This window comes from Bos grunniens, chromosome 10 (genome assembly GCF_055505025.1).
Source record: "Bos grunniens cultivar Pamir isolate PY7600 chromosome 10, Bosgru_T2T1.0, whole genome shotgun sequence".
In the NCBI taxonomy this organism is placed as follows: domain Eukaryota; kingdom Metazoa; phylum Chordata; class Mammalia; order Artiodactyla; family Bovidae; genus Bos; species Bos grunniens.
The window spans coordinates 26,961,517-27,504,046 of record NC_141174.1 but is presented as its reverse complement, the minus strand read 5'-3'; the positions used below and the strand labels follow the sequence as shown (position 1 = coordinate 27,504,046).

The window sequence follows — 542,530 nt, the reverse complement described above, 5'->3', positions numbered from 1 at the left end:
CTTCTCATTTCTGTGAAAAAATTTCACTGTAAGAACAGCTGACAGATATTTGTTAATCTTGTTTTCTAACAGAACTTTTGAAATATTTTTAAGAATGCCTTACGGCAGTGAGCACTGTTGAATTTTAGAAATGTTCTAATGAACAAAGGTAGTGTTTTATGTTCTGCTTACTCTATTTTTTAAAAATTTAAATTGATAATGCACTCTGCAATTTTTAAATGGCTTGAATTTATTACAAGGGTCTTATTTTCAATACAGTATGAATCTTCAAGGTTCATATGAGGTCTATGCTTGTAATGAGGTAGTTTTACATTAAAAAAAAAAATATTCTCTTGTTTTTTGTTTCAGTTCTGATTGAGCATCCCAGAGGGAATTTTCTTTTTCTTTTTCATTTAAATGTTCATCTTGATAGCTAGCAAAATATGTTGAATGAATTATGGAACTACACAGGTAATTCAGTGTCCACCCTGTCCCTGCCTCCAACCCACCCCACTTTATTTTTTAAACAAAGAACTATCTCTTTCAGGTGATTTCAGTTTAGAACTATTTGGATAGTAGGTTGAATTGGGTAACACCTAGCAGTCACTTTAAACCTTGTGATTCAAAACAAAAATTATGATTGAGACTTAAAACCTCCTATTATGGCACTTCTAAAGCTATTAACTCATTGTTTCTCTTTGGAGAAACTTAAAACTTTCTTAGAGGGGTGTCTACAAACCATTTACAGACAGGACAGGATAGGCTCCTTCGACTCTATTCCCTCAGTCAAAAGGGGTTAATTTTTCTTCTGTTAAATTTCAGTACCCTAATAAAAACAGTAGAACTATTCCCTTTGTTTTTGCATGCTTGGTCTAGTACAGTTTAATAAATGTTAATGTTGAAAGGGATCCCAGAAAACATCAAGTCCAACCTCTTCATTTTATGTGAGGACATAGTGTCTCATGGAAGATGGAGCTCGTGCCTAAAGGTATATAGCAAATTATAGTCAAAGACAAAGTCAAAACAAAAATTCTGCTCTTCTGGCATCATCCGTAACATACTGGCTTGAGTTTGTTTCTTTTATTCAACACACTTGTTTTATCACTATATTTATTGGAGAAAACTTGGAACGGAAACACAAAAGTCAATTCCAGTTTGACTAGCATCTTCACACAGAATGGAATTCATACAAAAAAACTTTCACAAGATTGAACAAGAGTTCTGTAAAAAATGAGGAGCTCTGTATCAGGGTCAGGATTTGAGAGAAATCACTGCTTGCAACCTGGGAATCTGAAACCAACTTAATGATACACTTGCAAGGGTGTGCTGGCATAAGTCTTTTTCAAGGAGGTTGCCACAGGCCAAAACAGGAGGCTACACAGCCCCGCCCTTCACCAGAAAATTGGATTAAAGTTTCACTGAGCATGGCCTCAACATGAACCTTGTGCACCAGGACCCAGGAGAAAGGAACAGTGACCCCACAGGAGACTTGCCTGTGGGTGTCCGGGAGTCTCCAGTGAAGGCGTGGCTCGGGGGTGGCCTGCTGCAGGGTTGGAGGCACAGACTGTATCAGTACATGCCTGGGATCTTTTGAAGGAGGTCACCATTATCTTCATAACCTCCACCATAGTATAGTGAAGTCCCTCAGTCGTGCCTAACTCTTAGCGACCCCCTGAAATGTATCCTACCAGGCTCCTCTGTCCATGGGAGGCAAGAATACTGGAGCGGGTTGCCATTTCCTTCTCCAGGGGATCTTCCCAACCCAGGGACCGAACTCTGGTCTCCCACATTGCAAGCAGACATTTTACCATCTGAGTCATCAGGGAAGCCCTAGTTTGGAATGTACCACCATAGTTTGAGTGAGTCAAGTCGCTCAGTCATGTCTAACTCTTTGTGACCCCATGAAGTGTAGCCTACCAGATTCCTCCATCCATGGGATTTTCCAGGCAAGAATACTGGAGTGGGTTGCCATTCCTGTTTCAGGAGATCTACCCGACCCAGGGATTGAACCCAGGTCTCCCACATTGTAGACAGACACTTTACCATCTGAGCCACCAGGGAAGTCCGCCACCATAGTTTCAGTTCAGTTCAGTTCAATGACTCAGTCGTGGCCGACACTTTGCGACCCCATGAATCACAGCACACCAGGCCTCCCTGTCCATCACCAACTCCGGGAGTTCACTCAGACTCACGTCCATCAAGTCAGTGATGCCATCCAGTCATCTCATCCTCTGTCATCCCCTTCTCCTCCTGCCCCCAATCCCTCCCAGCATCAGAGTCTTTTCCAATGAGTCAATGCTTCGCATGAGGTGGCCAAAGTACTGGAGTTTCAGCTTTAGCATCATTCCTTCCAAAGGAATCCCAGGGCTGATCTCCTTCAGAATGGACTGGTTGGATCTCCTTGCAGTCCACGGGACTCTCAAGAGTCTTCTCCAACACCACAGTTCAAAACCATCAATTCTTCGGCACTCAACCTTCTTCACAGTCCAACTCTCACATCCATACATGACCACAGGAAAAACCATAGCCTTGACTAGACGGACCTTTGTTGGCAAAGTGATGTCTCTGCTTTTCAATATGCTGTCTAGGTTGGTCATAACTTTCCTTCCAAGGAGTAAGCGTCTTTTAATTTCATGGCTGAAGTCACCATCTGCAGTGATTTTGGAGCCCCCCAAAATAAAGTCTGACACTGTTTCCACTGTTTCCCCATCTATTTCCCATGAAGTGATGGGACCGGATGCCAGGATCTTCGTTTTCTGAATGTTGAGCTTTAAGCCAACTTTTTCACTCTCCTCTTTCACTTTCATCAAGAGGCTTTTTAGTTCCTCTTCACTTTCTGCCCTAAAGGTGGTGTCATCTGCATATCTGAGGTTATTGATATTTCTCCCGGCAATCTTGATTCCAGCTTGTGTTTCTTCCAGTCCAGCATTTCTCATGATGTGCTCTGCATATAAGTTAAATAAGCAGGGTGACAATATACAGCCTTAACGGACTCCTTTTCCTATTTGGAACCAGTCTGTTGTTCCATGTCCAGTTCTAACTGTTGCTTCCTGACCTGCATACAGATTTCTCAAGAGGCAGGTCAGGTGGTCTGGTATTCCCATCTTTTTCAGAATTTTCCAGTTTATTGTGATCCACACAGTCAAAGGCTTTGGCATAGTCAATAAAGCAGAAATAGATGTTTTTCTGGAACTCTCTTGGTTTTTCCACGATCCAGCGGATGTTGGCAATTTGATCTCTGGTTCCTCTGCCTTTTCTAAAACCAGCTTGAACATCAGGAAGTTCATGGTTCACGTATTTTTGAAGCCTGGCTTGGAGAATTTTGAGCATTACTTTACTAACATGTGAGATGAGTGCAATTGTGTGATAGTTTGAGCATTCTTTGGCATTGCCTTTCTTTGGGATTCAATGAAAACTGACCTTTTCCAGTCCTGTGGCCACTGCTGAGTTTTCCCAATTTGCTGGCATATTGAGTGCAGCACTTTCACAGCATCATCTTTCAGGATTTGAAATAGCTCCACTGGCATTCCATCACCTCCACTAGCTTTGTTCATAGTGATGCTTTCTAAGGCCCACTTGACTTCACATTCCAGGATGTCTGGCTCTAGGTCAGTGATCACACCATTGTGATTATCTGGGTCATGAAGATCTTTTTTGTACAGTTCTTCTGCGTATTCTTGGCACCTCTTCTTAACAAGAGCAAGTATCCATCTCAGTCAGTCTATCTCATTAGGAAGCTTTCATAAGCCTCTTATCTTTCTCCAAGTCCTCTTGTGGCTCAGAGGGTAAACAGTCTGCCTGCAATGCAGGATACCCGGGTTCTACCCCTGGGTTGGGATGATCCCCTGGAGAAGGAAATGGCAACCCACTCCAGTAATCTTGCCTAGAAAATCCCATGGATGGAGAAGCCTGGAAGGTACCGGTACAAAGAGTCAGACACGACTGAGACTTCACTTTATCCTCCAACAGAGGGCAGACAGACTGAAAAGCACAATCACAGAAAACTAACCAATCCAATCACATGGACCAGAGCCTTGTCTAACTCAATGAAACTATAAGCCATGCCGTGTAGGACCTCCCAAGACAGACAGGTCATGGTGGACAGTTCTGACAAAACGTGGTCCACTGGAGAAGGGAATGGAAAACCACTTCAGTATTCCTGCCTTGACAACCCCATGAACAGTATGAAAAGGGAAAAGATAGGACACTGAAAGACGAACTCCCCAGGTCAGTAGGTGCCCAATATACTACTGGAGAACAGTGGAGAAATAACTCCAAAAAGAATGAAGAGATGGAGCCAAACCAAAAAAAAAGCACCCAGTTGTGGATGTGACTGGTGATAGAAGCAAGGTCCGATGCTGTAAAGAGCAATATTGTATAGGAACCTGGAATGTTAGGTCCATGAATCAAGGCAAACTGGAAGTGATCAAACGAGATGGCAAGAGTGAACATCAACATTCTAGGAATCAGCGAACTAAAATGGACTAGAATGGGTGAATTTAACTCAGATGACCATTATATCTACTACTGTGGGCAAGAATCCCTAGAAGAAAGGGAGTAGCCATAATAATCAATAAAAGAGTCCGAAATGCAGTACTTGGATGCAATCTCACTACAGAATGATCTCTGTTCGTCTCTAAGGCAAACCATTCAATATCATGGTACTCCAAGTTGATGCCCTGACCGGTAATGCTAAAGAAGCTGAAGTTGAATTGTTCTATGAAGACCTGTAAGACCTTCTAGAATTAATACCCAAAAAAGATGTCCTTTCCATGATAGGGACTGGAATGCAAAAGTATGAAGTCAAGAAACACCTGGAGTAACAGGCAAGTTTGGCCTTGGAGTACAGAATGAAGCAGGGCAACGGCTAATAGAGTTCTGCCAAGAGAATGCACTGGTCATAGCTAACACCCTCTTCGAACAACACAAGAGAAGAGTCTACACGTGGACATTATCAGATGGTCAATACTGAAATCAGATTGATTATATTCTTTGCAGCCAAAGATGGAGAAGCTCTATACAGTCAGCAAAAACAAGACCAGGAGCTGACTGTGGCTCAGATCATGAACTCCTTATTTCCAAATTCAGACTGAAATTGAAGAAAGTAGGGAAAACCACTAGGCTATTCAGGTATGACCTAAATCAAATCCCTTATGATTATACAGTGGAAGTGAGAAATAGATTTAAGGGACTAGGTCTGATAGACAGAGTCCCTGACGAACTATGGATGGAGGTCCATGACATTGTATAGGAAACAGGGATCAAGACCATCCCCAAGAAAAAGAAATGCAAACAAGCAAAATGGCTGTCTGGGGAGGCCTTACAAATAGCTTGTGAAGAGAAGAGAAGCCAAAAGCAAAGGAGAAAAGGAAGATCTACCCATTTGAATTCAGAGTTCCAAAGAATAACAAGGGAAGATAAGAAAGCCTTCAGTGCAAAGAAATAGAGAAAGACTAGAGATGTCTTCAAGAAAATTAGAGATACCAAGGGAACATTTCATGCAAAGATGGGCTTGATAAAGGACAGAAATGGTATAGACCTAACAGAAGCAGAAGATATTAAGAAGAGATGGCAAGAATACACAGAAGAACTGTTAAAAAAAATCTTCATGACCCAGATAATCACAATGGTGTGATCACTCACCTAGAGCCAGACATCCTGGAATGTGAAGTCAAGTAGGCCTTAGGAAGCATCACTATGAACAAAGCTAGTGGAGGTGATGGAATTCCAGTTGAGCTATTTCAAATCCTAAAAGATGATGCTGTGAAAGTGCTGCACTCAATATGCCAGCAAATTTGGAAAACTCAGCAGTGGCCACGGGACTGGAAAAGGTCAGTTTTCATTCCAATCCCAAAGAAAGGCAATGCCAAAGAATGCTCAAACTACTGCAAAACTGCACTCATCTCACACGCTAGAAAGTAATGCTCAAAATTCTCCAAGCCAGGCTTCAGCAATACATGAACCATGAACCTCCTGATGTTCAAGCTGGTTTTAGAAAAGGCAGAGGAACCCGAGATCAAATTGCCAACATCAGCTGGATCATCCAAAAAGCAAGAGTGTTTCAGAAAAACATCTGTGTCTGGTTTCTTGACTATGCCAAAGCCTTTGACTATGTGGATCATAATAAACTGTGGAAAATCCTGAAAGAGATGGGAATACCAGACCACCTGACCTGTCTCTTGAGAAACCTGTATGCAGGTCAGGAAGCAACAGTTAGAATTGCACATGGAACGACTGGTTCCAAACAGGAAAAAGAGTTCGTCAAGGCTGTATATCGTCACCCAACCTGCTTATTTAAGTTCTATGCAGGGCACATCATGAGAAACGCTGGGCTGGAGGAAACACAAGCTGGAATCAAGATTGCTGGGAGAAATATCAATAACCTCAGATATGCAGATGACACCACCCTTATGGCAGAAAGTGAAGAGGAACTACAGAGCCTCTTGATGAAAGTGAAAGAGGAGAGTGAAAAAGTTGGCTTAAAGCTCAACATTCAGAAAATTAAGGTCATGGCATATGGTCACACCACTTCATGGCAAATAGATGGAGAAACAGTGGACACAGTGGCTGACTTTTATTTTGGGGGGCTCCAAAATGACTGCAGATGGTGACTGCAGCCATGAAATTAAAAGACGCTTACTCCTTGGAAGGAAAGCTATGACCAACCTAGACAGCACATTAAAAAAGCAGAGACATTACTTTGCCAACAAAGGTCCGTCTAGTCAAGGCTATGGTTTTTCCAGTAGTCATGTGTGGATGTGAGAGTTGGACTATAAAGAAAGCTGAGCGCTGAAGAATAGATGCTTTTGAACAGTGGTGTTGGAGAAGACTCTTGAGAGTCCCTTGGAGTGCAAGGAGATCCAACCAGTCCATCCTAAAGGAGATCAGTCCTGAATGTACATTGGAAGGCTGAAACTCCAGTACCTTGGCCACCTGAGGTGAAGAGCTAACTCATTTGAAAAGACCCTCATGCTTGGAAAGATTGAAGGCGAGCGTAGAAGGGGACGACAGAGGATGAGATGGTTGGATGGCATCACCGACTCAATGGTCATGAGTTTGAGTAAACTGCTAGAGCTGGTGATGGACAGGGAAGCCTGACGTGCTGCAGTCCATGGGGTCACAAAGAGCCAGGCATGACTGAGCGACTGAACTGAACTGAACCGACTGCAACATGGAACACCTCAAAGCTCCCTAAACAAAATTCTATACTCTTTCCATTCTAGCTATGAAACCATCTCATGGAAAATCACCAAAATTTTCTTTGAATGAGTTTCAAGTGAATAATATGGAATGGTTACCCTTGCAGATCTGTGCTGTCTAGTAACATGTTTAAGGGCTAATCGTAAGGTAAAAATAAGACAATATACCTATTACATCCTTTTAAAATAAGTAACAGACACACATATACAGTTCTAATGAGGAAGCCAAGAGCTCTCTGGAAGAATAATGTTGAAACAGAAAACTTAGGTGCTCATGGGTGTATTGTGAATTACCTGGCAGGTACAGAACATATTGACCGTGTTTCTCTGATTCTTTTTGCCTTTTTATACTGTTTATGGGGTTCTTGCAGCAAGGATACTGGAGTGGTTTGCCGTGCTGCAGTCCATGGTGTTGCAAAGTGTCAGACGCAAGGTAGCAAATGAACAACAATTCTGATTCTACTGGCAAACCCCTTCCTACACTCACCCTTATAAACCATGTCTTAAGCAGCTGGGGTTGTTCAGATGTGTGATAGTTTCTGACTTCAACCTACAGAAGGAAGTCCGGTCTCAAGCATAGCAGGTTAGGAAATAAATTGAAGAACACAACGTTCCCTCCCAGAGCATGTCTAGAAATCCCAGCGCATCTCCTGGGAGGCAGTCCTTGTTGCAGAACACATGAAGGCCTGTAGACTCTGCAAGGGGAGTCTTTGTGCTTAAGTTAAAAAATTTACATTTAAGCCCCAACTGTATCTCATCTACATTTTGATTATAAATATCACTTTAATTATAAAAATCACAGATTGTGAATTAGTTGGTTATGTGAAAGATTAAACATCAAACTGTACAAAGTGACATTCTCAAGAACATATTTATATAGCTTATTATTGGAAACTAAAGTTATATCCCCACATATACAGAATATTTTCTTCTCAGATTTTATTTTAACTTGAAAGAAAATACATCTTAAAACTTATCTGGATACAAATCACATTCTATTCTATACATTAATGGCGTATTCTAGTAATTACATGCAAAACATTTCAAGACTCTAAATCATTATCCTTTAAATATTTGCATGAAAAGTGACAAAATTCTTACTAGATGAATTAGAAGCATTTATTTACAACATAAACCTTTAAAACAGAACAAGAAGTAAAATGTAGACTGTTACATATTTTTAAACTTTTTTAGATCACCAATCTCTCTGAGAAGCTGATGAAAACTTATGAGATTTTTTGCCTGGAAAATGCACATACCTATCTAGAGACTGGGCATTCGTGCAACATGAGGTAATATTACTGTAGTAACTATTTTTTAAAAAGAATCCATTTTACATCTCATAAGAAAATGTTATTATGTAACAAAAGAAATTTTAAAAATATTTATTAAATCAAACAAATATTGCAAACAGCATAATAGGTAAATGTATGAATTTTTAAAAGCTGAGATAATGAACTCTGATATTTGAGACTGAAAATAAACCCAATGATGCTGTAGACAATCATGATACAGTCTGTTAGTATAGGTCATAAAGCAATCTTAAAGTTCATTTGGTTTTCAGAAACTGACAGGAAAATACTCCTAAAATTATCCATTAGATTCCTGTCACATCCGATTACAGTAGTAGGAGCTGGGCTTTTTAGCCATCCATGGGAAATACACCAAGACAAAACATGGTGAAAGGAAAAAAGAACAAATTAGGAAATACCAGCTAGCTGAGGTTAAAAAGTTAGCATTTATTTCTGTAAACATTTTTATTAAAAAATTTATTTTATTTTTCTTTGAATTTTCCCTCATGTATGTCTCACAAGGAAGGTGTGGAATGCTCTGTTTATAAAATTTGAAGTGGTCTGGTATGTTTAAAAATGAAGAGCATTCTAAAATGTCCTTTGTAGTTAGCATGTTGAAACTTTTTTTTATTGTGCTATTTATAGCTTCAGGGTTTTCCTGGTAGCTCAGCTGGTAAAGAATCTGCCTGCAATGTAGGAGACCCTAGTTGGATTCCTGGGTCAGGAAGATTCCCCGGAGAAGGATTAGGTGTATAGCTTATGTAACCACCATTAAAATTCAACTGTAAAAGTTACTTAAAATTCAAGTTTAAAAGTCTTCTTTTTAACTTATGTACAAGAGCAAAAACTGGAAGAACATGATCAAAATTTAACAAAATAATCAACACAGTAACATTCACCACATCCAATTACTCTTTCTCAAACCATTGCTGCTGCCCTTTCTCAAAATAATCTCCACAGCAAACAACAAAAACTCCTTTCAGAAAAACTAATTCAACTATAAAGTTGAATTTTTAAAATTGACCCTTATTGATGTCCAGATTAAACAGCTGGTTTTAAATTTAAGAGTAAATATTCTTTGCTAACAAGAATAAAATTGCTTTAGTAATAAAAAGTCTTTGCCACATAAAATTCTGTGATTACAAAAATAAAAACATTTAAGTATTTATTTACTAAAACACTCAAAAACATTTTAGTATTTATTCATCTTTGTCAAACATTTTATGAAAATTTGCTTTAAATTATACTCACATCACTGAATTAATATTTATATTCTTTGAAAGATACATTTAATAAACATTACTTATAAAGAAAGCTAATAAGTAAAATTCAGAGACAGCAATGGCAACCCACTCCAGTACTCTTGCCTGGAAAATCCCATGGATGGAGGAGCCTGGTGGGTTGCAGTCCATGGGGTCGCTAAGAGTTGGACACGACTGAGCGACTTCACTTCCACTTTTCACCTTCATGCATTGGAGAAAGAAATGGCAACCCACTCCCGTGTTCTTGCCTGGAGAATCCCAGGGACGGGGGAGCCTGGTGGGCTGCCGTCTATGGGGTCGCACAGAGTTGGGCATGACTGAAGTGACTTAGCAGCAGCAGCAGCAATAAGTAAAATTAATGTAAATCTACTATAGTAGTACCACTTTATATTAGGTTTTTAAAATTAGATTGTAAAAACCTATGGGCAGCCCTAGATTTTACAATTCATGTTATGACAGTTCATAATTAAAAAATGAAGTGTTCATATGTTTATTCTACTTGAAAAGATACCTGTTCCTAGTATTGTGAGCCTGAATTAATGGATTAGCAGTCAGCTAAATACCTGCAATACTTAATCATGGGTTTTATTGAAACACGTTTTAGGCATAAGTTTTAAAAATAAAGTTATGAAAATTTTCATTGAAAGTTCAATGTCAAAATGATCATATATAGAGCCCAAAGTCAGTATGAACCATAAAGAATTTCTTCAATGTCTTCTATTACTAAAAACAGTACTTACATTGAATGAAATGCTTCACAGAAAAAGACTGCTAGAATGAAAATACTAGATATATTTCACAAATTTCTACCAGGAAATACAGAAACAAATGCATAGAAGGCAAACAAAACACCCTCCAATCTTGAATTTGGCTTTTATTTTAAAATACATTTAGCATGTAACTACCATAGGACAGAAAATAATAAATCACAAAGAAATGGAATATTTTCAAATACTTTTAAGCTAGATATAAAAATTAATAAGATAGCATAGACCCAAATTATAGGAAATAGTCCCTAAAATACAATTCAGTAAACACATTTTGAAAGAAAAGTTCTTTGCGCATTTTCCAACGTACCAGTATGTTCCTAAGTGCCTTGGTTTTCTGTTAACTAATAGGTAAAGGCTGTAAATTTAGTTACTTTACTTACAATTATCAGATGCACTATTGTCAAAAATTACCATGTCTTTAAATTCTCAGAGTTATAAAAATATGAGCTCAAATAGTTATGTTGCCCAAAATAGAAACATCTTAAGTTGATATCTCTGGATAATCAGACAGATATTGCACTAAGTCAGTAATTCCATACCCGATGCTCATTTACATGGAAAGTTAATTCTCTTTATGAAAAACTTAATAGAAATAAATTTAATATTAACCTAATTACAATTACACTTCAAAATATAAAGGCACGGACAGAATAAAGAATAGTTTAATATTTATACTCAAATTTTCCACTGTGAAAATAATAAAAGGTTGAAAAAAATAAGATCTAAAATTCTGATACTTTTAAATTTTATAATTTACCATTAAGTAGCTACTAAATGGGTATTAAAAGTTAACAGTGCTAAATCCAATCCCTTCCAAATAATTTAGAAAAATGGTTTGTTTATATATGAAACATGTGCATTGTCCCATCTATAAAGTTCAATTACATTTCCATTCATTGGAATTATCTACCTGTAGTATAAACGATCAAGACAATGTACAAAAAATATATCTTGTTCCTATAACTTACAATGCACAGAAAAATACCTATAAAAATGGAATATTTATCCATTTAGGTTCCCAATAAATTAGTGAGAAAATTTAGCCCGTTTCACGTTTCTTTCTAAACAAAGGCTAAAGAATTGAAGGTGGTTTACTTCTAGCCCTGTTAGCTTGACAGATATTTTTAAAAATATTTGTCTGATTATATGTAACTTAAGATAGTTAGCCTTATTTTTATATCACAGTATACATGGCATTTCTTAATTCAGCAACAGAAAGGCACAATTAGCAAGCAATAAAATTCAGTACCTGACATTAAACTAATGTCCAGAACAACCGCAAATAAAATACATTCAACACAGTGCACAGAACTCGAAAACAAAAAAAAAAGGAATTCAAAAACTAATTTTTCGGAAAATTTGGTCCATTAAAAATGCCTCCTATGTTCAACATCATGGATAACATGAAAGATGATGGCAGTGTAAAAAGAGGCAGTAAATTAACATGTGGTAACATATGAATTCTGGTCTAGTAATAAGACAATTAGATTAGGAAATGGTTCCCATTGTAAATTAAAATTAAATTTATCAGTTAATAACATACCTGTATTAAATCCAAATACACAGGCACAACTGTTTGCATATTATTACTGATTTTATAATACACCCCCATGGTTCAAAAAAACTTAGGTATATTATTTTATATATAATATATATTAGATACATAATTTTATATTATGTTCCTTAATATATATTATATAACTTGAATCTGTAACACCACAAAACTCTCCAAATATTACATGAACATTCCAAATGGTATTTATCATTTTCTCAATGTTGTAATAGCTCAGCTCACCTAAAACAATAACTGGATGTGCAGTGATAAAATGCACTGACTCTTAAGAATTTACTTAAATAATTATTTAAGTTAAATTCCTGCAAAAGCCTAACTCTGATTTGGCTTTTAACTAGAATATGGTTTTTAGATATCAGTAACTGATACCCTCCTTTCTTATCATAAACAGTATTTTTCCATCAAGAGATACCAATAAAGAAAAATATGTAAGGAATCAAAAATGTGATAGAGAAACCAACCATTCCATAGGTAATATACCGATAAGGAAGTTCAACTTCCATGTGCTGCCTTGCTTTTCGAATATCATCACAAGGTATACTGAAGATTTTACAGGCTAAAGGAACAGTGATCCTTTTCATTATATCTCTGACCACTAGTACAAATAACATCCCTATGAATATCCGCAATATGGCTTTTCCAAACAGAGTCATTGAAATGGGGTGCCTAGCTAAAGGTAATATATCCAGAGGAGGATCTAAGAGTAGACCCATTTTATAGGTAAAATGAGATCCACATGCAATCCCTGCACCACTTCCCAGAATCTCAGCTGTGTCTCCTCTGGATGTACTCCAGGTGTCAAGAGTGAAAGAAAAGATCCCCAAGGCTAAATGAAGCCCGATGATGATTAATGGAGCATATCTGTGAGTTTGGTTGAAGTTGTCAATCACGTCCACAAATGGATAGAAGATAACCAAGATTAAAATGGTATATAGGAATCCAGCAATAACATCCTAAGAAAAGAAAAAAGCACAGCTGTTTAGTATAATATTTTTGTTTGGCATTTAAAGAAATAAGTATATATTTCACATTTCAAATGTTAACATGTATTTTAAAATGTCACACTATTAAACTTTATATAATATATAGTAGGTACTAAAACCATTACACTAAAAGATTTATTGATAATAATAAAATTATGTTTTTATAGTTCTGCCCTTTTATAAGTTAATATAGATATGCTATACACAAATTTATATTCAAATCCTGAACAATAAACTAGCTTAAAGTATGTAGTTGTGATTTCTGAGAAAAGCAATATACAGCTAGCTGACCCTTGAACAACCCAGATTTGAACTGTGTGGATCCACTAGGTAGCTGATTCTTTTCAGCAGTAAACAGTAGTACAGTGCTACATGATTCCTGGTTGGTTAATCTGAGGATGCAGAAGCCCTGATATGAAGAAACTGTGGATATGAAGGAACCAAGTATATGAAGGGCACACTATAATTATTGGTGGATTTTTGACTACACTGACATCTAAATTGTTCAAGGATCAACCAGACTTATTTTAAGACTTCATCTTCATGTATTTAATAATTACACACCTAAACACATAATTATTTCCATGACTAAAGAGGATACAAAGCCTATTTTTTCTTAATTCACTAAACAAATACTTATTGAGTACCTATATGTGCCTGACACTATTTTAGGGGCTAAGGATATATTGCTTAAAAACTGAGAAGATACCTACTGCCATACAGCTTACGTTTTAGTGGGGATGACTGACAATAACCATGTAAGTAAAAAGTAGATAAATATTACCATTTTGGGTTATTATAAAGAAACTAAAACAAGACAATGGGATAGGCCCTATTAAGAGTGATTAGGGAAACCTGTCTGAGGAGGTGACACTTGAGCAGAGATCTGATTCCAAAAAAGAGTCAGCCCTATCTTTAGACCTAAGAAAAAGTGTCCCAGGTAGAAGAAATAACCAAGTGCCAAGGTACTGAGGCAGAAAAGAACCTAGTGAGTTCAAGGAACTGAGAGAAATCCAGTGTGTCTCAAACAGTAAGAAAGAGAGATGTGCCGTGAGGTCTAAGAGGCAGGCAGAGGTCAAATCACGTAGGGAGGGCCCATGTAGGTTAGGTAAGAACTTCACATTTTATTTCAAAAGCGACAGGAGGCCTGAAAGACAGATTCCCAAGTAGGAGTGTAGTAAAATGTGATTGATGTTTATAAAAGAACACTCCATCCACTGTGTAGAGAATAGATGACAGGGGTAAAGTATGGAAGACAAGAGACCACTAGAGACACAAGTGAGAGGCGACTACAGTGGCTCACTCGAGATTGGTCCATATAGAGAGACATGCGTAGATGGATCTAGTAGAATATTTTAAAATTAGAGTTGACTAACTTCGACTTAGTGATCATCTGAATGTAAGAGAGAAGCAAAGGGGATCAAAAATGACATCTAGTTTTATGTATGACAGAAGATGGTTTATTGGAGGAAAAAAAGCTGTTATTAAAAGAATCTTCCTTTTCAAATAATTCCTGACATGAACAAAACTATTCCAAAATTTTCATCTTAAAACAAATAAAACCAAACTCTATAGGGATTAACTATCACTGAAAAATTTATCCAAAAAATTGCATACATTCACTGTCTCCACTTCCGCACTTCCTTATTTTTTCCTAAACTCATCACTGCATTGAAACCATTCTTTTCTAGATTCTAGTGATCTTTATGCTGCCAAAAACAATGGTTACTTCTCAATAGCATTCAATACAGTTAAGCAACACAGTAGTGGCTTAATGTTTTTCTGTTCTAATATTTTTTAATTATTGGTTATAATGTAACATTTGGTACATAGAAATCAGATACGTAGAGTGTACCTGAAATTATAAAAGTACTTTGAATCTATTGGTATGCTGGTTAATAGTTCTATCACTCTGCATAAACCTGAGTACTGACTGAACAGATACCTGCTCTGAGTAGGACTGACATATATACATTCCCATGTGTCAAACAGATAGCTAGTGGGAAGCTGCTGTAGAGCACAGGGAGCTCAGCTCAGTGCTGTGATGACTTAGAGCGGTGGGATGCTGGCTGGGGTGGGAAGGAGGCTCAAGAGGGAGGGGATCTAGGTATACTTACAGCTGATTTACTTTGCTGTACAGCAGAAACTAACACAACATTGTAAAGCAGTGTAAAACAATTATACCCCAATTAAAAATATAAATAAAAACTGTTTTAGCACATATCTCCAAACAAAACATTACCAGGTGTTGCTTCTTTCTGAGCTTTATAAAAACGTTAGGCAATATGTAGTCTCCTCTGATTTGCTTTTCACACTTAACATTCAAATCTTAAGATTCATTCATCATATGTGGTTTATAGGTCATTCACTTTCCCAACTATGTAATATTTTGTGTGATTATGTAACTTATTTATCTGTTTTTCCCACTGACAATCACTTAGGTAGTTTTCAGGTTTTGGATTAGTTCATTGGTTACGGCTGAGCTTGAATGCTTTCTTAATTGGTATATACTCTTAAACCAACCAGGAATTTAAACAATGCTACTATATTCTTTCTTTTGATGTTCCCTGTATGGGTCTACAAAAGTTTTTCCAGGACATGTGCCTAGGAATGGAAAGGCAGAATCAAAGTATATGTGCATGTTCAATTTTATAAGCCAATAAAATAATCTCCAAAATGTTTACAGAAATTCAGGTTCCATCAGTTGTTGGTATTTCTTGATGTTTAATTTCCATTTCCGTGATTATTAATTAAGCATTATTTCATAAGTCCATGGGCTAGTCCTTTTATATGCAAGATATATTTGTGTCTTTAGGGCAACTGTTACTTTGGATTTTCTTTTTCTTGTTGATTAACATGATTTCTTTAGATTATATGATAGCAATTATATTTTTGGAAGTATATTTCAGTATGACATAAAACATCCAATCTTGTTGTCTCTACTTTTTTTGTATAGCTCTATGAATATTAAATTTAATTGCTGTAAAGTAAAGTAAAAAGTCGCTCAGTCATGTCGGACTCTTTGCGACCCCATGGACTGTAGCCTACCAGGCTCCTCTGTCCATGGGATTCTCCAAGCAAGGATACTGGAGTGGGTTGCCATTTCCTTAAGACTATATAAATCTGCCTCCTTTTCTATTTGTCATTAATTATTTACCATATCACCCTGGATAAAAAGGGCATATTTAATCTCCGTGCTACAGAACCAAAAAGAAGAATGACTGAATTCAGGACATAAACATGGTGACTGTCACTGTGATACCAATTTAATGTACAACATTAAAATGTGTAACTAAGTGATTTTAAGCGTTACAGCACAAAATATACGATAAAGAAAAGTTGATGTTAAAGGTAACAAAGAATTCAAAGTAGCAAATTTTCCAAAAAGAAAACAAATAACTTTAGATACTTAAATTAATTATAGATAACAAATCTGCTGTAAAAGTTAATAATTACCCATATGAATGGAATATTCACAGTTATCAAATTTATGGTAGAGGATATCAAATACCATAAATTCAATAAAGATTTATCACATATCAAATCTGGAATTGCCTTCTTTTCATTTCTCCCAATCAGTATACAGAACTAGAGAGGCTAGTGATTGGCTGAGACTAGAATTCAAGACTTCTGTCCGCTCCTAGTGCTGTTTTTACTTCAGGTGTCCTGATTCTAATTCAACATGTCAGTGAGGCCAACAGCATTTCTAACAACAAAATATATTACTGGAATGAATCATTCTTCATTACAAATAACTAATAAGGATGTATTTTGAAATTTTTATCTTTAAAATTCATTTAATACATGTTCAGTACAGAAAATCTAGAAAATATGGATAAAAAATAACAAGTAATTATTACTCAGAAATAACTACTATTAAAACTCTTAGTGTTTACTGTTCTGGATCTTTCTCTATAACATGTTTTCAGGACTCTTGCTGTTGTTTGATTAGTTTGATTCTTATATCTTGTTATAAAAATGTGTTCTGGAGTACATGCTACTTGAGGATCTCATAATACTTTTCTAAAAAAACTTTCCACATATAGACAAACTTAGTACAATTTTAGGTAAATGTAATTACAAAATATTCATAACTTTACTAATGTAGAAGTAAACTAGTAATCTGACAAGTACTTAGTCTGGTAATTTTTAAATGGCTTGTGTTTTAAGGCATTTTCAGAGCTAGGTCTGATAGAAAATAAAGGAAAAATGGAAGAAGTAACTCCTCTACTTTTCTGGAGATTAAGGGAATCTATCTAGGCAAGTGTGTGCATGCTCAGTTGCTCAGTCATGTCCAACTCTTTCAACCCCATGGCCTATAGCCTGCCAGGCTCCTCTGTCCATGGAATTTTCCAGGCAAGAATACTGGAGTAGGTTGCCATTTTTCTCCAGGGGATCTTCCCAACGCTGGGACTAAACCCATATCTTCTGCATTGGCAGGAGGATTCTTTACTACTGCACCATCTGGGAAGCTATTCAGTAAAGTAGGCATTAAAAATAAATTAAGTGTTGCTCTTTGTGTTGTAATAATAAAAACAAAGCATATGGGAAATAATAAAATGTTCCTTATAAATTATTTAGACTACATTACTGGAACTTTCTTCTTAATGTTAATAAAGGTTATAACACAGGAACATAATTTACAATGTTTGCAAGTCATCTGTGATTTTACTTTTGAAAAAGAAAAACAACTTGTAATAATGCACATAATAAAATTGAGTAGCTAGTCAGAATAAAACTGATAAAGATATTCTATGGGACAGGATGCTTTTGAATAATTAAATGACTATGGTTGGGGAATTCCCTGGTGATCCAGTGATAAGGACTCCATGCTTTCACTGCCCAGGCCCAGGTTCAATCCCTGGTCTGGGAACTAAGATCCTGCAAGTCATGCAGTATAGCCAAAAGAACAAGAAAAAGAAGACTAGGTTATCAGACTTACAATTTAATAATACATCAGTATTGTTTTTACTTCAGTTGATTCAAGCACAGATGTTATCCAGTATCAAAAACATGAACTGAACTCAGCTTGAATAATCAATCCACTATATATTTCCTTTGAACAACAGCATGTTTGAGATTATATATTTTCAATATAGTAAGATTCTAATTCCTCTTTTACGATGATAATGAATCTAGGGATAATATTATCATTCTTAGTTCATAATCTTTTGGTAGTTTTTCAGGTGCGATATTGTTAGTTGAGAGTGGAAGGGAATAACTTTAATGAGGCACAGAGATGGCAAACATTTTCTTGTGACTAATATTAGATTTGATATAAAAAGGTGATAATTGGTCTATTATAAAATTATTACAGACTAGTCAGAAAGATAAAATTATATGTCAATTCATAATTTGCATTAATATAAATAATTATAAAAAATAAAACACAAATAGTTTGCTTCCTAACATAGCATTTGGGACTTTCGTAAATTTACTAGTGAAGGGGCAGCTGCTGGAGGTAAGTAATCTGAGGAAGAAACAGAAATCCAATATTTTTCAGCTATGAAATGAGACATTTTTGAGTAGAAAATTCTAAAAGTGTTCATTTGTTAAGGACAAGAAAAATTTGATATAACCCTTTATAAATTTTTGGATTCCGTGAATTCGTCCCTCTCTCTCCATCTTTCTTCTGATTCTTTATAATATAATACATAATACCTTCACAGAGTGTTCTAAGAGACACCACACTATACATGAGGGTAGAGTTATTTTTCTCATATTGCTTGTTGTCTAGTGGGGATGACAGATAAATAAAAAAGCAACTGCAATTCAGCATAAGTGCTATGCCAGAATTATGCTCAAGATGTTCTGGGAGAAAGGCCACCTAACCAGTCTTGAGAAAGAAAGATGGAGAAGGTAACAAGGCTTTAGGAGATAATATTTTCTGGTGAGTCATGAACAATGGATTTGATAGTTAGGCAAAAAAAGTGAAAACAGCATTCCATGTGGAGGTTAACGCATTCCTAACAATGTGAAGATAAAGAAACACCCTTCACATTTGAACAAACATAGGTCATTCAATATAGTATCATATTTGCGTTCTGAACGGTAAACTACAATAGGAGGCTGAACACTGAATGGAGCAGTGTCACACTTGAAGTGGAGCTACTAATTAAGACGCTGCTGCAGTACCCTAGTTAGAGATGGTGCGGGCCAGAATTAGGGAATGTCAATCAGATGAACAGGAAGGGAAGTGAGGAGGTATAGCTGAAAGATACAGCGTTCCTGCGCCACTGCTTTTGAAACTGAACTGCATTCTCAAAATAAAATATCTGATATAAGCCCTAAAATACTGTTGGGAAAGAAGAAAACTAGAGTTTAATATTAAAAAACAAGTGGCACCAGGAGAGTTTTAGTTCACCTAATTTCTATTCACTAGGTTTTCACTTACAAGTAATGCTCCTTGGTGTCTGAATTTACATTGTCAGTTTTGACTCAGCAGTAGGAAAGGCATAGAAGAAAATGAATAAGAAGATAACAGTGAACCTGGACGGAGGGAGAAATGTTATCCTGAACAATACTTGGTTCTTGTGATTGCTGGGAACTGTTTCTATGAAATATATATATATTATATATATTAAATATATATATTATAACTACTTTAAAACTTTGCAAAATATCCTGTTGCTATTTTTGCAAGAAAAAAACATTTACAATAACTATATTTTCTCACTTAAGTTTCCAATAAGTTTAAAAATGACTACAAATTATAAAATTGCATGTTGATTTTAGAAAAAAACAAAGCAATATGAACACAACATTTTCCTTACCAGAATGGAGTGCATTCCCATGTAAATTCTACTTATGCAAACTAGAGAACACCAGCAGGGGATAAGAATCAGTCCATAGGTGAGAGGATACTGAAGGGGAAAAAAAAAAAGTAAAATTAGTTAGATAAATCAGGTTAAATATAAACAAGCAGATAAAAACTCAAGGAGAACAAGAAGTATGGTGTTTACTTTCTGTTATATTTCCAGCACCTAAGCCTAAGCATGGCACATAGCGGACATTCAAGAAATACTTTTGCATGAATGAACAAATAAATCTAATGTTTCTACATCTTTATTGTGGGAACTGGCTCATTTTTGCTTCTACAATAAAGACTCAATCACTGGCCTGCTACAGAAGAAAAACAAATAAAAGACATACTTTTACTATAACTACAAAATCAAAGTGCCCCTGGAAAAGCACCTGACTCTGGCCCAGCTTAGTGTCACTGCTTCCCTGGGGAGGAGGCATTATTTCCCTCTCACTTCCATCAGTGACTACTACTGTTTGCCATTTCCCCATCTTCTTTAATGTTCAACATCATGTAATTTGTTGTCCATTAATACTTTCAAATAGCAACTATAGTGCGAAAAATTTTGGTGGGATATTGGAAGCAGGAAGCCATAAAGAGGGAAAAAACTTAAAATGCAGATGACTTTTAGTATCACTTGGGCTTCCCTGAGACCTCAGTTGGTAAAGAATCTGCCTGCAATGCAGGAGACCCCAGTTCAATTCCTGGGTCAGGAAGATCCATTGGAGAAGGGATAGGCTACCCACTCCAGTATTCTTGGGCTTCCCTTGTGGCTCAGTTGTTAAAGAATCTGGCCAGAATGCGGGACACCTGGGTTCGATCCCTGGGTTGGGAAGATCCCCTGGAGAAGGGAAAGGGGGATCTTTCCCACTCCAGTATTCTGGCCTGGAGAATTCTAGGGACTGTATAGTCCATTGGGTCACAAAGAGGTGGACACGACTGAGTGACCTTCGCTTTCACTTCAGTATCAGTGGCACGCCTCTAGTACTAACTAGAGGTGACTTTGAAGCTCCTAATACTAGAGGGAAAAAGGAAATGACTGATGGTTGGGCGTGTCTTAAGTTTGTAAATGAAGAAGAAGGGGCACATTTGAGACAGTTTGTGCCTGATTACTTCAAATCTCCCAATGAAACTGAAGCCAAGATGGTTCAATTCATTAAGTATTCAAAGTGGTTCAATAAAAAGTGAGGTTAAAAGAAAGGAATTAATTAATGCTGCAAGAGAAGTCAAGATTTAGTACATAGTTGTTTTGATTTGATTTCTCTAGGGGATTCCCAGGTGGTGCTAGTGATAAAGAACTTGCCTGCCAGTATAGGAGACATAAGAGATGCAGGTTCGATCCCTGGATTGGGAAGATCCCCTGGAGGAGGGCATGGCAACCCACTTCTGGTATTCTTGCCTGGAGAATCCCATGGATAGAGGAGTATGACAGGCTACAGTCCATAAGGTCACAAAGAGTCGGACACAACTGAAGCAACTTAGCTCACTCACACTGCATTTACTATGGCCCAAATATTTTTTCTTGAATGTCTGAATACCTTGATTTTGACAGCATCACACTCTCGTGCCCCTTTCACCATCTATTTTTTTCTGTGTTTTCCACACAAGAAAACATTCTTCATTGTTCCTTAAACATTAGTATAACTAAGGGTTCTGGCCTTGGTAGTTATTGGCAGTTTCACCTTTTCTTCTACTACTCAGCATGCTGAAGACCTATGTATGTCCTAGGATTAAGAACCATTTAGCCAGCCTCTGCACATATCTCCAACTTGAGATCCTTACAGAGTTAAACCCATTATACCTCAAACCCTGCTCATCACCCTACCAACTAGACTTGTTCCTCCTCTCATTTTCCCTATTTCATTTGGAAGCATCATAATCTAAATGAGAAGCATGAATTATCCTTGATTTCTTCCTTATCGCTCATATTCAACCAATAATGAAGTCTTACTGATTTTACTTTCTGAATATCTCTTGATTTGTCATCTCTTTATCCTACTTATATTATCCTTTTCAGATCCTCATAGATCCTTTTCTAGGCTCCAGGTATTCCTTCAGACGTTTTCCAATACGCATGAGGAACCTGGTTAATGATGCAGTCAGACAAGTAATCCTGTAAAGAAGGTAAGTGCCATGATAGAGGGAGTCTAAGGCACGGAACTTTAAAGTCTCCCAAACTAAGTATGATTCAAATTGTCTCAAAAGATGAGTAGGATTTAATCTTTACAGAAAAAAAGAGCACAGGGTAAAAATGATAGAGGACATTACAAACAGTAGGAGTGAATGAAGAACGGTTATGTCCAAGAAGTTGTAAGTAGTGAGGTTTTCTAGGAGCATAAGCTTAAATTCTTACTGAGGAAAGGCAACTTAATCATAAACATAAAATATGCAAATTATACAATATGTAAATATATAAATGATACTTTATATAGAATATATAAATTATATAGTTAAAAATAGTAAGTACTATGGAGAAATGAAAAGGGAACAGGTGCTAAAACAGTCCCCTGGAGTACAAAATGGCAACTCACTCCAGTATTCTTGCCTGGAAAATTCCATGGACAGAGAAGCCTGGTGGGCACTAGTCCACAGGGTCACAGAGTCAGATACAACTGAGCAACTGAGTACGCACACACATGTGCACACACACATACAGAGCTGAGTATGCACACGCACATGCATGCACACACACACACATACAGAGCTAAGCACGCACACGCACACACACACACACACACACACACACATACAGAGCTGAAACAGTAATGTTCATCAAATATTCCTTGTGCTCTTCTTGCAATTAGACTGGGGCCATGTGCCTGGTTTGACCAATGAACTGGGAAAAAAGGTGACGTGTGCCACTTTTAATCATCCTATGAATGCTCTCTTTCCTACAGGTGTGATACTGGAGGCTGTATGCTGACGTGTATCACCAGATGGGCAAACTTCCCTCACCCCGGGTCTCTGAGGTTCTAAGTGGATCAGAGTTGTTTGCTAACCCATAATGGATACGAAGCACAGATGAGAAAGAAGCTTTTGTTGTTAAGGTGTTTTCAGGGTTAAATCATTAGTACAGCATAACCACACTTATAGTAAGTAAAACAGTAATAGGATAAGGATAAGTAATAGTATGGGAGTGTATGGGGGGGGCAGGTTAAAGTTTTAGAAGATAGCCATTGTAGGCTTTATATTGACAAACTAAGATTTGAGGCAAGACTGGATGGAAGTGAACTGATCAACCAGATATCTGAGGAAAGAATATACATGAGGAAGTGGAAGCAAGAAGAACAAAATCTCTAATGAGGAAACATAACAAGCAAGGAGGCTTGTGTGGCCGGAACAGGTAGGAGGAGAGGTGAGAGAGGTCCTGGCAACCAGACCAGGAAGAGCCTGAGAGGCCTGTGTAAGAAATGTGACCTTGGGGAGCCACGCTGCAGGGTCCTGAGCAGAGCAGTGGCCTGAGACTGGACAATAAGGGAACAAGGGTGGAAGCAGGAAGGCCAGTTAGGAAGCTGTTGCTATATTCTAGGTGAGAGACCATGACAGTGGCTTCAGTCTCTGGAGCAGGTACTCAGGTCTTGTTTTTTTTTCTTCACTAGCCAGGGAGGGTCAAAGAAGTAAAAACTACCACCACAACCACCATACAAGTCTCCTATGATTCTTTCTTCTTTCTCTTTTTTTACTTAGATCCCATAAGGAATTAAAAAATGTACAAAGTTATTAATGGGAATTCTCTGTACATGACAGATAGAAGAAAAATTAATTTATTGATTCTCAAAAGCTAGGACTGAAGGTAGGGGATAAGGAGCATTATTTAATGGGAACAATGAAACTGAATTTAACTTAACTCAATCCACATTTGAAGGAAATCAGTCCTCAATATTCATTGGAAGGACTGATACTGAAGCTGAGACTCCACTACTTTGGCCACCTAATGCGAAGAACTGACTCACTTGAAAAGACCCTGATACTGGTAATGACTGAAGGCGGGAGGAGAAGGGGACAACAAAGGACGAGATAGTTGGATGGTATGACCGACTCAATGGACATGAGTTTGAGTAAGCTCTGGGAGTTGGTGATGGACAGGGAAGCCTGGTGTACTGCAATCCATGGGGTCACAAAGAGTTGGACATGACTGAGTGACTGACCTGAACTGAACTGAACTGAATCCACATTTATTTAGGTTTACTATCTCCAAGGTATTTAAATGGAGTGAGGAATGCAATCAAGCTAGATGCAGAGGCATTTCTCCCATTCCAGTGTACCTTTCAGATCAGATCAGATCAGATCAGTCTCTCAGTCGTGTCTGACTCTTTGCGATCCCATGAATCACAGCACACCAGGCCTCCCTGTCTATCACCAACTCCTGGAGTTCACTCAGACTCACGTCCATCGAGTCAGTGATGCCATTCAGCCATCTCATCCTCTGTCGTCCCCTTCTCCTCCTGCCCCCAATCCCTCCCAGCATCAGAGTCTTTTCCAATGAGTCAACTCTTCGCATGAGGTGGCCAAAGTACTGGAGTTTCAGCTTTAGCATCATTCCTTCCAAAGAACACCCAGGATTGATTTCCTGTAGAATGGACTGGTTGGATCTCCTTGCAGTCCAAGGGACTCTCAAGAGTCTTCTCCAACACCACAGTTCAAAAGCAACAATTCTTCGGTGCTCAGCCTTCTTCACAGTCCAACTCACATCCATACATGACCACAGGAAAAACCATAGCCTTGACTAGACGAACCTTTGTTGGCAAAGTAATGTCTCTGCTTTTGAATATGCTATCTAGGTTGGTCATAACTTTCCTTCCAAGGAGTAAGCGTCTTTTAATTTCATGGCTGCAGTCACCAACTGTAGTGATTTTGGAGCCCCCCAAAATAAAGTCTGACACTGTTTCCACTGTTTCCCCATCTATTTGCCATGAAGTGGTGGGACCAGATGCCATGATCTTCGTTTTCTGAACGTTGAGCTTTAAGCCAACTTTTTCACTCTCCTCTTTCACTTTCATCAAGAGGCTTTTGAGTTCCTCTTCACTTTCTGCCATAAGGGTAGTGTCATCTGCATATCTGAGGTCATTGATATTTCTCCCAGCAATCTTGATTCCAGCTTGTGTTTCTTCCAGTCCAGCGTTTCTCATGATGTACTCTGCATATAAGTTAAATAAACGGGGTGACAATATACAGCCTTGATGAACTCCTTTTCCTATTTGGAAGCAGTCTGTTGTTCCATGTCCAGTTCTAACTGTTGCTTCCTGACCTGCATACAAATTTCTCAAGAGGCAGATCAGGTGGTCTGGTATTCCCATCTCTTTCAGAATTTTCCACAGTTTATTGTGATCCACACAGTCAAAGGCTTTGGCATAGTCAATAAAGCAGAAATAGATGTTTTTCTGGAACTCTCTTGCTTTTTCTATGATCCAGCGGATGTTGGCAATTTGATCTCTGGTTCCTCTGCCTTTTCTAAAACCAGCTTGATTACTTGGGAAAAGAACAAGTCACTTTTATTTTCATTGATCGGTTGATGTTTTTTTAGCCATTAGTCTCCATCTTCAGAATATTTTCCCTAGATTTCTTTTGTGGAAAGAAACATATTTGGGGGAAGACCTGATCCAGTTTTGATTACATGACTTTCACATTTATTCCCCAGAGAATAACAGAATTCAGTATAATTACAGTATCAAAGCAAAGAAGTACCTTATCAAGTAATCTTTTAACCAGATAAAAGAAATACCACATGTCTTAATGACAATAAAAACTAAACTAGATAAAACTAATACTCCTAAAGTGGGATTGTGTTGGGGGAGGAAGATGATGCATAATAACCAATTCATCTGGCAGATTTATTTAATATTTAAGAATATCCAAATTAAAACTACCTTTTAATTTTATATTGAACTGTCTCTAAAATTAGGACTACTAACACTGGGCTGGAAGAAGCACAAGATGGAATCAAGATTGCCAGGAGAAATGTCAATAACCTCAGATATGCAGATGACACTACCCTTATGGCAGAAAGTGAAGAGGAACTAAAAAGCCTCTTGATGAAAGTGAAAGAGGAGAGTGAAAAAGTTGGCTTAAAGCTCAACATTCAGAAAACGAGTATCATGGCATCCGGTCCCATCACTTCATGGGAAATAGATGGGCAAACAGTGGACACAGTGTCAGACTTTTTTTGGGGGTCTCCAAAATCACTGCAGATGGTGATTGCAACCATGAAATTAAAAGACGCTTACTCCTTGGAAGGAAAGTTATGACCAACCTAGATAGCATATTCAAAAGCAGAGACATTACTTTGCCAACAAAGGTTCGTCTAGTCAAGGCTATGGTTTTTCCTGTGGTCATGTATGGATGTGAGAGTTGGGCTGTGAAGAAAGCTGAGTGCTGAAGAATTGATGCTTTTGAACTGTGGTGTTGGAGAAGACTCTTGAGAGTCCCTTGGACTGCACAGAGATCCAGCCAGTCCATCCTAAAGAATGTCAGTCCTGCGTGTTTATTGGAAGGACTGATTCATTGGAATTGGTGTTCACTGGAAGCACCTCCAATACTTTGGCCACCTCATGCGAAGAGTTGACTCATTGGAAAAGACCCTGATGCTGGGAGGGATTGGGGGCAGGAGGAGAAGGGGACGAGGGAGGATGAGATGGCTGGATGGCATCACCGACTTGACGGACATGAGTTTGAGTGAACTCCGGGAGTTGGTGATGGACAGGGAGGCCTGGTGTGCTGTGATTCATGGGGTCGCAAAGAGTCGGACATGACCGAGTGACCAAACTGAACTGATTATTTTAGGGACTACTGTCCTCGATTAGACATAACTGGAAAGAAAACAGATTCATGTGGAATTATCCTTTCCTAAAAAATGACAGAATTTATTAGAAATATATAAAATATACATAGACTACTCCTTTTCAGGCATCTTTGTTAGTTCCCCGATTAATTCACAACTCAGTATCAGTAAGCCCAATTCACAATCTATGCTCACTTCCTTATTTTCATCCAGTCCCAAGGATTTATATACAAGTTATACTTTCATGACTCAAATTTCCATCTCTAGCTGGGACATTTCTACTGAACCTCAGACTTCTGTATACAACTGCTTATGTGATCAGTGTCTAAAAGGCATCTCCAATGTAAAAGGACTAAATCTGATATCCCCAATCCATCTCCACCTCTGACCAGCTGGTTATCTCCTTCCCGCTAAAAGACTTCCCCACAGTTTCAATCCTCAGGCCCAATACCTTGTTGTTAATCTTGGCTTCCCCATTCGTATCCATCATCAGTTCAGTTCAGTTCAGTCGCTCAGTCGTGTCTGACTCTGCGACCCCATCAATTGCAGCACACCAGGCCTCCCTTTCCATCACCAACTCCCGGAGTTCACTAAGTGTCAGTTATGCCTTCAAAAATATATCTAGTTATTAATTATAATTCCCATGGTCAACCACAAAGTATCAAAAAATATACACATAAAATAAGGGAATAAAAATGGTACACTGTAGAAAGAAAAAACTCAAATGCAAAAGAAAATAGCAATGTAGGAAATTATAAGCAAAAAGAGGCAAAAGACACATAAAAACAAATAGCAAAATACCACAAGTTACTCCTTACAGGTAATTCCTTTAGATAGAAATGGTATAAACTCTCCAATGAAAGGCAGAGATTGGTAGGATAGATAAGAAAACATTGCTCCAACTCTATGTGGCCTAAGAGACTCACTTTGGATCCAAAGACACAAATAGGTTGAAAGTGAAAAAATGGAAAAACATTTCACACAAACAGTATCCAAAGGGAGAGCTAAGTGTCTCTACTAAAATCAGACGAGATAGACTTCAAGTCAAAAATTGTTACCAAAGACAAAAGGACAGACAATGTGCACTGATAAAAGGATCAACTCATTAAGAAGATTTAACAATTATAAACATACTTGCACCAAAGCCCCAAAACAACTGAAGCAAACACAGAATTGGAGAACTAGTTCTACAAGCCAGTCTCATCAGCACTGAAAACCTGCTTTTCCACATAGCCTTTTTCCTAACACTTGGCAGATAATCTAAAGAACAGCCCACAGCCTCTTGATCTTGATTCAGGATTATTGAAAGTTTAACATTTTTAATGTTGTGTAGTGTTTTGAAATGTGCAGGCCAGTCAGCACTATAAGAGAAGAATTTAATATTTTCCTTGCTCTGTGTAACATGGTTTCATTGGCTTTCGGTCTCAGATCAATGCTGTCTACTATGGTTTCTTTCTTTTTTTTTTTTTTTAACTGGTTATCATCTCATGAATCCACAAATTCAGCCACTTTCCCAAGTTTTCCAAAACTTCATTAGACACTACAAATACTACTTTTGCACTTCCAGAGTGGCCTTACACACACATGGGTGAATTTCCTCTTCTCTTTTCTGGATGTACTATATTATTGATACATTAACATTGAACTCATGGCCAAAAGAACTGTAACTGATGCCTGAATGAATCTTATCTCACACATGTATATTTTCTTTGTAAAGTAGATCACAGGCTTCTTGTGTTTAGGGACATTAAACAACACTTTATACCAGAATACCAGGTCACCTTACCTGCCCTCCTGAGAAATCTGTATGCAGGTCAAGAAGTAATAGAACTAGACATGGAATGACAGACTGGTTATAAATTTGGAAAGGAGTACATCAAGGCTGTATATTGTCACCCTATTTATTTAACTTATATCCAGAGGACATCATGTGAAATGCTGGGCTGGATGAAGCACAAGCTGGAATCAAGACTGCCAGGAGAAATATCAATAACTTCAGATGACACTAGCCTTATGGCAGAAAGCAAAGAAGAATTAAAGAGCCTCTTGATGAAACTGAAAGAGGAGAGTGAAAAAGGGAGCTTAAAACTCAACATTCAAAAAATGAAGACTATGGCCTCTGGTCCCATCACTTCCTGGCAAATAGATGGGGAAACAATGGAAACAGTGACAGACTTTATTTTCTTGGGCTCCAAAATCACTGCAGATGGTGATTGCAACCATGAAATTAAAAGACACTTGCTCCTTGGAAAAAAAGCTATGACCAACCTAGACAGCATATTAAAAAGCAGAGACATAACTTTGCCAACAAAGTTCCATCTAGTGAAAGCTAAGGTTTTTCCAGCAGTCATGTATGGATGTGAGAGTTGGACTATAAAGAAAGGAGAGTGCTCAAGAATTGATGCTTCTGAACTGTTGTGTTGGAGAAAACTCTTGAGAGTCCCTTGGACTACAAGAAGATCAAACCGGTCAATCCTAAAGGAAATTAGTCCTGAATATTCATTGGAAGGACTGATGCTGAAGCTGAAACTTCATTACTTTGGCCACCTGATGGGAAGAACTGACTCACTGGAAAAGACCCTGATGCTGGGAAAGATTGAAGGCAGGAGGAGAAGGGGACGACAGAGGATGAGATGGCTGGATGGCATCACCGACTCAATGGACATGAGTTTGAGTAAGCTTCGGGAGTTTGTGATGGGACAGGGAAGCCTGGCCTGCTGCAGTCCATGGGGTCGCAAAGAGCTGGACATGACTGAGCAACTGAACTGAAATAGCACTGTAGTTTGGGGACCATCCCCTGGTGGCTCAACTGGTAAAGAATCTGCCCGCAGTGCGGGAGACCTGGGTTCGATCCCTGGGATGGGAAGATCCCCTGGAGAAGGGAACAGCTATCCACTCCAGTATTCTAGCCTGGAGAATTCCATGCACAGGCTACAGTCCATGGAATAGCAAAGAGTGGGACACAACTGAGTGACTTTCACTTGACTTTAAATAGTAAAACCATCAACAAAAAGCATGAACACTTGAAAAACACTGCACTGAACAGAGCAAATAGGACCATCCACAGTAAATAATGGTTGAAACAAGAAAGCAGATTGTTGCCTTGTTCATCCTTGCCTGGGAACATGTATGCCAGCTGACTCAAATTTTTCACATTCTGCAAGTCTGAATGTACTGATTCTTGGGTAACAAATTTTATTGCATGGGCTAAGTTTACAAACAATCCATGAATAATGAAGATCAACTATATGAAGAAATTAAATTACTCTTAAATAACCATAGGCCAAATAAGAAATCACAGGGAAATTATAAAATAGGGACAAACAGAAACTAAACACAGATAATACAAGTCATGTAATACAATGAAAGCAGCCCTCAGAGGGAAATGTACAGCAGTGGAGCCCTGCATTAAAACAAAAGAAACCATTCACAACTCTACAGTGAGGACTAGAAAAAGAAGAGCTAACTAAATGCAAAGTGAGCAACAGAGGGAAGTAATAAAATGATAAGAGTGGAAAAATACAAAATACAGGGTAGTAAAACAAGAGAATCGACAAAACTGAAAGTTGTTTCTTTAAAAAGAACAAGACTGACAAAACTACAGCCTGGCGGACAAAAAAAAAAAGAAGATGCAAATAACTAAAACCAGAAATCAAAGTGGAAACATTACTACCGATCTTACAGCAATAGAAAGGATTATAAGAGAAAACTATTAACAGTTAATATGCTAACAAATTAAGATAACCTAGATGAAATTCAAATTCCTAGAGAAACACAAATTACCAAAACTGACTCAAGAAGAAATATAATCTAAACAAGTAAAGAAACTGAATCAGCAATCAAAAACCTCCGAAGAAAAACCTAAGTTCAAACAGTTTTACTGGTGAATTCCACCAAACATTTATTTAAAAAAGATTCGGTGTCAATATTTCTCAAGTTCTTCCAAAAAACAGAAGCACAGAGAATATTTCCTCACATGCTACGAGGCTTTTATTACTCTGATAGCAAAACCAGAAAACGACAGCACAAGAAAACTACAGACCACTAGCCCTTGTGAATACTAAAGCAAAAATCTTCTACAAAGTATTAGCAAACAAAATCTAACAGCACATTAAAAGTATTACACACCATGATCAAATGGTTATTTACCTCAGAAATACAAGGGTGGTTCAACAAAAAAATTAAGTGTCATACACATTAACAGAAGGAAGTAAAAACAAAGCAAAATAAACACATGATCATCTCAACGGATATAGAAAAAGCATTTGACAAAATCAACACTCCCTCACAATGAAAGATCTCAAAAACTAGGAACAGAGGAAATTTCTAAACATGATACAGGGCACTTACGAAAAATCCACAGATACTATTACGTTCAATGGCTGAAAGGTCCCACCCAGCTTGCCTGCCAAGATTAGGAACAAGATAAGGATGTTTACCTCTCACCAATACTATCTAACATTGTATTGTAGGTTCTAACCAGAGCAGTTAGGCAAGGAAAAGAAATTTTAAAATATCTAAATTAGGAAGAAGTAAAACTACCTCTACAATTTGGGAGACCCGGGTTCAATTCCTGCGTCGGGAAGATCCTCTGGAGAAGGAAATGGCAACCCACTCCAGTACTCTTGCCTGGAAAATCCAGTTGCCGGAGGAACGTGGTTTGCTACAGTCCATGGGGTCACAAAGAGTCGGACACGACTGAGCGACTTCACTTCAAAACTATCTCTATTCACAAAGACAGGACCTTAGAAACAGAAAATCCTAAAGAATCCAAAGAAACTACTGGAGTTGAGAAATGAATTCAACAAAGTTGCAAGGTACAACAAGATCAATGCACAAAAAAAGAGTTTTATTTCTACACATCAGTGTAAGCAGTCTGAAAAGGAAAGTAAGAAAACAATTTAACTTATAGTACACCCAAAAGAATAAAATAGCTACAACACTTTACTGAAAGAAATGAACAACCCTTATCTTTGACACAGGCTACATTTATGCATTAAGATATATTCTGTATACATTCTCTATATACATATATACTACAAATACTTATATGTACTTAAAATTATAGTATTTATTTTCACTATTGTCTAGTGTCTACATATGATAAGGCAGTCAGTAAATACTTGCTGAATGAAGTAAACATAAGGCTTTAGCCACTTACAGTATCTCATTCAAGATAACCTGGGGTCAAAAGCCATGGTATCACTCGGTTCTGTCCCCAAACCTGGGCTATGTCAAACATTATTTCTAATAAGAGCATCTCTGGAATTCACCATGATAAACCGAAATCTGAAAATCCTGTTGAGTAAACTCAGGTTTACTGGTTCCAAATAGGAAAAGGAGTACGTCAAGGTTGTATATTGTCACCCTGCTTACTTAACTAATATGCAGAGTATATCATATGAAATAGCAGGCTGGATGAAGCACAAGCTGGAATCAAGACTGCTGAGAGAAATATTAATAACCTCAGATACGCAGATGACACCAGCCTTATGGCAGAAAGCGAAGAAGAACTAAAGAGCCTCTTGATGAAACTGAAAGAGGAGAGTGAAAAAGGGAGCTTAAAACTCAACATTCAAAAAATGAAGATTATGGCATCTGGTCCCATCAACCATGGCAAACAGATGGGGAAACAGTGACAGAATTTATTTTCTTGGGCTCCAAAATCACTGTAGATGGTGACTGCAGCCATGAAATTAAAAGACACTTCTTACTTGGAAGAAAAACTATGACCAACCTAGACAGCATATTAAAAAGCAGAGACATTACTTTGCCAACAAAAGTCCATCTAGTCAAAGCTATGGTTTTTCCAGTAGTCATGTATGGATGCCCCACTCCAGTACTCTTGCCTGGAAAATCCCATGGACAGAGGAGCCTGGGGCTGCAGTCCATGGGGTTGCTAAGAGTCAGACATGACTGAGCAACTTCACTTTCACTTTTCACTTTCATGCACTGGAGAAGGAAATGGCAACCCACTCCAGTGTTCTTGCCTGGAGAATCCTAGGGACGGGGGAGCCTGGTGGGCTGCCGTCTATGGGGTCGCACAGAGTCGGACACGACTGAAGCGACTTAGCAGCAGCAGCAGCAGCATGTATGGATGTGAGAGTTGGACTATAAAGAAAGCTGAGCGCTGAAGAATTGATGCTTTTGAACTGTGGTGTTGGAGAAGACTCTTGACAGTCCCCTGGACTGCAAGGAGATCAAACCAGTCCATCCAAAAGGAAATCAGTCCTGAATATTCATTGGAAGGACTGATGCTGAAAATGAAGCTCCAATAGTTTGGCCACCTTATGCGAAGAACTGACTCATTGGAAAAGACCCTGATGCTGGGAAAGATTGAAGGCAGGAGGAGAAGAGGATGACAGAGAATGAGATGGTTGGATGGCATCACCAACTCACTGGACATGAGTTTGAGCAAGTTTCGGGAGTTGGTGACGGATGGACAGGGAAGCCTGGCCTGCTGCAGTCCATGGGCTCGCAAAGAGACATGACTGAGTAACTTAACTAACAAAACTCAGGAAAAGGAATTTCCAATACTTGTTTTAGAACAAATATTATTAGGTAAGGATTCTGAAGCTTAAGCTTTTAAAAGTAATATATACTTTTTCATACAAAGCAATTCAAGTTGCATAGAAATATAAAATCCTCTTCATTCAATAGCATATTATAAACTATATTTTCTATACTAAAAAGAAAAACAAATAATCAAAAAAGTAATTAAATTAGCATGTTTTCCTTCATGGTACTTTCCACTGGTAGACTAATGAAGGTAATCTTCCCTGGTATCTCAGCAAGTAAAGAATACCGCCTGCAATGCAGGAGATCCCGCTTCCATCTCTGGGTCAGAAGTTCCCCTGGAGAAGGGATAGTACACCCACTCCAGTGTTCTTGGGCTTCCCTTGTGGCTCGGCTGTTAAAGAATCCACCTGCAGTGTGGGAGACCTGGGTTAGACCCCTGGGTTGGGAAGATCCCCTGGATGACGGCATGGCAACCTACTTCAGTATTCTTGCCTGGAGAATCCCCATGGACAGGGAAGTCTGGCAGATTACAGTCCACAGGATCACAAAGAGTCGGACAAGCCTGAGCAACTAAGCACACACCACAGCATAAAAAGTGAACTCGAATGTCCATGAGCAGATGAAAAGACACATACAACAGCAGTATATTCATCCATTGGCCTGCATGCATGCGTGCTCAGTTAAGACGTGTCTTAACTCTTTGTGACCCCATGGACTGCAGCCCGCCAGGCTCCTCTGTCCACGGAGTTTTCCAGGCAAGTATACTGGAGTGGGCTGCTATTTCCTCCTCCAGGGGATCTTCCTGACCAAGGGATTAAACTCACTTCTCCTTTGTCTCCTACACTGGCAGGTGGATTCTTTACCACTGGCATATTACTCAGCAATAAAAATGAAGTACCGACACATGCTACAAAATGGATGAATCTTAATACATTACGCCATGTGAAAAAAGCTATTCACAACAGACTACATACTATTTATACAAGATGACAACAGTAGGCAAATCTATGGAGTAGATTAGTGATTGTCTAGAGGTGCCGAGAGATTGGGGGGAAATAGGGAGCAATGACTATGGGGATGGGGTTTCTTTGGGGGATGAAGAAAATGTTCCAAAGTTGACTGTGGTGATGGTTGCACAATACTATGAATATACTGAAAGCCACTGACTTGTATACTTTAAATGGGTGAATTGTATGGTACATGAATTACACCTCAGTAAGCTGTTGTGTTGGAGAAGACTCTTGAGGGTGAGTCCGTTGGACTGCAAGGAGATCCAACCAGTCCATTCTGAAGGAGATCAGTCCCGGGTGTTCATTGGAAGGACTGATGTTGAAGCTGAAACTCCAATACTTTGGCCACCTCATGCGAAGAGCTGACTCATTTGAAAAGATCCTGATGCTGGGAAAGATTGAGAGCAGGAGGAGAAGGGGACAACAGAGGATGAGATGGTTGGATGGCATCACTGACTCAACGGACATGAGTTTGGGTGGACTCTGGGAGTTGGCGATGGACAGGGAGGCCTGGCGTGCTGCGGTTCATGGGGTCGCAGAGTCGGACACGACTGAGCGACTGAACTGAACTGAAGCTGTTGTATTTTATATACATTAAAAAAAAAAAAACACCACAAAACAGTAGAGGTAAAAAGATATCTGTTTCTGCCCATAAACAATTAACTGTTGTAGGAAAAGCTGTTGCACTGAAAACAACCAAAAACCTAGACAAATTATATGAAAGAACTGTTTTCAGATATTGGAAACAAATAGTACAGGACTGTGATTCATAAGAAAAGGGAAAACAAATGCAAAGAGCCCTCTGATTGCCCTGGCTTGTTGCTAGAGGGAGTTTCCAGGCTGTTGCATGAGAAGAGGAACCAAAACAAAGTCCAGCAGTCTTACTGAGCTACGGAGGGAGAAACAGAAGTTCCCAGGGACCGAAGCAGCAATAATTTTCAAGAGCGTACTGGAAACAGGACTCTGCATGGAGCAAGAACTCCGTGGAGGTGAGGGGGGTCTCTGCAAATGGCCGGCTGTGAACCACCTTGTGCACACAGGGGACAAAAGTCCACCAGGCTGGGGGAAAGCTACTGGAAAGTAGTAGACGACCATGCAATTCCCAGAGCTTACACAGGCCTGCAACCGCTTTCCCATCAGGCAGAGAGATGAGGGAACTGGGTAGTCTTCAGAAGGTTATCACTGTAAGTCAGTCAGGCTATCTTAGCTCTAGACTATGGTTATTCCTGATTCACTCCAGTGAGCCTATAAGGAGTAAACTGACAAGTAATTAATTGTACACTAGACCAAAGATCCAATAGGAACTTTCAGATATAAAAGTATACAGTATCTAAAATCATACCCCATTCTACATGATGTTTACCAGAAAATTAGACACTGCAGAAAACCAGTGAATCTGAAGTCATAGCAATAGAAATTATCCAAAATGAAGCAGAGAGCAAAAGCACTGCAGTCATCATCATCGTCATCATCAAAGCACTAGTGATCTACAGTGACCAGTGTTTAACAAATCTAACATATGCGAGACAAGTTCCAGAAGGGGAGGATGTTAGGGAAGAGGGGAGGAAAAACTGTTTCTAGAAATAATCCTGGAACACTATACAAAAATAATACCAATGTACTCTGAGTATTATAACATAGATGTAAAATGTATGACAACAATACAAAGGAGGGAAAAGGGGAAAATAAAGCATGCTATTGCTGTACCTGAACTGGTATAACATTATTTGAAGGTAGAGCAAGGACTTGGAAAAAAACAAAAAACAAAAGAAAACCAAAGAGGTATAGTTTTTAAAAATTAGTAAAATACCAACAATCTAGTAGGAAAAGAATAGAGAATGTCTTTGAATTGGCAGTAATGGAATAGTCAAGTTCTGAATAAATTATGCTGTTAACATACTGGGACATCACGCACATGTGCAAAAATCAGATCGCTCTCTCAACGGAAAATGCTAATTCAGAGATACAGTATAACACAGCAGCATGGGGTCACTTCAGAGGCAGACTGCCTGAATCTGAAATCCAGGCTCTGTTAGGTACCTGTAGAGTCATTTTGGGCAAGTTACTTAACTTCCTCTGCCTCAGTTTCTTCTGCAAACCAGTGACAATACTCATGGGATTTTCTGGGGATTGAAAGTCACGTAAGGCATTTAAAACAATCACAAGCACAAAATTAGTATTCATTAACTGCTGGGTAAAAGAAGAGGAAAACCTTCACAATATATTTCTAAGTGAAAAAAGCTAGGTCCAGAACAGTATAGTATGTTGCCATCTGTAGGAAGAACAAACTATATAAATACACCACTACCAAAGTAAAGATTATCTCCAGAGGATTAAATCAGAAATTTCTAACGATGAATCCTTCTGGAAAAGAGCCTCCTAGCTGTGACAACAAAAAGAAAAACTGTATGTGCTCAGTAGCTTAAAGTCGTGTCCAACTTTCTGCGACCCCATAGACTGTGTAAGTCCATCAGGCTCCTCGGTCCACGGAATTCTCCAGGCAAGAATACGGAACTGGGTTGCCAGGCCCGCCTCCGGGGGATCTTCCGACACAGGGATCGAATCCAAGTCTTCTGTGTCGCAACCCAAGTCTCCTGCATCGCAGATGAATTCTTTACTGCTGAGCCACGGGGGAAGCCCTACTCTTCTCTTCACATTTGTTATGTAAACATTGGATTTTCAACAATCTATTATCCATTCAAATAAATAAATTTAAAATTGAGATTTATTAATAAGCATGTATAAAATCAGAAAAATGTGCATTTCAAACACAAGTATCGGCTAGGTAAAAAGAAATAAAGTAGCAAGCCAATTTCATTTTTTAATAAACTGTATTTCTTCCCAGAATTACTATCATGATCAGTTCCCTGTGGCTCCTAAAGCCTTTTCTGGTCTTTGTCATTTGTGACCTACTTTTCTAACTCTTCTAACTCTTACTTCTTTGCCTTTTATCATTTATGATCTCATAAATAGTTTCCTTTATTATCTACAATAAATGATATTATGATAAATATCTTATGTTTTTTCCCCAAAGCCTTCATTATGCTTAATTTTTAAAATTCATATTAGGAAAATAGAAAAAAGGAAGGGTAATTAAATCAGCATTTAGTTTCAGTCAACAACTTATGTTTAAAAGAAATATTTGTGACTATTGTACATGTATTGTATGTCAAGGCATATCAAAGCTGTATTGCCCTTTTGTATTGTAAGGACACATATCTATTTCAAAAATTTTATTACTGCAAAGTCAATTTAAAATTGACAAAGCATGATGTGAAGAGTTTTCTCTGTAAGCTCTGGAGTCTGTTTATAAGTTTACAGTCAGCCTGTGACTCACTAGCTATATAACTTTGAGTAAGTTATTCTTCCCCTATCTCAGTTTCATAATTTGTAAGCTTGTATTACCAGTAAGACCGAACACTGGCATGTTTTAAGAGCAGACTATATAAGGTAATAAACATTTCAAACAATATCTGACCCATAGTAAGGCCTTAATAAATATTAATAAAGATAATAATATAACTTATTTTAATAATAATTTTAAAAGTAGTGAAAGCATATGGACTAGTTGGGAATGGGTTAGGCTATAAAGCATGTGATGTCACTAATTTTTTAAAAATGAAATTCATCTAAAAATGGTTTAATGTTATCAAGTATAAAATTTGAACTCATTATATGCCATATTATTTAAAAATTAAGACTTTTTATTTCTGGAAAGAACATGCAGAAATAAATATAAAAGGAGTGCTTTACTTTTTATATTATTCTTCAAAAGACTATGTTTTTAAGATCTAATGTTCCTTATTTCTTACTTTTTCTCAATTCAGCTACAAAAAACTCCAACAAATATGATCAAGCTATTTAATACCTGGAGAAATGCCATAACACTTTTTATCCTGCATTACTGGAAAAAATTCTTCCAGCATATCAAATAATTGTTTGGAGCCATACTGTTTCAATTTACCTTTTTGTATTATTAACATACCTTTAAAAGAACTGCAAAAGAACAGCAATGTTGGAGAAATATAAAATATAGCCTAAAGATCAAATATACTAATTTTACTGGATGGGACTTAAGAACGTACATTTTTTTTCCTCCAAAATATTTAGGGAATTTCAATAAAACACAATACCCCTTACTTATCTAATGGATCAGAATCTCTGGGGGTAAAGTATAGAACTGCAGTTGATGCAAGCCCCTAATAATTTTTCTGGCTTACTGTTATTTTAAGAACACATGAATAATCAAACATGAAGGTTTCATTTGAAAGGTTTCATGTAAGTGAACCATGACCAGATTTCAAGCAGCAACAGGAAGTGGCATGAAGGGAGGAGTAAAGCAGATGTCCTACCAAAGGGAGATAACTCAAGTGTCCAGAGAAGTTTCAGCATCCTAGGCATTTAGAGACAAACACACCTGTCCTGAACAACCAGCAGGAGCACAAGCAGACGGCAGCGATTGTGAGCCAAAACTGCTATTACTTAGAATGACACTAGGCTTTCACTGTTTAATTCCTATCCCACTTCGCCATACATACATTTTTTCATTACTCACTCTGGAAATAAAAGCCTCCTAAGTACTACAATACTAATTGGCAGAGAAGAGGACCAAAACACCTTAAAGCAAAGCAAGGTACTTTTGTTTTCAATTCATAACAAGGTTTTAAAACAAAAAAAGTAAAAAATGTAAAAGGTCGTTTAGATTTTTTGTACTGAATTATTACAAGCATTTATAAATACAGAACTTTCATGTAAGGGAGTCTTTTTTCCAAAACAACTAATCAAAGGCAAATAATTACTCAAATTTTGGAAGTTTATTCAAACCTGTAATGGACATGTAAAAGAATAAACAACTTTTACAAGATTAATTCTACTGTAACTGGTCAGTTTCAACATCTGTAAAGTGACAGTTTGAGACCAGGAGACGTTTGAAGTCCTGACTAGCTCTAATTCTAAAACTGTATGATATATAAAGCCCTCAAACTTTGAATTAAATATACTAGGTTGTTGAAAAACTATACTGTAAGCATACTCTGGTAATTCAAATAACCCTAAAGTGTTAAAATACTGATAGATGCATCCTGTGGTACTGTTTTCAGACTTCCTGTTAGCATGTGCTCTCAATGAATGAAGAGAAAAAAAACTACTTTCTCTTACTTGGACTGCTAAAAATTAATTGCTTGCAACATAGCTACTCAATGAGGAGTTTAAAAAGGCTCTATCATTACGGAATCCTGAAAATCTCATAAAAATAAGAGAAACATCATTAGCTAGCCAGTAAATATCATAACTCAATGACAATCTTAAACTCTGAAGTATTTAGATGAAGTGCATTTGAGACATTTACCTATTATGCAAAACAAGCAGCATTACTTTACAATCTGAACATTACTGTGTAACTCCTTAGGTTGCATAGGGAAAAAGAAAAAACATTCATGGCGCTCTTCCCTCATAATTCTGCCATTCTTACTACACACATTACACATTTTCCACGGTCTGTAAGCGATGCACTGCCCAGAAGTGTCTATGAGGACAAGGGTTTATCTATACTGAAATTAGGTCTGAGATAGGTAACTTTACCGTAACAGAGTTTACACAGGATGTGTATTTCTCAGAAGATAATTTTGTGCTGTAATGGGGGGAAAAGAAATCAAGAAGTCTGATTCCTTAGATTCTTCATAGTTATTAACTTTATTCTTAAATTAAGGGACTGGTCTGCAGAACGAACAAAGCTCCTTACAATTTAAAAGACAGGTAACACAACATTGTAAACCAACTGAACTTCAATAAGAATTTTAAAGTGACCAGATAAAACAGACATCAGTCTAAAAACAAATTTTGCTTCTATATAAAAAAGATCTAACTTTTAAATCTGCATTTACAGACCACGAAAAACCGAAAAATGGGAGGCCAGAAGTAGTACGCAAAATATAAAAGTTTTCGTGTTTAAAAACTCACTCATCCCTGGCTGTCAGGCTGTCATATTTACCATTTTTACAAGCCCGCTGGTCTGACCAAGATTCCTACTTTTAAGACCAACTAAAACCAAGCATTTGCAAAGCTAATTCAACATACTGTAGCTCAACAACTGACAGTACAGATCAGTGATCCAAAAGCTAATTAAACTGTCTCTATCAGCAAATTAGCAACCACACCCCTTAAAAAGAGCACTCAGGCGGTGCTCCATTAACTTCCACTAAGGGTGGCTTTCGTTTAAAATTCATTACTTCATTGCCTGAATGACCATGTTTATTTTACAAACACTGTCACCAGAAAAAGTCAATGACTTTACCTACGCCTGAAACAGAAATCAGTCTGGGGAAAGGCACCGTATAAAACGGGTGAATCTTAGTCACCCAACGATTAATTATAAGCACGGTATACTTAATCATAATGATAGTCTGTGCATCATAAGAATTAAAAACCTTTTATCAACTCAACTAAAGCCCGATGATAATGTATTACTCCACGAACGGTATTTCCTTCAGGTTCCAAGAAAAGCATTACTATTAAAATAGAGTTTGATGACTAAGTCTTAGGTTTTCCCTACCGTTTCATTATTATTATTTAAGGTGGAAAGGGCCTGTTTAGCGGGTACCGTGAAAACCTGTGGAAAGAGAAGTCTGGGAAGGGAATAGCCAAAATCAAACGACTGCGGAGAGCAACGAGGGCTCGGAGGCTGTGCGGGGCGAGGACAGGGACCCTTACCTGCCAGCGGCCATAGGTGAGGAGGATCATGGAGATGGGGATGGCGGTACCAGACATGGCATGGGTGGAGGGCATGCTGTACTCAGAGTTGTAGAAAACCTCCAACTTGACCACGGGTGGCGAGGCGGGCCGCGGCCAACGGATGATGTCCTTGGTGCACTGGCCCAGGTACATGACCAGCACCCAGATGACCACGAGCCTCCGGCCCACCAAGGCGTCCAGGTTCCAGATCCAGAAGGGGAAGAACAGTATGTAAAAGAGTTCATTGCCCAGCTCCGTGCCGAAGCAGAACAGGTAGTGGAGAGGCCAGTTACTCACGTGGGCCAACTGGCCCTCCTCGTCCGTCAGCGAGTTGCGGCGCAGAAGCCCCGCGCACCGCGGCGAGGCTGGGCCCACCTCGGTCGCCCGCCCGTTCCGCACGCCGTTGGGGGCGCCGCCGTCGCCCAGCTTGGCCGGGCACTGATTGCGGTCGCTCCCGGGCGGCGGAGGGCCTCCGGACGGCCCCGGCTGCCGCTCTCTGCGCCGGGATTCTCCGGTGAGGTGCGCCTCCGCTTTCTCATCCTCCCTCGGGTCGGCGGCGGCCGCGGCTGTGCAGCTCGCCAGCGCTTCCACCCCGCACAGCTGCTGGAAACGGGCCACTTTCTGCGGGTCCTGCAAACTGCTCATCAGCTGGGCCAGCCACTGCCCCACCGACATGATAACGGAACCGCGCGGCCCGCGGGGCGAAGGACGGCGGCGCGAGGGTGGGCCGGCCCCCGGCGCAGTCCGGATCCGTCTCGGCGCGCCTACAGCAGCGGCAACTGCAAGGCGAGCGGCACCTCCCGCCACCAGCTGGGTTCTGCCGGGTGACGGCGCCACAGGCCGCAGCGGCTGCCGCGCGCCCCCGCCCCGCTCGCCCCTCCCTCGCCGGGCGCGCTCCGCCACCGCCCCGGCCTCCACGCGCCGGCGCGCGCCCCGCCGGGCCCCGCCCCCACGGCCTCTCGAGAAGGGGGCCCGGCGGCGCGGGTCAGCCTCGAGCGCACCCGGGTGGCGTGAGGGCGCTTAGGCTCTGCAGAGCGGCGGCCTGGAGGTTCTCCTTATTAATACCCACCAGGCGTCGCGGCGCTTGGCTGGCCGGACTTTGCGCGCCCCTCTTCAACTTCAGCCCTCGCTCCCTGCTGGCTGGGGTTGCCGGCTTCTCTCGGTCCGGCGTTGACTGGGAAAGGCCACGATCCTGGTGCCAGGTTCGGCGGTGCCAGTGGCCAAGCATCCGGACGTCCTGCTGGCACAGAATCAAATGGTGATTGGTGAATGAAAGCGAAGTAACTGCCACGCACTCAAGGAATTACAAGTAATTACGGAGCTGTCCTTAAAGCCACGTGCCAGTTGACTGGTGGTGACGAGAGTAAAGATATAGATCCCAGGACAGTAGGGTGTCATTGATTGTCAAAAGCTCAGAAATAGACGAAGTAAAACCAATAAATCGCTGAAGTAGTAATTAGTAAATGGGTATTGTGCACATACCAAAGAGACAGTTTGTCAACTAGGATCACTCAAACCAAGGTACTGAGTGAGGCATCGGGGTATATTGTTATACAGCAGCTTATATGGTGAGAAGGTAGGATTTTTTTCTTCTTCATAGTGATTGTTTATAATAGAATTTTCAGCGGTTACCTCATATCAGCCTTGAGAAGCAGTTCAAATTTTGCTTATTATTTCCAAAGAAGTGACTAAGTTGGTTTCATCTGCCCAAGGAATTAAGACTGGTCTCCGTTTGGTTTTGAATTTAACAAATATTTTTGTCTAAGTTACCAGATCACAGTTATTCTTAACCTACCTATAGAATTTCCTTTTGATAAATTCTAATAGCTAGCAGGGTTGCACAGAAGATATGTAATTGGCAGCTGAACTCAGGGGGGTAGATTTCTGAGTTTGATAAGGCTGGTTTAGAAACTTAACTTTCATGTCCCACAAGTTACAAATTTGACTTCTAGAAAGAGAGGTTTTTATAAGAAGGGCCCTGAACTCTAGTTCCAGGAAGTTATTTCAGGTATAGTGAATGTCTAAATTTAAAATTTGGAACTTCTTCCAAGAAACAGGCTGGGAAATTCCCCTCCTTTATGTCATTATAAATATTGTATTTTCTTCTTTCCCAGGGAGAATGATTCTCCTCCTCCCACTCCACTTGCCAGGCTGTGACCATAGAAAGATGAATAAACCATCATCCATGCCCTCAAGTTGCTCACAAGATAAATAGGAGACAGAGATAGATCCCCCTCTGGAGTATAGAGCAGATGGTAAGTGCTAAAACTGAGTCATAAACAACATGTTCTGGAAAGGAGAAGAAACAAGTTGACTAGGAACAGCAAAAAAGTTGTTGAGGTGATCATATTAAGCTAGATCATAATTGAAAAGTGAGATATGAATAGTTGGAGAAGCCCATCTTTGGAAAAGAGAAAATGAATAAAAACAGATGGAAATGTGCAAAGACATATTTGGTAAACAGTTAATAGCTCATAGAATACAGAGTAGGAATGGTAAGTGACTGTAATGGGGTTAGAAAGGGAAGATAGGACCAGATTGTAAAGGCTGGGGATTTTATTTTGCAAGCAGTACATACATGCTAAGTTGCTTCAGTCGTGTCTGACTGTTTGTGACACTATGGGCTGAAGCCCACCAGACTCTTCTGTCCATGGGATTCTCCTGGTAAGAATACTGGTGTGGGTTGCCGTGCCTTCCTCCAGAGGATCTTCCTGACCCAGGAATCAAATCTATGTCTCTTACATCTCCTGCATCGGGAGGCAAGTTCTTTACCACTAGCACCACCTGGAAAGCGCTTGTAAGCAGTGTGGGACCATCAAAGGCCTTTCAGCCTGGCCACTAACACCATTAGAACTGTGCTTAGAAAGAGGACTAGGAAGGAATCAATGGTGAATTGCCACAGGTCGGAGACCAGAGGCCAGGTAAATCATTAGAAGATGATTACAGTAACCAAGAGAGAGAATGACTGCCTGAACTAGAATCAGATTCTGAGAATTGAAAGGAAGGGATTTGAAAGGATCTGCCCGCAATGCAGGAGACCCCGGTTCGATCCCTGGGTCAGGAAGATCCCCTGGAGAAGGGCGTTGCAACCTACTCCAGTATTCTTACCTGGAGAATCCCATGGACAGAAGAACCTGGTGGGCTATATATAGTCCATGGTGTTGCAAAGAGTCAGACAGGACTGAGCGACTTTCACTACTCACTACATTTAAATTCATAGCTCTGCAGGCAAACAATAGTCCATCCCTGATTGGAAAATATTGTCTAATATTGAGACATTTCTAATTTAATGAGGAAGACATAACAAGAGAAAACATGCAAATATATTCAAAGATGTAAAGTGAAGCATAATAAACAGTTCTAGGAAGTGAGATCCAAGCAATCACTGTGGAGTGAGAGGCAGGAAGGTGGCATTGGGTTAGCTCTGACTGCTTCTGTCAAACAGATGATTAGCTGGTGTTTAAAGTCAAGGAGCAGCTTTGTAGAGAGAAATGTCTGTGAGGCACTTTACACATGCTTTTCTATGAAAATAATTTGTTCAGAGGGGAATTATTCAGATTCAGCCAAGAAATTTTTGATTCTGGGGATTAGTCTATAAAGATAGCAGGGAAAAAAGAAAATATAGAAAACAAAGTAGAAGGTGATCTTTACAGATTTTCTTCAATTTACAATGGTGGTCCTGATAACCCATCATAAATTGAAAATATCTAGGTCAAAAATGCATTTAATATACCTAAACTACTTATCAACATAGCTTAGCCTAGCCTACCTTTAAACATGCTCAGAACACTTAGGTTAGCATACAGTTGGCAAAATCACCTAACACAAAGCCTGTTTTTAAATTAAGTGTTGAGTATCTCATGTAATTTATTGTATACTGGCCGTGAAAGTGAAAAACAGAATGGCCGTGTGGATACAGAATGGTTATAAGTGTCTCAGTTATCTACTTTTGTCATCTAGTAGCTGACTGAGAGCTGCAGCTCCCTACTCTCCCCTGCCCTGCCCAGCCTTTTGTACTGCATATCCTTAGCTCTGGAAACTATCAAAATTCAGAATTTGAGGTATGGTGTCTACTAAATGTGTACTATCTTTGCACCATCATATAGTCAAAAAATTTTCAATCGATCCATCACAAACCAGGGAATGTCTGTATACCCCGTGGCCGAATTATGTCTCCTTCAGCACTGATAGATTTTGTCAGAATGCAGTATTCCCTATAAAGGTAATGGAAACAGAGATGATAGGGAATGGGAATTTGGCCTATGACTGCACGAAGGAGGAAAAAGAATGCAAGTTGACGGAACTTGAAGGGGCTAGCACTTTCCTGCTAGTGCAGTAAATCTGTTAATGATAAGGAAAATGTCTTAGCTGTAAACCAAAGCACCACAGTGAAAAAAAAATTGTAGTTTTGGTGGATTCTATTCACATTCACTCCAAACTTTTCATAATAGAACATCTTAGGACTTAATGGAAATTTAATTGTATAAAAATTCAAATTTAAATATTCTGTGGCAAGCATTTTTAAAATAAAGCATAAACATTTTTTAAAAGAAAATATTTCTGCCAAATAAAGATATGACTCTCTGGGTGTGATTCCGTGTCTTGCCTGCAAAGTCAAATGTCTTTTTTTTTCAATTAATTTATTTTTTAATTGAAGGATAATTGCTTTACAGAATTGTTGGTTTCTGCCAAACATCAACATGAATCAGCCATAGATATACATATGTCCCCTCCCTCTCGAATCTTCCTCCCTCCTCCCTCCCCATCCCACCCCTCTGTGTTGCTACAGAGCCCCAGTTTGAGTTCCCTGAGTCATAACAGCAAATTCCCATCTATTTTACACATAGTAACATAAGTTTCCATGTTACTTACATTGTAACAAATGTCTTCATCCATGTCCTACAATTGATATGTTAAATTTTGTGATATACTTCTTTGTATTTCATGTAATATTGAAACATTTTGAAGACTCATGTTCTATAAAGGGGAAATGCTGCTGTCATTTCTAATGGAACTTTCCTTAAAGTGGAAGGGAAATACAATACACAGTCTTGGCCTTGGTCGTTCTACCTTCAGCAGATAATTTATCATAGTGAATTGTGGTAAATCATTGATTCGGGCTTCTCTGGTTGTTCAGTTGTTCAGAATCTGCCTGCAATGCAGGAAACCCATGTTCAATCCCGGGGTCAGGAAGATCCCCTGGAGAAGGAAATGGCTACCCACTCCAGTATTCTTGCCTGGAGAATTGCATAAATCGAGGAGCCTGGCGAGCTACAATCCATGGAATCACAAAGACTTGGACATGACTGAACGACTAAGCACACATGTAAATCATTGATTCAGCTACTTTTACAATGAGTTCAAAGAACTTTATCAATAGAAATGCACCTTCTGAGTAATTTAGGTTCAAAACTATGTTATACTGTATTGTATATTTGAATGTTGCTAAGAGAGTAGCTTTTTAAAAGTTCTCATCACAAGAAAAAAAGAACTAACTATGTGAGGTGATGGATGTTAACTAAAATTACAGTAATGTATTAAATCATTATGTTATACACCTTAAACTAATACAATGTTCAATGTGAATTATATCTCCTTAAACCCCTCCAGGGGATGGAGAAACTATATTACTTAATAAGAAAATGATAATATTCATTTTAAACTGAATATTCATTATTATCGATCTATTTTCTTTTGCCTATCTGGAATCCAGCTAAATTTATTTTTTTGTTTGTTTAGAATTTTTAAATATTTTTATTGAAGTATAGTTGATTTACAATATTGTATTAGTTTTAAGTGTACAACAGTCATTAAGTATACATAGATATTTGTATTTGTGTGTCTATATACATATATATTCTTTTTCAGATTCTATTCCATTATAGATTATTACAGGGTAGAGAGTCTAGTTCCTTGTGCCATACAGTAGGTCCCTGTTGTTTATCTGTTTCGTATACAGTATTGTGTATATGTTAATCCCAAGCTCCTAATTTCTCTCCCCTTATGCATTCCCCTTTGGTAACCATAAGTTTGTTTTCTATGTCTGTGAGCCTACTTCTGTTTCAAATTAATTTCTTATTTGTTAAACTGCAAAATTTATATGTTGTAAACTAGTTACCATAAATTACTAGTACTAAAATATTTTTGAAATGTAAATGTCATTACATAGCACTTATGGCATCAATAAGTGGACTCGATGAACATGAGTCTGAGTGAACTCCGGGAGTTGGTGATGGACAGGGAGGCCTGGCATGCTGCGATTCATGGGGTCGCAAAGACTCGGACATGACTGAGCGACTGAACTGAACTGAACTGAACTAATGAGTATTTTTGAATGATTAAATCCATGTTTATTAAATTATTTACATATAACCTAGTGATTTTTATCCTGCATCTCTGATTAGTTTTATACTTTTCAAAATTAGGATTTCCTCTGAATTCTCAAAAAGATACTTATCATAGCACAAATGTAAAGAAGATATATGACGAATATAGATAAAATTTTAAAAGTAAGGGTTGCATTTTTTTATCTTCTACATTTTCTCTGCCCCAGCCTTTCACTTTCTCCCAAAGAAATATTCTAAGGGAAAAAAACGGTCTAAGAGTATCTCAGTCAACAAAATAAATGGTCTCTCACCCACTTTTACTTCTGGCCCACATAGGCTGGGATCACCATGGAATTTTTTTCCCTTACAATACAGACCACTTATACCATTTTATTTTACCCCAAGTCTGTAGTGCCTTTTTTTTTTTTTTTTTTTAATTTATGTATTTATTTTGGCTATGCTATGTCTTTGTTGCTGCAGGCAGGCTTTCTTCAGTTGCAGGGAGTGGGGGGGGGGACCACTCTTCATTGCGGTGCACAAGTTTCTCATTGTGGTGGCTTCTCTTGTTGCAGAGCACGGGCTCTAGGCTCACGGGCTCTAGGCTCACGGGCTTTGGTAATTGTGGCATGTGGGCTCAGTAGTTGGCACACGAGCTTAGCTGCTCTGCTGCATGTCGAATCTTCCTGGACCAGAGATTGAACCCATGACCCCTAAATTGGCAAGCAGATTCCTAACCCCTGTACTACCAGGGAGGTCCCTGCTCTGCCTTTCTTGATGCTTGTGTTCAGTTCTTCCTTGGATTTCATAAGCCAATAAATTCCTTTTTTATTTAAGGTTTTTTTGAGGTAGGTTTTGCAATTTTCAAATAAAATCATACAGGTGGTTAGAGCCTTAGTTAGAACCAGAAGTCAGATCCGATTGCTCACCTACAGCTTTGGTGATGAACAGTTTTTGTTGCTGCAAAACCTGTTGCTGGCCCCCAGAGGCAAGGACCTGTGCTTTGCCTCTAAGTCGTTTTTATTTCTACTAACAAGATGCTGGGAGCAAAACTGACACTGAATAAGAAGTAGATGAGTTACTATAAACATATACAGTTATGGAAAGAACGTTATCTTGATTCGGAAGACCTAGATTTGGGGCATGGATCTGCCACTGACCTCCTGTAAGATCCTCGGCAAATCACTTACAGTTAGGTACAAATCTTCACAGCACAATGGAAAGAACAAGAGCCTCGTGGGATTATGGAAAAGCTAAAAATGACATCATATAAGTAAGAAATTTTTTAGCTCTATTATGGGTTAACTGCAGGATATACATTGGAAATTTTATTTAAAGCCCTGTCTGAATTTGGTATACTATCATTTTAACATCACCATACAAATATCCATCATTATCTTAAACTCCGCATATTTAGATACAATGCATTGTCTTCTTCATATCTCCGCCTCTATTCACCACCCCCTCAAATCTCTTCCTGGCTTTAAAAACTGCTTTATAAAGGCAAACTGGATCACAGTTCTATCCTGCTTAAAGCTCTTCAGTGTCTCCCCATTGCCTTCAGAATAAAAAATTCAAATTTTACTTTGTCATTTCCAAAGAACTAAATGTAGATCTCTCAGGATATAAGAGGAGAAACCAGGTGATTGAGATCTAGTCTGTCCAGCACTTTGGTTTTTACATAGGCTGTTTGGCTCCTACCTGACTTTTTGTTATCTTCTCCCCTCCTCCCATGAGGTATGCAAGCTAGGGGAACTTGAACAGGCACAGTGAAAGAAGCCAGGTGGTTCAGGCCTTGTAGACAAGGTTATCATCATCCTGTTCCTGTCTCTCCCTCTTACTTTACTACTGCCTCGATTATCCTCTTACCCTCACTCTATATTTAGTTATTCTGAAATGAATTGCTCTGAATATTTCATGCTCCCTTGTGCCTCTGTGTCAGGGCTCTGTGTCCATTCTGTGTCAGCTTGTATTATTTCTGTCTTGAACTCACTTCCTTCTATCACTCACCCGGCTGAGTCCTTCAGGATTGTCTCCTACACTAGAACGTAAATTAATTGAAGACAGGAATAATATCCTTGATTATTACTTATATCTTTCTGTATACCTAGCACCTAAATGTTGTCAATCAGTATATATATATGGGCTTCTCTGGTGGCTCAGTGGTAAAGAAACCTCCTGCCAATGCAAGAGATGTGGGTTCGATCCCTGGGTCAGGAAGATCCCCTGGAGCAGGAAGTTGCAACCTACTCCAGTATTCCTGTGTGGAAAATCCCATGGACAGAGGAGCCTGGTGGGCTACAGTCTGTGGGGTTGCCAAGAGTCAGACACTACTGAATGACTGAACAGCAACAATATATGAGTGAATGAGCTTTAGAAATCCATTCCTATAGAACTCCCCTAGAAAGATTCTGAAGCCTAAACAAATTGTTAAAATGTATATAAACTTGATTATTTGGCTTTGGCTCATTCCCAGCCTACCTGTAGTTGTTTCTTATACAAATCTTTGAGAGACCTAATAATCCTTAGCGATGCCTCAGGTCTGTTCCAACCAGTGTGAGTGAAGTGAAGTGAAAGACGCTCAGTCGTGTCTGACTCTTTGCAGCCCCATGGATTATACAGTTCATGGAATTCTCCAGGCCAGAATACTGGAGTGGGCAGCCTTTCCCTTCTCCGGGGGATCTTCCAAACCCAGGGACCAAACCCAGGTCTCCCGCTTTGCGAGCTGATTCTTTACCAGCTGAGCCACAAGGAAAGCCCAACCAGTGTGACCAGTAGCTATTTGGTAACAAATTCCTTGGAATCATTTAACTCAAACAATCACGAAGAGACAACAAGAAAGTGAAGCTTTTCCTTTTTAGATACCCAATTTTGATAATAAAAGTAATGTTTGAGTCTTGTTACATGATGTGTACTATTTGATAGGCTTTACTGATAGTAACTAATGTAATCACAACAACCCTGTAAGGTAAATCTTTTTTCTATCTTCATTATACATATGAAAAATTGAGGTATAGACAGATTAAAGAAAATGCTCAAGGTCACCAAGTTGGTAAGTAGCAGAGCCTGCTTTCAAACACCTGACACCCAGAGCCCACAGTTGTAACACATTATGTTATATTGCCTCCCAGTTCAGTTCAGTTCAGTTCAGTCACTCAGTCGTGTCCGACTCTTTGTGACCCCATGGACTGCAGCACGCCAGGCTTCCCTGTCCATCACCAACTTCTGGAGCATGCTCAAACTCATGTCCATTGAGTCGGTGATGCCATCCAACCATCTCATCCATTGCCTCCCAAGAGGTAGTAAAATAACCAGCTCAATCTTGCTATTCTCTTATGACTATTATTAATTAGGACATTCCATCTTCTGTCTTATTGTAAATAATATTCAATTGACTTCTAAGTCCTGAATTCTCATGTTTTATCTGCATTCATTTTAATCACAAGATCAAATATTGAATGTTTACCAAATGCAGTGCATTAGGCTATAGGCCAGAGAAAATACACAGAGGAATGGGCACATTTGTGCCCTCAAGAAGTTTATATTCTAGAAGGAGAGAGAAAAACTGTAGACAGCCTACTGTAGTGAAAGACAATTATGTTAAATACTTTAATGAAGGTACAGATAGTGTCAGGGAAATAATAGTGGAAGAGATTAATTCCCAAACAGGGAAGGAATAGTATGTGTGTTGGATAAAAATTAAAATGGGGTAATTTTGGAAGGAAAGCATTCAAAGCACAGGAAATAAAATGGTTAAACACAAGGAGACTAGAAAAAGCAAGACAGGTTTTAGAAACCACTGAAAGCATTCAGTGAGAGAAACAAGAGATGTTAGACCTCTTGGAAAGACTTAAAAGCTACACTAAGGAATTTGGACTTTATTCTCAGGCAGCAGAGAGCCAGAAAAAGAGCAAAAAGAGTGCAAAACATGCTGAGGCTGGAGTCGTGATCTTGGCAGAGATTTATTTGCTAGCCATGTAAGAAATCAAATAAAATTTGACTTGGCCAGGAGTTGGGCAAAAAAGAGGTTTTTTTTGTAGAGAGGAGTGAGCAAGGATAGAAAGGACCAGGTGAGGGATGTGGGATGCAAGGATGGTGTGATGGGTTGTTGTGTTAGTCACACAGTCGTGTCCGACTCTGCAGCCCCATGGACTGTAGCCTGCTAGGCTCCTCCATCCATGGAATTTTCCAGGCAAGAGGCAAGAATACTGACGTGGGTTGCCATTTCCTTCTTCCAGGATCTTCCCGACCCAGGGATCAAACTGCATTTCAGGCCGACTGTTGACCTTTTGAGCCACCAGGAGTTCCTCCTGTGATGGGAGAGTAAGTCAAGGGTGTTTTACCCTAAGGCCAACCTCTTCTCAGGGAGCTACCCTTAAGGAGGGGCTGTATGCTGCCTCAGGACTCAGGGTGGGCCCAAGTACAGGATCCTGGAGGAAGGAAAGAAGCTTAAACAAAATTTGGTTAATATTTTTCCTGTTGATCAGTGGGGACAAAACAGTTCAGCTCTTCATTTATGAAGCAAAGAATGGATATTTCTTTGTGGCTCTGTCATTGACAAACCACGCAGGCATCTTATCTAAGTCCTCTGGGTGGAAGGGTAAGGGAATTGTTTAACCTTCAGATAAAGGTCAGCTTTCTTAAGGCATTACTTGAGGCATTACTTTATATGCTCTTATATGCTTTAGAAGCATAAGTGTTAGTTTTCTTTGGATGTCAAGCCCAAACCTGTTTGAGTTTCATTGCAAGACCTAGGCATTGCCTCTTGAGAAACCTATACGCAGGTCAAGAAGCAACAGTTAGAACTGGACATGGAACAACAGATTGGTTCCAAATAGGAAAAGGAGTACGTCAAGGCTGTATATTGTCACCCTGCTTATTTAACTTGTATGCAGAGTACATCATGAGAAATGCTGGGCTGGAAGAAGCACAAGCTAGAATCAAGATTGCCGGGAGAAATATCAATAACCCCAGATATGCAGATGACACCACCCTATGTCAGAAAGTGAAGAGGAACTAAAAAGCCTCTTAATGAAAGTGAAAGAGGAGAGTGAAAAAGTTGGCTTAAAGCTCAACATTTAGAAAACTAAGATCATGAGACCTGGTCCCATCACTTCATGGCAAATAGATGGGGAAACAGTGGAAACAGTGTCAGACTTTATTTTGGGGGGCTCCAAAATCACTGCAGATGGTGACTGCCACCAGGAAATTAAAAGACACTTACTCCTTCGAAGGAAAGTTATGACCAACCTGGATAGCATATTCAAAAGCAGAGACATTACTTTGCCAACAAAGGTCCATCTAGTCAAGGCTGTGGTTTTTCCAGTGGTCATGTATGGATGTGAGAGTTGGACTGTGAAGAAAGCTGAGTGCTGAAGAATTGATGCTTTTGAACTGTGGTGTTGGAGAAGACTCTTGAGAGTCCCTTGGACTGCAAGGAGATCCAACCAGTCCATTCTAAAGGAGATCAGTCCTGGGTGTTCATTGGAAGGACTGATGCTAAAGCTGAAACTCTAATACTTTGGCCACTTCATGCGAAGAGTTGACTTATTGGAAAAGACTGATGCTGGGAGGGATTGGGGGCAGGAGGAGAAGGGGATGACAGAGGATGAGATGGCTGGATGGCATCACCGACTCTATGGACATGAGTTTGAGTAAACTCTGGAAGTTGGTGATGGACAGGGAGGCCTGGCATGCTGTGATTCATGGGGTTGCAAAGAGTCAGACACGACTGAGTGACTGAACTGAACTGGAGGCATTGTCATTCATTCTAACACACCCACATCTAATAAAAGGATAAAGACTCCAGTATTATTAAATTTATCTGGAACTTAGTCATTCCATTGTTTCCAAAGTTGTTCTTATTACACTTTCGTGCCCTGAGCTAGTCAGAAGTGGTTGTCAGATACTAAAATTATTGCTGAAAGGTTAAGTGCAAACATTGGATCTTAGGCTTCAACACTGTAATTTGAACTCTGTAATTTTAATTGTTGCTGGTTCAGGTTAACAAGGTGAGTTGACATGAAGCAACCTTAGATTTTCTCAGTGTGAGGCTAGAAAAAGCTGGTATTTCAACCATCCAGTCGAGAGACAAACATTCCAGCTACTGCCACAGACTCTGTCTTTGACCAAGCCTAAATCGACTTTGGGCTCAGTCCTTGGCCACTTAGTCTAGTTTTCCAAAGAATCCTGCTGAATTGGTTTAGTGAAAGTCCTCCACCTTTGGTATCTGATCACCTTGTATCAGATCAAATTCCTCATCCTGCATTCTTGATATTTTAGGGCCAGTCTTCAGCAGGAATCTCCCTTATCCCTAATGTGTTCTATCCACTGACCTCTATCTTGCTCCTTGAATGTAAATCCCTGCTTGTCTTTATTGTATTCAGAGTTGAGCCCACTCTCTCTCCTCAAATGAAGAACCCTCATTGCAGTAGTTTGTCTTGAATGAAATCTTCCCTAATCTCTTTAGATAAAGTGTCATGAACATTTTTTTAACATCAAGTTCATATACATATTATATATGTGTCTCCAGAAGTAGGCTGTCACTTCAGAAGCAGATCTCTGTTGCTTTCTTCTTCTTCTTTCTCATATTGTTTTAACTGTTAGTGCATAGAATTATTTAGTTTCATATATAAGTTATGAGTACTATAAATTCATATCATTTCCACTTACTGTCTTAAGAGAGTAAAACAATCTTTCACTTCATAACTTCTGTTTCGGAAATCTTTTTTATATTAACTCTGCAACTAAATTTGGCAACTTTAGATTTTCAAAACTAGGTATATTTTCACCCAAAAATATACTCAATTGGAAAAGAATTTAAATGAAATGCTCTTACATTGAGTTGGGAAGAATACCAGAATTAGCAAAGAATAATGATTGTTTGTAGTTTGTGTAGTACATTTCTATAAAATTGGCTTTCATATACGTTATTTCATGTAATCTTGATAGTGATAATAATAAATAAGTTATTATCGTCAATCTATATTTGAGGCAACTTAGAATGTGGCAGAGCTGGAATGAGAATTAAGTCTGCTGGGTATCGGTGGAGTACTGTGTTCCTTTTACTACACTGCTCTATATACTACATAGCCAGAGAAATATTCTATGTAGGAGTGCAAGAAGATTAAATGAAAAGAAATGATCCCCTAGAGAAAGGAATGGCTATCCACTCCAGTATTCTTGCCTGGAGAATTCCATGGACAGAGGGATCAGGGTGGGGGCTAAGTCCATGGAGTCGCAGAGTTGGACCCAACTTAGCCACTAACAGTTTCATTCTAAACAAAACATTAGTGAATCAAATCAAACAGTGTATTAGAAATGTTAGCATACTGGATTTATACTGAAGACACATGTTAGTTTAATAGTAGGTAAATTAATGTAATTTATTGTGTTAACAAATCTAAGAAAAACGTGATCTTTTCAGTTGATAAAGGAAAAAAATAAAATTCAACATCCATTCACAACAAAATTTTTTTTTAAAATCTGGACTGTAACGAAACTTACTAACTTGATAAAAGTTATCTGCAAAAACTTATACCAAACATTTTATCTAATAGTGAAATACTAACACTGACTCATTAAAAAAGACCCTGGTGCTGGGAAAGATTGAAGGCAGGAGGAGAAGGGGACCACAGAGGACGAGATGGTTGAATGGCATCACTGACTCAAAGGACACAAGTTTGAGCAAACTTGGGGAGTTGGTGATGGACAGGGAAGCCTGGCATGCTGCAGTCCATGGGGCTGCAAAGAGTCGGACACGACTGAGCCACTGAACAACAACAACAAACATATCTAAGATCAGAAGCAAGTAAAAGATACCTGTTATTACCACTTCATTTCACCATTGTATTGGAAATCTTAGTTGCTTCAGGGATAGAAGAAACAAAACTGTCACTATTGGTGAATGGTATAAGGTTTAAAAAAATATCTGTTTATTCATTTATTGGCTGTGCTGGGTCTTCTTTGCTGCGTGCAGGCTTTCTCTAGTTGAGGCAAGGAGGGGCTGCTCTCTGGTTGTGGTGTGTGGGCCTCTTATTGTGGTGGCTTCTCTTGTTGCCAAGCACGGGTTCTAGAGCAGTGGGCTTCAGTAGTTGCGGCACATGGGCTCAGTTGCCACACAACACGTGGACTCTTCCCAGACCAGGGGAATTGAACCTGTGTCCCTTGCATTTGCAGGTGAATTCTTAACCACTGGACCAACAGTAAAGTCCCTAAAATTTTTAAATCTAGAAGTTAATTATTAAAATCGATAAGAGAAACTGGCAAGAATGTTTAAAAATCAATATGCAAAAGTCAGCTGCAATTCAATAGCATGTATCAATTGGAAGATGTAATTTTTTAAAAATGCTATTTTCAATGACAACAAAAAAACCAAAAGTATTCAGGAATAAATTTAATAAAATATTAATGTATGTAATCCTTTTTTGAGGGAAATGATAAAATGTTATGAAACTACATTAAAATCCTAAGTAAATAAATGTCAGGTTATTAGCTAAGACTCTCTTTGATAGTTGTGTTTGTGTGTGTGCTTAGTCGCTCAGTCGTGTCCAACTCTTTGTGACCCTTTGGACTGTAGCCCGCCAGGCTCCTCAGTAAATGGGATGTTTTTCAGACAAGAATACTGAAATGGGTTGCCATTTCCTCCTCCAGGGGATCTTCCCACCCCAAGGATCAAACCTACATCTCTTATGTCTCCTACATTGCAGGCAGATTCTGTACCCAGTGAGCCATCACAAGGAAACCCTTGTGAATCTCTATGGGAAAGCAATGGACCATTACTCATACAATATACAAAAGAAAATTCCAGATAGATTGAGACCTAAATACAGAAAGCAGAACTTCAGACTTCTTAAATGATGTGTAGGACAGTATCTTTATTGTATTAAGGGTGCTGAAAGGTTTCTTAAATTGAGCACAAAAACACAAACCATAAAAGAAAATATGAATGAATTCAGTAGATTTAAATTAAGAACTTCTGTTTATTGAAAGACACCAAAAACAGTAATAAACTGAGAGGGTACTGTGACACATAAAACTCACAGAAGATTAGCATCCAGAATAATTGTAAGACTGTTAGTTAATAAGAATAATACCAAAATAAAAAATAGGTGCAATACAGAAACAGTCATTTCACCAAAAAAGAAGAAATCAAATGGTTCACAACCATATTACAAAGTGCTCAACATCTTTAGTAGTCAGGAAAATAAAAATTTTAAACCAAACTGTACTATTTCATGATAACCAGACTGGGCAAAAATTTTAAGTGGGTTAATGTTAGATATTGATAAGAATATGTGGAGCAATCAGAACTTTGATACACTGCTGGTAGAAGTTGAAATTGGTACAACCACTTTGGACAATAATTTGGCATTTTCCGGGAAAAAAGAACACAAGCATACCCAACAACCCACTGTTGCCACTCCTAGGTACAGTTTAAGGCATCTCTTGTACATGTGCCTTAGGAACACACATAAGAATATTCATAGAAGCAATGTTTGTGATGGCAAAAAATAGGAAACCCAAATGTCCTTCAACTGAAAAATAGACTAATAAATTGTGTGTTTCTCAACTGAATACTTTACACAGCTGTGAAAATGAATTAACTTTTATTCTACTGCTAATGAAAATTCAATTAACTACAAGTTAAAAAGAAAAAGGAATTTTATATGAGCCAAACTGAGAATTATAACCCAGGAAGTAGATTCTCAGAAAGCTCTGAAAACTGTTCCACCTGGTAGAAGTTGAAGGAATAGTCATATATATTTTTGAGATGAAGGATTTACTGTAGAACGATAAGCTGGTATTTTACACAAGGTTCTTCAAGGGTTCATAGGCCAGGTAAACATATACAGCCACTATAACCCCCTACAGAGCCAGGAAAGAACATTATTTTTTTTTAATAGCTGAAGAGTTTTGTTTTATTTGTAAAATTTTATTAGAATATAGTTAATTTACAATGTTGTGTTAGTTTCAGGTTACAGCAAAGTTATTCAGTTTTACATATACATATATTCATTCTTTTTCATAGTTTTTTCTTGTACAGAGTGTTAGAATACCGAGTGGAGTTCCCTGTGCTATACAGTTGGTCCTTGTTGGATATCTATTTAGTATATAGTAGTGTGGTAGGCTGCAGTCCCTGGGGTTGCGAAGAGTCGGACACGACTGCACGACTTCACTTTCACGCATTGGAGAAGGAAATGGCAACCCACTCCAGTGTTCTTGCCTGGAGAATCCCAGGGATGGGGGAGCCTGGTGGGCTGCCGTCTATGGGGTCGCACAGAGTCGGACACGACTGAAGCGACTTAGCAGCAGCAGCAGTGTGTGCATACTAATCCCAAACTCCCAGTTTTCCCCTCCTACTCCATGTTTTCCCTTTGATAAACCTGAAGGAGGGTATGGCAACCCACTCCAGTGTTCTTGCCTGGAGAATCCCAGGGACAGAGGAGCCTGGAGGGCTACAGTCCAGAGGGTCTCACAGAGTCAGACACGACTGAAACAACTTAGCATGCAGGCAGAACCGTAAGTTTGTTTTCAAAATCTATGAGTCTGTTTCTGCTTTGTAAATAAGTTCATTTGCACCATTTTTAAAAAATTAGATGCCACGTGTGACTAATATCACTTGGTATTTGTCTTTGTCTGTCTGACTTATAGTTCAGTTCAGTCACTCAGTCGTGTCTGACTCTTCGCAACCCCATGGACCACAACATGCCAGGCTTACCTGTCCATCACCAACTCCTGGAGTTTACTTAAACTCATCTCCATTGAGTCGGTGATGCCATCCAACCATCTCATCTTCTGTCGTCCCCTTCTCCTCCTGCCTCCAATCTTTCCCAGCATCAGGGTCTTTTCAAATGAGTCAGCTCTTCACATCAGGTGGCCAAAGTATTGGAGAGTTTCAGCTTCAACATCAGTCCTTCCAATGAACACTCAGGACTGATCTTCTTTAGGATGGACTGGTTGGATCTCCTTGCAGGCCAAGGGACTCTCAAGAGTCTTCTCCAACACCACAGTTCAAAAGCATCAATTCTTTGGTGACCAGCTTTCTCACATCCATACATGACTACTGGAAAAACCATAGCCTTGACTAGACAGACCTTTGCTGGCAAAGTAATGTCTCTGCCTTTTTTTTTTTTTTTTCTTTTCAATAATGTTTTATTTATTGACTGTGATAGCCCCACAAGAATACTGAAATTCAGTAGGTTTTTTATTCAGAAACTTGGGTCTGCCCATCTACTTACCAGTCTCTAGCATGAAGCTGCCATTATTCGGTATCAGTATTTGTTGCAACCTGTGTGCTGTGCTTAGTCACTCAGTTGTGTCTGACTCTTTGCAACCCCATGGACTGTAGAATTTTAAATAACAAATTCCTGGTTATTTAAAAAATTTTTGGAAAACCAACGTATGAACAGGACTGTACCAGTTGCAGTTGTTTCCTGGGAGAGGGGGAAATCTGTGGCAGACCCAAGGTTTCCACCTGTCTGCCTAGCCCAAGTGACTCCTCAAGGGACAGAGAACTACCAGCAGGGCTCGTGCAGTGAGGCTTCTTGTGCAACCAGTGGTTACCCTTGGAAACTTTGCCAGCGCCCTCAGACTTTTATCTAGGCCTTTAGTCTACCAAATACCGTCTCCACCAACATGCTAACTAGTCACAGGCCTTTACGCCAGAGGCCTCCGTCAAAGACCAGTTGCAATTACATATTCTGATCTGCTTTGTTCACAATACCCAGAATAGGTCTTGGCCCATAGCAGGTACTCTATTTTTTAACGAACATTAAAACCAGTATCTTAGTACCATATAAATATCAAGTATCAGTATTTTCATTCTGATCTAAATTACAGGGACCATACAGTATTATCAAAATGATCCTATAGCACTACTAAGTGCCTACTACTCACAAGGGAGTTAGATGTACTGTGTATAAACCCCAGTAACTATCATCAACTTAAGAGTTAGACTCAACTTAGTGACTAAACCACCACCAAAGATAAAGAAATTGAAGTTAAGAACTGGTCAGATCATTTAGGATGGGGATTTGAATCTAGGCTCTTATTAACTAGGCTCCACTCCTAAGTAAGCCACTTACTTCAGTGTGATTTATAAGACAATTCAACACAACAATAGTGTTATAAATGATACTGCTCCTTGTACTATAGTCACCATGGTTTTAGGACTAAGTATTTGAGAACTTATAATATTCCAGGTCAGACCTCAGGGATATGGTAGAAACCAAGATGGATTTTATTGGCAGGGGCAGGTAGGCAAGCTCACAAGAAACCACAAAATGTGCTTCCAAGTATAAGGGCATTACAAGGTGCTATAGAAATCCAGAATAAGAGCACTGGGGAGGGAAGATAGCACTTAATAGAAACGTGGGAAAGTATATGGATGGCAGGGGGCATTGTAGGTTAAGTGATAGCATTCCAAGGTCTGACAGGCCAGAAAGCAAGCTGCCGCCTTAGAATGGTCTCAAATATCCACCCTAGCCCTGCACACAAACTTAAGGCCACTTCTCTGCAGCTTCACCATGCTTTCCCCACAAACCTTTAAACATATCCCTCCCCAGGGCCTTTGCACTTGCTTTCCCTCTACCTGAAATCCTCTTCATCCAAATATGTACAGTTGACCTTTGTATAATAAAGGAGTTAATCTGAATAATTTATAGATGGCCCTCCACATCCATAAATTCAACCATATAGTATCTACTACTGAAAATACCTGTGAATAAGGGGACCCATGAAATTCAAATCTGTGTTACTCAAAGGTTGACTGTAACAGCCACGTTACCCTCTGCAGCCCTTTCAGGTCTTCTGTAGTTAGTCTCAGCCAGCTCTATCTGAAATTATGTCCTCCACTCACAGTGCATACACACGCCTTTCCTATTTCCCTTGTTTTTTCCCTCTAGCAATTATGCTTTTACAATATATTTGTTGAAATTCCGATATTAGGAGGCTAGATTTTACAGAATATGGAATATTAAAAAAATGAAGTTTACACAGAGGCTAAAACAATGTTTTGAAATAAGCATTAAGAGTGAATCCTAGGCGAATACCTTTAAGATTTCTGGAAAATGAGGTATTTGCAAACATTCAGTGCTGATCAACAGGAAGAATTCCTAGCTCCTACTGGGCTGTTAATTTTGCTACACTGACATTTCTTCCTATATGAAAACTTTCCCATCACCTCCAATACTTTCAGAATTCTAACCATCTAGCATCATTGTGTCCTTTAAATTCCTTCTTACAGAGCACTGTGCTACATTCGTCAGCAACATTTAACATGCTGAAGAATGGTCCCTTTGTGCCAAATTTCGACATATATTCTTAGTAAGCCTCTAATCCTAACTCCCTCCCCAAATGGCCTAATCTCTATTTGAATACTTCTACTGTTAAACAAGGACACTAAATCTCAAGAGAGATACAGGACTTTCCATAGTTTACATAGCCAAAAAGGTACATGAGGTTCCTTGTTGAGGGCTATGCATATGTGATGGAATATTAATTCACTACCTGAACTATTGCTTCATCTATAATTTTACACTACCCACTTCATAAATCTGGGAGAATTAAACCACCAGCATTATCCCACTGACCCAACTCCTATGCCAGTGCAGTTCCATAGCTGCTACAAGTTATGTGAGAATAGCTGGCCTCATTAGACTCACTTGTGTGTTGTACACTGCAGAGTGATATAGTTGGTGTAGGTCAGTTAGAATACCAGCATCAGAGAGCATCCTGGCTTCAATGGCTTGTACCTGTAGTTTTCAACCTGAGATGGCATGTGTAGTTGAGCAGGGGGTGGAAAGTTCCAGGCTGATGCAATCTGCCTGGAGTATTGGAGTGGGGCAAAGTTCAGTTTTGTTTCCCTGAAGTCAGGTGGTCCAGCAAGGGCCGTTGAGGTAGTTATCTTATTTTTCTAGGCCTGAGGACTCCTTCATTACAGACCCTGAAGTCATAAAAGGATGGGAAAAGGGCGCCGTATCTCTCTGGCTACTTCCTGCTGGATAGGGGCGACGTTTTTGGGGTCTGGAACAGAGGATCTTTCTAGGGCCCAGAGTTTCCTTTTTCCAACGTTAAGGTGAGGCTCTCAACAAGAATGGTCTTTTACTTGGTCTTGAGAGATGGCCTGAATCCGGTCTGGGAGAACCTGCGCTTAGTACTCAGGCCGCTGCAGCCGCCAGTAGCTGGAGATAAACTCCCCAGGCCCACGGTTGGTTCAAGATCTGCTGTAGCCGCCGCAGTCTGGGTGGGGCCCGACCCCGCTACAAAGTAGCCGTGGCTGCACCTGCTCAATTCAGCAAGACTGAGTATGTCTCTGCTTTTTAGTATGCTTTCTAGGTTGGTCATAATTTTCCTTCCATGGAGTAAGCATCTTTTAATTTCATGGCTGCAGTCACCATCTGCAGTGATTTTGGAGTCCCCCAAAATAAAGTCAGCCACTGTTTCCACTGTTTCCCCACCTATTTCCCTTGAAGTGATGGGACCAGATGCTATGATTTTAGTTTTCTGAAGGTTGAGTTTTAAGCCAACTTTTTCACTCTCCTCTTTCACTTTCATCAAGAGGCTCTCTAGTTCTTCCCTCTTCTGCCATAGGGTGGTGCCATCTGCACATCTGAGGTTATTGATATTGCCCTCCGTACAGATTTCTCAAGAGGCAGGTCAGGTGGTCTGGTATTCCCATCTCTTTCAGAATTTTCCACAGTTTATTGTGATCCACACAGTCAGAGGCTTTGGTATAGTCGATAAAGCAGAAAAAGATGTTTTTCTGGAACTCTCTTCCTTTTTCCATGATCCAGCGGATGTTGGCAATTTGATCTCTGGTTCCTCTGCCTTTTCTAAAAACAGCTTGAACATCAGGAAGTTCACGGTTCACATATTGCTGAAGCCTGGCTTGGAGAATTTTGAGCATTACTTTACTAGCGTGTGAGATGAGTGCAATTGTGTGGTAGTTTGAGCATTCTTTGGCATTGCCTTTCTTAGGAATTGGAATGAAAATTGACCTTTTCCAGTCCTGTGGCCACTGCGGAGTTTTCCCAATTTGCTGGCATATTGAGTGCAGCACTTTCACAGCATCATCTTTCAGGATTTGAAATAGCTCAACTGGAATTCCATCACCTCCACTAGCTTTGTTCGTAGTGATGCTTTCTAAGGCCCACTTGACTTCACATTCCAGGATTATTGTACTTAGTATGATAATCTCTAGGTCCATCCATGTTGCTGCAAATGGCATTATTTTGTTCTTTTTCATGGCTGAGTGATATTCCTTTATATATAGATACCATATATTCTTTATTCATTTATCTGTTGTTGGGCATTTACATTGTTTCCATATCCTGGTTCCTTCCATGTCCTGGCTATTGCAAATAGAGTAATGAACATTTGGGATGCATGTATTTGGGTTTTTTTTGCATGTATCTTTCTGAATTATGGTTTTCTCTGGGTATATGCCCAGGAACAGGATTGCTGGATGATATGGTAGCTCTGTTTTTATTTACTTATTTTAATTTTTAAAATGTTTAAAATTTAAAAAATTTTAATCTACAAGGGCTTTATTTTACCTAATTTTTAAAATAAATTTGTACTGCTAATATTTATTTCACTTTTCATTTTAGATATTATTCAATGATTTTTATTTTTCAGGTTTTTTTTTAACTTTTTATATTCAAGTATAAGCCAATTAACAATGTTGTGACAGTTTCAGGTGGACAACAAGGGACTCAATCATACATATACATGTATCCATTCTCTCCCAAACTTCCCTTCCATCCAGGTTGCCACATAATATTGGACAGAGTTCCCTGTGCTATACAGTAGGCCTTGTTGCTTATCCATTTTAAATATAGCATGTGTACAAGTTGATTCCAAACTCTCTAACTGTCCCTTCCCCCATCCTTTCCCCTTAAATTGGACCAGAATGGCTGGCATGCTGCAGTCCATGGGGTCTTGACTGCTGGCATGCTGCAGACCATGGGGTCTCGAAGAGTCAGACACAACTTGGTGACAAACAACAGGTCTTCACTGCGGCATGTGAGATCTTTGTTGTGGTGCCCAGGTTCCAGAGCATGTGGGCTCTGTAGCTTGCAGCACACAGGCTTCGCTGTCCTGTGGCATGTAGGATCTTAGTTCCCAGACCAGGGATGGAACGCATATCCCCCGAATTAGAAGGCAGATTCTTAACCACTGAATCACTAGGGAAGTCCCTATTTTTAGCTTTATAAGGAATCTCCATACTATTCTCCCTAGTGACTGTACCAATTTACATTCCCACCAACAGTGTAGGAGGGTTGCTTTTCTGCACATTTTTCTCCAGTATTTATTGTTTGTAGATTTTTTTGATGATGGCCATTCTGACTGGTATGAGGTGATATTTCATTGTAGTTTTGATTTGAATTTCTTTAATAATTAGTGATGTTGAGCATTTTTTTTCATGTACATTTTGGTCATCATTATGTCTTCTTTGGAAAAGTGTCTATTTAGATCTTCTGCTCATTTTCTCTTTTTATTGTTTTTTTGTTTTTTTAACATAGACCCTCATGTGCCATTTGTATATCTTGGAGATTAATCCCTTGTCAATCACATCATTTGCAAATATTTTATCCCATTCTGTCAGTTGTCTTTTTGCTTTGTTTATGGTTTCCTTTGCTGTGCAAAAGCTTTTAAGTTTAAGTAGAGTCCTTTTGTTTACTTTTTTTTTTTTGTCTTATTTTCATTACTCTAGGATGTGGGTCAAAAAAGAACCTGTTGCAGTTTATGTCAAAGAATGTTCTGCTTATGTTCTACTCCTAGGAGTTTTATAGTGTCTAGCCTTACAATTCAGAGAAGGCAGTGGCACCCCACTCAGTGTTCTTGCCTGGAGAATCCCAGGGACGGGGGAGCCTGGTGGGCTGCTGTCTATGGGGTCGCACAGAGTCGGACATGACTGAAGCGACTTAGCAGCAGCAGCAGCAGCAGCCTTACAATTAGGTCTTTGATCCATTTTTAGTTTGTTTTTACAGATAATGTTAGCGAATGTTCTAATTTCATTCTTTTACATGTAACTGTCCAGTTTTCCTAGCACCACTTACTGAAGATATTGTCTTTTCTCCATTGTATATTCTTGTCTCCTTTGTCATAGATTAGGTGGCCATAGGTGTATGAGTTCTATACTGTTCTAGTGATCTCTATTTCTGTTTTGGTGCCAATGTCATACTGTTTTCTTAACTGTACCTTTGTAGTATAATCTGAAGCCAGGGTGCCTGATTCCTCTAGCTCTGTTATTCTTTCTCATAATTGCTTTGGCTCTTTGGACTCTTTTGTGTTTCCATGCAGATTAAATTTTTTTTTGTTCTAATTCTGTGAAAAATGCCATCGGTAATTTGATAGGAATTGCACTGAATCTGTAGATTGCTTTGGGTAGTATAGTCATTTTCACAATACTGACTCTTCTGATCCAAGAAACAGTATATCTCTTCATCTCTTTGTGTCATATTTGATTCCTTTCATCAGGGTCTTATAGTTTTCTGAGTACAGGTCTTTTGCCTCCTTAGGCAGGTTTATTCCTAAGTATTTTATTCTTTTGATGCCATGGTAAATGAGACCATTTCCTTAATTTCTCTTTCTGATTTTTTATTGTTAGCATATAGCAATGCAAGAGATTTCTCTGTATTAATTTTGTATCCTACAACCTTCCTGAATTCATTGATGAACTCTAGTAGTTTTTTGGTAGCATTTTTAGGATTTCCTATGTATAGTATCATGTCATCTACAAACAGTGACAGTTTTACTTCTTTTCCAATTTGGATTCCTTTTATTTCTTTTTCTTCTCTCCTTTCTGTGGCCAGAACTTCCAAAATTAAGTTGAATAAAAGCATTGATAATGGACATCCTTGTCTTGTTCTTGATCTTAGAATGTTTTCAGCTTCTCACTCTTGAGAAGGATGTTAGCTGTGTTTGTCATGTATAGCCTTTATTTTGTTGAGGTAAGTTCCCTCTATGCTCACTTTCTGGAGGATTTTTTTTTTTTAACATAAACAAGTAGTGAAAGGAACATTATTGCTTTAAGAAGTTACACAGCTACACAAAGAAGAAAGAGGGGAAAAAATTGATCTTTGTGGTTGAGTAGGCACTCCCATCTTTGAGGAGCTCTAGTTAATGTGTAATGCAGGTGTACACTAAGCTGTAGGTTTTTTCTTATTCTGCTTTAAAATATACATTTTATTTCATCACCACATATCAACAGAGATGATTCTCAAGAACAACATATTAAGAGAAAAGTTCAAGTCACAGAAGAAAAACACAGTACAATTTCATTTATACACAGACCAAAGAAATGCAAACTCACATAATATACAGTGGTTACCTCTCAAGCAAAGGCAAAAATGCACAAAGTGACTTCTAAGATACCAGCAATTTTCTATTTCTGAATTTGGAACGGTTGGTTGATCCTTTTTGGCTTCCCTCGTGGCTCAGATGGAAAAGAATTTGCCTGCAATTTGCCAGATTTGATCCCTGGATCAGAAAGATCCCCTGGAGAAGGAAATGGCAACCCACTCCAGATTAGTATAATCTAAATTGTGCAGATACATTTTTTAAAAAGAGAATTAAAACAAAAATTTAAAAATTAGGACCATCATGGTAGAGTTGCATTTCATCATACCACAGCAAAGTCTGTGGCACATTTGTCAGAGTTTATGGACCTGTTGTATGCAGGCAACTGAGATTATAGCAATGTTAGGGTATTACTGTACTTATAGAATACATTTATGGTATACCTATGGTCAAAGTCACTTTTATTTGCAAATGGCAGAAACTCATTCTAGTTTAAACACAAAAGAGTGTCTATTGACTGTATAACTGAGAAATGCAAGATTGCTTCCAGCTTCAACTACAGCTAAATTCAGATTCTCAGATGATGTCATTGGAACGCTGTCACAAACCCACCATTCTCAACATTTTCTTGTTGCTGTTTTTAGATTTATTTTACAAGTTTTCTCTGAGTGGTGGCAACGATGGCCACTTGCCAGTCTAGACTTCTGTTTTCTTTACAGCAGTGGAAGAGTGCCTTCTCTTCAGCATTATTACCAAGTGTCCTAAAGAGGACTGCGATTACCCTTGCTTGGTCCCTCTTCATGATCATTCCCTGCCGCCACAGATGGGCGGTATCTAGCTAGGTCTGTACCATCTGTGTATTTTCTAAGGTGGTGGTGGTGGTGGTAGATCCAGAAGTGTATGCCTGGTGGAGAAGGGCAGGGAATCAGCCCCACAAGAAATGGAGTCCCCACAAGAAAGCAGTAAGGAAATGTCTACTGGGTAGAAAAAGAATTAATTATCACAATTCTCTGGCAATTCTAAAGTTGCCTGTCATGTCCAGCATCTTGTTTTTGTTGCTCAGAAGAATAATTTTAGATCCTGAGTATGCACTCCTTTTCAGATTCTTAAGCTTTGGAATAATCTCCAAGAAATGATTATCCTTCTTATGGTATATGAAATATTTCAGTACATGAACCTGGCAAGTATCCAACAATATTATAGTTCACAGATTAGCTCTATTAATAGAATTTCTCAAAAAAGTCATGTATTGCAGCAATGCATAATGTGATGTTTTATGATTTATGCAAAATGATTCATTCACAAATTATCTTGATCAACGGCCTCACAATGTCAATGCCAGTAGCTTTTCCCTTGGCTTAATTGCTTGCTCATGGACTAATTATTTTACTTTGCGTAAAATCTCATATTGTTGCCCAAGATATCAGGCAAGTGCTAAGAATTGCTGACTATATTTTGGAGCTCATTTACAGACAATTTTGTCCATTACCTCCCCAATTTTCTAAGTTTCCATTTTGATTAATAATCTATTAATTCTTATTCTCTACCTATCTCATCACTCAGAGTCATTTCATTATGTTTACAGAATTTGATGTCAAAGAAGTGTTGTGTTGAAGGCAATATGTGTGGTGGTTAGGAGATAAGCTTTAGAGACAAGTAAAAGTAAGCTCAGTTCCTAGCTCTGTTATTTGTTGGCTCTGTGATACTGAAATAAATAACAATGCTTACCTCATAGGAATTTTGCAAAGAATGAATGAGGTTATTTATGTAAAAAGTTTAACAATGCACAGCTTATAGGAAACATTTAATAAATTGTTGTTATTGTTGATCCTCTTCTCTTTAAAAGATGCTAAAATTGCTATTTTTTCCCCCTTTGAAGGAGTCATTGTAGTTTTTAAGTATTCTATTTCCTTCCATCCTTTATTCTAGTTTCCTACCTTGTGGTCACTAAAAGAAAATATATTTTGACAATGAAAGATCCTGAAATAAATCAATACCTCACCTGAAGAAAAACTGGTTTAGAGAGTAAAATGAATTTGTAGAGCAGTTTTGTTTAGAGTTGGTATTTAAAATTGGCAGTTATTAAGTATATAATACATGAAGAGACAATTTGACTATAAAATACATAGACCACCATAACTGTGAAATTTTAGAAATTTATAGGAACCCTAGGTTGGATTTCCTTATCATTGTTGCTGTGTGACTCATATTTATGAAATAGGAAAAAGTTGAAGAAAAGGACATTACAAAAAGAAAGAAAACACAAAAAATGTAAAGATTTTATTGCCACACTAAAGAATGTTTTTAACTGGAGTTGTGCATGGGTAGGGCTTCCCAGGTGGCACTAGCGGTCAAGAACCCGCCTGCCAGTGAAGGAGACACAGGAGACGTAAGTTTGATCCCTGGGTCGGGAAGTTCCCCTGGAGGAGGGCATGGCAACCCACTCTACGATTCTTGCCTGGAGAATCCCATGGAGAGAGGAGCCTGGTGGGCTACAGTCCATAGGTTCACACAGTCAGACACAACTGAAGTGACTTAGCATGCTCAGATATGCATGTGTGTGGGACCCGTGTGATAAACTTTCTGTATTGAATTGATGAGATAAGTAAGTGCTTTTTTAAAATTTATTTTTAATTGCAGGATAATGCTTTACTGTGTTGTTAGATCAGTGCTTTTAAGTTGAGATACACTGCTCCCAAGTCTGTATTATACCATGTTTACAATTTTTTGTTAGTAAATTTAAACAGATAGACTGTTAAGGTGTCAGATTTTACTACAATATTCTTATGATTCTGAATTTGTTATTAAAAAAGATTTAGAAACATTCTTGATGCCATTAACAAAAGAACCTTGACAGTGAAGGTTTTTACTTTTTGTCGTTACTTTCTTATTTTACTTTTTGTTATTGTTTAGTCGCTAAGTTGTGTCCAACTCTCTTGTGAACCCCGTGGACTGTAGCGTGCCAGGCTCCTCTGTCCATGGGATTTCCCAGGCAAGTGGGTTGCTGTTTCCTTCTTGAGAGGATCTTCCTGACCCAGGGATTGAACCCACCATTTCTGAATTGGCAGGTGAATTCTTTATCACTGAGCCACCAGGGAAGCCTTCCTTTTAGTTTTACCCTTTTAGTTATTCTAGTTGAAAGTTGGTCATAACTTTAACAGTTTTCTATTAGTATTTCACATTTATTTAACAGTATAAATTGGAAAATTTTTGGATGTTATTGGAATATCCAGACATTGAAAATGTTGGAAACTATAAAGGATAAAAATATTAGTTGTGTGTCTCTGATCTGTGAGTTTTTCTCCCAGTGGCTTGAAAAGAATTTTTTTAAGTTATGCTTGTTCGATGAACCTAATGTTTATTGGAATAAGACTATGTCACTATTTATCTTAAAAATAGCTGGGCTGAGATATTAACTGAATCTTATACCTATTCAAAGATTTATCAATAATATGCTGATAAACCAGCTAGCCTCATGTCAGTTCAGCTAAAAGCTCAAAGATTAATTCAACTGCCTCTTGTCGAGTATTTGTTTTCAGTAATTTAGGAGTAAATGACCAAAGAAAGGAATACATGGCCTAAAAAAGGATTAGAGTGGTAGAAATGGTTGTTTCAAGTTTCAAAGAGTGCTTTCAATCTCTTTTATTCTTTACAACTTAAGAGGCTTATTTTGTTTGACTTGTTTTTTCAGTGACTGCTGTTAATAGCACCTCTTTGTTTTGGATATCTGCTTTTATTTTCTTTCACAGATGTTATTGGCTTAATTTATTTTATAATTCAAACTTTTCCTTACCTTGGCCCTCCACCTGGCTTTTGATTTATCCATTTTTCTGTTGCTCACGCAGGAAGGCTAACTTTTTTTAATAGAAATTCTAGCTTATGGACACTGGTAGAAGAAATATAGTGTAATGACTCCACAGTTACAGTCCCTGTGCCTTCAGACCTCCTGGAAAGAGGTTCCCTTGGTAAATGCCTCTGGTCTAACAGACCCTAAAGAATTAAAGAATCTCTCTTTGGCAACTGTGTGTGTGTGAGTGTGTATCTCTACGTATATCTACACACATACATATATATACCACATACAAATGTAAATACAGTACTCTTGCCTGGAAAATCCCATGGACGAAGGAGCCTGGTAGGCTGCAGTCCATGGGGTCGCTAAGAGTCGGACACGACTGAGAGACTTCACTTTGACTTTTCACTTTCATGCATTGGAGAAGGAAATGGCAACCCACTCCAATGTTCTTGCCTAGAGAATCCCAGGGATGGGGGAGCCTGGTGGGCTGCCGTCCCTGGGGTCACACAGAGTCGGACACGACTGAAGCGACTTAGCAGCAGCATATATATATATTTGTATACATACCATAGAAGCAAAAATATAGATTAAAATAAGCTCTTCACACAACAAATCAAATTAATGCTAGCCCACAACAGGATATCATGTCTATCTAAATAGCATGTTAAAGAAAGCCTTGTCTCATAAAACCATCTGTGTTGGATTTACTAGAAATGTTATCAGTGCACAATTCTTCTTGCCCTTTAGTTTCATTTCAGCATTTATAAGGGCATTTATGTCAACGTGGGCTGTTTACTCAATCATTAAATTTACCCTTATGAATTTATGAATCTTGTGTATTCAATATTTCTATATACTTATGAATGTGCATATTTTACAACAAATCAAAAGCATATTTATCTATACATATGACTTCATCTATATAAAAATGTATAAAAAAGATTAGAGAGAATACAAAAAATGACAACAATGATTGTCTCTTGGATTTTTCCTTCATTTTATTTTCATGTCATTTTCAAATTCTCAATAATTATCTTTACAATTTGCAGAAATTAAATAAGACTTTATTTTAACATATTCATAAAACTGTATGGTGATTTTTAGTATGTAATGACTATTTTAAAGGTTAGCAGTCCAAATGCAATAATTTAACATTTTATATGTAGCTGTACATCTCATTTATTCCTTTTGAGAAAGTTTTTTTCCAGAGTTTTCTCAAAATATAAACAAAATGACTTAATCAAAGAATATTAACTTTAAAAAAAGCAGTCTGCAAGCTTTTTTGCATGTTATTTATTTTTACATTAAGTATATGTATTACTATACTAATGTATAATGTACGTTCCCTCATAGTTCAGTTGGCAAATCATCTGCCTGCAATGCAGGAGATCTGGGTTCGATTCCTGGGTAGGGAAGATCCCCTGGAGAAGGAAATGGCAAGCCACTCCAGTATTCTTGCCTGGAGAATCCCATGGACAGAGGGAGCCTGGCAGGCTACAGTCCATGGGATTGCAAGAGTCAGACATGACTTAGCTACTAAACCACCCACCACCATGCACAGGCATTTTTAAGGGTGGAATAAAAATATAAATTGACATTTATTCAATAGTTTCTTTCCATACCCAGTGGATTGTCTTGTGTAGCCCTGAAGGACACACACCAGGCTTTGGAGACCATTGCCTTAGAAAACTAAAAAGTCAACTAACTTAGGGTTTTACATTTATCTATATGCTGGGTTCCCTCCATTATTAAAAAAAAAAATGTGACAGTAAATTATTTTTTCCCCCTATTTTTGATATTGTTTTTGAGAACCAAATTCTACATGTCTTTGATGCTAGATTTTGCATTCATTTTTTTTTTTTTGAAGACTGTGTTTACTATTTAAGTTCAAAATTTGGCATTTGCTGCTTAAAATTATATTTCATAGAATTGTATAGGAAAGGCTGGAAGTATAAATGAAACTGTCAGGCAGCCCATGAACTATAAAATGAGGGCAAAGCAAGGTCAGGCTGTCTCTAAAACACTCTATAACATAATCTCAAGAGCTGTCCCTGGACAAAGACAAGCACCACTGGTTTGAATTAGAAGTTTTTGGCTTTCTTTTAGCCTTCTAGACACTGTTCATAGGAATAAGTAAACAGTTCAAGGAATTCAAGCAGGCACTCCAAAAATACTTCCAATCTCTATAGTCTCCATCTTTTAGCAGGCATACAGATAAAGGGACGGAAATTAATCTTGAGTCATGCACAAGAGTGAAAAAAACTAATGTCTGTGAAGAAAAGAAACCTTGTTCACTGATGCGAGAAAACATTATTAAGTTTATATTTAATACACCAACCAATGTTAGCTAAATATTCTAAACAGAAAGAATCAGAGAGGTAGTAAACTGAAAGAAAAACACAGTCATTGTTTTTATTTTGAAAATGTTTAGATCAGATAAATGAATAATCAGGTACACCTTTGCTTTTTAGACTTGTAGTCAAAATTACTTAAGAGAAGCAAAATGAGTTGATTTAATTTTTATCTGTCTGCTCACTGGATATACAAATAAGTAATGAAATAAGCAAGAACTGACTAACACCCTCATTTGTTCATCATCCTTTTATGTCATCCAGTTAGCTGGCTATATTAGCACAATATTTCCTTTTTAAAAAATTTATTGGGGAAAAACGCTATCAGCAACATGTTTTGGACAATTCAGGAGGCTAGAATGGACTATACTGTTAGATTTCTTGGGCATAAATGTGGCATTGTGGGCATGGAGGAGAATACATGATGAACTGCTTAGTTGTGAAATGTCATGGAGCCTGCAGCTTATTTTCAAATGATTCAGAAAGTGAGAGAGAGAAGAAGGCAAATTGGTAAAATGCTAACAAGTGGTGAATCTAGGCAAAGAATACATATAGATACATTACACAATTATTTCCTTTTTTTTTTTTCTCTGTAGATTTGAAATAAAGAGTTGGAGGAAAATGGTGTAAATAAAGCCATTTTTGCAGCCTATAAAAGGTTTTTTCCCTTTGAAGCCTTTTGTAAAGAAGTAATTCCAGGGCTTTTAGAGGCTAAAAAAACCTATTTAAAGGAATTCCCTGGCGATCCAGTGATTAGGACTCAGCGCTTTCACTGCCGGGGCCCAAGGTTCAATCCCGCAAGCCGTGGCACAGCCACACAAAAAAACCTGGAATAAAAGGTGTGATGTGTGCGAGCTAAGTTGCTTCAATAGTGTCTGACTCTTTGTGACCCTTTGGGCTCCTCTGTCCATGAGATTTTCCAAACAAGAATGCTGGAATGGGTTGCCATGGTCTCCTCCAGGGGATCTTCCCAACCCAGGGATCCAATGCACATCTCCTACGTCTCTTGCATTGGCAGGCAGGTTCTTTACTACTAGCACCACCTGGGAAACCTAGATTAAAAGGCAAATAACCCTGAATATTCACTGGAAGGACTGATGCTGAAGCTGAAGCTCCAATACTTTGGCCATCTGATGCTTAGAGCATCAGACCCTGATGCTGACAAAGATTAAAGGCAAAGGAGAAGGGGGAAGCAGAGGATGAGATGATTGGATATCATCATCAACTCAATGGGCATGAATTTGAGCAAACTCCAGGAGATAATGAAGGATAGGGGAGCCTGGCGTGCTGCAGTCCATGGAATCACAAAGAGCTGGACACGATTTAGCAACTGTACAACAGCAACTTTCAGTGATAGATGTTACCTAGCTGAGGTTAAATCCTCATGTAAGCTTACTTTGAGTCTTTCCCTTTTGCAGTGCTTGTTTGAGCACAACTTGTTTGATGCCTTGCTCTCCTGCTGGACCATAAGCTCCTGATGGTGAGAATTCTGTTAATTTTTAAATTTTTTATATTGCCATATTTTAAAGTACATAGCAAAGTAGTTTATTGGTTCAATAAATAGATGAAAATATATCAGGAAACTTTTTGTTCACTTGTTGCTCAAAACAAAGCTATAACAACCAAGCATAAAATTATTTTTCAGATTCCTAGCAACCAGAACAAAGAGAGAAGAAGCCAAGGGCCTTAGCTTGTGGCCTAACAAGCCAGGGGTCAGCCTCCGTCTCAGAAAGCAGTGTGGAAAAAGCAAACACGCTAGCTAAGAAAGTCACTCGGGATTCCTAGTTGTTAAGTGCCTTGAGGAGTAGAGTACAGGGTCCATATCACTGGGCTGGGTTTCAGGGCAGGACTTTGGTCTCTTGAAAAAGCACAGAGGAACTAGCTTTCAAATGGGAACCCAGTTGATAAAGAACAAAATGCAAGCTGTGTTACTTGCAATGAGGGTTTAGGAGGTCACAGAATCCCATTATCAGTTCTGTCCAAGATTAGCACGGGACAAGCTTTAGTTGTAGGAAATGGACCAGAGCTAATACACTAAACTTCCCATTTGCAGGATTGGTCCCAGAGTACAGGGAGGGGTTAAAACTTCAGTGGCTGGGGACACTAAGAACAGAGAATCAGGCAGGCCATTACAAATCCTAGGGTTAATACCGATCCCATTATTTTATCTCATGATATATCTTACCGTGCCATAGTTATGTGGGAAAATAAAAATAGTGGAATGCTAAAAGGAAAGAGGGGATATACTACAAAAATGCTTTAAACCCCCAAGATCCTTTTTTTTTTAAACAAACAAACAATTACTCATTTATTTGTTTTTGGTTGTGCTGGGTCTTCATCGCTGCGTGAGCATCTCCTAGTTGTGGAAAGCAGGGGCTCCTCTCTGGTTGTGGTGAGGGCTTCTCACTGCAGTGGCTTCTCTTGTCGTGGAGCCAGCTTCTGCAGTTGCAGGCACATGAGCTCAGTAGCTGCGGCTACCAGGCTGTAGAGCACAGGCTCAATAGTTGTGGCACATGGACGTAGTTTTTCCGCAGCATGTGGGGTCTTCCCGGATTAAGAATCTCCTGCATTGGCAGGCAGACTCTTTACCATGTAGCCACCAGGGAAGCCCAACCCCCAAGATCTTGATGTAAGAAATAGTGAAAAGTACCGATAAAGTACTCAATAAAGTTAACCTCCCCTACCTTATACATGTTTGGAGCCTGTGCTGTACATTCATGGACCACTTTGGATCCTCTCTGGTGGCACATTAATCCTCAGTGATTACTGTTTTCAAAAATTTCTTGTAAATTAAAAAAAAATCCCATGAATAAATTCCTTTATTGATGTTTTCATTAAAAGTCATTTTGTAGTTTACCAGTCTTAAATATTCAAATAAATTAAAAATGAATTAAGAAAACAGTTGATAGAAACAGACCCTTGGATAAATGAAAACTTTATATAAGACAGACATGACCTGGCAGATCAATAAAGAAATGTAAACCAATTGGAAGGTGGGCGAATGATGTGATTAGATATTTCACATCTAATCTTAGCTATATGAAATAATCATATCATGTCTTGGAAGGGGGGCTTTCCTGATGGTTCAGTGGTAAAGAATCAACCTCCCAATGCAGGAGATATGGGTTCGATCCCTGGGTTGGGAAGATCTGAGAAGGAAATGGTGACCCACTCCAGTGTTCTTTCCTGGAAAACACCACGGACAGAGGAGCCTGGCGGGCTGCAGTCCATGGGGTCGCAAAGAGTCAGACATGACGGAGCACGCACACGCACATGGTAGTTCTATTCGTAGTTTTTTAAGGAATCTCCTTACTGTTGTGCATAGTGGCTGTATCAACTTACTTCCCCACAAACAGTGCAAGAGGATTTCCTTTTCTCCATATCCTCTCCAGAATTTATTGTTTGTAGATTTTTTTGATGATGACCATTCTGACTGGTGTGTGTAGTCCATAGCATTGCAAAACAGTCAGACATGACTTAGTGACTAAACAACAACAGAATCTTAGAAGGGAAAGCATTTACGGCCAAAAAAGCATGTGAAAAGATTCTCAACCTCATTAGTGATCAGAGAAATACAAACCAATGAGATACCATTTCATACCTACCAAACTTGCAGAAAGAAACTCGAAAATTGGTCAGTTTTTGATGTTGGGAGGAAACGGAGTCATAGAAACCCTCATACACTTCTTGCCTGCATGCATGTTCACTCATGTCCAACTCTGTGACCCCATGGAGTGTAGCCCACCAGGCTCCTCTGTCCATGGGATATTCCAGGCAAGAATACTGAAATGGGTTGCCATTTCCTCCTCCAGGGAACCTTCCCGACCCAGGGATCAAACCTGTGTCTCCTGTGTCTCCTTCATTGGCAGGTGGATTCTTTACCCCTGAGCCACCTGGGAAGCCCCATACGCTCTTTGCGTGCATGCATGCATGCTCAGTCACTTCAGTCGTGTCTGACTGTTTGTGACTCTATGGACTGTAGCCCACTAGGCTCCTCTGTCATAGAATTCGCCAAGCAAGAATACTGGAGTGGATTGCCATGCCCTCCTAGAGGGAATCTTGCTGACTTTAGGAAAACCTGCATTTCTTATATCTCCTACATTTGGGAGGTAGGTTCCTTACCACTAGCACCACCTGGGAAGTCCTTATGAGACTGTAACTTTGCTCAAGATTTTGGGTAACAATTTTGTATTGCCTTATAAGTTGAAAATACCATTTCTAATGACCTTGCAATTCTACTCCTAGATATTTACCCTAAAGAACAATTTTTACATTCACTAGTAGGCATATGCAGGAGCTTCTTAGCTATACTATTCGTAATAGCAAAGAACTGGAAATATCAATGGATAAAGCTGTGGTGTAGACAAATAATAGATTACTATACAGCAGTGAAAGGATGGACTACAGCCATAGGCATTAATATGGATGAGAATCTCAAAAATGTTGACCAAGGAAATAAAGCTAGCAAAGAAAAGTATTTAGAGTATGACTCCATTATATAAAGTCGAGGACAGGCAAAACTTTAAAAAAATATAATTCAGAAATATATAATTAGGAAGCAAAAAATATTTTAAAAGTTTAAAAGTTGCTGTTTATTTTTCTTTAAGTTGCACGTCCTTGCATTTACCTCTGTATTGATGATATGTTTCATAGTATAAGTTCAGTTCAGTTCAGTCGCTCAGTCGTGTCCAACTCTGTGAGACCCCATGAATTGCAGCACGCCAGGCCTCCCTGTCCACCACCAACACCCGGAGTTCACTCAGACTCACGTCCATCGAGTCAGTGATGCCATCCAGCCATCTCATCCTCTGTTGTCCCCTTCTCCTCTTGCCCCCAATCCCTCCCAGCATCAGAGTCTTTTCCAATGAGTCAACTCTTCACATGAGGTGGCCAAAGTACTGGAGTTTCAGCTTTAGCACATTCCTTCCAAAGAAATCCCAGGGCTGATCTTCAGAATGGACTGGTTGGATCTCCTTGCAGTCCAAGGGACTCTCAAGAGTCTTCTCCAACACCACAGTTCAAAAGCATCAATTCTTCGGCACTCAGCCTTCTTCACAGTTCAACTCTCACATCCATACATGACCACTGGAAAAACCATAGCCTTGACTATGTTTATGTCAGCAAAGTAATGTCTCTGCTTTTGAATATGCTATCTAGGTTGGTCATAACTTTCCTTCCAAGGAGTAAGCATCTTTTAATTTCATGGCTGCAGTCACCATCTGCAGTGATTTTGGAGCCCAAAAAAATAAAGTCTGACACTGTTTCCACTGTTTCCCCATCTATTTCCCATGAAGTGATGGGACCAGATGCCATGATCTTCGTTTTCTGAATGTTGAGCTTTAAGCCAACTTTTTCACTCTCCACTTTCACTTTCATCAAGAGGCTTTTTAGTTCCTCTTCACTTTCTGCCACAAGGGTGATGTCATCTGCATATCTGAGGTTATCGATATTTCTCCCGGCAATCTTGATTCCAGCTTGTGCTTCTTCCAGTCCAGCATTTCTCATGATGTACTCTGCATATAAGTTAAATAAGCAGGGTGACAATATACAGCCTTGACATACTCCTTTTCCTATTTGGAACCAGTCTGTTGTTCCATGTCCAGTTCTAACTGTTGCTTCCTGACCTGCATACAGATTTCTCAAGAGGCAGGTCAGGTGGTCTGGTATTCCCGTCTAGTAAAATACAAATTATTCATTTAATAGTCTGTAAGAGTAAGGATACCCCACTTAATTCATCTCTGCTTGATATCATTATGAAACTGCCTTCCAAATGTGGTTTATATCAACCAGAGCTCTACTGAAACAGCATCAAAGCTTCCTATTCACCATAGTCTGATGTACAGCCACTCCGGGTGACAGAAGATTCAAGGCCCTCCCTATTTAGACCCCAGTTGATCATTCTTGTCTTGTTTTCCACCACAGCGTCTGTTGTTGACACAGTGATCCACTCACTAATACTGAAACACACTGAGTTCTCTCACTTCTTGGTCTTTGTTTCTGCCATTTTTATTCCTTACTAATTTTAATTCTAGAAACTGTACTTTTTATCACCATCAAGCTACTTACTAGCAGTTACTATTTTGCATTTTTAAAATAATCTATCTAGTTTCAATATGTTGTAAAGAGCAAATTGCGGGATCCAAAGCAACAGACGGAAAAGTGCAGATACCAGGGCACTAGCCTGTTCTTGATTGTAAACTTTTTATTCTTTTGGCTGTGCTGAGTCTTCAGTGCTGTGCGTGGGCTTTCTCTAGTTGCGGCAAGCAGGGGCTGCTCTTCACTGCAGTGTACAGGCTTCCCATGGTGGCGGCGTCTCCCGTTGTGGAGCGCCCGCTTTGGGGCGCACTGCTTCAGTACCTGCAGCTCACCAGCCCTAGAGCTCGGTCTTAGTAGCTGTGACACATGGGCTCAGTTGCTCCACGGCATGTGGAATCTTCCCAGACCAGGGATTGAACCCATGTCCCCTGCGTGGACAGGCAGATTCTTATCCACTGTACCACCAGGGAAATCTGGCCTGTGCTTGTTTGTGATCATCCTTCTGACAGAAGAATTTTTTTGTTTGAGCTGAGCACACTTGTTTTTGCAACATGATTATAGAATTAGTAATTCTGCCCACTCATCGACTCTTAGAACTATAATAATATTATTAACACTTTGTATTTCTCTGACTAGCTGTGGGTAGCACAGCTGTTCAACCGATTATGAAGTAGCATGAGATTTCTCCCTCACCTTACAGTTTAGGAAACTGAAGACAAAGAGAACATTTTAATCAATAAAATCTGGTATGTGAGTTTAAATGATTGTGTTAGTACTAATAGTAGAAATTAAAACAGTAACAATAATATCCTGAATGTGAAAGTCCATGAGGTCCTGAGTCTTACCTGGTACCTGAATTACTCTATTTACAGAAAAGTTTAAAGGAAACAGCAACCCACTCCAGTATTCATGCCTGGAAAATCCCGTGGACCGAGGAGCCTGGTGGGCTACAATCCATGGGGTCACAAAGAGTCAGACACGACTGAGTGACTGTGTGTGTGTGTTCTGTGTGTTACTAAATAAAGATGAATTTATTCAACAAACATTTGTTGACCACCTGCCAAATGTAAGGTAACACATTAGACACTGACAGATTTACAAAGATTAATGATATGGCATGGTCAGTGTCTCCAGGAAGCTTCAAGATAGGAGGGGGAACCTACCAGTATTTTAGATCAGGTACTTTAATAGCTTTTGTATGTGTTCCACAGATTAAGACATTGTGTTCTCAGTTCACACACTAAGAACAGCGCCTAGTACTTTTCCTTTACCGTTGAAAGCCTTCAGAGTACATTCAGTAATTTGGTAACCACGCCAAGGAGGAGGGAGCCCTCTGAACTCTGCCAGTGTATTTTTCTTTTAAACAGCATCTGGTTCACTGGAGGCTTTAAGTGAATGTTGATTAAAATATTTGTTCCTCTTGATTAAGATGATAGCAAATGATTAATGAATTCCATATCACAATTAAATGAAAATTTCTACCTTCCTGATTAACAGGAATATCCAGATGATAACAACTCTGGAACATAAATCAGAGAAATTACCACATAACCCTTCAGACAGATCAGTTGCTCAGTCGTGTCCGACTCTTTGTGACCCCATGAATTGCAGCACGCCAGGCCTCCCTGTCCATCACCAACTCCCGGAGTTCTGAGACTCAAGTCCATCGAGTCAGTGATGCCATCCAGCCATCTCATCCTCTGTCGTCCCCTTCTCCTCCTGCCCCCAATCCCTCCCAGCATCAGAATCTTTTCCAATGAGTCAACTCTTCGCATGAGGTGGCCAAAGTACTGGAGTTTCAGCTTTAGCATCATCCCTTCCAAAGAACACCCAGGGCTGATCTCCTTCAGAATGGACTAGTTGGATCTCCTTGCAGTCCAAGAGACTCTCAAGAGTCTTCTCCAACACCACAGTTCAAAAGCATCAATTCTTCGGCACTCAGCCTTCTTCACAGTCCAACTCTCACATCCATACGTGACCACAGGAAAAACCATAGCCTTGACTAGATGAACCTTTGTTGGCAAAGTAATGTCTCTGCTTTTGAATATGCTATCTAGGTTGGTCATAACTTTCCTTCCAAGGAGTAAGCGTCTTTTAATTTCATGGCTGCAGTCACCATCTGCAGTGATTTTGGAGCCCAAAAAAATAAAGTCTGACACTGTTTCCACTGTTTCCCCATCTATTTCCCATGAAGTGATGGGACTGGATGCCATGATCTTCGTTTTCTGAATGTTGAGCTTTAAGCCAACTTTTTCACTCTCCACTTTCACTTTCATCAAGAGGCTTTTTAGTTCTTCTTCACTTTCTGCCACAAGGGTGATGTCATCTGCATATCTGAGGTTATTGATATTTCTCCCGGCAATCTTGATTCCAGCTTGTAGAAGATGACAATCTTTTGTAAATGTGTCTGATCCTAGAAGGTTAGCACAGTTACAGCTCTGAACTGTTATGAAGTTCATAGTTCAATTAGTACAGCTACATACCTGACTTTGAACTCTAACATTTGCTATGAATAGCACACATTCCTCAGCACAAATCTCTTTGTCTCTTAGTTTGATTATGATTATGAAAATACCAGGTTATACAGACTAGTATTATTGATGGCAAAATAATTAGTATTGAAGAGAATTTTGCATTATGGGTCTTTGGATGGGTTCAAATAGAAAGAAATCAAAGACTATTTTGTTGATAAGCAGTTCTACCTGCTATCAAGTAGACAGCATTTTGAAGGAGATCATGTAAAAATAGAAATTTCTTATGCCAACAATTACTAATATTAATATTAATAATAGATAAAATATTATTAATATTATTTGAAGATAGATTGAGATAAATTAAAAATGCCAAATTCAGAACAGAGATATAATTAATAAGCCAATATAAAAGATAAAATAGAATGTAAAAATACTCAAGACAAAAGAAGATAGGAAAAGAGGATACAAAAGGACAAAGAACAGATGAGACAGATAGAAAATATCAAAACAATAGACTTAAACCCAATGATATTAATTATTCTATTATATGTAATGACTAAACACTCTAATTGACACATTATTGACCAGGGGGTTTTTGCAGAAACTAAAGCCTGTGACCAGTGATTTGTTACGTAAGTGAATACTAAAACATCTTTGGTCAATAATGTTCAGGTAACAAAAGGTGTATTAATACATCTCTAGTCAATAATGTGTTAAAAGGCGAAGATTGTACTCAGTTGTGTCTGACTCCTTGCAACTGCATGGACTGTAGCCCGCCAGGCTCCTCTGTCCATGGAATTTCCCAGGCAAGAATACTGGAGTGGGTTGCCATTTCCTACTTTCAGGGATCTTCCCAACCCAGGGATGGAACCCATATCTCTTGCATCTCCTGCATTGGCAGGCGAATTCTTTACCATTGTGCCACCTAGGAAGTCCAAAAGCCAAAGACTGCTTAAACCGAAAGATTATATGCATCTATGAGAAACATTCAAAACAGTGACATAATGTCACTGATGTACATAGATGCAAAAACCTCAAAAAAATACCAGCAAACAGAATCTTAACAGCACATTAAAAGGATTATACACACTAATCAAGGCTGTATATTGTCACCCTGCTTATTTAACTTATATGCAGAGTGCATTATGTGAAATGGCAGGCTGGATGAAGCACAAGCTGGAAATATCAATAACCTCAGATATGCAGATGACATCACCCTTATGGCAGAAAGCAAAGAGGAACTAAAAAGCCTCTTGATCAAAGTGCAAGAGGAGAGTGAAAAACTTGGCTTAAAACTAAACATTCAGAAAACTAAGATCATGGCATCCGGTCCCATCACTTCATGGCAATTAGATTGGGAAACAATGGAAACAATGAGATACTTTATTTTCTTGGGCTCCAAAATCACTGAAGATGGTGACTATAGCGATGAAATTAAAAGATGCTTGCTCCTTGGAAGAAAACCTATGACAAATCTAGACAGCATATTAAAAAGCAGAGACATTACTTTACTGACAGAGGTCTGTCTAGTCAAAGCTATGGTTTTTCCAGTAGTCATTATGGATGTGAGTTGAACTATAAAGAAAGTTGAGCACTGAAGAATTGATGCTTTTGAACTGTGGAATTGGAGAAGCCTCTTGAGAGTCTTTGTACTGCAAGGAGATCCAGCCAGTCCAACCTAAATGAGATCAGTCGTGGGTGTTCACTGGAAGAACTGATGTTGAAACTGAAACTCCAGTGTTTTGGCCACCTGATGCAAAGTGCTGACTCATTTGAAAATACCCTGATGCTGGGAAAGATTGAAGGCAGGAGGAGAAGGGGACGACAGAGGATGAGATGGTTGGATGATATCACTGACTCAATGGACATGAGTTTGGGTAAACTCTGGGAGTTGGTGATGGACAGGGAGGCCTGGCGTCCATGGGGTTGCAAAGAGTCAGACACGACTGAGCAACTGCTCAGTTGTGAACTGAACTGAAAGTTGTAACTGGAAAAGTTACAGTTAATACACAGGAATCTCTTGCATGCCTATATACTAACAGTGAAAAATCTGAAAGAGAAATTAAGGAAACAACTCCACTTACCATGGCATCAAAAAGAATAAAATACCTAGGAATAAACTTATCTAAGGGGACAAAAGACCTGTACTCTGAAAACTATAAGATACTGACAAAAGAAACTGAAGATGACACAGATGGAAAGATATGTTCTTGGATTGGAAAAATCAATATTATCAAAATGACTATACTACCCAAGGCAATCCACAGATTCAAAACCATCTCTATCTAATTACCAATGGCATTTTTGACAGAATTATAACAAAAAATTAAATTTGTATAGAAACACTAAAGACCCTGAATAGCAAAAGCAATTTTTAAAAAATATTTATTCATTCATTTTTGGCTGTGCTGGGTCATTGTTGATGCACTCGGACTTTCTCAGTTGCAGCAAGCAGGACCTACTCTTCACTGTGGTATGTGGGCTTCTTGTGGTGGCTTCTCTAGTTGCAGAGCGCGGGCTCTCGGCGTACGGGTTTCCGTAGTTGCAGCACATGGGCTCAGGAGTTGTGCCTTGCGGGCTCTAGAGCACCGGCTCGGTAGTTGCGGTACACAGGTGTAGTTGCCACATGGCATTTGGGATCTTCCTGGAGCAGAGATCAAACCCATGTCCCCTGCATTGGTAGGTGAATTCTTAACCACTGGATCACCAGAGTAGACCAGCCAAAGCAATCTTGAGAAAGAAGAACAGAGCTGGAAGAATAAGGCTTCCTGATTTCAGACTATATTACAAAACCATAGTAATCAAAACAGCCTGGTCCTGGCACAAAAGCAGAAATATAGATCACAAAAACAGGATAGAAAGTCCAGAAAAAAACCCAGGCACTTATGGTCATCTAATCTATGACAGAGAAGGCAAGAATATACAATGGAGAAAATATACAATGGTCTCTTCAATAAGTGGTGCTGGGAAAACTGGACAGCTACATGTAAAAGAATGAAATTAAAACCTTCTCTAACATCATATACAAAAATAAACTAAAAATAGATCAAAGACCTAAATGTTAGGCTGGTCACTATAAGACTCTTAGAAGAAAACATAGGCATAACATTCTTTGACATAAATTGCAGCAATATCTTTTTTAATATTAGTTTCATTTATTTATTTCAGCTCACCAAGTCTTAGTTGTGGCATGTGGGATCTTCAGTATTTGTGTGGCCTGTGGGGTCCTTAGTTAGGGCATGTGAACTCTTAGTTGTAGCGCTTGGGATCTTGTTCCCCAACCAAGGATCAAACCTTGGCCCCCTGTATTCAGAGCACAGAGTCTTAGCCACTGCACTACCAGGAAAGTCCCAGCAATATCTTTTTTGATCCACCTCCTAGAATAACGAAAATAAAAAACAAAAATAAACAAATGGGACCTAATTAAACTTAAAAGCTTTTGCTCAGCAAAGGAAACCATAAACAAAGTGAAAAGACAACCCACACGATGGGAGAGTATATTTGCAAATGAAGCAACTGACAAGGGATTAATCTCCAAGATATACAAACAGCTCATGCAGCTCTATATCAAAAAGAAAACAACCCAATCAAAAAATGTGCAGAAGACCTAAAGAGACATTTCTTCAAAGAAGACACACAGATGGCCAAGAGCCACATGAAAAGATGATCAACATCACTAATTATTAAAGAAATATAAATCAAAACTACAGTGAGTTATCACCTCACACCAGTCAGAATAGCCATCATAAAAAAAACAAATCTACAAACAATAAATGCTGGACAGGGTGTGGAGAAAAGGGAACCCTCCTACACTGTCTAGAGAGATGTCTAGAGGGATGGATATTTGGATAGATATGTAATAAAGAAAGCAGAGTAAAATATACATGTAGATTCTAGATGGTGGGCATTTGGGTAATAATCATATTATCCTTTCAACTTTTCTCTACTTCTGGAAATTAAAAATAAAATCTTAAATAAAATCAAGGATCTAACTTTCTACTTGAACAAGGTAGACAAATAGGATCAGCTACAAAAAACTTAGAGCCAACCTTATACAAATAGTAAAATATTAAATTTTTTTTTCTAAGTTCAGCAACAAGGCAATGATGTCCTTTCTCATTATTTTAATTCAAGATTGTGTTGGAGATCTTAACCAATGCAAGAAAAAGTAAAGGATTACAGGTAGGAGAAGAGAAAGTAAAACTGTTAATCTTCGCAGGTAATGAAAAAGTTGGAAATCTGAGCATCTATAATACAACCCCTAGATCTGATACTTCCAAGATCAAACGATACATAGTCAAAATTTACAAATCAATACTATTGGAAACACAATTGGAAAATGAAATGAAAACAATTCTATTTACAATAGCATAAAATACTTCAATTAACTTAACGAAAGCTGTGCATGACCTCTAACCTGAACACTGCAAAAGAAATTGTGATACATGTAAACAATGAAATACTATTCAGTAACAAAAAGGAACAAACTGCTGATACATGAATCAACTTGTTTGAACCTCAAAAATATTACACTGAATGAAAGAAGCTAGAACAAAAATAGTATATAATATATGATTCCTTTACATGTGCTTCTAGAACAGGCAAAACTAATATATAATTAAAAAGAAAATCAGGGCAGAGGTTGCTCCTGGATGGTTTTGGGATGGGAATTGATTGGGATTGACTGGGGAGGAACATGAGAGAAACTTTTGGGATAAAGGACATGTTTTTAGGGGTGAGTTAAATGGATTTATGTAGTTATCAGATATGTCTATTAATGTATGGATATATACATTTCTTAGCTTTGTCTGCTGAGAGGGCCTACAAACAAGGACACATCAGTAGCAGTGAGCATACCTAGCACCCAGATTTTATTCTTTTATTGAAATTTCTATCATTATCTAAATTTAGGACAATTTGAGCCTTATAATAAATGATAGAAATGGAGTATAATCCATTGAATAAAATAAGATTCTATGAATCCAATCTGTCCATTGGATTCTCCAGGCAAGAATACTGGAGTGGGTTGCTATGACCTTCTCCAAGGGATCTTCCCAACCCAGTAATCGAACCCAGGTCTCCCACATTGCAGGCAGATTCTTTACCGTCTGAGTCATCAGGAAAGCCCTACAATAGAGTGCTCAGTAAGAGTTATAGAAGAAACAGTAAAGTTGGATACCATTAGTAGACATTATAACTAGTGGGTAAAAATATTACACACAGAATATTAACATAGTATTGAAGTATTTTCACACAAATTACATAATATTTACATAGGGGAAAATATTAACTTTACAGTGGAGACATCTCATGGCCACTACCTAAGCTAATTAGCAAAGTTTGGCCAGTCTGACTGGGGAATCCCTGGTAGCTCAGATGGTAAAGAATCTGCCTGCAACGCAAAAGACCCGGGTTCAATCCCTGGGTCAGAAAGATCCCCTGGAGAATGAAATGGACAATTTGACATCATGTATCTACTGATACGATGCTCTAAGAAAGCTACAGCATCTCTCTGTGTTATTATTAACAGAAATGAATAACCTGAATCTAATTATGGTGAAACATTAGACAAATTCAACTTGAATGACTTCCTACAAAATATCTGGTGTATATTCTCATCACTGAGGAACTGTTCCATATTAAAAGAGACCAACAAGTCATAACATCTAAAAGCAATATGGAATCTTGGGTTGGATCCTAGACAAGGAAAAATAAATATGAAGAATATTATGAAAAATATTATCTGGACAAGTGATGAAATTTGAATATGAACTTCAGAGTAAATAACAGTATAGTACCAATGTTAAATTTTCTGATTTGGGTCATGGTACTGATTACATAAGAGAATGTTCTTGTTCTTAGAAAATACAAAAGTGTTTTGGGGTAAAGGCACAATTGCCCTCTCTCCCTGGTAACAACTTAATTTTAAATGGTTCAGAAAGAATATATATATGTGTGTGTGTGTGTGTGTGTGTGTGTATATATATATATATATATATATATATGCAGGCAGGCATATACAAACAAATAAATATATATCAGAGTGAGAGAGAGAATGATAAATGGTGCAGAATATAAATAATTTGTGAGTCTGGTGAGTATATGGGGTTTCTTACACTATTCTTGCAACTTTTTAGTAAATGTGTAATTATATCAAGGTCTTCTCTGGTGGCTCAGATGGTAAAAAATCCACCTGCAATGCGGGAGACCTGGCTTTGATCACTGGGTCAGGAAGATCCCCTGGAGAAGGGCATGGCTACCCACTCTGGTATTCTGGCCTGGAAAATTCTATGGACAGAAATTAAAAGTATGTTTAAGTGAACCTGTGTGTGTGTGTGTGTGTGCAGTAAACATAGGGGCGTGCTACGATATTTGTAAGTATACGAACTCAGTGTTCAGTTTGAAATGGTGGTTCTTATTCTTAAGCTGAACAAACCTCTTTACTGATAAGTCCCACCATTCTGTCTGCTTCAAGTGCTTTTTTGTTTCATTGTTTTGGAAATACTGAGAAATCAGGAAAAGATAGCCTACTTTATTTTCATCCATAATCAAAACTAGCAAACCTCTTTCCCGGAATCTACTCAGGATTTACCCTGACAGGCAAACTGAATATTTACAACCATGACTTCAGATCTGTTCGTGAGACAATTATGTGTCTGTTGACTTGCTTCAGGGGATGGATTACTGAAAGGCATTAGTGTAATCCCAAATAGGACATCATGTGTCTAGTGTGAAAAATGTATCCACAAAAATCCACAAAATTCAATAGCCAGAGATGTTTTATAAAACCCAGACAAATATGAAGCTTTAATGAAGCTTTTTGGTTTTCATCACTGTCAGCATTATATATGTACTTTGTTTAAAGAGTCAAGTGATTCAGCAAGTTTTGTTCAGAAAAAATATCAATACCCCATGCTCCCTCTACCTGTTCCCCACTCTTCAGAGGTAACACTTTCATCTTTTGTAGCTGGTTATTTTTATGTTTGCTGCCATGTCTCTAAATAACATGATTAATTTTTATTTCTTTGATTTTTCAGTTTTGTAAATGAATATTTATTTGTAAACTTACTGTGGAAGGTAGGACCCAGATTCTCATTGCTCTCCCTTCACCCACCACACAGTTACACACCCTTCCCATCTTTCCATCCTCCCCTCTCCCACAACCTCCAAAAACTGTTCTATCAAATTTTGATTCATCTATATTCAGTTCAGTTCAGTCGCTCAGTCATGTCCAACTCTTTGTGACCCCATGATCGCAGCACGCCAGGCCTCCCTGTCCATATCAACTCCCGGAGTTCACTCAGACTCATGTCCGTTGAGTCAATGATGCCATCCAGCCATCTCATTCTCTGGCGTCCCCTTCTCCTCCTGCCCCCAATCCCTCCCAGCATCAGAGTCTTTTCCAATGAGTCAACTCTTCGCATGAGGTGGCCAAAGTACTGGAGTTTCAGCTTTAGCATCATTCCTTCCAAAGAAATCCCAGGGCTGATCTCCTTCAGGATGGACTGGTTGGATCTCCTTGCAGTCCAAGGGACTCTCAAGAGTCTTCTCCAACACCGCAGTTCAAAAGCATCAATTCTTCGGCGCTCAGCTTTCTTCCCAGCCCAACTCTCACATCCATACATGACCACTGGAAAAACCATAGCCTTGACTAGACGGACCTTTGTTGGCAAAGTAATGTCTCTGCTTTTGAATATGCTATCCAGATTGATCATAGCTTTCCTTCCAAGGAGTAAGCGTCTTTTAATTGCATGGCTGCAGTCACCATCTGCAGTGATTTTGGAGCCCCCCAAAATAAAGTCTGACACTGTTTCCACTGTTTCCCCATCTATTTGCCATGAAGTGATGGGACCAGATGCATGATCTTCATTTTTTGAATGTTGAGTTTTAAGCCAACTTTTTTATTCTCCTCTTTCACCTTCATCAAGAGGCTTTTTAGTTCCTCTTCACTTTCTGCCATAAGGGTGGTGTCATCTACATATCTGAGGTTGTTGATATTTCTCCCGGCAATCTTGATTCCAGCCTGTGTTTCTTCCAGCCCAGCGTTTCTCATGATGTACTCTGCATATAAGTTAAATAAGCAGGGTGACAATATACAGCCTTGACATACTCCTTTTCCTATTTGGAACCAGTCTGTTGTTCCATGTCCAGTTCTAACTGTTGCTTCCTGACCTGCATACAGATTTCTCAAGAGGCAGGTCAGGCAGTCTGATATTCTCATCTCTTTCAGAATTTTCCACAGTTTGGTGTGCATAATTATGATCATGTAAATATAATTTACAACTGATGCAAGTCATCTACTATGATTATTGTCTTATCCTGAACATGCCTTTCTTTTCCCTGGAGTTAATAACTGTCACGTTTTGTAATTGGCTTACTTTTCCATGTATGTATCATGAATTCAGCCCCAAACTCTTTGACAGTTGTGTGAATTTCCTTTCAAGAGGTTCTGACACATCAAATATTCTAGTGGTTTCCCCTTCCAAGGAATAGTGCCTGTAATCCACTCTTGTCTGAACTGATATGCATGTGCCTGGTGACAACTGTCATCCGGAAATTTCCCTTCACTGTCATCTTGTATGTGTGCGTGGTCAGTCATGTCTGACTCTTTGCGATTCCATGGACCGTGGCCTGCCATACTCCTCTGTCCATGAGATTTTCCAGGCAAGTGGGTAGCCTTTATCTTCTCCAGGGGATCTTCCCAACCCAGGGATCCAACCCAGGTCCTCTGCATGGCAGGTGGATTCTTTACCAGTTGAGCCACCAAGGAAGCCAAAGAATACTGGAGTGGGTAGCCCATCCCTTCTCCAGCAGATCTTCCTGACCCAGGAGTTGAACCGGAATCTCCTACACTGCAGGCAGATTCTTTACTGGCTGAGCTACCAGGGAAGCCCTTTGCAAGCAAGAATACTGGTCATTTCCTACTCAAGAGGACCTTCCTGACCCAGGGCCTGAACCCACTTCTGTGTCACCCGCATTGGCAGGTGGATTCTTTACCACTGTGCCACCTGAGACATCCCCTCATTGTCATCATTCACCCCTCAATTACTGTAGATGTCCTGTTCATTTTCATCTTGAATTGTACTTTCGTTTTAGGGGACCACATGCGGGGAGCGAGCTCCGCCTATGGCAAAGGTCATGAGGAAGGAGGCTTGGCATACGCAAAGGCGGGATCAAGCCTCAGGAGTCTCCCTGAAAATTCTCGAGCATCTACCCCCAAAACCAGAGTCTGCCTACTTTCTGCTTTGTGCTTTCACCTACACCTCTGACTTTACGGGGGCTGTCCCCCACTACCTCTCTCTGAAAAAAGAGTTAGCTTACAGCTCCAGTTAATAATTCCTGGGTGTGACAATGTTTCAACCTACAAACTCCTTTGGAAGTCCTCTAGCCTGCCTGAATAGGTTTTTCTGGCCACATGTGATTGCTCAGAGCCTCCCAACTGTGAGAGGCATGAGATGTTCTAAACTGTCTAAATACAGATTCCTTTGAGCAGTTAAAACATTGATTAGAAATTGTATTGGTGAAGGGATTTTCACTTGTTGGGCCAATGTTTGCTGCTAAGTCTCCATATCCCTTACCTGCTGTGTCCCTGGCAGTGTATTGATTAATATAATTGGTGTAAATAGTAGCTTTAATGTTTGTAACCTGGGACCCTTGAGTTAATTCTTTTTCTTGTTATAGCCCACCACACCTTTGCTCTGTAGGAATGCAACTTTATCTAATGCTTTTGGAGGGTGGCGCTTGACTTATCACCTTTAGAGAAAAATAAGTTTTCTGAAGAAAGGGTCTTAAAATGTTAACAGGCCTCCGGGCCAGAAGATGATGCAAATCACCTAAGCTTTTGCATATGATAAGTTTGCAGGAAGAAAGCCTGGCTTGCTGCATGACTCTACCCCTTCCCCCATTATCCTCTATGCATAACTTAAGGTATAAAAACTACTTTGGAAAATAAAGTGCGGGCCTTGTTCACCGAAACTTGGTCTCCCCATTTCGTTCTTTCTCTCACCTTCTGGCTGAATTATTCAGCCTCTTTTCTCCACTAAATTTCCTCACTGAGCTATCCTTATTTCAGCCTCTTTTCTTCACTGAATTTTCCTACTGAGCTATCCTTATTCTATTACTCTTTATATCATTAATTAACGTTTAATTAAGCAGTTGTTTCCTGATCCTCGCCGACGCCGTCCCCGCTTCGAATTCCCTGGATCCGCTGGGGCTGGACCCCGGCAACCACATTCTCCAGTTATTTCATAAGAAAGATGCAAAGGAATTTTGTTGTTCTATTTTTTTTGTTTTCTGAGTATTTGCATTTCTGAAAATATCCTTATTCCCCCAGTGTACCTGATTTAAGAGTAAGTCCTTCACCAAAGACAATATCGTTGGGAATGGAATAAATGAATATAAAAGTTAAGATCCTGTTGTTGTTGTTGTTGTTGCTCAGTCACTCAGTCATGTCCAACTCTTTGTGACCCCATGGACTGCAGCATGCCAGGCTTCCCTGTCCTTCACCATCTCCCAGAGCTTGCTCAGACTCGTGTCCATTAAGTCAGTGATGCCATCCAACCATCTCGTATTCTGTCATCTCTTTCTCCTCCTGCCTTCAATCTTTCCCAGCATCAGGGTTTTTTCTAATGAGTTGGCTCTTCATATCAGGTTGCCAAAGTACTGGAGCTTCAGCTTCAGCATCAGTCCTTCCAATGAATATTCAGGGTTGATTTCCTTAGGCATTGACTGGTTTGATCTCCAAGGGACTCTCAGGAGTCTTCTCCAACACCACAGTTCAAAAGCATCAATTCTTTGGTGCTTAGCTTTGTTTATAGTCTAGCTTTCACATCCATAATGACTACTGGAAAAACCATAGCTTTGACTAGACAGATGTTTGTCGGCAAAGTAATGTCTCTGCTTTTTAATATGCTGTCGAATATGCTGTCTAGTTTTCATAACTTTTCTTCCAAGGAGCAAGTGTCTTTTAATTTCATGGCTGTAGTCACTATCTGCAGTGATTTTGGAGCCCAAGAAAATAAAATCTCTCACTGTTTCCATTGTTTCTCCATCTCTTTGCCATGAAGTGATGGGACTGGATGCCATGATTTTCATTTTTTGGATGTTGAGTTTTAAGCCAGCTTTTTCACTCTCCTCTTTCACTTTCATCAAGAGACTCTCTAGTTCCTCTTCGCTTTCTACTATAACGGTGGTGTCATCTGTTTATCTGAGGTCATTGACATTTCTCCTAGCAGTCTTGATTCTGGCTTGTGTTTCATCCAGCCCATCATTTCGCATGACGTACTCTGAATATGTTAAATAATCAGGGTGACAGTATACAGTCTTGACGTACTCCTTTCCCGATTTGGAACCGGTCTGTTGTTCCACGTCCGGTTCTAACTGTTGCTTCTTGACCTGCATATAGATTTCTCAGGAGGAAGGTAAGGTGGTCTGGTGTTCCTATTTCTTGAAAAATTTTCCAGTTTGGTGTGATCCACATGGTCAAAGGCTTTATCATAGTCAATGAAACAGAAGTAGATGGTTTTCTGGAATTCTCTTGCTTTTTCTGTGATCCAGTGGATGTTGGCAATTTGATTTCTGGCTCCTCTGCCTTTTCTAAATCCAGCTTGAACATCTGGAAGTTCATGGTTCATGTACTGTTGAAGCCTGGCTTGGAGAATTTTGAGCATTACTTTGCTAGCGTGTGAAACGAGTGGAATCGTGCAGTAGCTTGAGCATTCTTTGGTATTGCCTTTCTTTGGGATTGGAATGAAAACTAGCCTTTTCTAGTCCTGTGGCCACTGCTGAATTTTCCAAATTTTCTGGCGTATCAGCACTTTCACAGCATCATCTTTCAGGATTTGAAATAGCTCAACTGAAATTCCTTCACCTCCACTAGCTTTGTTTGTTGTGATGGTTCCTAAGGCCAACCTGACTTTGCATTCCAGGATGTCTGGCTCTAGGTGAGTGATCACAACACCGTCATGGTTATCTGGGTCATGAAGATCTCTTTTGTATAGTTCTTCTGTGTATTCTTGTCATCCCTTCTTAATATCTTCTGCTTCTGTTAGGTCCGTATCGTTTTTGTTCTTTATTGTGCCCATCTTTGCATGAAGTGTTCCCTTGGTATCTCTAATTTTCTTGAAGAGATCGCTAGTCTTTCCCATTCTATTGTTTTTCTCTGTTTCTTTGCATTGATCACTTAAGAAGGCTATCTTATCTCTCCTTGCTATTTTTTGGAAGTCTGCATTCAGATGGATATATCTTTCCTTTTCTCCTTTGCCTTTCACTTTTCTTTTCTCAGCTATTTGTAAGGTCTCCTCAGACAGCCGTTTTGGCTTTTTGCATTTCTTTTCTTGGGGATGGTTTTGTACAGCCTCCTGTACAATGTTACGAACCTCTGTCCGTAGTTCCTCAGGCACTCTGTCTATCAGATCTAATCCCTTGAATCTATTTCTCACTCCCACTGTATAATCTTAAGGGATTTGATTTAGGTCATACCTGAATGGCCTAGTAGTTTTCCCTACTTTCTTCAACTTAAGTCTGAATTTGGCAATAAGGAGCTCCTGATCTGAGCCACAGTCAGCTCCCGGTCTTGTTTTTGCTGACCATATAGAGCTTCTCCATCTTTGGCTGCAAAGAATATAATCAATCTGATTTCAGTATTGACCATGTGATGTCCATGTGTCAAGTTGTCTCTTGTGTTGTTGGAAGAGGGTGTTTGCTATGACCAGTGTGTTCTCTTGGCAAAACTCTATTATCCTTTGCCCTGCTTCATTTTGTACTCCAAGGCCAAACTTGTTTGTTACTCCAGGTATATCCTGACTTCCCACTTTCGCATTCCAGTCCCCTATGATGAAAAGGACATCTTTTTTTGGTGTTCATTCTAGAAGGTCATGTAGGTTTTCATAGAACTGTTCAACTTCAGCTTCTTTTGGCATTAGCGTTCAGGGCATAGACTTGGATTACTGTGATATTGAATGGTTTGCCTTGGAAATGAACAGAGATCATTCTGTTCACCTATAAAATCTCGTAGGAGAGTTAGATTCTAAGAGTTTAGGAGTGGGTTCAGAGGGTTACCCCCAAACACTTACCTGAAACAGATGAAACAGGAGGAAACTGAGATACCTTTAACTAGCAGGTTTACATTCTTACCCCACGTCCACCCTCCCTCTGTGAAATGAGAACTGTAGAGGAAGAGTGAGTCAGTCAGTTCTTACTCAGAAAATAACAAATGCTGTATTTTTGTATATCTGATTTTATGATGTGATCAAACTTGACCAGTCCATGGACATTTCTGATTTCTTTTTTGTCCCCCTTTAATGAATGTCTTTTATAATCAGAAAAAGCAATATAGGTGTTTCCATTTTGAGGCAAAGTGTTTTGGAAAACCAAAGGATATGTTGTACAGAAGTATTTCTAAGGTGTGTAAGTTCCTAATCAACAGGTAATGAGGGTGAAAGAATGGTATTAAGTAAGAAGCTGATACATGAAGCGTGTGTAAGGGGATCATACAGTTCTGTTAAATGTGATTTGACATTTTGCAGAGGTCTCTGGCCCTGTGCAGAAAGAACTACCACAGTTTTTCAAAGAGCAACATAAGGATATAATAACCTTATTTTGCCACTTTCTTCTTAGTGGAAACTTTATTCTCACTGGCGCTCTTCAAACTCTGCTGTCCAGCAAATTATGATAAAGGGCAGGGGCTATTTAATAGTTATTCCCCATTCAGATCAGAGAAGGCAATGGCAACCCACTCCAATACTCTTGCCTGGAAAATCCCATGGATGGAGGAGCCTGGTAGGCTAAGAGTCGATACAACTGAAGCGATTTAGCAGCAGCAGCAGCCCCATTCAGATGTCTGAGGGTGTGAGATCTAACTTCAGTGAGCTTTGTTTCTCTTAACACTCCATGTGTGTCTAGATCTCATAATTGCTAATAAAAGCCTGCTGATGATAAGTCCACGTCCGTCTAATTATTCTCTTTTTTAGTTGTCTGTTTCCCAGCCAGGGATTATTCCCCTCAGAAGTGAGAGGACAGAGCCCTAATCACTGGACCGCCAGGGAATCCCCTCATTACCTTTGATTCCTACAGTTTAACTTCAGTGTGCCTTCCTGTTGGTTTGTTCCTATTTTTCCTCATGAAGATCCTTTGTTGTTTTTCAGTCTTAGGATTCATGTTTAGGAAAATTCTCCTCTGTCACCTTTTGGATATTGCTTTTCTCTCATTCTACTTCCTCACCCTGAAGTTCTTACTGGCTTTATATTGGAGCTTCTTATTCTGTTTTTCATATTTCTTAGATACTCTTTGATATATTGTGTTTTTCTTTCTCTGTGCCACCCTCAGGATGATTTTTTTCACATCTCTTGTTTCCTCTTTTTTTTGTTTTTCATAATGTCTGATGAAATACTATTTATATCTTATGGCAGGACAAGAAAAAATTAAACATAAACTTCTCTCTGTGTGTTTGGCCCTTCTCACTCCCACTGTGCAGTGTGCAACTGCCTTACACACTAACCAGGGTTCCTCAAAGATGGGATGCTAGCAGGGTAACTTCTTAGGAGAACAGTGTCCTTTCTCAGCTCTGTAGGGAGCCATGGTCACTTGCTGCTTGCTTTGTGTGCTACCCTGGCTATGTATGCCTGGTGAAGTTTATCTGGAATATCAGCATATCATTTTGATGTGTAGTCTTTTGTCTCAAAAATGTATATGACATGCCTTCAACTTCTAACAAATGGAACAGTTTTCAAAGTTTTCTGTGAATCTGCTTCCCGGGTTATAATCCTCTATTTAGCTTGAATAAAATTCCCTCTATTTCTTCTTGATAGTTGAAGTTTCATTGACATTTCCCCCCTCCTTCGAGTTTCACTTCTTTTCTGAGAAGAACATACCTAGACTTTAATATAGCTCAGTCACCTCAGTGTCTGGCTATTTGTCATAAGTATTATTTGTTGGACCTACTGATCTTCTCTGATATTATTGTTTTCCATCTAATTTTTGATCCTGAGTTAGAGTTATTTACTGTGTGATTTCTATGTACTCTGGCTTATTAAGATGTCCTTATTGAATTAGTTCCGATTTGGATTTTGTCACCTTGAGTGCTCAGTCGCTTCCGTCGTGTCCGTCCTTTGTGATCCAATGGACCATAGCCCACCAGGCTCCTCTGTCTATGGGATTCTCCAGGCAAGAATACTGGAGTTGGTTGCCATTTCCTCCTCCAGGAAATCTTCCTGACCCAGGGGTTGAACCTGATCTTGTGTCTCTCACATTGGCAGGCCGAGTCTTCCCCACTAGCGCCACCTGGGAAGCCCGGTGAGAATGTGTACCTACAGCCACTGCCTGCAGAGACTGGGTTCAGATCATCTCTTGGTGATGCTTCCATCCATAGCACAGCCTGTTAGCCTGTTTCTATGCATGTCTCTACGAACACCAGCAGGTGGGGTTTTCTTGTTTCACAGGCAGAACAGTTTTTCCCCGTGCCAGCTTTCTGCAGAGAGCTCATTTCCATTCTGACCTGTTCAGGTGTTTGTGTATGTGCTGGTGGTCTCAGGTCCTCTATTCCCCTGAGCGTTTCTACCCTGACCCCTTATCCTTGAGGGCCATTTGATTTTAACTCATGATCATCGCTATTCTAGCTTGGTGTTTCTCTCCATTTATTAGCACCTGGAAATTTCTAGGTGGAACTTGTAAAGAGAAAGGCCAGGAAAATGATCTTTAGCTGGTAAATAAGTGGGTTTGAAAATTTAAAAATAAAACCAATCTCATTTCATTGCACTTCTGATATTACTTATTATATCAGATTTAACTTCATCTAGCTAATAGTCTACTAATTTGTAAGCTTTATTTAAGTTTGCATAGCCTTTTTTTTTTTTTTGGCTGTGTGGCATGGGTAACCTTAGTTTCCCGATCTGGGACTGAACCCATGACCCCTTCAGTGGAAGCGTGAAGCCCTAACCACTGGACTGCCAAGAAATTCCGTAGATTATTTTTTTAAGTTGAACTTATTTGCTGTTTGGTTTCACAGAACCACATAATTTCCAGGTGGAAGGGTAGGTACCCCGGTGAAAGCATAACGTGGTAGAAAAGATAGGGCTGTAGCATTCAGGCACATCAGAGTTCACACGCTGGCTTTAGCACTTACTCTTACCTAACCTTGGGTAATTTACTTGTCTCTCAAAACTTTGGTTTCTCCATTAGAAGAGTGAATACAGTAATACTCATCTAATATTACTGCTGAGAGGATTAAAAGTGATCATAGCAATTAATAGTAATTGAGTATTTATGATGTACTCAACACTCGGCCAGGTGCTTTGATGGATTATCTCTTTTATTGTATGTGAAATGTTTAGTCCAGTGCCTGACAGACTGCAAATGTTTAATAAATGTAGCTATTAGTCTCACATAAGTTACCTCATCCTAGCCAGGCTTTGACCGTATGACACCCTTCACCTCACCCCACCCTTACCGTTAGTTAACAAGCTTCTGCTTAAAGAGAGCAGTCAGAATTCCAGCGTTGGAATCTGACTCAGTGGATTCAAATCTGCCACTTTCTTGCTCTCTGATGTTGGGCAAATATATCTGTGAAATGAGGAAAATAGTAGTTTCTTCCAGGGTAATTTTAAGGTAAATTTGGAAAAGACCCTGATGCTGGGACAGATTGAAGGCAGAAGGAGATGGTTATATAGCATCACCAACTCAATGGACATGAATCTGAGCAAACTCCAGGAGATAGTGAAAGACAGGGAAGCCTGGCATGCTGCAGTCCATGGGATCACAAAGAGTCAAACATGACTTAGAGACTGAACAACAATTTTGAGGCTCAAATGAGTTAATGCATGCAAAGCACTTAGAATAGTGCCTGGTACATTGTAAATCCTCAGCCAGTATTTTTACTACTACTGGAAATTTGTTATCACCTCAAACTTATTTTGTTTAGGAAGCATTCATACTCACCCTCATTTTTACTCTTTTTTTTTTTCATCCATAATATGAAGGAACTATTCAGCCAGTAAATGAGAGTAGGGCATGAAGAAGGGATGAAACAGAGATACCATGGTGAGATTCTGTGCAAACTCAGTAGGTGACCTCTGAAGAAGGAAGCATTGACTAGGATGACTTTGCACACAGTGAGACTCCCGCAGTTGGGGTTATCACCTCAGAGTGTTACAAGCTAAGGAATGAATGTGTAGGGGCTTGATCCCACCTGAGGACTCACAGAAACCACATTCAGAGATCAAGAAAAACTCAGAAGGAGGGTTATAGTGAACTTTGGTCCAATTGTGTCTTCCTGAACATAGATATCATATTGAAAAGCAGAGACATTACTTTGCCAACAAAGGTCCGTCTAGTCAAGGCTATAGTTTTTCCAGTGGTCATGTATGGATGTGAGAGTTGGACTGTGAAGAAGGCTGAGTGCTGAAGAATTGATGCTTTTGAACTGTGGTGTTGGAGAAGACTCTTGAGAGTCCCTTGGACTGCAAGGAGATACAACCAGTCCATTCTGAAGGAGATCAGCCCTGGGATTTCTTTGGAAGGAATGATGCTAAAGCTGAAACTCCAGTACTTTGGCCACCTCATGCGAAGAGTTGACTCATTGGAAAAGACTCTGATGCTGGGAGGGATTGGGGGCAGGAGGAGAAGGGGACGACAGAGGATGCGATGGCTGGATGGCATCACCGACTCGATGGACATGAGTCTGGGTGAACTCCAGGAGTTGGTGATGGACAGGGAGGCCTGGTGTGCTTCGATTCATGGGGTCGCAAAGAGTCGGACATGACTGAACGACTGAACTGAACTGAACTGATCCTCTGCATTGCTGTTAAAGTGCTCTGAATGGATGCAAATGTGACCATACCTCTTTATATTTTAAAATAATGTGTGCTCTACCAACCCCTCCCCTGTTGATTTAACAAGGTCCTTCATGATCTGGCCTTTGTTGTTTCTTTCATGTCTTTACTGCCGCTGCTGCTAAGTTGCTTCAGTCGTGTCTGACTCTGTGCGACGCCATAGATGGCAGCCCACCAGTATGCCAATAAATAGCCTGTTTTTTGATTCATGCCTTTGCTTATGTGTATCCCTTTCCTGAAAGACAGTGTGTCTTTTCCTGTTTTTACTTTCTATCTCTTTAAAATATTTGGGACCTTTGAAAGCATCTATCTTAATCTATCTCTCCATTGAAGGGGAGGGGGAGAATGGCAGTATATTAGATCAAGTTTGCACATTTTACTAGAATTGGTCAATTGAAGCCTGAAGCAGATTGTGATAAAGATGCATACCATATTCCCTAGAGTAACCAGTAAGAAAAAGATCAAACAATAGCTTAAAAATGAACAAATGAATTAAAATGGCACACTGAAGAGTCTTGGTTTAATGCAAAAGAATGCAGTAAAGTTGGAACAGAGGAACAAAAATGACACGAGGCATAAAGATACAAGTAGGAAACTAGCAGGCATAAATCTAACCCAGCAAGTAAGTACATTAAATGTAAATGGGTTAAGCACTTCAATTAGAAAGTAAAGATATAAAATAAAGAAATCAGATCCAACTACATACTGTCTATAAGATATACATTTTGGATTCATAGATTTAATATATTGAAAGTAAAATGATGCAAAAAGTGGCTGTAAGAAAATTGGAGTGGCTATAATATCAGAAAAAATATTTTGTCTGATAGACTTTAAGACCGAAATAAGTTACTGTAAGAGGAAAGTAGATATGCTATAATGATAAAGTGATTAGTCCATCAGGAAGATAATTATAAACATACATGCATTTAACAAGAGAGCTCCAAATTATGAAGGAAAAACTGAGAGAATTGAAGAAAGAATAATTCAACAGTAATAATGGGAGATTTTAATACCCTATTCTCAAAAACTAAAGGCTGAGTGCTGAAGAATTGATGCTTTTGAACTTTGGTGTTGGAGAAGACTTTTGAGAGTCCCTTGGACTGCAAGGAGATCCAACCAGTCCATTCTGAAGGAGATCAGCCCTGGGATTTCTTTGGAGGGAATGATGCTGAAGCTGAAACTCCAGTACTTTGGCCGCCTGATGCGAAGAGTTGACTCATTGGAAAAGACTCTGATGCTGGGAGGGATTGGGGGCAAGAGGAGAAGGGGACGACAGAGGATGAGATGGCTGGATGGCATCACTGACTCGATGGAGGTGAGTCTGAGTGAACTCCGGGAGTTGGTGATGGACAGGGAGGCCTGGCGTGCTGCGATTCATGGGGTCGCGAAGAGTCGGACACGACTGAGCAACTGAACTGAACTGAATATTCTAAAACTGAATTGTGATTGTTGAAATATTTAGTACACTGACTAAAAATCATTAAATTGTACTGTTAAAAATGGGTGAATTTTGGACTTCCATTGCAGTCCAGTGGTTAAGACTTCGTCTTCCAATGCAGGGAGTACAGGTTCAATCCCTGGTAAGGAAGCTAAGATTCCATGAAAAAATAAAACATATAAAACAGAAGCAATATTATAACAAATTCAATAAAGACTTTAAAAGTGGTCCACATCAAAAAAAACTTTTAAAAAATTAGAGAAAAAATTTTAAATGGATGAATTTATGTAAATTATACCTCAAAGTTGTTACATAATTACATGTAATAACTTGTTACTTTTTAGTATATTAGAAATAATATTGATAATAATAATGATACTGAGCTCTTGCTAAGTGCCAGGCACTGTTTTAAGCACTTAGTTAGTCCTCACAACAGTCTATGAAATAAATTTTATTATTCCACTTATACAGGCTTCCCTGGTGGCTCAGATGGTAAAGAATCAGCCTGCAGTGCAGAAGACCCAGGTTCAATCCCTGGGGCCAGAAGATCTGCTGGAGAAGGGAATGGCTACCCACTCCAGTATTCTTGCCTGGAGAATCCCATGGACAGAGAAGCGTGGCAGGCTCTAGCCCATGCGGTCACAAAGAGTGAGACCTGACTAAGCACATACCACATTCCATTTATAAATGAAGAAACTGAGGCCCACATAAGTAACTTGCCAAGGTCATGCAGCAAATAAATAGGTGAGCCAGGACTGAAATCTAAGCAACTTGTTCCAGTAGTTGTGCTCGCATAAATCTACTAAGGCAAATCAAATTTTGATGATTTTTAAAAATATTCGTTTATTTATTTTTCCTCTGTTGCTGTGCAGGCTTTTCTCTAGTTGCAGTGAGCAGGGGTTACTTTCTGGTTGTGGTGTGCGGGCTTTTCATTGCGTGGCTTCTCTTGTTGCAGGGTACAGACTCTAGGCGATTGGGCTTCAGTACTTGTGGCACGTGGCTCAGTAGTTGTGGCTCCCTGAGCTCTAGAGCACAGGCTCAGTAGTTGTGTTGCAGTGGCTTAGGTGGTCCAAGGCCTGTGGGATCTTCCTGGACCAGGGACTGAAGTCGTGTCTCCTGCACTGGCGGGTGGATTCTTTACCACTGAGCCACCAGGGAAGCCCCTTGATGATGTTTTTTAAGTTCTAGTGAAGCAGCATCATTGTGAATCTCCCCTGAAGTTGAAAAATATATAATATACCAAATTTGACAGTACGAAGCAGGGGAGGAAATGTTATCTTTCAATTTAGGATAACAGTAAAATTGTTCCATCAGATTTCTAGAGAAGAGGTGAAGAATATTTTCCATTTTCTTTTTCTTCTATCTGTATGGCAGGAAGCAATACACATTGAACAGATAATGGGATTTAGAACTGAAATAACTGAGATTTGATCTCTGATTCTGCTACTTAAGTTATACAGCCTGGAGCCTCATTTTTCTTTTATATAAAGGTAGATTTAAATGCCTATACTTCAGGATTGTATGTTTTAAATACAGTCTGATTTAATGGGCATGAAATCTTAGCATGATGTCCTGCTTGTAGTAGACCCTAGAGGAGCGGGAGTTTTCTTCAGTGATCAGTATCAGGTGTCTTTTCATACATTAGGACCAGTCCTGACTTTTAGAGAAGGTCCGGGCAATTCTCTAGGACTTCTTAACAAGATTAAACCTGAAGGAGAATGAAGAGCAATTTAGAACTTACTGATGGCTTGCTTGCTTTCTTAATTTATATTTCCCCTAGATTAGTCTATTAAAATATAGAATTAAGAAATATTTCTTCCTTGTGCAGCAATCTTACCTAGAACTCTTACTTCAATCTTTTTTTTCCCCCATTCTGGACTCTAACTAGATTCTAGCCCTGGCCTCTGAGTGGTATTATTTCACTGTTATCTCCATGTACCTTGGAGAAGTATGATCAACACCTCCTCCAAAGTGTGGCTATTATCAGAACGCCCCATCAGAGTTCTAATAGGAAGACAAAAAATGGCTAGAAAGAGGTCTTGTTCCCTCGCCCAGGTGAGTTCTGTGGGACCTAGAGATTACCTGATATCCTGTTGAACAACTCTCTGGGGTACCCAAGGCCCTGGTCACACAAGTTACTGAGAACCTTTTTAGTAAATATATATATGAGAAAAATTTTTTTATTAGTGGCCACTGACCTGAGTGAATCTAAGGGGAAGAAAACATTTATTAAAGTATAAGTATTTTATAGCATATTTTTTCTTAAAGACAGAAATATAAAACGTTAAACTCACCGCCTAGTGGACATGAATCTGAGCAAACTCCGGGAGACTGAAGAACAAAGGAGCCTGACGTCTGCAGTCCCGTCTGTGGGGTCAGAGAGTCAGACAGGACTTTGCGAATGAATAAAAGCTCTAGTTAAGTGAAAGATTTTGTCCACTAGGTGTCGCTGTTGCGCTTGAAAGATAAAACGGTCTATGCTGCTGCTGCTGCTGCTAAGTCACTTCAGTCGTGTCCGACTCTGTGCGACCCCATAGACGGCAGCCCACCAGGCTCCCCCGTCCCTGGGATTCTCCAGGCAAGAACACTGGAGTGGGTTGCCATTTCCTTCTCCGATGCATGAAAGTGAAAACTGGAAGTGAAGTCGCTCAGTCGTGTCCGACCCTCAGCGACCCCTTGGACTGCAGCCTTCCAGGCTCCTCTGTCCATGGGATTTTCCAGGCAAGAGTACTGGAGTGGGGTGCCATTGCCTTCTCCGAAAACGGTCTATAATAAAGTTATTATTATTATTATTATTTTTTTTGGTCTTAAAAGGCCTATTTCCTTCTTTTTTTTCAAGCATTAGAAGATACCACCGGATGACTGAGACTAATTTGATTTCAGGATAATTTCCTTAAAAGGGAAATCAGGAAGGAGTTTCTTGTACAGAATTTAGGATTTGTCCAGAAGGTCTGGAAGCATCCAGCGTCTGCTGAGGAATGACAATTTTCAAAGTCCCATCTAGGAAAGAACTTTTAATTTTCCTGTTAGCCTGTTCATTTGGGGGCAAAAGTTTATTTTGACGAACCCCTTCATTTTTCATGACCTGTGTCGTGTACACAACCCAGGACAGGCTTTCTTCTGACGATAGAAGTCAGAGGTCCGAACATCGCTCCCATATTCTTTCCTTCTTTCGCATCCCAACCTCTTTTATGATCCAAGTCCTCAAAGCATAAAGTACAGTCATATTTCCATTTTTAAATCAAAACGCTAGGGACTTCCCTGGTGGTCCAGTGGCTGAGACTCCACGCCCCCAGTGCAGGGGGCCCAGGTTCAATCCCTAGTCAGAGAACCTGTTCCTGCGTGCTGCAACTGAGACCTGGCGAAGCCAAATAAATTTAAAAAAAATGTTAAGATAATAGAAACAAAATTGTAACACTAAACATTTCTCTAGTCAAGATTTATAAAGATGATTCAGATTTTTTCTTCATTTCTCTTTCCCTGTTGTGTTTATTAACAAAACAGAAACAAAAATCCTACTAGCATATGGTTTTTGAGCCCATGAATGTTTCTTTATCCCTGAAGTTGTACTCAAATACAACAGATGGACTCACAGTAGGATATGACATATGCTGCACAGGGAGAAAAGAGTCAAAGACTATTAGCACTTCCAAAACAAAGAAAGAGAGGAAGAACTAAAGACAATAGTGACAGTTCTTGATTGGTCCTATCTGGTACCATGTGGCTCATTAAAATGTTTTGAGGAGAAAGTTAAGCTCCTGGAAAGAAGCCACTTATCTATGTAAGTGTCACTTTAACCGTCTTTTAGTTTAAGAACTTCTATACTTGCCGTTGTACAATTTCAGTATAAATGAAGAGTGATGGGGAAGTGACTTTAGAACTTCAATCAAAATTATTTTCCAGCTGCAGAAGATTGAGGAGGTAGAAGAAGTTTAGGAAGATATTCTCTGTGACCGGTCTTTCCTTTGCCAATTTCTTCCTACCCCAAGAATGATTCAAATTAATGAGTTAGGTTAGCATTGTTTGATTTTTTTGAAATCAGTTTTTGTTTCATAAAGTTCTATAATTTTTACATCATGTGAATTAAATGAAATGACTTACTGTCAGTATTCTGAGATAAGTACTGTAAAGTACTGCATTGAATACCTTACAGTTAGACCTGAGTTTAAGTCTCAGCTTTTTCACTTACTGGTTGCGTTATCGTGGACACACATTATTTTTATTTATTTGTTTGTTTGTTTATTTTGGTCACACCACACAGCTTGCAGGATCTTAGTTCCCCAACCAACCAGATTATGACTCGCTTTATTGTGATCATTTGCTCTCATGCAATATTTGTTTTATTGTGGTGGTCCAGAACTGAACTCATGACATCTCTGAGATGTTCCTGTATCTGTTTTGAGTCTCTGCTTTCAATTCTTTTAGATATATATTTCCCAGGAGTGGAATTCCTGGGTCATGTATAGTTTTGTGTTTAAACTTCTGAGAAACTGACCAAATTGTTTTTCAGTCTTTTTTTTTTTTTTAATATTCATTTATTTGGCTGTGCCGGATGTCAGTTGCAGCACATGGGATCTTTGATCTTTGTTGTAGCATGTGAGATCTTTAGTTGGAGCATTTGAACTCTTAGTTGCAACATGTAGGATTTAGTTCCCTGACCAGGGACTGAACGCATGCCCCCTGATTGGTAGTGTGGACCACCAGGGAAGTCCCTCCCTTTAACTTTTTAATCTAGCTTCTATAATTTAAAATTTGACACATGATCAAAATGCAATTAATTGAAAATAAACAATGAAATATAGCACCCTGAAATACTCTGTATTAATATTAATCTAAAATGTATTAATATTAATCTAAAAATGCACTTGTTTAGAAACATGTTCACAATGGTGGAGTAAGAACATATTAAAATCTGCTCATTCACAAAAGCAAGAGATTATGTTAGTGTGTGTTAGTCAATCAGTTGTGTCCAACTCTTTGTGACCACATGGACTGTAGCCTGCCAGGTTCCTCTGTCCATGGAATTCACCACACAAGAATACTGGAGTGGGTTGTCATTTCTTCTCCAGGGAATCTTTCCAACCCAGGGATGGAACCCGGGTCTCCTGCATTGCAGGTAGATTCTTTGCCATCAAAACTAGCAGGGAAGCCCCAAAGCAAGAGAACAATGACAAAAAAATTGTCAAAATCAACTTATCAGAACTCTAGAAATGAACGAAAGGGTTGCAATATTCTAGGATCATTTATTCAAGAAAAATGGCTAAATATCAGTAAGAACAGTGAGCTTTGTGGCTCTTAACGTGCCCTATTCCCATGCCTCTCCCCCCAGTTCCAGGATAGAAACCATTGGCTTCACAGCTATGATAGATGTGAAAATCAGAAGCCTGGTAGCCACTGGTGGAGAGGGGCAGAATGGATTCGACACTCCTACTCTTTCCATCCCCAGATAATTGTCACTATTTGACCTTTTAGCTCCTTGAAAAGCTCTGTTATGACAGTTAGTCTTTATTTGGCCTGCATCAGAGCTTACTCTGTGTGCATAGCCTTGTGATTATAGGACATTTACCAAAAACTAGTCGTGTCAGTTGTTTACCACTGCAGGTGCATGAGGCAATTGTATTGGTTGGAGGTACTAAGACCCTGACCAAAGAAATTAAAAGGAAAAAATATAGAATGAGATGTCTGTGTTACAAAGGTTCCACATGTTCCAGGGAATCTGGAAGGTCCTGTGCAGTTTAGTGCTCTGCTCATGTTCAAGAAAGAGCTGAGAAAGCCATGATTTCTCACCTCCGACTGACCTTGAGGCTCTGCACAGGGAGAAAATGAAGGTGAAGGCAGAATTGTAAGCTACCTGCTTACAGCATTGAAAACATACCTCAAAACATGCACAGAGTGGTGTTTAGACTGAAATTTATAACTTTTTTATACATCTATACTAAAGTAGAAGAAAGAATTTAAATCAATAAATTAACCATACACGCTAGGAAACTAAAAAAGGAAGAGCAAGCCAAAATTAAAGCAAGCAAAAGGAAGGAAACAAAAAGATAAGAGTGGAAATAATTGAAATAGAGAATAAAACATATATTAAAAACCCAGCAAAGCTAAAGCTGGTTTCTTGAAAAAAATGAACAAAATTGACAAACTTTTAAGTAGCTGACAAAGCAAAAAAGAGAGAAGACTCAAATTACTAAAATCATAAATGAAAAGGAAATGTCACTACTGACCTTGCAGATGAAAGGATTACAGGGATTCTGTGAAGAGTAGTATGCTAGCAAATTGAAATAGGCAAATTCCTAGAAGGACAAAGCTACCAAGTGGCCTCTAGAAGGAACAGAAAATTTGGATAGACTTAACAATTGGAAAGATTGAATTACTAACCAAAGCTCTTCCCAGAAATGAAGGTCCATGCCCCAATGTCTTCACTGCTGAATTCTACCAAACCTCTGCTGCTACTAAGTCGCTTCAGTCGTGTCCAACTCTGTGCGACCCCATAGACGGCAGCCCACCAGACTCCCCTGTCCCTGGGATTCTCCAGGCAAGAACACTGGAGTGGGTTGCCATTTCCTTCTCCAATGCATGAAAGTGAAAAGTGAAAGTGAAGTCACTCAGTCGTGTCCGACTCTAGCGACCCCAGGGAGTGCAGCCTACCAGGCTCCTCCGTCCATGGGATTTTCTAGGCAAAAGTACTGGAATGGGGTGCCATTGCTTTCTCTGACCAAACCTCTAAAGAAGAATTAATAGCCATCCTTCACAAACTGTTCCAAAAAAGTAACAGAGACAGGAATGCTTTCTTTCTAACTCATTCTGTGAAGCCTGTATGACTGATACCAAGACCAAACAAAGACACCACAAGGAAAGAAAACTACAAACCAATATTTTATGAATATTTTAAAATATTTTATAAATATTTTTGCATCCTTAGGAAAATTGATGCAAACATTCTCAAGAAAATACTAATGTATCAAATTTATATAAAATTTTATATAAAATTTGATCTATTTATATAAAAAGGGTTATGCACCACAACCACATGGGATTTATCCCGGGAAGGCAAGATTGATCTAACCTACAAAAACATCAGTGTAATAAAACACATTAATAGAAGAAAGGATAAAAACACATGATCATGTCAGTAGATACAGAAGATAATTTGACAGAATCCAATATCCATTCCTGAAAAATCTCTCAGCAAATTAGGAAAAGGAGGAAACTTTCTCAACTGGATAAGGGGCATTGATGAAGAAGACTACTACTAACATATACTCAATGGTGAAAAACTAAATGATTTCCCTCAAGTATCAGGAACAAGACATGGATATCCACTCTCATTACATCTTCTATCCAGCACTGCCCTGCTGTTTCTATCTAGAGCAATATGACTTTTTCTAAAAAAAGTTTCAAGATTGGAAAGGAAGAAATTAAACTATTTAATGTAGGTGACATGACATTTATGTAGAAAATTCCATTATATCTACAAAAAGTGCTAGAACTAATAAACGTGTTTAGCAAAGTTGCAGCACAAAAATTAATATACAGCACTCAAATGCATTTCTATATGTTACCAATGAAAAATCAGGGAATACAAATTGAAAATACCATTCTCAATGGCATCAAAAAGAATAAGATATTTGAAATAAATATAACCCCCTCAAAAGGCAAGACATCCAATGGAAACTACAAAAGGTCATTAAGAGAAATTAAAGACCAAGATAAATGGAAAGACATCTTGGATTCATGGAGTTCTTCGTATTGTTAAGATGGCAATACTTCTCAAATTGATGTATGTATTCAATGCAATCTCAATCAAAACTTCAGCTGCCATTTTTTGTAGCATGGTGCAAGTTGATTCTTAAGTTCATATGGAAGGACTAGAGACCCAGAATATCCAAAACAATCTTGACAAAGAATAACAAAGTTGGAGGACTCACATTCCCCAATCTCAAAACTTACTAAAAGCTAGAGTAACCAAAGTAGTGTGGAGCTGGCATTAGGATAGACTTATAGACCAATGAAATAGCATTGAGAATCCAGAAATAAATTCTCACATTTATGTCAATTGATTTTTGACAAGAATGCCAAGAAAATTCTGTAGGAAAACAACAGTATTTTCCATGAATGGTGCTGGGATAATGGGATATCCACATATAAAAAAGTAAAGTTGAACTTCTACCATCCACAAAACTAAAGTTGAATCTGACACCATTTATAAAAATTAATCAAAAAAGAATCATCAACTTAAAGGTTTTAAATGTTAAAACAATAAAGAAACTCTTTTTGAAGGAAAAGAAAGAAACTTAGAAGAAAACCTAGATGAATATCTTTTTGACTTTGAGTTAGGCAATATTTTCTTAGCTATGATACTAAAAAGAGTAAACTATAAAAGAAAAAATAGATAACTGAACCTCATCAAAATTTAAAACTTGTGAGCTCCAAAGAACCTCATCAAGAAAGTGAAAAGACAGCCCATGGAATGGCAGAAAGTATTTGCAAATTATGTATTTAATAATTGTCTATGCTATGCTAAGTCACTTCAGTCGTGTCCGACTCTGTGCGACCCCATAGCGACGGCAGCCCTCCAGGCTCCCCCGTCCCTGGGATTCTCCAGGCAAGAACACTGGAGTGGGTTGTCATTTCCTTCTCCATGCATGAAAGCAAAAAGCGAAAGTGAAGTCGCTCAGTTGTGTCCAACTCCTAGCAACCCCATGGACTGCAGCCTACCAGGCTCCTCTGTCCATAGGATTTTCCAGGCAAGAGTACTGGAGTGGGGTGCCATTGCCTTCTCCAAATAATTGTCTAGTATCCAGCATATATGAAGAATTATTACAACTCAACAACAGCAACAAAAAGAGACAACCCAGTCAAGAAGCTGACAAAAGGTTTAAATAGTAGTGACTCAAAAAAAAAAACATATTAATACAAATAACCAGTAAGCATGTGGAAGGATGCTCAATATCATTAATCATTAGAGAAATGCAAACCACAACCAGAGTGAGATACCACTTCACACAAGGATGGCTATAATCAAAAAGATAGATAATGAGTACTGGTTAGGATGTCTACAAATTAGAACACTCATCCGTTGCTGGTGGGAATGTTAAATGGTGCAGCCACTTTGAAAAACAGTTTGGCAGTTCCCCAAATGGTTACATGCAGAGTTACCACATGATCCACTAGTCCTAGGCGTACACCCAAGAAACACATGTTCACAGAAAAAATTCCGAAATTTCATAGCAGCATTATTTGTAATAACCAGAAAGTAGGAAAAAACCCAAGTGCCCATCAACAAATGAATACAATATATCTATGGAATATTATTTGGATATAAAAAGGAATGGAATGGTGATACATGCTACCAAAACATGCTAAGAGAAAGCAGTCACAAAGCATTACATATTGTATGATTTCATTTCTGTGAAATGTCCAGATGAGGAAAATTTATAAAGACAGAAAGTAGATCAGTGGTTGCCTAGGCCTGAATTTGGTCATACTTATGAGGTTGTGGGCTGATGGCTACAGGGTATAAGTTTTCTTTTTGAGGTAAAAAAGAAAATAGTCTAAAGTGGATTGTGATGATACATGCACAACTCTATGAATATACTAAAAGTCATTGAATTGCACACACACGAAAAGGTTATCAGAACATTTTAACATTTCCCATATCTCCTCATTAGTTTTCCCCATCTATCTGGGGAACTTAAATCATTTCTTATATTCAAGTTATTTTTACCTTTGAATATGTCTTTTCTAAGACTTGCTAATAATATATTCTTTGTTTTGTAATTATTCATAATAATTATTGCAATATAATCTTATGATTAAATGGATTTTTAATTCTTAGCACCCATCCTTCGATACAGTCATCTCTCCTCTCTTTGAACCTCTATTTTGACTACTTCTCTTGGCTGACCAGAATTTTACTTGAGTATATTTTCAGGAAGGGTTATAGCCAAGAGTTAGATAGCCAAGGGTAGTCCTTGGCTATCTAACTCTGTCTGTTATCTTCACATATGAAATGACATACTGACTAAGTATAAAAGTCATGAGACTCAATCTCTTTCAAGTACAAAGACATTATTGCATTGCTTTCTAGTATGTAATGTCATAGAAAAAAAGTCTGAGCTTAGTTTGATTATTTTTGTTGTGGTATTTGTGCTTGATTTTTTATTTAGTTTTATGCATGTATGATTTTTTTTCTCTGTTTAAGTTCAAGATTTTCTCCAGCATGTGTCTAAATATTGATCTAGTTTTGTTAACTTTTTTCTTAAAACACATACTTCCCATTGACTTATGCAAGTAGAGAATGTTAGAATATACTACTCATTTTCCTAAAAATCGTATTGACTATTGAAGTCATTAAGATAATATGCATTATTTTAAAAACTAATTTGAAAATAGATTTTGGGGGAAATTTTCAATATTTAAGAAACCACATTTTATGGGCATCATGTTCATATTATTTTATTCTTGTACTTCACAAAGATTGTTATTAAATGTTCAAAATAAACATCATGAAATAAGAAGAAAACAAATCTACCAAATTATGAGTTTCGAGTTAATCAAATATTCTTTGCTCTAAGCTGTCAAGATAAAGCTTTCTCAGCTTTCAACTGAAATAAAGAGGAGCAAAAATAGGGAGGGAAGAAGGATGGAAAAGAAGAAGCCAAAGAGAAAGAGAGGCAGAGACAGAGAGAAAGCATAAAAATTACCAGATGAACAAAATAGACCAAAGATTCAGAACAAAGGAGACACACACACACACCAAGAAAGAGGAGAAAATTTTTAAGCTATAAGGACTCAGTATAGGAGAAGACTACAATGGAGGTAGATTTAGAAAAAAGAACAAAAAGAAAAAATTAAGGAAACAAGAAAAATAGTTCAGAGAAAGATTAATAGTAATTTTTTAATTGGTACAAATATGTATTCTGTTTTCATTGTATTATGCAGTGAAATTCAAAATAGGCAATTGCTCATCAAATTAACTGGAAATTTTAATTAAAATGCTAACCATATTCCTAACTTTGTAATTTGTCTAATCCTTGAAGTTCGGAAAGTTCTCTTCTGAATCCAAAAGTCATAATAATCCACCAAGGAAAAATTATTTTAGATTGCAGTTAAGAAGTTGAGAACACAATTACCACAAGAAGAGTGTCAGATGTGGTGTATTCTCCATCTCTGTTTTACAGTATTTATTATTGCAGAAAAGAAATGGCCAGAAGAAAACCATAATTATTAATAAGTTAGTGTTTAGCTTACTCCTTGGAAAGAAAGTTATGACCAACCTAGATAGCATGTTAAAAAGCAGAGACATTACTTTGCCAACAAAGGTCCATCTAGTCAAGGATATGGTTTTTCCAGTGGTCATGTATGGATGTGAAAGTTGGACTGTGAAGAAAGCTGAGCGCCGAAGAATTGATGCTTTTGAACTGTGGTGTTGGAGAAGACTCTTGAGAGTCCCTTGGACTGCAAGGAGATCCAACCAGTCCATTCTGAAGGAGATCAGCCCTAGGATTTCTTTGGAGGGAGTGATGCTGAAGCTGAAATTCCAGTATTTTGGCCACCTCATGCAAAGAGTTGACTCATTGGAAAAGTCTCTGATGCTGGGAGGGATTGAGGGCAGGAGGAGAAGGGGACGACAGAGGATGAGATGGCTGGATGGCATCACTGACTCAATGGACGTGAGTCTGGGTGAACTCTGGGAGTTGGTGATGGACAGGGAGGCCTGGCGTGCTGCGATTCATGGGGTCACGATTCAAAGAGTCGGACACGACTGAGCGACTGAACTGAACCTAACTGAACTGAAAATACACCAAAGCAGGAAAATCTCATTGGTTAATAATAATGCACATATTGTATCTATTTGAACTTCTGATTGAACAAAAGGAGAGAAAATAAAGGTAACAAGGCCTGTTGCTGTTGGAATTTAAGCTGTTTAAAATAAATGTTAATTGAATTCTATATGGCACTCCAGAGATAAGGCTTTAATGGTAATTCCACTCCCGCTCCCAACCTATGTTGAGACAGTAAAAAGTTCACATGTAGACTTTAAACATTAAAAGCACTAACAATTATGACAGTCTGAAGATATGACTTGGCATGAAATCCCAATGAGTAGATTGTTTTATTTCGTTTAGGTAAAAGTGAACAAATAAGTTTAGGCAATGCAGCTAGTTTAAAAACAAAGGGAAAATGATGCTTTATGGGTTCATTTAGTGTGTGAAAATTCACTGAACCATGTAGTTATGATAAGTTTTTTTGCATATTGTTAAGAAAAATTTTTCTCTGAATCCATTCATATGTCATAAAATGCTCTTTCATTAGTATTAAAATATTTAAATATCCACATATATATTTTGTTCTACCAATATGAAAGGAGGTAGACTACACAGATATAATCACAGTCTTCATGTACTCTTCTTTCTCAAATAGATAAGATATGTGAAGCCAGACATATAACAGACCGACACTCAAAGAGCTGACCGCTGATTGACAGCAGTATCACCTCTCTTTGTTTATGATAAAGTCCCAGCTAAGTGCCAGAACCTTTTCTTTAATAGCATCTGTTTATTCTCTGTCCTTGAACCATTGTCCATAGATCATTTAGAAGCTGTATCTGTCCAGTGTCTCAATTACCTTTCCAAACCTCATCAAAGTAATAACTCCTTGTTAATGGTATACAATGTGCTTGGTACTCTTTCTTATGCCTTTAACTTAATGTTTATAAAACTTCAGTCTTTCATTTACTATCATCACAATTTTCACAGTGTCATCATACCAACTGGGCTGTTATTTTTAAAATAATTTGAAGTTGACTCATATTCCTTTCATTGTAATGCCTACTTTAACCTAGTCCAAAACATTATTATCCATGGAATTGTTGATTTTTTTTTAATAGCCTGTCTGTGTATCATCAACTAAAATAATCACATAAACCCCCAGTGGCATGCTAACCACACTTGAATAACCACAGCGTTCTTGGAGTCAGCTTAGTTATCACCTAGTAAGAATGATAAGTGTACCAACACAGAATCTTGCCCTACAGAACATAAGTTACTTTCTCTTCTATCTCAAAAGGTAGTCTTATGTTTTTGTAATCTCTAGTAAATAGACACATTCCAAGATGTGCATAACGAAGAATATTTAAGGAACTCTTCTGAATTTTAGTTTAACATGCTGATTAGTTTCACAGATTAAAAAGTTCTTTTCAGAAAAATCATCTGTGGATTTTTTTTTGTTTAAAATTCTTTAGATTGGTTTAGTTATAACTGAAGTTTACTCTGATAATAATGACACATAAATCACTGTCTCTTAATTCTTATCATATAGAATGGTGAAAGTCAAACTCAGAACTTGTGGAATTTAAATAATAGGTAAAGGAAAAAACTGGACCTAGAGGAAAAATAAGGCTCTTTGTTCATTTATTCTGACTCTTGAATACATATTATATGCCTGCCATCTTTCTACATGCTGAACATGCATCAGTAAAGAAGTTTTAATAGACAAAAATACCATGAACATGCATACATAATAATTGTAATACAAAATTTTATAGAAAAGTTTTAAAGTACATGTTTAACTTTGAGATACTCCTACTGAGATATTCCTATCAGTGTTTTCTAGTATCTCATTTCTTATTATTCTCACTTTCAAAATCTCTAAATATTCTAATTACCATTTTAATTCATATTTATAAGCTTTTTATTAAAAGTTATTTATTCTCAACATTTGCATATTATAAAAACTTGAAACACAAAAGTTCAGACAATAACATAAGACTTTATTCTTCCGTTTGTTCAGACTAAAAGCATCAGTGTTACTGATTCCTTTCACTTTCTATGCCTCACCATTTTTGCAGTATCATCACACCCACTGTGTCATTATTTTAAAAAATATTTTAAAGTTAGCTCATTTTCCTTTCATCCTAATACCTACTTGATTCCTATCCTTCACCAATACCCCTCAAATTTTGTTGCTTGTACCTTCATAATATATCCAGAGTTCTACCACTTCTTGTCATTCCCACTACCACAATCTTAGTCCAAGACATCATCATCTATTACATAAATTATTGCAGTAGCCTCGCAGTGGATCTGCCAGCTTCTGTTCTTACTTTCCACCCTCCACATTCTACCTCAACAAAGCACCCAGAAAAATCCAGTTACAATGTGAGTCATATAATATTATTCCTCTGCTCAAAGCACTACAATGAATTGTCATCTTACACTAAATAAAAGTCAGAATTCTTTTTCCTTTTTTTTCTTATTGAAGTATAGTTGATGTACAGTATTATATGATACAGGTGTACAATATAGTGATTCACAATTTTTTAGGCGGGGTATGGGTTGAAGGAAGGATTTATTACTTGCAACAAGTAAAGAGAACACCAGGGATCATTTCTCAAAACGTCTCCCAGAACTGCAAAACTGGGTGAGTCTTAAACTAAGGGTATGTGCAAATTCATGAGGGGTGTTGAGCAGAGGAGAATTCAGCTTAGAATTGGGGCAAAGATCAACAGAGTCCAAGCTTGAGTTGGTTGAAGTCTGGAGGGTCTACATCATCATTCCCTCCTCCACCTGGGTGGGGTGCGTTAATTCCTGGTGTCAGGACTTAACAGATGCTCAGGTTTTTAGTCTTGTGGAAAGAATTCAGTGAGAGACAAAGTGATGGGTAAGAAGTGGTTTTATTTAGAGAGGTACATATTCCATAGGGCTTCTCAGGTGGCTCTTTCGTAAAGAATCCTCTTGCCAAGCAGGAAACTCAGGTTCTATCACTGGGTCAGGAAGATCCCCTGAAGAAGGAAATGGCAACCCACTCTAGTACTCTTGCTTGGAAAACCCCATGGACAGAGGAGCCTGGCAGGCTGTCGTCCATGGGGTCACAAAAGAGTTGGACACGACTTAGCCACTAAACAACAACAACACATTCCATAGACAGAATGGGTTTCATCTCAAAAGGTGGCCCTGAGAGAAAGAGACTTCACAGAGAGGGCGTGAGTCATCTCAGGAGGCAAGAGGCTGTGATTCACATTTTTTAAAGGTTATTCTCCACTTATAAAATATTGACTATTTTTCCTATGTTGTACAATATATCTTTGCAGTTTATTTTATACATATTAATAATAGTTTGTACCTCTTATGCTCCTACCCCTATATTGTCCCTCCCTTTTTCCCTCTCTCCACTGGCAACCACTAGTTTATTCTCCATATCTGTGAGTCTGCTTCTATTTGTTATTGTTTTATTAATGTTTGTTGTATTTTTTAGATTCTACATATAAGTAGTATCATATAGTTTTTGTCTTTCTTTGGCTGGCTTATTTCACTTGGCATAATATCCTCCAAGTCCGTCCATGTTGCTGCAAATGGAAATTCACTCATTTTTATGACTGAGTAGTATGTCATTTTGTGTGTATTTGTGTGTTTATGTGTGTATCTCATATCTTCTTATCTACTCATCTGTTGATGGACACTATAGGTTGCTTTCAAGTCTTGGCAGTTGTAAATTGTGCTTCTATGAACATTGAAGTTCATCAATCTTTTCAAATTATATATATGTATATATGTGTGTGTGTGTGTGTGTGTATACACAGCTTATATGTAGTATAAGTTGTATATTGTCACCCTGATTATTTAACTTATATGCAGAGTACATCATGCGAAATGTTGGGCTGGATGAAACACAAGCTGGAATCAAGGTTGCCAGGAGAAATATCAATAACCTCAGATATGCAGATGACACCACCCTTATGGCAGAAAGTGAAGAGGAACTAAAGAGCCTCTTGATGAAAGTGAAAGAGGAGACTGAAAAAGTTGGCTTAAAACTCAGCATTCAAAAAACAAAAATCATGGCATCCAGTCCCATCACTTCATGGCAAATAGATGGGGAAACAATGGAAACAGGGAAAGACTTTATTTTGGGGGGCTCCAAAATCACTGCAGCTGATGACTGCAGCCATGAAATTAAAAAATGCTTGCTCCTTGGAAGAAAAGCTATGATCAACCTAGACAGCATATTAAAAAGCAGAGACATTATTTTGCCAACAAAGGTCCATCTAGTCAAGGCTATGGTTTTTCCCGTAGTCATGTATGGATGTGAGAGTTGGACTATAAAGAAAGCATCACTGAAGAAGTGATGCTTTTCAACTGTGGTGTTGGAGAAGACTCTTAAGAGCCCCTTGGACTGCAAGGAGATCCAACCAGTCCATCCTAAAGGAAATCAGTCCTGAATACTCTCCAATACTCTGGCCACCTGATGCGAAGAACTGACTCACTGAAAAGACCCTGATGCTGGGAAAGATTGAAGGCAGGAGGAGAAGGGGACGACAGAGGATGAGATAGTTGGATGACATCACCAACTTGATGGACATGAGTTTGAACAAGCTCTGAGAGTTGGTGATGGCCAGGGAAGCCTGGTGTGCTTCTCTCCTTGGGGTTGCAAAGAGTTGGACATGACTGAGTGACTGAACTGAACTGAAGTGATCCAAGAATAGAATTTTGGAGTCATATAGTAGCTCTACTTTTAGTTTTTTGAGAAACCTCCATACCATTTTTCACAGTGGCTGCACCGATTTACATTTCCATTAGCAGTGTTTGAGGGTTCCCTTTTCTCCACATCCTTGCCAACATTTGTTATTTGTGGTCTTTTTGAAGGTAGTGATTCTGACAGGTGTGAAGTTTCACTGTGGTTTTGATTTGCGTTTCCCTGATGGTTAGCAACGTTGAGCATATTTCATGTGCCTATTGGCCATCTGCATTTCCTCTTTGGGAAAATGTCTATTCATTTCTTCCACCCATTTTAACATCAGGTTGTTTGTAGAGTTCTTATTATTCTAAGAGTTTTCTATATTTGTGTATGTAGTTACAATAAATTCATTTTTCACTGCTAGATGATAGTCTAAGAAAATAATTCATTAATCCATTCTTTCATCTATGGACATTTAGGGACCTTTCAGTTGTCTTGCAATTATAAATAATGCCCACATTAAGAAATGCTGAGAGAAATTCTTAAGGATGGAGGAATTGATATTAGATATAATTTCAGAAGTTTGGGAAGGAATGACTACCTCTTATTTATAGTTAACTGATTTTCAACAAGGGTGCCAAAAAAATCTGGTGGGGAAAACATGTTTTTTTTTCAATGAGTGGTATTGTGACATTCAGATATTCATATGTAAAAGAATGAAACTGGATCCCTGTATCACACTATACATGAAAATTAACTCAAAATTGATTATTGACCTAAATGTAAGAGCTAAAACTATAAACTTGCTGGGAAGAAAAAAACCTAGATTGATATCTTCTTGGATTTAGGTTAGATGCTGGTTTCTTAATGAGATCCCCAAAACACAGCAATAAAAGGAAAAAGGGTAAATCAGACTTCATCAAAATTAAAACTTTCTGTGCTTTAAAGGAAATCATCAAAAAAAAAAAAAAAAAAGAAAAGAAAAGATAACACATAGAATCAGAGAGAAAATATTTGCAAATCATGTATCAGATTAGGGACTTGTATCAGAATGATTGAAAAATACAACTCAACAATAAAAGTACAAATACCTTAATTTTTAAAATGAGCTAAGTATCTCAACAGACAGTTCTCCAAAAGAGACATGCAAATGGTAAGAAAGCACATAAAAGATGCTTAATATGCAAATTACAACCACAGTGAAGTTTCCATTTCAACAACTGAGGCCTGAAGATTCTGGGTTCCAACCCAGTAGGAAAATTTGGCCTCTGACTGAAGAGGAGACCCATGTAATGTTTGAGAAGACAGCAAAATTCGTCAGAGAGAACCTTCAGCTGCTGGTCAACAGGTCCTATGGCACCCATTGTTTCAGGCGGCACAATGACAGGACAGTGTACTGTGTAAATGAGATGATCTTGAAGTTGGTTGTGGGTATCTCTGGTGACAAGCTGGTTTTGCTTGGGAGGTACTTTGGAAAATTCCCTAAGACCCACAAGTTTCAGTTGGACATATCAGCTCTGTATTACCTTGCACCCTATGCCAAGAATGGGGCTTCCCAGGTGGCGCTAGTGGTAAAGAACTTACCTACCAATGCAGGAGACATAGATGTGGGTTCAATTCCTTGGGTGAGGAAGATCCCCTGGAGGAGAGCATGGCAACCCACTCCAGTAGCTTGCCTGGAGAAAGGACATGTACAAAGGACCCTGGCAGGCTACCGTCCATAGTCCATAGGGTCACAAAGAGTTGGACATGACTGATCAACTTAGCACTGTGCCAAGACTAAAGTGTCCCTGAAGCAGAGCAAGCCTTCCTGTCTGGGAACCATGAGCTGAAATCTGGACTTGGTTGAATTACTGGAAATACTTCTCAGTACTAGGGAGTCATGGGGAACTCCATGGCAGACATCCCTTTGACTTTTGGGGTAGCAGCAAAGTCTACACAAGACTGCAGGAGAGTAGACACCATGATTATGGTGGTATTTCCTCAAGCAGACATTGGGGAGTACGTTTGGCACGAAGAGATGTTGACTTTAAACCATCAGGAGGACCTGGGGCTGTGTAGATGGGCCTAGCTTTGATTCCTGCGTCTGTAGACCCCAGCATCATGTTGGATTTTGTCAACACTGTGACCTGTTCAGGGACTTCTTGATTTAATATTCTCTCGATTATGGACAAATGCAAGCTGGATTCTCATGCAGACATGGCTCAAAAATGGAGTCTTGGATCTTTGTGATTGTGAAATAGAATACTGTGTTTTATATTTGAATCAGAGGGCTTTTTGTATTAACAAGTTCTAAATTGTTGGAACTGAGGACAAGAGGAGCTTATTATTGTTATCTGTGACAATACTATTTTACAAATATAAGAACATAATGGATTTTCTTATTTATTAATACAACGAAAGATAGATATTGCCATATCAGAATACTAGGGCATGTCTGGAATTTTACAAATGAAATTTGGATAAAATATACGAGCAGTTTATTCTGATGATTTTCTATATGGTAGGTGCTGTGTGGTGTGGAAGAAAAACTTGGATTCAAGCAACAGTTCTCACATCTACTAGATGTATGACCTTAGATGGGGCATTAAACTTTAATAAGCTTCATTTCTTCAAAAAAATAGTTTAACTGTCTTCCTAAGCATAGTTCTTAGCATTAGAAATCATAACTGTAAAGCACGTAGCACAGTGCCTGGCAAATGATAGGTGTTGAATAAATAGTAAGAATTATTACTGAGATGATTCCACTGAGTGTTTCTGTTACTGAGTAGGATCTTATGAATATAATTTGATTATATCTTGACTTTTAGAAGCAGTTTTTCAGTCTTTCTTGAATGATATGATCTCATGCTGAATGTTATTTTTATCACCTTGATTTCCTAAAACACAATTTCTCTGATAAATCTTTTGTTTTGTTTTTTAATTAAAAAAATTTTAAATTGAAGTATGGTTGATTTACAATGGTGTGTTGGTTTGGGGTGTACGGTAGGGTGATTCAGATATATGTATATACATATACATACATATATTCTAATAAATCTTAACTTACCTGACTGAACTGGGTGAAAAACCACTAATCAGAGACTGCAATAATAATTCAGCTCTACCATCCTTCCCTGTGCCTTCCAAAATTATTTTTAGGATTTTAAAAATATTTTTTCATTTTGCTGTATGGCAAAAGCCAACACAGTACTGTAAAACAATTATCCTTCAATTAAAAATAAATAAATTTTAAAAATTTTAATGAAAAACATTACAAATTTTTAAACTACCTGTATTGCAAGGCAATTTCTTTAGTGAATATACTGCTTATTTTAAATTCCAAAGGTAGCATCTCTAAAATAAAGCATTTTTCAATTACCAAAAAAAAAAAAAACAAAACTGAACTGCACAATAAAATAGGAGTTTAACTATTTCACACACTACAATAGTTAAAGTTAAAAAGATAGACAGTAATTAGTGTTGTTGAGAATATGGAGAAATTAGAACCCTTATACATTGTTGCAGAAGTGCAAAATAGTGCAGCTACTTTGGAAAAGAGTTTGACCATCATGGTCAACAAAAGAGTCTGAAATGCAGTACTTGGATGCAATCTCAAAAATGACAGAATGATCTCTGTTCGTTTCCAAGGCAAACCATTCAATATCACAGTAATCCAAGTCTATGCCCCAACCAGTAACGCTGAAGAAGCTGAAGTTGAACGGTTCTATGAAGACCTACAGGACCGTTTAGAACTAACACCCAAAAAAGATGTCCTTTTCATTATAGGGGACTGGAATGCAAAACTAAGAAGTCAAGAAACACCTGGGGTAATAGGCAAATTTGGCCTTGGAATACGGAATGAAGCAGGGCAAAGGCTAATAGAGTTTTGCCAAGAGAACACACTGGTCATAGCAAACATCCTCTTCCAACAACACAAGAGAAGACTCTACACATGGACATCACCAGATGGTCAACACAGAAATCAGATTGATTATATTCTTTGCAGCCAAAGATGGAGAAGCTCTATCAGTTCAGTTCAGTTCAGTTCAGCCGCTCAGTCGTGTCTGACTCTTTGCGACCCCATGAATCACAGCACACCAGGCCTCCCTGTCCATCACCAACTCCCGGAGTTCACTCAAACTCATGTCCATCGAGTCGGTGATGCCATCCAGCCATCTCATCCTCTGTCGTCTCCTTCTCCTCCTGCCCCCAATCCCTCCCAGCATCAGAATCTTTTGCAGTGAGTCAACTCTTTGCATGAGGTGGCCAAAGTATTGGAGTTTCAGCTTCAGCATCATTCCCTCCAAAGAAATCCCAGGGCTGATCTCCTTCAGAATGAACTGGTTGGATCTCCTTGCAGTCCAAGGGACTCTCAAGAGTCTTCTCCAACACCACAGTTCAAAAGCATCAGTTCTTCAGCACTCAGCTTTCTTCCCAGCCCAACTCTCACATCCATACATGACCACTGGAAAAACCATAACCTTGACTAGACGGACCTTTGTTGGCAAAGTAATGTCTCTGCTTTTGAATATGCTATCTAGGTTGGTCATAACTTTTCTTCCAAGGAGTAAGCATCTTTTAATTTCATGGCTGCAGTCATCATCTGCAGTAATTTAGGAGCCCCCCAAAATAAAGTCTGACACTGTTTCCACTGTTTCCCCATCTATTTCCCATGAAGTGATGGGACCAGATGCCATGATCTTCGTTTTCCAAATGTTGAGCTTTAAGCCAACTTTTTCACTCTCCTCTTTCACTTTCATCAAGAGGCTTTTTAGTTCCTCTTCACTCTCTGCCATAAGGGTGGTGTCATCTGCATATGTGAGGTTATTGATATTTCTCCCAGCAATCTTGATTCCAGCTTGTGCTTCTTCTAGCCCAGCGTTTCTCATGATGTACTCTGCATATAAGTTAAATAAGCAGGGTGACAATATGTAGCCTTGACATACTCCTTTTCCTATTTGGAACCAGTCTGTTGTTCCATGTCCAGTTCTAACTGTTGCTTCCTGACCTGCATATAGATTTCTCAAGAGGCAGGTCAGGTGCTCTGGTATTCCCATCTCTTTCAGAATATTCCACGGTTTATTTTGATCCACACAGTCAAAGGCTTTGGCATAGTCAGTAAAGCAGAAATAGACGTTTTTCTGGAACTCTCTTGCTTTTTCCATGATCCAGCGGATGTTGGCAATTTGATTTCTGGTTCCTCTGCCTTTTCTAAAACCAGCTTGAACAACTGGAAGTTCATGGTTCAGGTGTTGCTGAAGCCTGGCTTGGAGAATTTTGAGCATTACTTTACTAGCGTGTGAGATGAGTACAATTGTGCGGTAGTGTCAGCAAAAAGAACACTGGGAGCTGACTGTGGCTCAGACCATGAACTCCTTATTGCCAAATTCAGACCTAAATTGAAGAAAGTAGGGAAAACCACTAGACCATTCAGGTATGACCTAAATCAAATACCTTATGATTATACAGTGGAAATGAGAAATAGATTTAAGGGACTAGATCTGATAGATAGAGTGCCTGATGAACTGTGGACGGAGGTTCGTGACATTGTACAGGAGACAGGGATCAAGACCATCCCCATGGAAAAGAAACGAAAACAAGCAAAATGGCTGTCTGGGGAGGCCTTACAAATAGCTGTGAAAAGAGAAGCAAAAAGCAAAGGAGAAAAGGAAAGATATAAGCATCCGAATGCAGAGGTCCAAAGAATAGCAAGGAGAGATAAGAAAGGCTTCCACAGTGATCAATGCAAAGAAATAGAGGAAAACAATAGAATGGGAAAGACTAGAGATCTCTTCAAGAAAGTTAGAGATACCAAGGGAACATTTCATGCAAAGATGGGCTCAATAAAGGACAGAAATGGTATGGACCTAACAGAAGCAGAAGGTATTAAGAAGAGGTGGCAAGAATACACAGAAGAACTGTACAAAAAAGATCTTCTTGACCAAGATAATCATGATGGTGTGATCACTGACCTAGAGCCAGACATCCTGGAATGTGAAGTCAAGTGGGCTTTAGAAAGCATCACTATGAACAAAGCTAGTGGAGGTGATGGAATTCCAGTTGAGCTATTTCAAATCCTGAAAGATGATGCTGTGAAAGTGCTGCACTCATTATGCCAGGAAATTTGGAAAACTCAGCAGTGGCCACAGGACTGGAAAAGGTCAGTTTTCATTCCAATCCCAAAGAAAGGCAATGCCAAAGAATACTCAAACTACTGCACAATTGCACTCATATCACACGCTAGTAAAGTAATGCTCAAAATTCTCCAAGCCAGGCTTCAGCAATACATGAACCGTGAACTTCCTGATGTTCAAGCTGGTTTTAGAAAAGGCAGAGGAACCAGAGATCAAATTGCCAACATCCGCTGGATCATGGAAAAAGCAAGAGAGTTCCAGAAAAACGTCTATTTCTGCTTTACTGACTATGCCAAAGCCTTTGACTGTGTGGATCACAATAAACCGTGGAATATTCTGAAAGAGATGGGAATACCAGAGCACCTGACCTGCCTCTTGAGAAACCTATATGCAGGTCAGGAAGCAACAGTTAGAACTGGACATGGAACAACAGACTGGTTCCAAATAGGAAAAGGAGTATGTCAAGGCTATATATTGTCACCCTGCTTATTTAACTTATATGCAGAGTACATCATGAGAAACGCTGGGCTGGAAGAAGCACAAGCTGGAATCAAGATTGCTGGGAGAAATATCAATAACCTCACATATGCAGATGACACCACCCTTATGGCAGAGAGTGAAGAGGAACTAAAAAGCCTCTTGATGAAAGTGAAAGAGGAGAGTGAAAAAGTTGGCTTAAAGCTCAACATTCAGAAAACAAAGATCATGGCATCTGGTCCCATCACTTCATGGGAAATAGATGGGGAAACAGTGGAAACAGTGTCAGACTTTAATTTTTTGGGCTCCAAAATACTGCAGATGTTGACTGCAGCCATGAAATTAAAAGACGCTTACTCCTTGGAAGGAAAGTTATGACCAACCTAGGTAGCATATTCAAAAGCAGAGACATTACTTTGCCAACAAAGGTCCGTCTAGTCAAGGCTATGGTTTCTCCAGTGGTCATGTATGGATGTGAGAGTTGGACTGGGAAGAAAGCTGAGTACCAAAGAATTGATGCTTTTGAACTGTGGTGTTGGAAAAGACTCTTGAGAGTCCCTTGGACCGCAAGGAGATCCAACCAGTGCATTCTAAAGGAGATCAGTCCTGGTTGTTCTTTGGAAGGAGTGATGCTAAAGCTGAAACTCCAATACTTTGGCCACCTCATGCGAAGAGTTGACTCATTGCAAAAGATTCTGATGCTGGGAGGGATTGGGGGCAGGAGGAGAAGGGGAAGACAGAGGATGAGATGGCTGGATGGCATCACCGACTCGATGGACGTGAGTCTGAGTGAACTCCGGGTGTTGGTGATGGACAGGGAGGCCTGGCATGCTGCAATTCATGGGGTCGCAAAGAGTCAGACATGACTGAGCTACTGAACTGAACTTTGGAAAAAAATTTGGAAGTTCCTCATAACTTTTATAATAGAGAATTACTAGAAATGGCAACCCACTGCAGTGTTCTTCCCTGGAGAATCCCAGGTATGGCGGAGCCTGGTGGGCTGCCGTCTATGTGGTCGCACAGAGTCGGACACAACTGAAGCGACTTAGCAGCTGCAGCAGCAGCAGATAACCTACATTTCCAGACTTACTCTAATGAGAGGCCCTGGCAAGTGACATATCATGGACATTATTTTCCTTATTTATAAAGTAAGAATGGTATCTGTTTGTTGATAATTCATTTCTTTGTGTTTCTTGTATTTTGTCGCTCAGTCATGTCTGACTCTTTGTGGACTGTCTGTTCATGGGATTTTCCAGGGAAGACTATCAGAGTGGGTTGCCATTTCCTCTTTCCAGGAATCTTCCCAACCCAGGGAATTATACCTGTGTCTCCTCCAATGCAGGTGGATTCTTTACCCACTTAGCAATCATTTAACTTCAAATAACAACAAAAATAAAATCTTTGGCTTTCCATAAGAAAATGAAAAACCAGCTCACAGACTGGAAGAAAATATTTGCAAAATAGCACATAAGTTTGATGAATGGGCTTTATAAAGAACTCTGACAACAATACAAAGACAAATAATCCAATTTAAAATGGACAAAAGATTTGGACACTTCACAAAAGAAGATACTTACATGCACATGTATGTTAAAGTCTAATCAGCAAATGAGGATGCTCAATATCACTAATCATCATGAAAATCATATTAAAATCTTTTAGATACATCTCTTCCCACCAATTAGAATGATTAACATTTAAAAAAATTGATGACACCAACTGAAGTAATTGGAAATCTTGTATATTGCTTGTGGAAGTGTAAAGTGGTATAATCTCTTTGAAAAACAATTTCACAATTTTAAATATAATTAAAATAAGTATATACCTATTCCATGTCCTAGCAGTTTCAGTCCTAGATATTTTCTCAAGAAGAATGGAAACATATGTCCACAAAAGGACTTGTACAGAATACTTACAGTAGACTGATCTATAATAACCCCAAGTGAAATAATCCAATGGCCATCATTGTGTGAGAATTCATGCAATGGAAAATTAATTAGCAATAAAAATGAATGAACTCCTGATACATGTAAAAACACAGATGAATCTCAAACACAGTTATTTCAGGGAAAGAAGCCAACACAAAAGAATGTTTGCTGTATAATTTCATTTATATGAATTCTAGAACAGATGAAAGTAATCTATGCTGATAGAAGTCAGATCAGTGGTTGCCTGGAGGAAGGGATTGACTACCAAGGGATATAGAGGAATTTTCCGGGGTTATGTAAGTGTTCTGTATTATGATTGTGGAAATGGTAGCTCAAATATATGCATTCATTTAAACACATTGAACTGCACTTAAAATCTGTGCATTTTACTCTAATCCACAGTGAAGTGTATTTAAAAAGTAATGCTACTAGAAATGTTTATATGAGGCATTTTTGTACCTGTCACATACATGTACATTTTTTACATGTTCTAGATATACATAGTATATACCTGAAAGTGGAAATCCTCTGAAAGTTTGCAAATTTACGGTTTTACAGGATAATGTGAAACTGATCTTCAAAATTATTTTTCCAAGTTACACTTTTAATTTTTTACCAACTTACACACAAATGATTTTAACAACTTGCACTGGCAAGTGTTCCTATTGATTTATGCCCTCATCAGCACTTGTATTTTCTGATTTAAAGAATTTTCCAATCAGTGACTAAAAATATTACCTGACTATGGTCTTGTTAAAATTTTTTTCTCATTATTAATAAGGTGGAACTTTTTTTTTCATATTGATTATTTGGATTGTCTCTCCCTAAAGTTGCAGTTCAACTAGTGTGTTACTTTGTCCCCTTTTTCTCATTGATTTTGTAGAATTTCTAAATATATTCTGAATTCTAGATCTTTGACATGTGCTGAAAATATTTTCTTTCTGTAACTTGTCTTTTCACTCCTTTTAAAGTATCTTTTGATGAACAGTTCTTAGTTTTAAAGTGGGCTTTTCTTTTTCTTTATGGTTAGTGCTTTTTAATGCCTTCTTTAAGAAATCACTCCATATCCTGAAGTTATAAAGATATTTTCTATTTTCTTTGGAAAGTTTTATAATTTTTGTTTTCCACATCTAAATCTTTAATCCAGTGTCTTAGTATGGGTAAAGCTAAGCTTACTATAGAAAAGAGGGCTCAAAATGGAGGGCTTAAAGAATGTAGATGCTTTTCTCTTTCAGCTTTAAAGTGGGCCTTGTCCACCACACCCCGCTCCTTCCCTGATCAGGGATGGAACCTACGCCCCCTGCAATGAAAGTGCAGAGTTTTAACCACTGGGCCACCAGGGAAGTCCCAAAGTGGACATTTTAGTCTGGAGACTGGTTTCATTTTATGGAGTCACTGGGGGCCCCGGTTTTAGACGGTGTCTCTGCCAGTTGTGCTCAATGCCATTGCTCTGCTGTGTGTGCTCAGTCGGACCCACTCTTTGCGGTCCCATGGACTGTGCCCACCAGGCTCCTCAGCCTATGGAGTTTTCCAGGCAAGAATACTGAAGTGGGTTGCCATGCCCTTCTCCAGGGGATCTTCCCCGTCTGGGAACTGAACCTGTTTGCGTTTCCTGCCTTGGCAGGCAAGTTCTTTACCACTGAGCCACCTGGGAAGCCATGGCAAGATATATCCCTTCACTTAAGTAGTAGCTGTAAAAAGGAGACATTACTGCTAGGATTAAGGAACAAAATGGAAGAGATAGCATGGATAGAACCTGGGGACTTGCAGGAGGGGCTCCCACAGGCTATACCCAGTCCCCCAGAGAGAGTCCACAGCTGCGACCTCAAGGGGGCGCCATGGAGCTGGTCCTTGGATGCTGAGCGCTGCTCCTGCTCAGACGTCTAGAGGGTCAGGGCTAAGATTGGTGTTGGGACTTCAGGGAGGAAGGTGCCAAGCCTTTGAAGCTGTGAGCAGCAACAGAAGTGGGAGGCTGGAGATACACCTGTTCTTGTGCTGCTCAGGCGTTCTGACTGCGACTGGAAGCAGGAGGCAAGCCCCTTCTCCCTTCTCCTGCCTTCCTATCTCTGTCTCTCACTAACAAAACCTAAGAGAAACCGGCTGGCAGGGGAACAAACAGTGCTGCTATTTGTGGAAAACCTTGCTCATATGTTGTTTTGTCTTTGTGGAGGTAACTCCTCAGGGTAAATTCTTAAAGGGATTGTATGTCGCTTTGCTAGATATTGCCATATTTTTCTCCATATGAGGTTGACCCATTTTGTACTGTCAGCAATAGCACACGAAAGCATTCGTGCACAGAAGAGAGTGCATTATCAAACTTCTGAATTTTTGCCAAATAGATTCTAAATGATATTACAGTAGAATTTTAATTCAGATTTCTTTTATAAAGTTGAACATTGTCTTGTGTGTTTGAGATCCATTTATGTATCTTTTTCTGTGAATTGTCTATTCATGTCTCTTGGCCATGTTTATATTGGATTTTGATAATTTTACTTGTATATGTTAGGGCAAATAGCCCTTTAATTTCATGTGAGTAGTAATATCCTCCCAGTCTGTCATTTGTCTTTTGACTTTGCTTATCAACTTAACTCCAGAAAAAAATCATGTTAGTACCATTATGAAACTGACTTATATTTATGTATTAATTTTAAGGAAAATTAGCATCTTAATTTTATTTGCCTTATCCAAGAACACAGGGTCCTTTTCATTTGTTCAAGATTACTATTGTGATTTCAAGAGTATTTTAAAGATTTTTCTCATATAAGTTTGCATATTTCTGGTTGTTCACTGTTTAGTATTTTAAATTTTGTTGCTTTTGTAAAGAAGGTTTATTTTACATTGTCTTCTATCTTACTCTTTGATATGTCTGAAGGGTAATATTTTTTGTATGGTAACTTAAAATTTAGCAACCATTGCTGAATTCTTTAACATTTGTGTTAAATTCCTTGGATCTTATATGTTTATTCTAAAAACATTGGCAAGTGTAATTTCACTTCTTTATTTCCAGATTTTATGCCTTTAATTGAATTGTCTTATTGCACTGGCTAATCCCCATTAAAGCAGTAAGTTACAGTGGAGACAGTGAGCATCTTTGTTTTGTTCTTGACCTTTAGTAGGAATGCCTCTGATGTTTCCCCAGTAACATGCTGTGATATATTTTGTTATTTTATTATGTTAGGGAGTATCCATCAATTTCTATTTTATTGAGTTCTTTTTTAAAAACAGAAGAAAAGATGTTGAATTGTATAAAAAGCCTTTTCAGCAAATGTGGAAATAATCAGCATTTTCCTCCTTGTATCTATTAATATGATAAATTATATTAATGGCTTTCTTAATATTGAACAATCTTTATATTCCTAGAATAAACCCATCTTGGTCATAAAGTTTGGGTTTAAAAATTTTTTTAACAGACTTTATTTTTTACGGCAGGTTCACACAATATTGAAAGGAAGGAATAGAGATTTCCCATATACTCCCTGCCCCACAAACACAAAGCCTCCCCCACTCTCAGCATCCTCCACCTTAGTGGAACATCTGTTACAATCAAATGGACCTACACTGACATATCATTGTTGCTCAAAGTCCATAGTTAACATGAGGGTTCATTCTTGGCTTTGTACATTCTATGGGTTTGGATAAATGTGTAATGATATCTACCCACTATTATAGTATCATACACAATAGTTTCACTGCCCTAAAATTTTATACATCACCTATTTACCCCCGTCTCCTCCAATCCTTGGAAACCACTGATCCTTTTATTTTCTCCATAATTTCGCCTTTTCCAAAAGGTCATGTAGTTGGAGTCGTACAGTATGTAACCTTTTCAGATTAACTTCTTTCACTTAATAATAAACATTTAAGATTTCTCTGTGTCTTTTCTTGACTTATTAGTTTCTTTTTTAGCACTAAATAATATTCCGTTGTCTGGATGTATCAGTTTATGTATCCATTCACCTATGAGGACATCTTAGTTGCCTCCATGTTTTGGCAATTATGAATAAAGATGCTGTAAACATTTATGTGCAGATTTTTGTGTGGATATAAGTTTTCAGCCCATTTGGATACATACCAACTGGTGAATTGCATAAAGTATTTTTTTAATGTGCTTTTGTATTCTGTTGCTGATGATGCTGACTTAAAATTCTTTGCATTGATATACATACATGAGAATGGTGGTGGTGCTGCTGCTAAGTCGCTTCAGTCGTGTCCGACTCTGTGTGATCCGAGATGGTAGCCCACCAGGCTCCCCTGTCCCTGGGATTCTCCAGGCAAGAACACTGGAGTGGGTTGCCATTTCCTTCTCCAATGCATGAAAGTGAAAAGTCAAAGTGAAGTTGCTCTGTCATGTCCCACCAGGCTCCTCCGCCCATGGGATTTTCCAGACAAGAGTACTGGAGTGGGGTGCCATTGCCTTCTCCGAGAATGGTGCAGGATTTGCCTATTTTGGAATTGATGTTATGCTGGCTTTGTAAAAACAATTTGGAATATTTTCTTCTTTTAAAATGCTCTGAATCACTATATGTAACAATTAAATAACAGCTTTTTGGGGATTTAGAATTTCCTTGTGAAACCATCTGGGCCGGGCACTTTTTGTGTGTCAGTAGTTTTTTGATATCTTTAGTTTTTAGAATAAAACTGATTAGTGTATGCTTTTTACCTTTACTGGGATTAATTTTGGCATATTGTGATTTGCATTAAATCTAGGTTTTCAAATGTATTTTTGCAGTACTATGAAAATAATTATGTTATATCAACAACTTCAAATATGCAGATCTGTCAGTTCAGTTCAGTTGCTCAGTCATGTCTGACTCTTTGTGACCCCATGGACTGCAGCATGCCAGGCCTCCCTGTCCATCACAAACTCCTGGAGTGCCGGGGACCAGCCCCGGCTGATCCAGGGTATTCGAAGGAGAGACGGCATAGGCGAGGATCAGGATACAATAGCTTCAATTAGATATTAATTAAAGATATAAAGAGTAATAGAATAAGGATAGCTCAGTAGGAAAATTCAGTGGAGAAAAGAGGCTGAGTAGCTTGGTTTACGCGGGAGACCAATAAAACTTCAAGACAAGAAGTTTGCACCACTTACGTAGGCCGCAGGCGTCCTTCCGTTCTCCCGAAGGAGAGGAGACACTGAGGCCTCCCCGGTCAGATCTTAGAAGCCCAGGCATAATTAGTAAGCATGGTGGGTTCCGCGCTCCAGATGGAGACTCAGCCAGAGTGAGAGAGAGAGCGACATGGGGAGACCAGTATTTCGAGAAACTGATCCCAATTCTTTATTTTCCAGAGTCTGTTTTTATACACTGAGATGTTACACAAAAGTCACGTGGGGACAGCAGTCCTGACTTTTATTAAAGTCAGGTGCTTCACACAAATGTATACAGAGGTCTTAGGGGTGTTACATCATCTTCTGGCCAGGGCAGCCTGCTGACAATTTACGACCCTCTCCTTGTGACAGCGGTCAGTCAATCAGGACACTTATTTCTCCAGGGCTGATTATTCTCAAAACAGACGCCACCCAAGTAAAGTTACATTCCTACAGGGTGAGGGTGTAGTGGGTTTTAGTTAAGGAAAGAATTTACTTAGCCTAAGGTCTAACATGATTAATATCAAAGGTTAATACTTATTCCTTCTATATATTCATTAATGTGTGTAAGGGCAGGGGATATGGAGACTTAGCAATAAACATTGGCTCAACAAATGAAAAACCCTTCACCAACACAATTTCTAATTAGCCCACTATACTTATAGTTTTCTAACTTTTCTAAGGAACCTGTTTTTAGAAGGTTTAAAGCATCTCGTGCCTCTCACGGTTGGGAGGCTGTGAGCAATGACATGTGGCCTGTCAGGCAGGCTAGAGAACCTTCAGAGGAGTTTGTAGGTTAAAACACTCTTGTCACACCCAAGAGTTTTTATTGACTGGAGCTCTAGGTTAACTCCTTCTCCGAAAGAGGTGGTGGGGGACAGCCCCCCGTAAAGTCAGAGGTGTAGGTAAGAGCACAAAGTAGTAAAGTAGGCAGGCTCTGGTTATGGGGGTAGACGCTCGAGGATTTCCAGGGGGACTCCTGAGGCTCGATCCCGCCTTTGCGTATGTCGAGCCTCCTTCCTCATGACCTTTGCCATGGGCGGAGTACCTCACTCTGGCCCCCAACACTGGAGTTTACTCAAACTCACATCCATTGAGTCGGTGATGCTATCCAATCATCTCATCCTCTGTTGTCCCCTTCTCCTCCTGCCTTGAGTCTTTCCCAGCATCAGGGTCTTTTCACATAAGTCAGTCCTTCACATCAGGTGGCCAAAGTATTGGAGTTTCAGCTTCAGCATCAGTCCTTCCAATGAATATTTAGGACTGATTTCCTTTAGGATGGACTGGTTGGATCTCCTTACTGTCCAAGGGACTCTCAAGAGTCTTCTCCAACACCACAGTTCAAAACCATCAATTCTTCAGCGCTCAGCTTTCTTCATAGTCCAACTCTCACATCCATACATGACTACTGGAAAAACCGTAGCTTTGACTAGATGGACTTTTGTTGGCAAAGTAATGTCTCTGCTTTTTAATATGTTGTCTAGGTTGGTTACAACTTTTCTTCCAAGGAGCAAGCATCTTTTAATTTCATGGCTGCAGTCACCATCTGCAGTGATTTTGGAGCCCAGAAAAACAAAAGTTTGTCACTGTTTCCATTGTTTCCCCATCTATTTGTCATGAAGTGATGGGACCAGATGCTATGATCTTAGTTTTCTGAATGTTGAGTTTTAAGCCAACTTTTTCACTCTCCTCTTTCACTTTCATCAAGAGGCTCTTTAGTTCTTCACTTTCTGCCATAAGGGTGGTGTCATCTGCATGACTGAGGTTATTGATATTTCTTCTGGTAATTTTGATTCCAGCTTGTGCTTTATCCAGCCCAGCATTTCTCATGATGTACTCTGCATAGGAGTTAAATAAGCAGGGTGACAATAGACAGCCTTGATGTACTCCTTTCCTGATTTGGAACCAGTCTGTTGTTCCATGTCCAGTTCTAACTGTTGCTTCCTGACCTGCATACAGATTTCTCAAGAAGCAGGTCAGGTGGTCTGGTATTCCCATCTCTTCAAGAATTTTCCACAGTTTGTTGTGATCCACACAGTCAAAGGCTTTGGCATGGTCAATAAAGTAGAAGTAGATGTTTTTCTGGAACTCTTGCTTTTTCGATGATCCAACAAATATTGGCAATTTGATCTCTGGTTTCTCTGCCTTTTCTAAATCCAGCTTGAACAGATGATACCACTCTAATGGCAGAAAGTGAAGAGGAAAGAAAGGGCCTCTTGATGAAGGTGAAAGAGGAGAGTGAAAAAGCTTTCTTAAAACTCAACATTCAAAAAACTAAGATCTTGGCATCTGGTCCCATCACTTCATGGCAAATAGAAGAGGAAAAAGTGGAAACAGTGGCAGATTTTATTTTCTTGGGCTCCAAAATCAGTGATTACAACCGTGGACAGTGATTACAGCCGTGGACAGTGATTACAGCCATGAAATTAAAAGAGACTTGATCCTTGAATGAAAAGCTATGACAAACCTAGACAGCATATTGAAAAGCAGAGATCACTTTGCCGACAAAGGTCTGTATAGTCAAATCTATGGCTTTTCAATAGTTGTGTATGGGTATGAGAATTGGACCATTAAAACTGAAGAATTGATGCTTTTGAACTGTGCTGCTGGAGAAGACTCTTGAGAGTCCCGTGCACAGCAAGGAGAGCAAATCAGTCAATCTTAAAGCAACGCTAAATATTCATTGGAAGGACTGATGCTGAAGCTGAAGCTCTAATACTTTGGCCACCTGATGTAAAGAGCCAACTCATGGAAAAAGACCCTGATGCTGGGAAAGATTGAGGGCAACAGAGGATGAAATGGACGTGAGTTTGAGCAAACTCAGGGAGATGGTGAAGGATAGGGAAGCCTGGCGTGCTGCAGTCCATGGTGTCACAAAGAATCAGACACAACTTTGTGACTGAACACCGAATAACAATGTAAGTTTTTGTTTCTAAAACCCCTTAGATTTCTTATATTGAATGTTTATGTTTCTTCCCCTTTTTCTGGAATAGGTTCATTACTGATCTGTCATTAAAATATTTTTTATTTTCCAATAATCAGCATGTGTTGACTGTTTATTGGTCGTATTGGTTCTCTGTATTCAACCTCATTGCTTTTATCTTTATTTTCTTCCTCTGCTTTTCTTTGCTTTAGGTTTTCATATTAGAGATAGAATTCATTTATTCTTATTGTATAAATATTTGAAAGCTATAAAATTTTTTCTAATCACGAATTTGTTTTTTATAGATTCTGATATGTATTGTTTCCATTAGCATTATTTTTTGGAAATGCTTTGAGTTTACATTGTACTTTACCCTTTTCTAACACTTCTTTAATAGTATACTTTAAAATATTCACATGGGAAAGACTGTTTTCTGATTTTGTTATCAATTTTTAGTTTTATTATGGTATTTATTGACATTATTGTCTAACCTAAATATTATTTTCGTGATTTTTACTTTTTTCTACTATTGAGGAGTTCTTTGTGACATAGTACAAAGCCAGTTTTCATGACTGAGTCTATATGTGCTTAAAAAGAGTATATTCTCTATTTTTGAGGTTAAATTTAAATATGTCAATAAGGCTTACCTTATTTATTACATTGTTTAGCTTTTCAATATCTGTGCTTAATTTGCTCCATTAGACTTGTCTTTCCTTGAGAGAGATATATTGATGTCTTTTATTTTTATTTATTTATTTTTAATTGTGAGCTGAGTGGTGTGACTAATTTGATGCTGTGCTTTTGAGAGTAAAACAAAAAAGATGTACAACAGGATTTCTCTAAATGATACCTTTATTTCTGCTAAAAACTTTTCTAGGTTCTAATCCGGGAATTGCTTCTACTAGTTTTATGCCATTAGGGAAATCTTTTTCTCTAGAGGCTCAGTCTTTTATGTAAAATGAGGTGAGCTATAGAATATTTTTTTAACCCAATACTTTGCCAGTTTGATAAAAGTGCTTTTGAAATAGTACCTAAGTCCCACTGTTATTTACTAAAGTTATTGTAATCATAGCTATCATTTGTTGAGTGCCTACTGCATGCAAGGCTCCGTGCTTAGCACTTTACATAAACAACTTCACTGAATCATAGCACATTTGTTTTTTCTTCAAACTCTACAATATTGAATAGGCAGAAATTCGATTGACTGGCTCACTATTTTAGGAGACTGTCTACTGCATACCTTGGCAGGGCACACTTGCATGTTGTTGGAAACACCTTTCTACTTGAAGCAGGACAATGGTCAGAAAGATCACATTGGTCCAGGGAGTAATTAGCCAACATTTATTTGTTAGTTTCCGGATTTGGCAGGAAACAAGACTAGAATGAGATAAGGAGCTCAGGCCTTTACAGGGTGTGATTGGACTTTTAGACAAAGAGAAACAGAGCCCTTTTCCTGGCCAGCTATTTTCATCCCAGGCTTACACATGTGCTGCTAGTGCGGTAAATATATGGTAGCAAAAGATTGGTCCTTGCAGTGGTCAGAGTTAACATCTTAACAAATTGTTTAGTTGTATATCAATCTCCTGGTATCTTTAGTGGCAACACTGTTAATAAGATAGAAGTAAGTGGTAACATTGTCTTACCCTGCCTTAGTATAATATCTGCCTCTTGGCCTAGAGATACTTTGTGTTGTTCTTAAATTCACTTAACCATCAGGCCAATCATTTAGCATCATTATCTGCTATTGCCATCATGTTGATAAATACATGATACTAGTGTCAGTACTCTCCCCTTATGTGCCCAGGGTAGAGACTGTAGAGACTCAGTTACTAATAAACTTGTATTCCTCCTTGAAAAATGTAGATGCAGCCCGTAATCCTTCTTAACCTGTTAGCTAAGTACCACTCTAGAATTTACTTCCAGTATAAAATCTGTTGCCTTTCTTATTCAGGCACTCTGGATGCAAAGACAAGGGACTCACAGTTTAGTGTGGGGTGCAAAAATGTAAACAACAACTCTAGTTCAAAGAGGAGTCGTTGCCTAACTTAAAGAGAGGTGACTAGTTCCTTCAATGGCATCAGGATGTCCAACTCACTTGAATGCCTCAGATCAAGTTTTCTGTCTTGCTCTGTTCAATGTGCCGGCATATTTTGAATGTCTGCTTCAGTAGTTCTCACCACATGCCACAGCATGCTTGTGTGCCTAGTCACAGATGTGCTTTGTTTGATCAATTTGCAAAACCTGTGCTTCCCACAGTTGGAGCTAGCAAAGTCTCTCAGGTGGGCTGTTGAGGTGGGTGGATCTTTTGCTATAAATATGAAGGCCTGATGTAAATAATAGCTAAGACACATAATATGGCATCATACTATGTTATTGTATGGTATCTGTGTTTTGGTGCATGGGAGAATGTGGGCATAGCTGGGTTCATGGCAGCCCTTATTCTGCCAGTCAGAGATATATGAGCATATGAGCCATCCGTTCACATGCCTAGTGTTATATTTCAAAAGAGCCAGGTGTGTCTCTGTTTGGCTTAGCATTACATTTTATTTTTATTTCAAAATGTGGAGGACCTGTTTCAGTGTTCTTGCCCTTAGTCTAATTTGTGGATTTAAAAGTATATATTAATATCTAAATTGGCATGGCTAGGAGATGCTACAGGTAATTAAAAGGCTCTAATTAGGGGTATCTGAAAACATTTTGAGACACTTTATTCTGGACTATCTTAAGTGCACTAGATACAGTATGGAATATGGAACAACAGTCCTTTCACTTTGAGGACTTTTAACCTAGATGCCTGGAAGGGAACAATAATGAAGAAATTATCTTCCCCAGAGACTGTTGCCATGATGGTTTTGCAGCATTTATTATAAAAGAATGCAACCAATATAAAATAGAAACAAATTGAATAGAACAGAGAAGGAAAATAGCAGACAATGCTTTGTGGACAACGTCATTAATCCTGGAGACCTGCTCCACCCCATGGTTGATTTGCATGTATTACATCAGGCAAAATGGTACTATGGGAAAGATACACCAGGACAAGAAAAATCTTGTTATATAGACCACTGTTGTGAACCAAGCCTTTGATAATAAATAATGCAGACCTATGTAGTCCAAGAAGAGAAGTGATACTATCAGAACTATTTTCTTGGAATACAAGGATTGGTAGTGTGCCATAGATTGTGCAGTAAATTGGTAGTATGCAGTTTTTTAAAGAGTTAAGCTATTATCAAAATAATGTGCTTTTAAAACAACTTACCCAAATCATCCTGCTACAGAGGTACAGCTGTTTGAAATAATTGTCCCAAATTGTGGGTGCAATTTTCAGCTACTTTTTTTCCATGTTAACTGAATGCATTATCAAACCTCTTAATCTCTGCTTCTTACCATTTAGTTTGGGTCATAAGCACCAAATTTAACTAAGTAATCCAAGCAAGATTCTTGAACCATATAATACATATGAACTAGGACTTATAAAAAAAATAAATTTGCAACACAAACTCAGTAGAGAAATACTTTAAAGTCACTGCTTCTTCGGTGTGATGATAGTGAGTTGATACAATACCTTTCATTTAGGACCTCCAGTGCCTTAGTAATAACACTATAATAGCAGCACAGGAGGTAAGTGGGAGTCAACTGACATTATCCTGAGTCCAAAGGCATTGAGTAATTTGCTGGAAAATTAAACTGACACTTGCAGTTTGGATTCCCGAGGATTCAGTTTCGACTGAGTATCAGACCAGGGAGTTATATATCGGTGTAAGGTTGAGGCTGTTCTCCACTCCCCAGCTTCCAGGAAGGAGGGACCCTGCATTCTGCATTAAAAACAAGCGCCTCATCTTCCCGCCAGGTGACACTGAGGTCTGAACCACGCTATAGGAAATACTGAACCAGATCTTAAAGGCCATCTAATCCAAATTTCTCGTTTTACAAAGGGTCCATAAACGTTTACGGACTTGATCAAGGTCTGGTATCTAATTCGCAGATCTGCTTTTCTTACCTCCACTTCCAAGACCTAGGAGTCCGAGAATGTTAGGGAAGTTTCTAGCTGAAATCGACTCGAAAAGCTTGCTTGAGGGAGTGTGTGACATTCTCCCGACCCTCGGTGGTGGTTAACCTGCATTCTGAGTTAGCGTCTCCCTCAGAGCCTCTCTGATGTTCCAGAACGTGGAAGGAAAGTTGCCAGTCCTGGGCTGCGGCGGGGCGTGCGGGGGGAGGTGGCTGCTCCGCCTCCGGCGCTCGCGGGCGGGCTCGACACCGGCCACCGAGCGGCGAGAGCGGGACTCGGCGGCGGGCGGGGAAGGCGCGGGGCGTGGTTTGCAGCTTTCCGAGCGCCAAGGAGCCGAGCGCGCTCTGCTGCGCCCCGAGCCTTCCGCTGGACCAAAGAAGCGAGCGGGAGACCGAGCAAAAGGCGCGATCGAAGGAGCAAGGCGAGCGGGGCGCTGACCCGGGCTGGCCGCAGCCCGCGCCCTCTCCGGGCCGGCAGCGGGTGAGCGCGACGGCGGCGGGGCCCCTGCACCCCGGTGCGCCCCAGAGGGAGCGGACTGTGGCGAAGAGGGAGGAAGAACGGGAGGGAGGAAAAGGGGCGGGGGCCAGGGAGAGCCAGGTCCCCGAGCTGAGGGAGGGGGCGGCTAGAGACGGGACCCGACCCACGGCGGGGGTCCGAACCGGGCCCGGGAAACTTTGCCCGCTTGGGAAGAGCGGGGTGCGTGGAGGGCGCCGCAAACTTGTCAGCGGGCGGGGCGCTCCGGGGATTGGAGCGAGCGCCAGCGGGTGGCGTTTGTCTCTCCGGCTTCTTTGTGTCACCTCCGGTCCCCAGCCCGCCGGTCCGCCCGCCTGGGAAAGGGGCTGCGCGGGGGGCTCGGCCCCGATCCACCCGCCGCCCCCGTCGGGCCCAGGCCCGGGGAGCTAGCAGTCGGCTGATTGTTTTCGTTCCTCGCGTCACGCTTGGGCGGGAAAGATTTTGAACGCCGCGTGAGCTAGAAGGCAGAGAGCAGCGGCGCGGAGATTGCCAGATAGGGGGGCGGCGCGAGGCTCGCCCAGGGTCCCCCAGGACTGGCGGGCGGGGATCCGCCGGCCCCCGCACTCGAGGAACCGCGGCGGCCGAGCGCCTCCGCGGCGTGGGCCGCTCGGACGGTTCGGCTTGTATATTCCGAAAAGATTGCTTGCGGTCTTTGTTGTCTGAAATTGCCTTGCGCATCTGACGGTAGCACCTTCTCCTTCTGAGGTGGTTTTCCTTCTGTTAAAAAAAAAAAAAGAGCGAGGGGAGACTTGTGTGAAATCAGTGCTATTCCAAACAACGTTAGCCACCCTCTTTGATGGAGGTTGAGGAGTCCTATGTAACCTTTGCCTTTGTGGGCGCCTGTTATTTCCGAAAGTTATTATTTTCCCCTCCCCTAGTGGAAGGGAGCGTCTGAGCGAGATGCCAGCAGGCACGATTGTGTACATGCACCGGCAAGTCAGAGCCAAACCCAGGAGGTTCTTTCCAGCCGCTCAACACTTTGGTGTCGCCTTTTTAAAAAAAGTTTGATTTCAAACAGCTTTCACCTGCTTTTCTAAATGTTCCCAGCGCTTCGAAGAACTCCTTGCAGATATTTTGTGGTTGTAGTAGGATGAGTTCGACCACTTTTAGGGTTGGGGTTAAACACCGGAACCACACCTGGCCAGTTCACCGCTCAAGTCCCTGCCCTTGAGCCATTGTAAACATCATCGGGGTGAGTGTTCACCTTTTATGAGATGGAACATTTGGTGTGTTTTTATACTTTAATGCATGACTCTTTCTTTCCTTACCTTTCCTTTCTGGAAAAGTCTCTTGAGACTCTCCCAGATTCTTCTTGAGATAATTAACTGATTGGCCTTAGCTGTGTCATTACATCCCCCACCCCCGGGAGCACCTGAGGGAGAAGAGAACAGGTGTAATCCTCATTAAGGTTTTTTGTTTTTTTTTTTTCGGCCCCCGTGATGAAGACTCTGGGGATGTCAAAATAAGCAAAAAGTGTAAATCCTTAGTTCTCTGTCCATTTATTTAAGTTTACGAGCTCTATTTGAAGTCACAAAAATCAAAATCAAACCAGCTTAACCTTAGGTCAGCTTAACCTTGTATATTGATTGTTTTTGTTTTTTTTTTTTAATCATGTGAATAAGTTTACCCAGTTAGAAATTTTACAAGCAGTTCATTGCGTTCGTCCTAAGTGTGTTTGTAGGATATTGCAGTATGCTTAAATAACTGAGTCAGAGTGGGATTATTCTTGGGTCATGCCCTTAATAGTATATCAGAGTTTAATATAAAGCTCAAAACCAGGATCAGTCAGGTCTTGATAGGTAAGGGAAGATATTAAAGGCAATTACTTCATTTGTCCTTACTCATATGCTTTAAAAGACTTTCAATAATTTCACAAAATTATTCTTTCATTTACTCAAATAAATGCTTACCTGTGCCAGCCACTGTGCTGGACTCTGGAGTTTCAAATAGTACTAACCATTTATAGAATACTGATTTGGTACCAGTAGATGCTTCACATGGATTACCTCATCCATCTAATAAATATTTATTGAGTGCTTTCAGTGTATTGTGGTAGGTGCTGGAGTTATAATAATGCACAGGACAGCTGTGGTTCCCGCCTTTATCTTAGTTGGTGGGGAGGATAGGCAGAACATAAAAGACATCACTAAACTAATAGTAGTTTTTAAAGTGTAAATCAGATCACACCACTTCTCTTCTATGTAAAACCTTCCTGTGGCTTCAGTCTCCCTCTGAGTGAAAGGCAAAGGCTGGTCAGTGGCCTCGGTGTTTACCCCATGTGATCCTTACCGCCCAGTCCTGTCTCCTTGATTTTGTTTTCTGCTCTTCTTTTTCCTCATACTTCTATAGCCAGACTAGCTTCCTAGCTATCTGCGGGCTGTCACACTTGCTGTTTGCTCTGCCTGGAATGCCCCACCATACCTATATGGTTCTTTCTCTGATCTCCCTCACTTCTTTACTCAGTTATATTCTCTATGAACCTTCACTGAACCCCAGATTTAAAATCATAACCCACTTGTAACTCCCTTACTCTCCTTTCATAACTGATTTTTTCTCCCTCCATTTCATCATCTAACACACTCTGTATTTTATTTCTCTGCTTATGTTCTGTCTCACCCCACTAGATTGCACACCTCATCAGAGCTATTGTATTCACTGCTGCATCCTCAGAGTCAACACCTGGCATATAGTAGGGACTCAAACTATTTGTTGAAATAAGAAAACCACAGGATGCTGAGACATAGAGTAACCAAGAGTTCCGAAGTGAATAGTAAGAAGTCTTCTCTGTGCAGGTGACATGTAAGCCAAGACAAGTAGCATACAGTGTGTTGTGGGTGAGGAGGTGAGGAGAGGAGAGAGGCATGGAAGATTAGCTGAGGAGGTAGTACTGAGTCGGGAAAGAGTTTGGTGGTGCATGGATTGATTGGACCTGAGAGAAGGTCTTGAGGCTGAGCACTGTCAACTGCAGGGAGAGAACTCAAGGGAAAAAGAACGGTAATCAAATGATGGCAGAGGTTGAGATGGTTGGATGGCATCACTGACTCGATGGACATGAATTTGAGCAAACTCGGTAGTGAAGGACAGGGAAGCCTAGTGTGCTGCAATCTGTGGGGTTGCAAAGAATGGGACATGGCTTAGCGACTGAACAACAACAGCAGCAATCAGCTGACAGGTCATACAAGGCCTCACTGGCAAAGGTTTGGATACATTCACAGTGAATTCTCATGTATACCCTAGTGGCCCTATGTTACAGTTAATAAAATTGAAGGAACTTCCAGAAGCTACCCAGCAGGTGAATGGCACAGCCTAGGATAGGTAGGAAAACAGGTTCTCAGATCCTGCTTATATTTAACCACCATGTGTGTGTGTGTGTGTGTGTGTGTGTGTGTGCGCGCATGCATGCATGCACGTGCTCAGTCTGGATTGTAGCCTGCCAAGTTTCTCTCTCCATGGAATTTTCCAGGCAAGAATCCTGGAGTGGGTTGTTGTTTCCTTCTCCAGGGGATCTTCCCAACCCAGGGATCTAACCCGTGTGTCTTGCATCTCCTGCATTGGCAGGCAGATTCTTTACCACTAGCACCACCTGGGAAGCCCCATTTAGCCACTATGCCAGCATCAAAAGACATAGTCTGTATTCTGATGGAGCTGTTTGTCTAGTGAAGACACGCCGTTGCAATACACATATGGCAGTGCTAGAAAAGATGTATTCTCAGGGACTCTGGGAGGAGGAAAGCATCCATTTCTGCCTCTGGAATGGGAATGGGACAGGACAAATTGGAAAAAAATGAATTTACTTTTCCTTTTTTATAATTATGAAGTGTTTCAGATTAGCTATAATTAAGAAATAATCTTAACATCATTCAAACGCATAGCCCATTTCTTCACGACTTTACTGTGTGCTCACTGTTGTGTTGTTTTTGCTTTCGTATTTTCCAATGACCTGGGTTATGCACCCCCATTCCTACCTTCACCAAATTAAGAATTGTGTCTGCAATAGTGTAAAATCAGTTATGTTTAAAGCTTGTAATTCTTTGTGAAGTTGCAGGTTAAGTACTGTTTTGATTGTTATCTTAAACTCTGTCCTTTCTGGTTTTTGTGTGATAATTTTATAAACAGTTTCATTGAGTGTACTTGATATACAGTAAGCTGCATAAGTTTAGTGTTAAATTTGATACGTTTTGGACTTATTTGTAGACCTATGAATCATCTTTCCCTTTGGTCCCTTCCTATACCCTGTACCCTTCTTTCCCAACCGATGAGAGCTCTGACTCTATGGATTAGTTTGTATTTTCAGAGTTTTATTCACATGGAACCATATAATATGTTTTCTCTTTTGTCTGGGTTCTTTCACTTAGTATAATTGTTTTGAGATTCATCTATGTTGTTCTGTGTATCAGTAGTCGATTATTTTTTATTGCTGAATGGTGTTCTGCTGTATGAATATATGCCAGTTTATTTGTCCATTCACCCATTGATAAACATTTTTCTTTTTTGCTAGTTTTTGGATGTTAAAAATAAAGCTGCTGTAAACACATTATATTCAGTCTTTATATGGACATCTGCTTTCATTTTCCCTGGGTAAATGTCTAGGAGTAGAATGGCTCGGTCATATGGTAGGCGTATGTTTAACTTTTAAAGAAACTTCCATACTTTCCCAGACATTCCCAAACTAGTGTGTGAGGGTTCCAGTTGCTGTGCATCCTTGCCAACACTTGGTATGGTTAAGCTGTCATAGCCATTCTATTAGATGTGTAGTGGTATCTCATTGTGTTTTAATTTGCATTTCCCTGCTGACTAACGATGTGCTTATTTACCATCCATATTATATCTTTTTTTGCTGAAGTTTCTGTTTACATTTTTTTGTTCATTCTTCATTGGATTGGTTGCTTCCTTATTGAGTTTTGAGTTTTTTATAAATTCTGGATACAAGCTCTGTATCAGATACGTGATTTGCGAATATTTACTTTCAATCTGTTGCTCATCTTACATTCTCTTAATAAATCTATGAAGATCAGGAGTTTTAATAAAGTCTGATTTATCAGTTCTTTTATGGAATTACACTTTTGGTGTTATACCTAATAAATCTTTGCCTCGCTCAAGATCACAGAGACTTTTTCCCTAAGAGTTATAAAACCTGTAGAAAAACTATAAGAGAATATAAAACCATGAAGTCTTTCTTTTTACTTTTTGGTACATCTACCTTGAGTTAAATTTTGTTTATGGAGTGGGATATGGGTTGAAGTTTACTGCCACTAGAACACGTGACAAGTTTTGGAGATGAGATAATGTCTGGAGACAGTGTCTTGGGGGGGGGGGCAGGCATTTGCTATTGGCATCTAGTGGGTCAAGGCCAGGGATACTGCTAAAGATCTGCAATGAACAGGAGAGATCATCTCAACAAAGACTCATTCAGCCAAAATGTCAGTAGTGTCAAGGTAAAGAAACCAAAGGCGATTTTATTGACCTTCTCAATGTTTTGGCTATTAGTTTTCTTTATATTTTCTATCTTCTATTTAATTGATTTTCACTCTGATCTTTATTATTATTTCCTTACCGTGTGCTTGAAAAGGATGTTTTGTATGTGCTTGAAAACAATATTTATTCTAATTATTCCATGTCAAGAGAGCATTCCATCAACAGAGCATCACTATTCATGCTAACCTTGATTACTTAGCTGAGGCAGTGCTTGTCAGGTTTCCCTGCCGTAAAGTTGCTCTTTTCTCTGCATTCTGTCCTGTACTTTTTGAGATGGAAATTACTATGTGTAGCCCACATTTAAGGAGTGGAGAGTCATGCTTCTTCTCCATGTGACAATCTCTGACTTTTAATTCTGGTATTTAGACCATTTATATTTAAAGCGATTATTGATTATAGTTCACTTTAAATGTATAATTTTGCTATTTGTTACATGTTTTTCTTATCTTTATTTCCTTTTTTCTCTTTTTCTGTCTTTGGATTAATTGAATTTATTATCATTATAATTTATTTATTTATTTTTTGCTTATTAGCTAACAGTCCTTTTTTTTTTTTTTTTTTTAAATTTGACTCTTGGGAATCTTAGTTCCCTGACCAGGGATTGAACCAATGCCCTCAGCAGTGAAAGCGTGGAGTCCTAACCCCTGGAGTGCCAGGGAATTCCCTAGCTATCATTCTTTATTTTGTTATTTTAGTGTTTGCTCTTGGGTTGATAACTTACCACAGTTTACCTTCAGGTATTATATTATACCACCCCATGTACAGTCATTACCTCATGAGAGCCTTGGAATAGTTAATTCCCATTTCTCTCTGTTAACCTTTGTGATATTGTTATACATTTAACTTTTTGTCTGTTATTGATCCCACATTACATTACTGTTTTTTGTTTGAACAGTCAATTATTTTTTAAAGGAATCTAAAACCTAAAACATCATATATTACCCATGTTTTACACAGGTTATATTCTTTATTTTGCTATTTTCAAGTGAAAATAAATTATACATATTGAGTTTATTGGATTCATTTTTATGAATATGTATATATTCTAACTTGTAATTTTAGTGTAAACATTAAAGTAGTAGTGAAATTTGGAAATCAGAGCATAGTTCATTTTCTTAAACTAAATTACTGAGTTGTCATTGAGCTGATCATTGCTGTAATAGATACTTCAGGATACTGTGGGGTCTTACAAGATTCAGAACACCTGGACTTGGAGATCTCTATGCAGGTATTGATGAGTGTGCTGTCTTTTCTTTCCTTAGGGCAGCATTAGAAAAAGGGAAATTTCAGGAGTGAGTCCTCCCATGCTGACATTATCTAGACCCTGAGAAACTTTCAAAGCATTTCTTTCTTCCGATGGTATATGAGGTAAAAAGCACTTGGTTATAGCTACTTGGGTCAGAGTAACACATTTGACAAAGTGAACTTGAAGCTTCTGCTTGTCAGTGTCCATATTTGGTTGAAAACTCCAATCTGAGATGCAGTTCTTAGAACTCGCCAGAATTTCCTATTTGTTGCTCTGGTTTTAGTTAACTTTTAGTCTTCTTTATCAGTGAGGATGGAGTGGGTACCCTTTCCATCTGGGTATGTGTAAATGTACTCCTATTCTGAAGGTTAATACATTGACAAACACTCAACTATAAATGACTGGGAAAACTTAACTCATCCAGCAAATTAACTTACTTTGTAAATGTTTGTTGAATCTGGGCTCTGGCACATTGATGAAAATTTATGTCTCCTGCCCTTTGAAAGCCAACTCTCTTTTAAGAAAAGGGCCCATAAGCACAGGAGCACGCATTCCAATGTGGTAATTGGTGATCACTGCAGTGGAGATACGAACTAGGCAATGGGTGTAAGCTTAGAGCAGTGGTTCTCAAAGTGTGGTCCAGGGACCAGTAGCATCAAACCTACTGGTTCAGAAATGTAGAGGGTGAGGCCCAGTGATCTGTGTTTAACAAGTCTTCCAAGTGATTCTGATGCATGCACAAGATTGTGAACCACTGGCACAGGGAATTAGATGATCTCTGAGATTTTTTCCCCTGGGTCCTAGTTTCTACAAATATGATTTAGAAATGTGATATTTACCACGTACTTTAAGAACTATTTTGGCACTAATGAATTGTCAAACGTGAGTAGTTATGCGGGTAAAATAGAAATCCAAAATGGTAAAGTTTTGTCTGACACGGGAGCAAAAGTCAATTAGATGTTAGAACACTATTATGAAAAATTTTAAATATATTCAAAAGCAGAGATATTAGTGAAATGAACTCCTATGTAAACATTCAGTAGAGTCACTCAGTCATGTCTGACTCTTTGTGACCCCATGGACTGCAGCACACCAGGCTTCCCTGTCCATTACCAACTCCCAGAGCTTGCTTAAACTCATGTCCATCAAGTCAGTGATGCCATCCAACCATCTCATCCTCTGTCGTCCCCTTCTCCCGCCTTCAGTCTTTCTCAGCATCAGGGTCTTTTCCAATGAGTCAGTTCTTCACATCAGGTGACCAAAGTATTGGAGCTTCAGCATTGGTCCTTCCAGTGAATATTCAGGACTGATTTCCTTTAGGATGCAGTGCTTGGATCTCCTTGCAGTCCAAGGGACTCTCAAGAGTCTTCTTCAATGCCACAGTTCAAAAGCATCCATTCTTTGGTGCTCAGCTTTCTTTATGGTCCAACTCTCACATCCATCCATGACTACTGGAAAAACCATAGCTTCGACTAGACAGACCTTTGTCAGCAAAGTAATGTCTCTGCTTTAATTTCATGGCTGCAATCACCATCTGCAGTGATTTTGAAGCCCCCCAAAATAAAGTCTGTCACTATTTCCATTGTTTCCCCATCTATTTGCCATGAAGTGATGGGACCTGATGCCACGATCTTTGTTTTTTGAATGTTTTCAGTCAGTCAGTTCAGTTGCTCAGTCGTGTCTGACTCTTTGCCACCCCATGAATTGCAGCATGCCAGGCCTCCCTGTCCATCACCAACTCCCGGAGTTCACTGAGACTAACGTCCATCGAGTCAGTGTTGCTATCCAGCCATCTCATCCTCTGTTGTCCCCTTCTAAAAGTTGAGTTTTAAGCCAACTTTTTCTCTCTCCTCTTTCACTTTCAGCAAGAGGCTCTTCAGTTCCTTTTCACTTTCTGCCATTAGGGTGGTATCATCTGCATATCTGAGGTTATTGATATTTCTCTTGGCAATCTTGATTCTGGCTTGTGCTACACACAGTCTCCTTACCAAGGTTAGACATAACCTGTTTAGTTAGAACTCAGGCTATGAGATAGTTCATGTTTTGAGAAAGGGAACAGAATTAACTTACGCAGATATACTACCTGTTTTCTCCCACTTTGACTTTGGAGGACTAATTGTAGTATTCTGAGGAAAAGCCGATTGTAATACACCTGAGCTCTTCAGGTTTGAGTGATATGTTTATTAAAGGATCAGACTGTGGGAGTCTGGGGCTTCCTAGGTTGTTCAGTGGTAAAGAATCCACCTGCTAGTGCAGGAGTCTCAGGAGATACAGGTTTGATCCCTGGGTTGAGAAGATCCCTTGGAGGAGGACACGGCAACTGACTCCAGTATTTTTGCCTGGAGAATCCTATGGACCAGAGGAACCTGACAGGCTACCGTCCTTAGTGTCACAAAGTCAGATGCAACTGAGCAACTGAGCAAGCACACAGTAGGAGTTAGCTAATTTTCATTTAAAAAATGCTGATTAGTAAGAAATAATTTTTATCTGAAGTGTAAATTGCAACAAAATAAATAAAGCTGTTCAGGATTGTTCCCCATGCCCTCAAATAAACCTGAAAAAACCCTGCAACAACTCATGCATCTAAGTTGTTGGTACTATGGTAGGCTATAGTCAACGTTTGATGAGATTGTTTGATAAAATAATGCATGCTGGAACTTTTAGTTAAAAATTGTTAGTGGTTCAGAAAGTAAACAAGAGGATTTACTATATAGTCTGTTTATAAAGCAGTTAAAGGCATGTTTTATTATTTGTGCTAGTATGTTGACAAAGAAAATAGGTAACTAGCAATCTCTTGTTTGACTGTCTTTTGTAGTTACTCATTTGATGGCATCGAGTAAAAAATTTTCCTCCGTTAATAGGCCTTTGTTTAAAAGAAAGTATGTTACCTTTGTAGTTTCTGTACTCTTTTTCATCAGAGAAAGTTCCAATTAATTGGGTAATAATTAATTTTATAAATAGTGTTTAGTCCAGAACTGATTATATTTCCTTCTGAGCCAAGTGAAAAGAAACTCTCAATCTGTAACCACAGGTTGAAAGTTTGGTTACAAGACTGTGCTCGTGATGGTTCTGAGACTTGGAAGGTAAGCTTGCTCCTTTCATGAGTCATCATGTTGTCTCACGGTTGGCTGTGTGTTTTCTTAGCAACAGCTGTTGATTTCTGGTTTGAGTTGGGAAAGTATGTTTTGAAATGATTCAACATATTCTTTCAGGTTATATATGCTTGCTGAACCTTATAAGCTTACTGTTAATGTGGTGAGTTCCACGATGAAGGAATGATTTCATTCTCTTACTGTCCCTGCATTCCAAATCATTTTTCTTCTGTTTTTTTAGGGAATTAAGGGTGGGTATAAGAAAAGAGAAGTTGTCAATCTGGAAGACTATGAACCTGATCGTTTATGACCCTGGAATAGAGCAGAACCAAAAATGGTCTCCACATGCTGATAGTATAAAATGTAATTTACTGGAGTCTTCATCTCGAGTAATACTCCAGGGTGCATAAGTACTAAAGGACAAGTGAATTTTTGAAATGTCTGTGATATTGTGCAATGGTTATGAGTATAACTTCTGAAGTCAGATGGACCCTGGTTCAAATCCTTGCTTTGCCATATATTAACTGTGTCACTTTGGGCAAATTATAAACCTCTCTGAGTAGAGCTTCTTCATCTATAAAATAAAAGGCAAAATGTGACCTACCTCATGGGGGTGTTAAGAATATTACTGAGGCAACACGTGTAGTGGGCAGTACAGCACCTACGATCAAACATTGTAGAGCACCTGGTGATAAGTGCTAGTTATTACATTCAGTTCGAGAGTGCAGTGAACAAGGGGCTAAGTGGCAGGTGTTAGAGGACAGTCAGCAATCAATCAGGCACGGCTCCCTTTTTGCAGGAACTGGGACAGATAGCCTTGTAAACAAGTCACTCTAGTATGATCCAGAATGAAAGAAGTGCCATCTGAAGTGCTAGCAAAGTGCTATGGTCATAAATGCCCACTTTGGGGAAGTTAGGACTAATTTTGTATAGGATATTGACATTTGAACTGGACATATAGCTGGGTTTAGAGTGTAGAGTAGAGCTTTCATGGGTGGAAAATGGAGGATAGTAGATTGCAGGCTGAAAAATATCACAAACTGAAGCACAGGGCTTGTGGCAGGTTGTAGTGAGAGAGGTCTAGATAGATGCTTTGTGGTTAGATTGTAGGGCATTTTGCTCATGGAAGCATTTGGACCATATTCTTCTTGTCAGTGGGAACCTACAGCATGCACATGGTGTGAGCTCTGTTTCACAATAATGTTCTGAAAAATGAAGTGGAGAGGCAAGAAATCCAGTTAAAAGGATGTTTTTAGAAATCTAGGTGAGTGATGAAGAAATTTAGAGAACAGAGTCAGAGGGGATTAAAAGGAGTTGGAAGAGAGAGGATTCTAAATTTGATGCCAAGAAGAATGCTGGTGCTATTACTTGAGAGAGGTACCACAGAAGAAGGTGTGGGGGAAAACCAATGGTCTGGTGGCAGGATGGTCTACTGGGTCTTTTTTTAAGTTGAGGTACAGTTGATTTACAGTGTCGTGTTAATTTCAGGTATATAGCATAGTGATTTATATAGGGTGTATAGGAATTTTTATATAGAGTGTCTATGTTAATCCCAAATGCCTAATTTATTTGTCCCCCTTCCTCTTTGGCAACCATAAGTTTGTTTTCTATGTCTGTGAGTCTCTCTGTTTTGTAATAAACAAGCTCATTTGTATCTTTTAAAAAATATATTCTACATATAAATGATATTGTATGTTACTTGTCTTTGTCTGGCTTCATTTAGTATGATAATCTCATGTTGTTGCAAATGGCATTATTTCATTCTGTTTGCTGCTGCTACTGCTGCTAAGTCGCTTCAGTCGTGTCCAACTCTGTGCGACTCCATAGACGGCAGCTCACCAGGCTCTGCCGTCCCTGGGATTCTCCAGGCAAGAACACTGGAGTGGGTTGCCATTTCCTTCTCCAATGCGTGAAACTGAAAAGTGAAAGTGAAGCCACTCAGTCGTGTCGACTCTTAGCGACCTCATGGACTGCAGCCTACCAGGCTCCTCCGTCCATGGGATTTTCTAGGCAAGAGTACTGGAGTGGGGTGCCATTGCCTTCTCCGTTATGGCTGACTAAAACTATATATATGTATATATACACACACCACATCTTCTTTATCCAGTCTGTCCTTATTTGTCTCTTATAGCAGTCTTTATTTTAAACACTGTTTAAATGCAGGGTCTTTGGGGCTCACAGATTAGTGAGCTGGCAGTTGGGAATTTAGTTCTGAAAGAAGGAAGCTAACATTTATTATGCACCTACCGTGTCTCAGGTTTATGCTGAGCATCTTTACAAATCATTATTGGAAGCAAATAGTATTTTTATTGATGAAGAAATAAAGGTCAAGAAGAGGCCTGATATTATAATGCTTAAACATTAACCGTAATTTCAAAGCATTTCTCACTTCTGTCATTTTCTTCAAAGTCGTTGGAGCTAGAGGAGGGCTGGGGCTAGAAAGATTGAGTGAATGGGTACTGAAGGCATTGAACTGTCCTCTCTGGCACTTTTCATCATTTCTGCATTCAGACTCTCATTACGTATTCTTTACCACAAGGAGAGAACAGCCCTCTAATTAGGTGGTTACTATTTGTTACTCAAAGACTGTTGAGGGAGTTTCATAATTAACCATATTTCTCGAGTTCTAATATTCCTTTCCTTTTAGAACTGCTTGAAGGTTGAAGTCCTCCAGGACTGTTTTTTTCTCTTGCTTCTGATAAAATGGAAACATTTTGGTACGGGTGGGTTTTAACTTTATAAAATGAGCCTTGTTATATTGGGTTAGAGAGGATGAGCCAGGGCAGAGAGAATGATGCTCTTTTCCTTAATGTTGCCACCTTTAAAACGTCCTAAGGTCAAGATCATGAATGCAGATAAAAATTAAGACTGGGAAGACTTTGAGAATGTCTTAAAAACTTTATGACAAAAATCCAGCTACACACATACAACACACACATATTAAAAAGCAAAAGTTCGCCTTCATGTTATTTTCACTTTCCATTTCTGTTGTCTCTCTCCCTAGAGATAATCACTGTGGACAGTTCTTTGTTTATCCTGTGTAAATGTGTATGAATACTTGGAACCTTGGCAGTAATTAGGCAAAATAACTAGATTTTAAGCTTTTTCCTTTTCACTCAGATATTTAGTATCAGAGTTTATATTGAAGTTTCATAAATACAGATTCTTCTTTTAGACTGTGTTCTGAGAACCCTATAAACATCTAATGTAATTTACATTAAATGCTCTCAGATTACCTTTCAAATCAGTGACATACCTAGGATTAGAATTTAGAGAACTTGAGCTTCTCATTTGTTGCTAAACCAGTTCTGTTAGTTAATTTATTACACAAGTTTGCCGGTTAACTGCAACACTGGGCAAAAACATGTTTTATCTTATTTATTTGAGAAGAAAGGACAGAGAACTGCAAATTTAAACTAACATAAGCTCATTATAGTCACTATATTAATCTCTTAATTACTTCATATTTTGAATGCTTAGACAGTATGTGTTCTGATAAATTTCTCTAAAAACTCATGGACCAAGTTAGTATAGGTTGGTATCTCTTGGCTGTTAGGCTACCCACTCCAGTATTCTGGCCTGGAGAATTCTATGGACTGTCTAGTCCATAGGATTGCAAAGAGTCGGACACAACTGAGCAACTTTTCACTTCATTGGCTGTTAGGAATTTGAAGGACATGGAGTTCAGAACCTGCACATTTGTGTTCAAGCAAGAGTTGCCAGTAACTTGGTGTTCTCAGGAAAGGTGCTTATCGTCCCTGTTCCCCTAAATGGAGTAGACGGTGTCTATCTTGTGAGGATTAAAGAGATAGTACATGTAAAATGTTTGGCACAAATTAAGAACTAAATATTAGCTCTTCTTTCTACTGTTTTGTCATTATCAAATAGAGGACCTACAATTTTGTTTACCCATGTAAGCTGAATTTACCTGTTCATACTCTCAGGCTGTAACAAAGGAGACCTCATTACATTTCACTTTTTTTTGCACTGTAGGTTGTTGGGGTATGGTTTTTAAGCAGATATAGATCTCAGTACCTCTCTTAGCTTCTTAGCTAAATAAGTTAGAAGAGTTTCAACCAAAGGACTGCATACAATTTTGTTTTGTCCCAGTGGTCCTACTTCTCAAGAGTCTTCATTGGTCCCAGTTTTGGTTCTACTCAGGAGAATACTGTAAAATCCACAAGACACTTTCTCGAGAGTGTTCCAATTGTTCATCAATGGGGAGAAAACTACTTAGGTGTATTCCTTTTTGAGGATGTTTTATGTTATATGAGTTTTGGGGGCTGGGGACTGGTCAGGGATCTTTCCATGGGGAGGGCTTTGAGAGAAGGAAAAAATATTTCTGTAGAAATCTCAAAACGGTAGTCTGAAATTCCATGAAGAGAAAATTTAAGATTTTCATATTCTAAGTTACTGGAGTTAAGGGGTCAGAAGGATTATTTATGTTTCAGGAAGTTTTTCTTCATACAGAGGTATATAACTTCTAAATATTTTAACGATGTAGAAGATATACTGAAGAAAAAATAACCTTAGAAATGGACAGAAGTAGGATTTTTTTTTTTAAGCCAGACAAATTTCTAATGGAGTCCCTGCACATAAGTAACAACAAAGATAATTTTGTGTACACAGAAGTACATTCCGTTCTTTCCCTGAGATGATGTAACCTCATATCAGATGTTAAAATTGTGCCCACAGAACTGAAAACTGTATCTTTAGATAAATTCAGAAACAAATAATTCTGGTTGTTTCTCTTCAGGTGAGAAACTTCTGTGTGTTTAGAAATGGACGCTAGTTTGCAAACTCTGTAGGGAATCAGGAGGGAAGCCTGGGAGAAGGAATGATCTCACAGTTTGAGGTTCTAGTAGACACTTTACTGGTATTCACTGATCTGCTCTCCACAACCTCCTAAATCTACTTCAGAACTCAAATCCCTTTTTCAGCCTAAGTGTGTGTGTGTGCTCAGTCTGACTCTTGGCCACCCTAAGAACCGAAGACACTCTCTATTTCTCTAGTTGCTTGATTCAGTACCTTTTAAATAAATGAATACTTGTTGAAGAATGGCACTGCTGGCTGACACCCTAGAAAAAACAGCTTCCAAACCACACAACAGTTAATTTTTCAGTTTTTTGGTTTTTTTTCTCCTCATTTACTTTCCCAGTAACCAGTCATAATGCTAAGATTTCATGGTTAGGTAAGACTGGGTGTCTAGTATTTTGTTAGAACTCTACCAAAGTAGTACTGAATAGTTCCTTGGAAGTAAAGAGTTCAACGGAAACAAACTCAAAAAGGACAGATAGGAGCTCTAATTTGGTGAAGATTTGAATTAAAAATATCTCTAGAACAATTTCCTTAAAATTCTGGTCTGAAAACCCTTTGTTGCTGTTGTTTAGTCACTAAGTTGTGTCTGACTTTTTTGAGACCTCATGGACTGTGTAGCCCACCAGGTTCCTCTGTCCTTGGGATCTTCCAGGCAAGAATATTGGAGTGGGTTTCATGCTCCAGGGTATCTTCCTAACTCAGGGATTGAACCCGCCGCTCCTGCCACATCTCCTGCATTGCAGGCGGATTCCTTACCTAAAGCAATTAGAAGAAATGTCATTTACTCTTTAGGTCATAGTACTCGCTAAACTAACTTTTATATACCAGAATCTGTGATCTACATGTTAAAATCTGCAGTGATTTACTGAGTGATTGAAGGATTTGCTAGTTTATTTGCTTTGTGCACCATGTAAGTCTTGGTAAATTAGTTAAAGTTAGATTGTAGAGAGTAGAGGGGAGCTCTTCTCTAAAACGAGTCTTGAGAGTATGAGAAATAATAGGGAAGTTGTAAGGGAGAAGGCAATGGCACCCCTCTCCAGTACTCTTGCCTGGAAAATCCCATGGGCAGAGCAGCCTGGGAGGCTGCAGTCCATGGGGTCATTAAGAGTCAGACACTACTGAGCGACTTCACTTTCACTTTTCACTTCCTTGCACTGGAGAAGGACATGGCAACCGGCTCCAGTGTTCTTGCCTGGAGAATCCCAGGGACGGGGGAGCCTGGTGGGCTGCCGTCTAAGGGGTTGCACAGAGTTGGACACGACTGACGCGACTTAGCAGCAGCAGCAGCAAGTTAAGAGCTGTACCTTTCCTAAGATACCAATTATGAGTTCAAATCCTGGGTTTATCTCAGACAGTTTTATGTTCTTGAATAAGACTCTGATGTTAATGGTCTTAGTTTCTCTGCCTCAAGAATATCATGATTATTTAAAATCACATATGTGTGTGTATGTGTGTTAGTTGCTCAGTGGTGTCTGACTCTTTGTGACCCCATGGATGGTAGCCCGCCAGGCTCCTCTCTCTGTCTATGTTATTCTCCAGACAAGAATACTGCAGTGGGTAGCCATTTCCTTCTCCAATAAAATAACCTATAAGCACAACTAAATACAAAGAATGTTTTGTCTTGGGTCAGTTAAACTGTCCCCACCCCTTTACTGATATTCATTGGTTTGCTCTCCTAAACCCCAACAGACAGCTCTCAAAAGTTCACCATCATCACAAAGGATGGTGAAAGAGAGAATGTCGTGGGATTCAAGCCCATTCCTAGGGTGACTTTAAAATGTGTGTGTGCTATCCATAGTGAGTTAGTATCTCATCTCATATCTGATTTATTTGTCACTTATACAGTGACAGAGTGATGGGTTGTTACTAGAGTCCAGGGAGTTCAACACCTATCATGTTGACTTTAAATTTTAGACTGAATGATACCTGGATCTTCTTATTTCACAGAAGACAATCCAAGATTCAGGGATGGCAAGGTACAGTTGGCAACTGGCAGAACAAGGAGTAAAAATGCTGCCTTCAGATTCCTGGCTCTTGCTGGCATAGATATGTGTGTGTGTGTGTGTTTAAAATATTTGTATTATTTATTATTTAAAACCTACAAAAAGGTATAAACCACCATACTATTAAGTGCCTACGTGTTTTAGCATACTACATAAGAAATAAATTGTTGCTAACATGGTTGTGACCCCTTCTTCCTCCTCAGAGGTAGCAGCTATCCTGAATTTGATGTTTATCAGTCTCATGCATTTCTTTACAGCTTTATTGTATTTGAATAGTAAGGGTGATTTTCAAAGTATTTAACAAACTGGAGTGTGTGGATATGGCCACTCATAACGGATGCTGGCAACAGATCCAGCCATGCCAAGGTCTACTGGCTGAATATCAGGCCCATCATGGACCCCCATAAGCAATGTTTTTAATACCATACATAGTACCATTTTGTATGCATTCTTCTACAAATTGCTCTTTTTCTTTCAACTTTATATTTGTGAGCTGCATTTGTATTGATATGGGTAGCTGATTTATTCATTTTCAGTGTTTAATACCCTAATGTATGAATATGTCACAATTTATCCATTTTTGGATAGTTTTTTTTTTTGTTTGTTTATGCCCTCGTACCTGTTCAGGTGTTTTGCTTCTTTTCCTTATTGATTTGTATATTACTTTTGAATTTTTTTGGTAAACTGCTCTTTAATAAACACATTCTTTAACATCTGTACTTAAGAAGTCACATAAAACCTATCATGGCTTTGTCTTTCCAATATTATTTCCAGCTATTACACATAGTTGTTCATATTTGAAAAGGATCTTTCAGTATTCCCTAATCAGGTTCACGTCAAGTACACCAAGGGCATTGCCTGTGACTGCAGACATGAACATGTTCCATTATTTAGAGTGTATTTGACATAGTCTTAACACTGATTGTGAAGATGGACTTAATTTCCCCATATTTCCATGGTCATGCTGGTGAAAGGGTTGACCTTATTGTAACTCTAAAGCATGGGAGGAAAGTCTTTATAGGAAATTATAAAGTTCTTTTTTTTTTTCCTCTTTATTAAATAAAAAGCAGGAAAATGAAAGTTACGCTTGCTTCCTTAGTGAACCAGAGTGCCCCACAGGATATAAAAGAAGCTGTATAGTAAATGGAAGGGCTGAGGCTATTGCTCAGGAAGTTCTTTCTGGAACTTTCTCTGTTTAAACTATGGGTTAGATAGCTAACAGGGACCTGATGTATATCACAGGGAACTCTGCTCAATACTCTGTAATAACCTAAATGGGAAAAGAATTTGAAAAAGAAAGAGGTGTGTGTGTGTATAAATAACTATCACTTTACTGTACACCTGAAACTAACACAACATTGCTAATCAACTACAATATAAAATAAAAATTGAAAAGCCCTATCTGGGTTGTTTGATTTTGGCTTCTTCCCCACCCCCTCCCTACCCCCTCCTCCGCCACCAGTGATCAGAAGCTAAAGAAGGGCATGTTAGGTTATTTGTTTCTTTTGTGGGCCAGTTTGTATTTGCTTTCTAGATGGTTATTGGTTTCAGGGATGTTAAACAGCAGGATCAGTACAGTTCAACTTTTCCGAGGCTTGAAATGTGTGATATTCCTGCTAGTTTTGCTCTCCTGGCTCACTTGCTTCCTTCTCTCCTTCCTTGTTTCTTTCTAATTACAAATGGCATTTGTTAGTTAACAATCCTTCAGAGCATCCAGTGGTTTGTTCCTTTTAATTTTTAACCATCTTTTTCTTATACAAAAGGACAAAAACATTTAAAATTACTTTTAGTACTGAGGCTTGCTTTATCCCAGAGCATCGCTTCCACCCCTCTCCCCCGTCCCCCAGCAGCCTCGCCCCACCCTCTACCGCCTCCCTCCCACCCTCCCGGCTCTGTAGGTCTCTTTTGTTGTTGGGAGCTAACAAAGTGCTGTAACTTGCTGGATGGTGTGGATGGAGGATAGGCCCAGGGCTCCCGGAAGGAATTTCTGTAACCTGCCCGAGCTCCCTTCTCTTAAAAATTGCTGATTAACTAGACCCTTCTGTCCTGGGAATAGCCAAAACTTTAAAGTGAAGTGTTGTTCAAAAGAAACGTGTTTATTTTTAGAGGCAGAAAGTATTTTGAGCCCATTTGCCAGTAACTGTTTTTTAAAGAAACAAAACTGTGGACTTTAAGCCTAATCCCAGAGCGAAAATAAAACTCTTGCTGAAAGAATTAGCAATATATTAAACATTTTGAAAATAAGCTACATTTTTATTTTAGCTTTCTGTATTTTGATTGAAATTAATATTACTACCGTTGTTCTGTAATCTCCTTTTCTTTGCATGTTTTGCCATATACAGTTGATTTATTTACATAGAAGATAAAAAAATGTCAAAGGGGAAAAGTGTTTAAAGAAATTTCAGAGGACATGCATTTAAAATTAGCAGACAAGCCGAGTTCTCAGAGATAGTGTCCTCCAGATTTATTTTAACTTCATCATCACATGAATACAGAGAATCCCTTCCGTCTTTGGTTTTTAAAAAATCCTGGTTTCTTTTTGGAGGGTAGTTTTCACTTTATGAGTTTCGGTTTCTAGTAATGATGTAGCACACGACGTAGATAAAAGGGAAAGAGGGGGCCAGGAGCACCGACCTTCCCACAGGTCTTTGTGAGCAGAACCCCAAAACCTTTACAGAGGTAAAGGTCTATTTAAAGGTTCACAATAACAATGACCGCGTTTTAGGGCTGTCTTCCAACCCCATCACTTCCTTCTTCTAAGGGGAAGTTGAGCTTGGGGCGGAGGAGGTGCATTCAAGCTACAGCCAGCTTTTGTGGAATGACAGACCTTGATGGGATGTTACACCATGGGACTGGTGAAGTGAAGGTCCTTTGATTGATTTAGACTAACAGAATAGAAAATAACAGTGGGTAAGTTAAATAGCAGGACTTGGAGAGGGGGAAAAAACCACACTTTTTTTTGAGGAGGGGGAAGCACATGCTTTTTTTTTTTTTTTTAATCAAGGTATAGTTGATTTACAGTGTTATGTTAGTTTCAGGTGTACAAAACAATGATACATATGTATATATACACACATACACATTACATATATATATGTGTGTGTGTGTGTGTGTGTGTGTATATATTCTTTGCAGATTCTTTCCCTTATAGGTTTTCACAAAATATTGAGTAGAGCTCCCTGTGCTATTGTTGGTCCTTGTTGGTTATCTATTTTTATATATAGTAATGTGTATATGTTAACCTGATAGTCCTCTTAATTTATCCCTCCCTGCTTCCCCTTTGGTAACCATAAATCTGTTTTCTATGTCTGAACCTCACATCTTAAGCAATAACAAATAAAACCTTCAGAATGTAAATATTTACAGTGGATTTTGTGTGTGTGTGTTTGGGCATGAATCTTTAAGCAGGTGTATTTGAGGGACTAGCAGTGTGTCACCAAGGTAATGCTTGGCTACTGAGGTAGAAGAGCTAGCCGATGGCCTCTCCAGGGTCTAGAGCCCTCAGACCATGCCAGAAGCCCCAGAATGGAAGAGGATCTCTGGCCAGAGTGCCTGTTGCAGGAGGTGTATCTTAGAAGGTCCCTCTGTGTAACACTGTTGTGCTCTAGGGGAATCTGCTGATCAGGGTCATCCTGAGTGTCAAGCGAGTGTATTCTCCTCGGTTCTGTCTCATCACAGCAAAGATTTGGAGTGATGGACATTAAAGCCCTTGGCATGTCACAGCTCTCGGGTCTTGGACAGACTGTGTTATAGCTCTTAGACAAATCAGTGTTACAGCTCCGTGTTACAGCTCTATTTTATTTAGAAAGTAGCAGGAGAATCCATCCTCGAGGCGTGAGGGCATGCCCACCCAAAGATGTGAAGGGAAGAGAGTGGGGAGCGCGCCAGCGTTGAGGGGGGGCGGGGGGGTGGGGAGAGAGTGAGAGAGCCCTTGGGCTCCTCTTTTTATGTTTTTTCCTCCCCCCCCTCCCCCCCCGGCCCCGGGCCTGCCCTATGTAAATTGGGCCAGCCAGGAGTGCTGTTTGTTCTACCTGAGGTCCTCACTCCAGTCCTCGGACCTTCCTTTGTTCTATTTTCGTGGGCTTTTCCCTTCCTTGTCTTTTAGCCACTGCCATTTTGGCTCCTGTTTCCTATTCTAAGTACCTAACACTGAGGATTTTGATTTAAAAACTGTGAAGCACCTGAAGGTCCTACATTTTTCTGAGCAGATCTCAAGAATTTGTTTTATCTAAAGTGTCTTGTTTTTTGAGTGCTCTTTCTTCCTTCTTTCCAGTGGGACTTCGTAAGGGGTTTCGCACATAGGGGCCTGGACCTCCAAATTCTCCCAGTGCAGATACTTCTCAGGATACCTTGAGCTCCTAAGGACTTGAAGTAGATCAAGACCTGGCTTCATTCAAATTTCTGGGGGTGATTCCAGCAGCCTTAATGAAGTAGATTCCTCTTGGAGTCCCGAGAACCCTGTTGGGAACTTGATAATGTGAGTTCCTGATGGGACCCTGGATAATGAGAGTTCCCACAGCTGCCATGCTGTAGGTGCTCAAAATTTGGTCCCCCTTACTTGTATACTGATTCCTGGGCTTCAGGGAAATGCATCTCACTATCAGTTCAAATACAGTGTAGTCTTGCTTCCTAATTCCAGTGTGTGCTAGGGCTGTGGTTTATGACGGTACATGTTATGGATTTGGTGGCTGTGGATTGAGTTGGTTGCTTAAGCCTTATCTAATTGCAGTAGTGAATACCATTATAGTTTAATTATTTCTTAATTGAAAGAACAACAAAATACATCCCTTTTGACTGCTTGGTAATCATCCTATGATCAGAGAAACTAAGAGAACGACAACTGACTTGTTTAAGGCTTCCCAGTGAGTAAGTGAAAAAATAAGAGATCAGAACCACTGTCGCTAGGTGCCCAGTTTGTTACTTAGTCCAGCAAACCTGTGTTTGAGGATTAACATCTGCTAACAGCCAGAAATAGACCAGTTGAGACCAAAGTCAATTCTCATCATTGGCCACTGAAGACAAAAAGATGAGGGATACATCAGTTTGCTGGGTAATTGATTCTCCCTTAGGATAAGAGAAAGACAAAACCAAAATTGTCCATCATTGAAAATGGTACAGTAAATTATGTTTGGGTTTGGAGAACTTCCAGTCCTATAAATACATTATGGGAAGCCCTCAGGGAGAGAAAAAAAGCACACTATGGCTGTTTTCCTATGTAAAAATAGCAGGGCCATGCAGCTTGAAGAAAAATAACTTAGAATGTTATTCAAAGTAGGAACTACGATTTGTGACCAAAACTTCACTTTTTAAGTTTATTATCACACACTGCCACAGATTGGTAAGTTGAGAAACAATAGGTCAAAAGTTTAGCAGGAAGGTTTTGGGAAATGATTTGTACAAACAAGAGGTTTCTGAGAGTTTCCCTTTTTTCCTGCTGGGAGGTAGTTGATTTGGTTACCTGCATTCATGTTTTGTCTTAGTAAAGGTTAAGGAAACCATGGAAATAGAAAGAAGAACCATCTCCATGCTTTAATGTTGTGATTGAAATAGAACTGCAGAATGCTTTGGGAGATCTGTACTGGTGCAAATTGTCATGGCTCTGAGTTTCTAGCCTGCGTTATGTATTCACTTGCTCTAGTGTTCTGAGTTTACCTCCTTTTTCTTGGGTTTCCCTGACCGTGCCAGTTTATGGCCATCTGTCTCAAGGTGTGGCATTCTGCATTTTACAGGCTGGGCCATTTGACTTGGCACACATGGTCTTCAGGTGGTAAGTGGGTTTGTGAATGTGAAATGGCACATGTGGGAGCTTGAATGTGACTTTGCCCTGCGGGGCCAGCATGTCTAGATTTCATTGATCTGCCCCTGGTACATCTACATCATCTGATTGGGCCTGAAACCCCAGTAATAGGCCTGCTGTGAGGGCAGTGCACACCCTTACCTCTGGGTATAGGGCGGTGAGGTTGTGGGGACTGGTTGTTTGTCCAGAAAAGTTGGTTAATATATTTATATTTAGGGCCATACAGGAATCAAGATAATGATTAGCTGACATCCATTCTTCCTAGATTTCAGGCATTTCATTGTCTGCTGCTGAAGCTTGCTTTCTTTGTTTTTTAAAGCAGCAATCAAAATTTAGGAATAACCTATCTGATCCAATCTATTAAATAATACGGTTTACTTCATTCACTCAGTACATGTTTTTGGTTCTTTTAAATATATGAAAGACTCCAGATCCTTGAGGAATCTTCTTGTTACATTAGGGACAGAAGGAATTCATGGATGTGAAGATAATGATATGCAGATTGAGGTTGAACTCTTGCATTTTGGAATAATAAACCTAAGGAAAAAAGAAAGCCTTTTCTCTATAGTTAAGAGTCACAGAGCATGGAGGATTCTGTTACATCCAGGAAGAAGGGAAGTCCCTGACTTCAGGCTGGAGTGTTTGAGAGTCTTCCAAGACAACCTTTAGACCTTTGCTTGTATAGAAGTAAGAGAACTGGGGAGAGAATGACCTTCTCCTCCATCAAAGGAAGGAATGTACAGAGAAGTCTGTTCTCTACCTGAAAAGATGCTGAATAAAGAGTTGCATTGCCTCATGAACTAAGAAGAAATGGGAAAAACTGAGGTAGGGTTAATTTGTTTCAAAAATAAAAGATACTGAGAAGTCTCCCTTTAGGCAAGTTTTATAAGAAAGTTAATTTTAATATCATCTTCTTCTTGCAAGTATGTTTCCACATCACATAGAGAAAGGAGACCAACATGTTTAAAAATTAACTTCTGTAGTTGAGCGGCCACCAGCCCAAGTCAGCCCCAGTGAATGCTGGCTGTGGTACCCCTTGTGATCCAAGCCATAAATCTTGGGGGGTGGGGATCTGGCAGAGCCCACAAAGGATCTTCATCCCCTGAATCCTGACATTTACCATAAATAGTCTGTTGGCTTTCATTTCTTTCAAGAAAGGCTCTCCAGGGGGCTAGTGTATCCTGGAAAGGAAGCTGAGAAGGTGGAGAAACCAATTAGACAGAGACTGTTAATTGTGTGCACAAAGAAAGGAGAGAGTGATAGTACATAACTCCAGGGAGAAACCAAAGGACTTGCAAAGTTCATCTAAGGAGGGCTGAGACAGAGGAGGCGGTTTCAACTTGTTCAGATAAATAAGCAAGCGTAGGCAGAAATATTTGTGCTTTCCCTTTAGTACTCCACAGATAACATACTTTACAAATACTGCAAGATTAAATTCTTCAGTTAGTCTGGAAAAGCACTGCAGGGGAATTCAACAAACTAGAAAAGATTACTGTGGGGATTCTTAGGTTTGTAGTACCAACCAGTGGTAGAAATCCTAGGGGCACTGTGAGGACTTAGGTTTATTAATACTATTATTGTTTTTATTAACCACAAATCACATTCTTAAGGGGATATTTTCTTTCATGCTATTTCTTATTTTATAGGTAATAACCTTCTAAATTTTATGTATTTTGTTTCACTTGGTGGAAGAGTTGTGGCAAAAGTTGATTTTAAGGATTTTTAAAGAAATGATATGAGTTACTTGTTTTCATTTAGAAGATGAGGGAGCAGTAATGTTAAAGGTTTTGAATGAGATTTCTGTAAGTATTATATCACTAACAACAATTTTCATTTTTGCACCTTACCTTTTTACTCTTTGTCCACATGAATATGTATTTATATGGTGATATTCCTGTTGAATCTAAACACTATATGCTGTTTATCTTAATATTTTCCTGTTTTCTATTTTCCATAGACTTTTAGGTGATGGGTTTTGTTTGATTAAAAACTTCCCACATCCCAGGTTGATGTATCAGATTTTGCAAAGCATTCCAATGTTACACATATATACATATATTCTGTGTGTGTATATATTTATTTCTAATTAATTACCTCTTAGGATAAATTCACAGGAGTGGGACTACTGAGCATGTTTATGATTCAAGCTACATGAAGGAAAAGTGAAAGTGAAATTGTTAGTTGCTCAGTCATATCTGACTGTCTCTTTGTGACCCCTGGACTGTAGCCCACCAGGCTCCTCTTTCCGTGGAATTCTCCAGGCAAGAATACTGGAATGGGTTGCCGTTTCCTTCTCCTGGGGATCTTCTCTACCCGGGAATTGAACCCAAGTCTCCTGCATTGCAGGCAGACTCTTTACCATCTGAGCCACCAGAAGCCCTCAAGCCACACATATCACTATATTAATTTCCCAAATGTATATATAGTATAGAGGTATATAAGTTTCTTTGTCTACTAGGGAAGGTGAACATTTTTGCATGTGTTTGTTTAGTATTTATATTTCCTCTTAGGTAAATTATCTGTTCCTATTTGTCAGAACTTGGTTTGTTTTTTAGAGGAAACTCTTGACATCTTCTGATTACCCATGAAGCTGTTCACATGGTTGTTTCTTGTCTTTAGTTACTTTGTACATTATGTAAAATGCTTGGTGCATAGTAAGCACTCTCTTTTACCATGAATTTGGTGGCACTAGTGGTAGAGAACCCGCCTGCCAATGCCAGAGATGTAAGAGATGCAGGTTCAATGCCTGGGTCGGAAAGATCACCTGGAGGGGAGGGCATGGCATCCCACTCCAGTATTCTTGCCTGGAAAATCCCATGGACAGAGGAGCCTGGCCGCCTACAGTCCATTGGGTCCTAAAGAGTTGGACATGACTGAAGCCATTTAGCACAGGTGTTTTTTACTGGTTAACTATGTTTCAGTTCTCCTTTATTTTTTATATTTTAAAATTTAGGATCAATCATATGCTTCTTCACTAATTTTTCTCATAACAGAAAAGTTAGAAAGAAGAAACATTTTTTTTAAAAAAACACAATCCCCATTCATTATCATTTCTTTTATATAGCCGCCTTCTTTTTTTTTTTTTTTAACTGACTTGAATGCAGTGAGTGAATGTGGCTTTGGATGGGCACTCTGACTGACTGTGGGCAGATATTCCTTGTGATCTTGTCCTTTTGACCATGTTTAGTCTTATGAGTCAAGCCTCAGGAATTATCTGCATTCCATGAATTCCATCTGTGTGTGAATATTTGTGAGCAGTTTTGGCCTTTGATATTTGGAATCAGACTTGCTTTTTGTGGACATTTTATTACACTTTATAATAATGATCTATGTGTAACCAAATTCAGTTTCAGTTAGCACAGAAAAGGGCAAAATATATTGAGCATGACAGTTGAGAGTTTGACCTCATACATGCTCATAAAGAAGACTGAGTGCTGAAGAATTGATACTCTTGAACTGTGGTGTTGGAGAAGACTTTTGAGAGTCCGTTGGACGGCAAGGAGATCAAACTAGTCAATCCTAAAAGAAAGAACTGTGAATATTCACTGGAAGGACTGATGCTGAAGCTGAAACTTCAATATTTTGGCCACCTGATGTGAAGAGCCGACTCATTAGATAAGACCCTGATGCTGGAAAAGATTGAAGGCAGGAGGATAAGGGAATCACAGAGGATGAGATGGTTGGATGGCATCACCGACTTGATGGACCTGAGTTTGAGCAAGCTCCGGGAGATGGTGAAGGAAAGGGAACAAGGCGTGCTGCAGTCCATGGGGTCGCAAAAAGTTGGACATGACTGAGTGACTGAACAACAACATTTTGTTAAGAATTTTTTTGACCTATGTTTTGAAAAGTAATGGTCTAGATTTTTTTCTCTCTCTCTCTCCCTTCCTTTCTTCTTGTTCTATAAAATACCAAAATTTTACATGTGGCACGTGGGCTTCAGTATAGGAGCATGTGGAATCTTTTCAGGCAAGGGATCAAACTGGTATCCCCTGTATTGCAAGGCAGATTCTTAACCATTGGGCCACCAGAAAGAAAGAAAGTGAAAGCTGCTCAGTCATATCCGACTCTTTGCAACCCCGTGAACTATACAGTCCATGGAATTCTCCAGGCCAGAATACTGGAGTGGGTAGCCTTTTCCTTCTCCAGGGATCTTCCCAACCCAGGGATCGAACCCAGGTCTCCTGCATTGTAGAGGATTCTTTACCAGCTGAGCCATCAGGAAAGCCCCTGGACCACCAGGGAAGCCCTATAATCAGTTTTAAATTATTCAAGAGCTAGTTACCTAGCTTTTGTATGTATTTATATTCTTGTTTGTTCCTTAAATCGATTACCTTTATTTATTCACTTGAACATTGTGGGGCCTGGGATGGGAATGGCTTGTTTTCATTGTTGTAAACATTTAGTTTTAGTCGTGTCAGACATTAGCTATAGTTTGCTGCTGTTCTAGGGTATGTATATATAAAGCACTTATGAACATAGTTGAAACTTACACTAATATACTTTGCCTGGAGTGGATCTTCTGGGATACAGATCTGTGTCTTCAACCTTTCTACCTGTTTTCTGCCATAATTGAGGAATAAAATAACCTGTATAACCTCATATTCTACTTAATGGAGAGTAACTGACACAACAGACTGTTCATTTTCAGGGACTTAGACTGTTTACATTGTAAACATCTTTAGTACAACTGAAATTTTCTTTGAGGTTCATTGCAAAGCTTCCAAGTCCTTTTATATTATCATCATTACAAGCTTCATTGTACTGTGGATATAAAAAAGTGAAGTGAAGTCGCTCAGTCGTCTCTGACTCTGCAACCCCATGAACTGTAGCCTATCAGGCTCCTCCATCCATGGGATTTTCCAGGCTAGAATACTGGAGAGGGTTGCCATTTCCTTCTCCAGGGATCTTCCCCACCCAGGGATTGAACCTGGGTCTCCCGCATTGTAGGCAGACGCTTTTACCGTCTGAGCCAGAAGTGACAGTTAATTGACAGTTAATAAAGGCTGAACATGCACCAAAAAAGAAAAAGGGAATTTCTATCAGATGATAAATATCCCTTCCCTTCAGAAGTATTTTGAATTTGGGAAAAAGTTTTCCTAAACCAGAACCTGATGTTTTCTGTGATGAAATAGAAATGTAGAACTGTTTCTGTTGCTTAAAACACAGAGACTACTGAATTTTTTTGAAGTGAAAAAAATATATTGTGGCATCAGGAAGAGAATTTTGTGAAGGGGCCTTGGGTGATGGTTGATGACCAGGGGAGAGTTGAGGGGTGGGTTCCCTTAGTCTGGCCCAGGAGATGAAAAGCAGCCATGAAGCTCAAAGCTTAGAGTCAGGCCATGGCCAAGATGTCGGGGCCAGACATGTCTGTGAGCATCTTCCCACTCCTCAACCATCTCAGACAAAAGAGAAAATTGAGGGTAAATTAAATGAAGTAAATGGACTTTGTCATAGACCACAATGAGGTAAAATTTCTAGGATTAGAGAATGGGGGGGTACAGCAGCTTTGTGGGGAAAAGGGAGAAGTGCTTCTCAGCACAGTGTCAGTAGGAGGCATCTGGTGAGGATGCTTATTGGTTCTATTCCTCCCTCCCTCCACTGACTCCTCACACATTTGTTGAGTGTCTACTTTGCATCAGAGGATGAGATGGTTGCATGGCATCACCGACTTGATGGACATCAGTTTGAGCAAGCTCCAGGAGTCGGTGATGGACAGGGGAGTATGGCGTGCTGTAGTCCATGGGGTCGCAAGGAGTCAGACACGACTGAGCGACTGAACTGAACTTGCGTCAGACTTGGTATCTGCTGCTGCGGCTACACAGAAGGAAGTGGTACTCACAAGAAGCTTATGGTTCAGATGGGGTCTCAGACACGGAGACCTGACAGTTGGGATATTTGTGCTGCGTTTGAGGTATGGGGTGTGTAGGGAACCCAAAGGCAGATTTCCTCACTCCCCTGGGCTTGGGTAGGAGAAACAGCATGTGCAAAGACAGAACGGTGAGAGAGGACACAGGGCATTAAGGAGAGCATCAACTCGCTTGCCATGTCTGTAGCCTGCGCCCGTGTAGAGTGTCAGGAGTTGGGGATGAAGAAGGAGGAAAGTGCCAGGTCTTGACGAGCCTGGAAGTTGTGAGGAGGAGCCTCTAAAGTGTTTTAAGCAGGGAACAAAAATCACTAGACTGATTAACTTAAGAGCTCCATCCAGATCTTGCAGCCTCTGGGAGAGCTGTCAGCCTTTCAGGGATTGCCTCAGGAGCAGTGAACCACCTCACCTGGTGTTATGCCCTTTCCCAGGGGTGCATGGTGATGGAGGCCCCACATCCAGTGACTGATGAAGTCAGAGTGTGATGACCCCCTCACCCAATTCAAGATGACTCTGAAAAGCATTTCACTTCCAGAGCCCACTGTTGGGTTAAGAGAGGCTGTTCTGGAGCCACTTTGCAGCTCACCCTCGTCCCCTGCCTAACCCTGCCCCACTCGGCCTTTCTGAATTCTGATCTCAGTGGGTTGCTGAGCTTTATTTGGTGTTCCTCTCGAAGCACACATGCACAACACACATCAAATACTAGAAGGCATTGGCTTGGGGCTTCCCTGGTAGCTCAGATGGTAAACAATCCACCTGCAATTCAGGAGACCCAGGTTCAATCCCTGGGTCAGGAAGATCCCCTGGAGAAGGGAATGGCAACCCACTCCAGTATTCTTGCCTGGAGAATCCCATGGACAGAGAAGGTTGGCGGGCTACATCCATAGGGTTGTGAGGAGTCAGTCACAACTGAGAGTGCAGGCACTTGAAGCACTGAAGTCTGCATGTTGTCTCCAGGTAGAAAGCAGGAGCAGTCCTGGGGCTCACCTCACTTATCTCCCTCTCAGAAGGATGACCCTCCACATTGCCCGTTGCACTCTTAAAATCATTGTTTCCTATTTAAAAAAATTATTCTAGAAGAAACTTAATTCTGGATCCTGGAACTCCTTCATGGCCAGAAGTGAAGTCACCTATTCTACTTGGACTATGTGGCATTGTTAGTTGTGGAGGTGGAGCTGTTAGCTATATATTGGCTGCATGTTCATTGGAGGTATTCAGCTTACATTTATTGAACACTTAACTGAAGCGGAGGGAAGATATTCTGAGAGTAAGCAAATTGCATGGGTGCTATTTCCTTAATTGTACTTGGCCACCCACCTCTCCTCCCCAGCACCAACATAGGATCTTGCTACTTTCCAGTGACTGAGCCCTACAACCGTGCACTAGCATGGACAGATATTGATGCCATTTCACAGGGTGAAGATTGCTTTAACACACCCTGACTTGAACAAGATTCCAAATGCACAGTTGCATGGGCTCATTACCTACCAAGCCATCCATACAAGCAGATACACTGTCTTATCACCTCTGTGTAATATCCTGTATCAAGGAAGGGGACGGACTGATGTGTGCCTGGGTTTTGAAAGCTGATGGTACTTTTTTTTTTTTTCCTTTTTGGCTTTCTGATCTTCATAAGAGTAATAATTATTTTTGGTAAGACTAATTGACTCTAATGCCTGTAAGGCAGGGTGGAATGCTCTGTTGCCCACTTATTATGGTGTTTTCTTCCTTTTTACTTTTCAAGTCATAGAATTTGATTTAATGAGGTAGGTAGAATAGAGGTGATTTTAAGAGTGCATTTTGTGATTATTAGGTGCAAAGGCAATTATTAAGTGCAAAGTTTGTTTACCTGCTGCTGCTAAGTCACTTCAGTCGTGTCCGACTCTGTGTGACTCCATAGACGGTAGCCCACCAGGCTCCCCCGTCCCTGGGATTCTCCAGGCAAGAACACTGGAGTGGGTTGCCATTTCCTTCTCCAGTGCATGAAAGTGAAAAGTGAAAGTGAAGTCGCTCAGTCGTGTCCGACTCTTAGCGACCTCATGGACTGCAGCCTACCAGGCTCCTCCATCCATGGGATTTTCCAGGCAAGAGTACTGGAGTGGGGTGCCATTGCCTTCTCCATTGTTTACCTACTGGATGCATTTATATTTTATATTTTGTAAGTAAGTGTCTAAATTGTTTGACAGACTATTTTATACTTATTGGGGTGCATGCATGCATGCTCAGTTGTGTCCAACTCTTTGTGATCCTAAGGACTGTAGCCCATCAGGCTCCTCTGCTCATGGGATTCTTCAGGCAAGAATACTGGAGTGGGTTGTCATTTCTTCTTCCAGGGGATCTTCCCAACCCAGGGATTGAACCTGCATCTCCTTGCATTGACGGGCAGATTCTTTACCACCAAGCTACCTAGGAAATCCATTGGGGTAGTAGTGTTATTAATTTTGTGTCTTTAAATGGCATGGACTATTCTCTAATTATTAAAAAACTTATAAAGAAAACCCTAACAGCATAGAAATAGTGATCATTTTGAGAATGAAAATAAGTTTTCAATAACATAATTTGTTTGCTAGTTTCCATACTGTCTGAGGGCTTCCCTCATAGATTAGTTGGTAAAGAATCTTCCTGCAATGCAGGAGAGCCAGGTTCGATTCTTGGGTCAGGAAGATCCCCTGGAGAAGGAAATGGCAGCCCACTCCAGTATTCTTGCCTGGAGAATCCCATGGACAGAGGAGCCTGGCAGGCTGCAGTCCATGGGGTCTCAAGAGTTGGACACGACTTAGTGACCAAAGAGAGAAAGAAAGAGATACTGTCTGAGGATATCATGTAATGAGAGTGTGATTTTCAGTCATTTAAGGTGGTATTTTGAACTTTAGCATTAGAAAAGCTGATTTGTACCCATCAGACTCACTCTTTGCGTCTATGGAGAAGGTGTTCATCCTGGGGCCATGTTAGATAACATAGCTGATTGTCCTCCTGGACAATCCAGAGGCTTGCCCCTGCCCTGGCCTTGTGGGCATTGCCAGCCAGACTGAGGATTGATGACAACTCAAAATAGCTCAGTACCTGAACTGGAAGGCATATAACTTCTAGAGCAGCAAGGAACTATTTTTTATTCATTCCTATTGTTTGAAATAATGCTTTTTAAAATGGTAAGATGGCTGGATTTGGTACTTTTGTGGACTGTGAATCTACTTTTTACAGCCTCATAAAATCACAGGTTTATTTAGCTGGAAGTGCTCTTAGAGAATGTCTAGTTCCACCCTTATGGATGAGAAAATTGGGGTTCAGATTTGTTAAATGCATTCTCTATTTTTGGGCCAGAATGAGGAACAGAACTCAGGTCTGTAAACCACTGTTGTTCTGTTGCTAAGTTGTGTCCTATTCTTTTGCGACCTCATGGACTGAAGCCCTCCAGGCTCCTCTGTCCATGGGATTTCCCAGGCAAGAATACTGGAGTGGGTTGCCATTTCCTTCTCCAGGGCATCTTCAGGGATCAGGATTCTCGCCTATGTCTCCTGCTTGGCAAACAGATTCTTTACAACTGAGCCACCTGGAAAGCCCTTGTAAACCACTTCTGCTGCTGCTGCTAAGTTGCTTCAGTCGTGTCTGACTCTGTGCGACCCCATAGATGGCAGCCCACCAGGCTCCCCAATCCCTGCAATTCTCCAGGCAAGAACACTGGAGTGGGTTGCCATTTCCTTCTCCATGTAGTCTAGGAATAATTCTGCAACATGGCATTGCCTCTTCAAAGACCTTTCAGCTTCCCAGACTAGACTTAGTGCAACTAGGGTATTCTAAGCCTGCATGGTAATCATTGTCCTTTACTTGATAGCCATCCATCAGCTCATGTGTGCTGGTCCTTGCTTCTCTCACCATGGGCAGAGATCTTGAGGCCAGACTTGCTTTTCGCCAGCTCACATGAGCCTGGGTCCTTATTATTGCTGCCCATTCACCATTCCTGTCCTCCTGAAAATTAGTCTCATGGTATAACTCAGTTAATTATTTGATTTAATCTACACAGAACAGAGCTGAAGGACAGTGGTAACAATGACCAGGGATCAAATAAGGTGAGGGATTATGTATCCCTCTTGCCTTGGAGACCATTTTTCTGAGGATTGACTATCTTGCTGACCATACAGCATAGTGCCTGAAACATGCATGCTGCCCATTAATACATTCTGGGTAAATTATTCTGTGGGAGAGGGAGAGGGTGGGTTGATTTGGGAGAATGGCATTGAAATATGTATAATATCATATATGAAATGAGTCACCAGTCCAGGTTCAATGCACGATACTGGAGGCTTGGGGCTGGTGCACTGGGATGACCCAGAGGGATGGTATGGAAAGGGAGGAGGGAGGAAGGTTCAGGATGGGGAACACATGTATACCTGTGGCGGATTCATTTTGATATATGGCAAAACCAATACAATATTGTAAAGTTAAAAAATAAAAGAAAATTAAAAAAAAAGAATGAAAAAGTTGGCTTAAAACTCAACATTCAGAAAACTAAGATCATGGCATTTGGTCCCATCACTTCATGGCAAATAGATGGGGAAACAATGGAAACGGTGACAGACTTTATTTTGGGGGTCTTCAAAATGACTGCAGATGGTGACTGCAGCTATGAAATCAAAAGACGCTTGCTCCTTGGAAGAAAATTATGACCAACCTAGATAGCATATTAAAAAGCAGAGGCATTACTTGGCCAACAGAGCCCATCTAGTCAAAGCTATAGTTTTTCCAGTAGTCATGTATGGATGTGAGAGTTGGACTATAAAGAAAGCTGAGCACCGAAGAATTGATGCTTTTGAACTGTTGTGTTGGAGAAGACTTTTGAGAGTCCCTTGGACTCTCAGGAAGAGTCCGACCAGTCCATCCTGAAGGAAATCAGTCCTGAATATTCACTGGGAGGACTGATGATGAAGCTGAAATTCCAATACTTTGACCACCTGATGCGAAGAACTGACTCGTTGGAAAAGACCCTGATACTGGGAAAGATTGAAGGTGGGAGAAGAAGGGTAAGACAGAGGATGAGATGGTTGGATGGAATCACTGACTCAATAGACATAAGTTTGAGTAAACTCGGGGAGTTTGTGATGGACAGAGAGGCCTGGCATGCTGCAGTCCATGGGATTGCAAAGAGTTGGACACGACTGAGCAACTTAACTGAACTGAAACAATAACAACTTTTTTTTTTCTGGTCTTGATAAGTTTTAGGAGATTAACGCTTGGTATTCTTTTCTGATTCAAATTTTTGTGTACCATCAAAATACAATGTAGGCATTAAAATGATGTTTATGAAGACTTATAACATGGAAATGCTTATGTTTAATATTTAGCAGAATAAAGAAAAATTTGTGGTATAATTGCAACACTATGAAAACAAAAAGCCTGTGTTACAGATAAAAGTAATCTAAAAATTCACCAAACTATTAGGAGTGGTGGTATTTGTATGTTGGGGCTGTGGATAGATTTCTCATTTTTTAGTTAAAAAAATTAAAACTTGACATTACAACTTACTTTAATACACACAGTTAAAATTCCAAAAAACCCTCATAAAAGTAAAGAAATTGTATATTCCATTTTGCAGGAAATAAATTTAAACTACAGTTTGACTTTTTATCTTTATAGGGTACATAATTTAGATTAAAAAAATTTTTTTTACTCTCTATAAAACTTGAATCTATTTTTTGTAATACTAACCACATTCTTTATATTTTTTTAACTTTCATTTTATATTGGAGTATAGTTGATTTACAGTGTTGCGTTAATTCTAGGTATAAACCAAGTGATTGAGTTATACATGTATATACATCTATACTTTTTCAGATTCTTTTCCCATTTAGGTTATTACAGAGTGTTGTGTAGAATTCCCTGTGCTATATAGTAGGTCTTTCTTTATTTTATGTATGGTAGTCAATGGCACCCCACTCCAGCATTCTTGCCTGGAAAATCCCATGGACAGAGGAGCCTGGTGGGCCGCAGTCCATGGGGTCGCTAAGAGTCGGACAGGACTCAGCGACTTCACTTTCACTTTTCACTTTCACTTTTCACTTTCATGCATTGGAGAAGGAAATGGCAACCCACTCCAGTGTTCTTGCCTGGAGAATCCCAGGGACAGGGGAGCCTGGTGGGCTGCCGTCTATGGGGTCACACAGAGTCGGACACAACTGAAGCAACTTAGCAGCAGTAGCAGTAGCAGTATATATATGTTAGTCCCAACCTCCAAATCTATCTCCCCTCCAACTTTTCCATTTATTAATAATAATCTGAAGTTTGTTTTCTAAGTCTGTGAATCTTTTTCTATTTTGGAAATAAGTTTATTTGTATCATTTCTTTAGTATCCACATATCATGATAACAGATTATATTTGTCCTTGTCTGACTTACTTCATTTAGTATGATAATCTCTAGGTATATCTGTATTGTTACAAATGGCACTATTTCATTCTTTTTTATGGCTGAGTAATATTCCGTTGTATATATGTACCACATCTTCTTTATCCATTCCTTTGTTGATGGACATTTAGGTTGCTTCTATGTCTTTGCTATTGTGAATAGTGCTGCAATGAACGTTGAGGTGCATGAATCTTTTCAAATTATGGCTTTTCTCTAAATGTATGCCCAGGACTGTAGTTGCTAAATCATACAGTAGCTCTATTTTTAGTTTCTTAAGGAACCTTCATACTATCCTCCATAGTGGCTGTACCAATTTATATTCCCACCAACAGTGTAGGAGGGTTCCCTTTTCTCCATACCTTCTTCAGCATTTATTGTTCATAGACTTTATGTTGATGGCCATTCTGACTGGTATGAGGTGATATCTCATTGCAGTTTTGATTTGCATTTCTCTAATAACGAGCGATGTTTAACATCTCTTCATGTGCTTTTTGGTCATCTGTATGTCTCTGGAGAAATACCTATTTAGGTCTTTTGCTCATTTTTCTGTTTTTTTTTTTTTTTAAGTTGTTTGTATATTTTGGAGATTAGTCCCTTGGTTTGTTTTTTTGTTTGTTTTTCTATTAAGCACAATTTTTATCTGTTTTTTTAATCCCTTGTTGGTTGCATCATTTGCAAATATTTTCTTCCATTGATTCCATTTCTTAACTCTATTGTGGTGTTGGATTAGAGGAGTAAACTTATTTTTGCCCTTACTAATGATTAGTAATTTGACTAGATTCAGTTGTCCTAGCCAGCCCCCTCATCCACTAGTCTATATTTGCCAGGTCCTACCTGTGGTCATGTATGGATGTGAGAGTTGGACTGTGAAGAAGGCTGAGTGCTGAAGAATTGATGCTTTTGAACTGTGGTGTTGGAGAAGACTCTTGAGAGTCCCTTGGACTGCAAGGAGATCCAACCAGTCCATTCTGAAGGAGATCAGCCCTGGGATTTCTTTGGAAGGAATGATGCTAAAGCTGAAACTCCAGTACTTTGGCCACCTCATGCGAAGAGTTGATTCATTGGAAAAGACTCTGATGCTGGGAGGGATTGGGGGCAGGAGGAGAAGGGGATGACAGAGGATGAGATGGCTGGATGGCATCACTGACTCAATGGACGTGAGTCTGGGTGAACTCCGGAAGTTGGTGATGGACAGGGAGGCCTGGCGTGCTGCGGTTCATGGGGTCGCAAAGAGTCGGACACGACTGAGCGACTGAACTGAACCTGCTTTACCAGGAAAATCTTCAGAGTGAGAAGGTAGAACCTGCTCCTTTTCTGATAAGCATGTTAGGACAAGCCTTGCTTATTTGGATTCCCCCAGGCAATTAGTGACTGCTGTCAGTTATGCATCCCAAGCACACTGTCTTATCTCTGGAGGATCTTTCCCACATACTCATCTTACATTCCTAGTAACTGATACAGTGCCAGGCAAGTAGTAAGCACTCAGTGGATATTTGTTAACTGAATGAATTAATAACAGTCAGTCTTACATGGAATGCTTAACTCTCCATGAATTTAGTTCATGCTTTTATAATATTTATCTAACGCTTGAGTAGTAGAATAAAACTGGATCAGAAAGCTTCTAAGTTAAGCAAGAAACTTAGCAGTCATGTATGTGTGATTGAAGGCTGATAGTGGAACTTAGTCAGTGTAAGACAAAGGGGACCCTTATCTGAAAAAGGTTAATTCTGTGAATTTCCTCTGTAAGAACATGGTCAAAGAGAAAGAATGGGTACCTGGCCAAGCAGCAGCTGGTGCATCTGTTGATGAATATGTGTGTCATTTGGGTTGGTTGTAGTACTGCAAGCCAAAAGGAAAAAGCAAATCACTCTTCCTTTTCCCATTTTTAATAGTGAGTTAATTTCAAAGTGTGAAAACATTTCTGCAGCTGCCACTAAAGTTGGCAAATATTTTTCTAAAGGAATAGTACATTTCAGAAACAAATTTCTCATCTTAACAGCCAGCATATTTCTGGCTGTTGTATTTGCTCGCAAACATTTCAAATTGAGAAATATTTATTTTAAATGTCTTGGAGATACCAGTATTTGGAATTTGACAGCCCACGAATCCTTCATCCATGGGGAAATGCTTCCCAACAGAAACAAAATTGCACATACAGCTATGTTACTTGAAACACTTGACAGAAATCCTGTTACAATCAGAGTGAGATCCTGCACTCACCAGGCAGCACCTGAAATGTCCAACTAGGACGTTTTCCCAGACGTTTCAGTCATTTCAGGATTTGGCCAGTGAACATGCAACCATTTTGGCCACAGCTCAGTAGTACTAGTAAGGCTTGGTAAATTTAATACAATTCATCTGTCTTCTTCATCCCTCCTTTTCTTCCAGAATGGTTTGGGACTACAGTTCCTCTGGAACCTTGAAAAATCCAAGAAAAAAATTATTATAAGTGGAAATAGGCATTTTACCTTAAGATACATTTCAAAAGACGCTTGAGGACAGTTCACTTTTTTGTGGCCAAGGATTCTGGCCATTTGGGGAGAAAAAAACAATCTTGTCAAAAGTGGAAGGAAAGGAAACAATTCAAAAGGAGATATCAAAGAGGATATTATAACTTTTTAAAAATACCTTGTGACCCAGGAGGACCTGAATTTCAGAATTATTTTTATTTGTGTATGTATTAGAAGACATCCTTGTAAAATACACTTTCTGAGTTTTGGTTTGCTTCCTTATTTGGTTATTTAGTTTTTTCATTTTTTTACCCTGTTCACAAAGAATTCAAGATGACCACAGCAAATATATATGAGAAAGAGACTGTATGTCAATGAAAAGTAAAAACAAAAAAACAAGATAAAGGCCAGGGAAAAACAGATATAACTAGCACCAACGTAATTGCTACAATTTGACCTTAGAGTTAGCTCTGTGTTTCTAGACATCCTAAGTGAAAAAGGAACACTAATTATATGGTTCTTGTTTTCAGAAAGGAAAACAATAACAAAAATAATACAAAAACAACCACAAGAAAATCCAACCCATGTCTCCAAGGAAATGAAATATTTCCTAGCATTAAATTATTAAAAAAAGAAATTTAATGGAGGGCTTCCTACCAGGCAAATGAGAGTTGTAGAGACAGTGTCCTCCATTACATTGCTCTCATTTGTTCAGTTGTTTACTCGTTCCTCAAACATTTATTGTGGAACACTTTGTGCCACATACTGTGCTAGAGGACAAAGATACAACAGTGAGCCATACGTAGTCCCTTTCTTAGAGCTCACAGTCCAGAGTCTCAAGAAGACCCAGGGCCAATGGATCTGCTCCAAAAAGCCAATGGATCTGCTCCTCCCTCAGCAGTGGAATTTGTGAGGGTTTCTCCATGTTAGCAGGAATTTAAAGTTGACATTTCAGGACCTACAGCCTCTGCCGCAATGCCAGGATGCTTGCAGTTTACTCTGGCATGAAATCCTGGGAAGAGACTAGTAAGAACTAGGTGATCTAGGTGATCAAGACAGGGCTCCCGCTGTCTTGCCTGGGTGCAGGGCTGAAGTTATTCCTGGAGTGGGGACCAGAGTAACTGATCTGTTAGTCACACAGCTACTTCTTGGGGAAGTAGCCAGTTTCCTGAATGGCAAGTGGAGCTACCTAATTCCGTTTCTTTACACTGTTTGTTTGGAAAATTTCAGCTATTTATATATAATGATTTTAATGGCTTTTTGAAGTTGTATTTAATAGATGGTGTTTAAGTTGTCCTCTTTTCATTTTTATGTGCCAGCAATTTATGGAACATCCAATTTGTGCTTGTGCTGCTGTAATGGGAGGGGACTGGGGCAGAGAGGAATAAAAACACCCTCAGATCCTGGACTGCTGATCTTCAAGAGGAGACTGATGGTCCGGGAATGGGGACATGTGGGAGAGGCAGAGTAGGACTATATTCACAAAGAATGTAATTATTGAAAACATGTTCTTGAGTGCAAAGAGTTCTTAAGAATATATATTTTGTGTGAATAATAAACCAATTTGTGCCCTTTAGTACCGTGTGTGTGTGTGTGTGTGTGTGTGGTAGTCACTCAGTCATGTCCAATATGGACTATAGCCTACCAGGCTCCTTCTGTCCATGGATTTCTCCAGGCAAAAATACTGGAGTGGGTAGCCATTCCCTTCTCCAGGGGATCTTCCCAAGCCAGAGATCTAACCTGGATCTCCCAAGTTGCAGGTAGATTCTTTACCATCTGAGCCACCAGGGAAGCCCTCCACCTCCCCTAGAGGTGTTGCTAATCCATTGCTTCTAGGCAAGACTCCCCACTGACTCAGGGTCTCCATGGGAATGAGGCTACAGGTGATATGTACTTAGTTCAAGAAGATGGGAGAGGGGCAAACAGAACATGACTAATAGAGTGGGTTACAAAGTCATTCCTAGTGTTTTAGGAATGCTTCACTGTGTTGTCTATAAATTAAATCTCTTCCTAGAGCTTACAACTGGGATCTAGATATCTTCAAGCAACTGGACATTGAAAAATATTAAGAAGATCTCACTTACTAAAAGCACATAAACTTCATCCTCCACTAATACATTTTTCTTTCTCACCAATGGAGAACAACTTGCATTTGTGTCTCACTTTGTAAATTTCAACATGCTACATATGTTGTCTCATTGTATCCAACAAGACTGACATTGTCCAGCAATGTCAAGCAAGTCTGAGTTCATTTAACTCACTTATCTGTATTCTCTCTTATTCTAGAGAAAGTTTGAAGCAGTTTGCCGAGAAACAAAATTCAATAGAAAAAAAGCTGGCGAGGGTATTGCAGCAAGGAAAAAATGAGTAAATGCATAAAGCCAGTGGGGAGCACCTTGTTTTCTGTAAAGTCATTTGTAGTTGCTAGATCTGGGCTATACCAGCCAAAATAAATAGAGGGAAACTTTGTTTATAAAAATAACATGGTCATTAGATTAAAAGAATGAATGCTCAGGGTCACAGTTTTTCTTGGTACTGAGACCCGAAAATTTTCCACACTGTGTTCTCATAAAAGGAGGTTGTCCTCCTGAACTCCTGTGTAAGAAGTACAACGGTAGGTCTCTTTGACTGTTTTCTATAATATCCTGTTCGGTAAGGCTTACGGGATTATGCCAGAGTACGTTTTAATAAAAGCGATTCTCTGGGGGGAATAAAACAATACAGTTCAAGTTCACAGCTCCCTGGTGGCTGGACCGGATCCAAAGACCACATCCAGGAATGGAGAGTGTTCAGTCTTTCAAACGTTCCTCCAGGAATATTATTTCTTGTAATCCAGAGTTTTTAAATGCACAGCAGAGAACTTCGGGTTAGATTCTTTGGCAAGAATGTGAAAGCCTATGAGTTGGCTCAAACAGAATCATTTCACAGATGAAGAAACGGGACCTTGGAGAAGCTGATGATTTATCAAGGCCATGAGGTCGGTGGCAGAGCTGGGACCAGGGCCAGGTTCTTCCAACTCTACGTCTAGGGCTCTTTCAACCATTTCATCTCTCCTGTCTAACCTCAGTAGAATTCCAGGTTCTTCCAATTCTACATCTAGGGATCTTTCAACCATTACACCTCTCCTATCTAACCTAAGAAGAATTTATTACAATTTAAAAATGTTTACAGTGAATATTTCTTAATGATGTTTTGTTTTATATCATATTTACCACTTATTATAAACTTTATTAATAACTTATTTGATTCATAATGGGTCAACAGATGGCAGAATAGTTTAAAATCTGCAAATGTAAAATGATCTGAGAAGAGGAAATCAGTTAGGATACATGTTTTAGAGAATCCTCATTTAATTTGTTGTTCAAGAAAATAACTAAAAGTTTGGTCTGGGAAAAAAAATGAATGACTGTTTCTAACATATACAATGTACTTCCTACTTAGATGTTAACTTTTTAGAAGAATGAGTCAAAAAAAAAAAAAAAAGAAGAATGAGTCATTAACTGTAGAGCTGAAGCCCTACCTTCTCACTCTTTTAGTGGGTGTAATTTCCCAGCATGTTTCTGTTTTTTTACCATATACATATGTGTGTGTTTAAAATTTCATGTGTTTCATATGAGATACATTAATGGCTTCATAGTGTATCAGTCCTTTTGCACTTTTTCTGCCCCTAACCCCCAACATTTTAGTTTTTTTTACAAAGCTTTTTATTTTGTATTGGAGTATAGCCAATTAACAAATGTTATAATATTGTTAGTTTCAGGCGAACAACGGAGAGATTCAGCCATATATATACATGTATTTATTCTCCTCCAAACTCCCTTCCCATCCAGGCTGCCACATAACATTGAGCAGCATTCCAAGTGCTATATAGTAGGTCTTCAACATTTTAGTTTTAATGTATAACCTTGCTGATACTGGTCATTCATTTTAGCTGTGGAATAGTGTTTCCTTGTATGAATCAACTATAGTTTATCCACTCTCCTATTGATGGGATTCAACTGTTTCCATTTTTTCTGTTACATATAATGAAGCTTCTTGAAGATAAGTCCTTGTGTGTGCAATTTTAGAGCACTTTTTAATCGGCGGAGGTTCACTAGTTGTTGCTCCTCTTATCTGAGCATCAGTTAGATGCTGTGTGCTCCTGGGACATCCTTGCACCCCAAATTATGTTTGGGTCCATTTGCAGCCAGTGCTGATCCAGTTTCTGTGCATCTTCAGTGCCCTCCAGCTTCTTGTGTGTCTGTCTGCTTGGTTTGCTCATGTTTTCTACTAGGGCCTGTTTTAAGCACCTTTCATTTCTTAAGAACCCTACACCATCCTAGCTCCCTCACACCCAAGAGATGAACTGACTTCTTATTTTCCTGAGAAAAATGGGGTCATCTGCTGAGAGCTCCCTCGATCCTTCTCTTCCAGACTTCTCAGCATTTCTATCTAGAGGAATTTTCTGTGCAAATCATAAGTGCTTTGTGATTCTCAGACCCCAAATTGGAACTCTGTCTTATGGGGAGCTGCAAAAATCACTAATTCAAATACCCTCTGCCACCAGCCTCCAGTTCTTCTAGCTTAATACCCAAAGTGAGTACCTCACTGTGACAGTTCTTCAGTTTCCCTCAGTCATCAGTCTGTGCTCCTTCCTCTGTCCGTTCACCTCTTCCTGTCTTCACGTCCCCTCTTTCTATTTCACCCTCCCTGTAGCTCCCACTCTGGCCCGCTCTTCTAGAATCCTGCTTTTTCCTGCTCAGATCTGCTGCGTGGCAGTCATCCTGGGAACTTCCCTTTATTCTTTCTCTGTTCTGTATCTACTCTATTTTTCTCATGTTTACTTTAGTTTTCTATTTTGTTGGAACACTTCCCTTCCTCTTTCTATTTTACTTTCTTATTCTGGTGGAGTAACCTTTTGTAGCAGCTTTCTAAGAGCCAGAGCATAGGAAATAAAGTTTCTGGAGCTTTGCATGTCAAGAAATGATTGTTTTCTACCCTAACACTTAATTAAAACTTTAGCTGGGTATAGACTGTAGGTTGAAAATAACTTCCTATCTGATTTCTAAAAATTGTGTTAATACACATAACATAAAATTTACCCATTTAACTGTTTTTAGATGTATAGTTTGGTGGTATTAAGTACATTCATATTGTTGTGTAACAACCATTACCACCATACATTTCCAGAACGCTTTATCTTCCAAAACTGAAAGGCTATACCTGTTAAACAATGGGTTAGCTAAATTTAATTAAAAGTTAATTAAAACAATTAACATCTCCCTCCCCCAACCTCTGGCAACCACCATTCTACTTATGTATCTGTGAATATGAGTACTGTGGGGACTTCATATAAGTGGAATTATACAGTCTTTATCTTTTTGTTACTGGCTTATTACACTTAACATGATGTTCTCAAATTTGCTGTCATGTTGTAGTATGTGTCAGAATTTCTTTCTTAAAGTTGAGTAACAGTCTGTTGTATATACATGCCACATTTTGTTTATCCATTCACCCATGTATGAACACTTGGGTTGCTTCTACCTTTTACCCATTGTGAATAATGCTGCTGTCTTGATGAAAGTGAAAGTGGAGAGTGAAAAAGTTGGCTTAAAGCTCAACATTCAGAAAACGAAAATCATGGCATCCGGTCCCATCACTTCATGGGAAATAGATGGGGAAACAGTGGAAACAGTGTCAGACTTTATTTTTTGGGGCTCCAAAATCACTGCAGATGGTGACTGCAGCCATGAAATTAAAAGACGCTTACTCCTTGGAAGGAAAGTTATGACCAACCTAGATAGCATATTCAAAAGCAGAGACATTACTTTGCCAACAAAGGTTCATCTAGTCAAGGCTATGGTTTATCCTGTGGTCATGTATGGATGTGAGATTTGGACTGTGAAGAAGGCTGAACGCCGAAGAATTGATGCTTTTGAACTGTGGTGTTGCAGAAGACTCTTGAGAGTCCCTTGGACTGCAAGGAGATCCAACCAGTCCATTCTGAAGGAGATCAGCCCTGGGATTTCTTTGGAAGGAATGATGCTAAAGCTGAAACTCCAGTACTTTGGCCACTGCGAAGAGTTGACTCATTGGAAAAGACTCTGATGCTGGGAGGGATTGGGGGCAGGAGGAGAAGGGGACAACAGAGGCTGAGATGGCTGGATGGCATCACGGACTCGATGGACGTGAGTCTGGGTGAACTCCGGGAGTTGGTGATGGACAGGGAGGCCTGGTGTGCTGCGATTCATGGGGTCGCAAAGAGTTGGACACGACTGAGCAACTGAACTGAATATGAGTGTAAAAAAAAAAAATCTCTTTGCAATTCTGCTTTCAGTTCTTTAGTGTATGTACCGAGAAGTGGAATTGCTGGATCATCACATGGTAATTCTGTTTTTAGTTTTTTAAGGAACTGCCATACTGTTTTCCATAGCAGCTGCACCATTTTTACATTCCTGCCAAGGGTTCTGATCTCTCCACATACTTGCTAACAGTTGCTATTTTCTATTTTTTTTCTTTTTGATAGTAGCCATCCTAATGGGTTTGAGGTGGTATCTCATTGTAGTTTCAGTTTGTACTTCCCTTATGATTAATGATGTTGTGCTCAAGACTGCTGCCCATTTTAATTGGGTTGTTCACTTTGTTGCTGTTGATGTGGGGGAGTTCTTTATATATTATGGATGTTAATTTCTTATCAGGTAAATAATTTGCAGGTATTTTCTCCCATCCCATGGGTTGCCTTGTTACTCTGTTAATTGTGTCCTTTGAGGAACAGAAATGTTAAATTTTATTGTAGTTGAATTTATTTTTCTTTTGTTGCTTGTGCTTTTGGAGTCATATCCAAGGAATCATTGTGAAATCCAATGTCATTAAACTTTTGCTTTTTTTAAATAATTTTATTTATTTATGTCCTTATGACTGTTCTGGGTCTTTGTTGCTCCACAAGCTTTTCTCTAGTTGCAGTGAGCAGGAGCTGTTCTCCAGTTGCGGTGCACAGGCTTCTCATTGCGGCGGCTTCTCTTGTTGAGGAGCAAGGCTCTGGAATGCGTGGTCTTCAGTAGTTGAGACACGTGGGCTCAGTAGTTGCTATTCCCTGGGCTCAGTAGTTGTGGTGCATGGGTTTAGTTGCTCCGCAGCATGTGGGCTCTTCCCAGATCAGGGATCAAACCCTTGTCTCCTGTGTTGGCAGGCAGCTTCTTTACTGCTGAGTCCCAAGGGAAGCCCCTGCCCTATGTTTTTTCCTACAAGTTTTATAGTTTAAGCTCTTATGTTTAGATTTTCTCAGAATTTTTAAGATGTTTCTGTCTTCTATCGTCCAGCATGACTTATACAGAGTCTTATGCTCTTCCGATTCTTTTTCCTTGGTGTATGGTATGGTTTTATACTCTGGGAAGTTCTTTACTCTTGCTATTCTGAAATTTTGCAACCATGTGTTTTGCTGAGAGTCTTTAAAAATTATTATTTTGTTGGCCACTCATTGTGCTTTTGTAATACTTGTTCTTTAGTTCTAGAAAATCCTGCATTACTTCTTTGATAATTTGCTCCCTCTGTTTTCTTATTTGGATGTTAGAGCCACTGGATTGGCCCTTTAAATTTTCTATTTTTTTTTTCTACTTTTCTTCCTTTTGTTTATCGGAGAGGTCCTTATTTAATTTTCTAACCCTTTTATTGATCTTTTAAAATACACCACTTAAATTTTTTTTTTCATGGTACACTGTTCCTGTCTTATTGTCTTGCCAAACTCCATCTTCCTGGTCTGAGTTGATCCTGTCGATTTAGTTTCCCATGGGACATGAAACATTTACTTTGAAAAAAAAATGGACTATGCACAATCACCTGGGTTCAGAACCGATGTCTGATGTACATCTGATATTTCAAACCTGGAAATTTTGCTTTGCCCTCAAACCTGCTCCAGCTGCAGCCTTCTCTGTCTGGCTCAACTCATGGCCTCTCCCTCCTTTCTGTTGCCTAGGTAAAAAACTTAGGAGTCATTTTTTATTCATCTTTTTCTCTCACATGTAACATCAAATCAGTCAGAAAACCTTGTTGGCACCATCTTCAACATATACTTAGAATGACCACTTATTCCTTCTGTTCATACAGCCCTCATCTTAACCATCATCATCTGGCTTACTGTAATAACCTTTTCCTTCCAGCATTTTAATATGAAAATTATAAAACATCCAAAAATTTGAAAGAATTTTATATAACTAGCCATATTCTTAATTCCTAGGTTCCACCTTTAACATTTTACCACGCTTGCTTTTTCATTTATTATCTATCTGTGCCTTCCTCTGTCCACCCGTTCTATGATAATCTTTTCATTAGTCTCCCTGCTTCATTCCTTGTCCCATATTGTGTTTACACACATCAATCCAAATGATAGTTTAAGTCCGATTGTATCTCTTCTCTGCTCAGAACTCTGCTATGGCTGCCCATTTCACTGTTACTAACTCTGTGGTCTTTTGATCCTAAAAAGGAAAATTGCCTTGGTAATTTTCAGATTCCTATGAAATTGTGGATTCATTCTGAGTTTCTGTGTGATATTGCCATTTGTTTCACTGACAATGGAATTGACTTTTCTCTTGGAAGAAATAGAACAAACGGTAGTGCTTGTTCAGAGGGCTTCGATTAAAATCTTTATGCGTTCATTCCTGCCAAAGTCCTTTTCTTGCATTTTGCTTTCCATTTTAGCATATGTGTAAGTGTGAGTGTTATAAGCAAGACTAAGTCTAATTTCACAAGGGCTTTGCAAAATTAATTTTGTCTAATAGAATATGCTTTTGCTTTGATATTGTTAAAAATTAATGGTTAAAGAAAGAGCTAGTGAAATGTGTCAGCATGCAGAACAAAACTTTAAAATACATCTCTTGTTATATAGTGCATTGTCATGTGAAGGAGAAAAATGGAAGAAATGTTGATTCTGTTTGCAACCGATATTGATAGCTTTTATCAGCTTTAGAATAAAGTTCATTTTATGGTGTCACTTCTAAAAAAATTCAATTACCAATTTCATTTTTTCTTTCTTTTCTTTCCTACACTTGCTGGTTCTTCCAGGTTCCTCTTTTGTGTTTGTTTCGATCTCTTTCTTTCATTCTTGGAGGCTCTCTTTAAATGTCTGGTGATCTTTGGTAATATAATCATTCAAGAGTGAAGGATGAAAAAACCAATTAGTGGAAAATCATAGTAGCGTGATTTGGCATGGAACTGACTTTCTTATTGAGGAACCCAAAATATCAATCTCTAGAGGTCTTTTCTGGAAAAGGCAATGGCACCCCACTCCAGTACTCTTGCCTGGAAAACCCCATGGATGAGGAGCCTGGAAGGCTGCAGTCCAAGGGGTCGCTGATGGTCGGACACGACTGAGCGACTTCACTTCCAGTTTTCACTTTCATGCATCGGAGAAGGAAATGGCAACCCACTCCAGTGTTCTTGCCTGGAGAATCCCAGGGACGGGGGAGCCTGGTGGGCTGCCGTCTATGGGGTTGCACAGAGTCGGACATGACTAAAGTGACTTAGCAGCAGCGGCAGCAGCAGCAAAGGTCTTTTCTAAGGGCTTTACTTTCTCTGGAAAAGGATCCTCTGAAATCCCACCTTGTGGGTAGATCAAGTAGTTTGGGGAGCAGGTCCATCTACCAGTGCTCATGAAGTAGGTGGGGTAGGTGAGGGCTTGGAGTCCTGCTGTTGATGTGTATACTTGTCTGAAATCTTGCTCCAGTCTTGATGTTCAGCACACTCAGTTCCATTCATTTTCAGGCCTGTATTTCATCTTCAACTTCTGCAGTATCTCACTACCAATCCTAGACTTCTTTGGGATGCTTCAAAGATACAGGTGGAGAAGCTAGAGTTAATACAAAAGCCAGGAATCTTTGACAGCAGTTTAGGAACAAAGTCATGGGGTTGGGCTTCCCTGGTGGCTCAGACAGTAAAGAATCAGCCTGCAATGTGGGAACTTGGGTTTGATCCCTGGGTTGGAAATATCCCCTGGAGGAGGAAATGGCGGAGGAGCCTGGTGGGCTACAGTCCATGGGGTTGCAAAGAATTCTAAAATATGACTGAGCGACTAAGCACAGCACAATGGGATCATGGGCAGAGGTGATGGCAAAAGGAATGAATATATATATGAAAAAAACCCAAACCACTGCCAGTACTTACAACTTAAAGATCTCTTAAGGTTTTTTTGGGAGACTGGTATTATGGTAGTAACAAAGGCAGGGAACTTTTGCTGGGGGGATGATGAGCTTTAAAAATTGGATTGTGGAGTACTAGGGCAGAATTTCTAGGTTAAAATAGACCAATGAAAATGAAAAACAATTACTTCCTGAATGCATGCTTTCTAAATCTGTGCTGATTTCACACATCAGGTTTTATAGCATTGAAGGTTTTTATCCTTGTGTTTTTACTCTTCATTTTTATATTGTCATTAGCTTTTAATTTTTACTGCCAGGTAAGAAATGGGCTAATCTGGATAAAGTCATTTCCTGGATTGTAGTAAATACTGTTTATATACTGTAGTACATCTACCATAGTAAGCACTTAGTAGTGCTTACTACAGGTACTACTATAGTTTTAAGTTTCATGTGCTTCACTGAAATCCAATACGTAAAATGTGTATTATTCCCTTTCTGTAGTGGTGGACACTGCAGTTCAGAGCATTTGGGACTTGGCTGGGGCTTCCATGGTGACTCAGCTGGTAAAGAATCAGCCTGCAATGTGCGAGACGTGGGTTCAATCCCCGGGATGGGAAGATCCCCTGGAGAAGGGAAGGGCTACCTGCTCCAGTATTCTGGCCTGGAGAAGTCCACGGACTGTATAATCCATGGGATCACAAAGAGTTGGACATGACTGAGCAACTTTGACAAGGCCAACAGAAGACTCTTTTAGGAAGGTGGCTGCATTTGCTCAGAGTGCTGTTACCATGGTGGTGGTGGGTGGTTTAGCGGCACAGTTGGTATTGGCTGGTGAGTGACCGTGCTTTGTTGTGAAGTAGCAATATCATATCCAGAGAACTGCTACATGTTTGTTTTCTAAAAGTGTGGTGGATAATTAAGATGGATTATTCTGGCATTTTGTGCTGGTCATTAGAAAAATAGTATCTGAAAGCAGATAGGAGAGTGGACCTTAAAAATCAATGGATCTGGTAATTTGCATCAATTGCTTCTGGTCAAATATAGATGAAAAGATAAGTAATAACAGAATTAGGAAAAGTTAATGGGAAAAAGATGAAGAAACTTATTGCAAATATGTCATCAACTTTTCTTCTGTGAGCTTGTAGGCAGACTGGAGTTAATAATTGTCAGCTGCTAGGACAAGCTCAATATCTTAACTGACAAAAGGGAGATCCTTTACAATTCCTAGCTGGACCATAAATAACATGGTGCAGCTGAAAGAACAGAAAAAAGAACAGGGAGGTACCCCAGGGAAAATGTTGACATTTAAACCACTCTGTTAAAGAACTACCTACATGTACTTAACATGTCCTGCTCTGGTACATACACCTTCCGATCAAATTTTGAAGATGACGTAAAAGTCCCTTTCTCCCCACTGACAGTGCTTTTTTCAGTGCTGTTAGAACAGCAGGGCTCATTAGCAAACTGCATAATAATGGAAAATGAAGCCTTTTGAACTACCAAAAGGACTTTTAGCAATCCTTTCTACAAATTTCTGACAAACTCTAGAGTTTTTCTAATATCCCATTTGTGTCAACAGAGTATTTTTCTCATTATGAAGCTATAGATATACAGTTTCATAGCAAATGGATTGGAGAACTGACCCTGAACTAAGTAATACCTTATTCCTCACTTGTCATTTCATCAAAATAAAAGCATTTTTCTTATTGCAGCAGAAATAGGCATTCATCACTTGAAATTTTAAAAATACAGATAAGTGAAAGGAAGAAAATATTTAATAAAAATCACTAATAATTCCATCAATTAGAAAAAGATTTCTATTCAGATTTCACTTTTGAGTTGTAAAAATTCTAATCATACTAATCTGAAGTAAATACGAAGATTTCTCTTAAAAAGGAAACTGCTCTAGTGTTTTGAGGTTTTAGAGATACCGGATGCATATTAAGATATATTGCATAAGCAAACCACAGTCATTTCAAAATAGCTTATGACATTTATAAAAGCACATGCATTAATTTACATGGATTTTAAAAACACAGTTTCGCATGCTTCTTCTTGATCTCTGAGTCTTCAATGCCACTACGTGAATTCTCTACCTAAACTCTGGTGTGTCCCTGAAGATGATTCATTATTTTCCTTCCGAACCCCGATGTTACATAATTGTAACCTTTATTTGAAAAGGAAAAGTAAGGCCATGAGGACTGCATGGGAAGAGACCGCGTTTGTCTTGTAATCCCACCAGTGAAGGCGGCCTTTGTGCTCCGCGCGGGGAAGGCAAATGGCAGGATGGCCCTCGGGATTTTAACTGATAGACACTTGTGACTTGTTGAGTACCTGGCCCAGCCTCATTCCTCTTTCTGCATTCCCTTTCTCATACTCTTTCTAGCTTCTCAATTTGGATCCAGAGGCATCTCTCAAAGCTTTTCTTCTCTATTCTGTTCCAGTTTTTCATGAGCCCCATATAGTAAGTATATTCCTCTCTGGAGATGTTAACTGTTTCTCACCCAAAACAATTACATTGGAAATGTCATCATACCTTGTCTTCAGTCAGATCCTCTTGACCTCTGTAGCATGTTTTGATAAATAATTGTACTAAAACAATATTTGGATCAATAATCTAACACTTGTAATTGATTCCACCTTCATAGCTTGGTTTTACTTTTTTCTTTTTTCTAAATTTTTTTTGGCTGCACCCCAGCTCACGGGATCATAGTTCCCCAACCACAGGCCGTTGTACTCCAACCCAGGCCGTTGTACTCCAACCCAGGCCCTTGGCAGTGAGAGCACGGAGTCTTAACCACTAGACCACCAGGAAGTTCCCTGGTTTTACTTTTTATTTACATTTTTTAGAAACCCTAGAAAAATTACTACATTTTATTGACTTGTTCATTAATAAAATTTCACTGTTAATAACAGAAATGTCTGAGACAAATAGTTATTTTTAAGGTCTATACTTTCTTTTTACAAATACTATTTTTTCCTATGGCTTTAAGATAGAAAACAGTGGAACCTACATGCCAGTCTAGCACAGGAACATTTTCTTGATTCTCTGGTTATCAATTTGCTGTCTGTGGTTCTGTTTTTAAGTTTTTTCTCCTACATTTGATATTTTATATTTATTTAATATTGAATGGCAATGAGTAGCTCTCAGAGACATTCTTACTAATACTCCTGTATTAGCCTAATAATGCTTACAGGACTATTTGGAGTGAGATGCTGTTTTATATTAAGTACACTGCTGGTATCACATCTGTCTCTGATTCATGTGATGGGATGTGCCCTCTCCTTTGCTTCCATAGCACCTTCTACATACATTTCTTAGAAGAATTCTTTCAATATGTGTTCACTTGTCATTCTCAAAAGATTGAATTCCTTAAGAGCAGTGCATAGCATATATAAATGCTAGCTGAGTAAGTGAAAGAAGGAACTAATGAAATGTAAAGAGTCAACTCATTAGAAAAGACTCTGATGCTGGGAAAGATTGAAAGCAAAAGAAGAGAGCAGCAGAGGATGAGATGGTTAGATAGCATCACTGACTCAATGGTCATGAATCTAAGCAAACTCTGGGAGATAGTGAAGGACAGAGAAGCCTGATGTGCTGCAGTCCACGGTGTCACAACCAGTTGGACACGACTTAGCGATTGAACATCAACAAAGCTAGCTATATGAGGTACCAACCTGTTTTAGCTAAGAGCATGAACTCTGAAACCAAAACCACGTGGATTCAAATCTCAACTCCATCATTTAGTACGGTATGTCCACGGACAGGGCTTCCCTGGTGGCTTAGCTGGTAAGGAATCACATGCAATGTGGGAGACCTGGGTTCAATCCCTGGGTTGGGAAGGTATGTTTATGACATTTGTGCATCTCAGTTTTGTCATTTCAAATATGGGATAATTACCGTACCTAACTCATACAGTTGTGCTTAGAACAGTATCTCTATATAAGTAACTGTATCTCTATACAGTAACTGCTGTATATGTGTTTGCTACTATTGCTATTGTCCTTTTATTTAATAGCCCTGGCGTGGAATAGCAGGTGCCATTAGGAAATTGATTCTGGAATTCAGGATTTCTCCTGTCATCATGAAGAAGTATTTCCTTTCCACTTTGGGTTCAGGAGCTTTCGGTATGGAAAGAGGCAGAGGTGGTCTTTAGTACATCAAAAACTGAGGACATTTGTACCTTTATCAATGATCAGGCTGCACAGACTGGCCAGAACTAACAAGGAGCTTTTTATTTCAATCAGAATTGTATCAACTTAGCACAGGAACAGGAGAAGGAAATGGCAACCCACTCCAGTGTTCTTGCCTGGAGAATCCCAGGGATGGGAGCCTGGTGGGCTGCCGTCTATGGGGTCGCACAGAGTCGGGCACGACTGAGGTGACTTAGCGGCAGCAGCAGCATAGGAACAATATTACCTCAGGGAGACTCTGATTCATCTTACTTCTGGAGGATAAAACAAATTAATTATTAATTATTAATTAATAAGCATAGTTTCTTTGGTAGGTAAAAATCTTTAACAACAGTGATCCATGGGAGTGATGATAAAGGAGCTTTAGATAAACAGAGTAGGAAGACGGGATTGAAAGATTTTTGAAGTCTGGCTCAACTGTTGGATATTTAATGATTTTTGTCTTGTCATTTTGAAAAAGTGGTCTATTAGATATGATTGATTGTATCTAGCTCTTGGCCTCAGGTTTATTTATTTTTTAGTTCCCCTCCTCAACATTTTATTATGAAGAATTTCTAATACACATCGATGTTGAAAGATTTAACAGTGAATACTCATGTGTTCAACACAAAGATTCTGCCATTATTGGTTTTCTATACTTTGTTGATCACGTATCTGTACACTTAACCATGCCTCTTTCCATCCCTGATACATTTTGTCTTCTTGTATATTTGGTTAGGTTTATTTTGATAAGAAAGTCATCATCTGAATGGGAGAAGTCAATGATTTATTCTCAGCCCCCAGGATAGTAATAGCATACACATACATGAAGCAGTACTTTTAAAAAGTTGATGGTAAGAATTACTCTTACTGGAAGGATTTCTCAAGAGTTAAAGTGGGGGTAGAGTAGAAAATGTGAGAGCGAGTGAGAGTGAAAGTCGCTCAGTGGGGTCCGACTCTTTGCTACCCCATAGACTATACAGTCCATGGAATTCTCCAGGCCAGAATACCGGAGTGGGTAGTCTTTTCCTTCTCCAAAGGATCTTCCCAACCCAGGGATCGAATCCAGGTCTCCCGCATTGCAGGCATATTCTTTACCAGCTGAGCCACAAGAGAAACTCAAGAATACTGGAGAAAAATAAGGACTTGGGAAAATAATTCAGTAAATAGGTAACCCATGAAAACATTCTTTTTCATACAGTATTTTTAGTTTCACTTTGCAAACTACACAGAACCAATTGTTATTGTTTCCAGTAAATGACAACCATCATGGAGCAGAAAAGGAAGTAAGTTAAATGGAAAGTTTTAAAGAAAATCCCTATAGGTGGAGGCCAATAATATAATACAAAGACCTAAGATATCAGTTTGTGTCAGCTTTACATCCTCTGGACAACTTACAGAATGTAATTGTGTAGCTTTCCTTTTCACTGGTAGTACAGAATCCACAATGCTAGCCCTTGTGGAGTTCTGCCCGCAACTCTGAAGGGCCTGAATAGATCATAGGGCAAAATCTTGATTATGACTCAGAAAAGAAGGCGTAGTCACTTTGTTCCTCATAAACTAAGCACTCACTCACTAGAAAGCTGTGATTCTTTTGGAGGGCGATTTCTGGTTGCTGTTGTTTTCTGACAGTGCATGTTTACTGGAAATGCAGAGCTGCAGAGTACTAATGAGCATTTATCCCTTCTATTTTTAGTTCACTTCTTTAACTGCGATGAACATGATATAATCTCACTGAGTCAAAGGATGGCATCTAGTCCTGTGCTTCCCGCCGAAGACCAACAGGTTTCCTTGGGCATTGATGATCTCCATTTTTCATTGCAAGGTAATTAAGATTGGTTGGGGTAACCCCATGGCAACTATGCAAACCTCACTGTCACCTGTTCTCAAATTGTACGGCTTTCTGTCTCTGTTATGGTAAAATCTATACATGTTGTTGTTGTGTTAGTCGCTCAGTTGTGTCTGACTCTTTGCAACCTCATGGACTGTAGCTCGCCAGACTTCTCTGTCCATAGAATTCTCTAGGCAAGAACACTAGAGTGCGTAGCCTTGCCTTCTCCAGGGGATCTTCCTGACCCAAGGATCAAACCCTGGTCTCCTTCATTTCAGGCGGATTCTTTACCATCTGAGCCACCAGGGAAGCCCAAAATGTATACCTATGTCTGTATTTTTCCATTTGTAGAAGCTTTAAGTATACTTCAGTATCTTTATTGCTCTCTCAGCTGCTTAGGAAAATAAGGAATACCTAAAAGGAATTTGGTATTTTGGTTTTTTACTCTTCAGTGCGTGTGTTTTTTTTTGCAATGAAAATTAAATAGTTAGTTGCAGGATATAAAATCAACACACAGAAATCCCTTGCATTCCTATACACTAATAATGAGAAAACAGAAAGAGAAATTAAGGAAACAATTCCATTCACCATTGCAACGAAAAGAATAAAATACTTAGGAATATATCTACCTAAAGAAACTAAAGACCTATATATAGAAAACTATAAAACACTGGTGAAAGAAATCAAAGAGGACACTAATAGATGGAGAAATATACCATGTTCATGGATTGGAAGAATCAATATAGTGAAAATGAGTGTACTACCCAAAGCAATTTATAGATTCAATGCAATCCCTATCAAGCTACCAACAGTATTCTTCACAGAGCTAGAACAAATAATTTCACAATTTGTATGGAAATACAAAAAACCTCGAATAGCCAAAGCGATCTTGAGAAAGAAAAATGGAACTGGAGGAATCAATCTACCTGACTTCAGGCTCTACTACAAAGCCACAGTTATCAAGACAGTATGGTACTGGCACAAAGACAGAAATATAGATCAATGGAACAAAATAGAAAGCCCAGAGATAAATCCACGCACATATGGACACCCTATCTTTGACAAAGGAGGTAAGAATATACAATGGATTAAAGACAATCTCTTTAACAAGTGGTGCTGGGAAATCTGGTCAACCACTTGTAAAAGAATGAAACTAGAACACTTTCTAACACCATATACAAAAAAAAAAAAAAAGAAAATTAAATAGTTAATCATAGTTCGCTTGTCATTGTTTACACTTATTTTACATCTTTTTGTAAATCCTCTTTTAAATGTAATATGCTATTTTTGTCCTAATAAAAAGGAATAACAGTAATACTAAAAGTGAATGAACTTCCAGTCACATGAATTATGTATGAATTTATATGAGTACTGTCTATTTTTTTCATGCTTCTTGGCAATCTTTGTTATGTATTTTGAAAATTCATTAATCACTAGACTCTACCTTTGCTGCAAATCTTAGAGCCAAGTAAAGTTAGCTAGTGTAGAAAAAATAAGGCTATAGCAAGTCTTTGAAAATATTTATATAACTCTGTGTTTTAAAGTAGTATACGGATTATTGACAGTATTGTGTAACATTCTTAGAATGTCACTTAGAAGCCATAGCCATAGGTTTGAGTCACTTGTTTTTAAAAATTTTTAATTTATTATTCTAAAATTGAAATATAATAGACATACTACAATGTATCAGTTTCAGGTGTACAATATAACAAAATTCAATATTTGTTTACCTTGTGAAATAATCACCAAAATAAGTCTAATTAATATCTGTCATCTTACATAGTTGCAGAATTTTGTTCTTGTGATGAGGACTTTTAAGATTTACTCTCTTAGCAACTTTTAAATATGTAAAGTATTGTTAACTATAGTTGCCATGCTTTGCATGTGAGTAACAATAACTCATGTGACCTAAAACGTGTCAGGAAGATAGTGCATCAATAAATGGTCAGGTAAATCCAGTTTCTTTCTTTTTCCTGAATCAATTGATCCTGATATTTATTTATTTATTTTTTCGTTCTGGTTTTATTGAGATATAATTGATGTACAGCACTGATGAGTTGAGGGTGTACAGCCTAATGATTTGACTTACATAAATCATGAAATGAATATCACAGGTTAGTGAACATCCATCATCTCATATAGATGCAAAATCAAAGAAATAGGAGAAATTTAGTTCTATTTGATGAGAACACTTAGAATTTACTCTCTTAACAACTTTCATATACCATAGAGTAGTGTTAATTATATTTATCATGTACATTACACCTCTGATACTTATTTATCTTAAACCGTGTGGAAGTGAAAGTGAAGTCGCTCAGTCGTGTCAAACTCTTTGCAACCCCATGGACTGTAGCCTACTAGGCTCCTCAACTAGACTTAATTTAGCGGGCCTTTTGAAACTTATAGGTATATTTAATTACTGTGTTATGTAACAGGAGCTAATATAGTGTTGGAAGTCAATAAAACTTCAAAAACAACCAATCAAACATACGAACTCATAGGAAAAGATCAGACTTGTTGCCAGTTGTGGCAGGGGTGGTGGAGTTGGCTGAAGGCAGTCACAAGGCACAGACTTCTAAACGCAAACCTAATTTCAAATGCTGGCTCTGACACTTACCACTTCTTTGAACTCAGATAAGAGACTTTATCTTTTTTGAGTCTCCGTTTCCTCGTATTTAAAATATGGGTGATAATGCCTATCTTGCCCCTGTGCTTTGAGGATGAACATTATGCAGGCTTAGCACAATGCCTGCCAGATACAGAGTAGGAACTCAGTAACTGCATCATAATTTCTTTGTATATATTGCAGTTCAAGTCTTTGTTCCAAAGGATTTTTGTGCAGGAGCACAAGGCTAGAGTAGACACTGTGTGCTGGATAGGAAATAATTGTAAACCAGAAGTCTGGTTTTCATTGACTTGTGTTTTGTTTTGTTTTGACATTTCTATTCAACTCCGGGAAATAGTGGAGGTCAGAGGAGCCTGGTGTGCTGCAGTCCGTGGGGTCACAAAGAGGCGGACATGACTTAGCGACTGAACAACAACAACAACAATTCAATGGCTTCGCATCACATGTACAATGAAGTCGAAACTTCGTGGTGTGGCTCACACATACTGTTTGCTGTGCACCTTTCCCTGTGCCCTCCTCTCCTACAAGCACCCTGTTCTCCAGTCCCACAGGCCCCTGAGGAGTCATACCCACACCACCCCACCGACTGCTTGTGTGCTTTTGTTAAGGTGGTTGTCGCTCCCCTGCCATCTCCTCCCACAAGAGTCCAGCTCATCCAGTCCTCCCATGTCCCTGTTCATCCCAAACTTAGCCAGACTCAGCTCCTCCACAAGCCCCACTCTTCCTTTGGCCAAGATTTACGCTTCTCTTTTCTCCCATAGCAGAGAAGGCAAAGGCACCCCACTCCAGTACTCTTGCCTGGAAAATCCCATGGATGGAGGAGCCTGGTGGGCTACAGTCCATGGGGTTGCTGAGGGTCGGACACGGCTGAGCGACTTCACTTTCACTTTTCACTTTCATGCATTGGAGAAGGAAATGGCAACCCACTCCAGTGTTCTTGCCTGGAGAATCCCAGGGACGGGGGAGCCTGGTGGGCTGCCGTCTATGGGGTCGCACAGAGTCGGACACGACTGAAGTGACTTAACAGTTTCTCCCATAGCACCTACTTTAGCACTTATAATAGTGTTCATATTATAAGTGTTATATTTAAAAATGCTTTCTTCCCCATTGCAGAGTTTTATGCAGCATGCTCTAGCTTACACATCACCCTTTTGTACATTATCTCATTTGATCCTCACACCCACACTGTAAGGTAGATATTTTATCTTCCAGATACAGGGAAGGAAGCTGTGGCTCACAAAGGTGGAATTACTCTCCCAGGGTTACACAGCTAGCGAGCAGCAGAGCTAGGTTTTGACCTGGAGGATAGCTCTCTTTCCACTGCACCACACCCACTCTGACACAGTTCAGAGAACAACCTGAAAGAGGAAATTTCCCTAACAACTTTCTTTGAAAAGTGCACATAAATCTTAGCTTTAATTTTAGTCAACCCATAGCAAACTTTTATTTTTTTAATTTTTACAGCCAATATGGATGGGCATTTTTAAGTAACATTAATCTCAGGTTCACAAATAGCTCAAAATAATGAACAAATTACTGGTAAATGAGTGTTTCCTATAGCATGTTTTTAATAAAATTTGGTTATTACAGTTTTTTACAGTAGGAGATGAGTGTGGGCTGTTTGGCAGTGGAAATGTGATATACATGTGCTGCCAGTGTGAATGATTTGCCTTCATGGTCTCTTTAGAGGACTGTAGAGCTGGGTATATTGCTCTATAGGGGGAGAGGTGGAAAGCCAATACTATAATCTAGTTGGCTTTACACGAAACAAGAGCTGCTCACATTAGCTACGTACCCTCAACAGAGGAGTTCCCGTGACTGTAGAATGAAGGCTTAATGGTGAAATGAATGGGTTTCCCAAAGTTAAGTTCTATATTGTTATTAGCAGATTTACAATGATTCTTCTGGCTTGAATTCTTTCTGGTTGAAAGAGAAAGAAAGCAAGGAGGAAGAGAAGAAGGAAGGAAAGAACTTGTATGTACTTCTGACGGTAACTTTGGTTTCATTGCAGGATTGTTAGCTATGTAGACAAAAAATTGATAGATAACATTATGAACATTAGTTACTTCCAAACTGCAGGCTGTTGGCAGTAGTCTTAAAAGCATTCAGCTCTGTCCACTCTGTAAGCCGACTTGTATTTCACAAAATTCACACGTGCTTAATGATCCTTGGAGTAATAGGAAAAAGAGATTTTATGTAAAATGAGAGGCTCAGGATGACTGCTCATAAGAAAGGTTTTTCCTCCTCATTTCAGAGCCTTTTTAAAAGGAAGAAAGAGGCCTATTTAACTAACAATGCCTGTTTTATTTTAACCAAAAAGTTACATAAGATGAGACAGTTACTGCCACACCTTGCCTGCAAATAATATGCTCAAGGAAAGATTAAAATGTCTGCATTGAAATGTGGTGAATCATTGTTGATATCCTATGAAAACCAGGTATCTTATGTGTTCAGGGCCAACAAGGCATCAGACCTAAGGAATCAGGCAGTGCCTTGCTGAAATTTATAGAGCAGGACAATAAACAAGCAATTTTGTCTTTCTCTTTGTTCATCATTTGTGTGATCTTTGAGAAAATGTCTTTATGGAGGGATTTTTAAGGGTCCTTTTTGTAAAGAGAGATTTGTGTTTTCTTAGTGTAATGAGGATAACAGCATTGAAATGGTTGGCTTTTGGGGAGGAAAAGGAAATAGAATTTGTGAATTTGAGAATTTAATTAATGTAAAAAAATGGAATTTATTATTTTTTTCTTTCTTTTTATTTTATTTTTAAACTTTACATAATTGTATTAGTTTTGCCAAATATCAAAATGAATCCATCACAGGTATACATGTGCTCCCTATCCTGAACCCTCCTGCCTCCTCCCTCCCCATACCATCCCTCTGGGTCGTCCCAGTGCAGCAGCCCCAAGCATCCAGTATCGTGCATCGAACCTGGACTGGCATCTCGTTTCATACATGATATTTTACATGTTTCAATGCCATTCTCCGAAATCTTCCCACTCTCTCCCTCTCCCACTTTAATGCATTTTGTGCTACTATGGATGGTGCACATTTGAAATAAATTATATATATGAAAGTTCAAGCTATTTAAAATGAGAAATAAATGGCTGCTATTTGCTTAACCGAGGTTTCCATTATAGAATTTCTTTACACCTTTCCATTGGATTTCTTACTTGGCAAAATGATAGGTGCTTCCTTCCCTTTTATCCTAAGAGAATAGTAACTACATTTTTTTTTTGTCTGAAATAACATCTCTGCTAAGCTCATCAGGTGGGGAAAGTTATGTTCAGAGGATAATTCTTCGATGTATGGGGCAGATATGATTATAGAAGCAGTAAGGGGTAAAGTTGAATAATACCACCGAGTTTTCAAGTTGTATGGGATTTTCTTTGCTATTCTGTTTAATTTTGAGATGAAAGGAGGAATCCCTTCAGTAGCATTTCTGAGATGAAGATTCTGGAGGGAGTTGAATTCAAGCTAAGAAGTTTGAGGATTATGCTTTTAGGTAGCGGGTAGCTATGGGTCTTGAGAAGAAGAGGACAGGGTCCATGGTCAGAATTGTGCTTTAGGAGACTAATCTGACTTTAAGGTATGGGAAGATGAGAAAGTGAAGTTGGAGAAACTAACTAGAGAGTTCTACTCAGTACTCTTTGGTGACCTAAATGGGAAGGAGATCTAACAAAGAGTGGATAAATGTAGGGGTATGACAATTCAGCTAGCTGTTCAGCAGGAAAGTAACACAACACTGTAAAGCAACTGTAGTCCAATAAAAATTAAGTAAAAAAGAAAAGCTTTGCAAACATCTGGGTGTTGAGTAATATTGGCTTGGATTCGGGTGACAGCAGTGAGTAGGAAAGTATGGGACAGGTAAGAAACTATTAGGTGGACTCTGCAATTATAATATATAATATAATATGACTCTGCAAATATTGACTATGGATAATAAGATGGAGAAGAGCCAAAGTTAGAAGCTGAGCTGCTTGAAATAAAGCAGTAGCAACTAAACTGTCCAAAGACCTCCCTTTTGAATTAGTGTGTTTTCACTATTATAATAGCATCAAATAATAAGACCATTAAATACTATTTTATATCAATGTTTTTAAAATAAATTGTTGCAGATAAAAGATCCTGTTTTCAAAGAAACTCTTTCTTGAGAACTTCCTATGTCGTGGAAAACTTAAAAGCATAACACACAGGTAGAGGACCCATTTGAAAGTCAAATTAATAGTGAGTGAAACTGACACCTGGAATTTAACACAATATTTTAAATCAACTATAGTTCAAAAAAAAAAAAAGTGAAATTGACTGACTATGCTGACTCATCTTATGATATTATAAGTGGCAGCTGTGACAATTTTGAATTATTTTGGACAATTAATATATTTCATATTTAAGTTTTCTTTTTAACACATCAGATCAGATCAGATCAGTCGCTCAGTCATGTCCGACTCTTTGCGACCACATGAATCGCAGCACGCCAGGCCTCCCTGTCCATCACCAACTCCCGGAGTTCACCCAGACTCACGTCCATCGAGTCAGTGATGCCATCCAGCCATCTCATCCTCTGTCATCCCCTTCTCCTCTTGTCCCCAATCCCTCCCAGCATCAGAGTCTTTTCCAATGAGTCAACTCTTTGCATGAGGTGGCCAAAGTACTGGAGTTTCAGCTTTAGCATCATTCCTTCCAAAGGAATCCCAGGGCTGATCTCCTTCAGAATGGACTGGTTGGATCTCCTTACAGTCCAAGGGACTCTCAAGAGTCTTCTCCAACACCACAGTTCAAAAGCATCAATTCTTCGGCGCTCAGCCTTCTTCACAGTCTGATAATTTGGGGGCCATAAAAGGACACAAGAAATTTATGTACATGGAGCACATTATTTTGTTTTGAAAAATGAGGTGGGCCCATGATACCTCATTAGAATGACAGTATTCAAATACAGAATGCAATCATCCATTAGACAAAGGACTAGGAAGTAGTGTGTATTCTATTACCTTGGCACCATATGAGGAATTAACTTTCATGCAGTCCTGCTAAAATGCTGGTGGATGGTTAATCCTCTGCATGAACCTGTATAAAACCACGTTTAGCCAACTTACTGTGTAGTTTCAAACAGTGCTCATATGTTTTATTTAGTGCTGTTATCTTCCAGATGACATATTTTAAAAGATTGAAAAGCCCTTTGTGCCTTCTGAGTAGACATGCTTTGTGGACTGAGCAGTGAAATGTGAGTCTCTATAGTTATTACTCTCATTTATTCATGATTTACTGAGTATCCATCTGAAGGGTGGCTTTCAATTTAAGTATAATTTTTAATAATATTAGAAAATATTTATGTTCATTGAGGTAGATTACAAGCGTAATTATGTGATGTAATGTTGAATTTTATTCAGTTGTTCACTAAATACTGGATGCCAACCATAGGTAGGGTGTTAAGGCTGCAAAGATGAATAGACTGAGCACCTTCCAGAGATGTGTAGCCAAGCTGTGCTTTTGCCTGTTGATGTCAGGTGAAAGGGACATCAACAAATAATACAAGTAAGAACTTCACTGGAGTTTTTCCTGCTGAATCCTCTGTAATTGTTTCTTATCCTGGAGTTTCCTTTCATCTTTGGACATCACTTGTTCTAATCAGCCATCTGAGTTCCTCTAAGGGTGTGTTAGGTACCTGTTAGGTACCCCGTTAGGAAATCTTGTATCTTTATTGCCAGTGAAATTTCTGACATGTTTTAGGCTTTTAGTAAACAACTGTGTAATGAAAAAATGAGTGGCCATTCCAATATAAAAGTATAAATAAGGAGTTTGGGATTAATATATACTCACTACAATATATAAAAAAGATAATTAACAAAGACCTACTGTATAGCATAGGGAACTCAATATTCTGTAATAAGCTATATGCGAAAAGAAGCTGAAAAAGGATGGATGTATGTATAACTGAATCACTTTGCTGTACACCTGAAACTAAAACACTGTTGTAAATCAGCTATATTCCAATATAAAGTAAACATTTAATTTAGAAGGAAAAAATATATATAAAGTACCCTGAATTTGAAGAGTTGTTCTGTGTTCAGGAAAATTAGGATAGAAATATAGGTTTCTTTAGAAACAAGGCAGTGAGGTGTGTATGTGATGTTTAAGGGCTCAATAGTGTTTTAGTATCGTGTTTCTGAGAGAAATTCTACTCAACCTTATGACAGTGAGTGCATGAAGCTGTGTGAAGTCCGAGAAGGAGGAGTAGATTTAATAAAATGCTTTTGAGTAGAATTTCTGCCCTTTTGCACTCAGGTCCCCACTGTGGAATTTTGATGGATCTGATGAATGAAGGGTAAGAAATGTGCAGACAGTATTTTTGCTCCTCTAACCAAGGCAGACTGCTTCATAATTATGAATAAGAGCAAATTATCTCTGGCTTTCTATTTTTTTTTGCCAGTTAGATGATTATTACACCCAGAGAAATTAATTAAGTTATAGTCCTTCATCAGCTATCAGTGCTGTACTGTTTCAACAAAAAACCTTCCAGAAAATTCCTGAAATCATAATAGCTGAGGTCTTTTGCTATTTTTTTTTTTTTTGAGGATTATTAACCTCCATATTGTAAAGCTTCATAATCTTAAAAATATTTCAATTAAATGAAAAACACAATAGCTCTGTGAGAAGTAGTGTTTGCAATGAACAGTGTTTTTCAGGGAAAGGTCCCTTTCCCCCCTCCACCGCCGCCCCTTAGTGGTATATACTGTTTCGTCTTCTGGGAACTTTGGTTCTGTTTTTGCCAGGAGTTTGGGGATAAACTTACTTTATTCTGGGTCAGTTACATTTTGAAAAGTAGGGCAAGATAAATCCAGGGTCATTTAAGAGTCCTGTTAAAGTAGGTTAACAAAGATCTCATTCATTCCTTATAGAAATCAGAATCCTTTTTAATTAGTCCCATGGGAGATACAAGATTTTTCTGAGCATTTGTGTATGCCTGTGTCTTGGGAAGGGGTGTACTTATTTGGAGCTTGAAGTAGTATGTTAGAAAAAATAAAACTCAAAATGATTTCCCCTTAGGAAATGGTAAAGTTTGAGATAAATATGAGAGATTAATTTACAACCACTTAGTGGGTTTAGTGTGTGATTTTATACTCTAAAAATCAGAGGTCACTGTAAATGTGCCTCTTCAAGGGATTACTTCCCTCATCTGTTTTCATCACTGGTGATTATAATTCTTACAAACGGTTCCATTTTTCTAGAACGTTCAGCAGAGAAACTTGGTAAAAGCTAACTGATGATGTTTGTTGTTCTCAGTATGTATGGGAGGTGAAGTCGACTGATAACCACCAGGTATTTTTAAAGTCATTTAAAAATGATAGATAAGGGCTATGAATGATTTATTACAGAAATAAACGCAGTGAGTGATGTTCTCAACGTGTGTGTCTTTACAGGAGAGGTATAAGAGTCTGGATGAACACTCTCTCCGGGTCAGTCTCTCTTGGTCATTCATGGTCTTTGAAGTGACACATGTTGAATGAGCATGGAAAGAAAAGGGAGAAGAGTAGCTACACACACTTGCTGTCTGCCTCTGGGGGTGGGCAACACCCTCAGGTTTTGCTTTGGTCCTTTCAGCCTTTGCTACACAGAGGACTGCCAGTTACACGGGCAGTGAAATGCTATACGGTCAGAGCACTTGGTTCAAATACAGAACACGCGTGGCCCTTCTCAAATTTGAGTAACATGTAAGATCTTTCCAAAACGTTGGCGTTGTTGGCCCTGTCTTCAGTCAAGGATATTCATGGTGGCAACTAGTTCTGCTGTGTGCCTCCTTCTGCCTCAGTTTGAATGTTTACTTGGCAGAACTTCCAGGGTGGTTTGATGTCTTCAAAACAAAATGTTTCAAAAGTACAGGTGAATTTGCACTGAACTGCTTCATTGCATAATTACAGTTTTTATGAATACAGGTCAATCTATTCACTAATATATTCATGCAACCTGTGTTCCTTGAAACACCATTTGTATCAAGCACTATTTTTTTTAATCAAGCACTCTTTTGCAAGATTATTGAGATGAACGACTCCAACAAACTTCTTGTGTCCATGCATTTCAATTGGAGAGACAAACAATAAATAACAAAAAATATCAAATATTAAAAATGGATTTATGTAATTGTTGTTTGGGTGTCTTCTTTAGATCAGGTTGTCAGAGAAGGAGAAGACACTTAAGGAGAGATTGAATAACATGATGGAGCTGCTGTGCAAAGAACTAGGGAAGAACATTCTAGTCTGAGGCAATGGCTCAAGGCAAAGCTCAAAAGTAGAAACAAACCTGGTGAATTTGTGGAGTCAGGGGAGCCTGGTGTGGTTGGATTGTGGTGGACGAGGGGCAGTGTGATTGGTATTGGAGAGCAGGGCAAGGCAGAGCTTGGTCAGGCAGGGATTCGTCAGCTCTAAAGTTAACGTGTGTGGAAGGGAAACCTTTGGAAAATTTTAATCAAGGGAGTAACATGATCTGATGTACATTTTCCAAAAGATTATTCTGGCTGCTGGGTGGAGAGGGGATTATCTGGGAGTGGGAGGGGAAACAGGAAAGCCAGTTTTGTTGTAACCATGGTGAGATATCATAGAATTTGGACCAGGGTGGTAGCAATGGGATGAAGAACCATGGATTTTTTTTTTTCCAAAGGATATTTGTGAATGTTGGGATGTGTGGGGGTAAATTATAGGAGAAATTAAGGATAATTTCTAAATTTTTGCCTTGAGCAGTTGAGCAGTTGGTTATACCATTTATTATGATGAAGAAGTTTGGCGGATAAACAACTTTTGGGGGAAATCAAGCATTTATTTTTTCCACGATAGATATCAGATGCTTATTTGATATCCAAGTGGAGATGTCTAGTAGATAACTGGATATCAGGATTCAAAGTTCTAGACTTCTAGAGACTTGACAGCTATCAGCATATGGCTGGTGTACTTAGATTTAAAGCCACAAACTGAGATCACCTGTGGAGCTAGAGCAGCCCTTTTAGGTCTTGAACACCTTTTAGGTGTTCAGAGGTCAAACAAAAGAGGGAGGAGACAGGCAAAGAACACTGAGGATTGGTCAAAGCCAAAGAAGGAAAACTAGGCAAGCTGATGGGCTGGAAACCCCTCCATAAAGATATTTCAAGAAGAGGATATGGTCAATTGTGTTGAGTAGACAAATGGCCGCTGGATTTGGGCTCATAGTGTCAGTTGGTGGCTCAAACACATTCGCTACACTCAGGTGGTGAGGTGGAGGCCTGACTGGAGTGAATTAAGGAGAAAATGAGAGGTGAGGAAGCAGAAACAGTGACTTAACATTTCAAGAGATTTGGATGATATCAGGTACTTGTTGAAAGAAAACGGGATTTTTTAAAAGTAAGAGATACCACTCCATTAATGGTTATGCTTTCCCTAAGTATAGGTTCGTTTTTTCCCTAGGGCCCCATTCATGTATTTATTTGTTACTAAGCAAGTTATTTTGTAAAATGCTTGTGATGTATAAGACACTGTACTGAGCACAGGGAATGGCACATAGCTTTTGCTGTCCTGAAACAAAGATACACACCAGTCTATTGGCGGTATAGTATGATGTGTGCTACGGGAGGGAGGTGGCATGGTGCTGTAGAAGTTCAGAGTGGGAACACCTCCCTCAGACTTGAGGATCAGGGAGAGCTTCCCATAGGAAGTGGTTTCTAAGCTTAGACCTGACGTGTTAACAGATGAGAAGGCTGAAGATGGAAAGAGGGTTTCAGGCAGTGGTGACAGCGTATCAAAGCCAGAAGATGTCTGAACGTGGCACGTTCAAGGAAGTGGATGTTCAGTGAGTCTGAAGTTTGGAGTTTGAAGGAGAGTGTGAAAAGACAAAGTCATGTAGGGACTTCCCTGGTGGTCCAGTGGTTAAAACTTTGCCTTCCAATGCAGGGGGTGCGGGTTGGTTCCCTGGTTGAGGAGCTAGGATCCCACATGCCTTCAGCCAAAAAAAACAAAACATAAAACAGAAGCAATATTGTAACAAATTCAATAAAGACACTAAAATTTTTTTAAAAACCGAGGTCATGTAAGTGTACAGAGGTTTGACATTTTTCTTAAGACCAAGAGAAGGCAACAGAAGCATTCTGAGTAGAAGCTTATTCAGAACTGGTGATGCAGAAATCACCTAGGGGGAGCTGTTACCAAAGTCTAACTGAGGCATAATTGTGTCCTGATCTAGGAGGCGCCAGTACAAATAGAGAGAAATGGGTATCCAGAGATATCCAATAGGCCCAATTTTCAGAGCTTTGAAATTTAAAAATTTTTATTTTATTTATTTATTTTTAAAATTTTGACTGGAGTACAGTTGATTTACAGTGTTGTGTTAGTTTCAGGGGCACGGCAAAGTGAATCAGTCATAGTGAAAGTGTGAAGTTGCTCAGTCGTGTCCGACTCTTTGCGACCGTGGACTGTGGCCTACCAGGCTCCTCATCCATGGAATTTTCCAGACTAGAGTACTGGAGTGGGTTGCCATTTTCTTCTCCAGAGGATCTTCCCAACCCAGGATCGAACCTGGGTCTCCCGAATTGCAGGCAGACGCTTTACCATCTGAGCCAGCAGGGAAGCCATCAGGAATCAGTTATACATATACACATATCCACACTTTTTTTTTTTATTCTTTTCCCATATAGGCCATTACAGAGTATTGAGTAGAATTCCCTGAGCTATACACTATGTCCTTATTAGTTATGTATTCTATATATAATAGTGTGTATATGCCAATTCCAATCTCCCAATTTATTCCTTCCCCTTCATGCCCTGGTAGCCATACATTTGTTTTCTACATCCATGACTCTACTTCTATTTTGTAAGTAAGTTCATTTGTACCCCCTCTTTTTTTTTTTTTTTTTAGGATCCACGTATAAGGGATGTCGTATGAAAAATTTTTTTTTATTTCAGTTTTATTGAGATAATTATCAGGGCTTTTTGATTGAGTGGGTGTGGGAAAGGGAGGGAGTAGCAAGTATCAAAGATGACTCAGGTTTATTCTTCAGCAAACGAACAAACGATGGAGCCATGCACTGGGGAAAAGATGCAGAACAACTTTGGTGGCAGAGGGAGTTGGTTGAGATGGTAACTCAGTTCTGGAAATGTTGAGTTTGGAGTGTCCCTGAAATAATGAAGTGGAGATACCCAGAAGATAGTGGGGTAAACATACACACAGCTCAGGAGAAATGGACACCTGGGCTGAAGGTAAAGATGGGAAGTGATGAGTGTATAAATGGTAATTTGTTCCGTGGGAGTAGATGACAGAATCTAGAGAAAGAGAAGAAGGGCCTAGCCAGAACATTCCAGAGATAAAGAAGCCAAACAAACCCATAGTAGGGCTTGGAAGGGGTGTCCAGACAAGTAGAAAACCAGCTGAGTGTGGTATCATGGAATCCTAAGAGAATATTTCAAGAAGGAGAGGGTAGTAAATAAAGTTTCAGAAGTCCAAAAAATACTGACAAGTATCCATGAGGTTAGCAGTGGGCATATTATAAGTGGCCCAGCTGAGAATTAAGTGGAGAGGCAGGGGTAGACGCCAGATTTTTGTGGGTTGAGAAGTGTGTGGTAGGTGAGGAAGTGAAGACAGCCAGGGTAGACAATTCTTTCAAGAAGTTCGGGTTTGAAGGGGAGGAGAGAAATAGGGTGGTAGCTGGAGGAGACATAGATCTGGCATTTCAGATGATTTTTAATTATAATGAAAAGAACATGGATTTTGGTATCAGACGCATCTGGATTTGAATTTCTCTCTCAGCCAGGTGTGACATCTAGAGCACAGTATCCAGGACATAGTAGATTTTCAATAAATGCTTATTGCATGAGTGGCTACAAATCCTTCATCTTTTGTATCTACAGTTTACTCATTTACAGAATGCCTGCCTGAGCACTTGACTAGAAATGAAAATGAAATGTTATTTGCTCAGTCATGTCCGATCTCTGGGATCCCATGGACTGTAGCCTGCCAGGCTCCTCTAACCATGCAGGGAAGAATACTGGAGTGGGTTACCATTCCCGGAAAGTTTAAGGAAATAGTCTCATTGTTCCTTACCCTTGAGTCCTACTTATTCCTGGACATGGCATGCCTTCTGAGTCCCTTGAAGTGTGTCTTAGGATCTCCATAAATTAGAATAGATTTATATTTGAGTTATTAATTCATTATGTTAACATCTCAGAGTTTATTATTTCATTACTATTTTGCTAGGTCCTTCCTGTTCCCTTGTATTTTTTCAAGAATAAATCACACGTATAAACCCATCTAATTACTTTAGCGAGAGGTTTCTCAGAGTGAGCTGTGTGATCCCCCTCAGTCAGAATCTCTGGGAATTGGGGCATAGAACCCTGCACTTAACCTTTGACCTCCAGTTGATTAGCTGGCGCTCAAAAGTGTAAGAATCCTAGATTTGTAACCACAGCACCATCCCTTTAGCTCAGTCTGGCTCTTTTGAACTCAGAAGTCAGAGGTGTTTGGACTGCTGGCTCAAATGGAAGGTGTTCAGGCTCACACCTTCAGAGGAAGGTGATTTTCAGAAGAAAAGTGCTCACAGTATTAATGTGGTTGTTAAAAAGTAGTAGGGAGTGAGAAATATGTGTTAAAAGAAATGTGGTCATCTCTTTGATTTATTCATTCCACAGATATTTTTTATTGAGCAACCCAGGTGAGTCAGAAGAGGGTAAGAAAGAAGAGAAACAAAAAGCACCCCAGATCCTAGGCATGTTATTTGCATTGCGGGCTCATTTTCATGTGCTGGAAGTGCAAAGTTTGTTTTTGCAGAGAGCCAGGAGCTGTGTTCCAAGTGGCTGGAAACAAAAGCCTCGGTGTGAAGGTCTCAGGTGTTTGCATGAGGGCGCGGTTGCCTCATGTGGCTACACGACCTGGCTGGATCCTACATGCTAAGGCCCAGAGCAGAAATTCCTTGCTGTGTGTCACAGCGTTTCCCAGCCAACTAAGATCTTAAATCTCTGGATTGACTGGGGAAAAATAGCAGCAAAGCCCCACTCGCACCTTCCAGCCAGATAACCAACAAATACTTTTTGAATCCGAACAACATGAAATGCACAGGGGTACGTACTGCACGCAAGATGAGGAGCAGAATCAGGGTTGGCCTGTGCTCTCCTGGGGCTCACAGGCTAACGAGGAAGCAGATAGTAATCAAAGAAGTTCACAGGTCTTAGCCGCTGTTTTGGGGGTAACAGCGTTATGGAGATATAATTCAAGATGTGATTCACATACCATGCAGCTCACCCACTTATAGTGCAATTCAGTCATTTTTACTATACTCACAAAGTTGTGCAACCATCACACTTAATTTTAGAATGTTTTTATCATCCCCCCACCCCCAAAGAAACCCCATACCCTTTCAATATTATTCCAAAACCTTCTCCTCCTCCTTGTATCAGCCCTGAACAAACACTGGTCTACTTTCTGTGTCTATAGATTGTCCTGTTCTGGATGTTTCATACAAATGGAATCATATACTGTGTGGTATTTCGTGATGGCTTCTTTCGGTTAGCATAATGATTTCAACACTCATCCATGTTGTAGCTAATATTCATTTGTATAGCTCGAGCATAGTCTGGGCCAAGGATTGGTAGCCTTTTTTTGTAAAGAACAAAGTAGTAAATATTTTAACTTGGAGGTCCGTATGGTCTCTGCCACAACTATGCAACTTGCCATTTTAGCATGAACAGACAATATGTACATTTTACAGACAATTTGTAAATGAATGTATCTGTGTTCCAAAATAACTTTATTTACAAAAATAGGCGATAGGCTACATTTGGCCTTTGGGGTTATCAGTTGTTGATCTCTGATCTACATCACAAGTGTTTAATCCTCTTAACAACTCTGAGGTAGGCACTGCTGTCCCCATTTTACAGGTGAGAAGACTGAGGCTCACAGCTTGTATGTGCAGCAAACATGGATCAAACTCAGGTAGTCTGCCTCTAGAGTCCATGCTCTTAACCTTGTCAGTGATTATAAGTTGAAGCAAGTGCTTAAGTAGTAGAGGAAGACAAATCGGCTTAGGTTTCCTTTGGGATGCAACTATTGAGCTGAGCCCTGTGTGTAATTAGAAGTTAAGTACATGAAGGGGAAGTGTGGTACAAACAGGTGTGGCAGCAGGAACATAACTTCTAGAGGTCCTGGAGGAAGATGGAGTGTCTGGAGCGCTGGGCACCAGGAAAGGGTAGTGTTAATATGTGCTGAGGCTGGAGAGATGCTGTGGGTGAACCACGCAGGGCTTCATAGGCTGTTCTGCTTTTGATCCTCAGAGCAGAGAGAAACCATCCGAAGGTGGAAAAGGTAATGTGGGCAGATTTACTAGTTGAAGTGGAGAATAGATTGAAGGGAGCAGAGCCGACTTGATTGGCCATGGCTGCAGTCTGCAGCAGAGCTGATGGTAGATGAGGCAGGAGGGCCATCAGATGTAGAGAGGGAAGTGCATCTGCCAGAGCCACGTGGAGCAAAGTTGGCAGGATTTGGCAATAGGCTGTACCTGGGGCTGATGAAAGATGGTGGCGTCAAACCCAGGAGACGAAAACACAGATGAGAGCAAGTTTGGCGAGAAGTAGGGAGGTAGAGTGTGGTTTCAGTCCTGGAATGCTGGTTTGACAGTCCATTGCTGTTTCTTGTTTTTTCCTTTTCCGTAGCGACAATGTAGGTTCTCCAGGGAGGAAGTACTTGAATGAAAAGAATTTTGAAGTAGAGACATGTTTGCATACTGTGCTTACAAGATATGTTAGCAAAGACTTAGCTTCTAAACTCACTCTTCTGATTCAGTAAGTAAGGCCTCAGTCTTGGTACTGTTTATTTTTCTTTCTTGCTTCTTTGTTTGGCGTATGGTTCGTTGCAAGAAAATGTGTTGTAAGTTGTCGCCTTGCTTTCTCTATTGGTTAACAGTCTCCCCTTTGGTAGCTCAGTCACAGGCCTTTTCCTGTTTATTCCTAAGATATTTTAGGCTTTTCTTGTTTTGATTGTGCATGCCTGTGTGTTTTCTTTCTCTTAATTTGTTTCTTCATTTATTTCTATTTGTTATCATCTCCTTGAGAAACAATAGAAGAGGTGGCCTTATTGTTTTTAGTTCCCTTTCTCTCGGATAACAGCTTGGGTAAGATTCTTTGGGATGGCTGTTGGAACACGTGGCTAAAATGTGTTGTATTATTGTCTTACTGAATTTATTTATCCTTACTGTGGCTGTCCCAACTAACAAGGGAGTTGGCAGGATTGTTTCAGGGGAGAGAAACAGGGTCTCATTAGTACATGGTCTTTTGTTCAAGACATTTTCTTAGCAGGAGAAAGAAATTGCCCAGGGGTTTTTATTTATTCACTTTATTTTTTTGAGTTTATGTTGTTTTTTAATTTTTACAGTGTTGTGTTGGTTCCTGCTCACAGCAACGTGACTCAACCATAATTATACATTATTTTTATATGTATAAAATATATACTCCCCTCTCCCCCATCCCACCCCCTAGGTCATCCCAGAGTGCCAGACTGGTCTCCCCGTGTTATACAGCAACTTCTCACCAGCTATCGGTTTTACACATGATCGTGTATATATGTTGATGCTACTTTCTCCATGTGTCCCCCTCTTTCCCTCCCCAGCTGTGTCTAAAGTTGCCCAGGGGTTTTTAAAACAAGGATTAGGATAAGACCTAGGCCTAGTAACAGTTGCCAATAAATTCTTCTCCAGGCAACGACAAGTTCAGTTTGAGCCTCAGTCTTTTCATCTTTACTAAATCTTTCAGTCAGCTAAATTTATTGAGTATCTCTTCTCTACATGGCACTGGGTTAAGAGGAAGCAAAAGCACAAAAGGATAAAAGTTTAGTTTTAAGGTTTGTACACTGAGTAGGAGAGAAGCCACGTGCAGTGCATGACTGCAGTATGTGAGCAGCAAGCGGTAATGACCGTAAGACTGAAACAAAACAAAACAAAACTATCCTGTCATAAAAATACAGATGGGATCATTATAAACCCGTTACTTTATAACTTGCTCTCTTTCACTTAAGAAAATACACACACACACACGGGCACATATATATCTACTCTGTTCTTTTTACTAGCCAGATATAATTTTCTTCCTTCCTGTTGATGTGGAAGGTTTATGATCTTTTAAAAATTTTCTTATGGTTCAACAGCTGCTTTTCTGATTTAAATAGTGTACCTAAATCATGTTTATTTTGAATTATCAACTTTAAAAATATCATGTATAGTAATTAATTTACATATAGATTCATTCATTCAGTCGACAAGTTTTGACTGTCTTTTACTCCTTGGAGCTGGAGACCCAGTGACCAATCCAAACAATCCTTGCCCTTTAGAATTTCTTTTCTTTGCCTGCCTAATCTAGAAGGGATGTACAGGAGATTGTTAATTAATGTTGTCTCAGGGCAAGGAAAGTGGGTGTTTGGGGAAGTTAAGAATAACTTTGAATTCTATTACTGTTTGAAAAAAATGTTTTATGATGATTATATACTTTCTAATGGTAAAGATTAAAAAAAAAAAGATCCAACAAGTGTTGTGGTAAGCCGGAGCCAGAAGAGACTATTTCTGTTTTGCAAAGGGAACATTGAACAGGATATGTCTTATTTTAACAAATGTCGATCTAACACCCACCATGTGCTGGGTGCTGGGGTTTCTGTGGGTCCAGAGGGATATGGAAGAATTGTCCAATCCAGAGGGTACATAGCATATTGATGCAGAAAACAGTGCAACTCAATTGGGGGACTGTAGATACTCTGGTTTGGCTAGGGCAGTAGGATATGAGTGGAGAAGTTATGGGAGATGAGTCAGGAAAAAGTTGATCAGAGTCAGATTATGAGTGACCTAGAATGTTAGACTAAGAATTCATTAAGGAATTAGGGAATGATCAAAAGATTTTAATGAGGAGAATGAAAGATCCAAGTAATAAATCTGGGGCCATGTGCAGTAAACCTGTAATCAGTAATCCACCAGTAGAAAGGGAAATTCCTGGATAGAAGGAGATTACAAAGCTTCCTTGGTGATCTCATGCAGTAGAGAACATTCTTGGAGAAGCCACATTGTAGTAATGCGTTCCTCTGTATTTTAGTGAAAATGTAAATTAGAGATTCTTATGCCTGGGTGACTTTTAATAATGGGAAGGACTGCTGGAGTCAACATTTTAGATGAACTTTTGTGAAACTGGACCTTGCTGAGACCCAGTGGCCATGGTAGTTTTATAATGAGCTTAGTAATGAATTTATAATCCACCCTCTTTAATTGAGCTTAACTCAATTTGTTTTCATTTAAGTTCCCCTCCAGCTAAAGATATGAGTTGCTAGCTCACAAAAGGCAGATTGAATAAGAACAAACTCAGGGATTAAATGTTATTTTTATGGTAATGACACCTAGAGAAAATCTTTTCCTTCTATGCCTCCTTTCTCAAACTCAGCCAGATTTTTTCCAAGAATGATAATCAAGGACACCTAATATGGGCCTGAATAAAATTCACTGACTACATTTTCCTGCCTTATACATATTTCTTATTTGCCTTAAAAAAATTAGGAGACAGAATTTCTCACTCTCTCTACTCCTTGGTATTTTTAAAAACTCATCATTATGGTAGATTTTATTATTCTCTTTCTGCTTTGGTTTTTTTCCATCCCTAATGTCTGCTGATTAAAAAGTCCTATTCTCACTATTTAGCCATAAAAAAGAATGAAGTAATGCCATTTGCAGCAGCATGAATGACCCTAGAGATTATCATGCTAAGTGAAGTAAGTCAGACAAAGAAAGACAACTATCTTATGATATCACTTAAATGTGGAATCTAAAAATGACACATATGAACTTATTTACAAAACAGAAATAGACTCACAGACTTAGAAAACAAACTTATGGTTACCAAAGGGGAAAAGTGGGGAGGAGGAATAAATTAGGAAGTTGAGATTAACATGTACATACTATTATATATAAAATAGATAATCAACAAAGACTGTATAGCACAGGAAACTCTACTCAATACTCTTTAATAACCTATATGGTAAAAGAATATGAAAAATAACAGGTGTGTGTGTGTGTGTGTGTATATATATATAAATGATTTTGCTGTACCCCTGAAACTAACACAACTGTACTCCAATATAAAATTAAATTAAATTTAAAAAAATTAAAGAAATAGAATAAAAAAATAAAAGGTCCTATTCTCTTCATGCCATTCTGTGAAAAGTTTTATTATTTTGTTAGAAAGTTACTCTGAAAGTTTAAAAAATAAAACCCAACATTAATAAAATCTCACCCACTCAAATCAAGTTGCTTTAAAGCATGTAGATCTCAATTATTTTTTCCCCAATGGGTCAACCTTTGAAAAGAACAAAAGGTTACTTATCCTGCCATAGGGTGAGCTATTTGGCTCTGATTCCTGTTGAATTAACAGCACTTTTCAAGGGTAAGACAGTATGGAAGTGTGGGAAAGAGTGTCAAGGGATAAGTGACATGGCAAGGACAAAGCATTCAATCAAGTGGTTATAAAGGTGTTTAATGACACCTGGGACATCTTTGTTTGCTGTTAGCAAAGGGTCCTTGTTGCATTTGAAGGTTTCTGATTTCCAGGATGACCAAGTATCCTGGATTTGGACAACGCATTCATTAAAAGCCATGAAATTTCCTTTTTAAAGCTTTTCATGAAGATTTCAATTGCTAACAGTAGAGTTCCGGGTGGGGATTTGTACTGACTGCTCATCTTACTGTTTTTCTCCTTGTTTTTATTAGATGTTAATCAAATTACGTAAAATTTTTGGTTATTTTATATTTGTTTGTGTAGATTATAGATTGGGTGCTCGATTATTGAGCACCCTTTAAGGTGTAAATGAGCTACAACTAATTTCAGCTGGTAATACAGAAAAAATGAAATGGATTTAAAAAGTTGAGGAAATCCACCAAGGTTCAGTGCATCTTTAATCTCTAGTTATAATTATAAAGACCCTAAAATTCCATTTACTCAGGTTCTCTTCATTTTCTCACCCTGAGCTCTCATCAGATTAAAACATTTTTAAGAACTCAAACTAGGTGTCATGTCAACCATTTCAATTTAACCGTGTTAGAGATTAATAGGGGTGAATGGGAAGAGTCAAAGGAAAACAGTGTTTTAGAAGATAGAACAGACAGCTTTTCAAAGAAGGAATGCAAACACATAAAGGTAGATTTGACCTTCTCAGTATAGAGTAAATAAAATATAACAATAATAATTAGTAAAATTATTGTTATTCCTACTCTTTTAGCAAATATTTATTTAGAATCTGGCCAGACTCTTCCAGGCCCTGGAATGTTTCACAGATGAAACATCTTGCTTATGTGCTGCTTAAATTCTATTGTGAGGAGAGCAAGACATTAAATGATAAACCTACAACATATATGATATACAGAGTGCCTGAAAAACTGTGGACAGAGGTTTGTAACATTGTACAGGAAGTGGTGATCAAAACCATCCCCAAGAAAAAGATAGGCAGCAAGGCAAAATGGGTTGTCTGAGAAGGCCTAGCTGAGAAAAGAAGTGAAAGGCAAAGGAGACAAGGAAACATATACCCCTCAGAATGCAGAGTTCCAAAGAAGAGCAAAGAGAGATAAGAAAGCCTTCTTAAATGAACAATGCAAAGAAATAGAGGAAAACAATAGAATGGAAAAGATTAGAGATCTCTTCAAGAAAATTAGAGACACCAAGGGAACATTTTATTTATTTGCATTTATTGCAAAGATGGGCACAATAAAGGACAGAAACGGTAAGGACCTAACAGAAGCAGAAGATATTAAGAAGCGGTGGCAAAAATATGCAGAATAACTGTACAAAAAAGGTCTTAATGACCTGGATAACCATGATGGTGTGATCACTCACTTAGAGCCAGAAATCCTGGAGTGTGAAGTCAAATGGGCCTTAGGAAGCATTACTACAAACAAAGCTAGTGGAGATGATGGAATTCCAGCTGAGCTATTTCAAATCCTAAAAGATGATGCTGTGAAAGTGCTGCACTCAATATGTCAGCAAATTTGGAAAACTCAGCAGTGGCCACAGGACTGGAAAAGTTTAGTTTTCATTCCAATCCCAAAGAACGGCAATGCCAAAGAATGCTCAAACTACCGCGCAATTGCACTCATTTCACATGCTGGCAAGGTCATGCTCAACATCCTTTAAGTCAGGCTTCAAAAGTATGTGAACCAAAAACTTCCAGATGTTCAAGCTGGATTTAGAAACAGTAGAGGAACCAGAGATCAAATTGCCAACATCCGTTAGATCATCGAAAAATCAAAGGAATTCCAAAAAACATCTACTTCTGCTTCATTGACTACGCTAAAGCCTTTGACTATGTGGATCACAACAAACTGTGGAATATTCTGAAAGAGATGGGAATACCAGACCACCTTACCCGCCTCCTGAGAAACCTGTACGCAAATCAAGAAGCAGCAGTTAGAACCAGACATGGAACAACAGACTGTTTCAAAATCAGAAAAGGAACATGTCAAGGTTGTATATTGTCACCCTGCTTATTTAACTTATATGCAGAGTACATCTCGTGAAATGCTGGACTGGATGAAGCACAAGCTGGAATCAAGATTGCTGGGAGAAATATCAAATAACCTCAGATATGCAGATGACACCACCCTTATGGCAGAAAGTGAAGAGGAACTAAAGAGCCTCTTGATGAGGGTGAAAGAGGAGAGTGAAAAAGCTTTCTTAAAACTCAACATTCAAAAAACAAAGATTATGGCATCTGTTCCCATCAACTCATGGCAAATAGATGGGGGAAGAAAAGACAACAGTGACGGACTTTATTTTCTTGGGCTCCAAAATCACTGCAGATGGTGACTTCAGTCATGAAATTAAAAGACTGTTGCTTCTTAGAAGAAAAGCTATGACAAACTTAGCGTATTAAAAAGCAGAGACATCACTTTACTGACAAAGGTCTGTATAGTCAAAGCTATGGTTTTTCCAGTAGTCATGTACACATGGTGATAGTTAGAACATAAAGAAGGCTGAGCACTGAAGAACCGATGAACTGTGGTGCTGGAACAGACTCTTGAGAGTCCCTTTGACAGCAAGGAGATCAAACCAGTCAGTCCTAAATGGAATCAACCCTGAATAGTCATTGGAAGGACCGATGCTGAAGCTGAAGCTCCAGTACTTTGGCCACCTGATACGAAGAGCCGACTCGTTGGGAAAGACCTTGATGCTGGGAAGGATTAAGGGCAGGAGGAGAAGCGGGTGGTAGAGGATGAGATGGATAAATGGTGTCATCGATTCAATGGCCATGAGTTTGAGCAAACTCCAAGAGATGGTGGAAGGACAGGGAAGCCTGGCATGCTGCAGTCCATGGGTTCACAAAGAGTGGGTCACAACTGAGCGACTGAACAACAATACTACATATGTAGCTTACATAGGATGTTAAAGGTGGTAAGTACTGTAGAAAAAAAAAAATCAAGCCGGACCACAGGCAGAAGAAGGGTTGTTACAGTTTAAACTAGGATGGTCAGAATAGACCTTTACAGGTGAGTGCCACTTAAACCAAGATTTGAAGGAGATGAGGGAGTTAGCTTGTGGGGATAGCTGTAGTAAGAGTATTCCTGGAAGAAAAGAGAGCAGTGCAAAAGCCCTCAGGTGGGAATGTGTCTGGAGAAATTTGAAAAAACAAACAAATAAACAAAAAACCAGATAGGCCAGAATGGCTGGAGTGGAATGAGCATAAGGAAGATGGTGGGGTGAGGGCAGAGGGCAGGTGGTGTGGGGCTTGTAGCCATTTTAAGGAGTGAAGTGAGGAGCCCTTGCACAGTTTGGAGCAGAGTGGTTTCCTGATCTGAGTTAACATGGACCAGGATCGTTATAGTGAAGGTGGGGAGAAGTGGTCGTATTCTGGATGTATTTTGAAGGTGGACCTAAGAGGATTTCCTGAGGCTTTGGATATGAAGTGTGAGAGAAAGAGCAATGGCAGCTTGTGATATAGGAGGAAGTCAGAGTGTAGGGGAAGCATGGTGTCAGTGTAGGGCTCTCTCTTGCCCCGGGAAGGAAGAGAAGACCCACCTCGAGTGTTCAGATCTTTCCTGGGACCCTCTTCCCGGTTAGTCAGAATGAGAGCTGGCACTTGCTCTGTGTTTCCTCGTTGCCAAGGTCCGTTCACTTCGAGTGAATCACTAACAGTCTCTCGCAGTGTGTACTGCCCACGAGGAACCTGCTCCATGTCCCACAGCTACTCAGTAACAGAGGCAGGATTTGAACTCAGGTCTCTGACTCTAATTGCAGCTCATTTATGGTGAATTCAGTGGCAATATATTCTTCATGATAAATGTCAAAACTAAACTGCCACGACTTTATGAGCCTTTAGGATGTTTTCAGGTGTTCTGGGTTTATCTGACATTCCAAGTGTTGTTGGCTTAGACTGCAAGTCCTTTAGGATTATCAACTTTTTTTTTTTCTTCTTTACAGGTCTTTGTACAGCCCTGTCAAGGTTATGTAGGGGCTTAATTCTTTTGTCAGTAAAAAGTATTAAAAAACCATTGTCTCTTGCAGTTAATCTGTGGGTTTGAAAAAAATCTCATATCAACATGTTATTTCCAAAACATTTCTTGGACAAACATCTGAAATTTAGACTAAATTCCAAGAAAGTTTATAAGATTGTGAGACACACGTACATTCCCAAAGTGACAGACCTTTAATGCTCTGATTTGTTCAAATGGCTTCTGAGGCTTCTCATTTTCTAACTGCCAGTGTCCTTTTTAAACAGCGGAACAGGAAGACACTCAGAAGAAAACCTTCACCTGCTGGATAAACTCACAGTTGGCAAAGGTGAGGAAAAACAGAGCAAATCAAGCTAAAAATATATTTAAGTGATTCCTCCTGTTCTCTCCTGTTTTGGCCTCCAAAATGGCAATGGTGACAGATTGAAAATATGTGTTGAATGTCACCTTGATCTTTGGTATTCTGTTTTGATATATTTGTTATTCTTTCCCAACACTAAAAGGGGGCACTTGGGCACTTCTGTTAAGGATGTGGGAGAGAGTGCTATAAAATATTTAAAGCAGCAACATCTGTTTTATCAAATGTAATTATAATGGAAGTCCTATATATTGACTGTTATGTTAGACACTGTTAAGTTCTTTAAATGTACTGACTACTCATTACATTTCATTGAATTTGCAACATCCCATGATATAGATAGTATTGTTTCTATTTAAAAAACAAGGAATGTAAGGCACAGAGAAGTTGTGTGACTTCTCGAAGGTCCCACAGCTTACAAGTGATAATGTAGTAGTGTGGTGTTAGCTGCTCATGCAACCCCATGCATGGGCTCATGAAGCCCACCAGGCTCCTCTGTCCATGGAAGTCTCCAGGCAAGCCTACCGGAGTGGGTTGCCATTTCCTACTCCAGGGTATCTTCCCGACCCAGGGATCGAATCTGGGTTTCTCACATTGCAGGCAGATTCTTTACCATCTGAGCCACCAGGGAAGCCATGAGTGATCACACTGGGATGCAAACCCAGGCAGTCTGGACCCGAGACCTTGATCTTAATCTCTGTGTCACCCTGGCTCTCAGTGATGCCAAGTGCCTGGGTAACCTAGATACAAAAATGAATGAGCCTCTCTCACAGGCCACCCATCCTAGCCCAATGCTTGTAGTTCTAAAAAGAATCAATTCATAAACAGGTTATTTCAGAAATGTAATCTCCTCTCCAGATGGGTCACTATTGGCTGATTCTGACTATCTTGAATGCCACTTCTCCGCGCAGGTTTTAAGCTGTCAGTGAAAGCTGAAAGGGTGTTGTATTATTGGAAATCTACTGTGAGTTAAGTTCACTTCTTTCCTTAACATGTTTGGATGTGGAACTTTGTGTGTTTTCTATCATCCTGTTAATTAAGAAGAAAATCGCTACCGAATCTTAGCTTTTGCAGAGATCCTAAAGCACATTTATGAGATTCTTAATGTTACCATGTTGTTGTTCCAAACTGTTAACGATTACTTTTCTCGTGACCTTTGGTAGCACACCCCTCCCTCAGTTGTAACAGACCTGTTCACAGACATTAAAAAGGGGCATGTCCTCCTGGACCTGCTGGAAGTACTCTCAGGACAGCAGTTGGTAAGTTTTTAAAATTAAGTCGGCAAGCTTTTAAAACGACATTAAGAAATTTTGTGGATTAAAAAAAAATCACATTTCTGAGTAATATATTTTGCTTGAATCTCAGCCTCGAGATAAAGGATCTAATACATTCCAGTGTAGAATCAATATAGAAAATGCTCTGACATTCCTACAAAACCAATCAGTGAGTATGAAATTCACATGAAAATTAGTTGGGGAGATTAATGCTGTGAAATATTTTCTCTTTTCTAACCTGCATTTTTCTTTTCCAGATCAAGCTAATAAATATTCATGTTACTGATATCATAGATGGAAACCCATCCATTGTTCTTGGCCTCATTTGGACAATTATACTGCACTTTCATGTGAGTAGTTTGATATGAAAAGTGTTCCTCTTCTAATTACCATGGTATAAAATAAGTGTAGCGCAAAAGTGTGACGACGCTGGAGCTTCTTTAGAAATGGGCCCCTTTGGAAGTCTTTTCAGGTGAAAACCATATAGCTGACCTTTTGTCACTTACGTTACTCTTCAATTGAAAATTGAATGCTAAATTATCATGATATACTGAAATAGCATATATGTATCAGCCCCAGCCTGAATAGGACTTGCCGTGGTAAATTTTTGTTTACTCTGGCAGAAGAGAGAATAGGAAGCTTTTGGAGTAAATTCTGGAAAACTAACCCACTAAACTTGGTAAAAATCTCCCCATTTTTGAGGTCCCTTGTCTGTTCTAATAGTCCTGCAATGTCTTATTCTGTCCCAAGACTGACTCATAACTTTTCTTTCATTCCATGAGTATTTTTGAGCACCTACTATGTGCTTGCTTTTGTGCTAGGACACTAAGAAAATAATAGCAGATAAGATGATTAGAGTCCTGACTTTATGACACTTAGGATTGATAAATACATACTTTCAGGCCTGGAATTTTGAATTAGTGCATGTTTTCTGGAGCTACTTAAAAAGTTTACATGTAGGTTATCTCCATAATTACTTTAAAAATAACTTTAAAAATTATATGGGGAATTTATATCCATACACCCGTGGCGGATGCATGTTGATGTATGGCAAAACCAATACAATATTGTAAAGTAAAAAAAAATAATAATAAAAAAATTTTTTTAAATTATATGGAAAGCAAGTGCTTATTTTAGGAAAAATAGAAAGTAACATAACTAATTTATATAAAATTTCAAACAAAATGAGACTTTGTATCATTTCTGTATACCTATAGGAGAAGGCAGTGGCACCCACTCCAGTACTCTTGCCTGGAAAATCCCATGGATGAAGGAGCCTAGTAAGCTGCAGTCCATGGGGTCGCTAAGAGTCAGACACGACTGAGCGACTTCACTTTCACTTTTTACTTTCATGCATTGGAGAAGGAAATGGCAACCCACTCCAGTGTTCTTGCCTGGAGAATCCCAGGGACGGGGGAGCCTGGTGGGCTGCCGTCTATGGGGTCGCAGAGTCGGACACGACTGAAGTGACTTAGCAGTAGTATACCTATAGTTGGTACAAAATAGACTTTGTATCATTTGCAAAGGGAGACTTTGTATCATTTCTGATTACCTATATTTGTAGTTACAGTAGAATAATATGCATGAGGATGATGAAAACTAAATTTAGGATTTGGAGATTTTTCCTCTGGGAAGGGAAGGAAATGGAATTGAATGCACAAAGACAGAGGCTCAAACTGTGTTTTGTTTCTTTAAAAATTATGAACTAAATGTGGTAAAATGTTAAAATTTAATAATTCATAGGCATGTTAAATATTTTTCCATACTTTTCAGGGTATTTGAAATATAAATTAAAATTTCAACATAGATAATAAAAAGAAAGTCATCTAGAATTTCACCACTCACAGATAACCACTTCAATTAATTTGATGTACAGTCTTCATGACATAATATAGCAGGAATTAATATATATATTCGTGCATGTCTGTCTTAAACAAAATAGGATTGTGCTGTCCATATTGTTTTCAAGTTATCCTAATTATCATCTTTCTGGGTTTATATATATTATAATGGAAGCATGGTGTTCTATAGTAAAGCATATATTTCATTAATGGACTCTCAAAATGTTCACAGTTTTTTGTGACTGTAAGCAATTCCAAAAAATTTATCCTTAAGATAAAACTTTTTTATATAATCTTAATCATTCCTATGGGCCAAATTCCTCAAAACAGCATTCTTGGTCCATTAAGTTTGCAAAATACAAGCTTTTTAAACTTTTGTTTTAATATTGTAAATGAAATTTTGGTAAGAGTATAACACACACAGAGAAAAAGGCACAAATCTTAAGTGTAGAGCTTGATGAATTTTCATAAATTAAACACATCCATGTAACCACCATGTAACTGAAGATAGAAAGATAGAACATGGCCAGCATGTCAGAGCCCCAGGTCCTTCTCCCAGTCTCTGCTCTCCTTCCCTTTAGATAACCACTACTTTGATCTTTATCACTGGTTAGTTTACCATTTTAAACACAATATAAAGGGAATTATAACTGAATTCTTTTGCATACACTATATAATACTCTTCTGTATCTGATTCATTTTCTTTAACATCATATCTGTGAGATTCATCCTCTTAATGTCTTTCCTTTTCATTGCTGTGTATGAATATATCAGTGCGTGAATATTCTAGAACCTATTTACCATTCTGCTGTTGACGCACATTTCTTTTGTTGCTAGTTTTAAGCTGTTACAAATAAAGCTGCTAAGAACGTTCTTGTATATGCCATTTGGTGCCTTTGGTGGCCTCATTTCTGTTGCATATTTATCTAGGACTGTTAACTGCTAAGCTGTAGGGCTTATGATCTTTAGCTTCAGTAGATCACTGCCCAACAGTTTTTTGAACTTTTTCTGATTTGCACTATTATCATAGTTTGAGAATTCTTTGCGCCAATTCTCACTAATCATTTCAGTTCAGTTCAGTCTCTCAGTCATGTCCAGCTCTTTGCAACCCTATGAATCGCAGCATGCCAGGCCTCCCTGTCCATCACCAACTCCCAGAGTTCACCCAAACTCATGTCCATTGAGTCGGTGGTGCCATCCAGCTACTCATCCTCTGTCATCCCCTTCTCCTCCTGCCCCCAATCCCTCCCAGCATCAGAGTCTTTTCCAATGAGTCAACTCTTCGCATGAGATGGCCAAAGTACTGGAGTTTCAGCTTCAGCATCAGTTCTTCCAATGAACACCCAGGACTGATCTCCTTTAGGATGGACTGGTTGGATCTCCTTGCAGCCCAAGGGACTCTCAAGAGTCTTCTCCAACACCACAGTTCAAAAGCATCAATTCTTCGGCGCTCAGCCTTCTTCACAGTCCAAGTCTCACATCCATACATGACCACAGGAAAAACCATAGCCTTGACTAGATGGACCTTTGTTGGCCAAGTAATGTCTCTGCTTTTCAATATGATGTCTAGGTTGGTCATAACTTTCCTTCCAAGGAGTAAGCATCTTTTACTTTCATGGCTGCAGTCACCATCTGCAGTGATTTTGGAGCCCAAGAAAATAAAGTCTGACACTTTCCACTGTTTCCCCATCTATTTCCCATGAAGTGATGGGACCAGATGCCATGATCTTAGTTTTCTGAATGTTGAGCTTTAAGCAAACTTTTTTACTCTCTCACTTTCATCAAGAGGCTTTTTAGTTCCTCTTCACTTTCTGCCATAAGGGTGGTGTCATCTGCATATCTGAGGTTATTGATATTTCTCCCAGCAATCTTGATTCCAGCTTGTGTTTCTTCCAGCCCAGCGTTTCTCATGATGTACTCTGCATATAAGTTAAATAAGCAGGGTGACAATATACAGCCTTGATGTACTCCTTTCCTATTTGGAACCATTCTCACTAATACTTGACATTTAAAAAAAACATTTATTTTAGGTATTCTGCTATGTGTAATGATTTATAGAAGTTTTAAAATATATTCTGGATCTAAGTCCTTTGTTGGGTATATATATAAATTGCACATATCTTCTCTGACTCTGTGACTTGCCTTTTCAATCCTTTAATTAACAGACATTCATAATTTTAATGTAGTTCAAATTTATCAGCTTCTTTTTTTTTCTGGTGGCTAGTACTTTTTATGTCTTTTAAAGAATTCTTTCCCATTGCCAATATCATGGAGATATTCTCTTACTTTCTAGAATAGTTCTTTCCAGTAGAACTTTCTGCAATAAGGGGTATGTTCTATACTTGTACTGTACAGAATAATAGATACTAGCAACCTATGGCTATTGAACTCTTAAAGTGTTGCTAATATGTCTGAGAAATTAAATTTAAAAATTAAATAGTCACATGTGGCTACTGGCTATCATATTGGACAGCATATCTCTAAAAGCTTAATTATTTCACATGTTACGTTTAGATCTGCAGTCTTTCAGGAATGAATTGGTTTGTCTGTACACCTGAAACTAATACAACATTGTAAATCAAATATACTTCAATACAGAGTTAAAAAGAAGAATAAATTGATTTGTGTGAATATGTTATGTTAAAGCAATCAAGATTTACTTTTTCCATATGGCTATCCAGTTGACCCAACACTAATTTTTTTTTTCCCCTTGCTTTACTGAGAACTTGACTTGAGTTAGGGATTACCAAGGACATTGATAAGCATTGAAAATCTTAACTTACAGAAACTGATACTTTTTGCAGGGGAATGAAGAAATATCACATTTTCCCAATAATTAGGATATATAAGGAAGAAAAACTGTCCCTTTACATAGGGTCTTGAAAGATACTAAACACATCTAGTATAATTACTAGGCAACTTTAAATCAATTGTGTGCAGAATAACTTTCTCATTTCCAGAACACTTTTTGTCTTCTGTTTGCTGTGATAGCAAGTGTCTGCACTTCCTGTGCTTTTCTCTTTTTTTTCAATTGGAGGAAAATTGCTTTACATGTGTTGGTTTCTGCTGTTCAACATCATGAATCAGTCATAAGTATACATATACCCCTCCTTCTTGAGCCTCCCTCCCTCCCAGCCCTCTAGGTCATCACAGAGCACCGAGCTGAGCTCCCTGTACTATACAGCAGCTTTCTGCAGCTATCTGTTTTACACGTGGTGGTGTATATATTGTCAGTGCTACTCTCCCAGTTCATCCAACCCTCCCCTTTCTCCCGCTTCACGTGTCCACGTGTCCAACATTAATTGAAGAGACCTTCATTTTCCTACTACGCTATAGTATCACCTTCATAAATCAAGTAGTCATGTAGGTATGGCTCCATTTTCAGATTGTTCTGTCCCATTATTTATCCTTGTACCAAGTCTATACTAGATTAATTTCTTTAGCTGTACAGTCAGTCTTGATATCTGATAGTGTGCTATCCTACTTGTTTATCAAGATTACCTTGGCTTCTCTGCTCTTTGTATCTCCATATAATATTTTTTTATTGAGATGTAATTGAGATATACCATTGGGTAAGCTTATTGTTAATTTACACACACAACCTACTGGAATTTTAATGAGGATTGATTAAAGTATAAAATCATTTGGAAAAAGTTGACATCTCTTAAATAATGCATCTTTTAATCCAAGAATATAATATTTTCATTTTTGTTCTGTTCAAAAGATTTTAAATTTTTCATTATGATTTCTCATTTGACTGATGGGTTCTATAACAATCTATGACTTAATTTCTAAATATTTGAAGTTTATTTTTTATATCTTCATTAAGTTCTAGTTTAATTTCAGTATGGTCAGAAAATATAATCTGAATTATTTCAGTCCTTCAAAATTTCTGTGGCTTGCTTTATGGCTCAGCATGTCAATTTTGGTAAATAGTCTATATTTACATAAATATATTTATATAAATACACATGTACTGGGTCCCATTTTAGGTGCAAGGCGGTTTGCAAACCAGATCAGGTTTGTTCATTGTGTTGGTCACACCTACTATTAATGGTTATTTGGGAAATCTGAAATTATTGGAAAAAAGTGTACATCTTTCAATAACACAGCTGTTTCTAGATTTGTCTTTTAACATTTTCTGTAGGTATTATCATATTGCCATCCAAGAAATCTGAATCAATTTATGTGTTTCCAGCAATATATGAATATTCATTACTGTTATCTTTTAAAAACTTTTGCCTGCATTACGAGTGAAAACACTGTCTTCTTGCTGTATACAATTAGATTTCTGAAATGATCAATGAGGTTATTTTTAATATATGTAAGAGGGATTTTTTTCTCTCTTGAAACTTAACATCTCCATGTGTTTGATTATTTTTTCCTGTATGTATATTTGTTTTTTAATTGTTTATAATCAAGGGTGCATTTTAATTGACCCAGTCTCTCCAGAAATTTTCTTGACTAGCTCAATTAAGCTCAGTTGAGTTTTGATTGACATATGTTGAGCACCAGTGTAGTGCTCTGTAAGCATGGTGGGGGTGGTGAATAGATGCCTGCCTTCAGTAGTCCACTGAAAGAAAACCAAAGTGTAGCCCCGGATGCCAAATGGCATTGTTCAGGGACTTGTGCGGTGCTCATTTTACCACAAGTAAACTGTTACCGTTAAATGATACTTTTTAGATCTTGTTTTGGCTGAAGGTTTTGTCTCAGTGCTGCTAACTTATGATTCCGTACACATTAACAATGATTATGTCTTCCTTAGATTGAGGAGCTTGCCCGGACTCTTCCTGGCAATTACAGTCAGCCTTCCCTGGACAGTGTGAGTGCAGTTGACTCCTCTCCTACCTCAAGTCCTCCAGCCAAGAAATGCTCCAAAGTCCAAGAAAGATGGCGGATGTCTGCAAAGAAGGCTCTTCTCCAGTGGGCTCAGGAGCAGTGTGCCTCGTAAGTAGCTTGCTGTGACCAGGGGAGACACACAGGGTAGCTGTACCCACCAACATAACCTTACTGACCTCCAGGTCTGAAAATCTGGCCAAATAGGTGTGACAGCTACCTGAAAACTTCCCTGTCAGAAGAAGAAAATGCTCACTCTCTCCTTCTCGCATTGAATTTTTCACATGTAGATGTCTGCGAGCTCAGCCACTCTTGGTTTTAAAGACCAGAAGGTGGTATCACCTGAGTAACTTATCTCACTCCCATGCCCATGTATAGGTGGCCCGTTATGGTATACAAATAAAGTAGTCTTCAAATATCCTTTTCGTTAGGCACAATTCCCTTATGCATCTGGAAGGTGGATTTAGATTTTAAAAAGTTTTACCATGCTGGGAGTTCTTTAAAAGTCAAGACTATTTTAGTTGACTGTGTATTCTCTTAATTTTAGCCTTATATGTGTTCATGGTATAGTTGGCAATAAAGTTAGGAAGGACTTACGGTTGAAAATGTCAGGGGTAGGAAGAGGATTTCCTTTATCTGAGGTGATCATGGAGTGCCTTTCTGAGGAGACCTTTGAGCTGAGACCTGAAGAGATGGCTTGAAGTATATGAAGATTGGGGAGAGTGTCCAGGCAGAAGGATTAAAAGGGCTATCGAGAAACAGGAATCAGGCTGGTGTTGCTATGTGTTGGAAGGTGGAGACGCTGAAAAATAGCCTCTGAACTGAAAAGGAACTTTTAAGACTGAGGAACGAAGTGGGCAACTCCATAAAGTGCAATTATGAAGTTTATTGTGGGTCACTTACAGGCAGGATCAGGCAGACAGGGATCCAGAGGCACTCCGTGCCCCTAAAAGGGGTACAGGGGGATTTAAAGGGGCCAAAGCTAAAAAACAGAATCAATTACGAAGAGAGAGGTATGTCTGCACCAACAGGAACCAGGGGTTTTTTGCTGTCCCTGGGGGTCTTGACCATTAACCATCTGTGTCAGCAAAAGGCATTCTTCCAGTTTCCATATCAGATGAAGGCAAGAGAAAAAGTTGATGGGGAACTTACCTGGGTTGGGCATATTCCTCGTGAGCAGGCCAAGCCCGGTCATGCAGAGAGAAGAGGGGATGGGACTAGCAGGCCTAAGCTGAAGCTGACAAAATGGAGTCAGTGTGGTCCGGCCACACTGCAGCATTGTAAGAAAGGAGAGATAGAAAGACGGGAGAGGTCAGGAGGAGCCAAAGCTTGTAAGGCCTTGTGGGCCAGAGTGAGCGATGTTATTCTAAATATAATACAAACTATGATTTTTTTTTCGAATAGTTTTTTATTGTGATAAAATATACATAGCAAAATTTACCACTTTAACAATTTTTAAGGGTACAGTTCAGTGACATTAAGTACATTCACAGTTGTGTAACCATCACTGCTAACTGTCTGCAGAACTTTTTTCATCTTGTGAAACTAAAGCTCTGTAACTGTTTAACACCTCCCAACCCCACCTTCCCTTCAGCCTCTGGCCACCAGAGGTCTACTTTCTTTATCAGTGAATTTCATTCTGCAAGTTTCCTTATATGAGTGGAATCATGTAGCAGTTTTCCTTCTGTGACTGGCTTATTTCATTCAGCATCATATCCCTAAGTTTCCTCCATGTTATAGCATGTGTCAGAATTTTGTTACTTTTTGGACTAAATATTTCATTTTATGAACATGCTACATTTTGTTTATTCATTCATTCATAATCCATTCTAAGCAGAGGAGTGACAAAGGCAGTCATCTATACAGTGAACTATTGACCATTGACTTGGCACAAAATATTGTTTAATTTTTTCCAATGAGAAATAAAATTATTTCTTCCAGTGAAAAGAACTTAATGGTTCATAGAGATCCAAACTTAGTCAAGCCAACAGATTGTTGAATGAAGAGCATTAAATTTGAGTATCACTGTCATGTGAAGGACTTTTAAAGACAGATTTCAGGCCCACTTCCAGAGTATGATTCAGGTAGACCTGGGGTTGGGCCTGAGAATTTCTACCTGCAGTCCAAGTGAAGCTATTACTGCTGGGCCAGGGGCCACACTTTGAGAACCAATATTTTGTAGTGTCGTGAGCCTTATCAAACTTGACATTTTACTTTAATTTGATCTTATGATTAAAATAAAATACTTTTCTAGGTTGACTGACATAATTTGATTTGCTGAAATTTAAGTCCTGATGAATAGATTAGAGGTACTTTGGTATAGTCTTTTAAATAGTATTTTTAATGTTTTTATTCTTTTGTGATAGGTATGAATCTGTCAATGTGACAGATTTTAAGTCAAGCTGGAGAAATGGGATGGCTTTCCTGGCTGTCATTCATGCCTTGCGACCAGACCTGATTGACATGAAGAGTGTGAAGCATAGATCCAACAGAGACAATCTGAAAGAGGCCTTCAGAATTGCAGAACAAGAATTAAAAATCCCCAAAATGCTGGAACCAGAAGGTAAAGAAGCTTCTTTCTTTTTGAAACAATGTCCAGTGTGAAGAGGATTTGAAAATAGTATCCACATATGAGCAAACATAACAGCGTGATATTTAAGTCCTGGAGGGTTTAACTTTAAACTCCTTTAAATTTCATGAAATTAAGAATTTCTACCAATTACTTAGACTTAGTACTTGCAGGGATGATGTCATAGCTGAAAGCAAATGATGCTGTTTTGTGGAATAATGTGAGTCTTTGTCTTAATTTTCTTTTATTGTGTTCTATTGTGGCCTCCTTGATTTGATAATTCTTTTCTAAAATTTCTCAAGTAAGATATTACTTTGAGTTGTCTAGGTGGCTCAGATGGTAAAGAGTCTGCCTGCAATGCGAGAAACCAGGGTTCAATCCCTGGGTCGGAAAGATCCCCTGGAGAAGGGCATGGCAACGCACTCCAGTACTCTTGCCTGGAGAATCCCATGGATGGTGGAGCCTGGTGGGCTACAGTCCATGGGGTCACAAAGAGTCAGAGATGGCTGAGCGACTGACACTCTTCACTTGAGTTGTCTGTTGTCTCTGTACCTCCCTTTTCCTGTTCCCTCTCCTAGTTAAAGCTGGACCTCTGTGAGGACAGAAGCTACTTTCCGTCTCTTCCTCTGTGGCGGGTCCAGCTTTGCCATTGACTGTGCTAAGTTTTGTTGGATGGTTAACAACAGTAGCAAAATCCCAAATACTGGCTATACTCAAAGAGATAATTATCAGGTTATGTTTAACTTCATGAAATTAAGATTTAAAAAATTCACTTCTGGAAAAGCACTGTACTTTGGATTGCATGGTTTCCCAACGTGCGTGCTAAGTTGCTTCAGTTGTGTCTGTTTGTGGCCCTGTGGACGTAGCCCACCAGGCTCCTCTGTCCATGGGATTCTCCAGGCAAGAATACTGGACTGGATTGCCATGCCCTCCTCCAGGGGATCTTCTTGACCTAGGGATCAAACCTTATGTCTCCTGCATTGGCAGGAGGGTTCTTTCCCACCAGCGCCACCTGGGAAGCCCCTTCATAATGTATCCAAAGCTTATTTATTTATTTATTAAAACAAACAAAAAAACAAAGCACCAGTAAGGTCATAAAAATGGCATGTGGTGAGAGTTACAATGAACTAACAGGTCAAGAGGTACAAATTCTAGTCTTGGCTCAACAACAGGGGTGTGTACGTCAGTGTTTAATATTAGGCTCTCTGAAACAGGTATGTACGTGTGTATGTGTGTGTATGTGTTATACACACACATGTTTAAAGGATGTGTAGCACAATTTACAAATAAAAATATATGATGCACTTTATTAGAACTTCCATATAGCCCCCAGATGCCTATGATGATTTTTGCCAAACTCTTATATCCATCTGTAGCCAGCCTCTGGTTGCAGTTGCTGAACCGGTACAGTTCTGACATCAGTGTGGGTGGGTAACTTCCTTTGCATTAATGAGTAAGTGCAACAGCAAAGAGGCATGTCAGAACTTCACTTGTTCTTCAGTGATGTAAATAAATTATTGCTGAAAGAATACTGGAAAAGTTTGAGTTTTATTATAGTCACAGTTTGACAGCTATAGACAGGACATACTTTTAAGATTAACCTGCATTATTAACAATTTCTCCATCTCTTTCTTAGCACTCAGAAAGTGTTAGTCTCTCAGTCATGTCTAACTCTTTGTGATCCCATGGACTGTAGCCTACCAGGTTCCACTGTCCATGGAATTCTCCAGGCAAGAATATTGAAGTGGGTAGCCATTCCCTTTTCCAGGAGATTTTCCCAACCTAGGGATTGAACCTGAGTCTCTCTCATTGCAGGCAGGTTCTTTACCATCTGAGTCACCAGGATAGCCCTCTTAGCACTCAAGGAAACAGCAAATCAAGCCCACATTTGCTGATTTTCTGTGGTATAAATCTTGCCTCCAATGTGAAGTCATTGAACACATTGGGAAAAGATGCACAGTAGTATATCATTGCATATTATTTCTATCTTACAGATACTATAAGCATAGTCCCAGGCGTGTAGATAAGTAAACTGCAAAGAAATAGTTGAGTACTGATGAGTTTTGAGTATTTATTACCCTTGTTTTAATATAATTTATGTAATTGTACATTTATCTAATTTAATTTTTAATGCTGTGTTTAACAACTGACTTATGGAACTGCTGAAAATTTAACGATCAGCTCTCTCAGGCTGATATAAGCACATCACTGACTGAGTTGACTATGTCTTTGTCACTTAACCTTTCTGGTTTTCAATAGCCTTATTAGGATATATTCACATGCCATGTGGTGTACCCATTTGACTCTACAATTGAATGGTTTTTAGTATATTCACAAAATTTGCAACCATCATTACAATCAAATTTAGAACATTTTCGGCACCCCCTAAATAAACCCAGGGAGCCCATTAGTAGTCCCTTGCCATTTCCCGCAACCTCCCAACCCTGTCAACCCTGCCTCCCCTCCACTCATAGCCCTAGGCAACCACTAATCTACTTTCTGTCCCTGTAGATTTGCCAGTTCTGGAAATTTCACATGAATGGAATCATACAAATACCTGGCCTTTTGTGGCTGGCTTTCTATATTTTATTTTGCTGACAAAGCAAGAGAATTTTGGGGGGAAGTTTGCCTGGGTGGGGAGCAGCTGGATAAGGAACCCAGGAGAACTGCTCTGTGACTGACTTCTTTAAATTAAGCATAATGTTCAAAGTTCACCCGTAATATGTTGCAACATTTATTGATACTTCATTTATTTTTAATTTTTGATATACTTTATTTTTAGGAACAGTTTTAGATATACAGGAAAATTGGGAAGGTAGTACAATAAGTTCCTGTATACTGGACACTGTTTTCCCTATTGTTAATATCTTAGTGCAGTACACTAGTTACAATTAATGAGTCAATATTGTTATGTTATAATAAAGGCAGTACTCTGTTCACCTTTTCTTAGTCATCCCCCAACGCCTTGTTTCTCTTCAGGATCCTGTCAGAATACATTACATCTAGTCATCATATCTCCTTGAGCTCCTCTTGTCTGTGATGATTTCTCAGACCTTTTTCTGTTTTGTTTTTGATAACTTGATGGCTTTGAGGATTACTGTTCAGGTATTTTGCTGGATGCCTCTCTAATGGAATTTGTGTTATGCTTCTTCTCAGACTGTCAGCTCGACAGCACTGTTGATGTTGACCTTGATCTCCTGTCTGAGGTAGTAGTTGTGAGTTTTCTCCACTGTGAAATTACTCTTTGTTTCCCCTATCCCATACTCTCCTCTCTGAAGGGAAATCACCAGGCACAGCCCACGCTCAGGAGAGCTATGCTCACTCTCCTTGAGGGCAGGTTGGCTACATAAATTATTTGGAATTCTGCACAGGAGATTTGCCTATTCTTCTCCATTTATGTACTTATCCAACTATTTATGTCACTGTAGACTCAGTACTACTTTATTCTATTGCTATAATTAGAAAAAATTCCATTCATGGGCAGTTCCTTACTCTGGCACTACGAGATGCTCCAGGCTCATCTTCTGTACTTCCTACTGTAGTCCTGGGTCAGTCATTCCTCCAAGGAGCCCTGGTTCCTTTTATTGGAGAATGGTATTGGAAACCAAGGTCTGGGTGCTGCGTATGCTCACTGCTACTGATTCTTACTTTTTTGAAACTTAGTTGTTTTTGTAGAAGTTAAATTAGGTGATATTCCTAAGTTAGGCTAATGGTTCCATATTTCTATAATGTTAGGTTTGTTATTAGTCTGATTTCTTGTTGCTTGTTAATAATCCTTCTTATTTGACCTTCACCCATCTTCTTGTTTTTTCTCCCCTCCTTTATTTTTCTTACTTCTTTTTGTTTTTTAATCTTTTGTCTTGCCTAATTGACTTTTCATTATCTTTTAAAAATTTCTTCATTTTCCCCCATGCTTTGCTTTATTTCCTATTTCTGTTTTTTAACTGCTCCTCTCCTTGTGTTTGCTAAGCCTTTATTACTAGTGTTAACTATTTTCTCTAGTCTAGTATGTGAAAATAACCATGCAACTAGAGGAATAAACAATTTAATCAAAACAAATTTCCACTGTATAAATGATTTCCTATAATTCATTTTATATAGTTTAAATAATAGGTCAAAAATGTCAAGTACATCATGATTATTTATGCAGACCAAATACCAAAGTCATATTTGAATAAGGGAATTATCTTTTGAGACAATCTTGTTAATACTTTTATTCACTATGCATTCCTTCTTATCCAGTAAAAATATTTTAAAGTATCCAGTTAAGGTGATATAATTATTTTATGTATCTCTTGATATTTATATTTTTTCCAATAAAAGATAACTCTTAGGGATCCTTTCTTTATTGAAACCCCACTCCTACCTTTTTATTGATTCTTTTTGTGTGCTTACTGTCTTTACGTTTATTATTTGGATATAGATTAGTTTCACTTCTTCTCTCAGCTGACTTAAAGCATTCACTGGGAAACATGTTTCCTAAAGCATGCATAATTTGTTGTATTTGTTTGTTTTTCTCCTAACTGCAAGCTCGTTGAGGGGCAAATAATGTCTTAAGGCATCTAGCATCTACTCAGGAGTCTAGCATCTACTTGCTGAATGGAGGGATGAGACAGTCCCTGTGAGCAAAGTCTGAGCCTTACATGTCATGCTTGTGACCTGCATTTGTTGACTGTCCGCAAATATTTTTAAATTGAGTTTAATGGAATTAATAAACATAGATTTCCTTGTCAATATCTTCACTGGACATAGCTAAAGACATCCCCAAATCATGTGTTCATTTTACCTGTAACGTACTGCAATCTTTTCTTTTGATTTTGCAAATTACTTAATTTATTATAGGCCTGGAGATGTTCTGCCCTTTAATTAATTTATAATATTTTAAATTTGTGTAAATCAGCATTTTCCAAATTTATTTCACCATGGACAATTTCAGTACAATGCAAAGACTGGCCCATAGACGGCTCTCAGTAAATGTATTTGTTCCATGAATGAATGAATAAAATCTTGTGGATGTTTTGAACAGATCTTCTATACAGCATATACTCTTTGAGATTCTTTAGGTACAAGTGCAGAGACCAGTGTGTCAGGAGTGAATTCCCTTTGCTCTATATTCTTAGACTCCTGGAGGAGTTTCTGCATTGAATCACCAGAAAGAGGAAGGCTATCCTTTTCCTTTCCACCCTCCCTGACTACTTATGTCCTTGTACACACAACATGCACAGTGACTTTTTTATTATTAGGAAACCAAGGCTGTGCATGTACTCCTGCCAGGATTCAACCCAGCTCCTTGTGACTCCAGATCTAAACTCTTAACTACTGCATAGTCTTGGAGCAAGGGTGAGTGTGCAGAGATTGCATGATTGGTTGACTGCTTTGATTCATTTCATGTTCATTTCAATACTGTTCTTGAGTATTACAGTAAATCACACCTGAGGCTGATTGGTGTATTTTGCAGACGTGGATGTTGTTAATCCTGATGAAAAGTCGATCATGACCTATGTGGCACAGTTTCTGCAGTATTCAAAGAAGGCACCTGGGTCTGGAGATGAAGCCCAGGTATGTCTTTATAAGTACAAACCAAGCTCATTTTTGTTGTACCCTACTAATGGTTTAATTGTTAGCATAGAGGCATAATTTGCACACAGATCTTAACTGTACAGTTCAGTGAGCTTTGACAAATGCATACACCATATGTCATACTTTAATCATGACGTAAAACATTTCTGTTACCCAGATGTTTCACTGTGCCTCTCTGTCCCTACTCCTCTACCCTAAGCAACCAGCACTCCAGTTTCTTTCACTGTAGATTAGTTTTGCTTATTTTTTTTAAAGTTAAAAGCAGTAATTTATTAAACTTTGCTGAATTACCTAAGACAACATTTAGATAGGTACTATATAGGACAACTTATAGCAGGCTTTAAAAACAGTTTAGAGATATCAGACTTTTCTCTGTTGTAATTTTTAGCAGCTTTATTGAGATACAGTTCACATACCATAAAATTAAATCATTTAAAATGTACAGTTCAGTGGTTTTAGTTTGTTTACAAAGTTGTGCACCATCATCACGGTCTAATTTTAGCATATTTCCAGTTTACCTGTTCTTTAGCTTCGTATCAATGGAATCATTGTGTTCCACTCTTAATCCTTGTTTGTTGAGACACTCTTGAATTTCCATCAGATTTTTACAGTTTTTTCCTTTGACTTTCAGTTAGTTACACAAAGTATTGTGAGTGGAAATTTCATAAAAATCAGAGCTGAAAGTAAACAACCTGCTTCTTTATGGATAAATGAGTGCTGTGAATTTAGTAAAATGTTTTTCAATATTATTTTTAAATGTAAACTACTTCCTCAGACATGTAAGCATGCAGTCGTATTACTGCATTTTGTTTGACGAATTTAGGACTATGTGTTCCCAACTGTTATGTTTGAGGCACCAAGCCAGATTGTTGCTGACTCTGGAGGAGAGACTCAAGCTGAGACTTGGGCTTATAATGTACTTCATTTATTTCTGACCTGCTGAGGAACTTCTTTTTTCTAATTAATTTTCTTATTAAAAACTAAAATTAAAAATTCAACTGTCCATGAAATCAGATGCAAAAATATATAGAAACACTCTTCCTTAGTAGGAAGGAAAAAGTAAACGAAGGTTAAAGGAAAAAGTAAACGAAGTAAGATGTAATTTCTTTGGCTTTATTCCCCAGCAGTAAACTTTGCTTCTAAATGTGTGCAAGTTTACCACCTAAACGAGAATCTAAATGTTGCTCATTTCCATAGGATAGCTTAACCAAAGCCTTTAATAGTGTTATTTGTAGCATCTTTAAACTGTTCAAGATATGTTTTGATGTCATTTATTTAGTAGATGTAAACATTTCTTGAGTTACCCATGTTTGGGTTTATTGGAAAGCAGAATTCTGAAATGCCTGTTATAAATGAATAATTTAGAATAACATTCTCTAAAATTGAAGAATGATGGAAGTGAATGAGCCAAAAGCTAAGAGCTTGATTGCCCTGTTCTTTTAGCACGTTCTGTTCAGATTCTAGTTTCAGTCCATTTTAAAATTTAAGGTGCTACATGAGCAAAATCCTTCTTTGACACAAGTGAGTCACTGGTGTGTAGTGATTACATTATTTCACTGCTGTTTGAAGTTGTTAATTTTGTTGTTAAAAAAAATCAGTCTATTTAGGATAGACTTTTAAATGTGTGTGTATGGGTGTGTGTGAATTACAGGGAAAGGTGAAAGATGCTATGGTCTGGTTAGCTCTACAAGAGAAGAAGGTACAGAAAATGCTAACGGATTCAGAAAATGAGACCTACTGTAAAACGTATGAAGTAAGTATGACTTTAAACAGCAATTTTTTTGTGGTTTACTCTTAGGGAAGAGTAGGATGTTTTTAGAAAAAAAATCTTTCGGAGCTAATTATTTAAATACCAAATGAACTCCCAGGTTTTAATGCTGAGTTCTAGGGACAGAGCTTCTGGGAAATCTTGTTAAAGTACAGGTTCTAAATTAGTAGTTCTGGGATGGCGCCTTAGACTTTGCATTTCTCACAAGTTCCTAGATGGTTCTGATTCTACTAATCCTTAGAGAACTTTGAGTAGTAAGGTTTCAGTGTGGAAATCGCAAACTGGTCTCTTGACCCCACCACCTTTTTTATGAATACACTGTTATTGAATATATTATATTATAATATACATTGTATATGAGCCATGCCCATTAAAGTATGGTTTGTGACCTCATTCTCATCGCATTGTTGAATAGTAACAGCAGAGACCATATGGCCCAGGACACAAAGACGAAGATGTTTGCTATCTTGCCTGTTACACTACACGTTTTCCAATCCCTGGTCTAGAGCAGAAATATGCTTTTCAGAAAGAATTTGAAGGAAAAAAAGATTAGGAAATCAGAAATGGAGCCATCCTGGAAGTACAGTGCAGGGTTTCAGCCAGCATGTCCTTTGGGGAGTAATAACAACTGATATTATCACCATATATTGAACATTTGCTACATATCAGGCACCTTGCTGATAAGCATTTTACATGTTATAACATCTTGCAGAGTATGGTATTGTTATTTCAGTTTTACAGATGAAGATAAGACTTAGGAGGACCAAGGGATTTATCTAAAGTTACATAGATACTATGAGGTAGAGGTGGGATTTGAATGAAGTCTAGCTTTAAAGCTGTAGCTCTCTTGGTGTCTTGATGCTTCTCCAGGGTAAGCAGTTATTCCCTCTGCATCTTGAAAGAGACTTAACAGGAGCCAATGTGAAGGTCCACAGGTCTATTTCTCAGAACCCAGTGTGCTCCCCACCTGGTCACCATCCTAAAAAGGAAACTCTCATGGGTCTACCCAGCATGAGCACCTCTAGGTCTTTATCCCCACATTGGTTAAGGGAGGGAATTGGATGAATCCAGTCCAGCCTTTCTGTGGGTTGTGTGACTTGCTGGCCTCCCCTTTCTTTTTGGTTTGGAGCCACCACCAAAGGAAGGGATCTCATCTTCCTTCTGTCTGAACTGCGTGGGCTTCTTGTGCTTCTTGCCTCTGAGCTCTGCCCTTAGAGTTTTTTCAACAAGGCGCTCAGTGTCCACAGAAAGTATCTTGCTCTCTCTTTGATTTACTAAAGTACCACAGATTCAGGCTTCCTAAATGAAAGACTATGTGAGGTTATTTTTAGAAAGAATTTAATTATCCCTCAGTTTGAACACAAAATTTAATTAGAAACATGGCCAAAGTTTATGGGTAATCTTTTGAATAGTATTTATGCAGTTGTTGACTCAAATACCAGTATTTCACACAAATACATGCCAAGAAAAGATTTATTTATTAAGTTTTTGAGGGCAAAGACACAGTATTTTCTTTTTTCTTTCTTTTTATTTATTTATTTATTTTAAAAATTATTATTATTATTATTTTTTACTTTACAATATTGTATTGGTTTTGCCATACATCAACATGCATCCGCCACGGGTGTACACGTGTTCCCATCCTGAACCCCCTTCCCACCTCCCTCCCCATACCATCCCTCTGGGTCATCCCAGTGCACCAGCCCCAAGCTTCCTGTATCCTGCATCGAACCTGGACTGGCGATTCATTTCTTATATGATATTATACAAGTTTTAATGCCATTCTCCCAAATCATCCCCCCCACTCCCACAGAGTCCAAAAGACACAGTATTTTCTAAAATTCGTATAAAATGACTTGGGAAGAATTGACTGAAGCTCAGTAAATCATGGACACTTCAAAAACCATTTATACTTGACTGCTGTCATTTAATTCTTATTTCCACTCATTCTTATTTTGTTGTGAACACATATTTAGGGAGGAGAAACTTACATTTTTCATGGGTTATTACGACTTGTCCTCTAGAGCTGAGTGGCCTTGCTGCCTTACTCCAGTAGAGGCAAAAGCTGTGACTTATGTCACTATAAGGGTGCCCAGATCGTGAGGGTGCACTGAAGAAAGAAAATGGATTGGTGAGAGGATCCTAGATTTAGGGAATTTTCGTTTTTTTCTAAGTAAAAATTTAAATATAATCTACAGCTATAGACCTTCAAATAGCAAATTACATTTTATAAGCTGGTTTAAACATTTGTCTTTATTCTTCTAATTGTAGAGCCTGCTGTCCTTTCTGGAGTCATTCAACAAAGAAAAAGAACGCTTTTTGGATGTCCTGACAATAAAAAGGAATGTAGATGACCTGAATAAAGATCAGTTGCAGTTGAGAGAAGCCTGGGATGGTCTCAACTACCAGGTTACTGCGTTACGTTGATTAGAACATTTTTGTGGGGCAGCTCGTTTGTTGGACTAGAGCTTTAGACTTCCATGAGGAATTCTGTAAAAGACAGGGTAGATGCTTCAACAGAAAGTTGTAAGAATGTTACTATATTTTCTCCATGATCTCGTTTGAGTAGTGGTTGATATGAATAGGAACTTATAACATTCTCTTGAGAGAAATTGCAGGCTTATCCAAAGTTTTTGTATCTGCCATCAGTTCTTGCAATCGGAATCCTTATTCTACCCGTATTGACCTGCAGCCTCCTCTCTGCTTTGGGACAGGACCATGTGTCAATATCAATAGATGCTTCAAGTGGGTAGGGACAGACCCAGAGAGAAAGTGTAGTGATAAATGTGTGTCTGGATATATCTGTATGATTTCAGTCATTTAAAATTTATTGACTCATGTGTTATGGTATATACCATGTGGTATATATGGAAGAACATGTATTCTGTAGTCATCTGATATAGCATTCTGTAAATATCAGCTAGGACAAGGTGGTTGGTAGTATTCAGATTGTCTATGCCTTGACTGTCATTTTGTCTAGACATTCATTCTACCAATTTCTGAGAGAGGATTATTAAAATCTGTAGCAATCCTTCCTTTAATTTAGTCAAATTTTGTGTCATGTATTTTAAGACTTTGTTATTAAGTATGTACATTTATGACTGTTATGTCTTCCTGAATCAACACTTTTACCACTATGAAATATTACTGTTTATCTCTGGTAAGACTATTTTTCTAGATGTCTACTTAATCTGATATCAGTATCATCATTGCATTCTTACTGTGCTGACTGTATGCCACATCTTTTTCCTTCATTTATTTTCAACCTATTTGAGTCTTTCTATTTAAAGGGCATCTCATAGATAGCATATAATTGGATCTTGCTTCATTATCCACTCTGACAACATCTGCTTTTTCACTCAAGTGTTTACACAATATTTAATGTAATTATTGATATACTTCAGTGTAGGTTTATCATCTTATGCTTTTTTATGTTTGTGTACATGCTAAGTTGCTTCAGTCGTATCCAGTTCTTTGTGACCCCATCAACTGCAGCTGGCCAGGCTCCCCTATCCATGCAATTCTCTAAGCAAGAATACTGGAGTGGGTTGCCATGCCCTTTTCCAGGGATCTTCCTGACCCAGAGATTGAACCTGTGTCTCTTACATCTCCTGCATTGGCAGGCGGGTTCTTTACCACTAACTAGTGCCACCTGGGAAGCCCTTTTTTAATGTTTATCTCCTCTGTTTTTTGGGAGGGCTTCCCTGGTGGCTCAGATGGTAAAGAATATGCCTGCAATGCAGGAGACCTGGGTTCAGTCCCTCCTCCAAGATCCCCTGGAGGAGGGCATGGCAGCCCACTCCAGTATTCTTGCCTGAAGAATCCCACAGACTGAGGAACCTGGTGGGCTACAGTCCATGAGGTCACAAAGAGTCAGACATGACTGAGCGACTAAGTACACACACCTCTGTTTTCGGTATCTCTATTCTTTCTTTTCTTGCCTTGTTTTAGATTATGTTAATTTTTAACATATTAAATCCCATTTTAATTTAGCTATTGGCTTTTTAACTCTACCTCATATTGTATTTTTACTGTGATTACAATATACATTATAAAATTTTTGCCATCTACTTAAAAGTTGTAAACGTCTAAGTTGTACAACTTCTTACAACATGTAGAAGTCTTGCAATCAAATCTCTCACTTTTTATGACTGGTTGCTTTATATATACGTATGACACACACATATGTTTTATAGTTCCCAAGACCATGTTATAAATTTTTGTTCAAAACAGTCATGTGTTTTAAATAAATTAAGGGGAAAATCAGTTTTTCATATTTATATAACTGTTTACATTTCCATTGTTCTTTGTTCTTTCCTAGAGATTTGAGTTTCTGAACTCACTTCTTTTCAGCTCGAAAACTTCTTTTAACTTACCTTGTATTGCAGGTCTTTTTTTATTTTGGCTTCCCTGGTCTTTATTGCAGTGTACAAGCTCTTCATTGCAGCATGCAGACTTCTCTCTAGTTGTAGTGCTTTGGGGATTCCCTGGTTGTGGTGCAAAGGCTCAGTTGCTCAATGGCATGTGGGATCTTAGTTCCCCATCAGGGATTGAACTCATGTCTCATGCATTGGAAGGTGGATTCTTAACCACTGGGACCACCAACAAAGTCCTGTCTTCATTCTTTCTAAACAGTTTTGTTGAGGTATGATTTATATGCCATAGAATCTGCTCATCTTAAATGGCTAATTGACTTTTAGTGAATTTACAGTTACAACAGATTATGCATCACAAATACTCTTTGGCCCTGAAAAACTTTGCCAATCCCTGCTCAAGACTCTTGACCACCTGGAGTGACAGCCTGTTTTCAGAATACGTTTATCACACTGTCTGTGAAATGTGTTCAACACTAGCTCAGTGGCTTAAAAAGAGCCACACTTTCTGAGTCCCTAATTTTGAAGGACCAGTGCAGCTCCAGAAATCTTCCCATAAAGTGGCAGTGCTCCTTGTGTTATCAGCTCCTGTTCTGATCACAGCTCTGACAACTCTGATCCTTGTGAAGGGCAGGAACTCTGTTACAAATCCTCAACAAGACAGGAGAGGAAGAAGATGCTGTCTGTATAGTTCAGGCTGTTCCAGGCCACTGAGATCTGGCCTCATTTTGCTGCCTATGATTTGGAAAAATCACCCAAAATAATGAAGAAAAATCATTAAAAGAACTATTTTACAAAAGTAAGTGCTACAAATTGATGGTAGCTTGAAAATCCAATCCTTAGGCAGACTGCCACTCATTTTCTTGGTGTTACATAATGAAACTTAGTAATTTTAAAGTTATCATATGTATAACAGTGAATACCATCCAGTTTCTGGTTCAGTTGGTTGAGGACACAGATATCTCAAAGTATCTTGATAAATGGTTTAATTTTAAGCCTGTATAGGAAATAGCCACATTGTGTTATTTTGACCTGACAAGATCTTATATAAATTTTCATCCAAATTCAAAAGTAATTTCCAACACTGAGAAAGAAAGCATAGAACTAGTTTTCTATGTTAAGAGTGGAAGGAGAATGAAAGGCAAATATTGCCTTCTACCGTTCCTCTTCCTACTGCTGCATAGCGTACAGCTCACAGTCAGAAAACTCACATTTGTCTTCTTTCAAAGCATATACGGAATTCAACCCTGTGCTCTGTGACAACCTAGAGGGGTGGGAGGAGGGACAGAAGTTCAAGAGGAAGGGGACATACATATACCCGAGGCAGATTCATGTTGATCTATGGCAGAAGCCAACACAACATTGTAAAGCAATTATCCTCCAATTAAAAATAAACAAACATACAGCTTTCTTTCAGTTGCGAAAAGAATAATAGCTGAGTTAGAGGTATCATTCTTAGCTCATCTTTTGCTCAGTTGTTTGCCAGTTTTCTGTTTATTTTGGGGGAAATGCTAATAATAATAAATCACACACATATATATATATAATAAAAGTACATCCTAGCTTCTTTATATTAAAATTCATAATAATGAGAATCTCTTTTTCATTTTTTTCCACCTGGAGGCTTCACGGCATATAATTAATGATTTAGGATTGTAAAGCTGTCTTTTGCTACATGTGTTTTGAGAAAATAAACTTGCATAACATCCCTTATATGCAGAATCTTTATTTAAAAAGTCAAACTTAGAAGTTCCCTGATGGCTTAGTGGTTAGGATTCTGGGCTTGCATTGCTGTGGCCTGGGTTCAATTCCTGGAAACTGAGATCTTGCAAGCATCATGACGAGGCCAAGAAAAGAAAATGAAAGTCATAGGAACAGAGAATAGAAAAGCGGTTGTCCAGGACTGAGGTGGTAGGAAACAGGGAGAAGTTGGTTAAAGGGTACTTTCAGCTATAAGATGATTCAGGTCTGAAGAGATAATGTAAAACTTGGTGACTATAGCTATTAACACTGTATTATATCACTGAAATTTGCTAAGGGAGTAAAATGTAAATGTTCTTGCCAAAAGAGATAAATATGTGAAATGATGAATGTTAATTAACTAGATAGTGAGACTCCTTTTACAATGTAAATGTATATCAAATCACCATCATGTACACTTTAAATATCTTACAGTGTTATCAGTTATACCTCAATAATGTTAAAAAAAAAAAAAGCAAACCAAAATGCAGAAAATTCCGTGCTTCTAGTTTATGAATAGTGCCATTTGACTGCCTTAAAAGAGCCTAGCTTTGTTCTCATTTTACATCTTTGTATTTGCGTTGTGGATTTAATGGTTTTTTTTTTTTTTAATACTTGCCTTGTATATAGTGGGCAACCAATAAATGTTTTTCAATGAGTTAATTATGAATTAAAGAACCCTATTCTTAAAAAGTAACCTAATTTTTGCCTATTCTTACCTATAAAAGCAACTTAACTCTAAGAATACTGACAATTTATTTAGTAGAACTGTGATAAAAGAGAGAGTAGAAATTTAAAACTTATGCTTTCATCATCAGTGTGGGGTCCTCCCCAGCCCTTTGCTCTGTTATACTGCTGACCACCCTTTACTATGGGCTTCCCTGGTGGCTCAAATGGTGAAGAATCTGGCTGCAATGCAGGAGACTCAGGTTCGATCCCTGGGTCAGGAAGATCCCCTGGAGGAGGGCATGGCTACCTCCTCCAGTGCTTGCCGGGAGAATTCATGGACAGAGGAGCCTGACAGGCTATGGTTCACGGGGCTGTAAAGAGTCAGACATGACTAAGCAGCATTCACTTCACTTCACTTCTTCACACATTACTGTAACCATGAACTTGTTTGTTTCCCCCACTAGGTGGGTCTGGCAGGAGCTGTGGCTGCTGTTCATCTGGTTGACCCTCAGATGTGTGGACAGTTGTGCTAAACTTACTCTTGTCTTCATGACACATGAATCTGGACAAGATCCTACTCCTATTTTATTCACTTATTAAGTCTACAGTCCATGGGGTTGCAAAAAGTCAGACATGACTGAGCAACTGACACACACAAATTGCCTGTTTATTTGCTTTTATCCTCATACCCTCCTTCCATTCTTCTTTTTCCTTAGGCCACCATTGTGATGTGCCTAGTATGTATCTTTTCGTTTATATGTTCTTTCAAAATGCAGTAAAGTATTTACGTAACCATGTATTAAGTTGTATAAATTGGTATTATATGTTATTCTGCTTCTTTCAGTTTTGAGCACACATATTTAAGCCACCTCCACATTGCCATTCGTGTACCTCTAATTGGCTCAATGAGTGAATGTATGAATGTGTGAGTGAGTTTTGGTGGTTCCTCAGCAGGGAGAAAATTCAGGTAGAAGGGGCAGAAAAAGCAAAGACCTGAGAAGGTAATCAGGGCTTGAGTCACACATGTCAGGAGTGGTGGGAAGACTGAGGAAGGAGGAGGCAGTGGGATTGAGGGGCGGGGGCTCTGGTGAAGGACAAATAATCAGGAGATGTGGTAGAGATATCTAATATAAATAGACGATTGGGGCTAGTGAGGAAAATAACCTATACATCTGCTTGCTAGCTGTAGATGTTACGTCAGAGAAGACAGGGGATTATAGGATTTCAAATGGTCGTTCAGTACAGTAGTCTACCCCCACTTTGTAACTATTTACAACTAACTTTTTACCCCCTTGCTGTAACTATTTCTGATTCCCTTCTTATAACTGATTGTGGGTTGATCAAAACATTTGTTTTCATTCTTGCACCCTCTTCTGAAGCTTTTGAACAAATTATCTTCTCGATCAGCAGCTAGCCAATGATACTTAGAAATATACCTATTGATCAGTATTTCCTTGACTAACATATCAGAATTAAAGTATTGTGTTTAAAGGGTTGTTTTAAAATAATTCTTTAGAGGATTAAGCATACTGTATGTGAACAAATAAACTAGAGAAGTGTCTACTGAAGAACATCTTTCCTTTTTTTTTTTTTCAGATTAACGTGTGGCAAACAGAGTTGAATCGTGTCTTGCCCTCACCCCTTTATCAAATAGAAACTTGGCTCCAGGAGGTAGAAAAGCTTATAGATGAAGATTTGTCAGTCTCCCAGGATTACAGTGAAGCCATGGCTCTAACACAAGAGAAAATTACTTTATTCCAGGTTGGCAAAGAAGAAACAAGGAAAAATCTATATTTTGTTAGAACTGTTCTTGAGGAAGACTTTTCTCCTAGAAGAAAGGGAAGGAAATATAGTGGGTATTTGAGGATGGTTTAGGTGATTCCTCTGGAGATTTTTGGGACCCAAAACGATTTGTCCAGTAAGTCCTAAAGCAACTGTAAAGTCTGGCCAAAAAGGAGAGGGGAGACTGTTTAAAACATGGGAGATTGGGTTCTCACTAAAATGATACGGAAGAATTTAATAGGTGAGGTTTATAGCATTTGAGCCCACAATTGAATGGAAAATACATCTGAAAACAAAAGAATTTGATAATGCTTTTACCAGAGAAACCACAGTCTGCCTCTCTGTAAAATGTTCTAGTTTAAAACATTTACGATGGAAATATTTACTCACAACATTTTAGTTGAAAATGTAAGGGCTTTAGAATTTCTTTTAAAAAAGATGCAATGCGTGCACAGAGCAAATGAGGTTAACAAACCCTTGGTTACAGAGTTTGACAATAAATGTGGTTCATGTTATACTGAATTTCTTTTCAGAGTCTGATGGATAAATTTGACTGCCATTTGAATACTCTCCTGGCGTTTGAAAATAGAGACGGAAACCATTTGCCTTTGGTACCCCCTGAAAAATTGGAGGAAATGAAAAGACGGTTTGTACCACCATCCTTTCACCACTGCTGACATCTTCATGTATGAACACTAACACGGTTCTGCAGGCAGCAGGAAATACAGATTTGTAGATAATTTTTGACAATTAGTCTTTAGCTCTTGATAACAATTCCTTCGTGTTTTATGTAATAGTAGCATGATAACATACTTCCTCTTTTATTTCCTGGGAGGATATGGTGGTAGAAAAAGTTCTGGAGTTAGACGCAGAAACTGAGCTCTTTATCTTGGTTTTGGTCAAGTTATTATGTCTTTCTGCACATTTTCTCATTTGTAAATATAGAGTAATGGTAATCACTGTGTTCATGTCTCACAAGGAATACTAGGTGAAATGGGAGGAAGTATATGAGAGCACTTAATAAACTCCAAAAAACTATAAACTAAAGATTATTTAATTGGTGTTTGTCCACATCATCTTCTCTTTTCTCATTATTCAAAGAATGATAGTAAGAAGGTATTACCTTTAATAATGAAAGCTGTTAATATGTAAATGTGGAAATTATTGTTGTATTCTTATATGGAAGTTTTCAAATTCAGTAAAATGTTTTAGAGATTAACATTTTATCATAGAAGTTCTCAATAGGGGAATAATTTCTTCAGAACATAATTCTGTTGGGTATTTTTATCTTAGAAATAGCTGGTTTATATCTCATCACAATGTTTGTTTTACTTAAAAAAAAAAAAAAAGAGGTGAGGATGCATCTGAGTTCCATGTGATTAAAAGAAAATGTTAAAGCCCCAGTATTTTTTAAAATGCCAAACAGGTTTTTCACATTTGGCCAATCGTATTAAATTAAATTCTAAAACCTGCACTATCTTCCAGAATCAACAACATTTCGGGGAAAAAAGTCATTCCACGTTTAGAATTTCATTACTATGAGTGCTCAGTTCTTGGTTTGCTAGAGGAGGTGAAATCAAAATTGCTTGTTTGGAACATCAAATACGGGAGCAAAGAATCTGTGGAATTATTGCTGGAAGACTGGCATGTAAGCTACTTTATTTCATGTCTTAGACAACTGTTCTCCATGATTCTGAGTTTGCATGTTTCCTGAGCACAATATCCCTTAACTTTTCAGGTTTTGAGATGAGTTTTCTTGGTAGCTTTCGGTAGCTTAAATATTACCTAGAGAAAAAGATTATAGGTAGTCAAATGACAGACATCGAGAAGAGTAAGAAGGAGACAATAACATTATTTAGCACAACAGAAGAAACTGAGTTAACCAGGCTAAGTTACAAAATAGTTAGAGATAGTTTCAATGTTACTTCCTTTAAAAAAAATTCCTATTTCCACCTACTGGATATCTTGCTTAATATCTTTCCCCACTCTGATATATGGTTCTATTCAAAAATTAAATTTTTCTTAGAACATTTTAATCTTAGCCTTTCAAGTTTAAAGAATGGGCAAAACAGTAAATTCTGTCTTGGAGGTTTTTCTGGGGGAGGGGTTTAGCTCTTACAATTTATAGGAAAAATTTTTGCAAATGACTTAAATATATGTGTTTATATGGTAAATTAAAACTGAAGCATCCTAGCAATGTCATTTCTATAGTTCGGCCTTATTACCCTTCTTCCTGTATCTCTGTTTTTATTTTTGACCATGTTGTGTGGCTTGCAGTGTCTTAGTTCTCCAACCGTGGCTCCGGGGCCACGGCAGTGAAAGTGCCGCATCTAACCCCTGGACCGCCAGTGCGTTCCCTGTTCCTCCGCTTTTGGAATGAGGGCCAGAAAGAAAAATCTAAGATTATGAACTTCAGTGGAAAAATTGGGAAAACATGATGAGGAAATACTTATTTTCAGTTTATGATTTAAACGCTGTACATTCCTGAATAGGAATCATCACTCTAAATTAGATTTTGAGTATTTTAACTTCTTTTTCCTACTTTGATTTTTCATTTTTTCATTTAAATAATCATACTGTTGCCACATAAGTGTATAATAAATGAGCTTTTAATTGTCTGTTCTTCCATGAAAGATTTTGCTTGCTTAAGACACATAACTTGGATAATGGTATTTCTCAAGGGTCTTTGGTAGATGATTGATTGTATCTATTTATTATCATGCTCAACATATCTAATAAAAATTGTTCAATATTAGTAAAGACATGAGAAAAACCAAGGTAGAACTGTGTCACTACATTAAGATAAACTTTGTCAGGTCTCGTACTTGTATATTGCTAATACTCATATGTATGTTTCTTTGACCTTAACTATCTTTCTTCATGAACTACTTACCCAAATATGTAGTATTAATTACTGTAAAGAAATTTTGGTGCCTAAGCGCTTCATCAATGTTTATGTCTCTGTCTGGATTTCTTGACACATTAAAAAAAATTGTCAATATGTTTTATTTTCATTTCCACCCCCAGAAATTTATTGAAGAAAAAGAGTTCCTAGCTCAACTTGAAACTTCGTTTCAAAAATGTGAAGAAATTCATAACAACTTGGGTAAAGCTGTATTTTCTTTTTGATGGAATGACCATCACTTAAAAATAACATTTCATTTGTTTCACTTTCCTTATGTATCTTAATGCTTTAGGAATTGGTTTTACATATATGTATATTTTGGAAAATTCTTGCATTCACTGTTAATACTGTTAGTTTACATATTTATTTTACCACTGTCAATTAGTATGCCAATATTTTTCTTAGCAGTATTATTTTCTTAATGAAAAACTGTTTTTTAAAATTGCTCTCTTGTCTTGTTAACATTATAGCTGGAGAATATCCAAATATTAGTAAACAATATACGATGGTGAAATATCATTTTTCCATGTATAGAGAAAATATACTTAATGTGAAGTCCACTCTACAAAAAGTTCTGGCATGTTGGGCTACTTATGTGGAAAACCTTCGTTTACTAAAGGCTTGTTTTGAGGAGACAAAGAAGGAACAGATGAAAGAGGTATTTTCAGTCTTATGGCATTTGCTTAATTTTAATTTTTTTTTTTTTCATTTTGTTTGGATACCCTCATTTTCAATCCAAAAACGAGAGACCAAGAATGAGTAAACAATTGTTGGAAAAATTCTCCAAAGTATTGGAAAGAGTTCAGGTTCTTTCTCCTATAATAGCTAAAAGGAATTTTCCTCCTTACTGTAGGTTTTATATACACACACAGAATTTTATTGAGGTATAACCCACATACACAGTATAGCATTTGGAAGATATATTGCTTAATTCCTTGGAAAGAAAAGACATGGAGTACTGGATAGCTTATGCTGCTGCTGCTAAGTCACTTCAGTCATGCCCGACTCTGTGCAACCCCACGACAGAAGCCCACCAGGCTCCCCCATCCCTGGGATTCTCCAGGCAAGAACACTGGAGTGGGTTGCCATTTCCTTCTCCAATGCATGAAAGTGAAAAGTGAAAGGGAAGTTGCTCAGTCGTGTCCGACTCTTTGCGACCCCATGAACTGCAGCCTTCCAGGCTCCTCCATCCATGGGATTTTCCAGGCAAGAGTACTGGAGTGGGTTGCCATTGCCTTCTCTGATACATTTAAAATAAATTAATAAATTAGAAAGTTTTCTTTACATTTAGGTGAGTACCTTTCAGTTCTAAAAGCTTTCTTACTTTCTAGAGGAAGAAAAACAAAATACTTCAGATTTATGTGGAGAAGTGTGGAAAAAATTTTGGTATAATTTATTATTGTTTTTATTTGCCATTTGTGTAATAACCTGTTTTATGATTTTTCTTTGAGGTAGTTTTCTTTCTTTCATTTGCTTTCTTCTGTTGCAAATAAGTGTAGACAACCTCTCAGATTAAACATTTTCCATATAAAAGCTAAAGATACTGAACAAAAAACAGGCTGTTCGTATGAAAGTAAAATTTCTAATAAATGTATGAATGCAAAAAGAATATTCGAGTGAGTCATTACTTTTCCCTATAACCTATATTGATACCCAAAATTCAAATCTTTGGCTTTCAACAGGTCTTCTGTCTTTTAAAGGTCTTTTAATGAGATTCACATTTCTTTGAAAAAATAAGACTTTAAGCCTTGCAGTTTCCAAACTCGATGCTGAGATGCCCTGAGCTACCAAAGAGAACTCTTGGGTAAATTTAAAATTTGAGGGAGAAAAGCAACATCTGTCTGTTGAACAGCACACAAATTACCACTAAGCTGTTTGGACCTGACTAATTATGAATGAGAAGTGTTTGGTACTTTTTCTAGCTTAGGGAATCCTTGAAAAAATTTCTGAGACATTAAGGGGGCCATGAACTGAAAAGATTTGAAACCTTTGCTCTAAGCCTGTCAGCTGCTTAGAAAAATAGAAGAACATCACATGCTTCTTAAAAGTCCAGGATCAAGAATGATGACAGACAGCTGCTGCTGCTGCTAACTGCTTCAGTCGTGTCCGACTCTGTGCGACCCCATAGACGGCAGCCCACCACGCTCCCCCGTCCCTGGGATTATCCAGGCAAGAACACTGAAGTGGGTTGCCATTTGCTTCTCCAATGCATGAAAGTGAAAAAAATAAAGTGAAGTCGCTCAGTCGTGTCCGACTCCTAGCGACCCCATGGACTGCAGCCTACCAGGCTCCTCCACCCATGGGATTTTCCAGGCAAGAGTACTGGAGTGCGGTGCCATTGCCTTCTCTGTGACAGACAGCTAGCAGCTGCCAATTGATCCAAGGATGAAGAGGTAGCCCAACAGGGAGGGTCAGAATCTCTGCAAAATCTTCACACTTACTTTTGCTCGAAATCAAGCTCAGTGAAGATCTTTTATGAGTAATAGAAAGACAAATATTATGTCATTAAAATATTGCATTGTTTATATGTTATATAGGTTCCCTTTGAGACACTCTCCCAGTGGAATCTACAACATACTACTTTAAATGAAGTGGGAAATTTCTTATTTCAAGTCAGCAATGATGAAGTTGGATCGTCTATTTCTAAAGAACTGAAGAGGCTGAATAAAAGATGGAGAAAGCTTATTACAAAAGCTCAGCCTGTAAGGTTTTTTTTTTTTTTGCTAACAGCTTCTTTGAGGTATAATTCACATGCATACAATTCACTCATTTAGTGTGAATTCCTCAGTGGTTCTCAGTATATTTAATGTTGTGCAAGTCATCACCATAATCAATTTTAGAACATTTTCATCACCTCATAAAGAAACTTTGTACCCATTAGCAGTCACTCCTCATTTTCTCCCAATGTCCCCAGCTTTAAAAATTGTCCTGTTCTGGGTATTTCACATAAAGGAAGTCATAAGATATGTAGTCTTTTGTTTCTGGCTTTTTTCACTCAGTGCAGTGTTTTTACAGCTCATTCATTCTGTAGTGTGCATTAGCACTTCATCCCTTCGGACCAGCAGAGCATAATCTGCTGTATGGACATGCCGCACTGTGTTTATTCGTTGACCGGTTGACGAACATTTGACTTCTTTCCACTTTTTTGACTCTTACGAACAATGCGGATATAACCATTCATGTTCAGCTTTTTCTGTGGACGTTCAGCATAGATTTTTAGTTGAACTTTATGTGCCATTAAAGAGTAACATAAGCATTTTTGCCTGTTAGATTTCAAAGCCTTTGAAAACATACAGCAAATTTTATCTTTATATTTAATATTTGTTGTTGTTGTTTAGTCCTAAGTCATGTCTGACTCTTTTGCAACTCCCCAGACTGTAGCCTGCCAGGCGCCTCTGTCTGGGGGATTTCCCAGGCAAGAATACTGCAGTGGGTTGGCATTTCCTTCTCCAGGGGATCTTCCCAACCCAGGGATGGAACCCATGTCTCCTGCATTGGCAGGCAGATTCTTTATCACCAGGCTACCAGGGAATCCCTATATTTAGTATAGTGCTTCATAAAAGCACATATTTAAAAAATAATTTTTGAACTTAAATGATTATTCTCTTATTCTTAATAATTTGAGACTGAGGTGTTGTATGGGAAATTTTATAATGTTCCTAATAAACCCTAAAAAAATTGTTTTTAATCATATATCTTAGAATAAAAGATATAAACATTACATTTCATGACATTAATTTTTCATAGGAAGTGAACCTGCCACTTATGAAATTACAAGATGAGCCCTTTCTTGACAATTCTGGAAATATTCAGCTATCCAAGGAAGAAAATCTAGCTGTTGGTTTTTCAACATATAGGTCAAGCGAACTTCCTGAAAACCACAATCAGAATATTATGGTAAATAATCATATTTTATGTAGTTCCTTTGTATTGATATATGGAAATAATTTAACTTTGCTGTTTTTTCCTTTGGAAAACAACCCATATTGTTGAAACATAGATAAGAAAGATTATTAGATAACACTTAAAGTATGGTCATTGTTCAGTAAAATGCCCAAGTGGAACCCTCACGCAGTGGTCATCAGTGCCTAAACAGTAGCCATAAGCCTCTAGCTTTTATGGTTGTAGGCTTATGGATTAAAATAAATAAAAAATTTGAAAGGAAATAGTAAATAAAAGCCCTGTGCCTCTAACTCACTGAAGAGTTTGCAGACACACAGAAGCAGTCATGCTTTCTGAGCTGTGGAAGTGCAGTTTCTGTTTTCTTCAGATTACTTCTGACTAGTACTCAGTTGTCCAGCTTTAGGCTAGCCTCTGGCCTGTCTTGCATCCTTTCTGTAAAATGGGGGGAAGTAAAATCTTTATTTCCTGCTGTGTTGTGTAATTCAGAGGGTGACTTTAGATTATAGATAAGAATATGGAAAAGAAAGAACAACAACAAGAAATCATACACATGTATGGTGTAGCGCCTGTGATTTTGGAAATATGCCCCCTTCAGAAAAATAACTTATACAACTTTAAAGAAAATACAACTTTAAAGAAATAAATTTATCTGGCTTTTGCCAGTTGCTGTGATGGAGTGCCTGTTTTCCCATCATTAGGAGACCTAATTATGGAACATCTTGAATCTGTGCACTATGCTCTTCGTATAGAAAAATACAGAATATTTTTCTCATACATTTAAAATGTGATCTGATTAAAAACAGCTTTAAGAATTTGTCATATAAAACTGTAGCATATCAACTTATAGGATACTGAGAGATTATTAATGGGAAAAGACAATTTTATTGAAATTTGATTCTGATATTTCACAACTACTGTTACCAATGGCTAGCTGTATTTAATTAAATTGTATACCAGTTTTAGAAATGTGTTTATAGAGTCAATACTATAATTTTCTAAGCTCTAATCTTTCCTGTAAAATGGAAATAATAGTAACTAACTGATAGGAATGATATCCTTAAGAAGATTTTGTGAATAAATCTCTTAATTTTTAAAGTATTTATATTATCATAATGTATCATTATGTCCAAAAAGTAGATCTTAAATCATTAAAATATGTTGATTTAGCACTCTCAGGGGGAAAAAAGCAATATAATGTGTTTATTTTTATTTTTTTGGCATAAAAGTTCAGTATGCATTTTAACTAACTTTTATAAAGATGCTGTTAAAACATTGAGTTTAAAAAGCAGCCATTGTTTTTGAGACTTTAACTGTTAAATTAATTTAATGGTAAATGATACCATTTTCTCGAGTGATAATTTTGAATGTTGTAGGCTGGGGAAGTACATGAAAAAGAAAATGAAGACTTTTCAGGGCCACTGAAAGTGGCTAAAGAGGTTGAAAAGCTCATTGGACAAGTGGAAACCTGGGAGGCAGAAACCACGTCTGTTTTGGATCTTCTGAGACAGCAGGATGATGTAGAGACCTCAGTGGAAGAATCTTTGCAGGTATGACTGTAACAGCATTAACAAGACAGCTTTTGTGGCTGTAGGCTTATGGATTAAGATAAAAAGTTTTAAAGGAAATAGTAAATAAAACCACTGTTTGAATTTTCTTTGTTGGGGTTTTTTAAAAAAATGACATGGAATCTCAACCCTGGATCATTTGCTGTGATTTTGCCTGAAGACAGAGGATAGAGTTGAAGACTAATAATACCTGAGGAATTTAAATTCTTGAACTGATTTTCCCAGCTCCAGAGTGGAGATTAAAATATTCTCTTTCATCAGAGGGCAATGAGATGAGTGAGTTCAGTCTTCCTATAGCTCAGGGCAGTGTGAATATAAGAGACGATGCAATCTACTCTTGGAAAGCTCAGCCCCTGTGGAAGCCACTTTCCTTTCTTACCTGATGCAGGGAGGGGGCTGCATGTTGTTAAAACTCTGTTCTGTCTTTATTCTCAGGCAGTTGACGCATTGAAAAGCAATGAGGCAAGAGTGTATTTTAATATCACTCAGTTCTTCCTGGAAAGAAGTTACAATTGAGGTTTTACTGAGTTCCAGCTCAGCTATGAAATTTATAGAGCATGTCATACATTATAGCAAGATGGCAAGTTCTAGGAGTAAAGAATTACTTGTTTAATTCTTTTGACTTTTGAAATTCTTTTCTACATTTTGAAAAGGTGTATATGAATAATTCTGTGTTTCATTGTTCATAAGAGTAATACCTTTCCTTGCTCTGAAAATATTATGTGAACTTAACCTGTGCCATCTGCTGGTACTTTTCTAATTTTATTTATCTATTTATTTTTGTAACTGAAATTTCTTTTAGTGTAATAAATGAGTGAGAAATGAAAAATTCAGTATTTTTAAAATATTGAATTTTTTAAAAAATCAAAGGTGTTAAACAGTGAAAACACAAACATGCTGGAATATACTTCTGGTAAGAAAAAGTTAAGTAAAACTTATGGTTGCTGGGAGGAAGGAGATGGGGGAAGGGATACTTAGGGAGTTTGGGATGGACAGATATACACTGCTAGTTTTAAAATAGATAACCAACAAGAACCTACTATGTGGAACAGGGAACTCTGCTCAGTGTTATATGACCTGAACGGGAGGGGAGTTTGAGGGGAGAATGGATACATGCATATGTTTGTCCCTTTGCTTTCCACCTGAAACTGTCACAACATTGTTAATCGGTTATACTCCAATACGAGATAAAAAGTTTGATGAAACAAAAAAAAATGAACAAAGGTAGATCTTTATTGGATCAAGGTATATTGTTAATCAAGAAATACAAGTTGCTGAACAGTATGGGTCATGTGTTTTTAGTATTTTAATACTAAAACTCTAAATACTTTTAGTGTTTTTAAAAACAGTTGCCTTTTGTACTTTATACTTTTAAATCTATAGAAAAATATCTGTGAGCCCTCCTCTGAGTGTATTTCCTGGTACATAGTAGATATAAAGTACATATTTTTTAAATGAATATGCAAATGATTGATTAAATGACGAGGGATGGGGAAGAAGAAAAACTTTTTATTCATGTGCTCTACTTCTATTCTTGTTGAAGTATTTTACAGGAACTTTTGTTACTTTTATAATTAAAAATAGAAAAAATTGAAATTACAAATCAATGTGCTCATTTCAGAACATTTAAATAATTTATAAAAGTATAAAGTGAAAGTGTTAGTCACTCAGTCATGTCTGACTCTTTGTGATCCCCTGGACCATGGATCCATGGGATTTCCCAGACAAAAATACTGGAGTGGGTTGCCATTCCCTTATCCAGGGAATTTTCCTAACCCAGGGGTCAAACCCCGGGTCTCCTGCATTGCAGGCAGATTTTTTACCATCTGAGCCACCAGGGAAGCCCATAAAAGTGTAAAGAGGAGAATAAAAATCACCACAATTCCTCTGTTCTATGATAAATAAGATCAATATTTCCATAGTTGATATCACACAATATAATTTCTATTTTATAGAAATATACCTATGCCACCTCTGAGTTGTAATTTAAAATTTTTTTGTTGTTTTGATAACTGAAAAGTGGTGCCCCATTATTTTAATTTGTAACTTATTTGATTACATGTAAGGTTGAACTGTCTTTCATATATTCATTAGCCATTTGTTTCCATGAATAATGTCTTTGTATTTTCTGAATTTTCTTTGGGATCTTAGTATTTTTTTTATTGAATTTATAAGCTCTCTGAATCATGACTCATTTTCATTTGTATGGCAAATATATTTACCAAGTTGTTGACTTTTAAGTTATTTTATTTTACATACAAAATTTTTGTATTTTTATAGTCATTTCTGCCTTTAAAGGCCCTCCAAACCCAGGGAGCAGATCAATTTTCATGGATAATTTCTTCTCTTTCTAGTTTCATGTTTTATATATAATTTTCTAATTCATCTGAAATTTATTTTTGGTATCTTGTAAAAAGCATGGTTCTAAAAAGATGTTTTTCCAACAGCTGTTTTCTCCAGTAGCATTTATTGAACTCCTTTCTGACTGATTTGACTACGTGAATAATTTCACTTTAAGGTTTATTTCTACTCTCTCAACTTATTTTCTCTCTATCGGCATTGTATTCTTCTAGTCTTTATTTTATCTAAGTGCTTAGTGTTTAAGAATAATACACAAAAGACTATGTTGCTCAGAATCTGATTGTATTAATATAAATTTTAAAATGAATTTTAAAAATAACTTTTTTAGAATATAAATTTGCCTCATTTTGGATTAACAGTTAACTTTTTATGATTTCCTGATGAGATTATTAATATGTTTAACATATAATCAGAATATTTATTGTTATCTCACTCTACTTATAGCATCTTATTGCCAAAGGCTCTATGTATGAAGAGCTTGTATCTAGAATTGAAGACACTTTACAAATGGATGTACAACATGTTTCAAGTCAGGAGTCTCTCCAACATGTCCTCACAGCTGGACTTCAGGCAAAGATTCAAGAAGCTAAAGAGAAAGTCCAGGTCTCTCTTTAATCTTCCCTATTTACTGAATTTAGTCTTTAAAACCAAGTAGTCAATGGGAGGGCAGGACAGAGAAGGGGATTGCCTTGTAGTTTGAAAATTTTTTGCAAAATATTAATTTTCCCTTTTATTTCTTTATAATTTAGAGCATGTTGGAAAATATCAATATAGTAAATAGAATATTCTTATGTCTAGTGGGAAAATATGAGTTGCTACTCAAGCTGTTTTTCAATTTATGAGTTTTCTAAGAAGTTGGGCCAAGTGTTAAGTTGACAATTTTCTGTCATTACAGATCAGTATGATAAAATTAGTAGCTGTGTTGAAGAACTCAACTGATGTTTCCCAAGACCTGGATGTCAGGCTGAAGGTGGAAGAAACACAGAAGGAACTTGAATCATACATTACAAGGGCTGAGCAGTTACTTGGGCAAAAAGAGAGCCAGAGGGGACTAATTACAAAATACAAGGTGGGGCTGTTTCAACTATCACATGTAGGGCATTTTTCATTACCTCATTTACAATCAAGATGTTTCCATCACTGTAATTATAATGAAGTTATCATAACTTTTAAAAAGTCCTAGTTTTCTATATTGTTCCCCAGAGACTCTTAAACATTCAAGTGATTTTTTAAATTCAAATTTTACTGTAGACTCACTGAATGAATTCAGTGATATAGTGTACAAAGCATGGCTGACTCTATGACACTGAGCAAGAATTTGATTTCTCTGGCTTTTTTAATCAATAAAATGGACATAATAATTCTAGTCCTATTCAACTGCCAAATAAATGAAAACAAGATATGTGAAGAAGCTTTGAGCGGTTAAAATTCCCCAAATGTAAAATAAAATTATTATTAAAATACTTTAATCAAAGTTACTAGGGACATATACTTATCAGCAGTTAAAGATCCAGTAATAGTTTGCATGGAGACAGTGTTTGGTTGACTTCATGGTTTGATAGGCAGCTTAAGATGGTATCAAAATCAATGGTAAAAACTACTATGTATAAAATAAATAAGCTCCAAGGATATATGTGCAGCATAGAAAATATAGCTATTATTTTATGATAACTTTAAATGGAGTGTAATCCATAAAAATATCCAATCACTCTGTTGTACACTTGAAACTAATGTAATATTGTAAATCAGTTATACTTAAAAAAGAAAAATATGTCCAAGCATATCTAAAGCAGAGACTCACTATTAATTAATACTGGGAGGCACTGGGAGATATGAAATAAAAGTAAAACAAGGTCTCTACCCTTAGACATCGGAGAGGTAGAGAAATATATGTTCCTTCATTCATCCATTCAACATTTACTAAATTTACTGAACATTTTAAATGGGCTAGGCATTTTGGGAGAGATAAAAAGAAGTAAATCCAAAGCAGAAATAGACTACCAGACATAAAAAGCAAACTTATGTTTACTAAAGGGGATAGCAGGCTGGGGAGATAAATTAGGAGTTTGGGATTAACATATACATACCTCTATATATAAAATAGATAATCAGCAAGGTCCTACTGTATAGCATGGGCAACTCTACTCAATATCTTGTAATAACTTCAGTATCTTATAATAATAGAAAATAATCTAAAAAATAATATATATATTATTTTATATATATATATATATATAACTGAATCACCTTGCTGTACACTTCAAAGTAACACAGTATTGTAAATTAACTAAACTTTAATTTTTTTAAACAAAGATGAAGTCAATCAGTACTCTGTGCTACTGCACCCAGTCTTTCCAGGAAAAGGGACTCCTCCAGCAGCCTCTCTTAATCCTCCTTGTGGCCTCCTCCTCTTGTCTGGGTTCAACCCTCTTTTGGCTTTCTGGACTGTTAACCATACTGGACCATAGCACCAGCTATTTCAACATTGCTTCTCCCACAACCATCTTATTCTGTTTGCACCTTGTCAGCCACCAGCTTTGCCCAGTTCCCACTGTCTTTTTTTTTTCTCCCAGTTTTACTCCTGGAATGCTGAGAGTGCTGAACTGAGCTAGAGTCAGTGGTTCTTGTAAATAATCACTAGGCTGGATTTTAAGAGGACAGATACAGTCAGCTGAGGAAAGAGGGAAGGGAAAGAAAAAGCAGAGGCCTCAGGCCCCTTCTCTACCAGAGGGAGGAATTACAGTGTTAGTCCTCATACCACTTTCCTCTTCCTGCCCTTCTTCCTTTTGAAATCTGAAGCCAAGGCCTCCTCCTTTTTGTCTCTGGCATTTAGTAAAATAGTCCCATTTTCACAGCAGAAGCAGAATCCGTGCCTTGCTAGTTACTGCCCTGAGGCCCCAGGGACTCCTGGGACACATGAGTGGCAGGAGTTCCCTGCCCGCACATGGGGCTAGCATGTCTTCCCTTTCCATAAATCTAGCAGTCCTCACAGAGGCTTTAGAGGAGGTCCCTGGGGCTCAGACTGTACCTTTTCTGCACAAGACCCATGATAAATATGTAATAAGTAAATGAATAAATCGCCAGCCTGCTTCATTGCTTTCTCCCTCAGAATTAGTTTCATCTTCTTGTCTCTTATAGATTTTTCTGCCCTTTCTTAGACACTAAACTATTTTCTGTTCTGTTGTTTGATGGTTGCCTAAGCCGGGTTTCTGTTCTTACAGAGTATTATTGCCAGGCAAGATCCTGTAAGAGTAGGTAAGTGTGAGATGAGGAGCAGGCATGTTCCAGTCTATGGGACTGCCACTGGTGTGGGCCCTAAACAAGCCTTTGAAGTCCATGATAAGAGGATGTCGCCTCCTTGCAGCATAAAGTGATTATGCACAGTATTAAACATTTGCCACATTACCCCTACTATAAACTGTGTCTTATTGCAACACTGATATCTAATACAAGCTGGTATACTCTTTGGACTGTATTACTTATGAAGTGTGGTCATCTGCTCAATACTTAAGAACTTTAGAGGATACTTTGCCAGTGGCTCATAATAACAAGCCTTTTAATTGTTTATGAAAGGGACCAAAAACTGTTTGGAATATCAAAAGGAAGTCTCTGTCTTGGCCTCAAAGGTGTAACTATGTTTGAATAATAAATATTTGCAGTTCTTTTCAAAAGAAATCAAAGCATACAAAAGGGAGATCAAAAAAAAAAATCAAAAAAAAAACCAAAAGGGAGATCACCTTCAGTCTACACCTAAAAGTCTCCCCTAAATCTTCAAGTAGTCTCCATGGAGTCCTTTCCTGGTTCTCCCTGTTAAAATTCTCTAAAATTCTACCTGTTAAATTAGCTTTGATAACATGGCCGTAGAATAAGGCTTTCATACTCTTGTTTGTGGTTTTTGTTTGTTTGTTTTTTTAGGAAGCACTGATAATTTCTAATACTAAAAGTCTGGCCAAGTATTTGAAAGCTGTTGAAGAACTGAAAAATAATGTAACTGATGATGTAAAGCTGTCTTTGGAAGAAAAGAGTAGAGACATTTGTGCCAAGTGGGAGGTAAGAACATGCATGTATGTCTGGGGCTTATGATCCTGATATTGATCCTGATATTAATATATACACATGTAGAGTTTCATAGAAAATATGGGTAGGCTTTGGTGGCAGACAGACCTGGATCCAGCAGCTAATGAATGAACTTGAGCAAGTTGCTTAGCTCCTAGGAGTTTTATTGATGAATTGGGAAAAACCTCACTGACTTGGCAGGATTGTTGCAAGGCTTTATATAAAGCACCTACCACAGAGATTGTTTTTGCTAAATGTTATTGAGTATTAAATATGTGTGTGAGTATATGAAGAGAGAGAGAATAAAGTAATATAATTGAATGTCTACTGTTAAAGGGTTTCTTAAAACACATTTAAAAATAATCTTTTAATTTTAGAACAATTTTATATTTACAAAATTATTAAAAAGGTAGTAATAATGATACAGAGAATTCCAGTGTATGCATGCCCAGTTTCCCCAGTTATTAATATATTAATATAGTACATTTGTCATAAGGGACTAATAGTACATTATTAACTAAAGTTTAATTTCCACCTAATATCCTTTTTCATCTGTTACGGAATCCCATTCAGGATATACATTGTAGTTACTTGTTATTTCTCAATAGGCTTATAGCTCTATATTTTATATATATTTTCTCCCAGTCTACCTCTTTTTTAATTCTAACCATGTCTTTCACAGCTGAAACACATTTTTAGTTATTAGAAAGAAAAAAAAATGTTTATGAGTTTTAAAACATCCTCCCCAAAGATATATGCATGAATCAGAATTACACATAAATTCATTTCTATGCTTGGTTACCACAAATATTTTAATTTTTTAATGGAAATCTTCTCAATATATCCTGTTTCCATGGTTAATATGTGTCTTTGATTTTTTTTAATAGTCTCTTCATCATGAAATGTCCCTATATATTCAACAACTAAAAATAGACATTGAAAAAGGAAAACTTAGTGATAGTATTGCAAAACTTGAAAAGCAAATCAATAAAGAAAAGAAGCTAATTCGCAGAGGAAGGACCAAGGGTCTCATCAAAGAACATGAGGTAAAAACCTGTTTTCATTCAAGTTTTGTCATCACTGTGGGGTTTATCCTAAATGGTTTAGTAAGTCCTTGGCTAGGATTAAAACTGCTCTGAAAATTACCTCAGCGCTTTTGTCCCCTGGGGTTCATCCCTTCTGCAGTTGAAGCTCTATCTAACCAGAGCCTGCGTGTCTTGTTTTTTAGAGGTGAGAAGAATTCAGCATTGACTTCTTTTTTTTTTTTTTTTTTTCATATATCTCAGTGCCCCTTGTCCTCAAGACTCTGATTACAAACATGTCACCGTCTGTTGAAGTTCCCGTAGTTACTTTTGTAAGGACTCGGCATCCTCTGAAGCACAGCTTTTGTGAAAGATAGTAAATCAGGATATAAACCAGCCTGGGCCATCTTATGGTCTGTTTTTGGTCCTCATCCTATTTGATTGCTTTTGTATATTTGACAGTCCCGACCCCTCTTTTCATTTAAACTTTCTACTGCTGTGGCTCTCTCAATATCCATCTCTCTTGCATTTTATTATTTTGCGAGAGATCCTTCTTTTTACATGTTCTTCACAAATTTTCCTTTTTTCTTCTGATATCCCAAAGCTTTTGTTCTGGGGTCTCTGTTCTTGGCTAATCTCATGCTTGCTCCAGGTGACTGTACGTACTTTGGTGCTTTAACTGCCCTCTCTGCAAGGAAAAGCCCAGATCCTTATCTCCAGCTGAGTCCTTCCCCCTGAAGTCCAGATTGTGTCTCTGAGTAGTAGATAGCACCAGAGTTCTTCAGAGACCTCCACTTCAGCATGTCCAAATCCAGCCAATCTTATCTCAGACTTTTCTTCCTCTAACACATCCTGGTTATGAAAGACATCGCTGTCTCAGAACTCCCTCCCCCCTTCCTCTTCCCTCTTCCCTCAGCCTTGGAGTCAGCTGCCAGGTCCCATCTGTTAATCTTCAGAAGAGCTGCTGCTTCTCCTTCCTTTCCATCAGTGTTGCTACTTCCCTTAACCTGGGTTATTTTTTCAGTGCGATGGTGGTGGCATCATTTTCTGGTCCCGTCATGAGAGTGACCCATTGAACCCCCCTTACTCTCAGGACATCTCCGAACTCCTCAGAACTCCATGCAGGCCCTTCACCGTGTGGCCCCAGGATACATCTTCAGTGCCCCTTCTGCCACGCTAGACTCCACGTCCTTTTGGAACATCTGGAGCTTTTCCTGTCTTGGCTGCTCCTTCTGTTAGGCACGACCCCTCTCTCCTTTTCCTTGGAGGACTCCGTGCATGTTCTTTCAACCTCTAGCCCAGATGGTTCCCTCATGTGAAGGGGTTTTCCTCTGACTGCTTAAGGCAGGAGGTGTCTCTTGTCATGCTGTTTGCTCATTATTTGTGTGGTTACTGTGGGGAAGGAACAAGCTTTCCTCGACGGTTTAAGATCCTTGGTTGGATCTGGAAATTGAACCGACAAAGACAGATTAACAGGAGAAAAGCATACATATTTCCTTGAATTTTTTTAATGTGCATTGGAAACTTCATAAGGGCATAATGACCCAAAGAAGTGACTGGAGCAGGAATCTTGTGTACCTTTCAGACAAAGAAACAATACATTTGTGAAGAATTGACAAGACAGAGAAGTTTGGGCTAGGGGTAGTGAAATGGTGAAGAAATAACTAGGAAGAGAAACGTTATGGTACAAGGTTTCTTGCACATTCCTGTGGTCCCATCTCTGGGCTGATAAAACTCTGTCTCCAGTAAAAGGAGCTTTATTTCTTGCCCTTAGGCAGAAAAGGAGAAGCCTTTTCTGTTTTATTTTTTGACCACACTGTGCAGCTGGCTGGATCTTAGTTCTTGAACCAGGGATTGAACCCTGGGCCCCAGTAGTGAAAGCACTGAGTCCTAGCCACTGGACCGCCGGGGAATTCCCTCTGCATTTACTGCTGCTGCTGCTTTTTTAAAAAATATTTATTTGTTTGGCTATGTCAGGTCTTAGTTGCAGCATGAGGGATCTCGGTTGTGTATCTGGGATCCTTGCCGCTAATGGACTCGAGTTGTGTCTCATGGGCTCCAGAACTCTAGGGAGTCGTAATGAAGAATAATATAGACATACAGTTGGCAGTTGGCCCTAAAGGGATTCGCCACAGCCTAATGATGGAGTGAAGGAAACCAGAACATGTCATCCCAACATATGCCTCTCTGACACACAAGGAAATTTTTTTTAATTGAAGCATGGTTAATTTACAGTGTTGTGTTAGTTTCTGCTATGTAGATGAGTGATTCAGTCGTATGTAATTCCCTCTGCATTTACTGCTTCTTTTTAAAAAAATATTTATTTATTTACATATTGTATATATTGTTCTTCATTATGATTTATGACATGAAAATTATTTTTTGCTGAAGGCAAGTATGAAGCAGAAAAGGGACTTCCTTGGTGGTTTAGTGGTTAAGAATCCACCTTCCAATGCAGGGAAAATGGGTTCAGCCCATGGTTGGGGAACTAAGATCCCATGTGAAGTGAAGTAACTAAGCCTGTTCACCCCCACTACTGAAGCCCTAGAGTTCCAGAGCCCGTGAGACACAACTAGAGTCCGTTCACCACAAGGATCCTGGATACACAATGGAGATCCCTCATGTCGCAACTAAGACCTGACATAGCCAAGTAAATAAATACTTTTTAAAAATAAGAGAAAAAAACAAGAAGTAAATGCAGAGGGAGTTTTATATATATATAATATATATATATATATGACTGAATCACTTGTCTGTATAGCAGAGACTAACTCAACATTGTAAATTAACCATGCTTCAATTAAAAAAATCTCCTTTCGTGTCAGAGAGGCATATGTTGGGGTGACATGTTCTGGTTTCCTTCGTTCCATCATTAGGCTGTGGCGAATCCCTTTAGGGCCAACTCTCTCATCTTTGTTTCCAGTGCCCACTCCCACACCAGGCACACTGGAGGGGCTTATAAAAGAATGTGTTGTTAAAGCCACACACATCTGTTCATTTCTAATCCTCATGGACTAATCATGTAAACTCATCGGAAACACATTTCCCACTTTATTTCCTCAATCAGGCCTGCTTTTCTGAGGAAGGCAGCCTGTACCAGCTTGATCATCACATGGATGTCCTGCGGGAGCTGTGTGAGGAGCTGACTTCTCAGAAGAGTCAACAAGAAGTGAGGAGAGTGCTCAAAGATTACGAGCAGAAGATAGAGAGGCTTCGGAAATGTGCTTCCGAGATTCATATGACACTGCAGCCCACCTTGGGAGGCACATCGAAAAACAAGTTAGTGCCTCATGAGAATAGCTACATATGAGGGAGAAATAAGATAAAGCCTTTTGTGAAGGCACATGACACTGAACATTATTTATTCTCTCTTAGGCTTCATTTTTTTCTCCTGATATCTTAATATGCAATTTTGATTCCTTCCTAGGGGAACCACGGATGCATCTAAGAATGGAGGAGGGAATACCCTCAGCGAGGTGCCATCTGCAAAATCAGACAATCAGCTGTCAGCTGAAAAGGTGTTAAATCTGGATAATGTGTTTTAGAAGTAAACCCAATAAGAAAAAATACCAAGAGTACAATAATCCACTTCTCATTGAGTGTTGGTTTTAATTATCTGATTGTTTCTATTAGCTGAGAATTCTCACTTAAATAATGTAAGGAAGATTGCTTTTCAAAGAATTAGAATACAACAAACCAAAGCCAGGACAATCATACTTGATTGTCCCCTGAGGACACAAACAGTTCTTTCCAAAAGTGACCATTTTGAACCATTACGAATACATGCTGCCTATGTGCGTTACTTTTGAGAACACAAGAAGGTTGAGCTTAATCTGCACAGATGCTTCAGCATCAGAGATGAACTAGTTCATTTGTCATGTATTTTTTTTTTTGTCATTTGTCTTTTTATCATTATAATGTCTTTTACTTTCTTTGGGAATTGGATTTTCTAAATTGTTGAGTTCTAGCTTAGTGGGGATTTGCTGTGAGTCTAGGCCGCCAGTCAGAAGGTGTGGGGCAGGAATGAGGTGTACTTGTTTCAGAGGTCTGCTCCTATTGCTATGCTGTGCTTCTGTCTGCCCTTGACCATGGATGGCTATGTGGTCACAAGCAGAGACAATGCTTAGGGGTTGGGAGAACTCCTCTATCCTGCTGGCATACCAATTAGAAGGTGAGAATCAGCCTGATAAATCTCCTGTGTCCTACAGGAAGACCTGTCTCTGAGCTGAAGTTTGGGGTATAAAGAATCAGTGATATCCATTTGTATCACAAAACTGTTTATTTTTTCCAGGCTATTAAGTATATTGAAGATAGTATGTTTACTCTTTTGTGTATTTGCTTAGGCAATGGAATTGGTTCAGAATTTTAACCTGGAATCCAAGTTGAAGCTGCAACAGGAGGAAAGCATCATGGAGAAATATGAAAAGGGTCACAGTACCTCTATTGACAGTTTACTAGAGAGGTAAACTGTTTTTTAAAAAAAGATTTTTATTTGAAGTATAGTTGATTTACAGTATTGTGTTAGTTTCAGGGGTATGGAAAATGATTCAGCTATACATACATACACATATATGTATATATTCTTTTTCAGATTCTTTTCCCTTATAGGTTATTAAAAATATTGGTATAGTTCTCTGTGCTATACAGTAAATCCTTGCTGGTTATCTATTTTATGTACAGTATTGTGTATATGTTATGGAGAGGCAAACTCTTTTAAACAACTAGAAAATCCAGCAAAAATCTTTTATCAGTGCAGATACGGTGTACTTTAAAAAGTTTTTCTTTTCCTTTAGTCATAATTTTTGTCTGTAGTCCAATATCTTAAGCAGAAATTCCCTGGGCTTTCCTCATGGACAATTGACAGTAATTTAAAAAATTTGGGGGTCTAATTTAAAAACTCAAGTAACTTTGCATTTAATTTTTTTCCAGGTATGATACACACAAAGGCACTCTTGAACTTTACCTGCAAAACAGCATTGCCAGAATTACTTCTGATTTCTCTAGTGACAAGGAAAGGAGTAGTGTTTGTCTCCAGGACAAACTGACAGATCTACAGGTAAATACTGAAAATATAACTAGAGGAGTTTTATCTTTATTAGAAAATAATGTCACCGTAGGGTTTCCCTGGGGGTCCAGTGGTTAAGAATCTGCATGTCAGTGCAGGGGACATGGGTTCAATCCCTGGTCTGGGAAGATCCTACACGCCATGGGGCAGCTAAGCCTGTATGCCACAATTGCTAAAGCCTGTGTGCTTAGAGTCTGTGCTCGACAACTACGAGAGAAACCACCCCAAGAGGAGAGTAGCTTTGGTGCCCACAACTAGAGAAAGCCCATAGGCAGCAGTGAAAACCCAGGGCAGCCACAAAGAAATAATACATAAAAACAAATAAATCTTTTTAAAAAATCGTAAAAAATCTTTATTACAAAAGAAAATAATAGCACCCTAAGTATAGAAAATAAAGACACCCTAAGTATTACACCACCATTTTTGTTGAGGTCCCAGATGCTAGATGTTTCTGAAGAATGTTCTGTCACCCATTTTCAGAAAGACACCCCAACCCAGTGAAGAATTTGGTTTCAGGTCCTAATTTATTGCTTATGCTCTAATTTGATATTTTATCAGAAGTTTGGATTCTGTTTGGAATGGAGATGAAATTGGATGAAACAATATGTTTGAAGTTTATTTCAACCAATACACCTTCTGGTTTGCTCTAAAATTAAGGATATGTGAAAAATCAGCCACTCTGAATTTCTGTTTCAGCCAGCTATCACCTTACCTGAATTGTCACATTATCTGTTTGATGTTGGTCAGTAAGGAAGGGGCAGGTAGTGGAGAGAGTGTTCACAGTATGTGATGGGTGACCTGATGGAGAGCCTTCAGAGGAAGTATTGCATCTGACTCAGGAGCTGCAGAAAAAACAATTTATCTAGTGGTGGGCATACCAATTGTAAGTTCTACAAATAAACATCTTCCTTGGAGTTCCCTGGTGGTCCACTGATTGAGAATTTGCCTGCCAATGCAGGGAGCATGCGTTCTGATCCTTGGTCTGAGAGGATTCCACATGCCACAGGGAAAATAAGCGCAAGTGCTGCAACTACTGAGTCCGTGTGCTGTAAATACTGAACCCTACTTGCCTTAGAGCCCACGCTCTGCAACAAGAGAAGCCGCTGCAGAGAGAAACCCATGCAATGCAACTACAGAGTAACCCCCCACTTGTTGCAACTAGAGAAAGCCTATGCACAGCAATGAAGACCCAGTACAACCAAAAATTAATTAATTAATTTTTAAAAGTCTGTTTCTTATTTAGTAGATAATCGGCATTACTGTGCAGCACCCTTGTATGCTTGGAGGTACATTAGAGTGAACCCTTAGAGAAGGCATATCCAGTGGAGAAAAGGCCAGGGGTGCTTCCTTCAATGCCTCTAATATTTTCTAGTTATCTTCCTTTTAAGATGCCAGTTCCTGAGTCACATTCTACCAAATGGCTCCTTTCTATTTTCTGCCTGAACAAGCAAAATTCATGTGTGAAAATCTCTGTTGTTCAAGTGATGAATTTAGTATGTTTTCATCACAATTAAGAAATCGCCTTTGAGACCTTATTCCTATGACTGAATAATAAGTTGATTAGAAAAACTGTACTAAATCCTTGGGGAAAGTGAAGGACAAATGATGCTGATGAACACTCAGATTTTACAGCAGTGCCTTCTTTTTTAAAAAATAGAACGAAGAGAAAGATTTGGAATAGTATAGAATTTTAGTACTCTTGCCTGGAAAATCCCATGGATGGAGGAGCCTGGTAGGCTGCAGTCCATGGGGTCGCTAAGAGTCGGACATGATTGAGCGACTTCACTTTCACTTTTCACTTTCATGCATTGGAGAAGGAAATGGCAACCCACTCCAGTGTTCTTGCCTGGAGAATCCCAGGGACGGGGGAGCCTGGTGGGCTGCCATCTATGGGGTCGCACAGAGTCGGACACGACTGAAGTGACTTAGCAGTAGCAGTTAGATGTTTGATAATAAATCATAAATTAATTTTATTCACTTCTTATTTGACAGAAATGATTCTGTTTTGCTTCAGTTTTAGTTTAAGGAGAAAAATGATTATCTAGATAAAACTAGAATAGCTAATAGAATATCTGTCCTTCCTTCTCTGTGTGTCTTTCTGAGTTGTATTCTGTGTATCTCACTTCAAGAAGGGGATTTGGATTCTTTGAAAGTCATGTTGCTGATTCCCTTGACTTCTTTCAGTGGATCCTCTGAGAGCACATTAATGTAATTGTTCTCTGAAGGACAGTTTACTTGTAGATGGTTGGAAGATATCTTTTCAAATGTATCTTCACGTGAAACTTGAAGATGTGAAACTTGCTTGTGCCCACAGTTGTGAATGTTTCATTTTGTAAGAATAGAATAATTGTGCCTATTAACCCATTCGTTAATCAATTATGTATTCCACACAGGTCTTAAAAAATGAAACTGATGCTTGCTGGAAAGAGTTTGAAATCACTTCATTGAAGTTAGAAGAGCTTGAGAGTGACATTAAGAAGCCTTTTATAGTTAAGGCAAGAGACAAATTAAAGGAGAAAGAAAGAGAGCTTCAGATGACTCTTAAGTCCAGGTATCATTCTGGGATCTATTAACCATTCATTTACTAAATTTGCTGAATTTGTTAATGCTGTTTTAAGCAAGGTGAGTATTATATTTTGGAGAAGGAAATGGCAACCCACTCCAGTGTTCTTGCCTGAAGAATCCCAGGGACGGGGGAGCCTGGTGGGCTGCCATCTATGGGGTCGCACAGAGTCGGACACGACTGAAGCGACTTAGCAGCAGCAGTTAGCAGTATTATATTTACAAAGTATGTTATTTTATTGAATTGTCACAGCAGGCATAAGAGAAGCTGATGAGGAAACTGCTACTGAAGGAGGTTAAATCTTAAAACCGGGTCACACTAGCCAGAAACTTAAGTGGAACTTAAGTTTTGTTGAGTTCTAAAGGCTGAGCTTCCCACTGTCTCCCCTTGAGGCTGAATTTGGGCACATCACGCGACTTCTGGGCCTTGATTTCCTCATTTCTAGAATGAGAGTGCTATTGTTTTTTCTTTACATATTCCAGCACATCTACCCATTTGACATCAGATGAAACTGAGGCTCGGAATCTACATTCTACTGATTCAGATTCACAAATTTCAAATTATTAATTAGCTTAGTCTTTGAAGGCTATTATATTCTCAGTAGTCAAGTAATTAGTATTCATATGAGTTTCTTTGTCACCAAGGCAAGGTTCAGTTACATCCAAGTATTTTATATGTCAAAAGGGAGGGAAAAGCTTAGTGTGTTTTACACCAGTTTTCTATCTAGTGCAGTGTCAGTTAAATTATCAAAAATACTTGGATATAGCAAATAGCTCATTTGCCATTGTGGATCACTGGGTTTGACTTTTAATGGATGATCTATGCATTTGATTGTATGTATTTTCATCAAATAATTGTTTTCTGTTCTTGGTTAATAATGGTATTGATATGTTTTATAGGATAACTTTCTGCTGTGTTTTCCCCTAATGTCTGGCTTATTTTTCACCCAGAATGGAGTCTTTAGAGACTGTACTGAAGATGGTGTTACCCATGGAGAAGGAGTCACTGCTTCTCTGTGACACAGACCTGCTCCTCCGTGAAATGGCCATTCAGGAATTTCATCTCACTGATGCTGATGACATTTATCAAAACCTGAGGGTAAATATAAATTCTCACAGTATATTTATGGAATTACCAGTTCTTCAGAGACCTATATATGTTTATGGATTTTTATTAAACATCAATAGTATTTCTTTAGAATATAAACCATGACAGAAAAACCTTCAATAATATAGACTTGTTATTTATTTCTCAACTCTTTAATTCCTCGCCAGTTCAGAAGTAGTTACCTTGGAGTAAATAAGAATGTATTTTCTTTGAATTAAAAATGAAGGCTTGCTAAGAGTTTGGGGGAGAATGGATACAGGTATGTGTATGGTTGAGTCCCTTCACTGTTCAGCTGAAACCGTCACAGCGTTATAAATCAGCTATATCCCAATACCAAATAAAAAGTTTTTAAATAAATGAAGGCTTGGTAATGAATGCCTTCTCCAGTGACTGAAATCCTAAATATCTGTAGAGACTCATATACTTAAATTATCATATTCTGTAGTTTACTTATACCCTGTCTCATCTTAAATTGAAAATATTTGCTTTATTTTTCAAATTATAAACAGGTGTCTCAGCAGATCAATCTGTAATTATTTTCCTTGCATCAATAATTTGATATACCTCTTTTCTTTTGGAGACCAAAACATCAGGAAGGCTATCAGATAAGAAAACACCTGGGTCATTGGATCATATGTAATTAAAATGTTCCTGCTGTCAAAACTGTCAACCTTGGTTAAATTGAGAAGCAGTTTTCTAGATCAAACCTAGTGACATAATTCTGGGTTAGTTTCTGTTATACAGTCTGTCTTTCTTCTACCTCAGTCTTTCAGCTTTTCTTATTACTTTTATTTTAGAATATCCAAGATTCCGTAGTAAAACAGATTGAAACATGTAAGAATTTGGGACAGTCAGGCAACTTTGCATTAAAGGAATTGCACCCCCTTGACCTGCATGCAGCACAGAACATTATTCTGAAACACAGAACTCAACTGGAAGAGATGAACCACAGAGTACGGAAGAGTAAAGATGCTCTCGAAGCTCTGGAAGATTTTTTGGCTTCTCTGAGAGCAGCTGAACTCTCTAGTGAGCTTCTTACAGACCATTCAGCCTCAGATTCACAGGGGGTACCGGCAAATACTTTGACGGTGGAAAATAAAGAGAAAGAAATTCATCGGATGAGAGACAAGGCCAGACATTTGGATGAGCATTTGAAGATGCTTGGTATAAGCATTAAAGACAGTGAACAGGGTGAAAACACTTCCTGTGAAAAACTTCTGGATGCTTTGTCCAAAAACTTATCTGAGACACGTTCTGGTGGGCAGGAGGAAGTCACTGAAGAAGACAAATTACTAGGGGCTTGTGTTTCTAAGAATGATGAACTCCTGAAAAATATTCAAGATGTGCACAATCAAATCAGTAAAATTGGCCTGAAGGATCCGACTGTTCCAGCAATAAAACAAAGGTAGGTATTTTTATCCATCTCCATGCAAGATGACATTTTTCTGTTGTTGTTTTTTTTCCCCCAAGTATCCATTAGGTGAAATAAATGCTTCCTATGTCTTTCAACTACTGTTCCATCCTCCTCTATTCAGGGTTCAGTGTTCTTTTTTGTAGACTTTTCAGACAAACTTCATTTTTGTTGATATTATGCCTTTACAAAGTGTTATGTAATTTTTTTCAATTTAATAGGGAAATAATTTTTTTCTTTAAAGTTTTCATTCTTCTGGACAAAGGAAGAGTGAAATAAGATACGTGTAAGATCCATGAGTTGCTGAAAAGCCTCTTGACTGCTGTGTATTTATTATGGAGTTGCCTTGATGGGGAGAAGTCCTGGGAGACTACACACATTTGATGATAGACAAGGGGAAGACGCACAGGCCACCTTGGCCTGACTTCTTCTTCATTGCTTGGGGACTGAGTGGGAATGCAGGGGACTGAGTTTAATAGGTAAACTAAAGTTCGTGTTGAATTTGGAGCGTCTCCAAAGTCAGCTCCGTTGGCAGCTGCTGTGAGTGCTGCTGCTCTAATTCTGGCATTCAGATCCTGAAAATGAAAATGTTAGCAAAAGCTAGCAAAAGAGTTACTTTGGTAGAGCTCCCCTCCCCCTTCTAAACCTCTCCCTTTTCCTGGCTTTTCTTCTGTCCACCTCTAATCCCTCAGGCTCAGTGCTCTCCCAGGGCTCTTTAGCTGATTAAGCTCTTCCCTCTGAAATCTCCCTGAGCTCTCGTCTCAATGAGACATCTGTTTCTGCAGTGCTCCAATTCTTAATAAGGCATGGAACTGATTTAGTTATTGATTGTTAATGCATTTACTATAGATTTATAAATAAATTAGTAATAAATATTAATTTATAAGTGAAAACTACATGTTGATAGATGGTAAGTTGCTTTAATTTTTAATTGAGTTATCAATAGAACAAGCCAGGCACTGTTTTAGGTCCTGGGGATATAGCAGTTAACAAAACAGACAAAAATTCTTGCCCTTTGTAGAGCTTATTATCTAGTGGAAAGAAGAAGATATACAGTATGTGTGCTGATGATAAAGGCTATGGGGAAAAGTTAAGCAGAGAAGGAGGAGGTGGTTGCAATTCAAAAGTGGTCATTAGGCAGTTTTACAGAGAAGGCTTTCACCATCTCTTGGAGCTTGCTCAAACTCATGTCCATCGAATTGGTGATGCCATCCAACCATCTCATCCTTTGTTGTCCCCTTCTCCTCCTACCTTCAATCTTTAGCAGCATCAGTCAGCTTTTCACATCAGGTGGCCAAAGTATTGAAACTTCAACTTCAGCATCGGTGCTTCCAGTGTATATTCAAGATTGATTTCCTTTAGAATTGACTGGTTTGACCTCCTTGCAATTCAAGGGACTCTCAAGAGTCCTCTCCAAACCACACTTCAAAAGCATCAATTCTTTGGTGCTCAGCTTTCTTTATGTCCAACTCTCACATCCATACGTGACTACTGGGAAAACCATAGCTTTAGCTATATGGACCTTGGCTGGCAAAGTAATGTCTCTAGGATTGCGTATGCATGTCGCAAAGTAATCCTGTCTATGTTTGTCATAGCTTTTCTTCCAAGGAGCAAGTGTCTTTTAATTTCATGGCTGCAGTCACTATCTGCGATGATTTTGGAGGGAAGTCAAGAGAATCCTGGAGGTCAAGTGAAAATGCCTTTCAATGAGGAGAAGCGATTAGCTGTGTCATATGCTGCCTACTGTTGAAGGAAGGAGATGATGGAGACTGGGACATGAGATTAGCAATGTGAAAGTTACTGGGTAGCTTGACAAGCAGTCTTGGAGGAGTGAGCGCCTTATTGGAGTGGATTCAGTAGAGAACTGGAAGAGAGGAAGTAGAGATAGAGAGAGTATCTGATAAAAGCAATTTAGACCTAAGCAAATGGAGTTAGCCCTGCCAGGGTTAATTTTTACATTAAAACCCTTAGTTCAAATGACTCTTCTTTGTTTCCGGGGGCTTTTCGTACACATTTGCATTCCCCTTTCTTTTTACCCCCTCGTGCCCTGCCTGAGGGGTTTGCAGTGTTCTGCCACCTGTCTCTTTTCCTCTCTCCATATCATCCTTTCTATCCCACCCATGCACACATATTATTTCTTTTTTCTCATATGCATATATACACCCTTTATAAGTGTATTCATCACTGAGAAATGTTACTGCTCATGGTTTTGTATGTCTGTTCTATTTAAAACACAAACTAGTTCTGGAAATGCAGAGCCTCCTGAACTCTGTCATAGGAATCTGTGATCTTGGCATAAATCTCATGAGGGCAAATTAAAGTTAGTGTGCTCCACGAATTACCCATATTTGTATTGAATCAAAATTGGCCAATATTGATACTTGGCAATTAAACTTTTCTCTCTCATGTTCAAGGAGAAAATCGTTAATCAGACTGGATAAGGACCTAGATGAATATGAAGAAGAGAAGAAACACTTGCAAGAAATGGTGAATTCTCTTCCGCAATTCAAAGATGGCAGAAACAAAGCCTTGAGTCAAAGGTGCCAGGACACAGCAGTCTTGTGGGAGAATGTAAAAACCTTGGTCACAGAATGGTAAGGAAAAAACATTCCTCCACCAGCTAAAATTTTAAAATAGAGAATAATAATAATAAAAAAAACCAAACCCCTCCCAAATCTGAAAGATTGTCTGTGGCACAGTTAACTTTTTGGAATTTGTATGTTAATAACACAGTCCCTTGGGCCTCAAGGAGAGGCCAACTTAAGAGTTTCACACTAAGCTCACTAGGCCAATGTCTGGGGCAAGACCTGGAATCCTAGGTTATAGGCAAATGAATTTAAAAGGTTATCTAAGAGACAGGACAAATATAGATAGTGTGTTTATAATCACTATTGCCCCATTTGTATTAGTTTTCTGTTGCTTCTGTAATAAATGGCCACAAATGTAGTAGCTTAAAGGCAGCATAAACTTATCGTACAGTCTGGGGGTTGGAAGACCTAAAATCAAGCTGCGTTCCTTGCCGGAATCTCTAGGAGAGAATCCACTTCCTTGCCTATTCCCTTTTCTGGAGGCCGCCTGTTATCTTCCTTGGCTTGTGTCCCCTTCCATTTTTAAGGCCAGCAGAGTAGCATCTTCAGATCTCAATCTCTGTCTTTCTTTCATCTCTGCTTTTGTTATCACATCTTCTTCTGACTCTGACCCTCCTGTCTCCTTCTTATAAGGGCCTTGTCATTATGCTGCACCCATTCAGATAATCCAGGAAAATGTCCCTATTTTAAGTTCCTTAATTTAGTCACATCTGCAGAGTTCCTTTTGCTATGTATATAAGGTGTTTGCAGGATCCAGGGATGAGGACGTTGATGTCTTTGGGAGTTGGGGGCATTATTCTACCACACCTCTACTTGATTGACAGGTGTTGTCAGTCAATTACCACCATCTTTCCTACAGAGCCTGGACAAGGCTCAGAGTTTTCTTAATTTTGTAGCAGTCAGTACTCACCAATCCTGGTTGGCAGTGCAGCTGGACAGTCTTCATCCTTATCTTCTCCCTTTACTTTCTGCCTGAGGGTGGGAGTAGCTGGGAGGGCTGATCATTCCAGGGACCATACCACTCAAGCCAAGGGTTCCAGTTGGGTTAGGAGGTGGAAGAGACTAGTAGGAGATTCGTGAGCAAGAAGAGAGAGAAGACAAGGTGGTCTTAACCCCATCCTTTTCAGCAGAGGTTCTGACCGCTCTTGTTGGCTCCCTCTTTGGCTCAGGGCACTTTCCCTCTCTCCTCTGGAGGCCAGGTGGCACATCTGTTATTGGAAAGGTTAGTCTCCAGGTGCCTCAGCTCCCTTGTGGTCTCCCTTAACTCTGCCCTCAGTGGTCCTTCCACCACAGAACTCCATCTGAGTATACCTTCTGCTTCCTGCTGGAACCTGAGTATACAGTATTCAAGATGAAGCCGTCTGTGGTGTTTGATCTAGTCCACTCTTAGATTTTACAGAGGAAAGAAGTGAGGTCCACAGAGCCTAAAGTAACTTATGTAAGGTCACATGACTAATTTTACCCAGCCATAAATAGAAACCAGCTGTCTTTTAACTGCCGCATCGTCTATTCTACTTAAGTTTTTTTTTTTTAAATGGCTAAAATCTATAATGAGTTGAAATAGACGTTATTGAATTAACACTGAAACAATATCTAAAAATAATGCTAAAGAGGCTCATTTTCCAAGATATTTTTTAGTTAATGATGAAATCGAGGTGCTGATTCCTTAAGGTTATGAATCCTGTGTTTCTGTCTAGAGCTTACATCTGGTAACTTTTTAATATTGACCTGGTGAAAATAGTAATCCAGTCCTTATTTAGGCCATCCATTTGTCAAATAATTACATATACCATCATTTGTGGGTTAAATTGTAAAACAATATTATAAACCTTGTCTAGAGGAAAAATCCTTCTATAATTTATTAGGTTATTTTTATAGCATACTACAAAGAGAAAGAATGGTTTTGTAACTTTCAGAAATTTAGCTGTGTTATTTTTTTCATAGCCTTGACCAATGTGAAAGAGTTTTGGAGCTCTTAAAACAGTATCAGAATTTTAAAAGTGTCCTGACAGCATTGATTCAAAAAGAAGAGAATGTCCTCTCTGTCCAGGCTTCCTACATGGGAAAGGAGAACTTGAAGAAAAGGATAGCAGAGGTGAGTCCAGATTCCAAAGGAAACTTTACACAGTGGCCTCGATTGCAAGCCTGACAATAGAGAGAAGGTTATCAGTGGAATCATTTTCAAAATGTAGTTTAGAAGTAGTTATTAGTGACTCTGTTTTACCAGGTATACAAGAATTTATTGAATTTATCCCCAGGGCTTGAAAAAAAATTGGTCCCCAAGTTAATACTGGGTTGCATCTGTTTGGGTTTTGATATTGGTGGTATGGTTCTCTTGGAGTCTGAGCTTGCCTTTGCTGAAAGATTGGAACAGTCTGTGCGCTGACTTTCCACCTAAGAAGAACCTGACTTCACCACAGACTTAAGAGAAAGAGGGTACTAGGAAAATCCCTAAAATCGGTTCTTAGTGGATAAAGAAAAAATTATCTTTTTATTTCTTTGTTTTCTGTAAAGATGTGTCAGCTTATCTCCAAGTTGCTCCATCTGTATTCATAGCCTTGCCAGTCACAACTTTATAGTCTAAGAAGAATTACACTTTTGGACACTAGATGTCATTATTTTCTATGATTTTATGTGGTTATCAACCAGAGTGGCAGAAGAATGGAATACTTAGAAAAGAATATGTTACACTGTATTCTTATACACCAGAAAATTACACCTCCTCTTGGTTTTCTGAGTACTGTATACTAAAGTGCTGTCAGAGTGTCAGAGGCATGTGTGAAATATCATCTACTTGATACACCTGGCTGTTAGAAGGCAATTTTATTAAACTTTCCAATGACTGAGAGCAACATTAATGAAGCTTATATACAGACATACTTTGTTTTATTAGACTTTGCTTTATTGTGTCTTTTACAAATTTGAAGTTTGTGGCAACCCTTTGTCGAGCAAGTCTATCGATACCATTTTTCCAACAGCGATTTCTCTTTGTGTCCCTGTGTCACATTTTGGTAATTCTCAGTATTTCAAACCCTTCACCAGCAGAGGTTATGGTTCGCTAAAGGTTCAGAGAATGGTCAGAGTTTTTTTTTAGCAGTGAAGTATTTTTAAATTAAGGTATGTACATTGTTTAAGACATAATGCTATTGCACACTTCATGGACTGCAGTGTAATGTAAACAAAATTTTTATTTTTTTTTTATTTATTTATTTTTTTAAACAAAATTTTTAAATGTATCTGGAAACTAAAATATTCACGTGACTTGTGTTATTGCAATACTTCCCTTACTTCCATGGTCTGGACCCAAACCTGCAATGTTTCTGAGGTATGCCTGTTGACCAGATTCTTACGGACAATTTAGTCTTTGCCTAAAACACGTCCCAGTTCATACAGCTACTTTTCTACTCTGCCCCTAGCGCATTTTCCAGCCTGCGCTCTTGTTTCAGGATCCAGGTCTCTGCCTTAGATACTCACAGATCCTGAGTCCCTGCCTTTCAAACTGACCAGAGAGCAAATCCCTCTTGACTTGCAGCTATTCTTGTTTTGTGCCAGGCCCACTGTGATGGCGTAACCTTACCCACCCCCCAACCCCCCACGCCCGGCTTGGCTGGACAGGTTAGCAACTTTCTCTGTAAACAAAGAAATAAAGTAAGGATAGGGGTTAAATAACTTTCCAAAGATTATATGGCTAATAAGTGATAGAATTATTATTTAAGCTCAGCCTGTCTGACTACAAAGTTGTGTTTCAACCATAATATTGTCTTACCTGAAGACGTATTTGAAATGTGAATTGTAGAAGTAAAAAATGGCTAGCTTTATACCTCTTTCTCAAATCTAAATATTTACTCACAAGAATATCTTGAAATTAATGAAACAACTGATTATATTTAAGAAATGTATAAATGTCCAGGTTTTTACTATTAGATTGAGAATCTTATATCTAGCATGGTATTTTTGTATATTTGCTGAAATAATACATCATTTTGCATGGGAGATATAGAAGTACACTTGTGTTTAATCATTTTCTCTAATGCTTTTTTTTTTTTTAACCTGTCTGGAAAAAGCAAATTGTGGTACCAGCTGTTAATGTAACTCTCTGTTAATTTTGTGATGACTTAGGTATGGTCTTGAGAAACAATCAACTTCTGGCATATGTATTTTCATGATACTTTGCACCAGTGGCTGAAATATGATACCACTGAGAACTTTTGTCCTTAAGAACCATAGAAACCTGGATGTTTATCTAGGGTATGGTGCTGAATTTCCACTCTCTTTAATGAAAGGCAGAAGTGCAAAAGTAAGACTAGAAGGCTAGAATGTCGGGGGACTATTAAAGTCTGGGAAATGTCAGGGGGTATCTGGTTTCCTTTATTTACTCCTTCCATTCATTATAGGACAAAACCTGCAGCTCCTGTCAATACTAGAGGTGTCCTCTCCTGCTCTTGCTTTTCTCATCACCCACCAGTAGCTTGCATCAGTGTAACAGCAAAGCTCTTTGAATGTAATAAAGAACAAGATACATACATATATATGTATATTCATATATATATATTTCCATTTAATTGAACAAGTGTCCTGAATGGGCAGAAAAAAAACACCAGAGTCTACTTCTCTGCTCTGCCAAAGTATGAGTCAACTTCAGGTCAGGAGACAGAGACAGCCCAATTTTGTTTTTTATTTAAAACATTTAAGTAAATTTCGTTTTTTAAATTGAACTTTTAATGTGAGATAATTGTAGATTCACATACAGTTATAAGACATACTACAGAGAGACCCTGTGTACCCTTTACTCAGTTTCCTCTGTAGTAATGTCTGGTGTAACTATAGTACAATATTGTAGTCAGGTTGCAGACAATGATGCAATCAAGAGAAAGAACACTTCCATCACCACATGATACCTGGTGTGGTCATCTTATAGCCCTACCATTTCCCTCTTGCTCCCACCTCCTCACAACCACTGATATGTTCTTCATTTCTGTACTTCTGTCATTGCAAAAAGTGTTATATAAATGAAATCATACAGTGCATAACCTTTGAGTGAAAGTTGCTCAGTCATGTCTGACTCTGCAACTCCATGGACTATATAGTCCATGGCATTCTCCAGGCCAGAATAATGGAGTGGATAGCCTTTCTCTTCTCCAGGGTATCTTCCCAACCCAGGGATTGAACCCAGGTCTCCCACATTATAGGCAGATTCTTTACCAGGTGAGCCACAAGGGAAGCCCAAGAATACTGGAGTGGGTGAAAGTGAAGTCGCTCAGTCGTGTCCGACTCTTTGCAACCCGTGGTCTATAGCCTACTAGGCTCCTCTGTCCATGGGATTCTCCAGGCAAGGATACTGCCTAGTATGCTTTATACCTAAAGCATAACCTTTAGGGATTGGTTATTTTCATTCAGCATAATTTTCTGGACATTCATCCAGGCTCTTCCATGCATTGATAGTTTGTTCTCTTTTCTTGCTGGGTAGGATTCCATGGTATGAATGTACCACCGACGGTTTAATGGTCTTCTGGACATCTGGATTGTTTCTAGTTTTGGGCTGTTATAAATAAAGCTGCTATAAATATTGGTATACGGTGTGTGTGTGTGTTGTCTTTTTATTTGTCAGGGATAAATGGCCTGGAGTATAGTTGCTGGGTTGTATGTTAATTTTTCAAACTGTTTTCCAGAGTGGCTGTACCATTTTACATTCCCACCAGCAATGTATGAGGGATCCAGTTTCTGCACAGCTTTGCCAGCATTAGATGTCTTTTTGTTTTATTCATTCTGATACACATGTAGTGGTATCGCTCTGTGGTTTTCATTGGCATTTTCCTAATTGTTAGTGGTATCGATCAGCTTTTCTTGTGCTTATTTGCCATCTGAATGTCATCTTTGCAGAAATCTCTTTTCATACCTTTTGCTCATTTTCTAATTAGATTTTTTTTTTTTTTACTGTCAAGTTTTGAGAGAGATACACACACACACACACACACACACACACACACACACACACATATACACACATACATACACACACACACACATTCTACACACTGGTCATTTGTCAGATATATGGTTTGCAAATATTTTCTCCCAAACTGTAGCTTGCCTTTTCATCTCCCTAACAGGGTCTTTGCAAACAAAAGATTAAAATTTTGGTAAAGGTTGGTTTATCGGTTTTTCCTTTCATAGATTGTACTTTTGGTGTCAAAGTCTCAGAATTGTTTGCCTGGCACAAGATCCTGAAGATTTTCTCTTATTTCTTTTTCTAAAAGCTTTATGGTGTTATGATTGACATTTAAGTTCATCATCCATTTTGAATCAGTTTTTGTATAAGGGATGAAATTTGGGTCAAGGTTCCTGTTTTTGTTTGTAAATGTCCAGTTGCTCCAGCACCATATGTTGAAAAGATTCCCATTTCTCCCTTAAATTGCTTTTTCATCTTAGTGAGAAATCAGTTATTTGTTGGCTTCACTTTGATCTATTGATCTGTGTATCTGTCCCTCTGATATAATCTTTATTACTGTACCTACATGATAAGTTTTAAAATCAAGTAAACTTCCCACTTTCTTCTTCTTTTTTCCAAATGTCTTAGCTATTATAGTTCCTTTATTATTCCATATACATTTTAGAATAATCCTGTCTATATCTACAAAAAATGCTGCTAGGATTTGGTAATAATTGTATTAAACTTGTCCATTGGTTTCAGGAAAATTGATATTTTTGCTATGTTGTCTTCTGATCCATGAACTTAGTATGTGTCTGCATTTATCTAGATCTTCTTTGATTTTTTTAATTGGTATTTTATAGTTTTCGGCATATAATCACTATATATGTTTTGTTAGATTTACACCTATTTTGAGTAATTGTGGATGGTATTATGTTAAAAATTTTAGTGTCCATGTATCCATTGTTAGTATAAAGAAATACAGTAGATTTAAAATTTTTTTTCAGAGTCTTTTCCATTATAGGTTATTGTAAGATGCTGAGTATAGTTCCCTGTGCTGTGCAGTAGGACCTTGTTGGTTATCTAGTGGTTATGCTATATAGCAGTGTGTATCTGCGAATCCCTGACTCCTAACTTATCCCTCCCTGTTCCCCTTCCCCTTTGATGACCCTAAGTTTGTTCACTATGTCTATGAGTCTGTTTCTATCTTGTACATAAGTTCATTTGTATCATTTTTTTTTAGATTCCGCATACAAGTAATATCATGAGATTTGTCTTTCTGTTTGGCTTACTTCACTTATAGGATAATTTCTAGGTCCATCTTGTTGCTGCAAATGGCATTATCTCATTTTTTATGGCTGAGTAATATTCCATTGTATATAGGTACCACATCTTCTTAATCCATTCCTCTGTTGATGGACATTTAGGCTGCTTCTATGTCTTGGCTATTGTAAATGGTGCTGCAATGAATATTGGGATACATGTATCCTTTTGAATTCGAGTTTTCTCTGAATATTGTGCATGTCTTTTTCCCTGAGTTTTGGATTTTTTCCCTTTTTTTCTTTTTTAAATTATGAAAGTATTACACATTTACAGGAGACTTGGAAAATACAAAACAAAGTTACATACAGTTTCACTATATATTACAACTGAGAAATGTACTCTATTTTTATATGTTTATCTTGTATCCTGTGACCTTCCTGAACCAACATATCAGTCCTAGGGTTGTTTTTGTGGATTCCTTGGGCTCTGTGACATAGATAATCATTTTGTCCACAAATAAAGACAATTTCATGGCACCCAAGATAGAGGCTTCCTTGTTACTGGTTGAGGGTGGGCATTCTCACTTTCTACAAGGTCTCCACTGCTACCTCCCTGAATCCTCCTTACAGCTCCCTATGTAGCCATCCCTGACATCATGAGTGTGTGTGTGTGTATGTCACTGCTCAGCAGGAATGAAAGTCTGAGCTCTACTTGGCCTTCTTTTTCCTGGCTGGGGGAGAGTGGGGCTCCTGTTACTACCTTGAGATGGTGGTGATCTAGGCTCTACACTTAAGCTTTGCTGGTACAGGAGGGGGTTAGGGCCACGTGTTTTCTAAGGTTTTTTGCTCCAGCGGTATTTCCTAAAAGTTTTCTGTTTTACTGTGTTGTCCTATTCCTGGTTCTTTGGCTGAAGAGAAAAGGCTTTTCTTGGTCTGTACACGTGGATATTGCCAGGTTCTGACTTCTCCAGCACACACTCTGGGATATACAAGGGAAAAGGAAAATTCAGGGAACTGATCACCAGGCTGGCTTCAGGAGCTGATACCCCCAGCCATGCTCCCTCCTTGAGCGCCTCACTTTTTAGTTTTCTTAAGTCTGTTTTGTAGGTAGTGTCCAGGGTTTTTAGTTGTACTTAATGGGAATAAGGAAAATTATGTTCACTGCATATTCCCAGAAATGGAAGTCGTATCCCCCATAGGGATATAATTTTTAGTTTTTTATTTATGAGGAATCACTATTTTCAAGTTTTATATAATCATTAAAAATGCTTGTGTAAGATTAGTAAATTGGAAACATTAGAATTGCATTACTCAACACTCAAATTTTATTTTGTAGTTTAAAATCATTGGCCTTTTGATAGTGTTTCACTTTCTATGTTAGAAATGATATGGGAGTTAAAATCATGAAAGATTAAACTAGAAGTCATATTATTGATGTTTTAGAGCTTTGTCTGTTTTAATCAGATGAGCACTTAGGTTCTTCAAAATTACAAAAACGGTTCCTGTTGAAGCAGTCTAGGAGCTGTCATTTTTCATACCACTGAATAGAGGTGACTTTTTTGATAGAATATAATTTCATTTGACTAGAAACATAGTTTTAGACTATTATAAATATTTCATCATGCAGAGCGGGACGAGGAATTTGGTGGTAGGATTATTATTAAACCAGAAGTTTAGGATTCTAAGAATTTCTCGTTGAGAAAGTGGAACAATAAGTCTTACCAGTTTGTGTCAGTATATCAAAACATGTTTCATATCACTTTTACAGATTGAAGTTGTTAAAGAAGAATTTAATGAACACTTAGAAGTTGTAGACAAGATTCACCAGATCTGCAAAAATCTGCAGTTTCATCTGAATAAAATGAGAACCTTTGAAGAGCCTCCTTTTGAGAAAGAAGCTAATATTATTGTGGATAGATGGCTTGATGTAAGTGATAATTTGGTTGACTAGAAATTCTGCTTTATAACAATTAAATTGATCTTTTCGTTTGCATCTTTAATGTTGTTATCTAATTATAAAATTCAAAAGTGCTTATTATAAAAAAATGTTCAAATAATATAAAATTTATGACTTAGGATTTAACTTTACCCCAGAGTTAGGTACTACTAAGAAATGGGTCCATACTCTTTTAGATCTACAAGTACATACTCAACTTATTTAAAATAAACTAGTTAATATATTACTCATCCATGTAAGTTATTGATGTTCAGCTTTGTATTTATTTACTAATTTTTGGTTGAGTAGTAATGATATTTCATGAATTACAAAATAAGAATTTGTATATTTTCAGCTGGATTTTTGAAAGCTTCTTTTATTATTGTGGTTTAGAAATGAGAAAGACTATTTCTTTCAGTTGTTTATAAACTGCACCAAATCAGCTAAGTTATTTTTGTAGAATAATGAAACTATGGTATATTAAAGCAAAATTTTTGTTGATAAATAAAGCAAATAATTTAGCAAGTAAAGGTAATCTAAAATTTTATCTTAAAGTTGTGTTTAAAACAGTTGTTCTTATACTTTTCACCATTCAGTGTATTATTTTTATTTTTAAATTGTGGTAGATAAATGAGAAGACAGAGGACTACTATGACAATCTTGGTCGAGCTCTAGCTTTATGGGACAAACTTTTTGACTTAAAAAATGGAATTGATGAGTGGACTGAAAAGGTCCTTCAAAAATTGGAATTACATCAACTGACTGAAGAGGAAAGAGAAAAACTGAAGGTAATTGAACAGAAATAGAACATATGTCCTTATTATAGACATTGGCATTTTATTATCAAGTTTGCTTTCTTGAAGAGGGATAGAGAAATCACAAAGAAACCCTTCATTTCTTTCATTGTTCCTCGAGGGAGACCTGAATTCCATTGTCTTCTTTGTGGTAGTCCAGGAAGATGTTAGCAGGTGTTAATGTGGGTTCACAGACAACCTGGAGGTTCATAGATAAAAGTGACCTCAGGGATGGGTCAAGTGTGTGGCAGCCTGAAGCAGGATCTTAGTTCTCTGGCTGGGAATGAACCTGTGCTATAGTAGTAAGAGCGCTGTATCTTAACTACTAGACCACCAGCAATTAGTGACTAGAAGGTATGCTCTGGCTCTTGTGTTTTTTGGAAAAGAATTTCAACAAGGAGACATAAAATAGTGAAACAGGTAGCTGTCTCTTTATTAAAAGAAAAGTTTTTATGAATAGGCACTTGGATGGGCTCAGAGGAAGAGAGGAAGAGAGTTGTGCAGTTATATGCGGGTCAATGTAATATAAAAATGTATGTATGCATGCCTGATGACTTTACAGTATACCAAGTCTGATGCTTCAAATCTTTTTTCCTCTAATTTTGGTCCCTTTATTCACTTTTAAGTTCACATATCCATTTTTTATACTTTTGGAAAAGACTTTGCAAATGTGTTATTGCCAAAGTGTTTCACTCAGTTATAACATATGCCTGACTCATGAAGACACTTAGTTTTGTATCTCCCAGGACTCTGTCAAAAATCAAGTGATTTGGGAAAATTCAAAGCTCTTTTAGTTGCTAAATATTTTCAGTACCAATCACGGGTACCAGAAAATAAGGTATAAAATAAAAATATATTTTCTATTGGCATTGTGTGTTTTAGGAAGAGTTACAAGTCCATGAACAAAAACCTTCAGAATTTTCTAAAAGAGTGGCTAAAATACAATTCTTGCTTCAAAGCAGTGAAATACCTCTTGAATTACAGGTAAGAGAATTTTTGTTTAAAAGTTGCAATTAAAAATGCTCTCTATCCTCTACAGTAATATTTATAAACCAGAATTCTAAAACTTAAAATAAAAACAGGGTCATTATTTGATTCACCTTTATTCATGCCCAACCAAATTTTTAACAGTCAGCATAATTTATTATATTTGTTCCAATTTAGAATGAGTAATTTTTTACATTGTTTTATTCTCAATTCACTTATTTCACGGACCTCTTGTGTGGAAGGGGAGATGTTACTGTGCTCCCATGAAAAGTAACAAGGGTTTCCTCATAAGTGTTCTTGGGCATAGGATGCAGTCATATGGCTCAATGATTCCAGGTTTATTAGTTGCTAGACAGGGAAACAGAGAGATTGCCCCAACTGGGATTTTCTGTTGTATGGAGAGATTTGTTAGACTTTTACTTAAATAAAAATGCAAAAATGCTTGAACATGAGCTCTGGAGTCAAACTTTCTGGGGGAAGGCCTTGCTCTGCCACCTGCCAACTTTGTGGTCTTGGGCAAGTTGCTTATCCTTCTCAAGCCTGAATTTTGTATATAAAATACTTACCATGATTCTGTGTACATAATAAACAGTAAATGCTGGCTACTTACTTTTTTATATATGTTTTAAAATTAGTTTCCAATGAGCACCATGAGATAGTACCTCAACTGGTATGCTAAATAAAACTTGTTTCAAGGGGAAGAATTCAGTTACTCTCTTAGAAAAAAATTAGAATGTCAATTTCAGTTTTTCATGTTACTCTTTTTTTTTAACAGCAGTATTTAAACTGTTGTATCATCATGCAGAACAAGGAAAAAATCAGAAAGAGAGAGGTGATTTCACATTGAAATGAACAGTTTCAACTCATTCTTCAGCAATGTAGTTGTCTTAAAATCTAGTTAAATCAAATCCGTGACAGTACTTCATATGTTTCATAATTTCAGGTGATGGAGTCTTCTATTTTGAACAAGATAGAACGTGTGAAAATGTGTTTAACGGGAGGATCCCACTGTGGTGCAATCAGCGGCAGCACAGCTGAGCTAAGGGAAGATCTTGACCAGGCCAAGACCCAGATTGGAATGACTGAGTCTCTCTTAAATGCCTTGTCGCCTTCCGACAGCTTGGAGATCTTCACTAAACTCGAGGTACTTCCTGGTTGCTTCTCTTCTGTGGCTCAGATTTATTTTCACACTTATTTCTGGTAGTCTTATCCTTTTGAAATTAATACAAATAATTACTTTAAAAAAAATGAAAGCCTGGGGAGAAAAGTCAGAAAAACAATTTGTGTATGTTTCACCTTTTAATTGGAGAAGGAAATGGCAACCCTCTCCACTGTTCTTGCCTGAAGAATACCATGGACAGAGGACCCTGGTGGGCTACAGTCCATATTAAATATCAAATAATTATTGCACACAAAGGAATTAAAAGGTGAGTGAATTAGTGAAAGTTGCTGAGTTGTGCCTGACTCTCTGATCCCATGGACTGTAGTTCACCAGGGTCCTCTCTCCATTGAATTCTTCAGGCAAGAACACTGGAGTGGGTTGCCATTTCCTTCTCTAGTTAAAAGGTGAAACTGTAAAATACATAATTGTAAAATACATTTATAAAATACATTTATAAATACACCACATTTATTGGTGGCTCAGATAGTAAAGAATCTGACTGCAATGTGGGAGACCTGGGTTCGATCCCTGGGTTGGGAAGATCCCCTGGAGAAGGGAATGGCTTCCTGTCTGGAGAATCCCATGGACAGAGGAGCCTGGTAGGCTATAGTTCGTGGGGTCACGAAAGTCAGACTCAACTGAGCGACTAAGCACATACATTTATTATCTAAGAGAAAGCAAATCCACCCAGTAAAAAATTATCTAGGTTTTAATAGAAACAATGGATACCTAATATTCTGTGTGTAAACTGAGCCCATTTTAAGTACTGGTTGTTTGTTTGTTTATATATTTAGGAGATTCAACAACAAATTCTACAGCAGAAGCACAGTATGATATTACTTGAGAATCAAATAGGTTGTCTGACTCCTGAACTCTCTGAATTAAAAAAGCAGTATGAAAGTGTCAGTGATTTATTTAATACCAAAAAAAGTGTTTTGCAAGATCACTTTTCTAAGTTACTGAATGGTGAGTGCAATGCTTCTTTACTATTCCTGGGAATATTAAAAAGTGAATAGGTACTGTGAACACAAGGGCTAATTAATCTAAGCTTCACTTAGAGATGATGGTTGCACAGAGCCTATTTAAGGAAATAATATTCAGATAAATCTTTTGGGAGCAAACACTCACTGATGTATGCCTATTATAAAAGACATGCCTTTTGTTCAAGTCCCAGATCTTTATTTCATGAAGGAGAGGCACCTGGGTCCTAGTGTTTGACCTGCTCACTGTGGTCAGAGTCTGGGGACATGCCTGTGAGTGGGCTGCCCCTGTCCGTGTGGGTCTTGTATGATTGGAAAGGAGGTTTGATATAGAAAATATGCCACAATTACTGTGTAGGTTCTTTTAACCCTCAAAATTAGGTTTTAGTTTATTATCATTTCACAGAGACTTGTACCTATGGCATGGGGAGCAAGTTTCAGAATCTCTTAATTTAACAAGGTAGGTGATGTCATCTTTGAATAAATACAGCTTCCTTTGTTTTTTCCTACAGATCAGTGCAAGAACTTTAATGACTGGTTTGGCAGCATTAAAATGAACCTTAAGGAGTGTTTTGAACCATCAGAAACAAAAAAGTGTGTGGAACAAAAACTACAAAAACTTTCTGTAAGAAGACATATATAAATTTCATTCAAAATTTATCAAAATTAAAATACTGGAGGCAGAACTGTATATAAGTAGATAGGATAATAGTTATTTTGACTTAGTAATTTCCCTACATAAAGGTAATATTTACCAAAAAAATCTGACTTTTTCTCAAATATTTTAATACACTGCTGATGGGAGTGGAGTGGAAGGTAGCCTGAGATAAGAGGCATTAATAGGGCATTTAAAATGTGTATGGCACCCTCAATTCTTGATCACTTTATGGTAGATTATCAAGTATTTTAGGTGATAAGTTATGCTCTCCAGCTTATTGATGTCATTAAATGTTCTCAGTATATTTCTTGCTTTGATGATAACCATTCTTTATCGACAGAATCATTTTTCTTCTCCTTTTTTCATTTAGAGTTCTTTTTTCTTTTCTTTAAATTTGCTCATTCCATGGGTCTCAGCAATTGATACTCAAACCTTGAAACCCAGACATTGAAATAAAATTCTGATTTGACAAAGTTAAGTAGAAAATAGGCTGCCTGGTTTTACATATTGGTTGCCAGAAAGGCTCAAATATTTAGGAGAAGTTGAACAGAATGTGGCTTTCCGGATCTGACTCCCACTGACCCACACGGTGGCATCATTTTGCTTGATGTGATTCCCGGAAAGTCAGATGCAAACTCCAATGTGCACACACAGTCTAGAACTAATATAAATCATCTTTTGATCATTTGCCATTGGAGTTAGCCGTATCTCCTAGCTCTTCTTTTACAGAGGAAGTTATGGAGATGGCTTGTCTGTGTACTATCTTGGAAAAGTATCACTGGGGTGACAGGGACCACACTGATGCTTGCCTGTAGGATATAATTCAGTTTTTGTCTTTCTTAAGGATTTCTTGACTCTTGAAGGAAGAGGCAGTGAAATACAGCAAGTGGGAACTGTACTGAATCATGTGAAAAAACATCTGCCCAAAGCACCTGTTAAGAAGCTTAACAGTTGGATCGTAAGTCAAGAAGTTGAATTAGAAAAAATGGAGTCCATATGCCAGGCACGAGCAAAGGAGCTTGAAGAGTGCTTGCAGCAGCTACTGAGGTAGGAAATAAAGGTGATCTTTCATAGTAAACTTACTGTGAAAGTTTACTTATGTAAAATCTTCATATGTACTCTGCCTCAGTACAGCTAGCAGTGGGATATATATACACATGAATTTCAAAAATAAAATATATACTTTCAAACCCATGTTTGACACTGGGGATACAGAGGTTTGGAGAATTCTTCAAATTATGGCAAAGGTTCAGGGGAGAGCCCCAAAATATTTTCTGTTTGTTTCTTATTTTTTATGATATATCTCATGCTCATGCTCATCGCTAAGTCATGTTCAACTCTTTGTGACCCTAGGGACTGTAGCCCGCCAGGCTCCTCTGTCCATGGAATTCTCCAGGCATGAATACTAGAGTGTGTTACCATTTTCTCCTCTAGGGGATCTTCCTGACCCAGGAATCAAACGCAAGTCTCCTGCATCAGCAGGCGGATTCTTTACCACTCAGCTACCTGGGAAGCTTATGATATATATTTATGGCTTATTAGAATTCCACTATAATACATGCTATTATTATTCAGATTTTAATGTTATAATTTTGTTTCTAAATTTGTTATTTGTAACATTATTTTGTAAATAATGTTACAAAAATTTTTATAAAGAATAAAAATAAAATGTAAAAAACCTGGTTGGCTTACAAGATTGGTGCCAACGATTTCTTCAGATAGACACTTTTTGCTGATTTCATATTTTAACATGTGTGATGTTGTTTTAGACTCCATAATGACCACAGAAACCTGAGTAAGTGGTTGACTAATCAAGAAGAAATATGGAAAGAAATGGAAGGAACACGAGAGAAAACGGAGCTATTTTGCCAAGCTCTAGCTAGAAAGAGGTATAGATGATCTTGCACAAAATGTGTTTCTTGGGGATATGGTTTCTGAAGGTGTGTCATGGCTCCTATAATCTTCCAATGATATTTGGAATTTACAGAGAACAATTCGAATCAATGGCCCAGTTGAACAACTCTGTGAAGCAATATGGGATTACTGAGGAAGAAGAAATAGTAACGGAATCAACACATTTGATTGATAGATACCAGACATTATTGAGACAAATATGTGAAACTGACAAAGAGGATAAGTTACCTCCTGCCGAGGACCAGAGTTTTAATGATCTTGCACATGATGTAATTCATTGGATAACAGGGATTAAAGAATCCCTTATGGTTTTGAATTCATCTGAAGGCAAAATGCCACTTGAGGAAAGAATCCATAAAATAAAGGTATAACTGTGGAAACTAAATGTCAGAGGTCAGGATGAACTCCAATTTTAATAAGATTTAGAGGAAAGTTGCAAAGATTTGTTTGTTAATGGAAAATAGGATCAGTGTGGATTGGGTGAGAAATTCAGATGACTGAGCTTACAAAAGAGAAGGCCTGTGATGAATCTAAAATTATTTTAACGCATATAGAAAGGAAAGGTATATCCTCTCTTTGTGAGAGCAGTGCCCAGTTATTATCCATCTTCACTGACTGCAGATATGAAATAAAGACTATAAATTAGAACTGCAGCAGGTAGGAGTTTGCTAGGATGTTAAACGAATAGATATCAGTACATCAGAGGCATTGGCAATGTCAAAGTCAGGGCTGGAGAGGAGCTCATTTTCAGAGTGGATATGTATGGATCCTAAAGGGTATTAGATCCTGAGTGGGTTGAGTGTTTCCTGGTTTATCAGATACTAACTGTGGAGGAAGATAATGGTCAAGTTTCAAGGGTTAGTTTGACGTACAGAAGTAGTCAGAATTGTTTGGGATCACATCTGAAAGGTTTTCCAGAGAAGGTGAATCTGAAGTAGTGTTTCTAAGAAGAGAAGAACTTGATTGTTTAGGGCAAAAGAGGAAAATCGAAGTACAGGGAATGAGAATTAATTATGTTGTGCTGGAGAAACAGGAGTGGGCCTGTGACACTGTGCATTTTCCTATAGGAAGCCGGAAACCCACTCTTAGATGTATAAAGACGTCTTGTTCAGGTTGTCACCCCAACTTTTTATTTATAAATAATGGTGCAGGTTGGGAGGAGGATTTGCCAGGGAGTTTTTTTGTACATAATTTCTTTGAGTGCAATTGAGAATCGAGAGGAGAGTAGGTAACGTGACAGATGTTTACTGAGAAGCAGTTCTATGCAATGTGAAGGATATCTTTGTGCTTGGGGCATATGTAAAAGTGAAAGGGAAATTTTGAAATCTACTCCGCAGTTAGAATCTCTGAATGATGTTTATGAGTAAAAAGATATCATATGTAATCCCCAAGTAGTATGAATGGGATTTTAAGATCATTTTTATTTAATTTAGGAAATCATTTTACTAAAACCTGAAGGGGATGCTAAAATACAGGCCATCATGAGTCAGGCTGAGAGCAGCAAGACTCCAGTGGTTCCAAAGACCCTCACTGATATCAAGAACCAGTGGGACAACACACTCCATTTGGCCAACACATATCTAAGGTAAAGGGCATGCCTTCACCATTTTCATGATTTTTCATTGCACAGGGAAGCCATAACAAGTATGTTTTGTCTGCCTTCTGGATGTAGATATAATATATCTGTTGGAGAGAAAGTAATGTCAGGGACAACCACAGTGTTGAGGCAGAAACAGAGACTAGTTCTCTGGATCAGATATGAAACATGCTGTAATAACTCCTTGTTTACTTTGACTGGTGCATCAACCCACCATTGGTAACAAATTAACATTGTCTATCTTTCTACCTTCAATAAAGTCCTTCTGTACCAAACCTCCTGCCCCCAGACAACCTCAGTGTTTACTTTACTGTAGGATAGTTTATGCTTTTAAATATATATGCTATGAGAAACATTTATAAATGTATGAATTAAGTGAACATAATTCTGGTGAAAATTCTTAACTCCTTTCACATCAAATCAAATCATGATACATTTAATGTTCAGTGGAAATGTAAATTTCATATTTTTATAAGGAAGCAGTCAGATCAAAATTAAAATCAAGCTGTAGGAAGCATAAGCTAGTTAGCTGGCCAATATACTGCATGCTTATTTGTTTTACTTAAATGAAAAAGAAAAACACAGAATAATTATATTTAAACATAATAAAAACTGGACTAGTTTGAAATCTAAATTATTAAACATTTGTCCTCAGATCAAATTATATAATGGAAACAATAGTTTTTTAAAATCATACTACAACTAATTTTTATCTTGATTTCTGAGTTAAACTTAGGGCCATTTAGAATGTTACAATGCCAAAGAAGTCTCTGGGAATAATGTACAATAGTGTTATTTTAATGCTTTTTATAATAATGCATGTTGTATTATATGTTGCAAAATGCTGTTTTGTTTTGCTGTGTCATTTCATTTATAAACTATTTTGTAAAATTTAGCCATCAGGAAAAGCTTCTACTAGAAGGCGAGAAGTATTTGCAAAGTAAGGAGGATCTGAGATTAATGCTCACAGAACTGAAAAAGAAACAAGAAGTGGGCTTTGCTCTGCAGCCTGGTTTGCAGGAGAAGAAAGCTCAATTAAAAATTTATAAGAAGTTCCTCCAGAAAGCACAGGATTTAACATTCTTACTAGAGGAGTTAAAATCTCAAGGAAATTACCTCTTAGAGTGCACTAAAAATCCCAACTTTAGTGAAGAACCGTGGCTGGAAATCAAGCATCTACATGAGAGTCTTCTTCAGCAACTGCAGGTGAAATGCTCAAAACAAAACTTTAAGTGATCATCCTCAGTATGCTTAATTATGTACTATTTGTGTATGGGACCATTTTTTGGTTCTTTTGGAAAATCTAAAACTTTTAGAAATGTATCATTTTTAGATACAAATGCTAGCTCCACAAAATGGAGGAATCGATTTGGTCAGTTTTGCTAGAGAAATCTAGTGTGTATTATTTGATGATAGTGTTATCTCCTTTCATCAAAGTTCTCCTCTTCAGGGATTGGAAGGTTTAAAATTTTTTTCCAGGCCCTCGGCAGTGAAAATGTGGAGTCCTAACCACTGGACTGCCAGGGAATTCCCTTAGGCATTTTTATGTAAGAGGTAGTGTCAAAATTGCCCATGCAGCATCCATCTATCCATCCATCAGTCTATTATTGCCTTCACCCATCTATCCATCCGCACATCCATCCATCATCTATTGTGATAGTTGTATCCATTATTCTGTATAAACTTTATCAGATTTCTCCCTTGAGTCTTTCCATATGATCCACAATAAAAGAATTAAGAAGTAAAATGTCATTTTGTCATGAAGCATAGTATTATCTTAAGAGAATTATTTATATTCTTTGCACATGGAAAGTTGGATTCAGTGTAAGGATTACCTGGGTTAGAAATCTCACTTATACAGGTAGCAGGATTTGTGCGGAGGTGAAGATTATGCTCACTTGGCTGTAAGTTATTTAATTGCTGCTTTTCTGATCAGGTGTGGTCACCTTATTTTCTTACTCCAGGAAGATAACTTGAAAGTGGTTTTGCTCTTGAGTTAGGATTACTTTTTCCCAACTTTGGGGTTTGATTCTTAGGAAAGGAATCTGAGGTTAGGTTGATTTCACATAGTCTCATTTCTGAGAAGGGTAATCGAGGGAGCTGCTTTATTATGGATGTTTGTGATTTGGTGATATAATTTGTAGCCATTTCATTTTGTAAACCTCTGACAAGTTGTTTTCGGGAGTGAAATGAAAGCAAAGAAACGTGGGGTGGAGAACAAATAAATATCTCAACACTAAAAATTTTACTTAAGAACTCTGGATGATTTATGGTCTTATTTCTATTTCAAGATGAACCCTCATAAAATAAATATTTATGAACAATTTAATTATTTTCTGAGTGAGATAATTCAGAGATCTAATTCATACATTGTCAATGTTTTGTTTTTAGGATTCTGTGCAGAAACTAGAAGGTCATGTTCAAGAACACGACTCTTACCAGCTTTGCGTCACAGACCTGAACACTGCATTGGACTATATCGCTAAGGAATTTGTCTGTTTTTCTGATAGGCCTGTAGATGAAAGAGCAGTTGAGGAAAAACTGCAGAAACTGCAGGTATTAAGCAATATCCAGAAATGATAGGCATTTTAAAAAATCAATATTAAACACAACTTGACAAATTAGTGTTCTTGATCAGAAATTCAAATGCTGAAAGGAAAGAAATAAAAAAAGAAAAAATGCTGAAAACGCTATTCAGATGACTATTGGATAAAGTCCTATCTGGTCATGAAAAGTGGAAATGTTCTTCATTAGTGAGCAAATCCATTTATAACTTGAGTTGGACAGTACTCAGCCCTCTGGACCCTCAGAGATAATTCCACTCATGACCAGTCAGCAGCTGCTGGAGATCTCTGTCTTAGAAAAAAGTGCAGTGATTCTAGGAGATAACTAGGTGATCAAATGGTGTACCTAACGCAATAAGGCTGAAGGGGAAATGGTTCAGTTTTGCAGTCTTCATCACAGGTGGATGGGAGTTGTGTAATTTTCACCTTATTTATTTTCATACTCATGGACTACCTTAGAGTTCTCTGCAGATGGAGAGCTTTTAAAATTTCCACCCTCACCACTTCAACAACCCCTCACCTTACACAGTAAGCATTGCAGCTCTTTACCTGCATTCTCAAAACACATTCCTTGGAAGCTCACTGCACAGCCAACAAATGCAGTGTCCTCTGGAAGGAAACAGTAAAGTATGTTCTTTACTTTTCTATGCTGCTTTCACAGTCCTTTGGAGATTGCATGGGGTGAGTCTCAGGAAGCCCTAGTGCCTTGAATTTGGGAATTTCTGATCTCTTCTTTTTAGGAACTTGGGAATCAAGCAAGACTCCCCCTTCAGAATAGCTTGACACTCTGACAAGGCCACCTCCCTCTCCCTCTTTTTTTGGCCATGTGGCATGTGGGATCTTAGTTTCCAACCCTGAGGGATTGATCCTGAGCCCCCTGCAGTGGAAACGCAGAGTCTTTACCCCTGGATCACCAGGGAAATCCTGCCTCCGTTTTTAACAGTGATAATTTGACAAATGTTGAGGGTCATCATGTCCAAGCCCGTGTTTGGGTACCTCAGATACTGAGAAAAGTATAAGACATGAGCTATAGTTGGAAGGAATCTCAGAAACTATCAAGTTCAGATTCCTCATTTTATATATGATGAGCTAAATGACAGAGTGGGGGCTACTTCTTGGGTCTCCTGACCCCACTAGACTTCTGTACTTGGGTGTCTCCTAGTTATTTGTGGTTCAGCATGTCCAGAAAATAACTCGTCATCTCCTTCCTTTTGTCCATACCCCGACTCCTTCCAGTGAGCCTGCTTCTTCTCCTCTGATTCTGGATATCTACACCATCTCTCTAGGCTGCGGGTCAGAAACCTGGATATCCTTTCCTAGGCTGCCCGGCCTAGAGGGACATCAAGAGTTGTCTCTTTCATCTCTGGGTTACCTCTACACTTGGTGCCTCTGCTGTTACCCCCATGGCCGCTGCGTTAGAGCAGACCCTCGTCTCACAGATGCCTGTGTTTGTTAGATGTCTGAGTAGGCTCCCTGCCTGCACTGTCACCCTTGCTGGTGCAGCTTGCCCATGGCCACCTCGTATCTATCCAAAATGCAATCTGGAACTCCCTTCTTCCAGCTGAAAATGTTTCAATGACCTGTGCGTATTTGTTAGCATACATCTTTCCACATTCTTTTACAATGGTCTGTTTACTTCTGTGTCACTCTCACTAGGCTATAGGATTGTGAAGGGACTATATTTTACTCATCTATGTAATTTTAAAACTTGACCATATTACTCGCATGAATGAATGAATACTTACTGTGTAGTCCATTAGAACAGTGAGCAATAAATACAGCATAGTTCACCTAGTAACTTTTAGGCTTATTCTGTTTCAGTAGTAATATCTGGACCTGCTATAGTTTATCAAATTCCTTTTGAGTCTGGAGATCTCAAATTAGCCTCATTCATTTAAGCATTTAGTAAATATTGATTGAGTCCCTACTATATTTAAGATATTGCATTTGATTGATTTAAGCTTTGCTCTGAATTTTAAATGTTAGCACTAGATTCATATGAGCACATACTAAATGATTTTATTCTTTTTAGGGCCTTGCTCAAAGTAGGCACTTATTAGTGTTTTGGTTGTGTTTGATTTTAGTATTATTTATATATTAATTAGTATCTTGAACAAAATATATACTCAACAAATATGTGTTGGCCATTTCCTATGTTCTAGGAATGGGTTGTGAACATTTTCTTCATTACTTTTTATAAATGTAATCTTATAAAATTTTCTGCTGCTGCTGCTAAGTCGCTTCAGTCGTGTCCGACTCTGTGCGACCCCATAGACGGCAGCCCACCAGGCTCCCCTGCCCCTAGGATTCTCCAGGCAAGAACACTGGAGTGGGTTGCCATTTCCTTCTCCGATGCATGAAAGTGAAAAGTGAAAGTGAAGTCGCTCAGTCATGTCCGACTCTTAGTGACCCCATGGACCACAGCCTACCAGGCTTGTCCATCCATGGGATTTTCCAGGCAAGAGTACTGGAGTGGGGTGCCATCGCCTTCTCCGGTAAAATCTTCTAGTATCTTATAAAATCTATTGGGGAATTTGATCTGGGTCACTACATTAGTTTAAATTTTGCCCAAAGTTTCTTCTTTGTGATATGGGTTGATATGTTTCTTACAAAGCTTCCCACTAGTGAAGCAGAATACTCTATAATTTACAAAAGTCAACTAACTCTTGTGATAATTGAACAGTGATACTTTTGTGACAATCTTTTCTCTGCTCACAGGACCTAGAGAATAGTCTCCATTTACAAGATGGCCCATTAGAGAAGATTTTAACTTTAGCAAAGTCCGTCAAGCAAAATACATCTTCAGCAGGACAGAAGATTATTAAAGATGATATAAAATCACTGAAGTGTAAACAAAAAGATTTGGAAAACAGACTTGAATCTGCTAAGCAGGAGATGGAAAACTGTCTCAACAGCATTCTCAAATCAAAATGCTCAACAGAAAACAAAGCAAAGTTTCCTCTGCCAGGCAGAGAGGAGCAGGTCACTTCTGATGTACAGGAGTCCACTCAGGACTCAGCTGCAATGGAAAAGTTGGAGGAAGACTGGGAAATCAATAAGGTTAGTGCTTATGATTGCAGCTCTAAGACATCATGTCTGCGAACGGAGAGGTGTTGTTGGGCTCTGAAGAGAGGGTCGTAAATCAAGCCTCCTGATTTCATAATTAAACCCTCAATGTGCTGGCTATTTATGATGCTCACTTGTAAAAAGAGCCCTTAGAAAACTGTCCAGGATTTCAGCAGTGAAATATTACTGTTCATCTGTTAGAAATGTCAGTCATCAATTTAGGTTTATTATTCTCTCTGATATGTAATCAGATACAATTTCTTGGGTCAAGAGCTCAAAAGCAAATTAGAGAAGGCAAAAGAAAATGCACTTTACCCATTTTCTAAAGAAAAAAAAATCTAACGGCTCTATTTTGGTGGGTCTTTTTTGTTGTTGTTGATTTCATAGTGAAATCAGAGACTGTATGGAAGGATAGCTGCCTTTCTTTATCTTCTTACGTTAACCCTATACTGCAAATGTATTTTTAACTGTTGTCAGGTCAGTTAGTGTGAGAATAATGACATTCAGACTTCTGATCTTCCTGGGGAGAAGAAAGAAGAATATCGTTCTGTTTTCTTTCTAAACATCCAAATGGGTATATTTCCCTGTGGCTTTTAAAGTGGTTTCTCATAGGTGAGAGACTGAAATGGAAAAGGCACAAAGAGCCTTCCAATAAACTCCACTTGAAAGAGTCTCCTTGTTTGGCAGCCTCTCGCAGTCCAGGGTCCATTGGGACAACAGCGAAAGTTAGCCCTTTAATTGTCAGCATTTTATGGAATATGTGATACACGGGGATGAAGAGAATCTGCACTTCTGTTGTCTTCCAAGAGCAGAAATACATGGAGGGACTTCCCTGTGCTGGTCTAGTGGTTAAGAATCCACCTGCCAGTGCAGGGGAGCATGGTTTCAACCCCTAGTCTGGGAAGATTTCACATACCTTGGGGCAACTAAGCCCATGCAGCACAACTACTGAGCCGGTGCTCTAGAGCTGGCGAGCTCCAACTACTGAGCCCAAGAGCTGCAGCTATTGAAGCCCACATGCCCTAGAGCCTCTGCTCTGCAATAAGAGAAGCCTCTGCAATGAGAAGCTCACCCAGCACAAGAATAGAGGAACCACCCCTGCTTCCACAACTAGAGAAATCCCACGTGCAGCAACAAAGTCCCAGTGCAGCCAAAAAAAGAGAGAAGAAGTGCATGGAGGACTAGAGGAGCCAGATAGGGTTTCCTAAAATGAGAAACAAGGTAAAATGCCAATGGAACATGTCTCTGACATGAAGTCCCACTTGTTGGATCGAGCTAACAAAGTATGTCTTAAATACTTAGGGCCCTGTGATGAGACTCTTGAAGTTGTATCTGTAAAAGGAACTTTCTTAATGGTATTTAAAGAACTGTAAAAAGTAAAAAAGGTAAAATACTTGAGTACTTTTCTATCCTAATACGTGACATTGATAAGTGGATTTGCTTAATAACTCTAAGTTTAGCTTCTCAGACCCATGTTGGCTGTGAACTACCCGAATTCAGTAGAGTATATTGAAAACTAAAGATCACAACCCAATAATAGAAATTTTTGTTTATTAAGCTTTTACTCATTCTTGAATGATGAGCTAATGATAATTCATGCTACTTCATTAGAATGCTTTTTCCTTTTTAAAAGCAGATGAAGGGACTTAAGTCTTCAAATAATTTTCATAAGCCTGTACTAGAGGAAGATAGTTTTAGTTTCTAGTAACATTTTTAACACCTTTTTTCCCCTCTATTGTAACATGAATCTTTTTTCTTTTTTTTTTAATATGGAAAGGCATTTTATTTCAAATATAGCAGTGTGTACATGTCAATCCCAAACTCCCAGTCTATCCCCACCCTCCGTCCTGTCCACCTGGTAACCATAAGTTCATTCTCTACGTCAGTGAGTCTACTTCTGTTCTGTAGATAAATTCATTTGTTTCATTTTATCTTAGAGTCCACATATAAATGATATATGGTTTTATCTTTCTCTGTCTAGTTACTTTATTTAGTATGACAGTCTCCAAGAATGTCTATGATGCTGCAAATAGCATTATTTCATTCTTTTTTTAAAATGTATTTTAATTGGAGGCTAATTACAATATTGTAGTGGTTTTTGCCATATATTGACATGAATCAGCCATGAGTGTACATGTGTTCCCCATCCTGACCCTCCCTCCCATCTCCCTCCCCATCCCATCCCTCACGGTCATCCCAGTGCACCAACCCTGAGCACCTTGTCTCATGCATCGAACCTGAACTGGCGATCTGTTTCACATATGATAATATACATGTTTCAATACTATTCTCTCAAATCATCTCACCCTTGTCCTCTCCCACAGAGTCTGAAAGACTGTTCTTTACATCTGTGTCTTTTTTGCTGTCTCGCATACAAGGTTATCGTTACCATCTTTCTAAATTCCATATATATGCATTAGTATACTGTAAGGAGATCCAACCAGTCCATTCTGAAGGAGATCAGCCCTGGGATTTCTTTGGAAGGAATGATGCTAAAGCTGAGTACTTTGGCCATCTCATGCGAAGAGTTGACTCATTGGAAAAGACTCTGATGCTGGGAGGGATTGGGGGCAAGAGGAGAAGGGGACAACAGAGGATGAGATGGATGGATGGCATCACTGACTCGATGGACGTGAGTCTCAGTGAACTCCAGGAGTTGGTGATGGACGGGGAGGCCTGGCGTGCTGCGATTCATGGGGTCGCAAAGAATTGGACACGACTGAGTGACTGATCTGATCTGATCTGATACTGTATTGGTGTTTTTCTTTCTAACTTACTTTACTCTGTATAATAGGCTCCAATTTCATCTACCTCATTAAAACAGATTCAAATGTATTCTTTTTAATGGCTGAGTAATATTCCATTGTGTATATGTACCACAGCTTTCTTATCTGTTCGTCTGCCAATGGACATCTAGGTTGCTTCCATGTCCTGGCTATTATAAACAGTGCTGTGATGAACATTGGGGTACATGTGTCTCTTTCAATGCTGGTTTCCTTGGTGTGTATGCCCAGGAGTGGGATTGCTGGGTCATATGGCAGTTCTGTTTCCAGTTTTTTAAGGAATCTCCACACTGTTCTCCATAATGGCTGTACTAGTTTGCATTCCCACCAACAGTGCAAGAGGGTTCCCTTTTCTCCACACCCTTTCCAGCACTTACTGTTTGTAGACTTTCGGATAGCAGCCATTCTGACTGGCGTGAGATGGTACCTCATTGTGGTTTTGATTTGCATTTCTCTGGTAATGAATGATGTTGAGCATCTTTTCATGTGTTTGTTAGCCATCTGTATGTCTTCTTTGGAGAAATGTTTAGTTCTTTGGCCGATTTTTTGATTGGGTCGTTTATTTTTCTGGACTTGAGCTACAGGAATTGCTTGTATTTTTTGAGATTAATTCTTTGTCAGTTGCTTCGTTTGCTCTTATTTTCTCGCACTCTGAAGGCTGTGTTTTCACCTTGCTTATAGTTCCTTCGTTGTGCAAAAGCTTTTTAGTTAGGTCCCATATGTTTATTTTTGCTTTTATTTCCATTACTCTGGGAGGTGGGTCATAGAGGATCCTGCATAATCAGATTATGTCAGAGGGTGTTTTGCCTGTGTTTTCCTCTAGGAGTTTTATAGTCTCTGGTCTTATGTTTAGATCTTTAATCCATTTTGAGTTTATTTTTGTGTATGGTGTTAGAAAGTGTTCTAGTTTCATTCTTTTTAATGGTTGGGTAAATTAAAAGATGGTTGCTCCTTGGAAGAAAAGCTATGACCAACCTAGGCAGCATATTAAAAAGCAGAGACATTACTTTGCTGACAAAGATCTGTCAAGTCAAAGCTATGGTTTTTCCAGCAGTCATGTATGGATGTGAGAATTGGACCACAAAGAAAGCTGAGTGCTGAAGAATTGATGCTTTTGAATTGTGTTGTTGGAGAAGACTCTTGAGAGTCCCTTGGACAGCACAGAGATCAAACCAGTCAATCCTAAAGGAAATCAGTCCTGAATATTCATTAGAAGGATTGAGACTGAATCTGAAGCTCCAATACTTTGGCCACCTGATGTGAATAACTGACTCATTGGAAAAGACTCTGATGCTGGGAAAGATTGAAGGCAGGAGGAGAAGGGGATGACAGAAGATGAGATGGTTGGATAGCATCACTGACTAGATGGACATGAGTTTGAGCAAGCTCCAGGAGTTGATGATGGACAGGGAGGCCTGGCATGCTTCAGTCCATGGGGTCGCAAAGAATCGGACACAACTGAGCAACTGAACTGAATATTCCATTGTGTATATGTAACACCTCTTTTTTTATAAAAAAAAAAAAATTTATTGGAACCTTTGGCCACCTGATGTGAAGAGCCAGTTCTTTGGGAAAGACCCTGATATTGGGAAAGACTGAATGCAAAAGAAAAAGGGGGTGACAGAGGATGAGATGGTTAGATAACATCACCGAGTCAGTGGACATGAATTTGAGCAAACTCCAGGAGATAGTGGAAAACAGAGGAGCCTGATGTGGTGTAGTCCATGGGGTCGCAAAGAGCTGGACACAGCTTAGTGACAGAACAACAAATCTGAATTTTGTAATACTTTCTTACTTAGCCCCAGTGAAGACACGTGGGCTTCCTTATAGCTCAGTTGGTAAAGAATCTGCCTGTAATACAAGAGACACCGGTTCAATTCCTGGATCCGGAAGATCTGCTGGAGAAGGGACAGGCTACATACTCCAGTATTCTTAGGCTTCCCTGTGGCTCAGCTGGTAAAGAATCTGCCTGCAATGTGGGAGACTGGGTTCGATCCCTGGATTGGGAAGATTCCCTGGAGAAGGGAAAGACTACCCAATCCAGTATTCTGGCTTGGAGAATTCCATGGACTGTATAGTCCATGAGCTTGCAAAGAGTCAGGCATGACTGACTGACTTTCACTCACTCACTCACTCAAGGGATATTTTAGAATCAGACCTTTGGCTGACTTTTTCTTTAATATCAAAAATGTTAAGGCAGGCTTAGAGGCACAAGAAATTACAAAATGCAGTCTGAAGGGTGTAGGTGCTTATGATCCAAGATCATACTGTATATTTTTACAGAGGTGAATTTCTAAAATTTTTTAAATATGAAAATACAAAACTACCTTCCATCTCCCCCTTCCTATATAACTTAAGTGGGGTTACAAATTAGGATATGATAAAAAGTGAGGTCTGAGTAATCTCTCAGGATTCTACATGTCATAAAAGGAAATGATAAAAAGGAAACACAGGGTAACTGATACATTCTTCTCTTATTATTTTTCTAAAAACTCATAAAGCAGCATTATAGCCTAACCCATATTGAATGATCTTTCTTGTCCCTTCCTTCCCAAATGTCAACCTTCATGGCATAAATATGCCTAAAAAAAACAAAACACCTTTTTTCTATGATTGCTTTTTGAATGTCTTTGTTATTGGGTATAATTGTCAGTCAGTATGTCTGAATCATTTTTTGTTCTTTTTAACATTTTCTGAGTGTTTATAATTTCCGTATTTAAATGAACATGGATGATCATAGACATAAAACATGCAAGGCATCCAGCTGTAGCTGAGTGACCAGAAACTCAGGGAAGTCAGTACTAGAATGAAGAGGAAGAAAGAGAGTTCATTCCTGGGGTAAATGATGTTTATTTCTGGTGTTGGTTATCCTAGTAAGTCAGTAGAAAAATTTTTGTCTTGGAACATGTAGTTAGGTCGTGTGTCAACTCTGTCTTCCAAGTATATTACTTTGCTTTCTGGCCACTATGCAAATCTTGGTTGTTGCTCTAGAGGTATTATTCTCAATCCAAAATTTATTTCTGTACAGGAGTGACTTACATGGTATAAATGGTATTAACATCTAGGAGCAACATGCATTTGAGGACATTCTTCAAAGTCTTAAAATATTAGGCTGAGGAACCTTAGAAAATTTCTATCCTAACTCTGTGTTTCGGGTTAGGGAATTGACATCAGAAGGTGTTAATCAGCCAAATTCTCATTCTAGAAGAGTTGGGATTAGAACCAGTCTCGTCTCTACCCAGCTTGATGTTTGGCGGTCTATCCCCCAATTTTATCAAGTGTGTTACATGGGCTGTTAATTGAGGTTTAATATGCTAATATGCTATCTGGCACAATGATATCTGACACCATGATAAACCTCAAATCATATTGCTGAATGAAGAAAATAAGTTATAAAATAATATATATGTGATTCCAATTTTATGAGTTAAAAATACATAAAATAATACTATATGAATATTAACATATGTAGTCAAAGTATAAAGACAAGTGTATGTGGATTTAGAATAGTGGTTAGGTCTAGGGAAGAATAGATGAAAAAGAAGTGAGGACTGGACTTTAAATTGTATTTTTAATATGGAAAATTATATCAGTTATATCCTTGTCATGGGTAATGAGTAACCATGATATTGTATTCTTTTAATACATTAAAAGAATACATTATATATATAATATATATAATAATTATATATATTATATATTCAAATATAATGCATTATATTTGAAACATCTTATTGTTTATTGTTTAAAATAAGATGTTTCAAGTGAGTCTGGAAAATCAGAATAGAGCTAAAGATGAGGAGCAAAAGATGACTGGTTACAAAAGAATCTTTCCAGGAGCCAATCAGGGCAGGTGTCTGTGTTCTAATTCTGGGGTGTGCACAAAGGAATGTTACTTTTTAAATTTAAAATGTTCCTTTGAGGGATTCTGTTGGATTTTCTGCCAAAGTGGAAACATGGCTTTTGGATTTGGTAAACAAATGGTGTTTTGGGGTGATTTCAGGCTTTTTAGGATGCTCTCTCTGACCACTGAAGGCTGAGTACAAATAGCAAGCTATAAATGTGGCTAGTCCAGTGACTGGTCCATCAGGTAAGAGAGACCAGGGCTCTGAATTCCTAATAAATTATTGATAAGGAGTGAAGATTTCCTGGGTTTAGTGTCTATGTCTTTAGCTCAGGAGCTCTTGCCCTGCAGGTGGATTTGTTGGGGTACTAAGTAACAGTAGCCATCAGGTGACAAAGAGACAGGCTTTGCCCTCACAGGACTTCAGTTTATGGTGCAGAAATCTGTGATGTGGCACCAAAGCCCCCTCTTCTCACAGTCTTCCTGGATCTCCCTCCCTGTCCCCCATCCCATGCAGAGATCCTACCTTCCATGGGGATTAACCATAGTTCTCATGAATAAATTGTTAGAAATGGAGGAAATTGGCAAAATCATCCCACTTATTTACAGCCTTTTAGAAGAAGTGTCCTGTGCTAACTGCCAAGCAGATACTTCAAAACCAGTAACACTGGTCAACTGAATTTTCTTACCAATCAGTATTGGTGAAGCTCCAGACAGTATCTGTTTTATTTAAATAAACCCTGATTTTGTAATAGTTTCACATTGACAGAAAACTTGCAAAGATAGTACAGATAGTTCTCATTTATCTCTTACCCAGTTTTTCCCATTGTTAACATCGTAACATTACTATCTAGGCTGTATTTTTAAGACAATTTTTTAAATAATTTCTGCCATGTTTGGAGATGTGGATATATTTTATTCACAGACTTGGTACAGACTGGATGTTTACTGACATGAAAGTATATGGCAAATTTGAATGATATTTCACTTATAAAGTAACCTGAAAATGAAATCTACTACCTTAGCAAAATAATGTGAAATGTTTTAAAATTACTGCTGTGGAACCTGGTATATATAAGTGCTCAACAAATGTTTGTTGAAAAAATAAATAAATGAGTTGAAATGCCATCTCTGTATATCCTATTGAGAACCTCGAGTTCTTAGAGCTTTTAGAAAAGATCAAATTACCCTCTATATAACCTGTTCTGCCATACCCAGAATTGGTATTCTTACTGTTACTTGGTTTACGGCATGACATTTTTAATGCATGAAATTTTGGCATTTCTTTCATCTCTCCACTTACTGTTTTTAACTACCAGTTGTTACAATTGAATGCCTATTTACTAAACTAGCCCTCTGCATCATGGTGAATACTAAGTATGCACTTTGGAACTTTTGTTTTTTTCATATCTGTTTCTTTCTTTAAGACTGTAGCTATTCCTCAGTATATAATTGAGAAATGCTAGATCCTATACTATCTTGTAAAAAAAAGTTTCATTTTTCTTGGTATTAAATATTGCATGGAAGATACTAAATATTGTCATTAAATATTGCATGGAAAAATCCACTTTGGTCGTGGCAAAAATATACTTTTGAAAAGTCTTTAATGTGAGTAAATAGAAGAAACTGGAATTTTTTCACCAAGAAAAATAAAAATTATTCATTTGGAAGTTAGTCTATTTAGCAATTAATCTTTTTATGTTTTCAGAATTCAGCTTTGGAAATGATTTTGTCAAGACAACTTTCTCTTGATGTTCAAGAAAGCATGAAAAACACTGAAGATGAGCAGAAAGTCAATGAGCTGCAAAATCAACCTTTAGAATTAGATGTTATGTTAAGAAATGAACAATTAAAGGAGATAGAGGTATGGAAACAAGAAAAACACTGACAACATGATTGCATCATTTATCTAGTGCAATACAATATATTTTAATTACCAAAAACTTGCTTGCACAGAATGAAAAATCTTATTTAACCTTTGCCTGATGATCAATTTGGTAACTATATAATTATGTACTAATCAGTAAGTTGTATAAATCTTTCCATTTAAAAAGTGTAAGAGTTTAATGAACATTAGTCTTTCTCTTCCAAAAAGTTCCTAAAAACTTACTTATTCAGTGATAAAATTTGGAGATTCTGGCTTGTCATTATTCCTTTTTTTAGTCATATCTATTTTCCTGCATTTGACAAATTCCTTTTGTTTGTCTTAATTATCAATATTATGGGGTATTCCTTCTTCATTTTTATAGCTGTGTTTGCATAACTGTGTTTATGTATTTATGTACTTATAGCCATGGAAAAGCATCCAAAAATCCAGTAGATGATCATGTTTTGAAAAATGATCCTTACAATTTTAGCCAAGTTTACGTAATAGTAAACGTGTATCTAAAAGAGGAAAAAGAGATGATGCATGTAAATAATAAAAGCAAGATAAATCTTCTTTAGACCTTGTAGAACCTTTGAACACAATAGGGTGACCAGATTGCTATTAGATATTAGACCAATGGTGAATGTTAGTTTAGATTTTAACATGACTCCAGTCGGGGGGGAGATCTTTTAAATGTCAGGACCTTCGTTTCTCTGGGTGCAAATGAAATATTTAAAAATATTCTTGGAATGGAATGTATTACTGGAAGGAAAGAGCAAGGGGGAAAATAAGTGAATTAATTAATCAGTGAATTAGTAAGTGCATATTTATTGATTTCCTTTACTTGTTTTCAGGAATTATGTACCCAGTTGGAAGGAAAGAAAGCAGCCATTGAACCTCTAGAACAAAGTGAATATGTCAACAAAACAGAATCAAGTGCCTTGGTTCTCCACGATGAAAGTTATTCAGTGCAGCACTTGGATAATCTGCTTCAGGCACTTATTACTTTGAAGAAAAAGAAAGAAAGTCAATACTGTCTCCTTGAAGATTTTCAGGGACATCTCATGGCAGGTGAATCCTCCATGAAAGCCTTGTTGACAGAAAAGGAAAGTCTGAAAGTGTAAGTATAAGAATTTAGGACGTGCATTCTTTATTTGAACATAGGCTTCACTTTTTTGGACAGGCCCAGGGTGTTAAGAGCTTATATTGTTAAAGAATATTATGATTTTAATACTACAGTATAGAAATTAATTTCATATGGAAACCATTAAAGAAAATTCTTTAATGGTTTTCTTATTTTAAAGAAAGATTTGTATATTCTGGGTATGTGTATTAAATATAGCTTCTCCTTAAAAAAAAAAAGTTTAGCCTGATGGTTATGCCTTCTTGATCAGTGTCGTTATTGTTGGTAAGATAATAACAAAGGAGTTGGATATTGTCATTTTTCTTAGTCCTAACTTTGCACAAATACTTTGCAGATTATAGAGGACTTTTGCGTACATTGTTCCCTTCACAGAACCATTGTTCCTGTGGTTCTCCATTTTTATGATACTCATTTTATAGATGAGCTTTCTACATTGTCACACATTAATTGAGAGCCACAGTAAACAAGATTCTGATTTTTGTTTTAAGGAAAGAGTGTTCTTACAGACAATCCAATCTTCTCTTTCATGAATTCAGAGCAGAATTAATTTCTTTTAATGACAGCTAACTTCATGTTGAGGTAGTAAATATTAATAAGCTTCACTTTTTCTTCTTTTGCTAGGGGACTCCTGGACAGTACAACCTATATGGACAAAATTAAAAATTTTCTGGCATCAATAGAAAAAGAGAAAGATTCTTTAAGCAAGATGAAAATCGAATGGGAAAATTTATCAAACTGTCTGACTGACATGGATAAGAAGCTATTGGAAAGCCAGATCAGGCTACTTGAGCATGGTTGGGAGCAAATGAAACAACTGGTTCAGAAGAAGTATTCTCAACAATCAGTGGGACACGAAGAGTTTATGTTTCTCATGAGTAAGATTCAAGACCTTGAAACTTCCCTGCAGCAGCAGCAGCAGCATCTGCAGTTAAGGCTGAACTCTCCAGAAGCCCAGGAAGGGAATCTAAGCGTGGTTGCTTTGGCCACTGAACTCCATACTATAAAGCATAGGTTTTCTATGCTCAAGGGGCGAGCTGAACTTCAGATGAAGAGGATTTGGGGAGAAAAAGAAAGAAAGATTTTAGAAGATGCAATAAGTAATTTGCAGAAGCAATTGGAAGCATTGGAACCATTAAACATGGAGGTGGAAAATCAGATCAAGAAGTGTGAAACCAGATACAAAATAAAAGAGGCTATCTTATGGGTCCAGAATCTGTTAGGGGAACTCACTCCTCCCATTTCCCTTCTCCCAGATGATGTTCTTTCACAGATCAGAAAATGCAAGGTGGTGCACGATGGCATTCTAGCTAAGCAGCAGGTTGTGGAGTCCTTGGTTGAAGAGGTCAAAGATAATATTCCTAACTTCACAGCATATGAGAGCAATGATTTAAATAACCTCCTTCAGGACTTACAGAATCAATACCAAATGCTGGTTTTAAAATCAACCCAAAGATCACAGCAATTAGAACTTAAATTGGAAGAAAGAAGCAAATTTGTTGCCATAATAGGGAAGGTTCAGCTTTCACTTCAAGGAAATGAAACACTGATAATCCCCAAGACAGATACAACCTCCACAGAAGCTGAACTAGAACAACTGTATGTTGCTTTGACCACTTCTCAGAAGGAATTGCAAGAAATTAAGAGTGTAATCTCGACACATCTTCAGGAACAAACAAACATCTCTAAGGATCTAAGTGTATTTGAAAGATTATTTTTAGATGATCGATTGAAAAATCTTAAGACTAGAGCCAACAGAACTCAAAGATTCATTCAAAATAAGTGTAATGAAGTAGAACACAAGATAAATTTTTACAGAGAATTTCATGAAAAAATATCTGCACTTCAAAAGGAGTTTGACCATATACAGCACAATGAACTTCTACTGAATCCGGAAGTAAATCCAGATGTTAAAGAGGAGTTGTATCATCTTAAAAACCAAATCACTGGCATTCAATCTAGTATCCTACAAGTACTGAAACTCAAAGAAGTGTTTGACTGTATAGAACTAAACTGGGATTGGACCCAACTTGATCAAATACAAACCCAAGTACTTGAAAAAGAACGAGAACTTGAAGAAAAAATTAAGCAGTTGAATACGTTTGTGGCAGAATACGACAAATATCAAGCATCACTAGCTAAACTGAAGGCTTTGGATTTACAAATTAAGAAAAGGGCTGAATCAGTACTAACAATGCCTAACACTCCACCAGAAAGCAGTCTGCTCAATGCTCAAGTTTTGAATCAGAGAATTGGGAAAGCCATGAGCTTGTATCATGAGATTATCAAGAAATTAAGTGAAAATAAAGACTTTGATGACTTATTCAAAGAGAGAGAAATACAACAACTAAAGCTGTATGCAGAAGAACATAATAAGTTGCGCCAGGTTCTCCAACAAAAAATGGCCCTGCAATCCCAACTGAAAGAAATGGATGAAAAGGATTTTAAGGACAAACTAGAAAATTCTTTACATGTTTTAAATCAGATAAAATCTCAGTTACAACAGCCATTGCTTATAAATTTGCAAATTGAATATATTCAAAATGAAAAAGATAATTGTGAAGCGTTTCAGGAAAAAGTTCAGGCAGAAATGGATAGCATTAAAGCTGTGACTGTCATTGAGAAGCAAAGTGAGGAAAATTCTTCTGAAGCTAGTGATGTGGAAGCAAAATTAAATGACATTGAAGATCTTTACATGCAGCTTAATGCAAGCATTGATTCCCGCACTGTAAGTTTTTTAATTAGGCAGTTAATGTATTTGTTTTATTTTCATGTTTTTAAAACATAAAAACCCGATTTTATGTTTTACTCTAGTTAATATCTACATTTCTCAAGAAGTAACAGGTTCTTATGGCTGACCCACGTTATTGTTTGATAGAAACCAACACAATACTGTAGAGCCATTATCCTTCAATTAAAAATAAACACATTTAAAAAATGGAAGTTACAGGTTCTATAAGAACATTCTACACAGGAGAATAGTCATTTTAAAGAACTTCAAAGGGCCAGTTTATAGCCCCAGCGCATTCCACATCAAAATGTAGTGCTTGTAGTGGAAAAAGATGTTTGACACTGTTAGTTCTATATGCCTTGTAGAATCTGTTGGGCTCAGAACCAAAAAGTTTGGGTTTTGGTTTGTTTGGGTTTTTTTTAGAGATAACAGAATGTAGTGGAATAAATATGGTGTAAAGAACACAAAACAATAACTCCACATTTCTTTAGCACTTACAGTGTCTAGGAGGTATGCTGAACACTTTCATCCTCACAGCAACTCTGTGAGGTGGGTGCTAATATTAGCCTCATTTTAAAACAAGGAAATTGAAGTTTAGAAACTACCATTTTCTCAAGATCTTTCAGTAGTAACAGAACCAGGATTCATGTTGAGATCTGTCTCCTTTTAGAAAGTGGTCATCAAATTAAGGCTCATTGGTCAATCTGCCTACAGCATCTGATTTTACAAGTAAAATCTTACTGGAACACAGCCATGCCCATTCACTTTATGGCTTGTTATGGCTGCTCACCTGCTACAACATCTGGGCTGAGTAGTTGTGACAGTCTGTATGTCTTGCAAAACCTGAAATATTTAGTCTGACCTTTTACAGGAAAAGTTTTCTGATGCCTGTTGAAGAGCGACTGTAACAAACTCCCTCCTTTCCTGTAGTAAAAGGGTAGATATCTTAGGCATCAGTTAAACACACTGTGCTTAACGTAACTCCTTTCACTGTGTTTTCTGAATTGTCACACTAAATTTATAGAATGGGGAAGTTAACTCCCTTCTTTAATTCAAAGAGTTATTAGATAATGTATTTGAACTATTTTGCTAGGTATAAATACTATAGAAATATGAAGTCATATGAACGCTAATATGTTCTTTAAATTGATACTTAATTTCTCCATTTGATTTTAATATGGTTTCCAGAAACACTGTACATAAATCCTCAAACCGTTATGCTTAGAGATGGATTGGAAGGGACCTTTCAAGTTCTTTATTTCAACTATTTGTTATTTCAGCAAGAAGACAGAGATCTGGAGACATTAAGTGATGTGCTCAAAACTAAAGTTAATGGCAGAGACATTAATTTAGTTCCAGTTTTTTTTTTTCCACAAACATTGCTTGAGGTTATATACACTAAATATATTCAGTAGTTTTATTTAATAGTCTAATACAAGAGTTCTAGAGCATTAATATATATCATTAGATGTGATTCATGATGTGTATTTTTAAATTTAGATTGGATTTCTTAGAAATCTAATTTTCTTTATGAAATATTTGAAATTGAAATATGAAATAATTCTAAAAATAATTTTCTTTATGCAAAGAAAAGCCTATTCATTTTAAAATATCAGTGTAATATTATCAAACTAAAAGTGTGAAATGCTTGCTCTTGTATGACCCAGAGATGTATTATGAATGTATCACAGACATTCAAAAATGACAAAAATCCCCCAAATTTGAAAATTTCATCACAGCATTTAATCTTCCATTCACCAGAGTGTCTTGAATGATGCTTATGAAAATATGACACGCTATAATGAAGCAGTCTCCAGGGCCATGGGGATCATCTCCGATCTGGAAACCATCATTGTGTCGCATAGAGTAGATCTTGATAATCCGAAAGAATCAGTAGAGGTGCCTCGCCAGAAACAAGAGGAACTGAAATCCACAATAGCAGGCATCCAGGACCTCACCGAGAATTTGGGGACCGTCTCCAGCCTGGAAGCTAAACGACAACTTGAGTGCACTTTACAGGACTTAGTTTCTAAGAACTCAGCCTTGAGGGAGGCAGCCAAAGTAAAGGAAGCTGAAGTAGAAAGGTAGGTACTTCTTTCTAAAGGTAACGCTTTAAGAACAAATATAGATTATAATTAACATGTACACATTAGAACTAATTTGGAAAATATGGAAAATAAAAATCACTAAGGAAAACTATAGCAAATATTCTGTTGCATTTATTTAATTTTTTCTTAACATCCAGTACTTAAAATGGAATGTTTATAGAAATCTGCATGTGGTATAAAGAATAATGATAAACACCTTTGTACTGAAAGGTTCAAAGGTAAACACGATGACTTTTTAGTTCCTTTGTGGACTCCTTCCCTCTCCTCTCAGAAATAATCATTATCCTGTCTTTATTGACCATGCCTTTGCTTTAAAAAATATTTTTACTATGTATTTGTATCTTATTTTCACATATGTATTCTCTTCTGTGACTTCATTTTTTTTTCACACTTACAATTATGATTCTGAAGTTCATTCGTGTTTTGTCTGTAGTAAAATTCACTCAGCCAGGTATTGGTAGATATTTGGATTGTTGCAGTTTTTTCTAGGAAGAACGTTTTCAAATTCAAGAGCTTCTGTTGGGTGTATACTTAGGATTGTGATTACCAGGTCAAAAGTTATACACATCTTAAATTTTTAATTCCAAATGATTTTATCTATTTCTACTCAAGCCAGCAGCATATTAATATTCCAGTGGTCCCATATCCTTATCAATACTTAATGGGGTGAGGTTTGATTTTTGCCAGTCTGATGGTTGAGAAATGATATTTCTTTGTGGTTTTAATTTGAATCTTTATTATTGCTAATGAACTTGAGCCTCTTTTGTGAATATTTCTTGATCAAAAGTTATGAGCAGTTTTAAGACGAAGGAGCTTTCTACAAGAATTGTACCAGTTTGCACCTTGTTGGCAGTGTTCAAGAATACAGTTTTCCAAAGTTTAAATGCTTGGGGAACAGTCTTATCTACCTGTTACTATTTGCATTAAAAGTCTCATGCAGATCTGGTGAGGGGGAAGAAGTCAATAAGTATTTGTTGAAATACACTGAGTAGCAAAAAGAGAATTAAATTCTGTTTTTTATTAGGGGTTCAGAATACATTCTGGAAAGCTCAGAATTTATTGCACTAAATAAAGTTTAATATTACTTTTTCCCCCAACTGTGCCTTACTAGGTGTCTTGACAATTACAAACGCTATAGGAATATAAATGAGAAAATTTGCACTAACCTCAGCCAGATGGAGACCATTCTTGGGCAGTCCATGTGCCCCTTGCCAGTATCTTACAAAGAAGCTTTGGAGCGCTTGGAACAGAGCAAGGTAACAGATACTCCAAATCTTCAGTAAGACTGTGTGCAAAAAATTGGCAGAAAGAGCAAGTGGAGGCATTGGGGGATGTGGCTCTGTTATGACCCACAGAAATCTTTAACCTAATTCATACACTCAAGAAAATTCCTAAACCAAAAGCCATGGGGAAAATGAAGAATTGGTTCTGAGAGAGTTAATCGGTCGAATTCACAGGACAGTCCTCTCCCCAGTAGCATACTGTCCTTATTGATCTTTCTTTTGAAAGCTTTGCCTTGCTTGTTACTTTGTTGGAGATCACTGGGCCTATGACAGAGCATTTAATGCAACTATCTTAAGTGCTACATTCTGGTTACTTTTTATACTCTATTACTGAGCAATTTTAGTTTTGCATTTTTTATCTGTTGCAGTATTGTGTTATAAGCATTTGGATGAGAACATTTTAAATCATCTGTGCTTATCATCTACCACAAAACTAAAAAACCTTAACTAATGTGTTAGTGGTTGATGCAGTAAGTGTTGTACAAATTATTAATACCTATCTAGTAAAATATGGGCCAAAGCTATGGTCTTTCCAATAGCTATATATGGATGTGCGAGTTGGACCATAAGGAAGGCTGAGCACTGAAGAATTGATGCTTTCAAATTGTGGTGCTGGAGAAGACTCTTGAAAGTCACTTGTACAGCAAAGAGATGAAACCAGTCCATCCTAAAGGAAATCAACCCTGAATACTCATTGGAAGGACTAATACTGAAGCTGAAGCTCCAATACTTTGGCCACCTGATGGGAAAAGCCGACTCACCTAATCCTGGGAAAGATTGAAGGCAAAAGGAGAAGAGGGCTGCAGAGGATGAGATGGTGGAATAGCATCACCAACTCAAGAACATGAACTTGGGCAAACTCCAGGAGATAGTGAAGGACAGGGAGGCCTGGCGTGCTGAAGTCCACGGGGTTGCAAAGAGTTGGACACAACTTAGTGACTGAACAACAACAAAATATGAGGCTTACATTAAAATTTTTTAAAAATGAAGTTCTAGGAATATTTACCTTGGAAGACACATGTTTACTTGGAAAATGTGTGATTTAAGGGTCATTATTTGTCCCTGTAATTCTAAATTCATGTGCTATATAACAATACATTGATACTTCTCATCTGTCTCAAATTGACTTTGAAAAGGAATAAAAAATGGATCATATCTGACTTATGGATGATTTAAAAGCATTAATTATTCAAGATTAAAATAGTTTATAACTTTCAGAATAGTTCTGAATTCAGAAAAATTCTATTTCTCCTTTTCTTTTCTCTCTTAAGGCCTTGATGTCAAATCTTATGTCAGCCAAGGAAGAACTGCTGAAACAACGACAGGTCCTCAGACACTTGAGAGCCACGTGCACGGACAGTGACAGCCTCTGTTTGCTCAGAAGCACATCGGCTCTGTGGGAGAGATGGCTGAGTTTGCTGGAAGCTGCTAAAGAGTGGGAGATGTGGTGTGAAGAACTGAAGCAGGAGTGGAAATTTGTCCATGAAGAAGTAAGTGCTTCATGTGCAACAATCACAACATACAGTTTACTAACATTTGTCATTTAAATTGTTTTATTATTTTCATTTTTTAAAAATTGTAAAACAAGTCCTCAATCTGTACCATTTGTTTACATCACATATATGGAACCATGTACATGGTTTATAGTGATCAGGTCCTAGCAAAATAATCTCCAAGATATGATTCAAGAATGATTCAAGTTCATTCATGATAGTGGCATTTTTTTCAGTATCAGATAACTTAGAAATAAGTGATTAGTTGCCCATATGATCTTTAAAATCTTTATTGTGCATGTAAGTTCAGTTCAGTCGCTCAGTTGTGTCCGACTCTTTGCAACCCCGTGAACCACAGCATGCCAGGCCTCCCCGTCCATCACCAACTCCTGGAGTCCACCCAAACCCATGTCCATTGAGTCAGTGATGCCATCCAACCATCTCGTCCTCTGTCGTCCACTTCTCCTCCTGCCCTCAATCTTTCCTGGCATTGGGGTCTTTTCAAATGAGTCAGCTCTCCACATCAGGTGGCCAAAGTATTGGAGTTTCAGCTTCAACATCAGTCCTACCAATGAATACCCAGGACTGATCTCCTTTAGGATGGACTGGTTGGATCTTCTTGCAGTCCAAGGGACTCTCAAGGGTCTTCTCCAACACCACACTTCAAAAACATCAATTCTTCTGCACTCAGCTTTCTTTATAGTCCAGCTTTCACATCCATACATGACCACTGGAAAAACCAAACCATAGCCTTGACTAGACAAACCTTTGTTGACAAAGTAATGTCTCTGCTTTTTAATATGCTCTATAGGTTGGTCATAACTTTCCTTCCAAGGAGTAAGTGTCTTTTAATTTCATGGCTGCAATCACCGTCTGCAGTGATTTTGTGGCCCAGAAAAATAAAGTCAGCCACTGTTTCCCCATCTATTTGCCATGAAGTGATGGGACCGGATGCCATGATCTTAGTTTTCTGAATGTTGAGCTTTAAGCCAACTTTTTCACTCTCCTCTTTCACTTTCATCAAGAGGCTCTTTAGTTCTTCTTCACTTTCTGCCATAAGGGTGGTGTCATCTGCATATCTTAGGTTACTGATATTTCTCCTGGCAATCTTGATTCCAGCTTGTGCTTCCTCCAGCCCAGTGTTTCTCATGATGTACTCTGCATGTAAGTTAAATAAGCAGGTGACAATATACAGTCTTGACGTACTCCTTTTCCTTTTTGGAACCAATCTGTTGTTCCACGTCCAGTTCAAACTGTTGCTTCCTGACCTGCATACAGGTTTCTCAAGGGGCAGGTCAGGTGGTCTGGTATTCCCATCTCCTTCAGAATTTTCTAGTTTATTGTGATCCACAGAGTCAAAGCCTTTGGCATAGTCAATAAAGTAGAAATAGATGTTTTTCTGGAACTCTCTTGCTTTTTCCATGATCCAGCGGATGTTGGCAATTTGATCTCTGGTTCCTCTGCCTTTCCTAAAACCAGCTTGAATATCTGGAAGTTCATGGTTCACATATTGCCAAAGCCTGGCTTGGAGAATTTTAAGCATTACTTTACTAGCGTGTGAGATAAGTGCAATTGTGTGGTAGTTTGAGCATTCTTTGGCATTGCCTTTCTTTGGGATTGGAATGAAAACTTAAACCCTCTTAAAAATAACTGTCTCTCCATCACATTAAAGGTTAGAATAAGGTAATATTCATAATAACCAACTTATTTTGAAATTAATTACAGTTATTAACTGTGGAAATTAACTACAGTTGTTAATTATTGACCTAAAAGTATGTAAGATGTTCTTTCCGAAGACTGTCTCAAAGAAAACCTCCATAGTATAAATTGATTACAGAAGTTAATTTAACCATGGTTGAGGCCTAAGGCATCACATACATTTAGAAGGAAAATTTAAAATAGTATAAAATTATCTTTGGTGTTTTTCATTTGCTCAATCATGTCAGACTCTTTGTGACCCCATGAACTACAATACGCCAGGCTTCCCTGTTCACTATTTCCCAGAGCTTGCTCAAACTCATGTCCATTGAGTCAGTGATGCTATCCAACCAGCTCATCCTCTGTCGTCCCCTTCTCCTCCTGCCTTCAGTCTTTCCCAGAGTTGGCTCTTCACATCAGGTAGCCAAAGTATTGGAGCGTCAGCTTCAGCATCAGTCCTTCCAATGAATATTCAGGACTGATTTCCTTTAGGATTGACTAGTTTGATCTCCTTGCAGTCCAAGGGACTCTCAAGAGTCTTCTCCAACAGTACATAAAATTATCTTAGGGTATTCTTTAATCTTTCTACAGAACCAGTCATAAATGAGGTACAAATCAGAACGTTAAGTGAAAACTCTTCTCTCTTATGCCTATCAAAATTCCTGCTGAATTTGCTTAAAACAGAAATATAATCAATACTTGATTGGCAGTAGGTCACATTGCTTTAGGATTTAAATGTTTAGCACTGTCATATTTTTCTACGAGTCTAATGATAGAGGAAAGTTACCTACAGAACTTAACTTGAAAGTCGCTCAGTCGTGTCCGACTCTTTGTGACCCCATGGACTATACAGACCAAGGAATTCTCCAGGTCAGAAGACTGGAATGGGTAGCTGTTCCCTTCTGCAGGGGATCTTCCCAACCCAGGGATCGAACCCAGGTTTCCCGCCTCGCAGGCATATTCTTTACCAGCTCAGCCACAGGGGAAGCCCGAACTTAAAACTTGGTCTTCTTGAAAATGAGTATCATTTTAGTGATGTTGCCTGGGTTGGATTAGTAAATAGTCTCTCAAATGTGAAAACATCAAGGAGCTTTGTAAATTGTACTTTTAGCAGGACTGCCAGCCTCCAGTTCTTTCTCATCCACAATGGCACTGTGTACTGAGGCCCTTCTGTGCAGTGTGTTCCCGTGTGCTGTGCTGAGAAGGCAGTCCAGTGGTTAGGGACATCTTACTCTCATTGCAGGGGGCACGGGTTTGATCACTAGTCAGGGAACTAAGATCCCACACATCACACAGCAGGGCTGGGGGAAAAAAAAGGCAGTTCACACATGATGCCACTGAATCTTTGCACGGCCCTCATGAGTTACCTGTTATCACCATTTTCTAAATGGAAAAGCTGAGGCACTTAGAAATTTAAGTTGGTACAAGCCCTCCAAGCTAGTGATTAAACTAGGGCTGTGGACTGGGGCTATATCTATTTTGCCCATGCCATAATTTTGGAATCTGAACAAGGCTTTGCACTAAATTGGCACTTAGTGTTTGTTGAGGGACAGCTCTTATTCAAATCCAGGTCTAGGCCAGTCCTAAGCTTATTGTTCTTTATATTTTATTACATTATCTTTTCTTGCTCTATACCCATTAGCAATCATATTTTATCAGTACCATGCAATAATACTTAGTAGTTATTTAGTTGTAGTTATATTTGTAGTTCGGAGAAGGCAATGGCACCCCACTCCAGTACTCTTGCTTGGAAAGTCCCATGGACAGAGGAGCCTGTTAGGCTGCAGTCCATGGGGTCGCTAAGAGTTGGACACGACTGAGCGACTTCACTTTCACTTTTCACTTTCATGCATTGGAGAAGGAAATGGCAACCCACTCCAGTGTTCTTGCCTGGAGAATCCCAGGGATGGGGGAGCCTGGTGGGCTGCCGTCTCTGGGGTTGCACAGAGTCGGACACGACTGAAGTGACTTAGCATAGCATATTTGTAGTTATTCATACAACATTTGACAGTATCTGCTAACAGAATGTCTTTCAAAGAGTAATGCAAACAAAATATGTTCTCCTGTACTAACAATAATAACTACTAACACTTAATAGACACTTAATTGAATATGTGTCAGGCATAGTTCTAAGCACTTTACATGTATTACATTTACATTTATCCTCACAAGAATCCTATGAAGTGTAGATATTTTTACTATCCTCATTTTATAGATGAAGAAAGGAGGCACAGTGAGATTAAGTTGCTCAGTTTCATAAGTAAGTGATGGAAGATTCAACTTATAGTCCGTTTTTAACCACTAAGCTATCCACTTAAATGATATTTACACCTACCAAATTGATATGAGTTTAAAATATCTTTCATCCATTCAATAAAAATTATACCATCTAAATACCTGTACATCCAAGATTCTGTTGGCATGGTTGATGATTTTACAAGTGACAAAATGAATCTCTGTTTTTAAAAAGTACAGTCCACGGGGTGGGAGGTGGGAGGGGGGTTCAGGATGGAGAACACGTGTACACCCGTGGCAGATTCATGTTGATGTATGGCAAAACCAATACAATATTGTAAAGTAATTAGCCTACAATTAAAATAAATAAATTTATGTTTTAAAAAGTACAATCCAGTATCTTTATGAAAGAAAGGTTTTGTAAATATATTTTCAAAAGCATAAGTGCTTATTTAAATTTACCAATTAAAAAATTAATTTAAATTTTGATTTACTGTGTTTTCTCCCTAAAGTCTTACCTTCCTGTTTTCTTAAGCAGAGTCTGCTTAATGTAATTATTCATTCCTGGTTATTCAGGATCATCATTTTATGCTCCACTGATCATAATGTGCTGAAATAAAGGCATGTCTTCAATAATGATGGGAGGTGTAAGGCTGTCTTCTTTCCTTTCTACCAAAGATCCCAAAGTCTTTTCTGTTTTAGTTTTAGTTCTTATTCTTGTTGCTTGCAAGTTTTTCAGTCTCCTTCGCTGTGTTTACTTATGAAACAACTATAGTTCCTCCTCCCTTTCTAGACTCAACTTTATAACTGACTGAACCTAAAAGTTTTATAACCAATTTTTGTTAGACTGCTCTGTCTAAGGAAAATCATCCAGAGGCTGCAGAATGAATGCATAATCTTTGTGGTAACTCTTTTACTAATTTAGAGTTTGCTGCATTTTGAGAAATGCATAGTCACATGACCACCAGTAAATCAAGACTTCATTCCATCACCCAGAAATCCCCCTGTGCCCTTTGTAGTCAGTCCCTTCTGTTACCTCCAGCCTGTGGCAATCAGCAATCTGTCTTGCCATTTTCAGAGTCATAAAAATGGACTCAAATGCGTTTGAGCTTGGGCTTTTCCCACTAAGCATAGTATGTGTGAAATTCCTTCATGCTGTTGCTTATATCAGTAGTTCATTTCTGAGTAGTAGTCTACTAGACTCACACACAACAGTTTATCCATTCACAAGTTGAATAATTGCCTGGCTTTTGGATGAAAATATTGTCCAAAAAGAAAATTATTCTTCCCCCTTGCATTCTCTTCCTAATGACTTAGCAGCTTTAACAGCAGAGAGCAGAACCTGAGACAGGGGCTTGTCAGCAGGTGGTTTATTTTGGAAAGTAATCCAAGGGAACAGGAGTGGGAGATAGGAGAGCTGACCGAGGAAAGGCTAGAGCCTTTAGTCGCTTTACTGTTATCGGGTCCTGGTTGCTGCAGTTGCCCATTTATGGTTATCACTGGCCATGGAAGCACCAAGAAATGCTTGATTAATCCTGGATTATGAACATAGTTCTTTCAACCCCAGTGTATGTTGGAAACCATAGATGGACAGTTACCTCTGTCCACATGGCAATTTCTTTCTTCTGTGCATGCTGGTTCTTTGACTGGTGCAGGGTGGGGCATACTGTAAAATAATCCAGTGGAACCCGTTTCCCATTCCCTGGGGGAACTGCAGCTGCAGAACTAGGACTTCAGTTCAATTGAATTTAGGTTTGAGGTGATGGAAGCACAAACTCCGTAACTGAGTCCTTTGGAGAGGGGCCAATCTGCACATGTACCCATGTATTCTAGCAGTTGGAGACTCGGCTGGAACCTATGGCCCAAGTGACAGGGCTGCTTATACCACAGCCTGGCCCTGCTGCACTGCCCCCTCTACACTGGCAGGATTCTGATAGATGGTCACAAGTTCTGAGCAGCAGTCACAAGTATAGCATACACAGCTGCCAAAATCCCAAAGGGTCCATCTGGTGCTGTGCCTCGTTCTTGGCAGTAGAAGTGCAATATTGAACAACTTCATCTTTACCTTATAGAAGTGCTGGCATGCCCCAGACCATAGGTCCCTGAGAAACTTAACTGATGCTGGGGCTCTTGAATTCTCATTCTTTGGCACGTCTTACTAGGCATCCAGTTCATCATTTCAGTTAGCATGTTGTCATAAATGTAGTTGAGCTGTGTGATATTCAGTGATGTCAAGACTGCAAGATGCCTGATTCTGTCTGAGCATACAGCAGGAATGTTAACAATGCTGGAACAATGTGATAAATGTTTGCTGCAGCAGAGGAGAGAGCTAGAGGATTCGAGGAGGGAGTAAGAGGGATCTGGTTTTCTGTGTCTTTGTTTGAGTTTCAGGGCTGGTAGAACTCCCGTTTCTAGAGATTTGATTTATTAGGTTATGTATTTCTGAATTCTACATTTAGCTGTGGTTGAGAAACACATGAGCAGTCCAGTCATTTGGGCAGCATTCCCATTGGTTTAGGTGACAGGTAATGAGGACCCATTGAACTTACTTTTCTGAGTATATAGGGATTGGATGTGAAGGAAAAGAGAGAGTTATAGAAAAATTATCCAGTACTTGCCTAACCTCTTCTACTTCATGGATGCAATTTGGTGGAACTCATTCAAGGATTTGCTTTAGTAAAGCAACTGATCATGAAAGGAAAAAGAAATAATGAAAATATTCAATAGCATTTCCTTCACTCGTAACAGCAGCACTTCTTTTTAACCACACATCTACATGATCAATAGCTGGGAACTATGGGATTCAAATCCTGGAGGGATAATATTCCCAGCTATAGGAAGACAGATATTACTTTGAACTGGAATTTGGCTTTGGGAATCCTCTGACGAGCCAGTCTTTAAAAATTATGGTTCCTGAGTCCTGAAGTGGTAAGAATATATTTTACTTATTTCAGCTCCTTTTTTTTTTTTGCTTATTAAATTAGATTGAACGAGAAGTAATTATCCTAGATAATCTTCAAGAAGAAGTTCCTGAAATTTCCAAAGCAAAAGAGGCAGCCTCCACAGAGGAACTCTTGGGGCTGCTGGACTGTTTATGCCAATACGAGGAGAATGTGGAGCAGCAACAGCTGTTACTGGCCCTTCTTCTGCAGCGTATAAAAAATATCCAGAGCACTCCTGAAAGCTTGGGGGCTGTGGAAAGTGTTCCTGCATCTCAAGAGATTATGTCCATGCAAGAACGATGCCACAAGTAAGATTTATGAAAAACTACTAAGGAAATGGGTTTGCAACTCAGGCTAAAAATTGAGAAAATATTGAATTTCTAGAATATAAAAATATTATAGAACAAGGATAGATGGTATGGCAGAATTGAGTTGCATCAACACTGATAGGTATGAAAAGGATAGAAAAGATTAATATTAATGATAATTAAAACAAGCACACCTTCTCCATCTTGGTGTTACTGTGGATGAATCTTTCAAAAAACTTTTTTAATGTTTGCTGTTTTTCTAACTTAGTAATACATATTCATTAAAGGAAGTTTAGAGAATGTGGATAATTATGAAGATTAATATAAAAATCACCTTTAATTTTTCATTCAGTGACAGTTACTACCAATCATTCAACTTTCTTACTATGGTTATATTTTTTTTAAAAATTGTGATTATAGTACTATCCTGTTTTGTATTCTGCTGAGCCATCTATCAGCATATTTTGTTCATTTTCCTATGCTATTAAATGTTCTCTGAAATATAACTATATCACCTTGTAGATATGCTATAATGTATTTAGTAGTAGTAGTAGTGCTCAGGTGTGTCCAACTCTTTGTGACCTCTTGGACTGTAGCCCACCAGGCTCCTCTGTCCATAGGAGTTTCCAGGCAAGAATACTGGAGTGGGTTGCCATTTCCTACTGCAGGGGATCTTTTTGACCCAGGGATCAAGCCTGTGGCTCTTGCATCTCGTGCATTGACAGGTTGATTCTTTATCACTAGCGCTACCTGGGAAGCCCAATAATGTATTTATGTGAGTGTGTGTGTTAGTCGCTCAGTCATAATCAAGCCCCTAACACAGAACCTTAAAATTATATATAACCTTTTTACTTTTATAAAAACACTACAGTGAGTATTGTAGAAGGAAATGGCAACCCACTCCAGTATTCTTGCCTAGAGAATTCCATGGACAGAGGAGCCTGGCAGGCTACAGTCCATGGGATTGCAGAGTCAGACATGACTGACTAAAGCTCATAGTGAATATTATGCTAGAATTTCATTCTAGAATTAATTCATCAAGAAAGATGCCAAGAAGTAGGATCACTGGGTCAAAGGAGATAATATGTTTGTAGCTAGAAATACCAGATAGCCCTAAGGAAAAGTTTTAACGACTTAAGTTCCTCCAAAAACATGATGGCTGCATCCATAGCAAGTAGGGGCAGCTCAGATAGAAACACCAGTGGGGTCATCTCTGACCCTATGAGCCCACTCATTCCTTCATTCACACCTCTGGTCATATTCAGTTGAACTCAGGGATTATATGGGAAAAAGGAGGATAGAGCTGGCACTTGGAATGTAAAGTGTGAAAAGAAGGTATTTTGAAATGAAAGTTTTAGAGAGGTTTTTGATGGAGTGATAGAACTTGATATATGTTTGTATATGGGGTTCCCTGGTGGCTCAGACGGTAAAGAACCTGCCTGCAATGCAGAAGACCCGGGTTTGATCCTTGGGTTGGAAAGATCCCCTAGAGAAGGGCATGACTATCCACTCCAGTATTCTTGCCTCGAGAATTCCATGGACAGAAGAGTCTGGTGGGCTACAATCCATGGGGTCACAAAGAGTCAGACGTGACTAAGTGACCAACACTTTCACTTTTCATATAGTATATAAATCTTGAAAACTGGTCATTTTCTCTCAGGAGAAAAAAGGTCTTTTGTCAGCTATATAGACATCTTGTTAATTGTTGAAATAAAATTATTGACTAGAGAAAAACAGAATAAAGGAATAATCTTATTTTGATGCTCTACTTTAGGCTTTTGCAGAAAGCCCAGAAAAATAAGGAATTGATGCAGAATGAAATCCAAGAAAGACATTCCTTTACAAAAGAAATAACTACTTTGAAGAATTTATTTCAACAGACCACAGTCTCTTTCCAAAATATGGAATTACAAGACTGTCCAGAAAAGGCAGAACAGCTTGAGGTAAGTGAGGAATGAACTAGTGAATGTGGCTGATACAGGTCTGAAATCTTGGATCCAAAGTTATTAGAGTAAAGGTAATACCATGGCTAGTGTTGAGGGAACCTAGAAAAGGAGAATATGCACACAGGCTCTGTGGCATGGTGTGGGCAGACCCGCAGGAGATCCACAGGAGACCCACAGGAGATCCACAGGAGACCCACATGATTGGAGCACAAAGAGCAGAGTTGGGACCAGGTTGGGAATAGGCCAGTGTGGACCAAGCAGCCCCTTTTCAACTACATTTTAAGTGTGTATGATGAACAGGGTCTGTGACTACTCTTGTATAGTATGTTAAACTGCTCGCTTTAGTAGGATGTAATACCTTATCTCTGATGGAGTGGAACTGTTTTTACTCAAAACATTCTGCCACCAAATGTGTGGGGCTTCCCCCCCGCCAACACACACACATACACACTAACCTGTTCTCCAACCCTCTAGACACCAACTGGGACACCAATTCCATTCTGACACTAACTGCAAGGAGTTAGTACTGACCACCAGCTTTGGGGCTCAGTCCCACAAGACTTCCCCATTTCACATGCTACTGGTAAATTTTGAATGACAGGCTATAAAGCCAGGACTTCCATGACTCCTTCCTCAGGTTTGTAAATTTGCTAGAATGGCTCAAAGAGCTCAGGGAGGCACTTTATTCGCTATTCCTGGTTTATTGTAAAGGATACAACTCAGAAACAGCCAACCAGAAGAAATGTATGGGGAAAGGGGCAGCAAACCTCCGTGCCCTCTCTGGGTGTACCACTCTCCCAGCACCTTGATGTGTCCATCAATCCAGAGCAACCCCAAACCATGTTTAAGGTGACTGCAGCCATGAAATTAAAAGACGCTTGCTCCTTGGAAGAAAAGTAGGACAAATCGAGACAGCATATTAAAAGGCAGAGACATTTCTTTGCTGACGAAGGTCCATGTAGTCAAAGCTATATTTTCCAGTAGTCATGTATGGATGTGAGAGTTGGACCGTAAAGACGGCTGAATGCTGAAGAATTGATGCTTTTGAACTGTAGTGTTGGAGAAGACTCTTGAGAGTCCCTTGGACTGCAAGGAGATCCAACCAGTTAATCCTAAAGGAGATAAATCTTGAATATTCTTTAGAAGGACTGATGTTGAAGCTGAAACTCCAATACTTTGGCCACCTGATGCGAAGAACCGACTCATTAGAAAAGACCTTGATGCTGGAAGGTTGAAGGCAGGAGGAGAAGGGGATGACAGAGGATAAGATAGCTGGATGGCATCACCGACTTGATGGACATAAGTTTCCGCAAGCTCACGGAGATGGTAAAGGACAGGGAAGCCTGCTGTGCTGCAGTCCATGGGGTTGCAAAGAATCGGACACAACTGAGCGACTGAACAACAGCAAATGGAGGCTCCATTATATAGGCATGGTTGATTAAATCACTGACAGTTGGTGATTATCACAATCTACAGCCCTTCTCCCCTCTAGAGGTGTGGAAGTTCCAACCCTCTAATCACATGGATGGTTCCTGTGGCAACCAGCCTCCTTCCTGAAGCTGTCATCCCCTACACACCCCCAACCTTCACCCAACCACCACCAAAGGTTGTCTTATTACCATAAACTCCCTTAGAGTTGGAAAAGGCTTGTTATAAATAACAAAAGACACTCACCCCAATCCAGGAAATTCCAAAGGTTTTAGAAGCTGTGCCAGGAACTAGGGATGAAGACTGAATATATCTAGGAGAAATTGTGAGATTGGGATTGATACTCTATATAAAATAGATAACTATTGAGAATATACTGTATAACACAGGGAACTCTGCTCAATACACTGTCATGACCTGAATAGGAAGGAAGTCCAAAAGGGAGGGGATTTTTGTATATGTATGGCTGATTTATTTTGCTATGTAATATAAACCTATACAACATTGTAAAACAACTATACTCCAATAAAAATTAATTTTTAAAAACTCTAAATATGTTTCTTATACCACACTATCTATATATAAGTGCTTCCCAGGTGGCGCAGTGGTAAAGAATCCACCTGCCAGTGAAGGAGGCTAGGTTCTCTCTCTGGGTCAAGAAGGTTCCCTGGAGAAGGAAATGGCAACCCACTCCAGGATTCTTGCCTAGAGAATCCCGTGGGCAGAGGAGCCTGGTGGGCTGCAGTCCATGGGGTTGTGAAAGAGTTGGACACAGCTTAGCAACTAAATATCAGTCTATACGTAGGCTAAGGGTCCATCTCTTTTCATTCCATTCAGTGGTTACAGGCAAAAGTGATGAAGGTTTATTCAAAAGTTGCAGAGCTTTTGGTTTTCAATGAAAAAGGAAGCTTACCCTGTGTCACAGAAGCATTCTTCATGGGGAAGCCATCTTGGGGTAGCTCTGAATGAAGAGCTGTACTCGCGGCGAGGTCTAGATAAACCAGGAGCGCACCGTGTCTGAAACCCCACATTTGTCAGAATGGTGGTGTTCTCTGACTTTTCCTCTCTAGATTTGTTCTCTGCTGAGGGTTAAAAGGAAAGCAGTGACACATCGTGGAGTCATTCAAAATTGTAATCATTCTTCAGTGTGGTGGCTCAATCCATTGACACAAATAATGCTCCTGAACAGCTACTGTAGAAATGAAAGAAACCTCCAAAAGCCACAGGAAAGTCAAGAAGTATTTTTCCACTTTATCTTTGGGAAACTTTCCCAAACAAATGAGTTTCTCCTTTATAATTAGTGCAGGAGAACGCAGATCAGATTCTGTTTCTAGGCCACTACCAATAGACGGCTTGTTCAGGTTTCTTTTATCTCCTAAAAACTCACATTCTTTACAGGGAACTGGAACCCTCCCTTTTGAAAGAGGTTGAGCTCCACTGGGCTGTCTAATTACATGAAAGCAGACACTTCTGCTTCAAACACAGGGCTTTTAGTGGCCTTGAATCATTGTGATGTTAATGTAGGAAGAAGCAGAAATGGCAACAAGTTAATAAAAAAAAAATCTTTGAAACTTTTTGCTACTAGCAGCCTTTTATATCAAGACTGCTACTGAGATATACTTAAATCCTAGAGGTACTTTAGAAGCAGGAGATGTTGTAATGTCTTTTCAGGACAATGGGTTGACACTATGAAGAGATATCAAGTTTAATTCTTTACAATTTAGAAAGCATCATCTAACCGAACTGAAGATCTCTCAGGCTTAATCAGCTTGTATCAATAGTGAGGTTTTGTCATGCAAAGTTTGCTCATTTAAATCATAAGGATGGCTGAAAAGCGGCTTTCCTGTTTAAAGTTAAACTTTTTCTCTGTCCTGGGAGCATTTGAAACTCTCTTGATTTTTTTAGGAGCTTCAAAGCATTCTTAAGAAAGGGAAGCTAACTTTTGAGAATATTATGGAAAAACTGCGAATCAAGTATTCTGAAATGTACACCATAGTCCCTGCAGAGATTGAATCCCAGGTGGAAGAATGCAGAAACGCTTTAGAAGACGTAGATGAGAAGGTAATAATGTTTGTATTCGTGGTATTATTTATGGAGGGTAATGAATATAAAGAAGAAAATATCATTTAATATCACATTTTCATTTGTCCTGATTCCAACTATGTCTGTTTTCATAGAGTTTAGTTGAGTGATAATTTTTTGTGAATTCAATACTGCTCTAAGTAAGTGACACAGGTAACAGAATTAGTCTATTTATTTTTAGTTGTCAAGATGCTTAGTTTTTCTTCTCTTGCACTTAAAAATAGAGTTATATATTGTCTTTTACTTGGCTTTCCTTTTTCTGGAAAGTCACTGCAAGTCATTCATTTTGGACATGAATAATACTTTGCCGTTAACGTTTTGAAATTGCAACCAAGAGCAATAAGAATACACGTTTCATAACTCACTAGGAATAGCACTTAACACACGGTGCCTTTCTGATGATGATGGTAACGCAATTCTCACACAGCATTCCCAGACAAGTCTTTTACACCTAAAAGTCCAGGTTGAAAGAAAGAATAGGAAATTTCCCTAGTACTTGGAGACATAGGAGAATAACAAGACAATTTTATTGTGTTATTTAAAGGCTGCCCCGATCCAACAGACCAGCATTCAGTTTGGTCCAGAAGAATGCAGAAAGATTTTTGTATTGCCTTTTGAAGCCTAGAATACCTATAATTCAATAAGGTAGATATTAATTGCACACACAAAAAAACAGATTTCAAACTTATGGCAGATTTCTTAGATAATCTATTATGAGAAACTTCCCCAAGAATCATGTATTGTTAGAAAATATTAAATGTTTTTGAGAGAAACTAAATTGGTTTTCCTGACTACTTCATATGAAAATCCTTGACAAAGTGATTTAATCATCAAAATTTACCTTTTAAATTTAGGGTTGAAAGTTTCATCTGTAATTCTTATTTCTGTGTACGTCTGTAAACTGATTTTTCTTGCGTGGTATGTTTATAGGACCCACGCAGTAGACACAGTACCATTCTGTGTAATTCAGATGGCTGTATACTTCACCTAATTCATGATCTCCTAGTGTATGAAAATGATAAGCATTTCTGCCTGGAGAATAACTACTTAAAATATCAGAAAGGTTCATTTCGTGGTAATTTGTTATATAGCAATAAAAAGCTAATACAGGATTAATTTTTTTCTACAAATCTTGACCATGGTATGGTCTGTGGGATAAAATCATTATATAAACTATCACTTATTATATAAACTATAGCAACCTTATGTTGAGAAAAGAGCATAAGGCCTTGGTGTCTGATGGCTCAGGCTTCTTGTGATGAGTTCACCTACGCCTTGATGTGTGACTTTAAGCAAGTTATTTAGCCTGAGTTTCAGTTTCTGTATCTGTGTAGTATCTGCATTGGAAGGTTCAGCCTCAATGGTTGTACAAATATAGTGGTTTTAAAAAGTGAATTAAAAGGATTATGCAAAAGTATTAAGTATTATCTGATTCAATTCCTGGGTCGGGAAGGTCCACTGGAGAAGGGATAGGCTACCCACTCTAGTATTCTTGGGCTTCCCTGGTGGCTCAGATGGTAAAGAATCCACCCGCAATGCGGGAGACTTGGGTTCGATCCCTGGGTTGGGAAGATCCCCTGGAGAAGGGAATGGCTACCCACTCCAGTATTCTTGCCTGGAGAATCCCCATGGACCGAGGGAGCCTGACGGGCTACAGTCCATGGGGTTGCAAAGAGTTGGACACGACTGAGCAACTTTCACTTCACTATTTGGTTATTCAGTGGCTGCTTGGAGAAAGCTTTATCAACATAGTTTAAGGAGAAAAAAAAAAACCAAGAACTCAAACTATCAGGCATTTGAAAAATGATGCATTCAACATTTATTATCTTTCTGAGAACAAGTTATTTTGTTAGGTAAATCATTCCAATTTAAAAAAAAAATACACTGTTTAGCAGCTAGATTTCTAATTGCTAGGAAAACATATACTAGAAACATTCACATAGAAAAACTAAGCTTTTTTGCTGCAAGAAACAGCTAACTTAAGAAGTTTTTTTTTCACCTAAATGAATATTAAGGTGAGGATTACATTTTTTACATCAGATTAAGAATGTTTGCTTTTATTGAAAACAGATCAGTGCAGAGGATTCTCTCATAAAACAGACTGTATGATAAATAAATGTTCTCCTAGGAATTCTTTCCTATCATTTGCTCCCTTGGAGTGTATTTCTAACAGTCCTCTCAGTAATTTTGCCCAGTACAGCACACAGCTGTCATACATACTGTGGGTTACATTGAGCAAAATGTTGTTGGTCAGTTTTCTTTTTTTTTAGGTTGGCTTTAAAAATTCAGATCAGCCCAGCTGCCATTTCCTAGTCCACTAATCTACCGTCTCATTTTGGCAGTAGTCAGCATGGTTCGGAATTTTTCCCAGACCTTAAGAAATGCGTACAAGTAAAATTTCACACTTGTGTGACTGCCCCTTTTAGTATTTGAACCTCTGAATACAGTGCAGAAAACATCTCCATTGTGTCTTTCTCACTTGTAACAGATTAGCAACGAAGTCCTGAAAAGCTCACCGTCGTATACAACGAGTAGAAAAATAGACGAAATTAATAATGGGCTTCGTAATGTCGAAAAGATGCTACAGCAGAAAAGCAAAAATATTGAGAAAGCTCAAGAAATTCAAAAGGTAACTTCCTCCCTTAGCTTCCTCTAGCATCTGGTGTATTCCCTGTTCATTAGTCATCACAGGGATCCTAACCCAGGTTTAAGGGGCCTCCTCGCTGACAGTGTCACCTGCAAAGCCTTGATGGAGAAGGTTGCATTTAAGAATTGTGATGTTTCTTCCGTAATGGGAAGAGACCCAGACTGCTGAGAGCTTGTGATTGTGAACCAGCCTTTGCACAAGGGAAGAAAAGTAAGGATCCTATCTTGGGAAAACTGACATATAAAAATATTTCAATAGGATATGAATAGGATTAACAGCTTATCTTTAGACTGCCAAAGGAAAACAGAAAAAAAATAAAAATTTCAAATTTATTTCCCATGCAAAATGTCTTAGGTTTTAGAATGGTATATAAACATAATATTCTGCCTCTTAACTTCTAAGTAAACTCCTGAGTGTGGAAAACATTATATTTTACACTTTAAGGAAATATTCTACTATGAATGGAAACTTTTAAAAATAGGGCTAAGAGAGACTTCCGGTTGTCCAGTGGCTAAGACTTTGTGCCCCCAATGCAGGGGCCTGGGTTCAATCCCTGGTCAGGGGACTAGATCCCACACGCTGTGACTAAAAGTTCACATGTTGCAAGTAAGCAACTAAAGATCCTGCATGCCACAACTAAGACCCAGCACAGCCAAGTAAGTGTTAAAAATAGTTCAGAGAATCCATCTTAAAAGTCATTATTACAGGGGAAAAACATTTTGTAATTATGAATAGTGATGGATTTTTTTTTTTTTGGTTCCAAAACCCAGGATTATGGATTTTAATTAGACTTATTGTGGCAATCATTTTGCAGTAGATAGAAATAGTGAACCATTGTGTTGTACACCTAAAACGAATAAAATGTTATCAGTTCTACCTCAATTTTTTTAAGTTATCCTCGGAGAAGTCTTACTTCTTATCACTCCCCTTCCATCTATTCCCTCCCTGCAGTTAAACCTCTCCTTTGGTTTCTAACTCAACCTGATTGTGTTCCTTTTGGTAAAAAGAACAAAATAATTATAAATATTGAAAGAAATAATTGTACCTGTTGTATGTGTTCTTCTTTCTTATAAGAAGACATTAGAGTGTGTATATTCTTTTAAAATAAGGTGAACAAGATTTGCTCACAAACAATCATACCTGCCTTTGCTTTGTAGCTCCCTCTAAACCAAATAAATGTGATGTCAAAGGATAAAAAATTAAATTAAAAATAAAAATAGGTCAGAATATGGCTTGCCATTGGACAAAACCCTGGGCTCTCAATAAGCAACTTAACCAAATTTTTTCATTTCTAGAAATTATGTTCTTATGTAGATATTAAGTAATAATTGAATGTTGCCTTTGAAATTTCCTCACCCCAGACAAGTCCACATTTGAATCCAGTCTATTGGTTTCTTGAACCAAAAGCAGTTGCTACTAATACATGTGGCTAGAGTTTCCTGCCTCTGCATTACTCTGAGTCAGAGTGATATTTTCTTTTTATCATTTTTTTTAACATTTATAAGAATTGTCTTCTAGATTAAGTACATATATATACTGGTCTAAGATAGGTATTTACCCAAGCCCTTTTAAATATAATGTTACCTCATCACTCTGGAAAGATTCGGTTAGGGTTATGTTGACCTTGTTTGGTGTCATTCATCTCTGAAAATGCCCAGGACTTTGTGCCCCCTTACAGCTAATTTGTACTGAAATGAATACAGTTAGAGTTAAGAGCTGGAGAAGGAAATGGCAGCCCACTCCAGTATTCTTGCCTGGAGAATCCTGTGGATGAAGGAGCCTGGTGGGCTGCTGTCCATAGGGTCGCACAGAGTTGGACACGACTTAGGCGACTTAGCATGCATGCATGCATTGGAGAAGGAAATGGCAACCCACTCCAGTATTCTTGTCTGGAGAATCCCAGGGACGGAGGAGCCTGGTGGGGGCTGCCATCTATGGGGTCGCATGGAGTCGGACACAACTGAAGCCACTTAGCAGCAGCAGCAGCAGCAGAGTTAAGAGACCTCAGAAAAAGTGTTTTCCAGTTCAGGTCACATGCTGTTGCTGGGCATAAGTGAAAAACTTTGACTGCAGTGTTGTCTCTGCCATATTGTTTGGGTAACACAAGTACAGACACTGTGTGAAAACTTAGAAATTAACGTATTCTTCATCCGAACTGACTTATGCTTTTCATCTCCAGAAAATGTGGGATGAGCTTGATTTCTGGCATTCCAAGCTAAATGAGCTGGATTCTGAAGTTCAGGACATTGTTGAACAGGACCCAGGACAAGCTCAAGAATGGATGGATAAATTGATGATTCCTTTCCAGCAGTATCAGCAAGTATCACAGAGGGCAGAATCTAGAACCTCACAGCTAAACAAGGTATGGCTGTAACAACACATTATAGCTACGCAGAGCCAGTGGTGGTAGTGAGATGGGTTTAAAACAGAAATATATATTCAGAGGCAGCTGGTTTCCCTTGAATTGCCAGTTTTAGGACCTGAGGCTAGAGCCATACCATAGGTTCAAGTGGTCATCGAGGGCACAAGATTTCACAGCTGGCAAAACTGGTATCTCAGTCCTACAACTAAATTCTACCAACAATGAGAATGAACTTGGAAGAGACACCTAAGCTCAAGATGGGGCCTTGATTGCAGCCTTGTGGCATCCTGAGCTGAGGACCCACCTAAGCTATGCCTGGACTCATACTCCATGGAAACTATGAGATAATAAGCAGGAATCCAAAAGTGAGACCACATAGGATTTCCCAGGCAGTCCAGTGGTTAAGACTTTGCCTTCCAGTGCAAGGGGTGTGGGTTTGATCTCTGCTCAGGGAGCAAAGATCCCACATACCTTGTGACCAAAAACCAAAATATAAAACAGAAGGAATATTGTAACAAATTCAATAAGGACTTTAAAAATGGTCCACATAAAAAAAAAAAAAAAGAACTTTAAAAATAAGCCAGAGCACACAAGGATTCTGGGTGAGAATTAGACTTCTCAAGAGGTAAGAGAGGCAGGCAATCTCAAGTATCCCTGGAGAGAACCAGAGAGAGAACATCATTCGGGAACAAGACACCCCACCCTCCCTCCAAGTAAGGGTCATGGTGGATGAGTTGTGCATGTGGTCTAGCAGGAGCAAGGCAGGAACCTACTCTCAGAAGGACTGGGATGCTGCAGGACAAGGCCCTGGACAGGAAAACCAAGTGGAAACCCAGTTTTCAGAATAGAGCATAAAATGGGAACCAGACCAGTTGCAAAGCTAACTTGGAATCCATGCTGAGGCCTGTAGTGCCGGGATAGAACTTCTTCAATCCTTCCCACTTGTGGCCAGGATTCAGTTTATAGATTGAAGGATTGAAAGCTGGATGGGGTGGGCAAGTGTCCCAGCTGTGGGGCATGGAGCCCTGTGAGACCTGACACCACTGACTCACAGCAACCAATTCTTTATTCAAGAATCGTTTGACTCAAGGAGGAGGCATCAGACTGAGTTTGGTTCTGCCTCTCTTTCACAGGCCACAATTAAGATGGAAGAATATCATGATCTTTTGAAGAGTACTGAGGCTTGGATAGAAAATACCAGTCGTTTGCTGGCTGATCCTGCAGACTATGACTCTTCAAAGACACTGAGTCACCATGCTAGCACCCTTCAGGTGAGTGAGTTTTTACTGTTTCCTGGGTGTCACAGAATCTATATAATGATTAATGGCTTAGCCTGACCATCATGATGCTTTCCTCCCCGTGTCTTTCCTATAAAATACAACCTTATCCTGAAGCATGCCAAATGGCAGAAGGAAGTTTGGGAGAGTGGCAGGCTCTAGATGGGGGTTTTGGAGACCAGGATCTAGTTCTTTCTGTCCTCATGAGTATGTCATGATTTTATGAATAATTCACTGTGTCCTCCCTGGGCCACGGTTTTCCCCATTTGTAAAGTGAGAATGTGGCACTGAATGGTGGTGATGGTTTTGATCGTAGAATTCCAAGGCGGCTCCCAATAGTCCTGTTCCCTGGTGTACATGACCTGAATAATCCCCCTCTCTTGAGTGTGGGCAGGAGTATGAGTATGTGATGGGAGAGTTACTCTGTTGATTAAGTTACAGCATATAGAGATGTATATGGGATAGTCACTCCCATGAATACATGACTGATCATGGATATATGATTTTAAAACTCCCTGGTAACAGACTAGAATAAGATTCTCCTGCTAGATTGAATAAGTAAGACCTCATACCATGAGAGGTCTTCCCACGTGGTACTGGTGGTAAAGAACCCACCTGCCAATGCAGGAGACTTACGAGACAAGTGCTTAATCTCTGGGTCAGGAAGGTCCCCTGGAGGAGGAAATGGCAGCCTACCCCAGTATTCTTGCCTGAAAAATCCCATGGACAGAGAAGACTTGTGGGTCACAAAGAGTTGGACACGACTGAGCACGCATGCATAGCATAGCATACTATGAAAGGACCCCAAGGCCAAGACCCTTGCTGCTAAGTCACTTCAGTTGTGTCCGACTCTATGCGACCCATAGACACCAGCCCACCAGGCTCCCCCGTCCCTGGGATTCTCCAGGCAAGAACACTGGATTGGGTTGCCATTTCCTTCTCCGATGCATGAAAGTGAAAAGTGAAAGTGAAGTCGCTCAGTCGTGTCCGACTCTTTGCAGGTAAAACTAGAATCTTAGTCCTACAGCTAAATTCTACCAACAACCAGAATGAACTTGGCAGAGAAACTTATACTCTGATGGCACCTTGATTGCAGCCTTGTGGCATCCTGACCTGAGGACCCACCTAAGCCTAGACTCATAAGCCATGGAAACTATGAGATAATAATTTTGTTTTATTTTAAGCTGCTAAATTTGTGGTAATTAGTTATATAGCATTAGAAAACTAATCTGTCGTTCTTTCCAGTACTAGCACACCATGATTCCAAAGTTCCTATCTCCTTCCTGGTGCTCCACAGATGCCCTGTGTTTCCATACTAACCTACAAAGACAAAACAAATAAAAGTCTTTTCCTACTCAGGGCCATGACTGCTAGAAATCTGGACACCAAGTGTTGGCTTAAACTTTATTGTGAAGGGATATTTCCCTTCTCTCATATTATTCAGCCATGAGGAAGAATCTCTTAGGAGAAGGTTTATCCTATAACAGCTTTTAGAGTAATCAGACCTCAAAGCTGAAATAGTTCCTTTTTTATATCTTTTGAGTAGCACAATGTGTCCCTGAGTAACAGCTGACCTCTGGGTGTTTGAGATTTGTTGGCACATTTTTTTCCCTATGGCAACAATTGTAAGGATATTGCATTTTCACCTACTTGTTTCTTTTTACCCTTGCCTGTAATTGATGCCCCCACCTCTTGGGTTGATGTTCCACATATCCAAAACATACCATCTTTTATTTTATTTCAAATCATTTATTTATTTTTGGCTGCACCGTGAGTGGCATGTGGGATGTTAGTTCCCCAACCAAGGAATGAACCCATGTCCTCTACCCTGGAAACTCAGAGTCTTAACCACTGGACCGCTGGGAAAGTCCTTCATCTTTTTGTTCTAAATCACTTGACGGATTCATTTCAATATTTGGCAAAACTAACACAATATTGTAAAGTTTAAAAATAAAATAAAAAATAAATAAAATGTAAAAAAAAAGTAAAAAAATAAAATAAAATAAAAATTAAAAAATTGGCAAATAGGAAAAAAAAAAAAAGAATTTTGCAAAGACGGAAGAGAGGAACGATGCTTGTTTTTTCCTCAAATTCTCCTTAGGAGTTTTTTTTTTTTTTTTTTTTTTTTTTAAACTGTACAAGAATGAACTCACACAAAAACAGCTGAACTATTACTGCCTTCTTCTGACACAGTGTAAAAGTGTGGAAGTGTCTCTCAAACTGTTCAGGATACCCTTCTTTGCTGGCCTTTGTTTAGGAGCTGGAACTGAGTAGAATTTAGGTTATTTGGTGGAAAAGTAGGGACAAGGGGCTGTGCAGGCTGATACCCACGTGCAGGCTGATACTAGTAAATCCCTAAATGGGAGATAAGTCACAAATAACTAATTACATGTGAATACCTCACTTTGTTCCTGTTTTGAAAATAGTTGTCCTACTTTAGAATGTTGTTGTCCTTTAGTCACTAAGTCCTGTCCAACTCTTGCAACACCATGGACTATAGTCTGCCGGGCTTCTCGGTCCATGGTATTTCCCAAGCAAGAATACTGGAGTGGGTTGCCATTTCCTTCTCCAGGGGTCTTTGCAACCCAGGGATTGAACCCGGGTCTCCTGCAATAGCAAGTGGATTCTTTACCACTGAGCCACCAGGAAGCCCTGTACTTCCCTTAATAGCCTGCAGCAAAAGTAGGATTTGGAAAAGATTGGATGAGAGCCCTGAGTAGCAGAGTTGGATATTTCAAGTTTGGGGCTACATACATATACTGCTGTACAACTCATTACTCCTAAAGTTATCTGCTTAAAACAAGAAACATTTCATATCTCACAGTTCATGTGGGTCAGGAATTCAGGCATAGCTTTACCTGAGTGCTTCTGGCTCAAGGTCTCTTAAGAGAATGCAGTCAAGGTGTCAGCCAAGGGTGTGGTCTCATTTGAAGGCTCAGTTTGGGTGAAGGAAGAGAGAGGATGCACTTCCAAGTTCATTCACGTGGTTGTTGGCAGGCCTGAGAAGATCCACTTCCATTCGCAGACAGATGACCCTCTCTGCAAGACTGCCTCATGGTGTGGCAGCTGGCTTCCTTCACCATGAACAATCTAAAAGATATCGAAGAGCTCCCAAGACAGAAACGGTCTCTTACAATCTAATCTTGGAAGTGACAGCTCATCATTTCCACCATATCTTATTAGAAGTATATCAATAAGCTCAGCCTACAATCAAGGGAACTGATTATAAGGACATGAGTGCCAGGAGGTAGCTACTGCATGTGTGTGTGTGTGAGTTGCTCAGTTGTGTCCAACTCTTGTGTGTCCAACTCTTTGTGAACTGTAGCCTGCCAGGTTCCTCTGTCCATGGGGATTCTCCAAACAAGAATACTGAAGTGGGTAGCCATTCCCTTCTCCAGGGGATCTTCCCAATTCAAGGATCGAACCCAGGTCTCCTGCACTGTAGGCAGAGTCTTTACCACCTAAACCGCCAGGGAATCCCTATGAGCAAAGCTACTGAAAACAATGATTTACAAATCTTTTTGTGGACGTGTGTTTTCACAGATTGCTGGCTCTTACAGTATTTAGCTAGGTCAGAAACTGGCAAATTATTTTCCAAAATGGCTGTACCATTTTTCATTCCCACTAATAATATGAGTTCTAATTAATTATCCTGTATTTTTGTCAGGACTTGATATTATCTTTTACATTTTACTCTAGTGACATGTAGTGGTATCTCATTGTGATTTAAATGGCATTTCTTTAATGACTAATGATTAATTTATTTGAGCATTTATTTGTATACTTACTTGTCATTTGTACACTTCCTTTGTGAAGTCTGTTCAGTTTTTCTTTATTGCCCAGTTTTAAATTGGGTTGTCTGTCTTTTTATTATTGAATTATAAGAGTGATTTATACAGTATTCTAAAATCCAGTCCTTTATTAGGAATGTAATTTACAAATATTTTTTCCCAGTTTGTGGCTTGTCTTTTCATTCTCTCAATATTATATTTCAGAGATCAAATGTTATTACTTTGATGGGGTCTAATTAATAAATATTTTTTCATTTATGTATTATTCTTTTGTGTTGTATCTAAGAAATCTTCTTCTAACCCAAGGTCACTAGGATTTCCTCGTATCTTCTAGAAATTTTATAGGTTTAACTCTTAGTATGTTATGAAGTGAGAATTAAAGTTCACTTTTTTTCCTCTGGGGGTAGCCAATTGTTCTAGCACCACATTTTGAAAGGGCTCACCCTTGAATTACTTCAGTGCTTTGTTGAAAATCAATGACCTCTCATATATGTGAGTCTGTTTCTGGAACGTCTTATTCTATTGATCTATGTGACCAATATGATACAACTTTGATTACTATAGTAAGTCTTGAAATCAGGGAGCATAAATTCTTCAACTTAGTCCTTCTTTTTCAAATTTGTTTTGGCTAATCTGAGTCTTTTGCATTTCCATACAAGTTATATAAGTTTTAGAATCAGCTTCTGTATCTATGCAGAGGTCTGTTGGAATTAAATCTAGATCAGTTGGGTGAGAATTTACATCTTAGCCATATTAACTGTTCCTATCTAAGAACATGATGTTTCTCTATTTATTCTGGTCTTCTTTAATTTCTCTTTAATGTAAATTGTTAAATTTATACCTGTGTATTTTTTGATGCTATTGTAAATAGTATTATTGGAAAAAGCATTGGTTTTAGTTTTGGTTTCCTTAAAGTTTTCTTCTGCTGGGATTTTGAATGAAGTCAGTAACCTTATTAATTTTAGACTTGATTCTAGTCTAGAAATAACTAGATTTCTAGTTGCATGGTCTTTCTCATGTCAGTTATTTTTTATGAAATTATCTGAAGGCAACATTATCAGGTTGAACATTTCCAACAGGTGGCTGAGATATTTTGATATCTTAAGTTTGAAAGTTAATGATTATAATTATTAAAAGGAAAAAAAGAAAAATTATAAGGAAGAATGTCTGAGAGACTTTAAAAATGGATGTTTTCCACTTTTATTTGGTTTTATCAGCTAGAACTCTTTGGTATCAAATTATTCAAGTGACTTCAAGCTATAAGGTTGTCTCACAGAAGTCAGTGACTCCATGTGGTAAGGCCAAGGAGGACACTGGCACCAGGACTGGCAAGCCACCGAACTGCCTCTTCATTTCTCATCCCCACTTCATCTATATATTTCTCCAAAGCCCATGTTCCCAAAATTACAAATCAGCCAACTGAATGGCTTTCTTGGCCCTAGTTCCAAATTTATAGAGGGATGGACTTACAGGTCAGGTGTTTCTGATTCTGTTAATGACGGTGGAGGAGCAGGGCTACATGCTGTAAGATAGCTGCTACAAGCCCACTGAAATGGAGTAGACAGTCTATAGTTACTACTGCCACTGAAGAGAATGTTCAGTGTTTCACTGTTGTGCACTCAGTCGTGTCCGACTCTTTGTGACCCCATGAACTGTACCCTGCTAGGCTTCCCTGTCCTTCACTATCTCCTGGAGTTTGCTTAAGCACATGTCCATTGAGTCAGTGATGCCATCCAACTATCTCATCCTCTGTCACCCTCTTCTCCTCCTGCCCTCAATCTTTCCCAGCATCAAAGTCTTTTCCAGTGTTTCATCACAAAAGTGGAAATGAACAGGAGTTTGAAATATTGAGACAAATTCAGATTTTCTCTGATTTAATTTTTTTAATTAAGGTATAATTCGCATAAAACATTCATTAGTTTCAGGTGTCCAATAGAATGATTCAATATTTGTATGTATTGCAAAATGATCACTCACATTAAGTCTAGTTGACATCCATCACCATACATAGTTATAGAATTTTCTCTATTTTAAATTTTGATTACCTTGTTCCAATATCTTGCTGTTTCTCTCTCATTTTTCATGTTTTCCGTTATCTAGATGGCTTTGGAAGATTCAGAACAGAAGCACACTCTTTTACATTCAGTTTTCACGGATCTTGAAGACCTGTCAGCGATTTTTGAGACAGATGACTTAGCACAGTCCATACAAGAGTTAAGTCATCAAGTAGCAGCTTTACAACAAAGAATCATAGAAAGCCTTCCACAGATTCAGCGAATGGCTGATGTAAGTCAGCACTATAAAGATGTAACTTCTTATTTTAAGTTTATATTTCATTTAGTAAATTAGACTTATGCTGCCAATCAGTTCCTACAAAGACACATTGATCTGATATATATTTTTTATTTATGTTATTTTTTGAATGATACTTTACTTTGTGCCCTATAGTACAACTACAATAAAAAATCATATCCCCATTCTCAGTTCAGAAGTGGTCTTTTAAAAGGGAGGAATCTTGGTCAAATATGCTCAGTGTATTCTCTTTGTCAGAGAGGAGATATTATTGATTTTAAAGCACAGATTAGCAAAGAGGGAGTTAAAACAGACAGCTTCCCAAGACTTCCGTGACCTATAGCAAATATTTTTTGAGAGGATGCTGTATATGAGCCACTGGACTTTTAAATAATTTTATTTATTTTAGCTTGAAACGTGTGAGGCATTTATCTAAGGATGGAGTCACACAGCAAAGGCAGATGCAGTTAGTCTTAGTAATTTACCTTTTACTTCTCAGTAACATTCCCTGCAGTACACTTAAGTAACTTCAGAGCATCATACTTGTTAAATATTCTTATTCCAAAATTGTTAAATGTGTCTACAACTTTTCACAGAAATTACCATAAAATGCATTATATACTTTTATATACTTTCTTAAATGTAAGGTGCAGAAAATAATTTCAATATGATTGAACTTCTCATAATATGAAGACATCACTATAAATTACTGTAATTACTGCTTCATTTGCTTGTAGAGTTATGTTTGTCCTGTATTGAATGGCTCTAAATTGCTATAATTTGAAACCCTTTGTCGATTTCTATGTAGTTTTTTCTATTTCCTTCATTATTAGGCATACCTTATTTTTGCTGCACTTTATTTGCATTAAGCTCTAGAGATCTGAAGGCCTTCTTACAGTGTGAGTGGACTTTAAAATGCAGGTTTTATAGCACATATTCTTAAATATGGGGGTTTGATAGCAAAAATTGCAGCGTTTTTACTTTAATGTTTCGGCCATGTTCTAGAGGTTGAAGTTGACGGGAGAATAGCCACTGGACAAATGATCTATTGTTTATGTTAACCTGAGTAGGTTATAAGGTAATTTAATGATGCTGCACATGACAACAGTTTGTTAGGGAATTGGCAAGAAAATCTGTCAGTTTTCTAGCTCCTTGTGTGTTTGCTTCCCAAGGGTGACTGTATCATTCTACTTAGAGTAGTAAGAATTTTTTTTCAACATTAGACCCACTTGTATTCAAGTGTTTGAGCACATTCCAAAGATAAATCTAAAGAGTTTGCACATAATTGACAATTTACTTAAAATTGTTTCAGATGCATTCTGCTTTTGTTCTCATAGCATAAATAATTAAATATTGGCCTCTCGAGGATCTTTAACCCAGCAACTATATGCAGTGCTTTGTACTGTTACATGCCATTACTAACAGAACAGCGTTTTTATTGAAAACAATCTACATTATCTGTGAAGCACTTGGTTAGTTTTTAAGAGATACAAGTGGCAAACATGTTTTGGTTAAACGTGAAAATAAATGGCAACAAATTGTGTTTTATAAAGATGATTAACATATAATATGCTGCGTGAGTGTGTTATTTTGTTTATGAAATTCTAGGATGTGGTTGCCATTGAAACAGAAGTAAAATCAATGGAGAAGAAAGTTTCAAAAATCAAAGCTATCCTGTTATCCAAAGAAATATTTGATTTTTCACCTGAAGAACATCTTAAGCATGGAGAGGTAAGCATAGATCTGTTTAAAAATCTTTTCTCTTAGTACTTATTATGCTTATTTAAAAATATGTAATAATATGTGATTTAAAGTAAGAGCAAGATCAAGTTGAGAATGACTATAAGGCAATGGCACCCCACTCCAGTACTCTTGCCTGGAAAATCCCATGGACGGAGGAGCCTGGTAGGCTGCAGTCCATGAGGTCGCTAAGAGTTGGACACGACTGAGCGACTTCATTTTCACTTTTCACTTTTATGCATTGGAGGGGGAAATGGCAACCCACTCCAGTGTTCTTGCCTGGAGAATCCCAGGGACAGAGGAGCCTGGTAGGAGGCCGTCTATGGGGTCGCACACAGTTGGACACGACTGAAGTGACTTAGCAGCATCATGTTTTAAATCCTATTCATAGTGGTCTCTGTATAAAGATCATTTTCCTATAAGTTATTTTTTCAATTAATTTCTTCCTAAAACTTCAAGGTTTGGCAGTTTTTCCTTCAAGTCAAACCTAAGTGTTTAATAGTCTAGGAGCTTATGCCTCTGAGTCAGGAGAACTGGGTTCCAGCCTCAGCTGCTCTGCCTCTGTGCCTTTACACGATTGGTTAATATTTCTTGGATTTGCTTTCATGACTATGCGGTAGTAATGCAGTGATTATGTTGGACAATTATAACATATACAGAGCCTCTAGCACAGAAGCTGGGACATACTGAACAGCAGGCAGATGTTGGTTCCCCCTCAGCCTATCAGTTAAGAGCGTGGACTTTGGGCTCAAGCAGCCCTGGGTTCTAATCCCAACCCTGCCTCTTTGTGATGTGCCCTCATGTGGGTCTTCTAACTTCTATGAACCCAATTTCCTTACGTGTTTTGATCTCTGCCTCCTAGGACAGTTATGAAAATTAGAGGAAACAATGTATATGAAATGCTTAGTAAAGTGAATACTGTCTTATAATTTATTCACTATGTAAATCCAGATTTCTATGGACAGGATGTCATTAAAGTGAAGTAGAAGTATACTTTTGAGACTTAAGAAATTTGACAGGATAGTTATCCCTTCAGTGCAGTAAGCATGTTTTGAGGGTCTGTTAGTGGGAAGCCCTGTGCTGGGTGCAGTTGCTGTGAGAGTTAGTAAGAGGGCAGTACCTACCTTACGTGGCTCACTGCCTGGCGACAACACAGAAAGCGAAACAATGGTTCTACAGACAGAGGTGGAAGGGGAGAAGGAAGAAAGGCTGTCCAAATGCGTCATGTTGTGCTGGAGGGCACTTTTGCCCCCCACATTCTTTCCGGAGACCCCCTAACTACCAGATCACAAGTAATATTAGTTCTTTTCAACCTGAGCTAAGAAACTGTTTCAAAACTGTAAAGACAGAAGTTTAATATTTAATCGACTTAAGAGTGGCCTTTTTGTCCCCCACTTGTGTACCATGTTTATCTAAGGTGATATTGGAAAATATACGTCCCATGAAGAAAACCATTGCTGAAATCGTGTCTTACCAAGTGGAACTGAGGTTACCCCAGACAGGAATGAAGCCTCTGCCGGTGTTTGAGCGGACAAATCGGCTTTTACAAGACATAAAACTGTTGGAAAACGTGACTCAGGAGCAAAATGAGTTGTTGAAGGTGAGTGGCTTGTGATGACAGCCAGCCTGTTGGATGAAAATGTTCAGCAAAAGCTGGTTTTGTTTTCAGTTTTAAAGCTTGGGTAGATCAAATTCCCATGACAGTAAGACACTGCCTGTGTTGATTCTTTTTGGTCTCTTCCAGTATTATTATCCAGGAGCCAGCATTGATATAAGAGAGCATTTTATTGTTCAAATGGAGCTAACATGATTTTTTCTTAGCTCTTACCCTTGTTCTGGTTGAAGACATTGAATCATAGTTATGGTCTGTTTCATTCCATTCTTTAATAATTGAAGATCTACATGGGTAAAATGCTATGGGAAAAGATTCAACCTGCATAGTGCATTTGCAGTCACATGAGGCCAACAGACCCAACAATAATCTCTTTATACATCTCAGTTGCTTTCCTTTTAATCATTTCATTTTATTACCAACATGATGCAGGTCAAGTAGGCACTTTGCCATTTTATTTTTACACGTTAGGAGACTAGTGTCCAAAGGTTAGGTGATTTGATAAAATACCAGAGTTAACATGTGTTAGGATTAATTTATGTATGAATAAGACAAAAATTGGGGTTTCTAGCCTCCTAGTATTATTCTTCATATTAGAGTCTCTTCTTTCTAACTGATGGCATCTTCTAGCCTCTCCCTGAGGGCTTTCTTTTTATTCTTACATTTTGATTGATCTCAAGCCAAAGAATAGATAAAAATTGCATTTTACTTTGGTTTGTGTTCCTAGATCAACAACCACTCCTATAGGGAAAGAAAGTTCCTGAAACAGCCATGGACTTTTCAACCCTCTTAGTAGACTCCCACATTCTGCCTACTGTTCTTGATTAGGGGGTCAGGGTAGGAGAAAAAGTTATTTTTCCTCCTTCCCACTCATACCCTAGTTATAGGAAGAAAACTGCTATCTCCTTCTCCCTCTTCAGTTTCATTCACATTTGGTGGTCACTCTGTTCTCCTAAGATTTGAGGATATTGTATCTCTGGTTTGAGTCTTAGCTCACAGTCTCTCTGCCTAGCTACTAATCTGTTGACGTTATTTCCTAACACCCACAGGGAGAAAAAAGATCTGGCACTCAATGTACTATTTTTTTTAATAATATAAAGAGAAAACAAAAAGCAACGATAGAAAGTTTGATCTGTTTTTCATCTTTTTGTGTTTTATTGGTCTCTTGGTTAGAAAAAGAAAATAACAGTCCTGACTATGCTTTAAAATGACTCCTTCACAAGATGAAAGGGGGAAATAGAAGAGGAAATTAGGTTTTGTACCAAGTTAGATATCAAGCTGTGCTGCTAAAATTTTCCATCTTATTGTGTTAGTGGAAATCAGATATCATCTCAGGTATTTCAAAGCTAAGTAAACTGATAGTAATGCAAATCATAGAATATGGTGCATTTCTTTTAATTTCTAGTTAGATATTGTTGTAAGTGCTCTCATTGTAGAAAATAAGACAAATTACTTTTGGGGGGAGTAATGGGATGCAGCTCATTACTGAGGGCTGGGAAACAGGTGTGTGCAGTGAACATAGTTATTCATTTCCAGCCTGTGGCTAAAATTATAGTTAAATGTTAAAGAAAATATAAGGAAGAATTCTGTGTCGACCAGAAACTTTGTAGTTTCAAAAGGCATTTGGTTTCATTGTGAAGCATACCAAGGAAATATCCAGATCTTCTTTTGAAGTCCATTTCTTTGACTTTCATCACACTTTGAGTGTATCATTTAGCACACTGGTAGGTTCAAGCTCTTAACACCAGATTCCAGATATTGTTCTGGTCTGCCTTATTCTTCAAACTCTCAAGCCTCAACCTCTTACCACAAAATATACCTCACAGATCCCAAAGAGTACCAGGTGAGGATGAGTCTGTACCAGGGAAATCTATCATTTCTCAAATCACTTGCCCTTTCCATTCTCAGTTAGGATTGTCACCTCTTTGTGTAGAAATATGACAAGGAATATGTATTAAATGTCTTACGTGACTATCAGTAATTTCATAAAACTTAGCCTCTTTGTTTATATGCTATCAAATGCGTCCCAGAATAAGCCCATTACACTGGGACAACTTAAGAGCAAATGTATGTCTGATTCCACTCCCAGCATTGCCCAAGGTGCTCTGGCATCTAGTAGAGCAAGTCGGTCAGGTGCCAGCTTTGCATATGTTGTCCTCTATGTTGAGACTACCATTCCCTATTAAAAACTGTGTAGTTGTGTATTTGATAGAATTGATTGGAGTTTGGAACAGGGTTAGACATTGAAAGGAACCCATTGGTCTAGTCATTGGATTGTAACAGATTCTTTTGGGGGGATTTATTTTATAGATAGCCATAAAACAGACAAATGAATGCAATGAAGAAATAGAAAAATTGAAGCAGATCTTAAATAATTATCCAGCTGAATTCTCCCATGAACATATGTCAACAGACCAAGCTGCCAACCTGTCACAAGTACAGGTATGTTTCTTTCATTTCATCTGTCTCATTCATTTGTCCAGCAGTTCATTCACTTTCTAAGCTGTTGATATCTAGAAACCTTTTTGATGATCTGGTGTATTTCCTACTTATCTCTTTCAATTAAAGGTATTTTATGTATATGATTACTTTCTATGCCTATTTCATTAAATAGGTTATTATATAATTATCATAATGAAAGTCTCTTCAAGTGTCTTTAGCCTCAACTTGGTGCATTTTGGCTGGTACCAAAGAAGCTGATGTTACACACGGTATTGGACAACCTGACTTCCCAGCTAGCATTCTGACATAGGGGTCATGCAGGCTGGGCTTTAGAGGTAAAGACTGAATGCTGTTGTAATAAAGAGTTCCATATACTAAGCAGTCTCACCATATGCCATAATTAACAATGTCCTACGGGCCCAGTTACAATGGTTTGCATGTTAACTCTCTATTGCCGTCAAGTTGGTGTTGGCAAGCAGTTGTTGTGGTATTCTTTCTGTGAGTCATAGGTCAAATTCTTTAATATCTAAAGTGAAGTACGAGGGAGTCTAAGGTGACACAAGCTATTAAGTGGTGGACTCAATAAGGCAGACTCAATGTGTTAGTGATTCAGTATTAGAACAGTGTCATATTTCCCTTTACATTAAAAAATTCAAGAACTCCAAAGAGCTTTCATGTATATTAAAGTTCAGAAATGTAAATATATCTGTTATTTTAAAATAGTGATAGTAAACCCATTAAATATGAATGGAAATTATATTTTACAGGGAAAAAATATAGTGAGAAGAGTGACATTGTTTTGCATTTTTGCAAATCTCATGAGGATCTGGCTTTCTAGGAGACAGCTAGATTCTCACCTGGTTCTGCATTCAATCTTTTGAGGTATATAGTTTTGTGTGAAGCATATAAAGATTTCCAACCTCTCAAAGACACATACATGGAAGAGAAATATTTTAATAATGCTTTTGAATAATTTTGGACATCCTTTGAAACGACACTAAACTCTGACAAGTAGCATTACTTACAGGTTCATTGTTAAATGGAATTTGGAGCCATGTCAGTGAACTTTCATACTCTTGCATTAAAATCCATCAGTCTGTCTTATACTTGGAATGGATCTCCAACCATGCATGCTTTTATAACATCATGCTTGATCATTTGGAAAACACTTATCTGACTTGTTATGTAGATCCTCCAAATGATGACACATCTCAGTAGCCAATATTAAAGAATTCACATTTATTAACATCTACAGATGTTACCTCTTCAGAAAAATCTGTGTATTATGTACATATGTATATATAGTTTAACAACTGTCTTTTTTTCAAGTAAAAATAGTATTCTATGGGGAAAAAAATGGATAGATCAGCTTGAAACTTAATCACATGAGTGCTTTTCCTCAACCATTAAACTTTGGTATACAGCAGAAGTGCTTTATGCAGGCTTCGCACTTTGTCAAACAGAATATTAAAAATACATGTTCTTTATCAAGGATATTCTTAACTGAAGTTGGCTTTTTTTGCAGTTAAATTCATGATACTAAATTACTAAATTTAGTATGATCCTAAATTACTAGATATGAAGCATCTAGTAATGCTAATACAGTTGATGTTTCTGCCTTGGTTCCTACCAGACTTCAGGAGTTTTCCCCACCATTGCTTTTACTACATCACACAGTGAAAAATGTCAACACAGTGAGAAAGGCCAGTAACATTTTGGTATTATTATGAAAATGATCTTGACCTCATACAGTGCAGACCTCCTGGGGTTTGCAAATACTGCTTTGAGAATGGCAGCTTTGTGCCCTTCTCTGCCTCCATAATTCCAGTGGCTCTGGAGACTGGTCTGTTTCTCTAAGTGCTGTTCTAATGGCTATAATGTTATGTCTGTTGGGGGGCACTGTAGCTCTGAAGTTTAGTGCTTATGGAAAAGGGACGCAAACCACAGCTAGCTCAGATTGAATTAAGTTATTTCCCAAAGCAATCACAAGAAGGTTCATTTCAAACAGAATAGGGGTATGGTGTCAGAATGTGTGCGGTAGCACTGGAGTCATGGGGGCTGGGTGTCAGAAGTCCAGGTCTGCGCTCTGTCCTGGCTGCAGCTCTGGAAGGATCACCTTCTTTCTCTGGACTTCAGAACTTTCACTCATAGGTGGAGTTTCTCTGTCTCTAAAAAAAAAAAAGATGATTCTATCAATGTCTCTAGGATAGATGGACTGAAAGAAGAAATAAGGAAAAAAGGAATGAATGAACACAGGGTTTAAAGAATACGTTAGGGACAAAATTTCAGTACCTGAAGTTCTGCTAAAAAGGAGCAGGTCTGTCTTCTGATACAGCTCAGGCTTTGAATGATGCCTTTCAGAGTACTGGAGAGGAGGATGTCAAACAAGACAACGCCTGACGTTCCCTCCAAATCCAGGATTCTATGACTCTGTAATCCTCCTGGACAGACAGTGGGCATCTGCACTTTTACTGCCCATGTATGACATTTTATTCCCACATATCAGTCACACAAATTTTTTAACCTTATAAAGCTTGGAATTATTTCTTCATCATTCCTGTAACAAATTACACTTCACAGCACCTTTATTTGCTTATTTATTCCCATATGGTAGGAAGCTTTGGCTGTAAGAAAAAAAGGAAATAAATTTAGGAAAACTAAAGAAGGCTTCAAAAGTGACAATAAAAGTGTGAGATTTCTAGCCTTGTTTTCTCTCAGTGGTTCCCAAATGTTAGTCTGCATACAAATCTTCTGGAAGTTTGTTAAAGTGTGGTTCTTTACCCCTGTGGATTCTGGCCGATCAGTCCTATGGCTACTGAGGTGAGGCAACCCTGGCTGTACTCCACAGTCACCCATGGGGCTTGTTACAGATTTCTGAGCCACCATTTGACCCCCAGCGATTGATTAACAGGGTGTCAGGTGAGGCTAAAGCATCCTATAAGGGAGATCATAAACCTTCCCTGGACCATTTAGAAACACAACCAGAGGGAAGGGAACTATGCCATACCAGGGACTAGTTCCTGGCTGTGCAAGCCCACAGCGTAGAAAAAACTTCAGCCCTTGCACCAAATGCAGCAGGCTCCTGTGGCAAAGGCATCAGATGTCCCAAACCAATGCAAACATTCTTTCTGCATAGGGAGAAATCGAAGGTATGGAAAAGCAGATTCTGAGCTTGAACCAGAAGAAAGAAGACCTGGTGGTGGACTTGAAGGCTGCCATACTAAATCTTCACCAGCATTTACAGCAAAAACAGCAAGAATTAGAACAGGAAGTGCTGTCAGTCGGGGCATCCGAGGAGAATACAGGGGCTGAGAAGGATGCTTCTGAGTGGAAGGTGGGTATGACTGTAGTTAACAATGGTCCCACATTCCTCAAGAGCTTTAAATTGGTAGTATTTTTCATCTGGAAAACCTGTGGCCTCTATATTTATGGCCTATAGAAAAGGAATTTCTTCACGAGGAAATACTCTGCCTGAGATTATTCACGAGTGAATATTAATTCTCAGGGTGCGTCTGTGCTGGACTCAATCCAGAATTCTTATGCCCAAGTTACTTAAGGGGGTGCTTATGAAATCCTATGGATAGGTGGGTGGCAGCCACCCTTTGAAGTGTCTTCCTACCAAACTGTGAGCCCATTTCAAACTCAGAAATGGGCCCAGCACCTCTCAAAGCCCACTTTAAATCTACATCAGTGAATCGCATTCTTGAATTGTTTGATGAGGGGCCACAGAAGGCAATGCAAATGAAAGGGATTTAAGATTTGACCGAGTCATGATATTTGGCTGGATGAGTTGAGAGTTGCTAAACCCAGAGGCTACTTGTGTGGGTGGGCATCCTGGATAAAGAGAGTAAAAAATTAGCTACATAAAAAAGCAGCCGGGCCGGGATCCTGATGAAGTTGAACAGCAACCCGGCTGAAAGTCTTTGTACTGTGCCTTTCAGTTGAACAGAACGAGTTCCATGTCCTTCCTGCCAGCACTCGAGGAAGAGGCAGAAGAGAGCTCTCTGAAGAGTGAAGTAAGGAAAATGATTTTCTCGTTCAAGTTTGGTAGAAGCGTAATCTCTAAAAGGTCAATGAGAAGATCTTAAAATGAATGGAAACATAAGGATTTTTCAAATTCGATGCCAGTATTTTGTAAGGGTGGTTGAAGTAGTTATCTTATGTTATTAATGTTTAAGTGCATATAAACCTACTTCAGGCCAGAGTGGGATAAATGTAATTCAGACACACTTGTTGGCAGAAGGGAGAAGATGAAGTTCTTTGTCATATCCTGAGTTCTGAGTACTTTCTCTGGAGTTTTGAGAGTTTGCTGTTTGGCTGGCACTCCTGGTGGCTTTATCTTTCCATATTTGAATTACTTTTGCAGTCAGACAGCACTGCCAAGGACACGGAGAACGGTGTTGGCAACTAACCCTACTATGTTACTACTCCTATCAGAACGGGTTGAATGAGACCTTTACCAGTTTCCTCATTATATCAATTTCCATTTCATACTTTAAGAACTAAAGCAGTAATGGGTCTGAGCCAAAGGGAAGAAAATTGCAGCAATTGACGGTTTTTAATGTCTCCTACGTAACGAGCAGACATTCTTCCTGCTCATTTTATAGATTGCTCAGTAGCTCCATGGTCACACGGAATAGCCTGTAGTCCTTCACCATATCACTGGGACACGTGGGGCTGAGTGGTCGGATGAGGAGTGACCCGCAGACAGCTTTGTGATCTGATTCTACCTCTTCATAGCAGAGAAAATTTTGAAAATGAAAGAGGTGCTGGAGCCAAAATAAGAGTGCATTTCAGTATGATTCTAATTTGAGACCTGTATTTGCCTCTGAGCTGATATGTTTATAATCATTGTTTGTCTTTGACACCAGTCAAAAAAATACATGTTGTTAAAGAGCCTTTGAGATTACATTTACCAAGGCAGATGAAATTCCTAAAGTGCTGTTTTAAAGGTCCCCTTTGTAGGACATGAACTGACTGCCAACTTTAAGAATATTTTTTTGGCTTTAGGAAGAGCTACCACATTTGGACTCCTGTGATGTAGTTAGCCAAAGAAATCAATGATAAATAGTGGGGGAAGGGGAGGAGAGGGTGGAATTAAGGACTGCAGTTATACTGCCTGGTAAGCTGAGTATTACATAAAAGATATAAGGAGGATGCTGTTATGATGGTAGGAAATCACCTCCCTCTGCTAATCAATTGATTGCTGTGTTAGAGTGGAGATAAGAAAGCAGAGCCGTCTTCCGGGTTCCTGTCTTTACTCTGGAAACATGACAAGGACGTGGAGGAGGACAGGGCATCCTCATCCTCTGGAACAATCATTCAGGTAATGCTGTGCGGGTCACATTTCTTGGGGGTGGGGATGGGCAGGGATAGCAAGTCAAAGCAAAGACTTTCTTGTTTGAAAGAATGTTTCAGGAGGGAATCTATGTGGGTTGAAAATGTTTAAACTTCTTACCGCTACCTCTGGACAAAGCAAAGGCAGCCAAGTATTAGTTGCATTTCTTTTGTGCGCTCAGTGATAATGTTGTTGCTGAGTCCCTAAGTCATGTCCGACTCTTGCGACCCCATGGACTGTAGCCCACTAGGCTCCTCTTCATGGGATTTTCCAGGCAAGAGTACTGGAGTGGGTTGCCATTTCTTCTCCAGGGAGTCTTCTGATCCAGGGATCAAACCCACGTCTCCTGTATTGGCAGGTGGATTCTTTACCACTGAGCCACTAGGGAAGCCTGTAAGTATTTACCTGAGGAAAACTCCCTAAGTGAAAATCCAAACTGAAAAAAAAAAAAAAAAAAACAGTTAAAGGAGCAGCTAAAAGGTTGACCAATGTGGTTAAAGCATTTAACATGCCTCTTTTTGGGGGAGCAGTTGAGGGTGAGAGTTCTCTTTTTGAACAAAGTAGTGTGGAAGATAAATTAATGAAATAAGTCTTTTTGCTCCTGCTTCTCTTTCATTGACTACGCTGAAGGCTTTGATTGTGTGGATCACAACAAACTGTGGAAAATTCTTAAAGAGATGCAAGTACCAGACCTTACCTGTCCCCTAAGAAATCTGTATGCAGGTCAAGTAGCAACAGTTAAAACTGAACATGGAACAATGGACTGGTTTAAAAAATTGGGAAAAGAGTATGTCAGGGCTGTATATTGTTATACTGCTTATTTAACTTATATGCAGAGTACATCATGTGAGATGTACTGGGTAATCACAAGCTGGAATCAAGATTGCTGGGAGAAATACCAACAACCTCATATATGGAGATGACACCACCCTAATGACAGAGCGTGAAGAGGAACTAAAGAGCCTCTTATTGAGGATGAAAGAGGAGAGTGAAAAAGCTGGCTTGAAACTCAACATGCGAAAAAGTAAGATCTTGGCATCGATCCCATCAATTCATGGCAAATAGAAGAGGATAAAGTAGAAGCAGTGACAGATTTCATTTTCTTGGGTTCCAAAATCACTGCATATGGTGACTGCAACCATGAAATTCAAATGTGCTTGCTCTTTGGAAGGAAGCTTTGACAAACCTAGATAGAATATTTAAAAGCAGAGACATCACTTTGCTGACAAAAGGTTCTTATAGTCAAAGCTATGGTTTTTCCAGTTGTCATGTATAGATATGAGAGTTGGACTGTAAAAGCTGAGCATCAAAGAACTGATGCTTTCTAATCGTGGGGCTGGAGAAAACTCTTGAAGAGAGTCCTTTGGACAGCAAGGAGATCAAATCAATCAATGCTAAAGGAAATCAATCCTGAATATTTATTGGAAAGACTGCAGCTAAAGATGAATACTTTGGCCATGCAAAGAGCTGACTTAATGGAAAAGACCCTGATGCTGGGAAAGATTAAAGGCAAAAAGAGAAGGGAGCAGCAGAGGGTGAGATGGTTAGATAGCATCACCAACTCAATGGACATGAATTTGAGCAAACTAGAAAATATTGGAGGACAGAGAAGTCTGGTATGCTGCAGGCCATGGGGTCACTAAGAGTCAGACAGGACTTAGTGACATGAATGAATGTCATGTCACTAAGAGTCAGATATGAATGAATAACAACTTTTTGCTCCTTGTGAACTTACAAGCTTCTTCAGTCTCTCAAAACAGAGGGCAAATGCCCTCACATTAGAAAATCATTTCATGCTGATATGAAGACGATGTTTTTCCCTTGCTTCTAAAGGATCTCTGCATCATTATGAACCACACTTCCCCCCTTACCTGCCTCCCGACTAGGGCTGACCCTACCCAGCTCCCAGACCAGTCCTTTCTTTGATAGTTGGCATGGGGACACTTATGCCAGCATCTTCGATCTCTGCTTCTTGGTCATGTCCTTTCCTCTCTACCTCAGAAGTGTTCAGATTTCCCTTCCCTAACAAGTTCCTTCCCCCATTGCCCTATCCCTCCCAAAGCCCAGACCATCTCTTTAGAACTGCTCTGCCTCCACAGGTACCCTTCTCTCCATATCTGCCTAAGGACTTACTTCCTGCTCATCCATAAAGTCACTTTTCAACTCCCACTGCCTCCAAGAACCCCCCTGTTCTTTCCCTTTGTTTTCCCATAGCATTCTGAACCTCAGTTATTATAATTTATCACAGTTTTATACATCGATCTGACACAGTTTCATGAGAAGCAGGAACTTTATCTTCTACATTTTCATGTCCTGTACTGGGCTGATTATGCTACTTTGTAATTTATTTGTTTCTTTTTGGCTGTGCTAGGTCTTCCTTGCTACCCAGGCTTTTCTCTAGTTGCATGGAGCAGGGGCCACTCTCTGTTAGTGGTGCCCTGGCTTCTCTTGTTGGAGAGCACAGGCTCTGGGCACCTGTCAGTAGTTGCAGCTTGCGGGCTGTAGAGCACAGGCTCAATAATTGTGGCGTATGGGCTTAGTTGCTCCGCAGCTTGTCGGATCTTCCTGAATTGGGGATCAAACCTGTGTCTCCTACATTGGCGGGTTGACTCTTTACCACTAAGCCACCTGGAAAGCCCTCAATATGCTACTTTAATGTGTTGAATTTCTTGATCCTACTTTCCAGATCAATTTCATGGTGCTTCCTCTTTCATTTATGGCTAAATGTCTTTAGTTGGTGCTCCTCTTTCTTGGCTCCATTTGTAATCGAGATTTTGCCCCTTACTATATTTATACTGCCATTGACTTCTGGATATTAATTTTCAGTTCAGTCACTCAGTTGTGTTCAACTCTGTGTGACCCCATGGACTGCAGTACACCAGGCTTCCCTGTCCATTACCAAATCCTGGAGCTTGCTCAAACTCATGTCCTCCGAGTCGGTGATGCCATCCAACCATCTCATCCTCTGTCGTCCCCTTCTCCTGCCTTCAGTCTTTCCCAGCTTCAGGGTCTTTTCCAATGAGTCAGTTTGTATCAGGTGGCCAAAGTATTGAAGTTTCAGCTTCAGCATCAGTCCTTCCAATGAGTGTTAAAGAGTTGATTTCCTTTAGGATTAACTGGTTTGATCCCCTTGGTGTCCAAGGAACTCTCAAGAGTTTTCTCCAACACCACAGTTCAAAAGCATCAATTCTTCAGCGCTCAATTTTCTTTATGGTCCAACTTTCACATCCATACATGACTATTGGAAAAACCATAGCTTTGACTAGATGGATCTTTGTTGTCAAAGTAATGTCTCTGCTTTTTAATATGCTGTCTAGGTTGGTCTTAGCTTTTCTTCCAAGGAGCAAACATCTTTGAATTTCTTGGCTGCAGTTACCATCTGCACTGATTTTGGAGCCCAAGAAAATAAAGTCTATCACTGTTTCCATTGTTTTCCCATCTATTTGCCATGAAGTGATGGGACTGGATGCCATGATATTTGTTTTTTGCATGTTGAAGTGCCCTTTTATTAGTCCTGATCCTTCTTGACCTCTAGCAGTAGCAACCTCTTCCTTCTTGAAATGCAGTGTTCCTCTGGCTTTATTAATTCTATACGTTCTCGTCTCATCTGTCTGCAGCCCCTCTTCCAGCTCCTTCTCTTTACCCATCTCTGTCATAGCGGGCATTTCCCCCAGTGGTTTACCACCTTCTTTCTTTTCTGTTTTGTCTCATGGCAGTTTCTCCTCTCATAAGTTTTGTAGTCACCTCTATGCCACAGATTCCCAAATTAAATCTCTGGTCTTGATTTTTCCTGTAAATCTGTTCCACATTTCTACCATCCAAATACATTTCTCTTTTTGAATGTGTTTTCTCAAAACCATTTACCAACTTTTCTTCAAAGCTTACCCTGCCTCGTAATCTCTCAGTGTCTGTTAGTGATACAACTCTCTTATCAGTGTCTGAGACAGACTTCAGAGTCATTTCGGGCATCTCATTTGTCTGGCCTTTTATGGCTACTGCTCAAGTGATGTCCATTCAGTCTTTACATCCTTCTTCTCCCATTATTTTTGTCATTATCCTATTCCAGGCAATTATTAACTTCTTCCCTAGACTTTGAGAGGAGTCTTCTAAGTGGACTTGTAGCCTCCAATCATTTATACATCTTATACTTAACTGATGGATCTTCCTAAAGCAGTTCATGTTAAATTCAAGTCTTTCCTAGATTCTGATTTCTACTGAATAAAATGCAGTGTTCTTAGCCTGGCATTCCAGACTTTTCATGATCCCAGCTTACGTTCCCACTTTTATGTAAGTTTGACCTTTAGTTCTTGGTTCATACCTTTCTAATAGCAGTTACTGTTTTCAGTACATGGAGCTCTTAGGAATGACTAGGTACTTTGTATGTGTCATCTTGTTTACTAATCACAGGAATGAGTGAGTGGGTTGTGTTGCCACTTTAAAGATGAAGCAGGTGAGGCTCAGAGAGTCCAGGTTAATTTGTCCAATATCACGCAGCTTGTAAGTAGAGCGGTCAAGATTGGTTGATTACAATATGCATACTTTTCCCACCACACTGGTCTTTTGTGTAAGTTTCATTTTCCCATTGTTTAACCTTGATTAACCTAGCAAGTGGATCAAAGTGTACATCCATTTAAAATGTGACATACATCATTAAACTGTCCTCTAGAAAGACAGTAATTTTATTTCTACCAGAATGCATGGAAATGCCTTTTTTCTGACCCCAAGTTAATATTGGATATTTTCAACCTTAGTTAAACATAGCCAGTGGATTAAATTGCATATATTCTAAGGATGTTGACTATAACTTCAGGTATGAATTGGCTTTCATGTTCTTTTTTTATGAATCATGTATCCAGGCCACTTGTCATTTTCTACATAGAAGTTGATGTGCTCCTAATTTATTTGTAAAACTAATTAATACATTAAAGATGTTAACAGTTTGGAAGATGTCATCTCAATCTGTTATTTCTCTTTTAACTTAGATTATGATGTCTTTTTGTGGCACATGTTATTTAGGTTGTTAATACTAACATTTTTTCCCTTTATTGTCAAGCTTTAAAAGTCCCTTCCCACTCTTAGAACGGAAACAGATTCGCTCATATTTCCTTCAATAATTTTTATGGTGTATCCTTTACATTTAAATATTAGATACAATTGGAATTCATTGTTAGCAGTGAGACAGAGATTCGGTTGTTTTTCCTGAAGTGCCTGGATAAGATAGTTGTTCCCAAATTTTAAAGTTTCATCTTTCCTCCATTATTGGAAATAGGACTTTTATCACATAATCTTATTTAAGTTTAGTTCTCATAATAATTCGTTTAAATACCCAATTCTTTGGATTTCTTATGTGGTCCTCATTAAAAGTTGATGTGCTCCTAATTTATTTGTAAAACTAATTAATACATTAAAGATGTTAACAGTTTGGAAGATGTCATCTCAATCTGTTATTTCTCTTTTAACTTAGATTATGATGTCTTTTTGTGGCACATGTTATTTAGGTTGTTAATACTAACATTTTTTCCCTTTATTGTCAAGCTTTAAAAGTCCCTTCCCACTCTTAGAACGGAAACAGATTCGCTCATATTTCCTTCAATAATTTTTATGGTGTATCCTTTACATTTAAATATTAGATACAATTGGAATTCATTGTTAGCAGTGAGACAGAGATTCGGTTGTTTTTCCTGAAGTGCCTGGATAAGATAGTTGTTCCCAAATTTTAAAGTTTCATCTTTCCTCCATTATTGGAAATAGGACTTTTATCACATAATCTTATTTAAGTTTAGTTCTCATAATAATTCGTTTAAATACCCAATTCTTTGGATTTCTTATGTGGTCCTCATTAACCACAAAGCTTTGGAGATTTAAGTCTTCAAATAAAGATAAACTTGAAGAAGTTGATTTTTTTCCCCTAATGAGCAGACTTTTTTTTTCTCAATGTACCTGACTAGTCTAGACATTTTTGTAAGCAGGTGACTTGTAAACTGAGCAGGTGCAGAAAGGACTTGTAAGGCTTCAGGGCAGGAACTTTTCTGAACCTGATTCTTTTCTTTACAGGAGGCAGCTGGGAAAATAAGCACATGTGATAGTTCCATGGCACAGGTTCTTGAACCAGACCTGCTGAACACTGAGCGAGGCCCAGAATTTTCCCTGAGCCCCAACCAAACACCAGAGGTAGGTCCCTGCTGCTGATGAGCCATCTGCCCAAACCCCTGGACTAGCACCCAGAGGCGGCGGGCTCTCTGTGTTTTGCGATATTTTTTTTGCCAAGCAAGAGGTCTTTGTGAACCTTAACACCTCCATGTGTGCTGCCACGCTGGAGAAGTGGAAGATTTTCCATCAGATATTTACATGGAGACTAAGCGTGGCACAGGGCAAGTAAAGACTTCTTCCTCACTCACCACGTGCCAGGATGAACCAGCCTTTCCAGCAGTATCCCCTTCTTTTCTCTGTAGATACAACTTATGGGGGTGACAGAAGTGGAGGAGAGCGAATGTTAATTATCTACCTATTACATTAGAGGCATCTGTGTTTGCTCTCTAATCCACAGATTAAATAAGGTAGGTTAACATGTACCATGCATTTACAAAAGCAAAATCAAAATTCAGGGTGTAAAAGTACAGTTAGTAAATGGAGGAATAAGGAGGTAGACTCAGAATATTCCAGTCTGCCTTCCTAATTTGAATATTTAGTATTTAAAGATTTAAAACTGAGGCAGATTTGGCCTCACCAAATAAGCTGCCACCACACCATCCCAGCAGCATATTTAGTATTTGTGCAAATGCATTTAGGTCAGGCACTTTACCTAAATCTTCCCTCTTAGCACAGTAGGCAGCACATCAGTCTCATAACCTGAAGATCCTGAGTTCGAGCCTCAAAGAACAGCAGATCCTTCACTTTTGGGGCTTCCCAAGTGGCGCTAGTGGTAAAGAACCCGCCTGCCAATTCTGGAGTCATAAGAGATGCGGGTTTGATCCTTGGGTCCGGAAGATCCCCTGGAGGAGGAAATGACAACCCACTCCAGTGTTCTTGCCTGAAAAATCCTATGGACAGAAGAACCTGGTGGGCTACAGTCCATGGGATCACAAAGAGTCAGACACAACTGAAGTGACTTAGCATGCTAGGCACTTTAGCCAGGCAGTTTTGCATTTTATAAAAGGGGGTGGTGTGTGCAGATATTTGTAGAATTGATGGAAAAGTATTTAAAGGTTTGGTATTTTGCAATGAAATACTGCTACAGCCAGAAAACTCATTTGCATTTTAACTGGATCTTGGTACTCAAATCAGCGATGTGTTGTACAGAAATCAAGCACTGCCACATTCGTTGACTGAGAGGCTAACTTGAATGCCAGAATTATGTCAAAAATGTGGACTTGTAGACCCCAAGGCATAATGAAATCAGAGATTGAATCCTGGGTCTAGGATTGAATCCAGTGACCATAGGCAGTTTGAATAACTTCTCTAAGCCTCAGTTTCCTCATCTGTACACTGGGAATAATGGATTTGTGGCATAAAATATGAGATAGTCTTAGCACAGTAGCTTAGCTCTAGAACCCAGTAAAAGATTGGGTATTATTAATTTATATTTATGCTTTAGACTCTAGATGACATAATTCTCTAACAAGACATATTTGTGGTCATGTTTTTTTAGCCCTCCAAAATATACAGCTATAAAACTTTGATTAAAATAATTTCTGCTTTTAAAATGTGGGGTTATCATTTGAAGAAGATACTCAGCAGGCAGACTACTGTGGGAAAAAATGTAGACTCGGAATTAAAAGATCTTGCAACTGTGTGACCTTGGGCAAGTAATTTATGTCTGGGCCTGAGTTTCTCAGAAGCAATGTGGTGGGATGGGAGGGGTGTGAACTGATTAAACATTAAACACACTTGGATTTCTTTGGCTATAAAAAAGATGTGAACTGATTCCTGGCACGTTTCCCAGACCACCTTCAACTATTGAAATTCTACTGTTACAGATAATCTTTTTGTCTTCCATTACTTTTGGATTCTTTCCAAGTTCAAATAACTAGCAAATAAAACCAAGATTAGTACTCCAGCTTCCATATTTCCTCATTAATTCAGTGGCTTAGTGGAGAAGGCACTGGCGACTCACTCCGGTACTCTTGCCCAGAAAATCCCATGGACGGAGGAGCCTGGTGGGCTGCAGTCCATGGGGTCGCTTAGAGTCAGACACGACTGAGCGACTTCACTTTCACTTTTCACTTTCATGCATTGGAGAAGGAAATGGCAACCCACTCCAGTGTTCTTGCCTGGAGAATCCCGGGGACAGGGGAGCCTGGTGGGCTGCCATCTATGGGGTCACACAGAGTCGGACACGACTGACGTGACTTAGCAGCAGCAGAGAAAACAAAGAAACTCAACTTTGTCGGTTTCTTTTTTTAACATCTGTGGCAGTTGTAGGTGCTCAAATAATGTTTTTGAGTAAATAGGGAAAGCAAATGGAAAATCTCTTATTACAGATTAATTAATCAATCAATCACTGTTAACAGATTTTTATCTCAGGTGACAAAAAGGGGGATTGCAAAATCTTTGCCACTGAGATATAACAATATCTGAAAAATCTGAAAACTAGGAAGCAATCAGATGACTAGAAATTGATGTCTGACAGTAAACTCACATATGAGTTGCCTTTTTAAAGATCAGAATTAAAAAAGAAAATTGAAATGAGTGAATCTAAATGTGGATCCGACTGCGTATGAGCTATAGAGAAAACACGGTACTGGAAAGACTTCCTTAGGAAGATGATTCTTAAAGAAAACCCTGATTAAAGCAGGGGAGAAATAGCATTTTGGCAGAAAAGGCAGGCATCTGTGAAGTAAAGAGATGGTCAAGGGGAATGAGTACAACTCAGAGGACCCTTCTGTTGAACCAGCTCTTATAATCCTCATCAGAGTGTATGTGAAAACGAGTGGTATTTTCATATCCTGCATATTTTTGTTACCACTTACCAATTTTGTCTGTTTCTATTGTACTGAAAGTTCTGTGTTTAAACAAAATTCCATAAATATTAGGAAATAGGCACTTAAGTTGAGACAGGGTATATATTTGTGAGCAACTCCCATTTCTCAGTTGGCCAAAATTATGCCTTGTTAGATGCTGAGATGTAGTTAGCAAAGCCTTATATATTGAAAACATTGTCTTTTCCTCATAATCAGAATGAATAAAATGTTTATGTCATTGTTTAGTCGTTCAGTCATGTCCAACTCTTTTGCGACCCCATGGACTGTAGCTCGCCAGTATCCTCTGTCCACATTAACAGGTGGATTCTTTACCACTGAGCCACTTGGGAAGCCCTGAATAGATATCACTAATTTGGTAGAGCAAAACACAAATCCTTATTCCTAAAAATATTCCTCTAGAAAGGTCAATAATACTGTTTCAGTATTTTGGAAAAAGATGTGGGAAGCAAATATCTGTATTGGTTTATCTTTTGCCTCCAAGTTGGAAGTATCTATCACATAATCACCAGAATACTTTTACTTGGTACCTGGGAGAAATTTTTCTATGGGATTGATAAACAACCTGGTTGTTTGAATATAAAAAGAATACATCACACACATCCTGCCTTCTTTATACTATACTGTGAGTATCCATTCCTTAACACGGTAATATTTGAGTATCTAGAAGCTAAAAACTAACTTTAGAGAGTCAAGAATACGAGAAAAGTTTCCAAATTACCCCAATGAAGCTTATCACTTGACTCAAGCTATTTTTAATAGAAAAAGATAAGTAATAGCAGGGCGGAGGGAAAGCTAAAATATTTTTTAATCTTAACCACTTAAGATGTTAAGTTAAAAGTGTGAGGTATTAACATATTTTCCTTGTGTCCCCACCAGTGTGTAAAGATCTCTTTTTTCTGTTTGAACAGAGGGCATAGCAATGTAAGCATTGCTTAATCATGTGTCACGCAACTTTAAACACTGGCCAATTCGCTGCAGTGTTTCAGACACACACACCCACATGCACACCCTCTCGCGCACACTCACCTGTCTCCTGGGACCCACCGTTTAATGAACCGTCAGCCTGTTTGCGTCCTCCGTGTCCAGGAACTCTGTGCCTGTGTTCATGCAGATTGGCTGCTTGGAAACCTGGGGCGCCAGGTCATGTGATTGTTGCTATGCCTGTGGAGGTGCCTTCTTCGTTTCTTTTTGTTTTTACTTCTTCTGCCCTTATATATTTGTTTTTCTTTTAACTGGGGGAAATGCTATAAGTTTATAGGTCTTTACAAGTCCAAATCTGAATATTTTGGACTCCTAGTTTTTCACTGCCGGATTATCTTGGATTTTTTCATAGGGTGCCACACCTCCCATCAAGGCTGCAGCTACTGGCCTTTCGGACGAGCAAGGAGCTTTTGAGGCCACGGTGGAGAAAGTGAGGCCCGAGCCTGCAGAAGTCCTCCATGTCTGCAAGAATCAGGTGGCTGAGCTGGAGCTGTGGCTGCACCAAGCCAACGTGGCATTTGAGCCAGAAACATTAGACGCGGACATGCAACAGGTGGTGGAACAGCAGTTGGTAGGGTGCCAGGTAAGGCTGCTGGGTCTGAGTTCATGGCCTGTCTCTTCAGCAGTTACGAGAAGATGAATTTCTCTGAAAGCAACAGTCTGATTCTTCCTGTTGCTCTGACACCTATGTTTATTTTGGCCTCAACTTTTTGTTCTCAGGATAATTCTTTGAAATAATTTATGTAAGCAGAGTATTTGGGGAGACAGTAGTGGAGAAGATCTCAGAATCTAGAGTTTAGATCTGGTCACATTAACTATGAACTGGAGGGAGTTACCTCTCACTTCATTTTCCTCAGATAGGTCAACTCCTAGGACTTTGTTAGGATTAAATGAGATAAAGTATCTAAATCAGTGTCTGGAGTATAAAGTATATATAAAGTGCTCAGCAGATACTAGTTTTATTCATAATATTCAGTTTTTTAAATTTTCATTCATCAGAAATGAAACTGAATATCCTGATTGGCAGGGTTACAGATATAGCAGAAAAGGGCTTTGCTGTCATTTTACTATGAATGCTCCTTCTCTTGCTGGCTTGGTGGCGCTAGCAGTGAAGAACCCACCTGCCATTGCAGGAGACGCGGGAGTCGTGGGTTTGATCCCTGGGTTGGGAGGATCCTCTGCAGGCGGAAATGGCAACCCACTCCAGTATTCTTGCCTGGAAAATTCCATGGACAGAGAAGCCTGGTTGGCTATAGGACACAGTGTCACAGAGAGTCAGACAGGACTGAACATACGCACCCTTGGCTAGGGAGGGGCAGGAATGTAAACTTCCTTGCCTGGAGTCATTTTGAGGAAGCTTTGCTGGCACAGCCCAAAGGTTGGGATCTCTGGATCCCTCCAGGGAGGGGCGAGACTGACATTGCTGGAGCAAAACTGAGTGTCCTCAAGAGCTCAGCCAAGACACCTCCCTCCAAGGCACTTACACCCACCTTGGCCTGACAAGGCACTTACACCCACCTTGGCCTGACATCTCCACCTGATTGGCTCATTCGCAGTGGTGTCCAGGGACAAGGACTTCCTCTCAGAGTGCCTCAAACCACTGGCCCGTCCACAGGGAGCTCCACCCACTATGTGGGGCTGGGCATACGACCCACCTTGGCCCGAGGCCGGCGCTCCTCCCCTTTCCATTCAGACCCACACTCTTACTATGTAGGACCCAGCCAGGCAAGCTGACTTCCTTCCTCAGGCAACTCAGCACCTCTCACCCCAAAAGTCAGCTCCCGAGGGTTGGATTCATTCAGATACAGGCACTACCATGTGGCCTGACTGGTAAGACGTGCAGGAGGGTCTGGAGAAGACAGTGTAAGTGGCGCAGAGCAGTGTTCCTCTAACCTGAACCTTCGGTATTCCAGATGTTGAGACCCGGCCACTTAGGGCCTTTCAGGCGCCATCTGCCGACTGATGGTCCTGCTGACTGAGTGGACCCCACAGCCAAGTCCTTGATCATTACCGGAATCTGGTCCTTGGGCCTCTTGTGAATTTTAAAAATGTGGGGGCTGCTCAAGGAAAAGACACGACCACAAGGTGGCAGTCGCGCGCAGTGAGCATTACTTGGGCAGCGTTTAGGTGGGGTCTGGAGGGACTGGGAAGTCTCATGCCAGATCTTCCAGAGGCTTTGGCAAGGAGTGGGGGTGGAGCCACCACCCAGAAGGGGAGGAGACAAGGGAACTCCTAGGGGTTAGAGAAACCAGAGGGGCGGTGTGTCAAGATGATGTCAGAGAATCTGAAGGAAGCAGAGGCTGGAGTCTTTAGAGCTCCAGAGTTTGTCTTAACCATGACTAGATGTGGGGGGTCCAGTTTTGAGTCTGGCACTGGTGAAATATGAACTAATATTTCTGCTGTGAAGAAATAAACAACATATAGATCCATATACACGGGCCAACTCTGGCTCATTTATATAACACCATGGCGTATAGACTTTAACACTGAAACATAAAAAGCCTTACAGTGCTCTATAAAAACATTAAGTTCCCAGAGGGGAAATATGCAAGGACAGGAGCAAACAGATCAGTCAAGAAAAAATTGTATTCCGTAACTTAATATTGAGAAGAAATGTTCAGCCTTGATTATTAAAGATGCATGAGTCAAAACAGCTGTTTTGTTCCTACATTATCTTGACAAAAATTATATTTCCGGGAAAACTCTGGAGAAATAGATCCACTAATGTTTGCCTGATTGGTTCAGTATTTGTGGCAGTCAGCTGTTAGCAGATAAAATGTCTATCTTCTTTGACCTATTAATCCCATTACTTTAAATTTATCTTCTGAAAGTAACCCTAAAAGGAGAAGAATATTTATGGCTGCATTGATTATAAAAATGAAGCACCAGAAACAGTTTAAAGGCTTAACAATAAGGAGATGAAGAGAATCATAGAGTACTAATATGCAGCTATTAAAATAGATATCATGAAACATATATATGTAGACCCATGAAAATGTATACATAAAATAGCTAAGTGGACAAAAAGCACAAAATTATAGTACACTTTGTTTTCAGCCACTTTATAAGTACATGTTGTTTAAGCTTAAAAGAGTCTGTATTCAGAGGATATAAGTTTACTCGGATGAGAAATTATAACTATGTTATTGAAAATCTGTTTTAAGTTTTTAAGTTTCTCTCAAAGGATTGAACTTGTTCTTAGCACCCACGATTTTAGCACAAGCAATCGCAGTGTTAGAATGTGTCTGACTCTACATTCTGCTGCTGCTACACTCGTGTGCCCAGCCAATTGGCATGACTTTTGCGGCTCCATAGCTCAAGGAGAGAGCAAACTTGATCTCTTGAGGAGGAAAACAATGATGATGACTTACTGGGAAACTTACTTCATCCTCCTGACTTATTTTTAGACATGGGTGTAAGTTGACCAGTGGTATCAATGACTAAGTGTTTTAGGTTCCAAGTTATGTCTTCCTGTAATCGTCTTCTGATATTTGGGGAGCTTATTTGGCTTTAGAAAGACAAGAAAAGAGCAAAGGAAAGAATTTCCCAAGGGTTCTGTGGAAGTATTTTTTTTAATTACTACTCAACACTTGGATTGCAACAGAAAAAGTTTAGGAATAAGGTGGGAAGTAATAATAGTAGGCACAGACTACATATCAAGCACTGGCCAAAGTATATGGATTTAACTCTAGCTTCTCAAAGTGACCCCGGAGGTAAGTTCTGTTATTATCCCCATTTTACAGATAACTAGAGGTACACCCATGCAACGTAAAGTGCCCAAATTTTCCCAGCTATGAAGTTCTAGTTCTAGTGTCTGTGGTCCTAACCACTGTGATGTACTGGATGTGTTCAGCTCTGTGTTCTAAGGGGAATATAGCATCACTTGTTTTAGATTGTGATACAACCAATTTAGTTTATTTATTCACACCCAATTTGGAGTTGGTTTGGCTGAACCCCTACTGAAAAACATCAGAATTATGTGGAAGTTGTTTTTTTTCTCCCCCGACAAGGTCCCTATCAACCTGTGTTTCTGGAACTTCTTAAATACACTTAGGTGTAGAGACAGTGAATCTAACTTATTTTAGAGTGTAATGTGTGTTTGAGACCAAAACTGTGATTAATGAAATGATTTTACTTTCTAGGCTATGCTAACAGAGATTGAGCAGAAGGTGGCCTCTCTGTTGGAGAATTGCAAAGATCAGGGCCTGGGAGACAGTGGAGCCACTCAACAGGAGGCTGAAGCACTTTCCTTGAAACTGAAAACTGTGAAATGCAATTTGGAAAAAGTCCAAATGATGCTTCAGGAGAAATACAGTGAGGACCAGGTAAAATATGACTATGTGTAGACATGTATGTAAATACAGGCATATGTATCAGGAAGGAGCTCTGGGTGCAGGTAAAGAAACAACTACAGAGGAATTACAGTAAGTGAAAAAGAATTGTGCCTCTTAAAGCTTTAAGGGGTGGGTACCCTGGCTTTTGTCATTGGTTTCATTTTGCTGTGTAGTTTGCTCATCTAGGTTGTTGTTAGTGATCGTGTTGCTTTGATTAGGTTTGCTTTGACTGGGTTGGTTGTTGTTCTTGCTGGTAATGAGATCTGTGCAACCTTTCATCATAAATTTTAAAGGAACTTCGTATTTGAAAGGAACTGTGTAATCATGGTTGACTAGAAAAATGAAGCCTTTATAGACATGCTTAAAATTTAACATCAGAAACACAAAAACCTGTTTCACAGGTACTTTTGTTTTCCATTTACAAATATTTATATATACTGATCCAAGTATCATATAGTTAAAGTATGCTTATTACTTTTAAAAGCATTCTGTGTATATAAGTGCAAATGTGCATCCTATGAGTAGAATCTTACTATGTAAAATTCACAGCCATTCTTAATGAGATGGTGGTTTCTACTTAAAGGACTTCTATTTACAGAAGTAAGATTGGCTGCAGATATACAGGCTGTATGGAACCCCTTTTATCCTAATATGTTCTGTCTCTTAAAAAATATACTTATGTTTTGGACATAGGGGAAATTTGAGTTCATAAGCTTAATACTATGTCTGTTTTTGATATTTATTTCACTTTGTTCTCAAGAAAAAAGGGCAATAGATTTTCTGGCTTTTAGTAATTCATTGGATGAATTAAATTGAGGAAATGATAAAATGACCACTTCATTAAATGTAGTGGTTTTTGAAGTAGTTATGAAATAAGTACATTAAATTGTAGTATGTAATCATTGTAATTAACAAAATACAGTCATTTACTTCATATATAACTTTTCCATTGTGTAGTTACATTATTAGAATTGAAATGGATCACCATTTTAAATAGTCTGCCATCATAAAATGTTTTGCAGCATTCTACCACACTAAAGAAATCTTCAGAGCATCAGAAAGTTCTCCAACCAGATAACCTTTCTGAATTTGAATCTGTTGTTACCGAAAGGCCACAATTCAGTAGACAAAAAGATTTCCAGCAGCAACAGGTATTTTCAGCCCCCAATAGTTATAAGGACAAGAATAAAGTTTTCTATATGGAATTTCCCACTAAGCTGTAATAAATACCCAAAGGCCACTGGAGTGCTTTCTTACATGACTGAATAGAAAGTGTGATGTGTAGGCGTTCCTGTGTGTACAGCAGTTTTGAGTTTTGAGCATTTGCTGCACTATCTACTTTGCTTTCATCTGCTACCACTGGGGATACTTGAACTTGGCTGCTTTGTTAACATGCATCTTAAACCAAGCAGGGATATACCTCTGCAACTGCAACACTTCTTTCCCTGTTTCAAAATGTGTTTGTATTTTTTTGGTGATTTTCCTTGTGTGTAGTATTATGTTAAAAAATGCTTGGTCATTGTCTAAATATTTTAAATAAGTTTTTGAAAAATAAATATTAACAAGAACAAGAGATAGTAAATAATGATTTAGGAAGTGGTTTCAAATCTGATGATCTCAACAGAAGAAATCCTTGTGTACTAAATGAAAACCTTGATTAATTGGACCATTTGAATCTTATTCAATTATAGGTTTTGGAGTTAAAACCAATGGAACAGAAAGATTTAATCAAATTCATAGAATTTAATGCTAACAAAACATGGCCCCAGTATTGCCAGCATGATAAAGATACAACTCAGACATCATCTGCAAGGTAAAATATTTTTAAAGAATTGGACATTCAGTAGTTTTGTAGTTGGGAGAATTAAGAGTGTTTCTTTTAATATCACTTATAAAACTCTGTCTGGATGTAACATAATTTTTGTACATTGATCATTCTTTTTACCTTTTGTTTTCCTTTAAAAGCAGTAAAACATCTAGCCCCCAAAATGATGCTCCAGACTTGATCTTGTCAACCCAGGGCCAAAGTGGAGATAAGTGGCAATATTTACACCATGAACTCTCATCAAAAATAAGGCTCCCTCTCTCTCAGCTTGTACAGCCCCAGGTCAGTGTATATGTACACGTAGTGCAAATAAACATGTTTACCTTTGAAAAGCCAATAAGCATTCATTAAACACATGTGTGTGTTCTGCATTATTTCCAGAAAGCGATTTATTTATTTTTAGAAAGCAAAAATGCCAAATAGATTTTCATACTTGGCTATCCTCTTTTCATCTTCCTGGAAATCTGCACTTCCCTTTTTGCTTCTGTAGCACCGTGGGCTTCCCCGCTCATAGCTGTTACTAAACTATACACCCGCTTATTTGTCTGTATTCCCCATTAGACAGCATGAGAAGAACGATTGTGTCTGCCTGGTTCACATTTGAGTACCTGGAGCAGAAACTAGAACATCATAACATCTTGGTTACTGTATATTGAATGAATAAAGGAATGAATAATATATATTTTAAAGAAAACACTTTAAAATTATACAGTGCTATATGAGTGTCATTCATTCATAAAAAGATTACTTGAAATCTGCTGTGTGCTGGTCCCTATGCCAATGGTACCCGTCTATAGGTATTCTCACCAACACACCTTAGCATACCTGATCTTTGCCATTATGATCTTTGTCATACCGTGCCAGCTACTGATGCGTGTCTCTCTAAACAGAGCCCATGAGCAGAATAGCACCGTTGCTCCCAGCAGTCAAGCTTGTGCCTTCAGTTTTGCACTCAAACTACCCGGGTAGTGGTTACCAGTGGTTTCCCAATTCCCCAGTCTGGTGGGAACTTTTTCAGTTCTCTTCTATTCTGTGAAGAACCTTATTTGACCAATTAAAGTTGAATTGAATTCATTGGGAGGACTTTAGTCTTGGTTTCTCCTTGTCATACACGCTATAACATGTATGTTGTTCTTTTTCCAGAATAGAATAACCTCCCTCTTTCTCCACCCTCCCACCCCAGCAGAGTCCATCTACCACCCCATCCTGTTCCTTTATATGTTAGTTTTCCAATTTGGCAAAGAAATTAACTCTGAGTCATTCCCCCTTATGAAGTCACAGCTCATTTTCAGTACTGATTTGGCTTTTCAATAACAAATCAAGATGCAGATCTGCCCCTGGAGGTTACTGTATACTATTTAAGAGTTGGCTGTGTGCCAGGAGTATGCCAGTAAACAGGGAAAGAAAGAGCTAACCGTGGAAGTCCAGTAGCATGGCCACAGATTGAAAAATGAGTGGTTTTACTCTATTTTTCAAATTATAGTTTCTTTTCCCTTGGTTTTTTTTTTTTTCCTTAATCTAAATGGACCCTCAAGTGTCTAAGTAAAGCCTGTCATGACTTTTCAAAGCTGTCCAAAACATTTAAATTTTAACTAGATCATTTTTTTTCTTTTAAATGACAAGATAGACAAAAATACTTACCAAGAAGATAAACTCAGAAGATAGCTTGTTAAAGCACTTTTGATGTTTTACATTAATAGGATCTCAAACTTTTCATAATAGTATTTCCTTTTTTCAAATGTAGGTTACCACAAATATGAGTATTCTACCCAGTGTGACTGTGTATAACTTTAGATACCCAACAACCGAAGAACTGAAAACTTACACCACCCAGCTTGAAGACCTGCGTCAAGAAGCAAATAATCTTCAGGCACAGGTAGCAGCTGCCTATTATATATTTTCCTCATTGCAATAACAAAAATAAAGGGAAATGTGATACTGTAAAATACCATAATTTTCTTTGTGGATTCTTCAACTTACCCTCAGAGCCAGCATCCAAGGAGTGTGCCCAGTCACTAGGTTATGTCGAACTCTTTTGCAACCTCATGGACTGTAGCCCATCAGGCTCCTCTATTCATGGGCTTTCTCAGACAAGAATATTCTAGTGGGTTGCCATTTCCTCCTCCAGGGAATCTTTCCGACCTAGAGTTCGAACCTGCATCTCCTGCATCTCCAGCATTGGCGGGCAAATTCTTTACCACTGAGCCAGCTGGGAAGCCCATTATTTTCCTTACCAAACAAATAATAAGATGTACAATTGAAGGAGTCCTAGAATTGCAAATAGAATTTATCTCTGTTACTGACTCTGGTAAATTTGGTAGTGGCTACATAGAATACCACGTATACAGGCTTCGAAACCTGAGTCTAGGGTTGGCAGAAACAAGGATCATGATCTATTAATACTGTCTGCAGTGGGGCACTGGGGTCGCAAGGCTGAGGAGAGGTGGAGGGAGGAAGTAGCAGCAGGGTTGCCAACCTTGAGTAGGCTTAACACTGAGATGTTGTGCTGGGTAGCTTAGGTATCCATCAAAGGAAACAGTAGGAAACAGCCCACATTGGGTGACTAATAGGTTTGGCAGGCTCCTAATTTACTTATAGTCACTATACTGTACCATCCCTGTCTTTAAGATGCTGTTCCTCTTTCTAATGAATCCCTTCAAGTTTCTTGACTTCTTTCTTCAGGCCATCCTTGTTGTCATTAACCCACTTTCTCCTTACATTAAAATATGGGGGACAGAGAACAGTGGGAAGAAGGGCAGTTCGGTTTATCTGGAACCACACTTCCCTGGTGGCTCTGACAGTAAAGAATCTGCCTGCAATGCAGGAGACCCGGGTTCGATCCCTGGGTCAGGAAGATCCCCTGGAAAAGGAAATGGCAACCCGCTCCAGTGTTGTTGCCTGGAGAATTCCATGAACAGAGGAGCCTGGTGGGCTACAGTCCATGGGTCAATAAAGAGCTGGACACGACTGAGTGACTAACACTTTCACTTTCACACTTCCAGCTGGACAGCCCCACTAAAGAAGTCCATCTTTCGATTTACCTTTTAATTCTATTCAGTAGTCAACTCAATACCTAACACTGAGTTTCTTAAACTTGTTTCTCTCAGAATTAACATCTTAATTTTATTTATTTATTCTGCTACCTAGTTCACAAAGTATTTGAAATGACTAATAAACATAACATGAATGGTAAACTATAATGGAAACCAGGGAAAATATAGGCTTAGGAAGGCAAGGAATCTTAGTGATTTCTGTTTTTCCTTTTCTTCTCTTGATTCAGGAAAACACGTCAGAAGAAACGTACACGAATCTGGATAAGAAATTATTTGAACTGTTTCAGACCCTCCTTCAGTGCCTGGGCAGTGTGGAGGACATGCTGCAGACACCTGGGCTCTTCAGAGGGGATATTGGTACCCAGCAGGTGCACTACGAGGTAGGGAGCACCCATCAAGCACGTGTGTTGGCTGTTACCGCAGGCAGCCCACTGGTTAGCCAGAACTGAAACCTCTCTTAAGGTCAGAACTTGTTCACGGTGTCTTTCTTCTTCTCCACTTTGCAGACATTGGCTCTTGAGTTGAAAAAACTTTACTTAGCTGTGAGTGACAAGAAGAATGACCTTTCAAAAGCCATGACTTGGCCTGGCAAGAACGCCAGCCAGTTCCTTGACTGTTTTGATAACCTCCAAGTCTACCTGGAGCACACCCAGGCTACAGCTGCCTCTAGAAGCAAGGCTCTGAAAGCTGGCCTCGACTACACCCGCAGTTATCAGGTACAAGTCTGGGCACTGGGCTGCTTTGGCATAGTGGTAGGTGACAGAACGGACCTCCAATCTTCATTCGCTCCTCTACCCAGAGGCATTCACGAATGGAAATTGCTAAGGAAAGCAGTCAGACTCTTTCTATGAAGGTCTTTAAGTTAGTTCAGCTGCTCATGGCTGGAGACCATTTGAAAGTGAGGTCCTTTCCAAAATCTCAGGTATGAATTTGTTAGGTCTAGCTAAAGTAATGCTTCTTTCCTGTATGACATTCAACCACTAGAAGTGTCACCTGGGAGGATTCCCAGGTAAGGAGGAGCTATTAAAGTTTTGAACAAAGGTATTACAGTCTGTGTACGTTTCTGGTAGATCCAGCTGGCAATTGTCTAATGAGGATTGGAGCAGAGACTTGAGGCAGCCCTGGACTAGTTAGGAAGCTGTTAGAAATTGTCTAATGAAAAGGAAATGAAACACACCACCACTTAGGAAGGAGTCTTCCCTGTAAAATCAAACCTGAATCTGATCAAGTCTCTAGAATCCAAGTCATATAGACACAAGAGAAGAAAATGGTAAGTGGTGCTAAGGGAGTGCAGTCAGCCATATACAGGCAGTGGCAAGCTGTGCAGAATAGGTAGCCCATTTTTTTCCTACTACTGCCTCCCTCCCCGCCCCGCCCCCCACAAAAAAATCCCAGAAACAAAAAAGAGAGATGGGCAGGGGGCCAGCAGATTATGAGGGATTTAAGATACATGAATCCACTGCACCTATTGGACCCCATTTAGATCCCAATTCAAGCACACCAAAAGGAGAAAGTATAGGCAATTAGGGGAATGTGAACCTTGCCTGGGTAGTTAATAATGCTAAGGAATTATTATTGATTTGTGATATTTTTAAAGGGAGGAATCTTTGTCATTTAGAGATACATAGTGAAATATATACTAATAAAATAATATGATATCTTGGACTTGCTTCAGAATAATCTGAGGGAAGGGAAGTCAGGTGTAGTCAAGAAAGCTCAGGGGAGGGGGCAGAAGAGTGACGACCAGCTACAAGTCACCAGTAATTGTTAAGGCTGATGGATGATGATAATGCAGGGGTTCCCCTATTTTGACATATGTTTGAAATTTCTGTAGCTCAGAAACTAAAGGACAGCTAAATTTTTTAAAATGTTCCAAAGCTCTAAATGAGAGTCTCACTGTTTCCTACATTTCTCTTTTTATACAGAATGAAATAAAACGATTATATGATCAACTTGTTAAGAATAAGACATCTTTGCAACAATCTTTGAATGAAATTAGTGGCCAGACTATTGATGAACAGCTTCAGGTAATCAAGTGAAAATCGTTCAAACTGACTTAACCTTGAACCAGAGAGTCTCCTGCATAAAAGACTCCATAAGTCTCCTGTGCTTGTGAATCACTCCCTAAAACACAAGTCTGTGCAGTGTTGGGAAGGTTGTTGAGAAATGAGACCCTCATCCTCTTGGGAGGGGTGCTGACTACTCCTCCATCTAGAGGTCATTTGGCTACATATCAGAATTGTAAATCTAAATGCTCTTCATCCAGCAGCTCCATTCACTTATACAGCAAGTGTGAATTGACCTAATGTGTTCAGGCCATGGTTCTACATTCTGGGTTTGTACTTATCCTAAATAAATAAGACAAGTGCATAAAGATAAATATGTGTGTGAATATTCAAGGAGGGACCTGACAGAACTGCTTGAATTAAAAGACTCTAAATAGCCCAAAAGTCCATTTTGAACCAACTGTTACTAAAGCAGTGAGCAGCCTTACTGTGTCTGTTTAAAAGGCTCTAGATTAGTTTGTACTGCTATGACTAGATGCTGAGAAGCTGATAAGTAAAGCATGCAAACTGTAGAATCCAATGACATGTGCAAGCCAGTGCATTTCAGGATAGGAATGTATCCCTCTTCTCAGTACATGCTTTGAATACATTAGAAAGAGACCGTCAACTGCGGATCTTTGGGGAGAACTGGAGAGGATGGAGGAAAAGTGGCACTTTCATTTTTCGTTCTTTTCTATATTGTTTAATTCTTTTTAAGTGACTATGTATACTCCTGACTTACTAAACAGTTTTATTTTTTTGTGTTGTCTCTCTCTTTAGAAAGTGGATGCATATACAGTGGAGCTGCAGAACTCTGAGAGCCGAGTGGCAAAACTAAGAGATGAAGGAGAGAGGCTTCATTTACCTTATGTTCTCCTCCAGGAGGTTTACAAATTAGAGGTACGTCTGAGCAGAACATATTCAATCCATAAATTACTATGATTATAAAAAGTTAGGCATTTTTCTTCTAGCAAGGAAATTTGTGCACTGTGTGCTCAGTCACTCAGTCTTGTCCAACTCTTTGTGACCCCATGGACTGTGGCCCCCCAGTCTCTTCTGTCCAAGGGGTTTCCCAGGCAAGAATATGAGTGGCTTGCCATTCTCTTCTCCAGGGGATCTTCCTGACCCAGGGCCCACATCTCCAGCATTGGCAGGTGGAATCTTTACCACTGAGCCACTTGGGAAGCTCTCCATGGAAATTTAGATATGCTCTTTATTTGGGTTATTTTCATGGTTGGGTGGAAATGTTTGTGCACACCTGTTCTTTCTTTTCAGGATGTCCTTGACAGTATGTGGGGACTCTTGAGAGCCAGGTACACAGAACTCAGCTGCCCTTGCATCACTGAGAGCCAGCAAGATGCTTTGTTGCAAGGCATGGTGGAACTGGTGAATATCGGGAAGGAAAAGCTTGCTCATGACCACTTACAGCAAGCCAAAAGTAAAGTTGCCCTACAGGCTCAAATACAAAATCACAAGGTAAGACACATGGGTCAGATCACCTTTTCATAGACTAAGTTATTCTGAGTATGAACAGAGCATACATGTCTTTCCTGGTGAAATACACATCATTCCTTTATTCTTTAAACAAACATCTATTACACCATGTACCAGGAAGTCTGCTAAACTCTAAGAATATAATTGTGAGTGAAAACAGACACAATTCTTAAGATTTATGGACCTTTTAGTTGATTGAGAAGACATTTTTGTCAAGGAGCAATTCAAACAAATTTAAAATTGAAATTGGGATACATACTTTAAGAGCATTTAATAGAGGGAGTTGAATTCAGGAGGTTAGGAAAGGCCTTACTGAGAACTAAAATCAAAATAAATAAAGAAATAAATTACAAATGTATATGTAGTGTAATGCTACAGTAAACCCTTTTGCTTTCCATTAATTTCATTAAATAACACTTCATGAGAACCAACAAGAGATATGTAGTAATTTAAATGCTGATAAAAATGTGTAAGATATAGTCCCTGCCTCCAACAAGCTGAAGTCCAGGTTTTTGATAAGTAGACGTTAAGAAAAATTCAAAGGTAAATATTGTATAAAGAATGGAGGGGAAGAGGAGAAAATATATTAACTGATATAAAAATGTCTCAAAGCTTATGGTAGACCCTTTTATGTATCCTTTTCAGGGAATAAGAAAAGAGATTCACCTAATAAGAGGCCCCTCAAAATAATTAAGGGGGTAGCTGACTATAAATGGTGAACCATGTGAAGGAAAGCCTTTCTCTTTAAAGGTCTTAAAGTGCTGTTGTAGGAGCTTTGACCAACCAGAATCCCAATAGACCCCCATCAAGAAATTTCCTTTATTTAACCATTGTATTGAGTAGACGTTAGAACCAAAGTTTAGAAACCCCTGGCAATTGAATATGTGATGTGAATTTTTGAGGCTCACACGTCTATCTATCCAATTTATTGTCTTGAAACCAATCAGCCAAATCAGCATCTACATTTTGGTAAAAAATTTAAAAAAAATAAAAAAGGTTCTTAAAACCTGGAATTTCCGATATACTGGAAATTTTAATTGCCTAATTAATAATATTGGCCCTTTAATATTGATAGTTTTGAAAAAAATATTACCAGGGATAATTTTTCATTGTGATTTGTTAAAATTCCATTAGTATTTGATGACCATGGATACATAGGCAATATTTGGTTTGTTTTCTCATGAATTTGACTCTACATGGCTGTCCTGGGATTTCAGAGTAGAAAGTAAATATGACAGTATAACATGTTGAAAAAACTTGAATTTTAAGGCTTTTCACAGCATAAAAATAAATAAATGTCAACATCTCATTTCACAGCTTTTTTTCCAGAAGCTTGTTGCTGACATGCTCTTGATCCAAACATATTCCAATAAAATGCTTCCTTCTTTAATGCAAAAGAAAGAAACATTTGGGGCAGAACAAGTCAAAGAAGTTAAATTGCTAGAAGAAAAGTCGCATCAATATGGAATAAAGCTACAGAGTTTACTGCAGGTATGTGGCTTTCATACATTTTGTACTTAAGCCAGGAATTCTGGATTTTCAACCACCACCTCTAGGTTTGAAAATAAGTATCTGGTTATTATTAAGCAGTAGTTAAGTGAGAACCAGCAATGAGGAACGTGGATCCTGTTCCAGCTCCTACTGCTGCTCCCCCAGTGAAATATTAGCTGAAATTTCCTATACGTCAGTTAGGGATGACACAGCATCTTTCTGCCTTCAAGGGCTGTGTACAAATAAACAAAATGGGAAGCATTTTGAGGTCTTGAATGAGATCATTTCATGAAACATCAGGGGTTCTGAAACTGTGCATCCCAAAGAGGATAAGCCCAGATGTTCTGTTGCTAAGATTTATGCCAGTTCTGTCCTGATTCAAAGAAAAAAGGGAGGCGGTCCTAAGATGGAGGAGGAATAGGACAGGGAGACCACTTTCTCCCCCACAAATTCATCGAAAGAACATTTGAACACTGAGCAAATTCCACAAAACAACTTCTGAATGCTGGCAGAGGACATCAGGCACTGAGAAAGGCAGCCCATTGTCTTCAAAAGGAGTTGGAGAAGTCTTGAGGCTACTGTAAGAATATGACTGAAAACCAGAGGCAGGAGGCTTAAGTCCAAATCCTCAGAACACCAGAGAACTCCTGACTCCAGGGGACATTAATCGATAGGAGCTCATCAAATGCCTCCATACCTACACTGAAACCAAGCACCACCCAAGGGCCAACAAGCTCCAGAGAAAGACATACCATGCAAATTCTCTAGCAACACAGGAACATAGCCCTGAGCTTCAATATACAAGGCTGGCCAAAGTCACACCAAACCCATTGACCTCTCAAAACTCATTATTGGACACTTCAGTGCCCTCCAGAGAGAAGAAACCCAGCTCAACCCACCAGAATACCAACACAAGGTCCCCTAACCAGGAAACCTTGACAAGCCACACGTCCAACCCCACCCACAGCAAGGAAACTCCACAATAAAGAGGAACCACAAACTGCCAGAATATGGAAAGGCCACCCCAAACATAGCAATATAAACAAGATGAAAAAGCAGAGAAATACCCAGCAGGTAAGGGAACAGGATAAATACCCACCAAACCAAACAAAAGAGGAAGAAATAGGGAATCTACCTGATAAAGAATTCCAAATAATGATAGTGAAAATGATCCAAAATCTTGAAAACAAAATGGAATCACAGATAAATAGCCTGGAGACAAAGATCAATAAGATGCAAGAAATGTTTAACAAGGACCTAGAAGAAATAAAAAAGAGTCAGTATATAATGAATAATGCAATAAATGAGATCAAAAACACTCTGCAGGGAACCAACAGTAGAATAACACAGGCAGAAGATAGGATTAGTGAGGTAGAAGATAGAATGGTAGAAATAAATGAAACAGAGAGGAAAAAAGAAAAAAGAATCGAAAGAAATGAGGACAACCTCAGAGACCTCTGGGACAGTGTTAAACGCCCCAACATTCAAAGCATAGGAGTCCCAGAAGAAGAAGACAAAAAGACCCTGAGAAAATACTTGAGGAGATAATAGTTGAAAACTTCCCTAAAATAGGGAAAGAAATAGTCACCCAAGTCCAAGAAACCCAGAGAGTCCCAAACAGAATATACCCAAGGTGAAACACCCCAAGACACATATTAATCAAATTAACAAAGAACAAATATTAAAAGCATCAAGGGGAAAACAACAAATAACACACAAGGGCATTCCTATAAGGATAACAGCTGATCTTTCAATAGAAACTCTTCAGGCCAGAAGGGAATGGCAAGACATACTTAAAGTGATGAAAGAAAATAACCTACAGCCCAGATTACTGTACCCAACAAGGATCTCATTCAAATATGAGGAGAAATCAAAAGCTTTACAGACAAGCAAAAGCTGAGAGAATTCAGCACCACAAAACCAGCTCTCCAACAAATGCTAAAGTATCTTCTCTAGACAGAAAACAAAGAGAGGGTGTATAAACTCGAACCCAAAACAATAAAGTAAATGGCAACGGGATCATACTTACCAGTAATTACCGTAAATGTAAATGGGTTGAATGCCCCAACCAAAAGACAAAGACTGGCTGAATGGATGCAAAAACAAGACCCCTATATATGCTGTCTACAAGAGACCCACCTCAAAACAAGGGACACATACAGACTGAACGTGAAGGGCTGGAAAAAGATATTCCACACAAATAGAGACCAAAAGAAAGCAGGAGTAGCAATACTCATATTAGATAAAGTAGACTTTAAAACAAAGGCTGTGAACAGATACAAGGACACACATAATGATCAAAGGATCAATCCAAGAAGAAGATATAACAATTATAAATACATATGCACCCAACATAGGAGCACTGCAATATGTAAGACAAATGCTAACAAGCATGAAAGGGGAAATTAATAATAATACAATAATAGTGGGAGACTTTAATACCCCACTCACACCTATGGATAGATCAACTAAACAGAAAATTAACAAGGAAACACAAACTTTAAATGATACAATCGACCAGTTGGACCTAATTGATATCTGTAGGACATTTCACCCCAAAACAATGAATTTCACCTTTTTCTCAAGTGCTCATGGAACCTTCTCCAGGATAGATCACATCCTGGGCCATAAATCTAGCCTTGATAAATTAAAAAAAATTGAAATCATTCCAAGCATCTTTTCTGACCACAATGCAGTAAGATTAGATCTCAATTACTGGAGAAAAACTATTAAAAATTCCAACATACGGAGGCTGAACAACATGCTGCTGAATAACCAACAAATCACAGAAGAAATCAAAAAAGAAATCAAAATATGCATAGAAACAAATGAAAATGAAAACACAACAACCCAAAACCTATGGGACACTGTAAAAGCAGTACTAAGGGGAAGGTTCATAGCAATACAGGCTTACCTCAAGAAACAAGAAAAAAGTCAAATAAATAACCTAACTCTACCTCTAAACCAACTAGAAAAGGAAGAAATGAAGAACCCCAGGGTTAGTAGAAGGAAAGAAATCTTAAAAATTAGGGCAGAAATAAATGCAAAAGAAATAAAAGAGACCATAGCAAAAATCAACAAAGCCAAAAGCTGGTTCTTTAAGAAGTTAAATAAAATTGACAAACCATTAGCCAGACTCATCAAGAAACAAAGGGAGAAAAATCAAATCAACAAAATTAGAAATGAAAATGGAGAGATCACAACAGACAACACAGAAATACAAAGGATCATAAGAGACTACTGTCAGCAACTATATGCCAATAAAATGGACAACTTGGAAGAAATGGACAAATTCTTAGAAAAGTACAACTTTCCAAAACTGAACCATGAAGAAATGGAAAATCTTAACAGACCCATCACAAGCACAGAAATTGAAACTATAATCAGAAATCTTCCAGCAAACGAAAGCCCAGGACCAGATGGCTTCACAGCTGAATTCTACCAAAAATTTAGGGAAGAGCTAACACCTATCCTACTCAAACTCTTCCAGAAAATTGCAGAGGAAGGTAAACTTCCAAACTCATTCTATGAGGCCACCATCACCCTAATACCAAAACCTGACAAAGATTCCACACACAAAAAAAGAAAACTACAGGCCAATATCACTGATGAACATAGATGCAAAAATCCTTAACAAAATTCTAGCAAACAGAATCCAACAACATATTAAAAAGATCATACATCATGACCAAGTGGGCTTTATCCCAGTGATGCAAGGATTCGTCAATATTCGCAAATCAATCAATGTAATACACCACATTAACAAATTGAAAAATAAAAACCATATGATTATCTCAATAGATGCAGAGAAAGCCTTTGACAAAATTCAACATCCATTTATGATAAACCCTCCAGAAAGCAAGAATAGAAGGAACATACCTCAAATAATAAAAGCTATATATGAAAAACCTACAGCAAACATTATCCTCAATGGTGAAAAATTGAAAGCATTTCTCCTAAAGTCAGGAAAAACACAAGGGTGCCCACTCTCACCATTACTATTCAACATAGTTTTGGAAGTATTGGCCACAGCAATCAGAGCAGAAAAAAAAATGAATCCAGATTGGAAAAGAAATAAAACTCTCACTGTTTGCAGACGACATGATCCTCTACATAGAAAACCCTAAAGACTCCACCAGAAAATTACTAGAGCTAATTAATAAATATAGTAAAGTTGCAGGATATAAAATCAATACACAGAAATCCCTTGCATTCCTATACACTAACAATGAGAAAACAGAAAGAGAAATTAAGGAAACAATTCCATTCACCATTGCAATGAAAAGAGTAAAATACTTAGGAATATATATACCTAAAGAAATAAAAGACCTATATATAGAAAACTATAAAACACTGGTGAAAGAAATCAAAGAGGACACAAATAGATGGAGAAATATACCATGTTCATGGATCAGAGGGATCAATATAGTGAAAATGAGTGTACTACCCAAAGCAATCTAGAGATTCAGTACAATCCCTATCAAGCTACCAACAATATTTTTCATAGAACTAGATCAAATAATTTCACAATTTGTATGGAAATACAAAAAAACCTCGATTAGCAATCTTGAGAAAGAAGAATGGAACTGGGGGAATCAACCTGCCTGACTTCATTCTCTCCTACAAAGCCACAGTCATCAAGACAGTATGGTACTGGCAGATCATACTGCCAGAAATATAAATCAATGGAACAAAATAGAAAGCCCAGAGATAAATCCACACACCTATGGACACCTTATCTTCAACAAAGGAGGCAAGAATATACAATGGAGAAAAGACAATGTCTTTAACAAGTGGTGCTGGAAAAACTGGTCAACGACTTGTGAAAAAATGAAACTAGAACACTTTCCAATACCATACACAAAAATAAACTCAAAATGGATTAAAGATCTAAACGTAAGACCAGAAACTATAAAACTCCTAGAGGAAGACACAGGCAAAACTCTCTATGACATAAATCACAGTAGGATCCTCTATGACCCACCTCCCAGAATATTGGAAGTAAAAGGAAAAATAAACAAATGGGACCTAATTAAACTTAAAAGCTTTTGCACAACAAAGGAAACTATAAGCAAGGTGAAAAGACAGCCTTCAGAATGGGAGAAAATAAGAGCAAATGAAACAACTGACAAAGAATTAATCTCAAAAAATACAAGGAACTCCTACAGCTCAATTCCAGAAAAATAAACGACCCGATCAAAAAATGGGCCAAAGAACTAAACAGACATTTCTCCAAAGAAGACACACAGATGGCTAACAAACACATGAAAAGATGCTCAACATCACTCATCATCAGAGAAATGCAAATCAAAACCACAATGAGGTACAATCTCATGCCAGTCAGAATGGCTGCTGTCCAAAAGTCTACAAGCAATAAATGCTGGAGAGAGTGTGGAGAAGAGGGAACCCTCTTACACTGTTGGTGGGAATGCAAATTAGTACAGCCACTATGGAGAATGGTGTGGAGATTCCTTAAAAAACTGGAAATAGAACTGCCTTATGACCTAGCAATCCCACTGCTGGGCATACACACCGAGGAAACCAGAATTGAAAGAGACATGTGTGCCCCAATGTTCATCGCAGCACTGTTTATAATAGCCAGGACATGGAAGCAACCTAGATGTCCATCCGCAGACGAATGGATAAGAAAGCTGTGGTACATATACACAATGGAATATTACTCAGGCATTAAAAAGAATACATTTGAATCAGTTCTAATGAGGTGGATGAAACTGGAGTCTATTATACAGAGTAAAGTAAACCAGAAAGAAAAACACCAATACAGTATACTAATGCATATATATGGAATTTAGAAAGATGGTAACAATGACCCTGTATGCAAGACAGCAAAAGAGACACAGATGTATAGAACAGTCTTTTGGACCCTGTGGGAGAGGGCGAGGGTGGGATGGTTTGAGAGAATGGCATTGAAACATGTATATTATCATATGTGAAATGGATCACCAGTCTAAGTTCGATGCATGATGCAGGGTGCTCGGGGCTGGTGCACTGGGAAGACCAAGAGGGATGGGATGGGGAGGGAGGTGGGAGGAAGGTTCAGGACGGGGAACACATGTACACCCATGGCGGATCCCTGTCAAAACCAATACAATATTGTAAAGTAATTAGCCTCCAAAAAATTAATTAATTAATTAAAAAAAGAGAAAAAAGTTAAGCTTACATAAAGCTCTTTCTCAGTTTTAAGGTTTTTTCCACCTTTACCTTCTTAAACACAGTGGAAAGAAATACTAAACTTTTTTAATGGATAATAAGATATCGTATTATTTTATGCTAATAAATATTTTCTAATAGTATGTCAAGTGGGTATTTATAGTAATAGTTCATGGTGTTTAAAAAAAGAAAAAGATTCCATAAGTGACTTCCCTCATGGTCCAGTGGTTAAGACTCTGGGCTTCCGAGGTAGGGGGCACAAGCTCGATCTTTAGTCAAGAAACTAAAATCCTACATGCCATGCAGCACAGCGTAATAAATTACGAGTTAAGTTAAAAAAAAAGAAAAAGACTCCATGAGTCCAGTGAGTGTCCCTAACTTTCAGGTGACCCACTGTTCCACTCGGTAGGAAAATTAGTGGAGTGGTTCGTTTTCCAGCAGGTAATATTTTGTGTCCATAAATGAGCTCTGTTGAGGGTTAAGGCCCCAGAGGTGGGCTTCTCTGGAAACAGAGTGCTGGGACCAGGCAGACTCTGGCGAAGGCAGTAGTACTCCCCTGCTGAAGTGTAAACTCACAGCCTCTCAAACCACTTATTTGAGCGGCATGCTAGGGTAATGGATTGGGTCATGTTCAGTGGGCTGGGAGTTGGAGCAGGGAGCGTTAGGAACAGCCTAACATGAGCTTCTGTTGAAAAACTTTAAAAGTTAGCACCTTCCTTTCCAAGTAATAAAAGTCCTCTGAGATCATGACAGAGGCGTACACTGAGAGTATCATTTTAACTTAATCCTATTATTCCCTGGGTTGGGAAGACCCCTGGAGAAGGAAATGGCAACCCACTCCAGTACTCTTCCCTGGAAAATCCCATGGATGGAGAAGCTTGGTAGGCTACAGTCCATGGGGTCGCAAAGAGTCAGACACGTCTTCCCTGATGGCTCAGACGGTTAAGCGTCTGTCTACAATGTGGGATACCCGGGTTTGACCCCTGGGTCGGGAAGACCCCCTAGAGAAGGAAATGGCAATCCACTCCATTACTATTGCCTGGAAAATCCCATGGACTGAGAAGCCTGGTAGGCTACAGTCCATGGGGTCGCAAAGAGTCGGACACGACTGGGCAACTTCACTTTATTATTCCCTGCTCGATTTGACAAGACAAACATAAAACCCTAGTACCTCCTGGATTTTTTAAAACCTTTTCCACACTGCAGTGAAAGTGGAATTGTTTCCTACCAGACACTGAGCTCTCATTAGGGTAGGTTAAATCTCAGAAACCCCTGGAATCTGTGCTTTAATTTTGTATGGTCTCAGAGTTCATTTTTGTTTGGGAGATTAATTTCATCCCTTTCTGGAACTAAGCCCTCTGGTGATCATGTGTTCTTAATTCTCTAGAAATGGGAAGAATTTGATGAAAACTATGCATCTCTTGAAAAGGACCTGGAAATTCTTATGTCTACGTTGCCCTCTGTGAGTTTGGTAGAAGAGACAGAGGAAAGATTGGTGGAAAGGATTTCATATTACCAGGTATTTTGCTTCCACTTACACTATCAAAGTCATGGTCTGAAGCACTTTGTGTTTTTATTGTGTTTTGACTAAAGTACTTGATTTTGAAGGTGAATGATTTGAATTGAAATGAAATATTCCTCAAACAACTCACAGGGAGACATATTTGGGAGAACTGCAGATTTGCTTGTGGGCTTCTCTTCATAACCATGTGCCTGACGTGGGGTCGGGACCTTGGTTTGAGTCCTGACTCTCTCTCATTTAGCACTTTGTCAGCTTTCTGTCCCTAAGGTTCAGTGTCTTCATCTATAGAATGTAGGTAATCAAGCTTGTTCTACCTGTCTCTGGAGGTGGATGTCAGCAGGTGTGGACATGAGCTAAAGTATGAGAAGAACTTTGTGAACTATGGGCCTCTGAACATATTTTTAGTCTTATGACAAGTGAAGCCCTGATTGGACAGAGCCAATGAGGAAAACAACAATCTGCTCCCTGCCACCAGCATTATAAAGAGACTTCAGACTTGAAATTTTTTCTTGTGTAACATTTGGTATTGTTATGATCAAAGTCTCTGTGTCTCAGATTTCAATACCATAGAAAAGATACAATCTTAGCATGGTTTTTGAGTGGCATTGAGAATGTGACCTACAAGATAAGAACAGGGTCTAAATATTTTCAACAGAAACTCGAAATGCTTAGTTTTTACTTTAGAATGTTTGTGGTCAGAACCTGGTTGTGTGGTTAGTGTGTGTATGCACTATCAAATAGCCACTTTAAAATTTCAAAAGCAGGTTTGTTGCCTGACCAGACTGGATGAAAAATGAAAAAGTGAATTACTTGTCAGGGTACCACCATTCCTTGGAGGCACTTAAACTCCTACAAAGAGCATTTTCCAGAGGCTGGAATGCTGTAGTTATGCTCTCTAGGTGTCTTGAAAGTTTCAATTGATCTCTTTGCCATCTTCACATATTGAGCCAAACTCAAACATAAATCTGAGTCTTCTGGGACAAGAAGCTGCTCTTTAATTCTTTGTTAGCCTAGGGGTGCAGAAGGTGCCATCTGAACAGCTGAGAGAATGCAGTGGAAAATATAGCTTTTAAACCTCGTGGGATTAAGAAACATTTCACATTAGCCAACCTGATAGAAGCCTGATTATTTCTCCAAGAGTAGCTGTATACTTTAAACCAGTGGTCCCCAGCATTTTGGGCACCAGAGACCAGTTTCATGGAAGACAGTTTTTCCACGGACTGGGTGAGGAGATGGCTTCAAGATGATTCAAGTGCATTATATTTATTGTGCCCTTTATTTCTATTATCATTACGTCAGCTCCACCTCAGATCCTCAGCCTTTACATACAGGAGGTTAGGGACCCTTGCCTTAAACTATAACCTGTGTTTCTGTTAAGCTTGAAATATTTTAAAAAAGGATAGAATTGTTCTAAGACTTTTAGATAATCTGCCAGACTAAAAGAAGACGGATTATCTAGTGAAGCCCATCTCACTGACAGCGGTCCTAAGGTTGTTATCAGTCTTCTGTGTCATGGGGAAGTTTGTATATATCTTGACTGGGGGACATCTATGGGCTGGGAATATAGGGCCAGTCAGTTGTGTGACCTCTGGAGTTGAACAGGCCATGTTCAATGCTGGTTGTCACCTCATGGGCCAAGCGACTAGTGCAGCCTGACTCTAGGGGACAAAATGAGGAAATTAAAACTTCTCAGAGATGCTCTAAAGATGAAGTGTCTTGCACTGAAGGCTTAGAAAATTAGAACCATTTATTTTTTTAAACTAACATTGAACAGTTTATTCTAGCCTGCAGACTCAAGCAGTAAGAGGTATTTGCAACTAGAGTGGTAGAAAGGGGTTGGAGGTAGAATTTTTAATAATTTTTTAAAAGCTTAAGTTAATTGGAAAGTGGCAAATGTTCTGTTTGACCACAATTTATTTTTTAAGATTAAATTTAAGTAACTGTCAGGATATGTCATTAAGCTGAACCCAACTGCAGGAGATAATTGCCTTTAGAGAGTTCTCCTCAGGGGATCATTGTATTTGCAGTTTTGAAGAATTTTTTTTCTTTTCATGAAATTGAATTAGCAGTGTACTGTTTTAATTTATTCTTCTGAAGTCCTCTTTTTTCCTCCCTCCTGAGTCCTTATATTCAGAAGAATCTCAAAATGAACTTTTCCCCCTACTATTTGGGTCTAAAGAATAACCCCTACCTAACTAGCCCACTTCCCTGGTGGCTCAGACGGTAAAGTGTCTGTCTATGATGCGGGAGACGTAGGTTCGATCCCTGGGTTGGGAAGATCCGCTGGAGAAGTAAATGGCACCCCACTCCAGTACTCTTGCCTGGAAAGTCCCATGGACAGAGGAGCCTGGTAGGCTACAGTCCATGGGGTTGCAAAGAGTCGGACACAACTGAGCGACTTCACATTCACGTTCACCTAGCCCACAAGGTAAAATGCTTCCAGGGGCCCAGACAAGAGAACAGAAAAAAGGGCAGCTTAGTGGATGGGTATTTGTGGGCTGGTGGGGAGAGCAATGGAGGAGAACCCAGGAGAACAGCCTCTTCTAAAGGAGCTTGCTATAATAGATCTTCCTGTTTTCCCAGAGTCACAGGAAATCCTGATTTCTATATAAAATTTCTTGATTTTCAGAGTAATCCTTAGGTCACACAAACCCTCTGTGCAAGCTCGCTGTGCCCTGAAGACTGTCAGCGTTTTAGTTTCTAGGTGAAAGAATTAAATGATCAGTTCTAAATCTGTGAATTTTCATTTCCTACGGTATGTATAAGTCCATGCAGGAGAATTGCACTAGACATTCTCATCATGAAAGATAATAATCCATTAATTATGCTCAGCCAGACTGCAAGAGTCTTGAGGATTAGGAAAGTGTTATTGTTTCTTTTTTTTTTTTTTAATTGAAGTATAGTTGATTTATAACGTTGTACCAATCTCTGCTGTAGAGCAAAGTGTTACATACATATATACATTCTTTTTTAATATATATATTTTTTCCATTATGGTGTATCACAGGATATTGAATATCATTCCCTGTGCTATACATTAGGAACCTTGTTTATACACCCTAAATATGATAGTTTGCATCTGCCAATCCACACTCCCAATCCATCTTTCTCTTTCCACCCTGTCCCCCTCCTCGTCACCCACAGGTCTATTCTCTCTGTCTGTGAGTCTGTTTCTGTTTTGTACATAGGTTCGTTTGTGCTATATTTTAGATTCCACATATAAGTGATACATGGCATATGTCTTTCTCTTTCTTACTTCACTTAGTATGATTATCTCTGGTTGCATCCATGTGGCTGCAATTGGCATTATTCCATTCTTTTTAGGGCTGGGTAATATCCCATTGTATATGTGCACCACGTCTTCTTTATCCATTTGTCTGTCGATGGACATTTAGGTTGTTTCCATGTTTTGGCTGCTGTGAACAATGCTACTATGAACATGGGGGAAACATATCTTCCCCCTATTATAGTTTTGTCCAGGGATATGCCCAGAAGTATAGTTTTGTCCAGGGATTTGCCCAGAAGTATAATTTTGTCCAGGGATGATATGCCCAGAAGTGGAATTGCTAGATCATTCTATCTTGAGTTTTCTGAGGAACCTCCAAACTGTTTTCCATATTGACTATGTTATTTTTTCTTCAGTAGCCTCAACTGTAGGTTTTTCATGAGATATTTGTGAGTTGACTGGCTGATTTAATTTTAAGTAATTCAATCTATGACTTTATTTTTATTAGCAAATAAAAAGAAACTTGGATGAGAAGCACGCCCGGCTTTACCAGACTCTGAATGAAGGTAAACAGCTGGTTGCATCCGTAAACTGTCCTGAACTAGAGGCCCAGATTGCCAAACTGGAAGAGCAGTGGTTGTCCCTAAACAAAAAAATTGATCATGAACTACACAGACTACAAACGCTTCTCAAACATCTGCTCAGGTATGTTTTCTCAGGGATTGATTGCTGTCAGGTTTTGCTGTGGAATAAGACCTCAGAAGGGTTCTGCAGTCAGCTAGATTTCACATGTCATCCCCCAGTGGTACAGTTTTTGATCATCTAAGGCAGTTGGGTCCCTCTTCCAGGCCAAAGGGGATCTAGAGTCTCTGATGTTGGTTCATAGGACTCAGGATAATGTGTAATCAGTTTTCTATGGAAACTAGGAGCTATGTTATAAAATTATATACATGTCACCTTTATGTCATGATGTTGCTCTTTCCTACACTCTTCCAAAATTCTTTTACATCTTAAAAATAATTTTAGCTAATGGAATACTTTGGAAAAAGTCTTTGAAGTTCTTCAAAGAATTTTTTTTTGCTTTAACAGCTCAAATCTTTTATAAAAAAAATTTTTATGAAGTATACTTGATTTATAATGTGTTAATTTCTGGTATATAGCAAAGTAATTCAGTAATATATGTATGTATTCTTTTTCATATTCATTTCCATTATGGTTTACTATAGGATAATGAATATAGTTTCCTGTGCTATACAGTATCTTATTGTTTATCTATTTTATATATATTAATAGTATTGTGTTTATGTTTATCTCAAACTCCTAATTTATCCTTCCCCCGCTTTCCCCTTTGGTAATCATAAGTTGTTTCCTATGTCTCTGAATCTGTTTCTATTTTGTGAAGAAGTTCATTTTTATCGTATTTTAGAATCTTCTTGTAAATGATTATCATATGCTATTTGGCTTTCTCTGTTTGACTTATTTCACTCTTGAACCCCTTGAGGAAGGTGGAAAACACATAATGTTTAACCTGATTCTCTTCCCTGCCCCTTAGGGGGCTGTCTTAACCTAAAGAAGTTTAGACATTTACCAGAGGGAGAGCATTTTGCTTGGATATTTTCATTCTATCAGATATATTGGCATCCACTGAACAGCAGTTTGCTGTTATATAGCTTAAATAAATAATAACAGCTTATAATAAATAAATGTTGGTTATATTTTTATTGTACACAAATCTATAGAGAACATTTGATGAATAAAAATAATGTCTTTCCTTACCTGTGGGTTTATTTTGGTATAGCTATCATAAATTTTTAAAAGAATATTTTAGACTTTAAATGCCTCTTTGTTCTTGATTAGTCATTATAGAATCATAGAAAATGACAGAAGCATCAGATTTGGGGCCTGGAATGAAACAGGGTATGCTGCTAAGTCACTTCAGTCGTGTCTGACTCTGCGACCCCATAGACAGCAGCCCACCAGGCTCCCCCGCCCATGGGATTTTCCAGGCAAGAGTACTACTGGAGTGGGGTGCCATTGCCTTCTCTGAAACAGGATATATAATCCTTTAAAAAAATCATGATTTTGTTCTGAATACCAGGTTTGGTCAACACAAGAAATCATACAGTGAAACAGAAGAAAATTTGTGGGTATTGCATATTGTTTCTTATTTCCTTTCTCTCTCGCTTTGCTCCTGTTAGTTATAACAGAGATTCAGATCAGTTAACCAAGTGGTTGGAGTCTTCTCAGCAAACTCTGAACTATTGGAAAGAGCAGTCCCTCAATGTGTCTCAGGACCTGGACACAATCAGAAGCAACATAAACAATTTTTTTGTAAGTTGTAATAGAATATGCTTGAATAATTATTGGTTGGCTGTAAATAGCAGGGGAAAATTATGAGAGTTGATGTATTTCATCTCCACAACCTTTATGTGTGGATAAGGAATAAGACTTGGGCTAATAGCAGCTGTATTCTTTAGACTTAGAACTATTTGTTTATATTGTGACTTATATGTTTATAATACTGATAAGGTATATTTTTTAATTGGCTCTATAAAATATATGTAAATTTAAAACTTACTCTGACATGGAACATGTTTCATAAATGCAGAAAATATCTCTCCCACCAACTCCATCCCAAAACCTCACAAGATAATCAATTCATAAATGTTAGTTAATAAATACATGATTTTAAATTGTTCTTACAGAATTGATATTTCCACTAAAATGTTATTGTTCTATTGTTTTCAGGTCTTTTTTTTTTTTTAAGAAAGAGTAGTAACTTTTGTAATATAAATTATACTTCCAATACCTGTTTGTCTTTTCTCTTAGTCTTTTCTCCACTTTTCATATTTTGTAGCTATCACTCATTTTGATGTTAAAATGAAAATATTTCTTAAATTTACTTGGAGAAAGCTTATAAATACACAGGAATATTTTCAAATATTTTAGTTAAAATTTTGTTGCATTTAATTCACTCAGTATGAACTTTGTGCTGTGTACCATAGTTTCTTTTTAAAGTTGAAATGATTTGGCTATTTTTAAAAACAATAATCCATCAAATTATAACCCCCTCGAGGGGCAGGAATTTCATCTCTTTTGTGCCCCGCCATATATTTAATGCCTGCAACAGTGCCTGACATTTAGGAAAAATGTGTGTGTGCATACATGTGTGAGTGCATGTATACACATGTGCGTATACATATAAATATTTACTATTTGAACTCAGTTATTTAGCTTTGAACTCTAACCAGTTATTCTGATTCTTAATTACTCCATGCCGTATTTATATATTAAAAGTTTCTCTCTTTTATTATGTATTTATTGAATTTGGCTGTGCCGGGTCTTCGTCGCTGCGTGTGGGCTTTCTCTAGTTGTGGCCAGCAGCGTCTACTCTCTAGCTGTGGTGTGCAGGCTTCTCACTATGGTGGCTTCTCTTGTTGCAGAGCGCAGGCTCTAGGGCGCATGGGCTCAGTAGTTGCAGCAAGTGGAATCTTTCCAGACCAGGGATTGAACCCATGTCCCGTGCATCGGCAGGCAGATTCTGGACCACCAGGGAAGTCCTTCAATGTTTCTAAATTTTAAAACTGTTTGCTTTTAGGAGTTTTCAAAGGAAGTTGATGAAAAGTCCTCCTTGAAGACTGCAGTTCTAAGTACTGGAAACCAACTCCTTCACCTGAAGGAGGCTGATACGGCAACACTGAGAGCTTCTTTGGCACAGTTTGAACAAAAATGGACAGGGCTCATAACTCAACTTCCAGACATCCAAGAAAAACTTCACCAGGTGAGTATTCAAAGACCCAGCATTTGAATTAGCATCCATTTGTTAACGCACAACTCTTTTAAAATCATTTCTCTGACTCAATAATTTTCATTGACACCACCTTTTTTTTCTCTGGCAGCACTGAATATAGGTCTTAATTACTGAACTTTCCTCCAGTGGGATCTTTCTTAAGAGAGAAATCAGGCTTAATTACTTTATTTCCCAGTTTATCTGCACCACTGTGTTAGTTTATGTGAAGGTCATTGTCATTGTTTTGGGGTCACTTATTCTGAGCTTGAATGCTGGGTTTGTTTTCATGAGTAACTTGCATAATTATGTGGCATGACCTTTTATCAAACTAGATATCATCGTCAGTGATGCCCTGATTCATTTTGTTAACTGCAGGTAATTAAATGGAAATCATTTTGTTTTTGCAGCTTCAGATGGAGAAATTGCCATCTCGTAAAGCAATCATGGAAATGATTGACTGGATGAACAATGTGGAACATCAAACTGAAGATGAAGACTCTGAGCATTCACTGAGTTCTGCATCTCAAGTTAAAAATCTTCTTCAGAAGTACAAGGTAATTATCCAAAAAAAAGCCAGAAGCCATTTCATGAAATAAAGAAGGCAAGTCTGTGGGGAAAGAAATACTGAACAAAGAGACATGTAGAATATAATTTAGAAATGCTGATTTTATCAGTGGGGAATGGGATGGTGGATGATTCTAAAGAGAGAAGTTAGTATACTTGCTCTTATCCTGTCCTGATTCTTTTGGTAGCTCCCATTATCACAGTACAGAATCCAAGATTTCCGGCGGCCTCTCTTTTCCTCTCCAGCCTCATCTCTTCATTTTTCCACGTAAACCCTGAACTCTGCCTGAACCAAGTCCTTTGTGGTCCGTCCACTGCTCCTGGGGCTCTCCCACTCATGTTTTTGTATGTGCTGTACCTTTGGCCTAGGAATTCTAGTGTCCCACTTTTAGCCATGGGAATCTTCTTAGTCATCCTTCCAGAGTCAGGTCAAGTGTCTCCTCATTTGGAAATCTGACTCTCCCAGCCAGATCAGTTTACTTTCCAGGATTAGGTATCTGCATGGTGCTATCAATAGTTCCTATCACCTGGTATTGTAATTATTGAGTTGGCCAAAAAGTTTGTTCCAGTTTTTCTATCACATCTTATGGAAAAACTGGAATGAACTTTTTGGCCAACCCAATGTTTCTTTACTTGCCCATTTCCCCACCTTGACTTTGCTTCTTGAGAGCAGGAGCTTCTCCTTTACCTTCCCAGCCCACCTAGCACAATAGGTATTAAGTAAATGTCCCTTGGATAAGAGAATGCCTAAGGAAAACTTGATATCCTTCTACAAATAGATAGGAATGTGGACTTCTCCATGATATTCAATTTCAAGTAGATTTAACTAACATTTAACAAGCCACATGCAAATACTTTTTGTGTGCCAGCAAGGTGTTTGCCACTAGGAACACAGAGAGAAATGAAGACTCTGGTCATTGCTTTCTAAGACCTCATAGGCTAATAGATCTAGCCTCTGGTCCGGTAAAGAACCTGCCTGCCAGTGCAGGAGACGTAGGAGATGTGGATTCAATCCCTGGGTCAGGAAGATCCCCTGGAGGAGGAAATCGCAACCCACTCCAATGTTCTTGCCTGAAGAATCCCAATGACAGAGGAGCCTGGCAGGCTACAGTCCATAGGGTCGCAAAGAGTCAGACACAACTGAAGTGATTTAGGACAGGCAGAAAATGAATGGCTTAAGCACAAATTTAGGTATTAGTAACGATTTTCTTTTTAACTCCTATCCCATCCTAACTTCAGTGAGTAGTAGAATCTGTAGAGGGACTATATGTATTTTTCTCACAGGCCCTAGCAACCTAGCACATAGCTTGGTTTTCCCCCTAGATGTCTCCAAAGGAGGTGCTCGAACTTGCCAGGATAAACCTAACAAGTATTAGGCTTGAAAGAAACATGCTTGGCCCTAAGGAGGGTTTAGGATTGCTCTAGAACTTAAAGTCATCCAAACTTGGAGGCTCCTGAGACAGTCCCCAGGAGAACAGAGAAGCTGCCTAAACTGGCATTGTTCCTTAAAAGTGTCCTGGGTTTTCTGAGAGTTTTAACTTCAGGCTTCCCATCCAGTCATTTCACAGAATGACTCTGAATTCCAATGTAGCTCTCAGGAAACCTCTTACAGGAACCCCTTGGCAGATCTTGGGTCTTGATTTTGGTTCCTATGATTCTACTACCATTCATGGTGCCATCTTTGATTTTTCAGTCTGTTTGAAAGCCATGAGTCTCTCTGTTCCAGAAACGTGTAATTCCCAATAAGGCTCTCCACTCAAAGTAGACACCTGGTGGGGTTGGGGAGGGGTAAAATGTAAGTCTGGACAGGTGCCCCTTGATGACCCAGTGGCAGCCTGGGGCCCCCTACAGCACAACAAAGGGGAGGTCCAGTTCCTCTAACCTGTTTCAGTTCAGGCGTTGGTGGTTTAACTTTGTTTTCTTTGTTTTAGGAGTTTAGAATGGAAATGGACTATAAACAATGGATAGTTGACTTTGTAAACCAGTCATTACTTCAGTTAAGCACCTGTGATGTAGAAAGTAAGCGCTATGAGAGAACAGAGTTTGCAGAGCACCTGGGAGAGATGAACCGCCAGTGGCAGCGGGTCCACGGAGCCCTGAACGGCAAGGTGAACTCATGGTCACATGTGTGATTTGGCCTTCGCAAAATTCCACTTTCTGAAAAATTTACAAAGACATTTATGAGTCTTTCCTAGTGGTCCAGTGGTTATGAGTCTGTGCTTCCACTGCAAGGAGTGCAGATCCAGTCCCTTGTCAGGGAATTAAAATCTTGCATGCTGCACAGAGTGGCCAAAAATAAATAAATAAATGGACATTTGTGTGGTTAACTTACAGTCAAACCTAATAATCATCTCAATTCTAGCCCCTTTTAAATCCAGAGCTTCAGCATTCTCCATTGGTGCATTTAAGAGTGGGAAATTGAATTAGGCAAGTGAAGATGAGACATGTTATTTAGAAAGACGTCGGGTATTGCATGAGGCTACTAACTGGTCAGAGGTTTTGACATTTTCTTTGAAAGTAGATGTTCAAAAGCAGCAAAGCTATTTCAGATTTAGGACTATAAAAAGGAAGAAAAATGTATATGACTTATTGTTAGATTTTTATTCCATGACTGAAAAGACTAAGGAAACCTACTCTTGGGAAAATATTTAATATTCATATATAATAGTGAAATTGGTTGATTTCTTTGTTGTGTACAGAATGCAAACAAATAGATTTATACAATTAAGTTTAAGTACATGAATGAACAAAGAACATGAACAGATAATTTACAGAAGAGAAAATTATAATTAGCAAATAAACATAAGGTTACAGCTTTGACAGCTGAAATAAACATTAATAACATTATACGCTTACTAAACTAGAACAAGATAAAGATAAAAGCCCAAAGCTTTCACATTCATGCAGATAATGGCTTCAATACCTTTTTGGAAAGCCTTCAGAAAATTTCAAGAACCATAATAATCATCTTACTTCTTAAAACAGCAATCCACTTCTTATACATTTATCTAAAGTAGATAGTCCTTTGAAAAGGAACAGATATGTGCACAGAGTGTTCAACATTACTTATTCTGGTGAAAAATGTAGACTGCTTGAATTTCCAACTTGAGAGAAATATTAATAATTAATCATATGGTGTCCATTTGATGAGGTATCGGGCAGCCTTTTGAGTGAATGCAAGTCATGCCACAGCAAGTGCCTGTGGCATATGAAAAGGAGTATTAAACTTTATATATACTGTGGTTGTAACCTAATAAACATTGTGAGCATTGGAAATGAGGAGAATCACAGACTGAAAAAATACTACTTTATTAAGTTTATGCATTATTTGTGATATTCTTTATACTGACAGTTTTTAAGAGAGTCTAATAAAGAGAGTCTGGAAAAAAGAACATTTTCTTAAGCTTTACATATATCAATAGATGATGCCGTGAAAAAATATTGAGTGTTAGCAACATGAGTCTGTTTCCCAAAGATACTGTGGCACTCCAGAACAGCCAGTATCCTTAGCAGGTTAGTTTTCATTTCAAAAAGGAGATTGTTATTCTTATTTCCTGGTTTATGAATCTTTATTCCAAAAATTATTGGGGAATCTTATGCAAAATGTTAGAAATATGACAGGAAACAAAAGTACCCTCTTAAAAGTATCATGACATTCACATTTTAAAGCATGTAGTTGAAAATAAGAAAATTTTTATTTCTTATTCATAACTGGTAGATACAACATTTAGAACAACTTTTGGAAAGTATTACTGAGAATGAAAACAAAATACAGATTCTGAACAACTGGATGGAGGCCCAAGAGGAGAGACTGAAAACTTTACAAAAACCTGAAAATGTGATCTCGGTACAGAAGACGCTCCTGGATTGTCAGGTGAGAAGGTGCATAGCTCGGGCTGTTAGCTAACCCTCCTCCCCCGGGGAGCAACTCAAGCTGCTGCAGTTTCTCAGGGTTCTCCTCCAACCCCCAGGTCCGTCCTTTCTTATATAAAACAGAGAAGTGTCCATGTGTTTTACAGAATTGCAAAATGCTATTTTTTTTTTCCTGATGAGCAGAAAAAGGTATTTTCGTGGTTATTGTTCTTAAGAGATTTGAATGTTATTCTTAAGAAAAAAATGTTGGGAGTGCCCTCGCAGTCCAGTGATTGGGATTTGGTGCTTTCTCTGCTGTGGCCCAGGTTGACTCCCTGGTAGGAGAACTGAGATCCCACAAGCCGCATGGTGTGGCCAAAATTTAAAAAAAAAAAAAAAAAATTGCAAGGGAATTTTGATTTAGATGTTTTCCAATATTTGTGTATTTATTAATTTATCTACTGTTTACAAAATTATTCTGTCTCTGTGATTTTTATTATTTCATTCTGTTTCTTCAGAGGAAAGTGGCTTTCTTTTACCTACTGTGTAACGTGTTCTAAAAGGGGTGCTTTCCCTTGGAGACCCTGTCTAAATCCCATTTGGACGGGAGCGTGTTGGCTGTGCCCTTCTTTCATTCAGTCATCATTCTCCAGGTCACTCAGTCTTTAAGGTCCCCCACCCTTCCTCCCCACTGCCCTGATCGTGTCACTCCTCCTGAGAGCCGTCCCCAGGTTCCTCGGCTTCTGCACCGCCTATACGAAGACATGACGCTCCTCGCTGTTGGGTGGAAAGTCAGCTCAGACCCCAATTCTACTTCGAAGGTTACAAAATGATACTGGATAGAACACGGGTGGCAACACCACCATCTGTGTTCATTTTCAGATGGTCTATCCTGTTTCTGACTACCCACTAGCCATTTCCACTTTTTTGTTTGTTGTCATTCAGTCGCCGTGTCGTGTCAGACACTTTTGCGACCCCATGGATGGTAGCCTGCCAGGCTCCTCTGTCCATGAGATTTTCCAGTCAAGAATTCTGGAACGGGTTGCCGGTTCCTCACATACAACTCCTGAGTGGAAACTCAGTCCTACAGCACCCCCAACAGGCCACCCTGGTTTCACTGGAGTTCTAAGTTATTCATGCCTGGGATGTCATCACCATTTTCCAAATGAGAAAATGCAGGTTGGGGGTTTGATGACTTTATGCTTGGTCCAACAGTCAGTACAGGGCAGATATGGAATGGAGGCTATATCTCCTAGACTCTTTCTACTATTCCATGATGATAAGGGCTTGCTACCTAGACTCTTCTAAAGTCTAGAGCCACATAATAACTGAAATATTATTGTAAAAATTATTAGTGTAAAAAATTATTATTGTAAAAATTCATCCTGTAATTGTGTAAATTCATATTATAAAATTTCATTGTAAAAACTGAGTTGCATATGATTAAAATGTCTTTTGTGTAATGTTATTTTATTATATATTCTAATGGCAGTTTTACTTGAAAAGTACAAACTCCTCTTACCCTTATTCATTATTTTGTAATATTGCACAAATGAAAACCTTTTTCCCTCTGGCCTTTCCAGGATATAGAAAATCAACTTGCAATGAAATCCAAAGCATTGGATGAGTTGAGACAAACTTACCTGACTTCGGAGAGTGGGACAGTGCCATTGTTGGAAGACACAGCATCCAAAATTGATGAGCTATTTCAAAAGAGAGACAATGTTATGAACCAGGTACTAGAATTCATTCAAAATGTACCATTTCTTTTCAGATATCCTTCTTTTATCTTATTTGTTGTTTATTGGTGACTACTTGCTCTATACCAAAACCTGAAAAATTGCTGAGAAGAATACTGAAGTGAAGTACAGAAACATATTTTAAATCTCATGGGTTTTTTTTCCCCTTCACTGGATAATTAGAGGCAAAATCACCAACTTCCCACATCTTTGGCAAGCTTGAAGTTCACTTGGTTATCTTTGTTTTGTCTAATTCACTAATACACTCAAAAATGTCTCCAGCCTACCCCCCAAACCCTACAGAGCAGCTGGCATTGTCTGCTGGTCAGATATACAGGAACAGCCATGAAGAAGCAGCTCAGATAGCCCACTCCCAGGGAGATAGCCCAGGGGTGGTGGGGTGTGGTTCTGTCCCATGTAGCCTCCGTTAAGCTGGAAGCATGGTCAGCATAGGAGAAGCTCCAGAGGTGGGGAGAAATGGCATGTGGTGAAGAGAAAGCGTAGGAGAGTGTGGATGACATCTGCTGATTGTATCAAAGGCGTGACAAAGTCTGCATTTACCCCTTCCAGAAGAGCACCCAGAGAAAAAGGACAGTCATCCTCAGACTCTTCAACTTTGACATCTCCCCACAATTGGAAGGAGAAACTGTAAACAGTAGCCTATTATAAGTGTGTCCTTGTTTCCCAGAGAGCCCTTGTTGTGGATTATTTGTCATTTACTGAAATCTACTTTCAACCATTTGTTTCAAGAGAGAATTGGGAGTAACCTCTCTAAATGAAATCCAGAGGTAACCTTCAGCCTCATTCCTCCCCCAGAACTCAGGCAGGAAAGTAGGGATGAGCTTAACATATCTTCTGTGAGTCATTTGTTAACATATCTTTTGTGAGGTGCTATGCTCACTGCCAAGGGTACAGTGATAAACAAGAAAATAAATGGTTCTTGCCCTCAAAATGCTTCAGCCTCCAGAAGGATACCTGTAATAAAAGGATGGAGTGACAAGTGTTGGCAGGGAGATGAAGACGTTGAAACCTCCTACACTGCTGAGACTGTGTAGGTTTTTTCCGCAAATGTCTGCTTTCAGTTCTCTTGGGTATATACCTAAGAGTAGAATCAGTGGGTCATATGGTAACTCTGTACAGCATTTCACTTTCTGAGGGACTGGCAGATGTTTCCATAGAGGCTGCACACCTTTATGTTTTCATTGCAATGTATGAGGGTTCCAGTTTTTCCCTGGTCTCGCCAACTCGATTAGTTTTTATCGAACTTTGAGGATAGCCCTTCTAGTGGCTGTGAAGTGGTATCTTGGGGTTTTGATTTATATTTCTCTAATGACTGTGGATGTTGTATGTCTTTTCATATGCTTGTTGGTCATTTGTATATATTCTTTAGAAAGATGTCTATTCAATCCCTTGCCTATTTTTTAGTTGTCTTTTTATTGTTGTGATATAAGTGTTCTTCTCTACATAATACATAAAAATTTTTACACTTACATATTCTCAGTTGTGTCAGGAATCATTTAAATGCTTCAAATTTCAACTTTTCATAATTACCAAAACACACTGAAGGATAAAATACAGCCACCATTACATCTCCTCCCACTTTGCACTTGCTCATCATTTTGGCCAAGCATGTTCCCCTCCAATTTATACCTGCTCTGCAGGAGTAACCAGACTTAAGTGTCAGGTAACCCAGGGAACCCTTTACATTTATAATGCTTTATAGTTTGCAGAGCATTTTCACAAACACTACTTCTTTCTTTATGTTTTCTTTTATCTGTTCTGTGGATTAAAAAGCAGACTTAAGGATTAAATACCTTGCCCAAGGTCAGAAAGCTAACAGACTGTCACTGAAATGTGAAATCTCAGATTCTGATTCCTCACTCAGTGTTTTTTCCCTGGTCTGCCGCTCTGTAGGCTGAACTCTCCATGCTGATCCTTCTGGTCTCAGGGCTCTTTTCCATTCACCTATTCTAAAACTTAACCTTTGATATTTCTTGTTCATTTACCCACCTTCAGTGAATCATCAGAGCTCCACTCTGAAATTAAAATACCTAACTTGGATACAGTGGTAGAGTCCTTAGAAGAGAAAAAAGAGATGAGCGAGCTTCTTGTTGATGATTTCCTAAATATGTTTCTACTTTTTTGTATAGGTCAATGAGCTCAAGACCTCCATGCAGTCTGTTTTACAGGAGTGGAAAATTTATGATAAACTCTATGATGAAGTGAATATGATGACAATCCGATTCTGGTACTGCATGGAACACAGCAAGCCTGTGGTTTTATCATTAGAGGCCTTAAGGTGCCAGGTGCAGAACCTTCAGGTAAATTAACCAGATCTTGGCACAGTGCATTATTGGCAGAAAATCTCCAGTGGAAGAAAGCATAGATGTGGACACAGCTGCTGTTGTGTTTTCCACAGAGAAACATGAAACAATGTTTTAAACAGCAGCATTAAACATATAACTTGTAATTTCAAAATGAATTACATGAACCCAATGAGTGAAACTTTGTAAATACATATTGTGAGTTTTTCTTCATCTTTCATGTTCATATTATTTCACAATTTAAAGGTTTTAATTTGGGGGTGTTTTTGTTTTTTTTTAAGTGTACAATTTTAAGTTCTAGCCTCAAATGAAAGAATACCTTCTTGGTGTTCTTCTTCATATTTCTGATAATTTACGGCTGCCCTATTAAGGTTTGAGTGCTAATATTATTGTGATATAGTGGCAAGTGTCTCTGGATGAGGCCAGTTCATTCTGAAGCTGACATACCTGCTCTGTCCTCCTAGACTCTTCAAGACGAAGCTGAGAGCAGTGAAGGGAGTTGGAAGAAACTCCAGGAGGTGATTGGAAAACTCAAAGAGTACTGCCCCTCAGTTGCTGAAATAATTCAAGAGAAATGCCAAAATACTCACACAAGGTACGCTTCAAGATGCGACTTGAATGATAGAGCAGATTTTTTTATCTTAAAAAAGAAAAGATTTTTTCATCTTACTAAGCCTTCTTAATCATCTGAAGTAACTGGTTTCATACTATTCTGGTCTCTTCTGCTTGCTTGGAAGGATCTAGTTCATGTAAGATTTGGTGTTGTGAGGGCTATTGTACTTGCCTTGTACAAGTGTTTGGTATAATCAATCTAGAACTAAGTACAGCCCTAGGATAGCCACTTTCAGTGGATAGAGGCTGAATGCCCGATGTGATCCTCACAGGCACTAAAAAAGCAGGCAGAAACGGACTAAGGGGTGGCCAGAAAGGCAACCTGTCTTACTGGGAACATTATAAGGTGGAAGAAAGTGGATGTTAGAGTACCTCTCAGGAGATATTTGTGAGATTCAGAGGAATTCTTTGATGACCTGCTTATGATTGACAGTTCCCTCTAAGGAGGGTGGCCCTGCTTAATTCTAGGCTTTTGCTGGATGGGGTATGAAGTTGGTTCAAAGCTGATTTGCACCAGACAGTGTTGATGAGATTAAGCCACCCTCGGTGATCTTCTCCATCCTTCCTCCATGCACATTCAGCCTCACCTGTGAACCAACTTGGAACAAGTGTTGAATAAGCGACACCACATTTCCACACCCTGCAGTGGTGTCCTGAGCTCTTGATCCAGTCTTTAGTGGAAGGAGGGGGAGAAGGGAAGGTAAAGAGGGACACAGACACATATCTGATTTCACATACAGTATTGGGACCACCCTCAAAACATTTGGTGGTGGTGCAGGTTGCTGTTAAAGGGGTTGGCTTGTCACCACTACCCAGACTCATTCAGTTGTTAATACAAGAATATATAAGCAGTCATACTGAAAAAGACTGAAGAAAATGGCACTAAATTGCCAACAGTAGTTATCTCTAGATTACTGAGATATCAAGTGATTTTTTTTTTTTTTTACTTCCTCTGTATAGATAGGTGGGTAGATAGGTAGATAATCTCAATATAGGTGTGGATAGATTTAAATATACATGTTTTGTGGAGGGTTATGAGCATACGTTGTACTTATAATTGGATAAAATCTTATTTTTAAAACAGATGGTTTTGAGGAAATTTGTGACATACATAAAAGTAAAGCAATTATGCCATTTTTTACCTTTTTCACCCATTTAGTGGGGTCACTGATATTGTGAAACAATCATTCTCACTTGCTTCAGGTGAGAATGTAAATATTTTAATGTTTTCAGAAAGCAGTTTGAACATATACCTATAACCTTAAAAATATTTACATATTTATATTCTTTGACCCAAGAATTCTCTTTTAAAAATCTAGTGTAAAGCCAATATCTATAAATACAGAAAAAAAACCTTTGAATAAAGTTGTATCTGAGTGTTATATTTGGAAGCAAAAATTGAAAATTACTTCAATATCATACTAAATTAGAATTTGGAAATTTTAAAATAGACCATTTATAAACCATTATGTACATCCATCTAAAATTAGGCTTATTTTTTATTAATAACATGGCAAAATTTTTTTAAGTGGGAAAGGAAGGCAAAATGTTACAGTCCATATTATGGATTAAAAACAAATTTTTAATTTCTACCTTTTTTTTAACTTTCAATTTTAATAAAATGAAAAATGTATTACAGAAAATGTTTTTCTTATTATGATTTTTAGTTTTTGTAGCAGTTTGATAGTACATTTGAGAGCCAAAAAATTTCATACAACCAATGAATGTGCCAGCCCCACAAAATTAGCTAATTTTCATGGATGCGAAAATACTTTTATTATTTGCCATTGTTCATAATTTGGAGAAAGAAATAGCAACCCACTCCAGTATTCTTGCCTAGAGAATCCCGTGGACAGAGGAGCCTGTTAGGCTGCTGTCCATAGGGTCCCACAGAATCTGACACGACTGAAGCAACTTAGCATGCATGCATGCATGCATTGGAGAAGGAAATGGCAACCCACTCCAGTGTTCTTGCCTGGAGAATCCCAGGGACAGAGGAGCCTGGTGGGCTGCCATCTATGGGGTCACAGAGTCGGACATGACTGCAGTGACTTAGCAGCAGCAGCATCATAATTTGATGATATTTACTCTAAGTGAGATATCTAACTAGGTTTCATCAACAGCTCTAGTTATGTTCACCTGGAATCCAAAGGTGATTTATTTTTTAGCCTGGTCCTCATGGAGACCAGCTATGTAAATCTGGGGCCTGAGTACTCCACTGCTGCCTGCCTTCATAGACAGCGCGCTAGCATCCTTTGAAGGGCACACCTGGGGACAATTTTCTCATATGATTAAGATCAGTAACTTTCTGCTGCAAATCAGCCTAAGTAGTAAGAGAATATACAGGAATTAACATTCCTCTAAAGAACAAAATATTATCAAGTACCAGGTAATATCTGCCATTTTTTCCTCAATTCACAAAGAAATTAGTCCTATAACAAAGCATGTGTCTACAAAACAGTAAAACGTTAGAAAATGTAGAAAATAAGCGCCCTTTGCTGAGAAGTAGAAAAGTATATATTTATTTCTACTTTTATATAAGGAACCTATTGCTTTTGTAATTAGAAAATAAATTTGACATAAATACATTTTAAATAAGGCCTATCTAAAGACCTGCTTTATGAAACAGGAGCCCTTCCCATGTGGAGACATTTTCATCAGGTAAACAGTTTGGTACTTTTCCTCACCTTTGCCTAAAAGATGTTCATAATGCAATAGGTATTTCCTGCCAGTCACAAATTTTGCAGATTTTGTTGAGAATTATAAAGTCAATGAAGTATCCTAACTTGGAATTCTGTTGGAATTCTGTTTATATACTGATGATATCATTCATTTTGAAAAGGTATTGAACAGTGTCTTGTTAATTCATCTGCTGTTAGCTTAACGGATAGAGTATGCATTTGCTTTTTCTGTAAAGGAAGAGATGGATGGGGGTCCTGTTTCTTATTTTGCCCTGACAGGTGGACTCAGGTAAACCAAGACGTCGCAGACCAGTTGCAGAGGGCCCAGAGCCTGCTACAGCTCTGGCAGGCATGCAGCAGTGCTCACGCTGAAGCCGCAGCAAGGCTGGAGCCGCAGGAGACAAAGTGGCAGCAGCTCGCAAACATCAACACATCTGGGAACAACCTGGCAGAGGTCCTGCCCCCGGCCCTGCAGGGTGCAAAGGTAGGCGTTACGCCTGCTGGGAAAACCAAGCGCAAGACAGCCTTATGGACAGGGCCGTGACCCAGGGAGTAGCCAGACCACAGGGAGGGAGAAGTGGGTCAGGGAAGCAGCAGACCACGGAGGACACAGGCAAGGCAGGGACGTGTGGGGTTGGGAGAGCCAGGCAGTGGCTCACAGGTGAGGGTCGGGCAGCTGCTAGCTGAGTCAAGGGCACCTGACCACCTCCTTCCAAGTCTCCTCTTTCACTCTAGCAGGTAACTCTCTAAGGCAGAAGCCTTGTACAAAGTCTCCAATTAAAGCAGAAGTGTATCAGCTGAATGTGGGCATCTAAGAAGTAGATGTGGAATCTCTTGATTTAGAAAGAATTATAGATTTGCCCCTGTGTTAATAAGGCTTTTCTGTGGAAATAATGATTTTTAGACTAATATTTAAGAGTTATATACTTTTCTCTGTGGTTTTATTCTATTATGTTAATGATTGGCTATAAAGCAAATACTTTCTAATGTTAGATTAGGTGACCAGATACATTTTGTATCTTTTGATACTATAGGTCAAGTAAAGAAATATCAATTAGAGACAAGAATTCAACAGATATGAATCATATTTCTGATCAACTTCTACATAATCTGTTGTTTAAAAAAAAAAAAAAAACCAGAAATTCACATAGATGCAATATTTCCAAAATCAGTTCTAAAATTGGCTTGGTCAGTGAGATTCCACTCTCCCTACATATGAATCCATTTATGTTACATTTATGTTACAAAGTCTCAGACAGAGAGAAGGGTTGGATTGATCCTTTAAATGCCTTAAAGCAGATCCCTAAAGTGTTCGAGGATTAGAAATAGAACTCATAAGACTCTACCAAAGTCATCTCCAGTTTCTGTGATCTAGAAGCCCCAGCTTTATTTATCCGTGGTCACTTTTAGCTCTGAACTGACAAATTTGAAACTAGCACCAGTGATGTGCATCACATAAAGAAGCATTAGCTTTGTTGGCTCTTTAAAATAAACAGTAGGGCCTTCCCTGGTGGTCCACTGTGTAAGACTGCACTCCCAAAGCAGGGTTCCCAGGTTCGATCCCTGTTCAGGGAACTAGATCCCACATGCCATGACTAAAGATCCTACATGCCACAGCTGAGACCTGGTGCAGCCAAATAATAAACAAAATAAACAGTAAAAAAAAAAAAGCCACACCCACAATTTCAGGGGAGAAATTCTTCTAGATGTTGGTGGAGTGGCATGAGGTGGGCCTTTCCCATTTGTTCTGGGAAAGGAAGAGGAATGTTTTACAATCACTTTTTCTCTTCCAGGAGCTGCAGTGTGAGGTGCAGAAGACAAAAGAGGCGTTTCTCCAAAATTCCACTCTCCTGGATCGACTCCCACAACCTGCAGAGCCCAACACCCATGTGCTCCTGTCTAGTCAAATGCACTCCCTTCAGAGAGCTTCCTACCTGGAAAAGATGCTGCTTGTGAAAACAAATGAATTTGAGGTTCTTCTTACTTTTTCCATTCAAGTTATAGTCTTGGACACTTGCACACTCTGCACAGTTCCTAGTATCTTGTGAAGTGATAGTTATCAGTGCTTTGTGGGCTGCATGTTAGGGAAACAACAAAATAAAGATGCCCTAAACATATCTACCATTTGACACGATTCTGCAGTCATGTGATTCTTCAGTCACATTTCTTCTTTATTGAACTTGTTAAAGTGATATATTTTATATACTGTTCAGATCACACAGTATTTGAATCTTCAGGTGGGGTAATTGAGTCCCCCCAAAAAGAATGGCTGCTTAAAGCATGGCCATTTGTGGTATATTTTATTCTCTTTTTGAAAGCCTTTAGTTCATGAACTCTCAAAAAGATGAACAGAAGGCCATGGAGCTCCAGTATCACACAGCGGGGAAAACACTTAACTAGCAGGACTCTTCTATATGCCCCTGTCAAGCAGGTGGTCTGTTCACCCCTGTGAAGGCTTAGTACTTTACCAAAGGCACAAAGTAAATATCAGAGATGTTCTGGATATTCAAGATAATGAGCTGATAATGAACTCCTGAGGGCTGGAAACAACTTGAACTTTTATCACAAGGCTCTGCTTGCTTCTGTTGTAGATGCACATGAAAATTGTTTCTGATGAAAACTTCTCTTGTTCTAGTTTGTTCTATCACAATTCAAGGATTTTGGGGACCAGTTGGAATCTTTAAAAGGTCTCATTACACATGAAGAAGAGAATCTGGATAAACTCTACCGGCAAGAAAAAGAAGGAAATCCTGACTTATTCCTGGTATTGCTAATGTTTGTTATTTCTAGGGGCTCAGGCTCACCATAGGATAAAAAATAAGTGACTTACTGTCATATGATAAAATCCGTGTGCATCCTAACCCTTGAACCACATTCACTGATCTGTCTTCATTCTCATCCTATTTTCCCTAGTGTCTACAAAAGTATGACAACACAGAGATCTGTTTTATTTTTTTACACTTTAAATATACAATTCATTTGTCAATTATTTCCCTTTTTAATTTGTAAATTTATAATATCATTTTTAAAGATTACTTTCCATGTACAGTTTTTACAAATATTGGCTATATTGTACATATATGTACAATGTACAATTGTACACATATGTACAATATATGTACATATGTACATATGTACATATATGTACAATATATCCTAGAGTATATATATCCATGTTGTACAATATATCCTAGAGTCTATCTTAAACCCAATAGTTGTACCTCCCCCACCTCTGCTCCTGTATTGCCCTTGGCCCTGCCACTGGTAACGTCTGGTTTGTTCTCTTTATCTGTGAGTCTACTTCTTTTTTGTTATATTCACTAGTCTGTGGTGCTTTTTAGATTCCATCCATAAGTGATTTCATACAGTATTTATCTTTCTCTGACTTACTTCACTTAGCATAATGCCCTTCAGATTCATCCATGTTGTTGCACATGGCAAATGTTTGTTCTTTTTTTATGGCTAAGTAGTATTCCATTATATATGTACCATATCTTCTTTGTCCATTCATCTGTTGGTGGACACTTAGGTTGCTTCTGTATCTTGGCAATTGTAAATAATGCTGCTATGAACATTGGGTTGCACATATCTTTTTGAATTAGGTTTTGGAGGTGTTGGGTTTTTTTTTGGGGGGGGGCTATATACCCAGGAATGGAAATGCTGGGTCATGAGATTTATTTTAGTAATATGCCTCAATAATTTCAGTAGACTTTTAAATCTTAAAGTCTTTACTAGTTAGTTTCAGTGAACTAGAATAATCTAGCAATTGGATGTTGTGATTCATTGAATTTTTCTGGTTAGTGGAAGATCAAAAAGTAAAATACCCTATTAAATTAATGGTATTTTTTTCCTTCTTTATTACCTTAATAAGTTGAGTATAGTTAACATAGATGAATGAAGAATTAATGAATTCTGGATCTTTATCCTAAGGACCAATATTCATAAATTAAGAGTCAGCAAACTATGGCATAAGGTCTTAATGCAGCCCCCACCTGGTTTTGTAAATAATGTAGCCATGGCCTTCCACTGTTTATGTACTGTCTGTGGGAGTTTTCATGCTGAATGTTTGCCACAGAGATCATATGGCTAAGAAAAGGCTAAAATATTCATGATCTAGCCCTTAACAGAAAAAGTTTGCTGACCCTGACCTAGACTTTTAGAGCAGAGTTCTGTAGTGAGAACATGGATATTGTGAAGGATGTTTGCTGAATACATTGTTGACCGATATGCTGTCCCTAAATATTGTTTTAAAAATAAAATTTTGGTGAGTTTGCTTTCCTGTGATATCACCATAATGTGGATATTTAAGTAGCATGCTTTGCTAGAGTTATTTCAGGGATTGAATTTTCATTTACTTAATAAATAAACTGCATGATCTGTTGAAAGTCAAGTTGTTGGCAGACTAAATGGGACTTGAAGGTCCAGTGTGGATCCTTTAAAAAAAAAAGGAAGCTTATTTCCATCCTCTTCAAAGACAGGAATCCGAGATCACTCTCTGTTTCCTGGGCTGTTTTGATTCTGGCCATGTGTGCGGCTTATTCTAGAAAAGTCACAGAATTGACAGGCCTAGGTTCAGGTCCAATTCTGACACTAACTAGCTGTGTGACTTTGGGCAAGTCATTTACCTCTTTAAGCTCTGGCTTTCCCTCATCTTTGAGATAAGAAAGGCCTATAGGATTTCTGAGGCTTTTTCACCATATGCGTATCTTAGTGGCATCCAAAAGTCTGGAATTTAATTTCTTTTTCATAGAATCATGTGCTGGCACTGACGGCCCAGTCACCTGATATCGAGCATTTGAACGAAGTGAGCCTCAAGCTCCCACTTAGTGACGTAGCTATGAAGACATTACAAAACGTGAACCGGCAGTGGATCCGGGCCACGGCGACGGCGCTGGAACGCTGCAGGTCAGAACAGCCCAGCTCTCGCTTCTGCTTCAGTTGTGGTAAAATTGACGGTTGAGCGCAGTAATGTCATTGTTATGTGGGTCTCTTCTGTTTTTAAACCTTTGTAGTGAGCTTCAAGGAATTGGATTGAATGAAAAGTTTCTTCATTGCTATGAAAAGTGGGTCCAGCTTTTGGAGAAGATAGAAGAGACACTCAAGGCAAACATGGCTGACAGCCTTCCTGCTCTTCTAGAACAGCAGAAGACGTATGAGGTAAATAAACCCATGCTCTGCCCTCTGCCCCCCTCTCCCTGGGGCAGTACTCATGGGATGAGAGATTTAAGTAAAAGTATGCATAATACCTGTCAATCTTCAATCCCTAAACATAGAATGTATGTCTTTAAGCAAATTCAGTTGTCGGTTGATCATTTGCAAAACTCTCACATATTTCATAAATTTCCAAATATTGTTTTGCTACTCTGTTTTATTAATGACTAAACTTCTAGCCAGGCTTCAGCAATTCATGAACCATGAACTTTCAGATGTTCAAGCTGGTTTTAGAAAAGGCAGAGGAACCAGAGATTAAATTTCCAACATCCATTGGATCATAGAAAAAGCAAGAGAGTTCCAGAAAAACATCTATTTCTGCTTTATTGACTATGCCAAAGCCTTTGACTGTGTGGATCACAATAAACTGTGGAAAATTCTGAAAGAGATGGGAATACCAGACCACCTGATCAGCCTCTTGAGAAATCTGTATGCAGGTCAGGAAGCAACAGTTAGAACTGGACATGGAACAACAGACTGGTTCCAAATAGGAAAAGGAGTACGTCAAGGCTGTATATTGCCACCCTGCTTATTTAACTTATATGCAGAGCACATCATGAGAAATGCTGGGCTGGATGAAGCACAAGCTGGAATCAAGATTGCCGGCAGAAATATCAATAACCTCAGATATGCAGATGACACCACCCTTATGGCAGAAAGTGAAGAGGAACTAAAAAGCCTCTTGATGAAAGTGAAAGAGGAGAGTGAAAAAGTTGGCTTAAAGCTCAACATTCAGAAAACGAAGATCATGGCATCTGGTCCTATCACTTCATGGCAAATAGATGGGGAAACAGTGGAAACAGTGTCAGACTTTATTTTTCTGGGCTCCAAAATCACTGCAGATGGTGACTGCAGCCATGAAATTAAAAGACGCTTACTCCTTGGAAGAAAAGTTATGACCAACCTAGGCAGCATATTCAAAAACAGAGACATTACTTTGCCAACAAAGGTCCATCTAGTCAAGGCTATGGTTTTTCCAGTGGTCATGTGTGGATGTGAGAGTTGGACTATAAAGAAAGCTGAGTGCAGAAGAATTGATGGTTTTAAACTGTGCTGTTGGAGAAGACTCTTGAGCATCCCTTGGACTGCAAGGAGATCCAACCAGTCCATCCTAAAGGAGATCAGTCCTGGGTGTTCATTGGAAGGACTGATGTTGAGGCTGAAACTCCAGTACTTTGGCCACCTGATGCAAAGAGCCGACTCATTGGAAAAGACCCTGATGCTGGGAAAGATTGAGGGCAGGAGGAGAAGGGGATGACAGAGGATAAGATGGTTGGATGGCATCACCGACTCAATGGACATGGGTTTGGGTGAACTCCGGGAGTTGGTGATGGACAGGGAGGCCTGGCGTGCTGCGATTCATGGGGTCTCAAAGAGTCGGACATGACTGAGTGACTGAGCTGAACTGAACTGAAGCTCCTAGATTTTTCTGCAGTAGATGGAACTTCTGGCACAGCATTGGTTTCTTAGAATGTGAACATGGTGCCACTTAACCAAAAGCGTGTAAAAGTACTTCAGCTTCTCTTCCTATTTTCACTGAGCAGTTCTATAAAGTATTGAGGCACCTGGTATAATTGTAACATAAATAATTTTACAGAGGAGTTTCTTCATACTTTCACTGATGTATGTTTGAAAATCCTTCCACAGGCAGATCCTGCATTTCCAAACTACACATGATTAGTTCACTGTAACTTTTTAAAGTAGCTGATTTCAGTCTGCATTGTTACATTAAGGTCATCCACTGAAAATGAAATCTGAAAATGAAAACTTTGAGTTAGTTCCTGAACAGTTTAGTTTCTTCCTCTTCAAATGGATCTAATAGTATTTACTTGAGTCCTAAGCTGAAGAAGAAGTGAGACAATGCTTGTTTTACTGAGTGCCTCTCAAATTGAAGGAAATGGCAACCCACTCCAATATTCATGCCTGGAGAATCCCATGGACAGAGGGGCCTGGCAGGCTACAGTCCATGGGGTTTCAGAGAGTCGGGCACGACTGAACAACTGAACAACAACAACAACTCAAATCGAAAATGCCCAATAAATGGGTCTTAGATGTAGTTATTATTAGACCTGTTTGCTTCTAAGATTGTATTCATAGGTGTGATGATTAAGCATTTTTTGCAGTTAGGCTCAAATCATTTGAAAATAAATTATCTCACATATCCTCCATAGACTTTATTAGGAAATTCACGAAAACAGTTTTCACTAATATTTTACATTTTGATTCACGTACAGATGTTAGAAGCCGAAGTTTCTATAAACCAGACAATTGCCGATTCTTATGTCACCCAGTGCTTACAACTCCTGGACACAGCAGAAATAGAGAAGAGGTAAGCTCTCCAGGACTCATGATGGCTGTGAGAATGTGGAAGGCAATGCGAGTGAACGAGCCTTCTACCACATGAATCTTAACATTAGTGCCTGTGGCTATGCAATTGATAGAGCGCTATGGGGCCAGTCTTCTGGCTGTATATTAGGATAAAGCCTTGCTTCGTGGCCATAAAAACATCAGGACCCCTTTGCCCTGTGGTAGAAGGGTGGGCTTAGCAGATCAGATGAGTTGCAAACACGTGTCTGCCAAGTCCAGTTAACTAATTTTTTTATTCCAAAGGGTTCTTTTATAGTGTGTTTTCCTCTCTACCTTCAGCCTCATGATATTTTGCTATTTAAAAAATAAATTTCAAAGGACTGCTGTTCCCAGCAGGTGGCTATGTCACAATTGTGAAAGAAGAGACTTCTCTCTCTGCCGTGAACATGGGGTTGGGGTCTCTGGGCAGTTCCAGTCGGGCTGAGCGGAGCCCCTCAGCCAGCCTGGTGGCACCAGCTGCACCTGCTCACACAGCTGGTACATCTGCCAGCAGCCGCCCGAGTGGGCCTGGCCTCCTAAACGACTTCTCCATACGTCTCCATAGGCATTCGTTTCCTCCCCGTCATTACCCATGTGCTTCTGAATCTTCTTTCGGCATAAGTAAGAAATACAAACCCCATTTCTTCCTACCTCTGAAGTAATAAATTCAAGCCAGTTTCAAGATGATTAACTACTTTTGATTTGATTAGCATGATTTTTCCCATAATAAATAAAAGGTCCTATTTCTCACATGAAGGGTGTTGTTTATCTGGGAAAGAAATAGTTGAGTAGTTGCAGAAAGCATGTTCTTTATTGCTGCAATTGTGTAGTGTACAATCCTCAAGTAATCAATAACATTACAAGGGACCTACCTATTCATCCGTTTGCCATTGACGCCATGCTTAGTGTTCTGTAAAGCACTTGGCATAATCTGTGTCAAAACAGCTTGTTCGAGGTCATGCGTGTCAGCAAACTACCAGGCCATGTGCAGTTCTCTTCTGCTCAACACCTTTCACCATCCCACACACTGCCCCCTCCAGCCCCACATTCCCCATCATGTTTAAGTTGGATGGGGCTGAGATCTATAATAGTCTTTCTAATTAAAAATGGAAAATCTGAGTTCCCATTACACATTGCTAGTTATTTTTTCTACACATCAATGTCAGAATTCTCTAACCATCTATTTTCCCCAAGACCGGAATTTGTTTGGAAGTTCACGAGGCTCAAGGGGCAGTGGCAGAGTGCGGCCCAGGGCGTTCGCCAGAGGAAGAGCGACATCGATGAGCTGGTGAGGCAGTGGCGGTCCTTCACCACCTCCGAGGGGGACCTGCTCCGCTTCCTCGCCGACACCAGCCACCTGCTGTCCGCAGTGAAGAGCCAGGACTGCCACAGCCTCCACCAAACGAGAAGCCTGATCCATGAGCTGAAGGTAGTGTGAACCCAGCAGCAGTGTGGGAACCACAGGGTGCCTTTATTTGGAAGATATTTGTTCGCTTCAGGTTTTGTGTTTTCTCTGATGCTCAAGTGTGCTCTCTGCAGGGGGGAGGCCAGTTGGTCATGGGGACCTTACTCAGCCGTGTCCTCAGCCTTGTGGGGTCAGAGACCCAATCTTATCCGTTCGTCCAGAAATAGTGAGGCTCTCCTGGGCTGTGGGCACAGAGGTGGACTCGGATGAGGAGGGGAGTGCAGAAGTTTGGGGTGACAGACCTTTACAGCCTTGTGCTTCAGTCATGTCCAACTCTTTGCAACCCTCTGGACTGTAGCCCACCAGGCTCCTCTGTCCGTGGAATTCTCCAGGCAAGAATACTGGAGTGTGTTGCCATTCCCTTCTCCAGGGGATCTTCCTGACCCAGGGATTGAACCTGCGTCTCCTGTATCTCCTGCATTGCAAGCAGACTCTTTACCATTGAGCCAGTGGGGAAGCATGACAGACCTTTAAGACACTGACAAATATATAAATGATTACCACAGTAGTAGTTTACAACAGGACTCCTGCTTACTCTTTTTTATAAAAAAATATTTATTTATTTGGCTACACCAGGTCTTAGTTGTGGTACTCGGGATCTTTAGTTGCAGCCTGTGAATTCTTAGTTGCAATAGGTAAGGTCTAGTTCCCTGACCAGGGATCAAACCCAGGCCCCCTGTATTGGGAGTGCAGAGTCTTAGCCACAGGCCACCTGGGAAGTCCCAGATTCTTGCTTACTCTTGAAGGGCAAATTCATGTAGACAACAGTGTTTCCAATACAAAAGTTGCTTGATGAACATAGAACTTAGAACACTTAGTTGGCAATTCCCAGGGCATGTTCCATTGAGTTATCGAACCATGCGTCACATTAGAGGGACAGTTAAACAAACCAGCACTCCTCAGAAGTCCTGTGCTTGCCTCATTTGTTTATCTAGGTGTCAAATATTAATTGAGTACCTGCTCTGTGCTGGTCACTGTTCTAAATGCTAGTTATATTGTGTGGACTAATAGAAGACCTCTGCTCTCCTGTGGCGATCAGACAAATCAATAAACTAGAAAATACTAGTTTGTCTGATTGGTGGGGGAAATCGGACAAATTAAAAAATAAACTATCGGACTACAACATGGCATATGTGGGTCATTAAAATAGGGCCGATGATGGAGAGACTAAGTGGCTGCTTTAGATTGGGTAATCTCTGGGGAGGTGACATTTAAACTGGAACCTGAGTGATAAGAAGGAGCCAGCTGTGCAAAGAGTAGAGGGTTGGAGGCGGGGAGCAATTCAGACAGAGGGAACAACTTTCCTGAGTCCCTAAGATGGCAACAATCTTAGCAAAAAAGAGGAAGAAAGAAGGCTCATACGATGGGTGTAGCCAGTAGACAGCAGTGATAGAAAATGGACTTGAGAGGTAGTCATGGAGGAGCATTTTGGAGACAGGCGTGACAGCTGCATAACAGTCTGGGTGTAATAGGAAGCTGTTGAAACTGGAAAAGGAGGCCACATGATATGATTCGTGTTTTTAAAGGTCCTCTGGCTGCTCTGAGGGAGATGGGGTGGGGGTGGGGGTGGGGTCACAGAAGCAGGAATCCCCGCGTATTACCTCTATTTATTGCTGCATCACAACGAAGAGTTCTTACTCTCTTACACCGTTCTGGAGGTTGTCAGGGCTGTTAGACGGCTCTCAGCAGGAGTATCTCAGGCAGTTTGAGTCAGATGGCAGCTGAAGCTGGACTCATCTGAAGGCTCCCTCACTTTCATGTCTAGTACTTCAGCTCTGGTGTTGAGAAAAATCCCCTGGACTGCAAGGAGATCCAATCAGTCCATCCTAAAGGAGATCAGTCCTGAGTGTTCACTGGAAGGACTGATGTTGAAGCTGAAACTCCAATTCTTTGGCCACCTGATGTGAAGACCTGACTTATTGGAAAAGACCCTGATGCTGGGAAAGATTGAGGGCAGGAGGAGAAGGGGACGACAGAGGATTAGATGGTTGGATGGCATCACCAACTCAATGCACATGAGTTTGGGTAGGCTCTGGCAGTTGGTGATGGACAGGGAGGCCTGACATGCTACAGTTCATGGGGTTGCAAAGAGTCGAACATGACTGAGCAACTGAACTGAACTTCAGCTCAGACAGCCAGGATGTGGAGCAGCTGGGGCTCCTTGGGCTTCATTCCCTGTAGACTCTACACGTGACAGCTTCCAGTAGCCGGACTCCCTACATCCGGCTCATGGCTTCAAAGGTGCATGTCCCATGGAAAGGAGAGCCAGGGAGAAGCTACACCACCTTTTTAGACCCTGCCTTGGACATCAGCCACTTCTGCCATCCTCTGTTAATCAAGGCTATCACATGTGCCCACAGGGGTTCAAGAGGAAGGGGTAGAGGTACCACCAGTTGATGGGGAGGGGCAAGGTTCTAGGAGAGCATATGGGGCTGGTAATATTGTTGTGGTCATTCTGTGAAAAATACAGTCTGCTGTAACTCACTAGGCTGTTTCAGTGGTCTTGGTTAGTTGTTAGGATGGAGAAGACAAGGGTGATCACAGTGAAGATAACAAGGCTGTTTGTAGGTGAAGCTTACAGGATGTGCTTATGGTTTGGATATGGCAGGTAAATAAAAATCTAAATCTAGGTGACTCTAGGTTTGGAGGTTGAGGATCTTGGTGAATAGTGTGCTGCTGACCAATCAGGGGAGACTGGATGAGAAGCATGTCTTTTGATGAGTTCAATCTGAAATGGCTAAAAGACGTCTGTAACAGTGGCTATGTCAGCAATATTAGAAGGACAAGTGTGGAGGGGGAGTGTTCCTTGAATTGCAGTTTTTTTTCATTTGGTTTTCATGGAGTTTTTTCTTTGTTTATTTGTTCTGATGTTTTGATTTTTCGGTCATATGGCTTCTGGGATCTTAGTTTCCCAACCAGGAGTTGAACCCAGGCCCTGGGCAGTGAGAGCTTGGAGTCCCAACCACTGGACCACCAGGAAATTACCTCTTTTTTGCATTTTGGCTATCCTAGGTATTGTTGAGACTATCTTTGTAAATAAATGCTCAGTTGATTTTTTTAAAATATCAGCTTCCAGTTTGAAAAATGCCTATATTATGTCTCCCTTGAGAAATTTGAAAATAAAGGAAGTCATATTTACAACAGAAATAAAAGCCATTTTTTTCTTCTGAAACCAAATATTTTGAGAAATATGAATCAGTTGTAAAGTTTTTACTTCGTTTTTGTAATATAAATACTTGGTTTCAATCCCTTTTAAAAGAAAATCTATATGATATCCAAAGAGAATTTTTAAAAGCTATCCCTTTAGGGCAAACACTGATGTATATAAGTGTTTAAGTGCTAAAGTGTCTAGTTTTGGGGTACGTCTTGCATTCCCGGAGACAGTCGTCCGTGATACAGCAGTGCGGCCATGGCAGAACCACAGCCCGCGTCCGGCGGCCTCACCGACGAGGCTGCCCTCAGCTGTTGCTCCGACCCGGACCCCAGCACCAAGGATTTTCTCTTGCAGCAGACCATGTTGCAAATTAAGGATCCTAAGAAGTCACTGGATTTTTATACGAGAATTCTTGGAATGACACTACCCCAGAAACTTGATTTCCCCACTATGAAATTTTCACTCTATTTCTTGGCTTATGAGGATAAAAATGACATCCCAAAAGATAAAGATGAAAAAGTAGCATGGGTATTCTCCAGAAAAGCTACACTTGAACTGACACACAATTGGGGCACGGAAGATGATGAGACCCAGAGTTACCACAGTGGCAATTCAGACCCTCGAGGATTTGGTCACATTGGAATTGCTGTTCCCGATGTTCATGGTGCTTGTAAAAGATTTGAAGAACTGGGAGTCAAATTTGTGAAGAAACCTGATGATGGTAAAATGAAAGGCCTGGCATTTATTCAAGATCCTGATGGTTACTGGATTGAAATTTTGAATCCCAACACAATGATAACTATTATTTAGTTCTGTGAGAATGCTGATTTGAAATTTCAGTGGAGACATTGTAGAAGGTAGAACAGGAAATCATGTGATTCAAGATATTCAGATAACAGAAGCATCCAGGACTGATGGATCCTTGTCCCAACTCAGATTATTCTTAAATCTCTCTCCCTTTACTCTTTCAGCTGTTTCCCCCTAACTGTTGTTCAGTCATCCTAGTTTTAATGTAGTGCCTTGTTTTATGTCCTTGAATATAGTTGTATAATTTTACTTTTTTAGGCAATAATTAGAACAGTTCCCTTCAGAGGCTGCATTTGCCTTCCATCTCCTGAAGAGATACAAGTCTACAAGTCTGCCTTTGAACCATCATTTAAAATATAAAAAAACACTGAACATGTTTTTGTTATGGTTACCTTCTGGGGTTTCAGTTCCTCAGAAGTAACTTTTCACAATGAGAAGTTAAAAACCCTGAACAAAAATAAAGCTTCACGTATATTTCAAATAGTATAAAGTTTATTTTACAAAAGAGAAGTGACTCTCGGGAGAAATTTAGAATCATGCTGACACGGATGCAGATAGAAATCCTAATTTTTTCTTTACAGAGTACTCTGAAAGTTCAAGGACTAGCCTCTTTGGGGATGGGGAGGAGGATGGGAATATTATATACTGGTTATGCAGACACAAACTAGACTGTCACATACTTTATCTCACTTAATCCTCCACAGTGTCCTGTGAGATAGAAAGCAGACTAACATGCAAAATCAGTGAATCCAAGGCAATATAAATAGGCTCAAGTACTCAAGATCTCATCATCGTCATCACTTTTAGTATTTAGCTGTACCTCACAACATCTCCTTCATTAGTCTTCTTTGTAAAAGCCTTCAGTGAGTTTAAGCATTGCCCTCTCAGCTTTGGAGGCTTGAGTACCATGGTGAGGAAGAAGCAGTGGAGGAAGTCAGGAGCACACGGCTGCTCTGGGAATGCCCGGCCATTCCTGTGCAAGTGGTGCTTGTGTTACTTATGAAAAGCCCCTACCCCAAGGTCTTCCGCATGGCAGCAATCATGTAGGATACGTTACGTTCAGTGATAACATAACTTAGTTATCAGAAGTCAGCTCAGTGGTCTTCCTTGCCATGACTGATATTTGATGGGTTTTTAAAACCAAACTGATGTTGAATATTTCTTACGGCACAGATAATAAGAACATCCAGTTTATGGCTTAACTCCATTTAGATTTTTTTTTTTGCGTGCAGACACTATTGGAAAACCTTTGGATAGGCCATGCCAACTGTGCTTACGCTGTTAGAAGCATTTTATATTTCCTTTTTGGATGGAATGGGTTTATGTGAGCTATTTGAACAAGTGGCAATACTCAGACTGAAATAAAATAAAATTTTAGATAAAAAAAAAAAAAATGTCTAGTTTTGTATTTTACCTTTTTTATTTGTTCTCTCCTTAAAAAAAAAAAAAGAAATTATTTATTTATTTTGAGTAACTAGTAATTATCAAAGATTATAATTGTACAATATTGAGAAGTATAGAACAAAATACAATTTTGGAAGACAATTTCTCTATAATATTGTGTTGGCCTCTGCCACACGTCACCATGAATCAGTCACAGGTATACGTATGTCCTCTCCCTCTTGAACCCCCCTCCCATCTTCCACCCTATTGCATCTTTCTAGGTTGTCATAGAATGCTGGGTTGAGTTCCCTGTGTTACATAGCAAATTCTCACTTGCTTTCTTTTTTTACATATGGTAATGTATTTTTTAGCATAATGTACACATTCTACTCATGTGGGTTAGGAGTAAGCTGACTATATCATAATAATAATGGTATTTGCTCTTAGTATCAGATCTAATACTCCAGTCATTTTCTTAATACTCTTGAATTCCTTTATCTTATAGACTTTTATTCTGTGAAGTGTATTTTTATACACCTTTTATCAACGCTTGGAAATTGTTTTAAGAACACATCATTTGGTGGTATGCTGTCTACTCAATTGAATATCAGCCTTTGATGTGAATGAGTGTGTGTGTGTGTGTGTGTGTGTGTGTGTATTCTAACCAGATTTGTTTAATTTATATCTAGTTTAATATTTAAGAGAGGCTCTGAAGGAAATACAAACATGTGCAGAGAGTCATATTTTGATCACATCAAAGGCTTAAGCAAATTACTTTTTTTTTTTTTTTTTTTTAAGAATAAAGAAATTCATTTCCAGAGGTGGCAGACTACCTATGCATTAACATTGGAAGCTGGGGAAAAGTTACTGAACACAGCTAACCTGGAAACTAAAGAGTCAGTTAACAAGAGAATCAGTCAACTTCAGGACAACTGGAAGGACACAAAACTCCAACTTGGAGAAATGATTAAACGGTTCCAGAGCACTACAGAGGTAACTCAACACTTTCTTTTCCTTTCATGGTATTTAAATGTAGTACATAGAATTTTTGTTTGCTCTGCAAAGATGGCAATGATTTTAGGAATTCACAATGTTGTGGGTTTTCCAAGGGACCATAGGTCAGGTCCTGCTGATCTGCAAATCATGATAGTTACTTAAAATAATAATATAACACTGGAAAAGCTTAATGTTAATATCTAAATACTTGAGGTGCTATTTTATATTTACCTTTTGAAACAGGAAACTAACTCACGTTCAACGGAAGTTCAGTAACCAAAGCTAACGTTCCACGTGTAGTCTGTCTTTGAATCTAGTATATGGAAGCAAACATAGTGATGCTTCATCTTTCTGCTACCTTCAAAGAATCCACTTTTCCATATAACTGAATTTCCCAGATAATTTATGATTGTACCTCTAAAAACCATAATGTCTTTTGAGTGATTATTAGAAAAATCCTTAATTTTTTTAATGTTAAAAAATCCCAAGTTGTTCTTTAAGAACTCTGAGCTGCTTTGAACTTAACTCCTGTGCTGTTGTGCTTTTTGAGTTCATATGTGGTTTTTATGGTTTTTCTCTCTTTCTATTTAATGTTAAGCTGTCTATTTTTACTTTTTATTTCTCTGAGAATACTTAACTCCTTATAGCCCACTCTTTAATCTGTTGGGTGTGTATCAAAACCAGATAACCAAGCTTGTCAGAGATATTTTTCTGAATAAAGAATAAATATGTGCTGAGTTAGGGCCTGAACAGCTCTCCTATAAAGTATCTAAATTTTATTTGGTGTACACACTACGTGAAATTCGTTAACTCCCAGACCGTTGTTGAGCACGTGCCATGTTTGTAAATGCAAGTGAAGGTTTGGTGGAAGTGGAAAGGACTCACAGTTTTGTTTCTCCCTTCACTTTCTTCTTGGTTATGTTCCAGTATTGATGTTACTAGATCAAGTGGCTTCTCCTTCAGTGAGGGTTAGCATATAGTTGGGCCAACCCAAGGATATTTAAGTGTCAGTTGCACTGAGGAGTAAAATAGTGTTTGACTCCGTATTTGTCTGTTTTTAGTAACTTCAGGAGAGTAATTTTAGTAATATCAGGAATAGAAACTTATCCTAATGAATTATAATCTCCCTTGAAAATACAGGCAGAATTGAAAAAAAAAAATACAGGCAACTATTTGTTCAGTAATGTAAGGTTTAAGGAAAAGATCTAGTATGAAAGAAAGGCATCTACAAGGGAAACTGTAGCCTTAGATCGACTCACTTTTTTTTTTTTTATTGGAGTATAATTTGTTCACAATGTTGTGTTAGTTTCTGCTGTCAACCATGTGAATCTGCTGTGTGTATGCCTATATCCCCTTCCCCTTGAGCTTCTCTCCCACCCTGCTCATTCATCACAGAGCACTGTGCCGGGCTCCCTGTGCTATATGTACAGAAGCTCCCTGCTAGTTATCTACTTTACACGGGGTAGTGTGTGCATGTCAACACTGCTCTGTCAGTTCATCCTACTTCTAACTGTATGTGCTTGGACTAGTCAGTTTTCTCTGCGTTTCAGTTTTCCCATTTTAAATGTGATACTAACACTTGCCCTGTCTGTCTCCTCAGCTTATTATAATTACAGCGAGATAGTGAAGTTGAAAAAGCTTTATAAACTATAAAGCACTCCAAGCAGGAGCTGACAGTTAGAACAGTGGTGAGAAATAGAATGAAACTGGACTGTGAAAGGGTCACTAAAGCCAAGCTATGTCTAGAAGGTGGGGAGAGAGCAGAGGGACGGCATTAGAAAAGAAGACAAGAAAAGTGGTTGAGTGCTTTTGCTTTTCAGTGTTAGTAGAGTGTATGGCCAAGACTGGATATGTTAAAAATTAATCTTTCCAGTAGCCTTTGAAATGTGAACTTTTCCAAATTAAAATAGAAACAAGTTAGCTAGATCAGAGATATGGGGAGGGAGGAAGAAGTATTTCTAAGCAAAAAGCAACCCAGTGGTTAAGATGAGCCCCACATAACACTGCAGAGAGGCGTTGAACATCCTGTCATCCCAGCTGCTTTGTTGGCTGAGACAAGGACCTGGGTGTCTGTGTGATTTACAAAGACACATTTAATAGAGCAATTACATGGATTAAGTTAATTATCCTTTTCCTGTAATTCATTCTTAAACAGAAAAGTACTTACCAATTTTAACACTGTTTTCAAATAGACCTGGGACCAGTGTGAAAAGAAAATCAAGGAGTTGAAAAACAGGCTGCACGTTTTAAAAGCACAAAGTAAAGACCCTCTTCCAGAACTTCACGAGGAGCTCCACAGAGAAAAAGAACTGATTAAGGTATTGAGTTCTGAAGTAGTGTTCAAGATAATCACTCAGCTGTTTTCTGAGAAGTTGAAGTGTTTGTCTTTCGTTGTCTGTGTGAAACAAGTTTTCAGGTCCACTTGGAAAATATTTTTTCTACCTTCTCTGTAATACACCATGCTGGTCGCTGAAACAACTAGCATCCATGCTTTTTGAGATTCATGTGTGAAGGCTAGAAAGATTTATCAGAAATTCTTCTTTTGGGGGATTTTGCCCTCAAATCGTCCTCTGTTTCTCCTCTGTAATGTAAGATGTGGTCTCTGAGATTACATTGAAAGCTCTTCCTTTATCAAATGGCCTTGTGTTTGAAATTAAAGCTTGATTGAAGAATTAATTTTTTAGAGGACAGTAGTTAGGGGTTTTGCTCAAATACAATGTTTCTGTAATATTTTCCAAGCTATATTCTGCTTAATGGACACTACACTCTCAAAAATTCCTGGGTATGTCAGGACTTTGCAGAAGACAAGGCAAACTCACCAATAGGAATTTGGACCAGTTAAATTTCCAGGTTAGGAACTCCCTCCATCTCTTTCCTTTCTGGAGATTTTATGTTGGAAAGACATCCACAGCCTAATGGAATATAGTTTAATTTTTTTTCCTTCCTTTAGTGACTTCAGGGATCTAATTGAAAATAATTAGGAATAATTGAGTAGTCTCCTACTTCAAGCTGTGCTGGAAATTAGTGTCTTCCTGCCTGAACCGTTTTTCTTCATTGTAAACATTTCTAACATGCAAGAAAATTCAAACATAACAAATAATATGACAAACTTCCATGAAACCATCAGCCAGCAGAGAAATAAAATATTACAAGTACAGTTCAAATGTCCTGTATGATCTCCAAGGTATTCCCTGTCCCCAGAGGTATCCACAGTCCTAAATTTGGTGTTTTACGATTCTTATGTATTTCTTTATCATTTTACTACATGGGCATGTAGATCTCGGTGGAATATAGCAGTATTACTTTTGTTTTTAAACTTTATATAAGCAGTACTATTACTCTGTAGATAAGTCACAAGGATATACTTGTACGTTTCCTTCTTAAAGTTTTCAAATTTTACTTTTTACACTTGCAGAGTATCTTTATTCACTGAAGCACTGATTTTTGTTTTGTTCATATAGATGCCTATTATTCTGTTGTCCATTTACTGATTAGTCCAGTGTCCAATATCAGGTTTCCATATATGCATGGTTTAATTCTTGGTTCTCTGCTCTATTCCATTGGTCTGCCTATCTTAGCATTTATACCAAATTATCTTGAGTACTGTGTTTTATTTGAATAGATCTTCATTTCAGGTGTGGTGTATCCATCCCTCATTCTCACACGTGAGTGTGGCTGTCCTTGGTTCTTTGGTCTCTCACAGCTTTTAGAAGCAGTTTGTCAAACTAATGGAAATCCTGATAAGAGTTACAGCGGAGCTGTATTGAATTTATAGAGTAATTTGGAGGAAATTAACATCTTTTTGACATTGAGTCCTCCTGTTTTCAAATATGGCATATTTCTCCTTTTAGCCATGCTGAATGTTTCATAACTTTCTTTATGTAGTATTGTACATCTTTTGTTAGATTTATTGATGTGTTACTTTTAAAGCTATTGAAAATACTGTTTTTTCCTAATTATATTTTTTGTTTATACCGATGCCTAGAAATGTGACTGACTTTTCTGCATTGATACTATATTTAACTGTCTTGTTAAACTCTTTTATTAAGCCTGATAATCGTGTCAGTTCTTTTGGAGGTCTATGAACACAGTTACCATTGGTGAATAATGACTCTCTTGGTTATTTTAATTCTTATACTTCCGTTGCGTCTACGTTGGTCAGTACCTCCACAGCCGTATTGTAGAAGCATTGATAGCTGGCCCCTATGTGTCAGTCCTGATTTTAAAGAGAATGTTTTCATTTCACCATGAAGTATGATTTTTGCTGGTCATGTGTTAGTAGATGCCTTTTTTAGGTTAAGAAGGTTCCTGTCTATCCCTGATTTTCAAAGTTTTTTATCATCTCTATATCTTTAAGTTTGGATCTAGGCTTCAAGTAACAGATAAGAGGACTTGGAGTCCCTCTGAGTTGACACGTAGACTTTCCTCCCATCAAGTCCAGAAACCTGTGCAAAACGTGAACCATAAGCCCATGTTCAGTTCAGTTCAGCCACTCAGTCATGTCTGAATCTTTGCAACCCCATGGACTGCAGCATGCCAGGCCTCCCTGTCCATCACCAACTCCCGGAGTCCACCCAAACCCATGTCCATCGAGTCGGTGATGCCATCCAACCATCTCATCCTCTGTTGTCCCCTTCTCCTCTTGCCTTCATCTTTCCCAGCATCAGGGTCTTTTCGAATGAGTCAGTTCTCTGCATCAAGTGGCCAAAGTATTGGAGTTTCAGCTTCAGCATCAGTCCTTCCAATGAATATTCAGGATGGACTGGTTGGATATCCTTGCAGTCCAAGGAACTCTCAAGAGTCTTCTCCAAAACCATAGTTCAAAAGCATCAATTCTTCGGTGCTCAGCTTTCTTTATAGTCCAACTCTCACATCCATACATGACTACTGGAAAAACCATAGCTTTGACTAGATGGAAAGCCCATAAGGAGGCATAATTTCTCCCAAGTAGGACAATTCTCAGTTTCCACTAGGATCCTTTCAATTTCCATAGCCTCAGCATTCTATTTTTCTTTGCAAAGAATTGGGGAGAGTGGGCAAGAGCATTGAGTTCATTCAACCTATGACCATATTCCAAAGAGATCCCAAGTAACCTGAAGCCTGTCCAGAGCAGTGTTTATTATTCTCAAGTCACTTGGGGGAAATACCTAACCACTCAAACTTTACTTTCCTCCTTGGAAAATTACATTACCATGACAGCCAAGTTGACATATGGGGAAGTTGATTTACATGGTTATATGTGTCTGTATATGTGTATGATTTCTTTGTTGTTGTTATTCAATCACAGTCATGTCTGACTCGTTGCAACCTCATGGACTCCAGCATGCCAGGCTTCCCTGTCCTTCACTGTCTCCCAGAGTTTTCTCAAATTCATGTCCATTGTGTCAATGTTGCCTGCCGTCCAGCCATCTCATCCTCTGTCGGACCCCTCTCCTGCCTTCAATCATATTTTATATGCTAACTATAAACTGTTATGAAAATTATTATCATTATAGTGGGCATCAATGTTCACAAAACTTGTCAAATGATTGAATCCATGGGATAGTTTTATTTTTAAAATAATTGTTATTGAAATATAGTTAATATACAATATTATACTAGTTTCAGGTGTACTACATAGTGATTTGACATTTGCATACATTATGAAATGATTCCACGATGTCTAGTAATCATCAGTCCTCATACAAAGTTATTACAATATTATTGACCATGTTTCTTATGCTATATATTACCTCTCTGTGCCTTATTTATTTTATAACTGGAGGCTTGTACCTCTTCATTAAATATTTTTTGAATAAGTAATGTGGTCACATGGTTCAGAATTGGAAAAAGTATACATGAAACTTTTTTTCCATCAGTTTCTCTCCACAGAAGCAGCGTTACCAATATGTTACATTTTCTTCCAAAGATACTCTATGCATATACAGACCGATACACACACACACACACACACACACACACACACACACACACACACACACACACACACACACACACACACACTCATTTTTTTGATCCTCTTTTTACCCAGCTAGTAGTGTAGAGAAATAGGACTTGACAATCCCAACAATAATTGAATCCACAGGAAGGCTTAAATGCTATTGTGCTGTGTTAGAGTTCAGTCAAAGCCTGTGCAGTGCACCACTTTATGTAGTCAAGTTTTCCATCACATTCCATATGGACAGTTGGAATTTCACAGGTACTTTTGCAGTATAGAAAATTTATCTTGTTAAATTAAGAAAGGCAAACTTACCTGACATGTTCTCTTTTGCAATTAGTTTTGGTAGCAAATCTGGAGTATTTTCTTTTTAAAATGGAAGTGTGAGTTTTGAAATACTTATAGAAATAAGTGAACTTTTTCAGCCTTAATAGATTACTTCAGTAGACCTCACCCAATATATTGTTTGATTCCTTGCTTTTTCACTTAATATTTAGGAACATTTTAAAGCTCCTGAGACATACTGCCAAATTCTTTTCTTTCAATCATACATTTTGATATTTGAGGATTTACTTTATCCTAGGTCTCTTGGTAAGTGCTAAGTGGGCAGTGCACTGGTGAGAAATGTTGTCATGGCTTCAGCCAGTGTGGTGCTGATAGTCTAGGCTACTGGAGAGATACATGTTGACCAGAGTCCTACCATATGGGTACATATGACACCATATGTGCATAATTGTAAGCATGGTGAGTATAAGAAGGGAAAAGGACAGAGGGGCCTTGAGAGCGTAAAACAAGGGTCCCAACCTCATCCCATGACTTAGAGAAGGCTCCTCTAAAGAATTACCTGTGTCTGAGACCTGCAAGTGTTGGTAGGAATTAACTAAAATACATCTGGGGAAGGATAAAGGTGAACTGGGTAGCATCTCAGGCAAGTAATTAAAGAACAACAAATTTAAACATAACTAGGTTGGAGATACCAAAAGAACATTTCATGCAAAGATGGGCTCAATAAAGGACAGAAATGGTATGGACCTAACAGAAGCAGAATATATTAAGAAGAGGTGGCAAGAATACACAGAAAAACTGTACAAAAAAGATCTTCACGACCCAGATAATCGCAATGGTGTGATCACTGACCTAGAGCCAGACATCCTGGAATGTGAAGTCAAGTGGGCCTTAGAAAGCATCACTATGAACAAAGCTAGTGGAGGTGATGGAATTCCAGCTGAGCTATTCCAAATCCTGAAAGATAATGCTGTGAAAGTGCTGCACTCAATATGCCAGCAAATTTGGAAAACTCAGCAGTGGCCACAGGACTGGAAAAGGTCAGTTTTCATTCCAATCCCAAAGAAAGGCAATGCCAAAGAATGCTCAAACTACCGCACAATTGCACTCGTCTCACAGGCTAGTAAAGTAATGCTCAAAATTCTCCAAGCCAGGCTTCAGCAATATGTGAACCGTGAACTTCCTGATGTTCAAGCTGGTTTTAGAAAAGGCAGAGGAACCAGAGATCAAATTGCCAACATCCACTGGATCATGGGAAAAGCAAGAGAGTTCCAGAAAGGCATCTATTTCTGCTTTATTGACTATGCCAAAGCCTTTGACTGTGTGGATCACCATAAACTGTGGAAAATTCTGAAAGAGATGGGAATACCAGACCACCTGACCTGCCTCTTGAGAAATTTGTATGCAGGTCAGGAAGCAACAGTTAGAACTGGACATGGAACAACAGACTGGTTCCAAATAGGAAAAGGAGTTCGTCTAGGCTGTATATTGTCACCCTGTTTATTTAACTTATATGCAGAGTACATCATGAGAAACGCTGGACTGGAAGAAACACAAGCTGGAATCAAGATTGCCGGGAGAAATATCGATAACCTCAGATATGCAGATGACACCACCCTTATGGCAGAAAGTGAAGAGGAACTAAAAAGCCTCTTGATGAAAGTGAAAGTGGAGACTGAAAAAGTTGGCTTAAAGCTCAACATTCAGAAAACAAAGATCATGGCATCTGGTCCCATCACTTCATGGAAAACAGATGGGCAAACAGTGGAAACAGTGTCAGACTTTATTTTTTGTGGCTTCAAAATCACTGCAGATGGTGACTGCAGCCATGAAATTAAAAGACGCTTACTCCTTGGAAGGAAAGTTATGACCAACCTAGATAGCATATTCAAAAGCAAAGACATTACTTTGCCAACAAAGGTTCGTCTAATCGAGGCTATGGTTTTTCCAGTGGTCATGTATGGATGTGAGAGTTGGACTGTGAAGAAGGCTAGGGCGGAAGAATTGATGCTTTTGAACTGTGGTGTTGTAGAAGACTCTTGAGAGTCCCTTGGACTGCAAGGAGATCCACCGGTCTATTCTACAAGAGATCAGCCCTGGGATTTCTTTGGAAGGAATGATGCTAAAGCTGAAACTCCAGTACTTTGGCCACCTCATGCAAAGAGTTGACTCATTGGAAAAGACTCTGATGCTGGGAGGGATTAGGGGCAAGAGAAGGGGATGACAGAGGATGAGATGGCTGGATGGCATCACTGACTCAATGGACTTGAGTCTGAGTGAACTCCGGGAGTTGGTGATGGACAGGGAGGCCTGGCATGCTGCAATTCATGGGGTCGCAAAGAGTTGGACACGACTGAGCAACTGATCTGATCTGAGGTTGGACATGACTGAGCGACTTCACTTTCACTTTTCACTTTCATGCATTGGAGAAGGAAATGGCAACCCACTCCAGTGTTCTTGCCTGGAGAATCCCAGGGACGGGGGAGCCTGGTGGGCTGCCGTCTATGGGGTCACACAGAGTCGACCAACTGAAGCAACTTAGCAGCAGCAGCAGCCGGAATCCTTACACATATTAAACTTGCCCCCCAAATATATAAAACTCGATACCAAACAGTCTGTGGAAAAAGATAGTCATTCCTTTGAGGACACAATGTGGCAGTATTTATTAAGAATCCCAAAATATCCATATTCAAAAGTTCTACACCTATTAATTATCCTTTCAACTGTGGGAGAAGACGGGGTATCCAAACCAAAATTGATTTAAACCGGGCGGTGGATTACTTACCCCAGCCTCCCTTCGGGGCAGGCGTCTGAGCCCACACTTTTGATCAGGAAACACTGAAGTGCAACCATCTTCCGGTCTTGAGAGTCAGTGAATGGCAAACCTCTGCTTGTGGCTTGCCTGCTTCAGGTGATGAAGCTGGTAAAAAAGTGTTCCACTGCAGAATCTGCTCTCGTCCACTTTACTAGAATCGTGAAGCGAGAAGTAGGTAACAGAAGTTTAAAGTGATGATTTCTCCTCTGAAAAAGATGTTATGTCTTAAATCTCCATGCAACCTTTAAAAAGAACCCTCTGAACCATTTTATTCAACGTAAATCCTTGTTGGCAAGTTCATGCCAGTGTAGCCTTTAGAACTCTGAAAATCAATCAGAATTAACCCATTTTTACTGTTGCCACCCCTCAGGCAGGTTACTGATGTAAATGAAATACTCTCTTCTTTCAGATTTCAATAGACAGGTATGAATAGAGACCCTTCAAATGTGCCAAAATACAGAATACGAGAAGCACAATAAAAATCTGGAGGTCTCTTGAATGTTTGAGCTGTTTCATTTTACCTTCTCTCTCGTGAAAGTAATTATCTAGATTAAGTCCCAGAATTCAAAAAATGTTTTAATTTGATCAATACTTCATTTAAAAAGAAAAAATTGTTTCCAGAGCCAGAGGACATTTTCTGCTAACCCATCTCTGGCAATCATTAGGGAACAATTTTTTTTTTTCCCTTCAATTATATTTATTCTTTTTGAAAGTTAACCAAAATGATTCGCTTAACAGAAGCTGTCATTATGTGATTGCCACGTAGCAACAATGCATTTCTTAAGGTGTTTTTAAAAGTAGGGAAATCATATTTTATACAACATTCTGTAACACAATTTCAGAATTACGTGTATGTAGGTGAGAGAGATTGTTGTGAGACTCCAAAAATACTTTACTTTCCCCTAAATAAAGGTAAAGACTTACTTGACTTTAACATAGAGTTAAGTATAGAAAAGTCTGAAATACCTGAGGAAGTGAAAATAAAGGTAGAAAAGAGTTCTGCTTTGAGAAAATAGGTGCTGAGGAATTGGCCAACCACAGCTGCAGAGGCCGGCCCTGGGCTGTTTCTCATTCAGAAAGTCCCACCCCCTTTCCTGGCCTCCCCTCCCCCAGGGTCCAATCAAAGGATTAGCCTCTACAGGTTTGGAAACAACAGCAGCTTGAGTTGAAGAGTTTTCTTTCTTTTTTCCCCCTCTTTCTTTCTTGTGTTTAAATGCAGGAACTAGAGAAGTCTTTAGCTAACTGGACTCAGAACTTGAAAGAACTTCACACAATGAAGACCGACCTAACCCAGCACATTCTGGTGGACGACGTGATGGTTTTGAAGGAGCAAATAGAGCATTTGCACAGACAATGGGAGGACCTCTGCTTAAGAGTAAGTCAGTTAACTGCAGGGCACGGCTCTTCTGAAGTTTATTGAAATGTCTCCGAAGGCCAGACAAAGTAGAAAGGAGCTTAATTTCATTGAACCGGGAGGCCCTTTTCAGTTGGAGCCCGGGCTGGCGCTGTTCCTTGAGAAGGCAGCAACAAGGTTTAACAGATTTGACCCTTTGTTTCTCCAGCACTCAGTGCTGGAACTTTGCACACTCTTAATGAGCTTTTTTAAAAAAAAAAAAAATCACCTTGAGAGCAGGGGGGAGGGGAGGACTGCGGTTTTGAGCAGCTGTGTGCACTCTGCTCTCAGTCGTGTAGAGATGACAAGTACCAGTCCTTGTCTGAGAATCAGAACTTCAGCAGAGAGGTCTGGGCTGGCCTTACAGCTGTATCTCTGCAGTGTCTGTTCTGGGCCCACAGACAGCAGGAGTAGCACTGAGTGCCAGGCTCCAGGGCATTTTATCTGAGCACCCTGCATTCACATGCAAGCCAGTGTTTATTTCAGGTAGCTGGCTTTAAAACTCTGAAAGAAAGGGTCAGCTGCTACACTTACTATCTCAGTGAATCACTTATACTCATTAAGAATGAATTGTAGTTAAGGTATTACAAGGTGTAAGTTGATGACAGGATCAGGTTGGAATTGAAGGGTTCAAATAGATTTTTTTTTAAGAACATTTAATTCTAAGAAAAGTCCTTAATCTAATTTTTGTGAATTAAGAGATGTACGTAAAAGTTGAAAATTCAGACACTTCTGAGTGCATTTTAATAAAATAAAAATGTTCTTCCTTCTTTATTTTAGTATTTAATATTCATGATATACCTGTCCTTTTACAATTTTAGAATAGTCCTTTTAGACTATTTTAGAATAGTCTTTTTAGACTTTTAGTCTTCTAAAAGACTAAAGGACTTTTAGAATAGTCCATTAAGAATTTTTATTCAAATTTTATATAACAGGAAATTGAGAATATGTGAAAGGTATCCTGTAAGCTAAGGAAGAAGTGAAGACTGGGGCCCGGATGTTCCTAATTGTTACCATCAGGAATCCAATCAGAATGATGCTATACAAAATGCCAGGATTTTTAAAAGCTGAGTTGAATAGATGCTATGAAAAACAGAAATACAAAACGGGTTTTTAGCGATAGTTTTTTCAGCCCTCTCAACACATTTGGTTGGGTGGATATAGAAGCATTGGCTATTTTTGCTTCACTCTGAAAAGAGCAGAGGTTTTTTTTTTGTTTTGTGTATAGTTGAAAAATGTCTAGGAGTTCAACTTTGGTTTCCCCATTTGTAAAGCGGGGTGTTAAAAGTTAACCAAAAAAACTTTTAGGTTACCCTTTTTATCTCTAGGATTCTGAAGATTTCTAAGACCTGGGAATACTTTGTACATTTAAAGAGGCTGATTTGCAGTCTTTAAATTTACATTTATTTAAGTAATAAATTTGAACCCTGGAAGGCGGAAGATCCTTTGCTGATGTCAGCTTAGGGGTTGCTTCTGCAGAACAGAGCATTGGGTATTTGGGGGTCAGCCTGCTCACTGCAGACCAGGATTTGATTCCGTTTCCATGGTTTCCATCCAGAGCAGGGGTGCATATTGGGAACGTGGATTAAATGAATGATATGCACTTTTAAAATTTTGCTTTGTTTTTGAAATATACCACTCAAACATTTAAGTGATGTTAATTTTTGTGGTCCATTTGCACTATATACATAAGATTTATATTGTGACCGAGATGATAGTTTTTAAATTAAACAGGTGGGACATTGGCCTTAAGTAAGGATAAGGACTTGATCATTTTTTAAAAAGAAAGAATTTGGATCATAAAACAAAAAAGTAACATGTAGCAAGCAGTAAATAAATGTATACTTAAAGAATAAAGAACAGAAGAAATTTAGGTGATGGTTAAAATACATTCATCTAAACTTCCTGTTTCTAATTTTTAATAAAATGCGGTAATAATAAATTGAAGGGCATGGCAACCCACTCCAGTATTCTTGCCTGGAGAATCCCATGGACAGAGGGAGCCTGGAGGCTCCATAGGGTCTCACAGAGTCAGACATGACTGAAGCAACTTAGCAGCAGCAATGATGGATTACCGCATTATATTAAAACTGTTTTGGATAAAGCTGAATCCTTTTGGTCAGTTACAGTTCAGGTACAATCTTTTGTTACTGTCGCTTTTTAAGGCATTTATCAAAGGTGTAAAACTTCTGTTGACGTCAAACCCTAGGTCTTTAAAAGGCAAAAACATGATAATTTAAGTCCTTGGGATCACTTGAATGGAATCCATAGTCCTTTCGATGGGGGGTGGGAGGAAGAGAAAGTCCTTCCTTCCTGCCTGTACTCAGCTGCCAACTGCATTGTCATTTCCAGGTGGCCATACGCAAACAGGAGATAGAAGATAGACTCAATTCATGGATTGTGTTCAACGAAAAAAACAAAGAGTTGTGTGCATGGCTGGTGCAGATGGAAAACAAAGTTCTCCAGACAGCAGATATTAGTATTGAAGAAATGATTGAAAAGCTCCAGAAGGTGAGCAGGAGTCCCCAGAGGGGTGCGGTTATGACCACCATGGTCTTCTCTGCCCTCCTCACTCCCAGACTCAAAACTGTATGCCGTAGGCACATTTCCAAAGAGGTGGGAAAGGTGGGCTGTCCTTGGCGGGCAGGGTGCTGTGTACTAGGGCGTTGCTTTCCTTGGTTAGGAAGAAAAAGGGGCTCAGGGTTTCTTAAGCCTCAGTTTACATCCCAGGTGGGTTATGGTTTTTCTAACCATGTTGTTAAGATGATCCCCTGGCCAAAGGAGAAAGACCAACAGCAGTGGGGCTCGTAATTGTGAAGTGGTCGCTGATTCCCATAAGGAAAGGAAGAGAGAACCTTCTCATCGCAGTCACCCCAAATGCCACTCGTTTAAACCTCAGGAAAACTCTTGCTGATATTAGGCTAATTTAGCTATACCCTGTAGTCCTCAGCTCCCAAGTGCATTAGAATAACTCTGTGAGAGAAAGCAGGGCTTTTGAATTAAGAAACTACTGCCTTAGGTATTACACATGCACTGAATGGGGGTGACTTTTTAGCCACTCACTGAAGGGTTGCATTAACAGGTGAGTGAAGTGTTTTTATTTTTTAAGAAATTTCAGGAGGCACAACTGTGTGTTTGTATCTGCCAAAGAAATGAAGTTTCTGTAGTGATTCCAGCTTTGTGTTTTGGTGCCTATGCCAGGACTGCATGGAAGAAATAAATTTGTTTAGTGAAAACAAGTTACAATTAAAGCAAATGGGCGACCGGCTGATCAAGGCCAGCAACAAGACAAGAGCAGCTGAGATCGATGACAAGCTCAACAAAATCAATGACCGTTGGCAACATCTTTTTGACGTCATTGGCTCAAGGTAAGGAATGGCCTAAAAATGGGTTCCTACTCCCTGGCTACAGTCGTTACCTCACAGATCTCAAAACTGAGCCCCATCTTCCTCTAAGGTAACCCAGCAGTTTTCTAAACTTACAGATAAAGGTAGAGCTTGATAAAAATGAATGGAAATTCTTATTTTGATATTATAGGAGGATTATATTGTAGCATGGTGGTTTAGTCATGAAGTCGTGTCTGACTCTTTTGCGATCCAATGGGCAGTAGCCTGCCAGGCTCCTTTGTCTGTGGGATTTCCCAGGCAAGAATAGTGGAGTGGGTTGCTATGCCCTTCTTCAAGGGATCTTCTGACCTAGGGACTGAACCCAGGTCTCCTGCATTGCAGGCAGATTCTTTACCAACTGAGCCACCAGGGAAGGAAGGAAGATAAACCAAGTATATCTCACCTTTTTTTTCTTTAGCTTAAAATTTCACATGACTTAGACTTGGTTTAAATGAGAGTTGGTCCTTGAGGAGGAGGTATTATTTAGAAATTCTAACACTACCTTAAGACTTATGTGAAGTCTTAAGATGAAGTTATGCCTGCCTGTTCTTGCTTGTGTGTGGCAGGTAGGTCAAGGCATTGGCCTGATTTTCTGGGGGCTGCTTCTGGGGGTCCCTGGAGGTTCCCCTCCCTCTAATCACCACCATCAGAGGAGCTGGGCTCATTCAAGGCAGGGCCCCTCTGCAGGTTTGTGCTGGGTGTGCTAGGTCCCCAGTGGGCATCTGGTCCTAAGACGTGGAATCCGGAGGCACGGCTGTGACTGTAAATCAAGGCTGTCCAGTGCTTATCAGAAACAAGACTGACCATCTGATCTCCCCTCACAAATAATGACGACAATACCGCCCAGAGCTTCGAAATGTTTTCTGTCTTCTCTGTCCAAAAGAGACCCCAAGCAAAGTGTTTTTCAGTTGTAAGCTGGCACACAAAGAACAGTCACCTGGCTTTGGGGCCATTCATGCAGCTTTGTTTTCACTGGCTGAGCAAGTCTGTTACATAACAGAACGCTCACATATTTTGACCACATGTAGAACATGGACTGTACAGGAGAATCCTGTAAGATAAATGAAATGCTGGGGAGTACGGAAAACAGAATACTCTTAATAATCCTTTTCTTTTACCCCATCGTTTACCCTAAACCTTAAGTGAACCTGGTTCAGTCAGCAGAGGCACCAGGCCAAGTGCTGTGAGAATTACAGACCGGAAGTGCAATAAGATGAGTCAGTTAATGTTAATGGGAGCAGACATGCCAGCAGCTGTAAAGCCAAGTGGTCTGAGAACGCAAATCTCATCTTCCCGGAGTGGGGGTGGGGATTGGGAAGAACCTGATGGAAGGGCAGTGTTCCCAGATGGTCTTGATTAAGGGGATGGGATTTGAGTGTTCCTGGTGGCAGAGAGAGAGAAAGGTACAGGGTAGGGCAGAATAGAAACTGTTCAGGAAATTATAAGAAGCTCCACTGGCTCAGGAATAGGAGATGAAGCTTTTAGAGAGGTAGGTTGGAGCTAAGTCTTAGACAAGCTTAAATCTCAACTAAAGACTTGGCCTCCTAAATAAAGTCTGAGTCTTTCGTGATTTTTTAGCAGCTGAGGGTCTGTTGAAGATAAATACTAGAGTGATTGGCTGGCAGCATAACTTGGACTAAATTTAATATCTCTTTACTACCATTTGGGGGGGGGGTTGGAAATCTATGTTAACTCAAGAATAACATGGTGATAACTCAAGTAAGAGCACAGATTTTGAGCTAGTCCTGACTATCTGACTTCTACCTACCATGGAAACTTGAGTAGTGATTTAACCTTTCTAGGCCTCAGTTTCTCAATCTACAAAATAGATCTAACAGCACTGATTATGGAGAAGGCAATGGCAACCCAGTCCAGTACTCTTGCCTGGAAAATTCCATGGATGGAGGAGCCTGGTAGGCTGTAGTCCATGGGGTCGCTAAGAGTCGGACATGACTAAGCGACTTCACTTTCACTTTTCACTTTCATGCATTGGATCAGGAAATGGCAACCCACTCCAGTGTTCTTGCCTGGAGAATCCCAGGGACAGGGGAGCCTGGTGGGCTGCCGTCTGTGGGGTCCCACAGAGTCAGACACGACTGAAGTGACTTAGCAGCAGCAGCACTGATTACATCAAAGTCTGCTGTGTGAATGAATGACAACACATGTCTTGAATTTGTCACAGGACCAACACATAGGAGTGAGCATTTAGTGAATGCTATCATTATCGTTATCAACGCTATCATTGATAGTAACATTATCAATGTTACTATCATTGTCTTTCCCTAAGAAGACTTTAAGTGGCATGTTTTTGGAGTGTTCCAGGATTCCCTTGCTTTTGTCTAACAGTGAGAGGTCTTTCTTCCATGAGACCAGTGTCTTTGTCTTATTTCCAGTGCTTAGAACAGTGCTTCAGATAATTTGTTGAATGGATGTTCCAGGACATGAGAATGTGATCGTTTCTGTTGGGTCAGTTGTGTCTGGTGTGCCTTTGTCATCACTGTCTGTATCTCCTAAGTCTTCTTGGACACCTGGCACTAATCCAAGGTATGAGGACATCATACCTGTTCTTAGATCATTCAAGAGCAAGATCTAGATTCTGCTTCCTGAGGGTTAGAGTGATTATGCATTCTTACTTTGGTTCTATCACTTCAGAGTTAAACAGACTGCTTGCTTTCCTCCCTCCTAACTGCCTGTCTTCAGCCACTTGCATGGTGCGAAAGAAGGAAAAACAGCCAGTGAAATTTCAGTGGTCTTTCTAGAAGGAGCAAAATAAGGAGTTGAAATAATAGCAAATATATTGGCTGCTGGCTATATTCTTCACAATGTGCCTTTTATGTCTGATTTCACATAATCATCACTGTAATTCTGAAAGGTAGATGCCATTATCCTGTTTTACAGATGAGGAAATTGAGGCACTAAAGTTAAGTAACTTGGCACGACTGCATAGTCAGCACATGAGGCAACCAGGATTTCAACTCAGACAGTCGTATTGCCTCCCTGCAAACCCAGACCCTTCTGATTTGTTATACCAAAATGAGTAGAACATGTTGAAATCCATTCAAAACTGAGGAACTAGAAAGGAATAACTTATTTTACCTTAAAGCAAAGGCCAGCGTGAGACATATGACTGACAGGCTAGGAAACTTAGTTAAAGTGACACTTCAGGTGAATCTGTGGGTTGAGGCGGCCAGCTTGGACTTGCCATAAATTGACCTCATGTATTAATAGAATCAGCTCCTTGTCTGATCACTGGCACTCATCACATCACCATCAGGAAAGCAGGCGAGGGTCTGTACAGGCTGCAGAAGTCAAACCACACGGAGGAGAACCTGCAATCCTACAGGGTCCATTAATAACCCCGTTTGTCCAAAGAGCTCTGGACATCATTTAATCATTCCTGTCCTGCTCACAGGATTCCACGGCTTCATTTCTGTGGCAGGAGACAGTGTCTCTTGTTAAAAATAAGACTTGGAGGGAGACCATACACAGGCACCCAGCTTCATGACTTTAAAATTCTAACTGCAGCCTTTAACTTCAAAGCTGGAGATGGTTCAGAAGTCCAAGACCTCAATAAATTGGGTTGGAAAAAGGCCTATTGTTTTGGGATTATTCTCAACAAAATAGAGGTAAGTTTCAAAAGAACTGACAAAACATGAAGGACAAGATTAGTTCAGTGCACATTAAATTTATGAGTCGTTTCAGGTAGTAGGCTTCTTGTGGGGTGGATAGGGTGTGGGTTGTTTTGTTGTTTTTTTTTTCAGTGCCAGGCTTATATATATTATTTTATTTCATTCTTGCAAGAACCCTACATGGTCAGTATTCTCCAACTTTCAGAGAAGGATGCTGTAGCTCAGAGAGGGTCAATAAGAACTGAGCCAAGGGCAGAAGCAATTCTACCTCGGGCAGGACGGAGCCACAGTCTTTCTATCCCCCTGCACCGTGCATCAGAGGAGCACTTGGCCCTTTGAGACCTTTAAAGGTGCTTTATCAGAATTTTTCTAAAACCTGGAACTCAGTATAGACTTGACTGTTTTCTATGGAGCTGCTGCTGCTAAGTCGCTTCAGTCGTGTCCAATTCTGTGCGACCTCATAGACAGCAGCCCACTGGGCTCCCCCGTCCTGGGATTCTCTTGGCAAGAATACTGCAGTGGGTTGCCATTTCCTTCTCCAATCTGGAGCAGTGGTTCTCAGATTTAAACATGCAGCAGAATCCTTGGAGGGCTCCTGAGAACATGGATGGCAGGACCCCACCCCAAGAGCTTCTGATTCCCTGGGTGGGGGAATACGCCCATTCTCTGGGCCGAGAATGTGTATTTCTAGCAAGTGACAAGGTATTGCCAATGGTTCAGGTCTGGGGATCACAGATGGAGCGAGCAGCCGGGTGACTTGCCACAGAGTGGACTTGCCACTTATGGTAACCTTGTGGCCTCTGTAGCGTATCTCCTTGTTGATGAACCATGGGCTAGATTCTGGATGAAAAAGCACCAGGACAGTGATGGCTCCGTCCATATACATGTGTGTAGTATTACTGTATGATCCGGGAGGTAGGGGGAAGGTGCTTTGACCCAAACCACGGTTTTTCCCCTGCATGTATAGTGTTTTTCAGCTTCTGTAAAATTCTTAAAGCAGAGAGTCTAAAGGATACATCTTTTGAAATAACCACATAATCAGGGGGGCTGGGGTGCCTAAGTCAGTCTTAATGCCAACTTCCTCACATAAGGTCACATAGGCCCTGGTGGTGGTTTAGTCGCTAAGTCGTGTCCGACTCTTGTGACCCCATGGACTGTAGCCTGCCAGGCTCCTCTGACCATGGCATTCTCCAGGCAAGAATACTGGGGTGGGTTGCCATTTCCTTTTCCAGGGGAATCTTCCCAACCCAGGAATCGAACCTGGGTCTCCAGCATTGCAGACAGATTCTTTACTGACTGAACTATGAGGGAAGCCCCTGGTGTGGGCACTAAACTTCACAGAACTGACTCTCCATCAGAATTGCTGCAGGAGCTTTTAGCATTCCTCATGGGCCCCTGGGTGGCTTCTTATATTTGTGACATCTAAACTCTTATCAAATGTTATTAATTTCTTTCACAGAAAGGGCATTTGAAGCACTATGTATTTTTTGGTGAATGGTGTGAACCCAATCTGATTTGATGACATATTAATTATATCCTACTATGCTCAGTGACAGATTAAATGAGTTAATTTTTTTAATTGTAGACATTGGCTATGCCTCTTGCCCATGTTTTCTAAGATAATGTCATTAAAAATTGACCTAGCGAAACCTGAATGCAGGAGAGATGGCTAAGTTACAGAAGCTGTTTTTCAGAACCACCAATATGTGTGATTCGTGTTTTGGGTCAGCTGGGTTACCTATTAAAAAGAACAGTAAAGGCACAGGATGTTGGATGGTGGACCAATGGATGCAGAATTGCCTTGCTTCAGCAGCACAGACTAAAACTCCGAAAATAAGGTTCTTGGCCATCAACAGGACTGATGCCAAAGAAAGCTTCAGCTCAACACATAATCTCACCTATGGGTACCCTTGATTTCAAAATCCCAGTAGCTAAACTCCTTAAAAATCCACCTCCTTTTGTTTCCCAGAGCCTCCGTCCCCCTTTATTAATCAGAGCCTTCTCTGTGCCTCCTGAAGCAGAGGCCCTGTGTCCTCAGTGAGCCACTCTCTAGTTGTTCATCTGGGTGGAGCCTTTTTGGAGACTTGGGGTTAGTCTTTAAAGTTTTAAAGACTTTTCTAGCAGCCTGTGAGGATAATCTGGTGAAAGCTTTGCATGCCTAGAAGAGATGAGACAGCTGAGAGGAAAGACATACCCCAGAGTATTTCCATTGGTGTCTGTTGGGTGTTGGCATCGTTGGTGGTTTTAATTTTCTTTTTATCTGTTTAGTAAATGTTCATTATGGAAGAAAGAATACAGGAACTTTTTTTTTTTTTAATGTCATAAATGTTGTTACCTTTCTTCTAATCTCTCGTTGATGGTAGCATCATTTAATAGACTTGGCATCCTTAGGCCAGTGTTATGAAGGAGGGATGCACTCAGACACACTACCTTATGGTCCCTTTGTAATTAGACTAGATAGCTCTCCTGCTATTAGCAAGATCAAGTCCATGAAAAAACTTTTTAATGAAGCATAAATTTCCTACCAATGTGAAAAGCCCACCTGTTTTATATTAGTAGCAATTAAAATGTTGTCATTTAAGCGCAGCAGTTATTACCATGGCAACTGCGTGTTAAGATTGTTTTTCCATCCCTTGAAGAATGGCCAAGGAGATGTGTGCCTTTTTAAACTGCTACGTTTTTCATTGCTCTCCTTTTATCTGTATTTTCTCAAGGTTACTCTGGAAGACCAAACAATGCTGCTAGTCATAAAGCTGACTTGCTCTGGTCTTAGCAGGTTGCCTGATTTAGTGGGACTGGAAAGACTTAGAGGCTTTTAGCACAGGGAGAGCCAGATGTGAGGTCGGCCTCTCCCATCTCCTTTTTCCTTCCCATCAACCCCATCGTTCCACCTCTGGAGCTGGCGGCTGCGGCTCTCAGGGCCAGCAGAAATGCCTTTCTGAGGGTCGGGGATCCTCCCCAAGGAGACAGCAGCCACCACAGGGACCGTGAGCCTCAGGAGCCTGGTGTCCAGCAGCAGATAGGTCCGGTGTCTGAGCGGTGGGGGTCACCCTGCACAGCCAGGCATGTGGACACAAGTTAGACGCTGCATTTGAGGGAACTATTTCCAAATCTGTACCCCTCATTTCACTGGTTTAGAATGTGTTTGCTGTGTTCAAGTGGGGATGAAATAATGACTAAATGTTGGGCTTTAGGGATCCATGAAAAATGATTGATACCATCAAGTCTCCAAATAAGGCTGAGACTGAGCCTAAAAGGGGCTTGGGCACAAATCAGTGGTGCTCCACCAAGCAGAGCCACTCAGGATCACATCAAGAACCATGAATAGGGATGTGGAGGAATTTTCAAATCCTCACGTTATGGTAAACCTTAGGGGGAACTAGCAAAGAAAACTGCAGAATTTCTTCCTCTGCAAATCTTGAACTCCTTTTGTACAACAAGATAGTTGTTTGTTTGTTTGTTTTTGCAAAAAAGCAAAGAAATGGACTAAATAAATTCTCTGCTCCTCCTAAGCCAGGATGCACAGGACTAAAAAGGCAAGGCAGAAAATCTCCTGGGGCAATTTCTTCTTTAGGAGAAAGCCATTCCCGTTGGACCTGGGGGCTTCAGATTACACCCTTGCTTTTAAACCTGAAACAGAGACATTTAATTTGATGAGAACAGAAATCCTCCTTTCGAGCGCCCCAAATTAAATGTTTCTTCCCTGGGTTTATAGCACTTCATAAATAACCCATAGATAACACAGGGACTTTCTTCCCTGGCATTGCAATCCTGTAGCGTCAGAACAAAGACTGTGTGTGTGAGAGACAGGCAGGGGCTGGAGATGTTTGTTTACTGGAAGGGAGAAAACTAAGATTTAAAAATTGCAGTTAGCGGAGTCGCAGGTCACTTGCTCGCCTCTGGGCACTGTTCTGTGGTGGCCGGCGAGGCAAGCCCCTGGGAGCCTGCGGGAGGGCGGCCTGGGGAAGATGCAGAACCAGTGAATGGAGAGGCCGCCGTGCGGGGGAGGGGCCGCCTCGTCCCCGGGAGGTGGAGGTGCAGCCGGGAACTTGGAGGTTTCTCTCAACCTAAGGAATGATTTTTTCTCATCAACAGTAAGTGCCATTTCGATCATCCGCTCTGCATCTGGGAGGGGCGGCTGCTGTCTCTGGGTGTCTCTCTCGCGCTCCCATGTTCGTTACAATAGAAATGACCGATGAGATGGTGGCTGCGGAGTGTGTGTGCTCGGCCATCGGGGGATGGGTTCTTTCCACTGTCAGCATGCCGTGCGGTGTCTGCAGCCAGCCTTTGACAAGCTGGGCAAGAGAAGTGATTATGCTGTGGGGAAAATGGAAGTCCTCGGGTTCAAAGAGAGGATTAGCTCAAATGTGATGTCCCTGCCCTCAAATCAGGGCTTCAGGATCTTGGAGTAATTGATTATCTTACTACAGGGCTGGTTAGTTATTTACAAAGATGCAATTATGCAGAATTCATACAATGTTTTTAGCAACTGACAGCTGCCCACGAGTCTGAGTGTCCGTTTTAGCACAAATTCGGATATTCAACCATCTCAGTTTTCCTTTTTAAGTTATGCAGTCCGCCTTGGCATGGGAATTTTTCTAGCTAATGCTGATCCAGGACCTTAATCATTTAACTGTAGACCCTTTTGCATGGAGAAAATAGGGCTGCAATGTAAACTCTTCCATATACATGAATTTGATATTTAAAGCTTCCCTCACACATTAAGACTTATGCCTGACTCATGAAGTGATATTTAGTTACCTGGCTTAATTTTTATTTTTGAGAGAGAACAGGGTTCATAGGTATTAAATTCCCATCCATCACTAGATGGAAGACTTTATTCATCTTGATTATTTTCTGCATTTCTACCCACAAGCCCCACAAAAGAACTTCTAAAATGTATACTCTTTGGCAAACTTCTTATTTTGTTTGGTATTATATAAAAATGTGTTAACTTTATTCAGGTCTTCTAATAGTTCATATAGGTGAAAAACTTCCTCTTTGCACTTAAATATTTTGGTTTTCCAGTCCTTAGAACTGGAATTCAGCTCAGGGAATTGTGTTTATTTTTTCCAGAGAAACATGATTTGTTGAAATATATGTGTGATTAGTATTAGTCAAGCGCATCTGGGGTGAACCATGGGCCAGTGCCGAGATGGTGAGCTACTTAAGCTGCCTGGGTGGTTGATGCAGTCCAGAATTGTGCTTGCTTCCCTGTGCCAACAGTCTGCTCTCTGAATGGATTTCCTTGTTCCCAATATTAACTCGAGATTTAAAATTTTCCAAGAGCAAAATTAACAAGGCCTAACTAGGAGGTTGGTTGCCTGGGTTGGCAAATGACGTGTACTTCCTGACCTGGGAAAGGTGATGATTAGATAATTATATTAGTGTCTCCACAGAATAGAACCATACAGACTAAGCAGTGCATCTGATGGTTCTCAGAGTAAGTCTTAGTATGATAGTATGAGGAACAACATTCATTTATACCACTGGGCATTTGGGGATATTTCGCATTTGGGGACATTTGGTCAGAGGTTGGGACATAGAAGCAGGTTAAGTCCTGACTGATAGGATGTTTTGTAGCTTCTTTTCCTTTCCCTCCCACCCTCTCCCTTCCTCTTTTTTTTTTTTTTTTTTTTTTGCCCCAAGCAAGCATGTGATGTATAAGCTTGGAGTTCTTAGCATGTCTAATATAGAACCAAGGTCTAGGAGCGTGTGTGACTCGTAGAATACCAGCAAATTGTCTGTGTCTGGATGGCTTGAAGGTGCTCTGATCTTTACCTCTTTCCTTTAAAATGTATTATGACCATCTCTTTTATGAAAAACACAAGTTTGAAGGGATGTGTGAATGTCACTTGCTCATTCAGAAGATATTTATTGAGCAGCTCCTATATTGTATTATAATGTCAAATTAGATCATGACCCCTGGGAATAAGTTATCTTGGAATCCTTAGGATCTTCACAGGACCCCAGACAAAGTCAGTGGTTAAAGTTTATTGAAAGGAAATCATGAAGGGGCAAAGTGGGCACTCAAAACGCAGCATTTAGTAGGTGGGTTCCTACCCCCCATTGTGTCCCGAAGCCTGGTCATATTCCCTGACAGCGATGAAAACTATCCTGTACCCCCGCGCATGTGCACATTATCATGTGTAGGTTTATACGAGCCATCACAAAAAAAGCGCTTAGGAACAGCAGTTCTGGCCAGATTGCCCAGGTTGACATCCTTCCTCTGCCATTGAATGAGTATGTTACCATGGCAAATTCTTTAACCTCATTGCCTCAGTTACCTCATCTGTCAAATGGGCATGATTCTATACTGATTTCACAGCACTGTTGTAAGGATTAAATGAGTTAACTACTATATATAAAGCACAACAAGCCTGACACATGTAGATGTCGGCATTTCTGTAGATGTTCCGTTTTAGTAATATAGTTTGTGAACTATAAAGCATGCCCATTGTAAGAATGGGATAACAGAGAAAGTCTAGTATTTTATTCCCACACCTAACTAGTTTGGACACCAATGGGCCTGAGCCCCATATTTTGGGCACCACTGGCCTGGAGTACCATAGTCCTGGGGGTGCCAAGCTAATTTTGCATCCACCTTGCCATATTCCCCCCTCTACTTGTTGCACACCTCACCCTTAACAGAATTCAGGATCACTGTATCTTGCTCTTTTTGCTCCTAGGTTATTTCGTTACTTGTTAGCTTTCTTCATTTAAAAAGTTGTATTCTAACCCTTTTCTTTCAAAATAAAGAAACTGAGATCCTTATGATGGAATGGGGTCAGGTGCTGGGTGAAGCAGTGTGGGCTGCCATTCTGGGAGAAGAGAAGGGGACGGATGGGGAAGCAGGGCGCTGTGCAGAGGTGCTGGCCTGAGCACCTCTCCCCACATACAGGGAGCTCTCAGGGCCGCGCTTCTCTAGCCCCTTGCAAACTACATGGGAGACTTTGTCCCATGGGGCCTGGGGTTCCCAACTGCTCTGGCATTGTCTGGAGTGTTCTTTCTGTTCCTCAGGCAGTCAGGGTGATAAGACATTGGGGTGAGGAGGGTCTAACTCTAAAGTCAGGGGAATAAAGGAAGGATCTAGGTTACAGCTGGCCTGGCCCCAGATTCCATTGCTTCCTTTTTAATAAATCATCTTATGGCTTTAAAGGAAATTTCTTGTGGTATTTGCAGTAAGAATGTAATTTGGAAAATCTACCTTCTTCAGATGATCACAACCACAATTTCTGGGCATTTATCTCTGTCAGGCACTGTGCCTTTCATGTATTTATATCTCATTCTGTCCTCTCAGCCACCCCATGGAGGAAGGTTCCACTGTTCACACCGTTTTACACATGAGATTAAACAGAGCCAGGGCTCATACCCAGACCCTTAACACAAAGTGTGTGCTCTTCATCACCAGGCTCCTTGGACTCCTTCCAAGCTTGCGCTCCTCATGGCACTACGAGGATAAAATATTTATAAAAGGACCGTGTGAGGGCCGGTGCCATATAAATGAGGCCTTATTGTAGCAGTGTGTGATCCCAGTCATCAGTCATAAGAGCTGAGTGAGCGTAGTGAGTGCTTGCTTTATGCCAGAGGTTTACATGCATCTCCCTGTTTGTCTCAGAAACCCCTACAAGGTCGATAATTTGCTGGTTAACAAGGAAACTGGGAATCAGGAAGGTTAGGTCCCTTGCTGGGTACACAGCTTATAGATGGTAGAGTGGGGCTCAGACCGGGGTCTGCTCACTCCAGGGCTCTGGCCTGCATGTTGCCCAGATGCTACCACCTTCCTGAGGCTGAGAGGACCTGAGAGTCATGCTGGAGGTGAGGGGCTGAGGTAGAAGGATTTTCCCTAAATTGTAAAACTAACTGGAAATAGAACTGAAGCTAGAAATCATTCCCCAAGGTTGATTGGGCTTCCCTGGTGGCCCAAATGGTAAAGAATCTACCTGCAATGTGGGAGACCAGGATTCAATCCCTGAATCAGGAAGATGCCCTGGAGAGGGGAATGGCTACCCACTCCAATTCTCCACTTCTTGCCTGGAGAATCCCATGGACAGAGGAGCCTGGCGGGCTACAGTCCGTGGAGTCACAAAGAGTCAGACATGACCGAGCAACTAACACACACACACAAGGTTGACTTTGTCAGTAGTGTGCAAAAAAGAACATAATAATAAAAAAACAACTCTCTGGTAATACGTAACTCTATGGTTTTACTAGATAGTCACATGAACTAGAGGTGCTCATACATATTTATTCATTCAGGAAATGTTTGTAAACACCTCCTGGCCACTAGTTGGTCTGAGGGTGTGCGGTGCACGCAGAGGGGGCTGCATGCCACCTGGCTGCTGTGGACTCTGTCTGGATGGGCACAGCGAATGAGGGATGTGAACACACTTAATGCCGGAGACCCCCAGGGCTGTGGGAGCACATGGGCGAGAAGCCCCCACCTCATCTCAGAACAGCAGTAGAAGCTACGGGAGAAGGAAAGGGGAGCTGGTTTGTGGAGGGCAGGGCTGGAGGCAGACAGGACACGGACCACTTGAGGAATTGAAAGGGTCAAGGTTTTAAACTGATATGTCAGGGTAGGCGAGGACCGTGGAAGGGTTTGAATGAGGATCGGACGCTGTATGCTTCAGCTACAGAACCAGAAGCTGGTAGGAGGGTGAGGGGGCAGCAGGAAGCTGTTCACAGGCAGTCAAGGAAGAGATGCTGGTGGCTGGGGCGGGCGGGGCACTTCCTGTGAGTTACAGTCAGTGCCCCAGTTTCTCTTTCCAGCACCGTGGGATGCAGTTCTGATAGCCTCGTAACGTGAGTATCAGTAAGTGGGAACTTTCCATTGTTGCCATTACCTCAAGTCTCTGGGATTAAAAAAGCCCACAGATTACCAGAGCAAGCCTTCACTTGCTCTGCTTGAGGATTTTCACATTGTCTGTGGGGATCTATATGGAGATCATTTTCCCTCAGCCCCTGCATCACTCCCCCTTGACAGCACTTTGACATGCCCGTGAGCTCTCTGTGTATGCTGATGCCAAGCGTGTTAGTTCAAGTCTACTCCATGCCGAGCCAGGTGGATTGATTGGGTTAAATGGAGCTGGAACCGTGCTTGCTGACGACGTGTCCACCCCTCCCTTCTTGGCTCAGCTTTCCCATGACGGGCTGGTTCCTTGTGTGCAACACTGCCAGCGCCTCAGGCTGGATGTGGTGGGGTTTAGGACATGCTCTGTGCTGACTCAAGGAGAGGGTCTCATGAGAGGCATCTAGGGCCAGAGACCCCCAGTAAGACAGGTGTGTAACATCTTTACCCGTCATGGAAGGTCCCTGACTGCTGTGCCCTTGGTGATACCCAAGACCGAAACTGGACAGAAGTCACGTGTGGTGATGTTAAGATGGAAAGAAAGAAATGGCATCTCCTGACTCCTCTGAAGCCCCGGAAAGATGTACTAGGTCTCAGGGGACCCCACCTTGGGAACGATAGGATTTTACATGTGCCTGGGTAGATTAACTCTTAGTCCATTTAAAAATCAACTGCAACAGCAGTTTTGTAAATTGTCCCATATTCTGTGAAAACTTGTATCTGGTGACATGAGCATTGTCCCTGCTATAAAATCAGTAGCCAATGATGATTCCATTTTACTCTCCAACACGCTTGTGGGTGCATTTTTCTCACCGCTAAACATTGTGCTTTTGTTTTCCGTCTCTTTTTTTTTCCCCTGCAAATATATTTAGGGTGAAGAAGTTGAAGGAGACCTTTGCTTTTATTCAGCAGTTAGACAAAAACATGAGCAACCTTCGCACCTGGTTGGCTCGGATCGAGTCTGAGCTTTCTAAGCCCGTGGTTTATGATGTCTGTGACGATCAAGAGATCCAGAAGAGGCTTGCTGAGCAGCAGGTGGGGAAGTGTGGAATGGGTTTTTGTCAGGGCCCACTCACTCAGACCTGTCTCATGCTGGCTGTGTGTTTTAGCGGGTTCACATCCATAGTATTGGTTTGTTTCTTCCAGAGAAAGCTGACCACCTGTCTGTGTCCCTGGGGGTGTGAGGCATCTGTCTCTTACACGCACACCCCACCATTCGTGTGGCTTCTTGTGAAATATTTTGAAAGATGCAGACCTTAATTGTAGTGATAAATAAGGGTTTTTTAATTTTGTATTTTCCTTAACTTTGATCTTTGTCTTTTGGTAACATAGTTTTGGCAATGACTTGAAAGAAAAATAATTTTCCAACCAAAGAAGGTCTTCATGGGACAATACTTGGGTCTGATAGAGTTTCAAAAAAAATGGGAGGCTCGAGGGGTGGGGAATACAGAGGACCCATAGCGGAGGAAGCCTCTCCTGTGGATGTTCTGTACATTTCTGCCATCGGTTCTGTCGCCTCTTAGCCAACCTTGGAAATCCCACAGTTTGAACACCATTGAGTCCTGCCCCCTTACCTGGTGGGTACTCTTTGGTCTCACTGACTTGTCAAATCCACTCTCCTGCCCTCCAAGGGCTCATGTTCAGAAACTCACTCTCATATGCAGTGCCCAAGCTTCTCTTTATTTTTAAAATAGCTAAGTTTATGTTAGTTTAGTAGCTTTCCTTCTCTTGTTTTTTCTTAGCCCTGTGAACACATTCGGTTTTAACCATATAAAGCAATATGGTCACCATCAAGTTCACAGACTTGTATGTTTTCTTCCTATTTCCTCCAAAGCCTTGGTGTTTGTTTGTAACTCACCAGGCAGGGGTGATTCACCCACATATCACAGCTGCTTGGGGGGCTAAACCTTTTTCATCAGATTATCATCGAGGCCAGAAGGCCACCCCTTGATGATAAATTCTCTTGAGTTCAGGTCAACATTTCATGCTCCCCTGAAATAGAGCTAACTATTTGATAATACTCACAACTTAGATCTTTATTTAATCCTAATACATTTTACTGTTTGAATAATGCCTATTCTCTGATTTTTAAACTAGTATGATTTAGCAATGCTCCTAAGTAAAAATACTGGTTTTTCCACTTAGTCTCAGAAATTTAAGTATATCTTTTCCACTGAGGTCATCTATATTCCATCTTTCTTTTGTGGAGAAATGAATATTGATATAACCACCATGTTAATGGACACTGCAGAGATTTTCATTCCTTTTCAGTATAGTCACAGCTACTAAATACTATCAGCTTTAATTACAAGATTTACCCATTAGGTTGGATTTCTTTGAATAGTCTCTTCATAGACAGGCCTTATATATAACCATTTACCCTGACTGGTGAGCTTTTTCGGGTAAATAGAACCAAAGCTGACATTTTTCCCCTTGAAGAATGACTGGCTAAATTCGGCAGGTGCTGATTATATAAATGTGTTAACATTTTATAAATCTGACGTGTGACAAACATCATTAAATTGCAGGGAATTTATTCCCAAAAGTGTATAATTTGGAGCAGCTGCCATTCTCTTGGCCATGTTTGTTCCTGTATACTGAAATGGTATATAATTTTAATCTGGCTGATTTGAAGTTTTCCTCTTCATAGAACTTAGAATCACCATCATGGAATTCTTATCCCTTGGTTATAAAGCAAATTATGGAGTTAGTGTTCAGGATCACATTGCTGTAAAGAAGTCAGATATTGTATTAATTTTCTATTACACTGTCACAGATTACTACTGATTGAGAAGGTTAATGCACATGTATCATCTTGTAGTTCTGGAGGTCAGAAATCTGGCACAGGGCTGAGGTCAAGGTGTTGCCAGGGCTGCATTCCTTTCTGGAGATTCGAGTGTTAGTGTTCACTAACTCAGTCGTGTCCAACTCTTTGTGACCCCATGGACTGCAGCCGCCATGGACTGCAGCCAGGCTCCTCTGTCCGTGGAACTCTCTGGGGATCGAACCCAGGTTTCCTGCATTGCAGGCAGGTTTTACTTTCTGAGCTACCAAGGGAAGTTCTAGGGGAGGATCCGTGTGTTTGCCTTGAGTTCCTAGACGCTGCCCACATTTCTTGGTCCATGCCTCCCTCCTCCATCTTCAAAGCCAGCAACTTTGCCTCTCTCTCTGCCTTTCTCCCTCCAGTTGTCTCTACTACTTTTAAGGACCCTTGAGATTCCATTAGACCCACACAGAGAATCCAGGATAATCTCCCTGTTTTAAGGTTGATTGGCACCCTTAATTCTCTTTGCCGTGTAACCTAGCATAGCTACAGTTCTGGGGATAAGGACCTGGTTCTTAAAATGCTGATATTCTGCCTACCACAGATGTCCTGAGGAAACCTTTAGTATTCTTATTTAAAATAAAAAAAATTATAACTTAACCTAGACTTTAAATGCTCCACCAAAACCAAAAAATGTGTCACACACAAAAAAGTATGGGCCATTAGAAAAAAACTTTACCTGTGTCGCTGCCACTAATTTCAATATAACAAATTGCTTGATTACTTCCAGAAATAAGACCCAAGCTTGAGATCACCTAGTCCTACCTTCTGCAGAAGCCCTCAGGCCCCCAAAGTGATTAAGAGCCGTGAGGTCCCTGGACCCTCACTGTAATGTCCTTGGGAGCCGGGTGCAGAAAGGCTCAGACCTTACAGAAGTCTTTTTGCTTCTCTTCTTTATGAGAAACGCTTTAGGTAGTAAGGGTTGTGTTGTTATTCCTGTAGAATATGTATCATCTTCAAAATGCAGAGGAAGCAATGGCCACCTCTGTGACATTTTTAAACCATGAACCACTTCCACTATGTCTTCAGCATTCCTCTCCAGTTTCCTTCGGCTTCTTGGTTCTCTGTGGAGGTGCCTGGTGGTGGCCGGGGGCGTTAATTATCCTGCACCCTGTAATTCCCAGCAGTCCCCTCCCCAGTGGGTCATGTCAGCCTTCTGCAAAGCCCCCAAACCACTCCCAAGACCACCCTGCTGGACTTGCTTGACACCCCCAGTGCCTCCCAGGAGACAGTCTGGAGCCACTACCTGGGGTCCCATAACACACCCCGTGACTTTTGCCCTCTCACCCTGGTTTCCCTGATTTCTGCTCTTTATTTCATCTTTTTCTGGTTCCACGTGTATTCTCACTCTTCCCAGATGCATTCTCAGCCCTAGCTTCCTGCCTCCCCCATCTGCCTTAGCCCTTTTGCAGCTCTAGTGCTCTGTGCCACCTGCTCAGGAACAGAAACACAAAGCAAACAGGCGCCCGTGTTTCCAGAATTGTTGGCAAAAGTCTTTCACGTGGCTTTAGGATGTTTCTTAGGTTAGATTCATCTCTGCATTTGAACACTTTTGAAACCAGGGGCCTCACCACAGGTGCTAGTCGTGGGATATCTCAGTTTGCAAAATGTCACTTGTCTCGGACTTCACTGGTTTGTGTTTTAAAATAGAGTCCACTATTTATTTTATACTTTACAAGATGACTAGTTCACACTACAGTTGGCCATTTTGTGGTGTTTTAGAAGTTTGGGAAATTTTGGAAAACTTGGGGCTCCTTTTTTGCCAAAATGTTCATGGTCTTTTATAAAGCATCGGACAGCCCATTTCTTGCCATCATTCACCCCTTATATTACCCAGTTTTCTTCAGCTGTTTCATTCAGTATAAGCTGAGTAGAAAATGTAGAGTAACTGCAAAGAGGCTATTAAAATACATGGCATTTATGTTTATCCATAGACTAGACTTTCTCAGTGCTTTTCAGTCAAATCCTACCAAGCAAGGTCAGGGGCAGGTACCATTTTTGAAAGGTAATTGTCAGTATTATTCATTTAGCACCAGCATTAAGATTCCTTATCTGGCAAAACAGTTAAAAGGGACTTATCAAAATCCCTTATCAAGCTGCAAATTTTAAGAAAGCCTGTGGCAATTCTGTGAACTGGTGAGAATTCTTAAATCTGAAATTCTATTAAACCTAATAAAGCTAGTCTTCCACTGACCCCAAGATGACTGCCCCCATTACAGCATCTCAGACATTTGTCCTAGACTGCAGAGCTTAAAGAAAATCACCTGCGCATCTCTTTTCATAGAACATATGGTGACGAACTAAAAAAAAAACATATTTTCTTCTGAATGTAACTTTGAGGTACCCATTGTTCATAAGTTAGGATCTGTGTTGAGAACTGCGTGATTTAAAACTTGATTTGAGTATTAGCATTTTGTTCCCACCTAGACACAGCATGAGACAAATGTGCATTTATCAGAAGAAGAGTAGGAAAACATTAGTCCTATCTAGTAATCCAGTCATAATCTCCAAAATTTTTAAATACTGAGATGACCTGGAAGAAACTTCAGGCTGCCTTTCTGTAGACAATGGTAGACACTGTTTATAAAATAATCCCTCTTAAAATGAACTTTGTTGAATCCAGGGAACTTTCTGTTGAATCCAGCAGTTTATTTCACTTTGTCTATTTCACAGTGTAGTTTGGGTAGTAAGATGAGTGGCGTGGCCTCATGTCACTTATCACGGAGTTCGGATACAGGAGAGGACTAACTCGTCCAGAATAACAAGACAAACAGGCTGCTCACCTCTCCCTCGCCCAGCCTTGCCCCGTGTGCAGAAGCAGTACTCTCTGGGTGATAACTGAAAATGCTATGCTTATTCTTAAACAAGGTTTCCAGCGACCATGAGCTTTCTCTTGGTGAGCCTTCATTTTCCTGAATCAGCAGTGCTCTCCCTATCATGGGACAAGACCCCAGAGACCCCGCCCCCACCCCCATGAGTTAGAGGGCAAAGTCTCTAGCCCAAATTCTCCCCTTGGGCCCATGGTGCCCTAGGATGCGCCCGTGGGGAGGCTGTGGGCACCGTGCCACTGTGTGCACAATTTGGGGGTGGACTGTATGAAGATAGCACAGAACTCTTGGTAGAGTTAAGAATCCTGTGATCCGTAAAAGGTTAAGAGTTTGTGTTGCTGAAGTGTTAGGTCCTGTTCAAGACAGTTTTCCAAGGAAAACCTCCCGAAAGCCAAATCTAAACTGGAGGCCCTTGAGGTTGGATGGTGTGGAGTAGATCGACTGCCACCCCAAAGTCTGGGGTGGTGGGCTGTCAGGGAAGGGGACCCCCATTCCTTTGCCTCCTTCACCTATTTCAATACCTTCATCCCCCGGTTGCCCACAGTTAGGCCTCCTGTCGGGTGCTGGAGCACAGGGGTTGCACAAAGGTGACTCGGCCTGTATTGCGGAGTCCCAGGTGGAAATGCACGCAGGACTGTGTCCCCTAGGCTGGAGTGAGGGGCTCCTTCGGTGCCAGCCCTTCCACCGCCACCTCCCCCTCACAGTGCCTCCTCCTCTCCTGTTGTTGCAGGACCTGCAGCGAGACATTGAGCAGCACAGCGCAGGGGTAGAATCTGTGTTTAACATCTGTGATGTCCTCCTGCACGACTCGGATGCCTGCGCCAACGAGACCGAGTGCGACTCCATCCAGCAGACCACCAGGAGCCTGGACAGACGCTGGAGGAACATCTGTGCCATGTCCATGGAGCGGCGGATGAAGTAAGGGCTGAGCTGCCCTGGGTGATTTAAGTGTGGTCCGCCCACTCCATGTTCCCGTCTGACCTATGTAACAGTGCCCGTGTTCTGTTAGCTTCTCTGAGGGACGTGCTGAGTGCTGGCGGGGAAGGCTCAGTAGGTGTGGCCAGTCCTTATTAAAGAAATCATTCAAGGAAAGCATGATCAGGGTCATGTCTCTCCCTGGCTCTGCTGTGTCTTGGGTGTAACTGCGGGTTACACTGTACTGAAGTGTCCCAGATCTGTGTGGTGGAAGACGCCGGTCTCCTGTTGGGTGACCACTGTGAAGCTGGAGTTCAGAGAGGCCTGGTGTTCCCAGAAGGAGGGTTTCCTGACCACGAAGTGATGTCTCTGGTTATTTCCTGGAAGGGGTAGCAGAATCACCCCCACCACCCCCCCGACCCCCAGACTTTTAGTGCCAGTGCATGGGGCCAGGGCTGGAAGTGGGACCAGTCAAGGGAGAAGAAGCTGTACGAAAGCTCTGATTGGAATAGGCAGCTTGCATTGAGTTCTTTCCTTCCATTAGAATTGAGGAGACGTGGAGGCTGTGGCAGAAGTTTCTAGATGATTACTCCCGCTTTGAGGACTGGCTCAAGGCTGCCGAGAGGACAGCGGCCTGTCCGAATTCCTCCGAGGTGTTGTACACAGTTGCCAAAGAGGAGCTGAAGAGGTTTGAGGTAAAGACCCAACCACCCCCTGCCCCCCAGCGGCACCTTCCAGCCAGTGGTCCTGAGAACCAGGAACTCGCAGGGCTCGGGGATGGCTACAGGGTCTTCCTATGAGTGGCAGGCTTCCCCACCCCTAGTCAGGGCCGCCCAGTCTGTATCGGCTGCTCCAGCGACTTTGCAGGGCATTACTGATTCATGCTAACCACCTGGCCATGACCTTGAAAGGCTGTTCCCTGGTAGCATCAAAAGAGTGAGTGAAGCTAGCGACCCGTGCCTTTCCTTTGGGGATGGACACTTGAGGCAGGTGGCCTGGGGCCTGGAGTTGTGGCACTGACGGTCCCCACCTGCTGCAGGCCTTCCAGCGGCAGATCCACGAGAGGCTGACGCAGCTGGAGCTCATCAACAAGCAGTACCGGCGGCTGGCCCGCGAGAACCGCACCGACACGGCCAGCAAACTGAAGCAGATGGTGCATGAGGGCAACCAGCGATGGGACAACCTCCAGAAGCGGGTCACGGCCATCCTGCGGAGACTCAGAGTAACCCCCTCTACGTCACCGGGTCACTTGTAGATGCTGGGGGGTGTGGGAAGCTGATACTTGATATTAGTCAGGCTTGTAACAAAAGCAGCGGGTAGAAGGTGTCTCTTGAGGCCTAAGCTGTCTTAGCATTCTTCCCGCAGAGCCTTCCCCTTTGTCTAAGCCCAAAGCTGCCATGAGAGCTGCCAAAAAAAAAATTTTTTTTTAAAGAAGTCATTTGCTTCAGAATAGGTCTGAACCTGTTTATGGGATTTGTGTTACCAAATACATTGCTTTTTTCAGCTTCTGTCACCCCCAAGGGTGACACCCACACTGCCCAGGGTCTGGGGCACTGTCGTCACTGGGTCTGGTGAAGGTACCTCTTAATCTCGGAAGAGGCGCACTTTGCCATCTGCCCATGTGTCCTGTTGGCTCTCGCACTGTGAGGGGATGGACAGAGCCCCCTCTGTGTTGGGGGTTGGGGACAGTGACTGTTCTCCCAATTTTAGAGCAACTGATGAACCTCAAATGTTGGGTTTGGTTCTGGGGTATAAACAGTCACCTTAGGGTTCTGTAACTCCTAAGATATCATATGTCAGCGCTTTGTGAGTCCAGGTGTAAACGGACAGGACCGGTGTGGGTGGTGGCTGAAGGAAGTAATTTTAATCCTTGATTCTATTCTCAAGGCTGAGCGCTGTTAAAGCCATTCTAAGAAAAGGCAAATCTGGGTGTGTGTTTTTTTGTTTTTTTTTTTAACCTTCTCAGGGAGAAGAAATTGGCTAGCTTTTCAGACACCCCCTTGTGTTAATTTATCTCCTGCTAATTTGACTGTGACCAGCAAAGCCTTCACTGGGCACAGTGTTTGTCTGAGAATCAGCTGCCTGTCTATGAGGTGGTAACCCGAGAGGCCTCCTGAATTGGAGGTGATAAATCTGGGTTTTTTCTTTGAGGAAAGACACTCGGAATTGTATCAGTGAAGGCAGATCGGGCACTAGTCCAGGTTCAACCCCGAGATGGGTACTTTTCCATCTTGAAAAAAGTTCCCATAGAAAGCTAACAGGTAGAAACAGGCAAATGCCTGGGCTGGACTCTTAAGGGGTTTCCTCAAAGGACAGACTAGGAAAATCACTGACCTAGACTAGAGAATTGTAGAATTTCCATTGCTGAAAGAACCCTAGAGATCATGGTCAACATTCCCACACCTCACCTCATTTACCAGCAGACACTGAGACTCAGAGAAGTTAGGGGGCTTGTTGGTATAACAGCCAGGACCAGACCCCAGGCTCCTGACCCCACAGCGGTCCCCCTGCATGCTGAGTGGGCCTCTGGGGGTACCCCAGGCTCCCCTTCCCCTGTGCTGAAAGTGACCTTGCTGTCTGCCTGAACTCCTGTTCTGCCATCAACACAAATGTGACCTTCTCCCCCTTTTTGTAGCATTTCACCAACCAAAGGGAGGAATTTGAGGGGACCAGGGAGAGCATCCTGGTGTGGCTCACGGAGATGGACCTACAGCTGACCAACGTGGAGCACTTCTCAGAGAGCGATGCTGACGACAAGATGCGCCAGCTGAACGTAAGGCCTGCCTCCCTGGCTCCTCCCCACAGAGCGCACCCTGTGGAGAGCGGGCCAAGTACAGACTCCACCTGACACCGTAAGAGCAGATTCCAGAGCTGCCGGAGCAGCCAGACCGCATCCACCTGCGTCCTGCCAGGTTATCACGAGCAGGCATACCGTTCCTTACAGTCCAGGGGTCATTGGAATGAGGCCCTTCGTTCTCTTTGTCATTTATAATCATCCAAGGGGAGAACACTCCTGAGGTGCCAAAGAGAACTTCGTTCATAAGATGCTGTTTCTCCAGTACTCAAGTCTGAGTACACCTGTGGGCTGAGGCAGGACGAAACTCTCCCTCAGGAGCGTGGGATGGACTGGGAGGCTGGGATTGACATACATACACTGTTGATACTACGTCTAAAATAGGTAACTAGTGAGATCCTACTGTCTAGCGCAGGGAACTCGACCCAGTGCCCCTGGTGACCTAAACGGGAAGGAAACCCAAAAAAGAGGGGATATGTGTATGCACATAACCGATACACTTTGCTGTGCAGTGGAAACTAACACAACCTTGTAAAGCAACTATACTCCAATAAAAATATAAATAAATAAGTTAATAAAAAAGAAACAGTAGGACCAGGAACAGACACTTCTCACACCCAAAAGCAGTAAATGTCCGTTTGTGCCAGACCCTTAGAATTATTTTAATTGGAAAAGTCCGTGCCCAAAAGGGGAAAGAAAAAAATGTGTATGATCATTTTAAATTCTTAACTTATTATAGTCACTTAGTTCAAAATTGATGAAGCTAGAGTTTGAAATCCTTTCTTCTTCATCCTCTAAATAGGGTTTCCAGCAGGAGATTACATTAAATACCAACAAGATTGATCAGCTCATTGTTTTTGGGGAGCAGCTCATTCAGAAGAGCGAGCCCCTGGACGCCGTGCTGATTGAGGACGAGCTGGAGGAGCTGCACCGCTACTGCCAGGAAGTGTTCGGCAGGGTCTCCCGGTTCCACCGGAGGCTCACCTCCCACGCGCCGGTAAGGGCACCGCCCCTCCCACAGGGGTTCTGGGCCACCCAAAGCTGATATTTGACTCCACTTTTTTAATACTTATTTATTTGGCTGCCCTGGGTCTGAGACGGGCACACAGGCTCTTTAGTTGCAGCATGTGGGGTCTAGTTCCCTGACCCCAGGGATCGAGCCCCGGGTCCCCTGCAGCAAGAGCGTGGAGTCTTAGCAACTGGACCACCATGGAGGTTCCTTGACTCCACTTTTAAAGACTGGGAAACTTACCATGTTACAGCTAACGATAGTTTGGTTTTTGTTTTTTAAAAAAAAAAAAACCTGTGTTTTTGTTTTATTAAAGTGTAGTTGCTGTACAATATTATATGTCACAGGTGTATCGTATAGTGATCCACAGTGTTTCAAAGTTATACTCCATTTATAGTTATTATAAAATATTGGCTGTATTCCCGTGTTGTACAGTGTATCCTTGAAGCTTGTTTTTACCTAATGGTGTGTACCTCGTACTCCCCCTACCCCGATGTTGCTACCCTCTGCTCACTAGTAGCCTCAGTACTCTGTGTCTGCGAGTCTGCTTCAAGAAGCTGAGTTGAAAAATGTTCTTTCCACTCTTACTAATATAGAACCATACTTACTGAGGAGCTGCTATTTCTCAGTGGAAAGGATGGCCCTCCTGCAAGTTCTTGTTCCTCTTACCTGTTTCCCACGGGTTCCTCAGCACAGAGCTTCTCTGGCCTGTGTCAGTACCCCCAGGATATGATGGTAACTGTCCTGGTTTTGCTTCTGGCAGTAACTTGGTGATGTATCGGCCTTTTCCTGTATCTTAATATTTGTGCCTTTCTAGTGCTTTATTCGGAGAAGGCAATGGCACCCCACTCCAGTACTCTTGCCTGGAAAATCCCATGGATGGAGGAGCCTGGTAGGCTGCAGTCCATGGGGTCGCTAAGAGTTGGACATGACTGAGCGACTTCACTTTGACTTTTCACTTTCTTGCATTGGAGAAGGAAATGGCAACCCACTCCAGTGTTCTTGCCTAGAGAATCCCAGGGACAGGGGAGCCTGGTGGGCTGCCGTCTATGGGGTTGCACAGAGTCGGACACGACTGAAGCGACTTAGCAGTAGCAGCAGTAACAGTGCTTTATTCTCACCTTTGAAGCACCAAAAGCACCAGCTTTCCAAAAAAGTTGTGATGTTTCCCTGGAGAGAGGCGCCTCTGGAACGTTCAAGTGGAGTCAAGGCCATTATTTACAGCTCACTGCCTCTGCCAGAAGTTTCACTGGTGACCACTGACCAACACGATTGGCCACTTTTTCTATCTTTATGTCTCCAACTGGCCAACTTGAAACAACTTCTTTAAAAATTACCCTCAATTCCTTCATTTTATAACATAACCATATAGTCATTTTTCTCTATATATACAATTACTACAAAGTAATTGTAACATAGGGGAATAAAATTCTGTATTTGGAACAGTAAGATTGGGGGATAAGAAGAAAGAGCCTGGGGCATGATGTTGTGAATTTCCTTTTAGAACATGCTAATGGCCTTTAAAATTGTTTTTTAATTTTCTGATTCTTAGATGAACCTACCATTAACCATCAGTGAAACTTTGTCCTCCATTTCCTTATCTTCTATATATTTAACTTAGATGATCAAGTTTCCGGTTTTCTGAGGAAAGAAGGTAGAGTTTTGGAAACTATAGATTCTGGGTCCCACACTTGATACTCTAAATTGGAATAACCACAGGCAGGGCCTGGGGACCCGATTCTTTTCAAAGTCTCCTCAGAAACACTGGTGGTAGCCATTCTCAGGAGCTGCTAGTTGGGCAGACTTAGCTGCTAACTCTCCTCATCATGGCAACAGGCTATGATTTGGTTCATTCTGAAAACTGGACACCCCTGTTCTAGGGCTTGGAAGATGAAAAGGAGGCCTCTGAGAACGAGACAGACGTGGAAGACCCCAGAGAGATCCAAGACGACTCTTGGCGTAAAAGGGGAGCAAGTGAGGAGCCCTCATCCCCGCAGTCCCTTTGTCAACTGGTGCCCCCAGCGCTGGGGCCCGAGCGCTCTGGCTGCGAGACCCCTGTCAGCGTGGACTCCATCCCACTGGAGTGGGACCACACAGGCGATGTGGGGGGCTCCTCCTCTCACGAGGAAGACGAGGAGGGCCCCTACTACAGTGCACTGTCAGGTATGGACCCAGGCGGCTGTTCTCAGCGCCCGAGCCACACGCCCAGCTCTTGGTAGTCAGAGTGCAGCCTGTGGTTGACCAGACATCCTGTGGCTTCCTGTGTCTGTCCTGCCCACCTCTGACCCTGAGAGCTGGCTCGTTCCTATTACTGATGGAATGAAAGGGAAAAATAAAATCTACATTGGGATGTGAAGGCTGTTTGATGATGGCTCTGGATATTGGAGGCTCATCAGCGGACTTCTCAGTTGAGTTTTGCAGAGTTATCAGGGATTGTCTCTGTCCTTTCTATGCAGTTCCTCTCCCCCAGCACTACTTTGGATGGTCAGGAGTTGGCTGGAAAAAAAATCCTGTTTTTTTAAATCTTTTAAATAAAACAGATGAAGGATAGTTACTTTTCTCCTCCCAGGTGACAATGTTTCTACTGTTTTAATTCTTGGACATTCATCTACAGCGCCTGCAGTGAGGAAAATGACATTGTTCTTTTTCAGATATAGAAATCCTTGAAAATCCTGAGGCATATCTTAAAATGACCACAAAAACTTTGAAAGCGTCTTCTGGTAGGCCCCTGCCCATGCATGTGTCTCAACATGGCAGCGTCCTGTGGCACGCACTGCATCCTAAACCTCGCTCCCATGTCGTGTCTGACCTCTGCCTTCTGTGGACACCATGCGCCTTGGTCCTCGCGTCATGGTGTATGCGCACTGCCATACTCACATATAGCTTTGTGCTCCATGCAAAACCCTCCAGACCAGAGCAGTCTCCACACCATCCTTCTCCTCCCCCTCAGGCCCATGTGGAAGGGAGTTCTTCACGGTGCCTTTAAAAATTTTTCTCTCCATCTAACTCAAGTCCTTTGGCACTGGCCAAGCTTTCTTCAGGGTGGCTTGGTTTGGAACTACCTACCTTGCTTATGGTGATTTCCTGGGAAGAGGGTGGGGGGTGAGGGTACCGCTGCCTTTGCCACAGGAGAAGACACCTTCGTCTCCCTGACTTTCAGCTCTGCTCTTCCTTCCCTGCCCCATCCCCACCTGCAGTGGTTGGCTAGAGCCACGAGCGCCCCTGGGGTCCTTGAATCTACCCTGATGTTCACTCTTCCTCGCACTCCTGAGAGATCTTCAGTTCTCTCAGGCCCCAGACCCAGCCTTGCTGCCAGCGCCCCTGCCACTAGGGCCCCCGGCTCCAAAAGGCCATTCATCTCACAGCAGATCATGTTTGTCGTGCTCCATCGTGAACCCACCTAGTGAAGACCCAGTGTCGCTCAGTTGCATGAGTCTCATTTCATCCCCTTCTGGGACATACTGACATTTTGCAAACATGCATGCTTTGCAAGGAAAGCTGCAGAACTCATATTATACTGTAACCCGATGCCACGTTACCCATGACCTTTTTTGTGTAACTAAATATGAACCCTTTGGTTGGAGAGAATGGACCGTCACTTGCCATTCTTTTGTTTCAGGCAAATCCATTTCTGAAGGCCCCTCGTGGCATGTTCCTGACAGCCCTTCCTGTCCCAAGCGTCGCTACAAACAAATGGGAGGTGACAGGAATGTTCAACCCATCCCCTCTGATTCCAGCACCCCTTATAAACCAGCCTATGTAAGTCTTGACCCCACTGAGAGTATAACCCACATCCATGAATTACAGTTTTAAAGAGAGAGAGATTTTGGTGTATACTGCATGCGCTCACCTGCCAGGCATATTTGGGGTTGGTTTTCCCATGGTGACATACTTCATGAGGACTCTGGCACAACTGACTAGACTTAGAGATGGGTGTCTGGCTAAACACCATCTTTGAGTGCTGACACACGATGACCATGGTTATTACTGTTGAGTCAGTCATCTGTGCAAACAGCAGAGAAGCAAAGTGGTGGCCTTTCTGAGCTGTTCCTGAGCTCCCAAAGCTTTGATATATTCACCTTGACTATGGTAGGTCAGCTGGTAAAGAATCCACCTGCAATGCAGGAGACCCCGGTTCAATTCCTGGGTTGGGATGATCCCCTGGAGAAGGGATAGGCTACCCACTCCAGTATTTTTGGGCTTCCCTGGTGGCTCAGTCGATAAAGAATCCACCTGCAATGCAGGAGACCTGGGTTCAGTCCCAGGGTCGGGAAGATCCCCTGGAGAAGGGCATAGCAGTCCACTCTAGTATTCTTGCCTTGACAGAGGAACCTGGCGGGCTACAGTCCATGGGGTTGCAAAGAGTTGAACACGACTGAGCGACTAAGCACAGCACATACATTCTAGTCAAAAAATTGTGACTTCCTATTCAGAAAGATGACAGTGTGCAGTGGTAGACAGAGGATGAGCTGGTTGGATAGCATCATCGACTCAGTGGACATAAGTTTGAGCAAACTCTGGGAGATAGTGAAGGACAGTGCTGCAGTCCATGGGGTCACAAAGAGTCAGACACAAGTGAGGGACTGAACAACCAATAGTAGACCTGGGTTTGATTCCCAGCCATATGAGGAAATTGCTCCAGGGCTGTAAACACTTAACTTACCCCTGTAAGCCTTCCTTACCTGAAGGTAAACCTACCTGACATAAAGTCAGAAAAGGAAAACAAATACCATATAATATCGCATATGTGTGGAATCTAGAAAAATGGTATAGATGATCTTATTTTCAAAGAAAAAATAGAAACACAGACATAAGAGAACAAAGATATGGACACCAAGGGGGAGAGAGGGTATGGGCCGAATTGGGAGCTTGAGATTGACATTTACACACTACCGTGTATGTGTGTTAGTCGCTCAGTCGTGTCCAGCTCTTTGCAACCCCATGGACTGTAGCCCACCTGTTCTCCTGCCCATGGGATTCTCCAGGCAAGAATACTGGAGTGGGTAGCTATTTCCACCTCCAGGGGATCTTCCCAACCCAGGGATCCCACCTGGGTCTCCTGCACTGCAGGCAGATTCTTCACCATCTGAGCCACCAGGGAAGCCTCCATGTATAAAATAGATAAATAATGAGAACCTACTGGATAGCACAAGAGACTCTCCTCAGTACTCTGTGGTGATCTAAATGGGAAGGAAATCCAAAAAAGAGGGGATGTATGAATACATATAGCTGATTCACTTTTCTATGTAGCAGAAATTGACCAAGCATTGTAAGGAACTATACTCCAATAAAAATTCATTTAAAAACAAAAATCTACCTTCCATAGTTGCTGCTAGGATTAATGTGTATGAAAACATAAATGAGGCCCTCAGAAGTGGTCACCAGCATTATCATCACTACTGATATGGTTTGTTGTTCTTGTTGTTCTACTGGTGACTGTTTCTTCTAGTTACATGTTCCTCAGGCAGCGTAAGTCCTTGCCACGCTCTGGTTATGCAGCTGTTGGGGGCTAGCCAAGCCTAGGATTTAATGTTGGCCCCAGATCATTCTCAGTATTGAGAATTAGTGACCAGCAAGTCGAAATTAAAACGTCTCACACATTCTTAGTGTCATCTCTTAGAGAACCCAAAAGTGATGTGAGCATCACTAGATTCATCCTCAAAGTCCCCTCTGCATGTAGGAGTGCATGTTGCTAGACAGCGGAGAAGATTCTGCCTAAACATGGTCAGAGCCTAGTCATTTGATAATGGGTTGTCCGTACCCAACTCAGAAACTCTTCAGCAAGCAGTTAGCATTTCAACTCTGTCCCTTTGTGGTGCACAGTAAGACCCGATGGCCCCAGGGAGAGACCCCCCGCACCTCACTCTTTGCTTTGCATCCAGGGCATGTGGTATGGCCTCTGCAGGTGACTATGCTTGTGTTCTTACCTGCCCTCTTTCAAAAGCTCAACCCTTTTTGGATGTGTCTGCAACCACAAATCTGAGGGGTTTTTGCCTTTTTTTTTTTTCTTTCATGCCACACAAATAGACCATACGGACACAATCCAAAAAACATGACTTTTCTAAAAGATACATTTATTTTTGGGAAGGCCTGAGGTAACAGCACAATTAGCTCTGTGATAACAGAAGAGTCGGTGTATGCACTGAAAGGAAAAGGTTTGTCACGAAGAGCCCTAGTTGGCAGATTTGTGCTCTATTTCTGATACCTGGTGGTGATGATGCCACCCAGTTCTACAGAGTGACTGGGAGGGATAACGAAAATTTTGTAAAAAACTGTGCAAATGTAAAAGTGCTAACACAGCACAGTCTGGTAAGCTCAACAATTGTTTGGTCTTTTCGCACATTTCAATAGGGGAGCATTAGGAAGCCTCACATTAAATCAGGCCATTCTGTTCCCAACATTGACCTCTCACCTGCTTCCCCCTCCCTGGGCCTTTGATGAGACTTTATTTTTGCCATCAGTTCTGCTCCTTACAAATGCTACCCGTACACTTAAGTGCCTCTGCATTACCAACAAGTTACCCTTTGAAGGAAAGGGCTCCATATCTTCATTTCTTACCTGTTACTATGAACCAAGACAGTCTTCAGACAGCCTTTAAAATTTATAGATGGTAATGTAAAAATTGTCTCATTCTAGGTAAAACTGCTGTTGTCTCCAGGGACTGAAGGTGGCAAGGAAGATCCAGGGGTTCTGACTGGCAGTGCACAGCAGGAAGATGAAGACCTGGCCGCCCTCACTGGTCAGCAGTCAGGTACAGTTAGATCAGGCAGTTGTTCAGAGGCAGAGACTATGTCTTGGGTTGGTTAGACATTTACTCTAAGTCTCTGCTCAACACCTATTACCTGATTCACCAAACTTCTAAACTTGACCTAGAGCAGCTAATGTTATTTTAGATCCAGCTGACTTTTATTTATGAACAAATTCCTAGGCTATTCACTTTACTTTCACAACTATTCTTTAAATATTGACAAAATGAGCCTCATATGATGAAGGGCCTGTTTGCACCTGCATGACTTTGCTTGTGTGCAAAGATCAGACATGAAGATGATGATCAAAGTGTGTGTCAGGTGTCTCCTTTTACCGTAAAAGTAATGACTCAACTGACACTAAGTCAACTTCATAGCATTGACCTGATCACTCATGGACAGGAGGACAGAGCATCTTAAATACAGCATGAACTGGAGTGTTGAACATGGGACCACAGAGCATCTTGGCAACATGTTGGGCCTCCTAGCCACTCCGCACCTTGTCCCAGGCCCTGTGAGAGTACACTGGCACAGGCCTTGAACCAGAGCGGAGGAAACGTGCTGTTCCACACTCGGGGGAAGTGCTAACCCCGGGCCTCCTGCAAGGAGCATCGCCTCCAGGTTTTATCACCGTGACCCTGAATTAGTTGGAAGCAGAGAAATCTGTTTGCATTATTGCTTCTTTTTATTGGCGGCTTTTTTATTCCAGGTGCCTTTGACAGATGGGAACTGATCCAAGCACAAGAACTTCACAATAAGCTCAGAAAAAAACAAAACCTGCAGAAGCTGAACTCTGATATCAGCAACATCACCCCTTGGCTGGAAAAAACTGGAGCAGAGCTGGAGACGTTAAAGCTGGCAGAACCTCCCTCTGATATGCAGGAAATGGAACGCCAAGTGAAGAAGCTGAAGGTGAGTGAGAGTGTGGCAGGGAAGAGGGCTTCAGAATGCACGTGCAAACACTGGCTGTGTGTATGAGCACGTCAGATCTGCTAGCTGCGTCGGGGGTGGCATGTACGCAGCGTGTGTTCAATAGTCTCTCCTGTTTTACTTCTGTAACCAGCAAGGAGACAGATGAAGATTTGTATTTTAATTCAGAGGAGCATCTCCAAATGATCCCAAAGCCCAGAGCTTTGATCTGACTGCAGAGGGAGCAGTCCTAGACTCCCTAGACTCTTACGGAGGCACCAGTGGCCGTGGCAGGCAGCTTAGAAATACCTTTCCAAACTATGTGCAGGCAGCACTGGGGGTGGTGTTGAGGGTGGGGCGGAGGACGGCTTACCCACTGACAAATTCTGTAGCCTGATCTGTAACTCAGATCAGGAGTTACAGCGGAGCTGGCACCCACACAGTCAGCCCTGGCCCCACCAGAACTAGCCCTAGGAGAGGGGTGGTTTGAGCCCTGCACTTTGGGGGTGCTCTGCACATGAGCCTGGTCTCCTAAGAGGACCCAGGATAGGAGTTTTGGGGTATCCAGGCAGTCTTCACATTTGTACTATTGTTTTACTTTGTGCCTTGATATATCAGGGGTTACCATTCATTCTAAGAAGTAACACTTTAGTGATGCCTAAGCAGCAAACGCTGGATAGCTTCATGTGTTTTACCTGGAAGGCTTTTAATCTGATTCAGAAATGTTATTAAGCCAAACAGAGGTCAGGGGGTCCATTCATGCCTCCGGTATAGCTGGTCCCCCAGGAGACAGGCCGCCGCCCTGGGTCTGGTCAGCTGGCCAGCCAAGTTGTGACCTTGTATGGCAGCTCCCTCACCTGATGCCTCTCAGCCAGTCACAGGCCACGCTGCTCTGGTATTCGGGGCCAAAGCTCGGAGGACTGTCTGGAAGATCTGTTCCCCACAGAGGTTCAAAATGAACCCCACATCACCGTTTTCAGAGTGCCTGACCCAGCCTTTTCCCTCTGCGGTAGGAGATACTGAAAGCCTTTGACACCTACAAGGCCTTAGTGGTCTCCGTCAACGTGAACAGCAAAGAATTTCTGCAGAGCGAGAGCGCCGAGTCCAAAGAACTCCAAGATAGAGTCGGCCAGCTGACCCTGCGCTGGAACACGGCCCTGGGCGCGGTGGAGAGCTGGAGAGAGGGTTTGCGGCGGTCGCTCATGCAGTGCCAGGTACGCCGACTCAGCACCCAGCCAGTGCCCAAGGCTTAGTCCGGGGCACAGCCAGGCCCACGTGGGCGGGAGAAGAGGTATTTTTATCATCGTCAGGCTGCTCTGGCACAGCCAAATACGGCTTGTGCTTAAGAAGCATGTGCTTCACCATTTGTCTCCCAAGAGGCCCACCTGCTGTCTTCTCAGATACCTGATACTCACCCTGCATTTCCCACTCTGCCACCCAGGCCCACCCATAGTATATGGGTTCCAGCAAGCGTTCCAGTAGGTTGGAAATGTCAGACCAGCCCTGCACCGTGTCTGTCCTTTTGCCAAGAAGGCTGGATAGCAGAGTGATTTAGAGATCTGGCCTTGGAACAGGGAGCAGCTTAACCCTGCTCTGTAGCTTTAGTAACTGTGTGACTGTGGGGAAAGCACTGAACCTTCTAGACCTCAGTTTTTTCATCTGAAAAATGGGGATAATTCCAGTGCCTACCTCACAGGGTATTTTCTGCAACTCCACATGTGTAACCTTGGCCCAGCACCTGACACATAGTAAATGGCCAGCCCGGGTTAGCTCTGGCCCCTCTTAGAGAACAGGAGCCCACCACCGAGCCCACGTGCAGCCTGTCCCTGGGCCATAGTCTGTTCAGTTGAGGGGTCTCCCTCGATCACTGAATCAGCACATTCATTGAGTAATTTGTGTGGGGCATGCTGACACCCACCTTCCAGCTAACACTTTGCACTTGGCAGAGTTCACCATGCCTCCTGGGACATGCCAAGTGCTCTCTTGTCCTGCTTTCCCTCCACTGGGGCGGGGGGGGGGCCTGGCATCTAGTTTAAATCTGGCCCTTTTAGTCACTGAGTAAAACCCAGAAGAGCAAGTGCTGTTGATGGATTATCATAGTAAGCTGCTTCCCAGCACACCTGCCTTCACAGACTGAGAAAAGGCAGTGCCCTGATGTCTGCTGTTTTTAAGGACTTTCACCAGCTGAGTCAAAGTCTGCTGCTGTGGTTAGCGAGTGCTGAGAGCCGGCGGCAGAAGGCTCATGTCACCGACCCGGAGGCAGACCCCCAGGCTCTCCTGGCGTGTCGGGAAGAACTCGTGGTGAGTTTCCTCCTAAGGGGCCCTGCGCCACCACTGGCCTGTGCAGGACCTCAGGACCGAGCGGCCTCACCTGGCATTTCTGGAAACTGTCCACTGGTGTTCCGCCCTCATGTTCCGGTTGGCATCCCTCTGCTGAAGTGGGATGAGCGCAAGGGTGAAGCGCCGTGGTCCAGAGCAGGAAGTCTAAACCGCTGTAGAACTGGGGCTATAGGCGTTTAGCAATATCCTGGTACCCTTAAGGCCGTTTAAAGTATTTCTCCCTTGTGAATAGAGCTCATTTGGGAAGAAATGCGGTGTTTGGTTGCCCTGCAGCCCTGGTGAGCTCTATGAATTTTCTATATCCACACACATAGTCTTTTTCCTTGTGTTTGTGTATATTTCACCAACAAGTGAAGATGAGACCCGTAATTGTCACTTGCACTCAGGGTGACATTTTTATCCATGTATTTGTATGTGGTTTAATATTTTAAATTTAATCGAAATGCTGGTCATTGTTAAAAAAATATTTTTGTATTAAAATCTTTGTAAAGCCCCACTCTCCAGAGCAGTGGACTTTTAATTTCTTTAAGTAGACACATATTGTCTAGTGGCTACCACTTTAGACATCGAGCAAGACAATACAAGCAGATTCACTTGATCGCTCTTTCTAACCATAAGCTGCGCTCTCTCAGTTTACCCACTTTAGATTTTCTCTCGACTTCCTGCCATTACTAGATGAGGGCCTAGTCTTCCCAAACCACCCTCTCACTCTTTCCTCTAATTTCCCCAGCATCATGTCTCCAGAATGACAAGGAATTTGAAAAAATAGGGATGGAGCATGACCAACTTGCTATCTAGATGATGCCAGGCTTGGGGACCAGCAAATAGGAGAAGGGGGTGGTTCTGGACGAGCACCAGCCACCATCCATCCCAGAACTTTCCAGGCACTGAGAAAGCTGCTTCCAGCCACACATGCTTCCCTTTTGATAAGCAACTGTTTTACACACTTTTTTATTCCTAGCAACTGGAAAAGGAGCTAGTGGAACGTCAACCTCAAGTAAATTCCTTGCAAGAGATTTCCAGCACCCTGCTTATCAAGGGGCATGGAGAAGACTACATTGAGGCTGAAGAGAAGGTCCATGTTATTGAGAAGAAACTCAAACAGTTACTTGAGCAAGTGTCCCAAGACTTAGTGTCCTTGCAGCGAAGCCAGGTGAGTCCCCTTGTAGCCCTTAAATATAGAATCGTCCTGTTAGATGCAAACGGAAAAGCTATGTTACGCCCTGCTAGGGGAGGGAGGAGCCCTGCCCACTCTGCCGTGTGAATAAGTTATGAAAGCTCTTTAAAGTTGTTTTGTCATCTGTGAGGAGGAGGTGACAGCAGTACCCATCAGTGTGGCTGGGGGCATATGGAAAACAAGCCAAGTCCCCGCGACCTTTCTGCCTTCACGCCCTCACTTTTCTCACGGAACAGTTCCTGATCCTCTCACTGTCCTGGCCGCTCTCTTCTGACCACTCTGATTTGTCTACCTTCTTCTCTAAGCTGTGATTCAGCCCAGAATAGGTGACTCACCAGATGTAGAGCAGCCCCTCCTCTCCATCCCAGAGAACACCTCTCCTCTTGTGCAGCCCAGATCATATGGCCACGCTATTACACCACGTGTCCAGCTATCTGTCCTGCTCATGGGGGCTGTGGGTTTTTAATGCATGTGACTGGCCTCACTTGTTTACAGTTCCTCTAGCCTTAAGAAAGGCCATTTTAGAAGCGGGGAGTGAGCACACTAGAAGAGCCTCTCTCCTTCTAGAAAGATCAGAGTCGGGGAGGGGTAGGTAAGCAGTAAAGTGAAGAAGCTGCAGGAAGCAGGTTCTGTGCTCTTGAGACTTTTCAGAGCCTTCCGTTTCCCTGAACTCTTGTGTGGATTTCAGAACCCAGACTCACCTCTGCCCAGCGTGGACGAGGTAGACCACGGAGAGCCTCTAGCCGCGTCTGCGCCAGCTCCCCAAGCCAAGGTGAGAGCCCCTTTCCGCCTGGGGAACCACACTAGTTACTGTTGAAAGTTATTGAGATGACCGGGACTTGGACCTCCAAGCTCCCTTCCAGTACTTCACAACAGTGCAGATTTCTGCTTCAATCTGCTGCTCAGTGGAGTGGCTTACTCCAGAGATTTGAGGGGAAAAAAAAAAAACTTTTAAAGACCTGACTGAAAGGCTGTCCTGTGCTCAGTACTCTTCCCTGGGATTGTGGAAGTCAGCAGCCCTCCGGGCACTGCTAAAGGGGCTTCTTGATCTCTCCATCAGCAACAGCTCAACAGGCTGGAAAAGTGCTACTCTTGCTAGTTCAACCCAATATTTTCTTACCTCAGAGTGTAATCTCAAACGTATTACTCTAGTCCTCCTGCCAAGCTTTTGAGACAACCTAAGAAACATGTATAACTTAAGAAAGAATGTTTTATCATTCACAGAACTAAATTATCTTCCATTTACTAATTGGATTATTTTTATCCAGCAGTTCGAAGCAGAGAAAACTACAAAAGAGAAGAACAAGACCGCCAGCAGGTAACAGCATCACAGTAACAGCAGTGGGTTCCTGCCCTAAACTGTCCCCCAGCAGGCTTGCCAATGCCTCTCTCAAGGTCTTTGTAGAAACTGCTTTTCTACCATTTAGAAGGAAAAGGAAATGGCAACCCACTCCAGTGTTCTTGCCTGGAGAATCCCAGGGATGGGGGAGCCTGGTGGGCTGCCATCTATGGGGTCACACAGAGTCAGACACAACTGAAGCAAGACTTAGCAAGCAAGCAAGAGCTAGGCTTCTCTTCCGTGCCGGGTCCTAGTTTCGGAACTTGGAATCTTTTAGTTGCAGCATGCTGGCTCTAGTTCCCTGACCAGGGGACAAACCCAGGCCCCCTGCATTGGGAACACGAAGTCTTAGCCAGGTCTTACACAAGCAGAGGCTCAGGTGATGGGAGGTCTCCAGAAACTCCCAGTCAGCTCTCATCTCCTCTGTTGCCAGGGTGCCTGGTCCCGCTGCCCCTGAGAGCTCCAAGCCCCAGCGCTCCTTCCTTTCTCGGGTGTTCAGGGCAGCGCTGCCCCTCCAGCTGCTCCTGCTGCTGCTGCTGTTCCTGGCCTGCCTGCTGCCCTCCTCCGAAGAGGACTACAGCTGCACTCAGGCTAACAACTTTGCCAGGTCCTTCTACCCCATGCTGCGGTACACCAACGGGCCACCCCCGACATAGAGGCTCGGCCCGGCCCGCAGTGCCACGCCACCAGCCTGTTGACTTGGTGTCCACCCTGTGAGTGACTCTGAGCACTGATCCAAGGGCCACCAGCTGTGGATACCTCCCTCTGGGCTTGACTTGGGAGAGCTCTCTCCAGACCCTGGGCAGCAGTCATTCCGGGCAGTTTGGCAAAGCTCAATTGATTGGATTTGGGATCTTTGGAAACAGCAGTTTCCTGAAGAGCCAAGCACTTTGTGAATTCTGATTTGTCAAACCACATTATTAAAACGTAGTGAATATGGTCAGTGAACAGTAGTATTCATCACATAGTATATATATTACAGAAACAAGCAGATTCCACCTTGGAAATGGTTCAGAAACTCACACACCCTTAGCTGATTGATTGAAACAATCATATTTAAGATGTTTGTTTAGAATTAATTTTACTTCAATCAGCAGCAATCTTGAGCTACAGGTTATAAAACCAAAATGATCTGTTCAGTACTTAGGTCTGCTCTTTATACTGCTTTAAATTTTTAAAGAAATTATATTGCATGGATGTGGTTATTTGTGCATATTTTTTAACAATGCAGAATCTATGAATAATGTAAACTTTGATTTTTTAAAAACAAATTTTAGCTTGAGCTTTTTTGACTAATGTACAGTAAATGCCAAACCACGGACTTGATAGGGACATTTTTGTAAGTTAATTTTATAAGACTTTTTCACACTTAAAGTGATGCTTCAGGTTTTAATTGTTTGACCATGGGGGATTGGTGCAGAAACTTGAAGCTGTTTGTGGTATGTACAACTCAGATGTTTCTCATTAAAACAAAACAAAAAAGCCATACCTTTGTCATAATGGATTATATTTACAAAGCCGTTAAATGTCATGCGTAATCCTCCATAGAGGAAAAAATATTTTAAAAATATTTGAAGGGATTTATGGGTTTTACTATTTTTGAGCTAAGATTTATATTCTACTGTTTTATAGGGGAGATGAGGGCAGCACAAGTTGGATGTGAAAGGATCATTTCACTCAGATTTTTTATCCCCAGCTCCCTCCAGAGCCAACCAACACATAGTGTTTAATGAATATTAACAGACAAAGCCATCTGGCTTTCCTACAATTCCAGCACCACCATCTATCTCCTACCCAAACAAAGAGTGTAATGATAAGTTACTGATCCAAATGGAACAGAAGAGAGAGCCCAGAAATACACCCACACACTTACGATCAGTTGATCTTCCGCCAAGGAGGCAACAATATAAGTGGGAAAAAGTCTCTTCAGCAAGTGGTGTTGGGAAAGTTGGATATCTGCATGTAAGTCAGTGAAGTTAGAACACACCCTCACAACATGCACAAAAAGAAAACGGCTTACAGACTTAAGACGTGATCCCATAAAACTCCTAGAAGAGATCAGAGGTAAAACATTCTCTGACATAAAGGGCACCAGTGTTTTCTTACGTCAGTCTCCCAAGGCAATAGAAATAAAAATAAATAGAATCTAATCAAACTTAACCAGCCTTGGCATAGCAAAGGAAACCATTTGACAAGAAGACAACCTACAGAATGGGAGAAAGTATTTGCAAATGAAGCAACCAACAAGGGCTTCATTTCCAAAATATACAAACAGCTTGTACAACTCAACAACCAAAAAACCCAATCCAAAAATGTACAGGAGACCTAAATAGACATTTTTTCAAAGAAGAAATACAGATGGCCAATAGGCATGGGAAAAGATGCTCAACATTACTAGACAAAAGCAAATCAAAACTAAAATGAGGTACCACCTCACACTGATAGCCGTCATCAGAACGTCTACAGTGCACCCCTATGTTCATTGCAGCACCATTCACAAGAGCCAGCACATGGAAGCGACCTAAATGTCCATCAACAGAGGAATCGGTAAAGAAGATGTGGGGGGGGGTGTGTGTGTGTGTATACACACACATATGTACACAGTGGAATATTACTCAGCCATAATTCTCATACTGAGTGAAGTAAGAGAAAGACAAATATGATATGGCTTATATGTGGAATCTAAAAAAAGCTACAAATGAACTTATCTACAAAAACAAAATAGTTACAGATTAGAAAATAAGCTTAGGATGAATTGGAAGATTGGTATTGACACATATACACTGTTATATATACAACAGATAACTAATAAGGACCTACTGTATAGCACAGGGAACTCTGTAATGACCGATATGGGAAAAGAATCTAAAAGAGAATGGATATATGTATAACAGATTCACTTTGCTAAACGCCGAAAACTAACAACATTGTAAATCAGTTATGCCTCAGTAGAAAAAATCAACAAATAACAAATGTTGGAGAGAGTGTGGAAAAAAAGGAACCTCCTACACTGTTGGTGAGGATGTAAATTGGTGTAACCACTGTGGAAAATAGTATGAAGGCTCCTTAGGAAAGCTAAAAATAGAGTTGTCAGCCACCCCACTCCTGGGCATATATCCAGACAAACTATAATTCATAAAGATAAATGCACCCTGGTGTTCACAGGAGCACTATTCACAGTAGCCAAAACATCGAAACAACCTAAATGTCCACCAACAGATGCATAGATAAAGGAGATATGGTGCATATATGCAACATCACTCAGCTGTAAAAACCACCACCACCAGCTGCAGCAACATGGATACAACTTAGAGATCATCATGCTGAATCAAGTCAGAAAGAGAAAGACAGTACGGTATCCCTTATATGCGGGATTTAAAGTGACACAGATGAACCTACCTATGAAACCGAAACAGAATCGCAGACAGATAACAGACTGGTGGTTGCCTAAGGTGGGGTTGGGGGAAGGATGGGGTGAAAGGCTGGGGTTAGCAGACATAAGCTTCTATATAGAGAACGGATAAACAACAAGGTCCTACTGTATCGCACAGAGAACTATATTCAATATCCCATGGTAAACCATAATGGAAAAGAATATTAAAAAAAAGTTACTGATCCAGTTGCGTAGTTACCTGGTCCTAACCTGCATCTCTGGACACTCAGGAGATACAGGGACTTGAAGCAATCCCAATACTGCTCTTCTCTGCAAAGCACAAACTTCAGGGGAGCCAGGGCAGCTTGTCAGTAGATGAAGCCCAGACTTCAGCGCTGGCGGCCCTGCTGTGGCTCAGACACTCCAGGACGTGCGCAGTTCACCAGGAGCTTTGCGTAAAGGGACCAGCTAAAGGGACTCTGTCTTCATTTTACCACGCAACCTCCAAGTCTCTCCTAACTCTAAAATAATTCATCTCTTTTCAAAGATTACAATAACCCTACAGGGAAATTTAAGTGAAAATATTACCACTTTTTCTTTTAAGTTTAGAAGGTCACGCCCTAAACTGATGCATTGCATACCAGGGTTTTTATATTCATGAGCTGCATTTTACTTGATCACACAGTGCCTTCTTCATAAATCACAAGTGTGAAATTAGCTGACTAAAGATTAAATTGCTGCTGTTTAAAAAGTCTTCAAGGTTAAGAAAGAGATTCTTAACTCAATATGTAAGCATTTTGTTTCTGTGCCTTTTTCCCGGAAGAGTGTCTGATTTTCATCAAATTCTTAAAGAGCTCTGCAAACCTAAAACAATAGAATTCAGAATAGATTGGGCACACTGATGACTTAACCTAATTATCAAAAGTTCTTATATTCCCAACAAATACATTTCTAAAACCAAAACTATGAAAAAAAAAAAAAACACTTTATTTAGCTTATGTCACATTAAACTTCTTTCTGCAACAGTTCCATAGACATTAAAGGCACACAGCAAAGAAAAAGTCATACCTGGAGGAATGGAAAGCAGATACCAAAATCTGCTTTCACACAACAGCAAACATTCATTTGTCAAAAGGCCCATAATTAAAAGCCTGCTTAATGGTACAAAGCATTCATCTGGAAAAAAAAAAATCACAAATTATAGCGGGCTCTGAGGTACACAGGATCATCAAATAACAAAGTTACAGGACCTACAGTCATGGCACTTAGACATCCAGTGCAGAGAGACGCAGCAGCACAGACCATAGGATCACAGGAGCTGTTAGGGCTAGCATCATCAGACCTTGGTCCTTCCCATAAAGGAAGTCCACTATCCCATAACACTGACTGGCCCCACAAGTAAATAAGCATTCAAAAAAAGAAAAAGGATCCTTGATTCCAATTCAACAAAAAGGGTTATAGGGATAACACTGCAGAGAATGCACATCTTCCAGCTGCCACAGGAGCTAAAGTTCCAGCAGCTTGGAGAGCTATATGAATAAATGCATGTGTTTAAGTGCTGCAGTAGACCAGACTCAGTGAGGAAGCATCGGTGCCTAAAAGGTGTGAGAATTTTACACAGGTAAGTTTCCAGGGAATCTACCTCACAGCAATACATCTGGGGAATAGTAGCAGACAGGAGGAAGTGACAGCAGTGCTGCCCAGGAGCTTAGAAGCCCAGGATGGGAGGGCAGGCATGAGAGAATTCATCTTTTTTAACCCCCCGTTTCCAGGACTGTTATTCTGTAAAGCTTTGTACAGACCCCATCTACATGGTGAAGGCAGACAGTACAGTAGAAGGAACCACAACGTAACGGTCTCTGCTCCGTGCACGGAGGCCCTGCTCCATGCACCGAGGCCCCGCTCCGTGCACCGAGACTCCACTCGAGCAGCAGACCCCTGTGGAAGCAAGTCTATAGCAGGAGCGGTGCTCGCCAGGCAGGCTGAAGACCTAAATTCGGATCCAAGTTCTGGCATAAGTAGTTGTATGATCCTGGGCAGGTCTGTATACCCCTCTGGGCTTTACACATGTACAAAAGATGGGACTGAACTCCTTGTCTACCGGGGTGTTCTGGAAATGAGGCCACAAGCAGGCCCCACTTTGAAACCAGAGTAGCCACACATGTCAGACTGCATTTGACAAATGGATTCTGCAGTCTAAAAATATTTTTCCTTCAGTTTTTTAAAGTTGCAATGATTACTTTCAGCACTGGAACTTCAACTGCCTATGTTCAGCTCTGTCACTTACTCCCTATATGACTTTGAACAAATCTGCTTTGAACTCTAGTTTCCACAGCCAGAAAACTGGGGTAACAGCAGTTAGTATGGGGATTAAATGAGTGTATGAGGCACTGAGCGCTGTGTCTGGCACACAGTCCGTGTTCCACAAATACTATTTTTAGGTATTAATGTGTTTTTATCATTTCCTTCATATGACTTTTATAATGTCCTTTTAAGATTTTTTAGCAGCTTAAAGAAATGTGTCAAATCTTATATAAAAATGTTTGGTTTCAAAATAGACTAGAAACTGAAGGTTCACCTTTGAATTTGAAAAAGTGTTAATATACGCAAGTTTCTTAGCAGATTAAAATAACCAAACTGTTTTCACATGCTAGAACATTCTAGAATTGCTTCAACTTAGCTTTTATATATATATAATATATATATATGAATATATAACATAGTTCTGCCAAGAATTGGAAACTAATAATTTTTTTTTGTGAAACTAAAATAATTGCCCTTCCAGTTGAGTTAGCAAAGGAAAGAACCCAGATAAAGACTGTCTCACCGAAGAGCGTTTGTTGAATTTGCATTATTTTTTAATACAGTTAAGACCCTCCAGAAATGTTTTTAAGCTGACAACTTAATTTTCTGTTTCTACCACAATTTTCGAAGAAAAATCAGTTCAAAATTATTTTAGGGTTGAATCCTTTGTAGTTAGTCCTGGTGGACACTGAGCATGTGAGAGGCCTGAGGCCAGACAGGATGTGGTGAGGGCAGAGGGAGACAGAGTCAAAACGACGACAACTCACGGTGCATTCTCCCAGGGGGGCCACGAGGGTTCTCTTTAGGGGCTGCCAGCTCTCCTGGGAACCTGCGTGAACACTGTCGTGAACACTGTTTTCTGTATTAAGAATATTCCATGGTAATTATTTTATTAAAATTTGTCTATATGATTCCTATATTAGACACATGTTTTTGGAATTTAGCTCAAATCTCACTTATCTCCCACAAGTAAGTTTCTCACATTAAATGATCAAAGTGGAGGAAAGGACTCTCACCATACGAATCTCAGGCAAAGCTGAGCATCCCTTTTCCGTAAGACATAAGATGTAGTTGGGTGGGTAATTATTTTTTTCCCCAATACTCAGTTAATTCTTATTTACAGTTGTCACAGGTCCTATTCTCCCTAGTTAATTCCTTTTAAAAACTGAACTTGAAAGCACTGAAATCTGTACTTAGCTATGGGAGAACTTTAAGTTGCCCATGGACCATTTGGGTGGTTGGTGTTAGTTGCCCAGTCATGTCCAACTCTTTGTGACCCCATGGACTATAACCCGCCAGGCTCCTTTGTCCATGGGATTTCCCAGGCAGGGATACTGGAGTGGGTTGCCATTTCCTCCTCCAGGGGATCTTCCCTACCCAGGGGTTGAACCCAGGCCTCCCACATAGCAGGCAGATTCTTTACCATCTGAGCCACCAGGGAAACACTTTGGGTGGTTAGATACCCTCCAAATAGAAGACATTTAAGAGAAAGCACTATTTAAGAGAAATGGCTCATCTTTAAAACGAACATGGAGGATTTACTCAAAACCCATAAAAACAGCAGCCTGATTTTGCAGTTTGCAATCCTCAGAGAAAGGATTTGGAGCAACTGGGAACAGATGTACACACTACATCTGAAAGGGGGAAAGGGCCCTAGGGAATTCAAAACAAAACAAAGAACACCTTTAAACGACATACCATATTATCTCAACTGCCTGCTTGGCCTAGATGCCAGTCTAAGAGACAGCCTTGCACCAGGGCAGCCTCTCTGGTTGGACTGACTCACCAGCACACCAGGTGAGACCACAGCCAAGAAGAAATGACCCAAAGTGTTAACATCCTCCTCACGGGCTAAATCCAAATGCAGTGAAACAAGCAACCTCAAGCAGCATACAGGAGTGTTTGTGGGAGGTGGGCAGTGGGCACTGAAGGAGTTTTCATGACAGCAAGCACCATGTGGGTGACATGCAGGGTTTGGCACAGACAGGTGCTTGGACACCTGAGACCAATCGGATGCCTTCCTTGGCATCAAAATCCAACCTGAAAAACTTCATTATGCAGTCATGGGGTGGTGGCTTGAACTTCATTCTGTATTATTTTTGTTGATTTTTTTTATTTTTTTTTCAAACTGGTAGTCTTTTTTATAAATACAATTAAGAGAAATTCATCAGCAAATAATTGTTCTTCAAATAACTGCCTTCTTTGCCTCCCACTTCCCACTCTCTAGCCTCCATCGCCTTGTTTGCCATAGGGGGTCCTAAACTGACTGGAAAGAAAGAAAATTGACCTAAACCCTGGTTCCTATAAAATCTAAAGTATCTGTTGTACTAAAGCTACAACATTGAGTCACTAAGAATAATTTCAAATACCCTCAGAATATAGACAACACTGTGTTCTTCTTGGTTCATGATTAAGGGTTTCTGATACAGCTTTGCTCAACATTTTTAGTAAAACTGCATCGATATCAAAATTAACAATTATTCAAGATCACACTGCCAGAAACCAACCTTATGTTATTGAATGTAATCTTCCTAATGACTTAGATTTACTGTGGTGAGCACATTTTGTATTTACCATTTTCAAAAAGAAAATGTGTTTAATCTCCTATTACAAGGTAATTTTTAAAAACATCACAAAAGTCACACATGATTATCTAACTGCTCTCTTCCAAAGTACTGATGTAAACTTGCTATATGCATTCACGATGCTCCTGAAAATTTGTACGAAAACGTAAATTTAAAAAAATGAGTTAAAATTGTAATTTCAGAGGTGCTTTATCATCACGTCCTATTTATGTTCCACTTGAAATAAGAACTAATATTTTACTAAGTTTTTATTTCACCCAACCCACCATATAAATGTTCTGATAAGAAAATATTTTAAAAGAGCCCTAGGGTATAAAAGACTTTTTTCTTGCTATAAATAATTACCCTAACTATCTCTCTTTTCTAATAGAGCTCACAGTCTTGTTCAAGTGGTGTGCTCATCCCGTCCATAGTTTGACCCTGAACCTGACACGCAGATGCTGACGTGTGTGTAGCCATTCATCCCTCTGTGGATCAGCACACCTCACACACACACACCTGCAGTGTCCCTGTCTCCCCTGGGTGGCTGATGTGGCAGCTGTGGCTGCCCCAGGGAAGCCTGGTGGCTGTGACCCACACCCACAGGAGAAACCCCATTCCTGCAAACACTGGTCCTTCCTCCAGCACACATGCTGAACTCCTTGGGACACAAGAGTTTTAAGAAAGGCAATTCCAGGAGCAGAGTATTTGCATCTCCACATTTCTTCTCCATGGAGGTGAAAACACACACACACACACACACACACACACACACACACACACACACCCACCCACCCACCCACCCAGATAATTCACAGGCTCTCTGAATGCAAACCAACAGGGGTGAACCTGCAGGAAGGCGGCAGCAAGGTCTTGGCGGAAGATGTGGCTCCCACCCCAGCCTGACCACTGGCTCCCTAGGTCACATTCCCTCTGGCCTTGGACAAAATCATAGCAATGTATGACCATCCATCCTCACAGGCCAGTTAGCTGACGGTCACTGTGGTTTTCAATCCTACAATCAAGCGGTCCAGAAGGCAGCACACAAAGGACTCCAAGGGCAGCTTAAGTGGCACAGAAAAGGTTAGTCCCCTTCTGTGCGTGTCCTACATTTTCTCCCCTTTCTCCCAAGTCAGTTTCCTCCAGTCACTCCAAAATCCCTAAGATATTTTCCAAAGAGTGGGAGGGAGATGGGAAGTAACGGAGTGACCACAATGAGACCCCATGAGGCCAAGCCAGACATAAACCTTGTACTCAAACTCTGCCCTCTGATGACAAGAGTACTGGCTTTTGCACCCTGACTCCCAGGAGATGGGGAGGTCGGGGAAGGATGGCATCGAGGAGCCACAGGAAGGACCACATAGCAGAAAGCCAAGGAAGCCCGCCCCCTTCTGACGGGGCTCACGGTTTGTGCTGGAGTTCATGCTTCAGCCTCTGACCTTCTCTGCAGTCTGACCACAGCTCAGGGCTGGGCGTCACTGAGCCTGGGGTTTCTGGGAGCCCTCTTTGCTCTCACTGTCCTCCACCAGGTTGCGCTCAGACCCTGTGACCAAAGACTTGTTGCCGCGAAGTGTGTGGGCATTCAGCATCTCCAGCAGCAGATCATAGACAGGGACCACGTTTTTGCACTTCATGTTGAGCAGGTGTTCCATGCCCTTGTTACTGGAGAGACAAAAAAAAAGGTGCTGAGATTCCCTCCTGAAGCAGCCACAGGAAGCCTGACATCTCCCCGACTCTCCCCCATGGAGCTGGTCCTCACCTTCACCCCAGCACGACCCCCAGCCCTCTGCTTTATGGTTCTTGCATCTGGCTCCTCCAATGATCTGCAGGTGAGGATGAAGCCAATGTCCTGTGGACGATGGTGTCCCACCACCCACCCCAACAACTTGACCCATAGTGTGATGGGGTCTCTGAACACCATAGGTACATCTTCATGGTCTTTGAAAACACTGAACCATTGCTACTGGGAGAAATAAGAGTTAGGTTCTGAGAGATCCTGGTCCCAACATTTTCATCAGCCCATTAATACATAATCTTGTTTCTTCTGAGTTATTGTTTAAAGGGCCTTATTTAACATAAATCGTTGATTCATTAACATTTCATTCACAGCCTGTAGCACTAAAATTCATGCCTGAACGAAACTTATCTAACATGCATTTTCTCTGTAAGCACATCACAGGCCTCTTGCACTTAGGAGCTAGACAGTGCTTTTTTTTTAGACTATGAAATCTCCAACAAAGCACAAAATGCCAAAACAAGGTACTAAATAGACCATATAACACACCCTTGTTTACACTCTGAGAGCAGAAATAAGAAGGCAGAGCAAGCAGCACCTGGTATGACCTCCGCTGGGAACGTAAGTGTGGGTAACTCAAATTTTCTGCCAGTCTGCACACGTCCTCAAATGACCTCAAAAGCACCGTGAGTATTGATTTGGGGGTTACAAATACATTTTCGCAAGCAGGCAAATTCACAAGTAGAGAATCTGTGATTAATGAGGATGGACTGTTTCTGCTCTGTAAATGGTCGTGTGCTGAGTAATCATTAACGAGTAAACAGAGCAGAGCTTATTTCCACTTCCCTCCCCCTTGTTAAAACCCATGAGGTGTCGTCTTTTCTCACCGTCCCTAGACTTTCCTCCTCAAGGGAGCATTTACCTTCCTTCCTCTTCTCCCCTCCTCCAGCCCCAGCACCCCACCCTCCTCCTGGGTGATGGCCAGCGCTGAGCCTCACAGCACCGGCATGAAGCCACCATCAGACACCATCTCCCTTCTTGAGGGCACACAGTGTCCATTTCCTGGATACACTCTACCCATGCACTGCCTTCCCAAACCTACTCAGCTCACTAGTTCTCTTAGTATCATATTGCAAGATGGATAAGATAGACTTGCCACTTTGAAGGGAAAATGAACTCCTGAAAGGGAAGGCGGGCATCATCAGTACACACACTGATGGCTCTTATAGGATGCAGTTGTCATAGCAGCTTTATGGTGTCTTGTTAACAAGCCCAAGCTCGCTCTGCTTGCCACATGATAGATGGCAAGAGACAAGGTGTTGAGGCAGGGAATACAACTTTAGGCTGACCAAGAGGATGGCAGACTAATGTCTCAAAATAACCATCTTACGAGAGTCTGGATGCCAGGTTCTTTTATAGATCAAAGGTGGGGGGAGATAGGCAAACAAAAATAAAAAGGCCACTAATCTGGCAAATATCTCCTAGAATGGCAAACCTCGGGCAGGGGATGTGTTGCAAAGATACATAATATCCTTTTCTATAGCAAGAAAAGGACGACTCTTAGGGAAGCCTTTGTGATCGCCCCAGATCACCAGCCCCAGAGCTGATCTAGAGAAGCTGGGTTTAACCTTTTTAAGAAAACACCTCAGGACCCCAGCCCTGTGTAGTGCAGGAAGATGGGGCAGCTCACTTTACGGGAGGAACTAACTGCCCCTTTCAGAATCCATAAACAAGCTAAAATCCCCAGCAACTAAAAACCGGATAAGCCAGCACAATGTTGCAGGGAAAAGCCAATTCTGGCTCCATGTTGGAACTGTTCCTTTGACTTGCTTTCTGTTGCTTTTGTTATTATAATCACACATAATGACCTGCCTCAGAGAATCCTGCCCCTCTGCCTGACTTACTAAAGTGTCTTTGTTCAGGACCCTGTCCACCTATAGGTGGCAGGAAGGAAGACACTAACACATCCCCTGCCTGAGGTTTGCATTCTAGGAAATATTTGCAAGATTAATGGCCTTTTTACTTTGTTTCCTTGTCTCCCCCCACCTCTGATCTCGAAAAGAACCTGGCATCCAGACCCTCAAAAGATGGTTATTTTGAGACATTAGTCTGCCATCTTCTTGGTCAGCCTAAAGTTGTATTCCCTGTCTCAACACCTCATCTCTTGCTGTCTATCTTGTGGCAATTAGAGTGAGCTTGGACAGGGTAACAAGACACTATAAAGCTACTACAACGACCGCATCCTATAAAGGCCACCAGCGTGTTTACTGATGATGCCCGCCTTCCCTTTCAGGAGTTCATTTTCCCTTAAAGGTGGCAATTCTACCTTATCCATCTTGAACTTGCAAAACCCTTTTTCCAAAGCTCTTCACCCTTCTGTGAGCATCTGCACCCTCCCTCCCACCACACACCCAGTGGAGCAGACCCCGCAGGGATCGTACCTGGCGTGCCTGACGTGAGACAGGAGCATCAGCAGGTTAGCCAGGCGCATGGACTGCTGCTGGGAGGACATGCCACTCTTGGCAATCACCCAGACCAGAGCGTCCGTCACAGCATTCAGCAGGTGAGTCAGCTTCCGGCCACTGTCAGCCTCCTGGGGTGCTGTAGCTGAAGGGTACATACCTGGACAAAGAATTAAAAAGCCAAGAGTCACTGTCCTGAGAAAACAGAAGTCATGTGCTCAGCCATTAGGCATGTGTGTGCTAAGTCGCTTCAGTCATGTCTGACTCTGTGTGATCCTATGGACTATAGCCTGCCAGGCCTCTCTGCCCATGAGATTCTCCAGGCAAGAATACCAGAGTGGGTTGTCATGCCTTCCTCCAGGGGATCTTCCCTCTACGTTCTCCAGGAAGGAGGCCCAAGTGGTCTCGGCTGTTCTGACATCTGCGTATCTGGTGAAACCTTAAAAGCATGGCTTCACCTCTGCATGCTGTCTACTCCCCCAAGAGCCAGCCCACCACTGAGCTGGAAGGGAAAGCTGGCTGAATGCAGGCAGACTCAGCAGCCTCTCAGAGGGCTGCCAGGCCCACAAGTGTGGCCGTGCCACAGTAGGAAATGGATCCAGCTGCCTCAAACCATGACATGGTACCTCTCAGCTGCAGCAGCAATACCCATATGGAGATGGCCAGGAAAGTGAGGTTAATCCAACTCTCAGTCCCTAGGAGGGCCACTGGTCTAAGGGGAGTTTACTAAACAAACTAATCACCACTGCTATGCAGCCCCCAACCCCTTACACGGCAGGGCCACTGCCACCTCACCTCTGTCCAGACTCTCAGCATTTCACTTCAGGTGACGCTTTGGTGAAGCAGGAAGACCACCGATTTGCAATAAGACAGACCTACTTTATATTCACCATCTCTTGCTCTCTGGCCCCTGACCAGTTACTTTGTTCTTCCAGGCTCAGCTCACTGAGCAAAGCTTACAAGCACGTGAGTCCTGAGGTCCCCACAACTACCTCAGGAGGTAGGTCACCTCCCGCTTCCTGCCTGGCCCTGTGTTTAATTCCCCTCTGACTCTAGGAACTGAGATACCTGGCCTCCTGAAAGTTAAAAATAACAGCTCAGTTGTGTATCCTTGCCCCTACCATCCCCCTCCCCTACCAACCCTGACTTTTTGATTCTGGGCAACAGGGAAGTAATTAGCTTCCCTTCCAGGCTTTCGATTTCAAAGACATGAAATCAACAGGGGAGCTGATGACTTTTGACTGTGACGAGAACGAAGGATCATCCAGAGTTTGTTTTGGCAGCTTTTGTTCTCTACTTTTATCGGCATTTTCAGTTCAATTAAGGCAGCTCAGTTCAACCCAGTTCAATTAAGGCAAGGGACATACTGAACCACAACCATGCCAGTGCAGTGCTTTACCACGTCCCTGGGGGCATGTCCCTCCATGATGTCTCATGATGCAGATTTCAGATACTCATCTTTGGCCCAGAAGCTGCTGCTCCAAGCCACCTGCTCACCTTGTTCCCCACAGTGATTCTTCCTGACCCCTCCGCATCCTCACGGAGGACTCCTCTGTCCCTCATGGCAGATGACCTGCCCTCTTACTGCCCCCACCCAACATGCCCTTGAGTAACCAAAATGGAAAATGCAGATCACGAAGCACCCTTCAATGACTTCCCAGCTCTTGGGGTGGAGTCCAAACCACTTAACGCCATCATCAGGGTACCAGGCCTCTCTCTGCTCTTTCCATCTTCAGTTCTCAGCATGCCTCAACTTGAACTGTAGCTGGTGCACTGACCATGCTGAACGTTCAGCTTAGACCTGCCCTTCCTTCCCTTCCCTCCTCCATTCCACCTCCTTCTTTCCACACCCCCTCCTCCAGCTTATCTGCATCCATTCCTCCTCTAGACTCCATACATTCCGTGTGTCACAACTACTGGTCATGAACTTCCCTGTAGAAGCTGACGCTCCCAAGACGCCACATGCTTTCCCAGCAGAGAGCACCACATTGTGCCACTGGCTGGAAGTCCTCATACACATGCTCTGACCCTCAGCAAGACTGGACGTAAGTACTGTGGGGGCACAGACCCTGTCCATTTGTGTGCCATTCTATCCCCATCACTGACTGCAAAGACTGGCCTGGAAGAATTAGATGAATTTACATAGATTCAAACTTCTAGCCAATCACACCGTTATAACTGAAATGATAAATATGCATGTTAATGCATATTATAGGTACATACACAGAAAATTATTAATTAAATGAAAATATAGCAAAAATTATTTTAAGCTTAACTTCCTTAAAATGCAGACCCTGGCTACATGAACAAGTGCTTTCTTGTAACTACCCTTTTTAGCTTATTCTGCTCCATGTACTTCTACTGCCATAAATAAATCTTCTCTCTGGATTCTAAAAGGAGTTAAAATTGTGTACTTGTACATACATTGGTCTAAAGTGACAAAAAGTGAAAATGTAAAAATACTTGGCTACTATACAAATGTTCATAGCAATATTACTCATAATAGCCTAAAAGTGAAAATACCCCAAATGTCCATCAACTGATGAACGGATAAACAAAATATACATCCATATAACGGAACATTTTTTGTTGTTTAGTCACTAAGTTGTGTCTGATTCTTTTGTGACTCCCACAGACTGTAGCCCACCAGGCTTCTCTGTCTATGGGATTTCCCAGGCAAGAATAGTGGAGTGGGTTGCCATTCCCTTCACCAGGGGATCTTCTCCACCCAGAGATCTTCTCCACCACTGGTCTCCTGCATTGCAGGCATATTCTTTACCCTCGGAGCCACCAGGGGCACAAGCTTATAGATATGCTAAAAACCAATGAACTGTATGCTTTAAATGACACTACGCTTTAAACTCAGGACATCCCTGGTGTCCAGTGATTAAAAATCCATCAGCCAATATAGTGGGCAGACATGGGTTTGATCTCTGGTCCAGGAAGATTCCACATCTTACATGGCAACTAGCCTTCCCTGGTGGCTCAGATGGTAAAGAATCTACCTGCTAATACAGGAGACCCCGGTTTGATCCCTGCGTTGGGATGATCCCCTGGAGAAGGGAATGGTTACCCACTCTAGTATTCTTGTCTGGAGAATTCCATGGACAGAGGAGCCCGATGGGCTACAGCCCATGGGGTCACAAAGAGTCAGATACCACTGAGCCACTTTCACCTCACAGGGCAACTAAGCCTGTGTGCCACAGCTACTGAGCCCATGCACCCTAGTGCCCATGCCCCACAACGAGAAGCCCCTGCAATGAGAAGCCCACTTGCCACCACTAGAGAAGGCCGTGCGCAGCAACAAAGACCCAAAGGAGACAAAAAATTTTAAATACAAAAAAAACAAAGCTCCTCAGTACCTCCCCATGCCTGACCAAGGCTCCCATCAAATAACCTGTGTTGGCTATTGGGTCATGTTCTTCACAAATGAGCAAGCAGTCACTGCCAAGGGTGAGCCCTGGATTTTCTACAGGCTGTGGAGCCAACACAGCCCCACACAGGGCTCAGGGTCCATCACTGATGAGGGGTTTGGGGATAGGAGTCACTGTGGTTTTGTAAAGGCATGCGCTATATCAATTTTATACATGGGAAAGATTTTACATACAGAAAGATTAGCCTATATAAAATCATCCGGGGAAGGAACTAGGCTGTAGAATAGCGACCTTGCTGCCTGACTCTCTTCAGTCAGCAATGCTGTGCCTGCACTTTGGACATTCATGTATGCTCTGACTCATCAAAATGTATGTACACAGTAATTGCTAAGTGGCAGGCCCTGGGAGAGGCAAGGGACAAGACTCAAAGCCCCCACCCCTAGGACACTCACTGCCCAGACACATAGGAAATGGCAAGAATTAATCCCCTCCAGCCCCTAAGAGTAAAAACATCAGATTTCATTTTAGAATCAAATTACTTTTCCTAAAACTAAAGAAATACAGGAAAAAAGTCAAGATTTTGGCACAACACCACACACGTACCAAGGAAAATAAAATAAAGTCAAGGACACAATTTCCTCTCCTCTTTATCGCCTGGGAACAGCTGTGTGCTCCTTCCACCAGCCCACCTGCTGAAATTCTGAGCAGCACATGGGGAGAGCTGGGCAACCCACCCCCACCCCCACCCCCGCATTTGCCACATCCTTAGGGTTCAAAGGATGAAGATATAAGCTCACCTTGACCAAAAGCAAATAAATCAGAACAGATAAAGTGTTTAATAAAACTTTCAGAACACTGACCAAAGGAAAAATGTTCTGGCTTTCGGGAGGCATCTGGTCCCATCACTTCATGGCAAATAGATGGGGAAAAAGTGGAAAACAGTGACAGATTTTATTTTTTTGGGTCCAAAATCACTGTGGACAGTGACTGCAGCCATGAAAATAAAAAGACACTTGCTCCTTGGAAGAAAAGCTATGACCAACCTACTGCTACTGCTACTGCTGCTGCTAAGTCACTTCAGTCGTGTCCAACTCTGTGTGACCCCATAGATGAGAGCCCACCAGGCTCCCCGTCCCTGGGATTCTCCAGGCAAGAACACTGGACTAGGTTGCCATTTCCTTCTAGACAGCATATTAAAAAGCAGAGACATTACTTTGCCGACAAACGTCCATCTAGTCAAAGCTGTTTTTTCCCGTGGTCATGTATGGATGTGACAGTTGTACTATAAAGAAGGCTGAGTGCTGAAGAATTGAAGCTTTCAAACTGTGGTGCTGGAGAAGACTCTTGAGATTCTCTTGGACAGCAAGGAGATCAAACCAGTCAATCCTAAAGGAAATCAACCCTGAATATTCACTGGAAGGACTGATGATGCTGAAGCTCCAATACTTTGGCCACCTGATGCTAACAGCCAAATCATTGGAAAAGATCCTGGTGCTGGGAAAGATTGAGAGAAGGAGGTGACAGAGGATGAGATAGTTGGATGGGCAACACTGACCTGATGGACCTGAGTTTGAACAAACTTCAGGACAGAGTAAAGGACAGGGAAGCCTGATGTGCTACAGTCAACGAGGTCAGAAAGAGCTGGATACAACTTAGTGACTGAACAAGATACGACCATCTCCTCTATCACCACCTCCCCACCCAGCACCATGAGCATGGACTGGTGTTGAAAGGTGACAGTGACATGGGCCCAGCAGGCTGATGACCGCAGTACTCTGTGCCCATGTTCTCCATCAAGAAGAGAAGACCCATCTGACCTCTTCAGTGTCCTTCTGTGGATCCTTTCATGCCATGGCCTTCTCTACCCACCCATGTCATGAGTGAACCAGAGTGAACCAGAGCTTGAGTTGATTATCTCTTAAAAATTTTCTTTATGTAAAATAAGAAAATCCTGTTTATGCAAAATAGGATAAACAGGTTCTAACTATTTCTTTCATTTAATGAAAAGTTTCATCCATATGAAAACTTTGTAATAAAAGGTTACAAAAGCTTGATAAGTCTTAAAATTATTTAGATAAATAGATCTTATTCCTAATTTTAAATATTTCAAAAGACTTTTTATCTGCAGATTGATTCCACTGTGTTTCTAGATTCAGTAGCCTCTAATTCTATGCAAGGGAGGATTTCTCTCGTTTTCAGGTTTCTGGATGATGAATGGCTGGTCCCATGACTCTTAGTTTGGATATGTTATTACGTTAACTACAACACTCATACAACACCTTCATGTTTCTAAAACACCTTAACAATATTTTAACAGTTTGTGTTAAATGCAACATTGCTCTTGTCTCTGAGTTTCAGAAGCCACATCAAAGACTGAGTATTTATAACACAGCAATTCTAGGTGCTCGCACATCTTACCTCTGCATGGTGGAGGAAGATTTGCTGAGAAGTCCAGGTGGTACTGTCCTCATCCCATCTCTCCCCACAGAAAGGAACATGTACTTCTCCTAAGCTTGGTAAGTACCTCATTAACTGTAAGAGTGTATAACCTTATTCTAGACCAAAAACATTGTATCTAGTTCATTACCACTAAGACTTTCTTGGGATCAAGTTGAATTTAGAGATTATTTGTGAGGAGGACTGACCTCTTAACATACTGAATCTGCTAACCCATTAACACCTCTCCCCACTTATTTAGAATTTCTTTAATTTCTGTCTGCAATGTTTAACAGTTTTAAGTGTGCAGTTTCACATCTTTTGTCAAATTTGTCGTAAGGTTTCATAATTTTTATGCTATTATAAATAGTATTGATTTTTAATTTCAAATACCAATTGTTCATTACTACCATATAGAGATAAAATTATTTTTTATATATTTCCCCTATTACCTGCAATGCAGGAGACCCGGGTTCAATTCCTCGATCAGAAAGATCCCCTGGAGTAGGAAATGGCAACCCACTCCAGTATTCTGTCTGGAAAATTCCCTCAACAGAGAAGCCTTGCAGGCTACAGACCACAGATGGGGTCACACAGGGTCGGAAACAACTGTGCGACTAAGCACACACATACTTTTCTACACAGATTATCATGTTTTCAAATACAGAGTTTTACTTCTACCTCTATAATGTTGATGGAGGTACTTTTACCTCTTTTCTTGCCTTGTGGCACTAAAACTTCCAGTAAAACACTGAACAGAATTCATGACAGTGGATATTCTTGCCTTGTTCCTGATAACAAGTACATTAGCTGTTGTTTTTTCATTAATGCCCTTGATTGGGTTAAGGAAGTTTCTTCCCATTTACTAGTTTGTTGAGAGTTTTTAGCAAGAATGGGCATGCTGCTAAGTCACTTCAGTCGTGTCTGACTCTATGCGACCCCATACACGGCAGCCCGCCAGGCTCCCCCGTCCCTGGGATTCTCCAGGCAAGAACACTGGAGTGGGTTGCCATTTCCTTCTCCAATGCATGAAAGTGAAAAGTGAAAGTGAAGTTGCTCAGTCATGTCCGACTCTTAGCAACCCCATGGACTGCAGCCCACCAGGCTCCTCCGTCCGTGGGATTTTTCAGGCGAGAGTACTGGAGTGGGGTGCCATCGCCTTCTCCGAAGAATGGGCATAGATTTTGTCAAATGCTTTCTTTGCACTTCCTGGGAAAATCATGTGATTTTTCATTAATTACTCTGTTAACACAGTAAATTATGCTGATCGATTTTCAAATGTTAAAGAACTCTTGTATCCTTGGAAAAATCACATTTGTTATATACTATTGGATTCTACTCTAAAAACTTTTGAGAATTTCTCCATCTGTGTACATGAGAAATATTCATCTGTTGCCTTTTCTTCTAATATGTTGGTCTGGGTTTACTGTCAGAGTAATGAGTTGGGAAGTTATTCTTAGCTCCTCAGTTTTCTGCAAGAATATGTATAAACTTGGTATTATTTATTCCTTAAATGTTTGGTAGAATTCTTCCAGAAAAGTCATCTGTGCCTGGAGTTTTCTTTGTGTGAAGGTCTTAAACTAAAACTAAAACTAGCTATTCAGAGTTTTTAGGTTTCTTTTTGATTCAGATTCAATAATTTGTATCTTCCAAATAATTTGTCCATTTCATCTAATATTCAAGTGAATTGGCATAAAGTGTTTATAATATTATCTTATTATTCTTTTTAATATCTGAAGAATAACAATGTTACATGTCCCTGTACTAACATTGGTAATTTCTATCTTTTCAGTCTGGCTAGAGGCTTATCAGTTTCATTGATCTTCTCAAAGAATAAGCTTTTGACTTTCTTAATTTTCATCTACTATTTTCTATTCCATTGTTTTCCACTATATCCTTTATTATTTCTTTTCTTTTGCTTACTTGGGATTTCATTTTCTCTTCTTTTCCTAAGTCTCTTTAAGGTTGAAAACTGAAGTCTTTCATTTCAGACCTTGATTTCTAATTGAAATATAGTTGACACACAATTCGGAGTCAGGTTCAAGTGCACTGCATGGCGATTTGGCATTTGTGTACATTATGAAATGATCACACAAAGATATTACAATATTATTGACCATATTCCTAATGTTATATATTGCTTCCCCACGGCTTTCTTTTTTTACTAACTGCAGGTTTGTACCTCTTAATTCCTTTCACATGTTATTTCATGCTCTTTTGCCTCCACCAACCACCTGTTTGTTCTCAGTATTCATTTAGTCTATTTTTGTGTTTTGCTTTTTAAATTCCACATATAAGTGAGACCATACAGTATTTCTCTGATTTATTTCACTTAGTATAATGCCCTCTAGATCTTTCCATGTTGTTGCAAATAGCAGGATTTCAATGTTTAATATATGAGTAACATTCCACTATGCGTGTGTGTATATACACACATACATATATATGACATTTTTTATTCACTCATCTATTGATGGACACCTAGGTTGCTTTGTTATCTTGGCTATTGTAAGTGAGTCTCCAGTGAATGTTTGTTTTGTTTTGTTTAGTCACTAAGTTGTGTCTGACTCTTTTGCAACCCCATGGACTATAGTCTGCCAGACTCCTCTGTCCATGGGATTTCCCAGGCAACAATACTGGGGTAAGTTGCCATTTCTTTCTCCAGGGGATCTTCCCAACCCAGGGATTGAATCCATGTCTCCTTTATTGGCAGGCGGATTCTTTACCACTGAGCCACTAGGTAAGCCCTCAGTGAACACTGGTGTACATAAATACCAGAATACACATTCTCTTCAAGTATACATAGAACATTCTCCAGGATGGATTACAGGCTAGGTCAGAAAACAAGTCTTAATAAATTTAAGAAAATTCAAAATACACCAAACATCTTTTGGCTATAACATTGTGAGATTAGAAATCAACAACAAGAAAAAAAAACTGCAAAAAACAGAAACACACAGTCTAAAGAGCTACTACTAAAAAGTCAATGGGTCACTGAAGAAATCAAAGAGGAAATAAAAATATACCTGGAGACAAATGAAAATGGAAACACAGGATGTGAAATCTATGGGATGCCACAAAAACAATTCTAAGAAGGAAGTTTATAGCAATATAAGCTTACCTCAGGAAACGAGAAAAAATTTGAGAGGTTCCTTTTATTGGAATATGAGCCTTGAGTGCTATAAATTTCCCTCAACTGTTGAGTAAGTTGCAAGCCCAAATTTGGCTGTGTTCTACTTTTATTTTCCGTTAGTTAAAAATGCTAATTTTGATTATTTTTCCTGTGGTCTACAGATTATTTAGATATATGTTATTTGGTTTCCAAGTGTTTGGAAATTTTCCAAGATCTTTCTAATATTAACTTCTAATTTAGTTAGATAGTGTCAAAGAAAATACTTTGTATGAGTTAAATTTTTTTAAATATATTCAGTTTTGTTTAATGGTTCAGAATATGGTCTATCCTGGTAAATAATTCAATGAACACTTACAGAAAATGTGTCTTCTGCTGTTTGGGGGTTGAGTGCTTTTAAAATGTCAATTAGGTAAAGTTGGCTGGCAGTGTTATTCAAGTCTTCTCTATACTTGCTGATTTTCTGTCTTCTTGCTGTATCGATTATTAAGGGGTATTAATATCCAACTATAATAAAGGATTTGTTCATTTCTCCCTGTAGCTTTTTTTGGATGAGTTTTATTGTTATTTGTTTGTTTTGGCTGCACTGGGTCTTGTGGAGCGTGGGGCTTCTCCAGTTGCGAAGTGCAGGCTCAGCAGGTGCAGCGCATGGGCTCCCTGGTTGGGCTTAGCGGTCCCATGGCATGTAGGACTTTAGTTCCCAGACCAGGGGTCGACCCTGTGTTCCCTGTAATGGAAGGCAGATTCTTAGCTACTGGACCACCAAGGAAGTCCCCTCCCTGCAGTTTTATCAGATTTTACTTCATAATGTTTGAGGTTCTCTTATTTGGTGCATAAATGTTTAGGGTATTTACATCTTCTTGACAAACTGACTCATTTATCATTGTGAAATGAACTTCTTTATTCCTAGAAATTTTGCTCTAAAATTTACTTTTTTCTAACATTAATATAGCCACTCCAGCTTTCTCTTGATTAGTCTCAGAATGTAATATCTTTCCCCCATCCTTTACCATTAAATTATATCTTTAAATGAGCTCGTTAGTAGTAAACAGTTGTGCTGTTTATCCAATCTGAAAATGTTCTCCTTTTAACTGAGGTTTAATATAATTATTGTTAGGATTAATTAATTAGGAATTTACCACCTTGTTTTCTATTTGTCCTGTCTATGCTTTATACTGCCTTTTTTTTCTTCTTTTTGGCTAATTTTTATGGTTCCATTTTATCACCATTGTTGGTATTAGCTCTAATTCTTTGTTATTTTCATGGTTGCATTTGGGTTTGTGATATACATTTTTTTTTAATTTTATTTTATTTTTAAACTTTACATAATTGTATTAGTTTTGCCAAATATCAAAATGAATCCACCACAAGTATACATGTGTTCCCCATCCTGAACCGAGTTTATCTTCAAGTACTACTATAGTACTTCATGTACAAAATAAAAACCCTATACCACACGACACTTCCATTTGTTCTATCCCAGCCTTTGTGGTCTTGTCATCTGTTTTACTTCTATATAAACCCACAATATACGTTTATTTATTTTTTTTGCTATAAACATTGGATTATCTTTTAAATGAAAGTAAAGAGTCTTAAATAATAAGATAAATTCATTATATTTACCCACATTGTTATCATCTGCAGGACCTCTTTATTCCTTTGCATGGATCCATATTTACATCTGGTATCATTTTCCTCCTGCTTGAAAGACTTCCACTAATATTATAGTGCTAGTGATGAATACTTTGAGTTTTTGTATGTCTGACAATATTTTTATTTATTTTTAGTTTTTATTTTGCCTTCATTTTTTTAGATTTTTCTTTTTAGGTGGGCCATTTTTAAAGTTTTTATTACATTTGTTACAATATCTCTTTCGTTTTTATGTTTTGGTTTTTTGGCCGTGAGGCATGTGGGATCTTAGCTGCCTGACCGGGGATTAAACCCATACTCCCTGTACTGGAAGACGAAGTCTTAACCACTGGGCCGCCAGGGAAGTCCCCTGCCTTTGCGTTTTGAAAGGCATTCTCATTGTGTAAGGAATTCTACTTTAGTGCTCACTTTGGCAGCATGTATACTAAAACAAATTCTACTTTAACAATGTTTTTCCAAAAGTACTTTGAAAACGCTGCTCCCTTGCCCCATTCACTTGCATCAGAACAGAAATTTGCTGTCATCCTCTTCTTTGTTCCTCTGTATGTAATATCTTTATTCTCTAGTTGCTTTTAAGATTCTTCTCTTTATCACTGATTTTAAGCAACTTGAACATGATGTGCCTTAGTGTGGTTTTCTTTATGTTTCCTGTTCTTGGGATACATCAAGCTTCTTGGATTTGTGTGTTTATTGTTGTCGTTCAGTCACTAAGTCATGTCCAGCTCTTTGTGCCCCCATGGACTGCAGCACACCGGGCTTCCCTGTCCTTCACTGTCTCCCCGAGTTTGCTCAAATTCATGTCCATTGAGTCAGTGATGCTATCTAACCATCTCATCATCTGCCATCCTCTTCTCCTTTTGCCTTCAATCTTTCCCAGCATGGGGTCTTTTCCAATGTCAGCTCTTTGCATCAGGTGGCCAAAGTATTGGAGCTTCAATTTCAGCATCGGTCTTTCCAATGAATATTCAGAAAATCAATCCAACTGATTTTCCTTTAGGAAAAGGAAATCCTAGTGTGTTTATAATTTTCATTAAATTTTGAAAAATTTCAACCATTGTTTCTTCAAGTATTTTCTTACCCCTCTGCTTTCAGGGACTACAAATTCATGTATATTAATAACTGTAGTTGTCCCACAGCTTCCTAATAATCTGTTCATTTTTAAAAACTTTTCTTCTTTCCATTCTTTTTTGATAGTTTCTATTGCTATCGCTTAACATCCACTATTTTTTTCTTCTGCTATACCTAATCGGATGTGAAAGTGAAAGTCGCTCAGTCATGTCTGACTCTTTGTGACCCCATGGACTATACAGTCCATGGAATTCTCCAGGCCAGAATACTGGAGTGGGTAGCCTTTCCCTTCTCCAGGGGATCTTCCTAGGATGTAAATCCATCTAAACATACTTTTCACATTTAGAAATTCAGTTTGAGTGTGTTTCATATTTTCTATGTCTCTTCTAACCTGTTCATGCTTTCCTCTTTCTGGTGATTCTTGCCCTATCCTTGGTTAGTATTGCAATAAGCACAAAACTGATATTCAGCTAAAGACCTGAAGGGGACCCTCTGCAGATTTTGAAAGTCTCTCTGGCCAGCTTTTTCCTCTCTAGTACTCCTCAGAAATAAGGAATATAGTTATACTAATTGTTTTAATGTCCTTGTCGACTAATTTTATCATCTGCATCATCTGGCATCTTTTCCAGTTATTGTCATTTCCCTCATTTTAGGTCATATTTTCTGCTTCTTTGCAGGCCTGCCAACATTTGATTGATTTACCCTGTTAGGTGTTGTATATTCTTCTATTCCTTTAAATTGTCTGGAGCTTTATTCTTGGGTGCAGTTAAGTTACTTGGCAATAGTTTGATCCTTCAGACCTGTTTTTAAGTTTCCTTTGGAAGGACCAGAGCAGCCTTTGTTCTAGGGCTCGTGTTACCTCACTACTGAAACACCTTTCTGAGTACCACAGCCAACATCCATTAGAGCTCAAGGTTTTCCCCGTGGCTGGTGAGAACATGAACTATTCCTGGCCCTCTGTGAACTTCCAGGGGTTGTTCTGCCTCCTCCTTTCTGATGATTCTTTCCCTGTCCTTAGTTATTATCATACTAAGCATGAAATTGATGTTCAGCTGAAGACCTGAAAGGAACCCTCTGCAGATCTCGAAAGCCTCTCTGGCCAGCTCTTTCCTCCCCAGTACTGTCCCCTGCAAATCCTAGCTGCCTTAGCCTCCCCAAACTCACAACTCTGTCCCTCAGTTCAGGAAGACCCCTGGTGTCCACTTGGTTACTTCTCCCCGTGTTACAATCTGGAAACTGGCTCTAGGCAGTCAACTGGTCGATCAAGGACTCATTTTGTGTCTCTTCTCTTGGGAATCACTGTCCTTTGTGGCCTGTGTCTGTTTTATATATTCTGTAGGGTTTCTTAAATTAAAGGTGCCTAAGTGGATTCTGTCCCTGTTTTCAAGTTCATGTTATAAATAATCAAAAGGAAAAATAGCCTGTAACTTGAAATGCTTAAAATCTAGCAAAGACTTCTCCTAACAGTGGAAATTTTCCAATAGAATGAGAACCCCATTTTCTGAACAGTAATGCTGAACAGAATAAATTCACTTTTGGGACTTTCCTGATGATCCAGAGGTTAGACTCTGTGCTTCCCCTGCAGGGGACACAGGTTTGATCACTGGTCAGGGAACGAAGATCCCACATGCCATGTGGCACAGCTTAAAAAAAAAAAAGAATATATTCACTTTGAAAACTGTTTTGACCACCAGGCCAAAAGAAACTTTTTAAAAGAAGATTTCTTAAATTGGGGTTTACTGTAAACAAATTCTACCCATTTACCACCATGAGTGATAATTACATCACATGCCTGCCTCACCCTCTGTAATCCCCTCCACATGGCAGCTCCGTGAGACGCTGCACAAGGAACGCCGCAGCCTTAATCTTTCCCATTTGCACAGATGATGCTTCTAGCTTCCTAACAACACAATATGATGTCTCAGAGGCTAAAATGTCTGTAAGGAGCCTCGCCAAACAGAAGCCTTTAGACATGAAAGTGTTCTAACAAGAAGCAACTGCTTTCCAAGGAGCACTCTGCTACACAGAAAAGAGTCCTAAGTTATTTCTGCAAGTGAGAGAAGTCCCATAATTTGGCATTTGATAATCCTCTTGTGCCAAGGTACAAATGAACTTTCCAGGGAAATCTTTCCTTTAACAGAGACAAACAACAGCAAACATTTGAGATAATGTAAGTAGGTAGATTCAAAGACAGGATCTGAAAAAGCTGATTTCCTTCCACAATCAGTTTCAAATGTCCTACCTGGTCATTACCTATATGCACATCAACTTAATCACTGATGTAAGCCATGTCCTCAAATTATTCTATAGAAGCTGAATGGTAACAGTCAATGTCAAGAAGGTGATAAAAGCCCCAAAACATTTAGCATTTTTCTTGACTTCCCCTACAATTTTCACTTGTCCAACGATTTACTATTTCTACTCACAAATGTTTGTTTTCTAGATATGGCATAGAGAGTGCATTGGGTGCAGGGGAAATGTCTTGTCTTAAAAGTAAGGCCAGATTCAGACCCAACAAGTAAGTACCCAAAGTTGTCTTCAGGGTGTCTGAGCTTCACACGACCTTCAAATTTCTTCTTCATTCCCCACCTCCCCTCCTTCAAGACCTAACTTCCTCCCCTCACCCTGTCCCTGTACCATGATCCAGTTATCTCCCAGACAATATTTCCTGCTCAATACTAGAGTTATGCAAAGTACGACCTGTTACCAGTACACAAAGAGAGAAGTAAAAATTGAGGGTAAGCACTTGGAAACTCTTACAGCAACTGATAGAGTCATTTTAAATCAACTGAATATAACAATAAAACACTAGGGCTTAGTACTTTTCAAAAATTTTTTTATTTTATGAAAGTACTATCCATAGAGATTCCCTGGTACTCAGCTGCAGGGAATCTGTCTGCAGTGCAAGAGACCCCAGTTTCCTGGAGAAGGGATAGGCTACTCCCTCGAGTATTCATGGGCTTCCCTGGTGGCTCAGATGGTAAAGAATCCACTTGCAATGAAGGAGATCTGGGTTCTAACCCTGGGTTAGGAAGATCTCCTGGAGGAGGGCATGACAACCCATTCCAATATTGTTTCCTGGAGAATCCCCATGGACAGAAGAGCCTGGCGAGCTACAGTCCATAGGGTCACAAAGAGTCAGACACAACTGAGCAACTAAGCATGGCACAACTATCCATATAGAAGGATTCTTTTAAGAATCAATACTGTCAAAATGACCCAAGGCAATCCCTGTGAAATTACCAATGACATTTTTCACAGAACTGGAACAAAAAAATTCTAAAATTTATACAGAAACACAAAACACCCTACATAACCAAAGGAATCCTGAGAAAACAAAACAAAGCTAGAGGAATCAGACTCCCTGACCTCAAACTATACTACAAAGCCACAGTAATCAAATAGTATGGTATCGACACAAAAACAGAAATGTAGATCAATGAAACAAGATAGAAAGCCCAGAAATAAACTCAGGGACTTACGGTCAACTAATCTATGGACAAAGGAGGCACGAAAATACAATGGAGAAAAGACAGTATCTTCAATTGTGGTGCTGGAAAATTGGACAGCTACATGTAAAAAAAGGAAATTAGGACACTTTCTAACACCATACACAAAAATAAATTTTAAATGGATCAAAGACCTAAATGTAAGGCCGGACACTATAAAACTCTTAGAGGAAAACATAAGCAGGACACATGCCTTCATGCTCAGTCATGTCCAACTCTTTGTGACTGGACTGCAGCCCACCAGGCTCCTCTGTTCATGGGACTCTCCAGGCAAGAATACTGAAGTGGATTGGCATGCCTTTCTCCAGGGGATCTTCCTGGCACAGGGATCGAACCTGCATCTCTCCTGTCTACTGAATTGCAGGTGGGTTCTTTACCACTAGTACCACCTGGGAAGCCCTAAGCAGAACACTCTCTGACATAAATCCCAGCAATAGCTTTTTTGATTCACCTCCTAGAGTAATGAAAATAAAAGCAAAAAATAAATTTGTTTATTTAAATTTAACTTGGGCCTAATTAAACCTAAAAGCTTCTGCACATCAAAGGAAACCATAAAAACAAAAAGACAACCCACAGAATGGGAGAAAATATTTGCAAATGAAGCAACCAACAAGGGATTAATCTCCAAAATATACACGCAGTTCATGAAGCTCAATATCAAAGAAAAACAAACAGCCCAACTGAAAAATGAACAGAAGATATAAACAGACATTTCTCCAAAGAAGACATACAGGTGGCCAGAAAGCACATGAAAAGATGCTCAACATCACTAATTATCAGAGAAATCCAAATCAAAACTACAAGGAAGTTATCGCCTCACACTAGTCAGAAAGGCCATCATCAAAATGTCTACAAATAATAAATGCTGGAGAGAGTGTGGAGAAAAGGAAACTCTCCTACACTGTTGCTGCAAATATAAATCGCTACAGCATCTGTACTGGAGAACAGTACAGAGGTTCATTAAAAAATAAAAATAGAACTACCATATGATCCTGTAATTCCACTCCTGGGCATATATCTGGAGAAAACCATAATTCAAACAGACACATGCAACCCCAATGTTCATTGCAGCACTATTTACAATACCCAAGACATGGAAACAACCTAGATGTCCATCTACAGGTGAATGGATAAAGAAGAAGTGGTGCACATATACAACAGAATATTACTCAGCCATTAAAAAGGATGAAACAACACCATTTACAACAACATGGATGGACCTAGAGATTATCATACTAAGTAAAGTAAGTTCAGTTCAGTCGCTCAGTCGTGTCCAACTCTTTGCGACCCCATGAATCGCAGCACGCCAGGCCTCCCTGTCCATCACCAACTTCTGGAGTTCACTCAAACTCATGTCCATCAAGTTGGTGATGCCATCCAGCCATCTCATCCTCTCATCCAGAGAAAGACAAATATTATATTGCTTATATGTGAAATCTTAAAAAATGATACACATGAATTTATTAATTCAAAACAGAAATAGAGTCACAGATGTAGAAAACAAACTTACATTATGTGGGGAGGGGGATAAATTGGGAGATTGGAATTGACATACACACTTAATGTGATCATCTCTCAATTATACAAATTCAAATCATTTATGTTGTACGTGTTAAATAATATCATGTTATGTCAATTGTGTGGGTACTTAGTCACTAAGTTCTGTCTGACTGTGACCCCATGGACTGCAGCCCACCAGGCTCCTCTGTCCATGGAATTTCAGAGGCAAGAATACTGAAGCATCTTTACTTAAAAAAAAAAAAAAAAATATATATATATATATATATATATTGGAGTTGCCATTTCCTACTGCAGGGGATCTTCTCGACCCATGGATCAAACCTGAGTCTCCTGCATCTCCTGCATTGTCAGGCAGATTCTTTGCCACTGAGTCACCTGGGAAGCCCAATATGTCAGTTACACCACAACAAAATAAATTAGAATGTCAAAAAACACAAAACAACGCAAGGTAAACATTTTAAAGTTCATTTTTTCCTTTTCCGGTGGAGTGGCTTGAGCCACTTTTTAAATTACCACCAGTAATTCACCTAATGAATAATTTATATTCAAATTACCAAAAGTTAAGTACAGTTTAAATCCCTATACATGAAACAGAGAAGTCAGAAAGAAAGCCATTTTCCCCTTTTTAAGTAAAATAAGAAATTCTGTTCTCCTCAACACCATGCCGACTCTAGAAACAGCATCTCTCCCCCATAAAACATGGCCCAGGTGTGTGGTTACTTACTGGAGTTGAGGAGGATCATGGCCTTGACACAGAGATATTCTTTGTGTTGGAGTTTTAACTCACGAAACCTTGAAGTCGTTGCCAGGAGCATGTCAAAGATTTCTAGAATTCCTTCAACACATTTCCCTTCATCCCTACAAAAGTCCATTTGGAAATGTAAGAAACATATAGCTTTAGGTAACCATCAAAAGTAAGGAGTATTTTCTTTTTAATCTCAAATTTCATCTGGCACACCCTTTAACAAGGTAGTAATGAGAGCACACCCAGAAATATGAAATTACCAGAATAATTTTTATATAAGGAAGACAGGAGATTTCCTATAAGTCCCTGAACCAAACATTTGAATAAATACTATTTAGGCAACAGTGTGCACTGGAAGTACATTTGCCTTCTACCTGTTCACCAAATGTTTTCTTAAAGGAATATCATTTCTGTTTATTATTTTCGATCTAAACTATTTCAGCCAACCCTCAAAATATGACATATTTTACTAAAAAGAGACAGTTCATGTTCTCATCCAAAGACTCTAAAGTATTAATGAGAAAAGACTGAACATTACAGAAGCAAATATTCCAAAAAGAAATAACACTTTATATCTAGAGCTTAACTCTCACATCCTGGTGGTCAGTTACAAACTGGTGGGGCAATGAACATACATTTAAATGTAGTTTGAAAAAAAGCTACTATGACATACAAAGAAATCAAAATTATAGCAGATAGATCAGAATCAGGAAAAAAAGGTAGAAATGGAGACATGATAATTTTGACTTGTCAAAGATTATTTTTAAGCAAAAGCTTTAGACAAACATTGGACCATATAATCAAAATTCTTTTGAGCACTCTTTATGGAAATGAACTGTATAAGTGTATTTTGAAGTAAATTACTTGAACTGCATCAAGAAAATACCAGCTTCAATCCACTCCAGCCAGACACATATTATTCCACCTCACTGCTCCCCCCGCCCAAAACATGCATTATCATCCATCATAGAGCTATTGTAAGTCCTTGACAAGCAAGCATTTAGATGATTTTGTCATGAAAGTTTCATTTGCTTCTAAAAGCCTGCAGTACACATCAAAGGGCAGCTGTGGTAAAACTGAAATCATGAAAGTTTCATTTTCAGTCTCTGGAGGAGCTCCTGAAGGGGACCTGAGATCTTCAAAGAAGTGGCCAGTCCCTTCTTCTTCCTCCAATCTCAACCCAGGACGTTTCCAGCGATGGTGGGGTTTGGAGAAAGGGCCTCTGTAGAGTTCAGTGAACTGACACCAGTGGGTGCCACCAATCTTGGTAAAGCCTTTCCTATTTGGTGCTATGATGGCCACTCACCAGTATCCTGCACATTCCTGCAAACTCACTATACAAAGTTACAAGTACGCAAACTGCACACTTTGGCAAGCAAGCGTGGTATCTTCAGCAACCAGTCTAGAATTTCTGAAAGTGTGCAGTTTAAATGATAAAACATCATGCCCCTTAGAAATCACTTCTAAGGGAAAGGCCACTTTGGAGAATCACAGCCAAAGGTACCAAAGCCTGTAGGAAACCCCAGCCCTCCACGTGTCACCCACCCACCTCCCCTGCTCTGGCTTTTCCCAGGCAGCTTGCTGCAACTGTCCAGTAAGGACATGCATGCCCTGAACACAGCAGAGGCACAAGGAATACTTATTCACTGAATGCCCCTCAAGCCAATCACCAAATCACTCTGCCTAGGATAATGAGTTATTGGAAATTGTAATTGATGGGTTTAAGGACATTTGATACTGAGAAAAGTTAGTTTTAAAATATCTCTGGGGCCAAAAACAAAAAGTCCAACAAGTCCTGCACTGACAGTTTAGTAGTTTGGCTCTTTACTCTTTTGTGCAACTCAGAGAAGTCACAGGCACACATGTGCACACACGCACACATCCACTTCCCCAAGTAGTATAAGAGGACTCCTTTGAAATTAACCCTATTTTGCAGGAGCTGTCACCTGAGCCCAAGAACACATCCCTAAATACTGAAGTCAGCACTGTTTCCTCATTAAAATACATAATATTTTAAGTGTAAATTCACATTTCAAAAATGGAGGGAGAACTTCTATCACATGGTATCTTAAGCCCTGATGAATGCTGCAATTCACAAAAATCAGAACATATGTACCTCATGGAAAAAGAGAATTTCTAAACCCATTGTAAAGAACTAGGTCTGATTGCTTTCTCCAGCAAGTGTGATAGCCAACCATCTCATTTTGGGGGTGGGGGCAGGCAAGGTTAGAATATTTATATTCACTTCACAGGCTGTAGAAATCAAACAAATTTTTAGAAAAGAAATATGAGAAACATAGAGGCAATGAGGTAAAATACTTTATAAAGTGACAGTCTCTCAGTCGTGCCCAACTCTTTGCGACCCCATGGACTACACAGTCCATGGAATTCTTCAGGCCAGAATACTGGAGTGGGTAGCCTTTCCCTTCTCCAGGGGATCTTCCTAACCCAGGGATCAAATCCAGGTCTCCTGCATTGCAGGCAGATTCTTTACTAACTGAGTCACAAGGGAAGCCCAAGAATACTGGAGTAGGTAGCCTATTCCTTCTCCAGCAGATCTTCCTGACCCAAGAATGGAACTGGGGTCTCCTGCATTGCAGGCAGATTCTTTACCAACTGAGCTATCAGGGAAGCCCTTACTTTATAAAGGACACCCTAATTAAAGTTCTACTTTAAGATGAATTATACAGAATAGTGAGTAAGGACTTTAAAATATCAACAAGACCTATTTCATTTACCCTGTAAGTAACTATGGATTGACACTGATTTATGAGTAAGATATTAGGACAGGTTTAAAAGATTTGAATTCAACCAGTTGGGTATATGAGTTGTCAATCTAGTAGGTATATGAGTTGGGTATTAAAATATCAAAACAATATATCAAACAAAACCACTCATGGAAATTTACTTTTACACCCCATTAATCCACAGTGAAAGTGAAAAAGTGAAAGTCAGTCACTCGTGTCAGACTCTTCGGCAACCTCATGGAGTATATAGTCCATGGAATTCTCCAGGCCAGAATACTGGAGTGGGTAGTTGTTCCTTTCTCCAGGGGATCTTCCCAACCCAGGGATTGAACCCAGCTGAGCCACCAAGGAAGAACAAGAATACTAGAGTGGGTAGCCTATCCCTTCTCCAGGGGATCTTCCTGACCCAGGAATTGAACCAGGGTCTCCTGCATTGCAGGTAGATTTCTTACCAGCTGAGCTACCAGGGAAGCCCGTTTACCCATAAACCAGTGCTAAATAAAAACAAAAGTAGTAGTTTCAAGCAGACTATTATTTGATAACAAAATAAAAATATTCCATTTGATGCCAAGGACATCTTGAAAGAGATGTCCTTTGGGGCTCGCTGCTTTGTACTGACAGTACACATGTGGCTAATGAACCACAACTCGTCTACCTGTGTGAGAGGCAATGGGGTTGGGAGACACATGGGAAGGACTTTAATATTCAACTAAGGTGGAATGATCTGAGTACAAAGGGGAAATAAAAATTTAGAAGTGAAAATTCTGTGGGTCTCTTGAAGAAAATTCAATATAAAAATACCTAACATGAATGAAAACTCAGCACATTTACATTTGTCAGTCCACAGAACTCCATAAACATCCACTTCCTCTGACTCTGTAATAACATTTGACAGTTTTCCCTTCCCTGGTGGCTCCGCTGATGTTAAGGACACATAATGTCTTAGCATATACGATTTCTCGAATAAGTAGAAGTTCAAATTCTCTGGTAGATCTTCATATGAATTGGGATTCTAGTGATTACCTAAATAGCGACCTTGTTAGAAATAAGCTGAGATACCTGGATTTTTCTCTCATCCTCAGTAGGTTCAAGTTTTTTCACTGCAGAAGCCTCAACAAGAATAAAGGGAAACAGAAATTATAGTCTCAGTCTCCACAAATAAATAGGCTAATTTAGTTGTGTTCACTGCTTAAATGGTCATACTACCACATAGAGGAACTCCGACAGGACAGTCCACCAAAAGACAGTTACTTTCAAGTAGTGTGAAAAAGTTTTATTCACATTGCAGAAAAGATTCCCATTAGAACTCCTTTATGGTAAATAATTTGACTTTTGGAATTGTCAAAAATGTTTAAACATGCTTGAATAAGCAACTCCTCCAGATATATACCCATCACACTAAAATATATTTATGCTGTATATATAATAGATGTACTAAGAATCTGAGACTTGAAATTCTAGACTTTACAGAGTGCTCAAAACAAGTAGAACCTGCAACAAAAAATAACTAGTAGACACTCAAAGAAAAATGCCTGTTGGATGTGAATGCACTTACAATTCCCAAGAACTCCTCTTCTACACTCAAATACACACAACTTCTATAAATTCTTCTCTTCTAATGTGAGTCTAATTAAAATAAATATATAAGAAAAATTACTTCTTTTTCTTCTATTACTTAACCAACAGGTAGGCCTAAACTTTATCTGGGATTTGTGTCAATTTACACTAACCTATTTACATATAGGAGTTGAACCCATACAAAAAGGCGAGTTTGTTGTATTAAAAACCAGGAGTGAAACAGTCACTGAAAATAAACTCTAAATGTGGCAACACTTTAGAAATCAACACAAAAAAGCAAACCCAGTCCCAAAGTCTGCAAATGTATTAGTTTACCAAAGGATAGAACTTCCTAGCGCTAACTTCTAGAGAATTATGTGTGTATATTCGTGTGTGTGTGTGTGTGTGTGTGTGTGTGTGCACCTTTATCTAAATTCCAAGTGGAACACATTGAATGCAGGAATGAATGACAGTGATGGTGTGACTGGGTGCTTGGCCTTTCAGCCTGCCTTGCAACATGGTACCGTGAAACAACAGCTGGAGGAATAAGTTTTCTGAAATGGCCAGAGAGTAAAATAGAGTTGTTCTAAGATAAAAGAATAAAGCAGAAAGTTACTTTGCCTTTGGCCTCCTCCTCTTTCCTCATCCAGTTCTCTATCCTGCTGAGAGGCATGTACTGTTGTTGGTAAGAGGGTGAACTTCACAGCCAGTCCCCGTGTCCGTCACCATAACTGCAGGCAATCTACCTAACCTCCCACTTCCATACCTGAAGGAAAGGGATAATAATGGTGCTCATCCAAAAAGGGCTACTGTGAAGATGTAATGACCTAAGACATTAGTGCTTAAGATGGTGCCTGGCACATACAGGCCAATAAGTTAGCTATTTTGATTGTTACTGAAGGGTCTGGGCTTCCAGAACCTCCCTCTGGGCTTGCTGCTGCTAGAGCCATAGTCCATGCTCCAGCTCCTCCCAAAGGCCCTGCTCTCCACCAAAACACCTCCGTCACTTAGAACAGCGCTCTTTGTCAATGCCATCATCCCCGACAACAGGAGGAATAGGTGCTAACACCCTGGCTATTACTTTTCATCTGAGTAAGGTGTGTATGGGGAGCTTCTGAAGATCTAAAGAGGTAGTGCCTAGAGCTGGGGGCAGATCCTTTCCCTCCAGGCTTAGGGTCCAATGTGACTGAACACTCAACACTACCACTTTTTCAATTCAAGGAAGACAAAAATCAATTTCCATGGAGATTCTCAAACTGTTCAAATACAACACCAAGAAAGTGTTCTACTTTTCCTACTAAAAAGCTTCAGTGTTGCTGTACATTCCAGCTTTCCCTCCATGTACAGTTCACTAAGTCAGTTAAAAAGTGGTTTCACCATCTTCAAAAGAAAACTAAATGCAAGAAATTATAGCATAAACACCATCATTCCCCAGTTTCCATCAACTTTCATCTGGTTTTAACAACCATTCCTTTCACTGCTTTGCCCAAAATGCTATATAATATGTGTAGTTAGAGTGAGTTAAAGCATGTAAAAATAAACTTGGTAGATTTATAAGAATTTTACCACTGGTCCAGATAGCTGGAGATGTAAATGGCCCCTACTAGTGGAAAGAACAGCAGGACAGCTTAAAAATTAAAACCCCAAAATGGATTTTTTGTAATGCAGGAAAACCTAAGGTGAGCTTCACACTGAGTGCCCACACACCCTCAGGACACAGGCCCTTGTGTGGTCTGGCCAGTGAGCGCTGCTGCATCGCAGGAAAGAATGAGTCACAGGACACTGAATCGTCACACTCACGCTCTCCTTCTCAGGTTCTTGACCCAGTGAAGGAGCCCACGACCTTCTCCTCCTCCTACCTGCCCTTTCAGGAGTGAGGTTTTCATTGCAGAACTCAGGACTCTGTTCCCACTTCACTTGGCACTTCACTCAAGTTGGAGAAGAAATACAAGGAATTTGTGTCTCACCTGTCCAGAATGAGGTCTGGAGCAAAGATGAGCTTGCCAGGGTGGTCGATGGAGCGCCACATCAGCCCCACCATGAGCACCTCCAACCAGCAGCTCTCCAAAAGCCGCACTTGGTCGAACAGGCTGAGCTCCACGAAGCCTGGGGAAAGCAAGAGGCTGTGAGCATACCCGCCCTCCTCCTCAGCTCCCTGATTCCATTAAAAAAAAAAAAGAAGAGCAAGTTTTGAAAAGCTAAGAAAACACAAATCACCCAGAGTGCAGGGGAAATCAATATTTTAAAGATGTGGTTAATAGCTGGTGAGGAAGAAAATCCTGAATTCAGAGTGAGTAACTCACAATTTCTAGTCTCGAACACCTTCTAGGAGAAATGTACATCATTCAGAATTTCCAAAGGATTATTAGCTGGGCTTATACAGCTTCCAGACACATGCTAGGGAAGAAGACAAAGCTGGCACTGACCTTTGTTAGTTATATCCCAGTAATCCCTCTGCACTACCAAGAAAGATAGAGTTCAGACATCAGCCAGAGGGGCTGCCTGTCTGGCCCATCCCATGATGGGGGCAGGAGGAGTAAGGGGACAGGATAGTGGGGGTGATGGGTGGGGGGCTTGCAGAGAAAATAGGACCAGCTCCTGGAGAAAGTCAAAGTTCCAGCTGAAAGAGTTTCTCCAATTGCTTACCATTTCCCATCTAGTATTAGACTCATTCTTCTGAGTGGGTGCACTTGTTTCTGGGCTATTCTATGCTGAAGAACACACATAACAACAGAAACAGGTCCCTAAGGAAAAACTTCAGAAGCAGAGTTCACTGGGGCTTCCTCCATAAGTCATGATAAGAGGAAGAAGCTGTATAACATAAATAAACAAACAAATGACCTTGGAGTGCAATGGACTTTGGTTAGAACCCCTGCTCAGCCTCATCCCAGCTAGTTACTTAATCTTCTTTTAAATCTTTGTTTTTCCTACAGAAAAAATGGGGGCAACAATGCCTACCTCTGAGAATTTCCTAGAGGTGAGATCTCTCATCATCCTCATTTTAAGGATGAAGACACGATGGCACAGAGAACATATGTGGTTCAACTCTTTGAACAATTATAACAGAAATCTGAACAAAGGAGAACTGAATGGAAAGATGGATAAATCCTTTCCGAAGCCACATCCTACATACTCAGTTCACATTCCTGGTGTGTGTACACATTCCAATCTCACCCACAGTTACAGACAATAAGCCTGCCTAAGGAAGATCAAGCTTTTCATACTTATAGATCTTCAACAAAGCCAAGGCTAGGTGATAGACTAAAATTTTTTTGGTGGGGGCTAGACAATGGCAATGAAGAAGAAGGCAATGGCACCCCACTCCAGTACTCTTGCCTGGAAAATCCCATGGACAGAGGAGCCTCGAAGGCTGCAGTCCATGGGGTCGTTGAGGGTCAGGCACGACTGAGTGACTTCACTTTCACTTTTCACTGTCATGCATTGGAGAAGGAAATGGCAACCCACTCCAGAATTCTTGCGTGCAGAATCCCAGGGATGGCGGAGCCTGGTGGGCTGCCATCTTATGGGGTCGCACAGAGTCGGACACGACTGAAGCGACTTAGCAGACAACGACTATGCTAACTGATAAAGTGTGGGAAAAAGCCCACAACTTCAGACTATGCCTAAGCTTTCAGAAAATTTTCCAAAACACCAGGCTTGAAGAGGGACTGATGCAGCTTAAGAGATCTGCTTTGCTTTGGCACAAAGAAGCTACACAGCTCTCAGAAGTAATTAATCACCACTCTCCAGGTGGGGTCTTGAAAACTAGGCTTGGCATACACATAGATCAAAAGCTAGAGGAAAAAAAAGAAGAAAAAAAGCTAGAGGAAACTGCACCAGTATTGTCTGCTATGGGAAAGAGCTCAGGAAAAAAAACCATCATTCTGGCAAAGGAGAAGATGCTAAACCATCAAAACTGAAGTGGAAAAACCTGAAAATTCTCAGAAAGCTCAGGAGCCAACAAATGACCCCTATGGATCCTATTTGCTGAGACCCTTAACCCAGGTGCTCTTCCCCAGCTCCCTCAATCTTCAAAATCTGCCTAATGTAGTTGCTGCCCTCTAGGCCATGGGAATCATCCTTAGTGACTTAGAACTTGGAGACCTCATTTCTTAGACAAATGGAAAGATGTACATGGAGAAGCCCTTCCAGAGGAAGCATGGGTTGCTGTCAATGTATGTTAGAATCCTTGATTCATTCTTTCACGGAAATACCAATTCAAATAACTAGATGGTGACCGTGCAGTACCTTGGGTGTACATGTTACAAGCCGGTCTGGGAAAATGAACGCACTATAGAATAGAAAATGCATGTTCTAAATGACAATTCAGGAATAACCAAACCCATTTTTAATTTTATCATTTTTAATGGTTAAAAACCATTCCAGGTTTACTGATGATTGTTACTTTTGTAGCTGATTTACTCTATCCATTTTATTCATTTATGTACATATTACTGATTTTTTTTCTTTATTGAAACACAATTTTACAATTCCTATTTAGCATCTGAGAAACCTTTCACTTTCATACTGTGAAAGGTCATACTGTGCCCCACCCCACTCTCACCTGATCACACCCCTCCTCCCAAGGTGATGAGTCCACAGCCAGGAGATGCGTTAAGGTGGAGCCCAGATTTCTTTCTTTTAGATCATGCTCCAGGTCCCAGGACCTTAAAATTCCCTGCCTAAATGGCCCCACACCCACATCCAGAGCATGGGTGGGTCTCTTCCCTGGGTCTATCTTCCCAGAACATATCTAGGCATGAGATATAGCCAAACCAGCTAATGTCTGTAGGAGATGTGAACAGGCAGGATTCGGTGTGTGCAAGGTAGTGTGGGATCAGTGGAGTGGGGAACAGGGGCGGACAGGAAGAGAAGGGGCCCGCCATATACCACTCCTTCTGCACTGCCATGTCTGGTACAGAACTCAGAGGAATTCAAGAATTCTAAATTGAAACCTGGCCACCTGTGTTGAAGGCACAAGTGTCAAGATAAGAAAAAAGGATGTATTCCATTTAAAGCTTATAAATCAAGCTGTCAAACCGCTAAATACAGGAGACACAGCTTGCAGACCTCCATTCTGTATTCGTGCCCCATAAAGGTTAGGAGCAGGCCTTTCTACAAATAAATTTAAAGCTAAGACTCAGAAGGCCCTACCCGGAATCTTCTTGGCCCAGCTGATCATGTGTACCAGTTCCTTGTCGGCCAGCTTGGTGAGGGACATCATCATGGAGGCCTCAGTGAAGGGCGTGCTGGGGCGGCTCATGAGCACGTGGGGCGGCTCGGCCTCCAGGAGCGTAAGCACCAGCTGCTCTGGGCTCAGGGCGCTCAGCAGCAGCTCTTTCACTCGGGTCATGGGTCCACCGTTCCTCTTGGTTTTGCTCAGGCAGTGCAGCTGCTCATCAGAATTTCTCTGCCTTCGCACTATGCGGTACCCACACCTTTCTCTCCGGGAGCCTAAAAGAGAGCAGATAACACAGTGCTTTCCCCGTCTCTTCCCCAATGCAGCATCAGGTTCCCCCAGTCACCAGGATGAAAACAGAAATCACTGTAAGACCTGAGTCTATTCATAGAATATGGCTTAGAACACGAGTCTGATTTTTATTTCTGGAGCCTGTGAGGCATGTACTAAAGATTATTACATTTGTGACTGTATTAGCAAAATCCAAAAGTCTACAAATAATAAATGCTGGAGAGGGTGTGGAGAAAAGGGAACCCTCTTACACTGTTGGTGGGAATGCAAACTAGTACAGCCACTATGGAGAACAGTGTGGAGATTCCTTAAAAAACTGGAAAAAGAACTGCCTTATGATCCAGCAGTCCCACTGCTGGGCATACACACTGAGGAAACCAGAAGGGAAAGAGACACGTGTACCCCAATGTTCATCGCAGCACTGTTTATAATAGCCAGGACATGGGAGCAACCTAGATGTCCATCAGCAGATGAATGGATAAGAAAGCTATGGTACATATACACAATGGAGTATTACTCAGCCATTAAAAAGAATACATTTGAATCAGTTCTAATGAGGTGGATGAAACTGGAGCCTATTATACAGAGTGAAGTAAGCCAGAAGGAAAAACACCAATACAGTATACTAACGCATATATATGGAATTTAGAAAGATGGTAACGATAACCCTGTATACGAGACAGCAAAAGAGACACTGATGTATAGAACAGTCTTATGGACTCTGTGGGAGAGGGAGAGGGTGGGAAGATTTGGGAGAATGGCATTGAAACATGTAAAATATCATGTATGAAACGCGATGCCAGTCCAGGTTCAATGCACGATACTGGATGCTTGGGGCTGGTGCACTGGGACGACCCAGAGGGATGGTATGGGGAGGGAGGTGGGAGGAGGGTTCAGGATGGGGAACACATGTATACCTGTGGTGGATTCATTTTGATATTTGGCAAAACTAATACAATTATGTAAATTTTAAAAATAAACTAAAATTAATTAAATAAAAAAAAATCAATAATGACTTTTTAGAGACAACAGCCCAAATGATCTTTAGGTTTCCATTTCAAGATCATCTATTCCATTTCTAAATCTAAATCCATCTTTTTTTAAAGAGTACTAACAGACTTCAGTTTCCAAACCATGAAATTAGGAATTTTCTTCAAGCAGAAGATAGGGAAAAGTAGGAACTGACTATAAATAATACATTTTTATAATACATCCTTAAATATTTTCTGCATGTATGTATGTGTGTCTGTGTATTCTTTTTTTACATACTTACACAAATAAGTTTATTTCAAATAATAAGTTAACTGAAAAAATTTGAGATTAGATATTTTTTTTTTAATCTAGACATAATGCTCAAAATTCCCCAAACTAGGCTTCAACACTATGTGAACTGAGAACTTCCAGATGTTCAAGCTGGATTTAGAAAAGGCAGAGGAGCCAGAAATCAAATTGCCAACATCCGTTGTATCATAGAAAAAGCAAGAGAATTCCAGAAAAACATCTACTTCTGCTTCATTGACTATGTTAAAGACTTTGACTGTGTGCATCACAACAAACTGTGGAAAATTCTTCAAGAGATAGGAATACCAGACCACCTTACCTGTCTCCTGAGAAATCTGTATGCAGGTCAAGAAGCAATAGTTAGAACTGGATATGGAACAATGGACTGGTTTCAAATTGGGAAAGGTGTACATCAAGGTTGTATATTGTCACCCTGCTTATTTAACTTACACGCAGAGTACATCATGAGAAACACTGGGCTGGAAGAAGCACAAGCTGGAATCAAGATTGCAGGAAGAAATATCAATAACCTCAGATATGCAGATGACACCACCCTTATGGCAGAAAGCGAAGAGGAACTAAAGAGCCTCTTGATGAAGTGAAAGAGGAGAGTGAAAAAGTTGTCTTAAAACTCAACATTCAAAAAACTAAGATCATGGCAACTGGTCTCATCACATCATAGCAAATAGATGAGGAAACAATGGAAACAGCGAGAGACTTTATTTTCTTGGGCTCCAAAATCACTGCAGATGGTGATTGCACCATGAAATTAAAAGACACTTACTCCTTGGAAGAAAAGTTATGACCAACCTGGACAGCATATTAAAAAGCAGAGTCATTATTTTGCCAACAAAGGTCCATCTAGTCAAAGCTATGGTTTTTCCAGTAGTCATGTATGGATGTAAGAGTTGGACCATAAAGAAAGCTGAGTGCCAAAGAATTGATGCTTTTGAACTGTGGTGTTGGAAAAGACTCTTGAAAGTCCATTGGACTGCAAGGAGATGAAACCAGTCAATACTAAAGGAAATCAGTCCTGAATATTCACTGGAAGGACTGATGCTGACTGAAGCTCCAATACTTTGGCCACCTGATGCCAAGAGCCAACTCATTAGAAACACCCTGATGCTGGGAAAGATTGAAGGCAGGAGGAGAAGGGGATGACAGAGGATGAGATGGTTGGATGTCATCAGTGACTCATGGACATGAGTTTGAGCAAGCTCTGGCAGATGGTGAAGAACAGGGAAGCCTGGCATGCTGCAGTCCATGGGGTCGCAAAGAGTCAGACACGACTGAGCATCTGAACAACAACAACAACATAGGCTGGTTATTAAGGGATACATCTAACACAGAGAAACTGGAAGTAAAAGAGCAGAAAAAGATTTGGCAAAAGTTAACCAAATAAATTGGAGTTACTGTCAATATCAGACAAACTTTAAGACAAAAATCATTATTAAGGTCTCATAAGTAGATTATAAAAGAAAGATAAATAATTCTAAACTCATATACATCAAAACAATTTGAAAAAATTATTACATACTAGGTCAACTTTAACTAAAACTGTTATTATATAGATCATATTCTCTGACCACAATAAAATAAAAATAGAAGTCAGTAACAAAAATATAATTCCCGAAGCCCTATATATATAGGCAAAATATTTCTAAATATCCATTGATAAATTTAAAAAAATATAAATGTAAAAAATGTAAAATGGAATTTAAAAAGACACAAATCAGGATGTCATTAGCATGGGCACAACATTTATATAAATTTTCCCTAAAAAAAAAAATCTAAAACTTAAAATCAGAATGCCTACTTTCGATACTCCCACCATTGCCTTTGTTCACTAAATTCAATTGTCCACATTTATAAAGGGAAATATGAGTTAGGCAGTATGAGCAAATTTATTTACTTCCAAGAAAATTTATCTGAATTTCTCTTATCCTTGGCTAATTACAGTAGAAAGAAGGGCTCTATTCATCTAGGGATAACTGAATCGAACAAAATAAGAAAAGAATTAAAAGCCTAGAATGTAATTTATTTTATTAGTAATCACATAGAGAACTATTATTTACATATAATATTATATATTTATAATTATTATTAAAGATAAATTATACTTCCAGGGTAAAATGGGATAAAATGTATTGCTTAAGAGAGTATCTTTCTAATCACACATTTCTCTTCTGTGGAGAGCATGAGGATAAGGAGTTTACAAAACAGACTCCATACAAAGTGAAAGGTTTTGAATCCAAACATTCAAATTTATTTGACCAAATTTCTCCAACAAAGTTCCATGTACTAGACCCTGTTCTAAGTTAGGATCAATAAAATAAAGCCCTTAGAATCTATCGATAGAGCTCCTAAGGTAAATCAAGTTGTATTCTATACACGGGAATAAAATGAAATTGAGAAGGTCAAAAAATAAAGCCATTGACAAAGAACTCACATTTCTGTACCAAGGACATTCCCAGGGTTATGGCTTTGACACTGTAATCTAGGCAGAGTCACTCAGTGTGCCTGAGTGAGCTTAATGAGAAATTACCAAATAGGAGCGCTCCATATTAGAAAGTGCCCCAGCAAAAACAAGATGACAACAACAACAATGGTAAATGATGATCACAGCAGCTATCGTAGACTGGAAGCTTCTATGTGCCAGGCTTTGTATATTACTGTACATAGCTTATCCCTTTCTGACAACTGCCTGAGAGGACACGTGGTATTACTATCTTCAACATACAGGGGAGGATCCAGGCACAACAGCTCAAGTAACTTGCTCAAGGTAGAAAAGCTAGAAAACAGCAGAAGCAGGACCAAAACCCAATCAGTGGTCTGAATCCAGAGCTGGTGCTTTTAACTACTATTTTATATCACCTCCCCAACAAATCACTTTCAAGGATCTATACAGCAGGCAAATAAAGAGATGGCATCAAAAGATGCTGAGCTGTTGTCCCAACAGAAGGCTACAGATCAGATATACAGTTATTCAGATCAGTTTGATGGCTGCTTGCATTGCAGTGTATTCTTATAATGAAGCTTTTCCTCTGAAGCTAGCCTGGGTGGGTATCCTTCTACCATTTAAACAACCTTATTAATGCTTCAGCGGAAAGGACAAGATTGGAAATGAAGCAGAAAAAGGTGCTGACTGAAGGGAAAGGATTTCTGAATGAAAGGGGGAAGTGGAATTATGCAGGAGGATCTAGAATACAGGGAGAATCCCTAATCCTCTGACATTAGATAGAAGGAAGAATCTAGATGAAGGATTTTCTCAGGAGGGCAGACAAGAGGGCTGGAAAAGGAGAAAAGCCACAGTTAATGAAATTCACTCCTAATGGTCTTTCCTCATGGTCAGTAAAGAGCCAAAATACCCATCTGTTTGCACATCAACCCATCTCATTTCTTCTGCAATCTCCAAAGGTAATGCAAATCTTTTTCTTAGCTCTATCCGGTGGCTTTTTGGTCAAATTCAGTGACCTTTTCCAGGAAAATTTTAGGTATATCCCTGAACTCTGGTGCTCCCAACTTAGATATGTTTTTCAACGAGAGAGGGAGAAAAAGGAAGGGAAAGTAATATTCAACGCCACAAACTGTGCTAGGTCTTTATTCCTCACAAAACTCAGTGAAGCAGATATCTCTGCTTCAGAGATAAGGAAAACAAGGGCCAGAAAGGTCAGGTCATTTAAGCACTGTCACAGTTAGCAAGAAGTGATGAGACAAAAGACTAGAGACCTCTTCGAGAGAATTAGAGATACCAAGGGAACATTTCACTCAAAGATGGGCTCAATAAAGAACAGAAATGATATGGACCTAGCAGAAGCAGAAGATATTAAGAGGTGGCAAGAATACACAGAAGAACTGTACAAAAAAGATCTTCACGACCCAGATAATCACGATGGTGTGATCACTGACCTAGAGCCAGACATCCTGGAATGTGAAGTCAAGTGGGCCTTAGAAAGCATCACTACGAACAAAGCTAGTGGAGGTGAGGGAATTCCAGTTGAGCTCTTTCAAATCCTGAAAGATGATGCTGTGAAAGTGCTGCACTCAATATGCCAACAAATTTGGAAAACTCAGCAGTGGCCACAAGACTGGAAAAGGTCAGTTTTCATTCCAATCCCAAAGAAAGGCAATGCCAAAGAATGCTCAAACTACCGCACAATTGCACTCATCTCACACGCTAGTAAAGTAATGCTCAAAATTCTCCAAGCCAGGCTTCAGCAATACGTGAACCGTGAACTTCCAGATGTTTAAGCTGGTTTTAGAAAAGGCAGAGGAACCAGAGACCAAATTGCCAACATCTGCTGGATCATCAAAAAAGCAAGAGAGTTCCAGAAAAACATCTATTTCTGCTTTATTGACTATGCCAAAGCCTTTGTGTGGATCACAATAAACTGTGGAAAATTCTGAAAGAGATGGGAATACCAGACCACCTGACCTGCCTCTTGAGAAACCTATATACAGATCAGGAAGCAACAGTTAGAACTGGACTTGGAACAACAGACTGGCTCCAAATAGGAAAAGGAGTACGTCAAGGCTGTATATTGTCACCCTGCTTATTTAACTTACATGCAGAGTACATCATGAGAAACGCTGGACTGGAAGAAGCACAGGCTGGAATCAGGATTGCCGGGAGAAATATCAATAACCTCAGATATGCAGATGACACCACCCTTATGGCAGAAAGTGAAGAGGAACTAAAAAGCCTCTTGATGAAGGTGAAAGAAGAGAGTGAAAAAGTTGGCTTAAAGCTCAACATTCAGAAAACGAAGATCATGGCATCTGGTCCCATTACTTCATGGGAAATAGATGGGGAAACAGTGGAAACAGTGTCAGACTTTATTTTTCTGGGCTTCAAAATCACTGCAGATGGTGACTGCAGCCATGAAATTAAAAGACGCTTACTCCTTGGAAGGAAAGTTATGACCAACCTAGATAGCATATTGAAAAGCAGAGACATTACTTTGTCAACAAAGGTCCGTCTAGTCAAGGCTATGGTTTTTCCTGTGGTCATGTATGGATGTGAGAGTTGGACTGTGAAGAAGGCTGAGTGCCAAAGAATTGATGCTTTTGAACTGTGGTGTTGCAGAAGACTCTTGAGAGTCCCTTGGCCTGCAAGGAGATCCAACCAGTCCATTCTGAAGGAGATCAGCCCTAGGATTTCTTTGGAAGGACTGATGCTAAAGCTGAAACTCCAGTACTTTGGCTACCTCATGCAAAGAGTTGACTCATTGGAAAAGACTCTGATGCTGGGAGGGATTGGGGGCAGGAGGAGCAGGGGATGACAGAGGATGAGATGGCTGGATGGCATCACCGACTCGATGGACGTGAGTCTGAGTGAACTCTGGGAGTTGGTGATGGACAGGGAGGCCTGGCGTGCTGCGATTCATGGGGTTGCAAAGGGTCGGACACTGAGCGACTGAACTGAACTGAACTGATAAGACCAAAAAAATGAGATTTCATCTATGCAGGGATTCAGTCCTCCTGTTCCTCTCACCACATATACTGCCCCCTACAGGTGGAGTGGATGTGCTACTGCCCCAGTCCCAAACCAAGAGAACCACAGCCACTAACAGATCCTAGCACATTGAAAACATTCTTTTCCTAAGATCATATTAGAAATCATTTATTTAAAATATGCAATTTAAAATACTGTTTTACTTAAAACATTATATATTTATTTGCAGTCTTTAGTTAGAAGGCCAAGGGATTTCTCTTTAAACACTTCTGCCAATTTAAGTCACAAATTACGCTGTCTCTAGATTTTCAGTTTCAGCTTTCTTAAAACAGAGCAAGAACTTAGAAACTCATAAAGCACTCTGAATGCAGACTCTTTCTAGGTTTATGATGATTTTGCCCTAATCTTACCCATCCAGTTCCAGTTTAGTCACTCAGTTGTGTCTGACTCTTTGTGACCCCATGAAGCGCAGCACGCCAGGCCTCCCTGTCCATCACCAACTCCCGGAGTTCACTCAAACTCATGTCTATCGAGTAGGTGATGCCATCCAGCCATCTCATCCTCTGTCGTCCCCCCGTCTCCTCCTGCCCCCAATCCCTCCCAGCATCAGGGTCTTTTCCAATGAGTCAACTCTTTGCATGAGGTGGCCAAAGTACTGGAGTTTCAGCTTCAACATCAGTCTTTCCAATGAACACCCAGGACTGATCTTTAGAATGGACTGGTTGGATCTCCTTGCAGTCCAAGGGACTCTCAAGAGTCTTCTCCAACACCACACTTCAAAAGCATCAATTCTTCAGTGCTCAGCTCTCTTCACAGTCCAACTCTCATATCCATACATGCTGCTGCTGCTGAATCACTTCAGTCGTGTCCGACTCTGTGCGACCCCATAGACAGCAGCCCACCAGGCTCCCCCGTCCCTGGGATTCTCCAGGCAAGAACACTGGAGTAGGTTGCCATTTCCTTCTCCAATGCATGAAAGTGAAAAGTGAAAGTGAAGTCACTCAGTCGTGTCCGACCCTCAGCGACCCCATGGACTGCAGCCTACCAGGCTCCTCCGTCCATGGGATTTTCCAGGCAAGAGTACTGGAGTGGGGTGCCATTGCCTTCTCCGCATATCCATACATAACCACTGGTAAAACTATAGCCTTGACTAGACGGTCCTTTGTTGGCAAAGTAATGTCTCTGCTTTTGAATATGCTATCTAGGTTGGTCATAACTTTCCTTCCAAGGAGTAAGCGTCTTTTAGTTACATGGCTGAAGTCACCATCTGCAGTGATTTTGGAGCCCAGAAAAATAGTCTGACACTGTTTCCACTGTTTCCCCATCTATTTCCCATGAAGTGATGGGACCCAATGCCATGATCTTTGTTTTCTGAATGTTGAGCTTTAAGCCAACTTTTTCACTCTCCTCTTTCACTTTCATCAAGAGGCTTTTTAGTTCCTCTTCACTTTCTGCCATAAGGGTGGTGTCATCTGCATATCTGAGGTTATTGATATTTCTCCCGGCAATCCTGATTCCAGCCTGTGCTTCTTCCAGTCCAGCGTTTCTCATGATGTACTCTGCATGTAAGTTAAATAAGCAGGGTGACAATATACAGCCTTGACGTACTCCTTTTCCTATTTGGAGCCAGTCTGTTGTTCCAAGTCCAGTTCTAACTGTTGCTTCCTGATCTGTATATAGGTTTCTCAAGAGGCAGATCAGGTGGTCTGGTATTCCCATCTCTTTCAGAATTTTCCACGGTTTATTGTGATCCACACAGTCAAAGGCTTTGGCAATCTTACCCATACCTAACCCAACAGCTGTTAGTCCTTCACATTTTACTCAAAGCTTTCACAGAACTATCTTTTCCTACTCATATTTCATATGTTTGCATAAATTTTAAATTATATAACTTAACAATTACAATGAGTAGAAACAGGTTGGGAAGAAGTTAGTGGTTACTGATAAGGATATAACTGAAGTGGCATTTATGAAAGTAACCAATACCCACTGGGAGATCATTGGCAGGATGTTTTACAGAGGAAATGGAGAACATCAGTGATTTTAGGAAGCCAGAGAACTAATTAAAAGAACTTCTGCTATAATTCTGAACTAGAGGAAGGGACAAAGAATGTTTGAGGGCAGAGCTACTAAGAGATTATCAGAAAAGAGAGGACTTAAAAAAATATATTTTCAAATAGTTACAAAGAGAGAAATTACACCAAACTACTGCTACACCAAACTGGCTGGCAGAAGAATAAGAAAAGTTTAGGCAGAGTTGACATGAGTGCATACAAACAAGCAAATATGTACGGACACATGAATTGAGTTAGCTGGCTGGAGGAGGCAGATTGTAAGCATCATTGTCAGTTGTTACACTAGTGTTCCCATTTCCCTTTGTCTGTTCATGCATGTATACATGTGTGTATACACATATATATGCACACATACCATCTTAGAACAAAATTCATGCTCTATATGCTTTCCATAGGTCTATCATGTTTCTGACTCCTGCATATATATTTTTTCCAGTTCTAGAAAGTTAATGGAGTGACAGGCATGAGTCATCCCAGTAACCCACAATGTAGTCTACCTTCTTGTCCCAGCTTTAACTGTTAACATGTACCAGAACTTCATCCTGGGACTTTTCAAGGCCTCAGGCAGATGGTGATCCAGCCCATCTGAGCACTTCAGTGGCTAGAGTTCTCTAATTCATGCAGCAGCCTATTCCGATGTCAGACCATTTGACCTGTAGAAAGTTCTTCCTTATGCTGGGCCCAAATCTGCCTCCTGCAACTTGTTTCTGTTCACCCCAGCTCTGTCTTCCACAGTTACAGAGAATAAGTCAATGCCCCTGCCATGCAACAGCATGCAAACACTTGAAGATAATTACCGCGCCCTAAATCTCCTCTCACCCAGACTCCATGTCTTCAGGTCCTCAAACTGTCCCCAGTTTGACCTGGCTCTCAGCATGTCCCACATACCACAGAAGGGGACGGGAACACTCACCACACTTCACCATTCCAACCTCATAGCACTTCCGAAGTCGACAGGCCTGACAGCTTTTACGTCGGTTCTTATCTATGGTACACTGATTTGTAGCTGGACAAATATAATCATTATGTCCTACAACAGAGCAAAAAAAAAAAGGAAGTTTATTGTTACAATATTTTGGATAATTCTCTTTTCTGGTCAACAACACAGCTAAAGCCACGCAGCTGAGAAATAGGAAAACAGCTTCTAGCTACAGGAACAGGTATAAAAACCAAGTGTAACCTCATCAGTGCCTCATTAGTGAGTAAAAGAAATTTAGGAATATTTTGATATCCTACATCTTGACCAGTAGACTATTCTCTGAATGTTTTTAGAATTCTCAAGAGATACACTTAGAAATACTCTTCTTTGGACATGGAAAGTGAGACAATCACCTGAAATTGATTTGGTCAAAGTCACAAAATTCCTCAAGAGTAGTACTTGGTGTCAGGTCAGCAAACTAAACTCCTTGTACTCTTTTGCATACATTGTTCTTTGGGATTTAACATGACTTTTTAGTGGGAATTCATAGCTAAGAGAACTAAACTGGTCAATAAGAGAATATAAAAAACCAGCAAACTAAACAAGGAAAAAAAGAAGTACCACTTGATAATCACCAGATTTTAAAGACCCCTTCAAAAAGACATAGTTCCATGATTGAAACATAATGAAATTTTATAATCCTCTCTCCTTTCAGGTAGATTCCAGATTCCAGTAACATGTGTTCAACAAAACATAAATTGAACTTCAGTTGTTTGTGACTTGCCAGCCATGCCCTGAGTTGGCTTAGGTACCAGCAAAGGCACCTGAGAGATGCAAAAACCACTCTCTCAAGTGCCCCTCCATCCTGGCCGTGTACAGGAAGCAATGTCTTCTTAGCCTGACCCATCAACATTTCTGACCTCCTACTGATTTCCAGGTTCTTTCCACAAGCACCTCATTTACTCATATAACTTCTCTATAAAGAGCTATGATCCCGATTTTACAAATGAAAACACTTAAGCTCAGTTCAATAATCTTAAAGTTACTGCTTTTTCATTTTGCATAATAAATTCCTTTAAAAGCTTAAAATAAAACAAATTTATTATCTCATAGTTCCCATGAGTAGACAGTTCAAAGAAAATTTACTCAGGGTCCCAACAAAGCTTCAACCAACGTGTTGACAGGGCTGTGGCCTCATCTGAGGTTCAGGGTCCTCTTCCAAGCTCATTCAAGTTCTTGATAGAATTAATTCCTTGCAGTTGTAGGACTGAGGTCCCCATTTTCTTGCTAGTTATAGTCTGGACACTGCTCCTAGCTCCTAGAGGCACTTGCCCAGAAGCACTTGACAACAGGATGTCTGCTTTCCTCCAGGGTAGGAGGAGTGCATCTCTGACTCCACTCCTCTCCCCAGGCTGCTATGATGGAGTCTCACATAACCACAAGAGGCAATCCCATCACCATTTGCCATATAATGTAACCTAACTAACACAGTCACTTATAATAGATACATTATATATATATAAAACATTTTTATTTATGTTTTATGTTTATGGCAATTCCCTCATAGCTCAGTCGGTAAAGAATCTGCCTGCAAAACAGGAGACCCAGGTTCAATTTCTGGGTCAGGAAGATCCTCTGGAGAAGGAAATGGCAATCCACTCCAGTATTCTTGCCTGGAAATTTCCATGGAAAGAGGAGCCTGGTGGGCTACAGTCCATGGGGTCGCAACAGTCAGACATGACTTGCAACTAAACCACCACCACCATAAAACATTTTAAGGGACAGATAATTATCTTGTTATTGGTTTTATCCTCACTTATATTCAAAAATAAATTTTAAAAACCAAAATATATTTCTAATCAGAGACTTTCTATTGTAGTTTCGAATATATGCTTTATAGTTTGAAGGTAAATGTAATCCCACAGTATTTCCCATAGCAGGAGTAATCTTTTACATATCTTCTAAAGCCTCAAAGAACTGTACATGATGTTATTCTCACTGATTTTATAATGAGGTTTACAACAATAAGCATTTAAAGAACAACTAGAGGTTGGTCACAGTAGCTGCAATGGCGCACACGCACAGCCGAGAAGAGCTGCCCCAGGCCCTAGAAAAGGCAGAGGAACCAGAGATCAAATTGCCAACATCCATGGATTATGGAAAAAGCAAGAGAGTTCCAGAAAAACATCTATTTCTGCTTTATTGACTATTCCAAAGCCTTTGACTGTGTGGATCACAATAAACTGTGGAAAATTCTGAAGGAGATGGGAATACCAGACCACCTGATCTGCCTCTTGAGAAACGTATATACAGATCAGGAAGCAACAGTTAGAACTGGACATGGAACAACAGACTGGCTCCAAATAGGAAAATAAGTACGTCAAGGCTGTATATTGTCACCCTGCTTATTTAACTTATATGTAGAGTACATCATGAGAAACGCTGGACTGGAGGAAGCACAAGCTGGAATCAAGATTGCTGGGAAAAATATCAATAACCTCAGATATGCAGATGACACCACCCTTATGGCAGAAAGTGAAGAGGAACTATAAAGCCTCCTAATGAAGTGAAAGAGGAGAGTGAAAAAGTTGGCTTAAAGCTCAACATTCAGAAAACAAAGATCATGGCATCTGGTCCCATCACTTCATGGGAAATAGATGGGGAAACAGTGGAAACAGTGTCAGACTTTATTTTTCTGGGCTTCAAAATCACTGCAGATGGTGACTGCAGCCATGAAATTAAAAGATGCTTACTCCTTGGAAGGAAAGTTATGACCAACCTAGACAGCATACTGAAAAGCAGAGACATTACTTTGTCAACAAAGGTCCATCTAGTCAAGGCTATGGTTTTTCCAGTGGTCATGTATGGATGTGAGAGTTGGAATGTGAAAAAAGCTAAGTGCCAAAGAATTGATGCTTTTGAACTGTGGTGTTGGAGAAGACTCTTGAGAGTCCCTTGGACTGCAAGGAGATCCAACCAGTCCATCCTAAAGGAGATCAGTTCTGGGTGTTCATTGGAAGGACTGATGTTGAAGCTGAAACTCCTATACTTTGGCCACCTGATGTGAAGAGCTGACTCACTGAAAAAGACCCTGATGCTGGGAAAGATTGGAGGCAGGAGGAGAAGGGGACAACAGAGGATAATATGGTTGGATGGCATCACTGACTCAATGGATATGGGTTTGGGTGGACTCCAGGAGTTGGTGATGGACAGGGAGATCTGGCGTGCTGCGGTTCATGGGGTCACAAAGAGTTGGACACAACTGAGCAACTGAACTCAACTGAGAGGTTGGTCTCAGAGTTTGTTGTAAAAAAGCATTTTAATTTTTTAAAAAAGGATTGGAAAACACAATAATATGAAGACAATAGCCTAGAGAATGCCGTGTGCAAGAAGGTGATAGTAATTCACTTCATTTCTGGCAAAAAGAAAAAAGTCCTCCTTGAACTGCAGCAAACACTGCACATATTAAAATGGTTTTATTGCTCTATGCAAGAGTCTGAGAAGCATCCTACTCTATATGAACAGAACTAAGGAAGATGCAAAGCAAAATTCAAGGCAAATCATGAAGCTAATTCTTTAAGATATAAAGCTTTACAGGGAGGCCTGGCTTGCTGCAGTCCATGGGGTCACAAAGAGTCAGACATGACTGGGTGACTGAACTGAATCCATACAAAGTACTCAATTATAGTTTGTTGAAGAAATGAATGCATATGAATGTGTGGGCTTCCTTTGTTGCTCAGACAGTAAAGAATGTGCCTGCAATGCAGAATACCTGAGTTCGATCCCTGGGTCGAAGATCCCCTGGAGAAGGGAAAGGCTACCCATATCTGACTCTTTGCGACCCCACGGACTGTAGCTCACCAGGATTCTCTGTCCATCGATTCTCCAGGCAAGAATTCTGGAGTGGGCTGCCAATCCCTCCTCCAGGGGATCTTCCTGACGCAGAGATCAAACTCACATCTCTTACGTTTCCTGCATTGGTAGGCAGATTCTTTACCCCTAGCGCCACATACGGAGCTTATTATACAAGTAGCAATTTTACTCATAAGTATTTACCCAAAAGAAACAAAAAGATATGTCTAAACAGAGAGATATGCATAAATGTTCACAGCAGTTTTATTCAAAGTATAGAACTAGAAACAATTCAAATGAACAAATAAACATGTAATTCCCTGGTGGTTCAGTGGTTAGGACTCCACACTTCCCTCCCAGAGTTCTATCCCTGGTCAGAGAACTAAGATCCCACAAACCTTGCAATGTGACCAAAAAAAAGAACAAATAAACAAAACGGGGTACACTTACTGGAATATTAGTAAAAAAATGGAATGAACTACTAATACATCCAACAACACAGATAAATCTTAAAAGCATCATAAATGAAAGAAACCATACGCAAATGGTTACAAACTTTAAGATGCAATTATGTGACATTCTAGAAAAGGCAAAATTGTAAGGACAGAAAATAGATCAAGGGTCACCAGAGCCTGGGAAGCTTGGGTGAAATTGGCTGCAATGGGTACGAAGGAATATTTTGAGGTTATAGCAATGTTCCGTATCTTAATTACAGCGTTGGTTACATGACTACATATATTTTCAAATCCATAGAACTGTAAAATTTGTGGCTTCCCTGGAGGCCCAGTGGTTAAGACTCCACTCTTCCACTGCAGGAAGCCTGGGTTCAATTTCTGGGGGGGAACTAGGATCCCACATGCCTCATGGCTTTGCAAAAAGACCAAAAAACAACTATAAAATTAAAATAGAGGAATTTTGTTGTATGTAAAGTATATCTCAAACAAAAAAAAAAGGTCCTATATTTTTTAAATCAGTGAAAATGGATTTATTTAATAAAACAAAGTGAAGTGAAAGTTGCTCAGTCGTGTCCAACTCTTTGTGACCCCATGTACTGTACAGTCCACGGAATTCTCCAGGCCAGAATACAGGTACGGGTGGCTGTTCCCTTCTCCAGGGGATCTACCCAACTCAGGGATCGAACCCAGGTCCCCCATATTACAGGTGGATTCCTTACCAGCTGAGCCACCAGGGAAGCCCAAAAGAATCTGTTTTATTCTTTTTCAATTTATGAAAATATATTTGATTCTCATTCCATTCGACATACCCAAAAAATTGAGTAGTTGTTTTGAGTTACTGCAATGCATTTATACCAGAGGGTACCAAAAATAGGCAGAGTCTAAAGAAATAATCAATTAGGCATTCAGCAATTGTAAGAGCACTAACATTACCATCTGCACTTTTAGGATATGACCTTCCTTCTCCCTTTCCTAACAGCTCCTTTGCTGATGCATTAGGAAGGAATGATGTGGGGAAAGCGCAGTAAACTTATTGTTATCAGCTGCAGTCTCAGGGTTCATGAAATATAGTCCATACAGAGATTTTTCCCAAGGAGCAAATAAGAAAAATTCTTTCTTTTAAGGATGTAGTTAGTGTTTTTTGGATCAAAACTTCCTTTAGAATATAAAATTCTAGAACTTCAACAAAGTAGGGAATTGTCATCATATCAAGAGTTTGGTTCTGAATTTCAGAAAATCTAAATTGTTCTTATCATATATCACAATAAACTGAACCTGGCCTGATAATCTACTAGTACAATGATAACCAAAAAAAATTTAAGCACTGAAAATGTTAAATGCAGAAAAGTTCTGTGTATATAAAAGAAAAAAATAGCCAAACATGATTTACGTTTTGATAATATTTGATGACATCAGCTTCCTTTATTTGTGTTGTTTTTCCTTTTGACAAGCAAAGGAGCTTGGAAATGGCAGAGGCCCTCATCCACCTAACTATGAAGATTTTAGAGGAGATGGGTTTAAATGAGGTTAGGATTAGAAGAGAAACAGCACAGGCAGAAAGAAAAGACGCCGACATTTGAAAACAAAAGAGTTAAAAGAAAAATTAGAATAACTTGAATTTGCAAGTAGTTCTACTCTTGCAGTTTATAACTGACCAAATATTTTTCACATAACTACATTTCACATAACTACATTTTACAAATATGTTCACATTTCAGTTTTTGAATAACTACCTCCATTTCACAGATAAGGAACCAGGCCAGGATATCAAGTCACAGAGCTACTAAGTGGAGGGTTGAGGACAAACAGGTGCTTATCTACTGCTGCTGCTGCTGCTGCTAAGTCGCTTCAGTCGTGTCTGACTCTGTGTGACCCCATAGACGGCAGCCCACCAGACTCCCCCGTCCCTGGGATTCTCCAGGCAAGCACACTGGAGTGGGTTTCCATTGCCTTCTCCAATGCATGAAAGTGAAAAGTGAAAGTGAAGTGGCTCAGTTGTGTTCGACTCTTTGTGACCCCATGGACTGCAGCCTACCAGGCTCCTCCGTCCATGGGATTTTCCAGGCAAGAGTACTGGAGTGGGGTGCCATCGCCTTCTCCGAGGTGCTCATCTATGAAGGATGAATTTCCCAGGGACTCAGAGGAAGGTGATTCCTTATCTACTAACATTCCACCCCTCATCTCCCTCTAGATTACATCAGCTTCTCTGCTTGAGGTAAAATGCTGTCAAATCTAGAGTTTCATTGGGTGAATTAACCCAATAAATTGCTGTTCGCCACTTGCACACTATGAATTGCTTTAAGGTAGCTTTCCTTAACCGGTTAAGAACAAGGCTTTGGCAGAAAAGGGAAGGGAGCTCTGAGATGGGAACACAGGCCACTGCCTGGAAGAAGGGCTGACAAGGGAGGGGTTATGGGGGTAGAGAGACAGCTGAGAGCACAAGCAAGCAAGAAAGTGCCTGCAGCAAATTAGGACTAGCAAGGAAACGTGTGGCAAGGGGCTGACTGGCCTCGAAACCAGGTGCGTACAATCTGAAATTGATTAAAGAGATGATTGAACAAAATGACAGAAACAGAAAGCCAGCCTAACAGAAATTTGGAGAAGGGCAGGGAAACAGTCTAAACGCAGACCAGAAAATGGGATTGTGAAGGAGGTTCCACTAGTTGAGCTACTGACTGCATAAAATATATTCTCTCTTCCTCAGGAGCCAGCCCACCATCTCAACTGTTACGTATGCTAGATATTAAACACAAGTCAAAGGAAGAAACAATCTTCGCAGTTCCTAATGGGCACACATTTTTTCCAACCTTCACAAAGGTTATAAGATGTTCTCTCCTAGGAAGACAACAACGGGTGATGGTGGTGCAAGATCCATTTGGGTTTGGGGTACAGATCTGTGTGAAAGATAAAGTACTCTATACTTGAAACAATCCCCCCCACCCCCAAAGACACATGATCCTCTGAAACACTCATCAAGTACTCTGTGTACCAAACAAAGGTGAAATTTCTGCCAGGTCATCTGCAAAATTGTTTAAAAGCAAAGTGGAAAACAAAAAAAGCAGCTAACAACACTCTTGTACCTTGAATACTTCTTTTAAAAAAGGCCTTACATCCTTCACACGACCAGACTCCATAGTGATATCCCGACGCATAATCACTGCAGACAGCACAGAAGTGGGCATCCCTCTTTGAACTTGGACTAGTAGCAGGGCTGGCACAACTGCTCCCACTAGCCTTCCTTTTCAATGTCTCCCTAGGGGCAAAGAGAACATTCACTGTAAAAGAACATTGATGGTAAAACAAGCCCTTTCTAGAAAAAGGAACAGCATGAACATTGCCTCATGTATCTCTTTGCCCTCCAGGCTTCATAACAAATATATTCCAAGAGATCTGATCAAGCAAAACCTTTGTTACTGATATCAGATCTATTAAGAGTCGCCTTGTCGGGATCGCTGGTGTCTGAAAGTGGATAGGTGAGTTTACACCCATCCACGTAGTGCAAATGAACACTGGTTACCATGGAGAACTAGCTGTATCCATCAGGGTGTACATCTCTATAATCAGTGACCACATCAAGTCTGGGTGGGAACAGTGGGGAAAAGGGGAGAGCAAAGGAGAAGAGAAGGGGAGAGGGGGAGAGCATAAACACATGCCTGTCCCTTGAGAAGGCTCTGAAGAAAGCAGGTGTTCAATGCAGGGTGGAGAGAGGGCCAGGGCTTACCACAGAGGAAGGGAGAACCCACAAGGGAGCACCTGCAGACACCAAGAACACACCGAGCTAGTTCCTAATTTTGCTACAGCATATTTCCTTTGAAAAGGACATGGCAGAGGTATGATTGATTTATAAATTTAATATGCTGAGGTTTACTGTACCCAAATATTCACAGAACTCTGATTAGAACTTGTCCTCAGAAATAAGATATTTCTTCCTTTAAAAGTTGAATGAGAAGACATTATTTTTAAAAAGTTATCTACATTTTTCATATTCTCTTTTACCCATCAAAAACTTCTTTAAAAAAGAAGAAAAATAAAATTAGTGTGTAATATGGCTTTCTCAAAGTTTTATGATATTCAAAAGTAATAAATTTCAATGTCAAATATGCTATAACTTAGTGCTTGGGATGTTGTGTAAAGTTATGCCCCCTCATGCTTCTCCCTGTACTACCTCTGCCCTCCGTAGCCATGATTATCATTAAAACTATCCAAGTTCAATCCCTGGTTGGGGAAGTAAGAACCCACAAGCCACCTAGCACAAAATATATACGTGTGTGTATGTATAACAAATTGAATGCGAATAATCCATCATGTTACCTTGCACTTAGAGTTTAAGAATGTTCAACTAAAGTCCACATTTAGATTCCTGTCAATCTTTATAAAATGTTATTTAGTTCACTGTTTAAAAATTTGTAGCAAAGTTTATCTTTTCACCTGTCTAGCATTTCATCAAGCTGTAATACCAATGGTTACTTTTATCTTGGACATAATTTGTCATGAACACTAAGCTGTGATTTCACTTCAAGATAGGAAGGATCTAACTTGAAATTAAAATTCCTTTTTGAAACTCAAATCACTTCATCAAGAAGGAAGTGATTTAAGTTAAATATTTTCCAAAGACAGTCATGAAGTGAATTCTCCCCCACAACACAGATCTAAAAGCTCAACTTTTTAGTAAGGACTAGAATATCAGAATAGATATCCTAGAATTCAGAACATCAGATGTTTTAGGTGCTCTATGTGATAATGAAGACCTTGTATAACATATATCTTTCTTCTCACTAAATCATAAAGCAATCTGAATACCGGCCATAATATAATTCAGAATGAAGACTGGATTTACCTGTTCACAGGTAAGGTGTGTTCTAATGATCTGGTTTCACGCCAAGGACTCTTTTGAGGTTCTGCATACAGAACTGATGGCTGGCAATGGATGGCTAAAGGAGAGAGGTGTCCAGGAGTTGGCCACAAAACATTTGGGCTTGTGGTCTGTCGACCAGGCCCATCTTCTGAGTTATTGGGAATACTGTAATTCATCACAGCAGGGCTATAGAATGTCACGGCTGAGTATTCATGGCGGCTCTCTACATAGGAAGAGGGTAAATAGATGGGGCCTGGCTCCAGGGGTAGGATGGATTGACCGCAGTTATAGGAGACAGGAGAGTTAAGGCTAGATGGTGAGTTTTTGACATCCATGTCTTGAGTAGGTAACAGCTAGGAAAACCCCTTGTAAGAGGAGGCACAAAAGGACATTATAATGTTCACAGAGTCATGGACAGGTATGGCTGTAAAGAAAAAAGAAAAGACATTTCTAAGTTACAGGTACAAGCATACTGTGAAAAAGGTTGACACATTTTTATTATACATACACACTTATATGGACCTAGAAATACATCATGAAAAATGTACACACAACCTTAGAGGGGTAGGAATAAAAGGCATGGAATTCGTTTTCTTCTTCATTCACTTCCATAAAGCTTTTGTTGTTAACTATAAGAATTTTCTACCATGAGAATTTAATATAAAATACTTTTAAAAATTAAAAAACACAGGGAGTTCCCTGGTAGCCTAGTGGTTAGGACTTTGGGCTCTCAGTGCTGTGGCCTGGGTTCAATCTCTGGAGAGAAAAAAAAAAAAACTTAAAAAATATAGGATTAAATAAAAATGCCAACCAGTTTTTTTCCCCCTAGAAGTAGATAAATTCATTTTTAAATTCTTACAGAAAAATTTAAAAAACCTACCTCAAAGGGTAGATCAGTAAGCATGACTAGCATTAACAGATCTTCAAATATATTATGAATAGCCAATGATAAAAAAGGAATACATAGGCCAATGCACCTGTCAATGATCAATTTATTGCCTCTCACCTTCTAATGCACTCTTCAATATACATAATATATGTTCTATGGCAATAGAATTCCTTTAAGCATTTAAACTGAGCCCAGTGCTAAGCTTTCTCAGTAGAGGGCGCTGCAGGGACTGCAGGAGGAAGAGGCCACTGTGATTTCTGGCAGGGGCAGAGGCTGACATTGTGGGTGAGAACAGCCAGTGGAGCCTGTGCTAGTCCAGAACGAGATCCCATTGCAAACTAGCAGCCCTGGCATGGCAAGAATCTTTCTGCAACGACCTATTTAGACTATGTCCTGAGGAGTTAGAGAAGTTGTTCCTTGTGCAAGCTTCATCACCAGCACCTGCATGCTCTGAAGGCCTTCCGCTCTGGCAGGCAACTGGATTTCCAGGGCATGCCCAGGCTACCAAATGCTGGTTGCCTGCTCCCCACCTGCAACTCCAGACCACTTTTGTCTGGGTAAACCAGTGAACATTTTAGTGGCCAAACTGTCTTTTCCAAGGAGGTCCGAACACCCCCAGCCCCTGAAGTTTGTCCTTCCTTGGGTACTCTACCTCGGCTCTTGGGTGCCTTATAGAGTTTCTTACATCTTACACTTAATCTCCCATCACAGTTGGGAATTCTTATATTAGACTGCTCCTGTTGAACCTATTGTGTAGTTTCTTTCCTGACTGGAGAGAAACACACTGCTATGCAACAGAATAGAAAATCCCAAAACAGCCAATTTAAAAGTCAAAAGTTTTTGGAAATTTGTCATATGATAAAGGCGATGTCTCAAATCGCTACAAAAACATTGGAACACAGAATAATCATTGGAAAAAGACATGTATGCCAGAATAAACTCCAAATGTTAGCAGAGATTTGGAAAGAGAAAGGAGAGGGAGGAGGAAGAGAGAGGGGGTAAGACAGGAATGGGGGGAGGAAGAAGGGGCTGCACAGGTTAGACTAGACGAGAACACAGATAAATCCCCTTATAATACGGGTGTAGGGGAAACCTTAACTATGACTCAAAATCCAGATGCAATTAAAAGATGTGCATAAAAGTACATAAACTCATGAAAGTCAATATCCGCATATCATAAAAACGGCATAAGTCAGTGCTCACTTTGGCGGCATAGATATTAAAAACTGGAATAATACAGAGGTTAGCATGGCTCCTGTGCATGCATGACATGCAAATTTTGAAGCATTTCATATTTTTTACATGATACACATATATGTGGAATCTAAAAAAAGGTATAAATGAATCTATTTGCAAAACAGAAATAGAGTCAACAACGTAGAAAACTTACGGTTATCAAGGGGGAGGATAAATCAGGAGACTGGGACTGATGTATGTATGTTACTGTATATAAAATGGATAGCAATAAGAACCTGCTGTACAGCACTGGGAACTCTACTCAATACTCCGTACTGACTTACATGGGAATAGAATTTTTCAAAAGGGTGAATGTGTATTTATGTACCTGATCCACTTTGCTGTGCATCAGAAACTAACACAACCTTGTAAATCAACTATATTCCACTAAAAACTAATTTTAAAAAAAACACCATAACTCAAAACGTTAATGACAAACTGGAAAAAAATACTCCCAACTCATATTAGAAACAAAGGGCTAATTTCTCTGGTATATAGAGAGAGCTCTTAAACTAAGATTTTAAAAAAAATCCAAACTTCATTGGGAAAACAGGCAAAAAACACAAACAGAACACACAAAAAGGAAGGCAAATGGCTCTCAAAACACATAAAAAGATGTTCAACTTTGTTCAATAAAGAGATACAAATCAAACTGTACCAAAATACCATTTCTCACTGATGTTTGCCAAAAACTCAAATGTTTTACAACAGACTCTCTTGGCAAGGTTACGGAAAAAACATGGACTGGCTTCTACACTGTTGGTGAGAATGCAAAATGGCACAACTTCCATGGGTACTTGGCAATAAACAGCAAAATTACATATGCTTTGGACTACGAGTCCATACTGGTGTTCAAATAAAATCATCTGCTACCGTTGCAAGTGACTGTTACATCAGTTCCTCACTCTCTTAATTAGTCATCAGGGGAAAAGAATTAAACCTGTACTCTGCCTTTTTAAGAGGACCTGTAGTTTTTCCCAAGATAGAGGGGGAAACCCTTCTTTACCAAAGAATGCCACTCAATAAGTAGTTCAGAAAAATATTCAGATGGATAGATACAGTGGGCAAATAAATCAAAATGCTGATAATTACTGACTCCAGATAGTGAATATATGGACATTATACTAGTCTTTCAACTTTTCTGTAACTGAGATTTTTCATAAGCTTGGAGAAAAAACAAAACAATACAAGAAATTAAAAATGGAAAACTTAAAAGTTTAAATATCTGGAATAATATACTTTGGGGAAGGGAACAATGACCTTTAATAATGAGACTGGTTGAGAGAGATCATTAAAAAATTTGCCTAGAGAAGTTCTTCATTTTCAGTATTTTCAGCTCCAGCTGGCACCTACCTCCATATGCAGGCAGCTTGGCTCTCTAAAGCTCCCAATTCCTTCTTCCTGACATTTTCCTCTGAATGCTCACTCCATTTGTCATCAAAACAATATATCTGTGGTAGTTTTAACACTCCTCCCCTTCAAAAGATGGTGCCTAACCTCCCCTTTGAGTATGGCCTGCATTTAGTGACGCCCTTCTAGAATAAATTATGGCAGAATGGATGGCATGCACTTCCATGACTAAGGCACTGCAGCCTCTATCTGGCTTGCTCTCTTGGATCACTCATTCTGTGGGAAAGCTACCTGCCATATTGTGAGGACACTCAAGTAGCCCTACAGTGGCCTCTTGCCAATAGCCAGTAAGGAACTATAGCCCCAGTCTAATGGTCAGGTGACTGCAGCCCTGGACAATATCCTAGCTAAACTGCTTCTGGATTCCTCTCAGAAACCATGTGAGATGTTTGTTGTTTTAAGCTGCTAAACTTGATGACAACGTGTTATAGAGCACTGGCTAATGGTACAATACATGCATGCATGCTAAATTGCTGCTGCTGCTAAGTCGCTTCAGTCGTGTCCGACTCTGTGCAACCCCATAGACGGCAGCCCACCAGGCTCCCCTGTCCCTGGGATTCTCCAGACAAGAACACTGGAGTGGGTTGCCATTTCTTTCTCCAGTGCATGAAAAGTGAAAGTGAAGTCGCTCAGTCGTGTTCGACTCTTAGCGACCCCATGGACTGCAGCCTACAAGGCTCCTCCATCCATGGGATTTTCCAGGGAAGAGTACTGGATGCCTTGAGTACAAGAGTACAAGGGTGCCATTGCCTTCTCCGGCTAAATCGCTAATCATGTCCAACTCTTTGCAACCCTATGGACTGTAGCCCTCCAGGTTCCTCTGTCCATGGGATTCTCCAGGCAGGAACGCTGGAGTGGGTTGCCATGCCCTCCTCCAGGGGATCTTCCTGACCCAGAGATTGAATCCAAGCCTCTTACGTCTCTAGCATTGGCAGGCGGGGTTTTTTTTTACCACTAGTGCCACCTGGGAAGACCAACTGGTACAATATCCATGGGAAAATTCATCATTTTCCTCCCGTAAGCCACTCATTTCCTATTTGTGTTAATGACAAAGCCCATTACAGTTATCTGTCTTCTCCCCTTCATCCAGCTGCCTTTCATCAAACCCGTCATCATGAGTTTCTCTCTCCATTATGCCTTTCCCCCAGTAAGTCTTTTGCCACCATTGGAGCAAGCTCTTGCTACTTCTTATCTGTGCATCTTAAATAGGTTCCTCACTGCTCCTAGACTCCAATTAGCTCTCTCCAGGGCCCCAGAGGGGCCAGATTAACATTCTTAAAAACCCAGCTCTGAGCAGCTCTGCTCCCCACCAGCCTCTTCTAAGCCATGCTCTTCTAACAGTCAAGGCATTCCACTATGTTGCCCCAACTCATCATTCCACTCTAACCTCCTTCATTTTCCTACAGAAAACCTGCCCCATCCATAAGAAATACACAAAGTACATTGTGAAGTGGTTGGCATTCTATGCCTTAACACTTTTTTCACACTAGCACCCCTATTAGATGAGAACTACACTGAATCCTTCTTGGAAGTGGTAACAGTGGAGTGGGAGAGTAAGAAGTACATACAATTAGGTTTTGAGCTCCCTGAAAGCACACACTATATTTTATTCACCTTCCAATACAATGCTATAAATATCTATTGTAAGAAAAGAATATGAAGAAACTTCCCTGACAGTCCAGTGGTTAAGACTCCACATTCTCAATGCAGGCAGCACAGGTTTGATCTGTGGTCAGGGAACTAAGATCCCACATGGTACAGATTAAAAACAAGGGAAAAATGAAGAAATGTGTAGAAAATATATGCTTTCAGCCAGTAAAGAGTATTAAAGATGGAGCACTTTCAGTAGGCATGGTATTAAGCAGATACGGAGGATCTAAAGGAATCCCAAGAGACATACACCCTGCCTTCAAGGAGCCACGGTCCCCAGTAAAGGAGGCAGGCAGACCAGGTAAAATAATAAGGAACTAATACAAAGGTGCTACCACTTCCAATCAACACTGACCACAAGGGACCGGAGAGAGAATGGTAGCTGAAGATAAATACAAGATCAAGGAAATTTTTAAAAATATCTATGTGTATTTATTAATCATGAGTACACGATTCCATATTTCAACTACTTAGATTCCCAGTCAACGTATACAATCCCTGATTCCTAAAAGAAAATATAAAGGATAAAGCATAATGCTAATTATTGTCCAGTGGTCATGTATGGATGTGAGAGTTGGACTGTGAAGAAAGCTGAGCACCGAAGAATTGATGCTTTTGAACTGTGGTGTTGGAGAAGACTCTTGAGAGTCCCTTGGCCTGCAAGGAGATCCAACCAGTCCATTCTAAAGGAGATCAGTCCTGGGTGTTCTTTGGAAGGAATGATGCTAAGGCTGAAACTCCAATACTTTGGCCACCTCATGCGAAGAGTTGACTCATTGGAAGAGACTCTGATGCTGGGAGGGATTGGGGGCAGGAGGAGAAGGGGACGACAGAGGATGAGATGGCTGGATGGCATCACCGACTCAATGGACATGAGTTTGAGTGAACTCCGGGAGTTGGTGATGGACAGGGAGGCCTGGCGTGCTGCGATTCATGGGGTTGCAAAGAGTCGGACATGACTGAGTGACTGAACTGAACTGAATTATTGTCAAAACTAGCAATTTCCAAACTTTAAAAAGTTGTAGTAAAATACACATCAAGTTTACTATCTTAACTATTTCTAAGTTTACAGTTCAGTAATGTAAAATACTTTCTCTTTGTCATGCAACCAATCTCTAGAACTCTTCATCTTGCAAAACTAAGGCTCTAAACATGTTAAACAACTTCCCCATTCCTCCGTCCCCCAGCTCCTTGGCCACTAGCATTCTACTTCTGTCTGTATGTGCGTGCGTGCGTGCGTAGTCACTTCAGTCACGTCTGACTCTTTGTGACCCCACAGACTGTACCCTGCCAGGCTCTCTATCCATGGGATTCTCCAGGAGTGGGTTGCCATTTCCTTCTCCATCTGTCTGTACAGATTTAAACTATTTAGTACCTCACATACGAGGAATCATACCGTATTTGTTCTTTTGTGACTGACTTATTTCACCAAGCCTAATGTCCTCAAGGTTCACCCAGGTTGGCACACGTGTCAGAATTTCTTTTTCAAGGCTGAATAATATTCCACTGATGTTAGACCACATTGTGTCTATCAAGGAAGGTCTTTAATAGAGATCCTTGAAAACATTTATAGAACCATAGAAATGACCTGTTAGAGCAAGTGACTGAATATAGGAGTTGGCAGTTAGGTCACTGGTAGCCTTTAGATGTCAGCTCTAAAATTGACTGTATTGTTAGGAGGTTTTTTATCCCTCAATTTGCCCTAAAAACACTTCTCCCATTTCAATCGACCTGCACATACACATACACTGTGCTTATGTTTTCCATACTGCACCTCAGTGACTGTATTTTAGTGGGTTATTTTTGCTAAATGATCTGTGAGAGTTGGCCTGTAAAGAAAGCTGAGCACCTTTAACTGAATGAAGAATTGATGCTTTTGAACTGTGGTATTGGAAAGGACTCTTGAGAGTCCCTTGGCCTGCAAGGAGATCCAACCAGTCCATCCTAAAGGAGATCAGTCCTGAGTGTTCATTGGTAGGACTGATGTTGAAGCTGAAACTCCAATACTTTGGCCACCTGATGCGAAGAGCTGACTCATTTGAAAAGACCCTGATGCTGGGAAAGATTGAGGGCAGGAGGAGAAGGGGATGACAGAGGATAAGATGGTTAGATGGTATCACCAACTCAATGGACATGGGTTTGTGTGGACTCCAGGAGTTGGTGATGGACAGGGAGGCCTGGCGTGCTGCAGTTCATGGGTCGCAAAGAGTCAGACACGACTGAGCAACTGAACTGAATTGAGCATCTTATGTGGCCAATTATTTAATCAACAGACATTTAAAGTATTTTAAAACACAACTTAAACAGTATACAATTGAGAACAAAATACTTAAGTAACATGCATAAAAATTGTATTCTGGAAGCAATATTGAAGTATAGCTGACTGGGGCTTCCTAGGTGGCGCTAGTGGTAAAGAAGCCACCTGCCAACGCAGAAGACATGAGACGGGTTCAATCCCTGGGTCTGGAAGATCCTATGGAGAAGGAAATGGCAACCCACTCCAGTATTCTTGCCTGGAAAATTCCACGGACAGAGGAGCCTGGTGAGTTACAGTTCACAGGGTCCCAAAGAGTTGGACATGACTGAAGTGACTGAGCATGCATGCACATAGTTGATTTACAGTATTAAATATTTATTTCTTAAACTTAAAAAAAGAAAACAAGATGGCTTACACAATTTAATAATTTAAAAAAAGCATATCCAAAGTTTAGTGCGATCACCATGGTGAGTATCCCAACTTTCTTATACAGTTATTTAGTCATTAAGTCATGTCCACCTCATTTGCAACCCCATGGACTGTAGCCCACCAGACTCCTCTCTGTCCATGGGATTTCCCAGGCAAGAATTCTGGAATGGGTTGCCATTTCCTTCTCCAGAGGATCTTCCCAACTCAGGGAGCCAACCCACATCTCCTGCATGGCAGGCCGATTCTTTACTGCTGAGCCTCTGGGTAAGCCTATTTCTTATACAGAACACTACTCACAGTAAACTTACCTAAGGATAAATTCAACACTCTCAATCATCAAATGAAGATCTAATTATATTCAAGAAATTAAGCAGGAAAGCAGATTTTAAAATAAGAATTTGAAAACAGGCTTCAATGTAATACTCAACTTTTAAAAACCAATTAAATTGCTTAAACAAAAAAAAAATCATTCTCTGAACATTTTGGCCAATCAAAGTTGGGCTGACTTTCATGTTGTCTGAACTTTACATTGCCCAAAAGAAATGTATTTGGCATTTCAGCTTAAGTAGCTCAGAAAAGCCAACCCACTAAACTATCAGAAAACCAAGGCCATCTTTTCCTTTCATTAGGCCTCTTAAAACCATAAAGTTTCTACTAACACAAAGTGATGAATAGTAGCAAGGAAACCCATGAACTTGAAATAATACTCCCCATTATCCAGTTGGAAAGAGAAAACATCATTTAAAATCAAAATGACATCTCTCTCAAGAGCAAAGAATCAATCCCATTGAACTTTTACACCTATAACTGAAATGTTCATTCTCGACCCAGAAATGCTGAAATGACCTGTCAGATGCATACAGCAAAATAGCAAATGCCAGGAGATTCATCCAGGCAATCTATTGAATCTATGAATCCAGGAGATTCATCCAGGCACAGCAACTTGGTTTAGAAAATACGGGTTTTATACATATTCACCAACTTCTCTGAGATCTCCACACATACCCCAGTACCATGATAATTCATGTGATAGCTGGTTGCTGGACAGTGCTTAAGAAGATGTGCTGGGTTTTGGTTGGGTATCTTTTAAATTATCCAGATTCACATGACAACTATTTGTCAGTGGAGTTTTGGGTAACTAATAACTTGGTAGCCAATGCAAAGGGTTTTTCCTTCTTAAGCAAAGACACAACAAAGGGTGATGAATTTAAATCACTGCAGTAGACCTGAGACCCAAGAGAACAGGTAGCAAAAGGAAAGTCTTCTTCATTGGAGGTCTAGAAAAGTGAATAAACAACCTGTGGTCATTTAAGCAGTTCTGCTCTAAACCAAGAATATAAACTGACTGAAGGAAAGGATTCCCAAAAGAATACATATCTACAACAATGTACCAACTGGATTGTCCTGACACATTGGTTTGAACATCGAAGCATTGCCTCTGTGACCTCAAGCTCTGGTATAACAAGGAAAAACAGTCTCTAAACACCTTAATTGTTGGGCCTGGCAGGTGTAGAATTTCACCAGGCCAACAAAAGAATGTGTACCCGGACATCCCGAATCTATAAGTAGTCATTTATTTGCATGCTGGTTTTAAATCCTCACCATAGCCTAAAACAGGTGGCCCATATCCTTCATGATGAACAGCCCTTGTCTCCTGCCCAAAGTTCTCTCTCTCACACTCCTCCAGCACACACACCTGTGTGGAGCCCTCTCAGGTCATGTCTGTGTCCAGCACGAAAGCTTTTTGTACACATGGGATTATACACAGTGTTCTAACGTACTAGCTGGGGAATGCATTATGGCTCTTAAACTAAAAAATAATTTTAACTTTTTAAAAGTTTTTTTTTTTTTTCTGTTTTCATTCTTCCAATTTTATTTTATTTTTAAACTTTACATAATTGTATTAGTTTTGCCAAATATCAAAATGAATCCGCCACAGGTTTAAAATTCCAAATATTGACAGTGATTCCTTGGCAAAGAAAAGGGCAGGCCCTAGAAATGGCACAAAGACACTCTAGAAAGAGTAGACTGATTTTTATCAAAGTGCCTATTAAGCCTGGTTAAAAAAAAAAAAAAATCAGAAGGCAGTCACCACTAGGCCTGTTTTTATATATATTCTTGTCCAGAGGACAGAGCAGAACACTGGGCCCAACGCCCAGCTGTGCCTGAAGGCCAGGTGACCTTAGACAAATCACATAAACTCCCTGAGTTCCCACATCTTCAGTAAAAACAGGGACCTCACATGGGTTCCCCTCAGTCTTTCGGTATGCCACTGAATATGCTTAGAGTGTTAGACAGGATTTCGAGATGATTTAGATTCAGATGCCCTTTTGGCCACCCTGAAGATTTCTGCCTCCTGATTTTACTCTTACCTTCTTGACAGTCCATCGCCACCGCCCAAAAAGCTGAGCTGCAAGTAGCCTGCGTGGGACACAAAACACCACATGCTCCTATGCTGTATTTTCCAGTCTGCCCATCACACTTGTCCAAGCATTCAGCACTAACACCCCACATCTGTGCCTGAATAAGTCATAAATTCACATTCACAAAGCAGACAATGGAAGGAATTTAAAGATGAAGAGTATGTCTTAGGTGTCAAGTGCCCTTGATGTGTATAGGTGGCTACTTGCCAACCATTAGCCTTAAATGTATCTTTCCCAAAGAAAAATATTAACGCTCTCAGTTTGATATTAAAAATAAAAAGCACTCTAAAATCATCACATTATCATCATTAATAATTAACTCACATGCAACTCTTAAGACCATGTACAGGTATTTTCCAAAATGAGAAAAATAACTTCCCTTGTAGCCTACTGAGCTGGACAGGAGATAGGATTTTTAGGGCTTGAATACAGGAAGAGGACAAAGCCTCAGCCCCATGGTTATAACACTGTAAGGGTAGGGGTGGGGCTGTGCAGGGCAAGCCCATCAATCTTCTCTTTCATCATCAAGTATTTGCTCCTTCCCAATACCAACTGTCAGTGACAATGCTCCACTTTTAGGAAACCGAACCATATTAAAATATTTGGAGGAGGGTGGAGGAGAGCTGTGGGTGAAGATATTCAAAAGGACATGCCCTTGCAGAGTTGAGCACATTCAACTCTCCTGCCAGTCCGGGGTTCGACAGTAGAACACAAAACATTCATCAACAAAACCGCAGTCCTGCCTTGTGGAAGTATGAGTCCAGTAATTTGTCTTCCCAGGTGACCCTCATTCTTCTGTCCTCTCTCAAGTACACCTGCAAAAGAGTCCCTTTGTAAAGCCCTTAGCTATTATCAAGAGCTGTAACGGTTCCAGTCAGAAATGCCAACTATCCAGTTTGCTGGTGCTTCATAAACTTGCCAGTCTGCGTACGCTAGTTACTGTCACTGTAGTTCTCTGAAAGGTAAGTTGTATGCATATTTAAAAGACAGGCTCTTGTTTTTCACAACACCAAGGAAAAAGGAAAACGACATCAATCTGACGTACCTTTATTAGGAGTGCCTAGCGATTACAGGCTCCTGCTTACTGATATGAATAATGTATTAAACAGGAAACAAATATTGGTTTATAAAAGATTTTATATCTATGTCCTACAGAGAAATCTAGATTTCACGACATGGGCAAAGAAAAGAAAAAAACTGACATCTACAAATAAATTAGACACGGACCTTAGCCCCTATTAAGAAGATTATTAAATATTTTAACCTATGTAGTCTCAATCACTCTATATTTTATTTTAAATGACTACAAATTGTCATTTGCAATTCTTCTTATGCTTTTCATTATTTGATAATATGTAATTTCAAGTAACTTTCTTAATCTCAAATATAAAAAAGTATCTCTTAAAGGCAAGATTATAAAAAACTATATATTCTATTAATTACATTATATATTACATTATATATAATTACATTATATATTACATAAGTAATAAATGTATTTTAAATAGCCTTGTTTTTCAGTTCAGAATAACGAATGATGCACACTATAACCAAAGGCTTATACCACAATGGGATCTGAATTTGCTAAGAATTAAATCTACTAGCCCAATATAAATTTAACGTGTCTCTGGTTTCCCATTTTCAAAATAGTTTTGTCTTTGCTTCAATTTATCCCAAGGGGACAGGATTAAAACAAAAATATTACAATGTGGCTCATCCTCAAAAAAGGAGGGGAACTGAGGTTTTCTTTTGAGAAAAGGACAACAATTATTTCTGAGTAAGAATATATTAAAGAGTAACACGATATAGTCAGCAAACAGACAGTGATTTCCAGGGGTTGGGGTTGAGAGGAGAGGGTCAACTAGAAAGGGCACTTCTGGGGTTGATGGAAGGGTTCCATGCCTTGATCATGGAGGGGATTATATGACCGTGTGCAACTGTCAAGATTCAGAGTGTGATATACCTGAAGAGGTCAGATTTTACTCTATGTAAATTATACTGCAATAAGCTTGACTTTTCAAAAATGCTATATGTCTAAAATAGTGTGCTTGGTGCTGAATGATGAAGTCTAAAATTCAAGTACACATTTCTCAAGGATTCTAAATGTAATTACCAAAAAACATGCCAGTAAATAGTTCAAGTTCAGCCTTCAGTATCCTATTATTTTATTATTTATAGATATTATGTAAAATGATTCAAAACATGATTTTAAATTATTAAAAGATGTATCTTGAGTCACCTGTTGGATACACATGTGTAGAAAACTGTAGTGTAATATTCTTAAAAATAGACATATCAAGTGCTGATTATATTTTGAAGGGTTGAATCTATGTATTCCATTTTATAAATAAATTGAGAAATGTAAATGATGATATGATTCATTTGTGTCCCTCTATGAAAGATGTCCTAAACGTTTTTTAAATTGACTTCAGAGACTTGTATGTCTTAAATGTTACAGGAGACTGGCAACTTTTGAAATAAAAATGGTTCAGTAACTCAAATTAAAAAAAAAAAAAAGGCTTGAACATAAAATGGAATCCTAAGTTTTATGCTTTACCACCTGTTGATAAACAATCCAAACATTTCCCCCTCTTCTAGAATGTAGGCAGAAACATAGGTTTTTCTGCAGGACAAAGACAAGAGCCAAAGAATAAGTGTGTAATGTTCTTTTCATGGTCACAGTACATTTACTTTTTACAATACTCACAGCACAAATCTTTCCACATGTTCACTTTTTAAATAACAAGCCTCTTTCCCCCCACACAAAGGAAATCAGCCACTGTGAGTCTGGAAACTTAGAACAAAAATAAAAATTCCCAATGGAATGCCCATGTAAATACTAGAAACCTAACAATACAATTTTACTCAAAAGTGTTGTGTGCTAACACAAAGCACAAAGTTGCTTTTTATGAAGCTAGTAAAACTGAGTCAACCTTATTTTCCTAAATATTCACCCAAGTCCAAAGTTTTGTTTTTCACAAAAATAATATTCCCTTGACTTAATTTAATATCCAATATTAATTAGGCAGGAACTGAGAAACGTGTTAAGAGAACAGTGGCGGGGTTCCGGGTCAGCACATAAAACAGTCCAGGTGATCTCAATCTCGATCGATCCGCCAGGAAAGAAGTTAACTCTGCTTTTCTGGTTTCCCAGTTAAATATATTTAAAAATACTAGCTATCTGCGTGATACATGCACGTCTTCCCAGGCCCACAAAACTCAAGCATGAAGTGCCCTGGTCAACTTTCCTGTCACCATTTCATCTACGGTCGGGAAATCCCTAGAGAATATAGAGGTTTTTTTTTTTTTGTTTTTTGTTTTTTTTCCCTTCGAAAACGTCTATTAGCACAATGAACCCGGAGCTTACAGGCACAAACTCATTAGTTAATACGCCAGCCTCTTGAATGAAAACATTTAGTCAAAACATGAAATGTCTGTTTCCAGCAGTTTTTTTTTGGGGGGGGGGGCGGATTAGGGGGTGTCTTTTATTGTTTTCAATATTACTGTTTTCCCACCGTTGGATTTCAAACATTAAATCAGACAATCAAATCACAGCTGGAGAGAAGAGGCACTTACCTTCCTTGTGCACACCAACCTAGCAGTCACTAACCCGCGGCACGTGCTTCCCCCGGACTAGTTCTGTGCCCCGCCCGCGGCTGGGGCACCCCGCAAACGGGGAGCGAGCGCACGCAGCGCAGCCCAGACCCCAAACGCCCGCCTGCACCCACAGCACCGGATGCCAGTCGCAGCCCAGGATGGTTCCACTATGGTCGGGCTCCCGCCGCCCCTTATCTGCTCTGCAAGTTTCCAGAGGCGTCTCTCGAAGCCTCCGCGCTCCCAGCGGCCTAGCAGCAGGAGCCAGGGAGTGGGTATCCGAAGGGCCAGCAGTCCGACACACTGCAAAGATCACAAACGACTTAATTAGGAGCCTCTCCTTCCTCTTATAGGCTCGAGGCGGCGGGGGGGCGGGGAGGGATGGAGATGCCGAAAGCCCACGTGACCACCTAGCCTGCGGCCAGGAGATCGCAGGAGGACCCGGGCTGCCTGCCTGGCCATCCACTCTCACCCGAGCGAAGTAGGAAGCCCCAGGGCAGGGGCTGTCACCGTCCAGCGCCTCACTGTCACTCTCAGGGGCGGCAAGGTACACACGGCGCCCCTCCCCTGTCTTGGATTCAGGAGATCTGGGGCGCGGGCCTGCGATTGAGCATTCCTAACAGGTGATGCTGAAACTGAAGCTGCCGGGCTAGGGGCCTCGCATTGACGGGCGGCTCCCCAGACCCTGAGCCACGTTGAGTCCGAGAGGAGCTGTATGCTTCGGTGTCATTAAATAGAGAACTCTGCCTCTTTAAGCGAGGCGTTGGATTTGCCCAGTCCCCAGCGGCTAGAGCAGCCTTGTGCCCCTGGAGAGGCAAAGCCTCTTAGCGCGGGTCGGGAGGTGGAGGGTGAGGGTTTTCATCTCTCAAGGGCTGGCTGGGAAGGCCGTCTCGCCCTAGAGCAAGATCCCGGGAAGCTCCTCAAGCTCATCTACTGGAAGGAAGCCCAGGGGATCTGAGGCGGAGAGGTGGTACTGTGCTTCTCTGCAGAGGCGCCCCCAGTCCCCGGCGGCTCCTCTACCAAACTCTCTCCGCAGGCGAGCGCCCCCTGGTGGTAGTTCCAGTTTCCCAGGTCTGCACGGTCCCCTGCACGCTTCTCACCCACCCGACCCGACAGTATCCCACAGTGTGCACACTAGTAGATTTAAGTCATTAATATCTATACACGTGACAAACGGACACGGTTCTTGATGCGGTTGCGGCTCCAGATCGCAGATGAAGGAAGACCAAAGGGGCATATGGAAGGAAACTTTTACAGACTTAAATGCTGGGGTTTAACCAAAAATAGCCGCTAATGTGCTCCGGGCTTGTAAGAGTCAAGTCCACAGGTGGTGGAGACACGCTCCAAATATGGAGAGTCACCTACTTTAAAAACAATGGTTATCAAAAATTTGTACTCTCCCCACCTCCAAGTTTCATTAAAGCTCGGACTCCTGGATTCTCTCAAGTTGTAGGGCAGAGTTTCCTGGTCCTTGAGGCTGAGAAGTTTAGACAGAAGAGTGTATAGCTGGCAAGATCCACCCTGTGGAGGATGGTAGAAGACAAAATGCTTATCTTTGCCAGCCTTTGCTCCCCTGTTCCCTTTCCTAGGTATTTCTCCAGTACCTAATACCCATGTGCTTTTTCCTTCATTCCACTTTAAGGAGAAAATTTTAAAGGATGGTGTTTTAAAAAAAAAATAAATAAATCAGTTCAATTTGTTAGTACTTGTCAACAGATATCCCAGAATTAAAATTATTATGAAGGAGTTCCAGTCATGCAGGGGCCAATGAGGAGACAAAGATTATGGAACAGTTAAGAAAACTGACATCTATTAAGTATCTGCATCATGCCAGAAAGTGCGTTACATGCTTGCACAGCATCTCACTTAATCCTCATTGACCCCACTTCTCAGATAGGGTAACAGAGAGAGGCTCACAGAGCTTATATCAGCTACCTGAAGTCACGCATAGTAAGAAAAGAACCCAGTAGCAACAATGCGTTCATAAACAGCTACCATTTATTGGGCATTTAGCCATGCTCCACTTTCTATGGGTGTCTCTCATGGCTCAGCTGGTGAAGAATCCGCCTGCAGGGTAGGAGACCTGGGATAGGAAGATCTCTATCTTTGATCCCTGGGATAGGAAGATCCCCTGGAGAAGGGAAGAGCTACCCACTCCAGTATTCTGGCCTGGAAAATTCCATGGACTGCCTAGTCCATGGGGTTGCAAAGAGTTGGACTTGACTGAGCGACTTTCACTTTCCACTTTCTATACGTATTATTTTATTCTACAACAAGTCTCTGTGTCAATTCTATTATGAATTAGCCCCATTTTTTTTTCTGGTTTTATTATTTTTTTTTATTTTAAATTTTATTTTATTTTTAAACTTTACATAATTGTATTAGTTTTGCCAAATATCAAAATGAATCCGCCACAGGTATACATGCGTTCCCTAGCCCCATTTTATGACTGAGAAAATGGCCAGTCAATGGCTGAGAAGAACTTGAATCCAGGCCAGTGAGAGCTCAAGACTGTTTTCTTCCGTACCATGGCTTCAATCAATTGGAAATGAAGATGGCTTGAATGTCAGAACATTGTATCTCCTGCAGACAAGCCCCACTTTAAAGCCTCCTGCCATCTGTGAAAAAAGCTTCTGCTCAACTCTGGGAACTAGAGCTCCCTGTTTGCTGTGATGCTTCCTTCAGAAGTCATTCCACTCACCAGAACAACATGTTCTCTTTTTAAAGATCCTCAAACACCCACAGAAGCTGTTTGTCACTCAAGGAAACCTCACTGCAGGAAATATTAAGCAAAGAGAATGAATGGGAATGAGTACATTTCCTTCTGACTTACCCTGTGGATCAAGAAAAATAATAGTACCTTAGGGATGAAAACTTGCCTAGCTGAATGCAGTGAGAGGGAAGGTGACTATTCCAACCCCCCCTGAACCAAGGCTAAAACCAAGAGGGAATTCTTGAAACAGTTAATACCATTAGCGAGGCCCAATAGCACCTGAACTCTAGCGTTGTGGATGTACCTTTTTTCAGCAGGGTCTTTCACTTCCACCTCACCTATGACCTACCTAAGGAAGCACCTACATGGTACGACATGGAAAGGCTTTTCCCTCTCCCAAATATCCTACGATAAGGGCTGAATGGTGAGGACTTCAGTCCTTTAACTTCCTTTGGGGTTAAAGCTTTGGGTTGTTACAATTCAGTTCTATAAGATGTGTAATGTTAATTTTACTAGCATTTATAATTACATTCATGAAATGAGCTTGCAAGATGAGCTAAATGTCACCTGGAAAATCAAAGGAAGTCAGAGTAAAACTCAGTGCATTTTGCTGTAGGAAAAAGGGAAGCATGTCCAATGGGGTGCGTCTCCCTCATCTTCTCATCCCAGCCCTTCTCTGTCTGGAGAAGCCAAGAGCCTAAGTAAAGCGAAGACTGTGAAAGTCCAGCAGAACATGCACACTGCCTCGCCTAGCGCTCAGCCCACTTGTCAACACTGCCTGCACTGTGACTGCACCATGCCCGTCTTGTATCTGCACACCCCCCACCACAGCAGCACCCTGCCCAGGGCACCCACTTAATACAACCCAGGCATTCAACAAATACTTCGTGAAGGCTTCAACTTGGAAAGATCAGAGGTAAAGAGGAGAGATTTTCTGTAGCAAAGAAACTACCAAGGGGCTAAATCAATAAATGCTGTCGAAGACAAAGCAAAAGCTGATGTGCAAAAGTGTAAAGGGGAAGGAGACTTACCGATGACCTGGAGAGTGTCATGCTACAAAATGGTTTGGGATCATTATTCTTTCTCTTCTCAGCCTGAGGGCAGGTGGGAGGATTTAGATTCTGGGATGCTCTTACCTGTTCCAAAGTATAACAGGATCAGACACCTTCATATTACGTGGGTATAAAATTCTGTTTTAAGAGGATCCAAGAGATGAAACCCTAAATGATGAAATTAATAAAAGAGAAGGGAAAGTTTCATTGCACCAGCAATAACACTTTGATTTGATGGCGATGAATTGGGAAGGTGGTGTTACTAATGCAATGTATTAGAGGTTACCTCAGCTGCTCATAAATCAGGGTTTGTAAAATAGAACTTGATATGTGAAAGTTGAATTTGGACAGAGCTCTTCAGGATTAGGTCTTCTGTAGAAATTAAAGTGAACCTAATATTTATGTCATCTTTCTAGCCTCAGTACAATGGGCAGGCCTACACAAATTGGCTCACTTTATTTCATTTAATCCAGATAACATCCCTATGGCCATCTCTGCTCACTATGGAGAAAATGAGGCACAGAGAGATGATTTTTTGCGATCACCCAAATACCTCACTTTCTCCAGTTATCCTGTGATGCTTTTCTTGCTTGTTGTAGAAACTGAGGGATATTTGTCCTGAAGAGCCCGGATATTGCTGAATGAATTTTTGCCAAGTTCTTTTCTAGGCCTGGCCACCTGTGTGCATATTTACATAACTTTATTCCTTATTGACATGTGTTTGACTAGAGCCTCTAGTAAGGTGACCAAGGACATAAGCTGCAAGGTAGACCTAACTTAATACCTGGGCACTCAGACCAGAGGACAAGGTTACTGTGACTCGCAGTTGAAATGAACCACCTGGGCAGTCAGCATGTATCGCCAATTCCTTATAACTCATCCTTTTTTTCAGTTGGTCTTCGACATTTGCAAATGTACAGGTAAAATAACTTTTTGTCCTGTCTTCTTCTTCTGGAAGGTACTTAAATTCTGCACAAATCTCTCGTAGACCTTGAGTTTCTAGTTTTTTATCCTCGAAACCAAACAATGTGAAGAATAAACATTCCTTACCTCAGCCTCAACTCTGATTGAAGAAATTCCATCTTGAGTTAGAAAAGTAACTAGCCCCTGGAGGTCACTGGCATGAATTTGAAAACCCAGCTGAGAAAGAACATCTTGCAGAACTGTTAGAAATGGTGGGAAATTGTAATGTGCAATTTCACATATGACTCAAATGCAATTCCAGAAATGCAACTTCCTTACTTTCTTTGGCATCAGTGAGTTAGTCACTTAGTTCAGTCACTCAGTCATGTCCGACTCTTTGAGACCCCGTGAATTGCAGCATGCCAGTCCTCCCTGTCCATCACCAACTCCCGGAGTTCACTCAAACTCAGGTCCATTGAATCGGTGATGCCATCCAGCCATCTCATCCTCTGTCGTCCCCTTCTCCTCCTGCCCCCAATCCCTCCCAGCATCAGAGTCTTTTCCAATGAGTCAGTTCTTCACATCAGGTGGCCAAAGCATTGGAGTTTCAGCTTTAGCATCATTCCTTCAAAGAACACCCAGGACTGATCTCCTTTAGAATGGACTGGTTGGATCTCATTGCAGTCCAAGGGACTCTCAAGAGTCTTCTCCAACACCACAGTTCAAAAGCATCAATTCTTCGGCATTCAGCTTTCTTCACAGTCCAACTCTCACATCCATACAGGACCACTGGAAAAACCATAGCCTTGACTAGATGGACCTTTGTTGGCAAAGTAATGTCTCTGCTTTTGAATATGCTATCTAGGTTGGTCATAACTTTTCTTCCAAGGAGTAAGCGTCTTTTAATTTCATGGCTGCAGTCACCATCTGCAGTGATTTTGAAGCCCCCAAAAATAAAGTCTGACACTGTTTCCACTGTTTCCCCATCTATTTCCCATGAAGTAATGGGACCAGATGCCATGATCTTTGTTTTCTGAATGTTGAGCTTTAAGCCAACCTTTTCACTCTCCTCTTTCACTTTCATCAAGAGGCTTTTTAGTTCCTCTTCACTTTCTGCCATAAGGGTGGTGTCATCTGCATATCTGAGCTTATTGATATTTCTCCCAGCAATCTTGATTCCAGCTTGTGCTTCTTCCAGCCCAGCATTTCTCATGATATACTCTGCATGTAAGTTAAATAAGCAGGGTGACAATATACAGCCTTGACGTACTCCTTTTCCTATTTGGAACCAGTCTGTTGTTCCATGTCCAGTTCTAACTGTTGTTTCCTGACCTGCATACAAATTTCTCAAGAGGCAGGTCAGGTGGTCTGGTATTCCCATCTCTTTCAGAATTTTCCACAGTTTATTGTGATCCACACAGTCAAAGGCTTTGGCATAGTCAATAAAGTAGAAATAGATGTTTTTCTGGAACGCTCTTGCTTTTTCGATGATCCAGTGGATGTTGCCAATTTGATGTCTGGTTCCTCTGCCTTTTGTAAAACCAGCTTGAACATCTGGAAGTTCACAGTTCTAGAATAATTATTAATAACAGGTCTGCCAGTGTAATATTCTCAGAAATAAGGTCAAAAGGAGATAGGTTATAGACATACATGGCTTAAGAAGCCACAGATTCTAATAAGACTATCTGATTCCATAGAGTTTAGAATTCAAAAAAACTAATTTTGTTTTTTTATTTCTTGTAAATGTATTTGACATGTTCAAATTCTTTGTTCACATCATGGAAAGTTACTAGAAATGTTTCACATTGTCCTTTAGACCCACATCAACTAACACTCCAGTGATGCACATTGCAATAATGGCTTTTATAAAACTACAGATCCTGTCTTTTGTGTACAGAGAGAAGGTGCTTCTTTCACATATGTTACTTACTACTTGATCTGATGAGCCTAATGGGAGAAAGAAATGGTATTCAGTCTTCTCCAGTATTCAGTCTCCTCCTTTGCTGGGAATTACAGCCAGGAAAAAATCTTCTCCAGATAGTTCATACAGCTTCTGAGGTCTTGTCAGTGTTGTCCAATGTACTAGAATTTTTGCATTTTCCCCTTTTTTTCTCTTCTTTCTACAGGTCTACACTTTTCCCCCTATCCATCCAGGCAGTTTTGCTCACTTATCTCTCCTTCAGGTTCTGCCAGTGTTCAGGACATAGTATTCCTCAGCCTGTTCCCACCCACTCTTCCATCCACCAGCCACAGCTTACTAAGAACTGCTACCCTAGGATAACAGATTACAGATCACTTTTACGGTTAATAGTAGTCCCTGGTGGCTCCGATGGTACAGAGTCTACCTGCAATGCAGGAGACCCAGGTTCAATCCCTGGGGTCGGGAAGATCCCCTGAAGGGGATGGCAACCCACTCCAGCATTCTTGCTTGGAAAATCCCATGCACAGAGGAGTCTGGTGGGCTACAGTCTGTGGGTTCACAAAGAGTTGGACACAACTGAGCGACTAACACTTTCACTTTCACTTTACAGTTAATAGATCACTTAGGTGTCCACGTAATGCTTCAGTTTCACACCAGCTCTGAGACAATGATTTTATCCTCGTTTTGCAGATAATTGAAGAGTTCTCCAGGTTTATAGTTCCAGGAACCCCAGTCACCAGTCATCATATAGGTCCATACATGCCTCCCGTCAGCAGATTCATTTCCCACATTCCAAGCACTGGGGTCTCTGAATGTCCTCCTTGCTGCTACTGCTGGCATCTCTAGACTTAGGTCAGTCTGACCCCTTCCCTTTCCTGTGCCTTTCCCACTCTATGTCAGTCTAAAATTCCATTCAAGGAAGAGAACATCACTGACAGCTTCTTTAGTGTTTTTTCACCTTAAAATTACTCTGACACTAGACATTACATTTATTCTTTCATAAAACACTTTTTTTTAGAATGCTTCTTGACCTTATGCATTTGTTTCATTGTGAAAATGCCCCCATTAACGATGAGGAACAATAATGCTTTAACAGCCTGCCTGAAACACAAAGGCATATGAAGGTGTTTGCTCTCAGATGATGAGAAGGAAGGAGGAGATGGAGAAGGCTGTGACTATCATTTATTCAGCAATTTCTTGTAAACGCTCTATCTGCACTATTTCATTTAATCCTTAAGACAATCTTACAAGGCAGGTATGACTGATGTTCCCACTTAACAGATGAGAAGACTAAGGCTCAGAAAGTTTAAGTAACCTGCCCAATATCATACAGCTAGTATAGTAAGGACAGAGGGGTGAAACTGGATCTGCTTTAGTGTAATGCCTATTCTCTCTGAACTGCTGACCTC

General features: G+C 39.7%; 4 protein-coding genes, 1 long non-coding RNA gene, 2 other non-coding genes and 1 pseudogene across 50 annotated transcripts; 5 read left to right on the top strand and 3 right to left on the bottom strand.

The window, feature by feature from the left end:
• Positions 1–10,588: 10,588 nt before the first annotated feature.
• Positions 10,589–42,354, bottom strand: SGPP1 (sphingosine-1-phosphate phosphatase 1). Its single transcript, XM_086320351.1, has 3 exons — positions 40,876–42,354; positions 19,832–19,921; positions 10,589–13,028 (listed from the first exon to the last, which is right to left on the bottom strand). The coding sequence occupies exons 1-3, from the start codon at positions 41,569–41,571 to the stop codon at positions 12,477–12,479; spliced, it is 1,338 nt and encodes a 445-aa protein (XP_086176477.1). The 5' UTR covers positions 41,572–42,354; the 3' UTR covers positions 10,589–12,476.
• Positions 42,355–117,072: 74,718 nt separating this feature from the next.
• Positions 117,073–117,971, top strand: LOC147364200 (60S ribosome subunit biogenesis protein NIP7 homolog). The gene is made up of 2 exons (XM_086318900.1): positions 117,073–117,446; positions 117,815–117,971. The coding sequence occupies exons 1-2, from the start codon at positions 117,073–117,075 to the stop codon at positions 117,969–117,971; spliced, it is 531 nt and encodes a 176-aa protein (XP_086175026.1).
• Positions 117,972–136,762: 18,791 nt separating this feature from the next.
• On the top strand, positions 136,763–463,593 carry SYNE2 (spectrin repeat containing nuclear envelope protein 2). 28 transcript variants are annotated; one of them, XM_086320332.1, is made up of 116 exons: positions 136,763–136,922; positions 190,079–190,207; positions 215,574–215,635; positions 216,829–216,924; positions 217,031–217,108; positions 217,197–217,289; positions 223,546–223,727; positions 225,983–226,179; positions 231,644–231,744; positions 233,417–233,518; positions 235,805–235,942; positions 241,912–242,076; positions 242,631–242,743; positions 243,583–243,745; positions 245,125–245,203; positions 245,473–245,660; positions 247,540–247,704; positions 248,750–248,899; positions 250,279–250,452; positions 253,276–253,434; positions 253,727–253,900; positions 256,747–256,881; positions 257,775–257,933; positions 260,977–261,188; positions 261,337–261,427; positions 262,253–262,371; positions 262,839–262,965; positions 265,368–265,525; positions 266,488–266,635; positions 267,442–268,049; positions 270,470–270,649; positions 272,588–272,738; positions 279,603–279,761; positions 280,397–280,558; positions 281,447–281,548; positions 282,495–282,695; positions 283,508–283,679; positions 284,206–284,318; positions 285,196–285,398; positions 286,121–286,240; positions 286,339–286,630; positions 287,699–287,850; positions 288,759–289,068; positions 290,254–290,418; positions 293,145–293,486; positions 301,828–301,983; positions 302,841–303,106; positions 303,752–305,855; positions 307,620–307,942; positions 309,078–309,222; positions 310,521–310,739; positions 317,660–317,925; positions 319,700–319,868; positions 323,205–323,360; positions 325,870–326,010; positions 328,208–328,390; positions 329,524–329,661; positions 335,559–335,744; positions 337,359–337,481; positions 338,908–339,090; positions 341,413–341,544; positions 344,681–344,878; positions 345,486–345,560; positions 346,760–346,870; positions 352,937–353,053; positions 357,197–357,427; positions 360,987–361,169; positions 362,201–362,329; positions 362,870–362,991; positions 363,147–363,285; positions 364,748–364,879; positions 366,284–366,436; positions 366,563–366,772; positions 367,982–368,083; positions 368,882–369,001; positions 369,377–369,577; positions 370,994–371,086; positions 378,645–378,776; positions 382,514–382,710; positions 384,204–384,336; positions 385,604–385,786; positions 386,203–386,349; positions 388,291–388,467; positions 390,078–390,233; positions 391,795–391,947; positions 394,101–394,271; positions 394,739–394,869; positions 397,847–398,051; positions 399,361–399,540; positions 400,203–400,331; positions 402,318–402,472; positions 402,580–402,724; positions 405,013–405,107; positions 406,319–406,553; positions 412,732–412,926; positions 415,122–415,247; positions 423,187–423,342; positions 425,713–425,871; positions 426,562–426,728; positions 440,099–440,261; positions 445,609–445,796; positions 446,338–446,488; positions 446,833–447,015; positions 448,429–448,566; positions 449,390–449,584; positions 451,477–451,759; positions 452,248–452,316; positions 453,216–453,355; positions 456,233–456,347; positions 457,052–457,254; positions 458,265–458,465; positions 459,424–459,552; positions 460,553–460,744; positions 461,457–461,540; positions 462,037–462,086; positions 462,541–463,593. In XM_086320332.1, the coding sequence occupies exons 2-116, from the start codon at positions 190,129–190,131 to the stop codon at positions 462,761–462,763; spliced, it is 20,679 nt and encodes a 6,892-aa protein (XP_086176458.1). In that variant the 5' UTR covers positions 136,763–136,922; positions 190,079–190,128; the 3' UTR covers positions 462,764–463,593. The 28 variants fall into 28 exon arrangements, 27 of the variants coding, with proteins under 27 accessions (XP_086176458.1, XP_086176450.1, XP_086176449.1 ...); XM_086320324.1 differs by having other exon boundaries at positions 370,913–371,086; positions 462,040–462,086; XM_086320323.1 differs by having other exon boundaries at positions 370,913–371,086.
• On the bottom strand, positions 342,769–357,352 carry LOC147364199 (uncharacterized). Of its 12 annotated transcripts, none has more exons than XR_015134190.1 (5): positions 356,890–357,317; positions 353,685–353,922; positions 344,552–347,318; positions 343,837–344,168; positions 342,769–343,712 (listed from the first exon to the last, which is right to left on the bottom strand). It is a non-coding gene; the product is annotated as an uncharacterized LOC147364199 (long non-coding RNA). The 12 variants fall into 12 exon arrangements; XR_015134191.1 differs by having other exon boundaries at positions 347,003–347,318; XR_015134188.1 differs by having other exon boundaries at positions 347,288–347,318.
• On the top strand, positions 406,632–411,944 carry LOC147364198 (lactoylglutathione lyase pseudogene; annotated as a pseudogene). The gene has a single exon (XR_015134185.1). The product of XR_015134185.1 is annotated as a lactoylglutathione lyase pseudogene (transcript).
• Positions 463,594–469,877: 6,284 nt separating the features above from the next.
• ESR2 (estrogen receptor 2) lies at positions 469,878–534,852 on the bottom strand. Of its 5 annotated transcripts, XM_086320348.1 has the most exons (10): positions 534,515–534,664; positions 520,627–521,068; positions 518,870–519,042; positions 511,477–511,593; positions 501,437–501,736; positions 498,250–498,388; positions 491,958–492,091; positions 474,525–474,705; positions 472,108–472,308; positions 471,873–472,010 (listed from the first exon to the last, which is right to left on the bottom strand). In XM_086320348.1, exons 2-9 carry the CDS (start codon positions 520,977–520,979, stop codon positions 472,140–472,142), a joined length of 1,566 nt encoding a protein of 521 aa, XP_086176474.1. In that variant the 5' UTR covers positions 520,980–521,068; positions 534,515–534,664; the 3' UTR covers positions 471,873–472,010; positions 472,108–472,139. The 5 variants fall into 5 exon arrangements, 4 of the variants coding, with proteins under 4 accessions (XP_086176473.1, XP_086176476.1, XP_086176474.1 ...); XM_086320347.1 differs by lacking the exon at positions 472,108–472,308 and having other exon boundaries at positions 469,878–472,010; positions 534,515–534,852; XM_086320349.1 differs by lacking the exons at positions 471,873–472,010; positions 472,108–472,308; positions 474,525–474,705 and adding an exon at positions 483,844–484,212 and having other exon boundaries at positions 534,515–534,836.
• LOC147364196 (small nucleolar RNA SNORD36) lies at positions 513,460–513,526 on the top strand. The gene has a single exon (XR_015135604.1). It is a non-coding gene; the product is annotated as a small nucleolar RNA SNORD36 (small nucleolar RNA).
• On the top strand, positions 522,729–522,832 carry LOC147364195 (U6 spliceosomal RNA). The gene has a single exon (XR_015135674.1). It is a non-coding gene; the product is annotated as a U6 spliceosomal RNA (small nuclear RNA).
• Positions 534,853–542,530: the final 7,678 nt, after the last annotated feature.

Bases quoted from the DNA above. Each gene is read 5' to 3' on its own strand.
- ESR2 (XM_086320347.1), bottom strand. From the start codon at position 520,979: ATGGATGTCAAAAACTCACCATCTAGCCTTAACTCTCCTGTCTCCTAT. The intron at 498,389-501,436 runs GTAGGGCCTTCT...TGCTTTCCCCAG, and splicing joins CTGGGCCAAGAAGATTCCGG to GCTTCGTGGAGCTCAGCCTG. The intron at 492,092-498,249 runs GTGAGACACAAA...GGACTTTTGTAG, and splicing joins CCAGACCTCATTCTGGACAG to GGATGAAGGGAAATGTGTTG.
- SGPP1 (XM_086320351.1), bottom strand. From the start codon at position 41,571: ATGTCGGTGGGGCAGTGGCTGGCCCAGCTGATGAGCAGTTTGCAGGAC. The intron at 19,922-40,875 runs GTAAGGGTCCCT...TTTCCCCTTCAG, and splicing joins TCACCTATGGCCGCTGGCAG to TATCCTCTCACCTATGGACT. The intron at 13,029-19,831 runs GTAAGGAAAATG...TTCTTTTCTTAG, and splicing joins TGGGAATGCACTCCATTCTG to GATGTTATTGCTGGATTCCT.
- LOC147364200 (XM_086318900.1), top strand. From the start codon at position 117,073: ATGCTTAATATGCAAATTACAACCACAGTGAAGTTTCCATTTCAACAA. The intron at 117,447-117,814 runs TGGGGCTTCCCA...CATCCCTTTGAC, and splicing joins CTTGCACCCTATGCCAAGAA to TTTTGGGGTAGCAGCAAAGT.
- SYNE2 (XM_086320320.1), top strand. From the start codon at position 190,129: ATGGCATCTAGTCCTGTGCTTCCCGCCGAAGACCAACAGGTTTCCTTG. The intron at 344,879-345,485 runs GTGGGTATGACT...TGTGCCTTTCAG, and splicing joins AGGATGCTTCTGAGTGGAAG to TTGAACAGAACGAGTTCCAT. The intron at 385,787-386,202 runs GTGAGTATTCAA...TTGTTTTTGCAG, and splicing joins TCCAAGAAAAACTTCACCAG to CTTCAGATGGAGAAATTGCC.